Source organism: Schistocerca nitens, chromosome 11 (assembly GCF_023898315.1).
Source record: "Schistocerca nitens isolate TAMUIC-IGC-003100 chromosome 11, iqSchNite1.1, whole genome shotgun sequence".
Taxonomy (NCBI): domain Eukaryota; kingdom Metazoa; phylum Arthropoda; class Insecta; order Orthoptera; family Acrididae; genus Schistocerca; species Schistocerca nitens.
The window spans coordinates 203311378-203888093 of NC_064624.1; the positions used below are offsets into that span (position 1 = coordinate 203311378).

Below are 576716 nucleotides of genomic sequence, written 5' to 3' on the forward strand. Positions count from 1 at the left end.
CTGCAAGAGGAACTTTTGTAAAAAGTGAGACCACATCAAAACTTACTAGAAGTTCTACACTGCTAAGATGAAGAACCCCCAGTCTATTGATAAAATCAGCTGAGTTTCATATGTGATGTGAGCACTTGCCTACGAAAGGTCTCAGTAAGGAAGCAAGATGTTTAGCTAAATCATATGTAGGAGCTCCAATGTTGCTCACTATTGGACGCAGAGGAAGACCCTCTTTATGAATCTATGGAAGGCCATACAGTCTTGGAGGTACACTTCAATGGAGGTACATTTCAATGGAGTATGAGAAAACAATGATTTTGTCCATAGCAACGTCTTTCTGGGACTCCATTATTAAAGAATCCGTAGAAATACGACTGGCGGAAAATCTGTTAAACCGTGACAGCGGCTACCAGCTGGACAGTGCACGGAATCCCATCATCTCCACGATTTGCTCAAATCGAAGACGTCAGAGTGCGTCGACGGCCGTGGCAAACAGCAACGCAGAGGGCGACCGAGTTCCGCTATTCCGCCAGCGAGGGCGCTGCCGGCGGGCAGTGTGGTTCAACTGTCAAGATTTCGACGCATGCGCAGAAGAGTTACAGTACGCTATATGTTGCGGAACGGAGGACGTTTTCGGCAGTCTGCGACGGCCCACCTGAAGATGACTGGCAGGTGCCCAGTTGAAATATCGTGCGAAGTATTGAACGACGACCGGCTGCAAGCCCAAAATTTGTTTGAACATTTATTCATGTCAGTGAAAATTTGATTAGCAGCTATTTCTAAATCTGTACTTGACTTGCTAATTATTGCAATGTTTGTATCATCTGAATACAAAACAAACTTTGTATCTGGCAATGTAACAGATGAGAGGTCATTAATGTACAAAAGAAAAAGCAGTGGACCCAAGATGGAACCTTGAGGAACGTCACATGTAATTAATGCCAAATCAGATGAAGACTGCTTACTGCACAGGTATTTTGCAATGACCCCCTTTGTTTCCTGTTAGATAGATTAGACTTGAACCATTTCACAGAATTGCTGGTGAAACCATAATATTCTAATTTACTTAAGAGAATGCTGTGGTTCACACAGTCTAAGACTTTTGACAGGTCACAGAAAATGCCAGTAGCCTCTAATTTATTATCTAATGGGTTAAGTACATTCTAACTGTAAGTGTAAATAGTTTTCTCTATATCAGAATCCTTAAGAAATTCAAACTGTGACTCAGACAATATATTATTTACAGTCAGATGCTTAAGGAGACGCTGGAACGCAATCTTTTCAAATGTTTTTGAGAAAGCCGGCAAAAGTGAAAGTGATCGGTAGTTTGACGATATCTCTTTATTCCCCTTCTTGTAAAGAGGCTCGAGTTCAGCATATTTGAGCAAGTCTGGAAATGTGCCGCTGATAATATGTTGACTACACAAATAACTTAAGATAGAACTCAACTCGCACGAGCACTCTTTGATTAATTTCGTCGATATGTTTTCGTACCCACTAGAATACTTAGATTTTAAGGATTTTATTACGGATGCTACTTCTTTGGGAGACGGGAGTGTCATTTCTATTTTACCGAAGTTTTTTGAAGTACTTGTTTAACAGGTTTCCAAAACTACATGCACTTGTTACTAAAGTCTCATTTATTTTTAGAGCTATCTGTTCCTCTTCCTTTTTGGCCCCACATGTCTTTGACTTCACTATATCCCATACAGTTTTTATTTTGCTGCCTGATGTAATTATCTTTTTCTCATAATAAAGCTGCTTCAATTTCTGGGTTACTTGCTTCAATATTTTGCTGTATTCTTTGTAATACATTATAATTCTAACATCAGAACTGTCCCTAGATAGTAGACACAGTCTCCTTTTTGTCCCACATGATATCTTTATTCCTTGTGTAATTCACGGTTTATTTTTTGACTTCTGGGTGATTTGTGTTACCATTTGAGTCAGAAGTATTGTAAACATTTATCCAGTTCATATCTTTGAGCAATTTCCTAAATTTCTCAATTTTTGACTTATTTATTACTCTTGTGTACTCATACTTAATAGATTTTTTACCCTAACAAGTTTCAACATTTAACACAAGATGCTGCATGTCATGATCAGATAGTGCACTTATCGGTTTTGTGATATGTCTTTTTTCCCTAGATTTGTCTACAAAGATATTATCAATAGCAATCTCAAGGCATTTACATATCGTAGTTGCAAAGTTCACAGTAGGAACTAAATTGAACAACAGTGTTACTGACTGCTTTAATTGTTCACTGACAGAGCTTTTCAGTAAATCCATATTAAAATCACCAGCAACCACTATTTCCTTGTATTGTATTTTACCATTAGATGGGTTAATAGTGCTTCCAGATTTTTTATGAAGAAGTTAAAATTTCATGAAAATGGTCAGTATATACCTTCTATTATAAAGGACTTATTATGAAATACTACTTCTGTTGCACAAGCTTCTAAATGCTGATCTGAACAAAATTTACTAATGTCAATATTCTTGAAATCGAAACAGTTTCTGACAAATTTGGCAACTTTTCCTTTCTCCATATTTTCTCTACAGAAGTAAGAAGCTAACTTGAATCTTGTAACATTTAACATATCTATACCAGCAGTCACATAATGTTCAGAGAGGCAGATTATGTCAACTGGTTTGCTCAACTCTAATTCTTAAACACAAATAGGCAACTCATTAAGCTTACCCCTTAGTCCTCGGATATTCTGATGCAATAAGGATAACTGATTTTGTGCACTGGCTGAATTACAACTAGATGAACCTAACTTTCCTGTCAATTTTTGAATATCTGTAGTTTTTCAATCACAGGCTGTATGCATGAATTGTGTACATTAAAATTTTCTTTCTAGCTGCCTGTTTTATCAAAGTGAGTGCCATTTTCAACCTGTCTCTGAACATCTTTTGATTCTCACCTTCCTAGCCCAAAAAAAGCTATTGATCTGTCACTCGTAACCACTGGTACTTTACCATTTGTGACAGCACCCGGCCTTAAGTTATTTGCTATTAGCCCAGACAGTTTTCCTGTCCCTTTCCTGTTGAGGTGGAGGCTGTGCCCAGTATAGTCACACCTGCTGGTAGAGTAACAGGAACCACATAGATATGAGATCCCATACCTGATCCAAGCAGCTGTTCCATCTCCAAGTTAACTCTCCTAACAGGAGAGTTTAAATGAGGCCGGTCATGGCACCTCAGAACAGACACGAACCCAACGCCAGTATGTGTCATTGCTGAAGCTATCTTTACTACCACTCTCAGTTGAATAATTAGGGTTCCTACCTATGCTGTTGCCCGCCCCACCCACTATTACCATGGTGTCTTCCTTTGTGAATTCTTTGCAAAGTGAACTTTTGAGGAGCACACACTTTTTGCATGCAAAATGTAAATTATCTAACTATTCAGTTTCTTTGTGTGTAATGTAATCAAAGCTAAAGTAAGTATTACCTGATGATGGAAAATTATTGGTTATAACTGAAGGTATTAAGTACTTGGAATTAGGAAATTGTAATTGTGGTGCAAGTAGGGGGAGTGGGAGTGGGAGTGGTAGCGGTAGCACAGGGTTGAGCTGTGAGTGAAAGTATTTACTAATCACATAAAATGTCAGTTTAAAATTCCCCGAATATTGTTTTAATTTTGAATCAATCACCTAGATAACCAGAATGAGAACCAAAAGTTCGTTGACACGAACAGCGCTTCCTCGATACAAGCGAAGTGCACGAGACGACAGCAAGTAAGCAAACTAACAGTGATTGTGCAATCCCAAAAGAATAAAAGCAGTATTAATCAAAAATATTGAAATCAGATATTGAATAAAATATTAAAAGCAGAAAACATATTTAGAATATTAAGTAATAGAACACTGATGATGATGATGATGATGATGATGATGATGATGAAGTAATAGAGCTTGCAACCCTGTTGAATTATTCATTGAGAAAATTTATCTACTATGTCTAACATTTTGAACAGTCTATTATTCAAATACATACATATTGTAGCACACAATACAGAAGAATTCTGAATGGATACTTATTTATGGAGGCAACACAGGACTGTACAGAATAGAACAACAGGGAAATGCCGACCAGAGGCAATACCGAGGTGGTAGCAGGGCTCTAATCCAGTGTAGCACGGCGTTTCTCTAACAGAAATGAGAGTGAAGTCCAAACAGTATAGCGTATCCAAAGCTCAGGTGCGACCTGGTAGGATGGCAGCAGACAGTGAGACGACGGATGGCGAGTGCAGAGATAGTCTTACAAACTACTTTTAATGTCGGGTCACCACACAATGTATAGTCTCCCACAAGACGGTATTAACAGAAACGGTCGTCCTCGATCGGAGGTATATACGACTCGGAGGCCAGATAAAAGTCATTGCCGTAGCACCGTACACGGTAGTCCCGAGTCTCCCGGAAAATGAACAGTAGCTGCTGACCGTCACACTGGAGCAGTGTGGTGCAGCCTCGGTAGGAGCCCCACTGACGGGTCAGCGTGAGTGGCCCGGAGCAAAAAACGACTGCGACTGTGACTCGCTGCCGCAGTTTGCACTGCAGCTCGAGCACACTGCGACAGAGGAATATCCGAGGGCTCTCGGTGACAGTGATCCGCAGGAGCGAACTAGATCCCGATAGCAGAGCCACCGCTGTTGCCGCAGTGCGTATTGCCGGTGGGCGACGGTGGGAGTTCTCGGTAGTGCCTGCTAGCACCGAGGTGTAAACGTAACAGTTGTGAGCGGCACCGAGCTGTGACGTGCCGTGTACGGGCGAGGTGCACAAATCACCTCCGAAGGGAAGTCGCGTGGAGGCGAAGGGCCGGCAAACCCCCGGATACGGCCGTCGTGCCGAAACAGTCGCGATCGAGTGTGTGGGGGCCCACCGGGAAGGAGGCCGGTGGAGGTGCGACGGGCCGACGTCGTGGCAGGAGAGGACTCGCTGCAAAACTTCCGCCGGATGGCGTCAAAAGTGGCAGCGGCCAGTAGGGGCGGGCTAGGGACGGTGACTGGCCAGAGCGACACGGTGCGTGTAATCTGCAGGAGGCACGACGTGTGCCGGAGAGCCGCCGGTAAAACGAGAAAAGCAGAAAAGGGGGGACGGTGCGGAAACCGGAGAACACGAGCGGTACGGCAAAATCTCCGGTCGCACACGCGTGTGGGAATACGTGAACGAATGCCCGCTGTCATTTGCCGGCAAGTCAGAGTGTGCGTCACTGCCCGACGGGACTCGGAGGTGGGCTGCAGGGCCAGTCAAAGTAGTGCCGGAAACTGCTGCAGCGGGCACGGCTCCAGTGGCGAGGGGCCAGCTGCGACTAGACCGGTGACGGCAGGTGCAGCTCGAGTGTCGACGGAGTCGGTATTGGCAGCCGTATAGCCGGTGTCGTCCGGACCGACGGTGGCAGGAGGGGTGGTAGCCGTGAGGCGGGAGTGGCTGTGGAGGCAGCAGAGGAAAAAGAGACTTGTGAAAGAGCACACGTGAGCAGAGGTGGGAGTGAGAGGAGGTGGCGAGGTAAGGGGTCCGGAATGGTGGGTGCGTGTAAGAGCACTACGACTACGCAGGAACGAAGGTGTCGCAAAAATTTGTGGAAAATGTGAGTTGCCACGAGTAAGGAGTGAGTAGAGGAGACTGATTGTGTGCACACTGGTCACTGTCGGGCACAGCGCTGTCTCGAGGCGCGTGGAAATGTGCGTGTCGTGCCTGGGAGCAGAGGGACTAGAGGGGAGAAGGAAGTGAGGAGCCGTTAAAGAGGACAGAACAGAAGGAGAAATGGAAACCAGAAGGAAGGAAGCATCTACAGGAGGGCTGTCAGTTTTGGGGCCGACGGGTGTGGAGGCACGTAGGTGTTGACTGGAGAGAGGGTCGTGTTAGCAAAACGGGACTCGTGGAAACCTGCCGGAAATGCTGGGGGACAGCAGGTGCAGAGGTGACTCTGCAGGAGCTCGAAGAGACAATCGGGTGGCGGCAGAGTTCGGTGCGGAGGTGCCTGCGGCAACAGGCAGTGGGACCCATATAGGAGGTGCTCGGGAGATCCGAGAAGACAGACGTGATGCTCGAGAAGAGGAAGTGGATGCCGATGCTCGAGAGAGAGTGGTTAAAGTGAGCTGGTCCCACGAGTGAACATAGGAGACAGAAGAAAGGATGATTTCAGGATTGAGTGACAAAGGATGGCAGGGGAAGAGGCCGAAGTGCCAGAGTGGACGAAGAGAAGAGCTCGTCGGTAACGATCCTCTCGGGTAGCGGAGGTCACGAACGTCGTCGGAACTGGTCGAGAAAATCTGACCGTAACTCCAGAGTGTCGTCAAAAACCTGACACATTGGAAGGTGTGGAAGGGGCCGCAGCTGGGCAGACGAGCGGCTGCATCGGAGGTGACGGAGTGGAGGTCTGTTTCTGAACCGTCACCCCAGATGGGAGCTCGTCAATATGTTTTTGACTTCTACCTGCGAAGCCAGTAGCTACCGAAGATGATTTGTGCACAGTGAACAAGAGAGAAAGAACAACGTGCACACGAGACCGAGTTCGACAGTTCACAGAAGAGTTCACAGTCCGGCTGCTACTATATGAAAGAATTCACAGTTCTAGTGCACAAGTGAAGTTAACAAAATGGTTCAAATGGCTCTGAGCACTATGGGACTTAACTTCTGAAGTCATCAGTCCCCTAGAACTTAGAACTACTTAAACCTACCTAACCTAAGGACATCACACACATCCATGCCCGAGGCAGGATTCGAACCTGCGACCGTAGCAGTCCCGCAGTTCCAGACTGCAGCGCCAGAACCGCACGGCCACCGCGGCCGGCTGAAGTTAACAGTTACAAAAAGTCCATGAAAAAAAATTTGTCGCAGACTAAGTGGTAGAGCACACGGAAAGTTCAAAGTGTCTTTGTTGGTACACACATAGCTGAATCTGCAGTTACCAGTTACAAAGCCTGCAGTCACAGCCCCAAGAAGCACGAAGTTGGCACTGCGAAGAATAACACAAAGCTAGTAGCGCTATTTGTCAGTCGTATTGTAGCGAGTGTAGCAAAAGAATGCCGAACTGTTACTTGTTTACAGAGCCAACAGAAGACCGCACAGTGTAATTCAGTAGCAGTTCTAGCCCATCGTAGCATATCATATCTGTAACACGAACAAGAGAAAAGTCCAAATGGCGTAGCCTGTTCAAATCTCGGGCGGACCCGGTGGGACGGCAGTGTACGGCGAGATGAGGAACGGCGAGTCGACAGATAAAGTCTTACAATGGATGTTTATTACAGTGTCACCACAGAAAGTAAAGTATCCTGTAACACAGTACTAACAAAAGTATTAGTCCTCAAGCAGAGGTAAATAAAAGGCAGAGTATAAATGTATGTCTGTTCCATCATCACGGTAGCACCGTACACGGTAGCTCTGAACCCCCGAAAATTGTACGGTAGTTGCTGGCCTGTGTAGCAGAGTGGTATTGTGCAGGCTCAGTTTGTGCCCCTCTGGTGGGACTCGTGAGTGGTCCGGAGCAGAGCTGCGACTGCACTCGCAACTGGCTGGAGGAGTCTGTGCCACAGCTCGAGTACACCGCGGCACAGGAATATCCACAGTATGTCGACGACCGCACCACCCGTCGACACGAGCTACTCCCAGATAGAAGCGCCACTGTCGTCGCTGCTGCTCGTGGTACCTCTGGGAGACGGTGGCAGCTCCTAGTGGTGCCCTATAACGCTAAGCCTAGAAACGTAATATTTGTGATCCGCACCGAATCCAAACTCGGGATATACTGGCGAGGCACGTAAACGGTCTCCGAAGGAGGAACAGCCGTGACGGAAGGGCCGGCAACTCGCAGGATACGGGCCTGCCGGCAACCCTCTCGAGTAACCGTGCCAGATCCGGAATTAATCGTGCCTACTTTGTATAATTGGTGTACAGTGGCAAAATAAAAAGAACCGGCATTCTTTACATAACCACTGATGATGTGTTCATTTGCAAAGTTACATTGACATCCGACTGTGTATTCTTTAAGTTTAAATTTTTTTTGGTCAGTGTTTAACACTAGTGTTTGTACAACAGATTATATGAGTAATATTGGTACACTTCTATTTATGTCGATTTAGTGTCGTAAATCTGTAGAACATTGCTTCCACTATTGGCTCTATCTTCAAACTACCGTGCTGAGCAGCCATTACTTGCTGGAATCTGTGGGCATCAACAGTGTTTCCTCTGTCGAAATTGATTCCACCATTCACTTTAACTTCTTCACGTCCACATGTTCGTAGTCACTTGCAAAGTGATTCGATCTCGAAAGCCATTTTACTCGATTCTCACCGATCTCACTTGCCTCTTTTCATTTGTATGGCACGTCGTCTGTCTCGTGTGTTGCATGCTGATGTGTGGCTGAATTGCTCGTGAAGTCTCTGTCTGTGTGCTACGTCTGCAGTACTGTCCAAAATGCACCGAGTCAACTTGTTACTCGGTGCTGCTTCAGGATCTGGCATCCGCAATGCCTGGCGACCATTAGCTGCTGCGTATCTGTGGAGCTCACCGTCCAATTACGTGTGCTCGAGAGTACTCACACTGTCACACGTGCAAATGTTATTCGTCTCTCTTCTGATTTTGTACTCGTACATTGCAGACGGTCCGTGACCGATCCTATAACGTACCACCGTTTTCGGTGGGTGGGAAAAAATATCGTAGGAAAACTCAATACGTTCCTCTCCCTCGACTGTGGTTACCTACTCATTGTGTCATCTTGTATTAAGATGTTTCTTTTGACTTCAGTTTGAGTATCCTCCGTACATTCCATTTGAATGTGTTTCTTTAAAAAGTATGGAGCTTATCAAGTTTTATCAACTGAATACTGTCTTTGTCACACTGAAACAGCACTGCCACCACAACCTCTGCCGCCGTCGTGATCTCTGACGTTTACGGCACCGTCCGGCCTGCCGCGGACTCGTCCCGACCCGGCGGCGGCCACCCCGAGGACGACATCCCGGTGTCGGACACGGTGACGTCGACAGGCGGTGCTGCCGTTTTGATGTCCGCAACTGCTGACACCGGCAACAGCCGGATTGACGACACCGGTGACGACGGTGACGCCAATGGAGTGGAGGGGGAGCAGCCCTCTGGCGACGCTGGCTCGGGCGGTACTGCCGACAGAAAGCCACCGTTCCGTTACGAGGAGCTAATTGCTATGGCCATACTGAAATCGTCACGCAGGTTGGTATCACTACTGTAGACTCGTGAATTCCTTCGTGAGAATACACTACACCATCCATCACACATGTGTCTTTAGTTGTGTCTTACATGTACGGTAGGGGTAAGTTGTTGTTTGGTTATCACTGTTAGCATTCAACCGCGATTCTTATACACGTATTTTAACAACGCGTTTCAAGAGACAATGCTCCCATCATCAGGTTGTAAAATCTATGTCATGAAATTAAACGGACTAAAAAGACAAAATATCATCACAAATAGTTGGGAAGTCCATAGAGTAAAACAGAATTAAAAGTATGTTGGACTGTGGGTCCTCGTCTTACATTGAAGTTGTTGACGCAAGTCGATGGCCGTTCCATAGCTACCAAATATGCTGTCACACTGTGTAGTTGTTCGTTTGGTCAATAAACGTAAGGTCAGTTTGAGGTATTTATGCATTTCTTTCACTTGTCACGTGTTCTTGTCATGCCAGCATAACTGCACTATCTAAAATCGTAAACAGCAACCGAGCCTTCTTTTTGTCTTCAGTCTTCTGACTGATTTAATGTGGCCCCAGAACTTACTCTCCTGTACCAATCTCTTCATCTCAGAACACCACTTTCATGCAACATCTTCAGTTATTTGCTGAATGTATTCCAATCTCTGTCTTCAACTGCAGTTTCTATCCTCTAAAAATCCCTCCAGTACTGTGGAATTTACTACCTGATGCCTTAACATGTCTTATATTCCTGTTTCTCTTCTTGTCAATGTTTTCCATATTTCTCTGCTAACTATTTCTGCAGAGAAGCTCCTCATTCCTTATGTTATCAATTCACCTAATTTTCATCCTTCTATGGCTCCATATCTCAAATGCATCCATTCTCATCTTCTACTGTGGTTTTCCCACAGTTCATGATTCACTTCCATGCATGCTGTACTCTACAAGCACATTCTCAAAAATTTATGTCCCAAATGGCAGTGTATGTTTGATACTCTCAGATTTTTTTGTCCAGGAACACCCTCTATGCATCTTTTAGTCTGCTTTACATGTCCTCCTCAGTTAATCACCACCCCACCCACCCAAAGTAGCAGAATGTCATAATTTTGTGAGTCCTAGTCTTATAAATAAACAAAATAAAACTGTACAGCATTGACAACAGTAGTTTTCATCTGCTTCGAAGCAGGGAAACCTATAAAACAATTTATTTTTCCATTTATATATGCACGAGGTGGATATGCAGACTTGTAAAACACACAGTAAAGATGCCAAATACGCCCTATGCTTCCAGTTCCAACCCACAGCCTCCTCAGGGTAATCTGTACCGAGCTGTTCGCTTTTGTTTGTCCGGCAGGAGAGCGACGCTGAAAGAGATCAACACCTACATCGCGAGCCGCTTCCCCTACTTCAAGCGCAGCGAGAAGAGTTGGCAGAGCTCGGTGCAGTGCAAACTGTACTTCAGCAAGTACTTCCTCAAAGTGCCGCTGGCGGTCAGGAACCGCAGGGGCAAACGCTGCAACCTCTGGATGCTCGGTGAGTCGAGCGACCGTCGGTGGGGTGGCGTTGTGTGACGTTACCTCCTTCTCTTTTCACACACTCGTCACTGATAAAAAATGAAACATTTTTAGGCTTTCAGCTACATCTGGTAGTTAAAATACCGTGAGCTTTTGATCGAGACTTCCGGTCGTTTCAGAGACGAGTGACTGCCAGTGGCTTGCCGGTACACCGTTACCTACTCTAGCTGCCGGCTGTGACGTCGTCTGTGCCTAACTTACTGCCGTACTTGCATTTGGCGTACATTGACTCTTTTGTTGATGCACTCGTTTCAACCTTACTGATTTGCTGTCGTTTTTTAGTCACGGCTCCACAGTGGTGCATTCCTGACTTACGGTAATCGGGAAATGTGTGCTTTGTGATTTTGCTGCCGGTGCTTTGTTTACACCTCTCACGTCAAATGAAAACAATTTTGCACGTTTTCATCTACAGGCACATATGGCATTATGCTAACGATAAAGAACCAAACACGAGATGGCGCAGTAATGGTATTTGGAGATAATAACCTTCTCAGAATTGGTGCTGAAGAGCTTTACCAGAATTTTACGTATCTGCCTCTCGTGAAATACAATATTTATGGTCACAAGACCTGTTTCAACTACTTACTCCTGGAGTAGAATATAAACTGCCAGTTACACAGTTTCCTTGCTTCACAAGTAACCTTGTTAATTTTTATACTGTTTGAATAGTCATGGAAAGCTTATTGTTATTAGTTCTGGTGTATACAAATAATGTTTATTTATTTATTTTATATATCCACGATATTTGTATTTCATTTTACTAGCTTTTCACAGTGCTGTGTTGATGTAAACGTGACTGGAAATGCTACGTAACAGTACGTTATGCAGAGTACAAATAATAAAAGTTCTGCATTAAAGTCATCACATAGCAAAATACTTTGAGTTCTGGAGTATTCTTGAAACAAATATTGTGGCAATGAATGCTTTATAATTTTGCATTCCTTACCTGGACACAATATGACAAAACAATTGCCCTAACTACAGTAACTCCGTATGTCGTCTCCAAACGACTTGTCACACTGTTAAACATTGTCATGTGATGCTCCACTGCACGTGCAATTCCAAACAGAAATCTGACGAAAGGTATACAAGCAGAGCAGACACTGAGCACAGGCTTCCTACGTCATCATAGCTGTGCCTCCGTAGTAACACCTGTCTTCTGGCGCTCTCTGGCAAGTGCTGAAACGAACCTAGAAAAGGTCACGGGAAAATACCGTGGATGGTGGTTTGAGAAGCATTACTTTGAAAGTAAATTTCCTTTTATGCAAGGTGAATTATGTTATTTGTGAGAACGTGCAATGAATTTCATATATTTTAGAGCATTTACTCTTGATCAAAATTTAACACTCTGAAGACCAGACATTTATATCATCGTTTAAAGTTTTACTGGCACGTTTGTGTTTCATATATCTGAAAGGACAATGCACGGAAAAAAGACAAATAGCCTATTTGTGAAAACTTAGCTTTTCTTGTAGCTACATTGTATGTATATTAATTTAAACCTTGAACTTTCCCTGTTTGTGTTTGCACTACTTAAGAGTGATGTCGCTATTGGCTGACTACATCAGGTGAACCGTGCTCTGAATATCCACTGTCATTTGCTTGCAGGATAATGTGACACGATGTCGGCTGACAAAAGCACATCGCAATCTCGATCAGCACTTCGGAAACTAACGTGCTGTGATTGGTGGAATTCCTATTTATACTTTCATAATACGAAAATACGTGGCGTACACGATGCTCCACCACGAGGATCTTACCAAAATGCTGTATTTTTTGCTGTCTTTCATTTCCTAAATTTCTGAGAAGTTGTACGCATATAAAACCTTTACCATTCAAAGGATTGATAAGTTTTACAGTTCAGAGGGAAGGTACACTGTCACTTAACATAGAAAAAGTATATGTTCACATGGAAAAAAATATTGTTTTTAATGGGAAATCTGGGACTTTTTTCCCCTTGTCTGCAGCATATACACCCTGTGTAATGAGTGGTGTTTGAGATTTCCAGCTGGCATGGACTTGGCATCTTTGAGAAAGGAGGGTGCTGCCTAAAGATTTGGCTAAACAGTCCAGCCAGTTAATACATATAGGTAGTAGTAACCACAAAAATGTGTACATAGTCCAACTCCATATGATGCGTCAACAACGGCAGGTCTGTTATATTCCACGGCGCACAGTAAATGCTAACAACTACCACCTCTGTGGCCCAACAGTAATATTATGAAACCTTAAACATGGCTGTAAATTCAGCATCTATACAACGGTAAAATTGGAGAGGTTGAAAACATGTGATGTAACATTGTCATGCAATCTTGTGGCTATAGTTGTTACTTTCTTTTGTTTAAAATATTTTTGTAACGACTGATGTAATATTTAGGATCCATTACACCTGAAGATTTAAAATTGCCAAAACTTAAGTCAAGGATTGGAATAAACACTTACTTGCAGCTGGTTGGCTGTTTTTTTCCCCCCATAGAATATTTTGGTAAATGTTATCTCTCTCTTCCTGGTACCACTATCTCTCCAGTGGTGGTGGCACACCAATAGGACCCGGAAAAATGTCTCCCAGAACCCCATTTCTTCAAAAAACGCCAAGAGAAACGCCATTTACTAGTGCGCATTACACTTGTCTCTGACAATGTTCAGCCCACCTAGAACACCAGAAGATCCTGAAGTAGATCACAGCAGAGAGATCAAAATGTCACTTGTGTAAATCCTGGTTAACACCATAGGGCAGGCTGTTCCAACCGAGATCCAGGGAGCCGGAGTGCTCACTGTGGCAGCTCGGAGCCAGCGTGGAGGGGGGGAAAGCGAACTCACTGCCCCCCCGGCCGCATGCAGCCGCGACTGACGAAGCAAACAGTGCCTCGTCGAATCCTGGATGTGGCAGCGAATTTAGAGACACAGCTCAGAAAAAAGGCGTAGAGCTTTGTTGCATTTTCGCTACCGCTTGACAAAAGCACCGACATGTCGGACTGTGCTCAGCTTACAGTCTCTGTGCGTGGTGTCGACATGGAGCTGCAAGTTGGACGTGGTACCACTCGATTACACCGCAACAGGACGTGACATTTTTGAAGCTGTTTGTGAATCAGTGGACAATATGAATTTGCTGTGGGATAAGCTCCATTCTGTAGCGACAGACGGAGCACCACAAATGTTCGGGCGTCACCGAGGTTTTGCTTCTCTTTCGAAAAATAAACTCGGGGACGAATTCGGGAAAGACATTTTGACTCTTCATTGTTTTATTCACCAAGAGGCACTGTGCGCTGAAACATTAGATCTAGGTGGCGTAATGAAAGGTGTCGTGTGTGAATTTTGTGCGGCGTCACGATATGAAAGATATGGAAGCGGAGTATGGGGATATACCTTACCACAGTACAGTTCGTTGGCTGAGTCGGTGAAAAGTTCTTGATGTTTTCTTTGCAATTCGTGAGAAAATATCCCTTTTTCTCGAAATGAAAGGGGAAGAAATGTGTTGTCTGAAAGATATAAAATGGCAATCAGACCTGGCGTTCCTAGCTGACATAACTATGCATCTGAATAATTTAAATCTGTCATTGAAGGGGAAAGGGCAGTTAATCGTTGACATGCACGACCAGATCAAAGCGTTCATGGAAAAGTTACGTTTATTTGAGAGGCAGATGAGTAATGGACATTTAACATTCTTCAATCGCCTTGCTTCTTTCAAAAAATGGTTCAAATGACTGAGCACTATGGGACTTAACAGCTGAGGTCATCAGTCCCCTAGAACTTAGAACTAATTAAACCTAACTAACCTAAGGACATGACACACATCCATGCCCGAGGCAGGATTCGAACCTGCGACCGTAGCACCTAGAACCGCTCGGCCACAGGGCCGGCCCTTGCTTCTTTAAAACTACCTGAAGGTACTACTTTCAGTGATTACCAAGCAAAGTTAAAGCAGCTCATCACGTCGTTTGAAACACGATTCCAAGACGTCACTAGTTTGGAAATGGAACTTAAGGTGTTCAGCACTCCTTTTTCAGTTTCCCCCGATGACTTGTCATCGTCACTTCAATTGGAGATTATTGATTTGCAAAATTCAACTTTGTTGAAAGAGAGGTACTACAACGCGTTGGATTTGTCACAATGGTATCGTTCATCACAGCAAAAAACATATCCCAAGCTTCACAACAATGCCGCTCAGATCATGTGCATGTTTGGATCTACGTATTGTTGTGAGCAGCTTTCTCAGCAATGAAAAGGGTAAAAAGCAAGGAACGATCATTTCTTCAGGATGCAACAATGAAGGCAATCCTCCGCATTAACGCTGCAAACACTTTGACGTCTGATATTTCCGATCTTGTAATGAAAAGAAAATGTCAAGCTACAGAGGCCCAATAAATTTAGTGCGCAATTTCTTGTAAAACATTTGTTTCTTATTTATTTCCTGAACATCGTATTTCGTGGTGCAGCATGTCACCACGTCTTAGCAGCTAAGGGTATGAGGTTGTCGATCTTGTAAGACCCAGCTGGCACATCAGAACGCTTGCCTTGCCGCCTGCCTCAGCCAGCCGTGCCACGTGCCGGCGTGCCGGCCCACTCGAATGGTCACAGCGAGCGACACGGCTCCCTGGAGCAGGGAGCGCTCCGCGGCTCACAATGGAGCCGACGAGCTGGAACAGCCTGCCCTGGGGGGGTGCATGCAGGCGAGCAACAACAAACAGGGTTTTTCTCGAGAGTAAATCGTAGGCAAGGGGGAGCAAACTACATTCAGTCACTTTTGGTTCATATACACCTTTGTTTGTTCCTTTTCTGCTGTTTGTTGGTTTAGAGCAAAGTGTCAAATGAAGTTTGTGGGTTCTCAACTTCAGTGCTAACTATACAGAGAGCTTTCGTGTGCTGTCGTGTTCTTTTTCATTACAGACATGAGTTGTTTGAGCTATGGAGTTGTCTGAAGAGAATGTAACAATGCTGACAGAAGAATGTAGATACACAGGTTTTTCTGGTATGCTTGAGATCAACAGAAAAAATGTTGAAGGGAAAGAAGCCGGAAAAAATTTGCTGAAGCACTTTGTCCAAATGGTGATTTGAAACGATGATAAATTCATTACATGCTTGTATCAGCAGAAAACAGAGTGAATAAACAATGTGTTTCACATTACCAAAAGTAAATTCTCTTGGAAGTAAAAAAAGTGAATATGTATCTATCTTGCTGACCAAAATTAAAAATATTCAAACGTTCTGGTCCTTCTCATTCCTTACACCCATGGTACCTTTAATGTTGGCGATTTTTGATGATAAAGCAAAGTCTGTTGCACTCTCATTTCAGAAGAGAACAAGCAGACGACAACAGCCAAAGGTTAATAGACATTCCTGAATGTGTGAAAACTTCTATGCGCAAGACGTACGACGACTACCAGTGTCGTACCTTAGTAAAAGATGTGGCTGAGAGCTTGAAAAAATTCTGGTCCCGTGTAAAAGTGCTAGGCAGGTCTAAGGCTTCTGTATGGTCGCTCACTGGCAGTCCAGTGTGGCAGTTACTAAGATACTAAAACAAAAGCCAAGTTTTAAACTTCACATTCAAGATATGAATTGTACACACATAATCTTGTTTGACTTCTGCACAGAGTCCAGTATGGAATTGTAATCGTTCGTGACATAGAGAAACAGATGTGAACTATGGATGAAGAGCAGCAGGCAGAATCAATATTTCTAGATTTCCAGAAAACATTTGCCACAGTGCCCCATTCCAGACTGTTAACAAACATACGAACATATATGTGAGTGACTCGAAGAATTCTTAAGTAACAGAATCCGGTACGTCGTCCTCAACGGCGAGTGTTTGTCGGAGACGAGGATATTATCGGGAGCACTGCAAGGAAGTGTCATAGGAGTGTTATTATTCTCTGTGTACGTAAATGAGCTGGCGGACAGTGTGGGCAGCAATATGCGGTCGTCTGCTGACGATGTTGTGGTGCACGGTTAAGTGTCGAAGCTGACTGACTGACTGCAGGAGGATACGAGATGAGTTACAAAAAAGTTCTAGGTGGTGTGATGAATGGCAGCTGGCTCTAAATGTGAAAAAATGTAAGTTAACGCAGATGAGTAGGAAAACCAAACCCGTAATGTCCGCATATAGCATTAATCGTGTACTGCTTGACATAGTAGTGTCGTTTAAATATCTGAATGTAACTTTGCAAAGCGATATGAAATGGAACAAACATGTGAGGACTGTGGTACGGAAGGCAAATGGTCGAGTTTGGTTTATCGGGAGAATTTTGGGAAAGTGTGGTTCATCTGTAAAGGGGACCACACGTAAGACACTAGAGCGACCTATTCTCGGGTACTGCTCGAGTGTTGCAGATAGGTAACATGTCGGATTAAAGGAATATGTCAAAGCAATTCAGAGGTGGGCTGCTAGATTTGTTACCGGTAGGTTAGAATAGCGTGCAAGTATTATGGTGATGCTTCAGTAACTGAAATGAAAATCCCTGGAGGGAAGACGTCATTCTTTTCGAGCAACACTATTGAGAAAATTTAGAGAACTGTCATTTGAAGCTGACTGCTGAACAATTCTACTACCAGGGACATACATTCCGTGTAAGGACCACGAAGATAACATTAGAGACATTAGGGCTCGTATGGAGGCGTATAAACAATTGTTTCTCCCTTGGTGTGTTTGTGAGCGGCACAGGAAAAGGAAATGTCTAGTTGTGGTGCAAGGTACCCTTAGCCACACACCATACGGTAGCTTGTGGAGTATGAATGTAGATGTAGATGAAGTAAATTTGTTACCTGGCTTTGCGCTATCTGCCCTCTAACAAACTATACAGTTGACTTGTGAAGTATCTTATGTGACAAGTTGTATATGCATGTGTTTCAGATTTTAATAATGGCAATCTGACCTTGGCAGCCTGAGGCAATGGTCATCTCTCTGTGTGTGTGTGTGTGTGTGTGTGTGAGAGAGAGAGAGAGAGAGAGAGAGAGAGAGAGAGAGAGCAAGCTTTCTTCTTCTTCTTCTTTTTTTATACCTGCAACTCAAACTCTCTGCCCCATGGTGACCAGCAATTTATCCTTTCCATATTAATGTCATTATTCCATCCAGGGTTTTCCATTGTTAGATTTTAACAGTCATATTTTATTGACAATATTTTCCTTATATGTATTTTAATAAAATTCTTAAAGTGTTTCGATTATTGTCACTGCAGACGTCAGAAATTATCTGATATATAGCTGCTATCAAAATGAGAAGCAGTTTCTCCAGTTGCTAAAGATGAGAGTCTAAATGCTAGCCTTTCTTCAGGTTACGATAGTTGTTGATAATTAGTTTTGCGTTTCTAAATTTTGTCCTTAGATTTAATGTGCATCTCATGAAAGGAGTCAACCAGCATCTTAGTAATGCTAAGGAGAACTGAAGCTGTAGTTTAGTGTTACATGCAGTACTTCCAAGCATTTCAGATTTATGTACAAACTCCAAAATTCTCCTGTTCATTAACCACTTAGCTTACTTAAACAAAAACATTGTGTTCGCCATGCAAAGTTCTCCCATCTAGATATCAGAGTTTTGCTTCGTGTGTCTAATTGTGTAGTGCTGTATCCTGTATGCCAGTTATATGCGCCAAAAAACATTAATGCCAAGTTCATAGCCTAAGCTAGTAATGTCTTCAGGTTTTTTCGTTGCTTAAATCTTCTCTGATCACCAGTGAAGTCCTTTGAATGAGTTTCAAACTCATCGGTTTCAGGTGAAGTGTCCGGTCTGTGTGCAGTTTGTTCCTTTATTGTCGCTAGACGGCAGGACCCGATGGTGGGACCGTTCGTGTGCCTCTGGAGGAGATGTCACCGCTGGCGCTGGGAGTGTTAAGAACTGGGCTGCTTACCTGTTTTCCACCCACTGTGTCTCTCGAGCTTTCAAATCAAAGTGTTTCTGACAAATTCTAGCTAAAGCCACGTCCTACACACAGCTGAGTTGAAAACTAGTGCCCCGGTTGACGAGATTGTCACGAACTCATATTTCCACTGCCTCTCTGATGACAGAATCCCGGAATCCGTTCCGTGACACGGCAGCCTCGTGGATTCGGCCCCTAGACCGCCCTCTCTCGGCTCTGCCCTGCCGAGGGTTTGCCGACCACCTCTTCCGGAGTTGTCTGATTGGCACACCACTTTGATCCAGGAGCCGTGAAGGAACGAACTGGACACGAATGTAATATTGAAGATGAGAATAAAAGTTGTCTAAATGTTGCAATAATACGACATTATGACTCAGCTGATACTCGAGATGATTTTATTGACTTAAAAGATTTTTATGTTCAGTGGTGTTGAATTGCCTGGTGTTTGCTCGGATGATCTGTCCACCAAACTGTTACTATGTTCACTTGCAGACCCACAGTACGAGGACGTGTTTGAGCACGGAAACTTCCGTCAACAATGGCGCTCGAAGCGACCCTCCTACAGAAGCCGCTGCAATGGCGGTGGAGATACCGACGTCGGAGGTGGTGCCGTGTCGTCGTCTGCCTTCCTGCACTGTGCCAGGTACGAGCACGGGTCAGTACGTTGTGAGGTGACACTATCTTCAGACACCTGAGCTGTCATCTCACATTTTTAGTAATCTCAGAATGTTTAAAGAAACCAGATGGCAGTTATAAGGGTCGAGGGACATGAAAGGGAAGCAGTGGTTGGGAAAGGAGTGAGACAGGGTTGTAGCCTCTCCCCAATGTTATTTAATCTTTATATTGAGCAAGCAGTGAAGGAAACAAAAGAAAAATTCGGAGTAGGTATTAAAATCCATGGAGAAGGAATTGAAACTTTGAGGTTCGCCGATGACATTGTAATTCTATCAGAGACAGCAAAGGACTTGGAAGAGCAGTTGAACGGAATGGACAGTGTCTTGAAAGGAGGATATAAGATGAACATCAACGAAAGCAAAACAAGGATAATGGAATGTAGTTAAATTAAGTCTGACACTTAAAGTAGTAAAGGAGTTTTGCTATTTGGGGAGCAAAATAACTGATGATGGTTGATGTAGAGGGGATATAAAATGTAGACTGGCAATGGCAAGGAAAGCGTTTCTGAAGAAGAGAAATTTGTTAACATCGAATATAGATTTAAGTGTCAGGAAGTCCTTTCTGAAAGTATTTGTATGGAGTGTAGCCATGTGTGGAAGTGAAACGTGGACGATAAATAGTTTAGACAAGAAGAGAATAGAAGCTTTCGAAATGTGGTGCTACAGAAGAATGCTGAGGATTAGATGGGTAGACCACGTAACTAATGAGGAGGTATTGAATAGAATTGGGGAGAAGAGGAGTTTGTGGCACAACTTGACTAGAAGAAGGGATCGCTTGTAGGACATGTTCTGAGACATCGAGGGATCACCAATTTAGTATTGGAGGGCAGCGTGGAGGGTAAAAATTGTAGAGGGAGACCAAGAGATGAATACACTAAACAGATTCAGAAGGATGTAGGCTGCAGTAGGTACTGGGAGATGAAGAAGCTTGCACAGGATAGAGTAGCATGTAGTGCTGCATCAAACGAGTCTCAGGACTGAAGACCACAACAACAACAACAACAACAACAACAACAGAATGTTTAAAATTCTGTATATTGTACTGATTAATTAATACATTTAAGAATAATTATTACAATGGAAATTTGCTGTTGCCTCACAAGAGATGCAACAATAGTGAGTTCGCTTGGGAGTGTGTGTCTTAGCGAATTTACACACAATGGAGCACAGTCCAGATGGTCAGGCTTATGATTTCTTGTTTACACGAGAAAATCTGTAGAATATAATATTGGATTATTAGATGACAGTTCTTTGAATCTTGAAGTTATTTACCTCCCCTCCTTCTTCTTTGAAGACAATCCTACACCATCCAGCTTGGTCTGCCTAAATTCCTTGCTCCCCTGAAGTATCACAGGTACTGATGACTCAGACAGACAGACAGACAGACCAGGTGAAATAAGGAACTATTAAATGAAGTTGACTTCATACTATAAGAATTAATGTATTTCACACTATTAGTGAGCTAAACAGAAATCTACATTATAATGATATGTTTACGTAATGTGTATACATAAACATACAGTTATAAATGTTCCTGTTCGTAGTCACTAATTATGACAATATGTTCACTTTTGTGCTGTAACATGTAGCTATAATCAGCGGTGAAAATATATTTGCGAACACTGACCGTGTGCGTATGTTTGTTGTTGGATCGTCTGATCAGTTGGAAGTTGCATTGCAGGGGAGAGTAAATGCCTATTCAAAATATAATTATTTTTGGATAGCTCAAAATGAATTTCCTAAGGGACCATAGTTTATTGTGCATTTACCAATAGAATACGGGAGGAGAAAATATTTCGCCGCTTGCAACTTCCGTCCAATTTTGACGAAAGAATTCGTGACTGTGAACTCTCCATTTGGCAGAAATTAAATAACTTCTTGAAAGAGTAAGACATAGATTCTATGCTAAATAAATAGTCCATACACCAGTTCCATTTAATTCTGAATTTATGGCAATTAATAGATGAACTTACACTGCAATGAAGGATTTAACATGGATGCTGTTTTGACTGGCACTTCACTTCTCGAAATGAAAATAATTCCTTTGACGTTTTCACATACATGTCGCCCAATAGATCTGCTGCTATGCAGTATTGCACTTTTACTTTACACTAAAATAATATTATTTTTAACAATAATAATACGGCGACAAGACATGCGCGTCCGACACAGGTTACAAGAGACAAGAGAAAATGAGTAACTGAGTAACTGTTCATCCAGAATATCTCGTACATCAAAAGAATGTGTAAATGTGTCCTTCTTCCGTCCGTTTTTCACGCTGCGATTTTCAAAGTCTGTAACTCACTGCATCTCTGACAGCACTTCGACAAACAAGTTACGTCACAGGTTGTTCACCATTTACATTCTCGCAGCATTATTTGCTAACTGTAGCTGTTGCCGAGCGACTGCTCGATTAGTGAATGATTTAAAATGATAAGGCAATCACATAATGTTACAACATCCTCTCTCTGTCATGGACAGGGAAAGGCACACAGTACAAGATTGATGAAACATCCAGTAAAAAATTAATGTTTTTAATTTTTTCTCGCTAACTCCACAGACTTCATTGCTGCGAGCGTGCCACATTTTAATCTTTGCCATACACTACAAGGTGTGTAAATAAAGTTACAAGACTGATTTTTTCCTGAGTAGCGATGCACGTGCCGACTGGTCTCACCAACTGCACCATCGGAGGGGGCGGGGGGGGGGGGGGGGGGCTAAGCGAGCCAAGCATGTGAAAACATTGCAAGTACGGGGAGTGTCTGTTTTGAAACATCGTCGAGAAATCGAAACGTCCAGAATGCAGCGCCTCTTGGAGCTGCAGTTTTCGATCAGATTTTGTGTAAAAGTGAACAAGACCGGCATGGAAACGTTTGAAATGGTTCGAGAGGCCTATAAAGAATATGCCATGTCACATGCCACGTGTTTCATGTGGCATAGGCGGTTCAAAGATGGCTGCGAAGACTCTGAGGGCAATGAACGCTCTGGAAGACCTTCAGTGTGCTGCATATTTGGTGAACTCGTGGCAATGAGAGGTACTCATTATTCATGATTATGTGCTTAGAGGTTGTATTCAGTTGTGTATCTCTGTTTTTTTTAAAAAAAATGTTAACAGTCGTCATATGCACTTGTTTTTGTATGTGGCAGGGTGTTGTATTAGACACATTTGCTCGTCACCTCTAACCTGGCAGTGGCTGTCCACTGTGCCTATCAATTACACTGTCGGCTGACAGCGAACGAGGTGCCAATCTGTGTCCTGCTGTACGGTGCTCACTGTGACAGCTACTAGATGTACGTGACACGGGTCATACGGGGAGTTTAGTTGTTGCAGTGTGTGCCAATAGGGACATCCGTTGAGCATTCTGGCAGCATGTAGCATCGTCAGCTGAGCAGCCTCTGTCATCCGGTAGCTGGTGAAGGAAGCTACCACACGGTGCCACCTAATGTCACCATTCAGGTACCACACGCCCCTGAAATGAGGTGGTGGTGGTGTTAGGTGAACCGTGATTCCCAGTCTGCACAGAGTCTCGTTCTCGGGTGTGGTGCCGTCACCTAGCAATACTGTTTTATTCCAGTGCCTCAGTAATAGCTCTTTCTAGTGTGTAAATATTTTTAATCATAGGTTTTTGTGTGGTAAAGTAACTAGATAATCATTTATTATGTTCACAGTAAGCTATTTCTGTGTCAGTAAACCGAGAAGTCAGATTAATTATTAATATACTCTTTACCGAGTTGTTTTGTTCATCTGTATTTGTTTGATTAACCTGATTTTTCAGATCTATTCCAATTTCTGATAGGAACGACAGTGCTGCATTTCAAGAAAGTAATCTTCAAAACGTTACCCACGATGAGCTGGCGACGGAGCGAGAGACGTCGGCACACTTCGTCAGTAATAGTGTTCCGACACGAGGCATTATCTCACGAGAGGATAACCACTTCCGCAGTGCAGATAATGTGAGTATGGTGAACCAAAACTTTTCTGTCTTCACATGCAGTTCCTGCCTACAGCGCATTTCACCAAAATACAACAAGCATGTGTTCATTCACATTCGTAGTGCAGAGCCTCCGTCACATGTTTGTAGGCACTGTTCTGAAGTGTTTCTCACTGATTTTGCCCTAAATAAACATTTGAGTATGAAAGATACTAGACCCGTGGTCTAGGGGTAACGTCTTTCATTCATAATCAAAACTTCTTCGGTCCCGGGTTCGATCCTCGCCACTGCCTAAATTTTGATAAATAATCAGCATTGGCGGCTGAAGACTTCCGGCGTAAGAAGTCAGCCTCATTCTGCCAACGGCCTTGTCAAAGAGGGCGGAGGAGCGGATAGAGGTTCAGGGCACTCCTTGTCCTAGGGGTGGTAAATTGCCCCTAAAGGCGGAAGAATCAGCAATGATCAACGACATGAGGATGCAGAAGGCAATGGAAACCACTGCATTAAAGACACGTAACATGTATCTACAAGACATGTGGCCTGTAATTGAAGAAGTGTCATGATGATCTCTCCATTGGCAAAAGATTCCGAAATAGTCCCCCACTCGGATCTCCGGGAGGGGACTGCCAAGGGGGAGGTTACCATAAGAAATAGATTGAATAATCAACGAAAGGATAACGTTCTACGAGTTGGGGCGTGGAATGTCAGAAGCTTGAACGTGGTAGGGAAACTAGAAAATCTGAAAAGGGAAATGCAAAGGCTCAATCTAGATATAGTAGTGTCAGTGGAGTGAAGTCGAAGGAAGACAAGGATTTCTGGTCAGATGAGTATCGGGTAATATCAACAGCAGCAGAAAATGGTACAACAGGTGTAGGATTCATTATGAATAGGAAGGTAGGGCAGAGGGTGTGTTACTGTGAACAGTTCAGTGACCGGGTTGTTCTAATCAGAATCGACAGCAGACCAACACCAACAACAATAGTTCAGGTATACATGCCAACGTCGCAAGCTGAAGATGAACAGATAGAGAAAGTGTATGAGGATATTGAAAGGGTAATGCAGTATGTAAAGGGGGACGAAAGTCTAATAGTCAAGGGCGACTGGAATGCAGTTGTAGGGGAAGGAGTACAAGAAAAGGTTACAGGAGAATATGGGCTTGGGACAAGGAATGAAAGAGGAGAAAGACTAATTGAGTTCTGTAACAAGTTTCAGCTAGTAATAGCGAATACCCTGTTCAAGAATCACAAGAGGAGGTGGTGTACTTGGAAAAGGCCGGGAGATACGGGAAGATTTCAATTAGATTATATCATGGTCAGACAGAGATTCCGAAATCAGATACTGGATTGTAAGGCATACCCAGGAACAGATATAGACTCAGATCACAATATAATAGTGATGAAGAGTAGGCTGAAGTTCAAGACATTAGTCAGGAAGAATGAATACGCAAAGAAGTGGAATACGGAAGTATTAAGGAATGACGAGATATGTTTGAAGTTCTCTAAAGCTATAGATATAGCAATAAGGAATAGCGCAGTAGGCAGTACAGTTGAAGAGGAATGGACATCTCTAAAAAGGGCCATAACAGAAGTTGGGAAGGAAAACATAGGTACAAAGAAGGTAGCTGCGAAGAAACCATGGGTAACAGAAGAAATACTTCAGTTGATTGATGAAAGGAGGAAGTACAAACATGTTCCGGGAAAATCAGGAATACAGAAATACAAGTCGCTGAGGAATGAAATAAATAGGAAGTGCAGGGATGCTAAGACGAAATGACTGCAGGAAAAATGTGAAGACATTGAAAAAGATATGATTGTCGGAAGGACAGACTCAGCATACAGGAAAGTCAAAACAACCTTTGGTGACATTAAAAGCAACGGTGGTAACATTATGAGTGCAACGGGAATTCCACTGTTAAATGCAGAGGAGAGAGGAGATAGGTGGAAAGATTACATTGAAAGCCTCTATGAGGGTGAAGATTTGTCTGATGTGATAAAGAAGAAACAGGAGTCGATTTAGAAGAGATAGGGGATCCAGTATTAGAATCGGAATTTAAAAGAGCTTTGGAGGACTTACGGTCAAATAAGGCAGAAGGGATAGATAACATTCCATCAGAATTTCTAAAATCATTGGGGGAAGTGGTAACAAAACGACTATTCACGTTGGTGTGTAGAATATATGAGTCTGGCGACATACCATCTGACTTTCGGAAAAGCAGCATCCACACAATTCCGAAGACGGCAAGAGCTGACAAGTGCGAGAATTATCGCACAATCAGCTTAACAGCTCATGCATTGAAGCTGCTCACAGGAATAATATACAGAAGAATGGAAGAGAAAATTGAGAATGCGCTAGGTGACGATCAGTTTGGCTTTAGGAAAAGTAAAGGGACGAGAGAGGCAATTCTGACGTTACGGCTAATAATGGAAGCAAGGCTAAAGAAAAATCAAGACACTTTCGTAGGTTTTGTCGACCTGGAAAAAGCGTTTGACAATATAAAATGGTGCAAGCTGTTCGAGATTCTGAAAAATGTAGGGGTAAGCTATAGGCAGAGACGGGTCATATACAATATGTACAACAACCAAGAGGGAATAATAAGAGTGGACGATCAAGAACGAAGTGCTCGTATTAAGAAGGGTGTAAGACAAGGCTGTAGCCTTTCGCCCCTACTCTTCAATCTGTACATCGAGGAAGCAATGATGGAAATAAAAGAAAGGTTCAGGAGTGGAATTAAAATACAAGGTGAAAGGATATCAATGATACGATTCGCTGATGACATTGCTATCCTGAGTGAAAGTGAAGAAGAATTAAATGATCTGCTGAACGGAATGAACAGTCTAATGAGTACACAGTACGGTTTGAGAGTAAATCGGAGAAAGACGAAGGTAATGAGAAGTAGTAGAAATGAGAACAGCGAGAAACTTAACATCAGGATTGATGGTCACGAAGTCAATGAAGTTAAGGAATTCTGCTACCTAGGCAGTAAAATAACCAATGACGGACGGAGCAAGGAGGACATCAAAAGCAGACTCGCTATGGCAAAAAAGGCATTTCTGGCCAAGAGAAGTATACTAATATCAAATACCGGCCTTAATTTGAGGAAGAAATTTCTGAGGATGTACGTCTGGAGTACAGCATTGTATGGTAGTGAAACATGGACTGTGGGAAAACCGGAAGAGAAGAGAATCGAAGCATTTGAGATGTGGTGTTATGAACAAATGTTGAAAATTAGGTGGACTGATAAGGTAAGGAATGAGGAGGTTCTACGCAGAATCGGAGAGGAAAGGAATATGTGGAAAACACTGATAAGGAGAAGGGACAGGATGATAGGACATCTGCTAAGACACGAGGGAATGACTTCCATGGTACTAGAGGGAGCTGTAGAGGGCAAAAACTGTAGAGGAAGACAGAGATTGGAATATGTCAAGCGAATAATTGAGGACGTAGGTTGCAAGTGCTACTCTGAGATGAAGAGGTTAGCACAGGAAAGGAATTCGTGGCGGGCCGCATCAAACCAGTCAGTAGACAAAAAAAAAAAAAAAATTGAAAGATAAGGACAGGACTCTTGACTGCACACTCTTTTGCTGAAACTAGAAAGGGATGTGGCTCCCACGTTTTATGCAAAGATGCAGTCAGTTCAAAAGACCACGTGTCTGTTTTTTCAGTACAATCACTGGTAATGGTTAATATAAGCAAGCCACTGACATTAATCATACATCATAGGTTATAATGTTTCTTCCTCTTAGCCTTCTTCTTCTGAGCAAATTCCATCAATTTTCGAGAAATGACAGCTAACTTGTACATCTGTAAATCGTTACATTCTCAATTACGATATATTTATATTGCTGTTATGTAAGGAATGCAGTCCTCTTTTTCAGTTTAATGTGAATATATTTTTCATAAACTCTAGAGATTGCTCAGTGGAGCTAACTGAATATTTTCCAACACCTCTTAATAGACCCAAGAACAACTGACAGGTAATTAATGTTATTGGAGAAATTATACAGGGTGTTACAAAAAGGTACGGCCGAACTTTCAGGAAACATTCCTCACACACAACAAAAGAAAATATGTTATGTGGACATGTGTCCGGAAACGCTTACTTTCCATGTTAGAGCTCATTTTATTACTTCTCTTCAAATCACATTAATCACGGAATGGAAACACACAGCAACAGAACGTACCAGCGTGACTTCAAACACTTTGTTACAGGAAATGTTGAAAACATCCTCCGTTAGCGAGGATACGTGCATCCACCCTCCGTCGCACGGAATCCCTGATGCGCTGATGCAGCCCTGGAGAATGGCATATTGTATCACAGCCGTCCACAATACGAGCACAAAGAGTCTCTACATTTGGTACCGGGGTTGCGTAGACGAGAGCTTTCAAATGCCCCCATAAATGAAAGTCGAGAGGGTTGAGGTCAGGAGAGCGTGGAGGCCACAAATTGGTCCGCGTCTACCAATCTGTCAGTCACCGAATCTGTTGTCGAGAAGCGTACGAACACTTCGACTGAAATGTGCAGGAGCTCCATCGTGCACGAACCACATCTTGTGTCGTACTTGTAAAGGCACATGTTCTAGCAGCACAGGTAGAGTATCCCGTATGAAATCATGATAACATGCTCCATTGAGTGTAGGTGGAAGAACGTGGGGCCCAATCGAGACATCACCAACAATGCCTGCCCAAACGTTCACAGAAAATCTGTGTCGATAACGTGATTGCACAATTGCGTGCGGATTCTCGTCAGCCCACACATGTCGATTGTGAAAATTTACAATTTGATCACGTTGGAATGAAGTCTCATCCGTAAAGAGAACATTTGCACTGAAATGAGGATTGACACATTGTCGGATGAACCATTCGCAGAAGTGTACCTGTGGAGGCCAATCAGCTGCTGATAGTGGCTGCACACGCTGTACACGGTACGGAAACAACTGGTTCTCACTTAGCACTCTCCATACAGTGACGTGGTCAACGTTACCTTGTACAGCAGCAACTTCTCTGACGCTGACATTAGGGTTATCGTCAACTGCACGAAGAATTGCCTCGTCCATTGCAGGTGTCCTCGTCGTTCTAGGTCTTGCCCAGTTGCGAGTCACAGGGTGGAATGTTCCGCGCTCCCTAAGACGCCGATCGATTTCTTCGAACGTCTTCCTGTCGGGACACCTTCGTTCTGGAAATCTGTCTCGATACAAACGTACCGCGCCACGGCTATTGCCCCGTGCTAATCCGTACGTCAAATGGGCATCTGCCAACTCCGCATTTGTAAACATTGCACTGACTGCAAAACCACGTTCGTGATGAACACTAACCTGTTGATGCTACGTACTGATGTGCTCGATGCTAGTACTGTAGAGCAATGAGTCGCATGTCAACACAAGCACCGATGTCAACATTACCTTCCTTGAATTGGGCCAACTGGCGGTGAATCGAGGAAGTACAGTACATACTGACGAAACTAAAATGAGCTCTAACATGGAAATTAAGTGTTTCCGGACACATGTCCACGGAACATCTTTTGTTTATTTGTGTGTGAGGAATGTTTCCTGAAAATTTGGCCGTACCTTTTTGCCTGTATACCTGAGGCATCATGGAGTTTGTCCTGTCCATCTCTTTGACACACGCAGCAGACACAACAGTGACAGTTAATACTATGTGGCAGACAAACTCCAGTTGGCTGCGATGCTTGTTATCCTCGTGTGGTTGGGGGGAGGAGTGGGCAAGGATGAGCAGAATCAGATACTTTCAGGATACAAGGAAAACCTTATATAACAGTATACTGAAGGCACACATTGCCCATGATTGTGTAAGCAGTAGGAGTACGAATGTAAACGTGAACAGTTTTGTGAAATTACATATCCCTCTCGCCAGCTGTGCAATCTAAGTAAGAAAGTCTGTTTCTGACAGTAACTATACTGACAAAGTATTGATGCAATAGTTTCTTATACAAGAATAACTATCATTTTGCAGTCACTTATGATTGATTAGCTGTGTGAGGAAAGTAAAGAGGCTGACAACACTGGGAGTGATATGGCGATGCTTTGTTGCTCTACTTGGATATCCCTTCCGGATACTCATTCCGAGTTTCAACTCAGTTACGCAATCACACGATTTTTGAGAGCGCCAGCAGTTAAGTTGTGTTTTTGATGGATATTACAAAAATGGAACATTGAAATTTAGAGCAACGTTATGCCATCAAGTTTTGTCTATACTTGGAGAATCCGTGAGTGTGACCTTTGAAAACTTAAAACAGGCTTGTGGGGAAACATTCCTTATGAAGACCACAAGATTTTCTGTGGCACAAATCATTCTCGGATGGCCGAGAATACATTGAAGATGAACCTTGCTCTGGGAGACCTTCAACTTCAAAGACCTGTGTGTGCATAAAGAATTTGTTCCTCCAGAACAAACTGTCAACCAAGTATTTTATAAAGATACCCTTGAAGAGCTCAGGAAAAGGGTGGGAAGAGTGAAACTGGACATTGCAGACAAACGGATGCTACTTCATTACAACACCCCGTGTCACACGGCCATTTCCATCGTGGAATTTTTGACCTCAAAAGTCATTCCCGTTATTCCTCAGCACACCCACTCACCTCATCTGAATCCCTGTGAGGTTTTTTTTTTTTTTCCCAAAATGAAAAGGACGTCATTTTGAGACTCCGGAGAACATTCAAACAAAGTGCCCGGCATGTAAAAGGCTCTAAGAGTTGAAGCCTTTCGGCACTGCTACCGAGACTGAGAATGACTACTCGTATTGACATGAATTGCTTCAAAGGCGACACTACTTTTATTTGAAAAAAAAAAAAAAAAAAAAAAAAAAAGTAAAAACTTAGCTAGGAGTTTCATTACTTTTCTCACACACCTCACATTAGTAATTGCTTATGTTATGGTCCAAATTTCTACCCATGCTCCTTCACCCCGATCCCCCAAACTCAGTATATGATTGATTATTATTCATCAGTGTACACATGAAAAATATGTTTATTATTCATCAATGTACACATGAAAAGTAATTTCAAAGTTCTGTCTTTGTACAACTGTTTTCACGTACACCAAGAGTAGTTTAACTGATATTAAAATGATTCTTCTAGCTAATAAGCAACACTGTGCACAATGAACTATGTTACCCAGCCAATATACGTATCCCCCCCCCCCCCCCCCCTCTCTTATGAGTTTGTGACACATAAGAAAACATTCACTGTTTCGACATTGCCATTTCACTTATATAAATGTATTTAACATAGCATTGAGAAACTCTGACTTATGATGCAATTTCAGTGTGAATAAATTGTCACAATCAAAATTGATGATTTAGCCATATATACGTGTTATATACATGCACCAAGGAGAGCAAGAACATCCCCAAAACTCACTGAAATCTGTGATTTACAAGTCTGATGGGGGTCCTGTGATAGATTCAGATTTTCTTCTCTTCACATCGTCTATCCACTGCTACCATTTCCTTCCTCCCCTCATACTCGGTACGGATTTGCCTTTTTCGATGTGTGTTTACATCTGTGCACCTCGAGGCTAGTGGCCGTGCGGCTGTAGATTGCCCCACACCGAAGTAGAGGTGCCTCGTGTGAGCACAGGTGTGAACAGAAGCACTCACACGCACACCTCGAGGAATAGGCACGCGTCTACACACGTGCCTCTGTTTGAGTGCAGTGCGAGCACGGTGACTAGGTGCGAGGTGCACAGGTTCAAACGGTAAACGCACATTCAGCCTGGGCTCTGAGCGACGTGTCCTTTGTTTCCAAACTTTTCCAGCCTATACCTCTTCATACTTGAGGAGGAAAGTGGAAGTATTGAAACTGGGAAGTTTTCCCCATTCCTCTTTTTTTTTTTGTCAGCAAATACTTGGGAGTTTCTTTTATAAGTAATTTGTTTTAATAGTAGCACTGGGCTGTGACGAATAAATACTCTTCTTATGTAATTATTGTCCGCGCCCGGTAGCTGAGTGGTCAGCGCAACAGACTGTCAATCCTAAGAGCCCGTGTTCGATTCCTGGCTGGGTCGGAAATCTTCTCCGCTTGTGGACTGGGTGTTGTGTTGTCCTAATCATCATCATTTCATGCACATCGACGCGCAAGTCGCCGAAGTGGCGTCAAATCGAAAGACTTGCACCGGGCGAGCGGTCTACCCGACGGGAGGCCCTCGTCACACACCATTATTATTTATGTAATTATTGTGAAATAAATGACAATATGGAATTATACTCTTACCTGACCGTCCTTTCTTTCTTTTTACATGAAATGAAGGGAAGGCCGACCACTCATCTGTAACTGACTGATGTGCAACACACAGAGAAGTGTGAGGAAAGTGTTCACATCAGCTTTCGAGCTTTTGCTCTTTCTCCAGGGCTAGTAGATGTATTCCCACACACGACCACACAGTCACTGAAACTTATATTTGTGGCCACGGTGCAACTGAATGTCGTTTACCGATAGCAGTTGCCTCGGCGGGTGGGAATGTGGCGGGGAGGGGATAGGGAAGGACATGTGAGGCGAGTAGGAGTAGTGGAATAGTGTGAAGCACATATTTCGACAGATGGCTCGGAGCCAGCACATTGAGGTAAATGGAGTTCAGACACTAGAACATGTTGGATGTATGGGTGGGGGTGGGGGGGGGGGGTGAAGGGAGAGGAGGAAAGAGAGGAAGGGGGAGAAAAGGAGGGAGACTGGGAGGGAAGAGAGAAGGAGAGAGGGGGGGAGGAGGAACATGTATTACACGTTTTCAAGACCAGGGTGATATTGGGTGATCAGTGAAGTGTTGGTCAGTGGCTGGTTACGACGTTTGCTGGCGTCAGAGGAGACGACGTGGGAGATCTGTGTATGGATGAGTGGGCTTGGATGCTGTCTGTAAGGAAAGGCTCTGGTAGGGTTATAGGAGATGTTCTCATTGACGTGAATTGAATTTTCCATTTCATACAAAGTAGTATTCTCTGTGCCGTTCTGCAGTTTCCCATCAAACATATTTTCATGCTTTAAAACAAATAAAAAAACTATACATGCACAGATTAATATTTCTGTATGAGCTTTACATGCAAATCTTTACAATTGATGGATGAGCAGCTAATTCTACAGTTCAGTATGAATGTCATAGGAAAGTTTTGTAGAATGTAAATAGTTGTGGATTAAAGGGGACCACACACCGTAAAGCAGATGTATTGAATTGTTGATAGGCACACATAGGAGAAGGCAGACTCGTGTGTGCGCATGTGCGCCCACACACACACACACACACACACACACACACACACACACACACGGAACAATATTGGTGCTTGGGGTGTGTGTGTGTGTGTGTGTGTGTGTGTCAAAGGAAAACTTCTGAAAGCTAGCAAGTTTTCCTTCCTTTTATATGTGCCAATTGACAGCTCAACGCTTCAGATTTTGAGTGAGTAATCTCCCTTAATCCAAAAGTATTTAATTCTACATTTCTTGATCTTTATGTAATAGGGGGCACTGTAATTGTGGAATGATACCTCAGCAGTCGAATATTGGTAGAATTTTGAAATATCTGTATGAGTGCAGTTAGTGCACATATCAAAGCCCAGTCCTAGGAAGTGTATTGTTCACTACATTATTATTATTATTATTATTATTTTTTTTTAATTTTTATTTTTTTTTTTTTTAGAGGCAGTCTTCATGTAATGACTACAATTTCTGCATATATACTACCTGCAGATCCACAGTGATTAAAATTAATTATATTCTGTCTTTCTCATTGGTTTGTTACAGACTGGTTCATTTTCTGATGACCCACTTCCCATTTGCGATCTACAGACCATTAAGAAAGAGGTATGTAGCTGCTGCATGTCAGATCAATTCTTTACTTGTCTAATTAACGTTGGGTGTTTTGTGTCTCTGAACTATCAACATGGATGTCAGTGGATGGATAGAGCAGCAGTACTCTCTGTGTACCTCTGTTATTTCCTCCTGTGTAAGAAATGTGAAAATTACCTGATCATCGATGTTGAAATCACGAATATTATGGAATGCAAGTATTAAATGGAAATGTAGACTGACAGTATCTTACATGTAGTGATGGATGCATGATACAATATATATAACTTACCAAACGAAAGCATTGGTATGTTGATAGATACACAAACTCACACACAAAATTCAAGCTTTTGCAACCCACAGTTGCTTCATCAGGAAAGAGGGAAGGAGAGGGAAAGACGAAAGGATGTGGGTTTTAAGGGAGAGGGTAGGAGTCATTCCAATCCCGGGAGCGGAAAGACTTACCTTAGGGGGAAAAAAGGACAGGTATACACTTGCGCGCGCGCGCACACACACACACACACACACACACACACACACACACACACACTCGCGCACACACCCATATCCAACCACACATACACAGACACAAGCAGACATTTGTAAAGGCAAAGAGATTTGGCAGAGATGTCAGTCCAGGCAGAAGTACAGAGGCAAAGATGTTGTTGAAAGACAGGTGAGGTATGAGTGGCGGCAACTTGAAATTAGCAGAGGTTGAGGCCTGGCGGATAATGACAAGAGAGGATATACAGAAGTGCAAGTTCCCATATCCAGAGTTCTGACAGGTCGGTGTTAGTGGGAAGTATCCAGATAACCCGGACGGTGTAACACCGTGCCAAGATGTGCTGGCCGTGCACCGAGGCATGTTTAGCCACAGGGTGATCCTCATTACCGACAAACACTGTCTGCCTGTGTCCATTCGTGTGAATGGACAGTTTGTTGCCGGTCATTCCCACATAGAAAGCTTCACAGTGTACGCAGGTCAGTTGGTAAATCACGTGGGTTCTTTCACACGTGGCTCTGCCTTTGATCGTGTACACCTTCCAGGTTACAGGACTGGAGTAGGTGGTGGTGGGAGGGTGCACGGGACAGGTTTTACACTGGGGGCGGTTGGTCAACCTCCGCTAATTTCAAGTTGCTGCTGCTCATACCTCACCTGTCATTCAACATCATCTCTGCCTCTGTACTTCCGCCTCGACTGACATCTCTGCCCAAACTCTTCGCCTTTACATAAGTCTCCTTGTGTCTGTAAATGTGCGGATGGATGTATGTGTGTGTGTGTGTGTGTGTGTGTGTGTGTGTGTGTGTGTGTGTGTGTGTGCGCGCGCGCGAGTGTATACCTGTCCTTTTTTCCTCCTAAGGTAAGTCTTTCCGCTCCCGCGATTGGAATGACTCCTTACCCTCTCCCTTAAAATTCACATCCTTTCGTCTTTCCCTCTCCTCCCCTCTTTCCTGATGAAGCAACCGTTGGTTGCGAAAGCTTGAATGTTGTGTGTGTGTGTTTGTGTTTATTTGTGTGTCTATCAACATATCAACACTTTCGTTTGGTAAGTTGCATCATCTTTGTTTTTAGATATATTTTTCCCAAGGGGAATGTTTCCCTCTATTATATATATAGCGGAGTCACAGTTAGGCACAACAAGAAGCCTGTAACAAATAAAGCTGTCAATCTGTGAGGCCTTCATCAAAAATAGACGATAGGTGCGGCATGAGCGTGTGCCCGCCCCCCACCCACCCACCCACCCACCCACACACACACACACACACACACACACACACACACAAAAATGCAACTCGCAAACATGACTGCAGTCTCAGGCAACTGTAGTCACACTGCAAGCGGCAGCACCAGTGCACAATGGGAGTGGCGAGTGGGTGGGGCTAAGGAGGAGGCTGGAGGAGGGTGGGGGAGGGCGTGGTGGGCGGTGCAGTGCTGCTGGGGAGCTCACAGGGACGAGTCGAAGAGTGTGGAGCAGCTACGTGCAGTCGGGAGGTTAGACGGTGGGCAGGGGGTGCGTAGTGCATAGCACTATACAGCTCTCATCCAGTCTCTTCGCTTCTCTACTTTTCCGCTACTCCCTCTCCTCACCTCTCCCCTACCTGCCATCTAACCTCCCAACTGCACACAGCTGCAGTTGCACTGTCCGCAACTCCTATCCTACTATCCCTCCCCCACCCTGCTCCAGCCTCCTCCTCAGCCCCACCCAGTCGCCGCTCCCATTGTGCACTGGTGCTGCCGCATGCAGTGTGACTACAGTTGCCTGAGACTGCAGTCGTGTGTTTCTGGGTTGCATTTGTGTGTGTGTGTGTGTGTGTGTGTGTGTGTGATCTATTTTTGATGAAGGCCTTCCGGGCTGAAAGCTTCATTTGTGACAGTCTTTTTGTTGTGCCTAACTGTGACTCATCATCTCCAATATGTGGTGAATAGCATCTTTCCTTTTCGTGATATTGTTACAGTCCATTCTGGATTTTCCACTGTTTGATTAAGAACAACAAAGCCATTTTAAGCTTTCGTCCCACGTAACAAAACGTATTCCACCGCATATCGCCATTACCCTTTGTGTTCCATGTGAGGCTGGCTTCAGTGTACTGAGAGCAATCCAATGAAGATGAAGAACTTAACCTTCAAAATGAGAGCCTAATACTATGTGGGGATATAGGTTGATATCTTCAATTAATACAGATTATTTTCCTGTTTCCAGGTTGCTGAAGATGTATTAGCAGTCTTGAGTTTCAGTGGATGTGTTAAAGAGGAGCCAGAATTAGATATAGGAGTGGAAGCAACTGAGAATGAGGTAAGTTTTCACACACACACACACACACACACACACACACACACACATTATATATATATCACCCTAAACTTCTTATGTCGACCTTGAGGCATCACACCCTATATATGTTGTGACTTACCAAACGGGAAAGCACTGGTAGATAGACACAATAAAAAACACTCAAACACACACACACACAAATATCAAGCTTTCTGCTTGACTGCCTGTGGCCCACAGCCTTCATGTATGCAATAAGAGATGCTGCCTGTGTTTGGGGGAGGGGGACATCTTATCACTTTCCTTGCTCTACGTCCAAGTGGTACCGTGTGTGATCCTGCCAGTATGCGGGGTGGTATGGAATGCCAAGAATGTTGCAAAATGAATTTAAAACACCAAATGACATTACGAAAAAATGCAATATGTATGTGTCTAACAGGGAGCTTTCTACAAGCTGACAAATATTTAATTTTTGTGAGTAGTGGCAGCGGCAGTAGTATTGGTAGTAGTAATGTTGATATATAAAGAAAATTGAGAAAGAGTAAAGGTATATTTGAAATAAGTTAACATAAATTACAAGTGATGTATTATATTGTTAGTACATTGCATAATTTTCACAGTTGATGATTTGCATGCTTTGCTGCATCTGACACATATTATCAGTAAGAAGCATTGAGGAATAACCAATTATTTACAGCTGTTACTGTAGTTTCCTTTATTTATTGTAAAGTATCATTGGATTAGTTCACCTGAAACCGCTTCCAATTGTTCCAGGAGGCAGATACAAGAGGACACTTTCCAGATATTACATGGTAAAAGCTTCATTATTTTATTGGCATTTTCTTTTACCTGGTAGTGTTGGGGCCATCATGTTTCCTTCCACATCTATCAACACTATCCCTTAGAAATTCTCATTGAATATAGTGGCACACGGAGGTAAACGTTGTGATGGTTGCTAGGAAAAGAACATGGACAATTTCTTCCCCATCTCTACCCACACAATGTGCATAAAAATAAGTATTCAGTAAGGTTAAAGATTGTAATATAACTGTAGCCGGCCGCGGTGGTCTCGCAGTTCTAGGCGCGCAGTCCGGAACCGTGCGACTGCTACGGTCGCAGGTTCGACTCCTGCCTCGGGCATGGATGTGTGTGATGTCCTTAGGTTAGTTAGGTTTAATTAGTTCTAAGTTCTAGGGGACTTATGACCACAGCAGTTGAGTCCCATAGTGCTCAGAGCCATTTGAACCATTTTTTTGTAATATAACTGTTAAATTTCTACTTGGTGAGCATATCCTTGTGTTTTCTATTTCTTGTAACCCATTGCTTTCTTCCCCATCTCACTGTGTTTGTGACCTTCCTTCCAGTCATCTAGGATCCGTATCCTCTGCCTTCCTGCTTGTCTCTTCTTCATTACTTATTGATAAATAATGGTCTGTATTGTCTCATTTTCCCTTCTAATACACCTAATCTACACTTTCTACCTTATTTTCATCACTACCGTTAATTAGCTGCCTTGACGTAATCTTCTTATGTCTTTCTAAATAGTCACCAAGTGCAACAGCTGAGCTCGTTTCATTAAATCAGTCATGGTTTTTTACCAGTTCTGGTTCATTTAATATTTGAATATACCTGTTTTTAGTATTTAACCATACGTCTAGTGTCAGATTTCATAAAATGAAAAACACTGTTAGTGCCAACACCGTACACTCAGAAAATAAAGTTAATCAATATTGAACTACAAGATTAGTAATAAATGAAAAGCACCAGTTTGCTTTCGTTCTACAATATTGTAGAACAAAAGCAAACTGCTGCTTTTCATTTATTATACTGTTGTTCTAGCAAGAACCGACATAAGATTCTGCTAACATTCAAGATTAGTATTTAGTAAAATGATTCTTGCAGAAAAAGTTGCTCTCTTGATTTTGATGTAATAAGAGGCAGCTCCATTTATTTGCCAAGAGTGGCACAGGCACCCCAGAAACAGATCTACTGCTATTGTGCAGTCCCAACTACATACGTCACATCTCTGAAATCGAATCCCTTGTTCTCCAGCACCTGGAACAGCTTTCCAGACATTGCCCCCTACAAGTTATCCAACCTGCTGACATCCTACTGCCACCTTGGGGCACCCCTGTCTGACTCGTAGTATTCCTCCTCGTCAACCGCTCGTAGTATCCAGACCCTGCCTAGCTGACCTTTCCAGTCTGCAGTAGCCCCAAAAACTTCCTACCAACATCCAGGTCTGAAACAATCCCAGGACACTGTTGTTAACATGTCCACCAAAATCCACAGCCCCACAGAAATTTCAATCCTATCCAGAGGCCTCACCTTCAGCCCTACAAGCAAATTTAACCATAAATGATGACTAACTGACAACCTCAGCTGCCTACAGGTGTTGTTGATATACCTCGATGTGGACAGCTGAAAATGTGTGCCCCGACCGGGACTCGAACCCTGGATCTCCTGCTTACACGGCAGACGCTCTGTCCGTCTGAGCCACCGAGGACACAGATGAATAGCGCGACTGCAGGGACTTATCCCTTGCACGCTTCCCGTGAGACTCACATTCCCAACTGTCCACAATTCTACATACGTATTGTACCTTATAGACATTTGCCCGTCCACTCATTACTCGGGCACGCTTTGGCGATTCCCGTAAGAGTTTGGGCAACCTGTGCGCGTTCGCACAGACGAAGGTCGATGGCTGGGTAGCCTTTAACTATATATACGAAGACAGTAACTTGTTGTCGAAAGAACAGTTAACTGCTGATGACCGTGCAGCTTTTCCCTGGTATAAATGATGACTAACTGACAACCTCAGCATCATTTATTCCAGGGAAAAGCTGCACGGTCATCAACAGGAACTCTTCTTTCTAGAACAAGCTACTGTCTTCGTATATAAATTTAACCGTGTTGAACTTGTCAAAGATTTGCTATCCTCACATTCCTTGCAATGGAAATGCCTCTGTGCCACCAATCTGTCCGACGAAAGTCGACCTAATCCCTGCATTGAACCCCGCCTCTCTCGTACCACCGTCCAGCCGTGATCACTCCTACCTCCCTTCCCACGTAACAATCTCCTGGTTACCTGTGAGGAATTCCTTACCTGTAACTTGGCCTCATCATCCATCCCAGGTCTCTTCCTAAGGACGCCAACCTTTCAGCAGAAGAAAAGATAGTCATACACTGCCTCGAAACAATCGAGACCTAACCACGTTATTTGCAGGTTAAGGTTCCACCACTGCCATTAGGAATTGCAGTGACTATCTGATGGAAGACCTCCACATATTCATCTGTTTCTTCACCTATAAACTGTGCAGCAGTGATCCCATCCCAGAAGTCCAGCATACCCTCCTTAGGCCCTTCCCAGAACCTCTTCGCTAAATCATTTCCTTACTCGCTCGTATCACACCTTGTGCACCCACATTCTACTTGCACCCCAAAATTGGCAAACCCAATTATCCTGGATTCCCCCTATGTAGCTGCTTATTGTGCCCCTACTTAAAGAATTTCAACCCTCAGTGACCAGTACGTCCAACCGACTGCCAAAAATCTAGCCTCCTGTGTCAGAGATACCAGCCACTTCCCTTACCTGCTGGAACACTGTTCGTCACTCTTGACACCACTTTCCTAGCTACACACAAACTTCCCTCACGCCCGTGGTCTTGCCGCTATTGATCACTACGTCTCCCAATATCCTTCAGACTCTATATCTACTACCTCATTCCTTACACACGTTGTTAACTTTATCTTAACACACCTACTTGTACTTTGAAGGGAAGGTATACAAACAAATCCACGGTATAGCTGTGGGCACCCGCACGCCACCCTCCTACGTCAACCCTTTTATGGACCACCTCTAGAGGAGACCTTGCTAGGTTCCGAAAGCACCAAACCCCTAGCCTGGTTCAGGTTCACTGATGATATCTTCATGATCTGCACTCAGGGCCAAGACACCCTATCTTCATTCCTTTATAACCTCAACACCTTCTGTCCCATCTGCTTCACCTATCCTCCCCAATTCAGTGTACCACCGTGCTGGACGTTGGCCGCCTCCTCTCTGATGGCTCCATCCGCACCTCTGTCTGCACTGAAACCACCAACAGTACCTGCATTTCAACAGCTGCCACCCCCTTCCCACCAAGAAATCCTTCCCATGCAGCCTGGTCACCCCTGGATGGTGGGTCGTTCATCTCCCAGAACGTCGGCCCCAGGTCAGGTTGTACGATTGCGGTCCGCGTCAGAGAGCTTCTCTCCGGGCTTGGGGTTTTCCCTGTTCCACCTCCTTTCCGGGCCCCTCTGCGTACACCCCCGTGGTGTGTTCCTATCCCTTGCCTTCGGCTCGAATTGGGCCAAAAAAACTCAGTCCCTCCGGAGGCCTTCCGCCGCCGCTTTCTTTCCATCCTCGCAACGTATCAGGGCTCTGGCGTTGTATACACTGACGGTTCGACGGTTGCCGGTGTGTCAGTTACGCTCTGCCTCTAGGGGACCACTACGAACAACGTTCCTTGCCGGCTGGCTGCAGCGTTTTCACTGCTGAGCTGGTCGCCATCTTTCGTGCCCTAGAGTATATCCGCTCCTGCTCACGTGAGTCCTTCGTTATCTGTAGCGACTCCCTGAGCGGTTTACGAGCTATCGACCAGTGTTTTCCTCGCTATTGTCTGGTGACGGCTGTCCGGGAGTCCCTCCGTACTCTTGCCCGTTGCGGCCATTCTGTGGTCTGTGTGTGGACCCCCCATGTTGGGATACCCGGCAATGAACATGTCGACAGCCTGGCCAAACAGGCCACCAGAAAACCATCTCTGGACATTGGCCTCCCGGAGACTGATTTGCGAGCGATCTTACGCCGCAAAGTTTTCGAACTTTGGGACACTGAATGGCGCAACCTGACGACGCCAAACAAACTCCGTCCTATCGAGGAGACGACGGATGCGTGGCGGTTATCCGTGCGAGCCACTCGCAGGGACTCAGTAGTCCTTTGTCGGCTCCGCATTGGCCCCACCCGCTTGACACACAGCCATTTACTGCACTGTGAGGACCCGCCTCTATGTCGCTGCGGGTCGGCTTTGACAGCGGTCCACATTTTGTTGGCCTGTCCCCTTTTAACTGCGCTCAGGCAGACGTTTGCGCTGCCTGATACACTCCGTGCCCTTTTAAGAGATGACACTGCTATGGCAGGCTCAGTTTTGCGTTTTATTTGGGCAGGGGGCTTTTATCCCTTAATCTAAGTGTTTGTCCTTTTTGTATTGATTCTGGCCTTTGGCCTGCGATTTTAGTCTGAGTTTTTAGTGTGTTTCTCGGTGGCTGGCTTTTCCTTTTTTTTTCCTCTATGGTCGTCCAACCACTGTCACACTCTGTGTGATTTTAATTCCTTTTGTCTGGCCTCTGTCTTAAGTCTTTCTTGTCCTGTGTCATCTGTCGTCTTTTCCATTGTCGTTTTTATTCTGTGTGGGTGTTTTTAAGTTTTGGAAAAAGGGACCGATGGCCGTAGCAGCCTGGTCCCTTTAATCCCACAAACCAACCAACCAACCAACCAACCAACCTGGATGGTGGGTGTGCAGTGACAAGAACTCCCTTCCCCAGAGTATGATGAGCATCCCACAACAGCCTTCTCAGATGGGCACTATCCTGTAGAACTAGCCTGCAAACAGATTTCCTGTTCCACATCTCAACACAGCTCCTGTCCTCCCACTACCCCTAAGAACTAGCGGCAAAGGAACAACCCCTTCATCTCCTGACAGCATTCAGACTCGAACAACTGAACCACGTCCTCGATTACCTATTGTCCTGCCTCGAAATTGGGGACACCCTACCAGAGATACTTCCCACCCCTCCTTCCACCGCCCATGCAACCTCCACTATATTCTAGTCCATCCGTATGCCACTCCCAGTCCCAACCTCTTGCCACAAAGATTATATCCTGTGGAAGACCCGAGTGTTAACATCTGCAAGATCTGCTCAGTCCACCCATCCAGCACTTCCTGTTACAGTCCAGTCACATGCTTATCACTTCCTATCAGGGGCAGGACCATCTGTGAAAGCAGCCATGTCATTTACGAGGTGCATTCAAGTTCTAGGCCTCTGATTTTTTTTCTCCAGACTGGAAAGATATAGAAACATGCACATTGTTTTAAAATGAGGCCGCGTTCATTGTCAATACGTCCCAGAGATGGCAGCACCGTATGGCAGATGGAATTTTACCGCCAGCGGCGAGAATGAGAACTGTTTTAAATACTTAAAATGGTGACGTTTTCCTTACTTGAACAGCGTGCAATCATTCGTTTTCTGAATTTGCGTGGTATGAAACCAATTGAAATTCATTGACAGTTGAAGGAGACACGTGGTGACGGAGTTACGGATGTGTCAAAAGTGCGTTCGTGGGTGCGACAGTTTAATGAAGGCAGAACATCGTGTGACAACAAACCGAAACAACTTTGGGCTCACACGAGCCGGTCTGACGACATGATCGAGAAAGTGGAGAGAATTGTTTTGGGGGATCGCCGAATGACTGTTGAACAGATCGCCTCCAGAGTTGGCATTTCTGTGGGTTCTGTGCACACAATCCTGCACGACGACCTGAAAATGCGAAAAGTGTCATCCAGGTGGGTGCCACGAATGCTGACGGGCGACCACACGGCTGCCCGTGTGGCACGTTGTCGAGCAATGTTGACGTGCAACGACAGCACGAATGGGACTTTCTTTTCGTCGGTTGTGACAATGGATGAGACGTGGATGCCATTTTCCAATCCAGAAACAAAGTGCCAGTCAGCTCAGTGGAAGCACACAGATTCACCGCCACCAAAAAAATTTCGGGTAACCGCCAGTGCTGAAAAAATTATGGTGTCCATGTTCTGGGACAGCGAGGGTGTAATCCTTACCCATTGCGTTCCAAAGGGCACTATGGTAACAGGTGCATCCTACGAAAATGTTTTGAAGAACAAATTCCTTCCCGCACTGCAACAAAAACGTCTGGGAAGGGCTGCGTGTGTGCTGTTTCACCGAGACAACGCACCCGCACATCGAGCTAACGTTACGCGACAGTTTCTTCGTGATAACAACTTTGAAGTGATTCCTCATGCTCCCTACTCACCTGACCTGGCTCCTAGTGACTTTTGGCTTTTTCCAACATGAAAGACACTCTCCGTGGCCACACATTCACCAGCCGTGCTGCTATTGCCTCAGCGATTTTCCAGTGGTCAAAACAGACTCCTGAAGAAGCCTTCGCCGCTGCCACGGAATCATGGCGTCAGCATTGTGAAAAATGTGTACGTCTGCAGGGCGATTACGTCGAGAAGTAATGCCAGTTACATCGATTTCGGGTGAGTAGGGCCAGCGCAAAGTAGATCACCTTGTAGCACCATATACAACTCAAGATAACATGCTTGATTTCAGAGGCCCTTACAACACATTCTCTGTTCCCAAAATTATCCCAACCTCAACCTATGGTAACATACTGTCCACACACCCTTCACCCAAGTTTCTGCCCCCTCTGTCCTGTCACCTTCTCCGTATTCTCATCTCACAGCCTCTTTGTTTGCCACCATCTGCCGATGCACCCGCCCATCTTTCCCCACCTCCCTGCCTCACAACCTCGTGACGCTGTGCCTGTTGGCATTCTAGTCCCTGCACACTCAGCCAGACAGCACTCCCCTCTCCCCCCACCCACACACTCCTATCCCTTCCCCTTCCCTGCACACTCAAAATTGCTGCTACCATCTCATATGACAGCTGCATTCTGGTCCGAGCTGCCACAGTTGGCGGTCATGTGTGTATGAAGTGTGCTTGCTTATATGAATGACTGGTATTTGTTTCTCTTTGTTTTTCTGATGAATGCATTGGCTGAAAGCGTGTGTGTAAGTGTCTTTTAACTGTACCTGTCTGCAACTTAATGTGTTATCTTTATGGTAAGTAGCAATCATCTTTTCCTATATTATCTCACATTCCCCTTTGGCTGATGACAGTTATCTGATATACAGAGACTATCAAATAATTTCAAGATCTGCTACAGCTTTTCTCTCAAAGTTTTTATGGATAAGCACTATTTTTAATTTATTTTTAGCTTTACATATTTTCTAATTTGTGTGCAAGGCATTACCAAGACATGTATTGTCAGCATTTCTATGTCTTAATAAAAGTGGTGCCCATATTATGACACAATAAAGAAAATATGTTTTCTCACAATTGCGTGTTATATATCAAAAGTATGAAGTGTTCTACAAATGTTTGCTGAAACGTGGCTGTTTATAAATGGGTTTCAGCTTTGCCTGGTTAGCTGATGCAATAGTAAGGTTCGACTGATAAAGGAAGCATAATGTGAGTCAATGAAAGATGCATTTGTAAGACTCTGTATGATGTCGACACGGTACTGTGATGAAAGATGCAAAAAATTCTCAGGAAAATAGCTGTAATCTAAAGGTAAAGAAGGATAATACACGATACATACAAGTTTTCTGAAGTTAGATTTAGGATTGTAAGTCATATTCAGGAGAATACGTAAATCCAGATTTTAACTTAATAATGATGAAGAGCATGCTGAATCGAAAGACGATTGTCGTGTGGAAAGATGTGGGATGTAAAAGTAATGCAAAATGACGGGTGCATTTGCAATGCACTAAGAAGTTGAAGAGGAGTGGACATCTCAAAAAAATGGCAGTTGCAGAAGTTGGACAGACAAATGAAGGTACAAGGAGGGTAATTGCAAATAAAACCCTGGGTATCAAAGAAATATCTAAATAGATCAAAGAAAGAAAGAAAGAAGTACAAAAATGCTAAAGGAAAGACAAAAATGCAGCAATATGAATCATGCAGGAACGAAATAAATACAATATGCAAGGAATCTGAGGTGAAGTGTCTAGTAAAAATGTGAAAAAACTGAAAAAGAAATGGACGACGGAAGCGTTGGTGCAGCATTTAGAAAAATCAAAACCACATTCAGTGAAATATGAAGTAAAAATATTAATATTATGAGTGCAGGATAAACTTCAATATTAAACACAGAGGAAAGAGTAGATAGCTGGAAAGAGGACATCGAAGGCCTCTGAGATGTGGAGGACTCGTCTCGTGAAGTGATAAAAGCAGAATTGGGAGTCAGTACTGAAGACATCGGAGATCTGATCTTAGAGTCAGAGTTTGGAAGACTTGTGATCAAATCAGGTGGAAGGCATAGATAACTTTCCATCCGAGTTCCAGACATCATTGTGGGATGTGGCAGCCAGATGACTGTTACGGTTGATGTGTAGAATCAGATAAGTGTGAGGACTGTTGCCCAAGCAGCGTAACAGCTCACGCATCCAAGCCGTTGACAAGAATGGAAAAGAACATTGAGGAGCTGCTAGATAACAATCAATTTGGCTTTTGGAAATTTCAAGGTATTAGAGAAGCATTTCCAATGTCGTGTTTGGTAATAGAATCGAGCCTTGAAAGAAATCGAGACACATTTGTAGGATTTGTCAACCTAGAAGAAAAAAGTTCAGTGGGGTAAAATCATGGATGATGATTGAAATTCTGAAAAAAGTAAGGGTGAGCTATAGGGAAAGTGGGTAATAATGCAGTATGTGGAAGAACCAAGAGGAAGAAATACGAATCAAACGCCAAGAACAAAATGCTTGAATTAAAAAGGGTGTAAGTTCAGTCTCTGTATTGAAGAAGCAGTGATAGAAATGAAAGAAACGTTCAATAATGGGATTAAACTTACGGGTGAAACGATATCAGTGATAAGATTCACAGATGACATAGCCGTCCTCAGTGAAAGTGAAGAAGAATTGCAGGACGTGTTGGTCCGAATAACAGTCTAATGAGTAATTCTACAGTTTGAGGGTGAACTCAGGAAAGATGAAAGTAATGAGGAGCCTAAGAACTGAGAATAGCAATGAACTTAATAGCAAAACTGGCGCCCACGAAGCAGATGGAGTTAAAGAATTCTGCAAAATAACACACGACACCGAAGCAAGTGGGACGCAAAAAGAAGACGAGGACAGGCAAAAATGTCAGATGATGTGACGTGTGTTAAGACATCGGGGAATAACTTCGTGTCATTAGAGGCAGCTGTATGACGGTAAAAACTGTAGTGGAAGACAGAGATTGGAATACATCTAGCATGTAACTGAGGACATTTGGTGAAAGTACTCCTCTGAGATGGAATTTGTGGTGGGTTGAATCAAAGATGTTGGAAGATAAAATAATTATAATGAAATAAAAATAATGAAAGGAAAGTTTTTGTTGTAGGAAAGTTCTTGTAGACTGTAAATACTTTGGGATTAAAGGAGACCACTCAGCAAACAGCAGAAGCATTCAGTTGTCAATAGACACACACACAAGTACAAAATCTGCTAACTTCTAAAATTTGCTACCTTCTGTTTTTCAGTTCTCCATTAACTTTAAAGAATTTAAAAATCAAAATTTTTAGTGATCTGTATTACATTCAATTCATTTAAAGATATTCACAGCCTACACGAGTTCGGCTTTTACCTCACCTGGTTATTAGGGGAGCATCACTTCGCTGGAGTTGATAGTCAACTATCTCACCCTGTGATAAGCTTCTGTCATTTTATGAGCTCTTTATTCAAAAGGTGCAGTCCGTGTCCATTCGTATCAAATTCTTAAAATAATTCATTCCACATCAGTATTTCAGTTTTTTCCTCCCTCATGTTACAGTGAGTGGGGAGATACTGGTTGTGCAGGTACCCTGCACCACGTACTGTATTTGCCTAGTGGAATGTAGATTACGATATAGACAGAAAAAAAACTGAACTCGGGTGTGTGTTCTGTGCCTAAGAAACCATGGCACTAGGCTATTACCTAATGAAAGAGTATTTTTTTGTTGGCCTGTGTAGGAGACACAAGTCTGACTAGTCCCCACTATGTCACCCGTAACTACATCTACTTCTGTACTCTGAAAGCCAACTTCTGGTACGTGTCGGAGGCTACTTCGTGTACCTCAGTGACTTTCCCTCTTTCTTGTTCTGTTCACAAATGGTGCACAGAAAGGACTATTGCCGGTAAGATTCTGTGTGAGTTAGAATGTCTCTAATTTTATCTTCATTTTTTCTTCACGAGATCTATGTAGAGAGGAAGCAAATTATGTTCGAGTCTTGTAGGAGTGTACAGTCACATAACTAGCAGTAAACCACACTGTGATGCCAATTCTGGATTTTTATTGTTTGCGACTGGAATCGGTCGAGGACCTCCTTCACAAGTTCGACAGTTGGCTGGAGTTGATACAAATAAGAAACAAAGCATTGCATGGGTAATGGAGAAATGGAGAAGATACTGAAATTTAAGATTTGTGTATTAATTCACTCATTCATTCCTCACATTTACAACCTATTATGTGGAAAATTAAAGAGGCCATACATCTCACATTTTTGTGGATAATAATTAGTATTTATTCTGTAATGGTACATGGAATCATTACAAAAAAAGAAAAAGCAAAATAATATGAGGGAGAACTTTTTTCTTCTGCTACAGAACTGTTCCCAATCCTTACTCCACTAACCAACAACACTGCCTAGAAAATAAATAAATGACTGAGAAGTGGAGAAGAAAATGAAATGAATCTTCACAGGTAGAGGTGGTATGTGGTCTTGTTTTAGTGGTTACAAAGCTGAGACAGATTTAGAAAGAACTTGGCAGTTTGAGCCCATTCATCAGTATGACGTGCACCCTTTGTTGTCTCGGTGCGTGCACTGATTTGGTCGGGTCTGGTGTCTTACAGCTGTCGTAGCCTTCCCTGAGACAAGCTGACCAAAAACTGTCGTAACTGGTCCTCTTTACGCACTAACATCGAGTCGATATCTGATGTCGTCCCACGCATCGTTTCTTACGAGAGATCTGGGGTCATTGTTGGCCACGGGAGTACCTCGACATTACTTACGTAGACAGACCGAATGTCAGGTACCACGTGTAGACGCGTGCGGTCCTGTCATAGCATCACAGTACTGTCGTACGAAAGGTAACATACGAGGATGCGAAATGTCTGTTACGTGCTGTTGTGCTGTAAGAGATCCACTCGGGTACAGAGAGCCGTTGCCTGAAGTCGTGTGCAATCTCTCCCCACACCGTTTCCATAGGAATAACACTGTCGTGTCTCCCTAAAACAGTGGAAGAGAGGAACCTGTCCCCATGTCACTGCATACTTGCCGATGACAGCTATCTGGGGTAGTTCAGAACTACCGAACACGTCGCAATATCATTCGTCTGCTGTTTGTGCTAGCCAGTCGTGGCAACACTGCAAACCACTTACGTTGTGGTGTTACCTGCTACCTGTGCACAGGACAGTAATTGTCTAGTCCGGTTGCTATTAGTCTCTGACCAGTGGTACAGGACGAGACAAAAAGTTACAGGGAGTCTGTTACTCGCTCACAGGTGGCTGGCGCGGATCTGAACGGTCACGATGTGCTCTGCGCACAGTATGGCGATCTTCCCATATTGTGGTCAGATGTCACCTATCGAAACCGTGACGGTGAACGTGCCTATCCTCCCATTCGCGTGCAGTCCGGCATCGGGTCTCTGTCACCTGTCGCACCTGAATGCTCCACAAATCTGGATATTGCACGATTCGACCAGCTGGCCGAGTGGATACACGCAGTGAGGCTCCTTTCAGTATCAGTCGGGCTCTCTTAAATGAGCCCCCGTCATCTCCGTGATCACTCAGCATCTGACACTATTCGAGCCCCTTATATACCATACAGGGCCTGGTAAATACACTAAACGAGAACAACGCTAACACACTTTGGTTGCCATTCTACCTGTCAGACAGAATTGTGGCTCTGGTCATCTACATATATTTACCAATTGTGTGTCTGTGTAGAAAGTTACATTGAGTCTGATGATGGCTTTTGGATGCTTACATATTTATGTACATGTCATAATATTTTTATGTATTTATTTTTTTGAGCTACTGGACTACTGTGCGTACTACAGATTGTATGGGTAAAATCTGTAAACTTCCCTTTATGTTTGTTTATTAGGGTATATCTGAAGTGTAGAAGGTTTCCTCCTCTGGTGGGTCTATTCTGAAAACTACCCTGGTCAGTAGCCATTGTCTACCGAGTTCCTCAGGCATCAGCAATGTTTCCTCTCTGCAAATAAATTCCACTATTCTCTGTACCTTCAAGTCCACATTTCCATAATCACTAACGATGGACAGTCTCGAAAATTATTTCATCTCGTAGCCACCAATCTGTCGCTCTCGGCTACACGTAAAGCGTGTCGTGTTGCCGAGATGTCGGCATGCCGGCATGTGGGTGAATTCTTCGTGAAGTGCTCTTTGGCCTTCCTCTGTACTGTGGCTCCCGTATCGTCAGACGCACTGGGTGAACTCGTTCCTCGGCACCGCTTCGGGACGCGGCACCTGTAGTGCCCGGGGACCGTTACCCGCTACATCTGGCTGGAGCACACTGTCCCACAGTACGTCCTCCAGAGGACCTACACTGCAGCAGGCACATCTGTCGTCACTCGCCTTCTGATTTCCTACAGATACGTAGCGTATGGTCCGTGACCTGTCAGGTAATGTGTCACTCTGTATGATAGGTGAAAAAAATTGGTTTTAGTCTCTCTTACCTTAGAGAGAACACCGTATGTTTTGTTTGCCCATTCATTGTGTATCTTATAATGACGTACTCAGTTTGGCCTCAATTCCGAGCATCGTTCGCAGCTTAGTTTGAATGCCTTTCTATAACCTCCATAGAGCTCTTTAACCATTGTACACCATCCTTGTCCCACTGAAACAGGTACACCACACCGACCTCGACCAGTCTGTCGGCTTCTGCGGTCGGCAGCAGTGTCCGGTCCGCGCCCGACTTGCCGCACTCTGGCGGCGACCTCTGCGAGCCCGACACGGCGGCGCCAGGTGTGACGACGTCGGCGAGTGGCGTCGGTACTTTAACTCCCGCACCCGGTGTCACCGCCGACAGGAGTGGTGACGGCGGTACCGGTACCGACAGTGAGAGAATCGCCACCAGCGGCGGTGCCGACGGGGCGGGCGAGGGGCAGCTCCTCGGTGACGGTGGCTCTGCGAGTACTGCCGACACGAGGCCACCGTTCTCCTACAGGACTCTCATTTCTATGGCCATAGCGCAGTCTCCACTCAGGTTGGTAACATTTCTGCAAAGTGCGAAATATCTTCATTAACATACATTACGCCATCCTTAATATGTGCCATTGTAGTTCAGCACAGTGCTCGGTACCTCGCACATACGATAGATATAAATTAGTGTTGCTCTGGTCATTGACCGTTAGTTTCGTTTGGTGTATTTCTGGATTAGTTTCCCTCGCACCTATCCTCGTAATACCAGTGCAACTGCTCCACCTAACTCCGCACGGTCTGAGGCGCCTCGTCACGGTTCGCGCAGCTCCCCCTGTCGGAGGTTCGAGTCCTCCCTCGGGCGTGGGTGTGTGTGTCGTCCTTAGCGTAAGTTAGTTTGAGTTAGAGTAAGTAGTGTGTAAGCTTACTGACTGATGAACTCGGCAGTTTGGTCCCGTAATACCTTACCACAAATTTCCAAATTTGAACTTTCTCGACAGTGATGAAGATTTTTTTTTAATTTTATGTTTTAAATTTTTTTTCCACCAGTCTTCTGACTGGTTTGTTGTGGCCCCCACGACCAACTTCATCGTGTCATTTGTCCTCAGTTGTTTGTCAAAATATTTAAATTTCTGTCTTTCGATACAGTTTGTACCTTCTACAGCTCTCTCTGGTACTACGCAAGCTATTCCCTGATCTTTTAATTCTTGCGTGGATGTCCCTCCTTCTTATCGAGGTTTATATCGTATTTCTCTCCTCACTGATTTTGCACAGAAAATTGCCATTTCTCATCCTCTCAATCTATCTAATTTTCAGAATCCTTCTATAGCTCCACATCTCAGATGCATCCAATCTCTTCTTGTGTTCTGGTTTCCCCACATTCCGTGATTCACTTCCGTGCGTGCTCTGCTCCAACTTGCATTCTCGGGAATTTCTACCTCAGATTAAAGTCTATGTTAGATATTACCAGACTCCTTTTGAGCAGGAACGACCTATTTGCCTGTGCCAGTCTACTTTTTATATCCTCCTTCCCCTCTCATGACATATTTTATTTCCAGTGTAGCTGAATTGCTCCACTTCTATTGTGTGGTCCCCAAGTTCAAGGTTAAATTAATCACTTTGCATCTGCTGCTACTCATTACTTTCTGTTTGTCTTATGTTCTCATATCTAGGCCTACCCATATGATAATTTTCATTTGTGATCCCATCAGATACAGTTTTCACCAATGGCCAATGTCTTGATATGTGCCCAGTGCTTCCACATCCCCATGTCTTTCATTCTTTTTAGATGTTCCTTCTTGTTGACTTGTCAGGGCATATCATAATTCCTTACTTCAACATGGTATCTAGTCTTTGACACTTACTGTAATACCCTATCATTTGCATTTCACATCTGTATACAGCATTTTGGTTAAACATAGCAGATTATTAAGCCTTTTATACTGTGTGTCTGCAGCTTTCTCCTTTTGTAGCGAAAATGGCTCTGAGCATTATGCGACTTAACATCTGTGGTTATCAGTCCCCTAGAACTTGGAACTACTTAAACCTAACTAACCTAAGGACATCACACACATCCGTGCCCGAAGCAGGATTCGAACCTGAGACCGTAGCGGTCGCTCGGCTCCAGACTGTAGCGCCTAGATCGGCTCGGCCACCCCGGCCAGCTCTCCTTTTGTAGCAATTCCTGTTGCTTAATGCACTTTTTGCTAGAAGGTACCATGTTGGCACTGATTGCTTTAATATTTCTTTTCTTTTTGTGTATGTGTGAGGGACAATCAAGTGAAATCTGAACATTAGCCATGGAATGGTTCCTTTCAAAATTAATCACCATAAGTGTTAAGACATTTATTCCTGCGCCATAGCTGTCGGATGGATTTGTCCTGATAACACCCTTCAGCGATTTGGGTAGAAAACACTTCCACATTTTCTGTACAGCCCAGATCTATCACCTTACGAGTTCCACATATTTGGCGACATGGAGAAAGACATACATGGATGTTGGTCAGATGAGGAAGTGTAAGAGTGTGTATGATTGTGGATTTGTTAGTGGCTAGCCATGTTCTACAAAACAGGAATTGACCTTCTCGTCAAAAAATACATTTGCTGATTACTTTTGAATGAAACCATTCCATGGTCCCATTGTAACAGAAGTTTTTGTTTTAATTTGATTGTCCCGTACAATTGAAATAAGTCACCTTCTGAAGTTACTTTACAACAGAATGAAATTTTCACAGTGCAGCAGAGTGTGTGCTGATATGAAACTTCCTGGCAGATTTAAACTGTTTGCAGAACCAACACTCGAACTCGGGACCTTTGCCTTTCAGGGGCAAGTGCTCTACCATCCGAGCTACCCAAGCACGACTCTTGCCCCATCCTCACAGTTTTACTTTCGCCAGTACCTCGTCTCCTACCTTCCAAACTTCACAGAAGCTCTTCTGCAAAACTTGCAGAACTAGCACTCCTCAAAGAAAGGATATTGCGGAGACATGGCTTAGCCACAGATTGGAGGGTGTTTCCAGAATGAGATTTTCACTCTGCAGCGGAGTGTGTGCAAGTTTCGCAGGATAGCTTCTGTGCAGTTTCGAAGGTAGGAGACGAGGTACTGGCGGAAGTAAAGGTGTGAGGATGAGGTGTGAGTCTTGCTTAGGTAGCTCAGATGAAAGAGCACTTGCTTGCGAAAGGCAAAGGTCCCGAGTTTGAGTCTCGGTCCGGCACACAGTTTCAGTCTGCCAGGAAATTTCATATCAGCGCACACTCCACTTAAGAGTGAAAATCTCATTCTGGAAACATCCGCCTGGCTGTGGGTAAGCCATATCTCCGCAATATCCTTTCTTCCAGGAGTGCTAGTTTTGCAAATTTAGCAGGAGAGCTTCTGTGAAGTTTGGAAGGTAGGAGACGAGGTACTGGGCAAGAGTCGTGCTTGGGTAGCTCGGCTGGTAGAGCACTTGCCCCTGAAAGGCAAAGGTCCCGAGTTTGTGTTTTGGTCCAGCACACAGTTTTAATCTGCCAGGAAGTTCCTTTACAACAACTGCCAAATTTCTTTGCTATCAGTGATTTCCAAATTTTTGTGAAATAATTATACAAAGGGCAGTGAACCATTCATTGCACATAATTCATTCTCAGAATCATAGTTGGGCTGAAGGAAATTAGGATTAAAAAAAAAAAAAAAGACGTTACCTTTTTTTGGACTTGAGACAATAGCAGGATTTTAACAGGTGCTTGTAAAAAGTCGTGTCTAGAAAGTGAGTTCTAAGCATCTCACAGTGAAAGGGATGTTTTTGACAAAGTTGGCAGCACTGCATTTAAGGACAAGGTGTTGGCAGTGTAACACACACTCATTTGTTTCAGTTGACTGAAAACTAACATTGTAGTGCCATGTTGAACCAAATGTGTCTATTCTAAAACATGTCAGCTACAAGCTGGGGAGTGTAGTCTCATTTCTTCTTGTAAAGGTAAACCCACTATCCCGATATTTAAGAAATCAGAACAGTTTATGGGGTTGGTGTGATGGATCACAATAACGTGTACAAGTTTGAGGCTGTGAGTTTAAAGCTGGCAAAACTAATGTTAGTTATGAACAAAGGAGTTGGTGTTCCTCGATCATGACTTATGAGATGGTGACTGGGATAAAAAATACAATTTGTGGCAACCATCAGTTGATTTTGGAGGAGATGAAAACAATGTTTTCAGACTCTCCAGATCTCTTCTGTCGAAAACATTATTGATACACAAGATTTTCGAAAATTACACACTCTGTGGCTACTAAAACAGCTCACAGATCAACACACAGTCAAAAGAATCAGGAATTTCTTAAGCGCTTTGATGTGGAATGCGATCAGTTTCTTGAATCTGTTGTGATTAACAACAAAATGTGGGTTGCCCATACACACTTGAGATTAAAAGATAATCAATGTAGTGGTAATCCATCAACAAAAGAAGAAGAAGAAAAGAAAAAATCAAAATCATCATTTTGACCGGAAAAACCGTAGACTCTATCTTTTTGGATTCTTCTCATTGAATATTTCCCTGGGAAGAAACAATGGTGTGCGGTACTGGAACAAGCTAAAAAAACAATGACAAATACTGAATGAAAGAAGGGAATGTTTATGAAGGGTGTGTGCTTGTCGCATTACAATGTACATTCCTGCTGAGCCAGTGTCAGCTGAAGCAACTCTTGGGTTCATTGAGTTGGAACACTATCAATCACCTTGTTCACAGTCCTTATATGTAACCTTCAGGTTTTCATCTTTGCACCCCTCTGAAGTTGGTTGTGAGTCGAAAAAGAATTTGTACAGAGCTTCTGAGTGCCATCAATCAAGCAGTGAGCCAAATAGAGGTTCGGAGGCTTTTTTGGTGAAGGTATCAGCAAGTTCATCCCTCAGCTTAAAAATGCATTGAGACAAGACAGTGTTTGATGTAGACCTGTGAATTTGTAAGTCTTCACAAATACATTGCCTTTTCAGTTTTTAAACGATTGAGTGCTCTTTAATTCTGGACAAGCCTCATTTTTTCCTTGATTTAACAAATGCAACTGACTGTGTGGTCCATATAATACTTGCATAAGTTGGAACATTATAGGATTAAAGAAAAAAGCACAACAATGGTAAACTTCAAATCTGGAGCGGAGGAAGTTGTCAGTTTCATGTTCCGAGGATCATTTGCGCTATAAATCGTAATGATGTGGAACAAGTCACAGAGACATGCAGCATCAGTTTGCAAAATTCGTGTAGATGGTTGTCATGATATTCTGGAATTCTGACTGTATTATTTGTGTACACACAAAGTGATTCTGTGATTATGTTACAAATTCCAGGGGATGATGGATGACTGATTTGAGGTAAGAGGCCTCGGTCCAGAATCAACCGAGGTGAAAGTTATAAGCAGATATAAATTTCGATATGCTTTCGGCAAATCTGAAAAGATTGGGTGGTAAACCAAAAGTGCACAAATTAAGGTTGCAAAGTTTGCTCGTAGCACACTCCTTATATTCTGTACACAAGTTACTCACAGTAATTGAGAACTTTTCTGTGTAGTATGTTGTTTATTCCTTTATTAACTCTAAAATTTCCTTCATGTTTTATTAGTTTTTTAAAATTTTGTTTATGTGTTTTCTAATCAACATTCTATAAAATATGTACCAAGTTGTTCCACAGCCAAGCAGCTGTGGCTCGAATTGCTGCTCCTATCTTTTGTTTGGTGAACTTTCTGTTGTCTGCCTGGTTTGAAGTTGCTCACATCGAGTCATCTCCTGTGCAAACCTCTTCATCTCAGAGTAGTACTTACACTTAGCGTCCTCAGTTATTTGTCGGACGTATTCCAGCGTCTGTCTTCCCGTACAGTTTTTACCTCTCCACCTATCCTGTAGCGAACCCCTCGTCAATTCTTATCGGTTGACCTAATTTTCGACATCCTCCTATTGCAGCACGTCTCAAATGCTCTGTTTCTCCTCTTTAGAGTTTTACCAAAGTCCACGATTCACCATCGTACGATACTGTGCTCCAGATGTACACTCTTACAAATTTCTTCCTCTGATTAAGGCCAATTTTGTTGCTAGCAGAATTGTTTTTGCTGGGAATGCCCGTTTGCCTGTACTAATCTGTTTTCGATATCCTCCTTGTTTTATCTGTCAAGTGCTGTTTTGATTTTTGATGTCAAATAGTATAAATAAATAAAGTTAACATAATACAATATTGACAGAAGTGCTTCTCATCAACTTCAAAGCAGGGAAATCTATATTTCTCGAGTTGTACGAAGTTGAGAGAGGTACGAGTATTTGTCGGATACACGTAGCAAAGGTGCCGAAAGGTGTGCTCTGACTCTAGTCCCGACTCGGGGTTTTTTCTTCGGACCATCCTAGTTCTGACGTGTGATTTTATTTGTCCGGCAGGAAGGTGACGCGGTCGGAGATCTACGCGTACATCGTAGGCCATTTCCCCTACTTGAAACGCAAGGGGAAGATTGTGCAGCACTCACTTAGCTGCACCCTGTCATCCAGCAAGTGCTTCGTTAAAGTACCGCGGGAAGCTGACGACAAGGGCATCTACTGGACGCTTGGTGAGTTATGTGACCAGTAACAGAGTGGCTGGACATCACATCAGCCCCTTTTTTTAATACTCATTGCTGATTTTAAAAAAAAAAGAAAAAAAAAAGAAAAGAAAAAACAGTATTTTCGTGGACTTCCATCCACATCGAGGTATTAAAATGCCGTGCACCTTAGACCGAGCACTTCTTGGCCACTGTCGAATGAAATAACTGCTAGTGGTGTGCTGTTATTCTCTTACAAAGTCTCGTTGCTGGTCTCGACGTCACTGTTGGCCGTTGTAGTGCAATATACGGGCATACATTAAACCTTTGTTTGGTGTGCCCATCCTCTCTGTCTGGCTGCTGTTGTATTGCTGTAGATCCACAGTGGTGTGTTTCTGAGGTACTATTATCAAGAAATTTTTTCTCAAATCTTCGTCCCCGAATCTGCTCTGACGTGACGACATGAACTTACAGAAATGGAAACTGGTGCACCGTGATGACCTCCACTGCACACTGTCAGGCTGATTGTACAGTTGTTCTGTACCTGTACTGTGTGTTGATTAAATTTTCATAATTATGATTGCTTATTTTCAGTACGGAAAAAAGCTAATCCTGAAGACGATGAACAGTTGTAACGGTACTTTGACTACCGCGCCTCCGTGCATAGATACGATTTACGATAGCGTATGCAGAAGAGTGCTGTGCCAGAGACAGATTTTTATAAGTAATTTTGATCCTCTCTTCTTTTTTTTCCGTAGGTGCTTGTTTTTAACAACTAGTTTATTACTCTCTTGTCTTCATACGATCAAGACGTGTATTTTTCGGCGCTGTGTTAAATTTGCTTTTAAGTGGAAATTAAAACTATATCACGAAACGAAGTTATTTCAGTAGTGATTCGCAATGGTTATCACCAAATTTATAAATTAATCCTGACAGTGACAACTACAAGAAATTTTCATCAGACAGAGAACAAGAGGACTAGTGAACCATGAAAACAGGTCATCCGACAAGAAAATTAAGAAGTGTTGCAGACACAGCCACGAAGACTATATCACAATAAATACTACGTTTCTAACAGAATTATAAGGTAAATTTCAACTTATTTCTGATGCTATTTCCTTACAGTCGCTTTTTGTAGTGTTGCCGACCCGGTCTGCCATTCACGGTCAAATTACAGCACTATCTCAATCGGTAATACGAAGTCCGCCTTATCCGTAACTTATTCCATCAAAATTCAAAACCCAATGAGATTTTCTATTTTGTATTTTCACGGCAGAACCCCGAGGAAAGGAAACACTACACAGTGTAATCGGTTGTCGGCTGTCGGGCGTGTGTAATGTTGCGGGAACTTTTGGGATGGTGAGGACAACACGGCATGCCCAGTAGACGTGCGTGCAGACCTTATGACAATCTTTTGGACTTTGAGAAAAGTGAATCATTGGCACGAGGGACAGGGGAACCTCATACTGACAGGTCACACACACAGTTGGCCATAGTGCAATCACTGCAGAATGAGTGATGATGAGATGGGCTCAGGACACGCGGTATAGCAACAAGAGCAGGCACTGGTTCTTTGCAAAAGGACTACACCACAAGAAGTCGTAGAGTTGTTTGACTGGGTCTGAAGAATAGGTGGAGGGGAGCAGCCAACATCTGGGTGGAGGTCATAGGCAGGGGATCAACTACAGCCATTAGAAACAGTTTACTGGAAGCTGGTTTCAGATCGCAACTGGTCATTTGTTGTTTATTGCTTACACCGTACCACAGACGACAGATTCGCACGGTGTAGAGCCGAGGTGAACTAGGACTGAGTGACATTCTGTAGTGTTCAGCAGTGAGTCTCACTTCTGTGTGTTGTGGTTATATGAACACCTGTGTGTCTGTAGACTGTCAGATGAAAGGTCACAGGAAGCACCAGTTCTTGAGACCCATACTGGTCCAACTCGAGGAACCGTGGTGTGGGGAGTTATTGTATACGGTAACAGGACTGTTTTAGTTATTGTCGAAGGGGTGCCTCTTGCTCGACAGTATGTGGCGAGAGTGGTGAACACTGTTACCACATCCTTCGTGACAAAGGTAACAGATGTTGTGTTGGCAGAAGAGCCAACACCGTGTTACTAGTGGAGGCCGAAATGCACCCGTTTTAGCTCACACAGGCTAACGTGAGGAGGGAAGAACTGTACTGACGTGAGGTCTGGAACGTGACAAGGAATTAGAATTCAAAAAGCGGACGTAATTAGTTTGATACTTAACTTTAATTCATTAATGATGAGTGTCGCTCTTGATGGTACGTGATTCACAATATCAATAGTAACTGAATATGGTGCCTTGCTAGGTCATAGCAAATGACGTAGCTGAAGGCTATGCTAAACTGTCGTCTCTGCAAATGAGAGCGTATGTAGGCAGTGAACCATCGCTAGCAAAGTCGGCTGTCCAACTGGGGCGAGTGCTAGGAAGTCTCTCTAGACCTGCCGTGTGGCGGCGCTCGGTCTGCAATCACTGACAGTGCCGACACGGTCCGACGTAAACTAACGGACCGCGGCCGATTTAAAGGCTACCACCTAGCAAGTGTGGTGTCTGGCGGTGACACCACAACAAATGGCAGGATTCCAGAATGAGATTTTCACTCTGCAGAAGAGTGTGCGCCGATACGAAACTTCCCGTCAGATTGAAACTGTGTGCCGGATCGAGACTCGAACTCGGCACAGGTCCTGAGTTAGAGTCTCAGTCTGGCACACAGTTTCAGAACAGAATGAAAGTAAAATTATTTACTGCCCATTAACTGGTGAACGTTCCAGAAAGCTCGATAAATATTGGACTGGTGCTTCACCGTGGGACACATTTAATTTTTTCAACGTAATTGCTCCTATTATATTGCCACATCCGTACAGTATTTTCATTAAACTACTGTTTTATGTTATTTGTCATTAGAGCCTCAGCAAACAGAACACAGCTTGTCATTGTTAACGGAGAGAAATTTCAGAAACGGAGAACTTTGCTCATACGCAAGTGGAGTGTTACGGGATCCTTGCTGTTCACCGTGTGTATAAATAACCCAGTGATTGAGACGGGAAGCACCACATAGCTGTTCACCGTCAATTCTATTGTGTACAGAGACACTGCTGTTCTAGAAAATAGTAGCAGAAAGGAGGAACACCCGCAGAGGACCAACACCTATTGCAGGGATGGGCAAATGACCGTCAGTAAAATAAATGTAATGTACAGTGCATAAATAGACATAAAGGCTCATTAGTGAATGATTATATAATAACCTGAGAATCACTGGAACAGTTAGTCATGAAATATCTGTTTGGTATGCATACAGAGTGATTTAAAGTGGAACAACTGCATACAAGTAATCAGGTGAGTCAGATGCCACACTGTGATTCATTGGAAGAATTATCAGGAAATCCAGACCAACCACAAAGAATGTACCTTAAAAACTCCTCGTTCGACCAGTACTTGAACATTGCTCGTGTTTCTTGGACCCTTACTGATAAGTTTGATAGAAGAAATAGAGAAGTTCTAAGAGGACTGGTGCATTTCATCACAGGTTCGTTAAGAAGACGCAAAAGCATCACAGAGATGCCACCCGACTCCAGTGGCATAAACTACAAAAGAGGCATTCAGCACCGAAGTGTGGTTTGTTCGTAATATTCAGTGTGCGTACATTCTGTGAGTGTCAGCCGACATATTGCTTCCTCGTTTTGTATATATCGTGAGAAGATTAAGAAGGTGACATTAATTGATTCAAGTTGACACGGAAGCCTACCGACAGTCGTTCTTCCTGTGAACCGTTCTTGACTGAAACATACAAAGGGGGGTATTTAATGCAGTGTCGAAAGTACCCTCACCACATGTAATACAGTTGCTTGTAGATTAAAGTTGTAGATGAAGAATTCAGTAAATATACGTACTGTGAGGTTGGCACCAAGCAATTTATTGCCTCATTATTCTATTGTTTTGGGTTATGTCAATCAGGTCTATCACTTTGACAGTGAGGTAAGCTCACTGGACAAATTATTAATCACAATCTTAAAAAGAGTTCTCTGGCGACTTTGGAGCACTTACTGTGGTGTAGAGCTGTAGAACTGGCAGTCGTGTGACCCCCCACTGCTGATGTGTAGTAATATTTTGATCAGTATTTTTCACATGTGCTACCAGACGTTTGACGACAGCTGCCGAACCCCGTTCTTTTTTCGACAAATTCTGAACATTACCTGCATAGGGTTCCATATTCGAGACATATCTGCCAACTGCATCGGACATCGTGCGTATAAGGATGCCGTACTTGCTCGGTTTATCCTTCATAAATACTTTGAAGGGGCAGTGCCCTCTAAACAAGCTCAGCATCTCATCAATGGTGAGGTGGACCCTTGGTTTATACAGTAGTGGAAACCTATCATTCACTTTGTTGAAAACATCAAGGATTACTGTGAAGTTGTGTGCTTCCCTTCTTAGCTGTTGGGTACTTTTGTCATCAAACCTTACGATTGCGATAAGTTCCTTGAAACGTTCTCTTGCCATAATACCCTTGTAAACTGGCCGACCCATTGGGTCCGACCAAAGATTGTATACACTGACGGAATTGCCCTTATTTTCCCCCATAAGTATCAGGATTCCTATAAAGGCATACAGTTCTTTCTCATTAGTCAAAGTAACATTTCGCCCAGCTGCCTCTTCATTTGAATGTTACAAGATCCAAAAAGCATTTATAGGCTATCCTGGTTTTCTCATGTTCTCATCCATTCCTGCAGTGTAAACACTTGTTCACAGATAGAAACCGAGAACAGTGAACACTGACAAATTGTCTGCAAATGTTATGTCGTCAATGAAATTTGCAGAGAAAGCCCGCAATCCTCTTTGGCCATCAGCCAAGTCGTGGAATTGTGTTATCACAAGCTTCTGACGAGTTTTCTATTCGTCAGCTGCACCTGAAGTGCTGAGTTCACGTGCAGAAGCGTGCCTGTGTAGTTGCTAGACTGCGGACTCCTTTCCTGAAAGTCTAGTGTGTGAGCCAGTCGCGTACCTCCAGAAGAGGAGTCGTGTGTGTGTGGAGTGCCTGGTGGTGGAGGTCCTCGTGTTGCCCATTCATTCCATTCACTGTCTCTGCGGGTTTCACACGAGTGTGCTCGACTTATTACTGCTAACAGCACATTACGTGCAGAACTCAGTTGCAAACATACGTTCCAGTTGGCGAGATCATCACGTACTCGTGTTTCCGCTACCTCTCTGACGACGAATCACAGAACACTGTCGACGAAACGCAACGCAATTGTCCGTTCGAGTCTATAGTGGCAGAGCTGAGTGTCAGTGAAGGTCGAAGGTTTGTTTTTGAACACACAGAGGTCACGTGCTGTGCCTACGGGTTGTGGGATTTGACCGTCGGAGGGGCACTAAATACGATTACAAAACATACTTGTGAAATGGGATGGCAGTTTTGAGCTGAGGTCTCTACGGGATGCCACGAAAACAAGTCGGGAATGCTCCGATAAGAAAGAGGTGGAGGCAGTGGGCAGAATAGGCGAGCTGCACCGGGCCGATGCCTCACCGGGGGCCTCCAGACCGTCGTCCACAGTCTCTTCCAGAGGCACACGTTTAGCCCATCCACTGGGCCGTCAACAGAGGAGTCCAGTGTCGTAAAGGAACAGACTGTACACGGACGCGAAACTTAACCTGAAGACAATGAGTAGGAAACTCTGTGAAATGTTGCAATGGTAGTGTCACGGTGCAGCTGATAATTGAAGAAAAATGTTGTCATCCTCTAAGATTTTACATTCGACGAAGCTGAATGTCTTTGTGTGTAGTTGAACGACCTGTCTGCTTAACGATTACTGTGTCTGTCGGTTGCAGATCCACGATACGACGACAGGTCGGAGAACGCCAGTTTCCGCTGCCTGCAACAAATGGAGTGGCCATTCCGGCAGGGCCTCGCAGCGGCCGTGCCCGCACACCGAGTGCTGTGGGCTGCCGATGCCACCACTGTCAGTGGCAGTGGCGCCGTGCCTCCTCCCGTGTACCCACCCTATACCAGGTATGGCAACCTTGTAAAGTGGCCGTATCCTCACAAACTTTATACGTCACATCACATTTTTATTAATCTACTAGCTGTACCCAGACGCACTTTGCTGTGGTTCGGTCACGGAAAGAACACGAAAGAAAAAGTGTACTTTCTTAATATGTATGGGAATTGGATGTGCATCCTAATCTCCTCCTCTCTCCTGCCTCTGTCCATCCTGTCCTCCCCGTTTCTTTGTCCATCTTCTTCTCCTTCCCCTTCCCCTTCCCCCCCTGTCTCTCCATTTTCTCCTTCCACTCTCTCTCTCTCTCTCTCTCTCTCTCTCTCTCTCTCTCTCTCTCCATCTCCTGCTGCCCCTTTTCTCCCCTCTCTCAGTTCATCACCTCATTTCTGCTTTATCACCACAGTGATTGTCACCTAACAGTAAGTGATGTGTGTCAAGTTTGCTTGAAATTGGTCCAGTGGTTTAGGAGTAGATGTGGAGGAAGTTGTGGGACCACGTGGAATGTTTCCCTCTATATATATATATATTAAACCACTGGACCAATATATATATATATATCCACGTGGTTGTGCAGGACGAGGATGGTTTCCAACTCCCCAAGACTATCTAAATTGAACCCTGCCTCAAACAGTTCCATCCTCCGTCACAGCGGGACCCACCTCCTTTTCCTCAAAATCACCCTCTCCAAACCTTCCAGGAATTTCTGACTTCCAGCCTTGCATCTCAATCCTTCTTAAAAAACCTTAATCCTACTCCCAACATCACCACTGCTGAAGCCCAGGCTATCTGTGATCTGAAGGCTGACCGATCCATCGTTATTCTTCCGGCTGACAAGGGTTCCACGACCGTGGTACTTGATCGTCGGGAGTATGTGGCTGGGAGACTGCGTCAGCTTTCAGACAACACTACATACAAACTTTGCCAAGGTAATCCCATTCCTGATGTCCAGGCGGGGCTTCAAGGAATCCTCAGAACCTTAGGCCCCCTACAAAACCTTTCACCTGACTCCATCAACCTCCTGACCCCACCGACACCCCGCATCCCTACCTTCTACCTACTTCCTAAAATTCACAAACCCAATCATCTGCCTACGTAGATCAACACCTTCAACCCATTACATGCAGTCTCCCATCCTTCATCAAAGACACCAACCACTTTCATGAATGCCTGGAATCCATACCCAATCTGTTACCCCTGGAAACCATCCTTGTAACCATTGATGCCACTTCCTTATACACAAATATTCCGCACGTCCAGGGCCTCGCTGCGATGGAGCACTTCCTTTCACGCCGATCACCTGCCACCCTACCTAAAACCTCTTTCCTCATCACCTTAGCCAGCTTCATCCTGACCCACAACTTCTTCACTTTTGAAGGCCAGACATACCAACAGTTAAAGGGAACAGCCATGGGTACCAGGATGGCCCCTTCGTACGCCAACCTATTCATGGGTCGCTTAGAGGAAGCCTTCTTGGTTACCCAGGCCTGCCGACCCAAAGTTTGGTACAGATTTATTGATGACATCTTCATGATCTAGACTCACGGTGAAGAACAACTCCAGAATTTCCTCTCCAACCTCAACTCCTTTGGTTCCATCAGATTCCCCTGGTCCTACTCCAAATCCCATGCCACTTTCCCCGACATTGACCTCCATCTGTCCAATGGCCAGCTTCACACGTCCTTCCACATCAAACCCACCAACAAGCAACAGTACCTCCATTATGACAGCTGCCATCCATTCCACATCAAATGGTCCCTTCCCTACAGCCTAGGTCTTCGTGGCAAACGAATCTGCTCCAGTCCGGAATCCCTGAACCATTACACCGACAACCTGAAAACAGCTTTCGCATCCCGCATCTACCCTCCCGACCTGGTACAGAAGCAAATTACCAGAGCCACTTCCTCATCCCCTCAAACCCAGAAACTCCCACAGAAGAACCCCAAAAGTGCCCCACTTGTGACAGGATACTTTCCGGGACTGGACCAGACTCTGAATGTGGCTCGCCAGCAGGGACATGACTTCCTCAAATCCTGCCCTGAAATGAGATCCATCCTTCACGAAATCCTCCCCACTCCACCAAGAATGTCTTTCCGCTGTCCACGTAACCTTCGTAACCTGTTAGTTCATCCCTATGAAATCCCCAAACCACCTTCCCTACCCTCTGGCTCCTACCCTTGTAACCGCCCCCGGTGTAAAACCTGTCCCGTGCACCCTCCCACCACCACCTACTCCAGTCCTGTAACCCGGAAGGTGTACACGATCAAAGGCAGAGCCACGTGTGAAAGCACCCACGTGATTTACCAACTGACCTGCCTACACTGTGAAGCTTTCTATGTGGGAATGACGAGCAACAAACTGTCCATTCGCATGAACGGACACAGGCAGACAGTGTTTGTCGGTAATGAGGATCACCCTGTGGCTAAACATGCCTCGGTGCACGGCCAGCACATCTCGGCACAGTGTTACACCGTCCGGGTTATCTGGATACTTCCCACTAACACCAACCTGTCAGAACTCTGGATATGGGAACTTGCCCTTCAGTATATCCTCTCTTCCCGTTACCCACCAGGCCTCAACCTCCTCTAATTTCAAGTTACCGCTGCTCCTACCTGTCTTTCAAAAACATCTTTGCCTCTGTACTTCTGCCTGGACTGACATCGCTGCCCAAACTCTTTGCCTTTACAAATGTCTGCCTGTGTCTGTATGTGTGTGTGTGTGTGTGTGTGTGTGTGTGTGTGTGTGTGTGTCCCTTTTTCCCCCTAAGGTAAGTCTTTCCGTTCCCGGGATGGGAATGTCTCCTTACCCTCTCCCTTAAAACCCACATCCTTTCGTCTTTCCCTCTCCTTCCCTGTTTCCTGATGAAACAACCTTGGGTTGCGAAAGCTTGAAATTTGTGTGTTTTTTATTGTGTCTATCTACCAACGCTTTCTCTTTTGGTAAGTCACAACATCTTTGTTTTATAGAGACTAGTTCAGACATAATCTTACATAGAAAGAAAAATCATCTTATGGCTAAACATCTTTTGTACAATTTGATTGCAGAACAGAATAAAACTACTAAGCTTCTCCTACATACTCAGATACAGTAAAACTCCCATTTTACACTTTTCAGCAGACTGACCCAAAAAAGTGTAAAATACAGGAAAGCATAGGAAACACAGCAAGTAAAAATCTATAAATTACTCTTACTGTCATTCTCTTTACATTGTTATAAGTACAAATTTAAAATAATTTAATTTTTCCGTGTTTAAAAAATCTGAAGTAAGTCATTGTTTTTGTTTCTTTCTAACAAGAATTAGCTATGCTTCTATCTCCACAGTACACAAAGCCCCAAACATGTTATCATCACCTGATGTGCTACCAATGTACTGCCTCAAAATGTTAAAAGATTCCATAGCTTGTCTACTGCTTGTTCTAGCTCATCATCATCATCATCATCATCATCATCATCATCAATCACCTCTCTCTTCCCTTCTTCAGAATGTTAGGTAATGATGCTGTCTACTGTTGACACCTCTGAAGTGATGACTGAAGCATCAACACCGACATACTTTTGAAACGTAGATGAAATACCTATCACAGAAAAATCTGTAGGTTCGGACAAGTCTTCTGTCATTTGTTCCTGTGTGTTTTCTGTGAATTTAAATCGTGCTTTCATGAAACAGTTAGAAATAATTAAAGAAAAAATGGCTCTGAGCACTATGGGACTTAACATCTGTGGTCATCAGTCCCCTAGAACTTAGAACTACTTAAACCTAACTAACCTAAGGACATCACACACATCCGTGCCCGAGGCAGGATTCGAACCTGCGACTGTAGCAGTCGCGCGGTTCCGGACTGAGCGCCTAGAACTGCTAGACCACCGCGGTCGGCTAATTAAAGGCGTCACATCCATCCGTGCTTTGGTGACATAGTGCTTAGCATCCAAAAGTTATATGGCCGCAGATTTTGGGCTCGTGCCATTATCGTAAATAAATACAGCCTTCTGCACAAGAATTTTTCTATATTTCCATTTAAATGAAACGATAATTGCCGGATCTAACATTTGAAGCTCACTCGTACAACCAGGAGGCAGGAACACAAACTTAATGTTTCCGAGCTGCAGAAAGTTTGGACATGCTCACTCCTGTTTGAGTAGCAGAATTATTTTCCTGTCGTTTGTCACGGTTTTAGCATCCAGTGCGTGCATGGTGGACGTGAAGATGAGACTAGTCATCCGTGCATGGCTATTGGAATCATAATTAGTGGGCAAACTTCTTGCATTTTTGAAACACCTTGGCTTTTTAAATCTACCCATTACCAAAGGAGGTAATTTTTCAGATCCATCGACACTGACCATAAGTGAAACGGTTATCTTCTGCGTACTCATTTTTCTACCATGGCATATCTCACTGTTAAAATATAAGTTCTTACTTGGTAATACATTACAAAAAAGACAGTTTGATTAATATTAAATATATTTATTGATCATAATCTTTCAAGATATTTTGCAGTTTTTTTTTTTTTTCCCATTGGTCCACAGTTCCACCACCAACACTTACACTTTCACCACACAGTTGGTCGTAAACAATGTTATCACAAAGTTTAAATTAATTGATCCAACCATTTGATACTGTGTAGTTGGTGACCCCCATTTTTGCAGCAAGCTAAAGTGCCTTTTCTCTCAGTATATTGCAATCAAATGGCTTTCCTGACGCTCTCATGCTATCAAACCACTGTGCAATGTGTTTATCCAACGATCATATGCTGATGACTGTACGCAATTACGCTTTTTTGCCATAGAACCTGACCGTCTCACATGTTGCACCGATTTCTCCCACTTGTGTTCGGCATGGAAGCGGAAAGTTCTATGTCCTCTGCTAATTAAACATGCGAAGCTATATGTTGTGGAATCGTCATTTTTTCTTCGGCAGAAATACATTTCCCATCTTCTCTAATCATTTGACTGATTTAAGTTCTTAAAGAATATGCCTTTTTCACTTGTTTTTGTTTGCCTATTATTAACAGAACGGTACTGTTTTTTTGGGATCATTGTTAGAATTACATCTCTGTTGTTGTGTTCAAAGAAGCAGTCAATACATGGAAAAGGTAGAATGGAAAAATTTTACCGCCTACTCATAATGAAGTTTAATCTAAAGATGCATCTTGTTTCAGAATTCTTAATTAAATATACTGTAATCGTTTTTATTTTTAAGAACAAGAATGCGTCTTGCGTACTTCCTTTTGGTGTTGGCGCTGTTCGGGACATCTCCTGTTGACTGTATTCTGTTTACAGTTGTGGCAACTTAAACAGTCTGAGGGTGAATGGATGTAGTAGCGGCTTTCATTCTGCTCATTGTGTTGTGTAACAGTAGCTTTAGTTTAATTTCATAGTTATTTTGTACAAATAAACACTGCTATTGAAGACAGCCATCTCTATAATGGGCTTTCATGAACCTTCGCTACTTCTGCATAAAATGCCCTAATCCATACTAGGCACGCAGTCTCAGGTTGGTAAAACCTGATGTTAAACTAAACCTTCCTCCTCAAAATGCTCTGTCATGACGACAATCTCCACCCTGTTTCCCAACCTGCAGAGATGCTGAGTCGCGATAGGCACAACAGAAAGATTCACACAATCATAGCTTTCGGCCATTAAGGTGTTTGTCAGCAGTAGACACACATGCGCGCGCGCCCACACACACACACACACACACACACACACACACACACGTCTGCCATCTCAGAGAGCTGAAATCATACTGCAGTGTGGTTTCAGCTCTCTGAGATGGCAGACGTGTGTGCAAGTTGTGTGTGTGTGTGTGTGTGTGTGTGTGTGTGTGTGTGTGTGTGTGTGTGTGTGTGTGTGTCTACTGCTGACAAACACCTTAATGGCCGAAAGCTATGATTGTGTGAATCTTTCAGTTGTGCCTATTGCGACTCAGCATGTCCACTATGTGGTGAGTAGCAACTTTCCTTCTTTGGTATTGAAGGGGACATTAACAAGTAAAGGGAAAAATTCAGGATTTGGGGGGAGGGGGGGGGAGAAGGAGAAATTGCATCAGTTTTCAATGGAAACTGAGGAAACGTGGAAGAATCTTCACCCAAGAACAGCAGCAGCAGAAAGAGTGTGATGAAATACTGCTGGGAATATCAGCTGAAGAACCTCATTTAAAAGAACAATTTCTCTGGGTAATTGTTTTGTGAGTTCCAAAATGCCTGGAGTTGACACCTGAAAGACAAGAAACAAAGCATGGCTGAGGGCTTTATGATTCCAAAACAATTATCAGAATAAAGCAGATCATCATAAATCTTCAAAATTTACTTATTCATTCATTCTTCACAATTACAGCCTGTTATCTGGAAATCTAACAAAAGCCATACAACTCAGATGTTTTATGTGATAAAATGTATGTGTACTAATTATTATACCTGATGCTTACAGACATTACAAAAATAGAAAGATAGTGATACTATGAAAAGACTGCAAAAGATATAGTACTATAATCGGGAAACAAAAAAGGTAAATAAAACCTTCTTTTTACTGCTATGAAACCCTTGAGGGGAGCCGGAATGATGAAAATGACAAAACTAACGTTTTTTGGTTTTTTCATTATAAAATTATTTGGAGTTTTCTGAATAAAACAAATAAAGTTTCACCCTTCTGAGTGAATTCTAAGTGTGTTTTTTTATCGCTGCAAAGTTGACGCACCGCGGTGTGTCACTTCTGACGGCGCCGCTCCCTGGCTGCAGGCAGGGTGTCTTTGTGGGATTAGACAGTGTTTTGTTTTCCAATGTTGTATGGCTTTATCTCTGTGACAAGTGACTGTTCATATCGGTAAACATAAACGCTATACCGTGTGTGTTGACCTGTGGAGTTTGCTTTGTGATGTTTAGCTGTTCAAGTTTTAGTATTTGACGAAGTTAGCTCGTACCTGTTGTACGTATTTGGTTTGTGGATATCAGTATGCCCCATTTCAGCAATCGAGTGTTTAAGAAAAGGCACAACGAGTGGAAGAAGAAATCTTTTGTTGTTTCGAAGGGAGACGCTGCTCGGACTGTTTCACCAACTACTCCAAATGAATGTGATAGAACTTCTTCCAGCAAGAAACATTCTGACAGCAAAGAAAAATTTGAAGACTATGAAAGTGACAGTCATGATGTGAATGAAATAATTAACATCTCCTTGCTCTCTAATATTTTGAAATATAATGTATTATGCCAAGTTTGCAAAGAGGACTGGAATTGAAAATTACTTCACACATTGGTTTGGCATGTAAATAGTTATTGAAGTGTAACAGATGTGCTGCAGAAGTTTTGTTTTCTAATTCTAACAGTATTCCTTGTAGTGGTAATATTGGAAAGAAGGTGTACGATATAAAGGTCAGGCTAGTGTATGGCTTGCGTTTCATTGGCGAGGGCAGTGCTGCAGGGACAATTTTATGTAGAATTATGAACTTGCTAAAACCACCAACCAAGTTTGGATTTTATAATGAATAGGTGGGATCTTCTGCTGAAGATACTGCTCAAGCAACAATGAAGAAAGCAGTTGAAGAAGTTGTGACAGATAATGGAAATTGTAGAGATTTAACTGTTGCTTTAGATGGATTATGGCAACATAGAAGTCATAAATCTCTAAATGGAGTTGTGACAGCTACCAGTGGAGACAATTGCAAAGTAATTGACGTTGCTATTCTCTAAAACATTGTAGATGTCAGGGCAATACCAAGGACAAACATAGTGAAATTTGTAAAGCAAATTTTCACGGCACAGTGGAGCGATGGAAGTAGAGGGAGTGAAAGCAATTTTTTCCAAATCACAGGAGTGGTATAATGTATGGTACACTATCTATCTAGGAGATGGTGATTCTAAGGGATATAAAGCTGTAGAGGAACTCAAACCTTATGGCAATGAAATTGACATGAAAAAACGGGAATGCATTGTACATGTGCAGAAGCGCATGGGGCTCGCTTGTGCAAACTAAAGCAGACATTAGGATCCCAAAAGCTTAGTGATGGTAAGACCCTTGGAGGAAGAGGAAGATTGACAAATGAAGCAATTGATAGATTGCAGAGGTATTATGGGTGCAATTAGGCAAAATACAAGAAGCATTGAGCATATGAGGAGGGCAGTATGGGCCCTATTTTTTCATACTGCATCAACAAATGGGCACCTACAACATGCACTGTGCCCCACAGGTGATGACTCGTGGTGTAAGTACCAATCAGGAAAGGAATATGCCCATAAAAACAATTTGCCAAATGCTGTAATTGATGTAATGAAGCCCATATTTAGAGATTTATCACAGCCAAGTTTATTGGAATAGTGTTTACACGGGAAAACACAAAATGCAAATGAAAGTGTAACTAATTTAATTTGGATTAGGATTCCCAAAAGAGTGTTTGTACAGATAAAAACATTACATTTTGGAGTGTATCATGCAGTGGCAACATACAATGAAGGAAACATTATCAAATGTGAAGTGCTCAAACATTTAGGTTTCCAACCAGGACACAACACCATTTCCACAATGCACCAAATTGATGAAGAAAGACTATGACGTGCAGGAAGAAGAAACAAAAGCCTACAACATGCAGAAAAAGGGAAGAAAAGACCAGTGAAAAGAAACTAACACTGGAAAAAGAAGAGGATGCTGACAATCTGTGATATGGGGCAGGAATTTATTAAAAAAAACTTTGGAAGCCATTTCCCGTAACTTGGAAATTTCCATCTTTGGGGAACATTTTCTCAAGAACTGCTAACAGTATATCAATGAAGTTTATACACAATATTGTTTACTTGTTTTCCTTCGTTTTTATAACAAATTGTAAGCAAAAAAAATATTGTGTAATTCAAGAGTTATAGATGAAACAGTGCAAAATTTTAGAGAGAAAAATTAGCATCTGTTTAAAAAAATTGTAAAACAAAACCAATAAATATTTCTTAACACAGCAGTATAACAACTTTGTAGAGAAATATTCACTGAATATTTAGTCCAAATTTCAGAGCAATATGTTTAATGGTTTTAGAAAAAAAATGTTCCTTCTATTTACTAAAATTAACACGGGGAGATGGGTCGTTCTGCCTCCCCTTAGCTAACTACCCAACTATACTGACCGAGACAAGAAGGTGATACACCGAGAAGCGGAGATGCAGATAACACGAAACTTCCCGGATTGAGAGGAAATGTGACGTTATTTCGGTGATTACAAAAATGAGTCAACTCTACAGGAAATCTGGCAAAGTGAGCCCACTTATCAGAATGACGATGCACACCATCGGCCTGGATGATTGCGCTGATCTTTTTTGGAATGGGTGTGATAGAGCCCTCTCCTGAGAGAAGCTGGCCCACAGTTGTTGTAACTGAGCCCTGACATGCTAGATACTGGAAGGTGATGTCCCGCCTGGACCCACACCTGTTGTATTGTAGACAGGCCATTGTATGTTGCCGGCTGTGGGAGGATCTCAACATCACACAGAGCGTTTGTACGGACATGACCTGTGTAGACAAATACTGTCGTTTTGAAAATTTCCACCACCGTAATGTTTCATGTGCAGTAAGACGTGAGAATGTAGAATGTCTGTGGCATACTGTTGTGTCGTCAGAGTTCTCTCAATTTTTTCCAGCTGTGACCTGAAAGTAATACATCTGTGCCTCTCTAAAACAATGGAAGAGCAGAAAGAGTGGGATCTCTCCCTAGATTGCCACCGTACTTGCCGACGGTGGTCATTTGCGGTAGTTCGGAACTGCGATGTGTCACCGAATGCGAGGTGACACTGACATACGGGAAGGTATTGTGGCTGCACTACTTTCAGATTTACCAGATCTACTGGTTCGTCAGAACTGATTCGGGTGCCGGGGTCTGCATTGCCCGGGGACCGGTACCCTCTGCATCTCTGTGGAGTGCACGGTCCCACACCGTGTGTTCCGGAGTGCCCACACTGTCGCAGGCATTTGACTGTCATTTGTCAGCCTTCTGATTGTATAGAGATACTTAGCATATGGTCTGATAAGGTGTAACTTTGCTCAAATGGATGAAAAAATCTCATTTTTAGTCTCTCCGCGATCTTAGGGAGAAATACTTGTGTTCTACTAGAGTCTCCCATTCATTCTGCCATCTAAGATTAACATTTTCATTTTAGCTTCAATTCCAAAGTATCCTTTGTACTTCAATTTGAATGTATTTCTTTAACGAACACAGAACTCGACGAACCTTTAACTGTCGAATGCTGTCTTTGTCACACTGAAAACAGCACTGTCCCGTCGACTTCCGTAAGTCTGTCGGTCTGCGGTGTCGGCAGCACCGGCCGGGCTGCCCCGAACTCGTCCCGACCCGGTGACGGACACTGCGAGAACGACACTCCGGTGTCGGACACGACATCTGCGGGCGACGCTGCCGTTCTGACGTCCGACTCTGGTGGCACCGCCAATAGGGGGGAAACCGCCGCGGACCGTGCCGCCGACGGGATAAGCGAGGAGCAGTGCCGTAGCGTCACTGGCTCCGCCTCTGCCCGTACTGCCAAAAAGAGGCCGCTGTTCTCCTACACGGAGCTCGGTGCTATGGCCATAGCACAGTCACCGCACAGGTTGGTAGCACTGCTGCAAAGTGATAAGTACTTTCACGAAAATACATCCCACTGTAGTTTTGCACTTTCCACGGTAACTTAAACACGTGTTAGACGTAAGTTTGTGTTTTTTCTGTCAGCAGTCTTAAAGTGGTTTGATGTATCTCTCCCTTTGTGTCACTTGAAATTATCATAACTCCTTTATTTGTGAGTCATCAGCCTTCTGACTTGTCTGATGTGTGCACCACTATTTTCTCTCCTGTGCAGCTTCTCCATCTCAGAGGAGCACTTTCGCCCGACCTCCTCAATTATTTGTTGGAAATATTCCAATCTCTGTCTTTCCCTATAGTTTTTACCATCTACAGTTCCCTACAGTACCGTGCAAGTTTTTCTACGTCTTAACATATGTCCTAACACTCTGTCCTTTCTTCTTGTCGAAGTTTTCTACACGATTCTCTCCTCTCTGAGTCTGAAAACCTTCTCATTCGTCATCTAATCAGTCAACCTCCTTTTCAACATACTTCTATAGCAGCACATCTCCGATGCTTTGATTATCTTCTTTTTCAGATTTCACACAGGCCATAATAACTTATAAGCAATGCGATTCTGCATCTTCCTTGTTTTTTGTTATAAATGAAAAGAATAAGGCAGTACAATATTGACAAAACTGCTTCTCGTCAGCCTGAAAGCGTGGAAACATAAAAACAGCTATTTATGTATCCAACTTTACAGAGTCGAGAGGGTTACGGTGACGTCCTGAATACTCGTAGTAGATGCACCGGAAAGTGCTCACCACCACTGGCTTCAACTGTGGTTCTTCTTAGAACGATCTTGCCTGAGTGTTGTGATTTTGTGTGTCTGACAGGAGGGCGAAGCTGTACGAGATCTTCGCCTACGTCACGAGGCGCTTCCCCTACTTCAGACGCAATCGGAAGATCTGGCAGAAAGCGTTGAGCACCACCCTGTCACGCAACAAGTGTTTCATCAACGTGCGGCAGGAGGCTGGCAAGCTGAAGGGCAGCTACTGGATGTTCGGTGAGTACCGGGGCCAGCAGAAGGGTGGCCGGATGTGGTTAGGTGTTGGACACTCAGTTACTTCAAGTGTTTAAAACACCACAAGCTTTTGCCTGAGCACTCCTTGGCCACTCTCAGTGGCCTGTCGATAAGCACCTTCATACTTCAGCTGCTGGCCGTGTCGCCACTTGTATCTCTTTCAGTGCCACATATGGGCTTGCAGTGAGTCCACATTCAATATTTTCACTTCTAGCTTGTAGATTGGCTGTTGCTTTACAGCCTTAGCTTCACAGTTGTGTGTTTGTGACTTGCAGTTATTAGGAACTTTTTGCTCGAATTGACATCCCCGTCTCTGCTCTGCTCTGATCCCTTATATGCACCGATAGAGGAGGAATCTGTTATACCGTGTACACATTTGCATCTACATCTACATACATATTCCGCAATCCACCATACGGTCCGTGGCGGAGGGTACCTCGTACCACAACTAGCATCTTCTCTCCCTGTTCCACTCCCGAACAGAACGAGGGAAAAAGGACTGCCTATATGCCTCTGTACGAGCCCTAATCTCTCTCTTACCTTTGTGGTCTTTCCGCGAAATATAAGTTGGCGGCAGTAAAATTGTACTGCAGTCAGCCTCAAATGCTGGTTCTCGAATAAATTTCCTCAGTAGCGATTCTGGAAAAGAACGCCTCCTTTCCTTTAGAGACTCCCACCCGAGTTCCTGAAGCATTTCCGTAACACTCGCGTGATGATCAAACCCACCAGTAACAAATCTAGCAGCCCGCCTCTGAATTGCTTCTATGTCCTCCCTCAATCCGACCTGATAGGGATCACAAACGCTCGTGCAGTACTCGAGAATAGGTCGTATTAGTGTTTTATAAGTGGTCTCCTTTACAGATGAACCACATCTTCCCAAAATTATACCAACGAACCGAAGACGACTATCCGCCTTCCGCACAACTGCCATTACATGCTTGTCCCACTTCATATCGCTCTGCAATGTTACACCCAAATATTTAATTGACGTGACTCTGTCAAGCGCTACACTACTAATGGAGTATTCAAACATTACGGGATTCTTTTTCCTATTGATCTGCATTAATTTACATTTATCTATACTTAGAGTTAGCTGCCATTCTTTACACCAATCACAAATCCTGTCCAAGTCATCTCGTATCCTCCTACAGTCACTCAACGACGACACCTTCCCGTACACCACAGCATCACCAGCAAACAGTCGCACATTGCTATCCACCCTATCCAAAAGATCATTTATGTAGATAGAAAACAACAGCGGACCTACCACACTTCTCTGGGGCACTCCAGATGATACCCTCACCAAACATTAACAGGTTTATACTTCAATATTTCTATACCTGTATTATGTGATGATGAGTTTTTCGTTACGCACACTTATTTTCAGTATAAGCCGTCCCTATAGATGAAGAATGCTGTAATTACTTGATGGCTGTTGGGAGTGTGTTACTGAACTGAAACTTTTCAAGCAGGGAGGAAAACGCAGCATGTCGACAAGACATGCACGTGCTGCTTCGTGGCATCTTTCGGACTTTGAGAAAGGGCAAATCATTGGCACGAGGCACAAAAGAGCCTCATATTGGCAGCTGGCTGCAGTGCAGTGGTGATGGGACGGACTGAGGGCAACAGTGTGGCAACAAGAATAGCCATGGGTCGCTCCAGAAAGACGACACCACCAGAAGTCTTAGGATTATTTGACTCGATCTCACACTTCCTCCTCCGCCCCCCTCCCTCCCTCCCCCACCACCCCTCTCCCCCATCCTCCTCCAAGATGGAGCTCGTCCACGCCTGCACTGGCACGGTGACCATCACAAAAGTTCTGCTGTCACCTCTATGTTTGTTAGTGTTTGATTGAGGAGTTCACAGAATGCAGTCAGTGATGTTATCCGTCCATGTGGATAGGATTACCCATTAATACGGGCCCTTTGGGAGAGACAGAGGGGCAAAAGTGCCAAGGCAAATGCAAAGGGGACAAAACCTCTGCGAGTCGGGTCTGGGTAGTAAAGGTGGTAGCAGTCTCTCGCTACCTGCGACAGATCGTGCGAGGGTCATATTGTGTCAGTGGACGGATATCGTGCGTCAGAACCGTAAGTCGAACTAGGTTTGTCGTACAGTGAATGAGTCCTGTCCAGCAGGAACAACAAGGCCCCTCTCCTTGATAGGACTCTTTCATTATATAACAAACCTAGCTATGACTTATGGTACCAATGTGTGACACACAACCACTAATACAATCCAACCCTTACACGACCTGTCGCAGATGGCAAGAGACTGCTACTGCCCTTACTACCCAAACTAACTGTCGCAAAGGATTTTTTCCCTCTGCACTTGCCTTGGCACTTTTTTCTCCTCTGCCTTCAAAACCGCAACCCTTTGTTTGCTTTTGACCAACTGTATCTCCCGATGGTCCCATATTAATAGGTAATCCTACTCAGACAGACAGATAACATCGTAGACAGCATCCTGTTAATTCATCAAGTAAACACTAACAAACAGATGACAGTAGAACTTCTGTTTGGTCACCGTGTCATTGTCGACATGGAGGGGCTCCGCCCTTAGGGGAAAAGGGGGTCAGATCAAGTTGACCAGTCCTGACAAAGGGCCACCAGGAATCCTTATCTGCAGCAAAACAGTAGTATTTTGGTTAACATTTCTCACTCATTCACTTCCTGTTGTTGCTACGCATCCAGTGATGATGGTATACCAATAGCAACTGGGTGAGTTTCTCCCAACAACCCAATAGCTTCATAAACAATTTGGGAGAATTCCCTCTTAAAAGTGAACGTGACACTGGTCTCCGATAGTGTTTAGCCAACTGAGGACAGCAGAATTTGCTGAACCCTTTCCAGTCCAGTGGCCCATTTGGACTGTTTACAGTTTTCAGATATTTCTGCAATGTCCATGAAAGACCACTGGCTTGACATGGCACCATTGTGTAAACTTCATCACAGGATGGCAGCACCAACAGGATCATGAGCATGCACGACAAAAGAAAATGCAAAGAGTTGTTACAGCAACAATTCTGCTAATGAAATTGAATTATTTTTGAGCTAAATTTTTGTTTAAAAAAGAAAAAAAAAAAAAAACATTATTAGGGTGTATGAAATGCTTTGTAAAAATTGTGCTTCTACAGAGAATGATGCGTATTACTTTCAGTATTACAAGATTGTAAACAAATGGGCCAACTTGGACTCAGTGGTAACATTAGTGTCTACTGGTAGGTAAAAGTTAGGTTATGTAAGAAAACATTACTGTTTGAATTAAACAGTTTTCTTTCCCTTTCGCGATGTCTAAATTATCGGCGCTAGAGATAATGGAGATTCTGATGAATGGTGATATCTCTGATATCAAAGAATTTCAGGAAGATTTGGATGATTAAGTGTCTGAAAACAGTGTGGACAGAACATATGGAATAATTGAAAACGTAGTTGCAGTGAGGAAAGAGCCTAGTATAGGTTTGCTAGTTGAATGTGTTTCTCAACTTTTTAAACTTGATAATAATAAAATAGAAATTACCGTTACGTACTAGAGCTCTTTGTGATGGTATTAGTTGTGAGGTAGATGGTGTTCCGTTGACTCAAAGACTGGAAAAACTACCAAATAAAAATTTTAAAAAATGGTAGTTTTATGAGAGAAACATGATAATGATTTGTCCTCCAAGGATACTTGCTGTTCATCCTGTACCTGTTGTTGATGTTAGGTTCGACCTAACTGGACACTGGTCTGTGCATAACAGTAACATACAAAGAAGAAAATCGTGTACACAGGCTAAATCACACTTTCGGTTTGCAAAATCTTATGTGGCATTGTGACTGCATGACAAAAAGTACAGAACTTTGTAAAATGTCACACTAATTTTAATTTTCTTCCACTGAGGTACATTGTTTGTATTGGTTATTGTCATTTTTCCCTATTAGTGAAGGAAAAGGTATTAATGGACTTATTTCAAGCTTTTGAAATTGTGGTATGAATATTATTGACTATATTCAGGTACCTTTCCTGTGTTCCCATGTAGGGAAAAAATTGCACTAATTAAAAAAAATTGAAGTTCTCAGCAGGAAATTGAGTGAATTACATTGCATTTCATTTAATTAAAAAGGCAAAGCACAACAAAATTTAATTGTTTCATTCCAAGTGTGAATATATACCTGCTGTGTCAATTAAAATTAAAAATCTTTGAAAGATCCTGTCATTATTGTTGCTTATGCTCATGGTATCTGTAATTACATGGAGATCTATTGCTGTTGTATTAGTGATTTTTTTTATTATATATAGTTATGGTTTACCCAGGATTACACTATCTGCCCGCTTAGCAAACTTGTGTGTTTCAGATTTCATTAATCATATGTTATTGGTACTTTCTTTGTTACAGGCACTTTCATAGAATTCTTAAAGGGCTTCACATATGCCATGTAAACATCTTTAAAAATAGCAGCTGGAAAAATGAGAAGCTATCATTAATATAAATATCTACAGTTGCTAATAACGAGAATGCTATGTTGGTCATTACTAGTTAGTGTTCTGCTGCTAAATTTCCTCCTCAATTGTTATAAGAAGTCAACAAAAAGCATCATTGAACATGTGTGCAAAATTTTGGAATAATGCTAAGAAAATCGTAAGTTTTCAATTCACACAGCCCGCATGCATTTCATGCTTATGTACAAATTCGAGACACCTAAATTCTTTTTTTCCTAAGCCATTTTCATTACATTATCAAAACTAGTGCATTTTCCCCTTGCAAAATAATCCTTTCTGAATATCAGTGTTGTGCTTCATCTCTCCAATTGTGTAGTGCTGTATCCTGTTGCTGATTATTACCACAAAAAACAACAACAGAGTGGTCATAGGCTGTGCTTGTTATCTCCTTTCTCTTCCTTTTCCTGTAGTGTTAATTGTTGTTCACAGATGCAAACAAATTGTAGTGAACGGTGATTAATTGTCTGTATACGCTCATTTCCTCGTGTTCCGCTATTCAGTCCAGTGTAAACAGTAACATTTGAAGATGGGAGTGGAGGCTTTCTCGTAGAATTTGATTGATGAAATCTCAGGTCGTCACCTGAATCATGGGGTCATTTTGTCACAACCTTTTCATGAGTTTCCTATTTGTCATCTTCAAGTGAAGTTTTGGGTTCATGTCCAGCTTGCTCCTTTATAGCTGCTGGACTGCAGACTCCTGTGGTCACGGTGTGAGTGGGTGGTCCCCGCTTGCCACCATACGAGATATCGTGACTGGGGGTGGGGGTCCAGGCAGCGAGTGTTGGTGCCGCATATCTGTTCTGACTGCTTCATCCACTGCTTTCACAATTGAGTGTTCCTGACTTATTTTTTCGTGACGCCACATCCCCTGCAGAGCTCAGTCGGATACGACTGTCCCGGTCGACAAGATTGTGGTGTACTCGTGTTCCGAGGCTCTTTGATGACCGAATACCGGGACAACATTGTTTCGGCACAGCACTATTGTCTGTTCAAGTCTTTTAGTGGCCGGGTTCCGCATCACTGAAGGCTACATTTGCTTTTGAACGGACAAAGGTGCATTGATACGCCTTAGGGTTCTCGGACTCGACCATTGGAAAGGCAGTGGAAATGCGAGTACAACACATTCTTAGTAGCCAGGAGAGCAGGTTTCTGGGGCCAGCATTAGCAAAAATATGTCAGGAACATTCCAGTGAGAGAGTGTCGGAGGCAGCAGGCAGAATAGACGGGCACCACCAGCTCGATGCCTGGGATCGCTTCACACCGCCGGGGCCTCTCCACTGTTGACTGCAAAAGCTTGTCCAGAGGTGCACGGTAAGCCCATCCGCTAGGCCCTGAGCAGAGGAGTCTATTGTCCAGAGGTTATAAAGGTACGAACTGGACATGGCCGTGACACTTTGCCTGATGGTGACAGCTAGAAAATTCATTTGGCTGATAACCTCAGATGATTTCATCAAGCTTCACGGCTTTATGTTCAGGGAGGGTGAATGTCCTCACGTGTGCTCAAATGATCTGCCCACCGACTAATTACTGTGTTTCCCTGTTGCAGACCCGCAATACGAGGACATGCTAAAGAACGGCAAATTTAGCCTGTGGTGCAGGAAGCGACCATTTCACAGTGGCCCGACAGCGTCGGTCCCTGCTCGCCAAGCGCACACACGCCGTGGCCGACACCGACACCACGGCCTTCACCGCCAACAGCAGCAACACGGCACCGGCCTGTCGGAACAGCCCCAGCTGCCGGAGACAGGAGGCAGTGGCGGCGGAGGCGGCAGTGTGGTGCTCCCTGCTTACCCGCCCTGTACCAGGTATGACAACAATTCACTACCATTTAATGTGGCCATATCCTCAGAAACATCAGGTGTCACTTCATGTTTCTATTGATCTAAGTTTCTGTGAAACTCTTTATACAGTATGAGTCCAAAAAGTCTGAAGACTGGATGAATAAAAGTGGATAAGACTTAAGGGTGTTACAACACAGAATGTTCATATGACCATGTGAAACTGTCAGAAAAATCCTTCTTTGAGATGTTATTCAATTTGCATGTCTACTTGGCTTGGATGTCAGTTATATTGTCAAAACATTGACCTTACGTGTGAATATCTGTACTTTGTCATTTTGTGTTAGGTTCTTAGGTTGATATTGATAACACCAGTTTCATCATCCGTGATGGTCTTTCCAGAAAAAAAAAAGTTGTCTACATTTTGCATTTTTATCAAGGTCTGGCGGGTGCGCACATGTCATTGTTTGTGTTCGGGAGTCAAGGTGTCCAGGAAAAACTTTGGCACAATTTTCCCTTCTTCAAAATGTTCTGGACAATGTGTTGATTACTTTGAGATGTTGCTCCATTGTGATTTGTAACACTAAAAGATACTACAGAAGCACATCCGTTGCTTAACACTGACCGCTGACAGCTGAGTAGTTGAATGCACATTGTAGCGGGACTTTGAATTTCGCCGCGCTACACTCGTTCCCTCAGATATAAATTATACAGTCACAACTGTATGAGCGCTCGACGGCAGAGAAAATATTTATAAGAAAATGAAGGTACTAAAATTGTAACCCGTTTTGTTTTCTGCCCACTATTGTCTCTTGTGAGCGAAAGCTTAATTTAACTTATTCGCTACTCTTGGTATGATTCAGACTTAAAAACCTATTCGTTAGTCTTTGTCTGATTAAGACGTGAAAACTTATTGATGTGCAGACATATAGTATTGTGGAAGCTTGTATGAAATTTGGAGGATGGAAGCAGCCGTAAAATACATTGCATTCAAGATCAAGATGGTTTTAATTTGTAGACTTTAGTAATTCCTGGAAGATGAAATTTACTGCACGATTTTGGAGCAGCTACGACTTTTTCACGCAGAAATGAAGCAGGAGATTGTTGGAGAACAAGACCTGAACGCCGCACGAGAGAAGACATATTAACTTGGTAATGAATGTACTCTTATCTACGCATTTCCCCCTGTTAATCACATTTTCTTATTCTCTGTTCTCTTTCAAATAATTTTTGTAGTGGAAATTGGTTTGACGTTTGCTCAGAAACGCCACAAGGACCACCCCAACAATAGCTTTTCCGAATCACGAAGTCCGATAGCTTTTCTGTAATACGAAGTCCGATTTGCATTTCATTCTTTCCCTTTTTCACGGTCATTAACGATTTTAAAACCACTTTCACCATTTCTTCCCACATTTTCAACCTTTTCTTTGTCTTTTTTATTATCCATTACAACATCTGTTGTTTTCAGCTGTTAGTTCATGCTGACACGGTAGTTACTACGCTGTGTGACATTCGCCTGCTTTATTTCTTTGTTGATGATCTGCAGTGTTGATGTATTGTGGTGGTATACTGACTGAAAAATGGAGGGGGAGGTTATGGGGGGGAGTTCAACACTGACTACTTTAAATGAGGTAGCCGACAGTTGCACGGTTGCGTTTCGTAGTTCTGTACTTTCATTGTTCACAACCCCCCCTCCCCAATAATACACAGTTAAATGGCCAGTGCACTATTGGTGAACTTTCAATAAGCCTCATTAATAGTTTGCAGGCATACATCAGCATACTGCTATCATTGTTCACTGCTGAATATCTATGAGCAGTAAAAGCCTAATCACACAGTCCACAGTTCTTGCAGAATAACATGGTATGTATTTAACAGACACTGTCATTGTTCTAACACATGGCCTATTCGTTTATACTTATTTCACGGTTAAGTTGATGCATTGTTGTTGATCTAACCAAAAATTGGGCCTTTAATATATCATCACAATGATAGGCCCTGGTATTATACAATGTTCAATGTTTAAGTTACAGAAATTACGTTTGAATCATACTTCATTCAATTTACTTAATACATAGAAAAATTCTATATTTTTAACAGTTTCTTCTACTACAAGGGTTAAGCCATATTATTTGTTTAAATCATGAAATTAACAGATATCGTTACGCAAACAATACTTTTGACAAAACTAGTAATTAGTTAGGAATTAATTAAGGGCTGGCTTTGCTAACATGTTTTCGAATAGAGCCAAATAAACACTTAAAGAATGCCAGTGTTTCGTCTTCCATCCATTTGCGAATGATGTAATAAAGCACCTGAGACGAGCCGGCGAACAACTGTCGTAACCGGTCCTCGTAAAACTGGATACTGGCTCTAGCCTGCAGTTGACGTCCGACACGGTTAGGACGGAGTTGACAACCGACTTGATCCCACGTGTTATTTCTGAGAGAGATCTGGGTTTTTGATGGCCACTGGAGTACCTCAACTCACGTAGAAAACCGTAGAGACAGATGCCAACAGTGGACAAGTGTCGTCCTGTCGGACAACAAAACGACATATTGTCGAGCGAAAGATAATGCGTGAGAATGCAAAATGTCCGTGACGTACTGTCGTGCTATCGAGATCCGTTCGGAAACGACCGTCCGCGACACGATCTCTCCCCAAATCGCCATCGTGTCGAGTAGTTCGGAGCGGCAATTCGTCACCGAGCGCATTTCGACGTCATTCTTTGGCAGTCTGTACTTGTCAGTCGTGGCAGCACTCCGAACACAGCCTTTTGTGTCGTGCTGTGACCTGAAGCCTACACACGGGACGGTAATCGCCTCGTCTGGCTGCTGCTAGTCTCCGACAATGTTACAGGGAATACAGGTGGCAGATGCAAGTGTAAAGACTTGCGATGTGTTTTTTGCAGAGTGGCGATCTTCATGTCTGGCGGTCAGACGCGGTCGACCGGAGCCTCGACGACGGTCGTGTCCACCCTTCCGTTTCGTATTGCCCGAATGCTCCACAAATCCGAATATTGTGGGATTTGACCGGCTGACTGAACGGAGACAGACAGTGAGATTCCTTTCGAACTGTGTCTGGCACCTGTAACGGCGTGTTACACGAGTGTGCAGTATCTCCACGATAACTCGACATTTGACACGATTCACAGCCCGTAATACCCTACTGGGCCTGATAACGACACTAAATGTGAACACCACTAGTGCAGTCTGGTGGCAGTGCTGTCTGCCATAGAGAATTGCAACTCTAATGATTCACATATCCATCAAAAGTGTGTTTGTGTAAAAAGTTACTGTGACATCCCCCCGTGTCTCCTAGGTCCTTAACTTTTCTTGTCAGGCAGTGTACTTGTACTACTTTCAGAACTTCAGATTCTGTGTGAGTAAAATTGGTGCACTGGTGATAATAAATAACAATAATAATAATAATAATAATAATAATAATAATAATAATAATAATATTTGTCATCATCATCACTGCAGCTTCATGGAATCCACATTTCTATAATGGCTCACACCAACAGATGGGCAGTCTCGAAAGCTGTTTCACCCAGCCGTGACTGATCTCATTTGCCTCTTGTCCACCGCTATGCCGTGTTGTCTTGCCACGATGTTTGCATGCTGACGTGTGGTTGATACCTTCTGAAACCCTCCTTAGACTTCCTAGATACTGTGACTGAAACACTGTCAGACGGGGAAGGTCTACTCGTTCCGCAGCATTGCTTTGGGTCCCATTGTCTGCAATGTCTGGGAACCGTTACCCGTAGCATTTCCGTGGAGGGGACAGTCCCACAATATTTGTCCAGAATGCCCACATTCTCTCAGTCACAACTGTCTTTCATCTGCCTTCTGATTTTGTACCGATACATAACGTACAGACTGGTAATGTATAACTTAGTTCGATGGGTGAGAAATTCTCATTTTTAGTCTCTCTCTGTGAAATTGGGGAAAATGTTTTATCTTCTCCAGCTTCTGCTGAAAGTTCCCATTCACTTTGCCATCTTGTATTAACATTTTCATGTTGGCTTCAGTTCCAAGTATCCTTTGTACTTCCAGTCGAACATCTTTCTGTAACCGATATAGAGCTCCACAAATCTCTAATCGTCGAATGCCGTCTTTGTCACACTGAAACAGCACCACCTCCCAGATGTCAGCTGACCTCGTGGCGTCTGAAGTCGGCAGCGGCGACACGGCCGAGACCGACTCGACTCCGACCTCTGCCGACAGACGCGGCGACGGCACCGGTACCGCCGGCGGAGGAACCGCCGTGGACGGTGGTGTCGTTGGGGCTGGCGAGGGGCAGTGCTCCGGCAATGCTAGCTCGGCCCGTACTGCCAGAAAGAGGCCACAGTTCTCCTATACGGAGCTCGGCGCTATGGCCATAGCACAGTCGCCGCACAGGTTGGTAGCACTCCCGCAAATTGGTAATTATTGTCATGAAAATACACTACACTAACCTCAATACGACCTGCCATAGTTTGGCATTGTTTCGGTCAGCGACCTTAATATTGCTCGATGTATTTCTCCGTGTTTCACTTGTCACCTATCATCATATCAGCATAACTGTATGAACTTACAACAACAAACAGCTCTTTTACTTTTTTGTGAGCTGTCAATCTTTGACTGGTTTAATGCGGCCCCCACTGGTTTTATGTTGTGCTCATCACTTTCTTTCCTGTGCCAACTTCCTCATCTCAGAGGAGCACTCTCATCCAATGTCCTCACTCATTTGGTGGAAATATTCCAATCTCTGTCTTCCCCTGCAGGTTGTACCATCTACAGTTCCCTATAGTGCCATGCAGATGATTCCCTGATGTCTAAACACATGTCCTATCATCCTGTCCTTTCTTCTTGTTGATGTCTTCCATATGTTTCTCTCCTCTCTAAGTTTGTGAACCTCCTCATTCCATATTTAATCAATTAATCCCCTTTTCAACATACTTTTATAGCAGCACATCTGCAGTGCTTTGATTCTCTTCTTTTTCAGTTTTTGCACTGGCCATAATCACTTCCAAACAATGTTGTTCCCTAAAAGTACATTGTCACAAGTTTCTTCTCAAAATAAGGCCTATGCTTGATAGTAGCAGACTTCTTTTGGGAAGAAGTGTTCTCTTTGACTGAGCTAATTTGCTTCTTATGCCCTCTTTGCTTTGTCTTTCGGTTGTTGTTTGGTTTTCACGGTAGAAGGAAGTCGATTACACGGTCCCCCAACCTTATAAAAAAAAAAAGAAATAAGGCAGTAAATTATTGACAGCAGTGCTTCTTGCTAGCCTAAAACCAGGAAAACACATAAAACAGCTATTTATTTCACTAACTGTGTAAAGTCAAGAGTGGTATTGTGAATTGTCTGTCACCCAGAGTAAATTTGCCAAAAGTATACTCCATCTCTAGATCCAGATTGGGGTCTTCTTTGAATTATCTGGACTGAGCTTTGTTCTTTTATCTGTCTGACAGGAGGGCGAAGCTGTCAGAGATGTACGCCTACGTCACGAGCCGCTTCCCTTACTACAGGCGCAAGAAGTTCTGGCAGAAAGCATTCAGCAACAATCTGTCACGCAGCAAGTGCTTCGTCAATGTGCCACTGGAGGGTGACAAGCAGAAGGGGAACTACTGGATGCTCGGTGAGTACCACGGCCAGTAGCAGGGTGGAACTCCTTCTCTTTTCTTACATTTGTCACTGATGAAATAGGTGAAAGAGCAATCTGGACCACCACCTCTGAAGGTCTCTCTGTATGGTGGTACAACATGCAATATGTGGCTTCCATGAGCAATAAAAAGGGCAGAAATGGTATTTATGTTGATCTCTATTCCAATTTTCTGTACAGGTTCCGGAACTCTTGGAACCGAGGTGATGCAAAACATTTTTGATGTGTGTATATTGCCACTCATGTTTCTGCCTTGTGGCAAACTATGTAGCAGAGTTATCAAGTATTCTGTGTTACAGGTCATATGTATATTGCAGATTTTGTTAATTGTTTCTATTGGCATTATCTTCTTTATACGTAAGTTGACAAAATTTTTAGAGTGCTTCACATACGTCGCAGCAGACATGAGAAACAGGCATTAATGTAAATGTCTCCAGTTGTTGATATTGAGCACGTAAATGGTATCCTACATGTTATGTTGATCATTGGTAATTAATGTTGTGCTTGTAAATTTCCTCTTCAATTTTATAAATTTTGTCAAAAGTTTGCTTTGTGTCTCTAATTGTATACTTCAGTGCTGTACCTGGTATGCCAATTATTAGCGCCAAAAAATAATGCAAGATTTCATATGCTATGCCGGTTATCTCGTGTTCTCTTCGTCTGTTCTAGTTTAAATGCTTGTTCGTGGATAGAAGGGAATTGTCTGTGAATGCTCTTTTGCTTCTATTTGCTTCCATTCAGTCCATTACAAGCAAGGCTTAAGAAGAAACTGAAGAGAAACATAATGCAAACTAAAAACCTGCAAGGATGGGAAAAGCGGGTTTGCTCAATTTATTTCGTTGACGAAATCCTCTCCGGTCACGAGTTGAGTCCTGTGTACCATCATAGATTAAGGGCAGACCTGCGACAGCAATCGCACAACTTGCGTACGGGCCGCTAGACGCCGCTGCGAGCGCTAAGATTGCATTACGATCGCAGGCGCACGTGGTGCATACGGGCCGCGAGGTGCCGCCACGAGCGCTACCGTATATAAGTGCCGACGGTGTTCGGCCAGCTCTCATTTTGTTGGCATCTCATTTTTGCCTATTCTCTTATTTGCTTAGTTGCTGAGCTCTTATTCATTTATGGCTCATGTTATTGTGCTCTCTTTCAGCCATTCTGATTGTTTTAATTTACACCCAGTTGAGAAATGCTCATTTTGGCATTTCACTTTTGTATATTTCTCATTTTGCTAATAATGTGCTCCTTAGCTTTTTACAGTTGAATAGATTAACATAGTCTCATGTACTGTTTGTTCATTTCAGCCTGTTCATATTTCGATGTTCTTTAAATACTGTAATAATTATCAGAAGCATTTCTTCCCTTAAACTTGTGTAAAGTATTCTCGATGTAGGATTTGTTCTGTGACACAGGTGTAAGGTTTTGAATATAAATTACATACGAAACTGTGCTTTAAAAGGAATTTATTTTTTCAGTTTGTACCACATCAGACGACAATTTTGTGATATGAGGGAGGAATTTGAGGTGCGAACCCATGGAAATAGTCTTAAGTAATCCCCTTTAAAAATAAAAATTTGAGTTACACTGAAAGAGGTGACACTGTAGGCACCCAAAATTTTTATACGTCACACCCGGTATTGTGTCGTTACAACCTTTACGTGAGTTTTCTACCTCTCACCTTCAGAAAAATTGTGGGTTACGGTCCACTTCATTCTTTTATAACTGCTAGACCACGGATGCCTGTGCCAAGGCCCAAAGGACATGCCAGTCGTTCGCGTCCGGAAATAAGGTTGTGACTGGTGCTCCCGGCGGCTCCGGTGCCGGGAGTAGTCCGGGGATCAAGTACCGGTGCAGCGTTTTAATTCTCCCCGCTGCCTCCACTGCTTTCGAACAGTCTGTGTCAATTTTTTCTGACATCACAGTCTGCGTGGAGCTCCGTAAGAGAAAACTGTCCCCGATGACGAGAGTGTCGTGCACTCGTCTTTCTCTGCCTCTTTCTCGACCGACTACTAGAATGACATCGTTGCAGCGTGGCCCAGATACATTGTGGCTGTAGACAGCACCGACCGAGGCCACGCGTTTGCTTTTGCACAGACAGTGGTGCTGTGCCACACCTAGGTGTTCCAGTATTTCTCCAGAAAAGAGGCAGTGGGAACAAGAGTTCAGTGATCTCGTCCACTGGGACAGCAGTTTCCTACCGATGTCTGCACAGGGTGTGATGTCAGCAAAAATAGGTCAGGAACACTCGTGAGAAAGCAGCAGATACAGCGGGCAGAATAGGCAGGTGCCACTGCCCCCGTGCCCTGACTCGCTCCACCACGCCTGTGGATACCCCACGACTGCTATGAAATCTTTTCTGGGCACCCGATTAACCCAGCTGCCGTGCCCTCGGCGCAGTGGTCTACGGTCCGATGCCCGTAAAGGAATGAACTGGACACGGACCTAACACTTTGTCTAAAGGTGACAAGTTGGAAACTCGTCTAAATATTGTGACAACATGACGCAGTGACCCTGCCAATAATTCTAAAAGATACCACTGACCTACACTATTTTGCATTCTGCAATGGCGAATGAGCCGGCGTGTGCTTCGACGAACTGCCCACTGAGCGATTACTGTGTTTTTTTTCCCTCGCAGACCCGAAGTACGAGGCCGTGTTGGAGAAAGGCAACTTCCGCCACCGTCACGAGGAGCGGCCGTTCCTCGGGAGCCCGGCAGTGTCGGTCGCTCTGCGCCGACAGCGACACCGCACGGGCCTGTCGGAACACCCGCAGGTGCCGGAGTCGGGAGGTTGCGGTGTCGGAGACGCCGCCGTGCTGCTCCCCTCCTACCCGCACTACGCTAGGTAAGTACCTTCTAATGTGACTCCATCCCTTAGATATCGCTTCAAATTTTTTAAATCTAACGTTGATTAAAATTTTTTATACACTATCAGTCCATCAAGTTTTGAGGCTGCGTTAATAAAAAGTGGAGAAAAGTTAAGACGGTGGTTTTAATGTTTTAGGTATTCTACATAGTTTTGTCCATCCCGTGCCTCCTCCTCACTCACTGATTACAGTCCACAGAATATCTGCACATCTGTGAGAAACTGTCAGAAACGCCCTCCTTACGGTGTCGATCAACTCACACGTCACATCATGTGGGATAGAATTTCGGTTATCTCGTCAAAGTGTTGACCTTTAATATCCATTTATTTGCTTTGTCTCATTTTGATGGTAGTAATTTAGTCCCCCGCAGTGGGTATTTCCAGAAAAGAGTTGTCCAGGTTTGGCTTTTAAATCGAGTTCTCTCGGGTGTCCACACGCCGTCTTTTATGTTTGGAAGTCATGGTGTAAGGTACAAGCTGGTCGCACACCTTTTTCTTCTTCAAATCAATTTGCAGAATGTCTTGAACAGTTGATTTAGAGATTTTGCTCCACTGTCATTTGTGACACGACGACAGCTGCACGTCCACTATGTATCACTGCCTGCCACAGCTGACTGGGCGAATAAGTGAAAGTCATTTAAAACTGCTCGTTCGAGCTTCCTCTGTAGTCACTGTGTCGGTATGGCTGATGTGCCAGGAATGAAACCGGCCAACCGGCCTCGGAATTTGTTGACGGACGGTGTACATTTATCCTCGGTGTACCGGCATGACGGCACGCGTACCTGATACTTTCCAAAATGCCACACGTAAAAACGGGGTTTTCCGGAGCTCTTACCTCGGGTTCTATTGACGGTAGAAAGGTAGGGTGAAGTGTTTTGGATAGCTCTCGGGTGAGAGACTATTTGCATACCCGGCAGAAGGATCAACTTAGTGTCACTATCCTACAGTATCGGCTCAAAGTATGAACATTACACACTTCCTCCTGCTTAGACAAATTGTGCAAATCGGGTTGGCTCTTTTTGCATTTGGTGTGGCCTACAGTGGGCTTCATGTGAGTTACGTAGCACCATTAGTTTATGGGCAGTTTCTCAGAAAACTTCCAAGATGATTATGGCTGTAATTTTTACTTTGTGTTTCTAAGACCCCAATCTCAAACATCCTTGAAAATTTTCTTCAAATCTTTATCCATTTCCAAGAATGCAGAGGTTCAGAGTTATCCCACTTGGATGTGTAAAATATCCCTGTAAAGAATGGTGTGAGGTGAAAACATTGTTTATAAACTGATGTGACATGGAGAAGTATGCTGTGAAGTGTTTCCATTATCATTTGAGACGCTGTATAAAAATACAGCTAATTTGGTGTGAGAGAAAGGTGTGACAACAGTATCATAATCGACATTGCCTGTCGATTGGTAAAGTTTTTTTCTTACACAAACACTGTGCGGGACATGAAGATAGGTACCGCTTTCAAAGTTGTGCAACATAAACAGAAATAGTCAGTGTTAAAAGTCCTCTTCCTATTAATGATAATTAAATCTTCTCTCTCGCAGTACGACAACGCCGATGACGGTACATAGGTTGTTTTCGTGAGGATTATTCCCGTGCATCCAAAGATTTGCTGCAGTGGTTCATGATATGCATAAAGGGGAATACGTCTACCTGAAGCTCAGAGAAATAAAACACTTTTGTCTCATGAGCTATGTAATTTTTTTTTTTTTACACATATAGAGAGCAAAAATGCATCCATACACCATGGCTATGTTAACAGAAGAGCTGTGTTTCAATACTTGAAACAAGAGAGGTGTTAAAAAATCTCAACGTGTACTATTTTTAATTTTTCCACCACTCTCTCGGATTACATTAATGCAGAGTAGTACAAATTAACATATGTTTGGCACATTCGACTGGCACCTGTATGAATTAATATGTCTTATTCGTCTATACAGATCAACCTTACAAGTACCTGTACAATCCTCAGGTTGTAGTACTGAAGCACATGCAGATTTTTTTTTGCGTTTAAAATTAGTTTTGCATCGTTTCAGTTTCACGTAAGTAAACTACCGTAATTTTACTGACCGATAAATTTCTTTTCATATGAGTGACATGCCTTGCTGCAGCAGGGAAAAGGAGGGACACGGCAGAAAAAGGCCCCAATTGGAGCACAAAAAAGGCGAATATTCACCTCTTTACTAAAAGACTCTGACAGAAAAGTAGGATACCGGCTGTCTCATTTCTACCTTCTTCAACTCTTTTAAAAAATTTCTCAAAAATTTTGGCATGCGAATTTTCCACACATTTTTGTACTGAGAGCGGAGAAGACAGTGGCAGTGGCAAAGAGACAGAAAAGAAACGATACTGGAAGATAGTAGACAGTGGTCGCGGTGTAGAAGGAGTGAAGGAGACAGTGGCAGTGTGAGAGAAAGTGAGGGGGGACAGTGGCAGTGGAACATAGTAGACAGTGACAGAACAGTGCAGCGGGGGGGAGGAAAAACAGAAAGTGGAATTCGGTCAGAACGAGTGATAATGAGAGAGAGTATATGGCAATGACAGCCACGAAGAGGGAGAGAGCGACAGTGACAAGAGACAGAATCAGTGGGAAAGAGTGAATGAGATAGACTACGTGATCAGAAGTATCCGGACACCCCTAAAAACATTCGTTTTTCATATTAGGTGCATTTTGCTGCCACCTACAGCCAGGTACTCTATATTGGTGACCTCAGTAGTCAATAGACATCGTGAGAGAGCAGAATGGGGTGCTCCGCGGAACTTATGGACTTCAAACGTGGTCAGGTGATTGGATGTCACTTGTATCATATGTCTGTATGTGAGATTTCCACACTCCTGAACATCCCTAGGTCCACTGTTTCCGATGTGATAGTGAACTGGAAACGTACGACACAAAAGCGTACAGCCCGACCTCGTGTGTTGACCGACAGAGACCACCGACAGTCGAAGAGGGTGGTAATGTGTAATAGATCATAACACAGGAATTCCAAACTGCATCAGAATCCACTGCGAGTACTATGGCAGTTAGGCGGGAGGTGAGAAAACTTGGATTTCATAGTCGAGGGGCTGCTCGTAAGCCTCACATCGTACTAGTAAATGCCAAACTACGGCTCGCTTGGTGTAAGGGGCATAAACATTGAACAATTGAACAGTGGAAAAACGTTGTGTGGAGTGACAAATCTCAGTACACAGTGTGGCGATCCCATGGCAGGGTGTGAGTTTGGATAATACCTGGTGATCTTCATTCGCCAGTGTGTGTAGTGCCGACAGTAAAATTCGGAGGCGGTGGTGTTACGGTGTGTTCATGTTTTCCATGGAGGGGGCTAGCAACCCTTGTTGTTTTGCGTGGCACTATCGTGGCACAGGCCTACATTGATGTTTTAAGCACCTTTCTGCTTCCCAGTGTTGAAGAGTGATTGCATCCTTCAATGTGACTGAGTACGTGTTCATAGTGCACGGCCTGTGGCGGAGTCCTGACTTGAATCCTTTGGGATGTCTTGGAACGCCGACTTCGTGCCGGGCCTCACCGACTGACGTCGGTAACTCTCCTCAGTGCAGCACCCTGTGAAGAATGGGGCACCATTCCCCAAGAAACTTCCAGCACGTGATTTAACGTATGCTTGCAAGAGTGGAAGCTGTCATGAAGGCTAAGGGTGGGCCAACACCATATCGAATTCCAGCATTACCGATGGAGGGCGCCACGAACTTGTAAGTCATTTTCAGCCAGGTGTCCGGATACTTTTGATCCCGTAGATTAGTAGCAGGAAGAGAGAGAAGGAAGGAAACAGTGACAGGGAGAGGAGACTGTAGTAGGAGGACAGAACGAAAGGGAGTGTGGGTGTGGCTTGGCAGACAACGATAGTGACACAGAGAGATAATATCAATGAGTTGGGCTGAATGAGTGAGTGAGAAACAGTGACTAGAAGTGTACAAGTACGAGCGATTTACAGCAATGGTCTAGTGGGTGTGAATGAGCTACAATTAGTGGAACTTTTTGGAGTTTGAGGTGATTCACACGTTAAATAAAGCACAAATATCTTAGAATCCCAAAATTTTTGGGAAGATTTTTAATAATGCTGAGGAAGGTAGAATGAGGCGGGTCGTACCCCACTTTTCAGATTCTTTTAAATAAACATGAAGCATATTCACATCTTTTGTGCTCCAATAAGAGCATTTTTCTGCTAGTCTATGATATGGGAGATAGTTTTAAACTTTCATAACTTCCCTTTAAAGCAGACAAGTTATTAGAAAAGCAGCCAGTGGGAAGCTGTTGGAAACTCCATCATTGAACCAAAGGAAGTGACATTTGATGGTCCTCAGTATAACATTTCTGTGAAAATTGTGGTATGGACCTACATTGCAATTTTGGTACTGTGCAAGAGTTTTTGTAATTAAAAGAGTGCAGGGGAAGTTGTAAAAGTGTACACCTTCTATGCTCAAATAGGTATGAAGATAATTATCAAGGTACTGATATTGGTAAATTTGTCTGGACCTGCCATCCTCAAAGACAGAGAACTCAATGAAGTGTACTGTGGTTGATGTAATGTTTCAAGCACGGATGTAAATATCGACTGTAGAATTTTAGACTGTGTGGTAGTGGTGGAGTAATTAACAGACACCTTGTGGAAAGCACGGATGGTAAATCGTAAGAAAGGTTAGCTTTTATGAAGATGTACGGTAGTATTGGAATCATCTCAGTTATGTATGTCAACACATCTGCCCCTCCCACGGGTGAGAATTTATCCGCATCAAAAGAAGGCAATGACGGAGAGAAACTTTCGTAATTGATGACGGAAATTTGTTGTTGTACTTTTCAGTGTGTTAAGATAGGGGATGAGGCTCACTGCTTCATCCCTTTTTTATACTTCTTCTGAGAAGTGGAGATAGTGGGTGAGCATCATCTGCTTCATCACTTTTTTATACTTCTATTGAGAAATGGGGCATTTTCTTTTGCTTAAAAATGAAAGCCATGAAATTTAATGAAGCTTGTCTGCACATAAAAGTATGACAAAGTGTGATAATATGTACTTGTCACTAGTTACAGCGTATTTTTGTAGTAACATGTATTCAGAAACTATTTGGAATCTTGATGTCAGTGTGAACTATATTGCACACGTGTTAGTAGCACGAAGGCTAGTCGCTTCAGTCACTGCGAGCAGTAAGCAGGGGCATGAAAATTGTGCATTAATGTTAATTCGAAATTGGGGGTCTTAGCCACATACCGTAAAATCGGAAAATTTTATGAAATGTCCCAAACTTTGACATATTCCCCGATCCTGTAGAAAAAAGTTGTGAATATGAAGGCAAGAGGTTAATAATATTGCTAACTGTTTGTTATTGAATGTTGAAATCGAATTTTTAATTTTTCTTAAAGCTGGAATTCACATACAATCTTAAAATGATAGGCATTTCCTACATAAAGACATCTGGCTGTATACCTTTCTTCCATTACATTCTATTCCAGTAACAGTTTCAATTACTGCCATTACATTTCCTAGCACTTTTGTACAACAGATTGTACAAAGAAAAGCATTTTCAAAGATATTACTTGAGTGCTTCAAGTGAATTGCATACTTTTGTAGCACAAAGTTTTGGACGCAGAAGCCATCAAATACGGCTTCACAAACTCGTGGGCAACGGCGGTATCTGCTCGGTTTACTTCTACGAGCCGACAGCACGGGGTATGTGATACGAGGCGAATACCACTGTCGTCACACAGTTCAAAGAATTTAAATTCTACTGCACGAGCAGCACAGTTGGTAATTATTTTGCTTTCGGGTTTGCTCGCCGCATCAACTTCTGATCACCCAGAATTTTTCCTCGAGGCAACTACTCGACACAGTGAGGTGGTGGCTGTCTGTTACAGCTGGCGAGCAACTGCCACTGTCTGCGGTCTGTTACGCAGGCCCCGTTTGCAGTTCCCTGATGCGTGACAGAGTTGCTCGCAGACAGACGACAGTAGTGTGTCCGTAGCTCCGTGCCACGAGCTGCGCTTTGGCCTTCCGTGGCAGGTGACCTGTGCGGTGCTGCCGACGGCTGGCTGTATGGTTGGGAGCTGAGACAAAGTTGTTAACTGTGTGCATTCTAAACTTTGCTGCAGTATAACTGTTGGAAATCCTCGTTTCCCTCTACTCGTAATGGCAGAAAGTGCGGGGTTCCGGGCTATTCTACTAGAATTTTAAATCTCCAGTAGTGACGAGACTGAGGATGCGAACTTTATCTTCTCGTGTGCCGAGCAGTGTACTGTTCTACAGTGATGCTGTGCTAGTGCACATTTGTAAGGTTGATGCTGACGTGTGTGACGATGGTGTTTATCACACTGGTGTTAAACTGGGTCCGCACTGCACACGGTGGCCAGTGCGCGATGACTGGTTTTCGTCTGAAGTGCCGGATGAGTTCGTTCGTTTGTTTGTTCAAAAATGGAGGCTGACATTGTTTGTTTGTTTTGGCTGTACTGACAGCATCTAGGCACATGCAATGCAGTCATCCTTAAACAGTTTTACAGAAAATATTTAGTAAAAATTTCGTTTTTGCATTACTTACAGCTTTATTTGTAGCTTCGTGAAAATTTGCCCATCGTTTTGTTAATGGTCATAGTTACTGTGATATTTTCATTTATGTAAGACACTGCACAGCATTTGAAAAACTTTCCAACAAATATAAAGGGGTCGCTATGATTTTGCATTTTGTGCATATTACGTAATATAGTACTGTCTATAAAATTTATCTGACACACTGAACATTCCTTTAGATTTGGATGGGAGATCTCTATCAGCCACTGACCTGGAGGAAGTTGATTTTATGTAACGTGTTCATTTGTATTTGCACATGCTAGTAATAAAGCCAGAATGAAATAGTCATCACATTCCTCATATCTCATAAACGACTTGAAATACCGAAACAAGATTTTGGCAAATAATAGCACACAAAGACCAGAGTATATTGCCATACTGTTATTAATGTGAAATTTCGTTATCTACCGTATCACTGAAGTAACTGCAGACTTTGCGATGAGACGTTTTAGTTTTTAAGGGCCGTCTCTAGCTTGTGACATGAGAAATGTTATGGGTTTTATAACAGCATAAGTGGATATGTAACACGTTTATTTTTGCACTAAGCGTGTGCTCTTTCATAAGCTATTGGTCTTACTTGTCCTCAGTTCCTCACTTAATAAACTCAGTGAACTGCTGTTTCAGAATTCTGTTGCATGTGCCAAACTCAGTGAACTGCTGTTTCAGAATTCTGTTGCATGTGCCTCTGCACAATATGTTAGTGAGGCGATATTGTGTAAATCCTGCTGTGTTTTCGTAAAAGAAGTAGCTTTTAATGCATTAACAAGAGGTGTGTAGGCTTTACTCAAAATTAGTCACCCTTCATGCTTCTCTGAAAGTTACAATTGAGTAATAATTTAGGTGAAAATAAATCACTACTTTTGTCGCATTTTCAGCAGAATTCTTTTTAGATACTAACCAAAGTCGAGGTGACAGTAGGTCTTTTTGGACGGTCACCGTACATTTGCATAATGCGAGGGCTCCACTTCATGTTTATAAAAAATGTGAGCACAAGCTTCCAGCTCTCGGCATTTCCCCTGCCCGCGGCCCCCACCGCTACCTCTCCGCCCACACTTGCCCTGCCGACTGTGCATCTGGCCGCCTTATTCTGTGCCCACTCTGTGTCGTCTTTGACCAATACGTGTCATTCCATTCTCTCAAGGAACCACATGTACACCTGGTTTCCTGAGGGTGAGATAATCTTGGACAGGAGCTAACAAAAACCACGGTTTTTCTGAAGGACAAAAGATGTACCTTTCTGTTTCTCATTTTGCTCACTCGACTGGACTTGTCTTTTGGTGGAAAGCATCATAAATTTGACTCCCAGAAACACCATTAGGTAAGAAAATTATCCCGTAGTGTTAAAACTCAGATGGCAAGCTGTCGAGGATCGGGAAAGATGTACGCTATGTGAATTGTGGTGCACAGTACACTCTCACATTGTGCAGGGTGGTGACTGCTTGTCGTCTCCAAATGTAAGTGAACTGTTAACCGAGCTAGGCCCCAGCATTCTGTCGACTTTCCTTTCTACTGAAATGTCCGGTGCGATGTGCCACGTCTCTACTCATTTATCGTATATTGAATATTCGCACAGAGGAAATTTAGACGTTGAAAAAATATGGCAAACATTTTGGTTCTGTGGAACCACACCACAAAGATATCGTCCACATGCTACCAAAAATGATGTGGTTTCCGAGCAGTTGACTGTAGTGCATTATCTTAAAAATTTTAATCTTCCAAACAAAAGCGCTGGCAGGTCGATAGACACACAAAGAAACACAAATATACACACAAAATTCAAGCTTTCGCAACAAACTGTTGCCTCATCAGGAAAGAGGGGAAGGAGAGGGAAAGACGAAAGGTTGTGGGTTTTAAGGGAGAGGATAAGGAGTCATTCCAATCCCGGGAGCGGAAAGACTTACCTTAGGGGGAAAAAAGGACAGGTATACACTCGCACACACACCCATATCCATCCACACATAAGCAGACATATTTAAAGACAAAGAGTTTGGGCAGAGATGTCAGTCGAGGTGGAAGAGTAGAGGCAAAGAAGTTGTTGAAAGACAGGTGTGCCGCCACTCATACCTCACCTGTCTTTCAACAACTTCTTTGCCTCTACTCTTCCACCTCGACTGACATCTCTGCCCAAACTCTTTGTCTTTAAATATGTCTGCTTGTGTCTGTATGTGTGGATGGATATGTGTGTGTGTGCGAGTGTATACCTGTCCTTTTTTCCCCCTAAGGTAAGTCTTTCCGCTCCCGGGATTGGAATGACTCCTTATCCTCTCCCTTAAAACCCACAACCTTTCGTCTTTCCCTCTCCTTCCCCTCTTTCCTGATGAGGCAACAGTTTGTTGCGAAAGCTTGAATTTTGTGTGTATATTTGTGTTTCTTTGTGTGTCTATCGACCTGCCAGCGCTTTTGTTTGGTAAGTCTCATCATCTTTCTTTTTAGATATATTTTTCCACGTGGAATGTTTCCCTCTGTTATATTCAAATTTTAATCTTCTGTATACTTGATTCACCGAGACAGGAGAAAGGGGCCTTTATCATTCAAAGTCCTCGGATAAATCTTCAAATTGCAGAGTATTGCCTCAGTACAGGGCACAGAATGATATACGAGAGGACAAAGATTCTGCATTCGTCTTTGTGTGTGTGGGAGTGTGTCATAAAGAAGGTAATACACATTTGCACGACAGTTAACCTAATAAATACGGTCTCAAATTTGCAGTTGGGTGCAACACGGAACCCGACACTTGCCACCGTCAGATATACGGAGAAACAGTTTTTGAAATAAGTTACACCCCAACGTAATGGAGGATCCACCCAGCTATAGCGACGTCTGCGGCAGTGTGCCAAAGACCACAGCTCGGTTTCTGGTCGGGTGCTGTGGATACACTCGTGTCACCCGTCTACGAGCAACTCGATCCTACGTGTGCGACTGTCGAATGCGGCCTGTGAAACTACCGGTCACAATCGGACACTGGCAGTTTCTGCTTGTCAGTCATAAGGACTAGTCACCACCTGATGATGACAAGCTGTTGTTTAATAAAATACTGTGGGATACTCAAAAGTTGATCCGGTGACAACCCCTACAGCCATAAATTGGACACATCTACTGCAAAAGAGTGAAGAGTCACGGTACGAGTGACAGTTTCTAATTGAATTATGTACGTAAGCAATGCCGACACGTAACCAAATTGTCACGTTTTGACCTAGACCTGAGGCTGTGCAGCAGATCGAGCAGGTGGCAGTACGACATTCCCAATAAGTTTGATACTATGGCAATGCTTTATTTTGAAACACTTCTTGTAATATGTGGTTACAGAAATACTTTTTCTTTAATTGATCCTATTGGATGGGATTAATGTAAATAATTTCTTTCCTTCCCAATAATACAAAGAAATGTGATCTATGGTATCAGGAAATATAACATAATTTATAGGTATATTTTAATTTTGAACTTGGCACTGGAAAAAAAAAGAAGAAGAAGAAGAAATAATACAAAAATAAGGAAAATAGGTTACTTCAGAAATAAACAAACCAAAACTAATACAAGACTTGGCAGAAAATAAAACAGATTTTTTTTCTGTCCCTGGCTTTAAATTCTTGAATATCTAAAAATTCTAAAAATATAGGTAGGATTGGCCCAGAAGAATACATATTTTAAATAAGGGGGTTGCTATTTTAGGAGACTGTAAGTCTCTTTTTGTATGACACTCGAGTCAAAACACCCATTAATTGTAGAAAAAGCTCTTTATGAACATGTGGGGGGAGGGAGGTGGGGAACTGTACTTACATTTTACTGGTGCCATGCTTTCCATAGTTAAAGTCCCGCACCACAAGCCACACACACACACACACACACACACACACACACAGAGAGAGAGAGAGAGAGAGAGAGAGAGAGAGAGAGAGAGAGAGAGAGAGAGAACTGACAACTCGGACCTGAGACTTGTGAAATGTGCTCCGTATTTGAACCCTACTTTCAGCTCCTACCGATGGAAACTGGGTCGCTTCTGACGAGGCAGTTTTCCAGTCATCGAGGTTACGACCGGTACGATCAAGAGCCCAGGAGGGGCACTGCGGGTGATGTCGTGCTGTTAGCAAAGGCACGTGCATCGATTGTCTGTTGCCAAAGTCTATCAACACCAGATTTTGCTGCCTCTGCTAATGGATACATTGGTTATACATCTCACATTGATTTCTGCATTTATTAGCAGTTACAACTTTATGCAAATTCTGCTGCTCTCAGTTTGTAAGTGAAGGCCGTCGGCCTCTGCAGTGTCCTCCGTGGTGAGAGGTAATGCCTGAAATTTGATATTCCCAGTTCACTCTCGACATGCAAATCTGGAAATATCAATTTCCGAAATGGAATATCCCACGTGTCTAGTTTCAGCAACCGTTCCTCGTTCAAAGTCCGTTATTTGCCACAGTGGTGGCCAGAATCGTGCGGGAAACCTTTTCACACGAATCACCCGAGTACATTTGACAGCCCTACCGATGTATTGCCTTTGTATACCTCGCTTATTCGATACTACCGCCACCTGTAAACGTGCACGTCGCTACCCCGCGACTTTTGTCACCTCGGTGCACGACAAAACGTGGAACTCGAACATTCGTCTGCCAGACACGGCAGGAAATCCCTCGGTACAAGAAGTGTGCTAGTACGATACACGGGCCCACCCACATGTTGCCAGGGTGATTTTGTGTGTGCTGCAGAGGTTTTGGTTGGAAGCCCTTACCCATCCTGCGCACAGTCCCCATCTTCTCCTTACGTGATGTCTGTACATTTGGAGCCCTGAAGAAAGACATTCCTGGCCATCAGTTTGCTTCGTACGAAGAGGCACATGCCTGGGTGCAGTCGGAAGTGAATTTAACCATTTGCTGCCCCTAGGCAGAGAAAAATACTTCCCGTATTCATTTTGACGTAAATGTTCCACCAAGTAACTTACATCAGTAACAACAATAATAATAATAAATACATGTATATTGAATTCACTACACTTAAGTCAAGCTTAGCTGTTGTTGGTGTGCTTTCTTTGTTGTAAATTCGTCATTCACATCTCGTAGACTTTTTGTTGTTTTGTGTCAGAATTCATGGAGAGAATGACCGACAATTTACCCCGAATGCATCGACCATCTTGTCTCACAATGAGACAAATGTATTAAGAATTATGGCAGTTACTTCCGAAATAATAAATAGTTTACTTACATTTTTCCCCTTTGTCTCATTTTCATTTGATTATCCATTGTACTATTCCATAGTAAATCCACATCTAGTTTCTTCCATTGCTGCTCTTGCAATATTAGTTTTTCTTTGTAGAAATATGTTTTAGTCACATGTTATTAGTTTGGTTTAAGTAACTAAATCATAATTTCTTTATGTCTTCAGCAGGAAATCAAGAAGTCGTTATTAATTATTAATATACCCTCGAGTGAATTGTTTTGTTCATCTGTATTCATTACATTATCTTGATATTTCAGACCTGCTCAAATTTGTGACGGAAGTGACAGTGCTTCATTTGAAGAAAGTAATCTTCAGAATGTGACCCGCGACGAGTTGCTGATGGCGCAAGAGATGTCGACACACTTCATCAGTTGTAGTGATCCGACAGGTGACAGTGCTTCATTTGAAGAAAGTAGTCTTCAGGATGTGACCCACAACGAGTTGGTGACGGCCCGAGAGATGTCGACACACTTTATCAGCTGTAGCGTACCGACACGAGGAATTATCACACGGGAGGATAATTCCTTCTGCAGCACAGATAATGTAAGTGTGATGGACCATAACTTTTCTGTATTCACCGCAGTTTATGCCTAGAGGCCTTTTCATTGAAGTGTAGCCTTGTAATACACGTGTCAATTCACATTGATAGTGTAGAGCCACTGTGACGTGGTTGAAGATACTTGTAGTGTAGACACACTTCCAGGTGTATTAATGTAGGTGTAGGTGAAGTGTTCCTTACTGATTCTTGCCTTAACAAGCATTGGAGGATGAAAAACTATGACTGGACTCTAACTGCACTCTCATTTGCTGACACAAAGAAGGTATGTAGGCATATGATTTGTACAAAGATCTATTAAGTTCGAGAACCCTCATGTCGGTTTCTTTCAATGCAATCACTGGTAACAGATCGCACAAACAAGCCACTAACATTGGTCTTATATCGCAGGTACATTATTGTCAAACAAGTGACTGCCTTCACTGCCAAAAGGAATATAAAATACTTTCCGCTTGACAAGCATACAAAATCACACAAGTGTAGTGCATGTAGCAAACCCTTTTCTTTTGCTTGTTATCTCTGGAAACGTGCTATTGTACAGTCTGGCGTAAAGCCACACATTGTGAAGTTTTTGAAAAATCATTTGCTAGAGTTTATGACCTCAAGGCCCATTCAGTAGTTCATTTTGGATTGAAGTCACTTAAGTGTGATGTTTGTGGTAAATTGTTTGCTACAGTTAATGACTCAAGATCTCATATTGTAGTGCAATTTGGGATAAAATCACACAAACTTTTCCTTTTGTGGCCAATTGTTTTCTACACATGTTTCTGTCTCAAATCCTCTGTTGTGGTGCATTTTGTAATGAAGGCTCACAAATGTGATGATTGTGTGCTGGAGTTCGTAAGTTTTAACTCCACTTGTCAATTCATTCTTGGGTTCAGTCACTCGCAAGCACGTGTGTAGTAAATTATTTAAGAGTGTTCTTCATCTCAAGAGGCGCATGGTAGTGCACTTTTAAATGGACACGTAGCTTTACATGCTGGTAGGTGTCCATACATTTTGATGTACACTAATTTTTTCCCTTTGCTTACTGTTGGAATATCATTAGAGTATTTGTAATGGTGTGGTTTATTGTGTGCAGTGAATACTCCATAATTAGAGCAGGAAATATTCATTTTTAATTGTGAAACTTTTGTTTTGTGTGCTATAATAAAAAGAATACTAAAATAATGCTTACTGCAAAGGTTCTGGCCATAAATTAGCACAGATTTAGAAAGCATCACTTGTGCAAAACTCAGCTTGACCTCATCCTGCACGATTACTAGTAAACAAAGGATGCAGGGCAACAGGCAGATTCCACGTGTCTAATTTTGCATAAAGCATTTGACACCATCCCCACTGCAGACTGTTAACTGAGGTCCAAGAATACAGATTAGTTCCCAGATACAAGACTGGCTTGAAGACTTCTTAAGTAATACGGGATGGGGCAAATAGAAATGGCCCGGATGAGTGGACACGATCAGACACGAATGTATGCATTTGTGGCCGCAGTAATGGAGGAGGAAAAGATGTAAAGTTACTTCGTACAGTTGTGAATTTAAAAATTTTCCCGGCGAATTGACTGTTCAAATAAATTTCGGGCTTGCAGCCGGTCGTCGTCCAATACTTCGCACGATATTTCAACTGGGCTCCTGCCAGTCATCTTCAGGTGAGCCGTCGCAGACTGGCGAAAACGTCCTCCGTTCCGCAATATATAGCGTACTGTAACAGTTCTGCGCACGTGTCGAAAACTTCGTACAGGATGGAGCAAATGCCCATACAGCTAGCCGAGCCTTGGAGCACATTTGTTCAAACTTCATACCTGACACAGTTGTTAGCAGAGGTCAGTCTGATTGCGACCCTAAATGTGCATCCAGATCACCTGACACACAGTGTCGAGTCCTCAAGTCTATCCCGACAACTGTAATTATTTTTGAGAACTGCAGCAGAACATTTCAGATGAGATTGCAGCAATTCCAGCGGTCCAGCTTCAATCCGCCTTCAGCAACTTTCTCACCGGGACCCAAAAGTACCAACAGATGAATGTCTGTCACATTCGACATATGTTGTAGTCAGGTTAATACTGTATTTCCTTCCCTTTACTGCGCCCTTCCTCGTATTGGGGACTTTAAATCCTATAATCCTCTGTGGGACAGTGACACTAAGTCTGAGTGCTAGAACATCTGCTTTCAGAATTGGACTTCTGCCTACTCAACACTGGAGCAGAGCCCGTTTCAGTGTGGTCCTCTGAACATTTTCAGCTATTGATCTCGCAGTTTGCAGCTCGAGTATCTTACTCCAGGATTCAGAGGGATACCCGTGGTGATCTTTGCGACAGTGACCACTTTCCTTCTCTTCCTCTCCATTCACAGCTGTCTAGAACATATTCCAAATTTGTCGCTTCAAAAAGCTGGTTGGCAGACTTTCTCCTCTGCAGCTTCTTTTGCAGCCTGTCGTATGACGGTGCGGGATACTAGTGATACTATCACTCGTACTGCAGCAGCGGTGATACCCTACTCCTCCAGCTCGTCCGCACGACCGCCAGTACGACGGCGGTCTGGAGATATAGCCAAAGCTATCGGGGAATGCCGCAGGGCACTTCGACAGGACGAGTGCCTCTACAGGTAATTTAATAGAATTCGAGAGACTCCGGGCGAATGTGCAGTTTTTAATGAAGAAAAGTAAGCAGTGTGTCGGAAGCAATACGTCTCGACTGTGCGATCCCACACCCTGTCGTTCCGAGTGCGGACTGAGCTCCACCAGAGTTGTGGCCGTCCGCCACCGACTGCAGTTACTGGCGTCCCGGTCAGTGGTAATATCTGCACCGATGCCGTGGTACTTGCCAGATGTTTGCGACACACGTCACTGAAGTTAACGTCCTCATTTCTTAGCCCAGAAACACCTTACCGAGTTCTGCCTGCTATCTTTTTATGCGTACGGCTCTATCGTACGATGTCCCTTTTAGTGAACGGGAGCTTCACGGCGCTGTGGCAGAGTGTCGAGATACGGCCTCTGGACCCGGCAGAGTCCACGACCGAATGCTCGGACACCTTCGTGCCGACAGCGTGAAACGTATCCTCTGGCTTTTTAATCGCATTTGCCTCTCAGTGGTGGGAAGGTATTATTATTCCTGTCCTGAAACCGGTGAAGGATCTACGTATTTTAAATAATTACCGGCTATCGTCTCTTAACGAATGGGCCGTGGAGGCTATTCGAACGAATCGTCAACTACTGTCTTTTTCGGTGCCTCGAAGCCGGAGGGCCTATATCGCGATTTCAAAATGCCTTTCGGGGTTTCCGGTCCACCACAGATCACCTGGTTTGTTTGGAATCTGCAGTGAGCAGTGCTTCTGTGCCTCACCTACATCTGATTGTGGTGCTCTTTGACCTACAGAGGGGACGCAATACCACCTGGCGACGTCACGTCCTCTCTACACTGCACGAGTAGGGTCTCTGGGGCAGTTTACCCACGTTTATCGAGAATTCCTATCTCTCCAATTTTTTCAGGTCCAGATAGGTCTGACTCTTAGCAACCACTATGTACAGGAAACTGGAGTCTCTCGGGGATCGATTGCGAGCGTAACGCTGCTTGCTGTCGCCATCGGTGGCATCGTAAATACAGTGGCCCCCGTAGCCGCTCTGTCACCGTACGTGGGCGATCTTTGCCTTTATAGCTTTGCAGGTATGTGCTGTTGTTTCACACACATGCACACACAAAGCTCAGTTCATCGAACTGCATTATTCACTGTACAGGTTTTTTTTAGCAATCTTCATGGTATGAATGTAGTTTCTGCATATATGTTACCTGCAGAAACACAATGATTAAAATTAATTTTGTTGTATTTTTATTATTGGCTTGTTGCAGATTGATGGACCCTCTGATGATTCACATCCCATTTGTGATCTGCAGAATGTTAAAGTAGAGGTAAGCAGCTGCTACATGTCAAGTTAATTCCTTGCTTGTCTCAGTAATGTTGTTTCTAATGTACGTCTGATTCCAAATTAAATTGAAAATATGAAAGATAACTGTGTTTTCTGGAAAATCAAATCTCATGCTGGATCCGTTTCATTTCTATTTATAAAAAAAAAATAAGACTGAGTTATGTTGTTAGATTTATAATAAATACAAAAAAATAATTTTTAATCTCATTGGATTATGTCATGAATTTAATGTGAGTTTAATATTCTATGGTGTGTGTCAAATATAAGAGCACTGGCGAGTTCCATTGCAAGGCCCACTGCCCTGTATGTACATGTTTTATTTCCTTTTTTGTGCTAAATATACAGTAATGTTTTGTAAATTGCCTGATTATTGATGTTGCAGTATCAAATATTACAAGATATCAATATTAAACAGAAATGCAGAAAGACAATCTCTCACATGTACTGATCAATCCCGAAATTTCGTAGAACACACCGATTCTCCTTCCAAAGCTGTCTCTGTTAATTACAATAATGACTTTTAAGGATGCACAGAGAACATGCTGAACAACATTTTGGAGACAATAGTGGATTCAAAAATGCTTAACACATTGAAGGGAGAGTTCCAAAAGTATTCAGTTTCCTCCCAGACAAAACTTCATTTGACGAAACATTTTAAAAAGTAATCAAAGTTTTCAACATTTGCGTATGGTTAAAATTTTGTCTGTGTAGATACTGAATAAAAATCACTAAGTTTTGAAAGCAATAAGCCATCAAAAATCCCGTGTCTACACATATCACAGAAGTTATTAATATTTTGTGTATAACTTGTTTTGCTCTGCACATTCCAGATCAGTCTCAAATAGGTTTTGTTTCCAAATAATCAGCAGACAAGCACACAGATGTTTCTTGAGTAGAACATCTGTAGAGGTTTATATTGTGTATGGTGGCATCCATTGACATTTTGGGTCACAAATGGAAAGATCTGTATATGTAAATGAATGTCATAAGGCACACATTTTTTTCAAATTGTACAAAATGAATGTATTTGTCTTTTACATTTTTTATCTGACTGTGCCTGGAAACGGCAGATCTGCATCTTTCATTAAAGGACTAGAAAAACTGGCTCTTTAGCCTAAATAGACTGTTCCAATGTGGAGTTGGTTTGTTTCAGCCCTTGACATAATGTGTTACCATGCATCATTTTCATTCACATTTGATAGTACGCTTCCAAAATTTGACAGGCCTCAGTGTGTTTTTTATGTGTGTGAATGATTCACAAAGCGAATTTCATTAATGGGCTAATAAAACCTGTCCCATTCCGTCCCCATTACCCTTCACATTCTGTGTGAGAATGGCTTAAGAGTGAAGATAGGAACTTGTTCTCCAACTGAAATTAAGTAGTATCCCATTTAAAGTGTTAACAATGCAGGAATCAGTTAGTATTTTTTCTTGTCTTCGCTTTGAAATGAGAGCCTAATGCTATATGGGGACAAGTGCTTAAATCTTCAACTAACACTAATTATTTCGCTGTTTTCAGGTTGTTGAAGATCCATTAACAGTCCCATGGTTCAATGGGTGTTTTAAGGAGGATCCAGATACATATTTAGGAGTGAATGCCACTGAGAGTGAGGTAAGTTTTCAGTATGCACAGAATTCCAGGTTAATTGTAGTTGTCGGAGGTAATGTTTACTGTACGCAGTTTCAAGTGGCGAATGTGCCAGGTGACTCGGACTGTCTCAGCAGGGTACAGGGTTGGCAGACGTGGTGCTCCGAAGCTGTGGCCGATGGGAGTCAACAGCCCTTCATAACCGTAAGCTTCGGGTGTGCTCCGTTAGCAACTGTACAGAGCTGTCGAGCATCGTAATTCCCAGAAGTAGGGATTTTGTTCTCGAGCTCTGACGTGGTTCAGACTTGTACCTACAACCTGAACACGGTGATAGACCGGGTGGGTGTCGAGACAAAACACTGGTGTTTGGACAACCTCTGTGGCACCTGCCACACACCAGCTGTACGAAGCTTTCTCGAGTATTCAGGGCAGACACAGAGTCAATTTGAATTTCTTTACCAACACATTAGTACAAAAGATTCCTGATTGAATAGGTGCATTACCTGAGAGCTGCCAAAGCCCAAAACAGACTCCCTGATAGCAGCAAGACTCGTTACTCCTCCTCAGAATATCTTTCTCATTGTTACAAGAAAGAAGGGATCACTTGAGAAGGTGTGTTTTACTTAGCCCTGTAGTGCAGTTGTACATTGCAAAAACTGGTTCAAAGGGCTCTGAGCACTATGGGACTCAACTTCTGAGGTCATCAGTCCCCTAGAACTGAGAACTACTTAAACCTAACTAACCTAAGGACATCACACACATCCGTGCCCGAGGCAGGATTCGAACCTGCGACCGTAGCAGCAGCGTGGTTCTGGACTGAAGCGCCTACAACCGCTCGGCCACAACGGCCGGCTGTACATTGCAATTGACAGCTATTAACGTTGCTGCTCTGGCATATTCAGTCAGTCCTGAAGCTCCAAATGCACGCGGTCGACTCCAGTGAAACACTCGCTTCTGATGCTGTGCACTGTGCACATTTTCAGTCTCAGCATGGACTGAAAATGCCAAAGGAGCGACATTAACAGCCGTCCTCTGTGTGTGTGTGTGTGTGTGTGTGTGTGTGTGTGTGTGTGTGTGTGTTCTCTAGCCAAAAGCAACCCAATTTTTTTCACTGTTTTTGTTGACTGAACAATTTTGCGACTCAGTGATTTATTATCTTTACTCCTAAAATATTTACATTCTTCCAGAACTTTCCACACCTGACTTAACAGAGATGGCTCAGATGTATCTGCTATCTTTGTGCCTGTTTGTTTAGTGCCGGCCACAGTTGTTACACTGTTGTTTCTGATTTCCTCCCCCTCTGTAATCTATCAAATATAAAATAAGTGCATGTAGAGGATCAATGTACATCAGTTCTGTTTCACAAGATGAAGTAGCTAAAGCAATAAAAGGACTAAAAAATTCCAAATCGGCAGGTATTGATGGTATACCTGCAACAATGTTAAAGAAGAGTGCATCAAACCTAACTGAAGTACTCACACACTTATGTGACTGCTCACTTCAGGCAGGCACTTTCCCCGATGTGTTGAAAACGTCAAACGTTATTCCTGTATATAAAAAAGGGGATAAAGACAATGTAAATAACTACACACCCATCACAATTTCCTCCTGCATCTCTAAAGTACTGGAAAAAGTTATGTATGACAAACTTACGAAATTTATAAATAAAAACAGCATCCTATGTAATGAACTACACGGATTCAGAAACAAGAGGTCAACGACATCGCTGTGTACGAGTGCATCAGTTCCGTCCTAAACCTGATGGACAGAAAACAGGAAACAATAGGAGTATTTATTGACTTGTCAAAATCTTTTGATATGGTGGACCATAAAATTCTGCTATCAAAGCTTGAAAGATATGGTATTCGAGATATGTCCAACAAGTGGATCAGTTCCTTCCTGACAAATCGTATGCAGGCAGTGTGCGTCAAGCACACAAATATTGAACTAAAAACTGTATCTAATCACTTATCTGACTATAAACAAATTAAATGTGGTGTACCCCAAGGATGAGTAATGGGACCTCTTCTGTTTCTTCTGTACATAAATGATCTAAGCTTAAATGTTGATGCACACAAAACAATCATATTTGCAGATGACACCACGATTCTACTAAAAGGAGACAACAATGAACAGTTACAGCAGACAGTAAACGCAGTCACGAAACAACTTAGCAGCTGGGCACAGAGTAATCAGCGTGTAATAAACAGTAAGAAAACCATTGCTCTAAAATTCCACAATGTTCCTAACAAGGACACGTTTATCACATCAGTCTCTATCAATGACGAACCAGTTGGTAACAATACTGAAACCAAATTCTTAGGACTTTGGCTGCAGAGTAATATCAGATGGGATAAGCATATTGAATATCTCAATCCAGAACTGAACAAAACATGTTACCTTCTTTGTTCATTAAAATCATGCTGTAGTGAGAAAACAGTATTGAATGCGTATCATCCGTACTTTCATTCTCGTCTTAGATATGGGGTCACCTTCTGGGGAAACTCTAAAACAGCTAACAGCACTTTCGAACTACAAAAAAGGGCCATTAGAGTCTTGTTTGGGTGCAAGCCTAGAGACTCTTGTAAACCCCTGTTTAAGAAATCTGGTATTCCTCCATTACCATGTGTATACATTGTGGAAACCCTTTTGTTCCTTAAATTAAATGTAATAGGTAAGGACTGGAGACTGCAAAAAAAACTGTGATATACATGATCACTTTACCAGACAAAACAGAAACGTACATATGACTCAAATCAGCACAGCACTGTGCCAAAAAGGTACTTTTCTATGGGAGTTAAGCTTTATAACAAACTTCCTGAAAACATAAAAGCTATCACAGAGGTCAATACATTTCGAAAATCTCTAAAGTCATATTTACAGCATCACTGCTTTTACTCCATTGAAGAATATTTAAATTTATGAAATGTGTTATATAAATACTTATGTGTAAAGTGTATTATTGTAACATTAAATATTTATGCCATTGAAATGACTTTCAGCCTGTATATTTATAACTTGACTTGTCCGATGTCTTACGCATAAGCTGCTATGTAGACATCAGGACCAGTAAAAAATACAATACAATACAATACAATACAATACAATCAATTTTAGTGGCATATATTAACTGTAATTTAACGATTGAAGATTGTAGGAACCAACGTGACGTGCCCTCCCATATTTAAATATGTCTGCTTGTGAGATGTCTGCTTGTGTCTGTATATGTGTGGATGGATGTGTGTGTGTGTGTGTGTGTGTGTGTGTGTGCGAGTGTATACCCGTCCTTTTTTCCCCCTAAGGTAAGTCTTTCCGCTCCCGGGATTTGAATGACTCCTTACCTTCTCCCTTAAAACCCACATCCTTTCGTCTTTCCCTCTCCTTCCCTCTTTCCTGATGAGACAACAGTTTGTTGTGAAAGCTTGAATTTTGTGTGTATGTTTGTGTTCGTTTGTGTGTCTGTCGACCTGCCAGCACTTTCATTTGGTAAGTCACATCATCTTTGTATATATATATATATATATATATATATATATATATATATATATAAAGAAAGATGATGAGACTTACCAAACAAAAGCGCTGGCAGGACGATAGACACACAAACAAACACAAATATACACACAAAATTCAAGCTTTCGCAACAAACTGTTGCCTCATCAGGAAAGAGGGGAAGGAGAGGGAAAGACGAAAGGATGTGGGTTTTAAGGGAGAGGATAAGGAGTCATTCCAATCCCGGGAGCGGAAAGACTTACCTAAGGTAAGTCTTTCCGCTCCCGGGATTGGAATGACTCCTTATCCTCTCCCTTAAAACCCACATCCTTTCGTCTTTCCCTCTCCTTCCCCTCTTTCCTGATGAGAGCGGAAAGACTTACCTTAGGTAAGTCTTTCCGCTCCCGGGATTGGAATGACTCCTTATCCTCTCCCTTAAAACCCACATCCTTTCGTCTTTCCCTCTCCTTCCCCTCTTTCCTGATGAGGCAACAGTTTGTTGCGAAAGCTTGAATTTTGTGTGTATATTTGTGTTTGTTTGTGTGTCTATCGTCCTGCCAGCGCTTTTGTTTGGTAAGTCTCATCATCTTTCTTTTTAGATATATTTTTCCACGTGGAATGTTTCCCTCTGTTTTATATATATATATATATATATATATATATATATATATATATATATATATAAAGCGCTGGCAGGTCGATAGACACACAAACAAACACACAAAATTCTAGCTTTCGCAACAAACGGTTGCTTCTTCAGGAAATAGGGAAGGAGAGGGAAAGACGAAAGGAAGTGGGTTTTAAGGGAGAGGGTAAGGAGTCATTCCAATCCCGGGAGCGGAAAGACTTACCTTAGGGGGGAAAAAAGGACGGGTATACACTCGTGCGCGCACACACACACATCCATCCACACATATACAGACACAAGCAGACATATTTAAAGACAAAGAGTTTGGGCAGAGATGTCAGTCGAGGCGGAAGTGCAGAGGCAAAGATGTTGTTGAATGACAGGTGAGGTATGAGTGGCGGCAACTTGAAATTAGCGGAGATTGAGGCCTGGTGGATAACGGGAAGAGAGGATATATTGAAGAGCAAGTTCCCATCTCCGGAGTTCGGATAGGTTGGTGTTAGTGGGAAGTATCCAGATAACCGGGACGGTGTAACACTGTGCCAAGATGTGCTGGCCGTGCACCGAGGCACGTTTAGCCACAGGGTGATCCTCATTACCGACAAACACTGTCTGCCTGTGTCCGTTCGTGCGAATGGACAGTTTGTTGCTGGTCATTCCCACACAGAAAGCTTCACAGTGTAGGCAGGTCAGTTGGTAAATCACGTGGGTGCTTTCACACGTGGCTTTGCCTTTGATCGTGTACACCTTCTGGGTTACAGGACTGGAGTAGGTGGTGGTGGGAGGGTGCAAGGGACAGGTTTTACACCGGGGGCGGTTACAAGGATAGGAGCCAGAGAGTAGGGAAGGTGGTTTGGAGATTTCATAGGGATGAACAGAGAGATTACGAAGATTAGGTGGACGGCGGAAAGACACTCTTGGTGGAGTGGGGAGGATTTCGTGAAGGATGGATCTCATTTCAGGGCAGGATATGAGGAAGTCGTATCCCTGCTGGAGAGCCACATTCAGAGTCTGGTCCAGTCCCGGAAAGTATCATGTCACAAGTGGGGCACTTCTGTGGTTCTTCTATGGGGAAATCTGGGTTCGAGGGGATGAGGAGGTGGCTCTGGTTATTTGCTTCTGTACCAGGTCGGGAGGGTAGTTGCGAGATGCGAAAGCTGTTGTCAGGTTTTGGGTATAATGGTTCAGGGATTCCGGACTGGAGCAGATTCGTTTGCCACGAAGACGTAGGCTGTAGGGAAGGGACCGTTTGATGTGGAATGGGTGGCAGCTGTCATAATGGAGGTACTGTTGCTTGTTCGTGGGTTTGATGTGGATGGAGATGGGAACTTGCTCTTCAATATATCCTCTCTTCCCGTTACCCACCAGGCCTCAATCTCCGCTAATTTCAAGTTGCCGCCACTCATACCTCACCTGTCATTCAACATTATCTTTGCCTCTTCACTTCTGCCTCGACTGACATCTCTGCCCAAACTCTTTGTCTTTAAATATGTCTGCTTGTGTCTGTATATGTGTGGATGGATATGTGTGTGTATGCGAGTGTATGCCCGTCCTTTTTTCCCCCTAAGGTAAGTCTTTCTGCTCCCGGGATTGGAATGACTCCTTACCCTCTCCCTTAAAACCCACATCCTTTCGTCTTTCCCTCTCCTTCCCCTTTCCTGATGAGGCAACAGTTTGTTGCGAAAGCTTGAATTTTGTGTGTATGTTTGTGTTTGTTTGTGTGTCTGTCGACCTACCAGCACTTTCATTTGGTAAGTCACATCATCTTTGTTTTTAGATATATATGTATATATATACCAAATGAAAGTGCTGGCAGGTCGACAGACACACAAACAATCACAAACAAAAACATACACACAAAATTCAAGCTTTCGCAACAAACTGTTGCCTCATCAGGAAAGAGGGAAGGAGAGGGAGAGACGAAAGGATGTGGGTTTCAAGGGAGAGGGTAAGGAGTCATTCCAATCCCGGGAGCAGAAAGACTTACCTTAGGGGGAAAAAAGGACAGATATATATACACACACACACACACACACACACACACACACACACACACACACACCCACACCCACACACACACCCACACACCCATCCGCACATACGCAGACACAAGCAGACGTGTGTAAATGCAAAGAGGTTGGGCTGAGATGTCAGTTGAGGCACAAGGGGGGGGGGGGGGGGGGGGGGGAAGACTGTGGGTGCGCTTGTGGAATAGAAGGCTGTGGAGTGGGAAGAGAGAAGAGGATAGGTGGGGTGAAGGAATATTATTTTCCATTGTTTGAAATTATATCACTGAAAATCAAAAACAGGCTGTAATAGATGTTATGCCGTATTTTCTCGAATCTAAGCCGCACCTGAAATTTGAAACTCGAAATTCAAGGGGAGAGAAAAGTTTTAGGACTCACCTCCAAATCGAAACAAAGTTGGTCCGTTGTAATATGAGCCACAATTTAGGTCGAATGAATGACGATACAGCTACAGTAGTTTGATTCGAGACGTAAGCTTAGCAGTTAAGCTTTACCAGGTAGCCATTGCTAAGCGTCAGGTGCTCCGTCTGTATTTATACGGGTACCCTTCCTTTTTCATGTGCTTCGTCTGGTTTGAATTGATTGCTTATTTTTCTTTCATCTGATAAGTGCCGTTCTCTTTGTTATAGGTGTTTACGTCACTCTAAGCTGAAAACGCATTACTATACTGTGTCATGCATTGTTCGTCACATTCTGATGATGAGTGTTTACGGCCTGTCCCCGCTCGCCGCATGGCTTGCTTTTGTGCGTGCTACCGCCGCTTACAATAAAAAAAAAAAAGAAATTGTCTCAGTTGTGAAACAATGGCAAGAGACTGCTATTTGTTGTTATTTACACTGCTGCTTGGTTTGATAATGATCAACAAGAACCAAATAATAGACTGCATATGATATACGATGTTCAGGACGAGAGTTTAGCGAAAATTTTTCTCCGTTTGAAAATCTTTGCAGACGCCTCTTTTAGTACATTACATTACATTCTGCACCAAAGTTAGTCATATAAAAATCTAGTCAATTGCTGTGCTTCATTTATGAATGTGTCATTATTAGGCATAAGAATAATACGAATATAAACATGACACGATATGTGTATTCTTCCACGTTTGCTGTTGTCTCATTCTAGTTTCATATTTTATTAGGCAGACAGGATTTAAATGAGATAGCTGCAAACACGAAAGAATACATAACAAAATGTTTATATTCGTATTTCCTTATGGTGAAGAGAATACTGCATGTGATTCACAGTTCATAAAAGTTCGTATTAGCAACCATCTCTTCTCACAGGTAGGAAAAAATTCAGAACGTAGAGTTTCCCATATTGACAAACATCCCAAATAGTCTTGCCAGTTGGATTTTCGTAGTACATTGAAGTGCTGCTACATTCGAAGATGAACAATACGGAATTTGTATTTACTTCGTTGGATAATGTATGAAGATGCAGTGGTCGAAACTCGGGGCGGAGAAAAAAAAGCTCGTCTTCCACCTTTTTTTTTAAATTTATTTACTGACGCAGAGGTTTTGGTGCCAGTATTTATCTTTGTGACTACAAAGCATGCCTGTGTAGCGCAACATATATTCGACGGCAGAAGTTAGTTGTGGCGGCACCTATCAACATTTTTCAGAACTTCCGCTTGCTTTGCACTCGATTCTAAGCGGCAGGCAGTTTTTTGGATTACAAAAACCGGAAAAAAAGTGCGGCTTAGATTCGAGTAAATACGGTATTTATTGGGGGAACATCTTGTCACTTTTCTTGCTCTGTGCCTGAGCTACACCATGTATTATCCTACACGTCTGTAGGGTGGAATGCCAGAAAATGTCGCAATACCAGTTAAAAACACCAAATTATGTTGTTATGAAATTAAATACTTATATATCTAAGAAGGAATGTTTACCACCTGACAAATAACTTTTGTTAGTGGTAGTAGTAGTAGTAGTAGTGACATATAAAGGATTTTGAGAAAGAGTAAAAAAGTGTGTGAAATCAGTTAACATAAAGTGCAAGTCATGTATTATATCGTGAGCAGTTCACATAATTTTCACAGTTTAATGTACATGCTTTGCTACTTTTGATACATTTTGTGAGTAATTAATCTTGAGGAATAATCAGTTACCTTCAAGTGTTATTATAGTTTCTTTATTTCGTGTGATTATTGTAATGTCTCACTTAATTTGTGCTCTAAAACCATCTCTAATTGTTTCAGGAGGAAGCCAGAGGACGACACGCCCCAGATGTTACACGGTAAAAGCTTTATTATTTTATTGACTCATTTGTTTTACCTTTATGCTTTCTTCCACATCCATCCAAATTGTCCTTACAAAATTATCACCGATCGTGGTAGCGCAATGGGGTAAATGCTGGGCCAGTTTCCTCCCCCCGTGCCAAATCCAAAGTGGAGCTACTTCTGTTCTGGCGTAACATTGAGCGCTGGCACGACGATCGAGTACAGAAGAGCAGAGAGAGCTGCGAGACGACTTCAGCCAATAGTACGCTGACAGACCCCTCTCTAGGACAACACCGAGACAGGAGCAACATGTAGGTTGAGGAAATATAAGGCCACTCCGTCTGGCTGCGGCCCCAGTTGAAGTCAAGCCGATGTATGAATGCTACAGCAGTGACTTAGAAACTTTATTGGTTCACTTGTATTACGAATTGTATATACTGAAGAGCTTGCTTATATTTTCTGTTGGCCCTTGCTTGGGACACGTCTATATCTCACAAAATTAAGTATTGTAATCATTTCCTTTCGTAATAAACTCCATTAATACGGTTTGATTGAATTGTTGTCTAGCGATCCGAGAAAACAGCTTTCCTAGGCACCCTATATTCGGTGAGTGAGCAGAACACAACTTCTGTAATGATGTTTTTGTTGAGAGGTCATTGAACACTAATCTTTTCTGCTTTAGATGTTCATTTTGCAAACAACATTAGTTTATGGATAGAAAAAATATATTCAGTAATGTTACAGATTCATTTTGTGGCTCGAGAAGCATATCCTTGCTGTGTCCATATCATGTGATCTGTTGCTCCCCTTTCCAGTTCACCACGTATGTGAACTGCTTTGCCAACATCCACGAACTGAATCATTTTGTCTGTGCGGTCTCATTTCCCCTTCAGATATGCCCGCCAACCGAGGTGGTGCAATGGTCAGCGCACTGGACTCTCGTACTGATTTAAATCGATGCCTGCTCAAAGCCACTGTCTGTAAATCCTTCGTGTCTTAACACTCTCGAGTTATGTGTGATAACAGGAAGTTGCATTTTTTCACTGAGAGCGTGACTTAAAGATGTTATCCTGACGGTAATATGTGACCAACTGGAAAATTGTAAGATACACAGATATTTATTATTAGGTTTGTACCTCAATCTCCACTCCAATGACATTATGTAATGACATTTATCGGACGTATACATCCCTCCGTCCCTTCTCGTCACACGTGGTGACTGGAGTTCACTGTCTGGCAACTTGTCTGCAACAGTCAGTTGTCTTCTGAGGAAGACTCTTCAAAATAAAAGTTTGACAAGAGTCAATCATCTGCACTGACATATGACGAAACTTGAGGCAACAAAGAGTCTATGTAATTTCTAAACTCACTGCTAAAGGGATTGACCCTTAAATGTGTCATCTCATTTTATCTTTGTCATTCTTCGCTACAGCGTGCAGTAGAAGACTCTACACAGTACACATCAGCAGTAGTTCTTTATGCTGAATTCACTATTGAAGCCAAATATCCCATTGCTTTGTTTCAGCTACATCGCTCCGATATAATTGTTGCATATTTGTGTTGTTGAATGTATCCTAGTTACATTGCATTGATATTTTCACTAAATCCATTATCCAAAGTCTGTAATGTTTGCAATATTTATTAAAGTTGTTTAAGATGACCCGGTTAACTGCAGAAACTTAATACCTCATCATTTCTGACCCCAAAATTTTCTGTTTAATACTCTGCCTGCAAATTTCTTGTAATGTTGAATTCTAGCACAGGGATGAAGTGGACATCCGATCTGGTCTCTCACATCCTTTCAGGAGCAAAGCTGGGGATCTTTCTTGACACAAGATTACATCAAGAGTTCACAGAGACACACGTCACATATGGGCGAGTGTTGTTCTGTCGATAAATGGTACCGCAGTAGAGGAAACACGTGAAGATGCGGGATGTTTGTGGTGTACTGTTGAGTCAGCAGAGATACACTAAGATAGTAGCTGTGCCCTTAATTCATATCCAATGGTTCCTCACATCACGACACCGGCACTTACGCTGTCGTGCCAGTCCGCAGCTCGCTGCCATACTCGCTGGCGGTGGTCACGGGGAAGTTCCGAATGGCAGTTCGTCGCTAAAACGGTCCAATGTCATTCGTCGGCAGTACGAGTTTGCCGGTCATTATACCCCTCCAGGTGCAGGTGTTTGTGTTGTGGTGTCACTTGCAGCCTATACACAGGACAGTAATTCCCTGGTCCCGTCTAGTGTTACGGGATGATGCAAAATGTTACAGGCAGTTCCACTACTCGATCACAGACGGGAGTCTCAGATGTGAAGTGTTGTGGTGTGCCTGGTGCACAGATTAGATTAGATTAGATTAGATTAATACTAGTTCCATGGATCATGAATACGATATTTCGTAATGATGTGGAACGAGTCGAATTTTCCAATACATGACATAATTAGGTTAATTTAACAACATACTTAAGTTAATATAACAACTTTATTTTATTGTGTTTTTTGTTTTTCTTTATTTTTTATTTTTATTTTTTTTAATTTTTTTATATATATATATATATATTTTTTCTTAATCTATATCTAAAAATTCCTCTATGGAGTAGGAGGAGTTGTCATTCAGAAATTCTTTTAATTTCTTCTTAAATACTTGTTGGTTATCTGTCAGACTTTTGATACTATTTGGTAAGTGACCAAAGACTTTAGTGCCAGTATAATTCACCCCTTTCTGTGCCAAAGTTAGATTTAATCTTGAATAGTGAAGATCATCCTTTCTCCTAGTATTGTAGTTATGCACACTGCTATTACTTTTGAATTGGGTTTGGTTGTTAATAACAAATTTGGTGATCCTCCCGTGTCGCGACCAGATTAGGTTGACCAGAACCTGGAGATGGCGATTGTTCCTACAGTCCCGTTCCCGTGCAGTGCAATATCGTTCCACTGTCACATCTGAATGCTCCGCAAATCTGGATGCTGCACAAATCGACGAGAGGCCAAACGGAAACTTTCGAACTCCGACAGATGCCTATAACTCTCTCTTACACGAGTCCGTGTCGCCTCTGTGACCACCCGACAATTTAGGCCCCTTATATGCACTACCAGGGCACTGGCAACACCGGTGCACCCTGGTGGCCATTCGACCTGTTCTAGAGAATTGCAACTCTTTATCATTTACATACCTGCCAATAATATGTTTGTTACTTTGATATCATACTTGTCTTTTGAAAGCAGTTGCCTCCACTGCAGGATCCATCTTCAAAACTATGCCAGTCGGCGACCGGTGCCTGCGGATTCTTCGAGTGTCGGAAGCATTTCCTTTGTGTGGATCGATTCCACCATTCACTGTAACTTCAAATCCCCATTTCTATAATCACTAACACCATCGCCGTGGACAGTCTCGAAAACTGAACTGCCTTTCGGCGGTCACTGATGTCGGTTGCCTCTCGTGCACTCGTATGCCGTCTGGTCCTGCCAGAATGTCGGTGTGCTGACATGTGCTTTAATTTCTTGTGAAGTCCTCAGTGGCCTTCTCGAATACCGTGGGTGCCGCATCTCGAGACGTACCGGTTCGACCGGTTGCTCAGCACTGCTTCGGGACCGATCGTCGACAGTGCACGGGGACCGTTACCCCGTTCACAATATATGTAAATGACCTAGTAGATAGTGTCGGAAGTTCCGTGCGGCTTTTCGCGGATGATGCTGTAGTATACAGAGAAGTTGCAGCATTAGAAAATTGCAGCGAAATGCAGGAAGATCTGCAGCGGATAGGCACTTGGTGCAGGGAGTGGCAACTGACCCTTAACATAGACAAATGTAATATATTGCGAATACACAGAACGAAGGATCCTTTATTGTATGACTATATGATAGCGGAACAAACACTGGTAGCAGTTACTTCTGTAAAATATCTGGTAGTATGCGTGCGGAATGTTTTGAAGTGGAATGATCGTATAAAATTAATTGTTGGTAAGGTGGGTGCCAGGTTGAGATTTATTGGTACAGTCCTTAGAAAATGTAGTCCATCAAGAAAGGAGGTGGCTTACAAAACACTCGTTTGACCTATACTGGAGTATTGCTCATCAGTGTGGGATCCGTACCAGGTCGGGTTGACGGAGGAGATGGAGAAGATCCAAAGAAGAGCGGCGCGTTTCGTCACAGGGTTATTTGGTAACCATGATAGTGTTACGGAGATATTTAATAAACTCAAGTGGCAGACTCTGCAAGAGAGGCGCTCTGCATCACGGTGTAGCTTGCTTGCCAGGTTTTGACAGGGTGCGTTTCTGCATGAGGCATCGAATATATTGCTTCCTCCTACTTATACCTCCAGAGGAGATCACGAATATAAAATTAGAGAGATTCGAGTGCCCACAGAGGCTTTCCGGCAGTCGTTCTTCCCGCAAACCGTACGTGACTGGAACACGAAATGGAGGTAATGACAGTGGCACGTAAAGTGCCCTCCGCCACACACCGTTGGGTGGCTTGAGGAGTATAAATGTAGATGTAGATGTAGATGCATCTGTGCGGAGCGCACAGTCGCACAGTATTTGGAGTGCGAACACTGCTGCAGGCACAACCGTTATCATCCATCTTCTGATTTTGTACGGATACATAGCACACGGTTCGTGACCTGTTGGTTAATGTATCACTCTGCGTAATGGGTGGAAAAATCTCATTTTAATGTTTCTGTTATCTTAAGAACAACTCCATATATTTCCAGAATGAGATTTTCACTCTGCAGCGGAGGGTACGCTGATATGAAACTTCCTGGCAGATTAAAATTGTGTGCCGACCGAGACTCAAACTCGGGACCTTAGCCTTTCGTGGGCAAGTGCTCTACCAACTGAGTTACCCAAGTACGACTCACATCCCGTCCTCACAGCTTTACTTCTGCCAGTACCTCGTCTCCTCCCTTCAAACTTTACACTCCACTGCAGAGGGAAAATCTCATTCTTGAAACATCCCCCAGGCTGTGGCTAAGCCATGTCTCCACAATATCCTTTCTTTCAGAAGTGCTAGTTCTGCAAGGTTCGCAGGAGAGCTTCTGTAAAGTTTGGAAGGTAGGAGACGAGGTACTGGCGGAAGTAAAGCTGTGAGGACGGGTCGTGAGTCGTGCTCGGGTAGCTCAGTTGGTAGAGCACTTGCCCGCGAAAGGCAAAGGTCCTGAGTTCGAGCCTCGGTCCGGCACACAGTTTTAATCCTCCAGGAAGTTTCAACTCCATATGTTGTTATACCCATTCATTTTGTATCTCGGTGCCAGTTCCGAGTAGCCTCTGTAGCTCAGTTCGAATGTCTCTGCATAATCGGCATAGAGCTCCTCGAATGTTTAACCGCTGATGAATGTCTTTGTCCCACAGAGAAAGTACCGACGCCCCGACCTCGACCGGCCTGTCGGTCGCGGAGGTTGGCAGTACTGGCCGGACTGCCCCCGACTTGCCCGACCTCGGCGGCAGCCACAGACGCGGACACGACGTGACACCGTGGATGAGTAACCCCGGTACTCCGACCTTCGCATCCTGCTACACCACTAACGATAGTGGCGATTGCACAGATGTCGACAGCGGGGAGATCGGCACTGGCTGTGTTGCCGGTGGGGCGGCCGTGGTGCGGCGTCTCGGTAATACTGGCTCTGCCAGTGCAGCCGACACTAAGCCACAATTCTCGTATAAGTCGGTCATTGCTAGCGCCATAGCGCAGTCACCGCACAGGTTAGTACCGTTGCAGCAAAATTCTAATTCTGTTCATTAGAATACCCTGTATCACGCCTGTGTGTTAGATATAAGTGTCAGTTTGATGTATTCGTGCAGTTGTCTCACTTGCAGTGAACTTTGTAATACGAGCATAACTGCTCCATTTAACATTATCGACAATGATAAATATTTTTTATTTGTCATCAATCTTGCGACCGGTTTGATGTAGCACACAAAACTTCCTCTCCTGTGCCGACCTCTTCATCTCAGATGAACACTTTCAACCTGTGTTCTCAGTTATTTATTCAAAATATTCCAGTCTCTGTCTTCCTCTAGAGGTTTTACTCCTCTACAACTCTTCTAATACATCCAAGTTTTTCCCTGATGTCTTAACACTTGCCATGTCGTCTTGTCCCTTCTTCTTTCCAATGTTTACATCATATTTCTTTCCTCACCAATTCTGCAGAGAAACTCCTCATTTCTCATGCTATCAGTCTACCTTATTTTCAGAATCCTTTTATAGCTTCACATCTCAGATGCACCCATTCTCTTTTTCTATTATAGTTTCTCCACAGTTTATGATTCACTTCCATGCATCCTGTGCTCCAAATGTACACTCTGAGAATTTCCTACCACAAATTAAATTGCATGTTAGACTCTCTCAGACTTTGTCTTTGCTAAGCTGCATTTTAAGCCGCCCTTCCTTAGTCTTTTGTGTGTTATTTTGTTTGCAATGTAACAGAAGTGCATCACTTCGTCTGCGTCGTAGCCCCCAATGTCGATGTTAAATTTATCACTGTTTTCACATCTGCTACTTCTCATTACTTTGTGCCTACTTTACATTCTCGTGTCTACACCTACCCGTATGATGGTTTTTGAGCACCATCCCGTCAGTCGCAGTTTTCACCATCGACTCGTGTTGTAATACTTACCCACCGTTAATTGGGCATTGTTTTCTCATTCACTTGCTACAGGATATCGTAATTCTCTACTTCATCAGTGGATCTGTTCTTCAGCACTCCAGGTAATGCTGCATCACTCACATTTATTCACATTTTGGAATCTGTATTGAGCAGTTCTCTAAACTTTGCAATTTATTAATTCTTTTACGCTGTACGTTAGCAGCTGTTTCCTGTTATAGAAAACCCTGTAGCTTTATGTAATTCTTGGTAGAAAGTGTCAAGTTTGCATTGATAGTGTTAATATTCCTTTTCCCTTTATGTACTGAGTACTTATAATTAAAATAACAGTGTTCCAAGTGCTGTCGTGCAGGCTGTATACGTCACAGGATGCTCAAACATTATAGGTATGTTCTGCTAGGGTTCCACCATCTTATACACTTTTACCTTCAGCTGGCAGAACTCCCCATTTCTTCCAGAAGGCCTTCCTGATAATCCTCCTTTACTTCTTCACAGTCGTCAGGGAATTTCATCGTGGAGGGGCACTGTAGGCCCTGTGGCTACTTGTGACGATACATTTTCATCGTAAGACTGTCTCTCTCTGCCCCATGACACCACAGGAGTACCTCTAACAAAAAGTCCAAACACAACAAACTACAAAGCAGTTTGATACTCAACTAGCCCTCATAACGTGACTTGATTTCCTACCAACTAGCCACAATTTCTCAGTTCAAAAAATGGCTCCGAGCACTATGGGACTCAACTGCTGAGGTCATAAGTCCCCTAGAACTTAGAACTACTTAAACCTAACTAACCTAAGGACAACACACACATCCATGCCCGAGGCAGGATTCGAACCTGCGACCGTAGCGGTCGCGCGGTTCCAGACTGTAGCGCCAGAACCGCTCGGCCACCAGCGGCCGGCACAATTTCTCAGTTATATGATTGTTTTACAGACTTTGGAATTATTAATTCACGTCTCTGTACCCTCACAGTTCATTAAACGGTGTGCTACGGAGTATGCTGAAAAAATGGTAGTACCACTTTCTGCCACTAGGTGAAAATATGGCACTGTAAGCAGTCAGGATGTGGTGTGGATGCAGGAAAAGGGAAGAAACGATGTAACACATGCTGGCAGTGGTTCTCGAGTGTTTATTACGATGTGTCACAAGTTGTGATGTGTGTTCAGTACGGTCTCCCGACTCGGCAAAATGCTGCGCCCGTAACATTGCACAGTCGGCAGCTGCTTGCATCGTATCTGTAGTAATCGGAGCGGTATGTCGTCGTATGCCGTCCTTGAAATCGGGAAGAGTAGGGATACATCCTTGATAAACACAGTGTTTCAGATATCCCCACAACCAGAAGCCACACGGATTTATGTCAGGAGATCTGGAGGCCACACATTTTGAATTTGCCTAGGAATGATGCAGTCATTACTGAAGGTTTCCCAAAGCAAAACTTCCACCTGTCAAGCGACATGTGGTGTTGCCCCATCTTGCACACAGTCGCAGTCTCGCAAAGCTGGAATCGCCTGTTGCAAGAGGTCCTTATAACGCACAGACACCACCGCGCACCTAACAGTACTGCGAGATGTCGTCTCCTCGAAGAGAAACGGTCCGGGAACGGAGGAGCTTATCGAACTGCACCACGTAGGTACGTACACTGAGTGCGTCGGATGTTCCTGCACGACACGTGGTGGAACAGAACCCTGTGTATGATAGTGCTGTGCATTCGCAGTACTGTGCAGAGTAAAATTTGGATTGTCTGTCCAAGGAAATTACCCATCCACATACCATCCATTGCAACACGGGCTAAAGAACGAAGGGCAAAGGCCACGACATTGTAGCCTTCTTGGGATTTCATTTGATGCAGTTTCTGAAAATTCCCGTGACACAGCTCGAGCACTGGCTGCAGTATCGGAGGTGCGTGCTGCACGGTCAGACGTAGCTACGGCAACTTCATCAGCTACTGCCGAGGGAATGGGGTGCCTCTCTCTCCCTGCAGCACCCTCTCATACACCTGTTCCTTCAAATTTCTTCGTAGTATTCTTTAGCCCGTTTATCGATGTGGGACCTGTTTCTGTCGGTGACATTCCCACAATTCAGCGCTGCCATTGCCGCCATTCTCATAAAACAATTTTACCGGCAGTGATGGTGTTTCTTCAGAGTAGCCATTGTGTCTCGTACGGAAAACTTTAACCTTCTTAACCTTTTACACCAGCAGTCACTTCACAAAAGAAATCGACATATGTCACCGACTGATGAACAGCGTACTGATGTCAGAACAGGAAGAATTTCACACTCTGACTGCTTACAGAACCATATTTTCACCTGGCGGCAGAGAGTGCAACCTCTTTTCCCGCCCCCACAGCACAGTTCGCGAGCACACCGATTAGTGAACGTACCTACCTACTTCAGCATCCTGCGATGTATACGGCCTGCACTACAGCACTTGAAACCCCGTGAAGTTAATTATAACCTCCCGATATGTATACTGAAGGCATATCGCTTGTGACATTCATTTATGATTAGTGGCAAATGTCTTCGCTGCCAGTGACTTCCAAAGTTTTTGTGAAGGCAGTATAAAAGTGGGCAGTGGAACATGTGAGAGCACATAAATTTTTGTTGGAATTGAAGTTTGGCTTCTGTAAAGGAGTATGCACAAAAAAATACCATTTTATTCCTTGTATGTGAGGCACTAGGAAGGCTTTCGTGATAGGTTGACGAGAGTACGAGGCACGTACTTTAAGTAAGAGCACTGAGCATGTGATGCTCGAAGGGATCTTTTTTTCGACAAAGTTGTCAGCACTAAAATTAAGGGCACGGCGTTGGCAGTGCGACACACTCCTGTTTGTCTCAGTTGGCTGGAAACTCTTTTCAAATGCCATGTGAAAATAAGTGTGTCTATTCTAAATCCTGCTAGCTGTAGGGTGCAAAGTATAATTGGGTGTCTTGTTGCAAAGGTAAACATACTTTTTCAGAAGTTTTATGGAATCAGAGTAGTTTATGGGGATGGTGTAATGAATTGTAGTAATGCGTAATGGTGTTAGTTTGAGACTGACAGAACAAATGTTCGTCACGAACAGTGGTCGTAACTGACGAGATAGTGAATGAGATCGAAGAAACGATCTGTGGTGACTTCCAGTCAGTTTTCAACAAGATGAAGATAGTATTCCAGAATCTCCAGATCTCCTCCGCAAGAAAGCGTAACTGACACACTCGATTTTAGAAAATTGTGTGTGAGCGGGTTACTGAAACAGCTCACAGATCAACAAAAAGTCATATTACTCACATCTCTCTACGAATTTCTCAGGCACTTCAGGTTGAAAGATGATCAATTTCTCGACCTTATTGTGACTGGTGACGAAATGTGGGTGGCCAGTTACACCCCTGAGGTCAAAAGACAATCGATGCAGTGGTGACATCCGTCCTAACCGTCAGCAAAAAACTTCAAAACCATCATTTTAGACAAAGCATCAACTCCATCTTTTGGGACTGTGTAGGGATTGTTGTCATTGAATTTTTGCCCCAGGGGGAAACAATGGCATGTGGTACAGGAAAATGCTAAAATAATGACAGAGGACAATACAGAACAAATGTTAATGAAGGATGTGTGTGCGTCACACGACTATGCACATCCCTACCGTGCCAGTATCACGAAGTAACTCTTAGTCATTCAGTTGGATCACTGTCAACAACCTTGCTCACAGTCCTGATCTGGCACCTTCAGGTTTTCACCTTTGCATCTCTCTGAAGTTGTTTATTGGTGGAAAAAGAATTTATGCAAATGATAGGGTCAGACTGCTATTCAAGCAATGGGCCAAGGAAAGGGTGGGAGGCTTTTTCGATGAAGGTATCGGCGAGCTTATCTGTAAGGTCACAAAGTGATCTTCTTAAACAAGTGAGTACTCTTTTAATTTTTGGAAATGCCTCATATTATTCTCGATTTAATGAAAGTAGTTGATTGTGTGGCCTATGTTCAACAACGGTTCATTTCGTATCTGGAATGTTGGAAGCAAAAGGTTGTGCTGCACTGTTGACGAACAGAGGAGAGGTTTGATGCTGATCGGGGTGAAGTAAAATTGGGGGGGGGGGGGGGTGGGCGGTAGGGGGGGGGGGGGTGGAGTTCCACAGGGTTGTGTTTTGGATCTGTTGCTGTTCTTGACGTATATCAATGATCTGCCACAGAACACAGCGCATGAATTATAATTTTTCCTGATGATGTGTTATTGTCCTAGACATGTTACGTAATGTAAATGATGTTCGTAGAGCAGCCAGTGCATGTGGCTTTCATGGATCAGATTAATGCTTAACTGTATTGAAACACAGTTTCAGACACAGAACTCTTGTAAAAGCAAAATTTTACTGTCCCAACATGATGAAACAGTTGAAGAAATCAGCTGTTTTTAATTATTAAAACTTACGGTTGATAGAAGGCTTACTTGGAAGTATCACATTCCAGTGGTTGCATGTAGAAACAGAATGCTGCTATCTTGACTATAAGAATATTCCCCTTTGTCTCTGACACTGAAACACAATGGTTTCTTTACTGTGCCTCATTCTGTTTTCTTATGTGATGGTATATTTTGTGGGAACTCTTTTCATTCACCAAAAATATACTCAGCCCGGAAAAGGGTGATCAGAGAGGTGTGCAGTGTCAGGTCACAAACTTTCTGTAGACCGTTGTTGGAGTGTCTCAGAATTGTGACTGCCACTACTGTACATCATATATACACCATTGTGGGGTATGTCGCTGACTACGTCAACTCCTTCATAGGAAACTGCAACATTCATTCAGTGATCATTGGATGGGAAAATGCTGTGCCCTTGGACAACACCTCTGTAAGCAATGTACAAGAAGGTGTTTACTGTTCAGCAGGCTTCAGTTTCATTGGGCTTTTAGCAGAATTGAAAATATTTGGTGATAAGTGCAAAATATACTGATCCAAGTTGCAATGTTTCCTTGTGGCACAATCCCACATTTTGTACAGAGGTTCTTCACAGTACTTGAGATACTTTCTGTAACTTGTGTTGTTTATTCCTATACACTCCCACAGATTTTCTTTGCGTCTCATTAACTTTTCAATTATTTTCTTTACAAAGTTTCTAACCAACATCCTCTAAAATGTGTACCGACATATTCCACAGGTACCGGCCTTCCTATGTTCCTCTCTTGTGCCGACCTCTTCATCTTGGAATGGTGCTTGCACCCAACCTCGTCAGTAATTTTAATTCTTTTCTTTTCTTGGTTGTATTCCAGTTTGTGTCTTCTTCTAACACTTGTTACCCTCTTGCACTGTGACTTCTTACACATGCCCAGTCTTCCTGTCAGTCCTTTGTATGATGTTCCTTTCTTCACAAATTCTCGTGAGAAAATCTCTCATTTCTTATCTGATCAGTACATCTAATTTTGAACATCTTTCTATTGCACCACATCTCAAATGCTTTAATTCAATTCTTTTCTGGTTTTGTCACAGACCAGTACCACTGCTATGCTCCAGATGTACATTCTCAGACATTTCTTTTTCCAAATAAAGTCGGTCATGATGCTAGGAGACTTCTTTGTGTCAGGAATGCCCTGTTTGCCTGTGCTAATCTACTTTTATGTTATCCTTGTTTTATCCATCAAATCTTACTTAGCTTCCACAGTAGCAGAATTGACAGCAGTGCTTCTCATCAACTTCGAAGTGGAGTAATCTATAAAACAACTATTTATTTCTCCTAATACACAGAAACAAAAGGGTACGAGGATTTGTCAGACACACCTAGTTAAGGTGCCAAATCGTACTCTGTGCCACAGTTTCCAACTCAACGTATTCTTCGTACTGTACAGATTGTGACGTCCGGTTTTGTTTGTGCGGCAGGAGATTGACGCTGTCGGAGATCTACGCCTACATCGCGAGTCACTTCCCCTACTTCAGAGGCAAGAAGAAGAGGATGTGGAAGAACTCGGTACGCTGCTGCCTGTGGTACCACAAGTGCTTCGTCAAAGTGCCACAGGAGGGTGGCGGCGGCGACAAGGCCAAATGCTTCAACTACTGGACACTCGGTGAGTCCTGGAAATGACATCAGCTCCATCTCTTTTTCTATGCTCGTCTCTGATAAAATGTTTACGGGCTCCCAGGTGGGTCGAGCGTTTAAAACGACACACGTTTCACTAGAGCACTCCTCAGTTATTGTCGAGTGGAACGACTGCCTGTGGCCCCTTGGTACTCCCTTATGTACTCTAGTGGTAGGCTGTGTCATTATTTGTGCCCACTGTGGCACTGTAAACGGGCCTACACTGACTCCACGTTTGACATGCGCATTTCTGCTTTACCGATTGGCTGTCATTTAATGGCCGTATCTCCACAGTGGTGGATATCTGACCTCCTGTCGCAAGGAAATTTTTGTTAGAGTCCTTGGCCGCTGTCGAGTCCACGGGTTGAGTACTGGTGGTGCCTGTCTGTTCCACCCACTGCCTCCATTGCTTTCGTGTGGGACTGTTTGTGACTTACTTTTAGAAACACCACATTCCAGGGTGAGCTCGGTCGGAAACACCTGTCCCGGTTGGCGAGGGTGTCACGAGCGTGCGATTCCACTGGTTCGTCAGTGACCGAATTCCAGGTCGATGTTGTTGCAGCACAGAATTTCTGTCTCTCAAAGTCTGTAGTGGCAGGGCACTGAATCACTGAAGGCCACATGTTTATTTTCTACGTACAAAATTGCTGGGCCACATCTATGGTTTCAGGAATTTGACCATCAAAGAGGCAGTTGAAACGAGAGTACAGTACAGACTTGTCAACTGGAATGGCAGCTTCCAAGTGAGGTCAGCAAGGGATGTAGCATTAGCAAAAATACGTCAGGAATGCACTGACGAGAAAATGGCGAGAGGTAGTGTAGCGGGGTCTTTGAATTTCGCCGCATTATACTCGTTCCCTCAGATATAAATTATACCGTCACACTGGTATGAGCGCTCGACGGCATAGAAAATATTTATAAGAAAAGGAAGGTACAAAAATTGTAACTCCTTTCGTTTTCTACCCGCTCTTGTCTCTTGAGAGCGGAAGCTTAACTTGCTTATTAGGTAGTCTTGGTCGGATTAAGACGAAAAAACTTATTAATGTGCATACGTATTGTGGAAGTTTGTATGAAATTTGGAGGATGGAAGCAGCAACATAAAATACAATGCATTTAATATCAAGACGATTTTGATTTGTATACATTAGTAATTCCTCGACAATGAAATTTATTGCAAAATTTCGGAGCAGCTACGACTTTTCACGAAGCAGGAGATTTTTGGAGAACAAGACCTGGACGCCGCACGAGAGAAGACGTGTTAACACGGTAAAGGATGAACTCTTATCTACGCCATTTCCCCCTGTTAAACACATTTTGTTATTCTCTGTTCTCTTTCAAATAATTTTTGTAGTGGAAATTGGTTTGACTTTTGCTCAGAAACGCCACAAGGACCACCCCAACGATAGCTTTTCCGAATCACGAAGTCTGATAACTTTTCTGTAAGTCCGATTTGCATTTCATTCTTTCCCTTTTTCACCGTCATTAACGATATTAAAACCCCCTTTTTATTCACCATTTCTTCCCACATTTTCAACCTTTTCTTTTCTTTTCTTTTCATCTCTTCAAGTTTTCTTTTTTATTAACCACTACAGTAGCGGGCAGAATGGGTGGGCAGCACCAGGAGGCATCCACACTGTCGGCTGTGAAATCTCTTTCAGAATATTCACTCACCTGTTACGCTTGTGACATAGGACTTTACGGTCTAGTAGTTTTAAAGGAACGAACCCGACACTTTGCGTGAAGGTGACGAGTAGGTAACTCTTCGAAACTTCATATGCCACGGCTCGGCCGATAACCCGAGAAGATTTCGTCGACCTTCGAGATTTTACGTCCGGTGAAGATAACTGTCACGGTACGTGCTCGGATAACCTGCCCGCCAAACAGTTACCGTGTTCGTCTCTTGCAGACCCGCGATACGAGGAGGTGTCCGAGACCGGCAAATTCCGCCACCGGAGCGAGAAGTGGCTGTTCCGCAGGAGCCCGGCAGCGTCACCGTCCGTGCACCGAGTTCACGCGCGCCACAGCCGGCACCGACACCCCGGCCACCGCCCGCAACGGCAGCTGCTCAGTGGCCCGTCGGCTCACTCCCAGCTGCCGGAGACCGCCACCAGGTGAGTGTCCGGCCCCACAGAGCTCCAGGCTTCTGCCGCCGCCTCCGTCAGTGTCAAAAGTGACCACCTTGTAGGTGCTGCCACATCACTCTCTGCCTACCCTGTAATGGATCTGGGAGAGGTGTTATTTTCTACTGGATTTGTCAATACCAAATCTAATGAGGGAAGTTGTAATTGTTTTCTTATATTTTTGTCAGATATTTTTTCTTTTTGTGAATTGTAATTTGCCTTAATTTATAAGAGTGACAGCAATTGATTAATATTAGTAGATGTGACGAAGAATATCAAAGAGACTGCTTACAAGGGGAAGCTTGTGTGTTGTGTAAAATGTCTTTGACACTGGAGTCGCCTTTGACCGTAGTCAGTCGGCAGTGAAGTCTTGGTGTGTGTTGACGGTGGAACAATGTGCAGGTCGCCGTCATAATAATTTCCTAGTCATCATCATCATCATCATCATCATCATCATTTAAGACTGATTGTGCCTTTCAGTGTTCAGTCTGGAGCATAGCCCCCCTTACAAAATTCCTCCATGATCCCCTATTCAGTGCTAACATTGGTGCCTCTTCTGATGTTAAACCTATTACTTCGAAATCGTTCTTAACCGAATCCAGGAACCTTCTCCTTGGTCTGCCCCGACTCCTCCTACCCTCTACTGCTGAACCCCTGAGTCTCTTGGGAAACCTTGCTTCTCCCATGCGTGTAACATGACCCCACCATCTAAGCCTGTTCGCCCTGACTGCTACATCTATAGAGTTCATTCCCAGTTTTTCTTTGATTTCCTCATTGTGGACACCCTCCTGCCATTGTTCCCATGTACTAGTACCTGCAATCATCCTAGCTACTTTCATATCTGTAACCTCAACCTTGTTGATAAGGTAACCTGAATCCACCCAGCTTTCGCTCCCATACAACAAAGTTGGTCGAAAGATTGAACGGTGCACATATAACTTAGTCTCGGTACTGACTTCCTTCTTGCAGAAGAGAGTAGATCGTAGCTGAGCGCTCACTGCATTAGCTTTGCTACACCTCGCTTCCAGTTCTTTCACTATGTTGCCATCCTGTGAGAATATGCATCCTAAGTACTTGAAACCGTCCACCTGTTCTAACTTTGTTCCTCCTATTTGGCACTCAATCCGTTTATATTTCTTTCCCACTGACATTACTTTCGTTTTGGAGATGCTAATCTTCATACCATAGTCCTTACATTTCTGATCTAGCTCTGAAATTTCCTAGTGAACAGGAAAAATGAATAATGTTACTACTTTTTTTATATAAACTTTAAGAAGAAACGACATTCAAAGAAATGGTATTTGAAGCACCAAAAATGAGGCAAACGCATTGAACGAGGTCATTTCTGCAGCCGACGAAACTGCATTGTGGAATCATACTTCCACTAGACGACTGAAGCCAAGACAAATATAGTCTTGTAAACATTTCAAGGAAAAGGTACTGTCACGAAATATGCTAAATACAGTATATAAAAATAGTGAGCATATTTCAACCCGCACTGTACCAGGTGCAAGAACATGTCAGTATCTTGTGACTTGACCATATCCTCATATGTCACCTCAGATTTTTATTAATCTCAGATTCATTATAATTCTTTATAAACTGTCAGCCCAAAAAGTTTCAAGACCAGATTAATAAAAATATGGATAATAGTTAAGATGGTGTTCAACATAGCCCCCCCACCCCCCTTCGACATAATGTACGTATCATTCACATAACCATGTGGAAGTCTCAGAAAGGTACTTCTTTGGAACGCTTTTCAACTCGCATGTCACATTGGCTCGAATTTCAGGTATCTCGTCAAAGTATGAGGGTTGTAACTTTGATAGTGGCAACTCTTTATTTACAGTTCGTACAAAATATATGCGTGTTTGACAGTTTTACTGACCTTCGAAGTAGTCACCGGCATCGTGTATAACCCATTGCCAGCGATGTGGAAGTCGTAGGATGCTCTTAGCGGTGCCAGTTGTGTTGACGGTTCGAGCAGCACGGTCCTGTGCCCGACAAACTTGCAGCAATTCTGAAGCGAATGCAGTGAAGCGTTTCCTTCAGTTTAGAAATCGAGTTGAACCCACAAGGGCTTAAGTCAGGGGAGTGCAGAAGGTGGTATTGCACTGTACGTGCTTGAGCATTGTCCTGCAAAATGGTTAGGTCCTGCAGAAAGTGTCATCACTTCTGTCTCTATACTGTTCATTTTTTAACACAACCTACGACCAGCTTAGAGACGGAAGTGACGACACTTTCTGCAGGACCTGACCATCATTTTGCACAACATTGCTCAAGCACGTACAGTGCAAGCTGTTACTGGTTTGTTTGACTGATGGGGCTGCTAAGTGCTATACCGCCTACTGCACTCCCCTGACTTAAGCCCTCGTGAGTTCAACTTGATTTCTAAACTGAAGGAAACACTTCTCGGCATTCGCTTCAGAACTGCTACAAATTCGTCGGGCAATAGACCGCGCCGCTCCAACTGTCAACACAACTGGCACTGCTAAGAGTATCCTACGACTTCCACATCGCTGGCAATGGGTTATACACGATGCCGGTGACTACTTCGAAGGTCAGTAAAATTTTGAAATAATTATCTATTTTTTAGGAGCTGTAAATAAATAGTTGCCGCTATTAAAGTTTCAACCCTCATATTACCCTTTGTGTGAATTTCTGCACTTTGTCATTTTGTAGCAGATTTCTTCACACATGATGATTTTTTTTTTTTTTTTTCTCTCCAGGAAATAATTGTTTCTGTTCGGCATTTCAATTGATCCGTGGCAGGCTGCCGAGCGTCATCATTTTTATTTGGGAGTAAAAGTGTGAAGAAAAACTTTTGCTCACCTTTCTTTTCTTCAAAACATTTTGGCGAATGTCTCAAACACAACATTTTTTGATGTCACTCACTTACGATTCGTTACACGAGGACAGTGACACATTATTGACACACGTGCACTTCTTCACACTGGCCACTCACAGCTGAGTGCAACGATTGGCACATTTGTCTGATCTTTTCTACGAGTCACGAGTTAAAAAATCGAATTGTAACAAAATATTTACCACCAGTGTTTGCAGTTGGTATTTGTTGGTAGAATGCTTGTCCATTGATAACCCCTCAGTTTTATTGATACAGATACTTTTCTAGTTTAAAGTGCTTTCTTGAACCTGTATGTAACTTGTCTGATGTAATGCTGCTACAATAGCAGGACTTTTTCACAACAAATTTAAATTTACAATAATCTTGCCTGTGGCTTAAACAAATGTGTATCAGATGATATGTGGCATTCGTGAGTACTTAAATAATGATATCAACTCTTTTTCAGTTTAAAACTTTTTGATATATTATATAAGTGGTTTTGCTAATATTATGTAATATTATAATTATAATTATAATTTACATGGATTTGTTCAAATTATTTGCATCATAAATTACAGGGTTACGTAAACAATTTTGTCAGCTAATAATCTTATACATTGTACAAATGAATCATTTTGAATTGTTGCTTATTTACAGCATACATTAAAATGTTAACAGTAATTTGGAATTTTCATGCACGATGTATTTTACAGGATAAGTGACTTTTACTCCCAGACATTTTTAATATTTCATATCGGTACTATTTACATGTGACAGTAATAAGAATATTTATTTGACAACATGCCCCCCGCCCCCCTCCCACCCCCCCTCCCCCCTCTGCCCTGAGTCCTTGCTGTAGCAGCCCCAGAGCTCCATCCCTGACACATATACAGAAAGTGTCACCGTAGCGTGTCCCGCATTTCATCATCCTAGTCAGGTAATTTATGGGTTGTCAGGATATACCTGGAATTACAAATGGTCATCATGGCAGAACTGTGCAGACAGAGCATGTGTATAAATAAGATGAAAAAGTGTTTAATAAACAATTGCTGCCCAGATACAAAGTGTCAGACACCTTTAGCAAAAGATGAGGTTAACCTAGCTTTTTAAATTCTCGTTGAGTTTGTATTGTGCGTCCTATAATAATGTTTAATATACCATATTTATTCAAATCTAAGGCCCACTTTTGTTTACCATATGCAGTATTAGAAATAGGGGTGCTCATGAAATTCGATGGTGCATTACATTAAGGTACAAATTTTAATCTGAAATTCACTGGCAGCATCATTGAAATTTAGGAATTGTTCCATACATCACAATACATGGTTTTAATTTTCACCTTCTTTACATTATTGTTGGTTTATTATTGCATAGCGTGTTCGGTTTAGGTGTCTCGAAATGGAAGGCAAGCAGATATGCTGCTACTTTCAGGTATAAAGTAACTCTTTATGCTGAAAAATATGGTAACATGAGGGTGGGATGGGAGTTCAGTGTAGCTGATAGTAATGTTTGCTTATGGAAGAAACAGATATTGGCATTATTTGCAACTACTGCTAGTAGAGAGAAATTCAGTGGCCCTCACAGGAAGACATTCTGATGTTGAAATAAAAGTTTTGGAATTCGTCCTTGAAAGGAAGAAGAATGAGCAACCTGTGACAAGGGACACCATAAGAAGTGAAACAAAAGAGATGGTTGCAGTTCTCAATATACCGAGGCAAGAGTTTAAGGCTATATACTATTATATACCACCTTATTTATTGTATGTTACAGCATGTTTTTGAGAATTATTGTCGCTGTTTGTGACATATTTTCTGTGCACTTTTTTTCTGTTGCTATTTTCACTCTGCGAACATCGTGTCATCTGCATTGGCACATTTACACGTAGGTCGAAAATGGATTTCGTAATTGTAGCGAGACAATAACAGTACCCAGTGTTGTTGGTTGTGTGTCGTCTTGTGAGGCAAGGAAGTGTGAGGGTTAAACAAGGAAACCTAGGGTTTGTGGTCAGTAATAAGGTAAATATTGGAGCCAAACAAAAAAAAAAACATGAAGTTTCTGGAGTGCAGAGGCTCTTTTTCCACCTGAAAGTAACGTTGCTGGACCAGAGTGAGAGATTTGGAGGCAAAAGCAATGGGTCGTTCAGAGCCTTCGGCATATCGGTGCGCTAGGACCGTGCCGAGGCTGTGCCGTGTGCCGTCAGTTGCCAAAACTGTGGCTTTTCCGGAGAGACCGTAGCTAAGCGAGGGGTGGAGAGAAGTTTGGATTTCAACATTTCAGAATCACGTTTGTCCATTCTTGCGTAACAAGGCACGCAACAGGTGAACCATCGTGGCTGCCCCTGGAGGAATTTACGGCAGTGGGCTATCTTCCCTAGCATTGACAATTGGAGGAACACAGCGATTTCATGCATTCATTCCCAAAAATTATTGGTGCAACACTTTTCAAGTGATGTGTAGGGTTGAGAAAAGGAGGTAACTACACCACGAACAAACTGACATTACAAGGCAGACTATGTCAACACTGCGTACAACAAAAATTAGTGGATTGGGTATATTTTAGAAAAAAGTGAAGAACGTAAGGAAGTGAAAGTAATTTTTCTTCATTCATGTGGACCAGCTACATCATTCTCCTACCCTACATATGCGGAAGTCCTGTCGATGTCAGTCGGGATGTTCTCACAAAAGTAAATCCGTGTACTCGGACTTGGAGAACATAAACTCTTGTTCAAAGTGGTCTAGGTCAAGCCTAATTGGCTTTTTTAAAACTTAATCTGTGAAGGTCCAAGGTAGTTTTTTAAGTAATTGGTTTCAACTCCAAACTCAATATTTCCTCGGGTTTGTGTTAGTTTATTTTTATATATAGTTGTTTAAAAATTATCATTAGTATGTGTTGTACTACGTTTAGCATTGTATAGATACCTATTATTCTGAAACAATTTTGTTTTTGTTCAAGCATCATGGACCAGAACTACTAAATCAATACTTACACCTTTTTCAGATCTTATTTAAATTTGTGGTTATAGGTCCCATTTTGAAAATTTTTGTTTTACCAATGAATGACTTATTAGTTTACATTGTATAAAAGTCAAGTATGCAATCAACTTAATTTAATTATGGTAGTTCTGATATTTTGTACTTACTGTTTGTCTTTCCATGTATTTACAACAGTACTAAGTATTTATCAAAATATTTTGAAAGTTTTAAATTGTGTACTTTTTGGGAAAACTTTGAATTAAAATGTTGCTGCACATCAAAGGTCTTTCAAAACTTTTTTTTTTTAATTTTCTTCTGGGTTCCTTCCAAAAGGAAAGTTGTCTTGAGTCATGATATAAAATTTAAACCAGAGATAGTTTGTAGCTCCCACAGTGATCAGTGATCACATTACCTTAGACATTCCTCGGCAGTCTGCTTCTGGAAGAAGTCAAAAGTTAAGAAAACTTTAATGGACTTTAATCTGGAGGAAGTCAGGAATCAGATGGCAATAACAAAAAATCAGCAGAATTCCTGAAAGCATCAGAATCTTCTAATGTAGATGAACTGGAGAACAGAAGACTACGAAGAAAACCAGCCTGGATAGAAAGTGGTGAGTTCTTGATCTTTTCAAAACTTACTGCTGGCGAACAAAAAGATCCAAACTGTTTTTCTGATGTATTACAGTGGAATGAGAAAGAAAATTGGATGCAAGCTATCAATGAAGAACTAGAATCACTAAAGAGAAACAATACTTGGGTGTTAGTTGAACATCCTATGAATGCGAAAGTATTACAAAATCGTTTGGTTCTACGTCAGGAAGTTTCAGCTGATGGGAACACTTGCTTCAAAGCCCGATTATTTGCTAAATGATATATTCAGCAAGCAGGAATAGATTATGAAGATACATTTAGTCCTGTTGCACATTATGAATCAGTAACAAAGTAAGAGCATATGGACTATCAGACCAATTGTGTGATTGGATTGAGGAGTTCCTAGATAACAGAACGCAGCATGTCATTCTCAATGGAGAGGAAGTCTACCGAAGTAAGAGTAATTTCAGGTGTGCCGCAGGGGAGTGTCGTAGGACCGTTGCTATTCACAATATACATAAATGACCTTGTGGATGACATCGGAAGTTCACTGAGGATTTTTGCGGATGAAGCTGTAGTACATCGAGAGGTTGTAACAATGGAAAATTGTACTGAAATGCAGGAGGATCTGCAGCGAATTGACGCATGGTGCAGGGAATGTCAATTGAATCTCAATGTAGACAAGTGTAATGTGCTGTGAATACATAGAAAGATAGATCCCTTATCATTTAGCTACAAAATAGCAGGTCAGCAACTGGAAGCAGTTAATTCCATAAATTATCTGGGAGTACGCATTAGGAGTGATTTAAAATGGAATGATCATATAAAGTTGATCGTCGGTAAAGCAGATGCCAGACTGAGATTCATTGGAAGAATCCTAAGGAAATGCAATCTGAAAACAAAGGAAGTAGGTTACAGTACGCTTGTTCGCCCACTGCTCGAATACTGCTCAGCAGTGTGGGATTCCTACCAGATAGGGTGGATGGAAGAGATAGAGAAGATCAGACGGAGAGCAGCGCGCTTCGTTACAGCATCATTTAGTAATCGCGAAAGCGTTACGGAGATGACAGATAAACTCCAGTGGAAGTCTCTGCAGGAGAGACGCTCAGTAGCTCGGTACGGGCTTTTGTTAAAGTTTCGAGAACATACCTTCACCAAAGAGTCGAGCAGTATATGGCTCCCCCCTACGTATATCTCGCAAAGAGACCGTAAGGATAAAATCGGAGGGATTAGAACCCACACAGAAGCATATCGACAATCCTTCTTTCCACGAACAATAAGAGACTGGAATAGAAGGGAGAACCGATAGAGGTACTCAGGGTACCCTCCGCACACACCGTCAGGTGGCTTGCAGAGTATGGATGTAGATGTAGACATTAAAGTTTTGCTAGCGGTAGCTGCTTAAAAAAAAAAAACTGGTGTTAAAACAATTTAATGTGAAGACGGCATTTTTGAATGTAATACTTCAAGATTAAGTATACATGGAACAACCACAAGGCTTTAAAGATAGTACGCATCGAGTGTGTCTCCTGAAACGGAGTCTCTATGGACTAAAACAAGCACCACGCTGCTGGAACAAACGGTTTATGGGAGTTATGGAGAAAGCAGGTCTTCGGAACAGTGCGGCAGATCCTTGTTTGTTTTATCGCAAATGCAATGAAAAAAGACTTTATGTAGCTATTTGCATTGATGACCGCCTAATTGTTGACAGTGACGAAGAAGAAATAACAGCATTTCTGAACACTTTACAATGTGAATTTGATATAACATTGGGAACTCTTGACAGTTTTCTTGGCATAAAAATAAAACAAAATGAAAATGGAGCAGTTATGATAAGCCAAGAAAAGTACACGAAAGAAATACTGGAAATATTTCGAATGGCAGAATCTAACATGAATTCAACTCCCATTGGATATGAAGAAAATGATCGGAATGAAACAGAAGCAATTTCGTCCTCCTTTCCCTATAGCGAGGCAATTGGATGTCTTATGTATCTCTCAATAGCAACTCGTCCAGACATAAGTTTTACCGTCAATAAAGCTGCTCGAGCTATGAGAAAACCAACTGCTTCAGACTGGAACCGAGTTAAACGCATATTTCAGTATCTGAAAGGTACATTAACTTATGGCATTAGCTGTGATAGAGAAGAAAATCTGAGAATTTACAGTATAGCTGATTTTGCTGGAGGCAAACAGACAAGACGTTCAAAAACTGGTATTGTGGTAAAGTACCATGGAGGGGCGATATCATGGACAAGTCAGTTGCAGAAGGTAGTGGCTACATCTACCACTGAAGCAGAAATCATTTCAGCAAGTGAAGGAGTCAAAGAATTAATTTGGTTACGTCGTTTACTAAGTGACTCGGTTGAAATGCCGGAACAACCTCCAACACTTTATATTGTCAATGTCAGTGCATTAAAATTGGCAAAAAACCCCGAATATCATCGTCTGTCAAAACACATAGAGGCTACGTTCGTGAAAGATTTCTGAATGGTGGAATTTTGGTAGAACATATAGATGGAAAAAACCAGTTAGCTGATCTGCTAACAAAGCCACTCGAGCGAGTTTGATTTTTGCTGCGTGCAGAGATTGGTGTGAAGGAAGTCAAACAGTAACTCTTTGTTTTCATATGACTGATTTATTTATCCTTTTGGAGGAAGTGTCGTAAAAAAGGAAAAATGTTTTTAGCATTCAATGTAGTATTCCTTGGTATTTTCATGAAGTATGTTTTGTGTATATAGGATCTCCTTGGAGTTTTATCAGTTTTGTGTCAAATCTGTATCCTAAAGAAATATACTGTTTTAAATGAAACTGTTTTCTTCAGACTTGATAATTTGCAACAGAGATAAAAAAATAAAATTTGATATTTTTCTTTAGTCTCTGCACCCATTATGAGTTCACCAAATTTTAGCAAAGCCTTAAATGGTGAGGTAAATTGGGTGTGTTGATTTGGCAAGGAGTGACTCATTCATTTTGACACCTTGTATTAATTTGTTTGTTTTGACCTCAGTTCCAAGTACCTCTCATACTTCCATTTGAATGTCTTCTTTTAAACAAGATAGAGCTTCTCAAATGTTTAATGATGGAACACTGTCTCTGTCACACAGAAACAGCGCTGCCACCGCAACTTCGACCGGTCTCCTCGTCTCCGATGCCGGCAGCACTGTCCGGGCTGCCCCAGACCCGTCCCACCCCGGCAGCAGCCACTTAGAGGGCAGCGTCCCGGTGTCGGACGCGACGGTGCCGACAGACTGTGCCGCTACTCCGAACTCTCCATCCGGTGGCACCGGCACCGGCCGCGTCGACGGTGCCGGCAGCGACGGGAGGGCGAGCACCGTGGGCGGTCCTGCCAGTGGAGCGGGCCAGAAGCGGTCCTCTGACGACACTGGCTCGGCGAGTATCGCCCGCAGCAAGCCACCGTTCCGATACGAGGAGCTAATTGCTATGGCCATACTGAAATCGCCGCACAGGTTGGTAACACTGCTGCAGGCTCGTGAATCCCTTCACGAAAATACGCTACACCGTCCTTCACACGTGCCTCTTTAGTTTGTCACTGCCCACGGTATATCGCACATTCCTGAAAATACATTTTACCGTCCTTAACAGGTGCCGGCATAGTTTGGCTCTACCCGTAGTATACTACACGTGTGGTAGATATTAACTGGTGTCGATTCGGTCGTCAGCCGTATGTTTGGTTGAAGTATTTTTCCTTTTGTGTCGCTTGTCAGTCATCCTTAGCATAACTGCTCTATTTAACACTGTCATCAACAACCGGGCTTTTAAACCTTAAAAATGGTTTTGTGAATTTAAAACTGGTAGAATGAATGGTCACAGGGAACGAAGACGTGAGCTTTCCTCAGTCGTGAGTGATAAGAGGGTGAACAAGATCAAAGAAATTATTCACAGAGACTGTCGATTGCCATTGGACAAGATGAACACTGTTTTCAGTGTACGGTAATTGTAGAAGCACAAGCAAAGATCACTAAAACACATTTTATTAGATGACCGGTTTCCGCAACTGCATATGTACACCCCACTACCGTGAAGATCACAACACATTGGAATGTCTGATGCAAAATTATTATGTACAAACACGAACATAACTACATGGTGCCAATTGCAAGTAGATAACACTTTTACATTTGTCGTGTCAGAGTATCACGATCTTTGTGGTAGTGTGATGTACGTATGTAATGTGAAGTGAATTGTAACACTGATTGTACAGGATGGGCGTACGGGCAGGCGGTGGGCGTTGTGGAATAATAGGGTAATTTTTAGAGAAAGGCTATTTATTGGCTAAAGCATGTTGAACGGGGCTACATAGGCCTAGGGAGGTGAGGGTGACCCAGATCTTATAATTTGGCGAACACTGTTCGCGAAGCTACCAAAAGTCGTCTGCCAAAACCTAAGTCCACAGTGCCGCAGCACCGGGAGAAGCGGGAGGTGTTCGATGCTACAGGGGCGCATCCGACTCGCGGGTGAGCAAGAATACGAGAGAGGGAGCCCGGCGACGGGCGGCCGGGTACGTTTGACGCACCACGCGGCTTCCTCCGCCCTGATTGGTCAGGACCGAGCAAACCGTGCGGGCGGCATGGAACTCTCCAGAGCGTTGCCTGCTGAGCGACGCCTGGGACGGCGTTACCTCGTCAGCAGAGGAGTGAGGCGCGTGTCCGAGGTGCCCTTCCTCGGTGCTGACTTCCTGTTACTAGACCGTGGGATGAAAGAATTTACAGGCAGCTAACACTGTCGGCCGTGGCTTGGCCGCAATGGAAAAATGAAGTTACCGTTTGGAGGCTCATATAATAAAGTAAAATCCCTTATTGTCTGGCTCATCCTTTACATGATGGATAATGTATTGTAAAACTTCAAAAATATGAGATCCAATGGGGGCTGCATAGCTCTGTCAAAACCGGTCATCCAATAAAATCCTCGTTTAGGGGTCTTAGATCGTGTCGGTTTCTTGAGCTATCGTTATATGGTTTCAGAAATGTCTACACTTCTCTTTCATTTAATCATTATTCACACACACAGTTTTCAAAAACTGTGTGTCAGATGAAGACCGAAACGGTTCACAGATCAACACAAAGTGAACAGTACTGCAGTTTTGTGGGAATTTCCCAAGTGCCTCGAACTGGAAGGTGAACAATTCCTCAACAGTATTGTGACTGGTGATGAAACGTGGGTGGCCCAGTACACCCCTGAGACGACACAATCAGTGCAATGACGACATCCTTTCCCACCGTCGGCAAAAAAATTTGGAACTATTGTTTCAGCTGAAAGAAGCATTGCGTCTGGCGTTTGGGAACACGTAGGGATTATCCTCATGTAACTGTTGCTCCGTGGCGAAACTGTGCTGCTGTGTGGTACTGGCAAACTCTCAAAAATATACAGAGGGTGATGGAGAACACAAGAAGAGGGATGTTAAGAGAGGGAATGTGCTTGTCGCACCCCACACTGCCGACATCAGGAAGCAACTCTCTGATTCATTACATTGGAACACAAACAACCACACCACTCACAGCTGTTGTCTGGCACCTTTGGTCAGTCATCTTTTCATCTCTCTGAAGTTGTTCGTGGGTGGAGAAGGATTTGTGCCAACAGTGAAACCGTAGAGTTCCGTCAACCGATGGGCCAAAGAGAGGGCAGGAGGGCTTTCTGATGAAGAAATCAGAAGGCTTCTCACTCAGCTCACAAAGTACATTGAGAATGTAGACCACTAAGTCAAATAATATTGTTTGAATTTCTAAATTTTCATAAATATGTTATCTGTTTAACTTTTAAGCACTTGAGGTCTCTTAATTTCTGGACATGCCTCATATTTTCCTTTATTTAACAAAAGCAGTTGATTATGTGGCCCATGCAATACTTGGTTAAGTTCAAACATTATGGGATTAGAAAACAAAGCACAGCAATGGTTCACTTGACAGCTGGAATTTACGAAGCAAAAAGGTTTTCACTTGACAGCTGGAATTTACGAAGCAAAAAGGTTTTCGTTCAGTGTCGCCAAACGGGAAGGAGGTTTGGATCTGACAGGGGTTAGATAAGAAGATGGGGGTTCTGTTGTGGGTGGATCCATTGCTTTTGTTGGTGTATATCAATGATCTGCCACTGAACATGGCACATGACTCAAATTTTTATCTTTGCATTTAGCACAAGTGTTACTGTGCAAGATGGCGGATGTGACGTAAATGATACTAGTTGAGAGGTCAGTTGGTAGCACCAGCACGTGACATTCAGAGGACAGATTGATGCTTAGTTGTAATAAACACAATGCATATAGTTTCAGATGTGGAAAGGTTGTAAAAGTGAAAGGGCGCAGAAGCAGAATGCTGCTGTGTTCACTGTAAGACTAATCTCCACTGTCTCTTGACGCTGAAACACAAAGGCTTCTTTACTTTTCTTCAGTCTGTTGCTTCGTACGGTGTTAGAATTTGGGGCAACTCCTTTCGCTCGCCAAAAATATTCTCGGCCCGGAAAGCGGTGGTTGTAAACGTGTGCCATGTCAGTTCACAGACATTTTGTGGGCTATTGTTTATGCATATTGGTATTCTAACTGTGGCATCCCTCTAAATACAGAGTGATGATGTTACAAACATTCTGGGATGATGGTGAAGGGTAAATGTGTCATTTTAAGGTAAGGGACCTCGGTCCAGAAACAACAGAGTCAAAAGTTACGACCAAAAATCGTTGAGATACCACTGAGGAGGTATGGTCGGTATTCGGTGATATGACAGGAACAATCATTCAGAGGGAAAAAATCTCTTCTATTGAACAACTGCTATGCGTAAACATTTGACCTTTCTTCCTGGGACACCACATGTTCTAGTGTCATTGGCATCAGAGTGTTTCTCACTTATGACTTTTGACTTGGTTGTTTCTGGACTAGGGTCCCTTACGTCAAATTGATACATTTAACTTTCTCCATCTCCCCTGAAAGTTTGACGCGTGTTCACAAAATCGCCCCTAATATACCCCAGTCGTGTTGTTCGCTAATGACGAGACGAGGCGCGGTTGTAAAATAACGGGACAGATGCTGTCACACAGTAAATACGCATGCCCCAAAGATGAACAACAAATAGCTGTGACATGTGAAGCCGCCTTAGATGAATGTGGCATCTCTGGTGTCTATAGACAAACCATTGTGTCTGTGGCCTTCATTTGTGTAAGAGCTGTTACTTTATTTTGCCAGAAAAATAAGTATAGTGATGGAGCAATGGATTGTTGAGAAGTTCCACATGAAACTTGGAAGAACTGCTACTGAAACCTATCTGTTAGTAAAACAAGTGTATAGTGAAAGCTGTTTATCATGTGCATCAGTTTTTGTGCGGTTCAAGTGCTTCCGAGACGACTGAGAAGAGTTGAAGATGACTCGTACCTGGGATGCCCCTCAACATCAAAAATGGATTAAAATATTGAAAAAGTACATAACTCGATTTGATCTGACTATCGGTTGAGTGTTTGATCGATTGCTGAAACAGCGGGAATTGACTGAGAATGTGTGAGGTATATTTTACACAACCAATTTAATGTGGGGAAAGTGTGTCTAAAGCTGGTGCCAAAAATTCTATGATGGAACAGAAAGCAGCTTGTGAAAACATTTGTACTGACACTTTGAATACTGCTGAAACTGATCCTAATTTCTTGGAATGTGTGATGAATCTCGATTTTTCACTTACGATCCAGAAACTGAGCACCTCCTGTACGTTGGCAGAGCCGAACTTCGCTGAGAACGAAAAAAGCTCAAATGAGGGAATGAAGATGCAGAGTGACACGTTTGTTTTCTCTGATATTCCTGGAATTGCATATCTTCACTGGCTTGCTGCAGGTCAAACTATTAACCAGCATTACTATCTTGAGGTTCTTTCTCAACTCTGTCAGAAAATAAGGAAAAAACAAACCAAATTGTGGAAGAACAAGTGACAGGTTCTGCGTCGAGACAAGGCGCTTGTAGCACATTATCTGTTAAGAGTTTCCCAGCAAAGTAGGTGACCCCAGTGTTAGATCACTCCCGTATTCACCTGACGTAGCAGCAAAAGAAAAAGCTGCACGTATCGTCGAGGATCTGACAGAGGAAAGCTTCCGGCACTGTTTCAATCGATGGAAAATTAGAATGGCCTGATTTATCGGTTGATTCAGGTGAAGGGCCCAAACAGAGAGGCCATCAGTCCCAGCGGATTAGGGAAGGATGGGGAAAGAAGTCCGCTGTGCCCTCTCACAGGAACCATCCCGGCATTTGCGCGATTTAGGGAAATCACGGAAAACCAAAATCGGAACACGGGTTTGAACAGTCGTCCTCCAAAATGTGAGCCTGTGTGCTAAACACAATGTCACCCTACTTGGTCGCTTGGAGCATTGTAGGGATAGAAGAGGGGAGTATATTGTATGTGACAATAACTAAATATGTTTGTTTTGAAATAAAATGTTTTAGTAATTGAGAACTTTTATCTGTGATATATTTTTTTATTCCTATATTCTCTCACAAATTTATTTGTCTATTATTAATTATATTATATATTTTGTAATTGACATTCTGTAAAATATATACTGATTTTTTTCCACAAACAAATAGCTATGGTTCAAATGTCTGCTCTGAATTTTACTTTTGTGAGTCGGCAGTTTTCTGACCGGTTTGAAATAGCGTGCACCGAGTTATCTACTGTGCCGACTGCTTCATCTCAGAGTAGAACTTAAACGTCCAGTTTCCTCAATTACTTGTCGGATGTATTGCAGTGTCTGTCTTCTACAATTTTTACCCTCTGTCGATTCCTCTCGTGTGGTGCCATCTTAAAACGTGCCCTACCGCCCCGTCCCTTTTCTCTTGAGTCCTTCGGTATGTTCTTTTGTCTGTCTGGCAGGAGAGCGACGCTGTCCGAGATCAAGGCCTACATCGCGAGCCGCTTCCCTTACTTCGAGCGCAGTGAGAAGAGGTGGCAGAAATCGGTGCACTGCAAACTGTTCTTCAGCGACTTCTTCGTCAAAGTGCCGCTGGCGATCAGGTACCGCAGGGGCAGACAGTGCAACCTCTGGATGCTCGGTGAGTCGAATCGCTGTCGGCGGGGTGGCGCCGCCTTCTCTTCCCTACACTGGTCCCTGATACAAAAATTAAACATTTTTAGGCTTTCAGCTGCATCAATTGGTTAAAATGCCACAAGTTTTGGACCGAACTTCCTTTGCCATTTTCAAGTGAAATGACTGCTGGCGGGTTGCTGGTACTCCCCTACATCCTATAGCTGCCAAGTGTGATGTAATTTTGTAGCGCAGAGAAATTCAAAGCCCCGCTGAAAAAAAGAAGAAAAGAAAAGAAAAGGTTGAAAATGTGGGAAGAAATGGTGAATAAAAAGGGGGTTTTAAAAACGTTAATGACCGTGAAAAAGGGAAAGAATGAAATGCAAATCGGAGTTTGAATTACAGAAAAACTATCGGACATCGTGATTCGGAAAAGCTGTTGTTGGGGTGGTCCTTGTGGAGTTTCTGAACAAAAGTCAAACCAATTTCCACTACAAAAATTATTTGCAAGAGAACAGAGAATAACAAAATGTGATTAACAGGGGGAAATGGTGTAGATAAGAGTACATTCATTACCATGTTAATATGTCTTCTCTCGTGCGGCGTTCAGGTCTTGTTCTCCAAAAATCTCCTGCTTCATTTCTGCATTAAACACTCGTAGCTGCTCCAAAATCTTGCAGTAAATTTCATCATCCAGGAATTACAAATGTCTACAAATTAAAACCATCTTGATATTGAATGCAATGTATTTTACAGCTGCTTCCATGCTCCAAATTTCATGCAAGCTGCCACAATACAATATGTCTGCACATCAATAAGTTTTTACGTCTTAATCAGACCGAGACTAACAAATAAGTTTTTACGTCTGAATCATACCAAGAGTAGCGAATAAGTGAAGTTAAGCTTCCGCTCTCTAGAGACAAAAGCGGGTAGAAAACAAAAAGAGTTACAATTTTTGTACCTTGATTTTCTTATAAATATTTTCTCTGCCGTCGAGCGCTCATACAGCTGTGACGGTATAATTTATATCTGAGGGAACGAGTGTAGCGCGGCGAAATTCAAAGTCCCGCTGCAATTTGTGCCTACTTTAGTGCCGTACGTGTACACGGGCATAAGTTGACTTTACATTTGATGCGCCCGATTCGGCCTCACTGATTGGTTGATGTTTTATAGCTGTATCTCCACAAAGGTCTGGGGACGAATTGTATATGATAACAGCACCGAGTTCTTAATTGCTGACGGAAGGCTGGTGCTCAACAATACTTTGCAAGAATGGTAAACACTCTCATCGCATCCTTTATGAGCAGGGTAACAAATGGCATTTTCTTGCGGGATAACTTCACTCCCCAGTTCGTACGAAAAACACCTAGGGTATTGTATGGATCCTTTGACTGACCTCCACCACCTTCCCCCCCCCCCCCCCCCCCTTCCCCTCTGCCCTTCTCCTGACCCGTCCCCTCCTTCTCCCCATAGAGCATGTGTGGGTGCTGGTTGTACCTCATAGTGATGTTAATAATGAACATCAGTTCTGAATGGAATGTAAGTTCAACCATACAATACCTAGTATGTGGCGAACGTCCCCAAAAGATTTGCTAAATATGAGACTGGTGCTTGATAATGTGACAATTCCATTCATATCAGTATAATTGTCCCTGTCACATCTCCACTACAATACTCTATTTTGATTCAATTTTATGTTATTTGTCATTAGATTGAAAACTTCCAGCAAAGAGAATCAGCATGTCACTGTTGATGGAGGGACATTTCAGACTTGAAGAACTTTGGCATACCCCAAGGGAGTGTTAAAGGATTGTTGCTTTTCACAGTAGCTGTGAATGGCCTGGTGCATTATGTAGGAAGCTCTGTGACGTTATTGGCCAATCGTCGGAAGAATTCTCAGAGAGTACAGTCCCTCCAGAAAGAAGGTAACTTACGAGGCCCACTAGTTTCTAGTGTTGCCGAACAGGGAGAGCACATTCCACGGGCTGTCGAAGAAGAGCCGGGTATTGGCACGAGACGAGGGGCCCCAGTGTGTGGTCATCTCAGAGTTCACTACAGAGGACACTTCACAATCAGCTCGTGTGCCCGTACCGTCTTCAAAGCGTGCAGTGCCCGATACCTGCCATTCGCCTGCCAGGAGAGAAGTTTTGTCGTGTTTTTTTTTTTTTTTTTTTTTTTTTTTTTTTTTTTTTTTTTTTTTTTTGCACGACCTTCCCGTCTGTTGTTTGTCTCTTCAGTTTTTGTTTAGAGGCAACATTTCGAAGAGATAGAATAACAAATTTCCACAATCAGCACATATGGACTGATCAAAATTCCCGTGCTACACTACAGGCTAGACATCAGCATTAGTTCAAGATTTGTGTGTGGACTGAAATTGTAGGTTACTGTGTCGTAGGGCCAGATGTTCTCCCAGCACATCTAACAGGTGCTGTCTGCGGGAACTTTATTCAGAACACCGTCAAAGATCTACAGGAAGACGTGCCCTCGCACATAAGAAGAGACGTGTGGTTCGTGCATGACGGAGCTCCGATACATTTCTGTCTTAGTGTTCAAGATACACTGGCTGGAATCAACCGTGACAAATGGCTAGATGGAGGAGGGCTAGTTCCGTGGTTTGCACATTCCCCCAATCTTAGTCCTTTGGATTATCATTTTGGAGGGGGTGGGGGGATGGGTGTACAGTAAACAACTGATCACTGTAGCAGATCCCCCCCACCAGATGCAGAAACTTGTCATCAATGTATTGACAGAGCAGCTGGATTCCTTACAGCAGCTATGTTCTACCCCTCCCCCCACTCTCTCTCAGTCCCCGCCTCCCCAATACCTCAATACCTGAGATGCCTTCAATATACCTAAAAATCTCAGACCCAGGACATATGCAACTTAATTTTATTATCTGTTATATTCCTTTGGTTATTAAGACTATAGTGAACTACTAGTTTGCCTTAAAACAGTGCTAGTTACAACATAACAGTAACTTCAGATTTTGGTATCATTGTCCGTGCGTAAATATATTCCTGATCGCTAAATTCTTCATTAAGTAGCTGTGAAAGCTACGGAATTACGACACTTGTACAAGCAATAATGAACAAATATTAACAGTTCCTGAACTCACTTAATTCCAGTGTAAATAACATCATTAGTTAAAACATTTTTACTCATATAGCATACCATATTTAGGCAAAGTAGCCAGTGTAATTCAGTAGAAATTATTGTTGTATCTGAAAGCCCATGTTAAAACAAATCTCCATCTGCTATTCAATTACTCACAAAGGTAAATCCTTAATCGTAAATTGTGAAAATCTGGTCAACAATAGTAGATTGATAACTTATGAAAGAGGCATGCTGCAAGCTGTTTTTGTTCAACCTGCAATGAGTCTGAACGGAGTAACACCTATGGTTGCCAATATGGGGACGTGAACTGCAGGCGATTTTCTACATATTACGACTCGGCAAATATCCCACATTATATCTAACTCTGCAGTTGCCGTGCAAAATGATCCTCTCTAGATATCAAAGTTTTGCTTCGTGTATCTGATTGCGTAGTGCCGTATCCTGTGTAGCAGTTATATGCACCGAGAAACATTAGTGCAGCATTCGTAGCCTCTGCTGATAATCGCGTGTTCTCTTCCATTTTCTCTAGTGTAAATGCTTGTTCACACATACAAGTGGAGAGTAGTGAATGCTGGTGAACTATCTGCTCATTTGCTTGTGTTTGCTTCCATTCAGTCCAGTGAAACTAGGCTTAAGGAGAAACTGAAGAGGAAATATAGTGCCACCTAACAACCTATAAGATGGGAACACAGGCTTTCTCATCGAATTGTATCGATGAAATCTTCCGTGGTCATCAGCTGAGCTTCGGTGTGGTGTTCTTGCAAACTTGCGGTGAGCTTCCTACTCGTCAGTTTCAGGTGAAGTGTCCAGTTTGTGTGCAAGTTGTTCCTTTATTAATGCTAGATGGTAGACTCTTGCACCGAGGACCAAATGTGTGGACCAGTCGTCTGCCTCTGGCGGAGATGTGGGGCGTCATACCTGACACATTTTAGCTAATCCCACATCCCCGTCGTCATACTCTGACTCTTTGATGAGCGAATCCCACAACCCATTAACACAGCTCGGCCTCTTTGTCTGTTTGAGAACCCAGTGTCAATAAAGGCCACACGTTTATTTTTCAACAGTAAATGGTATTGTGATGCACATGTAGCTTCTGAGGTTAGCCCGTCAGTGGTGCAGTGGCAATACCAGTGTATAATTATTTAGTCAGCCGGAACAGTTTTTCCGACTGAGGTCGGCACGGGATGTGGCGTTAGCAGAAATATGTAAGTAACACACTGTGAAGCTGGTGGAGGGAGCAGAAAGAATAGACTGGCAGCACCAGGACTTGACCCCTTCACCTTAACAGAGGTTTACTTACCAACATCTTCCAGAAGTACACAGTTGTCTCACCCCTTTGGCCAGCTGCTGTAAACAAATGAACTGTATGTGACCCTAACTCTGCCTGAAGGTGACAAGTAAGAAACTTGTCTAAACGTTTCAACAGCACTACGCCTCAGCTCGAGTGATAACGATGGTAAGCCGAGGAGATTTCGTCGACGATTGAGATTTTGTGTCCTGACGTGTGCTCGGCTGACCGGCCCACCAAAAGATTGCTACGTTTGCCTTTTGCAGACCCACGATACGAGAACATGTTCAGGAACGGCAACTTACAGCGATTCCGGCACGTGAAACAGCCCTCCTCCCGGAGTCGGGGTATCAGGAGCAGAGGTGGACGCGTTGGAGTTCGTGCCGTGCCATCCTGTGCGCCCCCACACTCTGCCAGATACGAGCACAGGTCAGTATCTTGCAAGGTGGCCGTATCCTCGGAGACCTCAGCTGTCACATCAAATTTTTGTTAATCTAAGAATGGTTAAAATTCTTTATACACTGACAGTCCAAAATGTTTTGAGACTGAATTAATATAAAATATGGAGAAAACTTAAAATGGTAGTTCTGATACTTCAGGTGTACTAATTTGTGCCCCACACTTGAGTACCACTCACAAAACATTCATATAAAAATGTGAAACTGTTAAAAAAGTTGTTCGTTGGCACGTTGTTAACTTGTGTGTTGCATTGGCTTGAATGTTGGTTAATTCATCAAACCATTGACCATTTATGTTATGTTCTGCACTTCATTGTTTTGTGATAGGTGTGTATCGATAACAAAAAGTCTTGTCTCACGGGATGATTTTTTTTTTTTCCAGAAAAGAATTGTTCGCAGTTTACTTTTCAGTGAAGTTGTGGTGGGCTGCTGAGTGTTTTCATTTTTGTTAGGGAGTTGAGGTGCATGGGATGGACTTTGCACACACTTTATTACCTTCAAAACATTCTGGCCTCGTGTGTCAGACCAGTTCCATTGTGGAAATTGATTCCACGATTCACAGTAACTTCTTTGAATCCAAATTTGTGTAACTACTCACACCTCTGCAAAGCACAGTCCCGAAAACTATTTCATTCTGCAGTCACGTGCACCCGTAGGGCTCGTCGTCTCGCCAGGATGGCGGACACTGACTTGCGGTCAAATTTGTCGCAAAGTCCTCTTCGTCCTTCCGGAATACAGTCGCTGCACTACTGTGAGATGTGGGAGGTCTACTCATTTCTCAGCACTGCATTTGGTCCGAGTTTCTGCAGTGCACGGGGTCCGTTACCTACCACATTTCTGTAGAGAGCACAGTTGCACAACATCCGCTTCGGAGTGCCCACACTATCGCATGCACAACTGTCATTTGTATGCCTTCTGATTTTGTAGAAGCGTGTAGTACCGTATTTACTCGAATATAAGCCACACTTTTTTCCGGTTTTTGTAATCCAAAAAACCGCCTGCAGCTTAGAATCGAGTGCAAAGTAAGCGGAAGTTCTGAAAAATGTTGGTAGGTGCCGCCACAACTCACTTCTGCCATCGAATATATGTAGCGCTACACAGGCAAAAACCTCTGCGTCAGTAAATAAATAAAAAAGAAAAGGCGGAAAACGAGCTTTTTTTCTCTGCCCCGAGTTTCGACCACTGCATTTTCATACATTATCCAACGAAGTAAATACAAATTTCGTATTGTTCATCTTCGGATGTAGCAGAATTTCAATGTACTACGAAAATCCGACTGGCAAGACTGTTTGGGATGTTAGTCAATATGGCCAACTCTACGTTCTGAATTTTTTCCTACCTGTGAGAAGAGATGGTTGCTAATAGGAACTTTTATGAATTGTGAATAACATGCAGTATTCTCTTCACCATAAGAATAATACGAATATAAACATTTGGCATGTATTCTTTCATGTTTGCTGCTATCTCATTTAAATCCTGTCTGCCTAATAAACTAGAGTGAGACAACACCAAACGCGGAAGAATATACATATCATGTCGTGTTTATATTCGTATTATTCTTATGCCTAATAGTGATACAGTCCAGATATGAAGCACGGCAATTGAATAGATTTTTAAATCTAAGATGACTCTAATTTCTGTGCAGAATGTAATGTACTACAGAGGCGTCTGCAAAGATTTTCAAATGGGGAAAAATTTTCACTAAACTCTCGTTCAGAACATGTTCTATCTTTCGCAGTCTATTATTTGGTTCTTGTTGATCACTATCAAAGAAAGCAGCTGTGTAAGTAACAACAAATAGCAGTCTCTTGCCATTGTTTCGCTTATGAGACAATTCCTCTCTCTTGTTTTTTAATTATAAGTGGCGGTAGCGCGCACAAAAGCAAGCCATGCCGCAAGCAGTGACAGGCCGTAAACACGCACTATCAGAATGTGACGAACAATGCACAACACAGTACAGTAATGCATTTTCAGCTTAGAGTGACATAAATGCCTATAACAAAGGGAACGGCACTTATCAGATCAAAGAAAAATAAGCAATCGATTCAAACCAGACGAAGCATGTGAAAAAGGAAAGGTACCCATATAAATATGGATGGAGCGCCTGACACATAGCAATGGCTACCTGGTAAAGCTTAACTGCTAACCTTAAGACTCGAACCAAACTACTGTAGCTGTATTGTCATTCATTCGACCTAAATTGTGTCTCGTATTACAACGGACCAACTTTGTTTTGATTTGGAGGTGCGGCCTAAAACTTTTCACTCCCCTTGAATTTTGCGTCTCAGATTTCAGGTGCGGCTTAGATTCGGGAAAATATTTTTCCCTTGATTTCGTGTCTCATTTTTCAGGTGCGGCTTAGATTCAAGTAAATACGGTATACGGTCCAGTAATGTATGACTTTGCTCGGTGGGTGAAAAAATTTCACTTTGTCTCTCTGTGGTGTTAGGGAGAACTTTTAACCCCTGACTGCTATCTTTGTTACACTGAAACTGCACCGCCACCGTGACCTCGGTGTCCGATGTTGACAGCACCGATCCGGCCACCCACCACTCGTCCCGATCTCGTGACGGCCGCTGCGAGGACGACTCTCTGACGTCAGACGCGGCGGCAACTCCGGGCGACGCAGCTGCTTCGACCTCTGCCAGCAGTGGCACCGATATCGACACTGGGGGAACCGCCGTGGGAAAGGCTGCCGATGGGGCGGGCGAGGAGCGGCACCCCAGTGTTGCCGGCTCAGCTGGCACTGCCGAAAAGAAGCCGCCGTTCTCGTACACGGAGCTCAGCGCTATGGCCATAGCAGACTCGCCACACAGGTTGGTACCGCTGCTCTCGTCAAAATACACTACACCACCCTCAATATACCTCACCGTAGTTTGGCATTCTGGCGGATTACCTTTGTAGTGAAGGATGTTTTGAAACTAGCTTCAGGTATCGCATACTTACATTCGTATGCAATCGTGACATCCGTTACTCTTCTTTTTTTCCCAGTTGATGCAAAAGTACAATCCCGAGGCCAAAACTGTGCCCCAAAACAAAAACGTGAGCTGTATTTTACATAACTGTTGTAAAATATCCTGTTAAAATGAGGTAGTTATCCACAAGTATCATTGCTTAAACCACTGGCTGCACCAAGCGTATTATTCTAATGTACAGTTTTTATGTTATAATGATATACAACATTCTTGTACTTAACACTTTTGATGTAGTTTTTTCAGGAGTGTCTTAATCGGATGTAGAAATATAAGAGTTTTCAATGTTCCTCCCCTTTTTTTTTTTACATTCTGATTCAATTTTGATGGGCATGCTTTTGTTTAAGTGCTTTTATGTCACAATCCAATATCCTTTGGAGTGAAAGTTATCACGGCCACATCCACCATTTTCATTGATACACAACATTCTTCCAGGACGGTCAAGTGTACAACTACAAATAGCTCGACAAGTAAACAGAAGAAAGAGATCTGTTGCTGTGGTAACGTGTCTCGTATGATGCACCACTTCGTTCCATTGATAACTTTACCTTGCCATAAATGTGGTACACAACCTTTTCTGAGGAAGGTCTTAACTTACATCTCTCCACTTGTTTCTGTTCTTTATCGGGCATTCTGTCGACTTGTTAGAGGACAGCGTAATTCTTTATTAGATCGGTGCACTGGATCTTCAGTACTCCTTGTAACCCCCTAACGTTCATGTTTCCCACACATGTGGACTAGTTCTCTAAATCTAGCAATTAATTAATTCCATCATACTATATGTTAACAACTCTGTTCTTTTGTAGAAAGTCCTCTTTTTTTTATGTAGTTCTTGCTGGACAGTGTCATGTTGGCACTGATTTTGTTAATATTTCTTTTCCCCTCGTTATACAGGTACATACTAAATTAATACTGTTTGTAAAGTTCTTATACAATTAGTGGCCACTGTCTTTGCTACCAGTATACCAGAAAGCAGGGGAACATATCAGTGCAGATAATTTGTTGTCAGAATCACAGTTTGGTTTCAGGAGAGGAGTAGCCACAAAAAAAGTCATTTTCTTCCTTTTGTATATTAGTTACGATAAGGATTTAATGGTAGGTTGAGGAGAGTATGAGCCATGTCCAGAAAGTAAGAATACTGAACCTCCGGCATCAAAAGGATTATTTATTTATTTTTGGTTTAGTTTGCAACACTGCATGTTAGGACAAGGTGTCAGCAGCATAAATCATGATCTTTTTTCTTAGTTTGTGCTGTGTTCAAATAAGTGTTTCATTCCAAATCTCGCTAGCTGTAAGCTGAGGAGTGTAATCCAGTTTCTTTCTGGAAAGGTAAATACACATTTCCAGCTGTTTAATGAAATGAGAACTATTTAGGGGATAGTGTGATAAAACATTGTGAGGCATTCAAAAGTGGTGTTGGGAGCTTAAAGCTGGTAAAATGAATGTTCACAGTGATCAAAGGGGTGGGTGTCCCTCAGTTCTGACTGATGAGATGCCGAACGAGATCAGAGAAATGATCGTTGGCATCTGTCAAACGATTTTGGACAATGTGGACACATTTCCAGAAATATCCACACCTCTTGTGCGTGAAGTAATTACTGAAACACTCAGTTTTCAAAAATTGTGTGCCATGTGAATACCAAAACAGCTCACAGATCAATACAAAATGAACATAATCACACGTTAGTGGGAATTTTTCGAGTGCTTTGAACTGGAAGGTGATCAATTCATTGACTCCACTGTGGTTGCCAACAGAACGTGGGTGGCTCCTTTACAATTGGTGAAAAAATTCAGAAATCACGGTTTCTGTTCAAAAAAGCACGCCCTCTGTCTTTCGGGACCGTATAAGGATTCTCCACTGGGAATCGCCACACAGCAACTGTAAGATTTATTTGCTGGAACATCATCAGCCTTCCTCTCATAGCTCTGATCTGGCACCTTCAGATTTAATTTTTTCACCTCTCCTAAGGTGTTAAGGAATTTTGGACTTGAGTTGCAACAATGATTTACAGCCTCCCCCTCAAACAATGAACTAAACGGAGGGTGGGAGGCTTTTTTGACTAAGATATCAGGAGGCTTCTCACTCAGCTCATAAAGTACATTGAGAATGAAGGAGACTAGTTAAAAAAAAACCAGTGTTTCATGTAGATCTGTGATTTTCTAAATTTTCGTAAATATGTCATCTATTAATTTTTAAACTCTTCAGGACTCTTCATTTCTGGACATACCACATATTTTCCTCGATTTAGCAAAGTTCGTGACACAAGTAATACTTGGTTAAGTTCAGAGATTACGGGATTAGAGAACAAAGCAGAGCAACGGTCCACTTCATATCTGGAATGTACGAAGCAAAAAACTATCCTTCGGTGTTGACAAACGGGAAAGAGATTTGGATCTGACTGGGTTCAGATAAGGGGTGATGGGGTGGGGGGTTCTGTTGTGGATTCATTGCTTTCCTTGGTGTATATCAATGATTTCCCAATAAATACGTCATGTGACTCAAAAATTTATTTCTTTGTAGATGGCACAAGTGTTACAGTGCAAGATGGGGATATGATGTAAATGATACTCTTGGAAAGGTCAATCAGTAGTGACAGCATGTGGCTTTCAGAGCAGATTGATGATTAGTTACAATGATGCATGTAGTTTGTGACGTGAAGCTCTTGCAAAAGTGGAAATTTTCTGTCCCAAGTTGATCAGTCAGTCAGTGAAATTGACCATTTCAATTTTTAGGACTTAGGGTAAATGGATAGCTTTCTTGGAAGTATCACATATCAGACCTTGTGCAGAAACTGAATGTTGCTATGTTCACTGTACGAATAATCTGCACTGGCATCAACACTGAAATACAAAGGCTTCTTCACTTTGGCTCTCTCATTTTGTTATAATTTGGGTGAGCTTTCTGCACCCACTAAGAATATTCTCAGCCTGAAAAAGAACAGTCACACAGATCAGCAGTGTCAGTTCACGAATTACGTGCAGGCCACTGTAGACGTGTCTCAGATTGATAAGTATGCAACCCGTATCCGTGTGTACTCCATCATGGGGTTTGTTGCTGACAACTCATTTAGCAAAAACTGTGACATTCAGTCAGTCAGTGAAAAACAGAGGGGTAACTCTTCCATAAATGCTCTCCAGAAAGGTTTATAGCAACAAAAACAATCAATTTTTGACAAGGTAATTTGATTAGATAGAAAAAAAATCTAATCACCGAGCAGTGGCAGAACACACATAAAAGAGGGTTGTAATTAGAAAAGCTTTAGGAGCCAGTGGCTCCTCCTGCAGGCAGAAGGGTTGAAGGGAAAGGATGAGAGGTGAAGGAAAAGAACTGGAGAGGTCTAGGAAAAGGGGTAGATTTCGGGAAAGCCACCCAGAACCGTAGGTCGGGAGGGACTTATCGGAGAGGATAAGAAGGAAAGACAGATCGTCAGGGACTGCATAAGATGAGATTTGAAAACCTGAGAGTTTAAAGGTGGAAGACAGGATAATATGCAAGTCGACAATTAGTCTTTCCTTCTTGTTCTCTCCGGTAAGTCTCTCCTGACCCACAATTCTGGGTGACTTTCCCGATATCTACACCTTTTCCTAGACCTCTCCAGTTCTTTTCCTTCACCCATCATCCTTTCCCTTCAATACTTCTGCCTGAAGGAGCCACTGGCTCCGAAAGCTCACCTAATTACGACCTTTTTTTACGCGTACGATCTGCCGCTGCTTGGTGAGTAGACTTTTTTATCTATCCAGTTAAATTATTTCTCTAAAAAGGTCTGCACTATTCAGCAGTTTCATTTTTCAATAGGCATCCAGCGGATCTGGAAAATATTCTTAGTATACATAAACAGATTGAAAGGTTTGATTGAGGCCATCCCTTATATTCTGTACGGGACTTCCTTGTTGTAGTTGAGAACTTTTCTCTGAATCTGGTGTTCATTCGTATACTCTCCTCGTAGGTTATTTTCAATTTTTGTATCAGTCTTCTGAGTGTTTGGAAGTGGCTCACACCAGATTCCTCTCCTGTGCTAACCTCTACATTGCAGAATAGCAGCCGCACCCGTCACCTTCATTTTTTCATCGACATTTTCTTACCTCTGTCTTCTCGTACAGTTTTTACCCTCTACAGCCCCCTCTAGTACCACGGAAGTTATTCCTCAGTGTCTTAACACATGTCCATTATCTTTTGTGTTCTTCTTCTTCTTCTTCTTCTTCTTCTTCTCCTCCTTCTCAGTGTCTTCCATATGTTCCTTTCTTTGCCGATTCTGCAGAGAACCTCCTCGTTCCTTATCTTATCAATCAGTCTCCTTTTCAACATCCTTTTGTAGCGACACATCCCAAATGCTTTAGTTCGCTTCATTTTCAGCTTTCCCGTATGCCAGAATCACTTCTATACAATCCTGTTCTTTACAAGTACGTTGTCACGTATTTCATCCTCAAATTTAAGGCCTATGTTTGATACTAGTAGAGTCCTTCTAGCCAGGAGAGGAGTCCTCTTTGCCGGTGCTAAAATGACCGTTCTGTCGTCCTCGCTTTGTCCTCTGTGTGTTATACGGCTTCTGCGGTATCGGGAAGTCACAAATTCGTCGTTCCCCAATGTTACAAATAAATAAAGTTAGGCAGTGCAATACTGACGACAGCGCTTCTCGCCAGCCTAAAAGCCGGGAAACTTACAAAACGGCAATTTAATTCACTAACTGAACAAAGTTAATAGCGGTAACGTGAACTGACTCTTAGCCATAGTAAATGCGGCAATAAGTGCTCTCCATCCCTAGATCCAGCCCGGGGTCTTCTTTGAATTTCTGGACTGAGCTGTACTTTTGTCTGTCCGGCAGGAGGGCGAAGCTGTCGGAGATCTTCGCCTACGTCACGAGCCGTTTCCCCTACTACGAGCTCGGCAAGGAGGTCTGGCAGAGAGCGTTGAGCGTCAACCTGTCGCGCAGCAAGTGCTTCGTCAACGTGTGGCACGGGAGCAGCACCTACTGGATGCTCAGTGAGTACCTCGGACGTGATGTTACCTCCTTACCTCTCCCTACACTCATCGCCGGTAAAAGAGACGAAAGGTTCTCGGGCCTCCGGACACGTCGTGCGGTTAAAATGTCCCGAGCTTTTGACTGCTCCTCGGCCACTGTCGAGTGTAGCGAGCACTGGCGGCCTGCCGGTTCGCCCTTACGTACTGTGGCCGCAGGCCGCGATGTCCCTTGTGCCCACCGTAGTGCCGTATGTGGTCTTACGTCGATTCTGCGTTCGACGGATCCGATTCGATCTCGCCGATCGGCTGTCGTTTTATGACTGTATTTGCACAGTGGTGCATTTCTGACCTAAAGCTATCACCGAATTTTTCCAGTCGGACATCGTCACTCTTCTCTGATCTCATTATAGATACTGACAGCAATGGAAACTTACACCGTGGACACCTTCACCAAACATTATGAGACTATTCTCCAGTGTTTCTGTGTCTGAACTATTTGTTGATTAGATTTATTAAATTTTAATCCTTGTGCATGCTTATTGTAGTGGTTAATAGAAAAGAAAAAAAGAGAAGAAAAGAAAAGGTTGAATATGTGGGAAGAAATGGTGAATAAAAAAGGGTTTTAAAATCGTAAATGCCCGTGAAAAAGGGAAAGAATGAAATGCAAATCGGACTTCGTGATTCGGAAAAGATATTGTGGGGGTGGTCCTTGTGGCATTTCTGAGCAAAAGTCACACCAATTTCCACTACAAAATTATTTGAAAGAGAAATGAGAATAACAAAATGTGATTAACAGGGGGAAATGGCGTAGATAAGAGTTCATCCTTTACCACGTTAATATGTCTTCTCGCATGCGGTGTCCAGGTCTTGTTCTCCAACAATCTCCTGCTTCATTTCTGTGTGAAAAGTCGTTGCTGCTCCGAAATCTTGCAGTAAATTTCATCGTAAAGGAATTACTAATGTATACAAATTAAAACCATCTTGATATTGAATGCAGTGTATTTTACATTGCTGCTTCCATCCTCCAAATTTCTTACAAGCTTCCACAATACTATATGTCTGCACACCAGTAAGTTTTTACGTCTTAATCAGACCGAGACTAACGAATAAGTTTTTACGTCTGAATCATACCAAGACTAGCGAATAAGTGAAGTTAAGCTTCCGCTCTCTAGAGACAATAGCAGGTAGAAAACAAAAAGGGTTACAAATTTTAGTACTTTCATTTTCTTATATATTTTCTCTGCCGCCGAGCGCTCATACAGCTGTGACGGTATAATTTATATCTGAGGGAATGAGTGTAGCACGGCGAAATTCAAAGTCCCACTACATTATTTTCAGTATGATAAAGGGAAAAGCTTATCTGCAGATGAAGAATGGTGTAAGTAGCTGGTGGCTTTTGGGTATGTGCGACGTTACTACAACTTATTCCCATCTTTTGGGCTTCGAGAAAGGACAAATCGTTGGCCCGAGGAACACGGGAACCTCGTACTGATACGCTGCACAGACTGCCGAGTTCAGTGAAATGATTGCAGAACGAGTGGTGACGAGATGGGCTCGAGACAACATTGTGGCAGGGAAAGTAGGCACGGTTCTTTCGAGGAGGACTACACCTCGGTGAGTAGAGGAATGACAACAGCTGAAATATGTGCAGAGGTTACAGGCAGAGCGTCACCGTGAACAGTCGCGAACAGTTTACTGGAAGCTAGGATGAGATTGAGTTGCTGACTTACACAGTGTAGAAACAGTAAAATGTGGGACTAACAAGCATTCTGTGTTGTTCAGTGGCGAGTCTCACTTCTGTCTGTGGGGCTCAGTCTGTCCGTAGACGATCTGGCGAAAGGTCGCAGTCGCAGAAAGCAGTAATTCTCGAGACTCGTCCCATTGTGTGGGAAGCTACTGTATCTGCTAACAGGGCCGATTTCATTATTGTTGAAGGGAGGCTGATTTTTGGCAGTACGATTGTCATATACTTCGTGACCAGGGTAATAAATGGCAAGATAATGCAAAACCCCACACTGCAGTTCTCATCAGGAATGCCTGGACAGATTTACGAATCCTTGACTGGCTTGCCTGGTCCTCTGACTTGTCACTCACAGAACAGGTCTGGGATGCGGGCCAAACTTCATGTGCATGTTGTTCGTGAACATCATTTCTGAAAGGGATGAAAGTTTAATCATTTAGCGCGTTTTGTGGTGAAAATCTCCAGAAAGTTTGATAAATGAGGATCTGGTCCTTCATAGTTAACACATTCCATTTTATTGTGTAAGCGTCCCTATTACATTTCAACTTCCGTGTATTATTTTCATTCAAATACTTTATTATGTTATTTTACATTAGATTGAAGAGTCCTGGCAAGCAGACACATGATGCTATCAGTGGGAAGAAATTTCAGATGTGAAAAATTTCAGGCATACCCCAAGCGCTAATGTTACAGGACCTTCCGAGGTTTGACATTTGGTGGAGGAATTGGCAGTTGACTCTCAGCGTAAATAAATGTAACTAATTGTGGATAAATAGACAGGAAAACTCATTATTGACCCTAAATAATGAAAAGTGTGAGTTCATCCACATGAGTGCTAAAAGGAATTCGTTAAACTTTGGTTACACGGTAAATCAATCTAATCTAAAAGCTGTAAATTCAACTAAATACCTAGGTATTACTGTTACGAACAACTTACATTGGAAGGAATGCACAGAAAATGTTATGGGGAAGGCTAACCAAAGACTGTTTTTTATTGTCAGGACACTTTGAAAATGTAACAGACCTACTAAAGAGACTGCCTACACTATGCTTGTCCGTCCTCTTTTAGAATACTGCTGTGCGGTGTGGGATCCTTACCAGGTAGGATTGACGGAGTATATCGAAAAAGTTCAAAGAAGGGCAGCACGTTTTGTATTATAGCGAAATATGTGAGAGAGTGTCACTGAAATGATACAGGATTTGTGCTAAACATCATTGAGAGAAAGGTATTTTTTGTTGCGACAGAATCTTCTCACGAAATTCCAATCACCAACTTTCTCCTCTGAATGCAAAAATATTTTGGTGACACCGATCTATTTAGGGAGAAACGATCACCACGATAAAATTAGGGAAATCAGAGCTCATACGGAAAGATATAGGTGTTTGTTCTTTCCACGCACTATACGAGATTGAATAATAGACAATTGTGAAGGTGGCTTGGTGATCCCTCTGCCAGGCACCTAAATGTGATTTACAGAGTATTAGATGTTGATTATTTTCATAAGCATTTGATGATGACCGATATCGTGAACACAATACGGTAAACAGTTTACAACATAAGTTATAACAGAAACTGTGACTTCTCGCTCTACGTCTTATAAACTCCCCCCCCCCCCCCCCCCCCCCCCTCCGGTTCCCATACCAGTACTACTCAACCGTCATTTCGCCACCACACCTAGTCTTTTAATTTCTTTTATTTTTATTAATTTTTATTTTTATTTCTCTCCTTTCTGCTACTTACTCCCTACCCCTCCGCACCTTCTCTCCTACTCTCCGTCTAAACTGCCACTTCCACCATACTATCCCTCCTCCTTACCCCCACCCAGTCGCCAGTCCCATCATGCACTGGTGCTGCTGATGCAGTGTAGTTTCAGCTCTCTGAGACTGCAGATGTGTGTGCAAGTTTGTGTGTGTGTCTACTGCTGACAAAGGCCTTAATGGCTGAAAGTTATAATTGTGTGAATCTTTTTATTGTGCCTATCGCGGCTCAGCATCTCTGCTATATATTAATACCTGAATTGTTTGCTTTATAAGTCTTTTTGTTTACATTGTCAATTACAGTGCATTTTCCACGCAAAATAATACTCTCTGCATATCAACGTTTTGCTTCGCGTCTGTATTGCTGTGTGCCAATTATAAGCACCAAAAAACTTCAACACAGTATTCATAAGCTATGCTTGTTATCCACTTTCTTTATCATTTTGTCTAGTGTGAACACTTGTTCGCAGGTACAAGCGAATGCTTGTGCACGCTGATGAATTATTTGGGAATGCTCATTTTGCTTGTGTTCACTTCCTTCAGTCCAGTGTAAACCAGGCTTAAGAAGAACATAATGCAGGCTAACAAGCTGTCAAGATAGTAATTCAGGCTTTCTCATTGAATTCAATTGAGAAAATTTTCTCTCTTCACGAGCCGAGTCCCAGTGTCACGTTGTCGCTACCTTCTGACAAGTTTCCTACTCGTCATCTTCAGGTGAAGTGTCAGATTCGTGTCCAGTTTGTTCCTTTAAGGCTGATAGATGGCGTACTCTTGTACTGACAGCCCAGTAGTTGGGCCAGTCACTCACTTCTGGAGGAGAAGTGGTTAATAAAGAAGAAGAGAAGGAAAGAAAAGAAAATGTGGGAAGAAATGATGCATGAAAAGAGGGTTTTAAAATCATTAGTGACTGTGAAAAGGGAAAAGAATGAAATGCAAATCGGACTTCGTATTACAGAAAAGTTATCGGACTTTGTGATTCATAAAAGCTGTTGTTGGGGTGGTCATTGTGGCATTTCTGAGCAAAAGTCAAACCAATTTCCACTACAAAAATTATTTGGGGGGGGGGGGGGGGGGATGTAACTGACAGGGGGAAATGGCGTAGATAAGAGTTCATCCTTTACCATGTTAACATGTCTTCTTTTGTGCGGCGTCCAGGTCTTCAAAAATCTCCAACTTCATTTCTGTGTGAAAAGTCTGCTTCGAAATCTTGCAATAAGTGTCATCGCGGGGGGAGGGGGGGGGTCACGTGTTCGGCCTGCCTGCTGGGCCCCCACCAGAGGAGTGTACAGTCCGGCGGCTATAAAGGAACGAACTGGAAATTTATCCTACACTCTGCCGAAGATGACGGGTAGCAAACTATTCGAAACTGTGCGATGACGTAGTGCCGTGGTTTGGTCGATAACCTGCGAGACTTCACATTCGGTGAAGGCGAGTGTCCTGACGAGTTCTCGGACGACCCACGCACCGAACATTTACCGTGTGTACTGGTTGCAGATCGGCGGTACGAGGACATAATGGAGATGGGCAGATTACGCCGCCAACACGTCAAGCGGCCGTTCTTCGGGGGCCCGACGGCTGCGGTCGGCGCACGCCGAGTGCCGACTCGCCACAGTCTGCGGAAGTGTCGCAGCTGGCGGCGCCACACCGGCCTGTCGGAGGAGCAGCCGCGGCTGCGGGAGTCAGGAGCTGGAGGCGGCGGAGCCGGTGCTGCAGTGAGTGGCACTGAGCCTCCCCCCGCATCTCCGCACTGCACCAGGTACGAGAACGGTTCGGATCCTTATAATGTGACTGTGTCCCCGGAAAACTCGCATTTTTATCAATCTGAGGCTCGTTAAAATTCTTTATTTGCTGTCGGTCCACACAGGTTCGAGACTGGACTAGTAAAAAATTCAGAATAGCTAAGATGGGGCTTTTAATTCTTTGCACTTCTTAATTTTTAAGAAGTCTTCGTGTGCTCTTCTTTAAATCGCTGTTTCCATTGTCATTTCACTTATTTGCTTTGAAATGATTCACTTTCACATCAATATCAATGTCATCTAAGTCACTGTCATTCTCATTTTCACTTAGACATTCCTCTAAAAGCTCAACAGTCTCTTCCTCAGAAAGGACTGTGCACAAAGAACTTGTCATTTCTCACCTACTAACTTGTGCATAATAATTACAACCTTTCCGTCAATATGACTTCTACAGTTTGACACCGAGTTAACACGGGTTTCCTTAGGTGACGGTACTACACAGCATTGATGCCTAGTAGAGTCAGATTCGAGAATGTAGTATAAGAGAGCGACAAAAAATTGTGTCTAATGAGGCTCGACAACGGAGTGGAAAACAAAACTCTCATTGTCGAGTGCAACTCACTGTTGAAGTTAATGCTTTTTATGTTCAATATGCTATCCCCACCCCCACCCTCATCTCCAATTTCCAACTTGAGTAAAAGACACAGATTGTTCATATGTCCATGAGAAATTGTCACAAACATTCTCCTTGGGGTGTGTCGATCAAATAGCTTGTCAGATTGGTACGCTACGTGATCAAAAGTATCCAGACACCTGGCTGAAAATGACTTAAAAGTTTGTGGAGCCCTACATCGGTAATGCTGGAATTCAGTACAGTGTTGGCCCACCCTTAGCCTTGATTACAGCTTCCACTCTCGCAGGCATACGTTCAATCGGGTGCTGCAAGGTTTCTTGGGGAATGGCTGCCCATTCTTCACGGATTGCTGCACAGAGGAAAGGTATCGATGTCGGTCGGTGAGTCCTGGCATGAAGTCTGCATTCCAAAACATCACAGAGGTGTTCTATACGATTCAGGTCAGGACTGTGTGCAGGCCAGTCCATTACAGGGGTGTTACTGTCGTGTATCCACTCCACCACAGGCCGTGCATTATGAACAGGTGCTGCTCGATCATGTTGAAAGAAGCAGTCGCCATCCCTGAATCGCTCTTCAACACAGCGGGTAGCAAGAAGGTGTTTAAAACATCAATGTAGGCCTGTGCTGTGATAGTGCCATGCAAAACAACAAGGGGTGAAAGCCCCTCAATGAAAAACGCAACCACACCGTAACACCACCACCTCCGAATTTTACTGTTGGCACTACACACGCTGTCAGATGACGTTCACCGGTCATTCACCGTACCCACACCCTGCATCAGATCGCCACACTGTGTACTGTGATACGTCACTCCACACAACGTTTTTCCACTGTTCAATCGTGCCAATGTTTACGCTCCTTACACCGAGCGAGGCATTGTTTGCCACTTACTGGCGTGATGTGTGGCTTATGAGCAGCCGCTCGACCATGAAATCCAAGTTTTCTCGCCTCCCACCTAACTGTCACAGTACTTGCAGTAGAACCTGATGCAGTTTGGAATTCTTGTGTGATGACCTGAATAGATGTCTGCCTATTACCCATTACGACCCTCTTCAACTGGCGGCGGTCTCTGTCAGTCAACAGACGAGGTCGGCCTGTACGATTTTGTGCTGTACGTGTCCCTTCACGTTTCCACTTCACTATCACACCGGAAATAGTAGACCTAGAGATGTTTAGGAGTGTGGAAATCTTGCTTACAGGCGTATGAGACGAGTGACGTGCAATCACCTGACCACGTTCAAAGTCCGTAAGCTATTCTGAGTGCTTCATTCTGCTCTCTCATGATGTCTAATGACTACTGAGGTCATTGATATGGAGTACTGGGCAATAGGTGACTGCACAATGCACCTAATATGAAAAATGTATGTTTTTGTGCATGTCCATATACTTTCGATCACATAGTGTACATATTTCGGCTGCGTCATCAAAGTGTTGACTCTTAATGTGAATTTTTGTACTTTTTTTCATTTTGTGGTGGGTTTGTATTGATAACAGCAGTTTCGTCATCTGTGCTAATATTCCCAGAAAAAACTGTTCTCATTTTGCATTTCAGTTAAGTTTTGGCAGATGTCAATGCACTGTAGTTTATGTTTGGAATCGAGGTGTGTGAGACAAACTTTGCATACTCCCCTCTCTCCTTCAAAACAATCTGAGGAATGCCTTGAACATTTAAGTCAGTGATGTTGTTCCACTGCAATTCGTGACAACAATTTTGATGCATTACAACTACATGTCCACTTTTTAACACTGCCTGCTCACAATTGACTGGTTATATGGACATCTGTTGTTTACAGTAAGTTGTAGTTCAGCTAACATGATCTGTATGCCAGAAACAATATCAGTCTTTGAATTTTTCGACGAATGGAGTATGCTTATCCCCAGGTATGGCTGCACAGTTTTAAGCTCCCTTAACTCCTCTTGAATGCAGACAAGTTATTAAAAAGCAGCCAGAGGAATGCTGTGTGCAACTCCAAAATGAAACCGTAGAAAATGACATTTTATGGTCCCCAGTGCAACATTTCTGTGTAGGATTTTGCAAGAGTTTTTGTACATAAGACAGAGTAGGTGCAATTGTAGAAGGGTACGTGTTTGTTGCCCAAGGGTGTCTGAAGAGATTTACTGAGGTACTAATATAAATAACTATATCTTGACCTGTCATCCTTAAAGAGAGAGAGCTCAATTAAGAATTCTGTGGGTGCTCTAATATTCCAAGCTTTTTGTAAATAAATAAGGACAGGAAAACTGTTCATTTATCATAAATGCAAAATTCGTGGTTTTAGCGACATATTGTGAAACTGGCAGTTTGTATGAAGTGTCACAAAGACTGACATTTTCCTGTTCCATGTAAAAAAGTGATAGGTGTGAAGGCAGCAGGTTCCATGTAAAAAAGTGATAGATGTGAAGGCAGCAGGTTATTAATATTGGTAATTGATATTTATTGAATGGTGAAATTTAATGCTTTTTCTCCAGGCCTAGATTTAGATGTAATCTTGAAATGATATTCATTTCCTACATAAAGAAGTCTAGCTGTACGTTTGATGTCTATCAAAAATATGTTACTTGCAATACATTTCATTGCAGTAACAGTTTTCGTTATCACTGTCACATTTCCTGCCTTTTGTACGACAAATCGTACAAGGATGATGCATATTCAGAGATCTTAAATGATTTGCTTCAATTGAACTGTATATTTTTGTAGCGCAGGGGTGTAAATACAGATACTATCAATTACTGCTTCTCATACTCATAGATGAGGACAGTATGTGCTCGTTTCACTTTTGTGAGCTGACTGCAGCACGGGCTACGTAACGTCAGACAAGCACTTCAGTCGTCACATAGACGGAAGAATTTGAATCGTGCTTCACGAGCATTCGGAATGATAAATGTACGGTTTTCAGTTCCGCTGCTGGATCATCTTTCGTTTCTCGAGGCAACTAGTCGATATTGACAGGTGGTGGCTTTTTGTTACGGCTGGTAGGCAACAACTGGCACTGTCCGCAGTGTGATGGTCTGTTAAAGAGCCTCGTTTGCAATTTGCTGACGCGTGATCGAGTTGCTCCTAGAGAGATGACAGTGGCTTGTCTTGAATTTCCTACCAGTAGCTATGCCCTGGTGCTCCGCACGTGTGCCTGGTGGTCGGTGCTGCGCCAGAGTTACCTAAGTACGTTCGAAACTTTGTTGTAGTGTAAGTGTTGGAAATCGTTGTTTTCTTCTATACATAAAGGCAGCAAGTGCGTGGTTCCAGACTGTACTTAATTAGGATCTTGAGTCTCCATTTATTTGGTTACCAGCTATGAGAGTGTTGAATGCTTTCAAAGAGATAGTATCAACAGCAATTGGGAGATATACACCCCATAAATTGACAAGTGATGGTACTGATCCTCCATGGTGCACAAAAAGGGTCAGATCACTGTTGCAGAAGCAATGAAAAAAGCATGCCAAATCTAAAAGAGCGCAAAATCCCAAGAGTGGTAAAGTTTTACAGAAGTTTGAAAGATAGCACATACTGCAGTGCAAAATGCTTATAATAATTTCTGCAATGAAACTCTGTCTCACAATCTGACAGAAAACCTGAAGAGATTCTGGTCGTACATAAAGAACACCAGTGGCAAGACGCAACAATACCTTCACTGCACCGTAACAACGGTGAAGTTGCTGATGACAGTGCCACTACAGCAGAGTTATTAAACACGGTTTTCCAAAACTCCTTCACCAAAGAAGACAAAGTAAATATTCCTGGATTCCAATCAAGAACAACTGCCAAGATGAGAAACAATAGCTCCATATTTAGCAATAGTATACAACCACTCGCTCACAGAAAGATCCACACCTAAAGACTGGATAATTGCCCAAGTCACACCAATACCCAAACACGAAAATAGGAGTAATCCGCTGAATTACAGGGCCACATCACTGACGTCAATTTGCAGTGGGGTTTTCTAACATACACAGTGTTTGAACATTATGAATTACCTCGAAGAAAACAATTTATTTACACATAGTCAGCACAGATTCAGAAAATATCATTCTTGTGAAACACAACTAGCTCTTTATACTCCTAAAGTAATGAGTGCTATCGACAGGGGATGTCAAATTGATTCCATATTTTCAGATTTCCAAAAGGCTTTCGACACCGTTCCTCACAAGTGTCTTCTAACCAAAGTGCATGCCTACGGAATATCGCCTCAGTCGTGCAACTGGATTTGTGATTTCCTGTCAGAAAGGTCACAGTTCGTAGTAATAGATGGAAAGTCATCGAGTAAAACAGAAGTAATATCCGGCGTTCCCCAAGGAAGTGTTATAGGCCCTCTATTGTTGCTGATCTATATTAACGACATAGGAGACAATCTGAGTAGCCCTCTTAGATTGCTTGCAGATGATGCTGTCATTTACCGCCTTGTAAAGTCATCAGATGACCAATATTAATTGCAAAATGATTTAGATAAGATATCTGTATGGTGTGAATAGGGGCAATTGACCCTGAATAAAGGAAAGTGTGAAGTTATTCACACGAGTACTAAAAGAAGTCCGCTAAAGTTCGATTCCCCGATAGGTCACACAGATCTGAAGGCTGCAAATTCAACTAAATACTTAGGGATTACAATTACAAATAACCTAAATTGGAATGATCACACAGATAATGTTGGGGTAGAGGAAACCAAAGACTGCGATTCATTGGCAGAACACTTAGAAGGTGCATCTGGTCTACTAAAGAGACTGCTTACACTACGCTTGTCTGCCCTATTCTGGAGTATTGCTGTGCGGTGTGGGATCCGCATCAGGTGGGACTGACGGATGACATCGTAAAAGTACAAAGAAGGGTAGCTCGTTTTGTATTATCGCAAAATAGTGGAGATAGTGCCACAGATGTGATACGTGAACTGGAGTGACAATCATTAAAACAAAGGCGATTTTCGTTGTGACGGGATCTTCTTGCGAAATTTCAATTAACAGTTTTCCCCTTTGATTGAAAAAACATTCTGTTGACATGCACCTACGTAGGGAGAAATGATCATCATGATAAAATAAGAGAAATCAGGGCTCGCACAGAAAAATGTATGTGCTCGTATTTCCCATGCGCCATTTGAGACGGGAACGGTAGAGAGACAGCTTGGAGGTGCTTCATTGAACCGTCTGCCAGGCACTTAATTGTGTATTATAGCAGAGTAGTCACGTAGATGTAGATGTACATAAATTTAAACGATTTACTTTTCCTATTTGTGTGTTTGCACTACTTAACATTGATTGTTGCTGACTACATCACGTGTCCGACGCTCTGAATATCTGCCGCTATCCGCTGGAGAAATCACATGACTTGGGTTACAGAAGTGCATATCAATTTCGATTTCAATGCTCGGAAACTAACGAGCATAGATGTTGCCGCATAATTTTTTTTTTTATTTGTGTGTGTGTGTGTGTGTGTGTGTGTGTGTGTGTGTGTGTGTGTGTGTGTGTGTGTGTGTGTGTGTCCTTTCTGGGTTTCGTTTTTGAAAGTGTGCCGGGAAGCTATAGCGAGTGTATGAAACCTTAACCATTCAAAGGATTGATAAGTTTAACACTAAAAAAGTGTATTTTCACTAAGGAAAAAGCGTTTGTTTTTTTTTTTAAAAAAAAACTTGGAAATCCAGAAGAAATCAGGGAATTTTTTTCCTTGTCCGTGTATCCACCCTGAACATGCTCAATTTCGGTGACTACCTGAGCTATATGGATCATACTCTCCACCAGCAGCTTTCCTGAACTACACAGATAGGAGTTATCCTTACAACATATTCCCTGCTCCCGAAATCATCCTGACCTCAACCCACAGTAATTACTGTCCCCACATGCTCCACCCAACAGTTCCTGCTGCCCCCATCCTGCCACCCCCTCCTACTTTATGCCGCTTTCAGCATGTGCCCCTTCCCACTGTAGGTGTGCCAGCCCATATACCTGCTACCACTCCCTCCCACATTCCTAGTTAGCATACCAGTTGCCTCCACCTCTGAGCTGTTAGCCACTCACCCCAAATCCCTCTCACTGGCTTTCCTTTCTTTCCCTTCTCCCCATCTCACCCACCCTTTCCACCCCCCTCCCACCCCCTCCTGCCACCCATCTGGCACGGTCCTCACCACAACGTAGTCCATCTGCCGAAATGCGGCGCACACGTGTGTGTGTGTGTGTGTGTGTGTGTGTGTGTGTGCACGAATGGGTGCTCTAGCTCAAAAAAGGATAATTTTAAAAATGAAAATAATTGAGTTGCAGGAAATTTGTTAATGTGGTGCACCACAGCATTAGTTGTAGATCTTTTCATCCCCTTGCTAATGTAAAGCTGGACATGTTCAAGATCTCTAAACAAGTTCTTTCAGTTTGGATTGTAAGGCAAGTAATGAATGAATGATATAATTAATTCTTGAACATTCAGTGTTGTCCACAAATATGTATAAGAATAATAATAATAATAATAAAGGAAGCTGCCTAAACACACACTGTTCCATGGCAGCTTAATTCTGTTTTATTTGCTAAGTGAGATCTTTTGGCGATGAATTTGTGCATAATATGTTGCTGGCCATTAATGACATTTATGAGGGGCACTTGAAAAGTCCATGCAAAAATAAAAACTACTCACATGTTTGGGGTAAACCTTTTTTATTTTTCGATATAGTCTCCTTGCAGACTTACATACTTCGTCCAATGCTATTCTGATTTGTTGATCCCTTCCGAATAATAGGAATTGTCCAAGTCTGCAAAATAGCTATTAGTTGCTGCAATCACCTTCTCGTTTGGATAAAATCTTTGTCCCGCCGGCCATTTCTTCAAATTGGGGAACAAATAGTAGTACGAGGGAGCCACGTCTTGAGAATAGGAGGGGGGGGGGGGGGGGGTGAGATGAGTTGGAATCCAATTTCCATTAATTTTGTGACCACAACTGCTGAGGTGTGTGCTGGTGCATCGTCGTGATGGAAAAGGCCTTTTATGTGGCCCAGTCACCAGCGTTTTTCTTGCAGCTCAGTTTTGAAATGGTCCAATAACAATGAATAATATGCACCTATAATAGTTTTATCATTTTCCAGATAGTTGATGAGGATTATCCCTTGCAAATCCCAAAAGGCAGTGGCCACAATCTTTTCAGCCGAAGGAATGGTCTTCTCCTTTTTTGGTGCAGATTCTCCCTTAGTAACCCATTGTTTAGATTGTTGTTTGGTCAAGGGAGTATAGTAATGTATCCATGTTTCATCCACAGTGATGGAAAGACACTTAAAGTCCTACAGATTCTTCCTGACCAGCTGCTAATCATCCTTCTGATACTTCACATGATTCCGTTTTTGGTCAAGTGTGAGAAATCGCGGAACCCATCTTGCGGATAGGTTTCTCGTGTCCAAATGTTTATGCAAAATATTATGTACCAGTTCATTCTAGATGTCCACAGCACTAGCAATCTCACGCACCTTAACTCTTTTGGCATCCATGACCATATCATGGATGTTATCAATGATTTCTGGAGTCATAAACTCCACTGGGTGTCCAGAACGTTCAGCATCACTTGTGCCCATATGGATGCTCCGAAAATTTTGAAACCACTTATAAATTGTTCTAATTGAAGGTACAGAGGCACTGTAATGTTTATCAAACTTCTCTTTAGTCTCCTGAGGTGTTTTGCCTTACGTAAAGTAATGTTTAATCACCACAGGAAATTCTTTTTCGTCCGTTTTTTGACAATCACTCGACTTCCTTGATTCACACAGATGCCAAACACAAAGAAATATACCTGTATGGCTGAAACTTGATGTGCATTCTTTCCAAAGATGCTACTAATGAAACATGACCTTGATATACGCCGGTGGTGCCATCTCTCTGACTTTGAACGGACTTTTCAAACGCCCCTCGTATATACAGGTAGTCAACACAAGAACTTCAGATTTACATTTTAGTAGAGCAGATGTCTCAAGTATTGCTGGAAGTGGTTTACAGGGAGAGAAAAATCTGAGTTTCTTTTTCTATCTGGAAACTGAATTCAGATCTGAAGGAAATTGTTCTGGTCTCCATTTCCCATAACATTATGAACCACTGAAGTGAAATATCATAATATTCTGTGGTAAATTCATGTCTGTTTTCTTTCAATGCCTCTCTTGTAATAATAGTTATTTTCTGTGTGTAAATGTGTTTTCATCATATATTTTTAGTCTGGTGAAGTAACTAAATCATCACTTTTATGTTCATACTAATCAATTTACTCAGCAGTAAATCAAGATTATTACTAATATACTCGAGACTGGACTGTTTTGTGCATCTTTATTTGTTTCATTATGTTTCAGGTCTGCTCGACTTTCTGATGGGAATGACAGTGCTTCATTTGAAGAAAGTAATCTTCAAAATGTGACCCACGATGAGTCGATGATGGCTCGAGAGATGTTGACACACTTTGTCAGTTGTCGTGTTGCGACACAAGGAATTACCACAGAAGAGGATAATTCCTTCTGCAATACAAATAATGTAAGTGTGATGGACCACAACTTTTCTATCTCAAACTTTCGTTCATGTCTACAGAGTTTTTCATCAAAATGCATCCTCATAATGCATGTGTTCATTAGTATTGATGGTGTAGAACCACAGTCAAATGGTTTTAGATAACGTGGAGAAGTGTTCCTCACTGATTTTATGCTGAATAAGCATTTGAGTATGAAAGACAATGACAGGATTCTGATACTCACTTATTTGCTGATAGTTCAGGTAAGTGGTCCTAGTGACTAGCGCAAAGATGTATTCAGCTGAAAAGACCGAGTTTCTGTTTCTTTCAACACAGTCAGTGTTAACAATTCAAGTCACTAACATTGATCACGTATCACAGGTATATTGTCAAATCAGTAACTGTTCAAAAGTGATCTAAATTACGTTGTACATCAGGCACATATACAAAGCCGTGCAAGTGTAATGTATGTAGCAAATTCTTTGCTTTTGCTTGTTACCTCAAGAGACATGCTATCATGCAATCAGGAGAAATCCCACACAAATGTGGAGTTTGTGGAAAACTATTTGATAGATTTAGTGATTTCAAATGCCATCCAGTAGTGCATTGTGAGGAAAATCACACAAATATGACATTTGTGGAAAATAGTTTCCCACCCCCTTTCTCTGAAACCCCATGATGTATTTCATTCAGTGATGAAATCACACAAATTGTTTTGGGGAATTGGTAAGTTTGAATCCCTTTTGTCAATACATTCTGAAGTGGAGTCTCTTGCATGCAGTGTATAAATAATGAATTATTTAAGAGCACTCTTAATTTCGAGAGGCATATGTGATGCACACTTAACGTATTAGAGACGCAGCCCAAGCATATCGTATTTACTCAAGTTTAAGCCGCACTTTTTTTTCCAGTTTTTGTAATCCAAAAAACCGCTTGCAGCTTAGAATCGAATGCAAAGTAAGCGGAAGTTCTGAAAAATGTTGGTAGATGCTACCACAACTAACTTCTGCCTTCGAATATATGTAGCGCTACACAGGCATGCTTTGCAGACACAAAGATAAATATCAGCGCCAAAACCTCTGCGTTAGTAAATAAATTAGAAAAAAAGGTATAAGATGAGCTTTTTTCTCCTCCCTGAGTTTTGACCACTCGATTTTCATACATTATCCAAAGAAGTAAATAGAAATTCCGTATTGTTCATCTTCAAATGTAGCAGCCTTTCAAATATTCGTAGCAACAAAAATAAATATCTTTACACAAAAATACCAACAATGCACAAGGCTTTAGGATTTTTGCACGAGTTGATATGCTGGGGCTCATTAAGATTTCACGTACCAGCACCTACTGCTTCGTGGAATTTTGTGAAGGGCTTGTTGGTGTTAGTGAACCATAATGAAGTGCTTCCATTATAGTGCCAAATTCAACATGCATTCACTCATTTCATAATTAGATTCCCGCAGCATCACCTGACTCAATTCAGCTACACTCCATTACCATTGTTTTGGTTTTATTTATGTTCCTCTCATAACGTCTTTTCGAGACATCCCGTTCGACTGATGCTCCGTGCCCTTTCGTGCCATTGACAAAATTGCAGTGTCATCAGCAAATCTTACACTTATCATTCCTGTCCCCTAAATATAAATATCTCCTCGGTTTTCTTTACTGCTTGCTCGATGAACAAATCAAAGTGCGTAGGGGTTGGATACCTCTCTGTCTCGTTCCTTTCCCAATTGCTAACTCTTTGATGTCCTTATACTCTTATAATTGCTGCCCGTTTTCTGAACTGCACTTTAGCCTTTTATAGCTCCAGAAGCTTTCTCTGAACATATATATGTTTCATATGTGGGTTTACATTTTTCAGTCTACCTTCTAATATATGCCATAGTCAGCATTTTCAGTAGTGTTCCTACATTTCTCCAGAACACAAATTAACTCTTCCATGATCAGCTTCTACCAGTTGTTCCATTATGTACAGTGGCTAAATTGTGCTCGATAAATGGAGGCCGTACTTGAGCAAAAGTACATCATTATTTTGTTAATGATTGATCGAGCTCATGTTCATTTGAACATACCACATTACATTTTTGTATCTGCTTCTCTCTTCACCCATCAGTCTCCTCTTTAATTGGCAGAGGGTTTATCTGTGTTCTATCTTTGACTTCGTATTCTCTCACTGCTCTGCTTTCATCTTCGCCTCCCGTCATACTTCGGGCAGATTTTCTACTCTCTACCTGGGCTCTGAGTGACATGTCCTTAATTTCCAAACTTCCCAACATATCCCTCTTTATCCTTGAGGAAGATAAAGCAAGTATTGAAACTGTGTACTTCTTTTTTTATTTTTAAGGTTTTCTATTAGCACATGATTGGAATTTTGCAAATACGCTTGACAAATTTTTGAGTCTCTATTGTTTTGCATATCTTGAATCGTCTTTAAAAAATGATTTGTTATAACAGTGGTATCGGGCTGTAACGAGTCAACATTCACCTTGTGTCTTTAGCGAATGATTTATTATAGCTGTAATATCACGCTGTATCGAGTAAACTTTCTTCTTATGTAATATTGTGATGTAAATGAAAATGCAAAATAATACTTTACCTTGCCTTCCTTTTTTTCTTTTTATGTAAAATGAAGGAAAGGCAACCACTCACTTAAAGCTGACTGATGTGTGGCACATAGAAACATGCAACAGAAGACTACCTCATTAGCTTTTCAGCTTTTGCTCTTTCTCTAGTGGGAGAACACACATTCACATTGCTGTGGCGAGACTGACTGTCGATTATTGATAACAACTGTCTGTGCCGAAAGAGGTGAGGTGTGTGTGGAGTAAAACTCACGATGGGAACGGGGGCTAGGGGGATAGTTAGAGGCAGGTCTTTCAGCAGGTGACTCGGCATTTGCACAACGAGACAAATGTAGTTCAGTGACATAAGATGTAGGGAGAACAAGAGTTGGTAAAGGAAAAGAGAAGTGGGGGGGGGGGGGGGAGGGGAGGCATGTGGAGATGAAGAGATAGACAAGGAGGGAAGAGGGAAAAGGAGGGATTGTGGTAGGAGAAGGCAGTACAAGATGTAGGTTGAGGAGAAGTGGTGTGGATACAAAACAGAAGGGAGAGTGTAGAACGAGGCAATGGGAAACGGGTTAGCAGAGGATAAGGCCAGGGGGATTGTGAAAGCACCAAATATGCTGGAAATAGAATTACCACCTGCGTAGTCCAGAGAAACTAATGCTGGAAGGGAGTATCCAAATGGCTCACATAGTGAAGTAGCTGTTGGTCATTTGTGTTGTGGTGCACAGCATGTTCACAACTGTGTGTTCAAGTTTGGAGCTTACCACACTTTGGCAGTGGCCGTTCATGTGAGTAAACAATTTGTTTCGTGTCGTGCCCACATAGATTCCTGTACAGTAATTGCAACATAGTAAATAAATAATGTGGCTGATTTTGCCCTCGGCCTTGCCTTCTGTAGGGTACGAAAAGCCCATGACCGGACTGCTGTAGATGAGGGTAGGCGGGTGTAGGTGTCGAGTCTCGTACCTGGGTCGACCGCAAGGGTGTAACCGGTGGGGTGGCTGACTCGGAGCAGGATTGGAATACGGATGGACGAGGATATTCTGTAGGTTGCATGGGCAGCAGAACACAACTTTTGGTGATGTGGGTAGGATATCGCCCACGTCAAAGCGTGACGAGAGGTAGTCAGAGCCCTGGTCGAGGACGCGGTCGAGTGTTTCGAGGCTGGGGTGTTGCTGATTGAACAGACGAGTGCTAATCGATGGCTGGTTAACAGATTTTCTGGTGTCAGAGGAGGAGATGGCATGGTCGATCTGTTTATTAATGAGCTGAATAAGAATACTGTCCATCAGTAAAGACTCTGGTAAGCTTATAGGTAATTTTAGCAATTCCAATAACTGTTATCTCCACAAGTGCTTATCGATAACTGTCAGAGCAAAACCCCTGCCAGTTTTCGTAACAGTTGTTGGAACCACAAAAAAAGTTGTGGATCCATTCCAACTGCAACATGCTGCATTTGCAGAAATATTAGCAGTGTACTCAATGATGTGAAGTGAGTTTTCTGTGTTGTACCAAGTAATATTCTTTGGATACTTGTATAGGTTTCCCATAGACATATTTTCATACTTACAAAGAGAAAGACAAGAGCTGTATATGCACAGATTAAGATTTCTGAAAGTTTGATGTGTAGGCCTTGAAATCGCACAATAAACAGCTAATTTTACGGTTCCTATACTTCGTATAATAGGGAGCACTGTAATTCCGAGTGATACCTGGGAAGTCCAGTATTGGTAGAAGCTTGACGTGTGTACACACACACACACACACACACACACACACACACACACACACACACACACATATATCTTCTGTCATCAGTCATTTTCAACTGTATTAATGCAGTTTGCAATCCCCCCCCTCTGTCCTTCTTCCATCTATTGTCCACATTAAACAATGCCCAGTCCAGCTAATTAATAAGCAAAGTTTTTTATGAAGATTTGGGAGGAATGAAAATTACAATAAACTTTGAAAGTTTACTTATCTTGTCATGTTGAGATGGCTCCTGTTCTTCGTGATAGGGGTCTGATTCCTGAAGCTGAAAATTTAACGTCAGGTCCTCACAATTGGTTTTAACTAAATAAATTGGAATTGTTGCAGAATTTTTTACGTGAATATACTTTCCACTGATTTTCTCGCTTTTTAGTATATCGTACAGAGTTTTGGTTTTTCACATTAACAAAGCAGAAATTACATTGTCCGCATGTATTATACAAAAATACATCCAATCACATCAGAGGCGAGCTTACGACTCTCTCACTCTGTGGAAATAACGATATTCCAAATGGCTTACAATTTTTCGTAACAAATGAATTCCTAATAGTTTTCATTATATTATTAATTTTAAAATTATTTCATAAATGAATCCAGAAATAAACATGCTAAACAGTACAGGATTGTGTAATTAATAATAGAAATTTTAAGTGTGCAAGTAATCTGTAATTTCAAATGTTTCTAAGAAAAGTAATTTTTACTGTACATTGAACTAGTACTTATCGATTATAACATCGAAACTAAAATATTTTATAAAGAAATTCCTTTTCATAAATTATAGGTTGAAATATAATATACAGTGTATAAAATGATATGAAAGTTTTCAGAAAAGCAACTGAGATAATATTGACCAGTCCAAAATTTGAAAAATAATACAGATACCGACAATTGCTGTCGAGGAAAACTAATGTAATGGGACACCCTCCTCTAGCAAGTTGTTGCAAATATCAAAGTTCAGTCATAGGAACTGATTTGTTTACTATATTATATTTTTTTAGTGAGCAATCATCACGTAATGAACGATACGTATGTCACCAACAGAATCACAATGATGAAAATTAATTTTGTTTAATTTTTCTCATTAACTTGTTACAGTCGGAGGCACTTACTGGTGGTCCACTTACCGTCAGTGACCCGCAGAGTATTAAGAAAGAGGTAGGTAGCTGGTGCATGTCAGCCTCGCTTGTCTGTGTAACGTTGTTGGCAGTTGTCTAATTACAGGCTACCTGTATGGGTGTGAGTAAGGGGACGGAACTGCAGTATACTCTTTACATGTGTCATTTCCATTTGTGTAATAAATAGAATGTAATGTTGTGGAAATTATCTGATCATTGATGTTGCAAGATTTCAATACTAAACAGAAATGCAGAAAGAAAGTCTCTCACGTGTAGTGATGAATCCACCACCCTTGAAAAGTGGAACATCAGCAGAGCCATTTTTAGCTTTGATGCTACTGCTCTTACAGCACACTCACACACACAAGCATAGAGATACCTACATGGAACACACTACGACCAGAGTCATACTACCTGCCTTGTACACAGGTGGATGAGGATGCTTGATCCTTGTTCTAACTGTTGAAATTCTTTTTCTGCAGTAATTGTTAGTTATCACTCCAACAAAATTGCATTCTGGTGACTCCCATTCTGTCAATTCTATTACCTTCTTGTTGCTAGGTTTTTAAAACCTGACAGAGTGAAACAAAAAAACAATTAAGTTTGTATATTTAGGAAGTTATGCAGAGTTTTCCGACACTGGAAGTGTGTAAAAAGTTGTTACAGTGAGCACATCGTGTCATTGTTGAGATGTTAAGTAAATCATCAGACATTAGAAAATGTTTTCTGTAGGAATGTATATGGGACAGGTGATACAGAATGTAAACTAATTATGTGACCTTTGTTCAATACTATTTATTTTTCTCATATTTTGAAGCCCTGAAGTATCAGAAATAAATCAATTATGCAGTGATATGCAGCTTTATATTTAAATCTAAGCTTTGAAACAAATAAATGAATGGTAATTGACCGTTCAGTGTTCACTGTACATTCACGAAAATGTTGGCATGTCAGAATTGCTAAGTGACAAACTGAAAATGTTCCACTCTGCACAAATTCGTAATGTAAAGCGTTACGTGGAGCGCGAGGTAATTTCCGTGCGTGCTAAGTGTGATTTTTTGTAACAAATTGCAACGTAGAATGTAGAGTGTGTTGTAATTTGCTTGCAGGTATTGTTTGAAGAGTAGGGTAATACAGATATTACATAAGCAGTTGTCAAGATCCAGAATGAGATTTTCACTCTGCAGCGGAGTGTGCGCTGATATGAAACTTCCTGGCAGATTAAAACTGTGTGCCCGACCGAGACTCGAACTCGGGACCTTTGCCTTTCGTGGGCAAGTACTCTACCGTCTGAGCTACCGAAGCACGACTCACGCCCGGTACTCACAGCCTTACTTTTGCCAGTATCTCGGTCGGGCACACAGTTTTAATCTGCCAGGAAGTTTCAGTTGTCAAGATCAGTTAAAAACTAAATCATTATCGATATCAAAACATAACAGTAGAAATGTGGATGGCCATTTGTGATTTATGAAGTTACTACTTTATATAACATTGTGAGATTACATTGTTTCTGCCAGTAAGTCACCTTTCAACAGTAACTAATGTATTCATTAATTAATTGTGATTTAGTGCCCTGTTAGAATCAACTTTTTTCCTTCATAAAGAATGTTTTGGTGGGGCTGTGGTCTCTGAAAATCGGATCAGTCAGAAAGTTGACAATGCTCATTCTTATGCATGATTTACCTTGTTAACTGTGTTGAGTAAAGCCATTTTTGTGCATGTGCTGTTATTTGTTGGAAATGAACATTAACCTCACATTATTAACTAGAAAGAGATCGAGGATTTATATGTAATTCCTCATAGTCCGTGAGTCTGTCCTGCAAGTGACAGTCTGTGACTGGTTACTGATGACCATGTGTTGTACATGAAAGTATTAAGTGACTGTATTAGGATAGAGAGTGAGGTAGACAGAATTTGTATTTGGTGTGACGAATAGCAGCTTGCTCTAAATGTAGCAATGTTGATGAGTAAGAAAAATAATCCTGTAATGTCTGAATACGGTATTAGTAGGTCCGCTGCTCGACACAGCTATGTCGATTGAATACGTAGGTGTAACGTTGCAAAGCAATACGAATTAGAATGCGCACACAACGTCGGTTGTCGGGAAGGCAAATGGTCGACTTGGGTTTATTTGGAGACTTACAGGAAAGAGTACCGCATGTATGTAGCAGACTGTGTACATTCTGGTGTGCTGTTGTGTTTGTTACTGGTAGGTCCAATCAATATGTGAGTATTACAGAAATGATCTGTGAACTCATATGGGGAATACCTGCAGGTAAGAGACATTCTTTTCACGAAACAGAATTGAGAAAGCTAAGACAGACTAAAGAACGATTCTACAGGTGTCGTCATGCATCTTGTGTAAAGATTGCAAAGACGAGATAAGAGAAATTATGGTTCGTGCAGTGGCATGTAGACAGTCATTTTTTCCTCTCTCTATTTGCAAGTGGCACAGAAAAGTAAATGCCTAGGACTGGACAAGGTGCACTCCAGAATCCTCATATGGTGGCCTACAGAGTATTTATGTAGACACAAAAGCTGGCACGAATGTGATCCTGGCTTCCAGTTTTTGTTGAGCTCTCTTAAATTGCCACAAGGTATGTGCTTGCCTAGGTTATCTGTGACGGTTACACTCTTCAAAGGCTGTTTGCAGCTAGATCTTGCCCACTAACTGCACAGATTTTGCTTCCAAAGGTGGACACTCATGAAACAGTTATGTTAAATTCATTAATGATTAGTTGCACAGAGAAAATCTTGAACGTTTTTGGGGACATTAGTGGATGGATTCAAAAGTGATTAATACATTGAAAGGAGAGCTCCAAAGTACTCGGTTTTCTCCCAGACAAAATACTGTTTTATAAATGTTTTGTAAGTAAAAAATGCATTTACTTGCTGCACTGTATTTCATTCTCCCAGACGCCTTTTGCCTTTTTTAACTTTAAGGCAGTATCAGTGGGATCTATAATGACACAGTTATGATACACTTTTGTTCTTAGATGTAGATTATAAAACTGTTCGCTTCTCACTATCTATTTTTATTCTTTTATTTACTCGTACGGCATATACAAAGGCAATCATTCTTACATTAATTACAATATATTTATACAACTATGGAAACAATACTCTCTACAGATGCTCTTATAATAGTATACAACACTGCAAATACGTTCGAGCCACTTTAACGCCGAGTCACTGAGTCTGTGTAAGTCTTTCAAATCACCATCATATCCGTACACTTCACACACGAGTAAATGGTCCATTGTTTGGATGTCACCACACCCACGTTAAGAGCTGTCTGACAGGCCCCATTTCTTCATTAGTTGCTTGCCTCTGCTGACACCTGTTCTTAGGCGGTCCAAAGTTATCCACAGTTTCCTCGGAAGGTCGAGTCCTTCAATCTTCTCGTTGGGGTCGTCCACCAAATTGCAGTTTTTGTGTGCACTTGCAGCCCATAGTTCCTTCCAGGTTGTTTTTGAGTTGAAGCTCTTCACCGATTTTCCAGACAGCTGTCCCGGATTTAAGCCCGTTTATAGCCGTTAGATCGCTGTGGATAGGGAGGTCTGGGTTGTTTAGGATTTTTTGTTACATTCTTAGGGCTAGCTGTGATTGCCTGATTTCAGGGGGCTTTATGTCGGCTAGGACAGGGAGCCAGTCTCAGGGGGTGGCCCCGATGTTCCCGAGATTATTCGCATTGACTCCCTCAGCTGGGCGTCCACTTCAGCTACGTGTGCACTTCTCTCCCGGACTGGTGAGCAGTATTCACAAACACTGTAGACAAGAGCTAGTGCTGATGTCCTCAAAGTGCTCGCCCCACATCTCCGTCTCATTCCGGCCAGTTTCGAAAGGATAGCGTTGCAGCCTTTTTGTTTTGTGTCTTCTAGGTGTGTGTTGTATGTTAAGAGTGCGATCTGGTTTCACACCCAAGTGTTTAGGCTTACTCTCGTGTCTCATCTGCTGTCCATTCGTAGAAAGCTGTAATTTTCTGTGTGCTTCTGTGTTGTTAAGGTGCATTATTGTGCCAGTTGTTTTGTTGGGGTTTGGGTGTAGGTGCCAATTGGTGTAATATGTGTTCAGGACTTCCAGGTCTGCATCCTTTGTTTTGTCGAGATCTCAGAAATTTTTTACTTTGATACGCGATGGCCAGGTTGTCAGAGTATGCAAATTTGCGTGATTTGGTTCCCGGTATGGCAGCTGTATACAGGTTGAAGGGAACGGGTGCTAGTGCCGAGCCCTGTGGCAGACCGTTATTCAGAACCACGCTCTTGCTGTTCGTGCCTTGAAGTGAGACTTTGATTTTCCTGCCTGTTAACATATTCTTGAGTAGTGTATAGGTCTGTTTACATTTTACGATTCTAGTTAGTTGGAACAATAGCCCTTCGATCCGCACTGTATCGTAAGCTGATGGAAGATCTGTGAGAACCAATCCAGTTTCCATCTTGTTTTGGAAACCTTTCTCTGTGTAGGTTGTAAGGGACAGCAGTTGATCGCAACAATTTCTGCTCGCTTGAAAACCAGCTCGGTATGTTGGAAGGTTGGCGCCTATGTACGGAGTCAGTAATAGTCTCTCGAATAATTTTTATCTCTGTAAATAAGTGATTATTTACAATTCTTCAAATTTTTTAGTTGGCATCAGCGTTTCCTCTCATTTGGTCACATGGAGGTCGAACTACTGCTCTATTTACAAAACATAAGCACGTTTTTGTATTTCGAACATTTTTCTTTTTATAAAATATTTTAACAATCAAACAGAGTTTGAAATATTTGTGAAGAGCTAAAAATCCTTGTGGATGTTGAATAAAGATCACCAGGTTTTGAAAGCAGTAGTCTGCCAGTTACGCCACGTCTTCTAAAATCACAAAAGGCATTAAAATTTGTATTTGCAACTTGTTTTCCTCTGCATGTTCCAGGTTAATCTCAAATAGCTTTCATTTCCAAATGACTAATAGGCAGGTACACAGATATGTGTTGAGTAGGACATCTGTGCAGGTTTATGTGTGCGTCCTGGACTTTTGCACTTGTCCGTATTGTGGCACTTTTAACTACTGGCATCTGTTTCTAAAAACTTATTTTTCCATAGTGTGCCAAAATTTTTAAGTTTTCGTTGAAGGACTAGCAAATCTGGCTCTTCAGCTTAAGTAAACATTGTTCCATTGTTGCTTTTTTCCCAGCCAATGACATAGAAAGTGATCTCGCATAATTTTCATTCACATTTTGAGGTAAGTTTCAGAAATTTGATGTTTTTTATGCACGTGAATGATTCACATAATTAAATTTCGTGTAGTGACATAACAAAACACGTTGCACTCTATTTCTCCATTACCCTCTACATTCCACACGAGGATGGCTTAAGAGCACAGAGAGGAACTTGCTGCTCACCAATGGCGATGCAGAATTTTCCCACGGAGAGAAGTTTTAACAGTGCAGGATTCAGGCTATGCATTTTTTTCTCGCCGTTTCTTTAAAATGAAAGCCTAGTGCTGTATGGGGACCTGTGCTTATAGTTTCAATTAACACTAATTGCTGTCCTGTTTGCAGGTTTTTGAAGATCCATTAGCAGTGTCAACGTTCAGCAGGTGTATTAAAGAGGATCCAGACTTACATTTTGAGGTGGATGCAACTGACAATGAAGTAAGTTTTAACATATATATATATATATCACAATTCCAATATAATAGTAGTTGTGAGAGGTAATATTTTCTGTGCGCATAGTATTTGATAAAGTACACATCCCTCCGAGGTAGTTGCGTGTGTCAAGTGTTCCGTATAACTCGGACAGTGTCGGTGGTGAACAGGTTCGGAAAACTCGGACTGATGGGATTCACTAGTGCTCTGTAACTGTAAGCTTTGGCTGTGCTTTAGTAACAACTCTACTGAGCTATCAAACATTGGGTTTCACAGCAGTAGGAATATTTTTCTTAAGCTCTAAACTGGTTCAGTCTTGTACGTGCAACTTGAACATTGTCATTCACTGGTTGCTTGTTGAAACAAACAGTGGTTTTTTGGGCAAGCTCTGTGGCACCTGCCACACCCCAGCTGTATTAAACTCGATCAGTTAACCGAGGCAGAGCACGAGTCAATTTGTATTTCCTTAATAGGTCATTAGTACAAGATAATTGTGAGTCAATAAATCCTTAAGATTTCTTATCGGACGAAGACGTTGTTTGTGAGCATCCAGTCTAACACGGTCACGACATCCTTGTAGAGTTCTGTCACGGGCTGACCGTATCGCATCAGAGGCAGCCGTATCATATACCGGCTTGTAACACCTCCGTTTTTATCCCGACCTGATCTGATCGAATAGCAGCCCAATATTCATTATTAACATGACCGTGAAGCTAATGGGGCTGGTAATCGGAATTGACTGCTACGGAAGTTGTTACGTTCCAGTTCGTCCTGTTCAATACTACAATATTCAATGTATAGTAATAAGGAACACCAACACAGTTTTACTAATTACGAACTTATATTCTTCTCAAAACACAAAAAGGAGACAGCCACTGCCTTCGTCATACATATCTAATTACGGCTAATCTCAGCACAGGCTTTCTTCATTTGCCATTATCGTCACACGCTAATCCATCACTGCATTCAACAGTGCAATTCAAGGTTAGGCCGGCGCGGTAGGCGCGAAACTAAATATCGGCACTAGTAAAGTCGCTGATCACTTTTATAAAGATACTTCATCACTTTCCCGGTATTTATTTATTTATTATTTAGGGGTCTAAACACGGCGATGGTGACACCCTTCTCGGCTAAAAAAACCCTGTATTCCAATAATGCCTCCCCACCCACCCACACACACACACACACACACACACACACACACACACACACACACACACACACCATTCCTGCCAACCACTCTGGTGCATCTCGACACTCGCTCTCGTAACACGTCACAGTCGATTGTTCGCCCTACCTACCTGTTCCGAGTGCAAAGTTATAGTAAGGGTCTACGGACCCCTTACAGGCTGTGCTCAACTTGTGCACAGCATTATATGTCGGGATGACCACCGACCAGCTGCCCACTCCAACGAATAGCCACCGGCCACCGCCGAGCTGTGGCCGAGAGCAGAGTCGGTCACCCAGTGGCGGGACACAGTACCGAGCACCAGGTTTTCTGTACCACACAGATGGGAGTTACCACTGCAACACACCGTAATCCTGTAGGCGCGAGCTCTGCTAGCCCTCGGCATCCACACCCACTTTTTGACAGTTCCCCCTCCTCTGTTCTGTCACTGTCTGAAACCACATCTTCTTATCGTGCAGTACACAAACTCACCAATGCTGGTAACCGTGTGTAGCATTCCTATGCCGTATACCTCCTTCCTCTGTCCGCTGTAGTGGGACTTTGAATTTCGCCGCGCTACACTCGTTCCCTCAGATCAAAATATCCCGTCGCAGCGGTATGAGCGCTCGACGGCAGAGCAAATACCAAAATTGTAACTTTTTTTGTTTTCTATCCGTTTTCGATTGTCTCTTGATAGCCGAAGCTTAAGGCAGACGTGGTCTGATGCTGACGAAAAAAACTTAATAGCTAGTCTTGATCTGATTTTAATGTGTAGACATACTGAGGAAGTTGTTATGAAATTTGGAGGAGGGAAGCAACGTAAAATAAATTACATTTAATATCAAGATGGTCTTGTGTACATTAGAAATTCCTGGACAATGAAACTTATTGCAAGATTTCGGAGCCAACTTTTCACACAGAAATGAAGGAGATTTTTGAAGACCTGGACACCGCACAAAAGAAGACAAGTTAACCTGGTAAAGGATGATTTATCTACGCCACTTACCCCTGTCAGTTACATTTTGTTATTCTCTGTTTCTTTTCAGTATGTTTTGTAGTGGAAATTGGTTTAACTTTTGCTCAAAAACGCCACAAGGACCACCCCAACTATAGCTTTTCTGTAATACGAAGTCCGATTTGCTTTTCATTCTTTCCCTTTTTCACGGTCTCTCTTCTCCATTTAATTTTTTTTATTAACCACTACACCGCAGGCCATCAGCCACCCTTCCCCAACCGTCCTCTCTCTCTCCCTCCCTGCCTTGTTTCTCTTCTCTCCCAGCCCACCCGACACATCCCCTCAGCCAGTGTATCTGCCAAACTGCATTCCTAGCACTGTGTACTGAATCAGCATAACTGCATGTTGTAGCTTTACGTGTGTGTGTGTGTGTGTGTGTGTGTGTGTGTGTGTGTGTGTGTGTGTGTGTGTGTGTGTAGGGGGTGGTCATGTGCACTCGCATCCAAATAATGGTTAAAATGGTTCATCCAAAAGCTAACAATGTTTTTATTATATCCATAGTTTTCTGTATCTGACTTACAACAGAAGTGACTGAAATTTATGTGCTACCTTTCTGTAAGTTTGTTTGGTTTCACCCATATTTGCCACACTATTGTTGTTGCTTTCCTTTGGTCACTCCTGTTATTTATCCATTTTAACGGAATTTGTTAACTGTATTTTAATGACTGAACTTTACAGCAACCAATATGTGATGAAGATGTGCCCTCCTGGGCTGTATGCTCCCGATTAAAACTTTTTCACTATGTTTTTCAAGTCTTTACGTTGCCGGATTTCTGTAATCTGACATATGACACCGTAAGAACACTCTTAACTTCACGCCGATGGTGTCTCGGGGCGAAATGCGATTGGCATCCCCGCACGTAGCAATGTGTAAAGTGTAACTGTCGGAAGTTCATTATTATATGTGAGTCACTTATTGTTCAGTGCTGTATTCAGTAGAACACTGTGTTGCACAGTTCGTGAATTTCGGGATGGAAGAGTTAGAGGAGCAACGCGGCTGCATTAAATTTTGTGTGAAACTCGAGAAAACCTCTACAGGCACACATCAAATGATGCAGGAAGCCTGTGGTGCTGACAACGCTCTTGACAGAAACGTCAATGAAATTGTGGGTGCCAGTCCGAGACTGACTGTCTCAGAAATTGCAGAAGAATGTAACATTTCAGTTGGATCGTGTCACCGAATCCTGACAGAGCATCTGAGAATGCGTGTTGTTGCCGCCAAGTTTGTCCCGCGGCTAATGAGTCGAGACCGGAAAGACCTTCGCCTCGCAGCCTACGAAGAGGTTTTGGGTCGCACGAGTGAGACTTCGCGTCGTCCCTGTTGGTCCGTGATTATTGCACAGAAAACAAAATCGTTGTGTTACCTCATCCTCCCTACTCTCCAGACATTGCCACCGTGGACTTTGTTTATTTTCAAAATTAAGAACCCCATTGAAAGGATGAAAACTTGTAATAGACAAGACAAATGAAAATTTGCAGACAGCACTTCGCATGATGCAGTGAGAGGTGTACCGAGGCTGCTTCTTGAAGTGGAAATGGCTTTGGGAATGGTGAATAAATTGTGTAGGAGAGTATTTTGAAAGAGACTGTGCACAATAAGTTAAAGGTAAGCATAGAAAAATTTAGTGGACAAAGTTCCAGAATTTCTTGAACAGACCTTGTATTATCATGCAGAATGGTATGGAGGCCAAAAATGTTGCCAAATTAATTTAAAACACCAAATGAAGTTACAGTGAAATGAGATATGTATGTATTGAATACAGGGTTTCTACCAGCTGACAAATAATAATTGCCGCTGCTCTTGATAGTAGTAGTAGTGCTAATAATATACAGGGTGTTACAAAAAGGTATGGCCAGACTTTCAGGAAACATTCCTCACAAACAAATAAAGAAAAAATGTTATGTGGACATGTGTCCGGAAACGCTTACTTTCCATGTTAGTTTCGTCAGTTTCCTCGATTCACCGCCAGTTGGCCCAATTGCAGGAAGGTAATGTTGACTTCGGTGCTTGTGTCGACATGCGACTCATTGCTCTACAGTACTAGCATCGAGCGCATCAGTACGTAGCATCAACAGGTTAGTGTTCATCACGAACGTGGTTTTGCAGTCAGTGCAATGTTTACAAATGCGGAGTTGGCAGATGCCCATTTGATGTACGGATTAGCACGGGGCAATAGCAGTGGCGCGGTACATTTGTATCGAGACAGATTTCCAGAACGAAGGTGTCCCACCAGGAAGACGTTCGAAGCAATCGATCGGCGTCTTAGGGAGCACGGAACATTCCAGCCTACGACTCGCGACTGGGGAAGACCTAGAACGACGAGTACACCTGCAACAGACGAGTCAATTCTTCGTGCAGTTGACGATAACCCTAATGTCAGCGTCAGAGAAGTTGCTGCTGTACAAGGTAACGTTGACCACGTCACTGTATGGAGAGTGCTACGGGAGAACCAGTTGTTTCCGTACCGTGTACAGCGTGTGCAGGCACTATCAGCAGCTGATTGGCCTCCACGGGTACACTTCTGCGAATGGCTCATCCGACAATGTGTCAATCCTCATTTCAGTGCAAATGTTCTCTTTACGGATGAGGCTTCATTCCAATGTGATCAAATTGTAAATTTTCACAATCGACACGTGTGGGTTGACGAGAATCCGCACGCAATTGTGCAATCACGTCATCGACACAGATTTTCTGTGAACGTTTGGACAGGCACTGTTGGTGATGTCTCGATTGGGCCCCACGTTCTTCCACCTATGCTCAATGGAGCACGTTATCACGATTTCATACGGGATGCTCTACCTGTGCTGCTAGAACGTGTGCCTTTACAAGTACGACACAACATGTGGTTCATGCGCGATGGAGCTCCTGCACATTTCAGTCAAAGTGTTCGTACGCTTCTCGACAACAGATTCGGTGACTGACGGATTGGTAGAGGCGGACCAATTCCGTGGCCTCCACGCTCTCCTGACCTCAACCCTCTCGATTTTCATTTATGGGGGCATTTGAAAGCTCTCGTCTACGCAACCCCGGTACCAAATGTAGAGACTCTTCGTGCTCGTATTGTGGACGGCTGTGATACGATACGCCATTCTCCAGGGCTGCATCAGCGCATCAGGGATTCCGTGCGACGGAGGGTGGATGCACGTATCCTCGCTAACGGAGGACATTTTGAACATTTCCTGTAACAAAGTGTTTGAAGTCACACTGGTACGTTCTGTTGCTGTGTGTTTCCATTCCATGATAAATGTGATTTGAAGAGAAGTAATAAAATGAGCTCTAACATCGAAAGTAAGTGTTTCCGACCACATGTCCACATAACATATTTTCTTTCTTTGTGTGTGAGGAAAGTTTCCTGAAAGTTTGACCGTACCTTTTTGTAACACCCTGTATAAAGGAAATTGAGAAAAATAGTTACAAAATCAGGTAACCTAAAGTACAAGTGATGTATTATATTGTGAGTAATTTATATAATTTTCACAGAGTATAATGTACAGGCTTTGCTACTTTTGATACATATTGTCAGTAAGTCAGAATTAATTCATTATGTGCAGGTTTTAGTATAATGTCCTTAATGTACTGTAAAATCTCATTATCTGAAACCATCTCTAATTGTTTCAGGAGGAAGCCACAAGAGGACATGCTTCAGATGTTACACGGTAAAGACTTGATTATTTTACTGACACAGTAGTTTTACCGGGCAGTGTTTGGACCTTCATGGTTTCTTCCACATCAATCCTGACTGTCCATTTGAAATTATCACTGATTGTGGTGGCACAGAGAGGTAAATGCTGGGGTGGTTCCTGTGAAAAGAACATGGACAATTTCTGCCCCATCTGTCCCTGCTCCAAACTTTTGCTGCTTCTCTACTGACATTGTTGTTGATGCTGTAGAATGCTAACCTTCCTTCCTTTTGATATTCGCTTTACATACAGGTTTACAGTGTGCATAAAAAATAAATATCCAGTAACTTAAAAGGTTCTAATACCACCAGTAACTTTCCTTGCCGTCTCTGTTATTTCGTATAACCCACTGCTTTTTTCCTCCAGTTCAACATGTTTGAAAGCTTACTTTAAGTCATGCTTTATCTAATCCATCTATGTAGATGTAGATGTATTTTATCACTGCCATTAATTATCTGTCTTATCCCAGTCTTCTTACTACCTTTTCCACTGTCACAGTGTTCAGTAGTTCAGTACTTTTCATTAAACCTGTTCCTGTTTTAGTCTGGTTGTGGTAAATTTCATTTCTGTATGTACCTATTATTAATATTTAAGCACCCATTTAGTGTCATAGTTCTCAGAATCGAAATAACTGTTAGTGCCCACACTATACCCCGATAAAATCAAATTCGTCAGTATTGACCTTCAAGATTACAGTTGTAAAATAATTCTTACACACTTATTTTCATGTAATAACTAAAATCTGCATTTACTCATCAAACATGTCACGTACACAAGGATTATACCGAAGACAGTTGTAACGTGCCGGGCTGTATCCTCACCCGGGGCACCACATGTAACGTGCCGGGACATGTCCTTATTTATTAGTGCCACTTAAAGTTCACGTCACAACCGGATGTACCGGTATTGAAACATTTCCTCACCCAGTAGATAGTGCGCAGTGTTCTCGACCTACCTTGCTTTGTTTATTCAGATTGTCTTCCCGGTAACTGGGTCCGTCTCATCTAAATCACACTGAAATTAAGAAGCCAGGATCCTAGGTTAAGTTTTCCAAAATCAAAAGTCAAGATCGCATTCATTGTTGAACATTTATGACAACCACAGTACAGTTTATTTCTTATCACTTGCACACACAATATTCACGTGACCAGGCCTCTTACACTTAATTGTCACATTAGGTAGGTCAAAAACTTCCAGTCTTTAACAATGTTCACAATTACAATTACCGAAAAATTAACCAAGTTGCGGTACTTTTGCTCCAAGAGAGTCTGACCGAGAACTAACTGAGAACTGCACCAGCTCGGACATTAAATAGACAAGCGCTTGAATATTTGACAATTTTTGTTAATATATTATAGTTTATAATTTCCCAGGGTTAAAATGATCCTTTCTAACTGGTTTCGAAGTTAACTATTGGGTTTTATTATTCAAATAACATGAGTGAGCTATATCAATTTAAATACACGGAACTAACTTTTGCATAACTGATTAGCTCATTACTTTCAGAATAGGTATTAGAATGTACTGAAATAATAGATTTTAATGGGGGAATTTCATTTAAACTATTTCTGAATTCTGTACTATGAGGCTGAAGGCCACAGAATCTGTAGTCGGAATCTGAGTAGTGAAAATGAAAAAAATAAAAGTTCATTGCTTAACTAAGTTAGTGAAGGAGTGTAAAACCAAAACAGGATAGCAGTGGGCAACCCTGCTTCGTTACACAGTGTGTGAACGACTGTAGAATTATACCCACCTCCACGGTTATGCGCAGTGAGAATGGCTCGTGGCAGTCGTTACTGAGAAGTGTCGACATCGACACTAGAGGTACGGTCGTACGGGAGAGGATCGGGAAGACTTCTGGGAGAGGAGGGAGGCGTCCAGTAGCTGCCGTAATCGGGAACGGTAGTTGGCAGGCGGACCCGCGAGGCTCTGCCCGGCCTGTGGCTGCCCGCTTTGCCACAGTTACTGCCACTGCCGGGCAGGGTTCAGCTTTCTGAGGCTGTGTAGTGGCTAAGGTTGACGGTGCTAGGACAGCAACCAGCCACAAATTTACTTTCAGTGCCTTTATTCAAAGGGTACCGTTACCGGTTTCAAATCGTTACGATTCATCCTCAGACGGTTTACAAGCTTTCTTTATGACATGTGGTGTGTTTTTTACAGATTAATTGTCCTAAAATATAAATAATACATAATTACAAACACACCACACACAGAGGGTTGCGTTACAGATTTTCGTTGCATGTGACTTACGTGAAACGTCGGTTTCGCGTGTTTGTTTTCGTAACATTCGTCCGACAGATGTAACTGCATTCCCACTGCATTCTTATTGTTGCACACGTAAATTGTTCTTACTGAACACTTTAGATTTGTCACTGAGAAGATTTCTACTACGCACCACGTTTCAATACATACAAAGAGCTTACAAACATATGAGTATCACAGATGCTATGATATATCGTAACATTTGACGATGATGTCCTGTGTTTGGAAAGGATCGTATATTCATTTACACAACTGTAATGCCTTTTACACTAGTACAGAGACATTGAATGTTTGAATTGATATTGCTAAATTAATTACTGTATAGGTAAAATAGTATATTATTTAATTACATTTAGCATCATGAGAATTATAGTAACATATAAATTTGCTACTTGATCTGCAGATAGGTGTACTAATATTATTTGTTTTGGAGGCTGGATAGTAATTTGTGGAAATTTTTCAAGAAAGCGGTGTTAGCTAACTCTGTTTGTTCGTTAAGAATATAGTCTGGGGTGCTGTTTTTGTGTGTGAGTATTTCTAATTCTTCTAATATATTCATAGTGGCTCCTTTTTCTGCTAGATGCAAAATTTTTTAAGTTGTCCTCAATGTTTTCCACTGAATGGTTTTCTTCAGCAATATGGGCTGCAAATGCTGATTTGTTCAAGTTACCAAGTCTGAGAGCATCAATATGTTCTTTGTATCTAATTTCAAAACTTCTGCCTGTCTGTTCAATGTAGAATTTTGAGCATGTATCACATTCGAGTTCGTATATTCCTGATTTACGGTAGGGACTCTTGGAGGTATTTACATCATGGATTACTTTTTGTTGTAATTTATTATTTGTGGAAAAGCTGATTGTGATATTTTTCTTCTCTTTAAATTTCTGGCTGGTTCCTGTCCTAACACCATCAACATTTGTCTTCAAACAACAGCCACGGTCTCCATAGTGTCCTCGTATGACAAAGTTGTATGTGCAGTGGCTGCTGAGAGGGGCAGTTGGGACTTCAGTTTCACCACTGATGTAGCAAACAGCTGCCCGCCCTCCGTGCAGGAGCTGGATTCTGCGTTATCTGCGACTCGTGTAAAGCCACCTGCTCACGATAGAATCCACTACGGTACGTTACGGCACCTCAGGTCATTTCAAAAATGTCCAAATGACGTTCAGTGTACCCTGCAGGAAGTGGCGTAACACGTCACGACACTTCAGAGTGGCCAGCCTCAGCGTGTTTTACTGTGAGTGGATGTCCGATGCCACATTGCTCCCGAAGACCTGAGGACGTACCGAATCCGTGCCGCACGGAATCACTACCGTATCGAGTTCCAATTTGTAGACCGACACGCTATTAATCGGCTGGTCAGAATGTTTGGTGGGTTCACTGGTGAATCTGGTGGACAGGACACACATTCCTACAGTCTATACGTCACCCCTCAGACATGATATCGGCAAATAATTTTTGTGGATTTGAGCATTGTCCTGTTACAAACTACTTGTTTTAAATTTCCTGTCTAGATCTTCCCACATTAAGTGTATTTACATCCAGTTGCTGCAGAAAATTTGCATTGTAATTGCAGGTCCATCCTTTCTAAGATAGTCAGCAAGAAACGTCCATTTTGCGTTCCAGGAAACACTGTCCGTAACCCTTCATCTGTGTTAATATTCCACAAGCCACCTCACGGTGTGTGTTAACATTTTATTTACTCCCTCCACTGTTCCATTTGCGGATGGTGCACAGAAAGAAAAAATGTCGCTAAACGTCGTTACGAGCTCTAACTTCGGTGATGTTCCCGTCATTGCCATTCTGTGTGATGTGTGTACGAGGTAGTACTGTGATGATCGAATGTACACTTAACAGAGTACCTGTCCCTGACACGCAGCGCCTCTCTTGTACCATTTGGAACTGGAGTTTGTCGGCCAACTCCACGACACTCTTACACTGACTAAACAATTCTGAGACGAAATGTGCTGCTTGTCATCGGAACGTGCCTAGCTCTTCTGTTTACCTAATCTGGTAAGGGTCCCACACTAATGAGAAATACTCGAGAATTGGTCAAACAAGTGTTTTGTAAACCGATGGTTTCATGAATGAACTAAATTTCCTTAACAGTATTACGAGCAATGGGAGCGCGAATTGTCAGTCATTAAGATGAATGCCTCGCCAGTATGCTACGGATATGGTTCCACAATCAGTCAGAGGGTGGCATTCACGTATTATAAAGCCGTTAAGGCGCCTTCCGTGATCACCAGTGGCGTACGTCGGCCCCACATAACGCCACCCTATAACAGCAGGGAGCCTCCACCTTGCTGCATTCGTTGGACAGTGTGTCTGAGGCGTTCAGCCTGACCGAGTTGCCTCCAAACACGTCTCTGACAATTGTCTGGTTGAAGGCATACGCGACACTCATCGGTGAAGAGAACGTGGTGCCAATCCTGAGCGGTCCATTCGGCATCTTGTTGGGCCCAACCGTACCCTGCTGCATAGTATCACGGTTGCAAAGATCGACTTCGATATTGGATGTTGGAAGTGAAGTTGCGCATCGTGCAGCCTATTGCGTACAGTTTGAGTCGTAACACGGCGTCCTGTGGCTGCACGAAAAGCATTATTCAACACGGTGCCTTTGCTGTCAGGGTTCCTCCGAGCCATAATCCGTAGGTAGCGGTCATCCACTGCAGTAGTAGCCCTCGGGCGGCCTGAGCGAGGCATGTTACCGACAGTTCCTGTCTCTCTGTATCTCCTCCGTGTCCGAACAACATCACTTTGGTTCACTCCGAGACGCCTGGACACTTCCCTTGTTGAGAGCCCTTCCTGGGACAAAGTAACAATGCGGACGCTATCGAACGGCGGTTCTGACCGTCTAGGCACGGTTGAACTACAGACAACACGAGCCGTGTACCTCCTTCCTGGTGGAATGACTGGAACTGATCGGCTGTCGGACCCCCTCCGCCTAATAGGTGCTGCTCTTGCACGGTCATTTACATCTTTTGGCGGGTTTAGTGACATCTCCGAACAGTCAAAGGGACTGTGTCTGTGATATAATATCCACAGTCAACGTCTACCTGCAGTTCTGGGAAACGGTGTGATGCAAAACTTTTTTGATGTGTGTATTAGAATCAGTGTTTAAAAGAGCTGTGGAAGATTTGCAATCAAATAAGGCGGAAAATATAGATCACATTCTTTCAAAGTTCCTGGAATCATTGGGTGAATTGCCAATGACTGGTGCAGTTGGTGTGTAGAATCTATGAGCGAGGAGACATACTGTCAGACTTTTAAAAAAAAAAAGTCCGCTCGATCGCGAAGATAGCGAGGACTATTTCACGTGCACCCAAGTTTCTGATGAGAATAAGATCCAGAAGAATGGAAAAGAAAACTGAGGAGCTGCTAGACGACAATCAGTTTAGCTGTTGGATATTTTGAGGCACCTGAGCAGCAGTACTGATGTTGCGCTTGATAATAGAAGCGAGACTTACGGCAAATCAAGGGAAAAAATGGTTGTAAGTGTAAAACATTGGAAAATATTCAAAATCCTGAGAGAAATAGATTTAAGATAGGGAATACGTACGTGAACCAGAAGGGAAAAATAACATTGGAATATTGAGAATGAAATGGTTGAATTCGAAAGTGTGGAAGACGGGGATGCAGTCTTCCTTTTTTACTGTTCACTGTCTGTATTGAAGAAAAATGATGAAATGAAAGAAAGGTTCACCAACGGAATTAAACTTAAAGGTGAAAGGACATTGCTGATAAGATTCACATACGACATAGCTATCATCAGTGAAAGAGAAGAATAATTGCAGCACTTGTCGATGACAGTAACAGTCTGACGAGTAAAGAATACGGATCGAGTGTACGACCAGACAGTCGTCGGGCCGTAACTTCGATTCCTCCGGGAGACGGCTCATTAGAATTAAGACCTATGAATTACTAGTTCACTTTATTATGTGAATGCGTGAAAAGATTTAATTAACTTGATACAATTCTTTGCCACAGTAGTTACAGCTGGCATTGACCATTAAACATCACTCTTTCTTCTTCTTCTCACTTCTCTCGAAGTGCAGTGTTGGACATTCACAAAAGTACGTATCTGTCTGAGACCCGGACGACACTTCGGTCCCACTTGACGGTGTCGACTGCACCGGCTCGGGTCGCGAACTGGGCAGAGCGTTTCGAAGCTAGGCTTCTGCGAGAGCGTCGCCTCGCTGAGAGGGAGGGTGCGTCTCCTGCGTCCACTCCCGTTCGTCTCTGCGGACCGTGGCGAGACGTCGCTGATGTCGGCGGTAACGACGCGCGCTGCCGACTTCGGGCGACGCCTCGTCGAGAGTAGACTGAAGAAAGGTGCGAGTAATGAGGAACTGCAGAAATGAGAATAGCGACAAACTTGACGTCGGGACTGGAGTCCACGAAGCAGACGGAGCTGAGCAGTTCCGTGAAAGAAGCGATATGTAAAATGCAGATTAGTACGCCAGAGAGAATGTTTCTGGCCGGAAGTAGCGTACTAATATCAAAAATAGGCCTTAGTGTGAGGAAGGAATGGGCAGTGCCCGGGCACCGTCGCCTGCCGGTCTCTGTGGAGCACACCCTCCCCTTAATGTGAGCTGCCTTCTGATTTTGTCCAGATATGTAGCCCGTGGTCTGTGAACTGTCAGGTAATGTGTTGCACTGCTTAATGGATGAATAAAAGTTCATTTGTATTATTTTCCTGATATTATGTAAAACTCCATATATTGTTCTCTCTTTAGTGATGTTTCAGATTAATTTTGCATCTTGTATTACTTATTTGTTTTGGCCTCAGTTTCGAGTATCCTTTATAAATTAGATCGAATGTCTTTCTATAAACAGCACAGAGCTCTTCAAATGTTTAACCGTTAACACCGTATCTGTCCTACCGAAACAGTGCCGCTACCCTGACGTCGGTGAACGACGTCGGCGGCACCGGTCCGGCCGCCCCCGACACGTCCCTCCGCAGTAACGCCCACGGCGAGGACGACGTCCCACTGCGGGACGTGACGGTGTCGACGGACGGTGCCGGTACTCCGACTTTCACGTCCTCTGGCACCGCTAGCGGTAGTGACGGTGGCGCCGACACCTGTGTGGGGAGAAGAGCCGGGCGCAGTGCTGCCGGTGGGGTGCACGGGGAATGCCGCCTCCGTGACGCCGGCTGTGTCGGTGCAGCCGACAGTAACCTGCAGTTCTCCTACAAGGATACCATTGCCGCTGCCATAGCGCAGTCACCGCACAGGTCGGTACCGCTGCTGTTTCTCATTCAAATACTCTGCACCGGGGCTCCTTTCTCAGTCGGCCGGATAACTGACAAAGTGACGAGTGTGGGATACATCTTCATTCTGTGCAGTACTTTAAAGCCAAACCGAAAGCTCTGCGAAAAAAGACAAAAATACAAAGTTCGACATTCCTCGGTAATCGTGGGTGTGCGATAGGTAATGCGTAAATGAGAAAGACAGCCGACATATTTATTAATTTATTTATTTATCAAAAATGTTATCAAAGAAAGTGACGTTAGCAGAAGATAGGTACATCAGACCTAGCATGTGCGTAGGCTAATCTCGCAAACTAAGCAGCTAACAACTGTGGCTATAGTTGTGTAACTGGCATTTGGCTTCCATATATTGTTTAGTTTGGTATTACTTGAGGCAGTCGGTTTCAAATTTACATTATCCAATGTCTTTTGAACTGCTGACTTTAGATACTTATTTCTGAAAACGGTTGCTCACAGATGTAAGTTGTTCAAACACTGATTTAATACCAGTGGCGGATTTCTTCAGTTTCGGAAATTCAGCACCACACAAGCAGCAGCAAAACTCAACAAATTTTTCCTCTCTGTGCTTCTCTGCTAACAATGCACCTTTCTTCCTCTTCTTCTTCTTCTTCTTCTCTCTCTTTTTTCATATCGGTGAGCTCTGACTAGATGAACTGCCACATCATCAAGTTTACAATCAAACGGAGTCTGGAATAGTAGAATATCTGTCTGAATGTTGTCAAGATCTGCCAAAAATAATGCTTCTTCTAGTCACAAATAGGGTGTCCCCCCCCCCCCTCCGGAAAATATAGGTTGACATCTTCAGGGCTTGTAACACAAATGAAAATGAAAAAGTTTTCTCCTTCTCATTGTGCTTCAAACAATGACAGCTTACCCGAAAATATTTTAAAAATTCTGTAGAAATCACAGTCGAGGTTATCCTATTCCTGAATTTTCGAGTTCTGTTCATTCGTTCGGAATGTGATGTCGACCAAAAATTATGACTTTGAGAACTGGGCAGGATCTGATAGCTGTGGATCAGCTCTCGTTTTCAGTAAGAAAAACATTTACTTCGTTTTGGAGCTCGTAAAACTGAAATGGGACTTCACCGCAGCTGAGCCACCTCACTGCTGTTCCGTGAAGTAAGTTGCAGAATTCGGTACGTGTTCCATTAAGAGAAGCCCGGACGGCGATCGAGCGCGTGCTACCGAATGAATTTTGTACGAGATACAGAGGGATTTGACAGTCTGTACACGAAGTGACCCGAGAACACGTTCGTAGATTTTCTTGTACGAACATTTTCCAGTCTGTATGTCAGATGTCAGCAAAGGACGAGATTTAGAGATAGAATTCTTAACTTGCCGAAGTAGGAACAGAGCTTCTCGCGGTGGGTGGCCACCTTGTCACTTAAAAAATTCCGAAGGTAGTCAGAGTGATTCACCGTACACGGATTCAGCTGCAGCAGCTCCAATGTCAGGCTTAACGGCTGCACACAGTCCTAGTAACACCGGCAGTAAGGCAGATGTGTCTCGTCTTTATGCAGCAAATTCGAGTACCATTAGTGGGCCAGATGAACTGACGTCACGGGACGGATCTGGCCCTCGGGCTGTAGTTTGGAGACCCCCGCTGTACACCATAGTTTAGCACTGCCTATGGCAGGTTACATATACGGTACACGTAAGTTGGTGTCGTTTTGGTCATTAACTGTAAGTTTGAGTGACATATTCCCCTACTTGTCGTACTTGCAGCGAAATTGGCATAAGTGCTCAACCTAACATTATCTACAACTACGTTTTTTTTTTCACCGGTCTTCTGACTGGTTCAGTGCAATCCCTGACCCCTAAGACTTCTTCTCCTACGTCGCTCTCTTCGTCTCAGAGGAGCACCTTAGACCAAAGTCCTCATTATTTGTTTGAAATATTCCAATCTCTGTCTTCGCCTACAGCTCCCTCTGGCACCGTGCGAGTTATTCCCTGTTGTCTTAACACGTGTCCTATCACCCTGTCCCTTTATCTTTTCAATGTTTGCATTGTATTTCTGTGCTGCAGAAGAGCTCACCATTTCTCATCCTATCGGTCCGGTGTGTGTGCCAAATGCCGCGGCCGCGAGACGCGCAGTCGGTCGGGGAAGTGTGGGGAGAGTGACAGTGGTAGGGCGTCGCTCTGAGCGCTCTAGGGAAAGAGCCGAGTGCTGCAGGGGAAAGTGCCGTTCTAAACTGGTGCCTGTGCTCACATTTTTTGTAAATATTAAGCGGGGCCCTCCACACCCACACTTGCGTGGTGACCGTTCGGAAAGAGCTGCTATCACCTCTGCTTTCACCGAGCGAGGTGGCGCAGTGGTCAGCACGGTGGACTCGCATTCGGGACGACGAAAGTTCAATCCTGCGTCCGGCCATCCTGATTTAGGTTTTCCGTGATTTCCCTAAATCTCTCCAGTCAAATGCCGGGATGGTTCCTCTGAAAGGGCACGGCTGACTTCCTTCCCTAATCCGATGAGACCGATGACCTCACTGTTTGGTCTCTTCCCCCAAACAACCCAACCCAACCTCTGCTTTCGTTAATATCTAAAAAGAATTCCACCGAAAATGCGGAGGTTTATTTTCATCTGCCTTGTTAACCATTTGTGACTTTCGGAGAAGGATCGTGAGTGGTGAATTTTAAGTACAACCTACACACTTCTCTGGTTGCCGTGTCAAACTTTGCTTCTTCAACGTAGCAGAGTTTGCAGTGTCTCACCTCACTAACAAGCTGTGCAGCCACAGCTGCGAGAGAATTCTGAAACGGTGATTTATTAAGTTTATTAATTGAGGGACTGAGGAAAAGTAAAGTCAGTAGCTTACCAAGAAGCACATCCTCGGTACAAAAAAATGTGTAATGACTTCACTTACATTGTTCCAAAATCTGTAGCATTTCCCATTTCACCAGCTGTCGATGGCCCTCAATCATTACATTCTTTTGCCAAAAAGTCTGTAGTTATTGGAATAACATTGTAGATAAAGAAGTTTCTCGTAATAAGGATGTTGTAAAATGCTCTCCTCTTTGCGTGCTAACATTTGCCAGAATTTCTTTTCAGTATCTGAAACCGTTTATGAAATATGAGGAATGTTGCGCATATTTCACTCTGGCTTTATTGCCGACTTGGCACAATAGCAAATGAGCACCCTACATCAGATCTGTTTTCTCCAGATTGATGACAGAGAAATACCTCTACCCAAGTTTAAAGAAAAATTCAATATGTTAGCTAAATTTCATCCGCAACAACATATTGTGTTATATGCACCAAACACAAAATCGTAGCGACATCTGTTTTTCGTTGTACACTTTCCTGAATTTTGTGCAGTGTCTTACTTTCACATAAGTATCACACTGACTGTGACCATTAATGAAATGATGTAACAAAAAAAACCATCAATTATTGACGAAGTTATTTCATCGGATATATAAAAAAATCTACTCACCGAGTAGCGGCGGAACGCACACGTAAAAAAGGCTGTTGTGATTGGCAAGTTTTAGGAGCCAGTGGTTCCCTCTTCCGGCAGAAGGGTTGAAGGGGAAGGAAGAAGGGTGAAGGAAAAGGAATGGGGAGGCGTCTAGGAAAAGGGATGGATTTTGGGAAAGTCACCCGGAACCGTGGGTCAGGGGACACTTAACGTATAGGATGGGAAGGACAGACTGGCTCAGAAAGCTTGCCAATCACAACAGCCTTTTCTGTGTGTGTTCTGCTGCCATTAATGAAATGATGAGCACATCGTAATGAACTTGATGTATAAAGCTATAAGTAAAGCTAAAATGAAATTTCATAAAAGCCCAAGTTGGAAAACACTTATCAGCTTTCCGTATTGAACAAACAAGTGAACTCTCCCAGCACTTTGGATGAAAATTGGTGACTATGCTTCGGCCACTGTATCCTGCGTGCCTAACTTTCAAAATCTTTCTATAGCTCCACATCTCAAATGCATTCATTCTCTTCTTCTATTCTAGTTTCCCCGCATCTGTGATTCACTTCCGTGCATACTGAGCTCCAAATTACATTCTCAGAAATTTCTACCTCGGATTAAAGTGTACGGTAGATACTACCAGACTTCTTTTGTACAGGAACGCCCTCTTTGCCTGTACTAGCCTGTTTCATGTGTTTTTGTTTCCGAGAAAGCAGGATTCGTTTACTTTGTCTGTTTTGTGGCCCCCAACTTTGATATTACATTTATAACTATTTTCGCATCTGCCGCTGATCATTACTTTGTGTGTGCCTTACATTCTCATATTCCTGCCTACCCGTGAGATTCTTTCCATCCACCATCGCATCGACTGGAGTTTTTGCCAGTGACTCGTGTCATAATGTGTACCAAACTGTTCCACTGCTCCATTTCTTTCTGTTCGTTATTAGGCATTTTTTCTCATTGCCTTGCTACAGGACGTCATAATTCTTTACTTGATCAGTGATATGATCTGAAGCATTCCCATATTATTCATCTTTCACATCTGTATAGAGTGGTTTTCTAAACTTAGCAGTTTATTAATCCTTTTGTTCTACCTGTTAGCAGCTGTTTCCTGTTGTAAGAAAACCCTTTATGTAATTCTGAGCAGAGAGTGCCATCTTCGCACTGATTGTGTTAATATTTCTTTTCCCTTAATGTACATGTATGGAATTACTATCCCTTCTGATGTTTCTTTATGATTGTTTGCAAATGTCTTTGCTACCAGTGATTTCCAAAATTTGTAAAAGCAATATCCAGATGAGTAGTGGAACATCTCAGTAGACGTGTTTTGTCAGAATAGCAAGAAACGAGCATGCACCAAAAATATCTTTTCATTCTGTTACACGTGAGGTACCAGCAACGCTTTCACGGTAGGTCGAGGAGAGTACGAGGCACGTTCAGTAAGCAAGTGTACTTAGCCTCTGGTGCTCATAGGGATTTTTTTGACAAAGTTGGTAGCACTGCATGTAAGGCCAATGTGTTGACAGTGTAACACACTCTCGTTTGTCTGTTTCCTAAAAACTCGTGCTGCAGTGCCATGTTGGAATGAGCCTGTCAGTTGTGAATTCCACCAGCTGTGGGGTGAGGAGTGTAATCTGATGTCTCCTAGCAAAGATAAAGGCAGTGTGCCACGTATTTAACGAAATCAGAATAGTTTACAGTGACAGTGTGATGAATTATAGTAACGTGTACAGATGATGATGTGAGTTTAAAGCTGGCACAATGAATTTTTACGATCAACAAAATGTGACCATTTCTCAATTCAGACTAATGAGGTGGTGAATGAGATCGAAGATGTAATTGTGGCAACAGTTCACTGAGTTTGGATGAGATGAAAACAACATTTTCAGAATCTCTAGATCTCTTTTGTATGAAACCGTCACTAACATACGTGATCTTCAAAAGTTGTATGTAATAGGGCTACCAAAACAGCTCACATATCAACACACAGTCAGGTGAATCAGGAATTTCTGAAGCACTTTCAATTGGCAGGTGATCAATTTCTCGACTCTGTTGTGACTGGTGGTGAAAGGTCGGTGGCCGGCCTCAAACCTGGGATGGAAAGACATTCATTGCTGTGGCAACATCCCTCCTAACCACCAGCAAAAAAAAAAAAAAAAAAAAAAAAAAAAAAAAGGCCATTGTTTTAGAAGAAACATCAGCTCTGTCTTTTGGCAATTTATTGGGATTTTTCTCTTTGAAATTTTTCCCCAGGAAGAAACAGCGGTGTATGGAAACCCCTAAAGAAATGACAGAGGATGATCAGAACAAAACAAGGAGGTGAATGATAGTAAAGGAAATTAGTTTGTTGTATGACAGTGTACATCCTCATGGAGCCAGTGCCACAAAGCAACCTTGGACAATCAACCACCTTGCTCAAAGTCGTGATATGACACCTTCAGATGTTCATCTTTGCTCCTCCCTGAAGTTGTTTATGGGTGGAAAAAGAATTTATACCAATGATAATGTTGAAACTGCTATCAAGCAATGGGCCGAGGAAAGGGCGGGAGGCTTTTTCGATGAAGGTTTCAGTGAGCTCATCCCTCGGCTTGAAAAGTGCGTTGAGACGAGGGTGACTACATTTGAAGACAGTGCTTGATGCCGACCACTAAATTTGTAAATCTTCAAAAATTTATGGTCTTTTCCATTTTTAAAGAATTGGGTATACTGAATTTCTGGAAAAGCCTCGTATCATCCTTAATTTAACAAAATCAGTTGATTGTATGGCCTGTATAATACTTGCACAAATTGAAATATGGGATTTGAGGAAAAGGTACGACAATGGTTCACTTCGTATCCGAGTTGTGGGAAGTGAGAAGTTCTCCTCCAGAGTCGACAGCTGGGGAAGAGGTTCGAATCTGGCGGGGGTCGTGTAAAGTGAGGATTGCTACAGGGCTCTGTTCTGGATCTGTTGCGTTTCTTAGTGTATAGCGAAGATCTGCCGCTAAATGTGACACGTAACTCAAATTTTTTTATCTTTGCAGATGACACGAGCTGTGAAATGTAAATGATGTGGTTGATAGAATAGTTATTATCATCAGCAGGTATCTTTTAGACAAAAGATTAAAGCTTAGTTATTATGAAATACAGCACACACAGTTTCTGACATAAGAGCGAGAGTTTAGTGTCCTGAGCTGATCAGGCAGTTGGTGAAATGACTAATTTAGTATTTCAGGACTTAGGGTAGTAGACGGAAGGCTTTGCCGGAAGAAAGATGTGGCGGATCTCTTTGCACTCACAGAGTTTATTTCCAGCCTGGGAAATGTACAGATCCACATTGCATAGGCTGTCGTCGAGGTGTCTCAGAATCTTAACACTGCCATCACTGAACATGTATACTCCGTCATGGGGTTTGTTTGTTGACAGTGTCAGCCCATACAGAAGGAACTGCAACATTCATTCAGTGATCACTAGACAGAAAGAATTATTTGCTCTCGGGTAATATTTCTGTAAGCGACATACAGAGAAGTGTGTGCTGTTCGGCAGTGCTAATTTTCAACAGGCTTCCAGCAGGACTGAAAATTTCAGACGATGAACCCCAAGTGTTGATGCTGATGCTGTGGTATATCAAGAGGTTTTAACAATGGAAAATTGTACTGAAATGCAGGAAGATCTGCAGCAAACTGACGCATGGTGCAGGGAATGGCAATTGAATCTCAATGTAGACAAGTGTAATGTGCTGCGAATACATAGAAATAAAGATCCCTTATCATTTAGCTACAATATAGCAGGTCAGCAACTGAAAGCAATGAATTCCATAAATTATCTAGGAGTACACATTAGGAGTGATTTAAAATGGAATGATCATATAAAGTTGATGCCAGACTGAGATTCATTGGAAGAATCCTAAGGAAATGCAATCCGAAAACAAAGGAAGTAGGTTACAGTACACTTGTTCGCCCACTGCTCGAATACTGCTCACCAGTGTGGGATCCATACCAGATAGGGTTGATAGAAGAGATAGAGAAGATCCAATGGAGAGCAGCGCGCTTCGTTACAGGATCATTTAGTAATCGCGAAAGCGTTACGGAGATGATAGATAAACTCCAGTGGAAGACTCTGCAGGAGAGACGCTCAGTAGCTCGGTACGGGCTTTTGTCGAAGTTTCGAGAACATACCTTCACCGAGGAGTCGAGCAGTATATTGCTCCCTCCTACATATATCTCGAGAAGAGACCGTGAGGATAAAATCGGAGAGATTAGAGCCCACACAGAGGCATACCAACAATCCTTCTTTCGATGAACAGTACGAGACTGGAATAGAAGGGAGAACCGATAGAGGTACTCGAGGTACCCTCTGCCACACACCTTCAGGTGGCTTGCAGAGTATGGATGTAGATGTAGCTGTTAAAAGCCAGCTTGCAATGTTTCCCTGTCAGACAATGCTTAGAGTCTGTACAGAATTTCTCTGTAGTACTTGATATTCTTTTTGTGATTTATATTGTTTATTTCTACACTCTCTCACAGATTTTCTTTGCGTTTCATTAATTTTACAATTCTTTTGTTTATAAATATTCTAACCAACATTCTGTAAACTTTTTTGCAGTGTCATGACTCATCAGTCCTTTAGATTGGTGTGGAGCTGCCCACTTCTAGATCTTCAGTGCCAACCTCTTAATTTCAGAATAGTACTTGCACTGAACATTCTGAGAAATTTGTCGGTTGTATTCCAATTTTGGTCTTTTTCTTACACTTCTTACCCTCTCTGCAATTCCTATGTGTACCCTGATGTCTCAATACACAGCCTATCATCCTCACCCTTCTTCTCGTCCGACCTTTCCGTACGTTTCTTTATTCACCGATTCTGCAGAAAACCCCTCCCCATTTTCTATCTCGAGTGTGTCGTAATTTTCAACATCCTTTTATTTTACCACATCAGAAAGGCTTTGATTCTATTCTTTTATGGTTTCCTCACTGTCTGTGACTCACTGCCATAAATGCAGTGCTCCAAATGTACATACTCAGTTTTCAGCCCCTCCCACTTTAGGTGCTAAGTGATTTCTGCTTTTTTTTCCCAGCAAGTGTTACTTTGCTTCCAAGGTGGCAGAATGTCATAAAGTCGTGGTTCCTAGTATTATAACTAAATAGAATCAGACAATACAATATTGACAACAGCACTTCTTATCAACTTAAAAGCAGGGGAATCTGTGAAAGTACTGTCTATTTCTCCTATTGTACAATGTCACTAGGTGTATGAGGCTCTTTTGGGCATACCCAGTATATGTGCCGAAATGTGCCTCCTGCCCCTAACTCGAGTTATCCTTTGGACGATCCAGATTGTGACACGTGCTTTTGTTTGTCCGGCAGGAGATTGACGGTGCCGGAAATCTACGCCTACATCACGAGTCACTTCCCCAACTTCAGAGGCAAGAAGAAGATCTGGCGGAACTCGGTACGCTGGTGCCTGTGGTATCACAAGTGCTTCGTCAAAGTGCCACAGGAGGGTGGCGACGACGATGCCAAATGCTGCAACTACTGGACACTCGGTGAGTCCCTCGGTCGGTGACGGAGCGTCCGGAAACGACGTCACCTCGATCTCTTTTTCTACACTCGTCTCGGTCCCCTCCTCCTACACCCTTCCGTACTCTAGCCGCAGAGGCTGTGTTGTCATTTGTGTCTGCTGTTGCACTGTATGTGGGCCTACATTGCCTCCACATTCGATGTGCTCATTTCGGCCTCATCGATTGGCTGTCATTTAATAGCCATATCTCCACATTGTTGGATGACCTGTTATCAGAAAATTTTTGCTCCAAATCATCATGCCTGACTCTGTTCTGACCTCATTATATATACTAACGGAAGTGTGTAACACTCGCCTGCTGTGACACAAACTAGTGTTCCCCTCTGGGAGGATTTTGAGTTTTGACCGTGCATGTGTGTAAAGGATGAGGGTATTGGACAGTAATTTTGAATTTATTGCAATTAATAGAAAAACTAACAGGCTTTTACTTTGGGGATAATGAAAGTAGTAAAGTTCATATACGAATGAAAAATTGAAGGGTCGCCAGCCCAATTACGAACATTGATTTGAAGTATTATGTTCAAGAAAAATGATTATTAGTTGTTGTACTGACCTTCATTAAGGTTCCCTTTGTATAGCACACTGGATACATACGAATAAGGGACAATCTAAGTTGTGGGTAGCAGTAGTTATCACTAATGCACAAACCAGTAATCCTAGAAAGCAAAACTGTACCTCACTCGTAATAATAACTGTTACAATCACGATCATTACATGACTCAGTTCTGAGATGTTACTGCAGGAAGCACTGAACTGAAGTTGGATGTGGAAAGGTTTCTGACTAAACTAACATAAAATTAACACAAATAAAATTAAATAATACCACAATTGCACTGTTTATACTCCCTTTTATATAACTGTATCAGATTTCTTTACTAGCAGTAATATTCTAGTTATCTTTCTAATATGAGAAAATTATGGTGGGGACCCATAGACTGATACTGTATCACTAGTCAAACTCTATGACTATTTCATTAGTGACATTCAGTTCAACTAAATTTAATTCTTAGCTCCACTCGGAATAGTTTATGTTTTCATCCTTCAGAGGAAACACTGAGCTCAGTTAACCTCAATAAATAAATAAATAAATAAATAAAATAAAATAAAAATCGTTCATGATAGCAATCGAGGCTAAATTATGTTTCAAATAAGATTAACTTGTGTGCCTTTTTCATCACCTCTGAAGCAGGTATTTTAGACAGTAACATTTACACAGTCCGGCACTGAATTTTAGCACGTTTAATACACAGAAATAAATCACTAATTCATTAGAAAGAGGATAGTCGGTTTTCTGAAAATTTAGGAGGGGATCCTGCATAGGTTCATGATTAGGATAAAAGTTATGGTTCTAAACACAGGTTTATAGCACTTGGATTATTACTGTAAACACTCACACAAATTAACTGGTCCATGCTCAGATACACATCTGTATGCATGAAGTTGGTGGAGCAGTGGCGAAGTAGTGTTGGCAAGCGACGTGGTGTCTAACTGTACTCACGGCTCTTCATGTTTGAATGTTCTTTACAATTTCTTCTCGGTGACGGATTTTTTACGTGTTAGAGCCATTCCTTGTTGCCAAGAGCATCGTGCAACAGCCAAAACCAAATCAGAGGCAAAATTCCTTGCAAAAAGGCTTCCAAATGCTTCCCTAAGCACCCTCGATGTGTACTGTGCAACGGCTAGCCACTGACTGCATACCATTCCCACCGCGTAGCCGCCCAGTTAGACCGCTAAAACCACCTTTTACATCACGTCGAGTCACTTCTGTGACGGAGGGGCCTCCCTATACCTTTTATGTTATACAATACAAGCGTCCAAAGCGTGAACCAGCTTTCAGTGTACAATGTTTTCTTTATATACACACCTACATTATGAAATTTCATTATTTTAAACATTATTTAGTCTTTTCTTTACATACATTACAAACTTTAAATTCGCTGTCGCAAATCGATGACCTTAAGTAACAAAGAAGAAACACTTCATAATCAAAGATACACAGTTACATAGTATAAATCTACTTCTAATCGATATAGGTGTTACAAGTGGAAATGGTTAATTCTTGAACACCTTCAGCAAACACTATCGGACCGATCCTCTAGTATTTCTTTGCACGTTCTGTATGTCGATTAAATTTTTGTCATAATGTGTGCTTATTTTCAGTACAGATAAAAGCCACTCTTGCAAACAAATGGTGTATGTAGTTGGTAGCTGTTGGGTGAGGGTAATATTCTGGAACTTCACAGGTGGGAAGGACAACACAGCATGCCCAGAAAATATGCACGTGCAGCTTATCACTATCTTTCATACTGTAAGGAAGGGTTAATCTTTGGCACTAGGGACGTGTGAGCATTAGACCGACAGATCGCACAGACAGTTGGCTGTGGTGCAATCGCTGCAGAACGAGTGCCGGTGAGACGGACTCGGGACAACAGTGTGGCAGCAAGAGCTGGCGCGAGTCCTTCCAGAAGGGCTACACGTCCAGGAGATAGTAGGATTGTTCGACTGGCTCTAATGACTAGATGACGACGACAGCTGAAATCTGGGCAGAGGTTGCAGGCAGTGTGTCACTGTGAACAGTCAGGAATGGTGTACTGTAAGCTGGTTTTAGATCTCCGGCTGCTGTTCGTAATTTGTGCCGTACCACCCCCAACGGAGACTTTGTTCCGTGTAGAGCGAGTGTCAACTGGGAAACTGAAGCGTTCTGTGGTGTTCAGTGACGAGTCTCGCTTCTGCCTGCGGTGATCAGATCTGTGTCAGTGACTCCTGGAACTGCGGTGTGAGGAATTATTGTATACGATAAAGGGTCTGATTTGTTATTGTAGAATGAAGACTGACTCTCGCCAGCACGTGGCGAGAATAGTAAATACTTTTGTCGTACCTCTCGTGAACGGGCTAACTAATGGCAGGATAATGCGAGATCCCACACTGCGTTTCTCACCGTGAACACCTCGAGGACCGCTCAGTCCCCTGATTTTTCACGTGTAGAACATATTTGGAGTTCAGAGTACAATTCACATCGATGTTGTCGACAGAAGATGGCCCCGAATGCAGTGAAAGTCCGAGTACCTATTAAGTGATGAATATCTCCAGAAAGTTTGATAAGTACTGGACTGGTGCTTTATGGTGAACACATTCCGTGTCTATCAGTGAAATTGTTCCTATTACATCTCCACTTCTGTACATTTCATTCAACTACTATTTCATATAATTTTGTCACAGGTAGAAGAGTTTCAACGAGCAGAACACGACACGTCACTGTTAACGGAGACAAGTCTCAGTCGTGAAGAACTCAGTGCGTATGCCGAGAGAGTTTTATAGGATCATTGCTATTCGCCGTACGTATAAATGACCCCGTACGTAATGTCAGAGCTCCACGAGGTTTTCCATAAATCATTCTGCCGTGTACAAAAATGTCACAGTGGTAGAAAATTGTAACGGAATGCTAGAACACCTGCAGTGGATCGAGACTCGATTCGAGGATTGGTAACTGCCTCTCATCCTAAACATATGTTATGTGTAGTGCAGAAATAGACAGGAAGACTCGTTACCGAATGATTGCACAATTGTCCGACAATCACTGGAATTGTTATAGTCATTAAATATCTGTTAGTATGCATAGAGAGTGATTTAAAGAGGAATCACCACATACAGCTTATCACAGGTAAGACAGATGCTGGAGTCAGAGTCTGTGGAAGTCACGAACACGTGCAGCCCACTCACAGAGGCGCCACCTTAGAAAACTGCATTTGACTGATACTCGAATATTGCAATATAGGACAGATAGAAGATGGGTAGAGGAAATAGAGAAGATCCAAAGGAGAGCAGCGCATTTCGTCACAGGTTCAGTTAGCAAACACGAAAGCATCACAGAAATGCTCAGCAAACTCGTGTGGCAGAAACTGCAAGAGACGCATTCTGCACGAAGTTGCAGTTCTCTGCTGTTGTTCCGAAACCAAACACTCCTATAAGTGCCGACCAACATATTACTTCCCCCTACATATATATATATATTGCAAAAACACCGTGAAGGGGCCATCCGTAAATTACGCCACATATTCAGGGGGAGGGAGGGGTCAACAAAGTGTGACATCCTCTGGCAAGGGGAACGTGGTGTGTCGTAAGCTTCAAAGCTTTGTTTTGTATTACAGCTCTTAAGTTCAACTCTATCTAAAAAACTTTATAACATTACCAATTCTATCATTATTATTTACTAAATTTAATTGCGTTGCTTTCTGTCACGTGGCGGCCACACGATGTGACAGTCGTTCGCACTCACTGTACGTACGGCGTCACACGTTGACCGCCTTTGGCGCGCACCGGAAGGCTGATACCGCCTTTGCTGCTTCGCAAAAGCTGCCACTGCTCCAATTTCGTCTGTGTCGAATTGTTCATATTATTCGGTCGAAATACGAGTTCTAACAATTGACCAGATAGGAGTACCAGCTCTCTCAGTGACAAAGTCTTCTCCGGTCATGGGGCGAGTCCTGGCGTCGTGTTCCAACCTTTTGACAAGTTTCCCGAGCCGTATCGGGCGAAGTGTCGGGTTCGTGTCCAGTCTGTTAGGCTGCAGACTCCGGTGCCGAGACCGGGCGGGTCGAGCACTGGTGCCGCCTGCCTGTGCTGCCCGCTGCTCCTGCCAGTTTCACACGAGTGTGTTCCCGACTTATTTTTGCCGACACCTCGTCCCGTGCGGAGCTCGGTCGGAAACAACTGTCCGGTTAACGAGATCGTCACGCGTCCGTCTTTCCTCTGTCTCTTTCGCGAGTAAATCTCCGGACGGTGTCGGTGCGACACGGGACCTTATTCCGTTCGAGGCTGCAGTGACACCGACGAGAGGCACAGACAGAGGTGGCGGGCCGAGCCTACGGCTTCTGGGATTTGACCGTCAGAGAAGCAGTGGAAGTGCGAGTACAGAACATTCTCGGCAACCTAGGTGGCAATTCCGAACTGAAATCTGCACGGGGTGTGGCGTTTACAAAAATGCGTAGGGAACGTGCCGACGAGAAAGTGGTGAATGCAGCGGGTAGAATGGGGCAGGCAGCATTGGCCCGTCAGAGCCCTCTACAGCATCGACCGTGAAACCTCTTCCAGAGACGTGTGATTGGCCCACCTGTTAAGCCCTCGAGAAGTGAGTTTACGGTCCGGCATTTGTAAAGGAACGAACCCGACACGTCACCCTGTAGTGCCTAATAAAAAAGAAGAAGAGAAGAAAAGAAAAGGTTGAAAATATGGGAAGAAATGGTGAATAAAAAAGGGGTTTTAAAATCGTTAATGACCGTGAAAAAGGGAAAGAATGAAATGTAAATCGGACTTCATATTACAGAAAAACTATCGGACTTCGTGATTCGGAAAAGCTATTGTTGGGGTGGTCCTTGTGGCGTTTGTGAGGAAAAGTCAAACCAATTTCCACAACAAAAATTATTTGAAAGAGAACAGAGAATAACAAAATGTGATTAACAGGGGGAAATGCGTAGATAAGAGTACATTCATTACCAAGTTAATATGTCTTCTCTCGTGCGGCGTTCAGGTCTTGTTCGCCAACAATCTCCTGCTTCATTTCTGCATGAAAAAGTCGCAGCTGCTCCAAAATCTTGAAGTAAATTTCATCGTCCAGGAATTACTAATGTCTACAAATTAAAACCATCTTGATCTTGAATGCAATGTATTTTACGGCTGCTTCCATCCTCCAAATTTCATACAAGCTTCCACAATACTATATGTCTGCACATCAATACGTTTTTATGTCTTAATCAGACGAAGACTAACGAATAAGTTTTTACATCAGAATCGTACCGAGACTAGCGAATAAGTGAAGTTAAGCTTTCGCTCTCAAGAGACAATAGCGGGTAGAAAACAAAAAGAGTTATAATTTGGTGTACCTTCCTTTTCTTATAAATATTTTCTCTGCCGTCGAGCGCTCATACAGCTGCGATGGTATAATTTATATCTGAGGGAACGAGTGTAGCGCGGCGAAATTCAAAGTCCCGCTACAACCCGAAGTACTAGGTAGGAAGAGTAGGTAACTCGGTGAGACGTCGCAACGTCACGAATCGGCCGATAACCCGAGGAGATTCTCTCTACCTGCGAGATATTACGTTCCGTGGAGGCGAATGTCTTCGGGTGTGCTCGGACGACTCGCCTGCCAAACAGTTCCCATATTTGTCTGTTGCAGACCCGCAGTACGGAGACGTGTCGGAGAACGGCAGATTGCGCCACTGGTGCGAGGAGCGGCCATTCCGCAGGACCCCGGCAGCGTCCGTGACCGTCCGCCGAGATCGCACGCGCCGCAGCCTGCGCCGGCACCCGCAGCGACGTCACACCGGCCTGTCGGAGCATCCCCAGCTGCCGGAGACTGCCACCGGGTGAGAGTCGGGGCCCTCGGAACTCCGAGCTCCTGCCACCACCACCGCCAGTGGTGGCAGAGGCGACTCCCTCGTGCATGAAGCTCAGTACCTCGTAGGCGACTCCCTCGTGCGGCTCACTACCTTGTAGCGTGACCGCATCCTCGGAAACCTTAGATATCGCGTCACATTCTTATTAATCTTAGATTCGTTGCAATTGTTTATACATTGTCATCCCAAAAAATTTATTGGTATGATGGTGCTTTTAATACTTCAAATGTTTTAAGTAGACCCCTCCTTTTGAGTACAATGCACAAATCATTCGTACAACCGTGTGAAACCCTCAGAAAATTTCTTCTTTCAGATGTTCAGCTTGCGTGTCACGTTGGCACGAATGTCAGGTATATCGTCTAAAGTTTTGTTCCTTTGTGTGAATCTCCGCACTTTGTCATCTTGCGGTAGGTTTCTGTCGAAAACGTAAAGTTTTGTCACGTCGTGACTTTTCCTAAAAAAGAATTTTCTATGTTCCGCATTTCGTTCTAGTCGTGGCCGGGTTTCACGCACTATTGTTCTAGTGTGTAAGTCAGAGTACGAAGGACAAGCTTCACAGAAAATTCTCTCTTCTACGAAACAGTCTCGAGAATTTCTTCGATACTCGATTTATCGGTGTTACTCCGTTACAGTGTGTTACGATGTCGACACACTACAGTCACGTGTGTGCAACTTACGACTGCCTGCTACAGTGGACTGTGCAACGAGGCAGCTTACGGGTCTAAGAAGAATGATACAACAATTCCCTTTTTGCCACATGTATCTTAAAAAATGGAATTGTAACAAAATATTTACCACCAATGTCTGGAGTTGCAATTGGTTGGTAGAATGCTTGCCTATTGATAATTCCTCAGTTTTATTGGTACAGATACCTTTCCAGTTTAAAGTGCTTCCTTGGACCTTAACATAACTTGTCATGTCTAATGCTGCACTGACAAAATGTGTATATCGCTTTCTCACAACAAATTTAAATTTCCAGTAATCTTGCCTGCAGCTTTTATAAAACACACGAATTGGATGACAGATTAAATTCCTAACCACTTAAATGACAATGTTGAGACATTTTTGGATTGAAAGTTTCCAACGTATTCACAAAATGAACTGACACAGACTGTACATCACTGAAGCCGGCCACTAACTAAACTTAGCTAGCACGGTGTTTGCCAGTCTGCACTTATATACTGAAGTGCCAAAGAAACTGTTATAGGCATGTGTATTCAAATACAGAGGTATGGAAACAGGCAGGATACAGTGGTCGAGTCAGTAACACCTACATCAGACAACAAGTGTCTGGCGCAGTTGTTAGATGGGTTACTGCTGCTACAATGGCAGGTTATCGAGATGTAAGTGAGTTCAAATGTGGCGTTATAGTCAGCGCACGGGAGCAATGGGCACAGCATCTCCGAGGTAGCGATGAAGTGGAGATTTTCCCGTACGACTATTTCACGAGTGTACCGCGAATACTAGGAATCCGGTACAATGTCAGATCTCCGACATTGCTGCTGTTGGAAAAAGATCCTGCAAGAATGTAAGCAACGGCGACTGAAGAGAATCGTTCAGCGTGACATAAATGCAATCCTTCTGCAAATTGCAGTAGATTTCAATGCTGGGCCACCAACAAGTGTCAGCGTGCGAATCGTTCCACGAAACATCACCGATACGGACTTTCGGAGGCAAATGCCCACTCGTGTACCCTCGACGACTGCACGACACGAAGCTTTATGCCTCGCCTGGGCCTGTCAACGACGACATAGGACAGTTGATGACTGGAAACGTGCCGCCCGGTCAGATGAGTCTCGTTTCAAATTGTATCGAGCTGATGGACATGTACCGGTATGGAGACAAGCCTCTCGAATCCGTGGACCCTGTATATCAGCAGGTGACTGTTCAAGCTGGTGGAGGCTCTGTAATGGTGTGGGGCGTGTGCAGTTGGAGTGATACGGGACCCCTGATACGTCTACATACGACTCTTGACAGGTGACACGTAAGTAAGTATCGTGTCTGATCACCTGCGTCCATTCGTGTCCGTTGTGCATTCTGATGGACTCAGACAATTCCAGCAGGACAATGCGACACCCCACACGTCCAGAATTGTTACAGAGTGTCTCCAAGAATGCTCTTCTGAGTTTAAATACTTTCGCTGGCTACCAAACTGCCAAGACGTGAACATTATTGAGCATATGTGGGATGTCTTGTAGCGTGCTGTTCAGAAGAGATCTTCAACCCTTCATGCTCTTACAGCCCTGCAGGGTTCACGGTGTCAGATCCCTCCAGCACTGCTTCACTGCGTGCTCGTGGCGGACCTACACGATATTAGACAGGTGTAGCAGCTTCTTTGGCTCTTCGGTGCACTCCCGTAATTATCCCAGCCCCAACCTGCGGTAACATACTTTCCCCACACCCTCCACACGATAGTGCGACCCCTCTGTCCTATCACCTCCTCCCATTCTCGTCTCCCACCTTGTTTATTTGCAGCCCTTTGCCAAGGCATCCGTCCGTCCTTGCCTGCTCCGATCCTTTTTGTTCCTTTTTCCTCCACCTCGCTGCCCCACAACCTCGCGACACTGCGCCTGTCGGTAGTCTAGTTCATGTACACTGAACCGGACAGTGTTCGTCTCTCTCCCCACCCATACATTACTGTCCCTTCCCCTTCTCTTTCGCCTTCCCCGCCCCCTCCAGATTGCTGATTGCATCAAACGTGATGTTGGATTCCGGCCTGAGATGCTTGAGTTGGTGATTTTTGGTGTGTGTGTGTGTGTGTGTGTGTGTGTGTGTGTGTGTGTGTGTGTGTGTCTGGCTGTCTGTCTGTCTTTATTTATGAAGACTGTGGCCAAAAGCTACATGTGAGTGCCTTTTAAATCGTGTCTGTCCACAGCTTGATGTGTCTTCTGTACGATAAGTAGCAGTCTGTCTTTTTCCTACATTGCTGATATTCCTACCTGGAGTTGCATTGTTTTATTTTTGATGTATTAAATACAAGTTTGTGTTACGCTTTGATTCAAGTCCTTGTTCTCATAGCCAAAATTTGTGCCCATAGTACACACACAGAAAGTGTCACCACGATATGTCCAACATTTCATCATCCTTTCCAGGCAATATAATCATGATATACCTGATTTTACATATGACCCCCATTAAAAAATTAGTTAGACAGAACCACGTATATACCAGCGTTATTTGGAAAGTAAGGTACGATTTCTTATAAAACACGAACTGTCCCAATTTTTTAAAAAAACTTTTTTTTTATACAATTATGTACAGGTTTCTTTCATTTTTATATGTGCTTAAAATATTTGTCTATACATTTGTTATGATGTTCTAAAAGTTTTTGTATCCCTAAGTTATAGACGACTGCCGCCTATGAAGATAACCAGTCTCTAATGCCTTCTTTCACCTCTTTGTCTGTTGCAATGTGCTTGCTGCCAGGAAACTCGTTTAGGCAGAGGAGCAAGTGAAAATCACTTGGCACCTGTCCTGGAATGTACGGTGGACGGACAGTCTGTTCCCGTTCAAAATATCTGATCATATTTTGGGCATGAATGGCAAAATGGGGGTCTAGCATTGTCAGGGAGCGAGACTCCAGGTGTCAGAAGTCCACTTTGCTTGTGCCGTATTTAACATCAAAGTTTAGTCAGGATAGCTCAGCAAGTGGCTGCATTTATTGTTGTTCTTGCTGCATAAACTTGACTGAAAAGACTGTGTGTCTATCCCTAAACACAGTGGCCATAACATTGCATTTAGATTGTCCAATTTCCCTCAACTTTGATTGGTGATGTCGTGTGATGCCATTCCTTGAGTGACATTTTGACTCTTGAGGCCATGTGAAAAACCCATGCCTCATCCCCTGTGACAGTTTTCTCTAAAAATTGATCGTTCTTCTTATGGCACTGGTCCAAAAAGCGATACCACAATCCCATCTTTCCATTTTTTCTTTCTCATTAAACAGCTCGAGAAACCGACGTGGACACGATTTGCGGAATAGCAGCTTTTCGGTGACAATTTTGTTCAAAGTTATTCTGTCCACATTCGGAAATTCCAGTGGCAAAGTTGAAATCGTGAACTGTCGGTCCTCACGAATCGTCCACATTTGGAAATTCCAGTGGTAAAGTTGAAATCAAAATCTTTTGAGATCACTGACGGTCAGCCCCATTGCAGTTCATCGAGGACATATTCACGTTCGTCCTTCAAAGCTGTCACCGACTTACACTCTCTGCTGTCGCTCGTCACACCGGGGATGTACACCACACGTATATGTCGATTTATTTCCGCTGTTGTCAGAAGCTAAATCACTAAGAGTTTTTAACAGTTGGCAGGCTGCTCAGTTGCTTTAAACATTTTGAATTCACTACTGTGACAACACCAATACAAATGGCATTGTCTGACGAACTAGGCACGCTGGGAGTCGGTGCACTTGTGCATTTTAATTGTTCGCACGACATTTGATTACCTGTGGCGATTTGGACCTTGCTTTCCTAATAACCCTTGCACAAAGTGGAAGAAGTGTTTGTTAAACACTAGGAGAAATGCTTGATGCACACGGTGCTGTCTTACAATACATTTATTCACTACCAGTTTCAATTGTGGCCCATCTTCAAAGTGGAAAAATATCTCTACTGTGACAACTTCACATGGCATACACCTGCTATTTAACCAGAAAAGCATACCCTATTGCTGACTTGAAAATGTAAGAAAATGATACGTAACACCATAATACAACTTGACCGAGTAGAAAACAACAATGAAAACTTGTAACAGCAGTAATGGCACAGCGCCATTGTTCAGGCCGAGAAGACCCACTAAGTTAACACACAAGAGTTGATCGAAGCAGCTCATTTTCTTACGTTTTCAAACCAGCAACGGCGTATACTTTTCTGGTTAAATAGCATGTGTATGCCATGTGAAGTTGTCACAATAGACATTTTTCCTCTTTGAAGGTGGTCCGTTGTCAAAACTGGTGGTAAATAAATGTATTGTAAAACAGCACGGTGTGTATCGTGCATTTCTCTAGGTATGCCGATGCCGATGCTGTTGATGAAAGTTGCCTGAAAAAAAAAGTTTTTGGTTTATTGAACAGTTGATGCTCAAGTGCAAAATGTCAGATAATGTGTATCAAAGACAGGTTTAATCTGTCTTTCTTAATTCTAGTTGAGTTTATGGTTTGTGTCATGTAATGACATATAATAAACATGTATTTTCTCCTCTGTGTTGTGATCCCTCTGTGCATGCGGTAGCACAAATGAATATTTACAAAATTTGTACAAAATGTTTTGATAACATGGTAATATGCATAGTGAGGCAACAGAATATTAGTGCTTACTTGGTAATTACAGACCATGTATGTATTATAAATGTCAAATAAACATGCATTTGCTGGTGCATTTAATTAGTGAAAACAAGTCTAAATTATCAGTGGTTAGGAAACGAGATAATCAGTGGCAGAATAAGTTCTCAAGAATCGCAGGCAATGAAAGTCAAGTATGGTAATTAATGAAAAGGCTAGCAATTTAGCTGGTTGGTGACACATAATATAAGTAGCGAAAAGACTAACAATACAGATACATATGTGACAACTACAGTAACTAAACAAATGGCTAAAAAAATTTAGTTAACCAGTGACAAGTGAGGTAATTAATTATAAGGCTAGCAAATGTAGATTAATATATGGCTGTGGATGGTGGTTGTAAACCAGAGCAACGATAAATTACAAATTTGTGTCTACCGCTAAGCAAAGGAGAAGGCTGATATACATACAAACAAACAGCACAGATTTATCAAGTATGAGCACCAATTCTTCCCGCGAGGTATTCAGAACCATTGTCTACTTCAGACATAATCGTACTTCGTATTCAGATATATACATAGTGCTATCATGTTCTCGTAAAATGCTTAAGCTTGGCAATTCTTTTCATTTCATTACTGCAACTAGTTTCATTGTTAAATTACTGTATATGGTTCACTTACAGTGGCCTATGCATGCCTAACTGTGACAATTCATAGTCAGGGCACAGAGTTTCTGTTTGTAAGGTAATTTTTCTCCCCTCCTAAGCTTCATTGCTGATTTTCAGTCTCTTTGCAGTACAGACTCTCCACCACATAATTTTTTGTCTTTAATACAAAGTGAAGGTATTTATATGGTATTAAATAAAATATGGGTAACATACTCAAGCAAATAACATAAAGCTTCTCTAAATTCGGTTTAATTACTATGTGCTTTATAGTCATTATTGTGTTAATTATCATTCAGTGTAGTGTCTGCATATATTTTGTGGGTATAGTTATTTATTGAGTCAATGTTATATATTTTAGTTTCAAGACCTAATGACATTGTAGTAAAATCTGTGTTCAGTTAGCATTTTCCGCCAGTGAATTACTAATTTAAAAAGTTTTATTAGATTATTAACGAAAAGAAAAAACAATATACCAATTTTGTTGCAATTCACACTCACTGTCTCCTCTCATATAACATCGATGATAGCATATCAAATCCCATCCTGAATCAGGTAGCTTGCACCTTGCCTAACCTTCCCCTCAGTAATGTGACATTGCTAATATCAGCAAACCCACATTGCACCATAGTGCCTATCTCAGCAAACCAATAGTTAGAAACCAGTAGTTAGTTCTGACACCTAAAGAAAAGAAAAAAAAAATTAAGTGGTGTGTAACTATTTCATAAGTTGCTTGGTAATCATTTAAAATAATGTGTACCCCTCTCTCTCACGTTACCTTGTAAACATATTTCTTTATTACTGTCATATCCTATAATGTAAAAGGATAGATAAAAACTGTACTTGCCAAGTGGTGGCAGAAGAACACACATATAAAAGTTATTAAATTTGCAAACTTTTGGAACCAGTGTCTCCTTCTTCTGGCATGAGAGTTGAAGGGGAAGAGAGAGGGGTGAAGGAAAAGGATTAGAGTTTGGAAAAGTTGCCCAGGTCAGGGGACAGTTTGCAGAAGGAACGAGATGGGAAGATGACTGTTGGGGGGGGGGGGGGGGGGCTGCACGGGAAGAGATTTGAAAACCCACGATCTTAGAAGCGGAAGGGTGGGTAATGCGCAGACAGAGATTACTGCCAAAACTTCGTGCATGACTTAATAAGAGCAAAAAGTAAGTGTATTGTATGCGAGGCAGATTGCAAAAAATAGACAGGTCAGAAAATGAAAGATAAAAAGGAATGAAGAAAGGAATAGTTACTGTGAAGAAACACTGAGACCAGAGAAATTAATATAAATTAAGGCCAGGTTTGTGGCGAGAACCGAGGATGTGTGCAGTGCCAGTTCCTACCCGCAGAGTTGTGAGAAAGTAGTGTCTTGGGGAAGAATCCAGATGGCACGGGGAAACAGGAACCGAGGTCAGTTTGGTCATGTTGTGGAGGATGGTCTGCAACAGCATATTGTGTGTTGCCAGTATACACCCTCTGCCTCTTCCCACTCATCTTAACTGATAACTTGGTGGTAGAATGAGATTTTCACTCTACAGTGGAGTGTGCACTGATACGAAACTTCCTGGCAGATTAAAACTGTGTGCCGGCCCGAGACTCGAACTCGGGACCTTTGCCTTTCGCGGGCAAGTGCTCTACCCGACTGAGCTACCCGAGCACGACTCACGCCTTGTCCTCACAGCTTTACTTCTACCAGTATCTCGTCTCCTACCTTCCAAACTTTACAGAAGCTCTCCTGCGAACCTTGCAGAACTAGCACTCCTGAAAGAAAGGATATTGCGGAGACATGGCTTAACCACAGCCTGGGGGATGTTTCCAGAATGAGATTTTCACTCTGCAGTGGAGTGTGCACTGATATGAAACTTCCTGGCAGATTAAAACTGTGTGTAAAGTTTGGATGGCAGGAGACGAGGTACTAGCAGAAGTAAAGCTGTGAGGGCGGGGCGTGAGTCGTGCTCGGGTAGCTCAGTTGGTAGAGCACTTTCCCGCGAAAGGCGAAGGTCCCGAGTTCGAGTCTCGGTCCGGCACACAGTTTTAATCTGCCAGGAAGTTTCAACTTGGTGGTAGCCATGCCAATGTCTACATAACAGCTGGTACGGTACGTGACGTGTCGTTTCACAGGTGGCTTTCCCTTTTATAGTATATGTTTTGCCAGTTACAGGGCTGCTGTAGTTGGTGGTAGGATGGTGCACAGGGCGAGTCTTACCGTGCGGACGGTCACAGGAGTAGGAGCCGTAAGGTAGGGAGATGGGTGCAGAAGGAGCGTAGGATATTTTGAAGATTGATAGGGTGATGGAAAGCAATTCTAGGCATAGTGGGCAAAATGTCAGATAAAATGGACCTCATTTAAGTATCTCATTGATACTTTCATGAAGAATGAATTACATCCAGTGAAGGCTGAGGTGAGAATGGTGATGTGTTGCTATCAGGAGAGCAGTATGGGAGGAAACATTTGACACGGAATGGATGGGGACTGTCAAAACTTAAGTACTGTAGTCTTTTAGTAGGTTAGCTGTGAAGATGAGATCAGTGTCAAGGAAAGTGGCGTGGGATTCGGAATAGGACTGTGTGAAATTTAATTGGAAGAATCTACTTAGAGTTTCCAAGAATTGTAACAGGTTAGTCTTACCATAAGCTCAAATGGCAAACATGTCATCAATGTACCTAAACCAAACCAGGTGCTTAAGGCTTACGGGTCCCAGGAAGGAGCCATCCTAGTTCCCACAGTTGTGCCCCTTTCTGTTTATACGTCTGCCCTCGAAGATAAAGTAGTTGTTGGTAAGTATGACATTGATTAAGGTGAGCAGGAAGGATGTCACAGGTCTGGAATCTGGTAGGCTCTGGTAGAGGCAGTGCTCAGCTGCAGACAGACCGTGTTCATTCAGGATGTTGCAATAGCCACATGTGGCATCAATGGTGAATAGCATGCTGTGTGGTGGGATTGGTACGGGCAGATTTCAGTAGATCTAGGAAATGGTTGGTGTCTTTAATATTGGAGGGAAATCTTTGTAGTATGGGTTGCAAGTGTTGATCAACAAAGCCAGTTATATGTTCAGTGAGTGCTTTGAAGCCAGTAACCACAGTATGGCCAGGGTGATTGGGTTTGTGGGACAGACAGTCTCAAAGAGCTGTCGTGTTTAGTGGTCGCCGATCTAAATTGCTCCGTTTACACCTGTAAGATGTGTCGTCTCGCCAGGATGTCGGCACGCGATTGAATTTGTCGTGATGTTCTCCTCGAACTTCCCAGGTACTGTAGTTGCTATACCGTCAGCTGCACGGAGTCGACTCGTTCCTCTCGAAACAGAGTACTGACTCTGCCACCATTGTTCCTCTGCCTTCTGAAATTGTACAGATAACGTAGCGTACGGTCCGTGTCCAGTCAGGTAATATGTAACTCTGCTCGGTGGATGAAACAATTGTGTTTTTAGTCTCTCTGTGATGTTAGGCAGAATTTTTATGTTCTCTTGCTTCGACTGAAGTGTCCTGTTAATTTTGCCGTGTTATATTAATATTGTGCTTTTGGCTTCAGTTCCAAATATCCTACGTACTTCCATTTTTTCTTCAACTAATATAGAGCACCACAAACCTCTAACCTTCGAACACTGTCTCTGTCGCACTGAAACAGCACCTCCACCCTGTCAGTGAGGCTACCGGTTTCCGACATCGGCGGTACTTGCGAGGCCGCCTCAAACTCGTCCCGACCCGGCGACGGTCGCTGCGAGGACGACACTCCCGCGTCGGACGTAACGGCGTCTCCGGGCGGCGCCACTACTCCGACTCCCGTCTCCGGTGGCGGGTACGGCGACAGCACGGATAGCACCGGCGGGGGAACCGCTGCCGGTGGGGCGAGGGAGGATCGGCACTCTGGTGACGCTGGCTCAGCCTGGGCTGCCAGAAAGAGGCCGCCCCACTCCTACACTGAGCTCAGCGCTATGGCCATAGCGCACTCGCCAAACAGGTTGGTAGCACTGCTGCAGAGTGATAAATACCTTCACGAAAATACACTGTGCCATCCTTAATACATCCCACTGTAGTTTTGGCACTTCCCACGGTATCTTAGACACATTGTACATCTACACGATTACTCTGCAATTCACATTTAAGTGCCTGGCAGAGGGTTCATCGGACCACAATCGTACCATCTCCCTACCATTCCACTCCCGAACAGCGCGCGGGAAAAACGAACACCTAAACCTTTCTGTTCGAGCTCTGATTTCTCTTATTTTATTTTGATGATCATTCCTACCTATGAACGTTGGGCTCAACAAAATATTTTCGCATTCGGAAGAGAAAGTCGGTGACTGAAATTTCGTAAATAGATCTCGCCGCGACGAAAAACGTCTTTGCTTTAATGACTTCCATGCCAACTCGCGTATCATATCTGCCACACTCTCTCCCCTATTACGTGATAATACAAAACGAGCTACCCTTTTTTGCACCCTTTCGATGTCATCCGTCAATCCCACCCTGTAAGAATCCCACACCGCGCAGCAATATTCTAACAGAAGACGAACGAGTGTAGTGTAAGCTGTCTCTTTAGTGGACTTGTTGCATCTTCCAAGTGTCCTGCCAATGAAACACAACCTTTGTCTCACCTTCCCCACAATATTATCTATGTGGTCTTTCCAACTGAAGTTGTTCATGATTTTAACACGCAGGTACTTAGTTGAATTGACAGCCTCGAGAATTGTACTGTTTATCGAGTAATCGAATTCCAATGGATTTCTTTTGGAACTCGTTTGGATCACCTCACACTTTTCGTTATTTAGCGTCAACTGCCACCTACCACACCATACAGCAATCTTGTCTAAATCGCTTTGCAACTGATACTGGTCTTCGGATGACCTTACTAGACGGTAAATTACAGCATCTGCGAACAACCTAAGAGAACTGCTCAGATTGTCACCCAGGTCATTTATATAGATCAGGAACAGCAGAGGTCCCAGGACGCTTCCCTGGGGAACATCCGATATCACTTCATTTTTACTCAACGATTTGCCGTGTATTACTACGAACTGCGACCTTCCTGACAGGAAATCACGAATCCAGTCACACAACTGAGACGATACCCCCATAGGCCCGCAACTTGATTAGAAGTCGCTTGTGAGGAACGGTGTCAAAAGCTTTCCGGAAATCTAGAAATACGGAATCAACTTGAGATCCCCTGTCGATAGCGGCCATTACTTCGTGCGAATAAAGAGCTAGCTGCGTTGCACAATAACGATGTTTCCTGAAACCGTGCTGATTACGTATCAATAGATCGTTCCCTTCGAGGTGATTCATAATGTTTGAATACAGTATATGCTCCAAAACCCTACTGCAAACGGACATCGATGATATAGGTCTGTAGTTCGATGGATTACTCCTACTACCCTTCTCAAACACTGGTGAGACCTGCGCAATTTTCCAATCTGCAGGTACAGATCTATTGGTGAGCGAGCGGTTGTATACGATTGCTAAGTAGGGAGCTATTGTATCAGCGTAATCTGAAAGGAACCTAATCGGTATACAATCTGGACCTGAAGACTTGCCCGTACCAAGCGATTTGAGTTGCTTCGCAACCCCTAAGGTATCTACTTCTAAGAAACTCATACTAGCAGCTTCTGTAGCCGCAAGTTGGCACGTTTCGGCCAGCACTTTCACCCGACATCCTGAATTATTTGTCGGAAATATTCCGGTCTCTATCTTCCCTCACAGTTCTTACCGTGTAAGTTGCCCCCCAGTACCATTTCCCCTGGTGTCGTAACACGTGTTCCGTCATCCCCCTTTATCTTGTTGCCCGTGTTTTTGACATGTGTCCTCTCCACACTGATTCTGTGGAGAAACTCTTTGCTTCTCATCTTAACAGACCACCTAATTTTGTACATCATTCTACAGCCCCACGTCTCCAACTCGTCGATCCTCTTCTTCTCTGGTGTCTCCGCAGTCAGTTATTCATTACCATACAGTGCTGTTCTCTAAATGTACATCCTCAGAAGTGTATTCCTTAAATTGAGACCTATGTTTGGTAGACTTCTTTTGTCCAGAAATGCTCTCTCTGCATGTGCTTGTCTCTGCATGTGCTTTCTTAAATCTGTCTGTGTGTGTATTTTTACTTTTTCCCCCCTCATTCATTCATTCTTTCTTTCTTTCTTTCTTCCCCCTCCCCAATGATTTATCTGTGATTTCACATCTGCTGCTCCCCATGACTTCCTGTTTGCCTTGTGTACTCGTATCTAGGCCTACCTGTGTGTTGCTGTTCATACACCATTCCCTCAATCAAAATTTTCACCAAAGAGCAATGTCGTAAAATGCGGTTAAGGATGCCACCTTTCCACTTCTGTTTGTTCTTTATTGTCGACTTGTTAGAGGACATCATAACTGCTTACTTGAGCAGCGCAGGTGATCTTCAACACTCCCTGCATCCCCTATCATTCGTGTTTCGCATCCGTACGGAGCAGTTCCCTGAACTTAATAATCCATTAATCCATTTCTGCAGTGTGTTAGCAGGCGTTTCCTTTATATTAAGTCCTTTTGTTTTGTATAATCCTTGCTAGAAAATGTCACATTGGCAATGATTGGGTTAATATTTCTTTTCCCTTTATGTGCAAGGGTGTATCCAAAAGAAACCAACCTAATTTTTTGATGGTCAGAGCTCTTGAAGTAACGTGTTTTGCCACTGAGAGTGCACGCAGCAAACATTCCGTGCCATCGCTGAAAGAGGTGAGGACTAGTTTCAGCAGAGTTTGTCAACAGTTGTTTTGTCTGATTGCTGTTTTTGCAGTGGATGATTTTTGTGAACAGCGTGCGGCAGTAAAATTCTGCCTTTTTCTCAGAAAAAGTGCAACAGACCGTGAAATGTAAAAAATGTTTATAAGGACAATGCTACAGGGCAGTTTCACCAGTTTTGAAACAGATAAACCAATTGAACATCATTGGTTTACCTGTTTCAAAACTGGTGAAATGTCAGTTGATGATGAACCTCTTTCTGGTCGGCCTTCTATGGCCCGAACAAATGAAAATGTTGGAAACATTTGTGCAAGACCGGCGACGGACCGTTGAAGAAATTGTGGAGATGTCGAGAGTGAGTTGAAGTTCAGTGCGGCGGATTGTGACAGAAGATTTTAGAATGAAAAGGGTGGGTGTCAAATTAGTCCCATGACTGCTGACTGTTGAACAGGAACAAGTTCACGTGCAAGTATGGTCTGAAAGAAGAGTCCCAAAATGATACAAACTTTTTTTTTTCCCCAAAATTATTGCAAGTGATGAAACTTGGCTCATCAAGTGAAATAAAACATGAAGACAATGCTGATTTGTGTTTTTGATGTGAGAGGAGTCATCCATTCAGAGCTTGCTCCGCAAGGGCAGGCCGTTTAACTAGGCTTTCTTCTTGGAAGCTTTGAAAAGATTCTGCAACAGTGTGCGGTGGAAGTGGCCTGATTTGTGGCAGTTGGGTGACTGGTTTTTCCAGCATGACAATGTCCCTCCTCACACAGCCCTGTCTGTACGACAACTCTTGACAAAAAATGGCATGGCCCCTTTACCTCAAGCCCCATACTCACCCATCCTCACCCCCTTCAACTTTTTGGTTTGTTTTTTAGAATGAAAAGGAGACATGAAAGGATAGTGTTGTGCTGATGTTGCCAATGTGAAGAAAAATATGGGAGAGGTGCCATCAAGCATTATAAAATATAAGTTTAAACAATATTTTGAAAATGGAATAAAAGATTAGACAAGTGGAGAGCACTTTGAAGGGGATTGAAGGTTTGTGCTTAAAATGTGAATAAATAAGCTCAAAGTAAATAAAAAATTAACCCTTTTGTGAGCCGTGGGAAACAGGCTTCCCACTACAATGAACTCGCTCCTAGTCCCGTGGGACTCACAGTTCCCACCTCTGTACGGTGCTGCCACCTAGTGAACAGTATAGGGTACTACTTCCAATCGGAAGTTCCCGCCGTTTTTGCTGTACCTTCGCGCAGAGCCATTGTATAGCTGAGTCTTCCTCTGTAAAGGAGCCTTTCAGTGCTGTTTGCGTGACATTTTGTGACTTTTTTTCCTCAAAGCTGTGGTATAAGGTAAATACTATTGATGTACCCAAATTTATGAAGGAAAACGTAAAATTGGAACGAGGAAATTCCAGTTTGAAACAAAAGGAGCCATTTCTGCACTAAAATGGATGGATAACCATCCAGTCACTTTCCTGTCCTCAATTCATGACCCATGAGAAACATTCACAGTGAAAAGGAAAAACAAAGATGGTACTAGTACAGAGATTTCTTGTCCTGAAGTTGTGGCAGAATACAACAAAATAATGGGTGGTGTCGATATGTTCGATCAATTACGAGAAAGGTATGCTATTGGCAGACGTTCTGTAAAATGGTGGCACAGAACATTTTATATCCTTGTGGACGTTGCTGCAGTGAACAGTTTTATCCTGTGGAAAGTAAGTAAAAGAGAAAGTGGACAGCATGATCAGCTCACTTACAGGATCCATCTAGCCAGACAATCGATCGCTGGCTTCTCATCCCAAAAAAGGCATCGACCAAAACCTGTCTTTCTGGCAAAAAGGGGTAAAGTACCTGAAGATTTTCGTCATGTGGCTGTAGGGGAGCATCAATCCATTTTAGGAGAAACCTACTGGACGCGCCGTCATTGTAGTACCAAAGCTGCGGAAAAGAGCACTCGCTGTGTTTGTACGTATTGTCAAATACCACTGTGCATAGACCCGTGTTTCAGAAAATTTCATGGAAAGTAATTGTGAACAATCATTGTAACAAGAGAAGTAAATTTATCAAATAAATATGACATATATTGAAAAAGTTGTTTTTGTCATTTAACTCCAAGGAAGGGCAGTGGGAAGAATACTTCCCACCTTGTTGTGTGACCTCACTTTCACAGTTGGAGCAAATTTGATATTCTGTATGATAAATATACCTATGTGTTAACTACTACCTGCTCTCCATTCATTAAAAAAAAACTGCTCAGTAATTTTGCCCATGAAAGGGTTAAATAAGTTCAGTTTCTTTTGGGTAACCTCTCATGTATATAATGCAATAATACCGCTTATGAAGTTTCTGTTTGATTGGTGGCCATGTCTTTGCTATCATTGATTTCCAATGTCTTTGAGCTTCAATATACAAAAAGGCAGTGGAACATTTCAGTGGACATAATTTGTTGTCGAAACCACAGTTTGGTTTCAGGAAAGGAGTATCACAAAAAAATGCCATTTTTTCCTTCTGTACATGAGGCGCTAGCAGTAGATTGAGAAGAGTGATTGGCATGTCCAGGAAGTAAGAGTACGGAACCATTGACACCCAAAGGGATATTTGTTTGTTTATTTATTTTTTACAGAGTTGGTGATATTGCATTTAAGGGTAAGATGTTGGCGGTGTAATATAATTTTGTTTTTCTCACTTGGCTGATAACTCTCCTTTTAGTGCCACATTGAAATAAGTATTTCTATTCTGAATCCTGCCTGCTGCCAGCTGAGAAATGTAAACCTTTTATTTCATGGAAAGGTAAATAAATCGTTCCAGCTATTTAATAACATCAAAATTGTTTATGGGGATGGTGTCATGATGCATACAAATGGTATTGTGAGTTAAAGCTGGCAGAATGTGAGTCCACGGTGTACAAAAGAGTGAGTTTCAGCTGACGACTTAGTGCGGACTTCAATATAAGGTGGTTACAATAGTTTCCACAATGAACCTTTGTCTTGAAATCTGGCAGAAAATCCAAAGTGTCTCATGTCGTATGTAAAGTATGCTAGCAGCAAGACGCAATCTGTGGCTTCTTTGCGGGATAGCAGTGGAAATGCTATCAGCGACAGTGCTGTCAAAGCAGAGTTACTGACCACAGCCTTCTGAAATTCCTTCACCAAAGAAGGTGGAGTAAATATTCCGGAATTCGAATCAAGAACAGCTGCCAATGAGTAACTAATAAGTAAATATCATAGGATTAGTGAAGTAACTTAAATCACTTAATAAATGCAAGTCTTCCAGTCCAAACTGTATACCAGTTAGGTTCCTTTCAAAGCATAGCTCCATACTTAACAATGATATGCAATCGCTCGCTCGACAAAAGATCCGTACCCGAAGAAAGGAAAGTTGCACAGGTCACACCAGTATTCAAGATAGGTAGGAGGATCAATACACTAAATTACAGACCCATGTAATTAACATCAATATGCAGCTGGATTTTAAAATACAGTCATCATGGGTTTAGAAAACATTGTTCTTGTGAAACACAACTAGCTCTTTACACACACAAAGTGCTGAGTGCTATTGACAAGAGATTTCAGATTCATTCAGTATTTCTAGATTTCCGGAAGGATTTAACACTGTACCACACAAGCAGCTTGTAGTGAAATTGCCAGTGCTTATATCGTCTCAGTTATGAAACTGGATTCATGATTTTCTGTCTGAGAGGTCACAATTCTTACTAATTGACGGATAGTCATCAAGTAAAACAGAAATGATTTATGGTGTTCTCTAAAGTAGTGTTACAGGCCCTCTGCTGTTCCTTATCTATACAAAGGTTTTAAGAGAGAATTTGAGCAGCTGTCTGCAGATGATGCTGTCATTTGTTCTCTAGTAAAGACATCCAAAGATCAAAACAAATTGCAAAACAATTTAGGAAAGAGATGTCTATGGTGCAAAAATTGGCAATTGATCCTATGTAATGAAAAATGTGAGGTCATTCACACGAGTGCTAAAAGGAACCCGTTAAACTTCAGATACATGATAAATCAATTAAATCTAAAGGCCATAAATTCAACTAAATAGCTATGAATTGTAATTATGAACATCTTAAACTGGAAAGAACACACAGAATATGTTGTGGGGAAGGCAAACCAAAGACTGCATTTTATTGGCCGAACACTTAGAAAATCTAACAGATCTGCTAGAGAGACCGTCTACACTACACTTGTCTGTCCTCGGTTGTAGTACTGCTGCACGGTCTGGGATCCTTACCAGATAGGATTAGCTGAGTACACAAAGAAAGTTCAAAGAAGAGCAGCATATTTTGTATTACTGTGAAATAAGGGGGAGAGTGTCACTGACATGATACAGGATTTGGAAGGACACCATTAAAACACAGACATTTTTCGTAGCGGCAGAATCTTCTCACGAAATTTAAATCACGAACTTTCTCCTCCGAATTTAAAAGTATTTTGTTGGTGTCAATGTACATAGGGAGAAACAAATACCATAGTAAAATAAGGAAAATCAGAGCCCATACAGAAGGATGCAGGTGTTCATTTTTTCTGCACTCTGTTTTAGATTGGAATAATAGAAAATTATTGTGAAGGTGGTTTGATGAACTCTCTGCCAGGCACTTAACTGGAATATGTGGAGTATCAGTGTAGATGTAGATGAGATGGTAAATGAGATCGAAGAAGTGGTTTGTGGCACCTGTCGATTGACTTTGCATAAAGTGAACGATTATTTCCAGGAATCTCCACATCTCTTCTGCACGAAATCATTACGAACACTCTCAGTTTTTGATAGTTGTCTGTGAGGTGGGTAACGAAACAGATCGCAGATAGACATCGAGTAAACAGAGTTGTCTCTTCACGGGAATTTCTCGAATGCTTCGAACTGGAGAGTGATCAGTTGGTCAACTCTGTCGTGAATGGCTACTAAACGTGGGCGCTCCCTCGCAGTCGATGGAAAGAACTGTGGTTTTGACCCAAAAAAGTGTGGACTGTGGGTTTTGGGACTGTCGAGGGATTTTCGTCATCGAATTTTTGCAGTAGGAGAAAACTCTAAAACACCACTAAAGATGATGGCTATAGTTAGTGGCAGGTGTCTGCTTGTAGAATGACAGTGCACATACCCGCAGGACCAATGTCTCAAAGCAACTCTCGAATTCAGTGAGTTGGAACATTATCAGCCACTTTGCACAAAGCTGTGATCTGCCACCTTCAGATTTTCATATTTTCGCCCCTCTTATGGGTGGAAAAAGGGATTTCTGTCAATAGTGAGCTCCAGAGTTCCATCAAACAATGGATCAGAGAGGAACCAGGAAGTTTTTTTTGACAAAGATACCAGGAGGCTTATCCCTCAGCTTACAAAGTGCATTGAGAATGAATGTGGTTACTCAAAAAAGGGTGCTTGATGTACATATGTGAATTTCTCAAGTTTCATAAATGTTACAATGAAGTGAACACCCTTAGCTGCTTACAGGCATTGACATACGGCAACGGGGACAGATGAAAATGTGTGCCCCGACCGGGACTCGAACCCGGGATCTCCTGCTTACATGGCAGACGCTCTATCCGTCTGAGCCACCGAGGACACAGGTGAATAGCGCGACTGCAGGGATTTATCTCTGGCACGCCTCCCGCGAAACCCACATTCTCGACGTATTGTCCCGCACTACATTTGTAGTGCCCCTGCCCATTATAGTCATTACTCACAGCACGTTGCCGATTCCCCTAAGAGTTCGGGCACTGTTTGTGCATTTGCACAGAAGAAGAAGATGGTTGAGGTGCCGGTGAGTCTTAACTATGTATATACTAAAAATGTGTTATCTATTTGATTTTTAAACACTTGACTGCTGCTAATTTCTGGACATGCCTCTTATTTTCCTTGATTTAACAGAAACACTTCATTGTGTGGATAATGCAACATTTGCATAAGTTGTAACATTACGGTGCTAGAGAAAACTTTCAACAATAGTTCACTTCATATCTGGGATGTAGGAAGTAAAAAGTTGAGGTTTGAACGTGACTGTGGTCATTTAAAGTTTGGGGGGGGGGGGGGGTGCTTGCCATAAAGTTCTGTTGTGCGGATGACACGAGAAGATAGCGGACACGATGTAAATAATATATTTGTGAGGCGAGTCAGTAGCCTCAGCATGTGGCTTTCAGAGAACATATTTTCTGGCGTGCGACTCTTGTAAAATCGAAATTGTTTTGTGCCAAAATGATCAGACACTTGGTGCAATGGACCATATTAAATCTCCAGGGCATAGGGTAGATGGAATACTTCCTTGGAAGTGTGACATTCCAGATCTTGTGCAGAAACCAAATGCTGCTATCTTCACTATTACAATTGCACCACACAGTTTATTCCCCGATGCCTTCACACGTGCGCTACCATCGTGTCACTCCTTCTTAACACTGTTTTTCATATGTTTCTTTCTTTTCAATTCTGTGGTGAACCTTCTCGTCACTTGTCATACCAATCCACCTCATTTTCAACATCGTTCTATAGCACCACATCTTACACGCACTCTTGTCGGGTTTTCCCCCACAGGCAGTCACTTCGATACAGTGCTGTTTTCTAAAAGCAGAGTCTCTGAAATTTCTTCCTCAAATTAACACCTGTGTTTGTCACTGGTAGGCTTCCCGTGGCCAGGAATGCCCTCTTTGCCTGTGCTATTCTACTTTTTACACTGTCCTTGTTTTTTCTACATCAAGTACTATTTTGTGTACACAGTAGCAGACTGTCATAATTTCACGGTCCACAACCTCGTCGGTACTAACCACCGTAGCCGAGGTCACTCACGTGCACCTGTGCGGTGGCACCTGACCCGGAGGTAAGTCAGTTCGAATCCCGGTGGTGGAAGAAATTAATACTGCCAGTATTTGGCCGGCAGGGGGAGGTGGGGTGGTCGCATAAAGTTTCCGATCACCAGACTTTGTGACAGTATTGTGGTTTAAATACCGACCTCTCCACAGTGTCTCGTGCAGTGAGGACACGTGACACGCTCAATGACGATCCGTCCGTCAGACGAGGAGCTTAAGCTCCGTGGCCCCCTCACTGCTCTCGAAGAGGAGTGGGCAGTGTGTCAGCGTGGGGCTTCACCCTCTTCCTTCTCTCATCCTCTGCAATATGAACATGAAACTACACACACACACACACACACACACACACACACACACACACACACACACACTCATTACAGTCACCTGAACTTAACTGGTACACATACACACAAAGACCTCATATCTCATGAAGGAAAAGTGTCTGTGGGCACGAAGGACAGGGAAAACTTTGCCAATTAGGTGGCAGAACCTGCCCTTTGGAGTCTCCCAGCTGTTCGTGCCGTACACCTTTACTTTACTTTTATCTTGTCAGTAAATAAAATAAGGCAATAGAGCATCGATAACTGTGCTTCTCGTGAGCCTCAAAGCCTGGAAACCTATAAAACGACTGTTTATTTGTCCAGTTGTACGAAGTAAAGAGGGTTAAAGTAAACTGTCAGTCACTCCTCGTGAATGTGCTGAAAAGTGCCTTCTGTCCCTAGTTCCGACTCGGGCTCCTCTTCGGATGATCTGGAGTGATCTTTTGTGCTTTTGTTTGTCTGACAGGAGGGCCAAGCTGTCTGAGATCCACACCTACATCGTGAACCACTTCCCCTACTTCACACACAGGAAGAAGATCTGGCAGAAAGCGTTGAGCACCATCCTGTCGCACAAAAAGTGTTTCGTCAATGTGCCGCAGAAGGGCGGCAACTACTGGACGCTCGGTAAGTCCCACGGCGGGTTGCAGGGCTGCTGAATGTGACGTCGTGTCCTCTTCTTTTCCTTCACGTGTTGCCGATAAAAAAAATTAAAAGGTTCTTTGGCTTTCGGCCATGTCAAGTGGCTAAAACACCGTGAGCTTCCGACTGAGCAGCCCGTGTTAAATGTAACCATTTTCGTGGCTACAATTCGACTACTTAAGGTGTTCACAGTCGACTATTTTGAATGGGCTGTGGATCTCGGGTTTGTTGCTATATCTCCAACTGAAGTAATCTCACTTACCACTTATATGTGTGTCAGGCAAATTACATCTAGTTAATCAAGAAAATAATATAGCCGAAAAAGTCAAAATACATTTAAAATGTGTTTATTGTATTGTAGATTGACAAGGGTTTTGTACCTAAAACATAATGTAAGCGTGACTCACCTCAGCTACTGCAGTTGCTCTTTGTATAACTCTCAACAGTTCCTAAGACGTGTTACACATTTATTTGAATTTACAATCAAAATTTCAAGTCTTTCACAAAACTGATTATAGACTTTGGCCTCACAAATCATCGTGGTGCTTGTGGAACAGTTAGCATCTCGGGATATCGTGATTCTCATATCAAAATTATGTGAAATGTGCTTCCATAATAATGTCTTAATTATTTTTATTGATAATTTTACGAATATGAAGTGGATTTAATTCCTAAAATAAAGCCTTTATCTTTACAATTGACTGTTTCATACTGACTATCAGTTTTCTACTTATGAATTCCACAAATGATAAATCGGGGTTTTACTTACATTGGTTTTGAGATATTTTTAGTTTGTAGTTCAGTATCTTAATAAATTATTATAATTCATTTTAAGTTGACTTATTTTCATCAGTACAGTAATCCAGTAACTTTACAGTAAAAGCTCACGTATTTATGTAACTTCGTGTAAACTACACGAGGTAGTACACATTCGTCAGTATGGTCGAAATTGTAGTATCCGTTAAATATCGTCCTATCTGCTATATTACACTTCGCCAGTGTCAAGTGGAGTGAGTACTAATGACCAACTATTACTGCCGGCTGTGATGTCACTTTTGACGACTGTAGTACCGTTTATAGAGATGCGTTATCACCACAGTTGATGCGCACACTTCAACTCTACTGATTGGCTGTTGTTTTAAGGCTGTAGCTCCACAGTGGTATGTTCCTGATTTACTGATATCAGGAAATTTTTACTCAAATCGACATCCCCGACTCTGCTGTGACCTTCTTATATACACCGACCCAGAGAGTATACCAGTATACTGTGAACACCCTCACCAAATACTGGCAGACTGATTCCATTATTTCTATGCCTGTGCTGTGTGTACATTAAGTTTTCATCTGTTTGCATGCTTTCCTACAGATGAAGTGTAGTGTAAATACTTGCTGGCTGTAGTGTGCGTGTAACGTTATTGGAAGCAGGGTTGAGGTATTGAGTTGCCATTCATTGTTTATCATCACTGATGCCGTACCACAGACAGCAGTGACTTGCACAATGTAAGCAAACGTTAACTGGAGCATTTAGTGCCATTTTGTAGTGTGCTGTGACGAGTCTCGTTTCTGTGTGTGGCGCTCAGATGGACACCAGTCTGTCTGTAGGTGACACGGTTAAAGGTCACTGGAAGAGGTGATTCACAAGACCCGTACCTCGCCAACTCGTGGAGTCGTGGTGTGGAAAGTTATCCTGTATGATAACAGGACAGTTTTGTTTATTGTAGTAGAGAGGCTGATGCTTACCATTGTGTGGCAAGAATGCCGAACACTGTTGTCATACTCTTTGTGACCAGGGTAGCAAATGCCAGTATAATGCAAGACCTCACACTGCACCTCGAATGCCTCGAGGAATATACGGATCCTGGACTCGTTTGCCCAGTCCTCTCATTTGTCACTCATAGGGAGTGCCTAAGTGCTTGTAGCACCTCATATTGGTGTTGAAGAACATCAGTTCCTAATGGAATGGAAGTTGAATCATTTAACACTAATTACATGATGAACATATCCATAAAGTTTGACATATTGGAGTATTGCTTTGTGGTGTAACATACTCCATTGTCCCTATTGAATCTCTACTTCCATACAGTATTTTCATTCAACTACTTTTTTATTTTACTTGTTGTTAGATCAAAGAGTTGCAGCAAGCAGGATTCAGTATGTCATTGTCAATGAAGAGAAATTTCAGACATGAAAGCATACCTCGAGGGAACTTTACAGGACCATTGCTCTACATAATATATATGTGTCACCTAAAGCTTAACATTGTAAGTTCAACAACACTTTTTGCCAGTGGTTTTATTCAATACGGTAGTTGCAACACTAAAAAAATTGAAGCGAAATGCAGGAAGCCATGCAGAAGACCTTTGCTTGGTAAAGGAATTGGCAATTGATGCTCAACATAAATAAATGTAACTCATTGTGCATAAATAGATGGAAAGAATCATTTTTAATGATTATACGAGTGCCAATCAATCATTTGGAAGCAGTTACTTCCACCAATTAATTTGCGTATGGACTAGAAGCAATTGAACTGTCGCTCGGGCCTTGGAGACCGTACACGTTCTGTACATTCGTCTTCCAGTGCTCTCTATTCCTGGCTTTTGTAGTCCATTGTCCTTTACTCGGGCCCACTGCCAACACGTCCTCGTCGATGTCATCCTTCCGTCCGCTCCGTGACCTTTCTCACTTCTTTCCGCCCCCTATGGATCCAGAGAATGCTACTTTAGGTAGTTGTTTGTCCTCCACCCTAATTATATGTCCGTCCCACATCTGTCTCCTCTCATCCTTTGACTAATATCAGCCTATTGATACAGATACTCCAGTTCCTGGTTTTTAAGTATTCTTTACTCCTATGTTTCTGGACCTCTCTTGGGTCCAAAAATTTTCCTTAATATTTTCATTTCAAAATCTAATAATTTCTGTTGATCTGCTTTTCTAAATGTGAAGCTTTCTGACCCATATAGAGCTACTGGCAGAATTACACTCTGATATAGCCTAAGTTTGAAGCTTTTGAAAACATCTCTACCGGATAACACATCTCGTAGGCCAAAATAAGCTTTATTCGCCGCTGCTATCCTTGCTTTAATTTCAATTTCCATTTTATTCTGTTTCTTGATGACTTTTCCCAAATATTTGAAGGTGACTACTCTTTTAAAAGTGAGATCATCAACTGTCAGTGGACTGCTCACGACCATGTACTGTTTTATTCTCATTAATTTCTAATCCTGCTTCTCTTGCAGTGTTTCTGTAGGAACTTGTCACGAGTTGTAGTTCTTCTTTGTTTCCAGTTATTAGGACAATATTGTCTGCATAAACGAGATGATGTATTTTATTCCTACCCATCTTTACTCCAACTGGGTTTACTTTTTGGTGTTCTCTATCTATCTGTTCTAAAACCAGATTGAAAAGTATTGGAGTTAAAGCATCTCCTTATCTAAGGGCTGTTCTGACTTCAAACTCCTTTGACACTCCTGTGTTTGTCTTTACTTTGCAGTAGGTTTCCTTTAATGCAAAAACAAGTTTCTCAAATGGAAATTGGAAGCACCAAATCACCTCCACACTGCACAAGTCTGTGAAGTGAGGTGTGTATGTGGTAGTGTGTATATAGGCGAAACAGAAAAGGCAGTGAGAACAGATCAGAGAGAACACCAGACGTGACTAATACAAAGTCTGAAATCTGCGTCAGCAGATCATCAGGAGAACTGGGGCCAGGGTACAGATATCGACAACGTACAGATTCTAGCCGAGAAATGAGACATGTATAGAAAGAAAGTCCAAGAAGTGGATGAAATACAGGGTGGACCATTGATCGTGACCGAGCCAAATATCTCACAAAATAAGCGCCAAACGAAAACACTACAAGGAATGAAACTTGTCTAGCTTGAAGGGGGAAACCAGATGTCGGTATGGTTGGCCCGCTAGACGGCGCTGCTATAGGTCAAACGGATATCGACTGCATTTTTTAAAATAGGAACTCCCATCTTTTATTACATATTCGTGTAGTATGTAAAGAAATATTGGTTGGACCACTTTTTTTGCTTTGTGATAGATGGCGCTGTAATAGTCACAAACATATGGCTCACAATTTTAGACAAACAGTTGGTAACAGGTAGGTATTTTTAAAGTAAAATACAGAACGTAGGTACGTTTGAAGATTTTATTTTGGCTGTTCCAATATGATACATGTATGTTTGTGAACTTATTGTTTCTGAGAACGCAAGCTGTTACAGCGTGATTACCTGTAAATACTACATTAATGCAATAAATGCTCAAAATGATGTCCGCCAACCTCAATGCATTTGGCAATACGTGTAACGACATTCCTCTCAACAGCGAGTAGTTCGCCTTCGGTAATGTTCGCACATGCATTGACAATGCGCTGACGCATGTTGTCAGGCGTTGTCGGTGGATTGCGATAGCAAATATCCTTCAACTTTCCCCACACAAAGATAATCCGGGGACGTCAGATCCGGTGAACGTGCGGGCCACGGTATGGTGCATCGACGACCAATCCACCTGTCATGAAATATGCTATTCAATACCGCTTCAACCGCACGCGAGCTGTGTGCCGGACATCCATCGTGTTGGAAGTACATCACCATTCTGTCATGCAGTGAAACATCTTGTAGTAACATCGGTAGAACATTACGTAGGCAATCTGCATACATTGCACCATTTAGATTGCCATCGATAAAATGGGGTCCAATTATCCTTCCTCCCATAATGTTGCACCATACATTAACTTGCCAAGATCGCTAATGTTCCACTTGTCACAGCCATAGTGGATTTTCCATTGCCCACTAGTGCATATTATGGTGGTTTACATTACCGATGTTGGTGAATGACGCTTCATTGCTAAATAGAAAGCGTGCAAAAAATCTGTCATCGTCCCGTAATTTCTCTTGTTCCCAGTGGCAGAACTGTACACCACATTCAAAGTCGTCGCCATGCAATTCCTGGTGCATAGAAATAATGGTACGGGTGCAATTGATGTTGATGTAGGATTCTGAACACCGAAGTTTTTGAGATTCCCGATTCTCGTGCAATTTGTCTGCTACTGATGTGCGGATTAGCCGCGACAGCAGCTAAAACACCTACTGGGGCATCATCATTTGTTGCAGGTCGTGGTTGACGTTCCACATGTGGCTGAACACTTCCTGTTTCCTTAAATAATGTAACTATCCGCGAACGGTCCGGACACTTGAATGATGTCATCCAGGATACCGAGGAGCATACGTAGGACACGCCCGTTTGGCATTTTGATCACAATAGCCGTACATCAACACGATATCGACCTTTTCCGCAGTTGGTAAACGGTCCATTTTAACACTGGTAATGTATCGCGAAGCAAATACCGTCCGCACTGGCGGAATGTTACGTGAAACCACGTACTTATACGTTTGTGACTATTACAACATCATCTATCACAAAGCAAAAAAAGTGGTCCAACTAAAACATCCATACTTCTTTACGTACTACACGAATATGTAATAAAAAATGGGGGTTCCTATTAAAAAAAAAAAAAAAAAAAAAAAAACAGTTGATATCCGTTTGGCCTATGGCAGCGCCATGTAGTGGGCCAACCGTAGCGCCATCTGGTTTCCCCCTTCAAGCTAGACGAGTTTCGTTCTTTGTAGTTTCTTCGTTTGATGCTTATTTCGTGAGATATTTGGCCCGGTCACGATCAATCTACCACCCTGTATACGAGGTGTGGCTAGAAAAAAACCGGACTAGTACTGGTGAAACAATAAAACGAATGCAATAAGGCTGAAAGTCACGTGGCCTGTCACGTGACTCTCGCTCCGCCTACTGCTCGAGTTTCATCTGCCTCCTGCACTCAGTCTGCCCGTGGTGTCTGTTTTAAGTAGTTGACGTTTTGTCTGTGCGCTGGAAAATGTTGAGTGTACAGAAAGAACAGTGTGTTAACATCAAATTTTGTTTCAAACTAGGAAAATCTGCAAGTGAAACGTTTGTAATGTTACAACAAGTGTACGGCGATGATTGTTTATCGCGAACACAAGTGTTTGAGTGGTTTAAACGATTTAAAGATGGCCGCGAAGACACCAGTGATGACACTCGCACTGGCAGACCATTGTCTGCAAAAACTGATGCAAACATTGAAAAAATCGGTAAACTTGTTCGACAAGATCGCCGTTTAACAATCAGAGCAGTGTCTGAGTTAACAGGAGTTGACAAGGAAAGTGTTGGGCAGATTCTTCATGAAAGTTTCAACATGAACAAAGTGTGTTCAAAAATGGTTCCAAAGTGTCTCACAATTGAACAGAAGGAACGCCGAAGAATGGTTTGTTCTGACGTCCTGGAAAACATTGAAAGTGATCCCACCTTCTTACAAAATGTTATTACTTGCGATGAATCATGGTTTTTTACTTACGATCCCGAAACTAAACGCCAATCGATGCATTGGAAAACTCCTGGTTCTCCACGACAAAAAAAAGCACGAATGTCAAAATCGAAATTCAAGGCAATGGTGTTTTTTTTTACGTCAAAGGGATTGTGCACATTGATTGGGTACCAGAGGGACAAACAGTGAATCAGCATTACTACATTAGCATCCTGGCTACCCTACGTGAGCGAGTACGGAGAAAACGGAACGATTTGTGGAGAAAAAAGTCATGGATACTTCACCAAGACAATGCCCCAGCTCACAGTGCGTTGTCAGTGAAGACGTTTTTGGCAAAACACAACATTCCCATCTTAGATCATCCACCCTACTCACCTGATTTGGCTCCCTGTGACTTTTTTCTTTTCCCTAAAGTCAAGTCAGCTTTGAAAGGAACTAGATTTGAGACTGTTGAAGCAGTAAAAGAAAAAGTGACGGAAGTAATGTATGGACTTACCGAAAATGATCTGCAGCATTGCTATGAACAGTGGAAAATTCGTATGGAGCGGTGTAGAGACCGAGGAGGAGAGTACATTGAAGGAGATAACATGAAATTGTAAATAATTGTAAATAAATGTTTTTTCCAGCATCCGGTTTTTTTCTAGCCGCACCTCGTATAAGAATGGAAGTGATTTCAATAGGAATGATGGCTGTAGGCCTTCAGCTTTCAGACAGGAGAACTCCTTTTTTCAAGTGACACTAGTCTCTGACAGTGTTCAGCTAGCTGAGTACAGGGGAGGTGCTTTATTAAATCCCAGCAGAGAGGTCGAAATGTCGCTAGTCATAACCCCAAATGACACCAGAGTGGCCAAAAGTGAGTGAGCATCAGTGAACGATAATTCTCTGTGCTGTAAACAGTACAAGTGAAGTATATTCAGTCACGATTGGTTCACATTCACATTCACATTCTGTTCTGCAGGTAGTTGTTGCTAATAATGAGAGTGTAAATGCTAGTCTTTCTTCAGGTTGTGCTTGTCAGTGATAAATAGTTTTCTCCTTTTAAATTTGCTCCTCAGTTGTAATGTGCAGCACGTGAAAAGCACTGAATGGCATATGTGGGAAATTTTGAAATAATGCTAAGGAAATCAGAAGCTGCAATTCAGTACCAAGTGTTGCGTACCAATTCGTACACCTAAATTCTACTTTTCATAAGCTCTTTTGCTTACATTGTCAAAAACATTGCTTTCACTATGCAAAATAATCCTCTCCGGATATCAAAGTTCGGTTCATGTCACAAACTGTATAGTACTGTAGCCTGTGTGCCAGTTGTAAACACCAAATAAACATTAATGCAGAGTTCGTAGGCTGTGCCGGTTATCTCGTGTTCTCTCCCATTTCTTCTAGTGTGAAAGCTCGTTCAGAGATACGAGCGAATGGAAGTCGATACTGACGGATCGTCTGTGAACGCTTATTTCCTTTCGTACACTTCTATTAGGTCCAGTGTAAACGAGGCTTAAGAAAAATGTGAAGAGGAACATACTGCAAACTAACAACCTGTACAGGTGGGAGTGCAGGCATTCGCAGAAAATACGATTGACGAAACCGTCTTTGGTCCCGGCAGCGTTTGTCACGACCTTCCAACGAGTTCCCTGTTCGTCACCTTTAGGTGAAGTGTCATATTTGTGTCCAGTGGATTCGTTTACAGCTGCTACACTGCAGACTCCTGAACGGGTAGGCCAGTCACTTGCAGGCCTCCGCTGCTTTCACACGCGACTGTTCCCGGCTCATTTGTTCTGGCATCACATACTACGATGAGCCCTGTTGGAAAAGAAGCTACTGTGCCAGTGGACGAGATCGTCACGTGTTCGTGTTTCCGCCGCTTCTCTGGTGACTGAATCCCAGAACAGTGTCGATGTGGTACGACACCTTTGACTGTTCGAGTCTGTAGTGGCAGATCTTCGTGTTCATTTTCAAACAGACAAAGATGCTGTAACACGCCTGTGACCGTAAAAGAGGCAGTGGAAATGGTATATAGTCCGTGGTGGTGGTTTCCAACGGAGGTGTGCAGAGGATACGGTGTCGGCAAAAATATGTCGAGGACGCTCCGACGATAGTGCGGCAGAGGCAGTGAGCGGAATAGTCGGGCGACAGTGGATCGGTGCATCAGATTTCTTATGCCCTCTGGAGGCCGTTAGAGCACGAGTTGCAAAATTTGTTACAGAGGCACACAATTGGCCCACCCGTAGCGCCCCCGACAGAGGAGGCAGTGGTTATAAAGGAATGAACTGGGTGTGGACCCCATACTTTGTGTAGTGGTTAATTTTCTGACTAACGTCTCATTTCATGTCTGCAAATAACTCTAATAGTCGGTCCAGTTTGTCAGTTTCCTGCGTCCGATTTGTGTCACATCGCTGAATTTGTCTCATATTCGGTTCTGACATTGATGTTAACAATGGCGCTGACGGTCTAGTCTCGCGTCCATTCCACATTTCGTCACTTAGAGCCGCCATCTGTGTATTATCACAAATGTTGCGAGTTTGAGGCAAAATCATTGCATTAATCTGTGAACTCGTCCATGGAGGGAAACGCGGACTTTCTTGTTGGTTGAACGATGAATCTAGCTCACTTAACTCATCTGCTGAAACTACCTCTACCTCACCGCGTTCCATTGTAATAGGATGTATAATCGTAAGTCAAAAAGGGAGTAATATAAGTCTGATTAATAAAGATTTGACTAAAATTTAGGTTGAAATACTTTCTCATCAATATAAATGATTGCTCTATTGCAAACAATGGTTGGGAAAGATGCAGCAGGGCGAAAATGTTTCGTAACAAATGACTGTTTTACGATCAAATTCAAGATCTTCATATGCTACAACAATACTATAATTACCACAAACTACAATAGAGATAGATAATTTTGAAAAAATCTAGAAGAAAACTACAGGATGTGTGGAAAGGGAAAAATGGATTCTGCAGTTGGCTATTGAATGCCTGAATGAAACATGATTGTGTGACTCACCATTAAATTTTCTGTCCTGCAGCGGCTGGTCAAACACTTCTGCGTAAATCGTATTCGTCAAAATATGGATTTTCTTAATACATCTCCATCGGATAATCACCAAAAGGTCTCAAAATAACAGTTTTTCATCAATATATGCCATGAAAAGAAAACAGATTGAATTAGTTACAAAAATTCTTTACAATATTGTTATAATCATTTGCTTAGGTACAATAAAGTTGGTGTTTTAGTTACCCTTTAAAGTTCAGGATTTTTGGTTATTCTCTGTTGGGAAAAAATACAAATTAAAGAGTCAAATTTGCTCAAAAATGACACATCCGAAAGTTGCGTCCTGTCGCGGGAGCCAGTTTTAGTGGTTAATAAAAAAAAAAAAAAAAAAAAAATATGAAGAGAAGAAAGAGAAAAGGTTGAAAATGTGGGAAGAAATCCTAAGTGAAATTGGCTTTTTCTTTTTAAATCGTTAATGACCGTGAAAAAGGGGAAAAATGAAAAACAAATCGGACTTCGTATTACAGAAAAGCTATAGTTGGGGTGGTCCTTGTGGCGTTTTTGAGCAAAAGTTAAACCAATTTCCACTACAAAACTTACTGAAAAGAAACAGAGAATAACAAAATGTAACTGACAGGGGTAAGTGGCGTAGATAAATCATCCTTTACCAGGTTAACTTGTCTTCTTTCGTGCGGCGTCCAGGTCTTCAAAAATCTCCTTCATTTCTGTGTGAAAAGTCGGCTCCGAAATCTTGCAATAAGTTTCATTGTCCAGGAATTTCTAATGTACACAAAATCGTCTTGATATTAAATGCAATTTATTTTACGTTGCTTCCCTCCTCCAAATTTCATAACAACTTCCTCAATGTGTCTACACAATAAAATTAGATCAACACTAGCTATTAAGTTTTTTACGTCAGCATCAGATCACGTCTGCCTTAAGCTTCAGCTATCAAGAGACAGTTGAAAACGGATAGAAAACAAAAAAAAGAGTTACAATTTTAGTATTTTCTCTGCCGTCGAGCGCTCATACCGCTGCGACGGGATATTTTTTATCTGAGGGAACGAGTGTAGTGCGGCGAAATTCAAAGTCCCGCTACATTTTCCAGGAGACGGTGAGTCAGTAACTCGTCGAAACGTTTCACGCCGCCGTTCGGCTGATAACCCTAGAAGATTTAATCGACCTTAGAGATTTCACGTTCAGTATAGGTGATCGTATTCGTGTGTCGGACGATCTGTCTCCCAAACGATTACTGTGTACGCCGGTTGCAGACCCGCAGTACGAGGAAATGTTGGAGAGAGGCAAATTCCGCCGACGGGGCAAGAAGCGGCCGTTCCGCGAGGGCCCGGGACTGTCGGTAGCCGCTCACCGAGTGCCCACGCGCCACAGCCAGCGCCTACACGGCAGCCGCCAGCCGCACCGGCAGGAACTCCGCGCCGGCCTCGCGGGACACCCGCAGTTGCCGGATACCGCCGTCGGGTCACCGGTCGGGCCCTCGGAGCTCCGGGCCGCTGCCGACACCCCCGCTGCAGGTGGAGAAGGCGGCGACGGGGGTGGTGCTGTCGTAGGCGGCGCTGTACCACTCCCCGCCTATCTGCACTGTGACCGGTACCAGAACGAGTAAGTACTCTATGATGTGATTGTATTATTAGAAACCTCAGATGTCACCTCACCTTTTTATTAATCTAAGATTCATTAAAATTCTTTATATACGGTCACTCTAAAAAGTTTCAACACTAGATTAATAAAAAAAAAATAAGTGAAAATTTTTGATGGTGGTTTCAAATGCTTGAGGTGTTTAATATGTTATCACCCCCACTACACTCAAATACAGTGCACACGAGAAACTAACAGAAATATCCTCCTTCAGGATGTCGATCGACTTGCACTTCCTATTGGCTCGTAATGTCAGCCGTCTCATCAGAGCTTCGACTCTCGAAGTGAATTTCTGCACTTTGTCGTTTTGTGGTAAATTCGTCTGATAACACCAGTTTCGTAACGTGTGATGTTCTTTCCATAAAAAAAATTGTCTACATCTTGCATTTCAGAGAAGTTCTGGCAGCTGTACAAGTTTTTTCGTTTGTGTGCGGGGCTAAGTTTGTGCCCACTTTTGTCTGCCTCAAAACATTCTGGAGACTCGTGTGATTTGTTTCAAGTGGACACTGGAACACGACAGCTGCGTGTCCGTCACTTAACACTGCGTGCTTACAACTGACTGGTGAAATGCACGTCTGTTGTTTACAGTTGTTAATTCTATTAGCCACTGTAGTTACTGTGCTGTCATCACTTATATGCCAGGAATCGAAGCAGTCTCACAATTTTTCGACCGACGGCGTACGTTTACTCCCAGTGTCTCACAGTACGGCTGGATAGTTTGAAGCTTTCTTAACTCCTCTCGAAGGCAGGCAACATATGTACCGTTTGTTCTTTCCTGCAGCCATTACGAATCGAGACGCAGAGAACTTAAAGACATTAGCTGCCGGTGGGCATCGATTTAAATTGACGGGCAAAGTTGAAAATCTGTGCCGGACTGGGCAGATTCGCTGACAACCGTACCGTCCGGACGCAGTGGTCACCGCAACTGCACGGACTGCCCCAGCGTGCCTCGTCACTCACTACTGCCGAAGTGCCCCTTGCCCGTTCTCCTCATTACTTGTGGCGTTTTGCCAATTCCCGTAAGGGGTCGAGTGCGGTGTGCGTACAAACTGAAGTGACCGACTGGTCCTCCTCACAGTAATTGTACTGTGTTATTCTAAATGGTGGATCCATTTTCAAAACTTTATATTTATTCAAATACAGATTGAAAATGAGCAGGCCTTAAACCAGTGAAAAGAGGGTGTAAAGCTTGTTCATTTTGGGTTTGTACTTGAATAAATACAAAGTTTTGAAAATAGGTCCATCATTTAGAATAACCCTGTATATGTGGTATCTGTTCTACCTGCAGCACCAACATTGTGTCTGTCGTTTCTGCAGAATCAAAATGGTATTTGTTCTTTCGGACATGTCTGAAAGATCAGATACGACAAACGTATAATTGAGGCGAGGGTTACCAATGGTCTCTTCAGTGCAAATGCACACCAAGCTCGAATTCTTGCAGGAATCACCAAAATGCCGTGAGTAACGAGGTTAATGGGCGAGGGGCATTACATCAGAAATATGTGGGTAAGCTGAGAATTTGGGCCTGACGGGAGGCGTGCTAGGGCGGTCCGAGCAGCTGCGGTGAACACCGTGTCCGGACGGTTTAGCGGTCAGCCCGTCTGCCTAGTAAGCGGGAGGCCTGGGTTCGAATCCCGGTTTCGCACAGATTTTCAACTTGCCCCATCGATATACATCAATGTCCACTGGCAGCCGATGTTTTTAATTCCTTTGTCTTGAAGTTATTAAAAAACAGCCAATGGAAAGCAGTTGATCCTGGGTTCACATTTCTGTGAAATTTATGGTATCGACCAACAGTACAGTTGTTGTATCTCACCAGAGAGTTTGTACTTAAAAGAGAGTGGGGCACTTGCAGAGCTGTGCGACTTTCCTCCCCAAAAAGGTTTGAAGAGAATTAGAAGTTACTAATAGAGGGGCAGCAGCCTTTTCAGTAGTTGCAGGGGCAACAGTCTGGATGATTGACTGATCTGGCCTTGTAACATTAACCAAAAAAGGCCTCGCTGTGCTGGTACTGCGAACGGCTGAAAGCAAGGGGAAACTACAGCCATAATTTTTCGCGAGGACATGCAGCTTTACTGTGTGGATAAATGATGATGGCGTCCTCTTGGATAAAATATTCCGGAGGTAAAATAGTCCCCCATTCGGATCTCCGGGCGGGGACTACAAAGAGGATGTCGTTATCAGGAGAAAGAAAACTGGCGTTCAACGGATCGGAGCGTGGAATGTCAGATCCCTTAATCGGGCAGGTAGGTTAGAAAATTTAAAAGGGGAAATGGCTAGGTTAAAGTTAGATATAGTGGGAATTAGTGAAGTTTGGTGGCAGGAGGAACACGACGTTTGGTCAGGTGAATACAGGTTTATAAATGCAAAATCATAAAGGGGTAATGCAGGAGTAGGTTTAATAATGAATAAAAAAATAGGAGTGTGGGTAAGCTACTACAAAGAGCATAGTGAACGCATTATTGTGGCCAAGATAGACACGAAGCCCACGCCTACTACAGTAATACAAGTTTATATGCCAACTAGCACTGCAGATGATGAAGAAATTGAAGAAATGTATGATGAGATAAAAGAAACTATTCAGGTAGTTAAGGGAGACGAAAATTTAATAGTCATGGGTGACTGGAATTCGACAGTAGGAAAAGGTAGAGAAGGAAACGTAGTAGGTGAACATGGATTGTGGGAGAGAAATGAAAGAGGAAGCCGTCTGGTAGAATTTTACACAGAGCATAACTTAATCATAGTTAACACTTGGTTCAAGGATCATGAAAGAAGGTTGTATACATGGAAAAATCCTGGAGATACTAGAAGGTATCAGATAGATTATATAATGGTAAGACAGAGATTTAGGAACCAGGTTTTAAATTGTAAGACATTTCCAGGGGCAGATGTGGACTCTGACCACAATCTATTGGTTATGAACTGTAGATTAAAACTGCAGAAAGGTGGGAATTTAAGGAGATGGGACCTGGATAAACTGAAAGAACCAGAGGTTGTACAGAGTTTCAGGGAGAGCATAAGGGAACAACTGACAGGAATGGGGGAAAGAAGTACAGTAGAAGAAGAATGGGTAGCTCTGAGGGATGAAGTAGTGAAGGCAGCAGAGGATCAAGTAGGTAAAAAGACCAGGGTTAATAGAAATCCTTGGGTAACAGAAAAAATATTGAATTAATTCATGAAAGGAGAATATATAAAAATGCAGCAAATGAAGCAGGCAAAAAGGCATACAGACGTCTCAAAAATGAGATCGACAGGAAATGCAAAATGGCTAAGCAGGGATGGCTAGAGGACAAATGTAAGGATGTAGAGGCTTATCTCACTAGGGGTAAGATAGATACTGCCTACAGGAAAATTAAAGAGACCTTTGGAGAAAAGAGAATCACTTGTATGAATATCAAGAGCTCAGATGGAAACCCAGTTCTAAGCAAAGAAGGAAAAGCAGAAAAGTGGAAAGAGTATATAGAGGGTCTATACAAGTGCGATGTACTTGAGGACAATATTACGGAAATGGAAGAGGATGTAGATGAAGATGAAATAGGAGATAAGACACTGCGTCAAGAGTTTGACAGAGCACTGAAAGACTTGAGTCGAAACAAGGCCCCTGGAGTAGATAACATTCCATTAGAACTACTAACGGCCTTGGGAGAGCCAGTCCTGACAAAACTCTGCCATCTGGTGATCAAGATGTACGAGACAGGCGAAATACCCTCAGACTTCAAGAAGAATATAATAATTCCAATCCCAAAGAAAGCAGGTGTTGACAGGTGAAAATTACCAAACTATCAGTTTAATAAGTCACAGCTGCAAAATACTAACGTGAATTCTTTACAGACGAATGGAAAAACTAGTAGAAGTCGACCTCGGGGAAGATCAGTTTGGATTCCGTAGAAATGTTGGAACACGTGAGGCAATACTGACCTTACGACTTATCTTAGAAGAAAGATTAAGGAAAGGCAAACCTACATTTCGAGCATTTGTAGACTTAGAGAAAGCTTTTGACAATGTTGACTGGAATACACTCTTTCAAATTCTAAAGGTGGCAGGGGTAAAATACAGGGAGCGAAAGGCTATTTACAATTTGTACAGAAACCAGATGGCAGTTATAAGAGTCGAGGGACATGAAAGGGAAGCAGTGGTTGGGAAGGGAGTAAGACAGGGTTGTAGCCTCTCCCCGATGTTATTCAATGTGTATATTGAGCAAGAAGTAAAGGAAACGAAAAATTTGGAGTAGGTATTAAAATCCATGGAGAAGAAGTAAAAACTTTGAGGTTCGCCGATGACATTGTAATTCTATCAAAGACAGCAAAGGACTTGGAAGAGCAGTTGAACGGAATGGACAGTGTCTTGAATGGAGGATATAAGATGAACATCAACAAAAGCAAAACGAGGATAATGGAATGTAGTCGAATTAAGTCGAGTGATGTTGAGGGTATTAGATTAGGAAATGAGACACTTAAAGTAGTAAAGGAGTTTTGCTATTTGGGGAGCAAAATAACTGATGATGGTCTAAGTAGAGGGGATATAAAATGTAGACTGGCAATGGCAAGGAAAGCGTCTCTGTTGAATAAGAAATTTGTTAACATCGAGTATAGATTTAAGTGTCAGGAAGTCGTTTCTGAAAGTATTTGTATGGAGTGTAGCCATGTATGGAAGTGAAACATGGACGGTAACCAGTTTGGACAAGAAGAGAATAGACGCTTTCGAAACATGGTGCTACAGAAGAATGCTGAACATTAGATGGGTAGATCACATAACTAATGAGGAGGTATTGAATAGAACTGGGGAGAAGAGAAGCTTGTGGCACAACTTGACTAGAAGAAGGGATAGGTTGGTAGGACTTATTCTGAGGCATTGAGGGATCACAAATTTAGCATTGGAGGGCAGCATGTAGGGTAAAAATTGTAGAGGGAGACCAAGAGATGAATACAGAAAGCAAATTCAGAAAGACGTAGGTACTGGGAGATGAAGAAGCTTGCACGGGATAGAGTAGCATGGAGAGCTGCATCAAACCAGTCTCAGGACTGAAGACCACAACAACAACAATATTGGTAAACTTATCTGGTCCTTCCTCCCTAAAAAATAGAGAACTCAGTTAAGCATACTGTGGTTGCTATAATATTTCACGTTTTTTGTAAATATGGATTGTAGAATTTTAGAAAGGATCGTAGAAATCTGGAGTAGTTTAACTGAAACCTTGTGAAATGCAGGGATGGTAATTCGGAAGAAAGATGAGCATTAATGAAGATGAAGATGTCCTGTAGTATTGATATCATCTCGGGTATGTATGTCCACACATCTGCCCCTCCGATGTGTGACCCTGGATTAGCACCAAAACAGGGCAGAGCTGGAAAGCAGTGTGGTAATTAATGACTCAGATTTGTTGTTGTACTTTCAGAGTGTTGGGACAGCAGATGACCTTGCATGTATTCCTTAATAAAGCTGGTTACTGTGAGACAACAGAGCTCCATTTGCTTTTTTTTTTTTTAAATTACTGAGTAACAGCAACACTTTTTTGCTGATAGATGCAAAGCCTTGAACGTAGTGAAGCTGTGCCTCCACATAAATATATGTTGAAGCATGTTAATGTGTGACAGGACATACTTTTTATAATACCATGTATTCAGTAACTATTGGAAATGTTGATTTTAATATGAAGTAAATAGTACAAGGGGGAGTTGAATCAGTTATTGTGAGCAGTAAGTAGGCAGAGGAAAATCTTGCATTAATGATAGCGCGAAATTGGGGGTTTTCATTTCTGGCGTGCGTAACTGTTTGTTGTCAAACATCCACTACTACCAATCTGTCTACTTTTAAAAATTACATTTTCGATAACTCCAACCAATATTTCATTTTCAACAGTACAAGTGTTTTTTAACATCGTGTATCTGATCTAATTGTTCATTTAAAATATTATTTTCTACAGGGCCGAACAGTGCATCTGATTGTTTGTGCCCTAGTTCTACAGTAAATTTCTTTTTTAGTTCTGTTACCTTGCTACTGAAGTTTGAATTTTTTAACTCATTGTTTGTAATATGAAGTTTACTGCCCAGAGATTAATTTTGATTTCTTAAATCATTACTTGACACCTTAATTTTTTTTCTAAGGTTTTTAAACTGTTGTTGCATAAAACGTTTTGGTTTTTCGACTAAATATTAAGTTGTATACACTGTGTAGCTACCAATTGTTTTTCCTTGATGAGCAGTTTCACCTAATATGTAAACAACAAAAATAATAAAGAGTCATTATTCACACAACCTTACTAATATTTTTAATTGCTGCACAAAGAAAAAAACCTGAATGTCACTGTACGTACCTATTTTTGTGTTGATGATACCAATATTTAACGTACTTAAATTTCCAGTTAATTGTTTCATCACTTTTCTTGTCCATTTGTGTGTTTCACCTTTGACTGATAATGTTGTTAGCACTGTCCATGTCCATAACTTTTAATTTTGCTTGAAATTTTGTCTTTCTGATGTGTAAGTACCTGAAAATTGAAAATTGGTTAGCATGACTGTCCTCACGTTTCCAAACTATCCCAGCTCCTCAGTCATGTTAAAATGCAACCACCTTTTGTGGATAGATTTCAGTTACTTAACTTGCTGGTAATGGATGATCTTCATTGGGCTTTGCAGCTCAGATTTGTTGCATTAGCTCTATGTAAAATAACACCTGGGTTCAGTTTCCGTATGTCAGGTGATTTTTGTCAAATTCATCAAATAAATAATTTAGCCGAAACAATAAAAATATTTTTAAATTATGTTTATTGCATCACAATGCAGACAAAACTGACATAGGCTCTGTGCATAGAACATGCTCTGTGCATAGAACGGGGTTTAGGACTGACGTACAATAACTGAAACAATACTAATTCACTATAGTTACTCTTGCTGCTTGGTATATAGATACCAACAGTTGCGAAGTTACTATATACATTGTTTCAATCAGACTTATTTGAATTTGCTATTAAGATTTAAATGCTTTAATGAAACTGTTGCGGAATTTGGCTTCACAAATCATTATGATGTTTCTGAAACAGTTATCGTGCCAAAATATTAAAATTCTCATATCAAAATTACCAAAAATACACATCTGTAACAATGTTTTAATTATTTCTGTTTATTGCTTTCAAATACCAGTTTTATTCAAGTTCCTAACGTAAATCCTACATCTTTACAGTTGGCTGTGTCATACTGACTATCAGTTTTCTACATATGAATTCCATGAATGATAAATTGGGCTTTTATTTAAATTATTTTTGAGATACTTTTAGTTTGTAGTTCAATATCTTTATAAATTAGTTATAGTTCATTTAATTGACACAACTAATTCTAAGTTGACATATTCTCATTAGTGCAGTAATTGAGCAACATTACAATTCAGACTCTTGCATTAATGTATCTTCATGTAATATTTGTTAGGTAGTAGAGTATTCTTTGATTTACTCGGGATCATAGTTTTTGTTAAATGTTGTCCTATCTGCTACAGTACAAGGTATACACTATATGGTAGGATAAATTCTCAGTAGTCTTACGCCATAATTCAGAAATGTGTGTCTTGACATAGTAATTGAGAGACTCCTCTGTAGCACACTAATTATGTACTCTACAGGAGTTCCTCATGATAATTTACACAATTTGAAATTGGTGTTTTGTTTTTTTTCCTCTCCCAACCTTGTTAAACTACACACATACCACTATTTTGATGACAAGTAGCTTTTGGTCAAGTACTCAATGGAACTTGAAAACAGTGTATATATAGAAAATAAAATCAAGGTCACCACACCATTAATCAGTGTATTACTTCCCACAGTAAAGATTTCATTTTCTATTAGAGGACATAGAGTGACAGATTACAACTTACTGTCAGTGACGAATAGTACATAAATCACTAAACCAACAGAAAATCTCTTCTGTTTGTTCTGACTGCAGCAGTTTTCCTATGGACTATGAATTTATCATGCTTGCCTTGATTTTATTACATTGTTAGTTAAAGACAGAAGGAATTTTTCTTGACAGACTTAAATATGCTCTAGTAAAATCTTTATGTGAAAAAAATTACCAAAATGAGCTTCTTACCTTCAGAAGCATATTACTCCCAGCCTTTGTCAAAAATATCACTAGGAAACTATCAAACGGTAGACTGCTGACCCATTATTCAGTGCAATATGTTGTAACTGCTTACCAGTGTCTGTAAAAGATTGTGAACTGAAAAATCGATATAGGAGAGACAAAAATTTGTTTAATTATCTGTGTGTCCCATGCGTTGTAATTGCAATTTCCTACTGTGATGTGGAACTAGATTATTTTGTAATTATAGTTCTCTTTCTCAGTGAAGAATATGGAAACACACTCTAAATTAGCGTGATTGTTTTAAGCTAGGATTTATTTATTTATTTTTTCTCAGATTAAACAAGAGTAGTGTTCAAATTCCCCTTAGTGCCCGAAAACCTCAAACCACACACACACAAATTCCCCTGCAGCTACGCAGATTTGCGTTTCTGGAGATTGGTTAAGAGTAATCTAAGTATGGCCTTTCTGCAAAATGTTATTGCCAGTTTCTTACTCTAGCCTATCGAAATCCACGTGCGGCCTCCATCTTTTATAGTCACTTTGTTAACGGGAAGTTCAGCTGTACTTTTTCTTCCTCCAAAACATTTTGTACATGTAAGTATTCCTCATTATATTCACTTGATAAAAAATCACAGCCTCTTTTAGCATTTGTGGTTGTCTCCTGGTGCAATGCAGTTAAGTAAAATAAAAGAGTTATTCAGCAAAATGTGCCAACAAGAAATCAGGCAGAATTGATAACTGCTTATTCTGTACCAAACTCATCAAAGAGCTTGTAATCTGAACTCTGTTCCCTGTATATTACTTCCTTCGTGTCATTTGCAGCTAACAGTGAGAATTAATGAAGACATACTGTGATTTATGAACCACAAGAAAAGACACAAATTAATATCCGTATGGACATACTTCCTTGTCCTGGAGAATGGAGTTGTGTTCTGCCTTCCAAGGGAAGTATATTTGACAATATTATAAGAAAATGGAAATTCCTGTGATTTGGAAGGAAAATCTTAAAGAAGCATGCTATTGCTTATATTCTGTTCAAAGTTTTAAAATTATTTTTATCATTGTCACAAGTGACAGTGTTGGATATAGAGACCTGTGCCTTGTGGCTTGCAGATACCTGTTGTTATATGATAAATATCAGTAAGTATTGTGTTCATTAAATTAAGTAAAGGAAAGTCTTAGCAAATGTAACAGTATAAATTGTATAAACTTATAAAAAATAGTGTAGTTTCAGCTCTCTGAGATTGCTGACGTGTGTGCAAGTTGAGTTCATGTGGGTGTGTGTGTGTGTATGTGTGTCTACTGCTGACAAAGGCCTTAATGGCTGAAAGCTTTGATTGTGTGAATCTTTTTGTTGTGCCTATCGCGACTCAGCATCTCCATTATATGGTGAGTAGCAGCTTTCCTTCTCTGGTATTGTTACATTCCATCCTGGATTTTCCATCGTATAAATTAATTATGTTTGATAATATGTAGTATAAGTGGGGCTTTACTTTGCCGTAGCAGTGATTTAAAATATTGTTGCTTTAATATTAGCCTGTATAAGGCAGAAATAACAGTAATGCTTTATTACCCACAGCACATACATAGAAGTAACAGTAATTTAGTTAATATGGTACACCACAGCATTAGTTGTAAATCTTTTCATCCCTTTGCTAATGAGAAGCTGTACTTGTTCAGAATCTCCAAATAGGTTATTTCATATTGAATTGTAAGACAAATAATGAATGAATAATATAATTAATTCTTGAACATTCAATGCTGCCCACAAATATGTATGCAGTACAGGAAACTTTATAATCATTCATAGTTCCATGCAGCTTAATTCTGCTTTATTTAATAAACAAGAACTTTTGGCTGTGAATTTACACATGTATTTTTGACTGTTAATGACATTTGAGTACAAGTACTCTACATAAAAAATTCAGATTTACATTTTAGTGCAGCAAATGTCTCCAATATTGCTGAAAGCTGTTGATAGAAAGAGTGAAATCTTAATTTCCTGTTATCTTATGAAGCTGAAATCAGATCTGGATCAAATTGCTTCAAGTTTATTTTCTTCCCAATGCCTCTTTGCAATAATAGTTATTTTCTGCGTGTAGATACATTTTTGCAGTAAATCAAGAAGTCATTGTCAATATACCTTTGACTGAATTGTTTTGTTCATGTTTTTTATTTAATTACGCTGATGTTTCAGGTCTACACAAATTTCTGATGGGAATGACAGTACTTCACTTGAAGAAAGTAATCTTCAAAATGGTACCCGTGATGAGTTTGTGATGGAGCAAGAGACATCAACACACTTCATCAGTTGTAGTGTTCTAACACAAGACGTTGTAGCTCAAGAGGATAATTCCTTCTGCAGTTCAGAAAATGTAAGTAACTTTCCTGTTTTCACCTGCAGTTCATGCCCACAGAGCATTTCGTGAAATCACAGCCTTATACCACATATGTTAATTCACATTGATTGTGTAGAGACACCGTTACTTGTCAGTAGATACTGTGGCGTAGTTTTCTCACTGATTTTGTGCTGAATAAGCATTTGAGTATGAAAGACGACGACAGGATTCTGACTGCACACTCATTTGCTGACAGTAGGAAGGTATATAGCTCTGGTGATTTGTGCAAAGATGTATTCAGTTCAAAAGACCATTGCCTGCTTCTTTCAGTGCAGTCATTAGTAACAATTCATGTGAACATGTCGCTAACATTGAACATACCGTATTTACTCGAATCTAAGCTGCACCTGAAAAATGAGACTCGAAATCGAGGAAAAAAAAAAAAAAAAAATCCCCGAATCTAAGCCACACCTGAAATTTGAGACTCAAAATTCAAGGGGAGACAAGTTTTAGGCTGCACCTCCAAATCGAAACAAAGTTGGTCCATTATAATATGAGACACAATTTAGGTCGAATGAATGACGGTACAGCTACAGAAGTTTGGTTCGAGTCGTAAGCTTAGCAGCTAAGCTTTACCAGGTAACCATTGCTATGTGTCAGGTGCTCCGTCCGTATTTATACGGGTACCCTTCCTTTTCACGTGCTTTGTCTGGTTTCAATTGATTGCTTATTTTTCTTTGATCTGATAAGTGCCATTCTCTTTGTTATAGATGTTTATGTCACTCTAAGCTGAAAATGCATTACTGTATTGTGTCGTGCATCATTTGTCGCTTTCTGGTAATGAGTGTTTACGGCCTGTCACCGCTCGCTGCAGGGCTTGCTTTTGTGCATGGTACCGCCGCTTACAAATTAAAAAAGAGAGAGAGAGAGAGAGAGAAAGGAATCGTCTCATTAGCAAAACAATGGCAAGAGACTGCTATTTGTTGTTACTTACACTGCTGCTTTCTTTGATAATGATCAACAAGAACCAAATAATAGACAGCGTATGATAGAAGATGTTCTGAACGAGAGTTTAGCGAAAATTTTTCTACGTTTGAAAATCTTTGCAGACGCCTCTTTTAGTACATTACATTCTGCACCAAAATTAGAGTCATTTAAAAATCTAGTCAATTTCCATGCTTCATCTCTGACTGTATCACTATTAGGCATAAGAATAACATGAATGTAAACATGACACGATATGTATATTCTTCCGCGTTTTCTGTTGTCTCACTCTAGTTTTGTAGCTATTAGGCAGACAGGATTTAAATGAGATAGCAGCAAACACGAAAGAATACATGACAAAATGTTTATATTCGTATTATTCTTATGGTGAAGAGAATACTGTATGCGATTCACAAGTCATAAAAGTTCCTATTAGCAACCGTCTCTTCTCACAGGTAGGAAAAAATTCAGAACGTAGAGTTGGCCATATTGAAAAACATCCCAAACAGTCTTGCCAGTCGGATTTTCGTAGTACATTGAAATGCTGCTACATTCAAAGATGAACAATACGAAATTTGTATTTACTTTGTTGGATAATGTATGAAAATGCAGTGGTCAAAACTCAGGAAGGAGAAAAAAGCTTATCTTATACCTTTTTTTAAATTTATTCACTGATGCAGAGGTTTTGGCGCCAGTATATACCTTTGTGCCTGCAAAGCATGCCTGTGTAGCGCTACATGTATTCGACGGCAGAAGTTAGTTGTGGCAGCACCTACCAACATTTTTCAGAACTTTTGCTTACTTTGCACTCGATTCTAAGCCGCAGGCAGTTTTTTGGATTAGAAAAACTGGAAAAAAAGTGTGGCTTGGATTCGAGTAAAAACGGTATATCACGGGTACATTATTGTTAACCCAGTAACTGCTCTCTCTCTCTCTCTCTCTCTCTCTCTCTCTCTCTCTCTCACTCTGTGTGTGTCTGTGTGTGTGTGTGTGTGTGTGTGTGTGTGTGTGTGTGTGTGTGTGTGTGTGTGTGCGCGCGCCTAAAGAAATCTAAATTACTTCCTACATCACATGCACATACGAAGTCATACAGATCATGCGTATGTAGTAACCCTTTGCTTGTTAACTCAGGAAGCCTGCTTTCGTGCAGTCTGGAATAAATTCACACAAAGTGAAGTTTGTGGAAAATTGTATGCTGTTGTTTATGACCTTAAAGTCTATTTATTAGTGCATTCTAGGTTGAAGTCACTTAAATGTGATGTTTTTGGTAAATTGTTTGCTAGAGTTAACAAATTCAAATACCATTCAGTAGTGCATTGTGGCACAAAATCCCACAGATATTAAATTGGTGAAAAATTGTTTGCCAACCCAGTTTTTTTCAAACACCATAGTGCATTCTGTAATGTAATGGCACAAATGTGACGGTTGTGGCAAATTGTTTTCTGGAGTGGGTAAGTTTGAACTCCAATTGTCAATACATTCTGAAGTTAAGTCTCTCGCATGCATTGTTAGTAGTAAATTATTTAAGAGCCATCTGAATCTCGAGATGCATGCACTGGTGCAATCTTAAATGGAACTGTAGCTTTACACAGTGAAATGTATCCGTAATAGCTTGGTGTACAATAATTTAATTCCTGTTGTTCATTGTTGGAACATCATTGCAATATTTCTGATAGTGTGGTTTATTGTGTGCCTTTAATCTACCCTTCAGTGCGACAGAAAATGTACGTATTTTCATTGTGGAACTTTTGTTTTGTAGCAAGGCTTTGATTTTGTCAGCTTTGGTTTGGGTGCAGGAATAAGAAAATATTAGAATAATGCTTACGGTGAAGCTTCTGTCCACAAATCGGCACGTATTTAGAAAGCACCACTCGAGTGAATTTGAGCTTGCCCTTTTCTCATATGCTATCCTGTAACCCGTGGATGAAGGGTAACAGACAGATACTGTACTCTTAGATTTCAAGAAAGCAGTTGATAGGTGTCCTATTTCTTCTTCTTCTCCTCGTGGCACTACAGCTCTTGCCAGTTCTTGGTGTCTTCAACAAGTTACCTCCATTCTGTGCCCCCCACCCCCCATCCTCTGCCTCCTTTGTATTGGCTATACTAGGTTGACTCATGGTTTTTTACACTGGAATTGTCACTGTTATCTTCAGTCGTAAGACAGGTTTGATGCAGCCCTCTGTGTTGGTTTATTTTGCTTAAGGCTTTTGGCTTTTCATGTCTGCATAACTCCTGCAGCCTACATCCACTTAAACCTGCATGCTGTAGTCAAGCAGTGGACTCCCACTACACACACACACACACACACACACACACACACACACACACACACGCGCGCGCATCACCAAATTGGCGATTCCTTAATAACTCGGGATGTTTCCTACTAACTTATCCCTCAGTTTTTACAAGTGGCATCTTAATTCTTTTTCTCCCCTATTTCATTCTTCATCAGTTGTCCAGTCTACCCATCCAGTTAATGGTCCAAACATTTGAAAACCGCTTGGAGCCAGGTCTTGACTGTATGGTGGATGTTCCAGCACTTCGAATCTGCTCTTAAGGAAATCAGAAATTTTGCTTTGTTTGAATGACATCCTGAAATTCCGTAGTTCTTACAGGCCCAGACGCACTCAATTCACTAATGACACTACTGAAGAGGGAACGTGTGAAGATCGCCGTGTGTTTGGCGAACGCGAGGCAACGAACGAATGGCACCAATTAATTTGGAGTACACGATGCCGGGGAGCCCGTGTTAAGCTCCACCCACGTGGTTCGCGGTTAGCGAAGTCAGATGTCCGATCCCGTCTGGTAGGTAACGTTGCTCACTTCGCACTACTTTGTGCTTTTGTCCCAGGCGCGTTAGTCCGCTCCATACCGTTGCCAAAGGTGGCCTAACGGTAAATGTTCACACAGGTACCGGGCTGGTCAGCACCCCGTGTCAGGGCCCGGGGTAGGACTTTCAGCCCCCAGCTGACCCAACTCTGCGGTACGACTGCCACACTACTTCCCTCGCAAGCTCGCGAGTAAACGGATGACGCACCTTAGACGAAAGCAACAATGACAACATTAGAATGATGATTTAGTTCTAATGTTTTGAAATGCTTAACTGCTACATAACACTCTTTCAAAATTTATAAGTAAACATATTAATAGTATTAACAGTAAGACTGTATTAAAAACTTTCAGTGTTCAGCTCCACAAATTTAAATTACATGTAAAGTTTTACTCCAGTGCGTGGAAAATAAACATCCCAGGTTGGGATGCATAAACTGAAACCAGAGGAGGGGATGGTCTGATGCAGAGGGGGGGGGGGGGTATCCCCCCCCCCCATCCGCCCTTGCAAATCGCACACTGTACCCATCTGATCTTTACCATTCCTCTGCAGCACACACTTCAAAAGTTTCTATTCTCTCTTTGTCCATACTATTTGATATCCTTATTTCATGTCCATGTGAGGATACGCTCCAGACAAATACTTCCAGAAAGGACTGCCTAACATTTAAAAATTTCTCAAGAGCATGTCTCTAGTATGAACGATGTAGGAAGTTAGGGTGAATTTTAACTTACACATTGAAACTAAAATGTACAGGATGGCGGGTATGGGCAGGCGGTGGGCGTTGTGGAATAATAGGGTAATTTTAGAGAAAGGTCATTTATTGGCTAAAGCATGATGAAAAGGGGCTACATAGGCCTAAGGAGGTGAGGGTGAGCCAGAGCTTACAATATGGCGAACATTGTTCGCGAAGCTACCGAAAGTTGTTGTCTGCCAAAACTAAGTCCACAGTGCCGTAGCACCGGGAGAAGCGGGAGATGTTCAGTGCTACAGGACGCGCATCCGACTCGCGGGTGAGCAAGAATACAAGAGAGCGGGCCCGGCGACGGGCGGCCGGGTATATTCGACGCACCACGCGGCTTCCTCCACCCTGATTGGTCAGGACCGAGCAAACCGTGCGGGCGGCATGGAACTTTCCAGAGCGTTACCTGCTAAGCGACGCCTGCGGCGGCGTTACCTCGTCAGCACACGAGAGAGGCGCGTGAACAAGGTGCCCTTTCTCGGTGCTGACTTCCTGTTACAAGACCGTGGGATGAAAGAATTTACAGGCAGCTAACACTGCCGGCCGTGGCTTGGCCGCAATGGAAAAATGAAGTTATGGTTTGAGGCTCATATAATAAAGTAAAATCCCTTATTGTCTGGCTCATCCTTTACAAAAAGTTTAGCTTCACTCCAAGTGTGAGCAGCTGGTCCACGTGGTTGACGGCAGGGGTCCACCTTTTGCTGCTCACTCTTTCATTACACCGGATGTGTCGAGGTGGTGATAACACGACAAAAATAAAACTTTTCACGTTCTCTGTATATTCGAGGTTCAAATATTTCTCACTATTAGGAATGATCTCTCGCTATTGCAAGTCTTCCTTTTATTTCCTCTTCATTTTTGACGTTGTAAAGAACTTAAATGCTGAAATGACAAAACTTGTCTGATAGTTTCGTAACCTAATTTCATAATCAGATTTCCCTTAGCATCACCTGACTCAATTCAGCTATCCTCATTACTTGCCCCCTCGTTCCATGTAAATTTAAATTCCACTTGCGTTTCCTTCACTACTTGCTCGATGTACAAATAACTAAGGTGAGAGAATACTTTCCCATCTCACTCCTTTCTCGACTGCTGCATCATTTGTGTCTCCTAGTCTTGGGATTACAATCTGTTTTCTGTACATCTTGTGGAAACTATTTCACTTCCTGCAATTTATTCTTTGATAACTTCAGAGATGAAAAGAGTGTATCACATTAAACATTGTCAAAAGCTTTTTTTGAAACTTCATATGTTTTGCTCGTGGACTTACGTATTTCAATTTAGCTTCTAGTATATATCACAGTCAACATTGCCTCTCGATATTCAAAATTTCTCCAGAACCGTTGGTGCATTCGACAAAGCTCAGTCACAGGAACCGAATTGTTTACTGTTTATTTATTTATTTATTTTTTGTTAGGTAGCAGTCTCCATGTAATGAATGTAGTGTCTGCATATATATTACCTACAGAAGCACAGTGATCAAAATTAATTTTGTTTTATTTTTTCTTTGGCTAGATACAGACTGATGCATTTGCTGATGATCCACTTACCATTTGTGACACACGGAACATTAAGAGAGAGGTATGTAGCTACTACATGTCAAGTTCTGTCAGACCTTTGCTTGTTCATTAATATTGCTGTATGTATGTAGTTGCAAGCTACCTACATGGATGACAGTGAATGGATAGACGTGCAGTACTCTCTACATACAGGTTTTATTTCCTCTTGTGTAATAAATAGACAGTGATGTTGTGCAAATTACCTGATCATCGATGCTGCAGTAATGAATATTATGGGATGCCAGTGCGTAACAGAAATGGTGAAAGACAGTGCCTCACGTTGATGGGTGCGTGCCACTTAAAAATGGGTAACATCGACACAGCCATTTTTAGCTTTCACGCTGTGTGGTTACACAACTCGTGCGCACGACACTTAAATACGGCAATCTGTGACCACAGTGACAGTCACCGCTTAGTACACAGTATCGGTGCCAGTTCTACAACTCGAGTCTCGTGTTCTGCATGAATTTAAACATCGGTCTAATTGTAGACATTGTACAGAAAAGAATATTTACAGGTAAGTTAAGGTGTTGTAAACTGTGTATTTATAATGATTCCCCTTCCAGCTGCTGTGAAATGAAAAGGCAGAATTTTCCCATTTAAATAAGTTTTAATAATACAGGGATCAGGCTTTGCATTTTTCTCACCTTTTCTTTAAAATGAAAGCCCGTTAATATACGGGAACACTTGCCGATAGCTTCGGTTAACACTAATTATTGTCCGGCTTCCAGGTTTTTGAAGATCCATTAGCAGTCACAGGATTTGGTGGCTGTATCAAAGAGGATCCAGACTTACGTTTCGGAGAGGGTGCCACTGACAATCGAGTAAGTTTCCACATATATGTATCAGAATTCCAGTATAATCGTAGTTGTGATATGTTACTGTTTGCACAGTATTTGACGAGGTACACGTGCCTCCCGGGTAGTTTACGTGGCTAGCACGCCAGGTAATCCAGACGGTCTCAGCTCGATACAGGTGTGGCAAACTCGACGTTCCGAAGCTGTCGACTGACGAGTGTTACTAGTCCTTCAGAACCGTAAGCTTCGAGTGTGCTTTAGTAACAAATATAGAGAGCTGTGGAATGTTGTGTTTCCCAGGACTAGGGATGTTTTTCCTGAAGTTTTTAAATTGCTCAGATTTGTACATGCAACCTTTACATTATGGTCTCTTCCTCCTAACGACCCGACCCGGCCTATCCCGTGTATGTGCTGCCTCTCCCTCTGAGCCATCGGACCCCCTTCCCCAATCCTCCCTCCCTCTTCCTGCCTCTTTTTTCTCTTCTCTGACACCACCTGACGCAACCCTAACCAGAGTACCTGCCAAACTGCAGTCATAGCACTGTGTTCTCTGCCGACGTAACTGCGCAGTGTTGCTGTGTGCGTGTGCGTGTTTTTTTCCATAACTCCCCATACCTGACTTACTACAGAAATGGCTGAAATCTATCTGATATTTTTATGTACGTTTGTTGCATTTCAGGCATATTTGCTACACTTGTTGATTCCATTTAATAATTTCTGTTACCTATCAGTAGTAATAGTATATGTTAACTACAATTTAATGACTGAAAGTTGCAGGAACAATATGTGATTAAGATGTGCCCTCCTGGGCTTCATGAAGTGTATACACCTGCTTAAAACTATTTCATTGAATTTTTTTCAAGTCTTTGCAGTGACATATTTCTGTAACCTCACATATTGAGCCACTGAAACACTTTTTGACCGCCTGTGGCCCACAGCTCTCATTTATGTAATAACAAATGTTTCTTATATGCGGGGAGTGCATCTTCTCACTTTTCTTGCTCTGTGTCAAAGTTGTTCCACGTATTTTCTTGTCAGTGCGTAGAGTGATATCGAATGCTGAAAAATGTTGCAAAATGAATCTAAAACACCAAATGAAGTTACAACGAAATGAAATATGTGTTTGTCGAATATGAAGTTATTACCAGTTGACAAATAATAATTAGTGCTTTTGTTAGTAGTAGTAGTGGTAGTAGTAGTAGTAGTAGTGATAGATAAAAAGGAATCGGTTAAGGGGGGATAGGACATCAAACGGGCCGACTTGGAGCAGGAGAGACACCACAGGACATGTTATTTTCTACTGTCTATACTTTTACAAATAAATTCATAAAACTTGGTCAGCATGACCAGGAAGGATTCAGGATTCACACTGATAGCAGTGGAAGTGCAAAAACATAACAAAATAAATTTTTTTTAGGTATGAAATTTCATCATTTTTTCACTTACTGTTAGCTCCATTTGTTGCTATAGGTACATTTTTCTTCACAAGTAAGAATTTTGCACAGCATACAAACCATACTTACAGGTGTATGAAACTCTAGAATCTTCCAAATCTATTAAAAACTGTGGTAAAAATTGAGATAATTAACTACAAAATTTGATTTTTTTTCTAAGCATAAAGTTTAAAACGTAACAGCTCATTCATTTTTTCATAAATTAAATAGATTCTTGAGTTTCAGACACCTATAAGTATGGTTTGTATGCTGTGCAAAATTCATGGGACAGTCTCTATTACTTACGAAGAAAAGTGTACCTATAGCAACAAATGCAGTCAATAGAAAGTGAAAAAATGATGAAATTTCACATGTAAAAAAAATTTTTTGCAATGTTTTTTTTTTTTAACTTCCGCTGCTACGAGTGTGAATCCTGAATCCTTCCTGGTCATGCTGACAAAGTTTTATGAATTTACTTGTAGAAGTATAGACAGTGGAAATTAAAATGTCCTGTGGTGCCTCTCCTGCTCCAAGTCGGCCCGTTTGACGTCCTATCCCCCCTTAAGCAGTTAACCTAAAGTGCAGATGATGTATTATGCTGTCAGTAGTTTACATAATTTTCACAGTTATAATGTGCATGCTTTACTGCTTTTGATATATGTTACCATTAAACAATCTTGAGGAACAATCAGTTACCTACAGCTGTTAGTATAGTTTCCTGTATTTACTGCAAAGTCTTACTGAATTAGTTTATCTGAAACTCCATCCAATTGTTGCAGGAGACAGCCACAAGAGGACACGCTTCAGATATTACACGGTAAAGACTTGATTATTTTACTGACACATTAGTTTTACCTGGCAGTGTTGGGTCTTCTTGGTTTGTTCCACATCAATCCTGACTGTACATTAGAAATTCTCACAGATGGTGGTGTCGCAGACAGGTAAATGGTGGCGTTCTCTGGCAAGAATGTGGCCAGTTTCTACCCCGTCCGTCCCTACTCCAAACTTGTGCTTTTCCCTACTGCCATTGTTGTTGACTGGCCATAGAATGCTATCCTTCCCTCCTTTTGATATTTAATTTACAAGTAGGTTTACAGTGTGCATAAAAAGTAAATATCCACTAATGTTTAAGATTTAATATCACTAAAACTTCATGCTTGGCGAAAATATCCTTGCTGTCTCTATTTCTCGTGACCCACTGCTTTCCTCTCCATTTCACAGTGTTTGCTTCTAGTCAACCTGTGTGTAATTCACTTTTCTTGTTTTATTTTCATCACTGTCTTATCCCAATCTTCTTAGGAACTTTCACATTGTCACTGTTTGCAGTAGTTCAACACTCTGCATTAAACATGTAGTTATGGTAAATTCTGTTTCTGAATGTACGTGTTACTAGTATTTAACCATCCACGTACCATCATATTTCTCAGATGTTAAATAACTGTTTGTGCAAACACCATACCCTCATAAAATCGAGTTCATCAATTTGTTCGTCAAGATTATAGTTACAGTAAAATAATTTTTGTACATCTGAAGTCAAAGTAGAGAGGCTGTCAAATGTAGACTGGCAATGGCAAGGAAAGCATTTCTGAAGAAGAGAAATTTGTTAACATCGAGTATAGATTTAAGTGTCTGGAAGTCGTTTCTGAAAGTATTTATATGGAGTGTAGCCACGTATGGAAGTGAAACATGGACGATAAATAGTTTGGACAAGAAGAGAAGAGAAGCTTTCGAAATGTGGTGCTGCAGAAGAATGCTGAAGATTAGATGGGTAGATCACATAACTAATGAGGAGGTACTTAATAGAATTGGGAAGAAGAGAAGTTTGTGGAACTACTTGACTAGAAGAAGGGATCGGTTGGTAGGACATGTTCTGAGGCATCAAGGGATCACACATTTAGTATTGGAGGGCAGCGTGGAGGGTAAAAATCGTAGAGGGAGACCGAGAGATGAATACACTAAGCAGATTCAGAAGGATGTAGGTTGCAGTAGGTACTGGGAGATGAAGAAGCTTGCACAGGATAGAGTATGTAATGGATCTGGGAGATGTTATTTTTTTACTGTATTTGTCGATACCAAATTGTAAATGTTTTTTTATACTTTTTGTCAGAATTTATTGTAATTTGCCTTATTATATGTCAATTTACTTATGTTTTTGAGAGTGAAAGCATATTGATTACTATTAGTAAATGTATCGAAGAATAGCAAAGAGACTGATTACAAGTGGAAGCTTGTGTGTTGTGTAAAGTATCTTTGACGCTGGAGTCGTCTTTGACTATAGTCAGTCGGCAGCTAACTCTTGGTGCGTGTTGACGGAAGAACAATGTGAAGGTCGCCGTCATAAATAATTTTGAATTATGTTACTATTTTTTTTGTATTAGCGATAAAAAAAGAAACTACATTTGAAGAAATGGTATTTGAAACACCAAAATGAGGCAAACACGTTGAACCACGTCTTTTCTGCAGCCGACAAAGATGCATTGTGGAATCATACTTAGACAACTGAAGCCAAGACTAATATCGCCTTGCAAACGTCTAACGGAAAAGGTACTGTCACGAAATATTGCAAATTTAAGTAAATAAAAAATAGTGACCATATTTTCAACTTGTGTCTTAGCCGGGATACAATATTTCAAGTAGCATGGAGAGCTGCATCAAACCAGTCTCAGGACTGAAGACTAAAACGACAACAACACCTGATTGTGGTATAATAACGAGATTGCTGCATTTATTCACTAAGAGTGTGATGTGCGACATACACAGGCATTATCCTGAAGACGATGTGTGAGGGACTGCAAAATTATACTCTCCACTTCCACAGTCGAGCAAGGGAAGAAGAGTTCGTGGCAACTGTTACTGACAGATGTGAACTGTTCCACTACAGGTACAGCCATATTTGAGACAATAAGGAGGGTTTCCGGGAGAGAAGGGACAAGCCTCGTGGCAGCCGTGGGAGTCTCCGAACCGACCATCGAGACGTTGCCCGAGCCGTGGCGACCTACTTTCCACAGTTACTTCCACCGGCTCGGCCACTACCAGTCGGGATTCGGCTTTTCGAAGCTACAGAGTGGCTGCTGAGAGGTGGTGCTGGGCTTCAGTTTCACCACTGATGGAGAGCACAACTGTGGGGAGCTGCATTCTGCGTCTCCTGCAGCTGGTCACAATAGGACCCGTTGTAGTAGTTACAGCACCTCCCAGGGCGGAGCAGAGAAATCCTCCTCACCCTTTCTAACCTCATTTGTGCTTCGGGCCAGTTTTCGAATTCTGGCGATAGGCGACTTTAATATCACTTTTAAAATCCAGGAAGGGCCCACATATTAGAGTAGTTATTGTAATATTGTCCTCACTAACTGTGTGGGCAGCAGACGATCAAGTAGGTAAAAAGACGAGGGCTAATAGAAATCCTTGGGTAAAAGAAGAAATATTGAATTTAATTGATGAAAGGAGAAAATATAAAAATGCAGTAAATGATGCAGGCAAAAAGGAATACAAACGTCTCAAAAATGAGATTGACAGGAAGTGCAAAATGGCTAAGCAGGGATGGCTAGAGGACAAATGTAAGGATGTAGAGGCTTATCTCACGAGGGGTAAGATAGATACTGCCTACAGGAAAATTAAAGAGACCTTTGGAGAGAAGAGAACCACTTGTATGAATATCAAGAGCTCAGATGGCAACCCAGTTATAAGCAAAGAAGGGAAGGCAGAAAGGTGGAAAGAGTATATAGAGGGTCTATACAAGGGCGATGTACTTGAGGACAGTATTATGGAAATGGAAGAGGATGTAGATGAAGATGAAATGGGAGATAAGATACTGCGTGAAGAGTTTGACAGAGCACTGAAAGACCTGAGTCGAAACAAGGCCCCGGGAGTAGACAACATTCCATTAAAACTACTGATGGCCTTGGGAGAGCCAGTCATGACAAAACTCTACCATCTGGTGAGCAAGATGTATGAGACAGGCAAAATACCCACAGACTTCAAGGAGAATATAATAATTCCAATCCCAAAGAAAGCAGGTGTTGACAGATGTGAAAATACTGAACTATCAGTTTAATAAGTCACAGCTGCAAAATACTAATGCGAATTCTTTACAGACGAATGGAAAAACTGGTAGAAGCGGACATCGGGGAAGATCAGTTTGGATTCTGTAGAAATGTTGGAACACGTGAAGCAGTACTGACCTCGTCAGCGGTGTCTCGGTGTGCCGACCCTCGTTCGGCCGTGTGCCGGGACGGGGCTGCGAATGGTGTCTTCCGATGCTCGGGACAGCCGGCCTGACACTGCTGGCTCACCTTTGCCCGGAACTGTACCTAAAGTGCGCGTCATTTATGATGGTGGCTGAGTTTAGGTTCGTTCTGTGCATCTGACGTCACAAAACAGTCATCCAATGAACAGAGAACGACATTGCCAGAGCTCGACTGCAGTGCAGAGCACGGACGAGTGTCTTCAGTTTTAGAAACATTCAGCCATAAATAAAGTAATTGAACAAAAGCAAAGTCTTGATAGCAGACTTTCTTTTACAGAAAGTTTGGAAAAAGCGTTCTTTATACCAATTGCTTCATATTCTATTAATTAATTAAACCAAACAAGCAATAAGCCTCCTAATTCAGGCAATAGCAAGGAAAGGTGTTTGTATCATTCTCACTAACTGCTTTTTCACAATAAAGAACAGCGGTAATTGTTATTTCCTATTGTACTTCGACTAAACGTGAGTAATTCATAGTCATACCAACAGTGTTTGTCGGTATTCAGTGTGAAATTTTAGAGTCCTTCGGGAGATGCATTGAATGACAAGCTGCAATGGTTAAAGTATTTGGCTGCTAACCGAAAGGTTCTGAGTTCAAACCTTGTTTTGTGCGTAATATTTTCTTTATTTAAAAACAATATCTACAGTGTCTTACTTCATGAATTTTATTCGTTTGAATGTAATTTTTTGAAATTTCTAGTGGCAACTAAAATCGACCATACGGAAAGTATACGCTATGGACTTTTACGTCTGCAAACTCTTCAAAATTTCGTGCAGTGGTTTACTACATCTAATGCTGCACAATAACTGCGTTGAACATCGAAACAAAATTAAGTCATTTATGGGGGGAGGTATCAGTCAAGAAGATATGTAAAAATCAAATTTTTGGGCCAAATAGTTTTTGTGAAATCGAATGATAAGTGTCAAAGCAGTGGGAACACCGTGTGTCAGCACAGGCAAGCAGTGCAGTGATGACAAAATCGCACACAGCGCGGAATGCGGGGAGCACGTCTCTGTAGCAGCGAAAGGGTTAATGCGGCCGTGGTGGCTTTACTTCATAAACTGCGCGCTCCCCCCTAAACGTAAGCTTGCGAACTATAATATGGCGCTACTTCTCTTGGCGCGTACAACTGGCAACGCAGCAATCTCCCGCATCTGGGCGGGCATGTGCGAACCACCAAGATAAAGGAATCGAACTGTAGTAGCTCGAAAATCCCTACCCGGAGGCCCGGCAGCTTCGTCGCCCGTAGTGAAGGTGAAGCTGTACCCGTGTCGTGTCCCGGCACAGACGGGAACAGGGGCAGCACTCGCAGGGTCAGTGATGCAGCCCGATTACTGTGCAAAGTACGGACCGCCTCGGCCATCCTATACACGGGAGACGAGAGTGGGGGTGATACGGCAAACGGAGCTGAGGACGCGTGGGCGGGACGAGCTCGAAAGGAGGAAGTGAGGGAGCAGTGATTACGACAGGAGAGAAACGAAAGTCGGCGTTGTCGAGGTGAATGACTGCGGTAGTGCCCGAAGGTGGGAGCGGTCCATTCACCTGCTCCGCGCGAAGCCGATTTTGACGGTGCGTGACTGACAAACGTGCAGCGTCACCGCTGCCACTCGGCAACTGCCCAGATCCTCTCTTCCCGCATCTGAAGCCCCGCGCCCACATGCAGGTGCCCGGCCTGAAGTGTGGAGAAGGCACTGCAGATTGTCCCGACGGTGTTTGCAGCACAAAGTGGAAGAGTATGGGGGGCTGAAGGCCGTGGAGTAGTTCTGCTGTACTCTTCTCCCCAGTAGGCATCGCCTGCAGGAAGTCGACGTAAACATGATCCGTAAAAGTGTCTGCTCCGTATTTCCTCATTTGTATTTTAAAGGTGCGCACAAAGTGCACTCGGCATTTTATCCAGATGTGAAAGCTGGAGACAGCAGGTAGCAAATATCGATGATACGGAAAAACTCGCAGAAGACCTCTGAGAGAAAATTATGCCCGTTGTCCGATCAGTGTGAGAGGAAGCCCTTCTGTAGCGAAAATTTTACATAGTGGTGCAACTGTAGCATTCACAGGTGTGGACCGACAGTGGCTTGAAGACTTCTCAGGTAATGGAATCCAGAATGCTGTCCTCAGTGGTGAGTGTTCGTCAGAGAGACGGTTATTGACAGAAGTGTCACACTATTATTATTTGCCAGGTGTACCGGTATGAAATGAGCGTTACGATACAAATGTGTCGATAGGGAACATTTGTTGTAAACGAGCCTTAATTTTTTTTTTTTTTTTGTTTGGTTAGTATGACATCTGTCAAAGATATTTAGTATACATCAAGTCATGGAACAAACAACACTATATGTTTTCATCGTGTTAAAAATGTCGAATTTTCTGCCAGAAAGTGATGATTTGTGGAAAGCATTAATTTTTTGTTTTCATTTGGAAAAAAGTGCTGCAGAGTCACATCGAATGCTTGTCGAGGCATATGGTGATCGTGCTCTATCAGAAGCAACGTGCAAAAGGTGGTTTCAACGGTTCAGAAATAAGATTTTGATGTAAGAAATGAAGAACGTGCAAGATTGCCAAAAAAGTTGAAAGACGCCAAATTGCAAGCAATATTGGATGGAGATGATACTTTGAGTCAGAAGCAAATGGTAGCAATGATAAATGTTGCACAACAATCAATTTCTGACCATTTGAAAGCTACGGGAAAGATCCGAAAGTGTGGAATTGAATGAAAGACAGATGGGAAACCGAAAAACCATTTGTCAAATTTTGCTTCAAAGACGTGAAAGAAAATCAATGTTGCATCGAATTGTTACTGACAATGAAAAATGGATTTATTTTAAGAATCCTAAATGAGAAAAATTGTGGGTTAATCCGGGACAACCGTCAACATCGACTATAAAACCAGACGGTTTCGGCAAGAAGACAATGCTCTGTGTTTGGTGGGATCAGAATGGTGTGGTGTATCACGAGCTTCTAAAACCCGGTGAATCTGTGAATACTAATCACTACAGGGAACAAATGATCAATTTGAACTATGCATTGATCGAAAAAAGACCAGAATGGGCCATAAGACGTGGCAAAGTAATTTTTTTACACGACAATGCACCTGCACACACAGCAATCAAAACACTCAGATGGGAGCTGCTACCCCACCAGCCGTATTCACCAGACTTGGCCCCTTCCGACTACCATTTGTTTTCATCAGTGGGACACGCATTGGCTGAGGAACACTTCGATTCCTACGAAGAAGTCGAAAATTGGGTGTCTGATTGGTTTGCTTCAAAAGACGAAAATTTCTATTGGCGTGGTGTCCACAAATTGCCAGAAAGGTGGTCAAAATGTATAGGAAACAATGGTCAGTACCTTGAATAAAATGTTTTTACTTTTCAATTCAAAATTAGTGTTTCATTTTCACAAAAAAACACTCATTTCATACCGGTACACCTGGTATATACGTAAATGATCTGGCAGACAGGGTGGGCAGCAATCTGTGATTGTTTGCTGAAGGTGCTGTGCTCTGTGGCAAGGGGTCAGTAGTTGATAGACTGTAGGAGGGTACGACTTAGACAAGATTTCTAGTTGGTGTGATGAAAGGCAGCTAGTTCTAAATGTAGGAGAATGTAAGTTAACCCTCTTGCTGCTGTGGGCATGTACGTATGTCCTGCAGTGCCGCTTCCCCAGTACTGTGGATGTGTTCAGGTGCACCACTCCGGTATTCCTACAGTGCTGTGCATACTGAGCTGCCGACCTCTCACTGCTGCAGGTGAGTTACTTTCGTATCTCGGGGAATAAAAGGGTTTCGAGTATTTATCGTACGGCGTATGTGCCTCATTGCGTGCTATCGTTTGCAGAAAACCTCATCTCAGTATCTTACATCATTTGAGATATGATAATTGAATTGACCACACGATTCCGAATGTGCAGTGACGTGGAGGGGTGCGTCCCACATGACTGTCCTTTGGGTATAAAACCCAATAACTTGAGAATTAAATGAAATTATCACCAGTTTTAAATAAAGTTTCAATACCTTACCTAAGTTTCAGTCTCTGAAATGTACGAGCTAAAACCATCCGTACGCAAAGTTTAAGCAATGCATTTTTACCTCTGCACACTCTTTGAAATTTCGTGCAGTGTTTTACTCAAATTGATGCAGCCCAGAAAGTACAAGGGATAATGACAGTAAATTAAGTCCTTTATCGAGAAAAGATGTCGGACTGTAAGACGTGCAAATTTCAACTTTTTTATGTAATAGTTCTCGAAAAATAGGGTAATAAGTATTTTACGTCGGGCAGAATGCCGCCTCTCGGCACAGGCGTCAGCATACGTCAAGGAGTGCAGTTTCAGTACAGAATGCAGAGAGGACGTCTGAAGCAGTGAAACGGTTAATGGAGGTTAGTAGGAAAAACAAACGTATAATGTTAGACTACAGCATTAGTAGTGTCCTTCTCAACACATCACATTGTTTGTGTCTTGAGGTGTAATATTGCAAAGTGATAAAATGTAGAAAAACGTGTGGGGGTTGTGATAAGGAAGGCAAGTGGTCAAATTTGTTTCATTGGTAGAGTTTTGGGGAAGAGTTGTTCATCTGTAAATGAGAGAGCATACAGGATGCTAATGCGAACTATTCTTCAATGATTCCAGAATGAGATTTTCACTCTGCAGCGGAGTGTGCGCTGATATGAAACTTCCTGGCAGATTAAAACTGTGTGCCGGACCGAGACTCGAGCTCGGGACCTTTGCCTTTGACGGGCAAGTGCTCTACTGACTGAGCTACCCAAGCACAACTCACTCCCCGTCCTCACAGCTTTACTTCTGGCAGTATCTCGTCTCCTACCTTCCAAACTTTACAGAAGCTAAGCCATTTGTCCGCAATATCCTTTCGTTCAGGAGTTCTAGTTCTGCAAGGATCGCAGGAGAGCTTCTGTAAAGTTTGGAAGGTAGGAGACGAGGTACTGGCAGAAGTAAAGCTGTGACGACGGGGCGTGACTCGTGCTTGGGTAGCTCAGTCGGTAGAGCACTTGCCCGCCAAAGGGAAAGGTCCCGAGTTCGAGTCTCAGTCCGGCACACAGTTTTAATCTGCCAGGAAGTTTTATTCTCGAATGTTTCGGATCCGTACCTTGTCGAGTTAAAGGAAGACACCGAAGCGATTGGTAGGCAGGCTGCTAGATTTATTACCGGTAGGTTCGAACGACACGCAAGTGCTACGGAGCTGCTTAGGGAACACGAATGGGAATCCTCAGAGGGACGACGTCGTTCTTTTTGAGGAACACAATTGAGAAACTGTAGAGAACCTGCATTTGAAGCTGACTGCAGAAAGATTCTACTGCCTGCCAATGTATATTTCACGTAAGGCCTGTGAAGATAAGGGTAGAGAGATTAGGGTTCATACAGAGATATGCAGACAGTTGTTTATCCCTCTTTCTGTTAGCGAACGTAACGGAAAGGAAATGACTGGTAGTGGTTCGGGTCACCTCACACCCTACAGTGGCGTGCTGATAATGTATGCAGATGCAGGTGTCTGAACACCTGCTCTCGTCCCTCGAACCATACAAAAGCTGTACCCTCCTTCCACGGTTTTCGAACGGACGCACAGTCGGCGCCACGCTCGGGATAAATTTTCCGCGATACGTTACCTTCCCTGAGAAAGACTGGCCCTCCTACAGATATGTGGGGTGAGGAAGCACGACGCTGGCTTCGGCCAGCTTTCGTGTGGGCTTAATACTGTCACAGGAGATAGTGTGCGCCAGATATTCCACCGACGGTTGGGATAAGAGAGATTTCTCGATATTGCATTTGGAGACTACGGACTGGAGGGTGTGAAACGGCCGGTGCGAGTTTGCGAGTTGTTCTCCCGACGCGGTCCCCGTCACCGCAGTGTCGTCTGGCAGTCCTCGAGGAATCTGACTGTGACGCGGGAGAATCGCCGTGCAGTAGGTAGGGCACGCTGTCGCCCTTCACGTCTGCATCTGCTGTTTGTGAAAAAGTAATGGACTCCTCCTGCGTTGTCGGTCGGAGATTAAAAAGTCGGATTAGGGAATTACTGTCCCAGGCATAGCTTTTTTTAAGTCACCACATATTGTGTGAGTAAAATTGGAACACTTCTGTTTACGTTCATTTATTGGGGTGCACCTAAGGTGTAGAAGGTCGTGTATCTGCTACCGGATCCTCCCTCGAAACTGTGTCTGTCGACGGTGGTCGCCCGCCAGATTCCTCGGGCATCTGGATCATTTCCTTTGTGGAAATCGATTCCACGAGTCACTGTAGCTTGAAATCTACATTTTCACAATCACTGACACCGTTATGACGGACAGTCCTGAAAACTGTTTCGTTCGGTGATCGCCGATCCCAGTTGTCTCTCGTCGTCGTGTAAGACGTGTCGTCTTGCCGTGATGTAGGCGTGCTGTCGTGTGATCGAATTCCTCGTGAAGTCCTCTTTGGCCTTCCCGGCTACTGTCACCACTTTATCGTCATACTCACCTGGTACATTTGTTCCTTTACGCTGTTTTGGGGCACGGTGTCCACAATGCCCGGGAACCGTTACCCGCCGTGTCTCTGTGGGGCGCACAGTCCCACAGTGTGTGCTGTGGAGTGCGTACACTGCTGCAAGCACGACTGTCGTCATTGCCTTCTGCTTTTGTACAGGTACGTAGCATACGGTCCGTGACCAGTCAGGTAACGTATGACTCTGCTCGATGGGTGAAAAAATATTGTTTTAGTTAATTAGTTAAGTCTTCCATTGATCTATCTCACGGTAACCGTTATGTTGTGCAACGTGTCAAGTGCGTAAGAAACGTGCACACGAGTTGAGGTGGTATTTTTTAAGAAAACTTAAAAATTTTAGTACATATATCATTCCCTTAAATGGCACAAAATGCATATACTATGCTTAGGGATTGATTTATTGCTGTTGAAGAAGTCATCTATGGTATAGAAGGAGTTGTCAAGGAGATATGAATTCAATTTATTTTTGAAAATATTACTGCCGTCTGTCAGACATTTTATTTCATCTGGTAATTTATCGAAAAGTTTTACAGCAGCACGTTTTACCCCTTTCCGTGCCAAAGGTAGGTTAAGTAGAGAATAGTGTAAGTATTTTTTTCTTCTCGTATTATATTCGTGAATGTCACTGTTGTTTTTAAAATCGTCCATGTTGTTGAGAACAAATTTCATTACTGAGTAAGTGTACTGTGATGCTGGTGTAAGAATTTCTAACCGTTTAAACAGACACCTACCAGATGTGCGACTATGAGCACCACACATTATTCTAACCATTTTCTTTTGAGCAGTGAATACTTTTAGCCTAAGTGTTTAGCTACACCAAAATATTATTCTGTATGGCATCAGAGAGTGAAACATGTAAAGTATGTTAGCTTGCTAATTTCTGTATCCTCAAAACAGGTGATTATTCCAATTTCAAAAGTTGCTGAACCTAGTCGCTTTAAGAGATCCGAAATATGAATTTTCCAATTAAGATTCTTATTTATATGTACACCCAAAAACTTACTTTACTCTACTCTGGCTACAGACATCTGTTGATGTGTAATATTTATTGAAGGAACTGTACTCCTTGCAGCAGAAAATTTGATGTCCTGTGTTTCTTCAAAGTTCAGAGCAAACCCATTCACATAAAGCCATTAATAACTTCTCCAAAGACATTATTTGTATCATTTTCTATTGTAGTTTCTTTCACTGGATTAATAATGTATCATCAGCAAACAGTGTCAGTTTACCTTCTGGTTTCATTGAGGTCATTCACATGGATCGAGAACAGAAGGGGACCCGTGATAGAAACCTGTAGAATACCTAATGTAATTTCACCCTAGTTAGATGAAGTGGCAAACTTCCTTAAATCACTTAAACCATGTAAAGGAACTTTCTGCTGCCTGCTCTGTAGATATGACTTAAACCACTCATATACTGTTCTATGTATACCACAGAACTGTAATTTCTGTGACATGTCATGGTTCACACAATCAATTGCTTTGGATAAGTCACAGAAAATTCCTATTGGTGACATTTTCCTATTCAAAGACTCTATTTTGTTGGCAGTGAAATTGTCGATTACTGTCTCAGTGGAACAGCATTTTTGAAATCCGAACTGTTGTTTACTAAGTATTCCATTACTGTCGAGGTGGCTAACCACTCTCAAGTACATTACTTTCTCGATGATTTTTGAAAATTCTGTAAGCAAAGATACTGGCCAGTAATTATTGAAATCTGTGGTGTCCCCTTTTTTGTAGAGAGGATTGAAAATGGCATATTTTAACCTGTCTGGGAAAATACCTTGAGTTAGGGTTGCATTACATATGTGACTCATAACATCAGCTGTAACTGTTACACATTGTTTTAATGTCTTGTTAGAGATGTCATCTACTCCAACAGGACATTTATTTTTCAAAGATTTAATGATTTTCCTCATTTCACAAGAGTTTGTTAGCTGAAAATTAATCTGACTGAAGTTTCTCAACTGACTTCCGTATACTGTGAGGCTTTTTCTTTGAACTATTCTCATCAGTTTTTGCACCTACACTTAAGAAATGGCCGTTAAATACATTAGACACTTGTTTACTGTTGGTTAAGATGGTCTCGTTTGCTTTAATAGGGAATGCTACCTACTCCAGTGTTTACTTTTCCTGTCTCCCTTCTAACAACATTCCATTGATTTTATTGACCGAGTTGTAAATTTCATCTCTAAGATAAATATTTCTTGATTTTCTGACAACTTTTCTCAATATTTTACAATAATTTTTACAGTGTAAAATTACTTCTGGGTCTTTTACTAATTCTTGTTGTCTCATACAATTTGCTTTTTCTTTCTGAAGACACTTTAATACCTGTAGTAATCAAAGGTTTCTTTGAAAACTGTTTGGTGTTGCATTTAGTAATTTTTTTGGCAACAGTGTTAAAAAAGGGATATAAATTTATCAAAAAATATGTTGCTTTTATCATTAGCATTTGGATCATTAAGTAGTTCTCCCCAATTAACATTTCTTAAACTTTCTCTAGGCAACCCTACACTTCTACAAAATGGTTTCTAAACTGTACACCATGCTAGGTTTTGTTAGTTAATCAATTGTGCATCATGGTCCGTTTATCACTGGGAAAGCATGTGTTAGTTTTACATCCTCTTGCTGTACAGATACACTAACTATTAGTGCGCCAGTGTCTTTAATTATACTTGTAGGGAAATTGATCACTGGTTCTAAGTTGTATGTCATTAATAGCACTTCTAGTTCACTTTTCTTATCAGAATTGCTTAGAAAGTTTGTATTGAAATCACCACAGATTAATAACTTCTTCTTTTTGTCTGGCAGACAGCATAATAGGGAGACAAACGTTTTTATAAATAGCTCCCAATCTCAAAAGGGGACCTTTACACTGTTGCTAATATCAACACTACATTATCTAGCTGTAGTTCACACGCACAAACTTCAAACTGCTGATCGACACACAATTTGCTTACTTCTACAGTTTTGTATTTGTGCCCTTGTTTTGTGTAAATTGCTACTCCTCGTTTAACTGTGCTAGATCTGCAAGTGCAAGATGCTAAATTATACCCATTTATACTGACACTATCCATCTCCACAGTTACATGGTGTTCAGACAGACAAAGTACATCACTCTCGTTCTTATTTTTGAGATCATCTAAACACACTAACAGCTCATCTACTTTATATTTTATCCCCCTGATATTTTGATGAAGTAAATTGATACTACCCATAGCTGTATCCCTATTTACTGTACACAAAGCTTCTTTTATTCTATTTTTCTCGATTGCTGTCTTTCTGAACTTTGACTTTAACCTAAAAAACCTGTTCGCCATTTTAGTCTTTCCCTGATCTCAGGGAGAACTCCGTACGGTGTTCTACGTGAACTGAAGTTTCCCATTAATTTTGCATCTCGTATTAACTTACTTGTTTTGGCCTCAGTTGCAAGTACAATTTGAAGTTCTGCTTTGAACGTCTCTGTTTAACCAGCACAAACCTCGTCAAATCTTTAACCACCGAACACTGTCTTTCTCCCACGGAAACAGTACCGCCGGCTCGACCCCGACCGGCCCGTCGAAGTCTGAGGTTGGTGGCACCGGCTGGGCTGCTGCAGACTCGTCCCACCTCGGCGGCAGCCACTGCGAGTACGACACCGCAGCGTCGGACGTGATGGTGTCGACGGGCGACGCCGGTACTCTGACCTCCGCGTCCTGTGGCATTTCGGACAGTGGCGGTGGCAAAACTTACACTGACAGCGGGAGAACTGGCACAGGCAGAGCTGCTGGCGAGGGAGGCAAGAAGTGGTACCTCCGTGGCACTGACTCTGCCAGTCCTGCCACCACTAAGCCACAGCTCACCCACAAGGCACTCATTGCTGGTGCCATAGCACAGTCACCGTACAGGTTGGTAACACTGCTGCAAGATGATTCTTCTCTCGATTCGAATACTGTACACTGTCCTTAATATTTGCCACGGTAGTTCAGCACTACCCGTGGTATCTTAATTGTATAGTAGGAATAAATTACTGTTGTTTTGGTCACTGACTGTAAGTGTGGTTGATGTATTTCTCCATTTGTCTCACTTGCAACAAAATCGGCGTAACTACTCTACGTTGATTAACATTGTTTTTTTTTCCCCCGTCGGGCTTCTGACTACTCGTGCACCGATCTCTTCACTTAGACGAGCGCCTTCGACAGATGTCCTCAATTATTTATTTGAAATATTCTAATCTTACCGTCCAGTTTTTATCCTCTGCAGCTCCGTGCAGAATCGTGCGAGTTATTAACACTTATCATCCTGTCCCTTCTTTGTATCAGTGTTTACGTAATGTTTCTTTCTTCTTCAGTTGTGCAGAGAAACCCCTCACTTCTCATTGTATCACTCTACCTAATTTTCAAAATCCTTCTACAGCTTCATATTTCGAATGCATCCCGGTTTTTCTTCCGTTCCAGTTTCCCCACAGTCCGTAGTTCACTTCCGTGCTCGCTTTGGTCCGAATCGCTTCCCCACAGTCCACGGTTCAATTCCGTGCTTGCTTCGGTCGTAATCTACACTGTGAGAAATTACTAACCCAGATTAAAGTGTATGTTAGATACTACCAGACTTCTTTTAGCCAGGAATGCCATTTTTGCCTGTGCTATTCTGCGTTTTAAGGTCTCTTTCCTTTGTATTTCGTGAGCTGTTTTGTTTCATCCACACTTACATCTACACAGATACTCTGCAAGCCACCGCGCAGTGTATGGCGGAGGGTACCCTGTACCGTTAATAGTCATTTCCTTTCCTGTTCCACTCACAGATAGTAATGGAAAGACGACTGTCTGTATGCCTCTGTGTGTGCCCTAATTTCTCAAATCTTATCTTTGTGGTCCTTGTGCACTATGTATCTTGGCAGCAGTAGAATCTTTCAGCGGTCAGCTTCAAATGCCAGTTCTCTAAATTTTATCAGTAGTGTTCCTCAAAAAGAACATCGCCTTCCCTCCAGGGATTCCCATTTGAGTTCCCGAAGCATGTCTGTAACTCTTACGTGGTGTTCAGACCTTCCGGTAACAAATCTAGCAGCCCGCCTCTGAATTGCTTCAACGTCTTCCTTCAGCCCGACGTGGTACGGGTTCCAAACACGCGAGCAGTACTCGAGAATAGGTCACACCGGCACCCTATATGTGGCCTCCTTTACAGCAGGACCGCTGTTTCCTAAAATTCTCCCAATAAACTGAAGTCGACTGTTCAGCTTGGCCTACCGCAGTTCTCACGTGTTCTTTCCGTTTCATTCCACTTTGTAACATTACGCCGTAGTAATACTGTAACTTAACATTACAGGCTTGTTCTTCCTACTCATCTGCATTAACTTACATTTTTCCACATTTAGAGCTAGCTGCTATTCATCAAACCAACTGGAAATTTTGTCTATGTCATCTTGTATCTTTCCTACTGTTACTCAACTTTGACATCTAAGTGTACACCACAGCATCTTCAGCAAAGAACCGCAGATTGCTTCCCGTGCTTTTCACCAAATCATTCGTGTGTAAAGAGAACCACAGCACTATCCTACTTTCCTGGGGCACTCCTGACAATGCTCTCGTCTCTGACGAACGTTTGCTGTCCGGGGAAACGTACGGGGTTCTATTATTTAAGAAGTCTTCCAGCCACTCACATATCTGTAAACTTATTCCGTATGCTTGTACCTTCATTAATAATTGCCTGCAGTGGGGCACCGTGTCAAATGCTCTCCAGAAATCCATAAATATGGAATCTGCCTGTTGCCTTTCATCCATAGTTCTCAGTACATCATGTTAGAAAAAGGCAAGCTGAGTTTTGCACGAGTGATGCTTTCTGAAACTGGGCTGATTTGTGGACATAAACTTCTCAGTCTCAAGAAAGTTTATTGTATTTGATCTGAGAATATGTTCAAGGATTCTGCAGCAAACAGAAGTTAGGGATATTGGTCTGTAACTTTGCAGGTCCATTCTGTAACATTATACGGGTATGTCCTATATAGTCGGGCCTACTTTGCGTCACGTGAGTGTAGGGGAGTCGAAACCAGTAGTGACCCGTGACGTCGTATCAACTTGAGACTTTTTTTTATTCATGTCATTCATTTCTAAATTTTATTGATTATTTACAGAGTAAAGAATTTAATTATGTACAACATTTAATAGGTAATGCATTTTAATGAGACAGATATAAATATGTTTTGACATAGCAAATAACCTTGTTGCATTATGCACGACGTTTTCTCTTTGTAAGAACAAAAACTTCTGTGTTGCTCGTGTGAGCGATCGAGTAGTCGAGTGCGGATCTGCTGTAACTTTCACGAATGGGCATAGAATTGTTAATTTGCAACCTGCAGTTGATTTAAAAATTATTCTAGGGAACCACGGCCCTACTTTGGTGCAAACAAATCGCGCGGGAATTCTCAAATATCGGCGCGGAGTTCGAGATACGCGGCTGCATATCGGGCGTTATTGTCGCGTGTGTGATTCAGTGACATTAACCGCAATTTACGGACATTACCTTGATAATAACTATCAGAGACTTATATGAGCGGCATAGTAATTGTCTTGATGCTTAAAGCAAGTGAGAAGCGATATACGGTCGGGATAGGACAAATATTAATCATTGCATAGTCAGCTTGTTGATAGGTTGCTTAGCAACTGATAAACGGACAGTGATAGAATTATTGCAACGATCTTTTAAGTGTTATTGACCATTACACACACATCAAAAACTAACTACTCTAACTGTGAGTGGCTTCTGGATTGGATGAGTGATTTTTTCCCATCCCCCCTCCCGCTAATTGGTATTGATAAACTTCTTTCCAGATTGAAACTTCATCAATAGTGTCGCACTCATTCAGTTTAGTAGAACAACATATAGTACTAGCCATGCTACTATTTATAGTTTTAAAAGAAAAGGGAGCACATACCTGTTTTCTTTTGAGAAATGTTCGTATTTCTCAAATCTCAGAGATTTTGCATTCTTATCCTGAGAGTTGCCTTATTTTCAATTTTCTATTTGCACCATTTCTCAAATGCTTTGATTCTCTTCTTTTGTGGTTTTCTCACAGTCCATGGCTCACAACCGTACAATGCTGTGCTCTAAACATACGTTCTGAGAAATTTCTTTTTCCAGTTAAGTTCAGACGGTAGGAGCCTTCCCCTTGTCCGGAATGTCACTGCTGCCTGTGCTGTTCTGCGTTTTGTGTCTGTGTTGTGTCCGTCAAATGTTACTTAGCTTCCGAGGCAGCAGACTCTCGTAACTTCACGGTCCCTAATGTTATAAATAAATGAAATCAGACGACACAATATCGAGAACAATGTTTTTCTTCAAGTTGACGGGAGGGAAATCTTTAAAACGAGGGTGTATTTCTCCAATTGTACAGTGTCAGGAGGGGTACGGGGACTTGTCGGACACGTGTTAAAGGTGCCCGAACGGGCCCTCTTCCCCGAGTTCCGAACCCAGATATCCTTCGGGCGATCCGGATCGTAACGTACGTTTTTGTTTGTCCGGCAGGAAATTGACGCTGTCGGAGATCTACGATAACATCGCGAGCCGCTTCCCCTACTTCAGATGCAACAGGAAGATCTGGCTGCACGCGATAAGCTGCTGCCTGTGGTATAACAAGTGCTTCGTCAAAGTACCGCAGGAGGGCGGCGACGACAAGGCGAAATGCTGCAACTACTGGACACTCGGTGAGTCTCGTGGCTGGACTTGTCACCGTCCCACCTACTCTTTTCCTATACATACATACATATTAAGACACCTAAATTCTTCTTTTCCTAAGTCATTTTGTCTTCTTCATCAGAATCAACGGATTTGCTGTGCAAAATAATCCTCTGTGGATATCAAAGCTGTCTCTAATTGTATAGTGCTGTATACCGTGTGACAATTACAAACACTGAAAAAACATTAACGGAGCTTTCGCAGACTGTATTGTTCGTCTTGTGTTCTCTTCTATTTCTTCTACTGTAAACACTCGATCACAGATGCAAACGAACGGTAGTGAACCCTGACGAATTGTCGGCTAATGGTTATTTGTATACGGTCACTTCCATTAAGTCCGTCGTAAACGAGGCTTAAGAAGAATATAGTGGCAGAATGTAGCATTAATGAAAGGTTTGTTTTTGAACAGACAGAGGTGCTGTGAAAGATTTATTGGTTTTGGGATGTGGCTAGAAAAGAGGCAGTGGAAATGTGAGTATAGTCTGGTGTGGTGATTTGCAACTGAGGTGTGTGTAGGACGTGCTATTACCAAAAATATGTCAAAAACACTCTGACGAGAAACCGTGGGCAGTGGGCAGAATAGGCGGCAAACGACGGACTGACACCCCGCCAGGGAGCTTCGCACCGTCAGCTGTGAAATTTCTTCCAGAGGTGTGCATCGTCCCATCCGCCAGGCTGTCGACAGAGGAGTCTGTGGTCCAGCAATTGCAAAGAAATGAACTGGATGTGAACCAGATGCAGATGACGAATAGGTAATTCGTCGAAACGATGCAATAATACGATACCGTGGTTTGGGTGATAACCCGAGATGATTTCGTGTTGTAACCTCCCGACAGTAAAAAATATAGGTATAGCATTCACATTCACATTTAGTGTAACTACCCAACAGAAAAAATAAGTATGTTGCATTCACTTTCTAGTGTAACTTCCCAACAGTAAAAAATATAATTATGAGATTCACATTCAGTGTAACTGTCCAACAAATAAATTTCGTAACCTATCAATAATAAAGATGTGACTAACCTCTCAATAAAATTATGGCTCACTTATAACCTTTCAATAATTGACTGTGAATTTAAACTGGTAAATTGGACTTCAGCAATGCTGCGTCACGGCCCTGAAAGATCATTCTGAATAAATTGAAACTCTTACCTCGATAAGGTCGCCGGATAACGCATATATGTCTGCTCCTATAAGAATTTTTTCTGCTACGGCCCAGTGCAATGCTGGCCAATAGATTTGTCATGTATAAAAAGAAACAACTGCTTTTTCTCTACAATAATCGGGATGACCACGGATTGGAGAAATTAGTAAATTCTTTAAATTGAGATTAATGATTGTCAAAGTTAATTTTTATAAGAAAGATTATTATTAAGAAATTTTTTTTTAAAAACATTTACACGGGACTCGACATAACAATAGTACAGATGCGTGAGGCTGCTTTTACCTTATACTACATCGCTCAGGCACCGCCATTGCTCCACACGACCGGCCCAGCCAACACCATACACCAGACTGCTAGCAACAACTGCTACACAATTCCTACTCCATACAACACTGCTCTCTGGTCAGAGATTCTTTTACAGCTAACATATCGCAGGCAGCGCGTGAGCAATCCATCGAAATTACATCTGCTCGAGTGTGCTAGCGACAAATTCCTTAATCGTGGACCTCGTACAGTGTAGATGTAGAAGATTTCGTCGACCTACACGATTTTGTGTTCAATAAAGGTGGATTCCTCATTTGTGCTCACTACCAAACAATTGCCGTGCCTGTCGGTTCCAGACCCACGGTACGAGGACGTGTCTGAGAACGACGGATCCCGCGACAGGCGCACGAAGCGGCCACGACGCGGGGGCCCGGCAGCGACGGTGCCCGCGCACCGGGCGTTCTCGCACCACGGCCGGCACCGACACGTCGACGACGACCCCTGTCGGGAGCGACACCGCTCCGGCCCGTCCGAACACCTCCGGCTGCCGGAGAACGCGGCCGGGTCACTGTCGGAGCCCTCGGTGTGTACTGCCGGCGGCGGAGGTAGTGGCGTAGGGAGCGGCGCAGTCGGAGGCGGCACCGCGTCGGTCTCCGCCTACCCCCACTACTCCAGGTAAAGGAACAGCTCACTACTTTGCAGTCGTATCGCTATCGATCTGAGATTCGTTAACATTCCTTATACATTCTCAGTCCACAAATTTGTAGTTAAGATTGTGGTTTCAGTACTTCAGGAGCTCCAAATAGTCCCCACATTTTGAGTACAATGCACAGATCGTTCGTACAATCATTTGAAAATGACAGAAAAATTCTTCTTTTGGGTGTTGTTCAACTCGTATGTCACATTGGCTCGAATGTCAGTTATGTCATCAAAACAGTGATGCTTCACGTGAATTTCTGCACTTTGTAATTATGTGGTAAGTTTGTACTCATATCACAATCGTGTCACGTGTCAGGATTTTTCAGAAAAGAATTGACCACTTTTTTGCATTTTAACCGAGTCACGGCAGGCTTTTGTACGTCACTGTTTTTGTTTAAGAGTCGAGGTGTGCAGGAAAAACTTCAAAACATTCTTGAGAAAATCGTTAATAATCGATTCGTTATGTCGCTTCTTTGCAGTGTGTAACACGATGACAGTGACGTGCTACAGCCACGCGTCCGCTTCTCGACACTGCGTGCTCGTAACTGTCTGTGCGTCGAGGCAGTTTATTTGTCTAATGAAGTTGGTAAATACTCCCCTCATTGCCATGTCGATATTACAAAACCAGAATGTAACAAAATACTTACCACCAATGTGTGCAGTTTCAGTCGGTTAGTAAAATGCTTGCCAACTGATAATTCTTCAGTTTTATTAGTACAGACACTTTTCCTGTTTAAAATGCTTCCTCGCACCTTAATGTAATTTGTCTGATGTAATGCTGCTTCGACAGTGGTTATATGTCAGTTTTTTTGTAAAAAATTTAAAATTCGAATGTGGCTTAAACAAACGTGGGTATTGGATGATAGATGGCATTTCTAACTAGTGATGTAACTTTGTTGTGAGACATTTTTGCCTTAAAAGTTTTCAATATATTCACAGAATAAGCTAATACAGATTGTTCATCACAAAAAGGTGCCAATAACTATGAATTAAACTCCTCTAGTGTGGTTTTTGCCACTTCACATTTATATATTTTACAGGATAAGTTACTGCCTCTGTAGAAAACTTAAAATCTGACGTCATTCATATTTATGTGTTGACAGTGACAAGTATAATTTATAATCAAGTTAATACATAAAAATTTTGGCTGTGTAATAGAAAAACTTGTTAAATATGGAATGTGATGGGAATGAGAATGGAAATACTAATAAACATGTGAAATAATGTCGTTGACGGTATTCGTAGTGAGCAAGTGGTGTTTGCCGTGTGGATATCTGACGGTTTGTTTGGTGTCATCACATTTTGCCATGTTACATACACACCCGTCCACTGCCAAATTTATGCGCAAGACTCGTGAGGATAAGGTGGAGTAGAACAGGAAGTGTATTACAAAGCTGTAAATAACAATATGTTTCTTGTTATACAATACATACAAACATTTAGCAATGTAACATATTAATTTGTGAATGTTGTACTCTAAGTAATATAATTTCATAGAGAATTTTTGTGACATAATAGCTTTGATGTAATAAATACAGTTTATGCTATGCTTCAGAGGTTAGTAATATTTGACAACATATTTTTTCCTTTCCATTTGAGACCTCATTGCCACAATCCCAAAGTTGTGTCCATTGTGCATATTCAGAAAGTGTCAGCACAGTGTGTCCCATATTTCATTATCCTGCTCTAGTAATTTATGGCTCACACCATAAAGATACAGCTGAAATTACGAATGACCATAATTAAAAAATTATCCAGATTACATGTATATATAATCTGAAATAAAATATATCTAAAAACAAAGATGATGAGACTTACCAAACAAAAGCGCTGGCGGGTCGATAGACACACAAACAAACACACAAAATTCAAGCTTTCGCAACAAACGGTTGCTTCATCAGGAAAGAGGGAAGGAGAGGGAAAGAGGAAAGGATGTGGGTTTTAGGGGAGAGGGTAAGGAGTCATTCCAATCCCGGGAGCGGAAAGACTTACCTTAGGGGGGAAAAAAGGACAAGTATACACTCGCGCACACACACGCATATTCATCCGCATATACACAGACACAAGCAGACATTTTTTACTACTTTTTTTGGCACTGTCCGATCGTCGCGTCTCCTGCACTCTGCGTCGTAAGTCCGGTCGACGGCCACTGCGCTCCAGTCATAGAAAGTTGTGCCGGCTTTATCAAAAGCGGACCGAACGATCTGCGAGTTTTACGCTCCCAAGGACCCGGCGAGATGTCACCTGCCGTGCTGTCCGGCCACATCCTGATCTTTTACGAGCAGCAGACACCTCCCCTTTTTCCACGAAGAAGTCGGTCTGCTTCGCCAACGTGGCAGCCCGGTACGCAGTTGTCGGAGGAGTGGGGAAGCTACCGTGTGCCAGTGGTCGGCTGCCAGAGATCGAGGAAATGTGTCCCCGGAGGCTTTCGCCCTCCAGCTGATAACAGGGAGCCCTCTGCTGTGGTCACCCACTGAGACAATGCTAATTTACCAGCCCAGTACGACATGCAGACCCCGTACACAGTTAACTGGAATTTTTCTTAGAGGGATGTGACGACTTTTGCAATCATCAGTGTCCCTCTTGAAGTTAAAATCTTGCATCACTTGTGCAAAGAAAACAAAAAATCTAACTATTGCACGATTGAAGAATGAAAAATAGCAGTAATAATAAAATTACAGACTGGCTCCGCTCTGACACATTTCGACCTTCTGTGGGCACTGTAAGGCTTTACAGTCATAATACACGTAAGTTATGTGAGTGAAAAGAAAAATCTAAATTTGGTGAAGTCCCACACAATGCTTAGTGCTTCTGTCTGCATGACAGGGTGATATTCCTCTATTTTGCTGAGGATTCTGCTACCAAATGCAACAGTTCATGGAACGATTTCTCTGTATTGCTCAAATTCTTGGAGAGCTGTGCTTAAACTGGATCGGCAACTCTTTGATGACGCACAGAACACCGTATTCAGATCGGGGTGAGTTCGTGCTGGATCTGGCAAAACACCCATTCTTTCTTCTCAGATTCTCCCTCCACCTGTTCATTCTGGTTTCAAGCCACCTTTTTTTACTGTCACACTCCAGATGTGGAATGTTGTTAATTTCCCTTTTTTTATGATTGTTTTATTGCAGTCTGTCAGTCTGCAATAAAAGCTATCTCTTGTCGTTTTGTATTGGATATAGGAAATCCCTAATTGGTAATGATTTATTCTGGTCTAGATGAATGCTCTTGGATAAGACAGCGTGGCCCAAAAAATGTTTTCTTTTCATCCAAATTCCAACTTGCCTAGATTCACAAAGATGTACTGTGTCCAAAATGGCTGCAGCAAGGCATCCGACATTTGGTTACGCACTGCCCACAATTTTTCAGCTTGTCAACATGTAATGTTTCTTGTTACCGAGTGAGGTGGTCCATTTGTTAGTACACTGAACTTGTATTTTGGATAACAGTGGTTCAAATTTGTGGTTGAACATCCTGATTTAGGTCTTCTCGATTTCCCTCAATCACTCCAGGCAGATGCCACTAAGATTCCTTTGAAGGGCATGCTCAGTTTCCTTCCTCACACTTGAAACAATTTGAGGTTGTGCTCCATTTGAAATTACATGATTCTCGACAAGATGTTAAACCCTGATCTTCCTTTCTTCGTGACTTCTTTACACAACTACTCGGGTATTATTGCGTTTAATCTATGAACGAACACCAATAAAGACACATTCAAACAAAATGGCAAATTTTTAAACTGAAAACACTTTCCATTGGTCAGAAAGGCAGTGTACTTCTGGTACAAGGTGTGCAATTTTACTTGCTCGTAGCTTGCGTTCGGGTATGAAGTCGGCACCTTAATTACTTGAAACCTTTATTTCAATTCATCTGACGTCTCTATTTTAATGATAACATTAATCTGTTGCAAGTTTAGTAGTAGCCTCATAGATACATCCTTTTTTAACACAAAGTACTCGACTATTACATGAACTTATTGCCAAGTCTGTTATTCCTTGCTTTATCCAGAATTGAATTTTGGTGTCAACTTTGTCTTCATAGACCAGCATACGCGTACAGCTGTACTAAGAACACCTGATGATCATTCACATATAATTGGTACACTAAATTCTAAATCTTTACTTGCAGTTTGGAAAATATACCCTTGAGTAACCCCAATATTGTCTTCAACACTTCCATTTGCATCTCAATACAACACAGTTTCTCACTAATTAAATCAACTAATTCTTTCACTGTTATTTCCACAGTGTGAAATTGGCACGGTCATATCTCCATCTAGCACACATCTTTCCCATTCATCAAAGGTCATTTTAATTTAATGTCCATATATGTCCAAAGTGGCACACTTTTTACATACATTGAGGATGACCTGCTAGTTACTGACTGCCAATTGTTCATTTTTTTTTACACAATAATGCTTTTGGTTTTATAGCCATTCTCACATGTGTATTGAAATGTTAAAATATCTCGCGTGTGTGACACACGTGTACATAGGGAAGATTCTATGGCTGACATTATATACAGTGAAAAACCTTTAACATACAGTACTCCACATTTAACAGCTAATATATTCTTGTCACCTGTGGCAAATGTGAATGTCTAAAATAAATGAACAATTTACAGCCGAATAGCAGAAATTTCTTTCGAACAATTGTTTATGGCTGTGATCTCCGATGAAGGGAAGATTATTAGAGACAACTCTTGTGGGACAAATGCAGTTGACATACGAAGTCTAGTCATGTTTTCCCTTTCATCTCTACATACTTGCCGTGTGAACAGCACCCCTTACTAGTCTCGTGCAGTAGTAGGGAATGCCGTACACTGCTGTCACAATAATGGATGAAAACCTCTTCTCTGTTAGCCTACACCTGATTACTGGTGTCTAAAATATGCTGAACAGTAACATTACCCACGTTTACATTTATAGTGGAATACTTAATTTGAATTATTTCTTCACTTTCTTCAAGGAATATTTCGCAAGTGTCATTGAAACGTGCCTACAAAACACCCAGACCTCCACGTTTCTCTTCACTGTCGCTCTTGTGATGCACACTATATTCTGATGTGTCGGCAGCTGGGCCAACACCTTGTAAATAGAGGTGGCTTAAAGGGCACGCGAGACTAACTCAGACGGGCGTGAAGTACTGGAACAGGATACGTAATTAAAGTTATGAAGAAAAGAACGGAGCTTCTCATATACTTATCTTTAATTTCTTCTTGTACATCTCTATGGTGAACACAAGTGAGACTCTAATTACAATCACTGTAAGGCTAATGGCGCCTTGCTAGTTCGTGGCCATTAACTTAGCTGAAGGCTATTCTGTCTCTCGGCTAATGAGAGAGAAAGGCTTCGTACGTCTAGTCGCTAGCTCTGTCGTCCGTACAACTGGGCTGAGTTCGAGTCAGTCTCTCGAGACCTGCCTTGTGGTGGCGCTAGGTTTGCGATCACACAGTGGCGACACGCGGGTCAGACATGTACTACAGGACCGCGGCCGATGTAAGCTACCACCTAGCACGTGTGGTGTCTGGCTGTGACACCACATATTCCACTAGTCATTGACACGGATTTTCAATCTCTCGCACATTACACTCTTTATTGCAAGGGTCAGCCAACTGAATTGCCACAATGCACTAGTGAGGTCCATTGTTCATGGGCAGTACATTTTTGTTAAACTGATGTCGGTCATTGTAGTTGGCCTGTGGATTCCGCGAATTATGTTTACTGTTCCGATGCTTATTCCAATTTGTTGTGATTCAGCCACTAACTTCTCTGTCCGTGATCGTCCCTATTATGGCAGATCCGTATCTCATTTGTCTCTCAGGGTATTGGTTTCCCGTCTTCCTCTACTGATCCAGTTGTCATAATAAAATTTGAAAAGAGACATCATCTCGTATGCTGTGTCTGACTACAATAGCCTCCCTTCAGAACTGATTTGACAGTTTAGGCACACAAATTAGAAACAATCGTACGTATCTCAACATCCAAAACAGATTACGTAACAAATATCGTAGGCGCCCAGAAATCGTAGAACAAAGAATTTGGGAAGATTAACAAAATTCAAAAATAAAATATCTTGGAGAAATCAGTCGTAATAAAGGAGTGACCTAAGAAGCGGTATCTGAGAAGATGGGGTGGCATATCAACTCTTCAAGGACACAGTATCAAAAATATGAATTTCCGTGATTTTGGAAATTAGACACTGTGAAACAGCTTTAAACCTGTCAGTGCTCTATGCAGCATAGTGCATTACCGCACTTAAAGTAGGAGAAATAAAAAATTGAGAAGAAAATGGTGAGAACCCATCGAAAAATACTGGTATCATTGTGAATGAAAAGTACAAATAGGGAAGCAAAAAATAAGTCTATAAGAAAATATCCTAAATATTTGACATAATCCGCAAAAGATAGGTCAGTTTCTTTGGTCATATGTCGTGAAAAGAATGGAGGATAGTAGGATAACTAAAAGAATCATCTAATATTTAAGTAACAATAAGAACATAAGTCAGTGGATCGAAGGTTAAAAAATAAATAAATAAATAAATAAAAATAAAAAAATTTGGTGGGAAAAGAAGAATATATTATATGTATGGACATGTGAAGAGTACATTGAAAACAGCAAAAAATTCGTAACATATATAACATGGGTTTTCAAGAAACCCGCGCAGGGTAGCCGAGCGGTCTGAGGCACCTTGCCACGGTCTGCGCGGCTCCCCCCATTGGAGGTTCGAGTCCTCCCTCGGGCACGGGTGTGTGTGTTGTCTATAGCGTAAGTTAGATTAAGTAGTGTGTAAGCTTAGGGACCGTTACCTAAGCAGTTTGGTCCCAGGTTGGTTTTTCAAGAAAAATGGAGAACATGTGGAAGAATCTTCACTCATGAACAAAAACAGCAGCAGATTGGGAGAACGAAAAAGTGCTGGGAAAATAGGATGAAGAATCTCATTTGAAAGAACAATTCCCCTGGTAATTGTTTTACAAGTTCCACAGTTGGCTAGATTTGTTGCAAGAAAGAAAATGAGAAATTGTGCAGCTGTGGACATTCCAAAACAAATATATCAATCAGATGTTACGTTAGAAAGTAATGGAGAAAATCACGAATCTTTAAGATTTGTTTGTTTATTTATTCATTCTTCGCAGTTACATCCCATTATCTGGGCCGTCATCTCATATTTTCGCGTGTAATTAAATGTTTGTTTGATAATGGTTTATACCTGGTACTTACAGACATTATGATAAAAGAAAAATCCAGATATTACAACAATATCATGAAGAATCTGTTATTATAAACAAAGGCACAAAAAAGGATAAAAGAAAGAAAAATCAAACAATGGACAATCCAGGATGAAATGTAACAATAGTACGAGAAGGGAGGTTGCCGCTCACCGTATAGCCGAGATGCTGGTTCTTAGATAGGCCGTGTAGTGCTGGAATGGGAACAGGACAGTGACTGAGGAAGGTTGAGGCCAGGAGGATTATAGGATATACTGCAGGGAAAGTTCCCACCTGTGCAGTTCAGAAAATCTGATGACGGTGCGAAGAATCTGTACGGCACAGGCTGTGAAGCAGTCATCGAAATGAAGGATGTCACGTTTGTCAGCGTTCTCAGCAACAGGGTGGTCCACGTATTTTTCGGCCGCAGTTTGTCGGTGGCCATTGGTGCGGACGGACAGCTTGTCGGTTGTCGTGCCCACACAGAATGTGGCACAGTGGTTGCAGCAAAGTTTTTAGACCACATGACCGGTTCCACAGGTAGCCCTGCCTTTAAAGGGATAGGTGGTGTTAGTGACCGGACTGGAGTAGATGGTGGTAGGAGGTCGTATGGGACAGGTACATTTAGTTTTAAACTGGTCAAGGTACAGGATGTTACTAATATACTGAGGAAAATGAAGAACAGTTTTAGTAATGACGTTTATGGTTTAAGTTCAGCCATGTTAAAGTGTGATTCAGTTCAACTGCCAGAATTGATAACACATGTAGTAAATACATGTATTTTGGAGGCTCAGTTCCCAAAGGCACTAAAGTTTGTTAAAGTCACTCCAATACACGAAAAAGGCAGCCTCACAAGTTGTGATAATTTCAGGCCTGTTTCAATTGTACCAATCTTGTCTAAAGTGATAGAAGCTATAGTAAATAATCAAATAGTAAAATACTTTGAAGAAAGCAAAATCTTCACTGATAGTCAATTTGGCTCCAGATCAGGGTTAGGAACTGTTAAATCTGCCTTATCACTTTTAACACAGTGTGTGAAGCAACTAGAAAGCAAGCTAGTGGTTCAGAATAAACTCTTTGATTTATCAAAAGCTTTCGACACTGTGTCTCGTGAAGTCTTATTGAACAAACTGCAATTCTACGGCTTTACAGGAAGTGCTCTGGAATTGATGAAATCTTACCTAAGTAATAGAGTGCAGAAGGTGGTTTTTAATGGTGCAGAATCAGATTACTTAGCTGTGGGCATGGGTGTCCCACAAGGTTCTGTACTTGGCCCAATTCTATTTATTATTTATATAAATGACTTACCATGTAACATAGTTGGGCCATCAACTAGGACTGACTTATTTGCAGATGATCTTGCAGTCTGTATAACTGCAGAAACAGCACAGAAGGTGAAATATGAAGCAGACCAGTGCTCTGTCAAAGTTGAAAATTTGTGTAAAGCTAATTCCCTTTGTGTCAACCGAAAAAAAATACAAGACCTGTATGTATCATGGAATAATAACACTAAAATTGACCAGAGCTCAAGTACTGTTAATTTCCTTGGAATCTCAATTGATTCAAAATTATCCTGGGGTAGCCATATAGAATGAAGTGGGAAGCAGCATTAGCAAAGGAATATTTGCTCTAAGGAAGCTGTGTCTTTGTCTAAACGTGTCAGTACTTAAAGTGGTTTATTTTGCTTTAATATACAGTCACATTTCCTATGGTACAATACTGTGGGAACATCAAAGCAAGGCAGCTCTAATGTCTTCAAACTACAAAAGAAGGCAATAAGACTGATATGTAGCTTTTCACCCAGAGCTCACTGTAGGCCAAGCTTTAAAAAATTACAGATGATGACCCTGCCGTCAATATTTATACTACAGTGTGTAATGCATATTAAGGAAAACTATCCCAGTTAACAACAGGATGACATGCGACATAATTATAACACAAGAAACAAGCAGGACCTAGTTTCTTTCCGATGTAACTATTAAAAAAAAAACACAAAAGTGCTTCTTATACAAGTCCATAAAATTTTTTAATGCCATACCCCAAATATCAGGGATCTTCCAATTCAACAATTCAAAAAAAAGTAAAAGAATTTCTTCTTGAGCTCAGCATTTATGAAACTGATAAATTTTTAAGGGAGGCAAAGAATATGGTATGACTAGACTTTGTGATCAGTTTTTATATGCTTCTATATATGAATAAGTCTGTAATTGGCTAAATTTACTATGCAATATCAATTTGTACCAGAAGTTTCTCTGTTTTGTTTTTGTGTCAAGGTACCATAATTATTTGTGTAATATTTATATTGTGTAATATTTTTCTTGTTTTTGTAATTATTTGTGTAACATTTATACTATGTAATATTGACTTTTGTAATGCCTCAGATGATCTCTGAGGTCTCTACAACAATAAACAATCAATAAATCAATCATCTAGGTCTATTACAGGGGTGTGAGCTGTGAGGTAAGGGATTGGGAGCATCCCTACACAACCTCTGCTACATTCTATCCCCGATTTTCCACTGTTTAAACAATATAGAACTTCTCGAATGTTTAATGATAAAACACTGTCTCCGTCACATCGAAACAGCACCGCCGTCCCTACCTCGGCCGGCCTCTCGGTCTCCGAGGACGACGACGCCGTCCGGCCCGCCTACGAGCCGCCCCTCCCCGGCGAAAGCAACTGCTGCGAGGACGGTATCTCGGGACCGATCGCGGTGACGTCGACGGGAGGTGCCGCTACTCTGACCTCCCCGTCCGGTGGCAGCGGTAACGGGTGCACCGACGGCACCGGTAGCGACAGGCGGGGAACCGCTGCGGGCTGTTCTGGCAGTGCGGCGGGCGAGGAGCGGACCTCTGGTGCCACAGCGTCGGCCAGTACGAAACCACCGTTCTCCTACGAGGAGCTGATTGTTATGGCCATTATGAAGTCGCCGCACAGGTTGGTGGCACGGCTGCAGAGTATTGAATCCCTTCGTGAAAATACATTACACTGTCCTTAAAACACTCCGTCGTAGTTTGGCGCTACTACTGGTATATTACGTATACGGTACATATACTAAATTGGCATTGTTTTGGTCATCGGCCATAAGTTTGGTTTGAGGTATTTCTCCTTTGTTTCCCTTGTCACTTATCTTTGTCATACCAGTATAATTGCTCTATCCGACACCGCCAGCAGCTGCCAGGCTATCAAATATATGTCTTTCCCTACAGTCCTCACCTCCTACAAATCCCTTCAGTTCTATACAAGTTATTACTTGATGTCTTAACACTTTTCTTATCATCCTGTCCTTCCTTTTCGACGATTACACCGTACTTCTCTCCTCACCAATTGTGCGAAGAAACTTCTCATTTCTCATCCTGTCAGTCTACCTAATTATCGAAATCCTTCTTTAGCTCCACATTTCAAATGCCTCCACTCTCTTCTTCTATTCCAGTTTCTCCACAGTCCAGGATCCGCTTCTGTGCCTGTTGAGATGTTTATATTTTCCCACCTCCGCATTGCAAATGTTTTGACTTTTGAGTGAAATGCCCAGTCGATGCACTGTCGGTTTCGCATCAATTCTACCAACATTGAGAGTTGTTTAGTTCTCAGGGTTTTGTAAAATTCCTGGATTCGTGTCTCGTTGCTGTGCAGCCTATGGAAAGGTTTGCAGAAGACTCCCAATCAAATTCCAAAGTACAGTTCAGTTTTAACACCAATATATTTCCAGGACTCTGGTGTCCGAGCCTGGTGAACTGTACCGGTTACATCACGTGTACACAAAAGTTGACATCAAACGACACAGAGTTCACAACAATCAACAAAAGAGTGAGCCTACAATACATTTGGTCGCAACCCTAGCCAAAAAATGAGTGCCCCAAGGCGCCTGTGTGACCTCTATTTATACTTTTGTTAACAATTACCTACAATGAAAATTACAATTTTATGTAAAATCACAGTTAAAAGTTAAACAGAATACGAGCTACACATTGCTAAAAATTTACAATCTCAGTGCTGAACAAGGTGAACCTATTTTCAACTTAGTTAAGAGTTAATATAACATTTTCTGACCGATTATGTTACAGGTAACAATTACATTTCTTAATTTGTTTATAACAAATCAACTAGTGCCCGAATTTTAGTGCTAACATATATCGGAGATTCAATTAACGTGCTTTATTTATATGTTCTATTTAATTTGTTGTAGTAATTTTATAATGATAAGTTTACTGGTACATCCCGACCATGTGCTCTATTTCTTTCGGTTAGTTACAGTATTAATTTTACATTTATATTGTGTTTCTCACATAAGAACAATGTTAAATGCTTTTGGCACATTCAAAATGCACACGGTGGCTTTTACACATATGGTTTCAGCAAAGCATCGTTTTCGAATTATATGTATACTGAAATAGTGGTTATTTTTGTATGTAATGGACAATTTGGACTGGTGTTCATCTTTAATGCTCTCCGAGGGGTTCTGATAGGTAGCAATGAGATACAGTAATATTTCATTGTCCTGCTCCAGACGTACATTCTCAAAAACTTTGACCTCAAATCAAAGTGTGCATTTGATACTACTAGACTACTTCTGTCGAGGAACGCCCTCTTTGCCTGGGGTAGATTGGTTTTTTATATTCTCTTTCCTGTGTCTCTCGTTTTATTTTGTTTCCCGGGTAGCAGAACTGCTTCATTTCGTCTACTCTGTGGTGACCAACTTCGATGTTAAATTTATCATCATTTTCGTGTCTGCTGCTACCCGTTACTTTCTGTCTGCCTTACATTCTCGTATGTAAGTGTATCCGTGTGATTCTTTTCTTCCACCAGCTGTAGCTGCAGTTTTCACCTGTGACTCGTGCCGCGGTACGTGTATGGTCGTTCCACCTTTACGTTTCTTTCTTTTCTTTTGTACGCACTCTTACTCAGCAGTTTATTAATTTATTGCTGCTTTAAGTCAGCACGTGTTTCCTGATATAGAACGTCCTCTCGCTTTTTACAAATTGTGCTAGGAAGTGTTGTGGTTTCAAAATTTTTGTTTAAGTAATATACGTGAGAGCAGCATAACCCGCCATTGTCCGTACTGTAGTTTAGCTTTAGGGATCGACGTGAGGCACTAGCGGGGCTTTAACGGTAGGTTACGGAGAGCACCGATTGCGCACTGTTACCCGGCTCCTCTCGGTCGCCGGAAGTCTGCCGAATTCGTGCCACTCCAGATTGTTTATGCTCGTTTCCGACCTTAGCTGTGCAACAGGATTGTGCACTGTAGCAGTAAGCAGCCATTGTGAATATAATGTTGATACGTGTGGACTGTTGTGTGCAGTGATTGTTAATATTATTTACAAAAATGAGCAAAGACGGTGTACCCGGTCCTCCTAGCAACTCGCCATAAACTTCGGTGTCACTTGTGTGGCACATTGATCCGTTATATGTTTGTTTCTTTTATTTAAGTTATACGCTGGATGCCCTGGGAGAAGGAGGAGGGCTTCTCTCACCGGCCAGTGAGGTAGGAGCCGATCACAGGCTTTCGCTCGCAGCATCGGCCGTTCAGGGGCCGAGTAAAAGTGTGGAATCGCTACGAGGCAGTGAGAACTGAGCCTCTGACAATCAAAGGGGCCTTTTTTTTGGGGCAAAGATTTCGGGACTTCATTTATCACTGATCACGCTTTAATTTGTCTCTTGTTGTAGTAATGTGTTGAAATGAATTTGTGTATTCCGAATCCCACCAGCTGTGTGCTGAGAAGTGTAATATGGTTTCTTTTTGCAAAGATAAACCCACCATTCCAGTTATTTAATGAAATCAGAACAGTTTGTTGGGATGGTGTTCTGAGCCACTGATATGTGTATAAGTGGTGTTGTGAGTTTAAAGCTGGCAGAATGACTGTTCACGACGAGGAAAGGATTGCATATTCCTTAATCGTGACTGATGAAATGGTGGACGAGATTGAAGAAATGATTTGTTGTGATAATCGGTTTCAATGAGACGAACTCTATGTTTCCAGACATCTCCGCATCTCTTCTGCACGTAATGAATACTCGTAAACTTAGTTTTCAAAAATTGTGTGTGAGATGGATACCAAAACAGTTCACCACAGACCAATAGAAAGTCAACAGTATGACATCTTCATTTGAATTTGTCTGGCGAACTGGAAAGTGAACAACTTCTTCACTCTGTAGCGACTGCCACCGAAACGAGGGTGCTCCACTATAGCGCCGACACAAAAAGACGGTCACTGATGCGATGACATTCCTAATCGGCATCGGTGAAAAAAATTCGAAACTGTTATTTCGGCCCAAAAAAATGTTGCTTCTGACTTTTGGGACCGTGTAGGGATTATCCTCATTGAACTTTTGCCCAAAGGCTAAATTGTGCTATGTTGTATCGGGAAACTCTAATTAAACTGCAGTGGGCAGAGCAGAACAAAAGAAGATATTGTAATTGGATAGATTAAAAGATCTACTGACCAAGTTGCGACAGGACAGCACACATTAAAAATAAAAATAAACTTTTACTTATGCAAGCTTTCAGAGCCAGTGGCTCCTTTCTTCCAGCAGAAGGGTTGAAGGTATGAGAGGCTAGGAAAAGTAACTTTGAGACATTTAGGAAAAGGGGTAGAGTTCGGAAAGTTGCCCAGAACTCCGGGTCAGGGGAGACTTGAGAGTTGGGATGAGAAGGAAAGACTGATTGTTAGGGACGGCACCAGATGAGATTTGAAAACTTGAGAGCTTAAAGGTGCAAGACAGGGTAACACGCAAGACAGAGACAACTACTAAAACATCCTGCCTGAGTTAATAAGAGAGAAAAGCTAAATACATTCTATGTAACAGAGGTTGGAGGGGAATGGTGAAACATAGACAGGTCAGAAAATAAAAACAAAAACAGAGTGAAGAATGGAGTGCTTACTGTGAAAAAATGCTGAGGAAGAAGAAATTAATATAAATTAAGGGCAGATGGGTGACGAGAACCGTATCTTGTAGAGCTAGTTCCCACCTGCAGAGGTCTGAGAAATTTGTATCTGGGGGAAAAATCCAGTTGGTGCATGTCATGAAACAGGCACCGAGGTCACAGTAACTACTCCTTTCTTGAAACTTCCTGGCAGATTAAAACTGTGTGGCGGATCGAGACTCGAACTCGGGACCTTTGCCTTTCGCGGGCAAGTGGGTGGAGCACTTGCCCGCGAAAGGCAAAGGTCCCGAGTTCGAGTCTCGGTCCGGCACACATTTTTAATCTGCCAGGAAGTTTCATATCAGCACATACTCCGCTGCAGAGCGAAAATCTCGTTCTACTCCTTTTTTCACTCCGTTTTACTTTTCATTTTCTGACCTGTCTGTTTTCCCCTTCCCCCTCCCACCTCTGTTACATAGAATGGACTTAGCTTTTCTCTCTTATTAATTCATGCGTGCTGTTTTAGCAGCAATCTCTGTCTTGCATTTTACCCTGCATTCCACTTTTTCACACTCTGTTCCTTTTCCTAAATCTCTCCAGTTTCTTTCCCTGCGTCCTTCTTCCTTCCCCTTCAACCCTTCTGCCAGGAGGAGGAGCCACTGCCTCAAAAAACTTGCGTAAGGAAAATCTTTTAGAAATTTTTTAAAAAATGTGTTTTGTCCTGCTACTACTTAGTGAATAGATTTTTTATCCATCCAGTTACATTATGCAGGGTGTAAAGTATTTAAACTGACAAACTCTGGGAGGTTGTAGGGGACATCAAAACAAATATTGTTCCCTAATTTCATTTTTTCCTATGAGGAGTATTTAAACCGGCAAAGGAAGATTTCTCTGGCGGCAAATTAATTGGTCATTATTCAGGTATATGACAAGAAAGATAATTGAGAACAAAGAAGTCGAGTAAACGTGGGCTCTAAATTGCCTACCTTAAGAGCTATGAGCACTTTTCATCTTCAGTATTTTGAATCAAATCTCTTCTACAACAAGCTCTTTGCTTTCCTTAATTTTGGAGGTGGTAGTGTGGACCAAAACAAGAAAAAAATGTCCAGTAAACATTTGCCCCAAAGTGCATTCCTTAAGAGCTATGAGCAGAAGATGAACACATCTTCAGTACTGTGAAACACACATCTTTTAAAGAAACAATTGCTCACAGCTCTTAAAGTATGCTTTTTAGAGTCCATGTGCCTTTTGTGGACTGTTTGTGAAATATTCCTGAATATTGACCATTCCTCATGTGACACCCTGTACGAGGGGGTGCAAAAATAAAAACGACTTACGTGTTTGGGGTAAATCTTTTTTATTTTTCGACATAGTCTCCTGTTAAACTTGTACACTTCATCCGACGCTGTTCTAATTTGTTGATCCCTTCCGAATAATAGGAATTGTCCGAGTCTGCAAAATAGCTATTAGTTGCTGAAATTACCTCCTCGTTTGAATAAAATCTTTGTCCCGCCAGCAATTTCTTCAAATTGGGGAACAAACAGTAGTAGTCCTAGGGAGCCAAGTCTGGAGAGAAGGGGGGATGTGAAATGAGTTGGAATCCAATTTCCATTAATTTTGTGACCACAACTGCTGAGGTGTATCTGGTGCATTGTCGTGATGGAAAAGGACTTTTCTTTGCGGTCCAATCGCCCGGGTGTTTTTCTTGCAGCTCGGTTTTCAAACTGTCCAATAACAATGAATAATACGCACCTGTAATAGTTTTACCCTTTTCCAGATAGTCGATAATGATTATCCCTTGCGAATCCCTAAAGACAGTCGCCATAAGCTTTCAGGCCGAAGGAATGGTCTTCGCCTGTTTTGGTGCAGATTCTCCCTTGGTAACCCATTGTTTAGATTGTCGTGTGGTCTCAGGAGTATAGTAATGCAGCCATGTTTCATCCACAGTGACGAAACGATGCTTAAAATCCTGCAGATTCTTCCTGAACAGCTGCAAACCATCCTTGCAACACTTAACACGGTTCCATTTTTGGTCAAGCGTGAGCAATCGCGGAACCCATTTTGCGGATAGCTTTCTCGTGTCCAAATATTTACGCAAAATATTATGTACCAATTCATTTGACATGCCCACAGCACTAGCAATCTCACGCACCATAACTCTTCTGTCATCCATCACCATATCACGGATTTTATCAATGATTTTTGGAGTCGTAACCTCCTCAGGGCGTCCAGAACATTCACCATCACTTGTGCCTATACGGCCACTCCAAAAATTTTGAAACCGCTTATAAACTGTTCTAATCGCAGGTCCAGAGTCACCGTAATGTTTATCGAGCTTCTCTTTAGTCTCCTGAGGCGTTTTGCCTTTCATAAAGTAATGATTAATCACCACACGAAATTATTTTTCGTCCATTTTTTGACACTCAGTCGACTTCCTCGATTCACACGGATGCCAAACACAAAGAAATAGAACACTGTGGCTGAAACTCGGTGTGCGTTTTTTCCAAAGATACTACTAACTAAACGTGACCTCGATATGCGCCGGTGGTGCCATCTCTCAGACTCTGCACAGACTTTTAAGACGCCCCTCGTATTCCACTGTCGGAGGTATCAAAAAGATTTTCACTTATAACTTTAGATTCAGTTGTTTCTGGATCAGTGTCCCTTACCTCGAATCAATTGACTTACCCTTCTCCATCGTGCCTGGAAGTTTACGACAGCATCACGGGATCACTTTTATATACTCTGTGCTCCATCACGGGGTTTGTTATTGACAATATTTACTCACTGAGAACAAACTGCAACATTCATTGAGTTGAAACTAGACAGAAAAATGATGGATGAGACTTGCTTAAGCACTGTACAGGAAGGTGTGTACTATTAAGCAGGTTACATTTCTCATAGACATCCAGCAGATCTGAAAATGTTGGGTGATAAGCCCAAAGTGCACTAATTGAGGTAACAAAGCTTCCTTGTGGCACATTCGTATTCTGTACAGGAGTTCCTCACAGATGCGGAGAACTTTCCCGTGTAATTTTTTATTGTGAATCATTAGTTTCACGAAGGGCTTAAAGTAGCTACCCGGAGTCATCTCCTGTGCCAACTGCTCCGTCTCAGACTAGAAATTACACCCGACATCCTGAGCTGTTTGCCGGATGCATTCCAATATCTGTCTTCTTCTACAATTTATACTCTCTACAGCTTCCTCTTGTACCCTGACATCTTAACACATGCCCTGTCATCATGTCCCTTCTCTTGTCAGTCCTTGCATACATTCTGTTCTTCATCAGTTCTGTGCAATACCAGTTCCTCCTCTCTTATCTTAAGAGTCGACTTAATTTGCAACAACCTCCTTTTGCACCACATCTCAAATGCCTCTATTCTCTATTTTCTCACAGTCTGTGATCCACTGCCATACAGTTCTGTGTTCTAAAGGACATTCTTAAAAATTTCTTCTTCAGGTTACGCTACTGTCCGATGCTAGCTGACTACTCTTGTCTGCGAATGCCCCCCCATGCCTCTGCTAGTCCGCTTTTCAATTCCTCCTTGCATTATCAGTCGTGTGTTATTTTTTCCAACGTAGTAAAATGCTATCATTTTGTGGTTCCTAATCTTATACATATACCATACTTCTTGTCGTTGTTGTTGTTGTTGTTGTGGTCTTCAGTCCTGAGACTGGTTTGATGCAGCTCTCCATGCTACTCTATCCTGTGCAAGCTTCTTCATCTCCCAGTACCTACTGCAACCTACATCCTTCTGAATCTGCTTAGTGTATTCATCTCTTGGTCTCCCTCTACGATTTTTACCCTCCACGCTGCCCTCCAATGCTAAATTTGTGATCCCTAGATGCCTCAGAACGTGTCCTACCAACCGATCCCTTCTTCTTGTCAAGTTGTGCCACAAACTCCTCTTCTCCCCAATACTATTCAATACCTCCTCATTAGTTACGTGATCTACCCACCTAATCTTCAGCATTCTTCTGTAGCACCACATTTCGAAAGCTTCTATTCTCTTCTTGTCCAAACTATTTATCATCCATGTTTCACTTCCATACATGGCCACATTCCATACAAATACTTTAAGAAACGACTTCCTGACACTTAAATCTATACTTGATGTTAACAAATTTCTCTTCTTCAGAAACGCTTTCCTTGCCATTGCCAGTCTACATTTTATATCCTCTCTACTTCGACCATCATCAGTTATTTTGCTCCCCAAACAGCAAAACTCCTTTACTACTTTAAGCGTCTCATTTCCTAAACTAATTCCCTCAGCATCACCCGAATTAATTCGACTACATTCCATTATCCTCGTTTTACTTTTGTTGATGTTCATCTTATACCCTCCTTTCAAGACACTGTCCATTCCGTTCAACTGCTCTTCCAAGTCATTTGCTGTCTCTGACAGAATTCTCAACGGACCCGCCTTCTTGAACGACGTCTTCAAGGATGTCTCGATCGCCTCCACTCTTGGAGCATCGAAACCGGCTTCCATTTTTCTCCCAGTAAGACCGTTTGTGTTAATTTTTGGCGACGTAAGGAGTTTCTTCCGCCCTCCTTACATCTAGGTCCTGTCAACCTTCCGTTTTCAGACGTCGCTAAATTCTTGGGTCTTATGTTTGACAGAAAACTGTGCTGGTCCTCCCACGTTTCCTATCTTTCGGCTCGCTGTCTGCGATCCCTCAACACCCTCAGTGTCCTGAATGGTACCTCCTGGGGAGCGGACCGAGTGGTCCTTCTCCGCCTCTATCGCGCCTTAGTGCGCTCGAAATTGGACTATGGAAGCATAGTCTACTCCTCTGCTCGGCCGTCTATTCTTCGGCGTCTCGACTCTATCCACCACCGTGGATTACGTTTAGCGTCTGGAGCTTTTTACACTAGCCCTGTGGAAAGCCTTTATGCTGAGACTGCTGAACCTCCGCTGTCCAATCGGCGAGCGGTCCTTCTGAGCCGTTATGCTAGCCATCTGTCTTCCATGCCTGCTAATCCAGCCCATGACATTTTTTTCGACGCCTCCTTTGATGTAGGGTATGCAGGCCGCTCCTCCTCCCTACTACCCCCGGGAGTCCGCTTCCGTCAACTGCTCCATTCTCTTTCCTTCCGCTTTCCTAAAACCTTCTTGACAACTTGGGGTACAGCACCGCCTTGGCTCCGTCCCCGGATCTGCCTGCTCTGTGACCTTTGTCAATTTCCCAAGGATGGTACCCCTTCACTTGTTTATCGTCGGGTATTTGCTGCTCTATGTGCACAAATGACGGACGCCACATTTATTCACACCGACGGCTCGAAAACATCTTTAGGTGTAGGGAGTGCCCTATATTGTTGGCGACACCCCAAATCACTTTCGGCTTCCCAACCAGTGTTCGGTTTATACTGCGGAGCTTTACGCTGTTCTCCAGGCTGTCCACTACATCCGCCGCCATCAGCAGATACAGTACGTTATCTGCTCAGATTCTCTCAGCTCTCTCCTCAGTCTCCAAGCTCTTTATCCTGTGCACCCTCTGGTCCACCGGATTCAGGACTGTCTGCGCTTGCTCCACCTGGGGGGCGTCTCGGTGGCGTTCCTCTGGCTCCCGGGACACGTTGGTATCTGTGGAAATGAGGCGGCCGATACAGCGGCCAAGGCTGCAGTCTCTCTTCTTCGGCCAGCTATTCAATCGATTCCCTTCGCCGATCTACGGAGCGTTTTATGTCGTCGTGTTGTTCATTTATGGCACACGCATTGGTCGACACTTCCCCATAATAAATTGCGGGACGTGAAAGCTCTTCCTTGTGCTTGGACCTCTTCCTCCCGAACGCGTCGTCGGGAGGAGGTAATTTTAACTAGACTCCGGATAGGGCACTGTCTTTTTAGCCATCGACATCTTTTAAGCTGCGATCCTCCCCCACTCTGTCCCCACTGCTCTCAGCTGTGGACGGTAAGACACCTTTTAATTGAGTGCCCCTATTTTAATCCGTTACGCGCCCGTCTAGAGCTATCGCCTGATCTATCGTCGATTTTAGCAGATGACACGCGCTCAGCCGACCGCGTTCTCCAGTTTATTAGTGCCAGTGAAATGACATCAGTCATTTGAAGCTTTTTTTGGGGACAACCAACCCCTTTCTGTAGTGGATTTTTAAGCCTTCCTTCTGCTTTTAGTTTCTCCAATTTTATGACTTTCGTTCCCATTGCTGCTGGTTTTCAGTTTCGGTTTTTTACTGTTTCCTAAGTCACGGACCGGGCACTAATGACCATAGCAGTTTTGCGCCCAAAAAAAAAAAAAAAAAAAAAAAAAAAAACCCAGACAGAATTACGATGTCATCAGCTAACCTCAAAGTTTTTATTTCTTCTCCACGGATTTTAATACCTAATCCAAATTTTTGTTTTGTTTCCTTTACTGCTTGCTCAATATACAGATTGAATAACATCGGGGAGAGTCTACAACCCTGTCTCACTCCCTTCCCAACCACTGCTTCCCTTTCCTGTCCCTCTACTCTTATAACTGCCATCTGGTTTCTGTACAAATTGTAAATGATCTTTCGCTTCCTGTATTTTACCCCTGCCACCTTTAGAATTTGAAAGAGAGTATTCCAGTCAACATTGTCGAAAGCTTTCTAACAACAATATTGACAATAGTGCTTTTCCTCAGTCTCGAGGCAGGGAAACCTATAAAATAACTATGTATTTTTCTATTATACAAATTTAAGAGAGGACTTGTTGGACACGTGGTAAAGGTGCCAAAGTATGCTCTCTGCCTCTAGTTCCAACTCGTGATCAGCATGCGGACTGACCTGTTTTCTTTTGTTTTTCTGGCAGGAGGGCAACGTTGACCGAGATCAATACCTACATCTCGAGCCACTTCCCGTACTTCGAGCGCAACGAGAAGAGCTGGCAGCACTCGATACACTGCAAGCTGTACTTCAGCAAGTACTTCGTCAAAGTGCCTCTGAGGAGCAGCAAGTACAAGGGCAAATTCTACAACTACTGGATGCTCGGTGAGTCCGACGTCTACCGTCTACTCGAATCCAAGCCGCACTTTTTTTCTAGTTTTTGTAATCCAAAAAACCGCCTGCGGCTTAGAATCGAGTGCAAAGTAAGCGGAAATTCTGAAAAATGTTGGTAGGTGCTGCCACAACTAACTTCTGCTGTCGAATATATGTAGCGCTATACAGGCAGGCTTTGCAGGCACAAAGATAATTCTCCTCCTCTAGTGGTCAATCCAATGATTGGTTTGCAACAGCCACAATGGCAGCTTGTCTCCATTCTGGCACCAAAACCTCTGCGTCAGTAAATAAATAAAAAATAAATAAAAATAAAAAAATAAAATGTGGAAGACGAGCTTTTTATCTCTGCCTCGAGTTTCGACCACTGCATTTTATACATTATCCAACGAAGGAAATACAAATTTCGTATTGTTCATCTTCGAATAAAGCAGTTTTTCAATGTACTATGAAAATCCGACTGGCAAGACTGTTTGGGATGTTTGTCAATATGGGAAACACTACGTTCTGAATTTTTTCCTACCTGTGAGAAGAGATGGTTGCTAATAGGAACTTTTATGAATTGTGAATCACATGCAGTATTCTCTTCACCATAAGAATAATACGAATATAAACATTTTGTCATGTATTCTTTCGTGTTTGCAGCTATCTCATTTAAATCCTGTCTGCTTAATAAACTACGAAACTAGAGTGAGACAACAGCAAACGCAGAAGAATATACATATCGTGTCATGTTTATATCCGTATTGTTCTTATGCCTAATAGTGATACAGTCAGAAATGAAGTACAGTAATTGACTAGATTTTAAAATCTAAGATGACTCTAATTTCGGTGCAGAATGTAATGTACAAAAAGAGGTGTCTGCAAAGATTTTCAAACGGAGAAAAATTTTCGCTAAACTCTCGTTCAGAACAATTTCTATCATACGCAGCCTATTATTTGGTTCTTGTTCATCATTATCAAAGAAAGCAGCAGTTTAAGTAACAACAAATAGCAGTCTCTTGCCATTGTTTCGCTAATGAGACGATTCCTCTCTTCTTTCTCTCTCTCTCTCTCTCTCTCTCTCTCTCTCTCTCTCTCTCTCTCTCTCTCTCTTTTTTTTAAAAAAAAAGGCAGTGGTACCATGCACAATAGCAAGCCATGCCGCGAGCGGCGGCAGGCCGTAAACACTCATTATCAGAAAGCGACAAACAATGCAAGACACAATACAGTAATGCATTTTCAGCTTATAGTGACGTAAACACCTATAACAAAGAGAACAGCACTTATCAGATAAAAGAAAAATAGGCAATCAGTTCAAACCAGACGAAGCACGTAAAAAAGGAAGGGTACCCACATAAATATGGACGGAGAGCCTGACGCATAGCAATGGCTACCTTGTAAAGCTTAACTGCTAAGCTTACGACTCGAACCAAACTACTGTAGCTGTATCGCCATTCATTTGACCTAAATTGTGTCTCATATTATAATGGAGTAACTTTGTTTCGATTTGGAGGTGGGCCTAAAACTTTCATCTCCCCTTGAATTTCGAGTCTCAAATTTCAGGTGCAGCTTAGATTCGGGAATTTTTTTTTTTTTTTCCTTGATTTAGAGTCTCATTTTTCAGGTGCGGCTTAGATTCGAATGCGGCTTAGATTCGAGTAAATACGGTAGTGGCAGGACGGCTGTTTGTGATGTCACCACCTTCCCTTTTCCTGTACTTGGTACCAATAAAAAAAAAATAAAACGTCATTAGGCTTACAGCTATGTCGAGTGGTTAAAATGCCGCGAGCTTTCAACCTAACTCTCGTGGCCATTTTCGGTCGACCGACTGTCGACGGCCTGCTGGTATACCTTTACGTACTCTAGCTGCCAACTGCAGTGCCATTTGTGACTGCTCTAGTGTACGTGGGCATGAGCTGACTCCGCATTTGGTGCACCCACCTCAACCTCACTCATTGGCTGTTGTTTTATGGCCATAGTTCCACGGTGATGTGTTTCTAACCTACCATTTCTAACCTCCCCGCGATAACTACACTACTAACCGTTAAAATTTCTACACCTAGGAGAAATGCAGATGATAAACAGGTATTCACTGGAAAAATATATTATGCTAGAACTCACATGTGATTACATTTTCACGCAAGTTGGGTGCATAGATCCTGAGAAGTCAGTACCCAGGACAACCACCTCTGGCCGTAATAACGGCCTCGATACGCCTGGGCATTGAGTCAAACAGAGTTCGGATGGTGTGTACAGGTACAGCTGCCCATGCAGCTTCAACACGGTACCACAGTTCATCAAGAGTAGTGACTGCGTATTGTGACGAGCCAGTTGCTCGGCCACCATTGACCAGATGTTTCCAATTGGTGCGAGATCTGGAGAATGTGCTGGCCAGGGCAGCAGTCGAACATTTTCTGTATCCAGAAAGGTCCGTACAGGACCTGCAACATGGGTCGTGCATTATCCTGCTGAAATGTAGGGTTTCGCAGGGATTGAATTAAGGGTAGAGCCACGGGACGTAACACATCTGTAATGTAACGTCCACTGTTCAAAGTGCCGTCAATGCGAACAAGAGGTGACCAAGAAGTCTAACCAATGGCAACCCATACCATCACGCCGGGTGATACGCCAGTATGGCGATGATGAATACACGCTTCCAATGTGCGTTCACCGCGATGTCACCAAACACGGATGCGACCATCGTGTTGCTGTAAACAGAACCTGGATTCATCCAAAACAATGACGTTTTGCCATTCGTGCACCCAGGTTCGTCGTCGAGTACACCATCACAGGCGCTCCTGACTGTGATGCAGCGTCAAGGGTAACCGCAGCCATTGTCTCTGAGCTGACAGTCCGTGCTGCTGCAAACGTCGTCGAACTGTTCGTGCAGATGGTTGTCGTCTTGCAAACGTCCTCATCTGTTGACTCAGGGATCGAGACGTGGCTGCACGATCCGTTACAGCCATGCAGATAAGATGCCTGTCATCTCGACTGCTAGTGATACGAGGCCATTGGGATCCAGTACAGCGTTCCGTATTACCCTCCTGAAGCACCGATTCCATATTCTGCTAGCAGTCATTGGATCTTGGCCAACGCGAGCAGCAATGCCGTGATACGATAAACCACAATCGCGATAGGCTACAATCCGACCTTTATCAAAGTCGGAAACATGATGGTACGCATTTCACCTCCTTACACGAGGCATCACAACAACGTTTCACCAGGCAACGCCGGTCAACTGCTGTTTGTGTATGAGAAATCGGTCGGAAACTTTCCTCGTGTCAGCACGTTGTAGGTGTCACCACCGGCGCCAACGTTGTGTGAAAGCTCTGAAAAGCTAATCATTTGCATATCACAGCATCTTCTTTGTGTCAGCTAAATTTCGCGTCTGTAGCACGTCATCTTCGAGGTGTTGCAATTTTAATGGCCAGTAGTGTACAATTCGTCAGAAATATTTGTTATTATCGCAGACATCGTAATTTGTATCATTACTTGTATTTTCCTGATTATCTGTCTCACTGACAGCTGGTTTCGAGGACATGTCGAATCTAAAATGAATTTTGCAGTAAGAGTGATGAATTAGTACAGTGAGTTATCTTAAATTTTGATGTCTTTTCTGTTGTTGCTCAGTATCTGTTAAGATTGATTCCAGACACACCGGAGGAATGGTTTCCATTTTTAAGATATGCAGTAGGAAATGACTGTTTACAGTTGTTTGATCTTCAAAAAATATAAACTTTTATTCTTTCAACTTTTTGTCTCAAATTAAATCATCTCAAATAAAGCTTGTCACACCATTAATGACACCGTACTCTTTCTCTGTACGGACACCCTCCGACTACTACTGACTGGCAAATCGAGTACGAAGATAAAATAAGCCACAGTTCGGCAATGTTAAAAATTTTTATTATTTTCCGTCCAAAGACTTTCGTATTATTACATATTTTGTGTGAAATTTTTTTTTTTTCAAAATAAGTTATGCAAATAGGAATGATGACAATAAATTTAAATTTCAGTTTCAAATTAAAGTGATAATAAATCTTATGTCAGTTTTATATTTTTGTAAAAAATATAAGAATGAATTACGTTACTAGATTTACAGTTTCGAATGCATCGGACCACGTCGCAATTTTAATGTGAATATCACATTCTGAAAGATACAACAGAGGTAGGACCATTGCCCACTTCCCTGGTAATTTTTGCTCAAATCGATATTCCCAAATCTGCTCTAAATCATTATGTACACTGATACAAAAAGAGACTGTTACACCATAACACTATGAGACTGACTCTCCAGTATTTCTGTGCCCATACTATATGTCGATTAAATGTTCGTCCTTACACACTCTTATTTTCACTACAGAAAAACGCTTTCCCGCAGATGAAGAATGGTGTAAGTACCGGACGGCGTGTAATGTTGCCGGAATTGTGCAGGTCGAGAGAACGACAGAGTGTGCAAAAAGGATACGCGTGTAATGTTTATCACCGTCTTTCAGAGTTTGAGAAAATGAGAATCATTGACACGAGGGACGAAGGAGCCACTCGCAGACAGCTGGCTGGCAGTGACTGCAGAGTGAGTGCCGGTGAGATGCACTCCGGACAACGGTGTGGCAGCGAGAGTAGCCGCAGTTCCTTCCAGAACGACTACACCACCAGAAGATTGTAGGATTGTTTGACTGGCTCTCACAAATAGACAGCCAAAATCAAAACAGAGCTTACGGGCAGAGAGTCGGCACGAACGGTCGAGATCAGTCGACCGGAAGCCGAGCTCGGATCTCCAATTGCCATTAGGCGTCTATCGTCGACACCGTACAGCGGACGACGGGGACTCGCACCGTATAGAAACGGAGAAAACTGGGACACTGAGTGGCATTCTACGGTGTCCGGCAAAGGGCCACACTTCTGCCTGTGGCAGTGAGGCGGTCACCGATGTGTTTGTAGGTGACCTGGCCGTATGTCACAGGTAGGGCAGTTCTTGAGACCTACACCTCTTCAACTCTTAGAATCACTGTGTGGGGACATATTGTAAAAGTTAACAGGGCCGATTTGGTAATTGCCAAACGGAAGCTCACGATCGGCAGTACGTGTCGAGAATGGTAATAAACGCTGTTGTCGTATCCTTTATGACCCGGGAACGAATGGTATTTTCTTGCAGGATAACCACACTTCATTTCATACGAGGAACATCTTGAGGAATGTATGGCTTCTTGACTGACCCACTAACCCCCTGCCCCCTCCCTGCCACAGGTCCTCCGATTTGTTGCACCTCACTTGTATTGATGTTGATGATGACCTAGATTCTGAATGGAATGAATGTCTCCAGAAAGTTTGATAAATACACTTTGTGATCAAAAGTATCCAGACAACTGGCTGAAAATGACTTAAATTACAAGTTCATGGTGCCCCCCATAGGTAATGCTGGAATTCAGTATGGTGTTGGCCCACCCTTAGCCTCGATGACAGGTTCCACTCTCGCTGGCATACGTTCGATCAGGTGCTGGAAGGTTTCTCGAGGAATGGCAGCCCATTCTTCACGGAGTGCTGCACTGAGGAGAGGTATCGATGTCGGTCGGTGAGGCCTGGTACGAAGTTGGCGTTCCGAAACATCCCGAAGGTGTTCCGTAGGATTCGGGTCAGGGCTCTGTGCAGGCCAGTCCATTACAGGGATGTTATTGTCGTGTAGCCACTCCACCACAGGCCGTGCATTACGAACAGGTGCTCGATCGTGTTGAAAGATGCAGTTGCCGTCCCTGAATTGCTCTTCAACAGTGGGAAGCAAGAACGGGCTTAAAACATCAATGTAGGCCTGTGCTGTGATAGTGCCACGCAAAACAACAAGGGGTGAAAGCCCCCTCCATGAGAAACACGACCACACCATAACACCACCGCCTCCGAATTTTACTGTTGGCGCTACACACGCTGGCAGATGACGTTCACCGGGCATTCGCCATACCCACACCCTGCCGTCGGATCGCCACATTTTGTACCGTGATTCCTCACTCCACACAACGTTTTTCCACTGTTCAATCGTCCAGTGTTTACGCTCCTTACACTGAGCGAGGCGTCGTTTGGCATTTACCGGCGTCATGTGTGGCTTATGAGCAGCCGCTCGACCATGAAATCCATGTTTTCTCACCCTCTGCCTGTCATAGTGCTTGCAGTAGATCCTGATGCAGTTTGGAATTCCTGTGTGATGGTCTGGATAGATGTCTGCCTATTACACATTATGACCCTCTTCAACTGTTGGCAGTCCATCTCAGTCAACAGACGAGGTCGGCCTGTATGCTTTTGTGCCGTACATTGTCGCTTCATGTTTCCACTTCACTAGCACATCAGAAACAGTGGACCAAGGGATGTTTAGGAGTGTGTAAATCTCGCATACAGACGTGTGACACAAGTGACTTTCAATCACCTGACGACGTTGGTAGTCTGTGAGTTCCGCGGAGCGCCCCATTCTGCTCTCTCACGATGTCAAATGACTACTGAGGTCGCTGATATGGAGTACCTGGCAGTAGGTGGCAGCACAATGCACCTAATATGAAAAATGTATGTTTTTGTGGGTGTCTGGAAACTTTTGATCACATAGTGTATTCAACTGGTGTATCATGGTATCACATATTCCATTTCTGTCTGTGTAATTGTTCCTATTATAGTATTTTCTTTCAGCTACTCTCTTATGCTTTTTGTCGTTAGATTGAAGGCTTCCAGCAAACAGAAAACAGCATGTCATTCTTAATGGAAGGAAATTTTCAGATGTGAAGAACTTTTGCATACCGTAAGGTAGTATTAAAGCATTGTTGCTTTTCACAGTACGTATTAATGACCTAATGCATTATGTTGGAAGCTGCACAATGCTCTTGGCCAGTCGTTGGAAAACTCCTCAGAATGTGCATTACGCCCCCCCCCCCCCCCCCCCCCCAAAAAAAAAAAAAAAAAAAAAAAAAAAAAAAAAAAAAAAAAAAAAAAAAAAGTGCTCTTCAGACTGAGACCCTTACCCAGTAGGATTCATATTGGAAATTCAGAAAATCCAAACAAGTGCATTGTATTTTATCACACGTTTGTTCAGAAAGCACGGAAGCGTCACCGAGGTGCTCAGCTTCCTCCAGCAGCAGACGTAGTGAGAGAGGTGTTCTGCATCGTGAGGTGCTTTACTGCTCATTTCCTACAAGAAACAAACAACATATTGCTTCCTATTATGCACAGGAAGTTTCAAAAATACTTTTGCAAACTTTGGCTACAGGTTCCCTACTCCAAAACAAGGGAAAAAATTTCTTATAAATGTATGTCTGAATTCAAGTTATTAATGGAAGCTAATGATCAGCAGTTTTCCACATAGAACCCAACAACTTCACTTATCTGTACTCCTGTTTGTCTCCTTGTATCCTGAATGCCACTGTGCTGCCAGAGAGATTTGTTCACATTGGTCATTGTCTGTCTTCAGTTTGTCCAATGTGTACAAATACTACAGATAGTGTATTAACTGAAAGCACTTCTTTCAGACAGAGCTGGGTATTCACACTGTGACCAGACAAAGATTACGATTATGTATGACTGTGTGAATAGTAATTATTGTGAGGTCCCACTGTTGTATCGGATGGTATTTCCAGACCAAAGCCATCCGAGACATCTAACCGTCGGTGCCGTGTATCGTCACGGTGCCGTGTCGGGATTCATGACACCGGAGACCGTCGATCGAGCTAGACCACGTGCTTTCCACATGTTATGGGCTGTCAAACGAGAACCAGGTACCAGTGCGAGGCAAATGGCCCTGGTGTGTGGTTCGTATGTCTGAAAGTTTAGCGTGCAGGGTACTCCACGAGCAACTCGTGAATCCCAATCATTTTCAATGTGTACAGCGCCTTACACCTGACGATCACTTACTGTGAGGAACTTATGCTGGTGGTTTGTTACACAACCTTCTAATCCATTGTTTGTCTTTTCAGTTTTGTTTACAGATGAGGCAACATTTGGAAGAGATGAAATAACAAATTTCCACAACCTGGTTGTAACGACTGTTCACAATCCTCATGCTACATTTCAGACTAGACATCAGAATCAGTTAAAGATTAATGTGCAGGCTGCGATCGTAGGTGACTGTCTGGTAGGGCCGTACTTTCTCCCAGCATGTCTTACAGGTGCTGTCTGCAGGGACTCTTAGCACCTACTAGAAGACGTGCCCCTGCAGATAAGAAAAAACATAGGTTTATGCATGACGGAGCTCCAGCACATTTGAGTCTCAATGTTTGAGATGCACTGGCTGGCATCAACCGTGACAGAGGGTTAGGCACATAAAAAACAGTTCCATGGCTCGCATGTTCCCCAAATCTCAGTCCTTTGGATTATCATCTCTGGGGCCACCTTCAACAACATACCGTGAAAGCGTGCAGTACTATTTGAAAACCATCACGCATCATTTGAAAGGGTGCAATAGTTCCTTATACAGTGAGTGCATCTCTGTTTCAAAGCTAGAAGGGGATTATATTTATATGAACCTTTTTTATTCTTTTGGTGTAAAGGACCCGCTCCCAAAGTTTGAAAAGTATCTTTTAGGCAGCCCCTGTATCTCACGAAAAGTTCATCGAGATAAAATCGGAGAGATTCACTCTCACACGGAGGCTTACCGACAGTGAATCTTCACGTGAACCGCTCGCATTTGGATTTGGAAATGAGGTAGTTGACAACAGCGTACAAAGTACCCTCTGCCACACATTACAAAGTGGCTTACAGAATATTGATGTAGATGCACACTGCGAAGTTGACACCGAGCAATTTATTAGCTGCTGATTTTTTAAATTTTGTGTTATGTCAATCGATTCTGTTGGTTTGACAAAGAGAGAAACTCACTGGACAAGATATTAATCAGTCTCTTTAAAATAGTTCTCTGGCTGCTTTGAAACACTGTAGATGGTGTAGGTCTGCTACCAAGCAGTCATGTGACCCTCTACCTCTGATGTAATTAGCAGCAGTGGAGTGGTGTGTGTGGAGAGAGAAAGAGAGACTGTTATTTGTTGGCAGGTTTGTTGATGTACCAATGTATTGCTTAAAATGCCTACCAGGAATGGTGTACTGCTCATAGTTGTGTTACTTGGCCTAGGATCAGTGCTCAAAAAACTTTGTAACTCACTGGGACTGGAGAGATGTCTTACACCTAGTTAATGACAATTGGCTGCAGACCCATTGGGAATTGTTGCTGACAGCTATTGATGGTCCATCTCAATCATTTTCCAAGAGAACATTACAAACTGGAAATTTGCACAGTGACATTTGGGGTCAGGTACTTCGCAGCAGACCTTTTCTCTCGGAGACGCGTAAAGCTGTACGTCTCCAGTGGACCGAACGACACGGAAACCGGACAGTTGCTGACCGGAGGTGTGTGGTGTGGTCCGACGAGTTGTGACTTAATTGCGTGAGGTGTCGAGTACCCCAGTGGCCCGGTGAGGCATTGGAATCACAGTGTGATGAGGGATGTAGTGAAAAACACTAGTGGTTATGTGATATTTTTGGGGTGGTCATCATAGCATTACTTCTGGCCACATATTTAGATTACTGTGGTCACGAACAACATATTGCATCGGTTATTGCTACACGTATCGTGTCAATGATTTTCTCAGTCATTTTAGGGGTAGTGCGATTTTGGACAGTAAGATAGCAGTATTGTCAATAATAATCAATGAGCATAGCTCTCAAGTCGTACCTAGTTAGCATCTCGGTGACAAAGTGCTCTACACACTCACACGGTTACATTCTCGGTTTGACAAACAACGATGCACCTTATCACGAGCAAGTGGCGTATCAAATCGACCTGCTGGAAATGCTGGGTCTTTCTGTGCCACTGGCTGAAATATTGCATTCAGCATCCCTACAATTTAAATAGGTGGTTGCAGCTGGATCCAGTGTAAGTGAAGAAACTTTTGACGCTCTCCCTCATCGTACTGAGGCCATTACGAATACTGGAGGCAGTGTTACACGGTATTAGTGTCGTGTCTCATAGGGGCGATTGATTTTTTTTTTTTATTTTTTTTGCCCTGTTTCATTTTGTTAACATGACAGTGAATATGTAAGCCTGCAGACTTCTGGGGCCACTGTCAGGCCACATCACGGTCCTCTTCAGTTTCTTCTCACACAATCGACATTTCGACCCCTCTACTGGGATCGTCTTCTCGGTTCTCTGGTCTCCCCTGTTAACTGGGCACTTCAAAAGACCAGTGTTGCAGTCCTTTGTAGAAGGGAGTTTTCCTGCAGTTATTCTGAAGGTTGATGCTTATTATAGGATGCAGACCACATTTTTCGATTAGTGCAAAATGAAAGTGTTTTTCCTACAGGAAATGGAAGTGGCACGGAAGTGATGTGCAGTTGTGGCAAAGTGTAAACGGGTGAAACAAAGCACACATTAACGGAGATGAAGATAAACGTGGTTAAAACAAAGTTTGGAACATGGAGTAGCAGAACATCAGCAAAACTGCAGGGATGATATAGACACTAACTGGGATAGCTGAGAATTTTAACATTTATAGAAGAAAAGTCCAAGAAGTGGAATCAGAATCAGAATTTCATCGTCTCATGATGTACATATATAAATCACTTATTTAAAGGACAGGAGGCTCTCCAATATAAATAATGTACCACAGATAGCTACAATGTGTGTTAGGAAAAAAGAAATAGATCTGTAAGAATGAAAGTATTTTCTATAGATGATGGCTATAGGCTTCCAGCTTCATGGTTTACAAACGACTACCACGAAGCCACTTCTGTGCCACGGCAACAATACTTTGGTAAAAATTCTCCACTATTTCTTTGCTTGTTATTCATTTCTATGCAGTGATGGTGGCCCGTCACTAGTAGGCAGAAAAGTTAATCCGAAGAACCCCATTTCTTCAGAATGGGCTCAGGGAAACACTCTTTCGCAAGTGAATGTGTCACTGGTCCCTGACAGTCTTCAGCAAACTAGGTACATAAGAATATCCTTAAATGATAACAGCTTAGGGGCCGAAGTATCACTTGTGTAAAGCCTGGATAACACTATAAGGAACACAAGTGGATGAATTTGTGCGAACAGGATTTGTATCTAGGGTCAATGGTAGGCAAGTGCGAGTGAACTACATTCGGATGCTATTGGTTCTCATTCGCTTGTGTTTGTTCCTTTTCTACTGGCTGTTAGTTTTTAGCAAACCACTAAAAGAAGTTCACGTCCTCATTGCTTCGGTATTAGTTATACAGAGAGCTTTCGTCTGCTATCTTGTGCACTTCTGTTTTTGAGCTGTGTGAGTGATGGAGTGGTCTTGAAGAGAAAGTAATGCGTCTGATAGAAGAATCTAGATGTCATAGGTTTTTCAGGGATCAAAGAGATCTGCAGGACAAATGTCGAAGACAAAGAAATATCGTTAGGAAAAATTTGCCAAAACACTCAGTTGTCCAATTGAGATACTTGCATAGGCAAGAAATACAGTTAAGAATCTCTGTATTTCATTTTATTAAAAGGGTAAAGCATAGAAAATTTTCTTCTATGTAAACAACTGTGAATATGTATCTATTGTGCTCATTAAAATTAAAAATATTCAAAAGAGATGATCGTTTCACACCAAAGCATCTGTAATCACATTGTTGTGTGGTCATTGTTATGTTAGTGAATTGCGATTAATAGAATTGTTTTGCCTGGCATCGCACTATCTGCCCTCTAACAAAATATACAGCAGTTTTATCAAGTAGCCTATGTAACAGGTCGTATGTACAGTTCAGATGTCAGTTCAGATTTTATTGGCATTATCTTTCGTATACATACTTTAATGTATCAGAAACTCTACGATCAGCAGCTACCGAAATGGAAAAACAGTCACAAATGTAAATGTTGCTAGTTGCTGATAACGAAAGTGTAAATGCTAGCCGTTATTCAGATTATGCTGGTCATTGCCAATTAGTGTTTTGCATTTAAATTTCCTTCTCAGTTGCAATGTGCAGCCTGTGGAAAGTGTCAGCCTAGAAAGTTTTGAAATAATGCTAAGGAAAGCTGATTCTGCAGTTAGTGTTACATGCAGTTCATACATGCATTTCATACTTACGTACAAATTCGGACAACTTAATTGTCCTTTGCCATTTTGCTTACTTGATCAAAAACAGTGCACTCACCATGCTAAATAATCCCCTCTGGATATCAATGTTTTGTCCAGCGTCTGTTATTGTACAGTGCTGTATCCTGAGTGCCACTTATTAGCAGAGGTGGCAAATTGTAGTGTTCGTAGCCTATGCTGGTAATGTCATGTTGTCTTTTGTTTTTCCTGTAGTGTAAACACATGTTCACAGGTATAAACAAATGGTAGTGAACAGTGATGAACTCTCTGCAAATGCTCATTTACTTGTGTTTGCCTCCATTCATTTCAGTGTAAACAAGGCTTAAGAAGAAACTGAAGAGGAATATAATGCCACGTAACAACTTCTTACTTGTCTTTTTAGGTGAAGTTCTGGGTTTACGTCCAGTTTATTCCTTTATTGTCACCGGATGGCAGACTCCTGCGCTGAGGTCCCTGTGGGTGAACCATTCGTGTGCCTGTGGAGGAAATGTCACAGACAGTACGGTGGGGGTTCGAGAACCGGTGCAGTTTTCACACCAGAGTCTTCCCGACACACATTAGCTGATGCCGCAACCCACGTAGAGATTACTTGAAAACGACTGTCCCGCTTGACACGATAGTCGTGTACGTGTGTTTCCAATGCCTATCTGATGAGCGAATCTTAAAACCCGTTGACACATCGCCTCTGGCTGTTCAGAAACACCATATTAATGAAGGCCACAAGTTTGAAACTTCTTGGCAGATTAAAACTGTGTGCTGGACCGAGACACGAACCGGGGACCTTTGCCTTTCACAGGCAAGTGCTGTATCGATCGAGCTAACCGAGCCCGACTCGCGGCCTGTGAGGTCAGGTTGTGAGTCGTGCTCAGATAGCTCAGTCAGTAGAGCACTTGCCCTCGAAGGGCAAAGGTCTCGAGTTCAAGTCTCGGCCTGACATACAGTTTTAATTTGCCAGCACGTTTCTCCACCGCAGAGTGAAAGTTTCATTTAAGGCACAAATTTGTTTTTGAACAGAAAAAGGTGCTGTGCACATGGCTTCTGGGCGATGTTGTCAACTGGACAGTGGTTACCAATTAAGGTCCACATGGGATCTACATCTACATCTACATCTACATCTACATCCACATCCATACTCCGCAACCACCTGACGGTGTGTGGCGGGGGTACCTTAAGTACCTCTATCGGTTCTCCCTTCTATTCCAGTCTCGTATTGTTCGTGGAAAGGAGGATTTTCGGTATGCCTCTGTGTGGGCTCTAATCTCTCTGATTTTATCCTCACGGTCTCTTCGCGAGATATACGTAGGAGGGAGCAATATACTGCTTGACTCCCCGGTGAAGGTATGTTCTCGAAACTTCGACAAAAGCCCGTACCGAGCTGGAGTTTATCTATCATCTCCGTAACGCTTTGGCGATTACTAAATCACCCTGTAACGAAGCGCGCTGCTCTCCGTTGGATCTTCTCTGTCTCTTCTATCGACCCTATCTGGTACGGATCCCACACTGGTGAGCAATATTCGAGCAGTAGGGGAACAAGTGTGCTGTAACCTACTCCCTTTGTTTTCAGATTGCATTTCCTCAGGATTCACCCAATGAATCTCAGTCTGGCATCTGCTTTACCGACGATCAACTTTATAGGATCATTCCATTTTAAATCACTCCTAATGCCTACTCCCAGATAATTTATGGAATTAACTGCTTCCGGTTGGTGACCTGCTATATTGTAGCTAAATGGTAAGGGATCTTTCTTTCTGTGTGTTCGCAGCACATTACACTTGTCTGCATTGAGATTCAATTGCCATTCCCTGCACCGTGCGTCGATTCGTTGCAGATCCTCCTCCATTTCAGTACAATTTTCCATTGTTACAACCTCTCGATATACCACAGCATCATCCGCAGAAGCACTGAACTTCCGATGTTATCCACAAGGTCATTTATGTATATTGTGAATAGCAACAGTCCTACGACACTCCCCTGCGACACACCTGAAATCACTCTTACTTCGGAAGACTTCTCCCCATTGAGAATGACATGTTGCGTTCTGTTATCTAGGAACTCTTCAATCCAATTACGCAATTGGTCTGATAGTTCATATGCTATTACTTTGTCCATTAAACGACTGTGGGGAACTGTATCGAACGCCTTGCAAAAGACGACGGTGTATCTGTAGCAAATATACATTAGTAACACTTTGGTGTGAAAGTGGTGAAAGAGGCAGGTGGAACAGACATGCAACACCAGGATTTGGCCGTTATACCCCTCTACACTAATGGGGGGCCTACCAACCACCGGTAGCAAAATCTCTGCCAGTGGTATGTGATTCGCACACCCCTTTGGTTCGCAGGTATAAGGGAACAAATTGGATACAAATGTAACATTTTGCCTTAAGATTATGAGTAAGAAACTTGCTTAAACACGGACTGAGCTGATAACCTGTGAATATATCATTAACACACAAGATTTTATGTTCCCCAATGGTGACGGTCCCGGTGTGTGCTTCGAAGACCTGCCCACAAAACAGTTACTGTGTTCATCATTTGCAGATCCACAATACGAGGACGTGTTCGAGAACGGCAACTTCCAGCGACAACAGCACACGAAGCGGCCCTTCTCCTGGAGCCGGGGTATCGGGAGCAGAGGCGGAGGTGGCGGAGTTCACGCTGTGCCGTCCTCCGCCACCCTGCACTCTACCAGACACGAGCGCAGGTCGGTACCGTGTAAGATGACCTCATATCTTTATTAATCTAAGAATGATTGAAATTCATCATAAATACTAACAAAGAGATAGAGGAGCTGGCCAGTACTTAGCTCAGCTCAGTACAGCTGATAGATACACAAAACAGAACAGAAAATTTACGTTTGTAGCTTTCGGAACTTTGTTCCTTCATCAGGGAGGAGAGAGGGGAAAAAAGGGGAAGAAGGGAAAGTGGATTTAGTTACTCACAACCCAGGTTATGGAGCAACAGGGAAAGGTAAACAGGGAGGGTAGCAAGGATGGAGGTGTAGTGGTTAATAAAAAAGAAAAAGATGAAGAGAAGAAAATAAAATAAAAGGTTGAATATGGTGGGAAGAAATGGTGAGTAAAAAGGTGGTTTTAAAATCATAAATGACCGTGAAAAAGGGAAAGAATGAAAACCAAATCGGACTTCGTATTACAGAAAAGTTATCAGACTTAGTGATTCAGAAAAGCTATTGTTAGGGTGGTCCTTGTGGCGTTTTTGAGCAGAAGTTAAACCAATTTACACTACAAAAATTATTGAAGAAAGACAGAGAATAACAAAATGTAACTGACGGGAGAAAATGGCTTAGATAAGAGTTCATCCTTTACCAGGTTAAATGTCTCCTTTCGTGCGGCGTCCAGGTCTTCAAAAATCTCCTTCATTTCTGTGTGAAAAGTCTGCTCCGAAATCTTGCAATTGTCCAGGAATCACTAATTCATACCAATTAAAATCATCTTGATACTGTATGCAATTTAATTTACTTTGCTACTTCCATCCTCCGAATTTCTTAACAACTTCCCCAATACGTCTACACATTAAAATCAGATCAAGACTAGCTAATAAGTTTTTTTTTTTTTTTTTGCGTCTTCATCAGATCACGTCTGCCTTAAGCTTCCGCTATCAAGAGACAATCAAGAAACGAATAGAAAACAAAAAAAGAGTTACAATTTTAGTATTTTCTCTGCCGTCGAGCGCTCATGACGCTGCGACGGGATATTTTTTATCTGAGGGAACGAGTGCAGCGAGGCGAAATTCAAAGTCCCGCTACAGAGGCATGGTTGGCAGAGGGAAGCCAAACCACTTCCTAGAACGCCTCAAATCCATTCCCACTCCCCTCCCACCTGAAACCTTTCTTGTCACCACAGATGCTACATCCCTTTACACAAACATCCCACATAACCATGGTCTCTCTGCCCTCGAACACCACCTCTCCCAACGCCCACCTGAAGATCTTCTGAAAACCTCGTTCCTTATCACACTTACCAACTTCATCCTCACCCATAATTACTTCAGTTTTGAAGGCCAGATCTACAAACAAACCAGGATGTCTCCGTCCTGTGCCGACCTCTTCATGGGCCGCATGGAAGAGGCTTTCCTGAAGACCCAACAGCTGCTTCCCCTGGCCTGGTATAGGTTTATAGATGACATCTTTATGGTCTGGACTCATGGTGAAGAAATACTCCTAAATTTCCTCCATAACCTCAACTCCTTTTCGAATCTGAATTTCACCTGGTTCTTCTCCAAAACCCAAGCCACCTTCCTGGATGTTGACCTTCATCTTGTTGAACCTCACATCCACACCTCTGTCCACATCAAACCCACAAACAAACAACAGCTGCCATCCATTCCACATCAAACGCTCCCTTCCCTACAGCCTAGGAATTCGTGGAGAATACCTTTGGCTTCCCTCTGACAACCGTGCCTCCATCCTTGCTACCCTCCCTGTGTACCTTTCCCTGTTGCTTCATAACCTGGGTTGTGAGTAACTGAATCCACTTTCCCTCCTTCCCCTTTTTTCCCCTCTCTCCTCCCTGATGAAGGAACAAAGTTCCGAAAGCTAGGAATGTAAATTTTCTGTTCCGTTTTGTGTATCTATCGGCTGTACTGAGCTGAAGTAAGTTCTGGCCAGCCCCTCTATCTCTTTTTTAGTATTTGTTTCACATCTTTATATGAGATTTTCCATTAATCATTTTGAAATTCATTATACACTGTCAGCCCAAACAGGTTTGAGACTGGCTTAATAAAAAATATGGAGAAAGTTAAGACTGTGGCTCTAATACTTCACATGTTCTAAATTGCACCCTGCTCTTGAGTACCACATATATAACATTTATAAAGCCATGTAAAACTGTTGGAAATGTTGTTTGGCATGTTGTTCAGCTCGCGTGCCACGTTGGCCTGGATGTTGGTTAGGTCATCAAAGTATTGACTGCTGGTGTGTAATAGGTTTGTATTGACGAAAAAAAGTCTCGGTGTACAGTATGATTTTTTCCAGAATAGAATTACCCACGTTATGCAGGCATTGGTGTTGTTTGCATGCCAATGTGTGTAAGACAAACTTTGTAAACACTTTTCTTTTCTTCAAAACATTCTAGAGAATATCATGAACACTCGGTTTATGACATTGCTCTTTTACAATGTGTTGTACAATGACTCTGTTTAAAACTGCCCCCTCACCACTGACTGTGCAACAGGGCAGCTTATATGTCTAATAAGGTTGGTATAACAGTTCACTCATTGTCACACGGATGTTAATAATGGACTTTTAAGAAAATATTTACCACCAGTGTCTGCAGTTGCAATTGCTTGGTAGAATGCTTTACCATTGGTAATTCCTCGGTTTTATCAATGCAGAAGCTTCTCCAATGTAAAGAGCTTCCTTGGATCTTACTTAACCTGTGTGATGTAATTCTGCATTGGCAGAGGGTATATATCTGCTTTTTTACAACGAATTTAAATTTCCAATAGTCTTACCTGCGGCTGAAACAAACACGTGAATCAAACGATAAGTGTCCTCTCTAACTACTGAAATAAATTTGTCGACTCATTTCTGGTTTAAAAGTTCCCAATTAGTTAACAAAATGAGCCAATACACATTGTGTGGCACAAAAACTCAAGAACTGGCTAAGAACTATCCGTTATCTGAACTAAACTCGGCTAGTGTGAACGTCAGGGCTCCACATTTATAGTATCGTGGTAATGACTTATATAAGGTTTCATTGTTATAAATGTGTTTTTGCTAATATTACAATTAAAATTTTATGAATTTCTTGTTGCATCGTAAATTACAGGATTTCTTCAGCTGGTAATCTCATAAATTGTACAAATAAAATGCAAGGAATTATTCCGTACATTAACACTTTCAGCCACTTTTTGAATTCCTGCACTGTCATGTCCGAACTCTCCACAAATGCGAATCCTGCACGACTGACCGAGTGGAGGTTCACGACGAGGCCCCTTTGAAACTCTGTCAGTTGCTGATATCGCTGTCTCACACGAGTACACGCCGTCTCCGTCTCCTTCGCAGTGATCACTCGACGTCTGACTCTGTGCCCTCGTTTCCCCTACCAGACCTGGTAACAGTACTCAACTCGAATAACACCAGTTTTCTGTGGTGGTCCTCCTATGCAGAGAATTGAAACTAAATCATATATGTACCCGTCAATGGTTTGTTCCTGTACAAATTTTCTCTGACATCTGACTGTTCTCTTCATGGTGGTTAACTTCATAAATGTATCACACTGCTAGGTGGGCGAAAGAGTTTCGTTTTCAGTCTCTCGACGATCGTAGGCAGATCTCCTTATTTTTTCTCGCATCTACTGAAGTTTTCTGTTCATTTTGCCATGTTGTGTTAACAGTTTTGTTTTGGTCTCAATTCGAAGTATCCTTTGGACTTCACTTTGAATGCTGTTCTTTAATCGATATAGAGCTCCACAAATCTTCGATCACTGAACTCTGTCTGTGTCGCACTGAAACGACGGTGTCACCCCGACCTCAATACGCCCGTCGGTCTCTGACTTTTGCAGTACCGGCCGAGCTACCCGCGACCCGTCCCGACCCGGCACCGGCCGCCGCGAGGACGACGTCCCGACGTCGGACACGACCGCGTCCGCAATCGGCGCCGCTAGTCCGGCCGTCGCATTCGGGGGTACCGCCGACACTGTCGGCGGCAGTACTGTCACCGACGGCGGGACGGCCGCGGGGGACGGTGCTGCCGGTGCGGCAGGCGACACTGGCTCGCCCTCTACTGCCGACGTGAAGCCGCCGTTCAGCTATACGGAGCTGAATGCTATGGCCATAATGCATTCTCCACACAGGTTGGTAGCACTGCTCCAGAGTGAAAAACTGTTTCACGAAAATACATTGTGCCTTCCTCAATACATTCCCCCGTAGTTTGGCACTTCCCACATTATCTTACACACACGGTAGACGTAAGTCGGTGTAGTTTCAGTCGGCAGCATTAAGATATTTTGATGTATTTCACCGTCTGTTCCACTTATCAGTTATCATCGTATCGGCATAACAGCTCCTTCTCTCATTGGTCTTCCAATTAATTTGATTTGGCCCAGTGACTTCCTCTCCTGTACCAGTTTCTTCACTTCAGAAGGAAACCTTCACACAACATTCTCAATTATTTGTCGGATGTATTCCAGTCTCTGTCTTCCGCTACAGATTTTACTACCTACAGTTCCCCCTAATACCGTGCAAGGTTATTCCCTGATGCCTTAACACATGTCGTATCATCGTGTCCCTCCTCCTTATTGATATTTTGCCCATATTTCTCTCCTCTCTGATTCTGCTAACCTCCTCATTCCTTATCTGATCGGTCCGTCTCCTTTTAAATGGCATTTTCTAGCACCACATCTAAAATGCTTCAGTTCTCTTCTTTTTAGATTTTTACCACATGCCACAATCACTTCCCTACTATGCTGTTTCGAAAAGTACATTCTCAGAAATGTCTTCCTCAAATTAATGCCTGTGTTTGATACGAGTAGGCTTCTTTTGGCAAGGAATACCCTTTTTGTCTGTCAAGTGTTGTTTTGCTTCCACGGTGCCAGAATTTCATAATTTCATGGTAGTTAGCCTTACAAAGAAATAAAATAAGGCAGTACAATATTGATGACAGTGCTTCTTGTTAGTCTCAAAGCAGGGAAACCTATAAAAGAATTATTTATTTATCCAATTGTACAATGTCAAGAGGGGTACAGTGTAGCGGAACTTTGAATTTTGCCGCGCTGCACTCGTTTCCTCAGATATAAATTATACTGTCGCAGCGGTATGAGCGCTCAACGGCAGAGAAAATATATAAGAAAATGAAGGTACGAAAATTATAACTCTATTTGTTTTCTATCCGGCTTTTGTCTCTTGAGAGCGGAAGCTTAACTTTTACTTATTAGCCAGTCTTGGTCGGATGAATCCGAAAAAACTTATTGATGTGCCGACTTATTGTGGAAGTTTATATGAAATTTGGAGGATGGAAGCAGCAATGTAAAATACATTGCATTTAATATCAAGACACTTTTTGTATACATTAGTAATTCCTGGACAATGAAATTTATTGCAAAATTTCGGAGCAGCTACGACTTTTCACGCAGAAATGAAGCAGATTTTTGGAGAACAAGACCTGGATGCCGCACGCAAGAAGACATGTTAACACGGTAAAGGATGAACTCTTATCTACGCCATTTCCCCCTGCTAATCACATTTTGTTATTCGCTGTTCTCTTTCAATAATTTTTGTGGTGGAAATTGGTTTCACTTTTGCTCAGAAACGCCACAAGGACCACCCACACTATAGCTTTTCCGAATCACGAAATCCGATAACTTTTCTGTAATACGAAGTCCGATTTGCATTTCATTCTTTCCTTTTTTCACAGTCATTAACGATTTTAAAACCCCCTTTTTATTCACCATTTCTTCCCACATTTTCAACCTTTTCTTTTCTTCTATTTTTCTTGTTTTTATTAACCACCACAACAGTAAATTGTTGCCAAAATGTGCCCTCCACCCCTAGTTCCAACCCGGAGTCTTTTCTGGACAATGTGGACCGAGCTGTGTATTTTTGTCTGTCCGGCAGGAGGGCGACGCTGTCCGAAATTTACACCTACGTCACGAGCCGCTTCCCCTACTGTAAGCGCAACAAGAAGTTCTGGCAGAGAGCACTGAGCAACAACCTGTCTCGTAACGAGTGCTTCGTGTACGCCCCACAGGAGGGTGCCGAGCAGAAGGGCAGCTGCTGGAAGCTCGGTGAGTACCGCGGCCGGCGGCAGGGCGGACGTGTGCGGCATCACGTCCTCCTCTTTTCCTACACTTGTCGCTAATAAAAACGGTAACACGGGCTCGGGCCTTCGGTCACGTCCGGTGGTTAAAACGCCACGAGCTTCTGACCGATCGCTCCTAGACCGTTGTCAGATGAAATATGTTTGTATGCCTGTACAGAATCCAGATGTTATCTGTGGCCATGCTCTAGCACATTGTATGAACAAACATTAACACCACATTCAGTGTGCCCGCTTTACCGTTGCCGATTCCCTGATGTTCTAGGGCCACGTTTTTCTGACTTACGGTTATTGGAAAATGTACGCTCGAACTGATATTGCTCGAACTAGTATCCCTGACCCTGTTCTGATGTCATTACATTCACCGATACGAATGGAAATTGTTATCTCTCGTACAACTTGACCGAACAGTATCAGACTGATACTAGAGTGATGTATTTCTATGTCTGTGCTTTTCTGTTGATTAAATTTTCATCCTTACTCACGTTCATACTGCGTGAAGAGTTTGACAGAGCACTGAAAGACCTAAGTCGAAACGAGGCCCCGGGAGTAGACGACATTCCGTTAGAACTGCTGACACCTCGGGAGAGCCAGTCCTGACAAAACTCTACCGTCTGGTTAGCGAGATGTACGAGACGGGCGAAATTTCCTCAGACTGCCAACTGCGGCAACTCGGGCCGGAATACGACTGTCACCTGCGACGGCAGCAGCAGCCTGCAGGCGGCAGGTGAGGGAAAGGGATAGCATCGTACGGGTGGGGGAAAAGAGGGACGTCGTCTGTCAGAGCGTGCAGGGACTAGAAGGCCGGCAAGCGTAGTGTCGGCGGTTGTGGGCGAGGAGGTGGGGAAAAAAAGGAGCAAAAAGGGGAGGACTGGGGAAAGGTACGTGGGTGTGTCGGCAGAGTGTGGCAAACGGAGAGGTCGAGAGACGAGAATGGGCGAATACGGTAGGACGGAGGGAGTGGAAACTGTTCGGTGGAGGCTGTGGAGACTGTAGGTCGAGCCCAGGATAATTACAGAAGTGTAGAATGTGACGCGAGGATAACTACCGTCTGTGCAGTTCGGAAAAGCTGGTGGTGGAGGGAACGATCCAGATAGCTCGGGTAGTGAAGCACCTGTCGAAATCGAGCACGTTACGTTCGGCTGCACGTTGTGCCACGGGACGGTCTACTTCGCCCTTTTGGCGGTGACCGTCCGTTCCGGTAGACGGCCGATTGTAGTCGTACCGGTATAAAAAGCAGAGCTGGTGAATCACACGACTGCCCTCCCAGATAGCCCGGCCTGTGGTGGGATATAGGATAAACCTGCGACAGTACTGGAGTAGGGAGTGCTGGGTGGGTTCGATTGGGCAGGTCCTGCACCTCGGCCTTCCACAATGACACGATCCTTGTTGCGAGGGGTCGGCATTAGGGGTGTCACGGGGAGGACTAGGGTGTCGTGGAGGTTGCGTGGGTGACGGAACTCCACTTTGGGAGGGGTGTGAGCGACCGCGGGTAGGGTGTCCTTCGTTTCAGGGCACGACAGTAGGTAATCGATTCTGGCCCGAGCTGCCGGAGTCGACAGTCTCGTGTGTGTGTGTGTGTGTGTGTGTGTGTGTGTGTGTGTGTGTGTGTGTGTGTGTGTGTGTGAGGTGTGTTTGTTTGTGTGTGTGAACGGTGTGTGTTTCTCTGTTTCTCTTTCGCTGACGAAGGCTGTGGCTGAAAGTTGTGTGCGAGCGTCTTTTAACTGTCTCTTTCTCCGACTTAACGGTAAGTGGCAGTCTGTCTTTTCTTACATTGTTGATGTTCCTACAGGGATTTTCCATTGTTTCAGCTTTGTATTTCATTTTACTGAAAGGGAAAGCACAATAAATTTCTTTGAAAGTAAGCAACTGTGAATATGTATCTATTATGCTGATTAAAATTGAAAATATTTTTATATACCTAGCCCTTCTCGTTGCTTAATCTTTTGAAAGACCTGACCGTTCTCATTGCTTAGTCTCACGACATCTGTAATTACCTGCCTGACATGTCACTGTTATGTTAGAGATATTTGAGGATAAATAAAAATCGTTTTTTCACGATCACTGTATGTGCCTTCGTTAACAAACTGTATGTCGGATTTTATCGACCATCCTATGTGACAGATTGTGTACGTATTTCATATTTCATTAATTGTATTTAATTGGCATTATTTTCCATATATTTGCTGTGATAAAATTCTGAAGTGCTTTCCACATGTCTCTGCATACATCATAAACTTATATATAGCAGTATTGTAATGAAATGAGAAACAGTCATCGACGTAAATGTCTCCACTTGCTAATAACCAGAGTGTAGACGCTAGCCCTTATTCGGTCATTGGTAGTTAGTGTTCTGCTTCTAAATTTTCTCTTCAGTTGTAATGAGAATCCAACAAAAAGCGTCACACAACATAAAAAAAAAAGTTTTGAAGTAGAGCTTAGGAAAGCTGGAGCTGCAGTTTACTGTTAAGCACACTGCCTCGATACATTTCGTGCTCGATCCCTTTCACTTACTTTGTCAAGAACTGTGCATTCGCAATGCAAAATTATCCTCTCTAGATATCACAGTTTTGGCTCGTCTCTATAATTGTACAGTGCCGTATCGTGCGTGACGATTATTAGCACTGAAAAACAATAATGCAGTGTGCGTAGGCTGTGCCGGTTATCTTTTGTCATCTTCCTTTTCCTCTAGTGTAAACGGTTATCTCGGAGAGACAACAGCGACCACTAATGCATTGTCTGTGAACACTCATTGGCTCGTGGTCTCGCAGTCGCGTTCCCGCTTCCTGAGCACAGCGTCCCGGGTTCGATTCCCGACAGGGTCAGGGATTTTCACCTGCCTCAAGATGACTGGGTGTTTGTGTTGTCCTCATTGTTTCATCCTCATTCGTGTACGTGGCAAGATTGGACTGAGCAAAGGTTGAGAATTTGTACAGGCGCTGATAAGTGTGCAGCTGAGCACCCCACAAACCAATCATCATCATCATCATCATTTGCTTGTGTTCATTCAGTCCAATGTAAACTGTGCTTACAAAGAAACTCGGGAGGAACGTAATGTGGCCCAACAAAATACAAGATGTGAATGCAGATGATCTCGGCAAATTTCATTGACGAAATCTTTTTCGGCCACTGGTCGAGTTCTGGTGCCGTGCTGTCCCAAACTTTCTGCGAGTTTCCTACCCGTCATCTTTGATCGAAGTATTGACATCGTGTCCAGTTTGCTATTTTGTAGTGGCTAGGCTGCAGGTCCTGTGCCTGAAGAAGCATTGTGAGCGTGGCGGGAGGGGGGGTGTCCAGGCATCAATTGCTGGCGTTACTGATGTATTACACCTCCTGACTCCACCACTTTCAAGTCAAAGTGCTCACGACTTATTTTTGCTAGAGCCACATCCCATGTGGAGCTCAGTCGGAGACAATTGTCACGGTTTGTGCTCGTCATTTGCGCTCATCTTTCCACTGCCTCCTCGATGACTGAATCCCGGAACGATGTTGACGTAATGTGTCGAACAATGTTGACGTAACGTGTCACTTTTGTTTGTGCGAGTCTGTAGTGGCTTGGCATGTCGTCAACAAAGGCCACATTTTTGTTTTCGAACTGCCACAGGTGCCGTGACGGACCTACGGGTTCCGGGATTCGATCGTCAGAGAGGCAGTGGAAATAGAGTGTAGTACCGTCTTGTCAACTGGTACGACAGTTTCTGACTGATGTCTGCACTGGGTGAGGCATTACCAAAAATGTGTCGCAAACACACTGGTGAGAAAGTGGCAGAGGCAGCAGGTGCAACAGAAAAGGAGGATCGGGACTCAATTCCCGGAAACTCTCCTAGTGTCGGCTGGGAAACCTCTCCGATAGGCACGCGGTTGTCCCACCCGTAGGCTCTTCGGCACAGGAGTCGACAGTTTAGTGGCGTAACGGAACGGACGGGACACGAACCCCACAGTTCACCCGAAGATGATAAGTGAGAAACTCGTCGAAACATCGTGACGACACGACCCGACGATTCGGCCGATAACCGGAGAAGATTTCGTCGACCTATAAGGTTTTACGGTGAATTTCCCACTACGTGCTCGGATGACCCGATCACAAACAATTACTGCGTTTGCCCCTTTACAGACCCGCAGTACGAGGACGCGTTCAAGAACGGCAAGTTCTGCCACCGGCTCGGTGCACGACTCCGCCGCCACTGGCAGCAGCGGCACCGTGCCGGCCTGTCGGTACGACGCGGAGCCGCCGGGAGCGGAGCAGTCGGCATCGGAAGTGGCGCCGTTCCACACCCCGGCTACACGCAGTGTGCCAGGTATGAGAACACAGATCAGTATCTTGTAAGGTGACCGTATCCTCGGAAACCTCACATATTCTCTACAAATTATTAAACGTCCTTACATCATGTCAGTTCAAAAAGTTTGAGGCTGAATTTTAAAAATAAGGATAAAAGTTAAGATTGTGGTTTTGCTACTTAACATTTTCTAAATACAGAAAATCCGTGCAATATAGTGAAACTCTCTGAATTGTCTTTCTTTAGGATTCTCTTCAACCGACACGTTACTTTGGCTCGAATGTCGGTTTGCGATATAGCGCGGTTGTTCTACCCCGTCTGTTATGTTTTTGACTTCTGCTAATAACTAATTGTTTTCCTTTCTCTATTTTACTGCTACAGGGCAGGGTGATTCAAAAGTCACACAATATAGCACAAGTCTGTTATTTAAGCAGATACCAAAAATGCAATAGAGAGCAAAACTGTTGCAAATATGTGGTTTTAAATTGTGAGCTTAATGTGTGACATGAGGTTCACCCTTCAGGTTAATTATTGGGCAATTTTAAAAACAACCTCATACTTTTATGCCATTTACGACTTAATGAAAGATTGACAATAGCAATAGCAAATTCGGTGAGTGGCAAACTTAAACAAATTTAATGACTTGAACAGCATCTTGTGCAGCTGCACCTCTTTGGCCCTGTTGGAGCAGTTGTTCAAATTGACCACCACCCATTCTAATACGGTTCACATAATTCTTGCACACTTCGTGTAAAACTGTTGTTTTTATTCCTGAACTACCTCTTCTAATGTTTTCCTGCAGCTCCTGCAATGTTGGAGGCCTATATCTGTACCCCGCAGATGCGATTTCTCCTCAGAGCAAAAGTTTAAGTGGTGTCAAATCTGGCGACCTAAGTGGCTATTGTTAAGAAATACGGAATTGATGAGAACATCTCCACATTTAACCTCGGGTCAGTCTGATGACCGGCAACAGCAACATACGGGTTTTTGGTCGGTCATAAACAGCGTTACGTCTAGCCGCTGTTGCGTTCAGATAGAAACGGCCCTCATCGTCGAAAAGAATATCAGGTTCGAGGTGCGGCTAGTGTGTTCTCTTTCTGAATGACAGAGCTGCACCTGTGTATATTCGTCATCTCCGTGAAATTCCTGGACAAAATGGACACGGTACGAATGAATACGATTTCTGGATAATATGCTGGACGTGGATGCTTGACAGATGCCACATTCTTGAGCTACTTGTCTTGTTGGCTGTGTTGAGCCGACTGCCAGCTTAGCTTTTAGTGTGCTAGCTGAGGGTTGCACAGTCTGTGGCTGTATGTGGCCACCCAGACTTCCACTTGTCACGGACACTCCCTGTTGCCTCGAACTAATCCAGTAAACAACTAAGCATCGTGCCTGCAGCATCGATGAGAACCATTTCCACACTATCCTAGATTGTGTACTGGGCATTGTAGATGATTACTGGAGAAAACAGAAAAATTGAACAGTAAGGTCATGATTTAAAATATAATTTCCAACAATTTTATTGTTGATTACTGACAAAAATTTTAAAAATACAAATTCAACATCAAGGTCACGATGTAAAATGCATGTCCAACAATTTTGCCCTGTACAGTTTTTACGATATCTGCACAAATAATGAAGTTTCCTTATGTTGCACAAGTTTGGAATCGCCCTGTTTTCAATGCTTTTAGATGAATAGTAATATGTAACCTTTGTACTGGTATTCCAAAATTGTAATTAAGCTCGCCCCCATTCAAATTTATTGTTTGGATATTCCTTTTGGATAGCCTGATTTCAGGATGAACATTAGTGTGTACTAAGTTGTTAAAAGTTACAGATAGTTAAACTTAGCATTATAGTTCTGTACATGTAAAATTTTGTGAAATAATCTGCATAATACCATATGATGACACATACTGTCTAAAAACAAAGCCTTCTGAATTTTGTAACACGTCCGATTTATGCATCCCGCTCGATCGGGATCTGATAGCAGCCGAAATAAATTATTAATTAATGTGACCGTGTACCTAAATGGGCTGGCAATTGGAATGGACTGCTACGGAGTTGTTACATTCCATTTTGTCCTTCTCAAATGCTGTAATAATGAAATGTCTCGTAACAAGAACAACAACAACACAGCTTCGCTAATCAAGAACCTATATTCGTCTCAAAAACACAAGAAGAAGGAGACAGCCACTGCCTTCGTCATACACTTTTAATAACGGCTAATCTCAGCACAGGCTTCCTCGCTATTCATTATCGTCACAGGCAAATTCAATCACTGCAATCCAACACTGCAAATCCAAAATAATGCCGGCGCGGTAGACGCGGAATCAAAATAACGGCACAGAAATATCACTGATCACTCTCGTAATTATACCTTTTCACTTTCCCGTATTATTCTAACACAAAGGGGTTAAACCGCGGCGATGGCCACTCCCTTTGTCGGTAAAGCTTTGCATTACAACAACTGCTGGCTTCCGCACAGCTCGCCCGCCGCACGGGAACAACTGACTCGACTCTACCCTCGCTCTCGCAACACGACACACTAATCGATAGTTTGCCCTGTTGACCTGTGCCGAGTGCAAACTTATAGTAAGGACCTACGGACCCCTTACAATTTCCAGTTCTTAAATTACTTAAAACTAATCATCTTGTGCAGTGATTAAACCTGAAGTTCAGAGTCACTACCAATTTCCATTGCAAATTTTGTTATAACTGTTTTTTGTAGCAAATGACATACACCATTAATTAACTCACTAATTTATTATTGTATGTAATTTGCCCTACTTTGCAATATGATGCTTGTACATACACACACACACACACACACACACACACACACACACACACACACACACACACAGTAAAATCAATGTAGTCAATTTTCAATGCATAATTTAGTTTACGAAATAACAATTTATTTTTAAGCCTTTCCATAAGGAGTCAGACATCACACAAAATTGGTATTTCGCATTTAAAAAGCCCACGGGTAAAACCTATCTGAATGAACTTTGCACAGCTGTGAGACTCATTAATATTAATGTTTAATGACTTTCAAGTGATTACAGTACCTCAAAATAAGGAACTGACAGACAGTGTCCTAGCCACTTCATTCATAAACAAATCCCTCATGCTATCTGCTCCTCTGACACTAGGAAACCAGTTAACTAGCAAACTAGCAACCAAACAGCATTCCTCTGACCACCCAGTATCACTCTGGCCTAGAAAAGCTCAAGCACATCCTCCACCAGACTTAGACTACCTCTCGTCCTGCCCCGAGATGAGGAAAATCGTACCCACATCACCCAAAGTTGTGTTCCACCACCCACCCGACCTACAGAACATCCTCATCCAACGCTATTCCAATTGTGCTCCGAATTGTGCACCCCGTGTGTCATTCCACTGTAGTCGACCCAGGTGCAGCACCTGTCCCACATGTTCATCCACTGCCTCTTCCCACAGTCCAGCCAATTTTCCTACCGTACAGAAGGCAGGGTGACACGTGAAAGCAGCCACGATACACGAGTGTAGTTCGGGAAGCGAGATCCGTTTCCATTTTTCTCCACGGCACAGCTACGATCTCAGTTTGGCTCGAGCACAGTGGTATCTCTGGTTCGAGCAGATCAAAATGACGCCATTTCGAGCTCGCTCTGTGTCGTTTGTCATTCGTAGTGATTGTTTATAATGGCATCGTCGCCCCTGCCGTGTGTGAACTGAGATCTGTGATTCATTTTCTACGTGCTAAGAACATTAAACCGAGTGATATTCATCAACAAATTTGTGAGATTTATGGAGAAAATGTAATGAGTGCTTCAATGATGAGAAGGGCGTTATCAAGTGAATGACAAAGAATGAAGTGGACATGCGTCTGTGGTTTCTGATGAACTGATGAACGCAGTGGAAGAAATCATTATGAGGAATGCTATTGCTTGTCAACTTCCACAAATTTAACGAACAATATTTTACGAGATTGTTACTGAGAAACCGGGTTTGCATAAACTTCGCACATGTCGGGTACCTAAACTTTTCTTAGTGAACGACACAAACGACAACGGATGGACAGCACACTTGACTTTTTGCCTCGCTGCAATGACAATGGTGAGAAATTTTTATCCCAGATAAAATTCTGGTTGCTTACGACACTGCTGAAACAAAACGGCAATCGATGGAACGGAGGCACACTTCGTCCGTAGTAAAGATTAAACCTGAGCAACTCTTGACAACCCAAAAAGTTGTGCGTACAGTGTTTTCGGACAGACAAGGCATTTTACTGATTGGTTTTTTACCGTAAGGTGAAACAATCAATAAGAGTGTTTATTGCGAGACACTTAAGAAATTGCGCCGAACAATACAAAACGAGCGCAGAGGAATGCTCTCGAAAGGTGTGGTTTTCATTCACGACAATGCGTGACCACGCACTGCGAATGTAACGAAACGGCTCCTTTGGAGCTCTGGCTGGGACGTTTTTGGTCACACTCCATTCAGTCCTGACCTCTGTCCTAGCGATTTTCATCTCTTCTGGCATCTGAAGTCATTCCTTGGTGATCGGTGCTCCAACTAAGATGAAGGGCTGAAAGTAGGTGTTACATCTACATCTACATTTATACTCCGCAAGTCACCCAACGGTGTGTGACGGAGGGCACCACGCAGTTAATAATGTTGGCGGAATATTCTGTGGCAAAGGAATACGTAAACTTATACCACGCTATGCCAGATGCCTGGAAAATTATGTAGGCTATGTTTGACAATAATGTAAGAGTTATAGATTTTTGTGAAATAATTTGCTTTCTCTCTCTCTATTGAATTCCTTTTTTATTACCAAGTGGAAATTGCTTTCCAAACTACCTGTGTGTATCAGCAATGTTTCAATTATTTTACAGCATTGTCTGTGCACATGACATGCAACCGACTGCCTGCTGACACGAATGGCCACTGCAAAACTGTGGCAAACCACAAACTTTACAATCCAGTTGCCAAACATGCTGCATACATCAACCCAAACGACAACAGCTGGTTCACTGTGCAGGCCATTTGGATACTCCCTTCCATTAAACATTTCTCTGAACTACACAGATAGGAATTGACTGTCCAATATATCCTGTGCTCTGACAATGTCCCTGATCTAAACCTCCAGTAACTTTTCCCTTCTCTCTTCTGTCCACACCCACACCTCTGTCCATCTTGTGCATTGTCTTCTCCCACAACTCTTCCCTCCCCGCTCCCTTCCAACCCTTCTCCCTCTTCATTTATCTCTCTCTCTCTCTCTCTCTCTCTCTCTCTCTCTCTCTCTCTCTCCCTCCCCCTCCCTCCGTTACCCCCTCCCCCACTGCCCTTGTGTCCTTCCCCACCATCTCCATTTTCTGTTACAAATTTCTGTGTCCCAGGCAACAATCCACTACAGGTGAGTTGCTGCCTTTCCCTTATTTTACATAATAACAAACCGCACAATGTAGCATCCATAGAGTTTACACTATGCAGTAAGTCACAGAAAAGTTTAAAAACTAACATTTTTATCAGGTAGCTGACTAGGAATAAGATACTGCAGTTAGCTTCCCATTGTTAATAACAAAGAGAACCACAACTCTGAAGGAAGTGGCGCAGTGCATCGGGGCGACCAGTGGGGCATTTTACCTCGCGTGACGGGACTGCCGTCGACAGCAGTTAGTGTCTTCGTACGGAGTGTCCGAATGAAAAACATTGCCCACTGCATCATTGAATCTAACATTATACAATTTTAACTTGAGTAACAATTATGTTTATTTTAATAACAATAATAATCAGTTTTTGAGAATATAATGTCAATTCCTGAGTACAAATGCCAGACGTGGGGGCAGTTTAACTCCTTGCACTCACAGGAGATGTGACGTCACGAACATTGAGATGCGCGAAAAACTGCCACATCGTGCTACTTCTGTGCTACTGATTCTGTTCACGATGAATTCCACAGACAGTATCCACATGTACCGCTAAATGCACCTGCACGAGTATATCGCGGTACCACACAAAGTTCAGGAGATATGACGTCATAAACACTGATGTGTGTGAAGAAGTCCTGCATTGTGAATGACATTTAAATTTGTTAACTTTTGCAACTAAGTCTACTTTCAACATACTTTGCAGACAGTACGCACGTCTGCCACTGAACGTATCTACACAAATATATCATCGTACGACTCGTATTTCGAGAGATACCGTGTCGTAAACACTGAAATGCGGAAAGAATCCCGTGCCGTGCAGGAAGTTTTAATACATTTATTCTTTACTCCTGAGACCTTCCTACAGTCGAGTCAACTTGAGGAAATCTCTGACACGTGGCAGTGCTTTTGACAGCTTTCCGCTGTGAAGCAAATAGTTGTAGGTGAACACAGTAGCTGCCTATAGAGCTCTGAAGAGGCATTGCCATAGACACGTTTACAAAATGTTGTAGATACGTGAAGCAGCTGTGCCCGGTGCTCATAAACTGTCCGCCATCATCTTACACCGAGTCTGCTGCAGGAGTACAAACGAGATTTTCTTCCCAATAGAAATTTGGCAAAATGTATTCCTGGGCAACGTCAGTTTTGTCAGCTAGTATTCGCTTAATCGTAATAATACGAAACTTTTCTTCACGTCATGTTTTTTGGAACTCTTCAGGGTGGATTGTTTCCCTCATATTGTTTACAAATGAATCGCTGCGATCGTCATAGTCATTCTTATCAAAATCATTTTTACTCTCATTTTCAGTTAGAAATTCCTTTAAAAGCTCCTCAATCTCTTTCTCAGAAAGGACTGAGTGTGAGGAGCTACTCATTTTGTGCCTTCTAACTTTGTAATAATTACAACCTCTCTTCATGCAACTGCTTCATTTCAACACCCTGTCAGTTGCGAGGCATAAATGGGCAGTGGTGCCTCGAAAACGGCAGGGTGTGTGCCTGTCGAAATATTGGCGGTTACTTATGACGTTACCAGACTGCATTCCTGTAAGTTTGAGGTGGATGTTCGGGTCAGTTACACCAAACAACACCTTTTTAACGGTAGTTCATTTATTCACCTCTTTACACAAGCAAGGCTTACAAAGAACTAACTATGGCGGAAGAGAGCAAAGATAATTCTGGCTCAGTGTCCAAAGACGATGCTCGGAGTCTAGAGACAAACGTATATTGATGCTGGTGTCGACCTCATCAGCGCCACAAGTTATTTGAATATTGTTTATGCCTGGAGAAATTCACACTTCAAACTGCGAATTTTGTTTTACACCCTGATACTCATTCCACAAGATTTTTCGTAGCTCTCACATGCTCCATTCTCGACTTTAGCTTTACTAGGCATCTGTGCTGCATAACACACCCAGCTTCACTGGAGGGCAGTGTTATGCAGCACGAATGCCTAGTAAATTAGTCTCGACATCAGAATGGAAAACAAAATTCTCAGTTTGAGGTGTGAATTTCTCCTGGAGTAAACAATATCCGACTAACTTACAGAAATGCTGACTGGTGACGTCATCGACAACTGCCAATATTTTGACAGGCGTGCACACCCTGCCGTTTTCAGGACATAATTGCCCATTTATGCCTCGAAAATGGCAGGGTGTACCCCTGTTGAAACATCGGTGGTTGTCAACAGTGTCACCTGGCCACATTCCTGTAACTTATTTGAACAAAATTTGCAGTGTCAAGTGCCACACACCATTGGAGTGGAAAAGACTGAATGTGTTTCTTCTCATATAGTACAAGGTGATTCCACGATAATGTTACAAACTGTCAGGTACGATGGAGAAGGATAAATGTATCAACCGGAGGTAAGCGACCCTGGTCTGGAAACGACAGTCGAAAGCTATAAACGGAAATCATTCTGATACCTGGGACAGTGGAATTAATTCATATACCAGTAATGTTGTTACTAAGATTGTAGGGTAGGAAACTTTCAGATATGATTGTTTTCAAAGCTTTTAGTGTAATAAATGAAGAGTATATCATTTTGATTTGATTTGATTTGATGTATTTCATCAGTTGCCCTGTTTAAATTATCACCTCATCATTCATAAACTCTTCCACTGAATAAGAACATTTTCCCACTAAGAGTACATGTAATTTTTTCTTTATAGGGCCAATTTCCATGCTCAGAATATCACAGCCCTTTAATTTATTGTATATTTTCATGCTCATGTATTGAGGAGTCATAGAATATAGCTTTAATCGGTGTGGAGGGAGCATACAATTTTGTTCTTGCCTAGTTGTGTAAGTCTGTCTGAAGTGAAATTCATGGAAAGGTTCAGGAAAATTAGAATTTCAAAAATATATAGTGACGGGACAGATATATATTTAGTTTTTTAAAAAATTGGTGACATGAGGTTCTTGGATGTGTGGCACACATCTTCCTAATGATTCTTTTTGAAGTTTTAATATCCGTTCCATATAACTTGAATTACACCAAAAAATTATGCCGTATCTGATGACAGGTTCGAAGTAACTATGGTACACAATTTTTCAGCTGTCCATGTCTATTACATCGTGTAACATTCCCATTGCGAAAGAGAGGCTATTTAGTTTGTTAACTAAAGTAGGATTATATACGTTAACATTGGTGTCAGAAGTGGGATCGTATACATTAACAATTCTGAGTGTGCCTGCCAACATAAGTTTTCATCCAAGTTTAGTCCTAAGAATTTCACTGTGCTTGCTGGTTCTACCTTCTCATTTTTATGTAGGACATAGATCTCACTTGGTTTAGATTGTTTTGTTTTGAACTGTGTGAGTTGTGTTTTTGTAATGTTTAGTTTCAGACCATGTAATTGAAACCAGGCTTCCAGAAAACCCAAAGTGCGTACAACACAGTCAGCGATTTCAGCAAAGCTACTTTTTTCAATCAGCACTGAATTGTCATCTGCAAATAGGACTGACGTTGCATTGATGTTCAAGGGTAAATCATATACAGGGTGTTACAAAAAGGTACGGCCAAACTTTCAGGAAACATTCCTCACACACAAATAAAAAAAGTATGTTATGTGGACATGTGTCCGGAAATGCTTACTTTCCATGTTAGAGCTCATTTTAGTTTCGTCAGTATGTACTGTACTTCCTCGATTCACCACCAGTTGGCCCAATTGAAGGAAGGTAATGTTGACTTCGGTGCTTGTGTTGACATGCGACTCATTGCTCTACAGTACTAGCATCGAGCACATCAGTACATAGCATCAACAGGTTAGTGTTCATCACGAACGTGGTTTTGCAGTCAGTGCAATGTTTACAAATGCGGAGTTGGCAGATGCCCATTTGATGTACGGATTAGCACGGGGCAATAGCCGTGGCGCGGTACGTTTTTATCGAGACAGATTTCCAGAACGAAGGTGTCCCGACAGGAAGATGTTCGAAGCAATTGATCGGCGTCTTAGGGAGCACGGAACATTACAGCCTACGACTCGCAACTGGGGAAGACCTAGAACGACGAGGACACCTGCAGTGGACAAGGCAATTCTTCGTGCAGTTGACGATAACCCTAATGTCAGCGTCAGAGAAGTTGCTGCTGTACAAGGTAACGTTGACCACGTCACTGTATGGAGAGTGCTACGGGAGAACCAGTTGTTTCCGTACCGTGTACAGCGTGTGCAGGCACTATCGGCAGCTGATTGGCCTCCACGGGTACACTTCTGCGAATGGTTCATCCGACAGTGTGTCAATCCTCATTTCAGTGCTAATGTTCTCTTTATGGATGAGGCTTCATTCTGACGTGATCAAATTGTAAATTTTCACATTCGACATGTGTGGGCTGACGAGAATCCACACGCAATTGTGCAATCATGTCATCGACACAGATTTTCTGTGAATGTTTGGGCAGGCATTGTTGGTGATGTCTTGATTGGGCCCCACATTCTTCCACCTACGCTCAATGGAGCACGTTATCATGATTTCGTACGGGATACTCTACCTGTGCTGCTAGAACATGTGCCTTTACAAGTACGACACAACATGTGGTTCGTGCACAATGGAGCTCCTGCACATTTCTGTCGAAGTGTTCGTACACTTCTCGACAACAGATTCGGTGACCGACGGATTGGTAGAGGCTGACCATTTCTGTGGCCTCCACGTTCTCCTGACCTCAACCCTCTCGACTTTCATTTATGGGGGCATTTGAAAGCTCTCGTCTACGCAACCCCGGTACCAAATGTAGAGACTCTTCGTGCTCGTATTGTGGACGGCTGTGATACAATACGCCATTCCCCAGGGCTGCATCAGCGCATCAGGGATTCCGTGCGACGGAGGGTGGATGCACGTATCCTCGCTAACGGAGGACATTTTGAACATTTCCTGTAACAAAGTGTTTGACGTCACGTTGGTACGTTCTGTTGCTGTGTGTTTCCATTCCATGATTAATGTCATTTGAAGAGAAGTAATAAAATGAGCTGTAACATGGAAAGTAAGCGTTTCCGGACACATGTCTACATAACATATTTTCTTTCTTTGTGTGTGAGGGAATGTTTCCTGAAAGTTTGGCCGTACCTTTTTGTAACACCCTGTATATAAAACGGGAAGAGAACTGGTCCCAAAACCGAGCTGTGGTGAACACCTAGTGAGATAGTTTCCGATTTTGATGAGTAATTTGCAGAGTTAGATGTTGTTATAACTCTTTGCTTCCTGTAATGTCAAATACGAGGTCAGACATTGGAGAGCACTTCCGCTGACCCCATACCTCTCTAATTTAAAGAGCAGCAGGGAGTGATTCACTGAATCGAATGCTTCGCTTAGGTCGCAGAAAATACCTGTAACTTTTCTGGTGTTGTCCAGTGAGGAGCTAATTCTTTCAACAAGTGTGTTAACTGCATCTAAGGTACTTTTTATTTTTATCAGTGATATTAAATTTTGAGACAAAATTTAGTATCTGTGATGCAGCAAGCTTTTCAAATAACTTGAGAAAACAGACAGGATAGAAACAGGTCTGTAATTTCCCTTTTCTTCTTTTGGGCCTTTTTTGTGTACTGGTGTTACATCGGCATACTTCAGTAACTCTGGAAACCATCCTTGCTCAAATGATTGATTGATTATTTCTGTTAGAGGATGTGATATTTTAAACACCATTTTAATTAGTTCAGTCAGTGTACCACCTTATTCTGCAGAATTTTGGTTTTCGGGGATCTTCGACTTCTTTCGATGTAACTTCTGTAAATGCAGGAAGCTGTTCAGAATTTTGTGTAGGGCCAAAGAACTGCACATTATCCTTATAAGTAGACACATTTACATATCACTGCAGACATCGAGGGCTACTTCAAATACAGCAGGTATCATAGTGCGAAACAGTTACTAATATAACTGTCACCATTTGGTAACAAAACACAGTATAATTGTATAATGTAAACGGGTAGATAAAAAATTAACTCGGCAAGCGGCGGTAGGGAAACACCCGCACAAAAGTGTTTAACTTTTACGAGCTTTCGAAGCCGGTGGCTCCTTTTGGCAGAAGAGTTGAAGGAGAAGAAAGAGAAGTGAAGGAAAAGGACTGGAGAGCCTTAGGGAAATGGCCACAGTTCAGGAAAGTCACTCAGAACTGCGGGTCAAGGACGACTAGGCTATGTCGGTTTTTTGTTAATTAGTGTCCTGCTTTCAAATCCGCCTCAGTTGCAATGGGAAGTTGGCACATCAGCTGAGATATGTATATAAGATTTTGGGGTAAGTCTAGGCAGGGTTGGAGCTACAGTTAAGTGTAAAAATTAGGGCACCTACATTTATCATCTCTTACTGCATTTTGCTCGCTTCATCGTAAACAGTGTGATTGGCATGCAAATGATCCCAAATAAATATCACAACTTTGTATTGTAGCTATAAGTATTGTATCAAATTATCCCGTTTGCCAGTTGTCAGTGACAAAGAATACAGTAATTCAGCGTTCACTTCATTGGCACACTGTGTCGGTTCTCTCGTATTCCCTTCCAGTCCCTCCAGTGTAAACACTCATTCTCTGTACAATACGGCATTGATTGACACTGGCAAAATGTCTGGAAATGCTAATTGACTCATTTTCTCTTCCATTTGCTCCAGTGTGAACAAGTCTTTTAGGCTAACTGGAACCTCAGTAATTGCACCGTTAGTAACGACCGTAGTCCTTCTGTGAATGTGGCCCGCCAGCACAACTTCCAGACAGAGAGCTGCACACTGCCGGACGGTGGAAGGCGAGGCGGACCAGTGGGGACCTCACTGTGGCTGAGGTACACTCGACTCGCAGCAGAGCGAGGGAGCCACCTGGGACAGAGGTGGAATCCGCGGGGTATCGAGTCGTGTCGAGCCGCGGAAGTGGAGTCCACGGGGTGTCGAGTCGTGTCGAGCCGCGGGGAGCGTATCTCTCCTCGTGGTGTAACACTGGCAAAAGACAACCGCAATATTGCAGTGTCTCGTGTCGTTCAGAAGAACGGTGCACGCACATTCGAAGGAACTGGCACTGTGGCGACTACATCCGTTAAGAAATATGCGAAACTTATTCGCATTTGCAAATAGGAACAACTGTCGGCCGCAGAAGGGAAAGACGAGAATGAAAATTTGTGCCGGACTGTGACTCGAACCCGATTTCCCACTTATCGCGAGCAGTCACTGTAACCAGTTTGGCTATCCACGTAAGACTCACAGCCAGATCCAAATTTCTGTACGTCTTTGTTTCTGCGTGACGACCTGTACTTGTAAACACTTTATGTACCGTATTTACTCGAATATAAGCCGCACATTTTTTCCGGTTGTTGTAATCCAAAAAACCACCTGCGGCTTAGAATCGAGTGCAAAGTAAGCAGAAGTTCTGAAAAATGTTGGTAGGTACCGCCACAACTAACTTCTGCCATCGAATATATGTAGCGCTACACAGGCATGCTTAGCAGGCACAAAGATAAATACTGGTGCCAAAACCTCTGCGTCAGTAAATAAATTAAAAGAAAAGGTAGAAGAGTTTAAACATTATGCCATGTATTCTTTCGTGTTTGCTGCTATCTCATTTAAATCCTGTCTGCCTAATGAACTACGAAACTAGAGTGAGACAACAGCAAACGCGGAAGAATATATGTATCACGTCATGTTGATATTCGTATTATTCTTATGCTGAATAGTGATACAGTCAGAAATGAAGCACGGCAACTGACTAGATTTTAAATATAAGTTGAATCTAATTTCTGTGCAGAATGTAATGTACTAAAGAGGCATGTGCAAAGATTTTCAAACGGAGAAAAATTTTCGCTAAACTGTCGTTCAGAACATCTTCTATCATACGCAGTCTATTATTTGAGTCTTGTTGGTCATTATCAAAGAAAGCAGCAGTGTAAGTAACAACAGATAGCAGTCTCTTGCCATTGTTTCACTTCTGGGACAATTCCTCTCTTTTCTTTTTATTGTAAGCGGCGGTAGCGCGCACAAAAGCAAGCCGTGCCGCGAGCGGCGACAGGCCGTAAACACTCACTATCAGAATGCGACAAGCAATGCACGACACAGTACAGTAATGCATTTTCAGCTTAGAGTGACGTAAACACCTACAACAAAGAGAACGGCACTTATCAGATCAAAGCAAAATAAGCAATCGATTTAAACCAGACGAAGCACGTGAGAAAGGAAGGGTACCCGTATAAATACGGACTGAGCGCCTGACACATAGCAGTGGCTACTTGGTAAAGCTTAACTCTTAAGCTTACGACTCGAACCAAACTACTGTAGCTGTATCTTCATCCATTCGACCCCAATTGTGTCTCATGTTACAATGGACCAACTTTGTTTCGATTTGGAAGTGCGGTCTAAAACTTTTCTCTCCCCTTGAATTTTGAGTCTCAAATTTCAGGTGGGGCTTAGATTCGGGAATATTTTTTTTCTCTCGATTTCGAGTCTCATTTTTTGGGTGCAGCTTAGATTCGAGTAAATACGGTAGTTCCCGTACAGGGGAGGACATTTTAATTGAAGCTCACTGTGCAGTATTGGCAGATAAATACAATATTGTTTCATTCTACAGCTGACAGTTGTCTATATTTGCAACTGCAAATACATTTCACGTCTTTCGTAACAGCCGTAGTGGCCACGGCACTCGTCCGTTCGAGCACGGGCTGTGCGATATCGTATTTATCCACCGATACCGGGCAGCAACTTTTAATTAAAATGCCCTGACCTGTACAGGAATTACGTAATGTATACGGGCGATCTCCTGTGAGGGCTAATCGCATTTTTCCAATATCGTACCGATGAACTGAAGTGACAATTCCATTTCACATCACTAGAAATTATTACAGCCAGGTATTTATGTGAGTCGACTCATTCCAGTTGTGTCTTTTTTTTCAGAATTTTGACATTTTATCGAGACAGGGTATTTGTGTGTCTTTCTCGGGTATTACTTCATTACAGATAACTGTTTCGTCTGAAAAATGTCTAAGGTTACTATTAATATTTTGTGACTGCTTATTACTATACAATACGAAGAGAAAAAGTCTCGGCAGACTCGCCCGAGGCACACCTGAAGTTACACTGCCTGGTGAGAAGGATAGAAGACACCTATTAGTGGGCATTAATGTGTGGTGTGTCCTTACTCTGTCTTTACGACACCTCGAATGCTGGCTACACTCTCAGTGACGTGTCCGAATGGCTGTGGTGGTTCTTCCCGAAGATCCGAAACCGGAGAAAGTGCTGACGTTTGACACCGGGGTCCGAAGCCGAGTTGACGTACCGACTCGTCTCGGTGTCGTCGCATCGAGTTCCGGTTGGCAGTCCGGGCAGGCCAGGTCAAACCGTCGCCTCGTGTATGCCACTTCATTACAGGGTGCACTATCCTGCCGATAAGAAGAATCGATGTTCCAAATTGTTCCTCAATTGCATTCAGTAAACTGTGCTAAAAAAATGTGTTTGCATCCTCCCGTGTTTTACATTTTTGTAATTGCAATAAGGAGACCACACCTTAAACATGAAAAAGAACCCTACACCGCCACCTCTGTACTTCACTGTTTGCACTGCACCTGACACAGGTAACGTTCTTCAGGTGTATGCCAAACTTGAACCGTCTGATTGGCAAAAGTATAAAATGATTCATCACTCCAAATCATTTTTTCCAGTCATTCGCTGTCCAGTGGTGTCTTTACACCACCCGAAGTGGTGCTTAGCGTTGACTACAAAAAGTGTCGCTAATGAGAGGCTGCTCCATCATTGCATCTCATTCTTTATGACTCTGTATGCACTTACTGTCCCAGTTGTACTGCTGGTAACACTTTGGAACTCACAAGTGATTCCTTCTGCTGATTTTCTTACAGTCACCCTCTGCAATACTCAACTGTCCCTGTCGTCTGCACTCGAGGTGTCGGTCTCGGTTTCTCTACGGTCGTTCCTTCTCATTTCGACCTCACAGTGACATTACCGAGAGTCGAGTTGGGCAGCTTTAGAAGGCTTGAAATGTCCCTGAAGGATGTGTTACTAGAGTGACATTCAGTGACGAGTCCACGTTTGACATCACCGAACACTCTCGACTGACGCATTCTGCCGCGTTTTAGCTCATCGCGAACAGCTTCTAGAGGGCGCTCTCGAGATGCGACGTTACTGCGGTTTCAGAAAATTTACCATTTGTTGTTAAAACTGTGGCATATTAGGAACTGGTTGAGCTGTTTGTTAAAAGAGAACGTTTAAAGAAACAGTATTGTGAGAAAATAAAAATTTTGTACGGAGGTTTTTGTGTGATGAATTTTTACAGTTCTCATAAAGGCAGGCTCACCAATCCGCTTGATGACAATCGGTATGTGATTTACTGACAAGAGTGCAGTGGATTCCATTTTTGATGAAAATTTAGCTGTGTAAAAGATCTATTGCAACAAATTTGGCACAATTTGTTCAAAGATGAAAAACCGACTGCTGTCAGGGGCAAGTGAAACCTAAGAGGTTTATTTGTGATGCACTTCCTAAAATGTCATTTCTTGTATCTTCAGTTTCACTGGACAGTTCACAACTTCTGCTTTAAACAAGCCACAAGTAGCCAACAAAATCACAAAAACAATGGAAATTGCTCCTTCGTGCCATCTGTCGTGTAACGTGCCGAACAGTTGATTGTTCGACAGAGAGAAACTTCAGATTACTGTCTTATCATCCTTATTCACCTCATTTAACAACTTTTTTGGGGGTTTCTTTATGTTAAGCAAAAAATGCATTGGTTTCACCACCTTATAAGCTCTTGAATGTTTTCAGAACCACGTTTTTGGGTATAAACATCAGAAGTGAAGCTAAAGTTTGCTGAATGTGCTTGAAGGCACACAAACAATTATGGATGTTAATGGCAATATTTTTTTTTTTAATTTAAAGTGTGTCACAATTCACTTCGTAATGATTTTCGTACTTATATTAAAATTCAGTTTCAGCTGAACTGTGGTTATCATAGAACGAGAAATAAAGGCAGTTTTCATATAGACTTTGCCTCCTTGTCTGAAGTTCAGAATGGGGCTATAAACTCTGATGGTAAGGCATTCAAAGAGCCACTATCTAACATAAAGGACAAAATTGATAACCCTTGCAAATTCAGCACAAGATTTAAAAAATATGTCATTGGCCACTTTCTTTACAAATTATCAGAATACTAGCCGACTTTGCATAGGTATTCATTTTGCCAATTTTCTGTAATAAACAAAAACAAAAAATGATCTGTCTTTGTAGTGAAGTATTTGAAAAATTCCATATCCACGTATTTATGAAAACACCTTTGAAATCGTGAAACACTCTTGTAAAGAAATATGTATAATGTACAGATGTATAAGTACAGTAAACCAGACAGTTTATGCAAACTGCCCACAGCTGCTTCGTGTGTCTACAATGTGATTTTGTAAAAATCTCTACAACAAAGACTTTTCATAGCTCTATACACAGCTACTGTTCTCAACTACGGCCGTTTGTGCTTTCCAGTTTAAGCTGTCAAAAGTGCTGCCACGTGTCAAAGATATCCTTAATTTGACTTGACTATACAAGTATTTTAGTAGTAAAAAATAAGTGTGTCGAAACTTCATGCGTGTTGTACCAATTTTTCACATATCTCTGTGTTTTTGACCTAATATCTCGTGAACTGTGCTTCGTACAGCGATGTATCTACAAAGATACGTAATGCAGCATATGTGGATACTGTCTGTGGAATATGTTGTGAATAGAGTTGGTTTTAAAAGAGTAATGGGTACCAGGATGGCCCCCTCGTACGCCAACCTATTTATGGGTCGCTTAGAGGAAGCCTTCTTGGTTACCCAGGCCTGCCAACCCAAAGTTTGGTACAGATTTATTGATGACATCTTCATGATCTGGACTCACAGTGAACGAGAACTCCGGAATTTCCTCTCCAACCTCAACTCCTTTGGTTCCATCAGATTCACCTGGTCCTACTCCAAATCCTGTGCCACTTTCCTCGACGTTGATCTCCATCTGTCCAATGGCCAGCTTCACACATCTGTCCACATCAAACCCACCCACAAGCAACAGTACCTCCATTATGACAGCTGCCACCCATTCCACATCAAACGGTCCCTTCCCTACAGCTTAGGTCTTCGTGGCAAACGAATTTGCTCCAATCCCAAATCCCTGAACGATTACACCGACAACCTGAAAACAGCTTTCACATCCCGCAACTACCCTCCCGACCTGGTACAGAAGCAAATAACCAGAGCCACTTCCTCATCCCCTCAAACCCAGAACCTCCCACAGAAGAACCCCAAAAGTGCCCCACTTGTGACTCTCCAGCAGGGATACGACTTCCTCAAATCCTGCCCCGAAATGAGATCCATCCTTCACGAAATCCTCCCCACTCCACCAAGAGTGTCTTTCCGCCATCCACCTAACCTTCGTAACCTCTTAGTTCACCCCTATGAAATCCCCAAACCACCTTCCCTACGCTCTGGCTCCTACCCTTGTAACCGCCCCCGGTGTAAAACCTGTCCAATGCACCCTCCCACCACCACCTACTCCAGTCCTGTAACCCGAAAGGTGTACACGATCAAAGGCAGAGCCACGTGTGAAAGCACCCACGTGATTTACCAACTGACCTGCCTACACTGTGAAGAATTCTATGTGGGAATGACCGGCAACAAAATGTCCATTCGCACAAATGGACACAGGCAGACAGTGTTTGTCGGTAATGAGGATCACCCTGTGGCTAAACGTGCCTCGGTGCACGGCCAGCACGTCTCGACACAGTGCTACACTGTCTGGGTTATCTGGATACTTCCCACTGACACCAACCTGTCAGAACTCCGGAGATGGGAACTTGCCCTTCAGTATATTCTCTCTTCCCATTACCCACCAGGCCTCAACCTCCGCTAATTTCAAGTTGCCGCCGCTCATACCTCACCTGTCTTTCAACAACATCTTTGCCTCTGTACTTCCACCGCGACTGACATCTCTGGCCAAACTCTTTGCCTTTACATATGTCTGCTTGTGTCTGTGTACATGCGGATGGGTGTGTGTGTGTGTGTGTGTGTGTGTGTGTGTGTGTGTGCGCGCGCGCGCGCGCACGCACCTATGTATACCTGTCCTTTTTTCCTCCTAAGGCAAGTCTTTCCGCTCCTGGGATTGGAATGAATCCTTACCCTCTCCCTTAAAACCCACATCCTTTCGTCTTTCCCTCTCCTTCCCTCAAAGCTGATGAAGCAACCGTGGGTTGCGAAAGCTTGAATTTTGTGTGTGTCTTTTTTATTGTGTCTATCTCCCAGCGCTTTCCCGTTTGGTAAGTCACAGCGTCATTTTTTAATGTATTTTTCCCATGTGGAATGTTTCTTTCTATTATATATATATAGGATGGAGAAAAATTGTGTAACAAAATTTTAACCCTAGATAGCTGATGCCAGTAGGAACCAAAATTACTAATGTTGTGTAGGTCGACAATGCACAATTTTGAAACTATGGAAACTTGACGCCACGCGCTCAGATTGGCTGCGGGATTGCCCTGCTGCCTAATGCTCTGGACGATGCGTGACTGTGAATGCTTTACCTGCCGGAAATTGCGTGTATCAGTGGCGGCCCGCACGCTCAGTGGTAGCCCGCCAGCCTCCCAATCTGGGGGTCCGGGGATGAATCCACCGTGGTCCCGACATATCCACTGTAGTTTCACGATAAGCTGTACCGGGAACAAACCCGTCAACAGCTGTTAGTTTGTGTACAGAAAATCTTTTGCAAATGTTGTCGGCCCTGAAAAGGGCCTTTTTTTGTAGCTAAGACATCGTTTACTTAAAGCAGGTGCTCAAACTGGCGACCCTCCGATGTGACAGAGCTCGATAACGTCGAATGGTGTTTTACCAAATTCTTTGAAAGATTCCTGGCATAGCTCTGATGTGATTGGCAGCATGTCGAATGTGACCCATTAATTCTTCTTCGTTTCTAGGTGGCTTGCATGTGGGTGGGTGAACCAGAACGTTTAAGAATCCCCACAGGAAAAAGTCCGAAGGTGTGAGGTCTGCCTCTGATGTGAGGTGGAGACGAACAGCAAACCTATTCGACACGTGGGCGGATCACGTCGGGGCATTGACGGGGCGAGGGATGTCTGTACGTGCAAACCGACAAACCGTCAACCGACGAACGGCAACGGGGCAATGCCACAGCCAATCGGAGCACTGCCAAGTTTCCTACTGGCAGGGTTAAAATTTCGTGACACAATTTTCTCCACCCCGTGTATTCACTACAACTCTCAAAAGTCTTTTGTTTCTCGTAGGGAACTCGTGCGACCATCTGCGGAAGCCACGTTAGCAGAGCCTCCCTACTGCAGTTTGCATCCTTCGAGGTCAGATGTGGATAGAGAAATTTTGAGGTTTGGCTTCGTTGAGCTATATGTGGTGTGCAATTCTACCGGATCTCTTCCGGCAACACACGAGACGGCAGGACAATCACTGGCAGAGCTACAATACATCATTTGCACTAGGCGTAAAATCAGTTTCTCACAAGCCAAATCATTTCCCACGCCACATTTGCGGACTGTAACCTCGCATCTCTCGAGTGGGGGGAGCGCAGAGCGCTTGCCGCAGTAGGAAGTGGATGCGAAAGGGACCGCACTCCACCTCTACGTGCAGTAAGCGAGCAGTGGAGGAAATGCAAACTTGTGCTGTGAGTTTCCACAAAAGCAGCTGTGTGCATGGTGGATGAAACTGTCAGTTAATCGTCAGGTGACAAAAAGGTCATGAATCTGATCCTCTGAAAATCCGAAGCCACGAAGCCACCCAGAACCGCGATATACTTTTGTAGATGCATTTAGTGGCGTATGTTGATTCTGTCTGCAGAGTGTATTGAAGGTACAGTTAGTAGCACAGAAGTAATACATTTAAACATCATGCACGATGTGGCATTTTTTCACGAATCTCATTGTTTGTGACATCATCTCTCCCGAACTGTGTCAGACAGATGGTTCTTACCCCAACAGCAATTGTTGCCTGGCAGTAAGAGGTATGTGCACCAAGTTCGGTTGAAAAAGCTACAGTGGTCTAGGAGGAGATGTGGAACAACACACACACACACACACACACACACACACACACACACACACACATTTGTAATATCTGTGGAGGTACGTTTGATGGAATGAGACAGTGCCTCACGAGGTCCACCTCACGGTGAGGCCGACAGTTGTGGCCCGTACGAACTCAGTTTTCTCGTCTGCGTCGTTCAGATAGAAGAAGAGAAAAGAAAGTAAACTTTTAATGTTAAGGCATTGTGTACAGTCATATATTACCCTCGTGGAACTTGACGCCTAGTGTACGTTGATGTCACGTTCACTGTCTAATATTGTACTGTTACGACAAAAAGTTCCGATGCACTTTCTCGACCGTTTCAGCAGTCCGGCGGAGGACGACTGCGGCACCGACGGACGTAGCGGCCGCCCGGAGAGAGACGGCCCGGGCGCACGAGACGACGACTCGTCGCGGCGCACTGCCACTGCCGAGCCGGAAGTGTCCGGCGGAAACGACGGCGGTGCGGTGCGGCCAGCGCTCGACTGCGAGGAGGCTTTCACACGAGGGCAGAATCCGGAGCGGCATAGGCACGTCGGCTGCGGTCACGTGTCAGTTTCTCGCAGTGCGTGCCACGGGGCGTTCGAGAGGCGCGGCAGCTCGAACCGGCACGTGCGTCTGCACGCGGGCGAACGCCCTTACGACTGTCACGTGTGTCGCAAGACGTTTGTGAGGAGTAGCAACCTGAGGGAGCACTTGCTGCTGCACACGGGTCAGAGGCCCTACAGGTGTAGCTTCTGCCTGAAGGCGTTCACTGCGAGTTCCAAACTGAGGAAGCACTTACGGGTGCACGCAAACTGTCCGACATCCGCCGTAAGAGGTTCGGGAGGAGACGCGAGTGAGGTACGCGTGGAATCTCGGGACCGGGATGCGTCACTGCCCTAGGAATAGGGGGAGTCGATCATTTTGTGGTGCCTCTTTGCCGATATAATACACGGACTAATACACCCGCATTACTGGCATTACAATAAAGCTCACTTCGTGAGAGACTGTAGATATATTGTGACATCGTAGGACAGGACTGGAGTGTATAATGTGACGGCTTCACAAGCGCCCGTCGTAACACTGACAGTAAAGCTTCCGTACTGCTTTGTCTCACAAAAATTTGTAAATCCATTTTTTGTAATGATAATGTACTTGTACATCCATGTGCCAATTTTTAGGTTCCAACATTTTACTGGGTAATAATCATCAAACCGGCGTACTTTTTAGCTACACCAGTGGAGCTGCTAATGTAGTGATTAAATTATTTGCAGAGTGGCATACAATACTGTGTTTGATAACGTATCTCAGTCGTGAAATCGTTTTCAATCCTTGAGAACTTAGTTAACCACGAAATATGCAAATAAAACATTTCTGTTTCATATTGGTGCAAACTTTCTTCACATTACATCAAAAAATTCACAAGCGCCCCTCGTAACACTGACAATAAAGCTTCCGCACTGCTTTGTCTCACAAAAATTTGTAAATCCATTTTTTGTAATGATAATGTACTTGTACATCCGTGTGCCAATTTTTAAGTTCCAACATTTTTGCAGGGATTATATGTTATTCTTTACAGATCTGCATGTATGATTTTTCCCAGATGATTCTTTCTGCTCCTAAAATTTAATTAAAGCAACTATTAATAAAATGTAACATGAAAAAACTGAAATTAACACAAAATGAATATAAAGCATATGGAAAACTTTTAAATGCAGCTCAACATAATAAAATGAAACATCTTCTGAGAGTAAAATTCCTTAGCTATGGCAAAAATATACCTGGTGTCACATACTTCTTTAAATATTGTTTGTGTAATATGTTATGAGCTGTCTAAAGTGTGAAGATAGGAATAACATGCCATTCTTAAAGATAATATTATGAAAGGGATATTTGCTACTCACCATATTTTGTCTATTTCCGACAGAAGGCCTTTTTAGCTGAGGCTTACTCGCTGACAGTCTTTTTATTGTGCCTATTGGGAACCCGGCACCTCCGCTACGTGGTCAGTAGCAACTGTCCTTTTCGTAATATTGTCATTGTTCCACCCTAGATTTTCCATTATTGAAGAAGGGTATCAAAGTAAGTTAAAATTTATCCTTTATTTCACTGCCTTTGTATCCCACTATTTTTTGTGATCGGAAGTTTCGATCGGTATTCAATTGTACTCGAATGTAGACTTTCACGAGCTTCTCGGGCTTCTGTCCGGACAGTTTTTTTTTTAAATTCGGTGACATTTTGCCACGTGTCGCTCTACTCGTCTTCTGATGTAGTGACAAGATTACATATGTGTACCACATTACACCCCATTACCATTTGATATATCTATTTAGCATTAAATTATGTCCAGGCTTGCATAACAAAGTTAACATTGATTTATTATAATGAAGATCATGCCACATGCAAAAGCTTAACAGTAGAAATTTTATAGTGTAAGGTATGAAACAGTAATTCATACAACATAGGTAACATCATTGCTGCCTTGCAATACAATTTATAATCCTAATCTTACTTTCAGTACAAACACACACTGACAAGTCTTCAAGTAATACATCTTCTGTTCCTGTCGACAACAGTGTTTTTCACAGGTGGCTTGTGAATTCATTTATCAGGTGGTTATTTAGGCTTTGTAATCACCACCTGTCTCACATGTTTGTAGCGCTGCTGCACATTTAGTTACAGATTTCCTTCTATCGTGACAGTTCTCACCTCGGTCTCTCTATATAAAAGTGACTTTGTCGTTACAGATACGGCATTAACAAGCAATTCTGTCCATTCGTCTTCTTCATTAGTAACATATACCTTTTCAACATTAACCTTTATCTCATGTAACATATAATCATTATGCTCTTCTAATAAATGCATAAGGTAACTCTCTTGTAACTTATCGTGTCTCTCCACTTTCAAATCGTATGTTCTGTCATAACTAGTTTGACAACGCTTTGTGACACTAGAACAAATCTCTTCAACTGTGTGTATGTTTTTCACGGTGCTTTCTTTCTCAGAACCAAAAGTTTCAATATGCGTCATTCTCTCTCCACATTCCCTGTTCTCTCCTTTCTCCTTTCTATTACTATACTCTTACTCTCGTTGTATTTCACTATTATATCGGTGAGCAAGTTGTGTCACCTACGATTCTCTGTCTTTTAACCCGTTATCACCTCAAACATTGTGTTTCTTTATAGCCTGCAGATGCTGTCTCAGACATCGAACTTCTCTCGAGTTGTTATTACGAACGTCGGTGACCTGTAACTTGTGCAAAAGAACTGCACACTTCGTGTCATCATTACACACTACATTATCTGCTGTATCGTCTGCTGTCCAGTGTTTGACCTTAACCAAATACATTGGTACTGTACACTACCATTTTCCCACGGCAAGCCATCCACCTGTTCATCTTACTTTTCCATTTTTCGAACTGTCAGTAATCGCTCATGCTGCGTGACTGCATATTCATTGTTTACAACTCATTCCAGTTCAGCCAGTTCTTGGAACCGTGCCACCTTGTGCTCAACATCCTAGTGACTGAAACTGCCTCTGCTTCTGGAATCATTATATCTTCCTCGGAATCTGTGACCATGTGATCCTTTATGATTACCACTCCTCTTTTGGTTATCATATTTTCTGTCATCATTTGATCTTTCCTCAGTGACACTTCCAGAATTTCTTGCATGCTTTCTGTTGTGTTCAGATTCCAGTTCGTGTCTATATTGTTTTAACGTACCCAGCTCACCTAATGTTGATGTAACAGCTTCTACATAGTCATTAGTATGGCCAGTAGTTTCTCCTGTATTGTCACTGGCAGGTTACATATTATCAGTGATGTCATTGTTCCTGTACTTATTGATTCATCTAAGTTCAAATTCTTTTCATACATTTATTGGAAAAAATCTTCGTTTATTGGAAAAACTTTTTTAGGCATCCATCACATTTGTAGCTGTAACTCCCGTTTTGATAACAATTGTTTTGCACCTTGTTTTTCTTTCTCACTGACCAGTACGTGGCATTTGTATTGCATTTCTGACCAGTCCCGATTCACCGTGTGCCTGCTTCCTCTTCCATTTGTGATGTAACAAATCTTACCTATTTGCGGTCATTCGACAGCTCTGGTAATGCGTCCTTAAAATTATCTAGGAAGTCATTTCACAATCGGAATAAACTTCTTAAAGTTCGCCACGGCGACAAACGCTTCCTCACTCTGTACTCCTATGAGATAACTCCCAGCTACATCGTCATCAAACGGCAACTTCACCTCGATTTATATCCGTCGCCCTACTGCTTGTTTCACCATTCCCACAGCATCGCGTACTTCATCCACGTGCTCCATTTCGTGCATAGTTTCTGTTTTGAATCAGTATGCAAAATATCTTTACCCGGTTTCTTTCTTTATTTTGTGTTAAAGTCAACCTGCCGACTCACATCTGTTTTTACAGCATTTGTGTGTTTAGCATTACATATGCGTTTATGGCGTTACATGTGCACGTGGCCTTTATGTGTGCGATCTCCTTATACCACCGGTTCCAATCTTCGCTATGTTGCTCATTACTTATTAAAACTGCTTCTACCTCCTTTTTGCGTCCTTTGTCTACCTTCTGGATCTCTTCCCTATGCTCACCTGTGACTTCATCGAGCTTTTCATTTTGTTCTGGAGCTTGTTACACGAGTTTTGAAGTTCCGTAGTGAGACCTTCACGATCTTTCTGGGTCTGAATTTTGTGAGCTTTTTTTATATTGTTTGATGCTTTAGTCAAGTTTTTCCTCATTTTTGTTACTGATTTGTTTAATATTTTCTTTGAGTTCTTTTGCAAGTTTTTAAGCCTTGTTACTTTTCTGATAATGCTCTTCAGATACTTTATAAATCTGAGGCAGTTTCAGTTCTAAGGTTTTTTTTAATTCATGAGATTTCTTCCAAAAGTTGCTTCATCATTGCAAACAATACTAGGTTCTGACTGTTTTCTTCTCGATTAATAAAAGCATAAATTGAGTGGGGATCCACACCTGAATTTCCACATGATTGACCATAGTAGCACTACCCACACTGTAATTGTGTGACATTTTATCAGCTACCTCAGTTTCGTATTTAAATGATGCTGCTGCACTTTAATCATCTAACACCTCATTGTCTACTATTTCCGTCATTACGTTCCCCAGAACTACTTCCTCAAGCTCGTACTTAAATGACATCACTGTGTCAGAATCACTTGACGTATCGTCATCAGTTTCTATCTTTGCTCTAGTTGCCATTACTGGATTAATTACTTTTGTATGTTACTCTAATTTCACTCATGGACTTAACATATTAACAACAGTACAATTCAGCAGCAGTTGACACTGACAACACCGGAAGTCAATACCAGAATACTTTTTGACACTGATAAATGCAAAACAGTATGTGCCAGCGATGACTTTTTAACACCCATTTGCTAACCAAAACTACTAAATGTGCATTTAACATTCAGGTCTACACGGAGTAACCATAGCTGTTAATGCGAGATGATACTATAAAATTATTGATTGCCTTCTCAACATTAAAGCTTTTATTGGGTGTGCAACTATTATTAATTCTGTTACACAAGTTTTGCAATGCTTATGTGTGCTAATTCATTGTGCACCAACTGGATGTTGCTGTGATTTCACTCTGCTGTTGCTCAGTTCAGTGGAGAAGGATGCAGCTTACACTGCACCGTCGTCTCGATGTCGGCTCTCCTGTCGTACCGCAGTGTCGACTGTAGCGGAAGTGCGGAGTGCGGAGATGATACGGCTCACGGTGTTCTACTATCTCTATTTAACTCGTCTGTGGTACTGTGGCGTAAATCATTGCCAACTACAGTGATCGTCACTTGCTCGTATGCTACGGTGGGAAGTTTGAACAGTTCTCTTGCTGCCTCTTTGATCTCAAGTTCTGTGCACTCGAGCTCTTTGTATTAGACACACAAAGCACTTGTGATGTCGAGCCACGTGAATATTAACTTTATAGTCACGGCGATTGGCACTCCTATCCAGAGATTTCAGATCTTAAAATGCAATCACCGTGAAAGCGAACAGATAAGCTCAGGATGGAGTGAGGGAAGGTATGTGTACTTAATGACCGTGTACCTGGTCCCACTCACCAGCACGTCGCCTTCTTCCCTCGTAGCATTGCACTGAAACAAACCTGGAATGTCAGTACACTAAACAGAGGGGATAACTAAGTCTTTTTGCTAGGCACCAGCTGTTACAAGTAAACCCCCCCCCCCCCCACCACACACACACCACACACACACACACACACACACACACACACACACACACACACACACACACACACACACAACCAAACACACAAAAGCGAAGCTAGGTGCACTGACATAACTTTCAATCTCAGCAGTGGTAGTAGTGTATTAGAACAGTGTACCGCTGTGCCACATCATGACTAACTTGTTGCGTGAAGATAGAGATCTCTGTGGGTCTCCTTTCTGTACACTACCTGCCCTAAGGTCCTTCTGCTCTCTGACATGTTCCCCACAACAATGATGTCGTCTGTGGTGTTTAGGTTGGAGCAATGCAGTTTTCAGTGCCATCTCCTCAAGAGTGCTATTGCGATTGGCAATCCGGTAGTAACTGGTGAGCCTACGGCTACTCCATCAACTTGTTCCTAGATCTTACCATCACATTTAATGACCATGGTGTGGTGAGTACATGTTCAAAAAGCTTTACCTCTGATACTCAAAACACCTGCTAAGAGTACCGAGGTGTCTCAAAGTGGTGTTCGTGTGAGAAGAAACGTTACGTCAGTGCTCCAGATTGTTCTTGTGCAGCTGCATCTCTTTCAGTACGGTCACGAACTCGGCCGAGTTCTTCACACGGTGACTGCAGTGTCCTGCTACGGGCTTCAGAAGTGAGGCGAGGTATTGGGTCACAAGGATATGTTAAATGGTGTTCACTGCAGACTGCAGTGGTACATCACTTTTATGAATTTTGGGTGGTTTATACAATCGTCGGACAGAGTCGCTTCACATTTTATTTTTGTTAGAGCGCTTATTTTCTTGTGGTAGTCATCAGCACAGTCACATTTCTTTTGTCAGCAGACAGGACTGTTGTGTTCTCATCTTCTCTTATCAATTTTAGTTCATTCCAGCCTACTGTTCTCATATTCGGTTTCAAAAGTTTGGATCTGTCGACGATATTCCACATTTTCCGTCTAATTTCCTCCGCATTTTCTGCACCGAGCTAGTGTCTTTGGGAGAATCGTTAAAATCGAAAGGTGCGAGGACTAGCACCTGAGCTCGGCACGGAACTGCGCATTAGGACCCGAGCACTGAGGCCGCACCCAGCAGTCGACGCTTCTCGAGTCTGGGGAAAACTGAGTGGCGGCGGTGCGCATCCGACCGCAGGTCTCCGACCCCTGCGCCAGGGGGAAGGGGTGCAGAGTGATGGCCGCCACTCGCCTGTGTACGTGTGGGATGCCGTGTAGTCTCGCCACTTTGCCAGAACACAGTCAGTGCGACATTCGTCGAAATGTTGTGGAATTTCAGTGCGGCCGACAGGTTTAGAGCCCGAGATGATTTTGTGAATATTTAATTGAAGTTATAGATTTGAAGATGATCAAAGTACAAAAACCTAGGTATCTGTGTGTAAAAGAGACAGTCTTATGATGAGGTTATAAGATGAGAAAATTATGTAAAATAAGACTTAACATCGAGTATTAAGTGTGTAAAACAATGGAAGCCAAAACTGTAAAAAATATGAAACAGTGAAATTATAGAAGTGGAACTATGTGAAGTAACTCAAATTACAGAAGCAAACATGTGACATTTGTAGTCATTTCGAGATGCTTCCACTTGACGGGATTGTACAGCACAGGTTTTGCAACGTTGCTGCCAGAATGGAGCACGAGCAGGCGTGCCAGTGCCTTCTCTCGGGAAGTGGAGATGTCGACACGGGTGTCGTGTCGAAGCAGACGACTGATAAAAACCTTCGAAGCCGGAGAAAGCACTATCATTCAGGTCATTCTGATAATTTAATATATTGCCGAGCTCCTGTAAGCACTGTGTAAAAACCTCCCATTTCCTTCCAACATCGTGAGCAGATGTTCCTCGAGTTCGTTGTAGCATTTCCATTTGATTGGCTTGTGGAAGTTATGTATTTACACAAAATCCACAGTGCGGTATCCCAATTGGTAGTTCCTTACGGATACAAGAAGCAGCTTATACAACTAAATAGCTAGTTATTTGTAATACTTTTGTACCTGTTTTAATGTAATAAAAAGTATATACCTATATACTAACAAAATTTCAATCCTTTCCATGTCAAATGCTCCCTCCCGTACAGCCTTGGCATTCGAGGCAAACGTATTTGTTCAGATGCAGACTCTTTATAGCAATGCACCACCATTTTCACCTCTGCCTTAGTGAGCATACCGCATTTACTCGAATCTAAGCCGCACTCGAATCTAAGCCGCACCTGAAAAATGAGACTTGAAATAAACGAAAAAAAAAAAAAATTCCCGAATCTAAGCCACACCTGAAATTTGAGACTCGAAATTCAAGGGGAGAGAAAAGTTTTAGGCCGCATCTCCAAATCGAAACAAAGTTGCTCCACTGTAATATGAGAGACAATTTAGGTCGAATGAATGACAATACAGGTACAGTAGTTTGGTTCGAATTGTAAGCTTAGCAGTTAAGCTTTACCAGGTAGCCATTGCTATGTGTCAGGCGCTCCATCCGTATTTATACGGGTACCCTTCCTTTTCACGTGCTTTGTCTGGTTTGAATTGATTGCTTATTTATCTTTGATCTGATAAGCGCAGTTTTCTTTGTTATAGGTGTTAACGTCATTCTAAGCTGAAAATGAATTACTGTACGTACTGTGTCATGCATTGTTTGTCGCATTCTGATATTGCGTGTTTACGGCCTGTCGCCGCCTGCGGCACGGCTTGCTTTTCTGCGCACTACCGCCGCTTACAATTAAAAGAAAAAGAGAGAGGAATCGTCTCATTAGCGAAACAATGGCAAAGAGACTGCTATTTGTTGTTACTTACACTGCTGCTTTCTTTGATAGTGATCAACAAGAACCAAATAATAGACTGCGTATGATAGATGTTCTGAACGAGAGTTTAGCGAAAAATTTTCTCCGTTTGAAAATCTTTGCAGGCACGTCTTTAGTACATTACATTCTGCACAGAAATTAGAGTCATCTTAGATTTAAAAATCTAGTCAATTGCCGTGCTTAATTTCTGACTGTATCACTGTTAAGCATAAGAATAATACGAATATAAACATGACACGATATGTATATTCTTCCTGTTTGCTGTTGTCTCACTCAAGTTTTGTGGTTTATTAGGCAGACAGGATTTAAATGAGATAGCAGCAGACATGAAACAATACATGGCAAAATGTTTATAATCATATTATTCTTATGGTGATGAGAATACTGCATGTGATTCACAATTCATAAAAGTTCCTATTAGCAACCATCTCTTCTCACAGATAGGAAAAAATCCAGAACGTAGAGTTTACCATATTGACAAACATCCCAAACAGTCTTGCCAGTCGGGTTTTCGTAGTACTTTGAAATGCTGCTACATTCGAAGATGAACAATACGGAATTTGTATTTACTTCGTTGGATAATGTATGAAAATGCAGTGGTCAAAACTCGGGGCGGAGAAAAAAAAGCTCGTCTTCCACCTTTTTTTTAAAATTTATTTATTGACGCAGAGGTTTTGGTGCCAGTATTTATCTTTGTGCCTACAAAGCATGCCTGTGTAGCGCTACATATATTCGACGGCAGAAGTAAGTTGTGGCGGCACCCACCAACATTTTTCAGAACTTCCGCTTGCTTTGCACTCGATTCTAAGCCGCTGGCGGGTTTTTTGATTACAGAAACCGGAAAAAAAGTGCAGCTTAGATTCGAGTAAATACGGTTATTACCCCACCAGCCTAGTTCAAAAGCAGATTTCCCGAGCCATCAAATCCAATCCTAGTACTGCTGATCTGTCCACAAAATGTCTTAGGAGTACACCTTTTGTCACTCTGTGTTATCCTGGTCTCGAATTATTTGACAAGGCTATGATATCCTAAAATCGTGCCCTGAAATGAGATCCATTGTCTGAAACTTTCTCCACCGTACCTAGAATAGCTTTTTGTTGTCCTCCCAGTCTGTGCAACGTCCTCGTTGGACCCCACGCTCCTTCTGCTCCCGCCCCTTCTGCTCCCACCCCTGTGGCCATCCCCACTGCAAGACTTGCCCTGTACACATTCCTACCGGCCCTGTAACTACCGATGGGAGAGCCACACGTGAAATGACACTTCATATACCAGCTATTTATTTATTTCTTACAGCTCGAAACATGTATTTAACATGCATGAGCGATGTTACAGTAATTACATTTAGATTATTGACACACAATATATATAGATTACATGCTATTAAGTAAAAGATCATTAAAGTATATTTAACATATCATTCCTGAGGTCAAAGCTTGTGAGCACCATACTGTATGGGCACTTCAATATAAGCCATTTTTTTTAAACTCATTTTTAAAAATTCTACCAGAAATCTGTTTCAGGTTGTTTGGCAGACAATTATAAAATATTGCTCCCTTAATGAATGGGGTATTTTTTGTTAGATTCAATCTTCTGCTCACTATATGAAAGTCTGATTTGTGTCTTGTATCGTAACGGAATGGACAGTGTCTTGAAAGAAGGATATAAGATGAACATCAACAAAAGCAAAACAAGGATAATGGAATGTAGTAGAATTAAGTTGGGTGATGCTGAGGGAATTAGGAAATGAGACACTTAAAGTAGTAAAGGAGTTTTGCTATTGAGGGAGTAAAATAACTGACGATGGTCGAAGTAGAGAGGACATAAAATGTAGACTGGCAATGGCAAGGAAAGCATTTCTGAAGAAGAGAAATTTGTTAACATCGAGTATAGATTTAAGTGTCGGGAAGTCGTTTCTGAAAGTATATGTATGGAGTGTAGCCATGTATGGAAGTGAAACATGGACGATAAATAGTTTGGACAAGAAAAGAATAGAAGCTTTCGAAATGTGGTGCTACAGAAGAATGATGTAGATTAGATGGGTAGATCACATAACTAATGAGGAGGTACTGGATTACGGAGAAGAGAAGTTTGTGGCACAACTTGACTAGAAGAAGGGATCGGTTGGTAGGACATGTCCTGAGGCATCAAGGGATCACCAATTTAGTATTGGAGGGCAGCGTGGGGGGTAAAAATCGTAGAGGGAGACCAAGAGATGAATACATCAAGCAGGTTCAGAAGGACGTAGGTTGCAGCATGTACTGGGAGATGATGAAGCTTGCACAGGATAGAGCAGCATGGAGAGCTGCATCAAACCAGTCTCAGGGCTGAAGACAACAACAACAACAATCGTAACCATGGCTTTCCATATTCATATTTGTCACTTTTTTGTCTTTTTTCACTAATAATATTGATTGACACATATGTACTCCGTAGGTAGTCATAATACTAAAATTAATAAACAGGTTTTTGCATGAAGCTCTGGTACTTACTTTTGCCACAGTTCTTATTACTCTTTTCTGCAATACAAATACCCTTCTTATATTGTATTGGCTACACCCACCCCACAATACAATTCCAGAAGAGAGATGGGGATACACCAACCCAAAATACACTATTTTTATTGCTTCAGTATCTAGATATTGAACTAATCTCCTTAGTAAATACAGACTAGATGTTATTTTACCACAGACACGATCTATTTGCCGATTCCATGAAAGTCTGTCATCTATATATATCCCCAGAAATTTACATTCTGAAAAGGTATTTTCCTGAATGTCCTCATTTAAAACAGTATTTTTATTTGAGCCACTTGCCTTAAAATAAATTAAATTAGTTTTGTTAATATTGCCCCTCAGGTTTGCTTTTTCAAAATGTGTTTGGGCTATTTCAACAAAATTCAGTACCACTGAATTTAGGCCATCATTACTACATGCCCAGCAAACCCCAGAGGTGTCGTCAGCATACATAGTAATACGATGACTGATGTCTAATACTTTTGGGAAATCATTCACGTAGCAAATAAATAAGAAGGGGCCCAAGATAGGGCCTTCTGGCACACCAAAATTTATATATCTTATCTTTGATCTTCTTCTTTCGATTACCTCTCCATTATCTTACACAACTTCTGCACATTGTCGTCTATCTTTAAGGTAAGATTCTATTAAAAGCAACAGTTTCCCACTGACACCATTACAAGCAAGTTTACATAAAAGAGCGCCACGATAGACTCTGTCAAACGCTTTGGAAAGATCTGAAAACACTCCTGCCGTTTTATTTTCTCCATCAGACAGTGCACAAACTGCACTGCTGCAGAGATAGTGCTCCGACCACTTCTAAAGCCATGTTGGAAAACTCCTATTGAGTTATTCGTATTATAGTGCTCGATTAAGATTTCTATCATTATTTTTTCAATTAATTTACCAAACACTGAGGTTACGGCAACTGGTCTGTAGTTCTGTGGTTGCTTTCTTTCCCCTTTTTTATATAAAAGTTTAACTATAGCAAGTTTCAGTTTCTTCGGAAACACACCTTCGAGTACACAATTTATTAGCTGGACTAATGGTCTGGCTAACTCAGCCTTGCATTTTTTCAGTAGAAAAGGAGAAAATTCATCCCATTCCAGCTGATATTTTATTTTTTAGGCTGTCAATTAGCTGGTTACTGTAGGTAGCTTACAAGAGTCCCATTCCTTTTCCTTATCATATTTATACTGCCTCTCCTGTTTCGTGCAAGTATCATTTTCAATAGCATCTATAAAGTAATCATTAAATATAATGCTAACTATATAAGGATCAGAAAAATTATCATTATGTATACTTAACTCTATATTATTAATTCTAGTTTTTGAATCAGTGTTCCTCGTATCATTAACTACTGCCCAGCACAACTTTGAGACACAATGAGAATTTCTGATCTGTTTGCTAATATGTTCTACTTTCCTTCTCCTTACTTCCTCGCGATACTCATACTTATATTTTTTATAAGACTCTTTATATAAATCGAGACTGGTTTCTCTGTGTAGCGTATACATATACTCCATTCCTTCTTTGAGTCTTTTCACTTTTTCATCCAGTTTTACACGTTTGACTACTGGTGGTTTATTTTTATTTACATTCATCTTCTTTGCCGGGATAGTAATATCGATATGTCTAGTTAAAATTTTTACAAATACTTCCCATTTGCTGTCGGCTCCCCTTTCTCTATAAACTGATTCCCAAGATTCTTGACCCAAAGTTTTCTTTAGCACGGTGATGTATTCAGAAAATAATCTTCTGTTCTCATATTTTTTGTTTTGTTTAAGTTTATTAAGACCACCAATCGCTAATAATTGTCCTAGTTACGTAAACACTGTTTGGCCTTTTACATCGGTACAACCACCACCAAATTATCAGTTAGGACGAATGGGCACCGCCAGTCGGTGTATACTGGCAGCTCACAATATCCTCTCGGAGAGCTCGCTCTCCAGTGTGACAGTGGCGACCTCGGTGCCTGTTTCACCACACCCGCCATCTGCATTCTTCCCCCAGACGCCAGTTTCTCAAAACTGCCGGGGCTACGACGTGTCGGCGGTTCTCACCACCCACCTGGCCTTAATTTACATTAATTTCTTTTGTCCCAACATTTCTTCGGAGCAACTGTTCCTTTCTTTATTCCCTTTTAGTTTTCTACATCTATCATTTTCCGACCCGGCTATTTCTCCCTGCCTCCCAGCTCTATCGCATACGGGGCACTTAGCGTTTCGCTCCTATTAACTCGCGTACGATATTTTAGCAGTGATCTCTGTCTTGCGTATTTTCCTACCTTCCACCTTTGAGCTCTCAGGTTTTCAAATCTTGTCCAGTGCAGTCCCCCAACAATCAGTCTTTTGTTCTCATCCTGTCCAGTAAGTCTCCCCAGACATTGCCAGGCCTTTTCTTCCACCGTTCTTCATTTTCCCCTTCAACCCTTCTGCCAGAACAGAGAGACACTTGCTCTCAAAAGTTTGCAAACTGTAATACTTTTTATACACGTGTTCTCCTGCCACCGCTTGGTGAGTAGATTTTTTATCTGTCCAATTATATTACATTTTCAAAAGTAAATACTTAGCTTTTCACTTTGTTTTACTGTCGGCTTGAAACAACTCGTCATAAAAATAAATGTGCAACTGAGAAGGAGAAATAAAGGATAAGTCTGAAATTTAATCTCTGTTGCACTATCTCTCCTGATGAATATCTTAGCAATAGTTAAACTAAGTTACTTCAATAAACATGATTTTCCATTGTAACTCACAGCTGCATTCAACCGAGTAAAAAAGAAATATGTGAGTCTTCACGTGTTTCCCGAAGAACTATTAAAAACATTTAACTTAGAAAATGTCAGGGATATTACTTTCCTCGCATCAAAGATCACATTGTACACACGGTGGCTATATTTTTTAATATCTTTAAATAGTGGTCACGATGTCTCGGGTATGCCGTGAAAATAATTCGACTTTTACAAACAGTGGAAACTCCAGGTAGGAGTATCAACAATGTAGGAAAAGACAGATTGCTACTTACTGTAAAGACGACACATTCAGTTGGAGACAGACGTAATTAAAAGACGTTTACGTACGGCTTTCGAGCGTAGCCTTCGTTCCGGGCCGAGATGTTGGAGTCGGCGGTTGCGATTTAATTATTGATGTCCACCTACCTCAGTATAGCGTCTATTCATCACCCATTGCTCTGCATTTGTAGGTGCTACCAACCCGAAATATTACAAGATTCACTCGGGCTATACTCTGTTAAAAAATGAGTTCACATTCGGTCCTTTTCAGTGGGTTCTTCAAAAGAAGATGCTCACCAAAATGTTTTGTACTCGCATATGGAACACGCCGTGCAGAATTATACACAAAGGCTGACAGTTTCACACTTGTTTGTTTCTGCAACTAACATACCGAAACCTCTCAAAACTTCACCGAAATCTCCCTAATTGCATCTGTTAGCACAGTGATATAAACCGAGCGCAATTTAATCGTCCTTTCTTCATCTTACAGATAATTTTTTTGGACACATTTAACGTGAGCTTGTCCTACAGCGAGTCCACGACTGACTGAATGCCGTCGCTCACAGGGCATATGACTCATTCAATTACGCCTCACACGGCATATAACTCATTCAATTACACCTCACAGGGCATATAACTCATTCAATTATGCGGGAAAGACTTTTCTCTCATTGGTCGATCAAAATGATCATTCAGTCAGATTAACTTTTCGTGATCAATTTCACTCGCAAACTGCTTTACTCCAGTCAGCACGCGCAGATGCATCTACATCATTTAATATTGCAAAATTTCACAAAATGTTCCACAAAACCAAACCAAACGAAAATTAAAAGAAAACTGTGCTTGAAATATACTTTAGAACTAAGTATCCTCTTACTATCTTTCTGGCTGCCTTATTACAAAAACAAACACTCCTAGACATACGTCATCCACAAGTTAGGGGAATTCACTGTTTTCAGGACATCCTTGCTATGTAACACTTGATAGTCACGGATGGTGTAATATATTATAAAATTGAAAGTTGACGCATGTCCCTGCATACACACTCACATTCACTCTCATCTCCTCCCACCCTAACACAAAATATAAATATCAACTTTTAAACTATTATTTCCATTATGAAAGCAAAATTATTACAAGTTTAGAATCAAAATTCCTTAAAAATAACTTGTGTGCACTGAGAGTGCTGTTATTGTTTTCGAATAACAAAGAAACGTAAACTGTCACGATTCCTATCTGAATTTACTTTACTAAGTGCCGGTTAAGTACTTTTTTTAATAGGTTTTTTATATTTCCAAAAGTATTAAAGTTATCCGCATGAAAATTTGATTCACTGTTCTTCTAAATTATAAAAGTTCCTATACCAAATTTGAAAACAAACACATCATATTTATCATAGTTATTTAGTTTCTTAGGTGAGGTGAATAAGTGATTTTAGTACAGGCCACAGTGAGCATTCTCACTGTCCACTGTAGTGACAGGTGTGGCTACGATGCATACGGCAGGCCACATGCCGGCCGCCACTGAACGCTGCTATACTGCAGGCTCCCAAACAGCTTTCCATAACTCAACAAACTTACTGCAGAAACCTGCAGTCGCGTAATAGCTGCGACGCTACGAGGTCTTCGCTTCATTTTGATTATCATTATTTTCAGCAACTAAAGCCCCTTTAAGACAAAATCCAATTTTATTTTAGGAAAATATTCATCACAAGATGCAACTTACTCAGATAAAAGATAGTGATACTGAATGCAAGTGTCCCCTTTTTTCAGTTCCCCTATGAAAAAAAGGTTCATGTCGATCCGTCTGTGGATTCACCTGGCCTAGGTGTAGGCCGTCCCTTTCGAGGTCCACCTATCCTTCGTCTCTCCTGTACCTACCTAAAACAGGCTACACTGCATCTTGAACAGTATAGAAAGCCTCTGACAATTTTTTTATACAGCCCAGTGATCAAGTTTCCCTGTAGCATATCGACTTTATCCAGTTATTCCTGACTCCTCCTGCAAAATCACAATATATATATATATATTAAATCGCCTAAAAATAAGCCTTGTCTCACGTTATTCGTCCTACATTTGTTATACTATTTGTTTAGAACGACATTGCTGCACACTTCTCCAAGTGGTCTTCACCTTCACTTAACTACTAGCTGTTACTGACTCTTCACAAGGACGCTACTCACTGGTACTGTTGTTGTGGTCTTCAGTCCAGAGACTGGTTTGGTGCAGCTCTCCATGCTACTCTATCCTGTGCAAGCTTCTTCATCTCCCAGTACCTACTGCAACCTACATCCTTCTGAATCTGCTTAGTGTATTGATCTCTTGGTCTCCCTCTACGATTTTTACCCTCCACGCTGCCCTCCAGTACTAAATTGGTGATCGCTTGATGCCTCAGAACATGTCCTACCAACCGATCTCTTCTTCTAGTCAAGTTGTGCCACGAATTCCTCTTCTCCCCAATTCTATTCAATACCTCCTCATTAGTTACGTGATCTACCCATCTAATCTTCAGCATTCTTCTGTAGTACCACATTTCGAAAGCTTCTATTCTCTTCTTGTCCAAACTATTTATCGTCCATGTTTCACTTCCATACATGGCTACACTCCATACAAATACTTTCAGAAACGACTTCCTGACACTTAAATCTATACCCGATGTTAACAAATTCCTCTTCTTCAGAAATGCTTTCCTTGCCATTGCCAGTCTACATTTTACATCTTCTCTACTTCGACCATCATCAGTTATTTTGCTCCCCAAATAGCAAAACTCCTTTACTGCTTTAAGTGTCTCATTTCCTAATCTAGTTCCCTCAGCATCACACGACTTAATTCGACTACATTCCATTATCCTCATTTTGCTTTTGTTGATGTTCATCTTATATCCTCCTTTCAAGATACTGTCCATTCTGTTCAAGTGCTCTTCCAAGTCCTTTGCTGTCTCTGACAGAATTACAATGTCATCGGCAAACCTCAAACTTTTTATTTCTTCTCCATGGACTTTAATACCTACTCCGAATTTTTCTTTTGTTTCCTTAACTGCTTGCTCAATATATAGATTGAATAACATCGGGGAGAGGCTACAACCCTGTCTCACTCCCTTCCCAACCACTGCTTCCCTTTCATGCCCCTCGACTGTTATAACTGCCATCTGGTTTCTCTACAAATTGTAAATAGCCTTTCGCTCCCTGTATTTTACCCATGCCAACTTCAGAATTTGAAAGAGAATATTCCAGTCAACATTGTCAAAAGCTTTCTCTAAGTCTACAAATGCTACAAACGTGGGTTTGCCTTTCCTTAACCTTTCTTCTAAGATAAGTCGTAAGGTCAGTATTGCCTCACGTGTTCCAATATTTCTACGGAATCCAAGCTGATCTTCCCCGAGATCGGCTTCTACCAGTTTTTCCATTCGTCTGTAAAGTATTCGTGTTAGTATTTTGCAGCTGTGGCTGATTAAACTGTTAGTTCGGTAATTTTCACATCTGTCAACACCTGCTTTCTTTGGGATTGGCATTATTATATTCTTCTTGAAGTCAGAGGATTTCGCCTGTCTCGTACATCTTGCTCACCAGATGGTAGAGTTTTTGTCAGGACTGGCTCTCCCAAGACCGTCAGTAGTTCTAATGGAATGTTGTCTACTCCCGGGGCCTTGTTTCGACTCAGGTCTTTCAGTGCTCTGTCAAACTCTTCACGCAGTATCTTATCTCCCATTTCATCTTCATCTACATTCTCTTCCATTTCCATAATATTGTCCTCAAGTACATCGCCCTTGTATAAACCCTCTATATACTCCTTCCATCCTTCTGCCTTCCCTTCTTTGCTTAGAACTGGGTTGCCATCTGAGCTCTTGATATTCATACAAGTGGTTCTCTTCTCTCCAAAGGTCTATTTAATTTTCCTGTAGGCAGTATCTATCTTACCCCTAGTGAGATAAGCCTCTAGATCCTTACATTTGTCCTCTAGCCATCCCTGCTTAGCCATTTTGCACTTCCTGTCGATCTCATGTTTGAGACGTTTGTATTCCTTTTTGCCTGCTTCATTTACTGCATTTTTATATTTTCTCCTTTCATCAGTTAAGTTCAATATTTCTTCTGTTACCCAAGGATTTCTAGCAGCCCTCATCTTTTTACCTACTTGATCCTCTGCTGCCTTCACTACTTCATCCCTCAGAGATACCCATTCTTCTTCTACTGTACTTCTTTCCACCATTCCTGTCAGTTGTTCCCCTATGCTCTCCCTGAAACTCTGTACAACCTCTGGTTCTTTCAGTTTATCCAGGTCCCATCTCCTTAAAATCCCTCCTTTTTGCAGTTTCTTCAGTTTTAATCTACAGTTCATAACCGATAGATTGTGGTCAGAGTCCACATCTGCCCCTGGAAATGTCTTACAATTTAAAACCTGGTTCCTAAATCTATGTCTTACCATTATATAATCTATCTGATACCTTCTAGTATCTCCAGGATTCTGCCATGTATACAACCTTCTTTCATGATTCTTGAACCAAGTGTTAGCTATGATTAAGTTATGCTCTGTGCAAAATTCTACAAGGCGGCTTACTCTTTCATTTCTTCCCCCCAATCCATATTCACCTACTATGTTTCCTTCTCTCCCTTTTCCTACTGACAAATTCCAGTCACCCATGACTATTAAATGTTCGTCTCCCTTCACTACCTGAATAATTTCTTTTATCTCGTCATACATTTCATCAATTTCTTCATCATCTGCAGAGCTAGTTGGCATATAAACTTGTACTACTGTAGTAGGCGTGGGCTTCGTGTCTATCTTGGCCACAATAATGCGTTCACTATGCTGTTTGTAGTAGCTAACCCGCACTCCTATTTTTTTATTCATTATTAAACCTACTCCTGCATTACCCCTATTTGATTTTGTATTTATAACCCTGTAATCACCTGACCAAAAGTCTTGTTCCTCCTGCCACCGAACTTCACTAATTCCCACTATATTTAACTTTAAACTATCCATTTCCCTTTTTAAATTTTCTAACCTACCTGCCCGATTAAGGGATCTGACATTCCATGCTCCGATCTGTAGAACGCCAGTTTTCTTTCTCCTGATAACGACGTCCTCTTGAGTAGTCCCCGCCCGGAGATCCGAATGAGGGACTATGTTACCTCCGGAATATTTTACCCAAGAGGACGCCATCATCATTCAACCATACAGTAAAGCTGCATGCCCTCGGGAAAAATCACGGCTGTAGTTTCCGCTTGCTTTCAGCCGTTCGCAGTACCAGCACAGCAAGGCCGTTTTGATTAGTGTTACAAGGCCAGATCTGTCAATCATTCAGACTGTTGCCCCTGCAACTACTGAAAAGGCTGCTGCCCCTCTTCAGGAACCACATGTTTGTCTGGCCTCTCAACAGATACCCCTCTGTTGTGGTTGCACCTACTGTACGGCCATCTGTATCGCTGAGGCACGCAAACCTCCCCACCAATGGCAAGGTCCATGGATCATGGGGGGTGGGGGGCGGCTGGTACTAGATTATAGAATTTATTTTTTATTTTTCTTTACCACCAGTTATGCCCACATTAACAATTACAACAGTGCAATATCTGAACTTCAACTGCTTTTTCATTTTGTATATTAAAAGAAGCTTCACAAATTCTGTTGCGAATAATTGTAACTTTTCTGTCAGTGTCTGTTTACTCTTTCCACTTTTTGTAGGGCAAGACACATTTACTTAATAATGTGATATCTCTGTTTACTCTTTCTAGTATTTACGAGATAAAACTGACTAGCAGTTTCACGATTTATTCATTAGTGCTCTCTCGTCAGAGATGTCAGTAGTCTCAGTTAATGCAGCAAAACAATTTATTCTCCAAGCTATTGCTTTTTTGCTTACATATTAGCATGTCATGCTTAACTTCGTGTAGGGGATAGTTTCCTTTCCAATCACATTCCCCCTGTTTATTATGTATTTCCTCATTAAAACCGAGTGAGTTGGCATAGTGGTTAGCACACTGGACTCGCATTCGAGAGGACGACGGTTCAATCCCGCATCCGGCCATCTCGATTTAGGTTTTCCGTGATTTCTCTAAATCGCTCCGTGCAAATGTCGGGACGGTTCCTTTGAAAGGGCACTGCTGACTTCCCTCCCCATCCTTCCCTAATCTGACAAGACCGGTGACCTCGCTGTCTGGTCTCCTCCCTCACAACGACCAAACCCGACTCAACTCTCGTTAAATATAAAGTCTGTCTGACTTAATAATGTAATTATCTGGTTGTTGACTGTGTGTTATCACCATCTCCACAAGCTGCTTATGTTAGGTAACCTCTCGTACAGAAAATGATACAAACCCAACTGTAATGCAATAAAGAATAGAAACAATAGAAAATCCTCATTGTATGTGACACACATAATACGTACTTCATATTTGACAATGTAATACACTGTGACTATAATTTTGTCGTAAAACAGTCTCGATCACAATAAAATATTTATTTGAACGGTAACTGGTTTCGATCGGAATGTGACCATCTTCAGACCATTTAAGCCGAGCTGTTCTGGGAGATAGTGGGGTGAACGGAGTAGCAGTTGAAGCATCACGAACATCGACAGCAGATAACGATAACCAGTTTTGATCAGAATGTGACAATCTTCAGACCATTCGTACCGTGTATACCCTGACGATAGGTGGAGCGGCTGTTGTAGCTCCACGAACATAAACAGCATTTGTGCCATCGCGGTATAAATGGTCAGAAGATGGTCACATTCTGACCAAAACAGGTTACCATTCAAATAAATATTCTGTTGCAGTCAAGATTCTTTTTAATCCATTTTAAAGTATTTTCACTAGACCACTGATTTTCCCCAAAAGAAACATCCTCAAAAATGACATATGACAGAACTACAGTAAGGTTTTCTGTAATAAGACTTGGGCTATTTCAGTGTTGGTTTACTGCCAAAACTAGGACAGAATGATGGAAGACATATTTAAGTTAAAGACCATAGGGTAGAAAGAATAGGAGAACCTGCTCCAGGGAAAACGGAATGCAAAATAGTGAAACAGTTAATTAAAACATTCAACAGCCTTCCAGCCACCAAATCTGCAAATATTGCAGACTCTCCTGGGGATATAAATTTCATTAACACTGCAGTATCGTATAATCCCTTTTCTCGACCAGTCTCAGCGTGTACTGAGTATACTGCTTTTCTGTGACAGACTCGGTACCTTCTTCTTTAAGTCGGAACTAGGATGGGAATCTGTAAATAATACTGAGTCATTAACCTGGAATACAGGATTCATTGCTTTTCCATTGCATTTCCTTTATCTGCTTTCTGCCTGTTTTTGTAAATTTTCCTTCACTGTATGCTGTGCAGTTCTTCAGCTTTAATTGCTATTGCAGGTGGCCACTTAATAACTTTAGTAGTGGTTCAAAGGGGTAGTTCATTCAGAATAGCCTGGAACTTGGGAATCAGCTGAGTCCATGTGGTATGCTTCTCGGAACAATGTGTTGTACACAGTCTCCTTCATTACCCATTCACAAGGGTAGGATTGCGGGTGATATACTGAAATGGCTACACATTTTATGCCTTCCCACACCAAACATTCTGTAAAGTTATTGCTTGTAAATTGTGATCCCTTTATCATTGAGGAGCCTGCAAGGTCTACCTACATCACAGGGTAATTCAGTATAGGTGCTCTCAGTATTGCTTGTTTGATAGATGTCAGTAACCGTTCCTTGACATGTAGGTAATAGTCCAAAAACGAGCAGGTGTTAAATCAAGTAAGCCTTTTGGTATTATTGGCTAAAACTTATATATGGCTGTCATCATCTTTCACCTTCTGGCACACTTCACAGGACTGTAGTAGCTTTACTATCTTCCGACTTAAGTTCTTAAAGTAATAAAACCTATTTGTGTTTCTTAAGCACTTACAAATACGAAAATGTCCATATCTTTTATGGATGAAACATATCAGATCACCTTCCACACTCTGCTGTATACCTACCCAACTGGATACCATATTATTTAATTTTCAGAACAAGGTACCATTCCTTATTGCCCACAGAACCATCTCAGATGGTAACAATAATGTCCGTTTGCAGTGCCAAAATCTTAGGCTAAAATATTCGCCTGTTTTTATTTCCTGAGGCTAGGGTTCTAACCTTATTATTAGTATAGCTTAGCAGTTAAGAAATTAATCGCAAAAGTGACATTATGTTCCCCAGTATGTCTCCTGTCATTCATACCTGTAGGTAATCTTGACAACGCATTAGGGACTTGGTTCTAACTACCTTTTATGTAATTTACTTCTTTGTGGAATTCTTGTAAATACAAGGCCCTCATCATTAGACAGTTGTGTTCTACTTTGTTTATTGAAAATAGAGCAAGGTGGGGGGAGTGGTTAGCACACCTTTATTTATTTGGTACGAGTATTCCACAGGTCTGTACGTGCAAGTAACTCGCTTGGAAGTGGAACCTGTCTGTACAATTATACAAATGCAATTAATACTTCAGAATAATAATAACATAGTACAATAATATAAATAACGGTAAGTATCCATTTTTCTTATTTACTGGCTAACATTTATCTACTACTGTAATTCACTGTCTGACATTAACATAGTATTGTATCTTTCATCTAATAACTGAATAATAAGATATATCTTTGTATTCAAGAAGTGCACTAAAAGTGTATAAAGGAACTTTTAATTATTTCTGGAAAACAATTCATCGAAGGAGTACAGTGGATGGTCAAGCAGGTATTTCTTTAACATACATCTGAACAGCATTTCATTTTCTCTCATACATTTTATATAATTAGGCACTGCATTTAAAAGTCTTAATAGCAACATATTTTACTCCATTCAACATATTTTACTCCATTCTGTACTAGTGACAAAATTTTTAGTTCAAAATGGAGATAATCTTTACCTCTAGTGCTATAGTTGTGGCACAATCAATTTGTTTCATACTTGTCGTTGTCAGTATTCCTAACTGTGTGAAGAGTTTTCTACATGAGGTTAGTGGAGAAACCCTACACAGAATTCTGACTGCTCTCTTCTGAACTGTTAGGATTTCTTTCTATTTTTTTTTTTTTTTTTTTGTGAATTTTTCCACTAGACTATGCCATAACTCATTAACAAGTGAAAGTACCCCAAATAACCTGATTTTAAAATGGTGATGTCCCCAAGATGACCGATGATTCTTAAAGCAAAAGTTGCTGATGACAGCCTTTTCAGAGTCAGGGACCCACAATATTCCCAGTTTACAGTTGAAGTAGACAAATCACATTTTGGAAAGAGAAGGTATGAAAAGGGCGTAAGGTTTTTGGGGTAGTAATTTCTGAAGGGAATCGTGCTGATGTACTTAAGGTTGTTCCAAATCATAAGAAAGAAGTGTTAACATCTTTATTTGAAGAACATGTGGAAGAATGCTCAATAGTAATATCAGATGGGTTTGCTTCCTACAAGAGGTTGGGTGACAGGAGTTATCATTTGGTTGTAAATCACAATATTACATTTAAAGATTACAAGACAAGGGCATGTACAAGTACTATCGAGGGGTGTTGAGGGGCTGTATAATCTGTTGCAAGGCCATTTGGATGAATACCTTTGGAGGAAAAGTGTTTCTAAAGTTTATTGTTTGCTTCTAGCATTTATGAAAATAGTCAGCAAAATATACAAGCCCCGTTTTGTTAGATGTGGGTGGGTTTCATACTTTTTTCTTCATTTCTGTTGGTGTTTTTTTCCTTCGTGTCATGTGGGTTCTATACTTTTTTGATTTCTCTGGGGGGAGGTTTTTCTGTTGTTCTAATATTTTTGGGTACGTGGTTGTAGTGTTTCCTTCCCTCGGGGTTCCGCCGTGAAAATAGAAAATCTGATTGGGTTTTGAATTTTGGTGGAATAAGTTACGGATAAGGCGGACTTCGTATTATTGATTGAGATCATGCTGTAATTTGACCGTGCATGGCAGACCGGGTCGGCAACACTACAAAAAGCTACATTATGGAATTAGCATCAGAAATTAGTTGAAATTTACCTTATAATCTTGTTAGAAACGCAGTACTAATTACAATATATTCATGGCTGTCCTAATTCTCTTGTAGGACGACCCGTCTTTCACTGTTCTCCGTCTGTTGAAAACTACTTCAAGTTTTTCTAACTTTTCCTGTAAGGATTTCTGCCCCAATGTTACATCATTTAATCTGTCTGAAAGGTCTGTAATCGTCAGGTCTAAGTGTTCTTGGTTTGTTTTTACGGAATTGTGTGATTGTCGTAATTCGTCAACTTGGGTACTGGTTTTCTGTTGTTCAAAAACTACTGTTAACAATTTCTCATTACATCGTTGTAAGTCAGTTTTTGTCTGGTAACTGAATTCCACAAATACCGTTTCTTGTCTCGTAACCTTGTCTGATAAGTCAGTAAATTTCCTTCGAAGACTACTGGTGGTTTCTGTCAAGTCGGCAATTTGTCGCGATTGTGTTTCAAAATTTTGTTTTATGTCCCGTGTCAGTTCATCGAATTTAGTGTCAAATTTCCCAATGTCACGTTTTAAATTGTCTTTTTTCTCGTCTAAAGCGTCAAATCTTTTGTCTAAAGTGTCAAATTTTCTGTTTTGGTCACCAAGTAACTTCAGAATCCGGTTGAGCATGTCAGAGTCCTGTGTCTTAGATTCGTCATTTTTTCGTGTCTGATTGATGTCTGGTTCTGAAGTTGACGTTGTCAATGTCGCGTAGTACTCACTCTCCATTCGCCTGTATATCTGTTTAAATATAGGGGTTGTTGTCTTAATCGATCCGGTAAAATTATGTCTTGAACATCCTCACCGTTAAGTTCTATATTCATTCGACTGTCGGACATGTTTTGCAATGTGTCACTTTCACTAAGCTCGTCCGCGGTAAACAATTTCGACGCGTCTAGCGTCCATCTTGCGATTTTCGTAATTAATTGCAAATAAAATTTTCCAATGGCAAAAAATTTTTTTTAAATATGATATGTTGAAATCTGAAATTTCTCTTATGGAAATGGATATTTCTATATGATTTTTAATTAGAAATTGAATTATTAAACTGGTACTGAAGTTTCCCTCTCACAAATAAATGACTGTGAATATGTCCTTCACTTATCATTTGCAATAATAGTAAATCAATTTTAACTACAATTTGGAAAAATAATTTCGAAATAAATGGATCGGAATAAAGGAAGTACAGATGGCTGCTTGAAACTGGAAAAAATGTAAATTTCTGTACTCACCATTTTTTTTTTTTTTTGTTCTTCAGTCTTATGTTGCAAATGTAGCGTCAAATATAGTTTTCAATCCAGAATTTTTCTTTCGTGTCCGTGCAAATTATTTTATGGAACGTTATCCTTTTCCCCTTTTTTTTACCAAATTAATTTCCTCAGCATGAAAATGAAAATTAACACAAATTAATAACAGGGAAAACAATATTGTTGTAAATTTCATGCACGTAACATTACAATTGAAATGAATAAGAATTAGTCCAAATTCATTTTCTGATGCTATTAAGTGATTAAAATTAGATAAAAGTCCAAAATTTATAATAATTTCACTTGTATCAAATCCGGAGATTGTAAGTCACCAGGACGCCAATTGTTGTGTTCCCTTTCCTCGGGGTTCTGCCGTGAAAAATATAAAATAGAAAATCTGATGGGTTTTGAATTTTGATGGAATAAGTTACGGATAAGGCGGACTACGTATTACTGATTGAGATCGTGCTGTAATTTGACCGTGCATGGCAGACCGGGTCGGCAACACTACAAAAAGCGACTGTACGGAAATAGCATCAGAAATTAGTTGAAATTTACCTTAATATTTTGTTAGAAACATAGTATTAATTATAATATAGTCTTCGTGGCTGTCTTCTTAATTTTCTTGTAGGATGACCTGTTTTCATTGTTCTCCGTGTGTTGAAAATTTCTTTAAGTTGTCACTGTCAGGATTAATTTATAAATTTAGCGATAACCATTTCGAATCACTTCGTTTCGTAATATAGTTTTAATTTCCACTTAAAATCATATTTAACACAGCGCCGAAAAATACACGTCTTTCGGATGAAGACAAGAGAGTAATCAATTAGCTGTTAAAAACAAACACCTACGCAAAAGTAAAAAAAAAAGATCAAAATTATTTATAAAAATCTTCCGCATGCGCGATCGTATCTTTGTATTGGCGTAGGCGCGGTAGTCAAAGTACCGTTACATGGTGGGATGAGGGGTCGGTTGTGCCTTGTGCGTATGGGTTTACGTGATTGATTAGTGATATCATTTGCCTTTTTTATTTTAAAAGTTTGAGTTTAGTTGGGGTCGGGTGGTGGGAAGAATTTATTTGGGTGGTGCCTTTTTCTTGCCTGGCAGCTAGTGTTTCTCATATATTTTTTGATTAGTTATTCTGGTTTTTGCATATTTCGCTATACTTTGACCTCCTAATATTAATATTACTTGGTATGTCCTTATTTTGTTCTTCTTGTAAGCCTTGATCTTTCACTCTTTTGGAAGTTCAAACGTGACAAGTTTCTTTTTATGTAGCCAAATTTATGTTTTCCATTTCAGTGTTACATCTGTCAATTTAACTTTCATACCTGAGATACAAATTCTGTCATTTATCATTTTCGAGTTACTGTAGCTGGTGTGAGTTACATGTAGTATAGTTATTGGTTTCAAGATTCCGTTATTCTACCGTTTCATTTTTTGAGTGTGCAGTGATCTTTTAAAGATTTTCATTGTTGGAAATGTTTTCTTTACTACTTTGGACACTAACGTTCTTTGAAACGGATTAGTAGGTTTGTCGTGTATAGGTGAATTATTTTGTTGAGTCCAAAGTATGCAAGTTCTGCCTTTTTTACAAACGTGTTTTTGCAGTGGTTTCTTTCAGTATTTCCATTGCTTCTTTCCTCTCTGTATTTCCGTGACAAATAAATAATTTATTTATTGCAGCAGTACAGAAGGTAACAGCAAAATAGAAATCCTGCAACGTAATACTGCACATAATTACTGCAAAGACGTTGAAAAATGATTATTTGTGGAATCAGTAACTACAGTTGATGAATATTGATATATTATTTACCATGGAAAGCATGGAACTGATAACTGGAATTTATGTGTATAAGTCAATTGTAGTAACCTATTCCAAACATTCCATGATTCATTGTGCACATCGTTTTTCCGTATATAGGTCAATTCTGATTCGCAACATTCTACAGTTGAATAGTTGGAATCGGTAACTAGAACTGACCTACATAGGTCAATTCTTGTCACCGAAGCTAACCATTCTAACATTCATAATTTAGGACGTTTTTGTAGCAGGTTTGTGCACTGAAATGTTATTTTCGTAGCACTACTTGCTCTACAGACTACCACAAAGAAGTTGTTGTTATTGGTATCCGTAACTATAATTGACTACCTATATAGGTCAGTTCAAGTTACCGATTCTAACTATTCAATGGTTCGTTAATTAGATCCCTTTTTCAGGACGTGTGTTATATATAATACCATTTCTGCACTCGTAATTGCTCTCTGAACTTCTGCGAAACAGTTACTAATATTGGAATGGGTAACTACAATTGATTTCATATATAGATCAGTTTTAGTCGTCAATTCCAATATTTGTTACTTTTCTTGTTCACCTGCTTTTTTCCCCTAGGATTTAGGGTGTTGGTTTTGCCGTATTTCATGTTATATTTAGTAATTCGTATGTGCTATCATTGGCTTTTTTTCCGTTTTACTATTGTAATTTAGTTTCCCTCCGCCCAAAACCCAAAGCTTTCTGCTATTCTCCCATTTGAATGAATAATTTTGTTACAGTAAGATTTCACCAGGTGCTATACTGCAGTGCAGTTTAGTGAGTCTATCTCTGCACGCATAAATTATGATGACGCTAGTCTGCTTGGTATCAGGTAATTGAAATTTAATATGTGTTTTTAACTCTATTTCCTATCCCGATTCCAGAACTTATGTTAGATTTTGTCTAACACATACAGTTTTTTCGATATGAAAGCGGGTGCATTCTAGGGACTTGGATAAAAAATTTCACTCCTCTGGATGGATACGTACAGCAACCAGTACTGTAATCAGAGTCAGAACTGCGTCTACAAAATCACAAGGGTTATTAAACATTTTTGCTGTCACTAATTACAAGCAATGTAATTGCCAGAGTAATATTGCTAATAATTCTTGTAATGTAAGCCACTCAATGGAGGATGTTTCACATTTGTTAGAACAATCTCACTTAAATAATTAAGTTAATCGAAACACTTAGAAACTAACCTCTCGTCGGACGAAGACAGTCTAAAGACACAGTGGCAATTTCTCCAGATCTGTTGACAATGATATTTTGAATTACCGCTTTACTGAGTGACTGAATTGTAGTTCGGGTACCTGTTAACATAACAATACGTTAGAATTAGTTTTCTAAACACGAACTATTATGGCTACTTACATATTAATTACACTATGAATATTTTCACAATTGTTTCTTTAATACAAAATTAAAGCCAACAGAAGAACAAATATAAAACGTACTTACTAACGACAGTTTTGTTGAGATGCAATTTTCTGTGTGGACAAGTGTAACTTTTCGTATGGTGTCTGGTGGTGAAATGCAGTAGTCACTTGAAATAACTGTGGTAGAGTGCGGAGCGATACAAGGCCTCGATGTTAACTGCGATAAATGACTGTTAAGATTAACAGATACTGAAAAGTGGCATTCACAGCAATCACTGACATCGGAAAATCGCAGTTTAACCCATTACTGATTATATGTATTTTGTGATAAGCTACTATGTGAGGAGACGTGCTTGCACATCTTCCTAAAGAAACTACACGAACTTTGATTCTGGTAGTAAAGGACAGCAGCACATTGATAGATGACACTTTTATAGACCAAGATAGGTTTAAAAACATAAATTCTTGTCCTATTGAGAATGGCCTTTCTGATCATTATACTCAGCTAGTTACAGTATATGACATAGCTCCATTCAGTAATTCAAAACTACCCTCCAAAGTTGTGCGTTCAATTAATGGCTCAACAATTAGAAATTTCAGAGAAAATCTTCAGCAGTCAGACTGGGATGAGATGTAGAATGAACCCGACGCTAACTTAAAATATAACTTATTTCATGATACACTTGTAAGAGAATTTGAAAACTGTTTCCCCAAGAAAGTAGTTTAATCTAAGAAACCATGCAAAAAACCTTGGCTTACTAAAGAAATAAAACTTGTAACCACAAAAGGGAACTGTATCTAACAACAAGAAAGAGTAATGACCCAGAAACAGCCAAATATTATAAAAACTATTGTGCTACATTAAGCAAGGTTATTAAAGATTCTAGAAGCATGTGCATCACGTCTGAGATTAATACCTCTGATAACAAAATCAAAACAATTTGGAGTATTATTACAAGGGAGACAGGGCAACCAAGAGTACAGAATGACGGCATCACCATCAAAGCAAATGGAAACTTGATAAACAAGAAGCCGGAAGTCGAAAACATTTTGAATAATTATTTTTTAAATGTTGTAGAGAAAATAGGATCTAAATGTTCATTAGAAGAAGCAAGGCAGTTAATGGGAGAGGCCTTACTCACACCATTTGATACAATTGAAATTCCACCCACCTCTCTTTCTGAAATTAGGAAGATAAACTCTCTCAAGAATAAAAGCTCACATGGAATTGATGGCATTTCCAGCAGGATAATAAAAGCTTGTTCCCAAGAAATAAGTGGGATTCTTAGCCACGTATGTAATAGCTCTCTGAAGCAGGGTATTTACCCAGATAGACTGAAGTATGCCATTGTTAAACCACTGCATAAAAAAGGGGATACGTCTGATGTCAGCAACTACCGCGCAATCTCTCGTCTGACTGCCTTATCCAAAATTCTTGAAAAAGTAATGTATTGTAGAGTAGCTTCACACCTTTGTAAAAATAAAGTTTTAACAAAATGTCAGTTTGGTTTCCAGAAGCGTTTTTCAACCGAAAATGCTATATATAGTTTCACTAATGAAATATTAAATGCTCTGAGTAACCAGAAGTCACTCGTTGGGATTTTTTGTGACCTATCAAAGGCTTTTGATTGTGTAAATCATGGAATACTTCTAGATAAGCTCAACTACTGTGGTATGAATGGGACAGCGCTCAAATGGTTTAAATCATACCTAACTGGAAGAGAGCAGAAAGTTGAAATAAAGTGTTCACATAACATGCAAAAAACTGGTGATTCCTAAAACTGGGGAACAATCAAGAATGGGGTGCTACAAGGTTCGGTCTTGGGTCCTCTGCTGTTCTTAATATATATTAATGACTTGCCATTCTAATTCACGAAGATGCAAAGCTAGTACTTTTTGCCGATGATACAAGTATAGCTATCACACCTGACAGACAAGAATTAACTGGTGAAATTGTAAATGATGTTTTTCAGAAAATCATTAAGTGCTTCTCTGCAAATGGGCTCTCATTAAACTTTGACAAAACACCGTATATACAGTTCCACACAGTAAATGGAATGACGCCATTAATAAATATAGACTTTGATCAGAAATCGGTAGCTAAGGTAGAATATTCAAAATTTCTAGGTGTATGCATTGAAGAGGGGTTGAACTGGAAAAAACACACTGAAGATCTGCTGAAACGTTGGAGTTCAGCTACTTATGCTATTAGGGCATTACAAATTTTGGGGATATACATCTCAGTAAATTTGCTTACCACGCCGATTTTCATTCTCTGCTTTCGTATGGCATCATATTCTGGGGTAACTCATCATTGAGTAAAAGAGTGTTCATTGCACAAAAGCGTGTAACCAGAATAATTGCTCAAGCCCATCCAAGATCATCCTGCAGACACTTATTTAAAGAGCTAGAGATCTTCACTGTAGCTTTCACAATGTATATATTCACTTATGGCATTTGTCATTAACAATCGGAACGAATACAAAAGTAATAGCAGTGTACATGGCTACAACACTAGGAGAAAGGATGATCTTCACTACTCAAGGCTAAATCTAACTTTGGCTCAGAAGGGGGTAAATTATGCTGCCACAAAAGTCTTTGGTCACTTACCTAATAGCATCAAAAGTCTGACAGATAGCCATATAGCATTTAAAAGAGAATTAAAAGAATTTCTTAATGGAAAATCCTTCTACTCATTAGATGAATTTTTGGATATAGTAAGAGGGTAATTTCCACAACTTCCACAAAAAAAAGAAAAATTAAAGGTATTAAGTGTCATGTAATATTTGGTGTAATGTAATATCTTGTATAGACACCTTTTATTAACCTGACACGTTCAACATCATTACGAAGTGTCGTATTCATGATCTATGGAACAAGTACTAATCTAATCTATTCACCCAAACAAGTAGTTCGGGTGGGAGTGTGAAAAGTGAAAGTAAACATTGCTATTAATTTTTTTTTCTCTTTATTGTGATTTTATACACCTTATACAAAGGCGGGCTGTCAGCAGCACAATACGCCGCTCTTCAGCCTTCAGTTTGACAAGTAGTACATAAAGGTGGCACAGAGTAGACAGTAAAAACGGTGGGCAAAAAATGTAGACGCTAAAAATCGAAAAAACATGGAGCCGTTCACACTGGACTTGAAACATCACTAACACTAGGCGACACGGTGCACATAACATGGATGATGGCGACGGCACGTGAACGGTGGTGGCGTGACGGCGAACAACACTACACACAAACAAAGGCACACACACGGAACACTGACGGCGATGATCTCCGGCGCGCGAATGTCCACTGAGCGTGTGCGAGTCCGGGGACCTGCCAAGAGAGGAGGAGGAAGGGGAGGGGGAGAGGGAGAGGGGAGAGCAGAGATGCCACGGGCAGGGGAGAGAGGGGGAGGGAGGAAGGGGGAGGGGAAGCCCGGGGGAAGAGGGGTGGAGGGAGGGGACGGGGAAAAAGGAAAGAGAAGGGAGGGAGGGTGCCTAAAGGAAAGGACACCGGAAGTGGGGGTGGGGCAGGGTCAAAGTTGATAGGAGGGGTAGATGGAGGGGAGGAGGACATCATCAGGGAGGGGGAGCTGGTGGAAGCCACCTCAGAAGAGGGTAAGGAGGGTTGAGAGATGGAGACCGGGTGGGACGTGGGAGTACAGGCGCGGCAGCGGGCGGGGGTGGGAGAGGATTTGGGAGACTAGTGGGTGAGGAGGATGGAGTTTACGGGAGGTGTACAGGATCCGTATCCTTTCAAGGAAAAGGAGGAGGTGGGGGAAGGGGATGAGATCGTACAGGATCCGTGTGGGGGAGGGGAGACGGATGCCATAGGCGAGGTGGAGAGCATGGTGTTCAAGGATTTGGAGGGATTTGTAAAAGGTAGGGGGGGCGGAGATCCAAGCCAGATGGGCATAACAAAGGATAGGGCGGATGAGGGATTTATAGGTGTGGAGGATGGTGGAGGGGACCAGACCCCACGTACGGCCGGAGAGGAGCTCGAGGAGACTGAGTTGGGAGTGTGCCTTGGCTTGGATTGTCCGGAGATAGGGGGTCCAGAAGAGGCGACGGTCGAGGGTGACGCCGAGGTACTTAAGGGTGGGAGTGAGGGCGATAGGACAGCCATAGACGGTGAGATAGAAATCGAGGAGGCGGAAGGATGGGTGGTTTTGCCTACAATGATCGCCTGGGTTTTGGAGGGATTGACCTTGAGCAACCACCGGTTGCACCAAGCGGTGAACCGGTCAAGATGGGATTGGAGAAGGTGTTGGGAGCGCTGCAGGGTGGGGGCAAGGGCAAGGAAGGCGGTGTCATCGGCAAACTGGAGAAGGTGGTCGGGGGGTGACGGCGGCGGCATGTCCGCCGTGTACAAAAGGTACAGGAGGGGGGAGAGGACGGAGCCTTGGGGCACACCAGCGGAGGGGAAAAAGGTGTAGGAATCTGTGTTATGGATGGTGACATAGGAAAGACGGCGGGAGAGAAAGGAGCGAATCAGACGGACGTAGTTAATGGGACGGGCGAAGGTTTGGAGCTTGAAGAGGAGACCGGAATGCCATACGCGGTCATAAGCACGTTCGTGGTCCAGGGAGAGGAAGATTGCGGAGCGACGGGAATTAAGCTGGTCGGAAAGGAGATGAGTGAGGTGAAGGAGAAGGTCGTCGGAAGAGAAGGACGGCCGAAAGCCACACTGGGTAACGGGAAGAAGGCGGTGCTGGCGGAGATGCTGGTGGATGCGTCAGGTGAGGATAGATTCCAGGACCTTGCTGAAGACCGAGGTAAGGCTGATGGGACGGTAGGAGGAGACGGCGGACGGCGGTTTGCCAGGTTTAAGGAACATGAGGATACGGGAGGTTTTCCACAGGTTGGGGTAGTAACCGGTGGACAGGACTACATTGTAGAGCCTGGCCAGGGTGGAGAGGAAAGAGACAGGAGCTTCACGAAGGTGACGGTAGGTGACACGATCGTGACCAGGAGCAGTAGGATGACGGGGTATAGGAGGAGGAGGAGGAGGGGGCAGGGACGGGCGGGGAGACATCCATGGCATCATGAGTGGGGGAAGGGGGATGAGGCGGAGCCTTTTTGGGAGCAGAGGAGGCAGGGGTGGCACTGGGGCGCTTGGCGGCGGCGGAGGAGGTGTGGGGGATGGGAACAACTGGAATGTGTCGGGGAGTGGCAGGTCCCGGTGCTGGAATCGGCGCTGGAGATGGTGAGGCCGATGGCGAAGGCGATGGTGAAGATGATGACGAGGACAATGAAGGGGAAGGGGAGACTGGAGCGTGGGCAGTTGCCCGCCGGGCGACCACCCTGGCGGGGGCTGCAGAAACGGAAGGAGCAGAGGGAGGGAGTGGAGGGAAGGGATCAGAGGAGGCGCTGGAGGGAGGAGCCAGGGACGGTAGCTGTAGAAGAGGTGGTGGGGGTTGACATTATGATAAGGGGGAAAAAACACAGTGCTAGACAAAGGAGCAAACGAGAGATGGGCAGGGCGACGAGAGACACAAAGGAGAAAGGGACGGAGAATGACGAAGGAGACTGGGGCCTAAGCCCCACTCTGCTGCCGCTGGGGTGGGGGCGACCCGGCTGGCTGGCTGGTGGAGACGCCTCTGCTGCTGCTGCTGCTGGCGGATGGTGGGGGCAGCTAGGACCACTGCTGGCCGCTGGCTGCGACCGCTGGTGGCTGCGACCGCTGGTGGCCGCTGGATGCTGGATGCTGGCTACTGGCTGCTGGCTACTGGCTGCTGGCTACTGGCTACTGGCTGCTGGCTGGGGCCGGCGCAGGCGAGGACCGCTGCGAGCTGCTGGCGTGGACGCTGCTGGCTGTTGGCGGGGACCGCTGCTGGCGAGGACCGCTGCTGGGGAGGACCGCTGCTGGCTGCTGGCTGGACTGCTGCACGCCGACGGGCTGGCTGGCTGGCTGGCTGGCTGGAACCTGCAACACCTATCACTTCGATTGGTACCAGAATAGCACAATCGAAGGGCGGCATTCAACTGAATTACCGCCGGAGATGATTGCTATTAAAAAGAACGTTATACTTAACAACGTTATTGATAGTATACATTGTGAGGACAGCCATATCTCTTCTAAATTCTTTAACAAAATCATCTCTTTTCAATTGTTACAGGTTGTATGTCATACAAAGTTGTAGTTTTGTTTGAATTGTGTAACAGTCTGTCATACCAGTGAGTTTGATTGACAATTATATACGGAAGTAAAGTACGGTAACTCATTTGGCGGCATTTAAGCTAACCTCTAATCTATTTTTCCACGTCGCCAGCAGATGACAGCACGTACACTCCTTGCAGGAGGCTGACGGCTTTCAATGTTTTCCATAGACTAACATATTTGTGTGTACTGAGAGTGATAATTAGTATATATTGACCAAGTAACTGTAAACTGCATTTAAGACCAGAAAGAGCGTACTGTTTCGGAGAAAAAAACCCTGATGATAGTTGCGACACCACTCTCGATTCTTTGTAGTTACACAGTGCATTATGCATTCACATAGAAGTAGCGAACCAGATTCCTCTCCCCCAGCACACCTGACCCGAATCCGACACCACTCCCAATGTGGTCCTTGCCTCTCCCAACCTCCTCGGGCGCATCACCGCAGATGTCTTCGACCTCATTGCAGTGACCGTGGTCCCGTTCTCCTCACTATCTCTAGTGATCGCCATCCCTGCAACGCTCCTCGCCCTGACGTCCCTCCTAAACTTGTCCACGATTACTCCCGTGCCAACTGGGATGCCTACCGGGCCTCCATTCACACCCAGGTTGACGGCCACGACATTACCCTCCAATCTCCTGATGACAACTCTCGCACTGCTGCATTCCTGCACCAGACCTTGTCTGACGCCGTCGCCACCCGTATCCTCACCGAAGCCATCCACCCTCACCGCCCCGTCCTACCCCCGCAGGCCATCCTACGCCTTCGAGAATCCCGCTGCCTCTACCGCTCTTTTCTCCGCACTCGTGACCGGGACACACTTATCACACCGGCAATTACAGCGACACATCCGCAACCTGCTTGTTGCGAAGAAACGGCGAGCCTGGCGCCAGACATGTACACAACTCAACACCACGCTCCCCATAAACTCTCCCAGGTATTGGTCTGCTTTCCACCGCCTTACTGGGAACCGCCCCACCCCCAGTACCCTCTCCTCCTCGATGACCGTCCCTTTCCTGACAACCGCAGTAAGGCCAACCACTTTGCCTCTCACCTCTCCGATGTTTTTTCCATACCAGACGATCCCCACTTTGATTATTCCCTCTTCCCTGACGTCATGGACCGTACGAATACCTCTGTTCCTCCCCTTGCCCCTAGCTTCCAGTACTTGGTCCACACACCACCATCTGAACTTAACACTCCCATCACTACACAGGAATATCAGCCTCACACTCTGCACTAAACGCAACACTGCTCCCGGCCACGATCGCTTTACCTACTGCCACCTCAAACACTGCCCTCCCTCGTTCCTTTCAGTCCTTGCCACATTCTACAACGTCATCTTTGGCCACCGGCTTCTACCTCTGTGGAAAACCTCCCGTATCCTGATGTTCTCCAAACCCAACAAGCCTCCATCTGATGCCTCTTCCTATCGTCCTATCTGTCTCACATCGGTGTTCAGCAAGCTCTCGGACTCCATCCTTATCTGGCGCATCCATCACCACTTCCACCGAAACCACCTCCTCCCCGACACCCAATGTGGCTTTCGACCTTCCTTCTCTGCCGATGACCGACTCCTTCACCTCACTCGTCTCCTCTCCCTCCAGCTTAACTCCCGTCGCTCTGCCATTTTTGTCTCCCTCGACCTCAAAAAGGCCTACGACCGTGTCTGGCATCCCGGTCTCCTGTTTAAACTCCAAACCTACGCCCTTCCTATCAACTACATCCGTCTGATGGCCTCCTTCCTCTCCTGCCACCCCTCCTAGGTTACCATCCATAATGCCAATTCCCACACCTTCCCCTCTGCAGGTGTGCCCCAGGGATCTGTCCTCTCCCCTTTCCTCTACCTCCTGTATACGCAGATATGCCCGAACCCCCTCCCCCCCTCCAGTGTACCTCTTGCAGTATGCATATGACACCGCATTCCCCTCCCTCGCTCCTACCCTCCAACGGTCCCAACGCCTTCTCCAGAATCACCTTGACCTTTTTGCCACACGGTGTAACCGGTGGCTCCTGAAAATCAATCCTTCCGAGACCCAGGCAATCGTCGTAGGTCGTACCACTCGCTCCTTCCAGCTCCTGGATTTCTCCCTTACTGTCTGCGCCCGTCCTGTCCGCCTCACCCCCACCCTCACCTACCTTGGCCTCACCATTGACCGTCACCTCACCTTGATCCCTCATCTCCGCTCCATCCAATCCAAAGCCCACAACTGCCTCCGACTCGTCAAACTCCATTCTGTATACGCCTCCCGTCCCCCACGCGGATCCTCTATGACCTCATTCCTTTCCCCCATCTGCTCCCATTTCCTCGAACATCTCTGCATACTATACACCTCCCGCTGCCTCTATCCTCTTCACCCCCTGGCTGCTCCTCTCCTCTCCCATCCCCGCCCCCTGCCACATCTTCACTGTTGTGTCCCCCCTACCCACCATCTCTACACCCTTCATCTCCTTTCCCACGGTGGCTTCCATCAACTCCCCCTCCCGGATGATGCCCTCTCTCCTTCCATTCATTCCCTCCTATCAACTCTGATTCTCACCCCCCTCCTTTCCTCTGTCCTTTCCCTGGGTTCCAAACCCCCCCCCCTTCCATCCTGTTTTCTCCCTGCCTCCCTTCACCCCCCCCCCCCCAAATCCTTTTGTATTCCCCTGCTCTGCTTTTCCCCACTCTGTCGCATCTGCCTAGCACCCCCCCCCTCTCCTCTTATGGATCCTCATCTTCCATCGTCTCCTGCCCCCCCTCCTCGTCTTCGTTTTTCCTCTCCTTCCCCCCCCTCCTCCTCTTCGTTTCTCCTCTCCTTCCCCCCCTCCTCCTCTTCGTTTCTCCTCTCCTTCCCCCCTTTTTTATTTTCACATCATCTGTCCAGGTTCCCCCCACCTGCCCTCGGCTGTGGTATGACATATTGGCCAATTTTTTAGTGCAGTGTTCAAGTGAATGATCATTGTTGTTCATCTTTCCAAAGTGTTGCGAACAGAAATCGTGCTGTCGCTGGGTGTGAATTTTAGAAGCCAGACTGTCGCCGTGTTTTTTAATTGCCTGTCTATTATTTTACCTGTCTGCTTCATATGTATTTTATTAGCAACATCATCCCTTTGTTTCTATTTTCGCGCCATGTTACCTTTTAAGTCTCCGATTTTATCGCCTGTTTTTATTATTTATTATCTTCATGTTTATAAAACAAATTCTGTAGGCTGAAGAGCGGCACACTAAGCTGCTGCCAGCCCGCCCCCTTCGGGGGGAATCGAAACTCAATAAAGAAAAAAAAAAATAGCGAACCAGACAATGCTTTGCTATTGAATAATGTCCAAATCTTCTTCCCTGCCCTCCCCCCCCCCCTCCCCCTCCCTCACCGGTCGTTCATGAAAGTATGTTAAACGCTTAGCTTGACTCCCAGGGTGGGCGTATCAATGCTGTTTAGCAGCTCACATAGAGAGACGAACCGAGGTGCTGAGGTCCAGTTGCTACAAAACTTATTAAATCATATCGCACCTTCCGCCTTAACTAAGACAAAACATTTAACATTAACTAACGAAGTATATACAAACAACAACTGTGGTCCATATAAGGAAATTAACTGAACAGTAAACTTTGCTGACAATTCCAAGGTGTGGCTGAACAAAGTAAACTTGTTTTTAAGCAGTACTACATCACAAACGGATAAGATATACCAGTGAGATTAAGTAGGTAAGCGAAGCAACTGTGATTATACGAAGTAATTCTTTGTGTGTTTTTTCAATCATAACGTATGAAATATTGTACCAAAAACTAATGGAATAGTCAATCAATCCAATTTCGATTCAGTTTGTACACAGAATGGGACATCAACTTGTCCGGGGGTTATATTCATCTTCTTAATCTCTCGACCGTGTGTGTAACATTAGCTCTTGATCGGGCTGCTTCTTCCGATGCAGCCCGCTTTTCTACCTGACATAGAGACGATGCGCGGAAGGAAAGAAAACTTTTCGTTGTTTTGCAAAAAAAACGAATTTTCGGACTTAGTATTTTCATAGGATTATTATTCAGATAACACACTGATCCACAAGAAAACCGTCTTCTCGCCACGAGAACTGAAGACAGAGTCTCTGTATTAATTGACAAAAAATTGAATGAGGTTTCCCTCATTTGTTACTGCCTTCCGCCATAGTAAAATACATCTTTTGCTGACGCTTACAGCGGTTGCGCTATTGTTTTTTGTCAGTGCTTTCCTTACTTACCAATACAATTGCCCCACACTGTGTTTCGTTTATGATCGTACAGCTTAAATTTAAATTTGTGCCGAACGGGGTACAATGACCTTTATTTGTCGGCGTATTTCTCTTTGTATTTTTGGGTTGGATATGTCAGCTTGATTTGATTATACTTTATCTTATAAGAAAACACTCAACATTACATATGGAATGATAATGTACCAAGTAGTTACATGAGGGTGCTCCAAGAGAAGTTACTCGTCTCTTTGGTCTCTGTGCGCATGCGCGCCAAGTATGTTTGTTGACTGCGCAACAACCGTTAAATGTTCCACATGTTATTGGGCACGGTCGTCCGCGCTTCCACTCGCACTTTTAGTAGTGTCATTTTCACACCGAGTGCGGTACTGTCCGTCGAATAGCTTGTGGCGTGGTTTTCCAACGTGAGTGCGGTGCATGTGCGTTTACTCTTCAAGAACCGATGCTGTTGCGGATAATTCACCTTTCATACGGCCCGGTAAAGATCTTCTCCGTCGTATCCACATTTTCAGTGGGGTGACTACTGCACATCAACACCCGACGTCAAGGTAAGTGATGCTTGCACAATTTTAGTTTGCTGATTAATACATCAGACGTTGCGTAGCATGACATTACTACAATTGATTCGTTGCAATATAGCACACGCATTTGGGTGCCACTATATGTTTCGTCGTTCAGTTTGTCGTAAGAATTGCTTATAGTCCTTGAGGTTTTTTCCTTTTAGGTAGTTCTTAAAGTTCATCATTCACATATGACTTGATATATACAAAAAAATTTGCATAAACATTTTGACATAACAATGTACATAACAATGGCTTACGTCTGACGTTCCACCCATTATTTGTATTAAACGTAGAAAATTCTTATATACTAAAGCGTTACAGAATTCCTTTTTTCAATTACAGTTGCTGGTTAGTATAGCTTGTTTGTTCTTGTACATGAATGCAAGTAACTTACATTCCTTTACAACGTGTTACTATATGTGCATTTAATGCATCCGTATTTAATTTTCCAGTCATGCATACATCAGTTATGAGAATATAATATTTTCCTGGGGAGAAACAGAGAGAAACACTTACAATTTACATCAGGATTCTACATTTCGCGTTGCTGGCTTAACCACGCTTTGGCGCCGCCTCCTGCGTTGGGGAGGGAATAAGGAATACTATTTGACTGGTTTATGGATTACTAATGAAATGCTATTCGTCCTTTCTTAAATCACTTATCAGGGAACTCCCTTTTCATGGAACCGAAACGTATTAACGACTCATGTACCGCCTGCCGGAGTGGCCAAGTGGTTCTATGCGCTACAGTCCTGAACCGTGCGACCGCTAAAGTCGCAGGTTCGAATCCTGCCTCGGGCATGGATGTATGTGATGTCCTTAGGTTAGTTAGGTTTAAGTAGTTCTAAGTTCCAGGGGACTGATGACCTCAGCTGTTAAGTCCCATAGTGCTCAGAGCCATTTGAACCATTACTATATACCATTGCGTTGCTTACAATTGTTTACGTGTAGCTTTGTGCTCGTAACACAAGTTTTTGCATTACGTCATGCTTACCTCTTTAAGATTATGTGGAAATCTCGTCGTTTATATTCGCATGCGACGCGATATGAATTAATTAGCTTTATTTGAGGTCTCATTCCTCCGTGTTTATGTGCACTTTGTAGTCAGCAGGTACAGGTAAATGTTTTGTAGTTGCACTGAGACGATGTGTATTCTTATTCTTCATTTCCTTGATGACCAAAATATACACATGGACATACTAATAACTAAGTCATTTCCTTGAGGTGCGGCCCGTTTTTTCATCTGGTACCTATAACACCCGTCGCTGAAATATAAAAAACTTACTACTAACTAAAAAACTAATTGTTACGTCGCCCATAGCTCACGCGTATATTCTGTCATCACCTTCGCTCGCAGACGTTTTTCATATTTCATTCTTACTTGTTTATATATGTACTTGCATTTGTATTCCGTTTATTCATTTACCCTGCAAAGAAAGTTACTGTCACATCTCCTACGGTATCTTATCCTTTTGTTAGCTAACACGCCCTGTTTGTTTTGTTGTAATGATTTCTTTTAATTCTAGTTACAATGTATATATTTTAGTATTGACGCAACTTCGCATGTTGATATAAATGTAATATTATATTCCTTCGTTCCTTGATAATAAGTGTAGTTGTTACGTGTTATTATTTATTTTGAAATTGGGCTTAATAACAATAAGATTTTATTGTCGTTAAGCTTACAGAAGCAATAGACAACGTCAAATTACAAAATATAAACAAAATTATATGCAGGAGTCGTAAGTACAATATTACAGTAGTTTTATAACTAGTCAATAGACAGGAGATACAATATATAAAGTGAGGTAGTACAACCAAATCAATAAGAATGTACCGGTACAAAATACAGGAAAAGGTCAGAGTACCAAGACAGGAAAACATATTATATACAAAGAAATATTGCATCAGAGTATAATAAATGCCCTTTGCAACTGTGCAGAGAAAAACAGATTAATGCTTATTACTAGCTACTAACAAATAGGTAACTAGAACTGCTTGTGGAGCTTCGCGTTTCTATTTGGTTGCGCCGCGAGCTAGCCTGCTACGATTGCGCAAGGTCAGTGTCATGTGTTGTTGAGCGCGCACAGCCGAGTCGTACGCTGCTCCAGTTTGCATTTCGCTTCGCGTGAAGCTGTGTTTTATCACTTCCTCCCAAACAATGTTTGTCTATTCGGAAATACGGAAGCGTCCGATCCCGCCCGTCTGCTTTGACCCATGACGTCACAAATATGGCGGAAACGACCATGAACCACGATTCCAATATGGTGCATATAAAGTCGTTATGTACACATTGTGAGGACGAAAATACATCGAAAAACAAACACACAAACTTTCCACTAGAAGCCTAATGACACTAACGGGACAAGCGCGGGAAATGGAGTGTTTTGGGTGGGGGCAAACTAAATATAAACAAATTTAGACGCCTTGCGTAGCTGCAACGTGTAAGTGAAGTCAGCCATGCATGAATACCCACCCACCTCCCCAGGGGTAGTAACCCCTGCAACCCCTAGAAGATAATGATGCTTCAGTAGCTGATTAGTGTTTTGTCTTTAAAAAAAAAAATCTCACGGGATAGAACGAACAGATCAGAAAAGTAAATAAAATAAAACAGAACTGGAGACAGCCACACTCAAACCAAACTTCGCGCCGTCATGACGTCACACACGAAAACACCCTTACGTCACGGGTCAAAGCCGACGCGTGGGATCGGACGCTTCTGTCGACTCGTCTTTTTTTCCAAAACAAGGAAATTACTTGAGTTTATACACATTTCATTTAAAATACACATAATAAAATTTATTACTTAAAAAACTATGACATTACTTATAAATATATTTTATGACAAGAAAACTGCTGGGCCTGTTCTTTCATATACCAGCGTATAAGTTCCAGGATAAGGTATTTTGACTATGATATAGGACCCCGAGTATAGTAATTGCCATTTTTTGTTCAACTTACCGATCTTTGTCGATTTGGGATGTATTCTCAAGAGGACTCGTTGCCCTTCGAAAAAATGTTTAACTCGTTTTAACTTTTCGTTGTATATTATCTTTCTGTATTCTGCTCTATTCTCTTGTGTAATTACTGCTTGTTTGATTTTATCCTGTAAAGTTATCTCTTTAGTAGGTAATTTTGTTATGGGGGATTCCCATTCGTCAGTTTGCTTTGTGTTAAACAGAAGTTCATTAGGAGTGAAACCTGTGGAAGAGTGGGGGAGATTGTTTACTATTTGCATAAATGGATTCACGTATTCAATCCATCGTGAATGCTTATTTTGAGCATATGTCCTTATAAATCTACTGAATTCTTTAAACACCCTCTCCACGGGATGTGCTTCTGGGTTGTAAAAATTTACGAACATGTGTTTAATGGTCAGTGTATTCATGAATTGTTTCCATCTTCTTCCTACGAAATAGGCTGCATTGTCTGTTAATATGACTTTGGGTTTCCCTACTCTTCGTAAATAATCCTCTTCAATTCTCCTTACGATGCTACTGGCTGTCGTGGTTTTGATAGCATAAAGTTTGATGTATTTTGTGAAAATGTCATAAAGATCTATTATGTATTTGACACCGCCTTTTGTTCTAGGATATGGCCCTGAAATACCAGAGAAACCATTTCCAATGGAGCTTTGGTTAGTATGGGGTGTAGTTCTTTAAACTTTGACATATTGGATGGTTTTTTTCTTTGGGCAAATAGCACACTTTTTTAATATTTGTGAAACACGTTTGTAGTCTGATTTTTGTGTACTACTTTGCATCAATAATGTACGGATTTCTGAATTGTGTTCAGGCAGTTCACTGAACTTGTCTAGTTGCTGTGGTAATCTGGATAATGCATCTGCAATAACATTCTGACTGCCCGTTATGTATATTATTTCAAAACTGAATTCCTGCAAGTACAAACACCACCTCGCTAGTCTTCGGTGTAACAGTTTACATGTTAAGAGAAAAGATAATGATTGCTGATCTCAATAGACCTTAGTGCTTTTACCCCCAAAGAAAATACTCAGATTTCTTAAACGCCCAAATTACTGCTAAACTTGCCAGTTCTGATACTGAATATTATCTCTCTGCCTCTGATATAGTTCTGCTGGCAAAGCTGATGACTTTGGGTTCGGTTTTTCCTTCTTCTTGTATCTGGAACAAACATGCTCCCAGCCCCTAAGACGAGGCGTCTGTGCGTAAACAAAAGTCCTTAGACATGTCGGGATGACTCAAAATGTTTGCTGATATTAATGCATTTTTAATTTTGGTAAAGTCCTCGTGGCATCTCTCATCCCATAACCAAGGCTTATTCTTTCTCAACAGGTTAAGTAGGGCATCACTATTCATAAGCTGCTGTGGTATAACTTTTCAGAAAAAGGAAGTTTCTCCTAGATATGCTTTCAATTGTTTCCTGTTCCTCGGGGGTGAGCAATTCTGTATGGCATCTAGTTTCTTTGGGTCTGGTAATAATCCTTGTTCTGATACGATGTTTCCTAAAAATGTTACTTGTTCTTTGCCAAAGTTAGATTTCTTTAGATTTGCTGATACTCCATACTTTGTAGATCTCTGAAATACCTTTTCTATTATACTGATGTGTTCACCTAAGTTGATGTGGCTATTAACATATCGTCAGCATAAATGGTAACCTTACTGAGCAATTCTGGTCGTAAGACCCTGTCCAAAGCTGATATAAATATACCTGCGCTAATGTTTAAGCCAAAGGGTGGAGCTTGGAACTCATAACTCCTGCCATTGCAGACAATCACTGTGTATTTTTTGCTCTTCTCATGTAACTTTATTTGCCAGTAGGATTTTTTCAAGGTGGAGGGTGCTGAAATATTTGGTGTTATGAAATTTTAACAATTGTTCATCTAAATTATATGGTTCTGTTCTTACTGGTACCAGGGTTTTGTTTTTGCCTCTAGCGTCTAAAACTAGTCGTACCGATCGATCAGGTTTGCTAACTGGTAATATTGGGCCGCAATATGGAGAAAATAATGGCTGTGTGATTCCCCATTCGCTCATTCTATTGATTTCCTGCTTAACTGCTCCACGCTTTGCCCACCATATAGGGTAAGCCATAACATAAAATGTTTTGTGAGGATAGACATTAAGTTTATGATCTTTGATTATTCCTGGATTCTTATTAAAAACATTTGCGTATTTAAAAAGTAAGACGGAAAGCTCTTGTCGTTGTGTAGCATCTACGAGGGTATTTCGGAACACCGTGAGCCAGAGGAACAGAAGAGTTTTGGCGAGCAAGTTGGCAACACTGGTGTTAACCTTGAACCGTTAGCTTCCTCCTCGTGGTCATTCGGCAGTTGAACATTGCTTATGGTTGGAGTAGGTCGTGCCTAAAATGGCTGCGCCAATTCAGAATCCCGCCAAATGCGAAGTGCGCTCGGTCATACGTTTTCTTCATGCAAAAGGTCAGTGACCAGTGGATAGTCACAAAGAAATTGTTTCTGTTTATGGGAACATTATGAATCGACAAAATGTAACGAAATGGTGTCGTCATTTCTCCGAAGGTAGGACCGATGTTCGTGACGAACAAAGAACAGGTCGGCAATCTGTGATCTCTGATGTCCTTCTTCGGAGAACGGGCGAAGCAGTTCTTGCGAATAGACGTCTCACATTGAAAGAATTACTTCAGATCATACCGGACGTGTCAATGACAACTCCTTATGATGACGTGACTGCCAAGTTAGGGTACAGGAAATTGTGTGCGCGCTGGGTTCCAAAACTGTTAACGGAAGAACACAAAAAGAAAAGGCTGGGCTCTGCACTCGACTTCCTCACACGCTATACTGAAGCAGGTGACGATTTCCTCGATCACATTGTGACAGGTGACGAGACGTGGGTTTATCACCGTACACCTGAATCCAAGCAACAATCAATGCAATGGCGCCATTCTAATTCGCCAAAATCCAAGAAATTCAAAACGTTTGATATCAGTGAAGAAAATCGTGGCTTTTGTTTTTTGGGACAGACAAGGTATTCTTCTATTGGAATTTATGCCTCCTGGAACGACAATTAATGCTGCTGAATATTGCCAGACTTTGAAATGTCTTCGAAGGGCAATTCAAAACAAACTCGGGAATTCTGACAAGTGGAGTCCGCTCGCTTCGTGACAATGCTCTTCTTCACACAGTGCTCGTAACCAAAGCTCTACTCGCAGAATTCATATTGGACCATCCACCATACAGCCCGGACCTTGCGCCCACTGACTTCCGTGTCTTCCGTTACCTGAAGTCACACCTTGGTGGAAAATCATTCCACGGCGATGAAGAGATGGAAGATGAAGTTTAAATGTGGTTCCGACAACAGGGGGCGACCTTCTATGACTGTGGGATACAAAAGCTTGTGCACCGACTTGACAAATGTTTGGCTAACGCGGTGTCGAAAAATAACAAATCGTCCAGTTAATAAGATGTAACTGACCATTTCTAAATAAATGGTGTATTTAAGGACTGCGAGCCATTGTATCTTTACTTTTCAAAATGCCCTCGTAGAATATTTGATTCATTCGGTTTTTGTTCTACTAATTCCTGGTTAACATCAGTGTCGGTCTCGTGTTTATCACATTTCTTCACAAAATACGAGGTGGGATGTGAATACCGTACAGTGACCTGGGGTTCTGGGTTTACGTTGTCCTACATCTCTGGTGTGGTAATCAGGCTGATAAAAAATTTTTGGTCCTTCACAAAGAAATGGCACTTAACCATTACCTATGTCTGTTTGAGTTTTTAGGTTCTGAATGTGTCCATACCTATCAAGCAGTTGACTATAAGTTTGTCTACTATTAAAAAATTACACTGCACAGAAAATTGTTCCATGTTCACAGTGATAAGAGCTTGGTGTTCTACTGATTTGATGTTGCCACCCTTAGCAGTTTGTACTTGACAGTTTTGCACTGGCAGAACAGGAAATTTATTCCGTAGTTTTAATTCAGTAAAAAATGCTTCAGACATTAAATTAGTCATGGACCCTGTATCAAGTATTAACTGTGTGTATACAAAAAATTTTCACTCTGATTACTGCTTGCACTTGTTCGTACGAAACATGTTTGCAAATCTGGTTTGCCCCCCATCTATTGTATGGGGCTCAACTACGACCAATTTGGGTTTTCCTGTGGTGTAGTCTGATTTACTTCGGTACACGGGACAACTTCTGTCTGTTGTACTGTGTTATTGTTTCTCCAGTGTGTATCATTTCCAGTTCGCAACATGCTTTCTCGCATGTTCATATGACTGTTCTGAAATGTTGCCGTATTTTGATTTTGCTGCGCAAAGGTTGGCTGCGGTACGGTGTGTTGTATGTTATTGTTGCCGAGTGCTGGCCTCTGATGCGGCTGACTGTTTTCATTTACACGTTGTGCATAATTTTGAGAGGAGTATTGAAATTAGCTTTGGGACGGTAATCGTTCCTGTTATACGGAAAGTTTTGTTTAGATATCTTGTTCCTACCATTTCTATTCCCGTATCCATAACCCCCCCCCCCATGAACCATGGACCTTGCCATTGGTGGGGAGGCTTGCGTGCCTCAGCGATACAGATAGCCGTATCGTAGGTGCAACCACAACGGAGGGGTATCTGTTGAGAGGCCAGACAAACGTGTGGTTCCTGAAGAGGGGCAGCAGCCTTTTCAGTAGTTGCTGGGGCAACAGTCTGGATGATTGACTGATCTGGCCTTGTAACACTAACCAAAACGGCCTTGCTGTGCTGGTACTGCGAACGGCTGAAAGCAAGGGGAAACTACGGCCGTAATTTTTCCCTAGGGCATGCAGCTTTACTGAATGATTAAATGATGATGGCGTCCTCTTTGGTAAAATATTCCTGAAGTAAAATAATCCCACATTCGGATCTCCGGGTGGGGACTGCTCAAGAGGACGTTGTTATCAGGAGAAAGAAAACTGGTGTTCTACGGATCGGAGCGTGGAATGTCAGATCCCTTAATCGGGCAGGTAGGTTAGAAAATTTATAAAGGGAAATGGATAGGTTAAAGTTAGATATAGTGGGAATTAGTGAAGTTCAGTGGCAGGAGGAACGAGACTTCTGGTCAGGTGAATACAGGGTTATAAATACAAAATCAAATAGGGGAAATGCAGGAGAAGGTTTAACAATGAATAGGAAAATAGGAATGCTTTAAGCTACTGCGTACAGCATAGTGAACACATTATTGTGGCCAATATAGATACGAAGCCCATGCCTATTACAGTAGTACAATTTTATATGCCAACTAGCTCCGCAGATGATAAAGAGATTGGTGAAATGTACGATGAGATAAAAAAAAAAAAATTATTCAAATAGTGAAGGGAGACGAAAATTTTATAGTCACGGGTGTATAAAAGCTTTTGGAGACTATGGATGACGACATGTTGTGATGTCACGTCTGACATAAGGAACTTACTTTCTTTACGAGGTGCTGCCTCTGTACACATGGATGTGAGTCATTCAGTCTTTGGGGCAAAACAGTATTCGCACTTCAGATAAGGTTTTTCATATAGAAACCTGACAGCTCAAAACACTGTTGTATATGCACTGCTCCTTTATGTTTATTAATCATTTGTTGTGAAAATTGATTTGTCATAATTGCTTTTCAAATGTGATATTGCAATGTATGTCAACAAATATCTGAGATGCAAGTTTCACATTTGTATCATCACAAATGGACAGTGTACGTGGATCTGTAACACCTATCCTCTAATGATGTGAATAAATTAATATGTGTAGTTATAATTTTGCAAACGAACAGAAGGTTAATGTTAGGTTGTTGCATAAGTTCCTAGTGTTTTTGTCTTGCATGCTGGTGTTTCAGTTGTCACGGGTCTATTTATCGCTCGTCATTTTTTATTTGTAGTTCACTGTTTTTGTCCGAGTTTACATATTATCATTTTGAGATAGTCAGTGGAGCTGTGGGCATTAGAAAATGGAGTGCCAAATTGACAAATCGGAACATTTCCGAAATGGTGTTCTGTTTGAGTTCAGTAGAGGGGTGACAGCAATGGAAACCTTTGGATCTTGCATGGGGACAATGCCACTGGACTGAGCATGGCAAGAAAATAGTTTTCTCATTTTAGGAGGATCGTTTTGACATTACTGACTCTACACGTCGAAGAAGAGCTTTGGGGTTTGATGAAGATGGTTAAAGGCATTGATGGACAACAATTCATGTCAGTGTACTCGAGAACTCACAGGTGTGACGAACTGTAATCCCTCCAGTTGTGTGTGGGGGAGGGGGGGGGGGAGTACTATGTGCTCAAAGCCAAAGTCACAAAAATCGGTGGGTGGCCACATACGCATCTGTTAGTTGAGCAAGGCTAGGCGTTGAAAAAGATAAGTAACAGATGGTTCACAATACTTATATTCTGATAACACCACTTTATATGTAGCGCACTTAAGAGAGTGAACATCAAGAGCAAAGATAGTCGTACTCGACGTATGCAAACAAGAGAACCAAGGAGCCAGATTTCCGACATAACACTACCACTTCATCTGGTGACAATTTAAACTTACGATTATACTGGTTTAAAACATTTGCTGCCTAAGATATGTCAGGTCTTGTATTAGTGCTAATATACTGCACACAACCCTTAAGTTCTCGATATGGCACCTGAACTTTATCAGCATGCATGTCCCAAAGCTTCAATCCATCTTCCATTGGTGTTCTAACGGGAGCACAATCGACCATATCAAAGTGTTTCAGCACATCTGCAGTATAACCCTTCTGGTCAAGTTGTAAACTCCCTTCCTTCCAGTTTCTGGTTATAGACATACCCAGGCAGGACTTAGCTTCTCCTAGGTCTTTAACTTCAAAATTCTCAATCCCTGATACAACTTGTCTTGCATCGCACTGTTCTTACACAAGACCTAAAAATCATCTACATACAAAGCAATAACTGCAACATTTTTACCTGACCGTTTAATGAGCACACAATCTTCATCGGTAATTGCAAAATAACCTAGGTCTAAAAGCATACATTTTGCCTTTTCATTCCACTGTCTGGTGGATTGTTTTAACTGTAAACAGCCTTAGTTAGTTTATAGTCTTTACCTTCACTCCCTTTTAAAACAAAACCATCTGGTTGCTTCATGAGAATAGTTTCCTCAAAGTCCCCATACAGAAAATTATTCTTTAATATCAAAATGATAGATCTTAAGATCAAGATTTACAGCTACACTAATGAGAGCTCTAAGAGTATTATGTCTCACAACAGGTGAAAAAATCTCGCAATAGTCAATACCAAATTTTTGTGTAAATCCTTTAGCAACAAGTGTAGCATGGTGGAGTGCTGTACCATCCACATTACTTTCCAGCTTAAATACCCACTAGTTACCCACAATACTTTCATTACTCTTTGGTGGATCCACAAGTTCCCAAACAGCATTGTTCTGGAAACGCTTAATTTCCTCTTCCATGGCCTTTATCCAGTCTCCTTTGTCACTCCTCGACATGGCATGCTCCAAGTTCCATAGAATCTTCTCCCAAACTAGAAAAATTACTTACCAAATAGGTGACATAATTAGGGTAATCCTTGAATCTGGGTACACGGGCTGACCTTCTGACTGGTTGGTCCTCTTCTGAAGCATCAGGATCCATCGTCTGCACCTCAGTCTCTCCTGTGTTTGCTACAGACTGAGCATCTGTGATTTGGTGTGGGGTCTTGATCTGTCACTTCCAGCACTGCTGACTTCTTCTTCTTCTTCTTCTTCTTCTTCTTCCTCTGCCTCTCCCCATTCAGTATACTGTTCGAACAAAACGTACAGTAACCTTCATTATTAACAGCTGGTGTCCTGGTATTGTCAGACATGCACTCATTCTCCAGAAAAGGAACACTCCTGCCTTTCACTGTTTTCTTGGGGTTTTGAGGATCAATTGGTCTGTAACCTTTGGTCATTTCATCATAACCTACAAAAACAAGTACTTTAGCTTTGGCACCCCACTTTCTTCTGCTTTGATCTGGAATATGGAGAAGAGCTCTACAACCAAAAATGGTTCAAACGAGATAACTTTTCCAGTCCATAATTCCTGTGGAGTCTGTGGATTGCTCTGTGTGGAACACGGTTCTTTATGTAAACAGCTGTATTGCATGCCTCTGCACGATACTGCTTAGGCAGACCAGATTCAAATAGCATCTCACAAACTGATTTGTTGCTCCTGCCCACAACCTCATTCTGTTCTGGGCTATAGGGCACACTAATCTGATGCTCTGTTCCATTATCTCTAAACAATAATTCAAAATTTGAGTTCACAAATTCACTGCCATTGTCAGATCTAATTGATTTTATGTTCGCACCAATTCTATTTTCTACCCAAGTTTTAAACTTGCAGAAAAATTCAAATGTTTGATCTTTACTCTTGAGAAAGTAACAGAATGTCCTTCTGGAATAATCATCCATTAATACATATCGGTACATGTACTTAGCCGTACCGTGTAACGTTTGCTCCGTGGGGCTACACAAATACATACGCACAAGGCCGAGCAACTGGGATGCACGTTGCCCCCCAGTCTTACGAAATGGGAATTTCGACATTTTACCTAGTGCACACGATTTGCACTTGTCGAGAGTTTTGGAGTCACAACACTCCAACTTTACGCCACCACTCTGTAAACGTAGCTTAAGTCCAGTGTCAACTCTAACATGACCAAGTCTGCAGGGCCATAAGTCTTCCAAATACCTATAATTTTTAATAGCGAGAGCATGCTCATCTGACATTACAGGTTCAACATTGTTTAGTTTATAAATGCCATTTGACTCTGATCCAGAACAAAGTATCTCACCACTTTTGAGCATCTTACATCCTTCTTATTGTAAAGAAGGAATTTTGGTAAAAGTTGCGTAGCAGCCCACCATTGAATTTATTGTAATTTATGAACAATATATATTGCTACATAATAAGCATAATAATGCTTGTCAGACACTAGTCCATTATCTATTATTGGTTTCCTTGTAGATGCCTTGCAGCTTTGGTTTATGTAATGAAAAGTGTGTATAATGTTGCAAAGTAAAGTAAATATGGTTTTAACATTGACATAAGTCAGTGCTAGCGATGGCACTCTAACTGCAACATCTATTTCCCTCTCTGATTGGCTCAGTCAACTCCCAACCAGATTGTCACCATCCAGCCTTACCTAGAAGTTGGGGTGCTCTACGGATCAGTCTGTCACACCAACCAAGATTTCGTGGGAACGGGGCCACTATCACACTATAGTTGATATTTTTAAGTAATTGCTAACTAGCCACTGGCACTTCTCCCTAATTTCGAAGATGACAATGTTCATTTGGTTTGTGCAGGGTAATTTCATTTCCCGTTCTATTATTTGATAGTACGGAACAGCCCGTGTAAGACATATGTAATGAGTTTGAGTAATAAAACACAAATTAACTAATTATAAATTGCAAACCCCCCCCCCCCATGAACCATGGACCTTGCTGTTGGTGGGGAGGCTTGCGTGCCTCAGCGATACAGATAGCTGTACCGTAGGTACAACCACAACGGTGGGGTATCTGTTGAGAGGCCAGACAAACGTGTGGTTCCTGAAGAGGGCAGCAGCCTTTTCAGTAGTTGCAGGAGCAACAGTCTGGATGATTGACTGATCTGGCCTTGTAACATTAACCAAAACGGCCTTGCTGTGCTGGTACTGCGAACGGCTGAAAGCAAGGGGAAACTAGGGCCGTAATTTTTCCCGAGGGCGTGCAGCTTTACTGTATGGTTAAATGATGATGGCGTCCTCTTGGGTAAAATATTGCGGAGGTAAAATAGTCCCTCATTCGGATCTCAGGGCGGGGACTACTCAGGAGACATCGTTATCAGAAGAAAGAAAACTGGCATTCTACGGATCGGAGCGTGGAATGTCAGATCTCTTAATCGGGCAGGTAGGTTAGAAAATTTAAAAAGGGAAATGGATAGGTTAAAGTTAGATATAGATGGGAATTAGTGAAGTTCGGTGGCAGGAGGAACAAGACTTCTGGTCAGGTGAATACAGGGTTATAATTACAAAATCAAATAGGGGTAATGCAGGAGTAGGTTTAATAATGAATAAAAAAATAGGAGTGCAGGTACGCTACTACAAACAGCATAGTGAACGCATTATTGTGGCCAAGATAGATACAAAGCCCAAGCCTACTACAGTAGTACAAGTTTATATGCCAACTATCTCTGCAGATGACGAAGAAATTGAAGAAATGTATGATGAAATAAAAGGAATTATTCAGATAGTGAAGGGTGACGAAAATTTAATAGTCATGGGTGACTGGAATTCAGTAGTAGGAAAAGGGGGAGAAGGAAACGTAGTAGGTGAATATGGATTGGGGGGAAGAAATGAAAGAGGAAGCCGCCTTGTAGAATTTTGCACAGAGCATAACTTAATCATAGTTAACACTTGATTCAGGAATCATAAAAGAAGGTTGTATACCTGGAAGAATCCTGGAGATACTAAAAGGTATCAGATAGATTATATAATGGCAAGACAGAGATTTAGGAACCAGGTTTTAAATTGTAAGACATTTCCAGGGGCAGATGTGGACTCTGATCACAATCTATTGGTTATGAACTGTAGATTAAAACTGAAGAAACTACAAAAAAGTGGGAATTTAAGGAGATGGGACCTGGATAAACTGAAAGAACCAGAGGTTGTAGAGAGTTTCAGGGAGAGCATAAGGGAACAATTGACAGGAATGGGGGAAAGAAATACAGTAGAAGAAGAATGGGTAGCTTTGAGGGATGAAATAGTGAAGGCAGCAGAGGATCAAGTAGGTAAAAAGACGAGGGCTAGTAGAAATCCTTGGGTAACAGAAGAAATATTGAACTTAATTGATGAAAGGACAAAATATAAAAATGCAGGAAATGAAGCAGGCAAAAAGGAATACAAACGTTTTAAAAATGAGATAGACAGGAAGTGCAAAATGGCTAGAGGACAAATGTAAGGATGCAGAGGCTTATCTCACTAGGGGTAAGATAGATACTGCCTACAGGAAAATTAAAGAGACCTTTGCAGAAAAGAGAACCACTTGCATGAACATCAAGAGCTCAGATGGCAACCCAGTTCTAAGCAAAGAAGGGAAAGCAGAAAGGTGGAAGGAGTATATAGAGGGTCTATATAAGGGCAATGTTCTTGAGGACAATATTATGGAAATGGAAGAGGATGTAGATGAAGATGAAATGGGAGATATGATACAGCGTGAAGAGTTTGACAGACCACTGAAAGACCTGAGTCGAAACGAGGCACCGGGAGTAGACAACATTCCATTAGAACTACTGACGGCTTTGGGAGAGCCAGTCCTGACAGAAATCTAACATATGGTGAGCAAGATGTATGAGACAGGCGAAATACCCTCAGACTTCAAGAAGAATACAATAATCCCAATCCCAAAGAAAGCAGGTGTTGACAGATGCGAAAATTACCGAACTATCAGTTTAATAAGTCACAGCTGCAAAATAGTGCCGCGAATTCTGTACAGAAGCATGGAAAAACTACTAGAAGCCGACCTCGGGGAAGATCAGTTTGGATTCCGTGGAAATGTTGGAACACGTGAGGCAATACTGACCCTACGACTCATTAAAGAAAGGCAAACCTACGTTTCTAGCATTTGTAGACTTAGAGAAAGCTTTTGGCAATGTTGACTGGAATACTCTCTTTCAAATTCTGAAGGTGGCTGGGGTAAAATACAGGGAGCGAAAGGCTATTTACAATTTGCACAGAAACCAGATGGCAGTTATAACAGTCGAGGGGCATGAAAGGGAAGCAGTGGTTGGGAAGGGAGTGAGACAGGGTTGTAGCCTCTCCCCGATGTTATTCAATCTGTATATTGAGCAAGCAGTGAAGGAAACAAAAGAAAAATTCAGAGTAGGTATTAAAATCCAGGGAGAAGAAATAAAAACGTTAAGATTTGCCGATGGCATTGTAATTCTGTCAGAGACAGCAAAGGACTTGGAAGAGCAGTTGAACGGAATGGACAGTGTCTTGAAAGGAGGATATAAGATGAACATCAACAAAAGCAAAACGAGGATAATGGAATGTAGTCAAATTAAATCGGGTGATGCTGAGGGAATTAGATTAGGAAATGAGACACTTAAAGTAGTAAAGGAGTTTTGCTATTTGGGGAGCAAAATAACTGATGATGGTCGAAGTAGAGAGGATATAAAATGTAGACTGGCAATGGCAAGGGAAGTGTTTCTGAAGAAGAGAAATTTGTTAACATCGAGTATAGATGTATGGAGTGTAGCCATGTATGGAAGTGAAACATGGACGATAAATAGTTTGGACAAGAAGAGAATAGAAGCTTTCGAAATGTGGTGCCACAGAAGAATGTTGAAGATTAGATGGGTAGATCACATAACTAATGAGGAAGTATTGAATAGGATTGGGGAGAAGAGACGTTTGTGGCACAACTTGACTAGAAGAAGGGATCTGTTGGTAGGACATGTTCTGAGGCATCAAGGGATCACCAATTTAGTATTGGAGGGCATTGTGGAGGGTAAAAATCGTACAGGGAGACAAAGAGATGAATACACTATGCCGATTCAGAAGGGTGTAGGTTGCGGTAGGTACTGGGAGATGAAGAAGCTTGTACAGGATAGAGTATCATGGAGAGCTGCATCAAACCAGTCACAGGACTTAACACCACAACAACAACAAATTGCAAAAATACTGCATGTGTACATTAATGTATCTTGTCAATCTAATAAGGAATCTATCCGAGCAAGCTTAAAAGAGAAAACTGTAGAAAATATTTGCGTTTCAAACATTTTGGGTCTACAAGCTTGCCAGTACTGCAAATAGGATACGTACATATGTAACTCGTCGAAGAAAGTCTGCAGTGTGCCATGGTCTGAGGATACTAAATGCTGCAGTAAGGAGAGAGACAGTGATGCAGACATATTATGCACAGAACTGTACGCTGCTTCACTGCAAAATATTTTCGTGATGAAATGTTGCACAGAGCACGAATATATTTAGAATGGAAAAATGCACTGAAGCTATTTTGTGGGCTTAAAAATGGAATCTATGGAATCGTGTGAACCTAGTTTTCTTAAGCTCGGTGTCACAAATGTCCTATGTTTGTCATTTAAACACATTTATTCACTAAGGACTACCTCACGAAAAGTGGCTAATGAATGGAGAATAAGGATGTGCACTATTGTGGCACCAGGTGACAGTCAAATAGGCATAAAATATTTTCCAGATCAACTTTGTATGAGAGAAGAGTAAGCCACTGTGGAATCATATACAGTAACACACCGTATTACTTGAGAGTAAATAAAAACAAACTAAAGGCATTCCTAATACAGCTGTGTTCTTATTTTGTCAAAGAATATTAAAATATGAACAACAGAAATTTTTCTCCACATATATGCCACTTAGCTGAACATAGAATATAGGCATTTCTGAACACATTAACTGATTTTTCTGTGACCCATTGGTAGAGCTGCATAACTATGAAAGAAAAAGGCATTGTGTATGTTGTACAGGATCAATTTATTCAGTTGATCGGTTCTGGTCTACAATGCAATCATCAGATTTTAACATACTATCGACATCAAATTACAATATTTATAAACAACACTGTCAAAGATGTTACTCATCTAGACTGAACACAGAGGGTATAATACCACCATGAGTCCAGTGGTAATGAAATCAAAAAAGTAAAAAGTTGAACAGTAAAGAACATAAAGTGATTATTTGATAGACACTAAGTGAAATCTGCAGTTGTAATAGACTATATGTTAATTGAAGGTGGAGGGAGGGAGACAGGAAGAGACTATTGGTGTCAGGTGCATCGGTACTTTACAGAGAATCAGCGGAGATCAGAGAAAATGTGTGTGGGACCGGGATCTCCTGCTTGTTAGATAGTTGTGTTAACCATTGCACCACTCTTACTTCACAAAGTTGCCTGCTATGTTACACAGTAATATTAGTGTCCTCTTATCACAGGCTTGTTGTATACATAGCTGTGGCTGAAACATAAAAGAAAAGCAATATATCTACAGAATAATGACAATATTATGAAAAAGACAGATTGCTTCTCAGTATGTAGCAGGGATGTTGAGTTGCAGACAGGCACAATAAAAAGACTGTTCTAACGGAGTCCTTTGGATGGCCGAGTACATTGTTATTGCATCCATTTGCTCTTAGAATGGGATGCGTGGGCTGTAGTTCCGGGTAGTACAGAATGTGGAACACGGAAAAGCTACTTTTACCATTTATTAATAAAGACTGCGACAATGCATTACGCTCCCGGTAACCCGTCACCACTGTGTCGAGAGCGATACATGTTTGCAACTGGACGGTCTCAGACAGGCGGTGGCTGTGCACACGCCACGGCGCACGACTCAGATTGCTTTCGCTGACAGCATTCCGCATGATAAGCGCACAGCGAGGCGACTCTGGCACTGTCCACTACCGGCGTACAATTCTGCCGTTACAATCGCGCTCCCCCGTGAAAACGAGCTACCGAAGATTGCTCGAGACGACCACCTGGGCGTGGTGCGTTTGTCTCCCCAATGGTGGCGTTGTGGGCACTTCGACATTTATTCTGTTTGCAGACACAGTGACGATGGGCACTGAAGAGCGGGTTTTCGGGACAACAATTTCATTTATTACATAGGCTGTACATACAAGAAACATCAATAAAAGCAATAAGAACACAACACTGACAATCGAATATGGATTAGCATTATTGGAAGATTCAGTAGACTTAATTTTAGTGGCTACTTCTGAGAAATTTAACTCGTTATTAGTATTTATTACACTTTCATGGCTATCCGCAATTAAATTGTCATCCTCGGGTAAGCTGGACAGAGAATGGTTTGCATAGGTCAGTAAGCATGATTCATTGTAATAAACAGGTAACATCCCTGTTACAGGGAATTTTGGATCTGCATGAAAGGTGGTAGGTAATACAGAGGGCATTTCAAACAGATCACATGATAAATCACAGTATGTAACATTCAGAATTAATCCACTACCAGTTAATTTGAATGTGAAAGGTAGTTCAGGTGTGTCAAACGTTTTACAGGTAAATGTGATGTCGAGAGTTGAGTTAAAAAAATATATTATACCTTCAGAATATCCTTTAAGGAATGGTTGATAAAGATGCATTAAAATCCTAGAGCAATCACCGCGAGGCGGATTGTTCGTAAAGAAATCTTTCTCACAACTGTACATTCTAGTATCTAAGAATACTGCCGTATCTGGGCAGATTAGCTTATGACTATGTTTGCACTTACGAACATCATGTTAATTCTGGGATACAAAATATCTTGTATCTTTACTGATTAATAAATAATCCCCTAGCTGATACATTGCGTGAATACCTACTTGGCTCCATTGCACAGGGTAAGTATGAATTTTATACATTTCAAAATTATGCTTGGATCTGGCAATTGGGATAGAAACAATTACGGTTAATTGTTCTTAAATCATTAAACAATATGTGGTACTTAATCTGTAAGAAGCATATAAATTGTAGGAATTGACAGGGTGAATCATGGTAGATGATGCATCTAGCTTACGTTCAGTCAACAGCAACATTTGTAAAAATTGGTCTGGGTGCAATAAAACATTATTCAAGCAATCATTTGAACTACTTTCTAAGGCTATTCTTAAATTGAGAGCATCAAATTTAGCGTTTGATAAACTGTCAATAATAATTTCTTAATACAATTATTTAATTACGTTAATTGAATTTGTGTTAGACTGCTGTTCTAGAGCTAGTATATTATCCTTTATGTCCAATAAATCTTGGCTAGTTAAGGTGCCAAATACAGTACGAAGAATTCTACCACCAAAATCAAACCAGCCACGTTTGTGCCTAGTCAATTTGCGTTGGTTTATAGATGGAGGCAATTACACAATGGCACTTACCCAATACCGGTACACGACACATTGAATGTTTTTGTTGTGCCGAATATTAGGCATAGAATACAGGTTTCGATAATAGATTTATACACAGTTCCGTTCATACTTTGGATAAATTCTAGTGTCTAGATCCACTTGTCAGCTTTGAGCGATGACTTTATATCTAAGGCAAAGCCGCTACGTGTAGTCAACCTACGAAACCAACGGTTCATGCTCGTAAGCAGACAAATATAGCATACAATATAATTACAATCACATTGACACAGTTATTTACTTGGTCATGAATTACATCGAATATCTACAAAACATAAAGAATACTGGAATTGATAATTAGAATTAACATATGTGGGTAAATTCCAGTTACAGATTCAAACCCGCCACATGATTCATGTGTAAATTATTTTTGCAGTTGTATGTACTGAAACATAATACTATTTCTACATTTGTAATTGCTCTCTAAAACTTGTACGGTGTATAAAAAAATTGGAATCATTAACTAGAACCGACCTTCTGTATAGGTCAATCCTAGTGACCGATTCCAATATTAGTAACTTGTTTGCAATAGTTCAGAGAGCAATTACAAATGCAGAAATCATTTTAGCCTACATTTCAGTGCACTCGAGCGTTGAAAAAACGATGTATTTAATGAAGCATCGCATGGCTGGAATCGGTAACTAGAACTGACCTATTTAGGTGAATTATAGTTACCGATTCCTACTTTTGGATGGATCACAATTTTGAACATTTTTGCAGTAAATCTGTGAACTATGATTTTGTAGGATTTCTAGATATCTTTTTGATCTCAGAATAGTGGTGTCACTTTCTTCACAAAAAAGGAAGATTTTTCATGAATATATTTTTTAATGGCTAGTGCATTCATACTTTTATAATAATGCCTTTTTCAATCAAAAAGCTCACATTTACATCTTGAGCCCTATTCCTTCATGTCACTATTACTATTTGAAGCTCTGATTTTTTGAGTTCTGGTGAACACCTGTTCCTAACATCAGTCCACTAGTTCTTAATCATCGATAACACTTGTTCCACAAATGCATTTGAACCTGGTAAGCTTAGTATAAAACACATGAGCCGAGAGATATTTGTCACTTTTTGTTGAGGCACTAGTGTGAAGAATTTTACCCACTTAGACGCAACATCACCATCCCTAGTGATACAGTTACCATAGTTATCTTTCACTTCACAAACTTCTTCATATAGCTGATCGAGGTTGATCCTATCTTGTAGATGTAAATCCACACTCTATGCATGCAATAGAACTTTTGTTACAGCAGGATTTAGGAAAATTAAACGAGGAAAGTTAGACTCATCTCAGACCAGCCTTCAAGTGGTTCCAGCTCAATGACTTGCATATGAATCATGATAAAACTCTAAATATCCTCTTCAGCTTGTTTGTTAAGAGTGATAAGATTGATAGTGTCTCAACTAAACTGCTTGGGATCCATCTTGACTCAAAATTAACGTGAAAGAGTCATACCGATTATATTTGTACTAAGTTACCTTGTGTGACATATTTGGTAGGTAAACTAAGGTCATGTGTTAGTGGTAAGTTATTACTCAATTCATACTATGCCTTTTTCCGCACCCATTTAACATATGCCACTTTGTTGTGGGGAAACTCTGACCATCGATACATTGCCATGACACACGTATAATACAGCAAGTTGACATTCCAGTTGCTAGACTAAAGAAAACTCTAGATAGTTACAGGTACATGGGAGTAAAACTATTTAACATGTTGCCAATAGAGGCACATAATGTTTCACTGAACGAGTTTAAAAGTGTCACAAAGAAATGGCTTAGAGAAAAAGCTTTTTATACAATAGAAGAGTTTATAATGTGCACTAAAGATGATCTTAAGTACCGGTACTAATACTGTTTCACTTAGATTAAACTTAATACATGTAAATATGGTGCAAATAACCTGTGCAGCATCGAGGACAAATATTTGTATCTTATTAGACAATAATGATTCACAATATATTACACAATTTATGTTAGTGATGTAAACTGTATATGTACACAAATGACATAAATTGCATTTGTAACGCCTAAAGATGGATAATAAAATAAATAAACAACTGTTGTAATTTGTAGATACTTAGATAATGTTACATGTTTTCTATTAGTCGAAGGTGGAATATGATTTAATAAGTTTGTAGGAACTGGAACCCAGGACCTTGGTTCATATCTCTCGATGACCGCTAACAAGCATTGATACGCCCACCCTCGGAGTCAAGCTTAGTGTTCAACATACTTTCGCGAACCACGAACGTTTAGCTGTCTTTGGAAAACATTGAAAGCCGCCGAACTCCTACAAGCCACAAGGAGTGTACGCGCTGCCATCTGGCGGCTACGTGGAAAAATAGATTAGAGGTTAACTTAAATGCCACCAGATGTCGACACAGATTTACTATACTTTATTTCCGTATTTAATTGTCAATCAAACACACAGATACGACAGATTGTCACACAGTTCAAACATAACTACGACTTTGTATGAGATACAATATTTGGCAGGTTAAAAAGGAATTTTTTCGTTGAAGAATAAAAAAAAGTGGGGCTGTTCTCACAATGTATACTACCAACAACGTTCTTAAGTATAACGTTGTCAGCCATCATAATTGTCCACAAATGGTCACCATCACTAATCACTACACGAACTAGATCCCAACCTGAGCTATTTGCTTGGGCGCAATTTTTGAAGAGAGATGTCAAGTACGTCTCTTCATCAACTACTTGTTAAGCAACGCATGTGAATTGCCACTGAATGGAACTGGCGGGGGTGTGTAAAGTGTGGAGGCAGACGTGTTCGAAAGCTGTTGAAGATGCAGTGCTGTCGTAGCTTCCACCAACCATCCAAAACTGTTACGGGCATAAGAGAATTTGTCCGTAATTCTTTATGCTAGGGACTTTCAATTACATACCAGTTGTTGTTATCCCCCTCTACTGCGTCTCATTACATTCCAGTTGTTATCCCCCCCCCCCCCCTACTGCGTTGAAAATTAGTTTAAATAAATGGTTCCGGTATATTTGTTGTAAAGCTGATTTCCACGTCTTCTGGAACAAAACATAACGGTTTTCTTTCTCAATGATGCTTAGCTCCCTTTTCTCTAGGTATTTGGATACTGTTTGCATTTGACCTCCCATATTTGACACAAAATGCAAGTAAATTTCGGGAATAATTCCATTCACTGGGTCTTCAGCTAAAAATACTGATGCAAGTTGCTTTGGACAGGCCTCAATGCTCCTGAAATAGCTCTTCATAGCTGGCCAGCACTCAATCAATCTGTTAATGGCAGGAGTTAAGGACAGCCTTCTTGTGGGCACATGCCTTAATATCTCAGACCACTCAAAATCCATACATTCAAAAAATGATTTCAGTACCTCACGCCTTTTAGCTGATACTGAGAAATGATCATAGATCTTCAAAACAAGATTCTCTACATCCATTTCCAGCTCTTCCATAGCATGCTTCATTGCATTATGACCATGTGGTTTGAACAACTGGCTTCCTGCAGGTTGGAATTCATGGAAAGCAGTAATTGATAAGCAGATTGTTTCCTGCCAAAATTCACACTAGCATTGTCTGCACTATATGCAATTAAATTGTTAATATTTAGTGAATGGCTCTCCAGACCATCAACAATTAACTTTGCCACTGCATTTAAAGTTTCATCAGGCTATTCAATATATCTCAACAGTTTGTTCTGCACACCTACTAAAGGTTCAAAGTATCTTATAAAAATTGGGAAGATCTTCATGTTGCCTCTATTCAAAGCGTCTGTTGCTACTGAGAAAAACTTAATATTTTCAGTAGATTTTAGAATATTAACAACATCACTGACACTTTCAGGTGCAAATAAGTATTTCACCAACATTTCTGCCTTCATCTAGCCACAGGTAGTTTTACAGCGGTTTCTGAATCTGTGAATATACATGCCGTCGATTTATTGCTACAATCCAAACTTGAATAACTTAGGTTGTGTTTGACTGTGTAATACAAAAGTCCTGACTCACATACTATGACATCGTTGGCTTTAGATTTCTTAGAGTTCACAAAATATTTGGAAACTTTCGTGGTTTGACTACTTGCTTTGTCCTTTAAGTTCTTGAACAAAAGTAAATTAAGAAAACTAGACTTTCCACTGTATGGATTCAAGGAATTATCACTGCAATGAAGTTTATTAGTTCACAAACATCTGTAGTTGTACCACAGGCTGTGCTCTGCGGTGATCTGCAGATCTGGTGCTCTGCATTCGTACACATCAGAATCGGAAATAAGTATATAGACAACATTATCGATTATGCCATCGAGTGATAGTCAAAAGTACCAATTTAAAAGTGGACCAGCCTAAAATCTATATCTGAACGGTAATAATAACAAATATAACCAATTTAATGTGAATTTTTGTTAGATGTATATTAATGGGAAGAATTGTGTTGGGTTCTGCGATAGTTTAGCGACAAATGTTAAAAAAAGGGAAGAAAGTGCTGTACGGGGAAATAAAAAACGTAAGGCGAAATTAACTGTAAGAATACAGGAAAAACATACAACCTGCCAACCCTATCTCAGAACCACTACGAAAAGCTAATAAATATTGTAGTTACAGCTTTAAAATTTTTTCCTTTTTCGTAGTAATGAAGATATTAGTACCTTATCCTGTAACACTTCAGTGCACACTCTTGTTGCAGCGATCTAAGTAAGGAACTGTGGAATTGTTGGACTCAGTAACTGGAATTAACCTATGTAGGTCAGTTCCAGTTAAAGATTCCAGTATTTGTTAGACCCTACTTTTTGTCAATTTTCGTTGCTTCTGTACTCGTCGCGTAAGATTAAACAGTAAGTATTAAAAGTTACCGCTGATTCATAATATGACTTCACCATGCGCTATAATGTACTGGATGTAACAGTCGTCCGTACTTCTCTTACTTAAATTAAGGTAATAATTTATTTCAGACATACACATTCCTGTTTTTCCGTTCTTATGTCTTCTATTCACCTTTAATTCTTGTCCTTATAATTTGTGGCCAAGTAATTAATCACATGAACTGTGCTCGTAAGGTTTTCGTATGTTGCGCGCGTTCATTTACGAATATGATCAGTTGCTTTCAAAGGTTGCCTCAATGTACGGTAGCGTCTCTAACGACATGGATCAAAGCCGCCGAGTGGAATCGGACATTAGAATTGACCCCATACTTCACATGATGCTAATGAGCTGTATCTTTGTTGGTAAATTTGTAACTACCACACATTCTTCTCACAACCTGTCATCTGCAACACAAAACAAACGGATTCTTTTCCCCTTCCATTACACATCGAAATTCGCGTTATCTATATTGTTACTTACGATTTTTGCTTCTTCCAGTCTATTTCTGTTACTTACGATGTGTTGCGGGACTCACTTTTGTTATAAGGGTTGCTCTGACGGTTTGACGCAAGTTTACTAATGCATAAAATGACACTCTTCTTATCTAGCACGTTAGTTGTTTTGTTGTGCGTTTATTTGTTGACTGGCGCGAACATCAAAATGATAATTTATATCCACAAACTTCCACTGTGTAGGATATTGCTATACTTAAGAACCTTTTTTTTTTATTTTGTTGAATGTTGATTTTCTGCCATCAAATGGCCTGCAAATGTTGAATGTGAGCTGTTACCTTTTAATGCTCTCAGTATCTGCTACAATGTTTCAGTGTTTCAGCAAAATTTAGTACTCCGCCTATCATAATATTTGGAGTCACCCAAGAGAATGAGTAGTACTGTACATGTCTTAATTTTCTATCCCTGCATCTTGGTATGCAAACAAAAATGTCATACTACTGAAGTAAACTTTTCGAATGGTGCCTTTTAAGTAGCCATAAAAAAAGTTCCAGGGCCATCCCTTTAAAAATCAGAGTAACGCCACATTTTAAATCTTATATTGGAAAAAAAGAAACTGACTATATATTTCGTTTTGATGAGTGCTGAGGGGGGGGGGGGGGAGGGAGATGAATGGGGTGGTGCCTTGCTCGCTGGTAAGAGTGACCTTAGGGGTAAATCTCTGTACTAGCACATTCTTCCGACAGATTTATAAGAAAATCATCACATATATACCATATTTCTTTGTACTGGCAGTAAGTGCAGTTTTGTATGCCTGTTGAAGGCCATGGTCATCGGAGACAGGGTTTGTTATTCAGACTTTTTGGGAAAAGAAGTAGCTGTGGACTTCAGCACCTGCTTTGTAATCATATTTAAATAAAATTAAATACGTACTATTTCGTGCATAGCTGATTCATGTGGCCGAATTGTGCTGATGCCCAATTTTTAGTCCCTACTGACCATCACATGCATACGAGGATTATCAGATGAGAATAAGTAACTGCAAGTAAAGAGTTCTCTTCAACCAACGGTATATAGATAAACTGCATTAATCTTATGAGACGTATGCACAATGAGACTTGATTTGTATTTACATCATTTGAGAATGAAAACCGTAATGTTTTATCAGGATTAAAAGATACAAGAAGTATGTACTTCCTTAAAACGCGAAAATCTGCTTTACAGTAAACGTTAACAATTTATTTAAACTAATTTCAAACGCAGTTGAGGGCATAACAACAACCCGTATGTGATGCTAAATTCCTAGCTTAACAAATTACCAATCAACTCTATTCCTTCTGTAGCGTATTGAGTGGACGGTGCCCGATCAACTTTCGAACACGTCAGCATAAGCAGAGTACAAGTGTTTAGTCAGTAGCTAATGAGGAGACATACTTCGAACATCTCCCTTCAAAAATTAGATAAAGTCCAACTCGCCCAAACAATTAATTCGGGTTAGTGTGTGGACAGGGACTGAAACAACTGTTCGCTTAGCACGTTATACTTAAAAACGTTTGTTAGTAATATACATTGTGAGAACTGCTGTATCTTACATAAATTGTTTAAATGAAATCATCCCTTTTTTACCTGCCACAGGCTGTATTTAATACAATGTTAATGCTTTGTTTGAAGTGTGTAATAATCTGTCATAGCTGTGAGTTTGATTGACAGTTATATACGAAAATATGTTATGGTAACTCATGTGGTCATCTGGCGGCATTTAAGTTAACCTCTAATCTAGTTTTCCACGTCGCCGGCAGATGGCAGCGCGTCACTCCTTGCAGGAGGCCGCCGGGCTCCAACGTTTTCCGTAGAGAGCTGTGGTGGGTAAATTATCACATTCAGTACACACAAATATTATAGTACATATCGACCAAGTCACTGTAAACTGCATTATAGACCAGAAAGAGCGTACTGTGTCGGAGACAAACCCTGGTGATAGGTGGGACTCCATTCTTGATTCGTGTTTACATAGAAGTTGCTCTCCCCCCCCGCCCCCCCCCCTCACAAACCAACCTGTTCGTGAAAGTATGTTAAACGCTTAGCTTGACTTCAAGGGTGGGCGTATTAATGCTGTTTACGTCATTGAGAGAGATTAACCAAGGTGCTGAGTTGCAACTTATTAAATCATATTGCACCTTCGGCTTAAACTAGAACAAAATATGTAACATTAAATAATGAAGTATATATAATTTACAACAGTTGTTCATATAACTTAAAGAATTAAACAGTAAACTTTGCTGGCGTAGTCGAAAGGTGTGGCTGGCAGTCCTAAATTACAAACAGATAAGATATACTAGAGTGAGTAAGTTAGTTCGTGAAGCAACTAGGATTATACAAAGTATTGTTTGTATGTTTTTTCATTCATAATGTATAAAATATTGTACCAAAAACGAATGGAACTGTCAATAAGCCCAATTTCTATTCAGTTTGTACACACAATGGGACATCAGCTACCCTAGGGTGAAAAGCTCTTGTTGTGAGATCTGTCTGATGAGTGTTATCTCGAAACTTTGATCCCAGAAGACCAGAAATTTCGGCCTTCATTGTGGCACAAACAAGCAAAGGAAGTAATGCAGACCGAATCTTCCCAGGAGCCACACTACCGCTCGACAATAATGAAGCAAAAGGGAGGAAGTGAAGACTAAAGAATATTTATGAGAACTAGGGTATGGAGCGAAGAGGCAGACCTAGGTGGAGAAAAACAGTTTGCTGAAAGGATGATTTACAATGTGGAAAGATTACGGTAACAGGAAAAGTTTTTCATAGTGGGAGATGGATGGATAGGAGGGGGGTGGGGTGGGGTGGGGTGGGGTGTTGCAGGCACTGGCGACCATTGTGTTAGAGCACAAGTGCACGTGAACACCCTAACATTTAATATCTCAGCAATTGTTTTTTAATGATGCTGAACATAATGTAGATGCAGTAATCTGATATACAAAGCACTAAATCTATCACTCTCTCCTGTATTGCTATACCTCTGTACGAGTTTGTCGTAAGTACACCTCCAGTTGTGCCCGTTTTAAGAAGCTTTTGCATAAACCCAACTGGCACGATGCAACTGCCTCAAATACATAACGTACACATTGGGTAAACAATGTGAATGTTTCACGGCATGCACAGCTAGTATTTTCCACTCCACTAAAAGTTTACGGCAATGCCATACTCCGTACTGCAGCAGACTTTTGCCCCCTTTTGCTTGGTACAGATCCCTGTAGACAGTGGAACACTCCTCAGATATGCCAATTCACTCACTATCTATTAAAATTAGATCGGACATTAGTATATGTTTTGATGACAGAGAAACATACTTTGTGGGAGTCTGAATGAGATACGGTATATTAAGTTTTGGATTTTTTTATGCAGTAATCCATTTGTGGCGCTGAGAACCAGAAAGCACATCATCGTCATTTGTGAGACTGTGTCACTTAATCAGGCTTCTGCCATTTGTTGATCTTAAGGGGATACGGAATCGGATTTTGGGTTAAAAAATCGATTTTTTTTTATTGGCGTATTATATTCTGCCATGTTTCCTCTTTAAAATGACGTATCATACATAGCTCTACTACAATTATAACTATTTTATTTTTATATATTTGTGAGATCGGGTATTGCGCTTTAGTTATACACGTCTCTCGTGGCTGACCATGAACTTTTTGGCAGTACCTTTAAAGTGACATGAATTCAAATATCCCGGTTTCCAGCGACTATTTATACACTAGTTGCCCGAAAATGTTTCTCTCTGGTTTCCTCAAGTTACTCTTTGACTTTGTGGCGGGACTGTTTTGTAAACAGTGTGATATAAGAAAGTAGTTGTTGTTGAGTTATTTCGTATTTAGTGCTTCATTTTTCGCAGTGAAAATGCCTAGAGCTAAAGCAAAAGTATTTAAAAAGCGTGTGAACTGGCAAAAGAAAAGAAATAATGATTCATTAGCAAAGCAAAGCAGTTCATCATCATCACTGTTGGAAAATGTGAATCCACTTATTACTGATTTGCCGAACGAACTTACACCAAATGAAAACAGTGCTTCTCATAAAAAACTAAGAGATTTGGAAGAGAAATATAATTTACTTGATAGAGGGAATGAAGTTTTTGAACTCATTGATACGAATATATTGTGTGAAGCTCTTGAAAACAGTTTGTGCTGCCAAAAATGTCATGGAAACGTTTCTCTGAAAGTAGAATCCCATGTTGGCCTGGCTGCCCAGTTTAATTTAATATGCAGTGTTTGTAAATACAGCTGTAAGTTTCCAAGTTCGGTTTCAGTAACTGTAAATAATGGATACAAGAAAACTGAACTTTATAGTGTAAATATTAGGTTAGTTTATGGATTGCGAGCAATTGGTAAGGGCAAAGCAGCTGGTGATATGCTATGTGGTGTTCTAAATCTTCCAAGTGCACCTTCAAAGTTTGAAGCTTACAATTATGTACTAGGATCTGCAGTTGAAGATGTAGCACAGAAGTCAATGCAGGTTGCTGTGGAAGAAGCAGTGGAAGAAAATGACGGCAGTCGTGACCTCACAGTGGCGTTTGATGGCACGTGGCAGAAAAGGGGCCACACCTCCAACAATGGTGTTGTAACAGCAACTAGTGTTGATACTGGCAAGGTTATTGATGTTGCAATAATGTCTAAATACTGTAGGTGCACAGGCAGGCTGAAAAATGAACACAGTGATGACTGTATTGCTAATTATTATGGTAGTAGTGGTGGCATGGAGGTTGCTGGGGTGAAGAAAATTTTTCATCGCTCTTCACAGTGGTATAATGTTCGCTATGTCAAATATCTGGGAGATGGTGACTCTAAAGCATTCAAAGAAGTTTTGGAAAGCAAACCATATGGGAACAGTGTAAATATAAGCAAACTTGAATGTATAGGACATGTGCAGAAGAGACTGGGTGCCAGGCTGAGAAGGTTAAAATCAGTTATGAAAGGGAAAAAACTAGATGATGGGAAAACCTTGGATGGCAGAGGAAGATTGACTGATTCCATAATAGACCACATTCAGAACTGCTATGGCCTTGCAATCAGGCAAAATACAGGCAATCTTGAAGAAATGAGGAGAGCTATATGGGCTTTATATTTCCACACCGCATCCACGGATGAGCATCCACAACATGGTTTGTGCCCCAAAGGTGAAAACAGCTGGTGTAAATACAATAGGGGACTAACAACAGGAGAGAAATACATTCACCACCACTGTCTACCATCAGCCATCATGGCAGAAATAAAGCCCATTTTCAGAGATCTGGCTGACAGAAGTCTTCTGATGAAATGTCTTCACGGAAAAACGCAGAACCCCAACGAGTGCTTGAATAGTGTGATATGGCATCGTCTCCCAAAAACAGTGTTTGTCGGAATTAATACACTACATTTTGGTGTGTATGATGCTGTGGCAACCTTCAATCTTGGAAATAATGCCAGGTCCTTCAAAAGTTGGGTATGTGTGTTGGTTCCCGTACGGTACGTGCTATGTTCTTTTTAGATCAGCACAGACTAAGGCATGCTGATAATATAATCAAGACATTAGTGAAAAAAGCAAGACAGGTGCAGAGGGGTGCCAAAAGAAGACTTGAAGATGATTATGAAGACTGTGAAGGGGGTATTAGCTACGGATCAGGAATGTTTTAATCTTCTTTCTCCGTTTCCCGTAAGTTTACTTTTTACTTCATCTAGGAACATTATCTCAGGTACTGGTCAACCTAGAAGTCTGAAATTTTTATGACGTAGTGACATAGGTCCCTATTACATACTGAAACAAAGATTTTTTAATTACTTGATTTACAAAAGACTTAGGGGTGATAGTCTAGTAAAAAGCGATGGAAAAAATTTACTTAAAAATAAATGTACAATATCTCTGTAAGAAAATACTTTGACAATAAACTGTTGTTTCAGTATTGTTGTAACATATGAATGCACATACAGTAAAATTTTTACCTCTCTGTCTCCAGTAGTTTGTGAGAAAATGTTCCCTATAGTAGGCATATATTAACATTGCGGGGATAGGTGATTCCGTATCCCCTTAAGGTGGGGTCAGGTTTATGTGTGTGGTAGCTCCTAATTTTATACATGAATTTATGAATAGCTGTCTCACTGGTTTCTCTGACATTAACTAAAATTTGGGACACAAGACAGTGTGCTTTCGGCCCTTGTGGTTCTCAGTGCCTCACTTGTATTCTAGTCAAGTGACCATTATGGTAGACAGTCCTACTTGACTTTAATCATTTACACAAATGACTGTTTGTATTTGGAGTTGGTTGCATGAATCAGCTTTTGTGTGCAGTGTCAACATGAGTTCTGTTGATTCTGGTTTAGGTGTTAACAGAGAAGAAAATTACCAGGAGAAGTTAACTACAAGGAAACTACTGCCTCCCACACCAGATCTGTTAACTGAGAAAGTGACGAACTCAGATAAGGGTGACTACAAGTAAACATTTAACAAAGAATTGTATAATAACCTTAACTTACTGTTTGCGTGCAATGAAAGAATGTTTGAATTTCCGCCCAGAAATTAATTCGTAATCCAAGACATGTTAGGGATCCTGTACATTTGTACAAAAAAAATTGAAAAGCACGAAAACTCCTATTTAAACAAAAATGTGAGACAGAGGGTATCAAAAGTTAAAAACTATTTCATTTTTGTCCTATCTGTACTTATGTGAAAACGAACAAAATTCCACAAAACAATTAATTCTTTCTTTTCTCAGACAAGCTATGTTTTATTATTATTATTTATTATTGTTATTATTATCATCATTATTGGCAGTGGCTGTAGTTTTATAAAATAAAAATGTTGATAAGCTAACTATTACACTGTGGTGCTATCAGTTTCACAATCTCATATTTATCTAAATAACAAAGACATAAATCATTCACTTTACCACAAAACAAGTTGCACAGGATATGCTACAAATTCCACATGAGGAGAATCCCCTTGCCACCACAAACTGTACCAAATTTCCAGGTGTAATGCTGAACATGATTTTATCATGGACAGACCATGTACATGGCATGTGTCATCATCTAAATAGTCTAATATTTGTAATGAATGTTATAAGCAGGATAATAGAAACACCAGTCAAAAGAGTTGTATATCATGTTTATTTTGTATCTGTAGTTAAATATGGTATAACTTTTTGGGGAAAAGAGGAAACAAACATCTAGAGAGTCTTTAGGCTACAGAAAAAAAGAGCCGTAGCAGGTGCAGAAAAATGACAATCGTGCAGACCTGTGTTGGAGGCCCTCGATCTTATTGTTCCTGGTCTCTATACCTATGGGACTATAAAGTTTTCTAAACAAAACCCACAACTTTTTGAGGATAACCTGTTTAAGCATGATTATGAAACAAATATCAGTATAGGTTACCAACTTAAAGGCTAAAACTGCTGGAGAAGACACCTTACATATGAGTATGACGCTGGGAAATAAAGTCTGAAAAAAAATTAAAAATTATGAACCATAAGAATTTGGACATCATTTAAAAAAAAATACCTAGCAAGTAAATAATATTACAGCGTAGAAGAATTTGTGACTGACTGTCACAAATACCTGTGCCTGATATTACATTTTATTCTGTTTCATGCTTAAATAAGTCCTTTAAGTAAATACTTATTCTTAATTTTACTTTATTTTCAACATGATTTAAAGCAATCATTTTGTGGTACATAAAGTTACAAAATACCTGTGTTTATTCTTTATACTTACTATTGGACAATAGCTTTAAACTGACAAGTCACCTTATGTCCCAATCATCCAATTGTATATGACATGTTACGTAACAATAAAGTTTCTATTCTATTCTACTCTTGCATCTAAATATTTTTGAACACCCAGAATGTATACTCATTAGTCACCACTGGCAGGTAGGCCAAAAGTGACAGTTAGTTAGGATGGAGGGCAATTGGCAGCCTCGTAGGCCAGAGAAACAGGTGGTAGGTGGAAGAAGCACAGGTTTACAACAATGTTCACTCACTTGTGTATTATCATATTTGAATAATTAGAAATACATACTAGTGCGTGCACAACTGATTTATATGCCTGAATTATATTGATACTCATTTTGTAGAGATGTACACACAGTGCAGTTCACTTGTACTTACATATTCTTGCTGCTACATGTGCTTTAGCACAGATGTAGGGTACTGCAGATGCCGTCTGTACAATTAAATCGTGCTTCATCTCGTATTCCTGCCGTCTGCCCATTTTCTGGTGGTGGCGGTGGTTCCGATGCATAAACTGGTGTGTTTTTTGAAATAAGAGCACATTGGTTGAGAATGAAAAGTGTAATGTTTTGTGAGGATTAAGAGATACAAGAAATGTGTACCTCCAGGAAAGGTGAAAATGTGTTTTACAACCAACATTATGTCCTGCAAATACGGTAACTATTTATTTGCATCAGTTGTTAACATAGCCAGATAAGTGGGCTACTGGTATGTAATTATATAATATTAAATCTCTAGCATAAAAAATTAGGCGCCAATTCACTTACAAATCGTAACATCTTCAGGCGGCTGGCAGTAAAATGCTGGCCTCTTCTCACAGAGAGATGATAGCTTTGGTCTCTTACAGCTTTCTCATAAGCCCCACAATCCCTTTTTTCATGCATAAGCTGTAGATCCCCCCATTGCCACCGAAACGTACATCCTTCAGGGTTCCCAAATCCTCAAACATATCTGCTGACTGGTCCAGAACACGGCCAGCAGACATGTTTACATACTTCCGCATAGTTAAAAACATGTCTCATGAGTGTCACTGAGTGAGTCAAATGTAGGACCATTTCCAAAGGCTCGAATTTATGCCATAAATCGACGTGTATAATTATGTTTAACATTTCAATATACAAGGGGATAATGACATCCTCAACTGAATATTTTTTGAGTGAGTATATTCCCCTTAACAATACATTCAGTTTTACTGCTCGACCATCCAAATGCTGAACAACTTTCTATTTTTCTTTATTGTAATTTCATTCCCCTGCCCCTCACATGCAGGGGAGGGCGGCAGCGGCACAATCTGTTGCTCTTTAGTCGAGAGGCATACAGGTAATAAAAGAACAAAACGATGCATAAAAAAGGAAAAAGGGGATATAAAAACACAGTAAATGGAAACAGTGGAAGTTAAAACACACACTAACACGGGGGCATTCATTGGGGGACAGTTAAAAAGTCGACATACAGTTAAAATAATACAGTCGGCGATTTGTGGGGCGCTTAAAATACACTGCAGACACAGACACAAGTTAAAAGTTGGACACAATATAAAATCCCACAAAGCGAGAGGCACTTAAAAAAAACCTCTCAAGTGGCAGAGCACACACGAAGAATAAAAACCTCTGGTAGGGGCCTGCCGAGGCATGGTAGGCCTGAGTGGTGGGAGAAAGGGGGGGAGAGGAAGAAGCAGAATGGGGGAGGGTCGCAAGAAAAGGGGGGAGGGTGGCACACAAAGGGACATGAGACGGGTGGGGTGGAATATGAAGAAGGCAGGAGAGAGCACAGACGGAGAAGGGGTGCACGGGAAAGGGGGAGCATAGGAAGGAGGAATACCACTCGGGGGAAGTTACGAGGAGAGGAGAGGGAATCCTGAGGGGAGGAGGTGGAAGGTGGAGTTGGTTGGTAGGAGGGGTAGGTGTCAGGGCTAAACTCATTATCCGGGTGGGGGAGGGGCTGAAAGTTGCATTGGGAAAGTAGGTGGAGACTGTGGAGATGGAAGAGAGGGCGGCAATAGGCTGGGGATGGAGAAAAAGGGGGGCACCAGGGGGTGTGGGGGGGGGGGATCGATTCTGTGGACAGTGTACAGGGTGTAGACGTGTTCGTGGAAAAGAAGAGGGTGGGGTAAGGGGATGGGGTCGTAGAGAATGCACGTGGTGGACGGAAGGTGAATACGAAAGGCGAGGCAGAGTGTTCTAGGATTTGGAGGGCTTAATAGAATCTGTGAGTGGTGGAAATCCAAGTGATGCTGGCATAACAAAGAATGCAGCAGATCTAGGATTTCTAGGTGCAAAGGATGATGTAAGAATGCAGTCCCCATGTTCAGCCAGAGAGGAGTTTCAGGAGGCGAAGTCTATTGTGGGCTTTGAGTTGGATCGTAAGGAGATGGGGAGTCCAGGTGAGGTGAGGGTCATGGGTAAGGCTGAGGTATTTCAGGGTAGAACGTAGGTGGATATTGTGACAGTAAATTGTGAGGTAAAAATCATGGAGCCGGAAGTAGGGAGTGGTACAACCTATTATGATTGCCTGGGTCTTGGAAGGTTGACATGAAGGAGCCACTGGTTGTACCAGTCAGTGAACTGTTTGAGGTGGGTTTTGAGGGTAGGATAAAGGGCCAGGAAGGAGGTGTCATTAGCAAATTGGAGGAGTTGAACAGGCAGAGGGGGTTTGGGCGTATCGGCAATGTACAGGAGAGGGGAAAAGACGGAGCCTTGGATCACGCCAGTGGTAGAATAAAAAGTACGGGAGTTGGAATTGTGGATAGTGACATAGGAGAGAAAACAGGAGAGGAAGGAAGTAACAAGATGGACAAAATTGATGGGGAGAGTATAGATCTGGAATTTGAAGAGCAGCCCGGAGTGCCAGACACAGTCGTAGGCATTCTGGAGGTCAACAGAAATAAAGATAGCAGAGCAATGGGAGTTAACTTGCAGTGACAGGAGATTGGTAAGGTTAAGGAGCTGGTCATCATCTGAGAAGAGGGCCACAAGCCACACTGTGCAAGGGGAAGGTGGTGGTGCTGGTTAAGGTGGTGACGAATACTGCGGGAGAGGATAGACTCGAAGACCTTACTGAATACATAGGTGAGGCAGATGGGATGACAGAGGGGGGGGGGGTTGTTGGGTTTATGGAACAGCAGGAATTGGGAAGTCCTCCACAGGTCAGAGTAAAAGGTGGTGGAGAGGAGAATGTTGCACAGAGTAACAAGTGGAGCCAAGGACGGGGGATTCCTTGAGGTGGCAGTAGATGACACCGTCGTGACTAGGAGTGGTGTTGTGTTTGGAACAGAGGGTGAGTTGGACGTCACGTGTGTAAAGGGAGTGTTTATGTTGGAAGGAGATAAGTGATCCACGTACTGGAAACTGGGGCAAGTTGCAGGACAGAGGTTGCAGTGCGTTCAAGGATGGTGGGGATGAGGGAGTAATCTAATTTGGGATTGTCAGGAATGGAAAAGACCTTGAAGAGATGGGAATGTTGTCAGCGCTTGCCGTGAAGCGTGATATGAAGAAACGAAGGTGTGTCACTGTTTGTGTTATGCAGCCAATGATAGAGCAGGAGGCAGATGATGTGAAGCCACTGATAGAATAGCTATAATGAGGGCACGGTAAGTTGGCTGCCTACCCACCAAATACTATGTGTTCGAGAGATGGCACTATTCAGATTACTTTGTGTCTGCTGTTCTGTTTCGGACTGCTGCCACCTTCAGCAACCCCAAAATTGTGACTCTTTAACTGCCTGACTATTGTTGTCTGTGTGAGCAGATCATTAATTGATTAACAACAATAATTGTACTTGGATTGAAATGCAATATGAGATACAATCATAAATGTTTTGAATGCCATTGTTATTCCACTCACTGTGTTGTATTAAACCGGTGTAATTTAATTTCACATTTCTTGCTGGAGATAATTGCCACTACAATGGGCATTCACATGTCTGTATTACTTCTGCATCAAAACTTATCACATAGCAGCTGGCTGTAATGAGTTGCACACGCCTGTGAGCTGTCAGAAAACAAACAATAAAAAGCTCCCCCCTCAGATGTCCTCCAACCCCACATAGGCTGCGCTGCTTACCTGTCTCCCCCCCCCCTCCTCCCCCCCAGGTATGCTGCCAAGTTTACTTCAACAATATGAATTAAAATTAAGCACATCTTAAAATATTACTGTTTCTGTAAGTATTTTAAGTAGGGCTGAGAACCATGGGCTGCAAGAATTCTCGATTGGGGCTGCATGCCGCCTGGAGACCACAGTCGTAGTTGTAGTCGTAGCCGTGGTGGTGGTGGTGGTGGTGGTGGTTGATTTCGCTACCAAGTACATACATTTTTGATAAAATTGATCCACGAGCCATGCACCAGTGGGTGAAGTCACTATGCAGAACTAAATCACGCGAATCGGTCCACTTTATAGCACTCTTGGTCCACTTTGTAGCACTCGCTGTCATAATCACAAAAGATTTCTCTTGAAGCTCACCAGTGCACCAAAAAACAGCAAACAAGGCAGTGGTTTCAATTTCGGTACTAGAAATACACTGGCTCTTTTTGGTTACATTAAAGAATCAACCCTCTGGGTGCTCGAAACAGACACATTGTCAACCTGTGAGAAGTAGACAAGCACTTCTGTGACTGTCGCTGGCCCTGATCTAGACTTGAGCCCTACTTTTCTACAAGACAACTGTTTTCTATGGCTACAACAGTGAGTCTCTAGACAGAGCACTTTAAAAAATTGGAAGATCCCTCATCCGTTGTCACTGACACTTTCGCTAATTTCAGTTTGTGGTGAAAAATAAAATTTCTTGTCACACATCTGTTGATTCTTTTCTTCTTATGAATAGCACCAGGCATTTATTTGTTGCAACATTTACTGGCCAAATACTGCAGAAAACTTTTCTTGTTCAGGCAGGAAAGAAAATTACTTACTAAAACTTTCTGCAGCAGATTACAATGTTTTGTATGAAGTGTGCATAAGGAACAAAGTCAAACTGGCTGTGTAAATAGTACACAACTTGAAAAACTGCATGAAAACAACGTATACAAAGAAACAAACAATTGCAAGTTTACAAACCTGTTCAAAGTGAAATAACACAGCTGCCTTTTTATAGCTTCTACTTACAGACAGCTATAAGCACTTCATATTATTGTCATTGATTATTGTTATGGCAGATTCCTATTTAATGACAAACCTTTCTTCATAAATACACTTTAGGAAACTTTAAGATGACCAATAATGTGTAGTTACTCATTTACTACTGCACTTGGAACTAACAAAACTTCATACTCCACAAAGTTAATAAAAAGTGCAAAATGTTTTACTGCCAAAATTCTCAGTTTAATAAAGACAGGATACTCGGATTCAACTCGGTTGGAAAGGGCCCACTCTGGGAATGTGACCGAGGATTGTCATCGGAGTGCACACATCGTTAAAAGTTCCACAAAAAGTTATTATTCAATACATAATGTCTGGTCCATTGGATGTACATATTTGGATAACAGTTCTGCTGAAGGTCATGGCACTAGTGGCAAATTACAGTGACTATAAAATTGGCAATAAAGCAACCCCGGTTCTGGATTTTAGCCACATGCAGATATATCCCTTCTTGGCATTGTAAATTTAACCAAAGGGGGCCAATACTGTGGGTTATAGGCCACTTTACATTCCATCTGGGGCTAGTTTACATGTTCACAAGCTCTTCTTGCCTCAGTTTAAACACCCAAGTTACTCACAATAGCTGACCACAGTTGCTGCTTGTGATGTTAGCCTGCTTTATTTCTTCAATGGTAGTCCTCAGTGTCGACCTACTGCACTGTTATACTGGCTGAAAAATGAGGGGGTGGAAGCTCAACGCTGGCTATTGTAAACGATGTAGGCAACATTTGGGTTTCACAGTTCTTTACTTTCACTGTCCACATCACCCCCCAATATCGCTCTGTTATATGGCCAGTTCACTATTGGTAAATGTTGATAAACCTCATTAGTAGGTTGAAAGCAACATGAGAATACTGCTACAATAGTGTGCTGTTCAACATCTATGAGCATAAAAAACTTAACCACACATTTCTCACTTCCTGCAGAGTAATACGGTACATGCGACACAGTTTTTCAAATAAATTAATCAGATATTGTTATTAACATGGCCTATTTGTGTCACACATAATTTGTCTGAAAATCAGCTGTGGACTGACTGTCTTGGGACCAAAAAATGGGTCCTTTATATATTATCACAATAATATGCACTGAAACTATGTTGTTTCATGTTTAAGTTGTTGTGTCACTTTGTAACAAACATTTAATTTCAACATCTGGACACCATATATGATATTCATAAAGCAGTGACAGTTACAAAGCACCCCCCAGGGAGTCCACAACACTTTTGTGGAAACATGGTGAGCACAGACGGATGCTTGTAACTGTTAGACAGTCTCTCTTCTTTGCTTTCTATGCTGGAAAGTGTGTGTCCTTCCTTGGTCCTTCTCTTTTCCTTGCCTCTTCTCTTTACCCTCTTCTCTGCTGCGGCGTTTGAGACCTCTCTTCTTTTCTTTTCTTTGTTGCTCCCTTTCTCTTTTTTCCTCCCTGTGCGTGTCTGAAGACCGACCCACGCGTAGCCGGTGACGGGGTAACGCGCAATTCCCTGCCCCAACTAGACAGGTAGGACACGTACGTACCCCCTGGTAATGGCCAAGCCCAGGGAGGGGTGATTACCCGGGCTGGTACCTTCCGAAAGTGCCGATTGGTCCCTCCATCCGTTTGTTGGGAGGTGTGACCTGAGGTGTGAACAATCACCTAAGGCGGGAGTGCCCTCAGAGAGGGCCCCCACAAGGGAGGAGCGCGCCATCGGAGATGGCGGTAATCGTGGGGGATTCTTCCGCAATGGTTTCCGCACGTTCCACTATGTCTGCTCACAAGCGTGAGTTCACTGAGTCTCCTTGATGTTGACCTCCACCTGTCCAATGGCCAGCTTCACACATCCGTCCACATCAAACCCACCAACAAGCAACAGTACCTCCATTACGACAGCTGCCACCCATTCCACATCAAACGGTCCCTTCCCTACAGCCTAGGTCTTCGTGGCAAACGAATCTGCTCCAGTCCGGAATCCCTGAAGCATTACACCAACAACCTGACAACAGCTTTCGCATCCCGCAACTACCCTCCCGACCTGGTACAGAAGCAAATAACCAGAGCCACTTCCTCATCCTCTCAAACCCAGAACCTCCCACAGAAGAACCACAAAAGTGCCCCACTTGTGACAGGATACTTTCTGGGACTGGATCAGATTCTGAATGTGGCTTTCCAGCAGGGATACGACTTCCTCAAATCCTGCCTTGAAATGAGATCCATCCTTCATGAAATCCTCCCCACTCCGAGAGTGTCTTTCCGCTGTCCACCTAACCTTCGTAACCTCTCAGTTCGTCCCTATGAAATCCCCAAACCACCTTCCCTACCCTCTGGCTCCTACCCTTGTAACCGCCCCCGGTGTAAAACCTGTCACGTGCACCCTCCCACCACCACCTACTCCAGTCCTGTAACCCGGAAGGTGTACACGATCAAATGCAGAGCCACGTGTGAAAGCACCCACGTGATCTACCAACTGACCTGCCTACACTGTGACGCATTCTATGTGGGAATGACCAGCAACAAACTGTCCATTCTCATGAATGGACACAGGCAGACAGTGTTTGTTGGTAATGAGGATCACCCTGTGGCTAAACATGCCTCGGTGCACGGCCAGCACATCTTGGCACGGTGTTACACCGTCCGGGTTATCTGGATACTTCCCACTAACACCAACCTATCCGAACTCCGGAGATGGGAACTTGCTCTTCAATATATCCTCTCTTCCAGTTATCCACCAGGCCTCAATCTCCGCTAATTTCAAGTTGCCGCCACTCACACCTCACCTGTCATTCAACATCATCTTTGCCTCTGCACTTCTGCCTCGACTGACATCTCTGCCCAAACTCTTTGTCTTTAAATATGTCTGCTTTTGTGTGTGTGTGTGTGTGTGTGTGTGTGTGTGTGTGTGTGTGTGTGTGTGTGTGTGTGTGTGTGTGTGTACCCGTCCTTTTTTCCCCCTAAGGTAAGTCTTTCCGCTCCCGGGATTGGAATGACTCCTTACCCTCTCCCTTAAAACCCACATCCTTTCGTCTTTCCCTCTCCTTCCCTCTTTCCTGATGAAGCAACCGTTGGTTGTGAAAGCTTGAATTTTGTGTGTTTGTTTGTGTGTCTGTCGACCTGCCAGCACTTTCATTCCGCGTGGGGAAAAATATATCTAAAAACAAAGATGATGAGACTTACCAAACAAAAGCGCTGGCAGGTCGATAGACACACAAACATACACACAAAATTCAAGCTTTCGCAACAAACGGTTGCTTCATCAGGAAAGAGGGAAGGAGAGGGAAAGACGAAAGGATGTGGGTTTTAAGGGAGAGGGTAAGGAGTCACTCCAATCCCGGGAGCGGAAAGACTTACCTTAGGGGGAAAAAGGACAGGTATACACTCGGGCACACACACGCATATCCATCCGCACATAAGCACAAATGTCTGCTTGTGTAAGAAGAAAGATCCCAGCTTGCTTCGTCACATGCTGACCACTCAGTATCACAGTCATAGCTCGAACTGTTGCTCGCCACGAAGTCCACCTTTTCCAGCCCTGCCAAACTACATCGTTAACAACAGGACTTTACTACAGACTTCGCACTACTTATGGAACAGTAAAATATACAGAGTTTCCACAAATTATTACATTCACAGAGAAATGCGTATAAAACCACAGGTAAAAGAATAATGTAAGTTCTTAAAATGCCAACATAATTATTACATGTTTACACAACCAAAGATCTTGACTATGAAGACACACTAGTACGTCAGCAGAGAAATTTATGGAATATACATACATCTATGGATTACTGGTGTTGCAACCTGTGATTAAATTTTGGGACACGTATTTATAAGTCTTATTTGTACAGATATTAGTTGCAACTTCTCCTTTTCACATTCCTGTACTTTTTTTCCAACACTACTAAATTCTCTCTCATTATCTCTAGTTTATTCTCCTCGCAACTTTCACAGCACTCAGAATCTGTGTCTTAAAACTCTTGCAACAGACTCACAATTTCATGTCTGTTACTTACTACTTCAGGAAAGAACCTATTTCCTAATTCTCAAGTTGCACATTTTTCATAAATGAATAAATTTGTTTCTACAGCGACAGAATGAGTAATCAGTGGTGCTGGGTTTCTTGTGACCTTAAAAAAATACACACACTTGCTCTTCCTTTCAGTTCCAATTTCTTAGCAACTATTGTAAAGAACTGAACCAGAACATTCATCAGTAGACAAACTATACCATAATGCAGCTGCTAATTCTTCATTTCTAAGCCTCAACTTTTTCTGCTTTGGCCCTTGACATCTGCTGTCTTCAGTGGATAAGTAGTGAAGCAGTCTTGGAATATCAAAGGAACTTCATCTGGCTTCAAATGTGGGTTTTCAAGGGGAGCACATAATAATTGTTCCGTGCTTTCATCCCAAATTTGTGTTTCCCACAGGATATCAGCCTTCTGAAAGCGGACATGGCACACCTGCAAATAAAACTGAATAAATAATGGGTATTGCACAACCATGTATTTATACTCCTTAACAGATTTATCAAAACCGCTATATGTATATAAAGTTACTGTCGTGCTGTAAAAACACAAGAAGCCTCTCTGCTCAAACACAGAGATATACTCATGTATATGAAACATGGGGGAGGGACAGCTACTCCATCCACCAATGCATCATGACAATAAATTTGACAAAATAACTAAAAACAGCAGAAAGAGGAAGAGATTATTGTTTCATGATAAATTAAAGGTACTTTTTGTATTGTAAAATGACCAATATAAATTAATAATGGTGATAATACAGATGTTCATAGTTTGGTAATATGAATCTCAGAAATCTGGTGGGAGCTCTATGTTCATAAATTCGCTATAAAGAGGAAAACACACACACACACACACACACACACACACACACACACACACACACACACACACACACACACACACACACACACACTAGTCTTTCCTGGAGGCTGTTACAAAAGGAAATAAAATAATTACTAAAAGTTGTAGATTTATGTAGCTATCAAAACCTTCGTGTAGCCCGTGTAAATATGAATTATTTTAAATGATAGCGCTTTTTACAGAATATCCATGAGGCCCTTCCGCATCTCTGTTTCAACTGCTAATTTGCATCTGTACATTATTTCATAGGCTACACAAAAATTGACAGCGTTAAGAAAGCCGGAACTTTGCCACTTAAGTGCTGCGTAATAACAGAAACATATACATAGAATTCCTTTCAAATAATTTAATTGCATACTTAATGATGGAAGTGTAGGGCACTTGCATATGTATGAAATTCAGATCCAGAAATTAACACAATTTGTAGGTAGAACTGATACAAGATGCTTGTAATTTTTTTAAGACAGGTATGTTCACAGATTTTTGTTTTTGTATCTGCTGATGGACTAAAAATTACTGAACACTTCATCGGAAGCTGATTTCTTTTCTAGCAACATGTACTAAAGAAGAAATGTAGTGCCATGTAAATGTACTTGTTCTTGAAGAGACCTTTGCTTGACTCAGTGATCAGTTTTATACAAGTTTTTACTTGTTGCACTTGCGGAGTAAAGAATTTACATAACGTAACGAACCTAGTGTTGGGAGGGGTCATCAAAATTAAACTCTCTTAACAACTTAAAAAAAGATAAACCCACACTTCAACTTGCAGAAGAAGTAAGGTACATACTGTGAATTCTTGACAACTACTTCTTCCTCATTGTTTCATCCTCTGAATATTTAAACACAAACTTTTGGGCCTCAGTCGTAGTTGCCTCTACAGTTCAGCACACAGCAACTAAACGGCATTATGTCAAAATAATAAGTGATAACTCCAACGACCAACGAGCTAAACTATGGTGCAGTAGCGTGCAGCACAGTGTTTTCGAGCATTTGGAGACTGTGGACGATGTTATGGTGTGATGTCGCTTCAGACGTATGGAACTTTCGTTCTTTACAAGGTGCTGCCTCTGTGCACATGGATGTAAGTCAGTCAATCTTTGGGGTAAAACAGTAATAGCACTTCAGGTAAGATTTTTCATATAAAAACGTGGCAGTTCAAAACAGTTTTATATGCGCTGCTCATTTGGACATAGCCATAATTTGTTGTGCTCTCTGAATATCATTGGTGTGTTTTAGCAATGTCTTACCTTTTTTGTATCAGTGTACACTCTTGTATATGCACTGCTCCTTTATGTTTATGAATAATCTGTTGCAAAACTGCTTTGTCATATGGTCTTTCAAATGTGATATTGGTTTGTATGTCAAAACATATTTGAGATGTAAGTATGCCATTTATATCATCAGAAGTGGACTGTGTACGTGAATTTGTATCACCTATACTCTATTGGTATGAATAAACTAATTTGTGCAATTATCATTTGGCAAATAAACATTAAGCTTAATATTACGTTGGTGCATAAGTTCGTAGAGTTTTTGTTTTGCATGTTGGTATTTCGGTTATCGTGGGTTTATCACTTGTCATTTATTATTTGTAATTCACTGTTGTCTGAGTTTACATATTGTCATTTTGTGATAAGTCAGTGGAGTTGTGAACAATAGAAAATGGAGTGCCTAATGGACAAATCGGAACATTACCGACAGGTGCTGTTTGAGTTCTTTTGAGGTTAGTGACCCTACACGTTGAAGAAGAGCTTTGGGGTTTCATTAAGACAGTTAAAGGTATTGATCGACAAAATCCACGTCAGTGTACTCGAGAACCGACAGATGTGATGAACTGTAATCATTCCACCATCGTGCAACATTTGAGTGCAATGGGGAAGGTTCTCCAGTTGTGTGTGTGGGTACCTCGTGCTCTAAGCCAAAATCTACAAAAAACAGTGGGTGGCCACACGGGAATATTTGCTCGCTTGTCATCAATTGGCTCACGAACACCAACCATAACTATCTCGCATCATTACTGGTGGCAAGAAAAGGTGTCTTCATGCTAACATAAGGAACATAAAGCAGTGGTTGAGCCCAAACAAGGCAGCAATTCCCGGTACAAAGACCTGTGCCCATCCACATAAGAATATTATGTTATGCATCTGGTGGAACAGCAATGGTCTGATGTTCTATACATTGGCTGTCCAAGGTGTAACCACCACCGTCAACAACTGAGATGTCTTGTAGATGCAATCCAAGAACAGTGACCAGGGAGACTGCACGAAGTGACGCTATTCCGCGATAATGCCCACCTGCGTTTTGCTAGACTGACAAAAAACACTATATGGTAGTTGTGTTGGGAAGTCAATCCACACCCACTGTATCCATCTGATATTGTGTTCTCAGATTTTCATCTTTTCCAATTTCTATTCAACAGCCTAAGTCAAACTTCCTTTCTGGATGAAAATGTGCTCCAAACGTGGTTAGATGAGTACTTTGCATCAACACTGTGTATTCATACAGTTGTGGAATTCAAAGGTTACCTCAGCGTTGGCAGACTTTTGTCAGTAGTGAAAGACCATATATACTTGCTGGCTGAAGTCTCTGATGTATGTATCTGTTGTGGTTATTAAACTTACAGAGAAACCATATGAGCTTATTCACCATCCAGTAGGTTCATTATTAAAACTATTATAACAATGTGTCACCAATATTTAAGAAGAGAGTTTTTGCAATGTCTTGTGAATTATCCACTAGATTCCACAGATACGAAAATAAAGTAGTTGCTGATGATGGTGAATGAGCAATGCAAGCAGCCTCATGAGCCTATGGATTTGTTTACCTCACAAGAAGAAGACGAGAATGTAAAATGATGTCAGGTGGACAGGAGACGGTGCAAAAGATCCCAGTTCAGAGGAGCCTCTCTACCTTGTGTGTGACCTCTGAGCATGCCATTTGCTGTCTCTATAGCTCTCATCACCTTTCCATTATCTGTTCTTACCTGATAGCACCTTATGGGCTCCAGGTAAAGTACGATTCTGTGGAGGGAATCAACTCAAAGCTGTTGATACAGAAAAACAAAGTCAAGACAAATGTCTATAGTAGTATCCCAAAAAAGAATTGGTGGATGTGTTTCTTATGACTTGCAAGAGATATGTTTCAAATTATAATTGTAGAATTATGTAAAACATTTCAGTAAATACACCCACATTACATTCTTTTAATTAAAGAAGTAATAAATTTAAAATAATTTACATAATTCTACTTTCTTAATTAACCACTTTTCACATCGAGCTTGGTGGTTTTTGCAACAGGTGACACGATTTCTGTTTTACGTTATGAGCTACATTTCATTTGAAATTGCAGCTACCACAAGCAGCTAACTTTCCAGTGTCACTGGTCACAGATCAATTTTTTTACCATGTAATGTAGGAGTGCAAAACAGATAAGATTCTAAGAACTATCTGCAGGGTTTTGATCATGATAAAGTAAGAAAAGATCTATTTATTTTGGCCTACTTCACTTCAAATGCCATTATCTGGAAAGAGCACACTGGAAATCCTCTCTTACACAAGCTGCTGAAAGAATTTTGTTCTCAAATGTCCCATTTCACTGACTGTCTCATGAATTGTTGGTCTGACAAGCTGTGACTCAAAAATGTTGCTCTAGCAGCAGCTACATCTTACCAAGCGCAAAGCTCTTCATACGTGTAATGAGTTCGACTACGTAGTTGATGCTATAGAACTTTGTATGTTTTGTATGCTTCAGTGTGACCCTCATTCACCACAGAATTTTCACTTTTCAAATTGTCACTTACCTCTCTCCAGAGACCAATTAATTAATGCACACATTTAAAATTTTACAAGTTCAAGATTTATGTCATTTTTAAGATAGTTTGCAGACATTGCCCATAAATGGAAACTTTTTAGTCGTGCATAGCCTCCTCGGTTCTTATATAGCGTACATGCTACCTCCAAATCTTATTTTTTTCTAGCTCAGGGTATAAATTAAACCCAAGGTCTCAAACGGTAGTGTATACTGCATGCTATATGCTTTCAGTCTTATCATTTGTTTGCCTTTCTGCATGTTCCCAGTAGTTAGCAGCATCTGCTTAAAAAGGAAAAGATAAGATTGTTTAATGCAGTGTCAGCATGTTATCGAGAAATAGAAATCATTTCTGTTCGTTTTTAGTAATTCTGGAAAAGAATGTGTTTATAACGTGGTGTAATATGCTAATATACTGTACACTATCCAATAAGTGATGGCTGATTTCATCACATATCGTAACATTAGCTACATGCACTGCTATGAACTTTTGGACTCGGAGTGAATAGAGATTAGGTTTCAACATCCCACTGAGATTGAGGTGATCTGTAGTGAAGCACGAGCTCAGAATGTTTTGAGGCCAGGGAAGGAAACTAGCCTCGCCCTTCAAAAGCGAGCATCCCCACAGTTTTCTCAATCAAGTTTAAGACATAACAAAAAAACTGGATCTGGATGGCAGAGTGTCATCCTCCAGTAGTGTTCCATGAGCAGCAGCTTTTCTTGCTGTAAATAGGCAATAATGTCACTTAGTGCCAAATTCATTAACACAAATGTTCTGTGAGATAGATACCAAGCAGAAGTACTGCTTTATGGATGGGCAGGAAAGGATTATTTTAATGGAGATATTTTGGTAAAAGTTACTTAGCAGTCCGCCATTGCATTTATTGTAGTTTATGAACAATATATTATGGTACATAATAAGCATAATAATGCTTGTCAGACACTAGTGCATTATCTAATACTGGTTTCCTGTAGTTCCCTTGCAGCTTTGGTTTATGTAATGAAAAGTGTGTATAATGTTGCAAAGTAAAGTAAATATGGTTTTAACGTAGACATCAGTCAGTGCTAGCTATCACACTCTTACAACAACATCTATTTCCCTCTCTGATTGGCTCAGTCAACTCCCAACCAGATTGTCACCATCCAGCCTTACCTAGAATCTGGCTTGCGCTAAAGATCAGTCTGTCACACCAACCAAGATTTCGTGGGAATGTGGCCACTATGACACTATAGTTGATATTTTTAAGTAATTGCTAACTAGCCACTGGCACTTCTCCCTAATTTCGAATATGACAATGCTTGTTTGTTTTGTGCAGGGTAATTTCATTTCCTGTTCTCTTATTTGATAGTACGGAACAGCACCAGTAACACATATGTCACGACTTTGAGTGATATAACACAAATTAACTAATTATAAATTGCAAAAATACTGCATATGTACATTAATGTATCTTGTCAATCTAATCAGGGATGTATACGAGAACGCTTAAAAGAGAAAACTGTAGAAAATGTTTGTGCCTCAAACATTTTGGCTCTAAGAATTCATCAGGACTTCAAATAGGATACGTACATTTGTAACTTGTCAAAGAAAGTCTGCAGTGTAATATGGTCCGAGGATACTAAATGCTGCAGTAAGGAGACAGACAGTGATGCACACACATTATGCACAATACTGTACGCTGCTTCACTGCAAAATAATTTCGTGATGAAATGTTGCACAGAGCACGAATATATTTAGAATGCAAAAACGCACTGAAGCTATTTTGTGGGCTTAAAAATGGAATCTGTGGAATCGTGTAAACTCAGTTTTCTTAAGCTCGGTGTCACAAATGTCCTATGTTTGTCATTTAAACACATTTATTCACTAAGGACTACCTCACGAAAAGTGGCTAATGAATGGAGAATAAGGATGTGCACTATTGTGGCTCCAGGTGACAGTCAAATATGCATAAAATATTTTCCAGATCAACTTTGTATGAGAGAAGAGTAATCCACTGTGGCATCATATACAATAACACACCATATTATTTGAGAGTAAATAAAAACAAACTAAAGGCATTCCTAATACAGCTGGGTTTTTATTTTGTAAAAGAATATTAAAAATATGAACAACAAAAATTTTTCTCCACATATATGCCACTTAGCTGAACATAGAATATAGGCATTTCTGTACACATTAACTGATTTTTCTGTGACCCATTGATAGAGCTGCATAACTATGAAGGACATACGTATTGTGTATGTTCCACAGGATCAATTGATTTAGTTGATCGGTTTTGGTTTACAAGGCAATCATCAGATTTTAACATACTATCGACATCAAACAAATTATGATATTTATAGAAAACACTGTCAAAGATGTTACTCATCTAGACTGAACACAGAGGGTATAATACCACCATGAGTCCAGTGGTAGTGAAATCAAAAAAGTAAAAAGCTGAACAGTAAATAATATAAAGTGATTATACAATAGACACTAAGTGAAATATGCAGTTGTAATAAACTATATGTTAATTGAAGGTGGAGGGAGGGAGTCAGGAAAAGACTATTGACGTCAGGTGCATCGGTACTTTACAGAGAATCAGCGGAGATCAGAGAAAATGTGTGTGGGACCGGGATCTCCTGCTTGTTAGATAGTTGTGTTAACCATTGCACCACTCTTACTTCACAAAGTTGCCTGCTATGTTACACAGTCATATTTGTATCCTCCTACCACAGGCTTGCTGTATACATAGTTGTGGCTCGAACATAAAAGAAAAGCAATATATCTACAGAATAATGACAATATTATGAAAAAGACAGATTGCTTCTCAGTATGTAGCAGAGATGTTGACTTGCAGACAGTCACAATAAAAAGACTGCTCCAACAGGGTCTTTAGGACGGCCGAGTAAAATGTTACTGCGTCCATTTGCTGTTAGGATGGGATGCGTGGGCGGTAGTTCCGGGTAGTACAGAATGTGGAACACGGAAAAGCTACTTTTACCATTTATTAATAAAGACTGCGACAATGCATTACGCTCCCGGTAACCAGTCAGCACTGTGCCGCGAGCGATTAGTGTTTGCAACTGGCCGGTCTCAGACAGCCGGTGGCTGTGTACACGCCACGGAGCGCGACACATATTGCCTTTCCCGTCAGCATCTCGCGTGATAAGCGCACAGTGCGGCGACTCTGGCACTGTCCACTACCGCCGTACAATTCTGCCATTACAATCACCCTCCCTCGTGAAAACGAGCTACCGAAGGTTGCTCGAGACGACCACCTGGGCGTTGTGTGTTTGTCTCGTCAGTGGCGGCGTTGGGGGGCACTTCGACATTTATTCTGTTTGCAGACACAGTGACGATGGGCACTGAAGAGCGGGTTTTCGGGACAAAAATTTCATACATTTATGCTGTACATACAAGAGACATCAATAAAAGCATGAAGAACACAACACTGACAATCAAATATGGATTAGCATTATTGGAAGATTCAATAGACTTAATTTTAGTGGCTACTTCTAAGAAATTTAATTCATCATTAGTATTTATTACACTTTCATGGGTATTCGCAATTAAATTGTCATCCTCGGGTAAGCTGGACAGAGAATGATTTGCATAGGTCAGTAAGTATGATTCATTGTAATAAAAAGGAAACATCCATGTTACAGGGAATTTTGCATCTGCATGAAAGGTGGTAGGTAATACAGAAGGCATTTCAAACAGATCACATGATAAATCACAGTGTGTAACATTCAGAATTAATCCACTACCAGTTAATTTGAATGTGAAAGGTAGTTCAGGTGTGTCATACGTTTTACAGGTAAATGTGATTTCGAGAGTTGAGTTAAATGAGTATATTGTACCTTCAGAATATCCTTTAGGGAATGGTTGATAAAGATGCATTAAAATCCTAGGGCAATCACCGCGAGACGGATTGTTCATAAACAAATCTTTCTCACAACTGTACATTCTAGTATCTAAGAATGCTGCCGCATCTGGGCAGATTAACTTATGACTAGGTTTGCACCGCGAACATCATGTTCATTCCGGGATACAAAATATCTTCTATCTTTACTGATTAATAAATAATCCTTTCACAGGGTAAGTATGAATTTTGTACATTTCAAAATTATGCTTGGATCTGGCAATCGGTATAGAAACAATTACAGTTAATTGTTCTTCAATCATTAAAGAATATGTGGTAGTTAATCTGTAATAAGCATAAAAATTGTAGGAATTTACAGAGTAAATCATGGTAGATGATGCATCTAGCTTACGTCCAATCAACAGCAACATGTGTAAAAATTGGTCTGGGTGCAATAAAACACTATTCAAGCAATCATTTGAACTACTTTCTAAGGCTATTCTTAAATTGAGAGCATCAAATTTAGCGTTTGATAAACTGTCAGTAATTATTTCTTAACACAATCATTTCATAAGAAAGGTTAATTGAATTTATGTTAGACTGCTGCTCAAGAGCTAGTATTTTATCCTTTATGTCCAATAGATGTTGGCTAGTTAAGGTGCCAAATACACTACGAAGATTTCTACTTCCAAAATCAAACCAGGCACGTTCGTTCCTAATCAATTTGCGTTGGTTTATAGATGGAGGCAATTACACAATGGCACTTACCCAATACCGGTACACGACACATTGAATGTTTTTGTTGTGCCGAATATTTGGCATAGAATACAGGTTTCGATAATAGATATATACACAGTTCCGTTCATACTTTGGATAAATTCTAGTGTCCAGTTCCACTCGTCAGCTTTGAGCGATGATTTGATATCTAAGGCAAAGCCGCTACATGTAGTCGACCTACGAAAGCAACGGTTCATGCTCGTAAGCAGACGAATATAGCATATGATATAATTACAATCACATTGACACAGTTATTTACTTAGTCATGAATTACATTGGATATCTACAAAAAATAAAGAATACTGGAATTGATAATTAGAATTAACATATGTGGGTAAATTCCAGTTGTAGATTCAAACCCGCCACATGATTCATGTGTAAATTATTTTTGCAGTTGTATGTACTGAAACGTAATACTATTTCTACATTTGTAATTGCTCTCTAAAACTTTTACGGCGTGTAACAAAAATTGGAATCAGTAACTAGAACTGACCTTCTATATAGGTCAATCCTAGTGACCAATTCCAATGTTAGTAACTTCTTTGCAGTAGTTCAGAGAGCAACTACAAATGCAGAAATCATTTTAGCCTACATTTCAGTGCACTCGAGCGTTGAAAAAACGAACTATTTAATGAAGCATCGCATGGCTGGAATGAGTATCTAGAACTGACCTATTTAGGTCAGTTCTAGTTACCGATCCCAACTTTCGGATGGATCACAATTTTGGACATTTTTGCAGTAAATCTGTGAACTACGATTTTGTAGGATTTCTAGATATCTCTTTGATCTCAGAATAGAGTTGTCACTTTCTTCACAAAAAGGAAGATTTTTCATGGATATATTTTATAATGGCTAGTGCATTCATATTTTTATTAAATGCCATGTTCAATCAAAAAGCTCACATTTACATCTTGAGCCCTATTCCTTCACGTCACTATTACTATTTGAAGCTCTGATTTTATGAGTTCTGGCGAACACCTGTTCCTAACATCAGTCCACTTGTTCTGAATCATCGATAACACTTGTTCCACAAATGCATTTGAATCTGGTATGCTTAGTATAAAACACATGAGCCGAGAGATATTTGTCACTTTTTGTTGAGGCACTAGTGTGAAGAATTTTACCCTCTTAGACGCAACATCACCATCCTTTGTGATACAGTTAGCAAAGTTATCTTTCACTTCACAAACTTCTTCATATAGCTGATCCAGGTTGATCCTATTTTGTAGATTAAACATTTCCACTGCAAGTTCAAAATCACAATATTATAATTCCCCATTCAAAGAAAGAGGTTCCAACCTTGCATACTTATTACTAGCTGAGAAGTCATAATGGTTTTCAAGATATTTGAACAATGTGTCAAAGAAAGAATCAAATTCACATGAAGTCTTATTAAGAGAAGTTGTTGAAATCTCTCCCATAAATTTCTTGGTTTCACTCCCATAGAATTTATCATTCTTTCTTTGTGTAATCTTTATGTAAATCCACACTCTGTGCAGATGATACAACTTTTGTTTCAGCAGGATTTAGGAAAATTAAACGAGGAAAGTGAGGCTCATCTCAGAGCAGCCATCAAGTGGTTCCAACTCAATCACTTGCATATGAATCATGATAAAACTGTAAATATCCTCTTTAGCTTGTTTGTTAAGAGTGATAAGATTGATAGTTTCTCAGCTAAACTGCTTGGGATCCATCTTGACTCAAAATAAACGTGAAAGTCATACCGATTATATTTGTACTAGGTTACCTTGAGTGACATATTTGGTTGGTAAACTAAGGTCATGTGTTGGTGGTAAGTTATTACTCAATGCATACTATGCCTTTTTCCACACCCAGCTAACATATGCCACTTTGTTTTGGGGAAACTCCGACAGTCGATACATTGCCATGACACACGTATAATACAACAAGTTGACATTCCAGTTGCTAGACTAAAGAAAAGTCAAGATAGTTACAGGTACATGGGAGTAAAACTATTTCACATGTTGCCAAAGAGGCACATAATGTGTCACTGAAAGAGTTTAAAAGTGTCACAAAGAAATGGCTTAGAGAAAAAGCTTTTTATACAATAGAAGAGTTTATAATGTGCACTAAAGATGATCCTAAGTACCGGTACTAATATAGTTTCACTTAGATTAAACTTACACATGTAAATATGATGAAAATACCTTGTGCAGCAAGGACAAATTTTTGTATCTTATTAGACAATAATGATGTACAATATATTACACCATTTCTGTTAGTTATATAAACTGTATATGTACACAAATGACATCAATTGCATTTTTAATATCTAAAGATGGATAATAAAAAAAAAATACATAAAAGAACTGTTGTAATTTGAATATACTTCATTACATAATATTTTTCTTTTATATAAAGCCGAAGGTGCAATATGTTTTATTAAGTTTTGTAGGAACTGGAACCCAGCACCTTGGTTAATCTCTCTCGATGACTACTAACCAGCATTGATACGCCCACCCTTGGAGTCAAGCTTAGTGCTGAACATACTTTCGCGAACCACGAACGTCTAGCCTCTGTGGAAAACATTGAAAGCCGCCGAACTGCTGCAAGGAGCGTACGCGCTGCCATCTGGCGGTTACGTTGAAAAATAGATTAGAGGTTAACTTAAATGCCACCAGATGTCCACACAGATTTACTATACTTTATTTCCGTATATAATTGTCAGTCAAACACACAGGTAGGACAGATCGTCACATAATTCAAACAGAATTACAACTTTGTATGAGATACAATATTTGGCAGGTTAAAAAGGAATCTTTTCGTTAAAGAATAAAAAAAAGTGGGGCTGTTCTCACAATCTATACTACCAACAACGTTTTTAAGTATAACGTTGTCAGCCAGCACTTCACGATCCCGACTCTTAACTCACCCGTACATGTCCAATTTTTGTAGAGAGATGTCAAGTACGTCTCCCCATAAACTACTTGTTAAACACTGCATGTCAATTGTCATTGAGTGGAAGTGGCGGGGGTTTGTAAGGTGTGGACGCAGACGTGTTCGAAAGCTGTTGAAGATGCAGTGCTTTCGCAGCTTCCACCAACCATCCAAAACTGTTACGGGCTTAAGAGAATTTGTCCGTAATTCTTTATGCTAGCGACTTTCCATTACATTCCAGTTGTTATCCCCCTCTACTGCGTCTCATTACATTCCAGTTGTTGTTATCCCCCTCTACTGCGCCGAAAATTAGTTTAAATAAATAGTTACGGTATATTTGTTGTAAAGCAGATTTCCGCATTTTCTGGAACAAAATATAACGGTTTTTATTCTCAATGATGCTTAGCTTCCTTTTCTCCAGGTATTTGGATACTGTTTGCATTTGACCTCCTATATTTGACAGAAAATGTAAGTAAATTTCAGGAATAATTCCATTCACTGGGTCTTCAGCTAAAAATACTGATGCAAGTTGCCTTAATATCTCAGACCACTCAAAATCCATAAATTCAAAAAATGATTTCAGTACCTCACGCCTTTTAGCTGATACTGAGAAATGATCATAGATCTTCAAAACAAGATTCTCTACATCCATTTCCAGCTCTTCCATAGGCTTCATCGCATTATGAACCATGTGGTTTGAACAACTGTCTTTCTGCAGGTTGGAATTTATGGAGAGCAGTAATTAACTGATTGTTACCTGCCAAAATTCACACTAGCATTGTCAGCACTATATGCAATTAAATTAATATTTAGTGAATCGCTCTCCAGTCTATCAACAATTAACTTTGCCACTGCATTTGAAGTTTCATCAGGCTATTCAATAAATGTCAACATTTTTTTCTTCACACCTACTAAAGGTTCAAAGTATCTTATACAAATTGGGAAGATCTTTGTTGCCTCTATTCGAAGCGTCTGTTGCTACTGAGAAAAACTTAATATTTTCAGTAGATTTTAGAATATTAACAACATCACTGACACTTTCAGGTGCAAATAAGTATTTCACCAACATTTCTGCCTTCATCTAGCCACAGGTAGTTTTACAGCGGTTTCTGAATCTGTGAATATACATGCCGTCGATTTATTGCTACAATCCAAACTTGAATAACTTAGGTTGTGTTTGACTGTGTAATACAAAAGTCCTGACTCACATACTATGACATCGTTGGCTTTAGATTTCTTAGAGTTCACAATATTTGGCAACTTTCGTGGTTTGACTACTTGCTTTCTCCTTCAAGTTCTTGAACAAAAGTAAATTAAGAAAACTAGACTTTCCACTGTATGGATTCAAGGAATTATCACTGCAATGAAGTTTATTAGTTCACAAACATCTGTAGTTGTACCACAGGCTGTGCTCTGCAGTGATCTGGTGCTCTGTGGTTGCTGGTTGTACACATCAGAATGGGAAATAAGTATATCGACAACATTATCGATTTTGCGATCGAGTGATCGTCGGAAGTACCAATTCAAAAGTAGACCACCCTAAATTCGTGAAATCTTCTCGGGTGATCAGCTGAGTAAAGGCGTCGTCTTCTCGCAACGTTTTGAAGGGTTTCGTACCCATCATCTTCAAGCGAAGTGTCGAGATGCTGTGCGGACTACTGCATTTGTGCTGTCCTCGCTTTCGAGGAGAGCATATGTGATGGAGGGTATTGTCCTCTGGGACATTTCCTCCTCTATGCTGTGTCGGTAGTTTGTCTTTGCTGTGTGGTATGTCATTTTAAGGTGCAGTGTGTTTATTGTTTCTATGCTGCCTTATAGGCTGTCTTAGTTTGTTACTATGGTTTTTGGTCGTCTGTGTCTGTCAAGTGTTGAGTCGTACTGTCCCAAGTTTTTGATAAGTCTGTTGTCTGATCTGGCCGTGTTTTCGTAGAAACTTTCGGCCAGGTCTTTGAAGCGCTCGTGGAGCGTAGGTAATCCCGCTGCCTCGTGGAGGTCAGCAGTGGGGAAGCGGAAGGGAAGGTGTAATGCCCTTTTAAGCGCTCGGTTTTGCACAGACTGGAGTTTGCGAAGATGCCAGTGTGCCGCGTATCCCCAGACAGGGCAAGCGTACTCCATAATCGGTCGAATGAGTGAACAGTACGTTCTCACTCCTATGTCAGCCGCTAGGGTGCTGCGAGTGTTTAGGATAGGATACAACATTTGCATCCTACCACTGGCTTTGCGGCGCAAGTCCTCGATGTGAGCCCGCCAGGTGAGCCTGGTGTCGAGAGTGACTCCAAGATACCTGGCGGTGCGTCGCCATGGGAGTTCTTGGCCGTTCAGCTTGAGCAGTAGCGGCTGACGGGCCGGAGCCCGCTTGCCCAGTTTCCGGGTGATCATTATGGCTTGAGTTTTAGTCTCATTGAGTGTGATGCGCCATTGTTTAGCCCAGCGGCCGGTCTCGTCCAGCGCTGTTTGCAATCTTCGCGTAACCCTGTCTCTGTTCGGGTTACGCGTGAAGAACGCTGTGTCGTCGGCGTACTGGGCAGCGTGCACCAACGGTACGGTCGGGAGGTCGGCAGTGTACAGGTTGTACAGTACCGGGCCCAGTACCGACCCCTGGGGCACGCCCGCCCTGATGCGCCGTTTTGTGGAAAGCGACGACTCGATCCTAACGGAGAAAGTCCTTTGGGAGAGATAGCTCGCGAGTAGCTTCACTATCGGACCTGGGAAGCCTTGGGAGAATAGCTTGTAGAGAAGCCCGGTGTGCCAGACAGAGTCAAAGGCAGCGGCTACGTCAAGTAGCACTACCCCGCAGTAACTTTTACGATTGAAGCTTTCGGTAGCTGCTTCGACGACCCTCATTAGTTGCTGGGGCGCGGAGTGTTCCTGCCTGAAACCGAACTGAAAATCAGGCAGGATTTGTTGCGTTTTGATGTGGTCGAGAATGGGAACAAGTAGCAGGCGTTCGTAAATTTTGCTTAGGGTTGGCAAAAGGCTGATTGGTCGGTGGTTCTGCGGGATAACCGGGTCCTTACCGGGTTTCGCGATCGCGACGACTTCTGCGTGTTTCCAGCACCTTGGAAACTTGCGGGAACGCGTGATCTCATTGAAGATGTTTGCGATGTGGGCTACGGCAGGGGGTGGGAGGTGTTTCACTACTACGTTATTGAGCTGGTCGTGGCCAGGGGCTCTTTTGTTGTGCAACGTCCTGATTACTCGTTTCACGTCGTCGGGTGTGAAGAGCGGTGTGTTTTCTTCGTCGTCGTCGGCGTCGTCCGCCGCGAGGAATGTGGCGAGCTGACGTCGAACGACGGCTTCGTGGTCCCTGTCCTGCGCCTCTGCGGGGCGGAACTGTTTTTCAAAGGCATCTGCCAGGGCATTTGCCTTATCTGTGGTGCTAAAGACAAGTCCGCGCTCGCCGTGCAGAGGTGGCAGTCTGGCGCGTCTTTTGGTGATCTGTTTGGTCGCCTGCCAGAGGCTATTGTCGTCCACGCGGAGGGCTGAAAGCCGCGCCGACCATTGCTGGTTGCGGTGCTCAGTGAGTGCCACCTTCAGCTCTCTTTGCAGGCGGTTCAGTAGCCTCCTGGTTACGGGGTTCTTTGTGAGCTTCCACTCTTTGGCGATCCTATTTTTGTTTCTAATGGCGAGATGCTGTGTTGCGCGGTCCTATAAAGGCTCCTGGACCAGTGACTGATTCCGGGCGCCGACCAATCAGGTACCTGCGGAATCGGCCGCCGCGCCAGTGGTGGGGGGTTCGCGGCGCGGACCGGGCGTCAAGTCCCTGCCGGTTCCTAATACGTCTGTGGCCGCTACCGTCTTCGTGCCGGAGCGTTCTCTTCTAATTTTAGTTATTGCGGGATTCCAAGCTGTACTGAGTTGGAAACCAGTGTCTCGATTGATCAGGTTGCTGTTCAACCGAATTTCTACAGCCTCTTTGAAAACTGAATCCCAAAATCCTTTAGCGTCACACAGCTTCTTCGTACCCTCAAAGAGGAAGGTGTGTCCTTCGTTAAGGCTACGTTCCGCTACCGCCGATTTTTCTGGCTGGCCAAGGCGTACATTTCTAATGTGTTCCGAGCGCCTCTGCGTGATGCAGCACTGCGTTTGTCCGATGTATTTCGTACCACATTCACATTCAATACTGTATACGCCCGGAGTCTGCAGTCCTAGGTGGTCTTTGACTGAGCCAAGTATGTCCATAATTTTACTTGGGGCATGAAAAATTGTCTTGATGTTGTGTTCTAATCAAGAGGCACCCTGGGTCACGCTGTGTATAGGAAGAAGACACATACGGATTTATACCTTCATGCACAGAGTTGCCACCACCCAGCACAACGCAACTCAGTGCTTAACACACTTGTGCACAGGGCCAAGTCTATCTGTGATGATGACAGCCTACCTGCAGAGTTACAACACCTAAGGAAGACCTTCCGCAGCAACGGTTATAATGAGACGCAAATCTCGCGCGCCCTACACAAGAGCAGGAAGGTAGACACACCAGAAGAAGAAGATGAGACCAGATGCTTGGCATTTCTACCATACGCGGGACCGCCAACAGCCAAGATTGCCCGCATTCTGGAGAAACACAACATCAAGACAATTTTTCATGCCCCAAGTAAAATTAAGGACATACTTGGCTCAGTCAAAGACCACCTAGGACTGCAGACTCCGGGCGTATACAGTATTGAATGTGAATGTGGTACGAAATACATCGGACAAACGCAGTGCTGCATCACGCAGAGGCGCTCGGAACACATTAGAAATGTACGCCTTGGCCAGACAGAAAAATCGGCGGTAGCGGAACATAGCCTTAACGAAGGACACACCTTCCTCTTTGAGGGTACGAAGAAGCTGTGTGACGCTAAAGGATTTTGGGATTCAGTTTTCAAAGAGGCTGTAGAAATTCGGTTGAACAGCAACCTGATCAATCGAGACACTGGTTTCCAACTCAGTACAGCTTGGAATCCCGCAATAACTAAAATTAGAAGAGAACGCTCCGGCACGAAGACGGTAGCGGCCACAGACGTATTAGGAACCGGCAGGGACTTGACGCCCGGTCCGCGCCGCCAACCCCCCATCACTGGCGCGGCGGCCGATTCCGCAGGTACCTGATTGGTCGGCGCCCGGAATCAGTCACTGGTCCAGGAGCCTTTATAGGACCGCGCAACACAGCTCGCTGAGTGGCAGTCAAGGGTTGAGCTTGCTCCTCTTACTCGCTTACTGTCAGCCATAGGCCCCCGCTTGCACGGGTGACAAACCAGGTGCGACTTCGGCTTCGCTTTTATTAAAGCGTTGACGGGTGCACACGTCGAAGCGCAGCACGGTCAGAGTGCAGGATGAGCGAATTGTCGTGTGCGGTTTCGAGCTGCGGTGACGATTCGGGGCCCCAGCAGCCTGCTGCTGGCGGCGTCGATGTCGTCTCCTCGATGTCGCGGGCCGCTTTTCCGGGCGGTTCGGGTACTTCTGCTGCCGCAGAGCCATGCTCTGCTCCCCCGAGTGTTAGGGACTCTGCAGGTCAGGGCCTGGTCACTGGCCAGTGTCCCGCGCCTGCCAGCTTGTTAGGGCCAAGTACAGCCGCCGGAAACCTAACGGTGTCGGCAACGAAGGCGGCGACTGGCATACCCAAGGCAGCCCTCGACTTTGCTTCCACTTCCGCTTCCAACGAGGACAATAGGGCGCCTAACGCCGTCAAACAGCAAACCAGCACTACGTCTTTCATTGTCAGTATGAGCAGCGCCACTAATTCCCCCAACCCAGACATTGACAGACTACTCTTAGAAAACGCACAGAATAACCTCCTCCCTTATCTTGCGTCCCGCAGATGTGAAAAAGGGAACCGTCTCCCAGTAAAAATTCTTCCAAAACCCTCCTCAAAGGCGCAACCCAAACCAACCCGCAAGACCTCTCCCAACCTCAAATCCACCCACAAACCGTCTCCTAAAGTCAAACTTTCCAGGACCCAGAAAAAGAACCGAGGCAGGCGCAGAAACCTCCTAAAGAGAATCAAAAATTCCAGCCAACCTCCAGATGCTGAGAACAAACAAAAGGAACACGATTCCGACTCTGATAGCCCTCTGGTGATCGATGAATCCAGGCAGGAGCAGGGGGACGAGATCGGGCAAACCGCTACTAGCGGCGAAGGCGACGGTTTTCAACTCGCCAGAAAAACTATCCGCCAACCCACCCCCCCGCCGGTCACGGAGGCGGCACCAACATCCAACCGTTTTTCCGCCATAGACGACGAACCCACGACCAGTGATGCGCCACCCCAACAACCAGTGGGCCCGCAGAAACGAGCATACCTCCCCCCAATCGTCGCTGAATTCGATAGGGACTACAAAGAGCTCTACGATCTAGTGAAGAGTTCAGTAGGTGATAGATTCAAAGCCAAATCGGCAGGGGGCGACAAAATTAAGCTCACCCTCCACTCCATGGAAGAATACATGGCCGTAAAACAACTCTTGAGAGATAAGAAAATCCCGCACTACACTTTCCCGACCGAAAGGATCAGGAATCTAAATATAGTTATCCGCGACCTACCGCGCAAACTATCGCCATCAGCAATAAAAGAAGACCTGATCCGCCAAAATTTCGATGTTAAGACGGTCACACAAATGAAACCACCTGGTTCTAACAACAAGTGGCCCCTATACCTCGCCGTAATGCCAGACACACCGATAAACAAAAAACCTATGAGGAGTGTCCTGCAGATACCCATAACCACTGAACTTCTAAAAAAGAAAAATCGGTCCCAGCAATGCTTTAGATGCCAGGGACTGGGACATGTAGCCTCCCACTGCGACATGCCTGTACGATGCAGGAAGTGTGCGGAGGGACATGACTCCAGGACCTGTCAAATAAAAATGGACGACTCGAGAGTAAAGTGTGCGCTATGTGGCGAAGGGCACAGCGCCAGCTACCTGGGATGCAGGGTTCATAAGAACTATGCCCAACGCTACAGAAGCACAAATGTACCACCAAACAAACCCCAGGCTAAACCCCCAAACCGACCTGAAACCACAAGACGAGACAGGCCGGCCTACAGAGGCAAATCCCGGGAGGTGACGGCCGCCGCGACGTTCGCAAACATCGCGGCCGACACTGAGGCGCGCAGTAGCGCCCCTCTGCCGGCCGAGGTGGGACCGGAATCTTGCGGCCGACGCTCCCCGGAAACAACCCAGGACACTCCTCTCCTTGACCAGATCCCTAACGACGGAGAATGCCCTAGGGAAGTCCAAATCCCTGCCCCAAAGACCAGTCTGCGGCGGGCAGAGGGCGCGGGCCATCAGACCGCTGGCAGACATCCTGTCACTCAATGTCTGAGCGAAGCTGCGCCCTCCCCCTCCACAGACGATCCTGTGCTGGGAGTCATGTCCCAAACTCTGAGTCTTCTCGCGCAGATGATGCAGGAAATTCAGCAGCAAAACGCACAGATCCTCGCCGCCCTACAAGCAGCAGTTAAGCAGTCGCATCCCTCAGCGACTTCCCAAGCAACAACAACAGCCAAACATGGATAGACGCCCCCATATCCAAGGTCTGAAAATGTGCGTCTTTAACGCAGACGGCATCTTCAACCAAATCATGGAGTTCCGAGAGCTCATGAAGGAGCTTAACATCGACGTTTGCATGGTGTCCGAAACACACCTAAAACCGGGAGTAAAAGCGGCAGTCCCAAACTATAACAGTTACAGACGTGATAGGCCAACCGCAGGAGGCGGGGTGGCCATTTACGTAAAGAGAGGGATCCCCCACCACCAGATATTCCCCCCAGCTACCCGCTCGCTAGAAACGGTAGCTGTGGAAATAGCCACAGTTACAGGCCCCCTCACAGTCGTTGCAGCTTACCGCCAACCGACCCCAACTATAGATGAGGACGACATTCCCGCACTTGCACAAATCAGAGGCAAGCTCCTAATAGGAGGAGACCTCAATGCAAAACACGCAGACTGGCATTCTAGACTCACGACCAGAGCCGGTCGTCAACTGCAACGACTCGCGCGAGACCACCAGTTCGACGTCTGGGGCCCGGAAGAGCCGACACACTTCCCTAAAAACGGAGGCCGGCCAGACGTCCTCGACATAGCTCTCACAAGGAGAATAACAGGCTTCGTGACTGCGAGAACAATAAATAGAATGTCCTCCGATCACAACCCAGTTATATTCGAGGTCGACGTGGGAGAAAGGGTAGCTCTCCCACAACACCAGGTGTCGTATAAGTACACGAACTGGGAGCACTTTCAGGTAAATGTCGCTTCTGAAATAGCTCGCGCCCCGCCTCCAACTGCAGACACTGCAGAACAGGCGCTTAAAGACCTCACCAACACGATCCTGCAGGCTGCTGAGGAGGCCACACCCCGCCAGCGGGAAGGCCCGCCTCCTCAAATACAACTCCCAGAGCACCTGCTTGCGCAAATTAGGCACAAAAACAGGGTCGCAAAAGAATGGAAAATAACAAGAAATCCGGCAACTAGGAGGCTGCTCAACCGACTACAGAGAGAGCTGAAAGTAGCACTCAATGAGCACCGCAACCAGCAATGGTCTGCCCGCCTATCAGCCCTCAAAGTAGACGACAACAGCCTATGGCAAGCTACCAAGCAATTCACGCGAACACGCGCGCGTATGCCGCCTCTGCACGGCGAGCGTGGAAGCCTTGTCTTCAGCCCTGTCGACAAGGCCAACGCGCTCGCCGACTCGTTCGAGCAACAGTTTCAACCAGCAGAGGCGCAGGACGAGGACCACGAAAACACAGTCCGTCAGCAGCTTGCAGTATTTCTTGCAGCTGAAGACGACGAGAATGAACACACTCCACTTTTCGCCCCAGAAGACGTGGCAAAAGTCATTAGGTCCCTGCCCAACAAAAAGGCTCCAGGCCACGACCGGCTCACAAACCAGTTAGTTAAGAACCTCCCGCCATTGGCAATCACACACATCGCGAATGTCTTCAACGAGATTACTCGATCCCGCGAGTTTCCAGCGTGCTGGAAACACGCGGAGGTGGTCGCGATAGCTAAACCCGGTAAGGACCCATTATTCCCACAGCACTACAGACCGATTAGTCTTCTGCCCACTCTCAGTAAAATCTACGAGCGCCTCCTAGTCACACCTATTGAGCAACACATCTCCAGAGAGCAAGTTCTGCCTGATTTCCAGTTCGGATTCAGGCAGAAACACTCCGCCCCCCAACAGATCATGAGAGTCGTTGAAGCAGCCACCGAGGCCTTCAACCGCAGAAGCTACTGTGGGATAGTGCTACTCGATGTAGCCAAAGCCTTCGATTCCGTATGGCACAATGGGTTATTGTACAAACTATACACACAAGGCTTCCCCGGGACGATAGTAAAGTTACTCAAAAGCTATCTCTCGAATAGGACATTTTCCGTCAGGGTTGACAACTCCCTATCGACAAAAAGACGCATACGTGCAGGGGTGCCCCAGGGATCGGTGCTAGGGCCTGTCCTGTACAGCCTGTACACGGCAGACACACCCACCTCACCCCTGGTGCACACTGCTCAATATGCAGATGATACTGCATTTTTCACCCGCAACCCAAACAGGGATCTGGTCACAAGACGCCTCCAAAGAGTTCTCAACGCCACAGAGGAATGGTCTAAAAGGTGGCGCATCACAATCAACAGCGGCAAAACTCAGGCTATGATGATTACGCGCCGATTAGGACCGCGAGGACCTCGCAGGCGACCACCCCTAAATGTAAGATTAAACGGACAAGAACTGCCCTGGCGCAACACAGCAAAGTATCTAGGGGTGACCCTAGATAAGAGGCTGACATGGCATGCGCATATCGAAGACCTGCGCCGCCGAGCCAGCGCTCGCTTGAGCGTACTATACCCGATCCTTAATAACGGTAGTGCGCTAACAGCAGACCTAGGAGTACGCGTCTACTGCACCCTCATACGCCCCATAATGGAATACGCGTGCCCAGTATGGGGCTATGCGGCCAAGACGCACGTACTCAAACTCCAAAAGGTTCAAAATAGGGCCCTCAAACGAGCCTTACACCTCCCCTCCCGATTCCCCACTGACGACCTACACACAGCTGCGGGCGTAATTCGACTACAACAACGTTTTGTTGACTTGGCTAAAGCGTTCTACGAAACATCTAGCAGGTCAACAAACCCCCTCATCAAGTCACTGGGCCAATACGACCCCACCATCAAGCGTCACAGAACACCCAGGTCAATACTCTTTGACTGAACACACACTCGCCCACCATCACATCACCCTCTCTCTCCCCCATCAACTCACCAACATCATCACACAAAAATCGCCATTGATCAGGCAGTACAAGTTAAAGAAGCAAATACGCACATAACCACTCAAGACATACCGCTTAAGTAAAGCCACAACCCAAAAATCACACATTCCCAATTCGAAGTAAATGTCCAAGGACAAAAACTTCACCTCTAGTCACCCTGAAGGTCAGGGTACAAAAGGTGCGAGCGCCACAGCATCTCGGAACTGCGGCGGAGCGCACGGGCACGCTGTACACGTGGCAGCAGAAGAAGCCGGCGCGCACGCACCTCCACACGCAGGCGAACATGGCTGGACGCAGAAAGGGCAGCAAGATTGCGGCCGCGATCGAACTCCTGGTCGATGCGATCGGGAAGGACCGCGGTCGCAGTCGCCGCCACAAGAAGAAGCAGCGCACGGAGCAGCAATGCTTCAAGTGCCAGAAGATGGGGCACATCGCCAAAGTGTGCAGGGGCACTCCAGCGTGTTTGAAGTGTGCCGAGGCACACGACACACGCGACTGCACCAAGCCTCGCGACGCGGCTGCCAAGTGCGTGAATTGCGGCGGTGCCCACGCCGGAAACTCGCGCAGCTGCGCCTACGTGCGGGGCTACAGACACAAGATGGCCGCCCCACGCCCAGCAGAGGTGCCTGGCGTCGAGACGGACGTCCCGCCCCCCCGTTCCCGCGGGGGTGGCGGACCGTGCCGTCGCGAAGCCACCACAGACGACGCACTGGCCGCCTTCCACACGGCCCTCGCGGCCGAGAGGGCCGCCATGAGGGAGAAACTCGTGGCTGTTCACCGCCAGCTGCAACAGCTGCGTGAGGAGCTGCGGGTCCTCAGGAAGACGCCAAACCCCACTGCGAGTCGGCCAACGGGGGTCGACGCCTCCACCCAGACGGTGCCACCTGAGCCGCCAGTTGATGTGACGGGCGGCGCGGAGGCACCTATGGAGATCGAAGTGGTGCAGCCTGCTCTCCCTCCTGACGGGGAGGTCGAGCCGCGGGCTCACGACGAGGAGACGCACACGGAGACACCCTCAGCTGCCGCGGCGGAGACAGAAGGCCGGCCGCTCAGTACGGACCTCAGCTTGGACCCTGTGCTGCAGCTGTTCGCGTCTCTTCATAACGGGACATACCAGTTCTCCCGTCCAGTCACTCCACCCCACAGGACGAAGACCACTTCTTCGCAACCCGAAGAAGCGGTAACAGACGAAGAGCTGCCCCTCCCGCTCCCAGACGAGCGGAGCGTGCAGCCTTTCCTCAAGAAGATCGTGGCGTCGCTGAAGGACGGGTCGTACCCTCACGGGGACAACCCATACCCCTTCACGCCGGCGCCCGCGAAGCCACCACCGCCTCACCAACCGTGTGACCTCAAACACATGCGTTGCATCTTGCATGAGGCCGTAACCAGGAAGGAGCTGAAATTGCTCAACAGCCGCCCCATCTTCACCCCTTCGGACTGGGAACACATCACCCGGGTCACAGAGAAGTGGGTGAAGGAGGAGTGGCGCTCCGGCAGGCGTCAGCCTGCTCCAGAAGACATACCAATGCACAACTACTTCGCTAGTCTAAACTCAGCGGGGTAGCCGAGGCCGATTCCAACGAGAGGCCACAAATACAACAACAGAGGAATCAAGGAGGAACAGCAGCACTGCTGCTTAGCCTCCACCATCTCCGGACTGAGGAGGTCCGTGATTTTCAAGCGAAGCGAAGCATCTCGGAACTCGCTGAGTGGCAGTCAAGGGTTGAGCTTGCTCCTCTTACTCGCTTACTGTCAGCCATAGGCCCCCGCTTGCACGGGTGACAAACCAGGTGCGACTTCGGCTTCGCTTTTATTAAAGCGTTGACGGGTGCACACGTCGAAGCGCAGCACGGTCAGAGTGCAGGATGAGCGAATTGTCGTGTGCGGTTTCGAGCTGCGGTGACGATTCGGGGCCCCAGCAGCCTGCTGCTGGCGGCGTCGATGTCGTCTCCTCGATGTCGCGGGCCGCTTTTCCGGGCGGTTCGGGTACTTCTGCTGCCGCAGAGCCATGCTCTGCTCCCCCGAGTGTTAGGGACTCTGCAGGTCAGGGCCTGGTCACTGGCCAGTGTCCCGCGCCTGCCAGCTTGTTAGGGCCAAGTACAGCCGCCGGAAACCTAACGGTGTCGGCAACGAAGGCGGCGACTGGCATACCCAAGGCAGCCCTCGACTTTGCTTCCACTTCCGCTTCCAACGAGGACAATAGGGCGCCTAACGCCGTCAAACAGCAAACCAGCACTACGTCTTTCATTGTCAGTATGAGCAGCGCCACTAATTCCCCCAACCCAGACATTGACAGACTACTCTTAGAAAACGCACAGAATAACCTCCTCCCTTATCTTGCGTCCCGCAGATGTGAAAAAGGGAACCGTCTCCCAGTAAAAATTCTTCCGAAACCCTCCTCAAAGGCCCAACCCAAACCAACCCGCAAGACCTCTCCCAACCTCAAATCCACCCACAAACCGTCTCCTAAAGTCAAACTTTCCAGGACCCAGAAAAAGAACCGAGGCAGGCGCAGAAACCTCCTAAAGAGAATCAAAAATTCCAGCCAACCTCCAGATGCTGAGAACAAACAAAAGGAACACGATTCCGACTCTGATAGCCCTCTGGTGATCGATGAATCCAGGCAGGAGCAGGGGGACGAGATCGGGGAAACCGCTACTAGCGGCGAAGGCGACGGTTTTCAACTCGCCAGAAAAACTATCCGCCAACCCACCCCCCCGCCGGTCACGGAGGCGGCACCAACATCCAACCGTTTTTCCGCCATAGACGACGAACCGACGACCAGTGATGCGCCACCCCAACAACCAGTGGGCCCGCAGAAACGAGCATACCTCCCCCCAATCGTCGCTGAATTCGATAGGGACTACAAAGAGCTCTACGATCTAGTGAAGAGTTCAGTAGGTGATAGATTCAAAGCCAAATCGGCAGGGGGCGACAAAATTAAGCTCACCCTCCACTCCATGGAAGAATACATGGCCGTAAAACAACTCTTGAGAGATAAGAAAATCCCGCACTACACTTTCCCGACCGAAAGGATCAGGAATCTAAATATAGTTATCCGCGACCTACCGCGCAAACTATCGCCATCAGCAATAAAAGAAGACCTGATCCGCCAAAATTTCGATGTTAAGACGGTCACACAAATGAAACCACCTGGTTCTAACAACAAGTGGCCCCTATACCTCGCCGTAATGCCAGACACACCGATAAACAAAAAACCTATGAGGAGTGTCCTGCAGATACCCATAACCACTGAACTTCTAAAAAAGAAAAATCGGTCCCAGCAATGCTTTAGATGCCAGGGACTGGGACATGTAGCCTCCCACTGCGACATGCCTGTACGATGCAGGAAGTGTGCGGAGGGACATGACTCCAGGACCTGTCAAATAAAAATGGACGACTCGAGAGTAAAGTGTGCGCTATGTGGCGAAGGGCACAGCGCCAGCTACCTGGGATGCAGGGTTCATAAGAACTATGCCCAACGCTACAGAAGCACAAATGTACCACCAAACAAACCCCAGGCTAAACCCCCAAACCGACCTGAAACCACAAGACGAGACAGGCCGGCCTACAGAGGCAAATCCCGGGAGGTGACGGCCGCCGCGACGTTCGCAAACATCGCGGCCGACACTGAGGCGCGCAGTAGCGCCCCTCTGCCGGCCGAGGTGGGACCGGAATCTTGCGGCCGACGCTCCCCGGAAACAACCCAGGACACTCCTCTCCTTGACCAGATCCCTAACGACGGAGAATGCCATAGGGAAGTCCAAATCCCTGCCCCAAAGACCAGTCTGCGGCGGGCAGAGGGCGCGGGCCATCAGACCGCTGGCAGACATCCTGTCACTCAAAGTCTGAGCGAAGCTGCGCCCTCCCCCTCCACAGACGATCCTGTGCTGGGAGTCATGTCCCAAACTCTGAATCTTCTCGCGCAGATGATGCGGGAAATTCAGCAGCAAAACGCACAGATCCTCGCCGCCCTACAAGCAGCAGTTAAGCAGTCGCATCCCTCAGCGACTTCCCAAGCAACAACAACAGCCAAACATGGATAGACGCCCCCATATCCAAGGTCTGAAAATGTGCGTCTTTAACGCAGACGGCATCTTCAACCAAGTCATGGAGTTCCGAGAGCTCATGAAGGAGCTTAACATCGACGTTTGCATGGTGTCCGAAACACACCTAAAACCGGGAGTAAAAGCGGCAGTCCCAAACTATAACAGTTACAGACGTGATAGGCCAACCGCAGGAGGCGGGGTGGCCATTTACGTAAAGAGAGGGATCCCCCACCACCAGATATTCCCCCCAGCTACCCGCTCGCTAGAAACGGTAGCTGTGGAAATAGCCACAGTTACAGGCCCCCTCACAGTCGTTGCAGCTTACCGCCAACCGACCCCAACTATAGATGAGGACGACATTCCCGCACTTGCACAAATCAGAGGCAAGCTCCTAATAGGAGGAGACCTCAATGCAAAACACGCAGACTGGCATTCTAGACTCACGACCAGAGCCGGTCGTCAACTGCAACGACTCGCGCGAGACCACCAGTTCGACGTCTGGGGCCCGGAAGAGCCGACACACTTCCCTAAAAACGGAGGCCGGCCAGACGTCCTCGACATAGCTCTCACAAGGAGAATAACAGGCTTCGTGACTGCGAGAACAATAAATAGAATGTCCTCCGATCACAACCCAGTTATATTCGAGGTCGACGTGGGAGAAAGGGTAGCTCTCCCACAACACCAGGTGTCGTATAAGTACACGAACTGGGAGCACTTTCAGGTAAATGTCGCTTCTGAAATAGCTCGCGCCCCGCCTCCAACTGCAGACACTGCAGAACAGGCGCTTAAAGACCTCACCAACACGATCCTGCAGGCTGCTGAGGAGGCCACACCCCGCCAGCGGGAAGGCCCGCCTCCTCAAATACAACTCCCAGAGCACCTGCTTGCGCAAATTAGGCACAAAAACAGGGTCGCAAAAGAATGGAAAATAACAAGAAATCCGGCAACTAGGAGGCTGCTCAACCGACTACAGAGAGAGCTGAAAGTAGCACTCAATGAGCACCGCAACCAGCAATGGTCTGCCCGCCTATCAGCCCTCAAAGTAGACGACAACAGCCTATGGCAAGCTACCAAGCAATTCACGCGAACACGCGCGCGTATGCCGCCTCTGCACGGCGAGCGTGGAAGCCTTGTCTTCAGCCCTGTCGACAAGGCCAACGCGCTCGCCGACTCGTTCGAGCAACAGTTTCAACCAGCAGAGGCGCAGGACGAGGACCACGAAAACACAGTCCGTCAGCAGCTTGCAGTATTTCTTGCAGCTGAAGACGACGAGAATGAACACACTCCACTTTTCGCCCCAGAAGACGTGGCAAAAGTCATTAGGTCCCTGCCCAACAAAAAGGCTCCAGGCCACGACCGGCTCACAAACCAGTTAGTTAAGAACCTCCCGCCATTGGCAATCACACACATCGCGAATGTCTTCAACGAGATTACTCGATCCCGCGAGTTTCCAGCGTGCTGGAAACACGCGGAGGTGGTCGCGATAGCTAAACCCGGTAAGGACCCATTATTCCCACAGCACTACAGACCGATTAGTCTTCTGCCCACTCTCAGTAAAATCTACGAGCGCCTCCTAGTCACACCTATTGAGCAACACATCTCCAGAGAGCAAGTTCTGCCTGATTTCCAGTTCGGATTCAGGCAGAAACACTCCGCCCCCCAACAGATCATGAGAGTCGTTGAAGCAGCCACCGAGGCCTTCAACCGCAGAAGCTACTGTGGGATAGTGCTACTCGATGTAGCCAAAGCCTTCGATTCCGTATGGCACAATGGGTTATTGTACAAACTATACACACAAGGCTTCCCCGGGACGATAGTAAAGTTACTCAAAAGCTATCTCTCGAATAGGACATTTTCCGTCAGGGTTGACAACTCCCTATCGACAAAAAGACGCATACGTGCAGGGGTGCCCCAGGGATCGGTGCTAGGGCCTGTCCTGTACAGCCTGTACACGGCAGACACACCCACCTCACCCCTGGTGCACACTGCTCAATATGCAGATGATACTGCATTTTTCACCCGCAACCCAAACAGGGATCTGGTCACAAGACGCCTCCAAAGAGTTCTCAACGCCACAGAGGAATGGTCTAAAAGGTGGCGCATCACAATCAACAGCGGCAAAACTCAGGCTATGATGATTACGCGCCGATTAGGACCGCGAGGACCTCGCAGGCGACCACCCCTAAATCTAAGATTAAACGGACAAGAACTGCCCTGGCGCAACACAGCAAAGTATCTAGGGGTGACCCTAGATAAGAGGCTGACATGGCATGCGCATATCGAAGACCTGCGCCGCCGAGCCAGCGCTCGCTTGAGCGTACTATACCCGATCCTTAATAATGGTAGTGCGCTAACAGCAGACCTAGGAGTACGCGTCTACTGCACCCTCATACGCCCCATAATGGAATACGCGTGCCCAGTATGGGGCTATGCGGCCAAGACGCACGTACTCAAACTCCAAAAGGTTCAAAATAGGGCCCTCAAACGAGCCTTACACCTCCCCTCCCGATTCCCCACTGACGACCTACACACAGCTGCGGGCGTAATTCGACTACAACAACGTTTTGTTGACTTGGCTAAAGCGTTCTACGAAACATCTAGCAGGTCAACAAACCCCCTCATCAAGTCACTGGGCCAATACGACCCCACCATCAAGCGTCACAGAACACCCAGGTCAATACTCTTTGACTGAACACACACTCGCCCACCATCACATCACCCTCTCTCACCCCCATCAACTCACCAACATCATCACACAAAAATCGCCATTGATCAGGCAGTACAAGTTAAAGAAGCAAATACGCACATAACCACTCAAGACATACCGCTTAAGTAAAGCCACAACCCAAAAATCACACATTCCCAATTCGAAGTAAATGTCCAAGGACAAAAACTTCACCTCTAGTCACCCTGAAGGTCAGGGTACAAAAGGTGCGAGCGCGCGCAGCATCTCGATCTCGCTGAGTAGCAGTCGAGGGTTGAGCATCGCTCCTCTCACTCGCGTACTGTCAGCCATAGGCCCCCGCTTGCACGGGAGTACAAACAGGAGTGATCACCGGCTTTGTTTTTATTAAAACATTGACGGGCACTTGCGTCGAGGTCTTAGCACGGACGGCACTGAGATAAAATTTTGCATGGCGTCGCCTGGCAGAGTTGTCGTGTCCTCTCGTCGTTGTGATATGCCGAGCTTGGGTGGCGCCTTGGGGTCGCGGCGGTCTCTTTCCGCCGACGACACGAGGCGCGCTTTCTTGTTGCCGCGGGCCGCGCGGCCGGCCGTCTCGAGCATTTCGGCTGCCGCAGAGTCAGTCTCTGCCCCCCCCAAGAATAGGGAAAAAGTAGGCCAGGAGCTGGAAGCGGGCCGCGGAACCACAGAGAGGTTTTCCGCCGCCCCCGTCCAGAATTCCGCGTCTGCCATCGTGTTATTAGGGTCAGCTCTGCAACCGGAAAACCCAACGGTGCCAACAAAAGTTGCAACTGACAATAATCTGGCAGCAAGCCCCCTTTCCGCTACCGACATGGCAAAACCACATAACTCACAAACAAACAAATACATCGTCAGTATTTGCGATCCCGACCCTCCCTCCCCTCTTCTCAGCCCTCTCCTGCTTGCCAACAGCTGTGGCCTCCTTGCTAACCATATCCGCAACCTAAATGGCAAGCAGAAGCCCAGTCAACCGACGAAAATCCTTCCCAAACCCGCAACTGCCACCCAACCCCCTACCCGATCCCAGTTCCTCAAATCCCCCCCACTCAAGTCCACCACATCTAAACAGCGGCGTGTAAGGAAGGACAAGAAGGAGAAGCACTCCAAGGGGAAAAAGCACTCCACCACCCCCATCCCAACAAATTCCACACCCTCTGAGGAGCCAACGCCCCCGACGGCACCTGTCGTCGCACTGGGAGGGGTCCAGGAAACTCTGGCACTGGAAGGGAACCGCGTAACCGGGCAGGACTCGGACGGTTTCGTGCTGGCGAAGAAAACGTTTCGCCAGCCGAGGCTTCCGCCAGCCCGGGGAGTGGAACCCACCCCGAACAGGTTTCAGGCGGTCGCTGATGAGCCAGAGACAACAGAAACCACAACACAAACACAGAACCAAGTCACCCACCACCTCCCCCCGATAGTAGCAGAGTTCGCACAAAGCTATGAAGAGCTCTTCGAGCTGTTAAAAGCAGAAATCGGGGGAGGCAGTTTCCAGGCGAAACCTGCTGGTGGTGACAAGATCAAAATCACTCTACACACACTTGAAAAATACACTGCAGTCAAAACACTTTTTAAAAACAAAAACATACCACACTACACGTTCCCCACAACTAAAACAAGGAACAGAAACATTGTAATAAGGGACCTCCCAAGGCGAGTGTCCCCCCAGGCAATCAAAACAGATTTGACTGCCCAGGGGTACGTCGTCAAGGCGGTCCAGCAGATGGGCAACATCGACAACAAGTGGCCACTATACCAGGCCACACTCCCGGACATCCCTCAGAACAAAAGGGAGATAAAGATGGTTCTGGCTGTGCCTGTCACCACCGAACCGCTGCGCCGTAAGAACAAGACGGTGCAGTGCTTCAGGTGCCAGGGCCTGAACCATATCGCCGCCTACTGCACCATGCCAGTAAGGTGCAGGAAGTGCGCCGAGGCCCACGACACCAGGACATGCACACTCAAGCACACGGACCCACAAATAAGGTGCGCGCTGTGTGGCAAAAACCACACAGCGGGTTACCAAGGGTGTGAGGTCCACAAAAGACACACACAACAGGTAAAGGGCGCAAAGGCCGCCCCCCACACACATAAGCAAAACGCCACAAACCCACCCAGACACACAAGAAAACAAAACACGACAACACACACGGACAAGGCCTGGGTTAAACCAAGGCCGGACACACCGAGGGCGACTTATGCGGAAGTGGTTTCTCCTCCGAGGAACCACGAAAGCGTGGCCCAATCACCACAACACCAGACACTATCACTAGAACAACACCGGGAAATACACAGCAACAAAGACCAGGTCCACCATGACGGAGGAAGCTCTAGGGAACCCCACACACAATCCCCCCCCCCCATGGATCAGTTGCTAGGCGTAATGGTGCAGACCATGAACCTCGTCATGGAAATGATGAAGGAATTCAGGGAAGCCCAGAAGCAGAACACACAGATCCTCGTTGCCCTTCAGGCAACAGTCCAGCAGTCGCTCCCCTCTGCGACTTCCTCAGTAACACCAAAACCCCATCATGAATAGACGACCGAATATTCAAGGCCTGACAATGTGCGTCTTTAACGCAGACGGCATTGTTAATCAAGCGGTCGAGTTCAGAGAACTCATGAAGGAGTTCTCCATCGACATATAAACCGGGAATAAAAGCGACAGTTCCCAACTACGTTACCTACCGCAAAGACAGGCCAACCCAAGGCGGAGGAGTGGCCATATATATAAAAAGAGGGATCCCCCACCACCAGGTATTCTTACCAGCTACCAACAAAATCGAAGCAGTGGCGGTGGAAGTAACCACTGCCACTGGACCCCTAACAATTGTTGCAGTCTACCGACCCCCACATGACCAGTTAGATGAGGGAGACATAGCTGCTCTAGGGCAAATTGAAGGCAAACGCATAATAGGGGGAGACTTCAATGCCAAACATCCTGATTGGAATTCTAGAGTAACCTCCAGAGCAGGCGCCAAACTGCAACAACTAGCGCGCACCCACCACTTCGAAACATGGGGTCCAGTCGAGCCCACACATTTTCCAAAAAATGGAGGCAGGCCCGACGTGTTAGACATAGCTCTCACTAGGAGGATCGCAGGGTTCGTGGCCGCAAGGACGATCAACAGAATGTCCTCCGACCACAACCCAGTGATTCTGGAGGTCGATGTGGGAGAATGGGTAGCACTCCCACGGTACCAGACATCGTACAAACGTACAGACTGGGAGCGATACCAGGAAGCTGTCGCCTCTGATATCGCTCGCGCTCCGCCACCTACTGCTGAAACAGTAGAGCAAGCGCTACAAGACCTAACAGACACCATCTTGCAGGCAGCGGAAGAAGCCACCCCTCCACAAAGGGATGGCCCACCGCCGCAAATACAGCTCCCGGAACACTTGCTAGCTCAAATTCGACATAAAAACAGAGTGGCAAAAGAGTGGAAGATCACCAGAAATCAGGCCACCAGGAGGCTGCTCAATCGCCTACAGAGAGAACTGAAGGTTGCGCTCAATGAGCACAGAAACCAGCAATGGCAAAACCGCCTCACAGCTCTCAAAGTAGACGATCATACACTATGGCAAGCGACCAAACAGTTTACAAAACGACGCGCTAGGATGCCGCCACTGCATGGCGAGCGGGGACTTGTCTACAGCCATGCTGGAAAGGCCAACGCCCTCGCCGACTCCCTCGAGAAGCAGTTCCAAGCGGCCGAACCCCAGGATGAAGAGCATGAAGAGGTAGTCAGTCGTCAACTGACTGTCTTCCTCAATGCCGAGGAGGACCCAGAGGACGAACCCATACTTTTTGCCCCCGAGGACGTGGCAAGAGTAATCAGGTCCCTCCCTACAAAAAGGGCACGAGGGCACGACAGTGTCACTAACCAGCTAGTCAAAAAACTCCCACCTACAGCAATCACACACATCGCGAACGTCCTCAACGAGATTACTCGATCCCGTGTTTTCCCAGCTTGCTGGAAACATGCGGAAGTGGTCGCGATACACAAACCAGGGAAAGACCCTCTATTCCCGCAGCACTACAGGCCGATTAGCCTCTTGCCAACTCTCAGCAAGATCTATGAGCGCCTCCTACTAAGACCCATACAAGAACACATTACCAGAGAGCAAATTCTGCCGGATTTCCAATTTGGGTTCCGGCAGAACCACTCTGCCCCACAACAGATCATGAGAGTGGTTGAAGCGGCCACAGAGGGCTTCAACCACAGAGGCTACTGCGGGATAGTGCTACTAGACGTAGCCAAAGCCTTTGATTCAGTATGGCATAGAGGGCTACTCTACAAGTTGTACACACAAGGGTTTCCCGGGAGCATAGTTCAGCTGATCAAGAGCTATCTCACGAATAGGACTTTCTCCGTCAAAGTAGAAACTGCCACCTCCACCAGAAGGCGTATTCGTGCTGGGGTGCCACAGGGATCGGTCCTGGGGCCCGTATTGTACAGTTTGTACACTGCGGACACACCAACGGCCCCCCTGGTGCACACTGCGCAGTACGCCGACGATACAGCCTTCTACACGAGAAACGCGAACAAGGACCTGGTCATCCGTAGGCTACAAAAGGTTTTAGATGACACGGAAACATGGGCCCGTCGCTGGCGCATCACCATCAACTCTGAGAAGACGCAGGCAATGCTGATTACCCGCAGGCTCGGAAGGCGCGAACCTCCTCAACGTCCCCCCCCTCCACCTTCACCTAAATGGAATCCAACTCCCCTGGCGCAGAACCGCCAAGTACCTTGACGTAACCCTGGACTCTCGTCTTACGTGGAAACCCCACATAGACGAGGTCCACAGGAAGGTCTGCGCCAGAATGTCCATCCTATACCCTTTCCTGAACACAACCAGCTCCCTTCCTTGCCCAGTAGCAGTAAATGTATACCAGGCCCTGATCCGGCCGGTAATGGAGTATGCGTGCCCTGTCTGGGGATACGCGGCAAAGCAGCACCTGGACAAACTCCAGAGGCTGCAGAACCGCGCCCTCAGAAGGGCGCTGCGTCTACCTTACGGATTCCCCACGGACGACTTGCACGCCGCAGCCGAAATCCCACTCCTCAGAGAGCGTTTCCAGGATCTGGCAAGGGCCTTCTATGAGGGTACTTCCAGATCCGGTAACGCGCTTATCCACTCCCTAGGTCGGTATGACATGTCCCGCGATAAGCATAAGCGCCCTATGACGATCTTCGACGATAAAGTCGAAGAGAAAATCCCAATATCCAATCCCTAATCCAGTTCCTTCCCACACAACACCAATCTTTTCGCCTACCTCAGGCAAGTACCAGACTCACTCACAACAAACATCACAAGTCACAGACACCAAAAAACTATAGAAAAATCACACACACACGTTCACAGGGGAGTAAAAGCCGAAAGGCTACAAACTCCCCCTCACACTTCCCAAAGAGGGGAAAGTAATAGATGTGAGCAGCAGCAGCATCTCGACACTTCGCTTGAAGATGATGGGTACGAAACCCTTCGAAACGTTGCGAGAAGACGACGCCTTTACTCGGCTGATCACCCGAGAAGATTTCACGAATGGAATACGCCGAGATAGTCTCAAATCACATTCACCCTAAATTCTATATCTGAACGGTAATAATAACAAATATAACCAATTTAATGTGAATTTTTGTTATATGTATATTAATGGGAAGAATTGTGTTGGGTTCTGCGATAGTTTAGCGCCAAATATTAAAAAAAAACGGAAGAAAGTGCTGTACGGGGAAATAAAAAACGTAAGGCGAAATTAACAGTGAAAAACGTAAGAATACAGGAAAGACGTACAACCTGGCAACCCTATCTCAGAACCACTACGAAAAGCTAATAAATATTGTAGTTACAGCTTTCAAATTTTTTCCTTTTTCGTAGTAATGAAGATATTAGTACCTTATCCTGTAACACTTCAGTGCACACTCTTGTTACAGCGATCTAAGTAAGGAACTGTGGAATTGTTGGACTCAGTAACTGGAATTAACCTATGTAGGTCAGTTCCAGTTACCGATTCCAGTATTCGTTAGACCCTACTTTTTGTCAATTTTCGTTTCTTGTGTACTCGTCGCGTAAGATTTAACAGTAAGTAGGAGGGCTATCCACAAAGTACATTACGTTTTGGAATTCAAAATAAAGTATTGGAATTTTTTTTATTATATACAGATGAAAGCCACACTTGAATACTACTTTTCTACGTAGTTGCCATTTAAATTAAGGCACTTATCGTAGCGATGGACGAGCTTGGAAATTCCTTCGTCGTAAAATTCGGCCGCCTGCACCTTCAACCACGTGGTCACCTCTTCTCGAAGCTGTGCGTCGTTATCAAAACGCTGCATAGCCAACCACTTCTTCATTGCTGGGAATAAGTGGAAGTCGCTCGGTGCAAGGTCGGGACTGTACGGCGGATGAGGAAACAACTCCCACTTAACCCCCAGGGGGTCCACAGCTCTTTCGTGGATATGTGCGTAGCGAGCACGGGACCCCGAGCTAATGTGGCCCTCCTTCCTTTCTGGGCTGCATACCTTCCTTTTCCGCATCCTTCCCTATCCCCCTTCTTCGCCCCCCCCCTCCCTCGCCTGTGGCCCTTTCCTTCCCCTTCTGCCCCTCTGGGAGTATGGTTTGTGCCTACGTCCGGAGACGGACGCTCTCAAATTTAACGCATTCTTCACCTTCTCTGCTTGTATGTCTTTATCCTTCCTTCGTTCTTATCTTTTCCTTACCTCTTCTCTTTACCCTTTTCTCTGCTGCGGCGTTTGAGACCCCTCTTCTTTCCTTTCCCTTGTTTTGTTTTCCCTTTCTTCCTCCCTGTGCCTGTCGGAGGGCCGACCCACACATTTTCGTGCATAGCCAGTGACGGGGTAACGCGTAATTCCCCGCCCCGGGGAGACAGGTAGGATATGTACATACCCCCTGGTAACGGCCAGGCCCAGGGAGGGGTGATTACCCGAGCTGATACCTTCCGAAAATGCCGATTGGTCCCTCCGTCCGTTTGTGCGGGGGGGGGGGGGGTGACCTGAGGTGTGAACAATCACCTAAGGCGGGAGTGCCCTCAGAGAGGGCCCCCACAAGGGAGGAGCACGCCATCGGAGACGCCGGTAATCGTGGGGGTTCTTCCGCAATGGTTTCCTCATCTTGCACTGTGTCTGCTCACAACCGTAAGTTCAATGAGTCTCCACACAGAGAGTTCTTCCATCGTTGCCACAGTTCCCTGTTATTTCTCAGTCTGACGAAGGTCACGACTTCTCCACGGTCAACCCTTTCATTATTCAGAAAGGTGTCGATGTAATTGCAGGTCCTGTAAAGTCTTGTTCCAGATTACGGAATGGCACCTTGTTGTTAGAAGCAGTAAGTGCCCTCCAGGCACAAAAATTGCTGCTTACTTCACTGCTCCATACCTTCCCTGTCTGGGTTGAAGTGCACCGCACTTCAAATTCCTCACATGGAGTCGTTTATACACCCTCCCTCGACGGATTGTCTGACGAAGAAATTCAGCACTACCTGTCTGACCAGTGAGTAACGGCTGTTTATAGGGTTATGAAAAGGGCTGACACGAACATCATTCCAACCTGCACTGTCTTCTTGACATTTGACAAAGTTCAACTCCCATCGAAAATCAAAGCAGGCTATGAGATCATTTCCGTTTGCTCTTACGTCCCAAACCCTACGCGTTTCTATCGGTGTCAGCGGTTCAATCACACTGGCCAAATGTGTTACGTGTGGCAAGGATGCCCATGAGGGTGCTTGTCCACCTCCATCCCCTCGCTGCATCAACTGTATGGGTGACCACGCTGCTTCCTCTCGAGATTGCCCCATTTTTAAAGACGAAAAGCTCATCCAGGAAATCAGAGTGAAGGAAAAGGTATCGACCTTTGCTGCTCGAAAATTTTTCGCCAGTCGACAGCCGACCGTGCCTCAGAAAGGCAAATACAGCACTGTCCTTGCTTCTCCTCGGCCAACAAAGGAGGCGGCCACGCAGACCTGCGACCTCACCTTTAGTGCCACGGTCGTCAGATCGGCCAGTGCAAAGATCGTCCGTTCAACCTCACCACTTTCGCCTGCTCACTCTATGGCTCACCCTTCATTGGGTTCTGCTAAATCTCCAGCCCAAAAGTCAGACACCAAGACTTCGAAAAAAAGAGCATACTCGTGAAGATTTTTTACATACCCCAACTTCACAAACCATCGGTTCCTCCTCCTTCTAAACATCATGCTTCCAAGAAGGCTAATAAGAAACCCAGTTCATCTCCTTCTCCGCCAAGGCGTGTCTCATCTACACCACCTGGCAGAAATCGCCCTCGGCCGTCTTCTGTGTCTCCGAGGCGCACTGCTGGTGGCCGATCAACCGGCCGATCACTGGTGGCAGGAGCTGCTCCTGACCAACCTATGGATCAGGATCTTCTGCCTTCGGCTGAATGCCACTCACTGCTGTCGGTCGCAAGCTCTGAGCAGTCGATGAGTTCACGGCAACCTTGGTCACATTCCTCCATTTCTGTTCACCCTATGTCCATTATCCACAGGTATATCCGCGGCATTCGAGCCAATCGGGATGATTTGTCGATCCTCTTACGATCCTACTCGCCGGTCATCTTCTGTCTTCAGGAATCAAAGCTTCGTCCCCATGACCGCTTTGTTGTCCTCCATTTTCAGTCCGTCCGATTTGATCTCCCCTCTGTTGAAGGCACTCCAGCCCATGGAGGACTCATGATTCTTCTCCATAATACTCTCCATTATCACCCAATCCACTTAAACACTTCCTTCCAAGCTGTCGCTGTCCGTCTTTCCCTTTCTGGATATACCTTTTCTCTTTGTACTGTATACATTCCATCGTCCACACCAATGGCACGAGCTGATCTCCTTCACCTTCTTGGTCAGCTTCCACCCCCCTATTTGCTGGTTGGGAACTTCAATGCCCACCACCCGCTTCGGGGATCTCCACATCCTTGTCCACGTGGCTCACTATTGCTAGACGTCTTCCACCAAGCGGATCTACTTTGCCTCAACACTGGGGTCCTTACATTTTTGTCTGCCTCCACGACAAATTTCTCTCATTTGGACCTTTCGGTCGGTACTGTTCCGCTAGCTCGGCGCTTCGAATGGTTTGCCCTTCATGATACACACTCGAGTCACCACTTTCCATGTGTCCTTAGACTGCAGCCTCAACTGCCATATATGCGCCCGCGACGCTGGAAGTTTGCCCAAGCTGAATGGACACTTTTATCGTCTCTAGCGACATTCGATGACCGTCACTTTCCCAGCATCGACGATGTCACACATATTGCCGACGTTATTCTTACAGCTGCGGAACGTTCAATACCACGCACCTACGAATTGCCCCGGCGCTCCCCAGTTCCTTGGTGGAACGAGGCAATACGTGAGCGGCGACGTGCTCTTTCTAACTCATTGGGTCAACACTGTGCTGGGATTTCGAGCTCTTCAAATTACCCGCCAGCGTTTGTCCCGAAGAAACGTGCAGCGGAAGTGAAACCTCTTGCTTTCTTCTCTCAAAATCGCAAAAGCTATAATACTGTTTTCTCCATGCAAGAACTCCAACATGCACTCTCTTCTTCTCGCTCCTCCGCCCCAGGACCGGATGGTATCCACATCCAAATGTTGCTGCATTTATCAACCCATAGTCTGCGTTACTTCCTTCGCCTTTATAATCGAATCTGGACCAACAGTACTTTCCCCAGACGATGGCGGGAAGCTATCGTCGTTCCTGTTCTGAAACCTGGAAAGGACAAACATCTCCCCTCCAGCTATCGCCCCATTTCTCTCACGAGTAGTGTATGTAAGGTGTTGGAGTGTATGGTGAATTGCCGTTTAGTTTGGTGGCTGGAGTCCTGCAGTCTTTTAACACCTGCCCAATGCGGATTCCGAAAGCATCGTTCTGCAGTTGACCATCTTGCTGCTCTCTCCACTTACATCCTGAATAATTTTCTCAGGAAACGCCAAACAGTAGCAATAGTTTTTGATCTGGAGAGGGCATACGATACCTGTTGGAGGACAGACATCCTCCGCACACGGTTCTCTTGGGGCTTTCGAGGTCGGCTGCCCCTTTTTCTTCACGAATTTATGGCAAAGCGCACATTTAGAGTGCGGGTGAACACTACTCTCTCCCGTACTTTCTCCCAAGAAAACGGGGTACCCCAGGGCTCCGTGCTGAGTGTTGTACTGTTTGCCATTGCCATAAATCCAATTATGGATTGTCTCCCTCCTGATGTCTCGGGCTCCCTCTTTGTGGAAGATTTTGCGCTCTAATACAGCTCTCAACGGACCAGCCTTCTTGAACGACGTCTTTAAGGATGTCTCAATCACCTCCACTCTTGGAGCATGGAAACCGGCTTCCGTTTTTCTCCCAGTAAGACCGTTTGTGTTAATTTTTGGCGACGTAAGGAGTTTATTCCACCATCCATACATCTATGACCTTTCAACCTTCCGTTTTCGGACGTCGCTAAATTTTTGGGTCTTATGTTTGACAGAAAACTGTGCTGGTCCTCCCACATTTCCTATCTTTCGGCTCGCTGTCTGCGATCCCTCAACACCCTCAGTGTCCTGAATGGTACCTCCTGGGGAGTGGACCGAGTGGTCCTTCTCCGCATCTATCGCGCCCTAGTGTGCTCAAAATTGGACTATGGAAGCATAGTCTACTCCTCCGCTCTGCCGTCTATTCTTTGTCGCCTAGACTCTATCCACCACTGTGGATTACATTTAGTGTCTGGAGCTTTTTACACCAGCCCTGTGGAAAGCCGTTATGCTGAGACTGCTGAACCTCCGCTGTCGAATCGGCGAGCAGTCCTTCTGAGTAGTTATGCTAGCCATATGTCTTCCATGCCTGCTAATCCAGCCCATGACATTTTTTTCGACGCCTCCTTTGATGTAGGGTATGCAGGCCGCTCCTCCTCCCTACTACCCCCGGGAGTCCGCTTCCGTCAACTGCTCCATTCTCTTTCCTTCCGCTTTCCTAAAACCTTCTTGACAACTTGGGGTACAGCACCGCCTTGGCTCCGTCCCCGGATCTGCCTGCTCCGTGACCTTTGTCGATTTCCCAAGGATGGTACCCCTTCACTTGTTTATCGTCGGGCATTTTCTGCTCTATGTGCACAAATGACGGACGCCACATTTATTTACACCGACGGCTCGAAAACATCGTTAGGTGTAGGGAGTGCATATATTTTTGGCAACACCCCAAATCAATTTCGGCTTCCCGACCAGTGTTCGGTTTATACTGCGGAGCTTTACGCTGTTCTCCAGGCTGTCCACTACATCCGCCACCATCAGCGGATACAGTACGTTATCTGTTCAGACACTCTCAGCTCTCTCCTCAGTCTCCAAGCTCTCTACCCTGTCCACTCTCTGGTCCCCCGGATTCAGGACTGTCTGCGCTTGCTCCACCTGGGGGGCGTCTCGGTGGCGTTCCTCTGGCTCCCGGGACACGTTGGTATCTGTGGGAATGAGGCGGCCGATACAGCGGCCAAGGCTGCAGTCTCTCTTCTTCGGCCAGCTATTCAATCGATTCCCTTCGCCGATCTACGGAGCGTTTTACGTAGTCGTGTTGTTCTTTTATGGCACGCACATTGGTCGACACTTCACCATAATAAATTGCGGGACGTGAAAGCTCTTCCCTGTGCTTGTACCTCTTCCTCCCGAACGCGTCGTCGGGAGGAGGTAATTTTAACTAGACTCCGGATAGGGCACTGTCTTTTTAGCCATCGACATCTTTTAAGCGGCGATCCTCCCCCACTCTGTCCCCACTGCTCTCAGCTGTGGACGGTAAGACACCTTTTAATTGAGTGCCCCTATTTTACTCGGTTACGCGTCTGTCTACAGCTGTCGCCTGATATATCGTCGATTTTGCAGATGGCACGCGTTCAGCCGATCGCGTTCGCGAGTTTATTAGTGCCAGTGAGATGACGTCAATAATTTGAAGCTTTTTTTGGGGACAACCAACCCCTTTCTGTAGTGGATATTTAAGCCTTCCTTCTGCTTTTAGTTTCTCCAATTTAATGAGTTTCGTTCCCATTGCTGCTTCCATTTTCGTTTTTTTCTGTTTCCTAAGTTACGGACCGGGCGCTAATGATCGTAGCAGTTTTGCGCCCTAAAACAAAAAACAAAACAAAAAAAAACATAAAAAAGCTCCCACTTAAAAGATTCGAGAACTTCACGAGTGGCATTTGCCGTGTGGGTCCGGGCGTTGTCGTGAATCGGCAAGATCTTTGAGCCCAAGTTTCCCCTGCGCTTGTTTCGTATTGATCTTCTGTTGTTGTGCAGAATTTGGCAATAGCTTTGAGAGCTCATTGTAGGGCCTCTTTCCAGGAAATCCACAAAAATCGCACATTTTCTGTTCCAAAAGACAGTCATTATGTGGTATGTTAATGTACTTTGTGGATAGCCCTTGTATTAAAAGTTTACGCAGATTCATAATATGACTTCACCATGCACTATAATGTACTGGATGTAACAGTCGTCCGTACATTTCTTACTTGCGTAAATTACGATAATAGTTTATTTCAGACATACATGCTCCTCTTTTTCCGTTCTTACGTCTTCTCTTTACCTTTAATTCTTGTCCTTACGATTTGTGGCCAAGTAATTAATCACATGAACTGTGCTCGTAAGGTTTTCGTACGTTTCACGCGTTTATTTACGAATATGATCAGTTGCTTTCAAAGGTTGCCTCAATGTAGCGTCTCTAACGACATTGATCAAAGCCGACGAGTGGAATGGGACATTAGAATTGACACCATACTTTACATGATGCTAGTGAGCTGTATCTTTGTTGGTAAATTTGTAACTACCACACATTCTTCTCACAACCTGTCACCTGTAACACAAAACAAACGCATTATTTTTCCCTTCCATTACAGATCGAAATTCGAGTTATCTGTATTGTTACTTCTTCCAGTCTATTTCCGTTACTTACGATGTGTTACGGGACTCACTTTTGTTATAAGGGTTGCTGTGACGGTTTGACACAAGTTTACTAATGCATAAAATGACTCTTCTTATCTAGCACGTTAGTTGTTTTGTTGTGCGTTTATTTGTTGACTGCCGCGAACATCAAAGTGATAATTTATATCGACGAACTTCCATTGTGTAGGCTATTGCTATTCTTAAGAACCTTTTGTTTTATTTTGTTGCATGCTGATTTTCTGCCATCAAATGGCCTGCAAATGTTGAATGTGAGCTGTTATTTCTTACTGCTCTCAGTATCTGCTACAACGTTTCAGTGTGTTTCAGCAACATTTAGGGCGCTGCCTATCATAATATGCAAATTTCATAGTTCTCAATTCTAGTTAGCAGGTTACTTGTACCCTGGTAGTTAAGGGCTTAGCACATGGTCTTGGAACTAAAACAGCAGTCAAAGATCTCATTACAATAAATTGCCTATATTGTTTAGTGTATCTATAAAACATACTTTAACAAATGGGTTTTACTACCTTGGAAGGTGTGATTAAAATTTGATTATCAGAGAATTAAAAGACTGTGTGTGTGTGTGTGTGTGTGTGTGTGTGTGTGTGTGTGTGTGTGTGTGTGTGAAATGATTGCTACCAAACACCTATCGTTCTATATTCAATGACATGATAAAATATATGGAATTACCCAAGAGAATGAGTAGTACTGTACATATGTTAATTTTCTATCCCTGCACACTATCGTATGCAAAGAAATGTCATACTACTGAAGTAAACTTTTCGAATGATGACTTTTAAGTAGCCATAAAAAAAGTTCCAGGGCCATCTCTTTAAAAATCAGAGTAACGCCACATTTTAAATCTTATATTGAAAAAAAAAAACTGACTATATTTTTCGTTTCGATGAGCGCTGGGGGGGGGGGGAGGAAGGGGGTGGTGCCTTGCTCCCTGGTAAGAGTGACCTTAGGGGTAAATCTTTGTACTAGCACATTCTTCTGCCAAATTTATAAGAAAATCTTCACATATATATACCATATTTCTTTGTACTGGAAGTAAGTGCAGTTTTCTAGGCCATGGTCATGGGAGACAGGAGACTTTTTGGGAATAGAAGTAGCTGTAGACTTCAGTACCTGGTTTGTAATCATATTTAAATAAAATTAAATATGTACTATTTCGTGCATAGCTGATTCATGTGGCTGAGTTGTGCTGATGGTCATTTTTTAGTCCCTACTGACCATCACATGCATACGAGGATTATCAGATGAGAATAAGTAACTGCAAGTAAAGAGTTCTCTTTCACCATGCTATATAGCTAAACTGCATTAATCTTATGAGACGTATGCACAATGTGACGTGATTTGTACTTACGTCTTTTGAGAATGAAAACTGGAATGTTTCGTCAGGATTAAAAGATACAAGAAGTATGTACTTCCCTAAAACACGAAAATCTGCTTTACAGTAAACGTTAACTATTTATTTAAACTTATTTCCAAAGCAGTTGAGGGCATAACAACAACCGGCATGTAATGCTAAATTTCTAGCTTAAAAAATTACCAATCAACTCTATTCCTTCCGTAGCGTATTGAGTGGAGCAGTGGACGGTGCCCGATCAACTTTTGAACACACGGGATATACAGAGTACAAGTGATTAATCAGCAGCTAATAAGGAGACATATTTCAAACATCTCCCTTAAAAAATTAGATACTGTCAGACTCGCCCGAACAATTAATTCGGGTTAGAGTGTGGACAGAGACGGAAACAACTATCAGCTTTTTTTTTTTTGTAATTTTAAGCACCTCATACAAGGTGGGCTGGCAGCAGCATAATACGCTGCTCTTCAGCCTTAAGGGGTACAATACTACGATATATAGGTGACACAGACAATACAAAAAATGGCGGGCAAAGAAAGTAGATACAAAAACAATAAACATGAAGCCGTTCACGCTGGACGAAAAAACACTAACACTTCGTGACACGGTGCACAGAAGACGGACGACGGCGACGGCACACGTGAACAGATGAGGCGTGACTACGAAAGAACACTAAACGCAGACGAAGGCACACACACGAGACACTGATGGCGATGATCTCCGGCGCGCGAATGTTCACTGAGCGTGTGCGAGTCCGGGGACCTGCCAAGGGAGGAGGAGGAGGAGGAGGAGGAGGAAGGGGAAGGGGAGTGGGAGAGGGAGAGGGGAGAGCAGAGCAGAGCAGAGATGCCAGGGGCGTGGGAGAGAGGGGGAGGGGGGAAGGGGGAGGGGAAGCCCAGGGGAAGAGGGGTGGAGGGAGGGGAAGGGGGAAAAGGAAAGAGAAGGGAGGGAGGGTGCCTAAAGGAAAGGACATCGGAAGTGGGGGGGCAGGGTCAAAGTTGATAGGAGGGGTAGATGGAGGGGAGGAGGACATCATCAGGGAGGGGGAGCTGGTGGAAGCCACCTTGGGAGAGGGTAAGGAGGGTGGAGAGATGGAGACCGGGTGGGACGTGGGAATACAGGCACGGCAGCGGGCGGGGGTGGGAGAGGATCGGGGAGACGAGCGGGTGAGGAGCATCGAGTTTACGGGAGGTGTACAGGATCCGTATCCTTTCAAGGAAAAGGAGGAGGTGGGGGAAGGGGATGAGATTGTACAGGATCCGCGTAGGGGAGGGGAGACGGATGCGATAGGCGAGGTGGAGAGCATGGCGTTCAAGGATTTGGAAGGATTTATAAAAGGTAGGGGGGGGGGGCGGAGATCTAAGCCGGATGGGCATAATACAGGATAGGGCAGATGAGGGATTTATAGGTGTGGAGGATGGTGGAGGGGTCCAGACCCCACGTACGGCCGGAGAGGAGCTTGAGGAGACTGAGTCGGGAGTGTGCCTTGGCTTGGATTGTCCGGAGGTAGGGAGTCCAGGAGAGGTGACGGTCGAGGGTGATACCAAGGTACTTAAGGGTGGGAGTGAGGGCGATAGGACGGCCATAGATGGTGATGTAGAAATCAAGGAGGTGGAAGGAAGGAGTGGTTTTGCCTACAATGATCGCCTGGCTTTTGGAGGGATTGACCTTGAGCAACCACTGGATGCACCAAGCGGTGAACCGGTCAAGATGGGATTGGAGAAGGTGTTGGGAGCACTGCAGGGTGGGGGCAAGGGCAAGGAAGGCGGTGTCATCGGCAAACTGGAGAAGGTGGACGGGGGCTGGCGGCGGCGGCATGTCCGCCGTGTACAAAAGGTACAGAAGGGGGGAGAGGACGGAGCCTTGGGGCACACCGGCGGAGGGGAAAGAGGTGTAGGAATCTGTGGTATGGATGGTGACATAGGAAGGACGGTGGGAGAGAAAGGAGCCGATCAGACAGACGTAGTTAATGGGAAGGGCGAAGGTTTGGAGCTTGAAGAGGAGACCGGAATGCCATACGCGGTCATAAGCATGTTCGAGGTCCAGGGAGAGGAAGATTGTGGAGCGACGGGAATTAAGCTGTTCGGAAAGGAGATAAGTGAGGTGAAGGAGAGGGTCGTCGGAAGAGAACGACGGCCGAAAGCCACACTGGGTAACGGGAAGGAGGCGGTGCTGGCAGAGATGCTGGTGGATGCGTCGGGTGAGGATGGATTCCAGGACCTTGCTGAAGACCGAGGTAAGGCTGATGGGACGGTAGGAGGAGACGGCGGACGGCGGTTTGCCAGGTTTAAGGAACATGAAGATACGGGAGGTTTTCCACAGATCGGGGTAGTAACCGGTGGACAGGACTACATTGTAGAGCCTGGCCAGGGTGGAGAGGAAAGAGGCAGGAGCTTCACGAAGGTGACAGTAGGTGACACGATCGTGACCAGGAGCGGCGTTGCGTTTTGTGCGGAGTGTAGCAATGAGATCCTGTGTAGTGATAGGGGCATTGAGTTCCGTGTGTGCAATGTTGTCCAAGTACTGAAAACCAGGAGCGAGGGGAGGGACAGAGGTGTCAGTTCGATCGCAGATATCTGGGAAGAGGGAGTAATCGAACTGGGGATCATCGGGGATGGAAAATACATCTGAGAGGTAGGAGGCAAAGTGATTGGCCTTGCTAAGGGTGTAAGGGAAAGGGTGATGATCATGGAGAAGAGGATAGTAGGGGGAGGGTTTAGTTCCGGTAAGGCGACGGAAGACTGACCAGAACTTGGACGTGTTGATAGGTAGGGTAGCAGTTAAACGGGTGCATGTCTGTCGCCAGTCCCGGCGTTTCTTAGCTGCGAGCAAGTTACGAATGTGTCGCTGGAGTTGCCGGTGGCGTCGTAGTGTGTCCGGGTCACGCGTGCGGAGGAAGGCATGGTAGAGACGACGGGATTCACGGAGGAGGAGGACGGCCTGTGGTGGTAAGGTAGGACGGTGGGGGTTGATGGCGACAGTAGGGACGTGGGCCTCCACGGCCTCAGACAGTGCTTGCTGGAGAAAGGAGGCGGCATGGGTGACATCATCGGGGTCAAGGTAGGTGAAAGGGTGGCTATCGACCCGGGCGGAGAGGGTATCCCGGTAGGCATTCCAGTTGGCACGGGAATAGTCATGGACGTACTTAGGGGGAGGGTCATGACGGGGGTCGTGGCGGGGGCGATGACCATCTGAAATGGTGAGGAGGACAGGGAGATGGTCGCTACCAATAGGCTCCAGGACATCCACCGTTATGCGGCCAAGGAGGTTGGGGGAGGAGAGGATAACATCGGGAGTGGAGTTGGATTCGGGACGGGTGTGCTGGGGGATGGGAATAAGGTCGCCTTGAAGGGAGGAGAGGAACTGATGCCACCGCCGTAACTGGGCAGTTGAACGACTATGGATGTTGAGGTCGGCGGCGATCACGTAGGAGGAGAAGGTATGGTCGACGTGGGAGAGGAAGTCGAAGGGAATAGGGGTGTTGGGGCGGACATAGATGGTGGCGCAGGTAACAGTAAGGCCGGGGAAGAAGAGGGTTCGGAGGGGTAGGGAAGGAGAGGTTGGAGCCGAACGGGGATCTGGCGATGGTGCCCAATGGCAACTCCGCCACGCGCAATTGGGAGGGGATTATCGGAGCGGTGGAGGAGGTAGGGCGAAGGGTGGACGGTGTGGTGGGGTTGGAGGAAGGTTTCATTAAGGAGGAAGGCGTCCACGCGGTGGGTGGCAAGGGTGTGTAGGAAGAGGTTCTTGTTGGCGGGAAGGGAGCGGATGTTGTTGAAAAGGATACGATGCTGCCGTGCCATGACAGGAATTTAAACGAGGGTGTCAAGACGGGAGAAGGTGAAATGGGCCTGGTTGTTAGAGTAGGTGGCGTACGTTTTGAGGTGGAAAACGGAACGGGCGGCGAGGGAGATCTGTTGGAGGGTGTGTGGGCGCTGAAAAGGATGAACATTCTGCAGGACAATGGTGAGGAATCTGATGATGTCCTCAGCGGTAGGGGGTGGGTGAAGGGAGTTGCCGGGAGGGGTGCGGGCGTCCAGAGGGCGGACAGGAACGGTGAGTTCAGGAGTGGTAGGAGAGGGTCGGGCCTTACACTTCCGGGAGTAGGTAGGATAAGGGAGGTTACAGGTATTAAAGGAGGGGGGGGGGGGACTGGAGATTGGGGCACTGCCGTAAAAAGTGGGCTTGCCTACACTGCGGGCAGGTGGGGGCCTCGCGGCACTCAGATGTTTGGTGCGCATTATACCGCAAGCACCTTTGGCAGCGGAGGGATTGAGGAGGGGAACGGGAGGGGTCAACTTTATAACGCTGGTTGAAAAGGAGGGCACCCTCCTTCAGGAGACATCTATGGAGGGGGCGTGCTCAGAAAAAACCCGCATGAGGCGGGTGGGGCCGGCAGCGTTATGGATGCGGCGAACCGCACGCACCTCCGGATGGGGATGCGCCTGAAGCTCCGCCAACAACTCCTCCTCTGTGATCACTGGACTGAGCCGAGTGATCACGGCGGTGAGGGTTGGCGGGCGACGCGGAGGTTGGGGTTGGCGGGTGGGAGGTGGTGAAGGCGCAGGGGTGAGAGAGGCATGAGGGCCAAAGCGTGTGACAAGGATGCGGGAAAGGAGGTCTGTGTGGAGGGTAGGGCTGGGGGAAGAGATGAGTACCGAATCACGGCGAGGAGTGAGGAGGGAGATGGGGGCACCAGGACAATTCTGGCGAAGGAAGAGGGTGAGGTTCCGGTCTTCAAGGAGGGAGGGATCCGGACGGGAGAGGAGGTAGCGGTAGGGGGAGGGGGAGGGGGAGGGGGACGAGGCGGAGCCTGTTTGGGGGCAGAGGAGGCAGGGGTGCCGCTGGGGCGCTTGACGGCGGTGGAGGTGGTGTGGGGGATGGGAACAACGGGAATGTGGCGGGGAGTGGCAGGTCCCGGGGCTGGAGTCAGCGCCGGAGACGGTGAGGGCGATGGCGAAGGCGATGGTGAAGCCGACGACGAAGACGATGACGGTGAAGGGGAGAGTGGAGCGTGGGCAGTAGCCCGCCGGGCGATCACCCTGGCGGGGGCCGCAGAAACGGAAGGAGCAGAGGGAGGGCTGCTGCACGTCGATGGGCTGGCTGGCTGGCAGGCAGGCAGGCAACGGTACCAGAAGAGCACAGATCGAAGGGCGGTATTCGACTGAATTTCCACCAAAGATGAACTGTCAGCTTACCACGTTACACTTAAAACCGTTTATTAGTAATATACATTGTGAGAACTGCTGTATCTTATATAAATTGTTTAAATGAAATCATCCGTTTTTTACCTGCCACAGGCTGTATTTAATACAAAGTTAATGTTTTGTTTGAGGTATGTAATAATCCGTCATAGCTGTGAGTTTGATTGACAATTATATACGAAAGTATGTTATGGAACTCATGTGGTCATCTGGCGGCATTTAAGTTAGCCTCTAATCTAGTTTTCCACGTCGCCGGCAGATGGCAGCGCGTCACTCCTTGCAGGGGCCTGCCAGCCTCCAACGTTTTGCGTAGAGAGCTGTGGTGGGTAAATTATAATATTCAGTACACACAAATATTATAGTACATATCGACAAAGTCACTGTAAACTGCATTATAGACCAGAAAGAGCGTACTGTGTCACAGACAAACCCTGGTGATAGGTGGGACTCCATTCTTGATTAGTGTGCACATAGAAGTAGCGAACCAGACAATGCTTCACTAATGAATGATATACAAACATCTGTCTTGCTGCTCCCCTCCCCCACCCCCCGCCCCCTCCAACCAACCTGTTCGTGAAAGTATGTTTAACGCTTAGCTTGACTTCAAGGGTGGGCGTATCAATGCTGTTTACGTCATTGAGAGAGATTAACCAAGGTGCTGAGTTGCAACTTATTACATCATATTGCACCTTCGGCTTAAACTAGAACAAAATATGTAACATTAAATAATGAAGTATATATAATTTACAACAGTTGTTCATATAACTTAATGAATTAAACAGTAAACTTTACTGGTGTAGTCGAAAGGTGTGGCTGGCAGTCCTAAATTACAAACAGATAAGATATACTGCAGTGAGTAAGTTAGTTCGTGAAGCAACAATGATTATACAAAGTATTCTTTGTGTGTTTTTTCATTCATAATGTATAAAATATTGTACCAAAAACGAATGGAGCAGTCAATAAGCCCAATTTCTTTTCAGTTTGTACACACAATGGGACATCAGCTACCCTACGATGAAAAGCTCTTGTTGTGAGATCTGTATGAAGAGTGTTATTTCGAAACTTTGATCCCAGAAGACCCGAAATTTCGGCCTTCATTGTGGCACAAACAAGCAAAGTAATGTAGACCGAATGTTCCCAGGAGCCACACTACCACTCGACAATAATGAAGCAAAAGGGTGGAAGTGAAGATAAAAGAATATTTATGAGAACTGGGGTGTGGAGTGAAGGGGCAGACCTAGGTGGAGAAAAACAAGCTCCTGAAAGAAAGATTTACAATTTGGAAAGCTTACAGTAACAGGAAAAGTTTTTCATAGTGGGAGATGGATGGGTTGGAAGGGGGTGCAGTGGGGTGTTGCAGGCAGTGGCGACCATTGTGTTAGAGCACAAGTGCACGTGAACACCCTAACATTTAATATCTCAGCAATTTTTTTAATGATGCTGAACATAATGTAGATGCGGTAATCTGATACACAAAGCACTAAATCTACCACTTTCTCCTGTATTACTACATCTCTGTATGAGTCTGTCGTAAGTACACCTCCGGTTGTGCCCGTTTTAAGAAGCTTTTGCACATGCCCAACTGGCACGATGTAACTGCCTCAAATACATATTGTATATATTGGGTGAACAACGTGAATGTTTCACGGCATTCACAGCTAGTATTTTCCACTCAACTACAAGTTTACGGCAATGCCATACTCCATACAGCAGCAGACTTTTGCCCCCTTTTGCTTGGCACAGATCCCTGTAGACAGTAGAACACTCCTCAGATGTGCCAATTCACTCACTACATAGTAAAATTAGATCGGACATTAGTGCATGTTTTGATGACAGAGAAACATACTTTGTGGGATTCTGAATGAGATACGGTATATTAAGTTTTGGATTTTATTACGCAATTATTTGTAGCACTGACAACCAGAAAGCACATCATCGTCGTTTGTGAGACTGTGGCACTTATTCAGGCTTCTGCCATTTGTTGATCTTAAGGTGGGGTCAGGTTTATCAAGTGACCATGCTGGTAGTCAGTACTACTTGACTGTTTGTATTTGGAGTTTGTTGCATGAATCAGCTTTTGTAAGCAGTGTCAACATGAGTTCTGTTGACTCTGGTTTAGGTGTTAACAGAGAAGAAAATTACCAGGAGAAGTTAACCACAAGGAAACTAGTGCCTCCCACACCAGATCTGTTGGTTGAGAAAGTGACGAACTCAAATAAGGGTGACTACATGTAAACATTTAACAAAGAATTGTATAATAACCTTAACTTATTGTGTGCGTGCAATGAAAGAATGTTTGAATTTCAGCCCAGAAATTAATTCGTAATCCAAGACATGTTAGGGATCCTGTACATTTGTACAAAAAAAAGGTGAAAGCACGAAAACTCCTATTCAAACAAAAATGTGAGACAGAGAGTATCAAAAGTTAAAAACTATTTCATTATCGTTCTATCTGTACTTATGTGTAAAAGAACAAAATTCCACATAACAATTAATTCTTTCTTTTCTCAGACAAGCTATGTTTTATTATTATTATTTATTATTGTTATTATTATCATCATTATTGGCAGTGGCTGTAGTTTTATAAAATAAAAATGTTGATAAGCTAACTATTACACTGTGATGCTATCAGTTTCACAATCTCATATTTATCTAAATAACAAAGACATAAATCATTCACTTTACCACAAAACAAGTTGCACAGGATATACTACAAATTCCACATGAGGAGAATCACCTTGCCACCACAAACTGTACCAAATTTCTAGGTGTAATGCTGAAAAAGATTTTGTCATGGACAGACCATGTACATGGCATGTGTCACCATCTAAATAGTCTAATATTTGTAATGAATGTTATAAGCAGGATAATAGAAACATCAGTCGAAAGAGTTGTATGTCATGTTTATTTTGTATCTGTAATTAAATATGGTATAATTTTTTGGGGATAAGAGGAAACAAACATCTAGAGAGTCTTTAGGCTACAGCAAAAAAGAGCCGTAGCAGGTGCAGAAAAATGACAATCGTGCAGACCTGTGTTGGAGGCCCTCGATCTTACCGTTCCTGGTCTCTCAACGTATGGGACTATTAAGTTTTCTAAACAAAATCCACAACTTTTTGAGGATAACCTGTTTAAGCATGATTATGAAACAAGTAACAAATATTAGTATAAGTTACCAACTTACAGGCTAAAACTGCTGGAGAAGACACCTTAAATATGAGTATGAAGCTGGGAAATAAAGTCTGAAAAAAATTAAATTATGAACCATAAGAACTTGGACATCATTTTAAAAAAGTACCTAGCAAGTAAATAATATTACAGCATAGAAGAATTTGTGACTGACTGTCACAAATACCTGTGCCTGATTTTACATTTTATTCTGTTTCATGCTTAAATAAGTCCTTTAAGTAAATACTTATTCATAATTTTACTTTATTTTCAACATGACTTAAAATAATCATTTTGTGGTACATAAAATTACAAAATACCTGTGTTTATTCTTTGTACTTACAATTGGACAATAGCTTTAAACTGACAAGTCACCTATGTCCCAATCATCCAATTGTATATGACATTTTATGTAACAATAAAGTTTCTATTCTATTCTACTCTTGCATCTAAAAATTTTTGAACACTCAGAATGTATACTCATGAGGCACCACTGGCAGGTAGGCCAAAAGTGACAGTTATTTAGCTCAGTTGGAGGGCAATTGGCAGCCTCGTAGGCCAGAGAGACAGGTGGTAGGTGGAAGAAGCACAGGTTTACAACGATGTTCACTCACTTGTGTATTATCATATTTGAATAATTAGAAATACATAATAGTACGTGCACAACTGATTTATATGCCTGAATTATATTGATACTCGTTTTGTAGAGATGTACACACAGTGCAGTTCACTTGTACTTACATATTCTTGCTGCTACATGTGCTTTAGCACAGATGTAGGGTACTGCAGATGCTGTCTATACAAGTAAATTGTGCTTCATATCGTATTCCTGCCCTCTGCCCATTTTCTGGTGGTGGTTGTTCCGATGCATAAACTTTTTTTTAAGAGCACGTAGTTTGAGAATGAAAAGTGTAATGTTTTGTGAGGATTAAGAGATACGAGAAATGTGTACCTCCAGGAAAGGCAAAAATGTGCTTTACAAGCAACGTTATTTACTGCAAATATGGTAACTATTTATTTACGTAAGTTTTTAACATAGCCAGAGAAGATTAGTGGGCTACTGGTATGTAATTATGTAATATTAAATCTCTAGCAAAAAAATTTAGGCGCCAATTCACTTACAAATCGTAACACCTTCAGGCGACTGGCAGTAAAATGCGCCTCTTCTCACAGAGAAAGGATAGCTGTGTACTCTTACAGCTTTCTCATTAGCCCCACAATCCCTTTCATCATGCATATGCTGTAGATCCCTCCATTGCTACCGAAACGTACATCCTTCAGAGTTCTCAAATCCTCAAACATATATGCTGACTGGTCCAGAACATGGCCAGCAGACATGTTTACATACTTCTGCATAGTTAAAAACGTGTCTCATGACTGTCACTGAGTGAGTCAAATGTAGGACCATTTCCAAAGGCTCGAATTTATGCCATCAATCATTGTATATAACTACGTTTAACATTTCAATGTACAAGGGGATAATGACATCCTCAACTGAATATTTTTTGAGTGAGTATATTCCCCTTAACAATACATTCAGTTTTAGTGCTCGGCCATCCTAACACTGAACAACTTTTTTTCTTTATTGTAATTTCATTCCCCTGCCCCTCAAAGAGTGCTTGCAGCGGCGCAATCTGTTGCTCTTTAGTCGAGAGGCATACAGGTAATAAAAAAAACAAAACGGTACATAACAAAGGAAAAAGCGGGGTATAAAAACACAGTAAATGGGAACAGTGGAAGTTAAAATACACACTAACACGGGGACATTCATTGGGGGACAGTTAAAAAGTCCACATACAGTTAAAATAATATAGTCGGCAATTTGTGGGGCGCTTAAAATACACTGAAAACAAACACAAGTTAAAAGTTGGCCACAGTATGAAAGCACACAGAGTGAGAGGGAGTGGTTTTTTAAGTGGCAGAGCACACACGAAGAATAAAAACTGCCGGTAGGGCCCTGCCAATGTATGGTAGGCCTGAGGAGAGAGAGAAATAGGGGGAGAGGAAGAAGCAGAAGGTGGGAGGGGAGCAAGAAAAGGGGGACGGGTGGCACACGGAGGCATGAGACAGGTGGGGTGGAATATGAAGGAGGCAGGAGAGAGCACAGAGATGGAGAAGGGGTGCATGGGAAAGGGGGAGCATAGGAGATAGGAAAACCACTCGGGGGAAGGTAAGAGGAGGGGAGAGGGAATCCTGAGGGTAGGAGGGGTAAGGTGGAGTTAATTGTTCCGAGGGGTAGGTGTCAGGGCTAAACTCATCATCCGGGAGGGGTGGGGACTGAAAGTTGCATTGAGAAAGTAGGTGGAGACTGTGGAGATGGAAGAGTGCGGGACACGACAGTAGAGGTACGGCAAAAGGCTGGGGCTGCAGAAAAAGGGGGCACCAGGGGTTGTGGGGGGATCGAGTCCTTGGACGATGTACAGGGTGGGGATGTGTTAGAGGAAAAGAAGAATGTGGCGGAAGGAGATGGGGTCATACAGGATGCACGTGGTGGACGGAAGGTGAATACGAAAGGCGAGGCAGAGTATTATAGGATTTGGAGGGCTTAATAGAATCTGCGAGGGGTGGAAATCCAAGTAATGCTGGCATAACAAAGGATGCCACAGATGGAGGATTTGTAGGTTTGAAGGATGATGTAAGAATGCAGTCCCCATGTTCAGCCAGACAGGAGTTTCAAGAGGTGGAGTCTATTGCGGGCTTTTGAGTTGGATCGTAAGGAGATGGGGAGTCCAGGTGAGGCGTGGGTCAAAGGTAAGGTTAAGGTATTTCAGGGTAGAAGGGAGGTGGATATTATGACAATAAATTGTGAGGTAAAAATCGTGGAGCCAGAAGTAGTGAGTAGTACAACCTATTATGATTGCCTGGGTCTTGGAAGGTTGATGCGAAGGAGCCACTGGTTGTACCAGTCAGTGAACTGTTTGAGGTAGGTTTGGAGGGTAGGATAAAGGGCCAGGAAGGAGGTGTCAGTAGCAAATTGGAGGAGATGAACAGGCAGGGGAGGTTTGGGCATATCAGCAATGTACAGGAGAGGGGAAAAGACGGAGCCTTGGAGCACGCCAGTGGTAGAATAAAAAGTAGAGGAGTTGGAATTGTGGATAGTGACATAGTAGGGATGACAGGAGAGGAAGGATGTAAGAAGATGGACAAAATTGATTGTGAGAGTATAGATCTGGAATTTGAAGAGGAGCCCGGAATGCCAGACACAGTCGTAGGCATTCTGGAGGTCAACGGAAATAAAGATAGCAGAGCAACGGGAGTTAACTTGCAGTGACAGGAGATTGGTAAGGTTAAGGAGGTGGTCATCATCTGAGAAGAGGGCCACAAGCCACACTGTGCAAGGGGAAGGTGGTGGTGCTGGTTAAGGTGGTGACGAATACTGCGGGGGAGGATAGACTCGAAGACCTTACTGAATACGGAGGTGAGGCAGATGGGACTATAGGAAGATAGGAAGAGGTGTCTGAGGGGGGGGGGGGGGGTTGTTGGGTTTAGGGAACAGCAGGACATGGGAAGTCCTCCACAGGTCAGAGTAATAGCTGGTGGAGAGGAGGATGTTGTACAGAGTAACAAGTGGAGCCAAGGACGGGGGATTCCTTGAGGTGGCAGTAGATGACACCGTCGTGACCGGGAGTGGTGTTGTGTTTGGAACTGAGGGTGAGTTGGACGTCACGTGTATAAAGGGAGTGTTTATGTTGGAAGGAGGTAACTGATCCACGTACTGGAAACTGGGGCAAGTTGCAGGACAGAGGTTGCAGTGCGTTCAAGGGTAGTGGGGATAAGAGAGTAATCTAATTTGGAATTGTCAGGAATGGAAAAGACCTCGGAGAGGTGGGAATGTTGTCAGCGCTTGCTGTGATGTGTGATATGAAGAAACGAAGGTGTGTCACTGTGTTATGCAGCCAATGATAGAGCAGGAGGCAGATGATTTGGAGCCGCTGATAGAATAGCTATAACGAGGGCACGGTAAGTTGGCTGCCTACCCACCAAATACTAAGTGTTCGAGAGATGGCACTATTCAGATTACTTTGTGTCTGCTGTTCTGTTTCGGACTGCTGCCACCTTCAGCAACCCCAAAATTGTGACTCTTTAACTGCCTGACCATTGTCTTGGATTGAAATGCAATATGAGATACAATCATAAATGTTTTGAATGTCGTTGTTCTTCCACTCACTGTGTTGTATTACAACAGGTGTAATTTAATTTCACATTTCTTGCTGGATATAATTGTCACTACAATGGGCATTCACATGTCTGTATTACTTCTGCATCAAAACTTATCCCATAACAACTGACTGTAATGAGTTGCACACGCCTGTGAGCTGTCAGAAAACAAACAATGAAAAACTCCCCCCCTCTCATGTCCTCCAACCCAACATACGCTGCGCTGCTTACCTCTGCACCCCACCCCCCTCCCCCCTGAGGTATGCTGCCAACTTCACTTCCTCAATACCAATTAAAATCAAGCTTATCTTAAAATATTACTGTTTCTGTAAGTATTTTAAGTAGGGCTGAGAACCATGGGCTGCAAGAATTCTAGATTCGGGTAGCATGCCGCCTGGAGACCACAGTAGTAGTAGTAGTAGTAGTAGTAGTAGTAGTAGTAGTAGTAGTAGTGATATCACTACCAAGTACATACATTTTTGATACAATTAATCCACGAGACATGCACCAGTAGATGAAGTCACTATGCAGAACTAAATCACGCGAATCGGTCCACTTTATAGCACTCTTGGTCCACTTTGTAGCACTCACTGTCATAATCACAAAAGATTTCTCTTGAAGCTCACCAGTGCACAAAAAACAGCAAACAAGGCAGTGGTTTCAATTTCGGTACTAGAAATACATTGCCTTTCATATTGCTTCTTTTTGGTTACATTAAAGAATTAGCCCACTGGCTACGCGAAACCAACACATTCTCAACGTGTGAGAATTAGACAACCACTTCTGTGACTGTTGCTGGCCCTTATCTAGACTTGAGCCCTATTTTTCTACAAGACAACTGTTTTCTATGGCTACAACAATGAGTCTCTAGACAGTGCACTTTAAAAAATTGAAAGATCCATCATCCATTGTCACTGACACTTTCGCTAATTTCAATTTGTGGTGGAACATAAAATTTATTGTCACACATCTCTTGATTCCTATCTTCTTACGAATAGCACCAGGCATTTATTTGTTGTAACATTTACTGGCCAAATACTGCAGAAAACTTTTCTTATTCAGGCTGGAAAGGAAATTACTTACTAAAACTTTCTGCAGCAGATTTCAATGTTTTGTATGAAGTGTGCATAACAGGAACAAAGTCAAACTGGCTGTGTAAATGAGTACACAACTTGAAAAACTGCATGGAAACAACGTATACAAAGAAACAAACAATTGCAAGTTTACCAACCTGTTCAAAGTGGAATAATACTGCTGCCTTTTTATAGCTTTTACTTACAGACAGCTATAAGCACTTCATATTCTTGTCATTGATTTTTTTTATGGCAGATTCCTATTTAATGTCAAACCTTTCTTCATAAATACACTTTAGGAAACTTCAAGATGTCCAATAATGTGTAGTTAGTCATTTACTACTGCACACGGAACTAACAAAACTTCATACTCCACAAATTAATAAAAACTGCAAAATGTTTTACTGCCAAAATTCTCAGTTTAATAAAGACAGGCTACTCGGATTCAACTCAGTTGGAAAGGGCCCATTCTGGGAATGTGACTGAGGATTGTCATGGGAGTGCACACATTGTTAAAAGTTCCACAAAAAGTTATTATTCAATACATAATATCTGGTCCATTGGATGTACATATTTAGTTAACAGTTCTGCTGAAGGTCATGGCACTAGTGGCAAATTACAGTGACTATAAAATTGGCAATAAAGCAACCCCGGTTCTGGATTTTAGCCACATGCAGATATATCCCTTCTTGGCATTGTAAATTTAACCAAAGGGGACCAGTAATGATACTGTGGGTTATAGGCCACTTTACATTCCATCTGGTGCTAATTTACATGTTCACAAGCTCTTCTTGCCTCAGTTTAAACACCCAAGTTACTCACAATAGCTGACCACAGTTGCTGCTTGTGATGTTAGCCTGCTTTATTTCTTCAATGGTAGTCCTCAGTGTCGACCTACTGCACTGTTATACTGGCTGAAAAATGAGGGGTGGAAGCGCAATGCTGACTACTGTAAATGATGTAGGCAACAATTGGGTTTCACAGTTCTTTACTTTCACTGTCCACATCACCCCCAATTTCGCTCTGTTATGTGGCCAGTTCACTATTGGTAAATGTTGATAAACCTCATTAGTAGGTTGAAAGCAACATGAGAATACTGCTACAATAGTGTGCTGCTAAACATCTATGAGCAGAAAAACCTAACCACACATTTCTCACTTCCTGCAGAGTAATACGGTACATGCGACACAGTTTTTCAAATAAATTATGCAGATATTGTAATTAACATGGCCTATTTGTGTCACACAATTTCTGTCTGACAATCAGCTGTGGACTGTCTGTCTTGGGACCAAAAAATGGGTCCTTTATATATTATCACAATAATATGCACTGAAACTATATGTTGTTTCATGTTTAAGTTGTTGTTGTCACTTTGTAACAAACATTTAATTTCAACATCTGGACACCATATATGATATTAATACAGCAGTGACAGTTACAAAGCACCCCCCAGGGAGTCCACAACACTTTTGTGGAAACGTGGTGAGCACAGACGGATGTTTGTAACTGTTGGACAGTCTCTCTTCTTCGCTTTCTATGCTGGAAAGTGTGTGTCCTTCCTTGGTCATTCTCTTTTCCTTGCCTCTTTTCTTTACCCTCTTCTCTGCTGCGGCATTTGAGACCTCTCTACTTTCCTTTTCTTTGTTGCTCCCTTTCTCTTTTTTCCTCCCTGTGCGTGTCTGAAGACCGACCCACGCATAGCCGGTGACGGGGTAACGCGTAATTCCCCGCCCCGGGTAGACAGGTAGGACACGTACGTACCCCCTGGTAACGGCTAGGCCCAGGGAGGGGTGATTACCCGAGCTGGTACCTTCCGAAAGTGCCGATTGGTCCCTCCGTCCGTTTGTCGGGAGGTGTGACCTGAGGTGTGAACAATCACCTAAGGCGGGAGTGCCCTCAGCAACTATTGTAAAGAACTGAACCAGAACATTCATCAGTAGACAAACTATACCATAATGCAGCTGCTAATTCTTCATTTCTAAGCCTCAACTTTTTCTGCTTTGGCCCTTGACATCTGCTGTCTTCAGTGGATAAGTAGTGAAGCAGTCTTGGAATATCAAAGGAACTTCATCTGACTTCAAATGTGGGTTTTCAAGGGGAGCACATAATAATTGTTCCATGCTTTCATCCCAAATTTGTGTTTCCCACAGGATATCAGCCTTCTGAAAGTGAAAGTGAACATGGCACACCTGCAAATAAAACTGAATAAATAATGGGTATTGCACAACCATGTATTTATACTCCTTAACAGATTTATCAAAACCGCTATATGTATATAAAGTTACTGTCATGCTGTAAAAACACAAGAAGCCTCTCTGCTCAAACACAGAGATATACTCGTGTATATGAAACATGGGGGAGGGACAGCTACTCCATCCACCAATGCATCATGACAATAAATTTGACAAAATAACTAAAAACAGCAGAAAGAGGAAGAGATTATTGTTTCATGATAAATTAAAGGTACTTTTTGTATTGTAAAATGACCAATATAAATTAATAATGGTGATAATACAGATGTTCATAGTTCGGTAATATGAATCTCAGAAATCTGGTGGGAGCACTATGTTCATAAATTCGCTATAAAGAGGTAAAGAGGACACACACACACACACACACACACACACACACACACACACACACACACACACACACACACACACACACACACACACACACTAGTCTTTCCTGGAGGCTGTTACAAAAGGAAATAAAATAATTACTAAAAGTTGTAGATTTATGTAGCTATCAAAACCTTCGTGAAGCCCATGTAGATATGAATTATTTTAATTGATAGCGCTTTTTATAGAATATCCATGAGGCCCTTCCGCATCTCTGCTTCAACTACTAATTTGCATCTGTACATTATTTCATAGGCTACACAAAAATTGACAGCGTTAAGAAAGCCGGAACTTTGCCACTTAAGTGCTGCATATTAGCAGAAACACACGCATAGAATTCCTTTCAAATAATTTAGTTGCATACTTAGTAATGGAAGTGTAGGGCACTTGCATATGTATGAAATTCAGATTCAGAAATGCACTGCTCCTTTATGTTTATGAATAATCTGTTGCGAAATTGACTTGTCATATGGTCTTTCAAATGTGATACTGGTTTGTATGTCAACACATATTTGAGATGTAAGTATGCCATTTATATCATCGGAAGTGGACTGTGTACGTGAATTTGTAGCACCTATGCTCTATTGATATGAATAAGCTAAATTGTACAATTATCATTTTGCAAATAAACAGTAAGCTTAATGTTACATTGGTGCACAAGTTCGTAGATGCGATGCTTCATTAAATAGATCGTTTTTTCAATGATCGAGTGCACTGAAATGTAGGCTAAAATGATTTCTGCATTTGTAATTGCTCTCTGAACTACTGCAAACAAGTTACTAATATTGGAATCGGTCACTAGGATTGGCCTATATAGAAGGTCAGTTCTAGTTACCGATTCCAGTTTTTGTTATACACCGTCTAAGTTTTAGAGAGCAATTACAAATGTAGAAATAGTATTATGTTTCAGTACATACAACTGCAAAAATAATTTACACATGAATCATGGGGCGGGTTTGAATCTATAACTGGAATTTACCTACATATGTTAATTCTAATTATAGATTCCATTATTCTTTATTTTTGTAGATATTCGATGTAATTCATGACCAAGTAACTAACTGCGTGAATGTGATTGTAATTATATCGTATGCCACATTTGTCTGCTTACGAGCACGAACCATTGCTTTCGTAGGTTGACTACACGTAGCGGCTTTGCCTTAGATATCAAGTCATCGCTCAAAGCTGACGAGTGGAACTGGACACTAGAATTTATCCAAAGTATGAACGGAACTGCGTATAAATCTATTATCAAAACCTGTATTCTACGCCTAATATTCAGCACAACAAAAACATTCAATGTGTCGTGTACCGGTATTGGGCAAGTGCCATTGTGTAATTGCCTGCATCTATAATCCAACACAAATTGATTAGGCGCAAACGTGCCTGGTTTGATTTTGGAGGTAGAATGCTTCGTACTGTATTTGGCACCTTAACTAGCCAACATCTATTGGACATAAAGGATAAAATACTAGCTCTTGAGCAGCAGTCTAACACAAATTCAATTAACCTTTCTTATGAAATGATTGTGTTAAGAAATAATTACTGACAGTTTATCAAACTCTAAATTTGATGCTCTCAATTTAAGAATAGCCTTAGAAAGTAGTTCAAATGATTGCTTGAATAGTGTTTTATTGCACCCAGAACAATTTTTACAAATGTTGCTGTTGATTGAACGTAAGCTAGATGCATCATCTACCATGATTTACGCTGTCAATGCCTACAATTTATATGCTTATTACAGATTAGGTAAAAAGACGAGGGCTAATAGAAATCCTTGGTTAACAGAAGAAATACTGAATTTAATTGATTAAAGGAGAAAATATAAAAATGCAGTAAATGAAGCAGGCAAAAAGGAATACAAACGTCTCAAAAATGATATTGACAGCAAGTGCAAAATGGCTAAGCAGGGATGGCTAGAGGACAAATGTAAGGATGTAGAGGCTTGTCTCACTAGGGGTAAGATAGATACTGCCTACAGGAAAATTAGAGAGACCTTTGGAGAAAAGAGAGCCACCTGTATGAATATCAAGAGCTCAGATGGCAACCCAGTTCTAAGCAAAGAAGGGAAAGCAAAAAGGTGGAAAGAGTATATAGACGGTTTATACAAGGGCGATGTACTTGAGGACAATATTATGGAAATGGAAGAGGATGTAGATGAAGACGAAATGGGAGATAAGATACTGCGTGAAGAGTTTGACAGAGCACTGAAAGACCTGAGTCGAAACAAGGCCCTGGGAGTAGACAACATTCCATTAGAACTACTGATGGCCTCGGGAGAGCCAGTCATGACAAAACTCTACCATCTGGTGAGCACGATGTATGAGACAGGCAAAATACCGTCAAACTTCAAGAAGAATATAATAATTCCAATCCCAAAGAAAGCAGGTGTTGACAGATGTGAAAATCACTGAACTATCAGTTTAATAAGTCACAGCTGCAAAATACTGATGCGAATTCTTTACAGACAAATGGAAAAACTGGTAGAAGCCGACCTCGGGGAAGATCAGTTTGGATTCCGTAGAAATGTTGGAACACGTGAGGCAATACTGACCTTACAACTTATCTTAGAAGAAAGATTAAGAAAAGGCCAACCTACGTTTCTAGCATTTGTATACTTAGATAAAGCTTTTGACAATGTTAACTGGAATACTCTCTTTCAAATTCTGAAGGTGGCAGGGTTAAAATACAGGGAGCGAAAGGCTATTTACAATTTGTACAGAAACCAGATGGCAGTTATAGAGTGTCGAGGGGCATGAAAGGGAAGCAGTGGTTGGGAAAGGAGTGAGACAGGGTTGTAGCCTCTCCCCGATGTTATTCAATCTGTATATTGAGCAAGCAGTAAAGGAAACAAAAGAAAAATTCGGAGTAGGTATTTAAAATCATGGAGAAGAAGTAAAAACTTTGAGGTTCGCCGATGACATTGTAATTCTGTCAGAGACAGCAAAGGACTTGGAAGAGCAGTTGAACGGAATGGACAGTGTCTTGAAAGGAGGATATAAGATGAACATCAACAAAAGCAAAACGAGGATAATGGAATGTAGTCGAATTAAGTCGGGTGATGTTGAGGGTATTAGATTAGGAAATGAGACACTTAGAGTAGTAAAGGAGTTTTGCTATTTAGGGAGTAAAATAACCGATGGTGGTAAAAGTAGAGAACATATAAAATGTAGACTGGCAATGGCAAGGAAAGAGTTTCTCAAGAAGAGAAATTTGTTAACATCGAGTATAGATTTAACTGTCAGGAAGTTGTTTCTGAAAGTATTTGTATGGAGTGTAGCCATGTATGGAAGTGAAACATGGACGATAACTAGTTTGGACAAGAAGAGAATAGAAGCTTTCGAAATGTGGTGCTACAGAAGAATGCTGAAGATAAGGTGGGTAGATCACGTAACTAATGAGGAGGTATTGAATAGGATTGGGGAGAAGAGAAGTTTGTGGCACAACTTGACTAGAAGAAGGGATCGGTTGGTAGGACATGTCCAGAGGCATCAAGGGATCACAAATTTAGCATTGGAGGGCAGCGTGGAGGGTAAAAATCGTAGAGGGAGACCAAGAGATGAATACACTAAGCAGATTCAGAAGGATGTAGGTTGCAGTAGGTACTGGGAGATGAGGAAGCTTGCACAGGATAGAGTAGCATGGAGAGCTGCATCAAACCAGTCTCAGCACTGAAGACCACAACAACAACAACAACAGATTAATTACCACATATTCTTTAATGATTGAAGAACAATTAACCGTAATTGTTTCTATACCGATTGCCAGATCCAACCATAATTTTGAAATGTATTAAATTCATACTTACCCTGTGAAAGGATTATTTATTAATCAGTAAAGATAGAACATATTTTGTATCCCGGAATGAACATGATGTTTGCAATTGCACACATAGTCATAAGCTAATCTGTCCAGATACGGCAGTATTCTTAGATACTAGAATGTACAGCTGTGAGAAAGATTTGTTTATGAACAATCCGCCTCGTGGTGATTGCCATAGGATGTTAATGCATCTTCGTCAACTATTCCTTAAAGGATATTCTGAAGGTATAATATACTCGTTTAACTCAACTCTCGAAATCACATTTACCTGTAAAACGTATGACACACCTGAACTACCTTTCACATTCAAATTAACTGGTAGTGGATTAATTCTGAATGTTACACACTGTGATTTATCATGTGATCTGTTTGAAATGCCTTATTTATTACCGACCACCTTTCATGCAGATCCAAAATTCCCTGTAACAAGGAAGTTACCTGTTTATTAGAATGAATCATACTTATTGACCTATGCAAATCATTCTCTGTCCAGCTTACCCAAGGATGACAATTTAATCGCTGACACCCATGAAAGTGTAATAAATAAGTTAAATTTCGTAGAAGTAGCCACTAAAATTAAGTCTATTGATCCTCCAATAATGCTAATCCATACTCGATTGTCAGTGTTGTGTTCTTCGTGCTTTTATTGGTGTCTGTTGTATGCACAGCCTATGTAATAAATGAAATTGTTGTCCCGAAAACCCGCTCTTCAGTGCCCATCGTCACTGTGTCGTCAAACAGAATAAATGTTTAAGTCCCCCCCAACGCCGCCACTGACGAGACAAACACACAACGCCCAGAAGGTCGTCTCGAGCAACCTTCGGTAGCTCGTTTTCACAAGGGAGGGTGATTGTAATGGCAGAATTGTACGGCGGTAGTGGACAGTGCCAGAGTCGCCGCGCTGTGCGCTTATCACGTGGGATGCTGACGGGAAATGCAATATGAGTCGTGCGCCGTGGCGTGTACACAGCCACCGGGCTGTCGAGGCCCAGCCAGTTGCGAACACGTACAGCTCTCGGCACAGTGGTGACAGGTTACCAGATGCGCGTAATGCATTGTCGCACCGTCTGTATTAATAAATGGTAAAACTAAGTTTTCCGTGTTCCACATTCTGCACTACCCGGAACTACTGCCCACGCATCCCATTCTAACAGCAAATGGATGCAATAACATTTTACTCGGCCATCCAATAGACTCCGTTAGAACAGTCTTTTTATTGTACCTGTCTGCAACTCAACATCCCTGCTACATACTGAGAAGCAATCTGTCGTTTTCATAATATTGTCATTATTCTGTAGATATATTGCTTTTCTTTTTCTATTTTTTGTATGTTTGAGCCAGAGGTATGTAAACAGTAAGCCTGTGATAGGACGACACAAGTATGACTGTGTAACATAGCAGGCAACTTTGTGAAGCAAGAGTGGTGCAATGGTTAACACAACTATCTAACAAGCAGGAGATCCCGGTCCCACACACATTTTCTCTGATCTCCGCTGATTCTCTGTAAACTACCGATGCACCTGACATCAGTAGTCTCTTCCTGTCTCCCTCCCTCCACCTTCAATTAACATATAGTTTATTACAACTGCACATTTCACTTAGTGTCTATTGTATAATCACTTTGTACTCTTTACTGTTCAGCTTTTTACTTTTTGGTTTCATTACCACTGAACTCATGGAGGTATTATAGCCCTGTGTTCAGTCTAGATGAGTAACATCTTTGACAGTGTTTTCTATAAATATCATAATTTGTTTGATCTCAATAGTATGTTAAAATCTGATGATTGCCTTGTAAACCAAAACCGGTCAACTAAATAAATTGATCCTGTAGAACATACACAATATGTCTTTCTCTTTCATAGTTATGCAGCTCTACCAATGGGTCACAGAAAAATCAGTCAATGTGTACATAAATGGCTATATTCTATGTTCAGCTAAGTGGCATGTATGTGGAGAAAAATTTCTGTTGTTCATATTTTTAATATTCTTTTACAAAATAAAAACCCAGCTGTATTAGGAATGCTTTTAGTTTGTTTTTATTTACTCTCAAGTAATATGGTGTGTTATTGTATATGATGCCACAGTGGATTACTCTTCTCTCATACAAAGTTGATCTGGAAAATACTTTATGCATATTTAACTGTCACCCGGTGCCACAATCCTTATTCTCCATTCATTAACCACTTTTCGTGAGGTAGTTCTTAATGAATAAATGTGTGTAAATGACAAACATAGGACATTTGTGGCACCGAGCTTAAGAAAACTAGGATCACATGATTCCATAGATTCCATTTTTAAGCCCACAAAATAGCTTCAGTGCAGTTTTCCATTCTAAATATATTCGTGCTCTGTGCAACATTTCATCACGAAATTATTTTGCAGTTAAGCCAAGTCTCTCTCGTTACTGCAGCATTTAATATCCTCAGACCATGGCACACTGCAGACTTTCTTTGACAAGTTACACATGTACGTATCCCATTTGAAGTACTGACGAACTTGTAGACCCGAAATGTTCGAATCGCAAACATTTTCTACAGCTTTCTCTCTTATGCTTGCTCGGATAGATTCCTGATTAGATTGACAAGATACATTAATGCACACATGCAGTATTTTTGCAATTTATAATTAGTTTATTTGTGTTGCATCACTCTGAAACTCATTACGTATGTCTTACATGGGCTGTTCTGTACTATCCAATAAGAGAACGCGAAATGAAATTACCCTGCACAAAACAAATGACCATTGTCATCTTTGAAATTAGCGAGAAGTACCAGTGGATAGTTATCAATTACTAAAAAATATCATCTATAGTGTGGAAGTGGCCCCCTTCCCACGAAATCTTGTTTGGTGTGACAGAATTATCTTTAGCTCAACCCAGCTTCTAGGTAAGGCTGGATGGTGACAATCTGGTTAGGAGTTGACTCAGCCAATCAGAGAGGGAAATAAATGTTGTAGTAGGAGTGTGATCGCCAGCACTGACTGATGTCTATGTTAAAACCATATTTTACACACTTTTTGTTACATAAACCAAAGCTGCAAGGCAAACGCAGGAAACCAGTAATAGATAATGGACTAGTGTCTGACAAGCATTATTATGCTTATTATGTAGCATTATATATTGTTCATAAACTACAATAAATGCAATGGTGGGCTGCTACGTAACTTTTACCAGAATACCTCCTTTACAATAATCCTTTCCTGCCCATCCATAAAACAGCACTTCTGCTTGGTTTCTATAACACACAACATTTGCATTAATGAATTTGGCACTAAGTGACATTATTGCCTATTTACAGCAAGAAAAGCTGCTGCTCATGGAATGCTACTGGAACTCCAATCCAAACAGAGGATGACATTCTGCCATCCAGATTCTGATTTTTTGTGATTTCTCAAACTTGACTGAGAGAACTGTGGGGATGCTTGTTTTTCAGGGCGAGGCTAGTTTCCTTCCCCGGCCTCAAAACATTCTGAGCTCGTGCTTCACTACAGATCACCTCAATCTCAGTGGGATGTTGAAACCTAATCTCTATTCACTCCGAGTCCAAAAGCTCATAGCAGTGCATGTAGCTAATGTTACGATATGTGATGAAATCAGCCATCACTTATTGGATAGTGTACAGTATATTAGCATATTACACCACGTTATAAACACATTCTTTTCCAGAATTACTAAAAACGAACAGAAATGATTTCTATTTCTCGATAACATGCTGACACTGCATTAAACAATCTTATCTTTTCCTTTTTAAGCAGATGCTGCTAACTACTGGGAACATGCAGAAAGGCAAACAAATGATAAGACTGAAAGCATATAGCATGCAGTATACACTACCGTTTGAGACCTTGGGTTTAATTTATACCCTGAGCTAGAAAAAAATAAGATTTGGAGGTAGCATGTACGCTATATAAGAACCGAGGAGGCTATGCACGACTAAAAAGTTTCCATTTATGGGCAATGTCTGCAAACTATCTTAAAAATGACATAAATCTTGAACTTGTAAAATTTTAAATGTGTGCATTAATTAATTGGTCTCTGGAGAGAGGTAAGTGACAATTTGAAAAGTGAAAATTCTGTGGTGAATGAGGGTCACACTGAAGCATACAAAACATACAAAGTTCTATAGCATCAACTACGTAGTCGAACTCATTACACGTATGAAGAGCTTTGCGCTTGGTAAGATGTAGCTGCTGCTAGAGCAACATTTTTGAGTCACAGCTTGTCAGACCAACAATTCATGAGACAGTCAGTGAAATGGGACATTTGAGAACAAAATTCTTTCAGCAGCTTGTGTAAGAGAGGATTTCCAGTGTGCTCTTTCCAGATAATGGCATTTGAAGTGAAGTAGGCCAAAATAAATAGATCTTTTCTTACTTTATCATGATCAAACCCTGCAGATAGTTCTTAGAATCTTATCTGTTTTGCACTCCTACATTACATGGTAAAAAAATTGATCTGTGACCAGTGACACTGGAAAGTTAGCTGCTTGTGGTAGCTGCAATTTCAAATGAAATGTAGCTCATAACGTAAAACAGAAATCGTGACACCTGTTGCAAAAACCACCAAGCTCGATGTGAAAAGTGGTTAATTAAGAAAGTAGAATTATGTAAATTATTTTAAATTTATTACTTCTTTAATTAAAAGAATGTAATGTGGGTGTATTTACTGAAACATTTTACATAATTCTACAATTATAATTTGAAACATATCTCTTGCAAGTTATAAGAAACACATCCACCAATTCTTTTTTGGGATAGTACTATAGACATTTGTCTTGATTTTGTTTTTCTGTATTAACAGCTTTGAGTAGATACCCTCCACAGAATCGTACTTTACCTGGAGCCCACAAGGTGCTATCAGGTAGGAACAGATAATGGAAAGGTGATGAGAGCTACAGAGACAGCAAATGGCATGGTCAGAGGTCACACACAAGGTAGAGAGGCTCCTCTGAACTGGGATCTTTTGCACCGTCTCCTGTCCACCTGACATCATTTTACATTCTCGTCTTCTTCTTGTGAGGTAAACAAATCCATAGGCTCATGAGGGTGCTTGCATTGCTCAGTCACCATCATCAGCAACTACTTTATTTTCGTAGCTGTGGAATCTAGTGGATAATTCCCAAGAAATTGCAACAACTCTCTTCTTAAATATTGGTGACACATTGTTATAATGGTTTTAATAATGAATCTACTGGATGGTGAATAACCTCATATGGTTTCTCTGTAAGTTTAATAACCACAACAGATACACACATCAGCGACTTCAGCCAGCAATAATATATTGTCTTTCACTACTGACAAAAGTCTGCCAACGCTGAGGTAACCTTTGAATTCCACAACTGTATGAACGCACAGTGTTGATGCAAAGTACTCATCTAACCACGTTTGGAGCACATTTTCATCCAGAAAGGAAGTTTGACTTAGGCTGTTGAATAGAAATTGGAAAAGATGAAAATCTGAGAACACGAGATCAGATGGATACAGTGGGTGTGGATTGACTTCCCAACACAACTGCCATATAGTGTTTTTTGTCAGTCTAGCAAAACGCAGGTGGGCATTATCGCGGAATAGCGTCACTTCGTGCAGTCTCCCTGGTCACTGTTCTTCGATTGCATCTGCAAGACATCTCAGTTGTTGACGGTGGTGGTTACACCTTGGACAGCACAACCCCGGAAGAGCAATACAAAACAAGCGCAGGGGAAAGTTGGGCTCAAAGATTTTGCCAATTCACGACAACGCCCGGGCCCACACGGCAAACGCCACTCTAGAAGTTCTCTAATCTTTTAAGTGGGAGTTGTTTCCTCATCCGCCGTTCAGTCCCGACCTGGCACCGAGCGACTTCCACTTATTCCCAGCAATGAAGAAATGGTTGGCTATGCAGCGTTTTGATGACCACGCACAGCTTCGAGGAGAGGTGACCACGTGGTTGAAAGCGCAGGCGGCCGAATTTTAGGACGAAGGAATTTCCAAGCTCGTCCATCGCTACGATAAGTGCCTTAATTTAAATGGCTACTATATGTAAAAGTAGTAATTAAGTGTGGCTTTCATCTGTATATAATAAAAAAAAATTTCCAATACCTTATTAATTTTTGATTCCAAAACGTAATGTACTTTGTGGATAGCCCTCCTACTTACTGTTAAATCTTACGCGACGAGTACACAACAACGAAAATTGACAAAACGTAGGGTCTAACAAATACTGGAATCGGTTACTGGAACTGCCCTACATAGGTTAATTCCAGTTACTGACTCCAACAATTCCACAGTTCCCTACTTAGATCGCTGTAACAAGAGTGTGCACTGAAGTGTTATAGGAAACGGTACTACTATCTTCATTACTACGAAATGGCTTTTCGTAGTGTTTCTGAGATAGGGTTGCCAGGTTGTACGTCTTTCGCGTAATCTTACGATTTTCACTGTTAATTTCGCCTTACGTTTTTAATTTCCCCGTACAGCACTTTCTTCCTTTTTTTTAATATTTGTCCCTAAACTATCGCAGAACCCGACACAGTTCTTCCCATTAATATACATATTACAAAAATTCACATTAGGTTGGTTATATTTGTTATTATTACCGTCCAGATATAGATTTTGGGCTGGTCTACTTTTAAATTGGTAGTACTTCTGACGAGGCATTATACGTAGCTATTTCAACTGGCACCGAAATCTCATTGGTTGGCGGTAAGAGCCAATGAGACGTAGCTGCTTGTAGGTAGATCTTTGAACGCTTCGTATGATTTTCGCGGGACCCATCTTGGTGTGTGTGTGTGTGTGTGTGTTAATTAATTCATCGTCGCATGTTACACTATGGACAATGTTGAAAGGACTCGTGGTGTGGCAGGCTTGTGTGACGTGTGTGGAACAAATTTTAATACAAGAAAAAGCTTGTACCGACATATGAGGGTGAAGCATCGCAAGAATATTTATGTACATCCTAGGAAAGAAATATGCAATATTTGCGACAAGTTGGTAACAGACGTAAACAAACACTTGAAGAGACTCAATTTCGCGTCTGGAAAGGTAGGAGGCAAGTTGGTTACCTCTCTGTCACCATATGAATGAATGCTGCGTGAATCTTAATGTAACACAACTGCAAGCAGATGGCTGGTTCATAGTCAAGCGTGCTATATTGGCGGAAATATGGAGATATCACCAGTGTGATATCGGGGGTGCGGTCTTTCCTCTAAATTTCTAAAGTACTTTCATGAAGCACAAATAACTTATTTTAGATAGTTAAGTAACGCAGGCCCTAGTTTCTCACCGCGGCTTCACTGTGTTATTCCACATCCCTGAAGATTCTCCTTCATAATTGGCAGTATGAAACATGATGGATGAATAAGTGCATTAATTGTGCTTACACGTTCTTTTCCCGTTGCAGTACGCTATTAAGATATTAAGCAAAAACCTGTGTTTTTTTTTAGATGGCATGTACCGAGTGCAATACATGTAGATGCCCTCGGAGGCAAGAACTGATACACCATTTGGAGTGTGTTCACCAACAGAGAATGGAGTGCAAAGAAATGACATTTAATTCTGTGGAAGGTGAGGAAACAAAAGCATAGTTTATTATTTCTATTTGCCAGATAACTGATGTTGTACATTGTTTGTACATGCAGTACTTTCCAGTGAGTTAATGATATGATTTAGTTATTATTAGTGTTCATGTTGGGTATCATTTATGTAAATATAGGTAAGAAAGTATCATAGGGTAATCAATGATTGGCAATATATCTACAGTGTATAACTTAAACAACTCTAAACTGTCGGACTTATTAAGGTGTTAATCTGGATTTGCCCCAGCATGCTACATGTTTCTAAATCTTGGTGGTGGTGGCAGGCTGATCTGTAGTGTAGCCCTAGGCTTAGTTTGGAATGTTGGTATAAAGCATTCTTACATTGATTGTATGTACATACCTCAACCATTTTCAGATTCTATGACACATGAGTAGGAGAGACTGTCTCCATTACCATTATTTCTCAGGCACCTTGCTTATAATAATTATTAGAGAGCTGCTAATATGTTTTGACCTTATTCAGTGTTATCTTGTGTATTTCAACTAAATTATTTCCTCAGAATAACACACAAATGCTGTACTTAAGTTTGTATTTCTTATGCATTGTAATTTTATTTTCATAGTTCTTTCTGTGGAAGGAACAGATGGAAGCTGAAGAGAAGGTTTCCTTCATAAGACCAAGGGGAAAACAGAAATGTGATTATTTTGTTTGCCACCGTTCTGGATATGCTGACAAAACAGCTTCAGGCAGAAGGTTAAGGGAACCTTCAATCAAAATTGGTGACACCTGCCCTGCCTGTTTGGTAGTCGAAAATGTGTCATCTAACATGGTTAATGTCAAGTTCTACAGGACACAGTCTCTCTGTGGGTAGCCTACATCTGACCACAGCTGACAGGGCAATGGTTGCTGAATTAATTGCACAAGGTGTTCCTGATACTACAATTTTGAAGAAAGTGAGAGAGAGCATTCAAGTTGGACTCTTCAGAAGAGTTCATCTTTTAAGCAAACAAGATATTAGAAATATTAGGAAAGAATACAAGCTGGACGATAGTAGTGCACACCAAGATGATGCAACCAGTGTTGATCTTTGGGTGAGACAACAAGAGTGCCTAGGGAAAGATTCCCCGGTGATTTATTACAAAGCCCAAGGCACTGAGGATAATGGAAACAAATTATCAGAAAGTGACTTTATGATAGCCCTTATGACTGAGTATCAGCAGAAAATGGCAAAAAAAGTTTTGATAGACAGCACACATGGCACTAATAGGTATAAATTTTATCTGACCACACTGTTGACCGTGGATGAATTTGGTGCTGGATGTCCAGTTTCTTATTGCCTCAGTACACATACTGACACAAGGTCCATGCGAGTTTTCTTTGAGCAGATTAAAAAATGTCTTGGAAACATCAAAACAAAGGTAAGAATACAGTTTCATTAGAGAATGTTTGATCCACTGCTTGCTGAAAATAACTATAGCATTAACATGTGTGTTTAATTTTTATTTTTATAGGTATTCATGTCTGATGACTGACAGCTACTACAGTGCCTGGAGTGTAGTTATGGGCCATAGTGAACATAGGTTGTTATGTACCTGGCACGTTGATCGGGCATGGAGACGGAATATATGTGCAAAAGTAAATGGGAATGCAATGCTGAAGAGTACTGTATACAAAGCTCTGAAAACTTTGCACTTACAGACAGATAGAGAGAAATTCTCAGAGCTGCTGGATGGCTTTCTTACTTGGAGTGCAGAGGAGGAAGGAACTGAGGAGTTTGGCAAGTACTTTAAAGATAGATATTCATGGAAGGCACATATGTGGACATACAGCTACAGAATTGGACTTGGCCTTAATACAAATATGTTCTTAGAAGCAAACCATAAAACTCTTAAATACTCATACTTACTGAAGAAAATAAATAACAGAGTAGATAAATGTATCCAAGCCCTATTGCACAGAACGAGGGACTCACTTTTTCAAAGATTAATAAGGCTTTGTAAGGGGACACAGAGAACTACACGCAGTGCTGAAATAAGTAAGAGTCACAGAAGAGGTTGTGGTATCAATAAGGAACTGATACACTGCGTTGAAGATGGCACATGGGATGTAAACACCCTTTCTGATCGGCCCCCATATACTGTCACCTATACAGAGAACTCTTGCACTGCATGCCCATTGTCCTGTCCTGAGTGCTAGGTATGTACACTTATTTTCAACAGTTAAATTCCTAGGTGTAACAACCATTTGTGCCAATTTAAGAGATGTTAATCCACATGTGCGTATAATGTATTAGTTTTCATTTCTTTTCAGATCTGTGTACACAGTTATGTGTGTTCTTGCACAGACAATTTGATCAAGGGTAACCTCTGTGAACACATTCATGCAGTGAAAATCAGCAAAGGAACTGTAAAGCTCCCTACGCAAGACAGGTTCTGCAGAGAGTCATCTGTGCAGGAGTTAACACAAATAATTGCTCAGCAGACTTCAGCTGCTGGCAGCACTGTTGACTACCGAGCTGCTTTGGAAGACAGGCTGACTATTGTGCAACAATTAGCAAGAAGTGCTAACAGCGAAACTGTTGGCTCTCTCCTTGCATCATTTGATAAATTAATTAAAGAAATGAGGGCAGGCATTGCATCGCAAAAAGAACTCGTTGGTCCGCATTTTCCAGTAACTTCAGCTCCACCAAATGAGACATGCAGGATTCAGAGACAGTTCCAATCAGTAAGGAAGACATGTGAAAAGAAGGAACATTCATTTGCAACACCATCCTGTGCAGAAATTGAGGCCATTATACACGACCTCTTGGGGAGTGGAAACAGTAGCTGAGACCATGTATATGCAAAAGACAAGTAAGGAAACCATCCAATAGCTCTGAGAATTTTTCTTTTTGTGCTTGTAAGTGCAAGGTTTTCAGCACAGTGAACACAGTATTCTTCAGCACTGAATTTCCATTTATGTTTTGTGCATGTCCTCTGTCTCCACTTCTGGCCAGCATGCGAGGCACACAACCTGTGGTCAGTATAACCCATAACTACATTCTCCTGGCATTGTAGTAGCTGTCACAATCACCAAACTGTATTAATAAAAGCTTTGTTGATGAGACTAACTGTCGTCTTGTGTTTCGTGTTTCTAGTAAACTTTTGTATCTGATCTAGGAAAAACCTGCATAGGCCAAGCTTAGTGTGTGTAGTGAGGCAGTAAATAACAGGGGATCTTGCACCAGATTCATCCACAGTCAACAGTGGTGTTACACAGCACACTTGCACTAATAGGTATAATTTATTCTCAAGATTGTAGCATTAGAACACCATATGCAACTAACTCGGGAACATTTGCTCCTTCAGCTGTAGGCTACCAACAGAGAGATTGTGCTTTGTACATGCTATATAGAACTTTACACTAACCATGTCATATTACATCCTGTGAGACTATGAAAGAGGCACCACAGCTGCGACCATATTCTAAATGGGATTGCTGTTTACCTTTGGACTGAGCTGCTCATTACATTACATTAAATTAATACTTATTTCATAGTTCATGAATACTACATTTCATAGTGGAATGTTTTTGTTACACAGGTTTTTTTTACAGTTGCTACTTCATATGCAAAATCATATCTAAAAATTCAAATGTTGTTTGGCTATCTAACAGACTTTTAATGCTATTAGGTAAATGAACAAAGATTTTTGTGGCAGTATAATTCACCCCTTTTCATCCCAAAGTCAGATATAACCCAGAATAGTGAAGATCATACTTTCTTTTACTATTATAGCTATGCACTTTGCTGTTATTTTTGAATTGGGATGAATTATTAACAACAAAAAAGTTCATAAGTGAATATTTGTTTTGTGAAGGTTCTGTGAATATCCTGAGTTCCATAAATAAAGGTCTGCAAGGTGATCTTAGATGGGCTGCGGGCATTATTCTGATTTGCACTTATGTGCAATGAATACTCTCTCTCTTAATGATGAATTACCCCAAAATGTGACAGCATATAAAAGCAGTGAATGAAAATAGGCATAGTAAGCTAATTTACTGGTACGCTTACCACCAAAATTTGCAATAAACCTAATAGCATAAGTTCGTAGCCTAAAAACGAGTTACTTCTGCAAGTTTGTGCCTGCTCCCCCCCCCCCCCCCTAAAAGATTTTGCTTTTCACCCCTTTCCTATTCAGATGCTGGCCATGCCTTGTAAAGTCCCACCTACCAATGCATCAACAGGAACCAAACCTATGCCTGACAAAGTAGTTGCCTGAAGCAGCTGATCTAGCTGCATATTGACCCTCCCGACAGAGCTGTTCAGTTGGGCCATCATACAGCATAAAAGCAGAAACCAAGTCAACATTAGTATGGTTCATTGCAGATGGTATTGGTACCTGTCATCTAATTTTTCCACAAGATCTGGCCCATGCCTCTTCCATGGCTGCTAATTAACAGGACTTTCCTCCTACATTCTACTATTTTTATTTATTTATTTATTTTTTGAAACAGTTGGTTTCCTGGTGAAAGTCTGTTGATATCTCCTCTGTCCAGATTTAATGTAAGGATTTCTGTTAACTATGTAATTTTATTATGAAATATAAAGAAGTTTCTTGACTGATCATTCTTGTTGTATTGGGATTAGCTGACAGTAAAGCTTTTGTTTTCATAATGAGTTACAGAGAAAGAATGATGATGTGTAGCATCTCATAAGATAAATCACTAATTAATTCTGTCACATAAGTAGAATAGTGTTTAACTTAAGGAATATAAATGTCACCTAAAAGCATTGTCATATCCTTTCTTTCCAGTTGAGATTCTTTCTCTTGTTGTATGTACAAAGATAAATTACCCACTATTTCCAAATGTTACACATCTTTTTATTGAATTGTACATATGTCCTTGTCTTGTTGTATATGTCTGTTCAAGGTTTTTCCTTTTGCTGGTGTCTGTCTATAAGAATGTGGGTTCATGTACAACATGATGGTTGTCATATATTTGTACTCTTTTTGATTTGTGGGAATGACTGGTGTAATGTTTCCCTCTGTTTCTTAAGAAATATTTTCTTATGTTTATGAATGATTTCAAGCATTTTTGTTAATTCTGTATGTAATGGAAATGTATCCTGAAGAGACTTAATAATTAAATAAAATATTTTTTATATCATTTAATGTATTTTATTGATCCTTGGATGATAAGATTGTTACCTTAGTGATAGCAGCATAGTTGCAGATCGGTGATGTGAACCAAGTAGACTATAATCTCAATGTTGGTATGAACTATTTTTGGTGCCAGTAAGTGAATTCTTTCAGAATTTAATTTAATACAGGTGCTAAGTGTTCAACTTCTACTCCTGTGTTTCAAACCTTAACTAACTGTGTCAATGTTTATTTCATTCATCTGCCACATGAACACAAAATGGAAGATAAACTGTTAAGAACTGAGCAACTGAAATGTAACGGAGTTTTGTTAAGTGTTGATTTACAGCTATTAAGAACTTTCTGGACAACATTTCTTGCACACAGCTGTATCGATTTTGGTCGCTACAGAACACCTTCAAGATTATGTACATCTGATCATGTTATTCAGAATGTATTCAAATGCAACTGTAACATTCACTGACAGGAAATGGAATCAGTTATAATTAGTTATACATGGAGATTAATTGGACATTGCAGTTGCTTTTGAATACATTCTGAATAACATGATGTACATCTCATGTGTTATAACCTTAACAATCGTCTGTAGCAAGCAAAATTGGTTGTAATGAAAAAACTGATATAGCTGTGGGCAAGAAATGTTTTCAATGTAATGTAACAGTCAATGTCTGTCACGAACGCAGACTACTGCAATTGTAAATGTCAAATGCATGTAGTAATTAAAATTTGATTTAGTTACATGGTTCAATTCTTGAGGGTGGTGGTCCGTAGTAATTTGCTGACACTGCAATTCTACTACAGAATGTTCAGAACAATGTCGGGAAGATAATTTTTCCTCGCAGCGCATTTGACAAATCTTGTCTTAAGTTCTTCTTACCTTCCTTCTTATAATTGACTTATTGAATGAAAAATTTATTGTATCTTGAAAATAACTGCAATTATAAAGGTCAGCAATGTCTGAGGCATAAAGGACAATGAAAGGTAACAACGTAGGTTGAAAGATCATATTGTAAGAGAAGTTCACCAAAATAGAGGATACGTTAGCTCGAAAAATGTCTTGATCATTACGTACTCTTTGAAAGAATCTACGACCTACTTCTCTGAACATGTGGCCTCTTGCAGCTACAGTATGCACAATTCATTTCAACAAGTGATTATCCAAAGAAGCTAATTGCTTTGAAAAGTACTTTTTGTACAACCAAAACCAACTTGCGTGCCTGACTTTACAAATATTTGACCAAAATGTGACATGAGCGTTACTTAAAAAAATTCCTGTACCTGTTTCATTACAGGTAAAAGCATTTTGTGAACTTCAGGGTTGTATGTAACTCTGCCTGTCACTACCAATTCATCTTCACTCACCCAAAGTTACAATGGTTACAGAAAAAATGGAAAATTTATTTTTTGTAGAAGCTCTACTGTTTCCTTCATGAATATCGAAGCTGTGCAGTTTCAACAAACCAATAACTGTATGTATCATAACTACAATCAAATTTCAAAAGCAATGCATTGTATGTGTGCACTATAATGAGATGTCCCACAGGTTATAACAAACACTTGACCTGCAGCCTTCCTTTCATTTTGTAATATGGGAGATGCCTATAAAACTGTATTAACTATGAATTTCCAGACTACTAATTGTAAGATCATAGTGAGCAGCAGGTAATTCTTTGGTGTTACCTGTTTCCACGTTGTTTCCCAAAATTGTACAAGTATGCTGCAATACTGATCTCACTGTTACTATATAGGACATCCAACTTTGCTTTTACAGCTTACTTTGTGCAGTAAGACAAGCAGTTGGGTGCACTATATACAGGTCTGTCTTGTACAGACTGAAAACAATGTAAGTAACATTCGCCTTCCTTGTTCAAACCCAAAAATTACTGTTTTTTGCGACAAGAGAAAAGTGATACAGTGATTAATTCGAGGAGGAGAGCCTTTCAAAATATTTCTGCTGTCACATCCTAACTTCCTTGGTATGACAAGCACGAGTACATACTTTCGCACTGTGCACATAATGAATATCAGACCGTCCTGCTTCCACAATTGGTTACTTTGTTCTCAGATGCTGACATGTTGATTGGATTGAAAATTGTCACATCTCTAGTATATATTGTTAAGACTTAAGCACGCAGTGGAAAATTTTAATACTGTCAAGAAATGTCCTACCACTTACTGCACCGCTCTTTCCAATTACTTCCAGGGATCAGGTTGGCAGATGTAATGTATCCAAACTAGTTTGTTATGTATGCAGCATTCTTAAAAATTTTCATTGAAATCAGCTTTTATCTTTTTTCCACATGGCAAAATGTATTTGAGGACATTGCTGTTAACACTTTTTTTCACTATCAATTGGAAGGGAGTAGAAAGTGTCCACCTCTCGCACAAATTTTCATGCCTCTATAGACTAATGTGCTCATCATGAAACAGAGCTCTTGTTTCATAACAGAGACTGAGCAAATGGTCTATCACTCTAAATGTACAGTTTTGGTACAAAGTGGCAAAACCCATTAGCAGCCATAGTGAGAGAAAATACATGTTTACAGATGTAATAAGTGAAGTGAGCAACATAGAAATATTATTTTCTAAACATCCACAATTATCATCTTAGCAGAAAGCAACCCTTTTCAGTTAATTTGAAAACTGTAGACACCAGCTGTGGCTCTGTCAGTGATGACAAAGTTATCACATCACTAATTTTTAGAGCCTTTAGATATTGGGAATACACAGTCCTGGAAATGTGAGTACTCTCAATACAAAATTTTCAACAAATTTCAGTTTGTTGACGCACTGCTTGGAAAGTTAGAGGCTTCTAATATGTAACACTGGCAAGCAGGTGAGATAACATGGTATCCTGAGACACTACTATGGCGGAGTATATCACCTTTGTGTTTTGTGGGATTCACCTCAGAAGTGCAGTTTTTTGGCTAAAGTTTACAGTGGGCCTTCCATGTGCAGATGTTGGCGCAACACTCATGCATGTATGAATAAGAGCGAATGTGTTCTTATTTTTGACAATAAAATCTGATCACTTATCTTCTCCCACTCATAATTCGAAAAAAAATAAGTATATGAAACACTGATTCACAAATCAGCTGTTCCGCAGTCTTAAATTTCCCCGACAGCCCTTTGTAAAGTTTTACCATCCCTCTGCACACCATTAATATCTCTAAATTTCAAATGACAGTCTCTTAGTAAAAAAAACACATTGCTTTTCAATTTTGCACTTCTGGAGGAAGAGTGCCGCCAGTTTCATGTGAAGGCCTAATTTATAAAGCATATATGGATCTGAATTTCATGGAGTATGAGGAACCCCTATGCAGAAAAATGTCAAATTCCTGTATGGATTTAAAGTTGTGGAGAAGTAAATGTGCTAAATTACTGCTGGCAGTTTCAATGTAAAGCTTTCTGGATGGCAACACACATAATTTGTGTTCGCAAACAAATAGCAGATGATTGTTTGCCACTGAAGAAAGCTGTCTAAAACTCATTAACAGCCTGCAAATTAACCTGATTAACTCTCAACGAACTGAAATTCCAAATTGCATCACCTACTTGACAAGCACGCAATACATGCTAGCCTATATACTTTTCCACCCTTCACTGTTCAGGATAACAGCCTACTCTGCAGTTGGACAATAACACAAGACAACCACTTTCGATTGACCAATGCTGGCAGTATCACCTACGGCAACTACTGTTCTAGGAACTTCTGTCTTATTATTATTCTACGAAACCAATCACTGATCATTTAAAACAATGCTTATCTGTGATTCGAGCATGTAGCGCTGCTCTTGAAGCGGTACAACGGGTTGAGAGGGGCAGCTGCTTAGGGAAGAAAATGCTTAACGCTACCTATAAGTCTTCCGAACCAGCAACTGATAGTTCCCTGAACGTTGAAATACGTTTTGTCAAGAATGTTGCCCCAGGGAAATATAAACCACAAAATTGACCTAATCTTTCCCCAGGTGCTAAAAAATATTCTTTAGCATTTCAAAATGAATGAATTCTTCTAAGGTCATTATCCATGTAAAGCATTCACAAAAACTGCACATCGGAAACAACTGCTATAAACTTAAAAGGCTATGACATGACGCATAGATCAGTTAGGAAACGACACGACGCTGAAATCAGATGATCCAAATTTTGTATACACAACATTTTATTTCATTCCACATGCTAATATCGTAAAAAATGCAAAACACAAGATGTGACATTTTCCAACAGTAAAGATGGGAGGGATATTAACTGACCCATGATTTCAAATCATATGTCGCTTCACTTCGTAAATTTTCGATATACGTCCATTTAATGCTCTCAATTACTAAAGGCACAACAAATACACACTTCAAGATGGCTGCCCTCCCCTCAGAAAACATAAATAAAGTAGATGTTCAAAGATCTACCTACAACTAGCTACGCCTCATTGGCTCTTACCGCCAACCAATGAGATATCGGTGCCAGTTGCAACAGCTACGTATAATGCCTCGTGTACTTCTGACGATCACTAGATCGCATAATCGATAATGTTGTCGATATACTTATTTCCGATTCTCATGTGTACAACAACAAAGCACCAGATCACCGCAGAGCACAGACTGTGTTACACTACAGATGTTTGTAAACTAATAAACTTAATTGCAGTGATAATTCCTTGAATCCATACAGTGGAAAGTCTAGTTATCTTAATTTACTTTTGTTCAAGAACTTGAAGGAGAAAGCAAGTAGTCAAACCAGGAAAGTTTCCAAATATTTTGTGAACTCTAAGAAATCTAAAGCCAACACTGTCATAGCTTGTGAGTTAGGACTATTGTATTGCACAGTCAAACACAACCTAAGTTATTCAAGTTTGGACTGTAGCAATAAATCGACGGCATGTATATTCACAGATTCAGAAACCGCTGTAAAACTTTCCTGCGGCAAGACGAAGGCAGAAATGTTGGTGAAATACTTATTTGCACCTGAAAGTGTCAGTGATGTTGTTAATATACTAAAATCTACTGAAAATATTAAGTTTTTCTCAGTAGCAACAGACGCTTCGAATAGAGACAACATAAAGATCTTCCCAATTTGTATAAGATACTTTGAACCTTTAGTAGTTGTGCAGAACAAACTGTTGAGTTATATTGAATAGCCTGATGAAACTTCAAATGCAGTGGCAAAGTTAATTGTTGATAGTCTGGAGAGCCATTCACTAAATATTAATAATTTAATTGCATATAGTGCTGACAATGCTAATGTGAATTTTGGCAGGTAACAATCTGTTTATGAATTACTACTTTCCATGAATTCCAACCTGGAGGAAGCCAGTTGTTCAAACCACATGGTTCATAATGCGATGAAGCATGCTATGGAAGAGCTGGAAATGGATGTAGAGAATCTTGTTTTGAAGATCTATGATCATTTCTCAGTATCAGCTAAAAGGCGTGAGGTACTGAAATCATTTTTTGAATGTATGGATTTTGAGTGGTCTGAGATATTAAGGCATGTGCCCACAAGAAGGCTGTCCTTAACTCCAGCCATTAACAGATTGATTGAGTGCTGGCCAGCTATGAAGAGCTATTTCAGGAGCATTGAGGCCTGTCCAAAGCAACTTGCATCAGTATTTTTTGCTGAAGACCCAGTGAATGGAATTATTCCTGAAACTTACTTGCATTTTGTGTCAAATATAGGAGAAAAGGGAGCTAAGCATCATTGAGAATGAAAACCGTTATGTTTTGTTCCAGAAAACGCGGAAATCTGCTTTACAAGAAATATACGGTAACTTTTTAACAGAATATTCCGTCGGTTCTTGGTAGAACAACATTATAATAATAAATGAAAAGCACCGGTTTGCTTTTGTTCTACAATATATATATAATATATATATAATATATATGTAATATATTGTAGATCATTATTGTGTAATAAGATACAAAAATTTGTCCTTGGTGCTGCACAAGGTATTTGCATCAAATTTACATGTAGAACATATTAACATTGTAAAACAAAAGCAAACTGGTGCTTTTCATTTATTATTATACGGTAACTATTTATTTAAACTAATTTTCAACGCAGTACTGGGGGATAAAAAGAACTAGTATGTAATGGAAAGTCCCTAGCATAAATAATTACGGACAAATTCTCTTAAGCCCGTACATTTTTGGGTGGTTGGTAGAAGCTACCAAAGCATTGCATCTTCAACAGATTTCAAACACATATGCCTCCACACTTTACACACCTTCGCCACTTCCATTCAGCGACAATTCACACACAGTGTTTAACAAGTAGTTTATGAGAAGACGTTTTTCACATCTCTCTTCAAAAATTGGGAAATGTTCTGATTCGCCCAAGCAATTACACAACAGGACAATGAGCATTGGCTGACAACGTTATACTTAAAAACGTTGTTGGTAGTACACATTGTGAGACCAACCATACATTTTTTTTAGTCTTTAACGAAAAAATTCTTTTTTAACCTGCTAATATTGTATCTCATAAAAAGATGTAGTTCTATTTCAATTGTATGACAATCTGTCCGACCTGTGTGTTTGATTGACAATTATATACGGAAATAAAGTATAGTAAACCTGTGTGGACATCTGGTGGCATTTAAGTTAACCTCTATTTTTCCACGTAGCCGACAGATGGCAGCGCGTACACTCCTTGCAGGAGTTCGCCGGCTTTCGATGTTCTTCATAGAGAGCTAAACGTTCGTGGTTCGCGTAAGTATGCTAAGCATTAAGCTTGACTCCAAGGGTGGGCGTATCAATGCTGGTTAGCAGTCATCGAGAGAGATGAACCAAGGTGCTGGGTTCCAGTTCCTACAAAACTTATTAAATCATATTGCACCATCGGCTTTACATAAAAGAAAACATGTAACATTATCTAATGAAGTCTATTCAAATTACAACAGTTGTTTATTTATTTATGTATTTTTTTTATTATCCATCTTTAGCCATTAAAAATGCAATTGATGTCATTTGTCTACATATACAGTTTACATAACTAACAGAAATGGTGTAATATATTTTAGATCATTACTGTCTAAAAATATATGCAAATTCGTCCTTGGTGCTTCACAAGGTATTTGCACCATATTTACATGTATTAAGTTTAATCTAAGTGAAACTGTATTAGTACCAGTACTCAAGATCATCTTTAGTGCACATTATAAACTCTTCTATTGTATAAAAAGCTTTTTCTCTAAGCCATTTCTTTGTGACACTTTTAAACTCGTTCAGTGAAACATTATGTGCCTCTATTGGCAACATGTTAAATAGTTTTACTCCCATGTAGCTGTAACTATCTAGAGTTTTCTTTAGTCTAGCAACTGGAATGTCAACTTGCTGTATTATACGTGTGTCATGGCAATGTATCGACGGTCGGAGTTTCCCCACAACAAAGTGGCATATGTTAAATGGGTGCGGAAAAAGGCATAGTATGAATTGAGTAATAACTTACCACTAACACATGACCTTAGTTTACCTACCAAATATGTCACACAAGGTAACTTAGTACAAATATAATCGGTATGACTCTTTCACGTTAATTTTGAGTCAAGATGGATCCCAATCAGCTTGGTTGAGACATTATCAATCTTATCACTCTTAACAAACAAGCTGAAGAGGATATTTACAGTTTTATCATGATTCATATGCAAGTCATTGAGCTGGAACCAGTTGAAGGCTGGTCTGAGATGAGCCTAACTTTCCTCGTTTAATTTTCCTAAATCCTGCTGTAACAAAAGTTCTATTGCCTGCATAGAGTGTGGATTTACATCTACAAGATAGGATCAACCTCGATCAGCTATATGAAGAAGTTTGTGAAGTGAAAGATAACTTTGGTAACTGTATCACTAGGGATGGTGATGTTGCGTCTAAGTGGGTAAAATTCCACACACTAGTGCCTCAACAAAAAGTGAGAAATATATCTCGGCTCATGTGTTTTATACTAAGCTTACCAGGTTCAAATGCATTTGTGGAACAAGTGTTATCGATGATTAAGAACAAGTGGACTGATGTTAGGAACAGGTGTTCACCAGAACTCAAAAAATCAGAGCTTCAAATAGTAATAGTGACATGAAGGAATAGGGCTCAAGATGTAAATGTGAGCTTTTTGATTGAAAATGGCACTTAATAAAAATGTGAATGCACTAGCCATTATAAAATATATCCATGAAAAATCTTTTTTTTGGTGAAGAAAGTGGCAACCCTATTCTGAGATCAAAAAGATATCTAGAAATCCTACAAAATCATAGTTCACAGAATTACTGCATAAATAATTGTCAACCATCCAAAGGTAGGAATCGGTAACTAGAATTCACCTAAATAGGTCAGTTCTAGTTACCCATTCCAGCCATGCAATGCTTCATTAAATAGTTAGTTTTTTCAACGCTTGAGTGCACTGAAATGTAGGCTAAAATGATTTCTGCATTTGTAATTGCTCTCTGAACTACTGCAAAGGAGTTACTAATATTGGAATCGGTCACTAGGATTGACCTATATAGAAAGTCAGTTCTAGTTACTGATTCCAATTTTTGTTATACAACGTAGAAGTTTTAGAGAGCAATTACAAATGTAGAAATAGTATTACGTTTCAGTACATACAACTGCAAAAATAATTTACACATGAATCATGTGGCGGGTTTGAATCTGCAACTGGAATTTACCCACATATGTTAATTCTGATTATCAATTCCAGTATTCTTTATTTTTTGTAGATATTCGATGTAATTCATGACTAAGTAAATAACTGTGTCAATGTGATTGTAATTATATTGTATGCTATATTTGTCTGCTTACGAGCATGAACCGTTGCTTTCGTAGGTTGACTACACGTAGCGCCTTTGCCTGAGATATAAAGTCATCGCTCAAAGCTGACAAGTGGATCTAGACACTAGAATTTATCCAAAGTATGAACGGAACTGTGTATAAATCTATTATCGAAACCTGTATTCTATGCCTAATATTCGGCACAACAAAAACATTCATTCAATGTGTCGTGTACCGGTATTGGGTAAGTGCCATTGTGTAATTGCCTCCATCTATAAACCAACGGAAATTGATTAGGCGCAAACGTGCCTGGTTTGATTTTGGAGGTAGAATTCTTCATACTGTATTTGGCACCTTAACTAGCCAACATCTATTGGACATAATGGATAAAATACTAGCTCTTGAGCAGCAGTCTAACATAAATTCAATTAACCTTTCTAATGAAATAATTGTGTTAAGAAATAATTACTGACAGTTTATCAATTGCTTAATTTTATGTTCTAAATATAAGAATAGCCTTACAAAGTAGTTCAAATGATTGCTTGAATGGTGTTTTATTGCACCCAGACCAATTTTTACAAATGTTGCTGTTGACTGAACGTAAGCTAGATGCATCATCTACCATGATTCACCCTGTCAATTCCTACAATTTTTTAGGCTTATTACAGATTACCTACCACATATTCTTTAATGATTGAAGATCAAGTAACTGTAATTGTTTCTATACCGATTGCCAGATCCAAGCATAATTTTGAAATGTATAAAATGCATACTTACCCTGTGCAATGGAGACAAGTAGGTATTCACGCAATGTATCAGCTAAAGGATTATTTATTAATCAGTAAAGATAGAAGATATTTTTTATCCTGGAATGAACATGATGTTCGTAAGTGCAAACATAGTCATAAGCTAATCTGTCCAGATACGGCAGTATTCTTAGATACTAGAATGTACAGCTGTGAGAAAGATTTGTTTATGAACAATCCGCCTCGCAGTGGTTGTCCTAGGATTTTAATGCATCTTCGTCAACCATTCCTTGAAGGATATTCTGAAGGTATAATATATTCGTAAAACTCAACTCTCGAAATCACATTTACCTGTAAAACGTTTGACACACCTGTACTACCTTTCACATTCAAATTAACTGGTAGTGAAGTAATTCTGAATGTTACACACTGTGATTTATCATGTGATCTGTTTGAAATGCCTTCTGTATTACCTACCACCTTTCATGCAGATGCAAAATTCCCTGTAACAAGGATGTTACCTGTTTACTACAATGACTCATACTTTCTGACCTATGCAAATCATTCTCTGTCCAGCTTACCCGAGGATGACGATTTAATTGCGGATAGCCATGAAAGTGTAATAAATACTAATAATGAACTAAATTTCTTAGAAGTAGCCACTAAAATTAAGTCTATTGAATCTTCCAATAATGCTAATCCATATTTGGTTGTCAGTGTTGTGTTCTTCGTGCTTTTATTGATGTCTCTTGTATGTACAGCCTCTGTAATAAATGAAATTGTTGTCCCGAAAACCCGCTCTTCAGTGCCCATCGTCACTGTGTCTGCAAACAGAATAAATATCGAAGTGCCCCCCCCCCCCCCCAATGCCGCCACTGACGAGACAAACACACCACGCCAAGAAGGTCGTCTCGAGCAACCTTCGGTAGCTCGTTTTCACTAGGGAGGGTGATTGTAATGGCAGAATTGAACGGCGGTAGTGGACAGTGCCAGAGTCGCCGCGCTGTGCGCTTATCACGCGGGATGCTGACGGGAAATGCAATATGAGTCGTGCGCCGTGGCGTGTACACAGCCACCGGCTGTCTGAGATCGGCCAGTTGCAAACACGTATCACTCTCGACACAGTGGTGATGGGTTACCGGGAGCGTAATGCATTGTTGCAGTCTTTATTAGTAAATGGTAACACAAAGTTTTCCGTTTTCCACATTCTGTACTACCCGGAACTACTGCCCACGCATCCCATCCTAACAGCAAATGGACGCAGTAACATTTTACTCAGCCGTCCAAAAGACCCTGTTGGAGTAGTCTTTTTATTGTGCCTGTCTGCAAGTCAACATCTCTGCTACATACTGAGAAGCAATCTGTCTTTTTCATAATATTGTCATTATTCTGTAGATATATTGCTTTTCTTTTATGTTCGAGCCACAACTATGTATACAGCAAGCCTGTGGTAGGAGGATACAAATATGACTGTGTAACATAGCAGGCAACTTTGTGAACCAAGAGTGGTGCAATGGTTAACACAACTATCTAACAAGCAGGAGATCCCGGTCCCACACACATTTTCTCTGATCTCCGCTGATTCTCTGGAAAGTACCGATGCACCTGACGTCAATAGTCTTTTCCTGACTCCCTCCCTCCACCTTCTATTAACATATAGTTTATTACAACTGCATATTTCACTTAGTGTCTGTCGAATAATCACTTTATATTCTTTACTGTTCAACTTTTTACTTTTTTGATTTCATTACCACTGGACTCATGGTGGTATTATACCCTCTGTGTTCAGTCTAGATGAGTAACATTTTTGACAGTGTTGTTTATAGATATCATAATTTGTTTGATGTCAATAGTATGTTAAAATCTGATGATTGCCTTGTAAACCAAAACCGGGCAACTAAATAAATTGATCCTGTAGAACATACACAATATGTATGTCTTTCATAGTTATGCAGCTCTATCAGTGGGTCACAGAAAAATCCGTTAATGTGTACAGAAATGGCTATATTCTATGTTCAGCTAAGTGGCATATATGTGGAGAAAAATTTCTGTTGTTCATATTTTTAATATTCTTTTGCAAAATAAGAACACAGCTGTATTAGGAATGCCTTTAGTTTGTTTTTATTTACTCTCAAGTAATATAGTGTGTTACTGTATATGATGCCATAGTGGATTACTCTTCTCTCATACAAATTTGATCTGGAAAATATTTTATGCATATTTTACTGTCACCTGGTGCCACAATAGCACACATCCTTATTCTCCATTCATTAGCCACTTTTCGTGAGGTAGTTCTTAATGAATAAATGTGTTTAAATGACAAACAAACATAGGATATTTGTGACACTGAGCTTAAGAAAACTGGGTTTACACAATTCCATAGATTCCACTTTTAAGCCCACAAAATAGCTTCAGAGCGTTTTTGCATTCTAAATATATTCGTGCTCTTTGCGACATTTCATCCCGAAATTATTTTGCAGTGAAGCAGTGTACAGTTCTGTCCATAATATGTCTGCATCACTGTCTCTCTCCTTACTGCAGCATTTAGTATCCTCAGACCGTGGCACACTGCAGACTTTCTTCGACAAGTTACATTTGTACGTATCCTATTTGAAGTCCTGATGAACTCTTAGAGCCAAAATGTCTGAAGGGCAAATATTTTCTACAGCTTTCTCTTTTGAGCTTGCTCGGATAGATTCCTGATTAGATTGACAAGATACATTAATGCACACATGCAGTATTTTTACAATTTATAATTAGTTAATTTGTGTTGTATCACTCTGAAAGTCGTGACATATGTCTTACACGGGCTGTTCCGTACTATCCAATAAGCGAACGGGAAATGAAATTACCCTGCTCAAAACAAATGAGCATTAGCGAGAAGTACCAGTGGCTAGTTAGCAATTACTAAAAAATATCAACTATAGTGTGATTGTGCCCCCTTCCCACGAAATCTTGGTTGGTGTGCCAGACCGATCTTTAGCGCAACACAGCTTCTAGGTAAGGCTGGATGGTGACAATCTGGTTGGGAGTTGACTGAGACAATCAGAGAGGGAAATAAATGTTGTAGTAAGAGTGTGATCGCTAGCACTGACTGATGTCAATGTTAAAACCATATTTACTTTACTTTGCGATATTTTACACACTTTTCGTTACATAAACCAAAGCTGCAAGGCAACTACAGGAAACCAGTATTAGATAATGCACTAGTGTCTGACAAGCATTATTATGCTTATTATGCTTATCTCACTAGGGGTAAGATAGATAGAGCCTACAGGAAAATTAAGGAGACCTTTGGTCAAAATATGAATATCAAGAGCTCCGATGGAAACCCAGTTCTAAGCAAAAAGGGGATATCAGAAAGGTGGAAGGAGTATATAGAGGGTCTATACAAGGGCAATGTACTTGAGGACTGTATCAGGGAAATGGAAGAGGATGTAGATGTAGATGAAGATGAAATGTGAGATACGATACTGCGTGAAGAGTTTGACAGAGCACTGAAAGACCCGAGTCGAAACAAGGCCCCGGGAGTAAACAACATTCCATTAGAACTACTGACGGCCTTGGGAGAGCCAGTCCTTACAAAAAACTACCATCTGGTGAGCAAGATGTATGAGACAGGCGAAATACTCTCAGACTTCAAGAAGAAAACAATAATCCCAATCCCAAAGAAAGCAGGCATTGACAGATGTGAAAATTACTGAACTATCAGTTTAAAATGTCACGGCTGCAAAATACTAATGCGAATTCTTTACAGATCAATGGAAAAACTAGCAGAAACCGACCACGGGGAAGATCAGTTTGGATTCCACAGAAATATTGGAACACGTGAGGCAATGATGACCGTACAACTTATCTCAGAAGAAACATTAAGGAAAGGCAAACCTACATTTCTAGCATTTGTAGACTTAGAGAAAGCTTTTGACAATGTTGACTGGAATACTCTTTCAAATTCTGAAGGTGGCAGGGGTAAAATACAAGGAGCGAAAGGCTATTTACAATTTTTACAGAAACCAGATGGCAGTTAGAAGACTCGAGGGGCATGAAAGGGAAGCAGTGATTGGGAAGGGAGTGAGACAGGGTTGTAGCCTCTCCCCGATGTTATTCGATCTGTACATTGAGCAAGCAGTAAAAGAAACAAAAGAAAAATTTGGAGTAGGTATTAAAATCCATGGAGAAGAAATGAAAAATCTGGGGTTCGCCGATGACATTGTAATTCTGTCAGAGACAGCAAACGAGATGGAAGAGCAGTTGAATGGAATGGACAATGTCTTGAAAGGAGGATATAAGATGAACATCAACAAAAGCAAAACGAGGATAATGGAATGTAGTCGAATTAAGTTGGGTGGTGCTGAGGGAATTAGATTAGGAAATGAGACACTTAAAGTAGTAAAGGAATTTTGCTATTTGGGGAGCAAAATAACTGATGATGGTCGAAGTAGAGAGGATATAAAATGTAGACTGGCAATGGCAAGGAAAGCGTTTCTGAAGAAGAGAAATTTGTTAACATCGAGTATAGATTTAAGTGTCAGGAAGTCGTTTCTGAAAGTATTTATATGGAGTGTAGCCATGTATGGAAGTGAAACATGGACGATAACCAGTTTGGACAAGAAGAGAATAGAAGCTTTCGAAATGTGGTGCTACAGAAGAATGCTCAAGATTAGATGGGTAGATCACATAACTAATGAGGAGGTATTTAATAGAATTGGGGAAAAGAAATTTGTGGCACAACTTGACTAGAAGAAGGGATCGGTTGGTAGGACATGTTTTGAGGCATCAAGGGACCACAAATTTAGCATTGGAGGGCAGAGTGGAGGGTAAAAATCACAGAGGGAGACCAATAGATGAATACGCCAAGCAGATTCAGAAGGACGTAGGTTGAAGCATGTACTGGGAGATGAAGAAGCTTGCACAGGATAGAGTGGCATGGAGAGCTGCATCAAACCAGTCTCAGGACTGAAGACCACAACAACAACAACAACAACAAGTCACTTCCAATGGACCGGAAGTAGAATTCAATTGTTTTCTGCTGTAAAAACTTTCAGTAGCTGCCTGTTCATACAGGTCCACCTAGTAAATCAAAACTAAGTTCCAAGCAGCTATTTTGTGTGGTTCATCTCTAATTAATTATCCCTAGCAACCTGATGTTTAAAATTCCTGTAAGTAATTTTGGGTATAACACTGAGTGAAAAATCCTTCTGATTTTACAATGCACAAATAATTATTTTTCTTTAGAAATGTAGATAGAGTTTCACAAAAGGGAAAAAATGCATATTTAGGGTACAGCAAATGGAAAGACAGGAAATACTTTTATGTTCAAGGATTTGTACTCCAAAAGCAGATACAGAAACAGAACAAACATCTGTGAATATACATGTCTTAAGAAGACAAGTCTCTTGTATCAGTTGTTTCTACAAACTGTGTTACTTTCTGGGTCTGAATTTCATACACATGTAAGTGCCCTACACTTACCTCAGATGCAATTAAATCATTTGAAAGGAATTGTGTGTGTGTGTGTGTGTGTGTGTGTGTGTGTGTGTGTGTGTGTGTGTGTGTGTGTGTGTGTGTGTGTGTGTGTGTGTGTGTGTGTGTGTGTGTGTGTGGGGTTTTTTTTCTCTCTTTCTATTGAATTTATTATGGACATGTAGCTCCATCAGATCAGATTCATAAAAAAAATGGTTGAAATGGCTCTGAGCACTATGGGACTTAACATCTATGGTCATCAGTCCCCTAGAACTTAGAACTACTTAAACCTAACTAACCTAAGGACATCACATGACACCCAGTCATCACGAGGCAGAGAAAATCCCTGACCCCGCCAGGAATCGAACCCAGGAACCCGGGCTTGGGATGTGAGAACGTTACTCAGATTCATATTACCAAACTATGAACAGCTGTATTATCACTATTATTAATTTATATTGGACATTTTGCAATACTAAATACCTTCAGTTTACCATGAAACAATAATCTCTTCCTCTTTCTGCTGTTTTTAGTTATTCTGTCAAATTTACTGTCATGATGGATGCGTGGAGTAGCTGTGCCCCCGTGTTTCATATTCATGAGTATATTTCTGTCTTTGAACAGAGAGACTTCATGTGTTTGTATAGCAAGACAGCAACTTAATACACATATAGTGGTTTTGATAAATCTGTTATGATAACCACTGCAGGTGCAAATGAATCTACCAACAAATTTCTGGAACTGTTAACTGAAAATTTTGAAGCATGTTGTCCCAAATGCTGCAAGGAAATATCAAAGCAAAATCCTCACACCAGTCTCCAAAATGTAGCAGCTCTTTACGCTGGTACATCCCATATCTAAGTAGAATAAGGAACATAATCCTACTATATCATAATAGGTCCTAGCACAATAATGCTGTCAAGGAAATGTACAGGAAAGTGAAAAAGATTTATAGGTCAGCTAAGTGCAAAGCATATGATACCTATATACTGAACTCGGTGAATAAATGCGGAGTTGCATAGGAAATTATTAAACCAGAAAGTAACTGTGATGATAAAGTACACCAGACACCAATTCCACCTGATGCTCTAAATGCGCATTTTGTCAGTCCTCAGTCGGTAACAGCATAAAGGAGAATGTGAGTAAGACAGAGGCACTGCTGCGACAAATGAACAGTAAGCAAACAGACAGCTTTCAATGAATCAATAGCTAAGCTCAGTAATTATAGACAAGAGGATTACTATTGTCTCTGAAATTATGTTATTAAATATATCAGAAATCAAATTGTAACTTCACTGACTAAAATAACCAACAAAATTTTAAATGAAGGTTATTATCCAGATGTTTAAAAATATCTGTAGTTAAACCAGTACATAAGAAAGGAGATATATCATCACCAGATAACTATCAAGCAATATCACTTATACCCATAATATCAAAAATAATATAATACTGCATGCATAAACAGAAGAGGAAATATTCTGAACTTGATAATATACTCACCTCCTCACAGTATGGTTTCAGATCTAGTCTTTCTACAGTCAAAGCAGTTGAGAGTATGGTAGCAAATGTATACACCTGTTTCGAAAATGAAGATGATATCTGTGCAACACTGTTGGACCTCAGGAAAGCTTTTGATATGGTCTCCCACAATATTCTCATGGGAAAAAAAATAAACAAAAAAATAAGAAACTACCACTATGGAGTGAGAGAGAATGCTGTATGCCTAATGCAGTCATACTTGGACAATAGAAAAAAGTTAGTTAAGGTAAATTATCAAATGTCAGAATGTCTCCCAGTTGTAAAAGGTGTGCCTGAAGGATCTGTTCTCGGACCTTTCTTTTTCATTATTTATATAAATGATTTACCTGCGGTTGTATTGTGTGATGCAGTGCTACATGCTGATGACACAACACTCATCACATGTGATACTAATCTTGAAAATGTTCAACACAGCATGGCATTGGCAATGGAGAGGTGCACTACTTGGTTTGAGGCAAATGTACTGCAGAAGAATGATGGTAAACCTGTAGCTATTGTATTCAATCTGTATGCTCCCGGTCATGATAACAAAACAATAAAATTATTAGGATTTCATATAGAGTAAAAGTTCAGCTGGGATACCCACACAGGGAAGATATGTGGCAAATTGGCACATGTTATATATCTGCTGTACAAGTCGAGGAGCGGTGTCAGTAAAGAACTTCTGTTGTATGCGTATTTTGCATTCTTCCATTCACACCCGAGTTATGGAATACTATTGTGGGGTGATGCAATAGGCTCAAAATTAGTGTTTAAATGGCAAAAGAAAGCCATAAGGTGTGTATCTGAACTGAGCCCATATAAATCGTGTCGAGATTATTTTAAGAAACTTAATATAATGACAGTGCCTGGCCTTTATTTTTACAACTGCCTTGTTTTCATTAAAGAGAATATGACTAAATTTGACTTAAGGAGAACAGTTCACGACCATAACATAAGAAGTGGACATACAATTAATATGCCATATTCTAGGCCTGCAAAGACACATAACAGCTACAAATATCTTGATCCTGTCTACTTCAACAAATTACCTGAAAATGCCTACACAGTGCCAGTAAATAAATTTAAAACTGGTTTTTCGAGGTGGATCAAAACTAAAGTAATTTACTCTACTAAAAAGTTACACAAGTATGTGACAAATGACCCACTGTCCTTATGAGAATAAACTATAAATTAACTGCAAACTATACATATGCCACACTGTGCACGTATTTTATTTCTGTTTCATGTACTTATTGCTAATTATCTGTTTGATGATTTATTTGTCATTCATTGAACTATGTGATCATTTATTTTGTAACTGACATTAGGAAACTACTACTTGCTGTCGACATTTGCACAAATACGTATTGTATCCTTCTTGGATTATTATGTTGTAAATAATAATGTTTGTCATGTTGAAGTTTATATTATTATTATTATTATTTCTTTTCATTCTCAGACGATATGTGTGGTAAAAATGGAAAGTGACACTGACCTTTATCAAGCATCATTTCCTTTTAACTGTATGGTATGTGTTATACTGCATTTAGGAACTTTCGGGTAATTGAACATGTATCAATAATTACAGATTTCTGTAGTTGTATATATAAGTTTGGATGTAGCTGTATTGCATTGATGTACTGGTGGATATTGTTTGGTATGACTCCTGTAGTTGATAGTATAATTGGTATAATGTCAACTTTATCCTGATGCCACATTTCCTTGGCTTCCTCAGCCAGTTGGATGTATTTTTCAATTTTTTCTCCTGTTTTCTTTTGTATATTTGTTGTATTGGGTATGGATATTTCGATTAGTTGTGTTGATTTCTCCTTTTTATTGGTGAGTATAATGTCAGGTTTGTTATGTGGTGGTGTTTTATCTGTTATAATGGTTCTGTTCCAGTATAATTTGTATTCATCATTCTCCAGTACATTTTGAGGTGCATACTTGTATTTGGGAACGTGTTGTTTTATAAGTTTATGTTGTAAGGCAAGCTGTTGATGTATTATTTTTGCTACATTGGCATGTCTTCTGGGGTATTCTGTATTTGCTAGTATTGTACATCCGCTTGTGATGTGATCTACTGTTTCTATTTGTTGTTTGCAAAGTCTGCATTTATCTGTTGTGGTATTGGGATCTTTAATAATATGCTTGCTGTAATTCCTGGTGTTTATTGTTTGATCCTGTATTGCAATCATGAATCCTTCTGTCTCACTGTATATATTGCCTTTTCTTAGCCATGTGTTGGATGCGTCTTGATCGATGTGTGGCTGTGTTAGGTGATACGGGTGCTTGCCGTGTAGTGACTTCCCCTTCCAATTTACTTTCTTCGTATCTGTTGATGTTATGTGATCTAAAGGGTTGTAGAAGTGGTTATGAAATTGCAGTGGTGTAGCCGATGTATTTATATGAGTGATTGCTTTGTGTATTTTGCTACTTTCTGCTCGTTCTATAAAGAATTTTCTTAAATTGTCTACCTATCCATAATGTAGGTTTTTTATGTCGATAAATCCCCTTCCTCCTTCCTTTCTGCTTAATGTCAATCTTTCTGTTGCTGAGTGTATGTGATGTATTCTATATTTGTGGCATTGTGATCGTGTAAGTGTATTGAGTGCTTCTAGGTCTGTGTTAGTTATTATTATTATTATTAATAGTGTTGTGTCAACACTGACAACACCAAGTGCACGTGAATATGCTCAACAGTGGAATAAAACATTTGTATTTGTTACAAAGTACAAGTACCTGGTTGTACAGTACCCATCATTGATTCACTTTTATCTGCAGGTGTGCCTTGTCCACTTTCAGAAGTCTGATATCCTGTGTGAAACACAAACCTGAGATGAAAGCACGGGACAATGATTATGAGCTCCCTCTTGAAAACCCACATTTGAAGCCAGATGAAGTTCCTTTTATATTCCAAGACTGCTTCATTACTAGTCAACTAAAGACAGCAGATGTCAAGGGCCAAAGCAGGAAAATGTTGAGGCTTGAAAATGAACTAGCAGTGGCATTATTGTATACTTTGTCTACTGATGAACGTTCTGCTTCAGTTCTTTACAACAGTTACCAAGAAATTGGAACTGAAAGGAAGAGTGAATGTGTGTATTTTTTTAGGTCACAAGACACCCAGCACCATTGATTACTCATTCTGTTGCTGTAGATACAAATTTAAATATTACGTTTATGAAAAACGTGAGAGCTGATCAAACCAGTCTCAGGACTGAAGACCACAACAACATGAAAAACGTGCAACTTGAGTGGTAGGAAATAGGTTGTTTCCTCAAGTAGTAAGTAACACACATGAAATTGACAGTGTGTTGAAAGAGTTTTAAGACATAGGTTCTGAGTGTTCAGAAAATTGTGTAGAGAATGTAGTACGTAGAGATAATGAGGGAGAATTTAGTACTGTTGGAAACCAGAGTAAAGGAGTGTGAAAAGGAGATGTTGCAACTCATATCTGTACAGATAAGAGTAATAAATAAGTGTCCCAAAATTTTAATCACAGGTCTAACACCAGTAATCCATAGATTTGTGTGTGTCTCATAAATTTCTCTTCTGACCTCATACTAGTGTATCTGCATAGTCAAGATCTTTGGTTGTATAAATGTGTAATAATTATGTTAATTATTTTGGTCGTGTAAGAAATTATATTGTAACTGTACCTCTGGTTTTATATTTAATACTCTGTGAATGTAGTAATTTGTAAAAAAAACTCTGTATATTTGACTGGTCCATAAGTAGTGGAAAATATGTAGTAAAGTCCTGTCGCTAATAAAATAGTTTGGCAGGACTGGAAAAGGTGGACTTGGCATGCAAAGTGCTCAATTCCTTTGTGACGAGTGACAATTCGAGTTCTGGCTGTGAATCTGAGTTGTCAGCATGTGACGAAGCAAGCTGGGATCTTTTTACTTCCACCCTTGATTCACCATCTGCCTTCTTAAATTCATGTTTGCCTAATTACCATTCACATGCATGAGTATCATCTGCATTTTCATAAATGAGTAAAGGTTGGCCCTCAGTCTCAAGAAATATAACAACAGGTCTAATTTTGTGCTCAGCTTTGTGTATGTAATTAAATTTCTATTTTATTTTGACCATTCCTAGTTAATATCTTTTGTTACAGTGTGAAATCAGTAATTGTTTCATGACTTACATTCTACTGTGGATGTATAGACAAATATAAATTGTGTAATAATTATTAACTTTTGGAAGAAGGACTACTACGATTATTTAAGTATTTATTTGGTTCTATTCCAAAACATATTAATGAAGCCAGCTCTTAATTCCAAAATAATTACCAGGTTTGTCAAAGTTATTGTTTGCATAACTATATCTGTTAATTTCATTATTTAAACAAATAATTCAGCCTAACCTTTGTGATAGAAGGAACTGCTAAAAAGGAAGATTTTTCAATGTATTCAGTTAACTGAATGAGTAAGGTTTTTGTTAGACTAGATACACCAAATAGTTGTGATCAATAAGTAATCTTTATTTACGACTGACTGTTACACCTTACTCACCATTTTCGAGTACATGTAGACTGATGTGACATTTTGAAGCAGCAGCTGTGCAGTTGAATGAAATACAGGGAAAAGTCATAGTCATAGCAATATACAGACCACCTACTGGTGATGCAGACACATTCTTTAACCAATTAGAAGTATTGCTTGACACACTGTTCACCAATAGAGCCACTGTAGTTGTGTGTGGTGACTTCAATATTAATCTTATGAGTGAAAGTAGGTTAAAAGACCAGTTCCTAAATCTGTTATCTAGTATCACACACATACACACACCCACAAGAATAACAAATAATGCAGTCAGTCTTATTGATAATATATTTTCAAATGTAGGATGACAGAAGTTGAAGTAATAAATACTGATTTGGGATTATCAGACCACAATGCTCTTGTCCTCAAAATTCGTTCAAGGCCACTGAAAGAAGAAAAAACACACACTTCATGTATAAAATAAATTTTCCCACAGAAAACCATGTAGAATTCATAAATCTGCTAACTAATGAGGCTTGGGCAGAAGTAGTATCCCTAACAAATACAAATGATGCATATAACACATTTTCTTCCATTTTCATGGGATATTTTGAAATGTTTTCCAAAAAAGCTGTCAAAAATCAGGTCACATGGCAATACAAAGCCAAGTTCTTGGATCACAGCTGGCATCGAAACTTCCTGTGGAACTCTAAAGAGACTAATTTCTAAAATGAAAACATCCACAGACCCACAATTCATAGAATATGTCAGGAATTACAAGAGGGTGTATAGAAAAGTAATTGCTAAAGCAAAATTCATGAGTAATGATGAACTTTAAAAAATATAAATATTAATAAACAAGATTTGCCAAATTATACTAACAATTATTTCACAAATGCAACAACTTCATTAAGCTTAAAATTTACAAACAAAGAAAAACCTGAATATCAAAAAACAGCTTGTAGGATGAGGGTAGAGCCAACAAATGAGGGTGAAGTGTTGAAAGTGATACAAAGCTTGAAACCCAAAATGTCGGCTGGCATAGATGAAGTGCCTGTGTCAATCATAACAAGGACAGCACCACAAATCGCAAAGCCCTTTGCACACACAGCCAATTTACCATTCAGTGAAGGAGCTTTTCCAGAAAGGCTGAAAATTTCAAAAGTGAAGCCATTATTTAAAAACGGCGACATGTATAAGGTAAAAAACTATCACTCAATATCTCTCCTCCCAGCATTTTCAAAAATATTAGAAAAACTGATGAAGCACCGAATCAACAAATATGTAAATGACTAATTTACTAAACAGAAATCAGCACGGCTTCCAAGCACGTAAAAATACCGAAACAGCAGAAATGTGATACACTCAACAAATAATCAAAAATCTAGAAAAAGATTATAGTGTAGTAGGAGTAAATTTAGACCTCTCCAAAGCTTTTGACACTGTGAACAAGGACATTCTTTTAGAAAAATTGGAAGTGTTGGGTATACATGGGATAGGAAAAAAATGGTTTGAATCATACATAAAAAACTGAACACAGGTTGTAGGACACATCAACTTACTCCAACCACAAAATAAATTCAGTATCAGTGCCAAAATTGTAGAAATAAGAGTTCCACAAGGCAGCAACCTAGGGCCCATATTGTTTCTTGTCTATATAAATGATTTTCACACCTCAGATGATGCAGCCAAAGCAATAATATTTGCAGATGATACCAGTGTGATAATCAGTGCACCAAAGCAATTGCTACCAACAACTGCTCATAAAGTACTAAATTACATCCACTCTTGGTTCATTGCAAACAGGTTGACATTGAATGTAAATAAAACAAATTATATGCAGTTTGGGAAAAGATGTCAAAATGTAAATCTCGATCTGGTGTGGGGTGACAAAGCCTTAGAATTACTGCAAATGTTTGTACCTCAGAGGGTGCTAGAATGGCATATTTTGGCTATTTTCAATCTCTTGCCACCTACGGAATAATATTTTAGGGTTCCACAACATCGCGCCTAAAACAAATTTTTTTGTTGCAGAAGCGGGTCATCCAAATAATAACTCACAGTCATCCACAGACACCCTGCAAACCCATATTCAAAAAGCTTAGAATACTTACTATACCATCATTATACATATACAAATGTGTATTGTATGTCAGGACCCACATCGCAGATTTTTGTACAAATGCCGACTTTCATAACTACAATACCCGTAATAGCGTAGCACTCCATACTCATGTGAACAAAAAGAACAAATACACAAAGCCATGTGAGCCATATCGGTGCAAACCTGTACAACGCACTGCCAGTCAACATCAGGCAGTTACAAGACGATAACAAATTTAAAACAGAATTTTAAAAAATTTCTAGTAGAACAATGCTTTTATTCTGTAAATGACTATATAAGTCAACAAATTTTTCTGATGATATTTATAAAGGCAAAATAGAAAATACTCTATCTCTACCTAATCATTTATTACCTAATCATTCATTACATTTACATACTTAAAGGACAGCTGTTGTGTAATGTAAATATATACTTAAGCAGTGTTGTGTATATAAGGACTTGCCGTTTAGGGAGGACAAAACTAAAGCCTTATGAAAAGCAGACTATGCATTTAAAATAACAAGCAGGGATGTATATAGGCTATATTAATTTCATTGTATTATTATTAACTTCATTGTGTTATTTTGTTTTGTACTTTTTTACATATATATTGTTTGTGTCCCATTTCTTTGAAATGGCTTACATGTACCCTTGACAACGTCCATACAATATTTATTGTCAACGCATGGATAAATAAAATAAAATCCATATTGCATTGGTAGGGCACTGTTTTGTAACTGTCACTGCTTTATTAAGATTATATATCGTGTCAAGAAGTTGAAATTAAATGTCTGTTACAATGTGACAGCAGTTATGTTATAATTTTAATTTCTATAACTTAAACATTAAACAGTGTATATTATCAGTGCCTACTATTGTGAGGATATATAAAGGACTGATTTTTGGTCCCAAGACAGTTAGTCCACAGCCGATTTACGGACGGAAAATATGTCATGGTTCAATTAACAGCATTGCATCAAGTAAACAGTGGAATAATTGTAACAACAGGCCGTGTGTTAGAACAATTATTAACAATGTCTTCTTAATTTATTTGAAAAAATGTGTCTCACGTACTGTATTATTCTGCAGAAGGTATTAACTGTGTCGTTAGGTTGTTACTGCTCATAGATGTCCAGCATGAAACTATTGTAGCAGTATGTTGATGTTGCCTACAACCTATTAATGAGGCTTGTCAACATTTACCAAATAGTGAACTGGCCGTATAATTGAGTGATGTTGGGGGGATGTGGACAGTGAAAGTAAAGAACTGTAAAACTCAACTGTGCAACTGTTGCCTACATCATTTAAACTAGTCAGTGTTGAACTTCGACACCCCCCCCCCCCCCAAAACCCATTTTTCAGCCAGCATAAACAATGCAGTACATCAACACCGAGGACTATCAACAAATAAAGCAGGCTAACATCACAAGCAGCAACCAAGTTCGGCTATTGTTATTAACTTGGGTGTGTAAATTGAGGCAAGAAGAGCTTGTGAACATGTAAATTAGCCTCAGAAGGAATGAAAGGTGGCTTATCACCCACAGTATCAGCCTTCTTTGGCTAAATTTACAATGCCAAAAAGAGTTGTATCTGGATGTGGCAAACATCAAGAACCATGGTTGCTTTATTGCCAATTTTATAGTCACTGTAATTTTCCACTAGTGCCACAACCTTCAGCAGAACTGTTGTCCAAATATGTACGTCCAATGGACCAGGTATTATGTATTGAATAATATATTTTTGTGGAACTTTTCATGATGTGTGCACTCCCATGACTATCCTCAGTCACATTCCTAGAATGGGCCCTTTCCAAGTGAGTTGATTCCGAGTATCCTGTCTTTACTAAACTGAGAATTTTGGCAGTAAAACATTTTGCAGTTTTTATTAACTTTGTGGAGTATGAGGTTTGGATAGCTTTCTGTATGGTAGTAAATGATTTACTGCCATAAAAATGATGAATGACTACAATATAAATTGCTTACATCTGTCTGTAAGACCAAGTTATAAAAAGACAGCAGAATTATTTCACTTTGAACAGGTATGTAAACTTGCAATTGTTTGTTTCTTTGTATATGTTGTTTTAATGCAGTTTTTCAAGCTGTATACTCATTTACTTTCTTCCTTATGCACACTTCATGCTAAACATTGAAATGTGCTGCAGAAGTTTTTAGTAAGTAATTGTCTTTGAAACCTGAATAAGAAACTTTTTCTGCAGTATTTGAACAGTAAATGTTGCAACAAAGTTATCCCCAGTGCCATTCATAAGAAAAAAATGAATAATAAGTTTTGAGAGACAAAAAGATTTCTATATATATACTAAGATTGTATCTGTTCTTCGGACATGTCTTTTTCAGTGCAAACTGAAATTTGTGAGAGCGTCAATGACAACAGGTGAGTTTAAGTGCATTCTCCAGAGACTCATTGTTGTAGCCATAAAAACAGTTTAGTCTTGTAGAAAAATAGGGCTCAAGTCTAGATCAGGGCCAGCGACAGTCACAGAAGTGGTTGTCTACTTCTCACAGGTTGACAACGTGTGTTTCGAGTAGCCAGTGGGTTGATTCTTTAATGTAACCAAAAAGAGGCAATGTATTTCTAGTACCGAAATTGAAACCACTGCCTTGTTTGCTGTTTTTTGGTGCACTGGTGAGCTTCAAGAGAAATCTTTTGTGATTATGACAGTGAGTGCTACGAAGTGGACCAGGAGTGCTATAAAGTGGACCGATTCGAGTGATTTAGTTCTGCATAGTGACTTCACCCACTGGTGCATGGCTCGTGGATTAATTGTATCAAAAATGTATGTACTTGGTAGTGAAATCACTACTACTGCGGGCCGCATGCAGCCCGAATCGAATATTCATCCAGCCCATGGTTCTCAGCCCTTCTTAAAATGCTTACAGATTCAGTAATATTTTAAGAAGTGCTTAATTTTAATTGATATTGGTGAATTTACTGAAGTAAAGTTGGCAGTATACCTCAGGGGAGGCAGAGATAAGTAGCACAGCCGCTCTGGAGTTGGAGGACATCTGAGGGGGGAGCTTTTTATTGTTTCTTTTCTGACAGCTCACGGGCGTGTGCAGCTAATTCCAGTCAGCTGCTATGGGATAAGTTTTGATGCAGAAGTAATACAGACATGTGAATGCCCATTGCAGTGGCAATTTTATCCAGCAAGATATATGAAATTAAATTACACCTGTTGTAATACAACACAGTGAGTGGAGGAACAACGACATTCAAAACATTTATGATTGTATCTCATATTGCATTTCAATCCAAGTACAATTACTGTTGTTAATCAATTAATGATCTGCTCACAGAGACAACAATAGTCAGGCAGTTAAAGAGTAACAATTTTTGGGTTGCTGAAGGTGGCAGCAGTCCGAAACAGAACAGCAGACACAAAGTAATCTGAATAGTGCCATCTCTCGAACACTTAGTATTTGGTGGGTAGGCAGCTAACTTACCGTGCCCTCGTCATAGCTATTCTACCAGTGGCTTCACATAATCTGCCTCCTGCTCTATCATTGGCTGTGTAACACAAACAGTGACACACCTGCGTTTCTTCATATCACGCATCACGGCAAGTGCTGACAACATTCCCACCTCTCCGAGGTCGTTTCCATTCCTGACAATCCCAAATTAGATTACTCCCTCATCCCCACCATCCTTGAACGCACTGCAGCCTCTGTCCTGCAACTTGCCCCAGTTTCCAGTACATGGATCAGTTACCTCCTTCCAACATAAACACTCCCTTTACACACGTGACGTCCAACTCACCCTCTGTTCCAAACACACCACCACTCCTGGTCACGACGGTGTCATCTACTGCCACCTGAATGAATCCCCCCTGTCCTTGGCTCCAATTGTTACTCTGTGCAACATCCTCCTCTCCACCAGCTTTAACTATGAACTGTGGAGGACTTCCCACGTCCTGCTGTTCCATAAACCCAACAACCCCCCCCCCCCTGTCATCCCATCTGCCTCACCTATGTATTCAGTAAGGTCTTCGAGTCTATCCTCTCCCGCAGTATTCGTCACCACCTTAACCAGCACCACCACCTTCCCCTTGCACAGTGTGGCTTGTGGCCCTCTTCTCAGATGATGACCAGCTCCTTAACCTTACCAATCTCCTGTCACTGCAAGTTAACTCCCATTGCTCTGCTATCTTTATTTCCATTGACCTCCAGAACGCCTACGACTGTGTCTGGCATTCCGGGCTGCTCTTCAAATTCCAGATCTATACTCTCCCCATCAATTTTGTCCATCTTGTTACTTCCTTCCTCTCCTGTCATCCCTACTATGTCACTATCCACAATTCCAACTCCTGTACTTTTTATTCTACCACTAGCGTGATCCAAGGCTCCGTCTTTTCCCCTCTCCTGTACATTGCCGATATGCCCAAACCTCCCCTGCCTGTTCATCTCCTCAAATTTGCTACTGACACCTCCTTCCTGGCCCTTTATCCTACCTTCCAAAAACCACCTCAAACAGTTCACTGACTGGTACAACCAGTGGCTCCTTCGCATCAACCTTCCAAGACCCAGGCAATCATAATAGGTTGTACCACTCACTACTTCTGGCTCCACGATTTTTACCTCACAATTTATTGTCATACTATTAACCATAACATCTACAGTGAAATAGCCTTACCCAATACCGTCATCTCACCTGGACTTCCCATCTTCTTACAATCCAACTCAAAGCCCACAATAGACTCCGCCTCCTGAAACTCCTGTCTGGCTGAACATGGGGACTGCATTCTTACACCATCCTTCACACCTACAAATCCCTGATCTGCTGCATCCTCTGCTATGCCAGCATCACTCGGATTTCCACCACTCACAGATTCTATTAAGCCCTCCAAATCGTATAACACTCTGCCTCGCCTTTCGTATACGCCTTCCGCCCACCACATGCATTCTCTATGACCCCATCCCCTTCCCCCACCCTCTTCTTTTCCTCAAACACATCCGCACTCTGTACATCGTCCGAGGACTCGATCCCCCCACACCCCCTGGTGCCCCCTTTTTCTCCAGCCCCAGCCTGTTGCCGTACCTCTACTGTCGTGTCCCGCCCTCTCTTCCATCTCCACAGTCTCCACCTACTTTCTCAATGCAACTTTCAGTCCCCACCCCTCCCGGATGATGAGTTTAGCCCTGACACCTACCCCTCCTACCAACTAACTCCCCTCAGGATTACCTCTCCTCTCCTCGTACCTTCCCCCGAGTGGTATTCCTCCTTCCTATGCTCCCCCTTTCCTGTGCACCCCTTCTCTGTCTCTGTGCTCTCTCCTGCCTTCTTCATTTTCCACCCCACCCGTCTCATGTCCCTTTGTGTGCCACCCTCCCCCCTTTTATTGCGCCCCTCCCCCCTTCTGCTTCTTCCTCTCCCCCTCTTTCTCCCTCCACTCAGGCCTACCATACGTCGGCAGGCCTCTACCGGCGGTTTTTATTCTTCGTGTGTGCTCTGCCACTTGAGAGGGCTTTTAAGTGTCTCTCGCTTTGTGTGATTTTATATTGTGTCCAACTTTTAAGTTGTGTCTGTGTCTTCAGTGTATTTTAAGTGCCCCACAAATCGCCGACTGTATTATTTTAACTGTATGTCGACGTTTTAACTGTCCCCCAATGATTGCCCCCGTGTTAGTGTGTGTTTTAACTTCCACTGTTTCCATTTACTGTGTTTTGATATCCCCCTTTTTCCTTTTTTATGTATTGTTTTGTTCTTTTATTACCTGTATGCCTCTCGACTAAAGAGCAACAGATTGCGCCGCTGCAAGCACTCTTTGAGGGGCAGGGGAATGAAATTACAATAAAGAAAAAAAGTTGTTCAGTGTTAGGATGGCCGAGCACTAAAACTGAATGTATTGTTAAGGGGAATATACTCACTCAAAAAATATTCAGTTGAGGATGTCATTATCCCCTTGTACATTGAAATGTTAAACGTAGTTATATACAATGATTGATGGCATAAATTCGAGCCTTTGGAAATGGTCCTACATTTGACTCACTCAGTGACAGTCATGAGACACGTTTTTAACTATGCAGAAGTATGTAAACATGTCTGCTGGCCATGTTCTGGACCAGTCAGCAGACATGTTTGAGGATTTGAGAACTCTGAAGGATGTACGTTTCGGTAGCAATGGAGGGATCTACAGCATACGCACGATGAAAGGGATTGTGGGGCTAATGAGAATGCTGTAAGAGTCCACAGCTATCCTTTCTCTGTGAGAAGAGGCGCGTATTTTACTGCCAGTCGCCTGAAGGTGTTTCGATTTGTCAGTGAATTGGCGCATAATTTTTTATGCTAGAGATTTAATATTACATAATTACACACCAGTAGCCCACTTATCTGGCTATGTTAAACACTGAAGAAAATAAATAGTTACCGTATTTGCAATAAATAATGTTGGTTGTAAAGCACATTTTCACCTTTCCTGGAGGTACACATTTCTTGTATCTCTTAATCCTCACAGAACATTACACTTTTCATTCTCAAACAATGTGCTCTTAAAACAAAAAAAAAAGAACCAGTTTATGCATCGGAACCACCACCACCACCACCACCACCACCACCACCACCACCACCACCACCACCACCACCAGAAAATGGGCAGAGGGCAGGAATAGAAGGCGAAGCACGATTTACTTGTACAGACGGCATCTGCAGTACCCTACATCTGTGCTAAAGCACATGTAGCAGCAAGAATATGTAAGTACAAGTGAACTGCAGCATGTGTACATCTCTACAAAATGAGTATCAATATAATTCAGGCATATAAATCAGTTGTGCACGTACTATTATGTATTTCTAATTATTCAAATATGCTAATACACAAGTGAGTGAACATCGTTGTAAACCTGTGCTTCTTCCACCTACCACCTGTTTCTCTGGCCTACGAGGCTGCCAATTGCCCTCCAACCTAACTAACTGTCACTTTTGGCCTACCTGCCAGTGGTGACTAATGAGTATACATTCTGGGTGTTCAAAAATATTTAGATGCAAGAGTAGAATAGAATAGAAACTTTATTGTTACATAACATGTCATATACAATTGGATGATTGGGACATAGGTGACTTGTCAGTTTAAAGCTATTGTCCAATTGGAAGTATAAAGAATAAACACAGGTATTTTGTAATTTTATGTACCACAAAATGATTTAAAATAATCATGTTGAAAATAATGTAAAATTATGAATAAGTATTTACTTAAGACTTTTTTTGGCATGAAACAGAATAAAATGTAATATCAGGCACAGGTATTTGTGACAGTCAGTCACAAATTCTTCTATGCTGTAATATTATTTACTTGCTAGGTATTTTTTTTTAATGATGTACAAATTCTTATGGTTCATAATTTTTTTCAGACTTTATTTCCCAGCCTCATACCCATGTGGTAAGGTGTCTTCTCCAGCAGTTTTAGCCTATAAGTTGGTACCTTATACTGATATTTGTTACTTGTTTCATAATCATGCTTAAACAGGTTATCCTCAAAAAGTTGTGGGTTTTGTTTAGAAAACTTAATAGTCCCATAGATATAGAGGCCAGAAACAGTAAGATCGAGGGCCTCCAACACAGGTCTGCAAGATTGTCATTTTTCTGTAGCCTAAAGACACTCTATATGTTTGTCTTCTCTTATCCCCCAAAAATTATACCATATTTAATTACAGATACAAAACACACATGATATACAACTCTTTTGACTGTTGTTTCTATTATACTGCTTATAACATTCATTGCAAATATTAGACTATTTAAATGGTGACACATGCCATCTACATGGTCTGTTCATGATAAAATCTTTTTCAGCATTACACCTAGAAATTTGGTACAGTTTGTGGTGGCAAGGTGATTCTCCTCATGTAGAATTTGTAGCATATCCTGTGCAACTTGTTTTGTGGTAAAGTGAATGATTTATGTCTTTGTTATTTAGATAAATATGAGATTGTGAAATTGATAGCATCACAGTATAATAGCTTATCAACATTTTTATTTTATAAAACTACAGCCACTGTCAATAACGATCATAATAATAACCGTAACAATAATAAATAATAATAATAATAAAACATAGCTCGTCTGAGAAAAGAAACAATTAATTGTTTTGTGGAATTTTGTTCTTTTACGCATAATTAAGTACAGATAGAACAATAATGAAATAGTTTTTAACTTTTGATACTCTCTGTCTAACATTTTTGTTTAAATAGTTGTTTTCTTGCTTTTCAACTTTATTTTTGTACAAATGTACAGGATCCCTAACATGTCTTAAATTACAAATTAATTTCTGGGCTGAAAATCAAACATTCATTCATTGCAAGCACACAATAAGTTAAGGTAATTATACAATTCTTTGTTAAATGTTTACTTGTAGCCACCCTTATTTGATTTCGTCACTTTCTCAGTCAACAGATCTGGTGTGGGAGGCACTAGTTTCCATGTGGTTAACTTCTCCTGGTAATTTTCTTATCCGTTAACACCTAAACTACAATCAACATAATTCATGTTGACACTGCACGCAGAAGCCGATTCATACAACCAACTCCAAATACAGACAGTCATTTGTGTAAATGATTAAAGTCAAGTAGTACTGTGTACCAACATGGACACTTGCCTAGAGTACAAGTGAGGCACTGAGAACCGCAAGGGCTGAAAGCACACAGTCTTCTGTCCAAAATTTTACTTAATATCAGAGAAACCAGTGACACAGCTATTCGTAAGTGGTCATGTATAAAATTAGGAACTACCACACAGATAAAATTGAACCAACCTTAAGATCAACAAATGGCAGAAGCCTGATTAAGAGTGTCAGTCTCACAAATGACGATGATGTGCTTTCTGGTTCTCAGCACTACAAATGGATTACTGCATAATAAAATCCAAAACTTAATATACCGTATCTCATTCAGAATCCCACAAAGTATGTTTCTCTGTCATCAAAACATATACTAATGTCTGATCTAATTTTACTAGGTAGTGAGTGAATTGGCATATCTGAGGAGTGTTCCATTGTCTACAGGGATCTGTGCCAAGCAAAAGTGGGCAAAACTCTGCTGCAGTATGGAGTGCGGCATTGATGTAAACTCGTAGTGGAGTGGAAAATTCTAGCTGTGAATGCCGTGAAACGTTCACGTTATTTACCCAATGTGTACGTTATGTATTTGAGGCAGTTACATCGTGCCAGTTGGGCATGCGCAAAAGCTTCTTAAAACGGGCACAACTGGAGGTGTACTTACGACAGACTCTTACAGAGGTATAGCAATACAGGAGAGAGTGGTAGATTTAGTGCTTTGTATATCAGATTACTGCATATACATTATGTTCAGCACCATTAAAAAAATTGCTGAGATGTTAAATGTTATGGTGTTCACGTGCACTTGTGCTCTAACACAATGGTCGCCACTGCCTGCAACACCCCACCGCACCCCCCTCCCACCCATCCATCTCCCACTATGAAAAACTTTTCCTGTTACCGTAATCTTTCCACATTGTAAATCTTCCTTTCAGCAAACTGTTTTTCTCCACCTAGGTCTGCCTCTTCGCTCCATACCCTAGTTCTCATAAATATTCTTTAGTCTTCACTTCCTCCCTTTTGCTTCATTATTGTCGAGTGGTAGTGTGGCTCCTGGGAAGATTCGGTCTGCATTACTTCCTTTGCTTGTTTGTGCCACAATGAAGGCCGAAATTTCTGGTCTTCTGGGATCAAAGTTTCGAGATAACACTCATCAGACAGATCTCACAAGAGCTTTTCACCCTAGGGTAGCTGATGTCCCATTGTGTGTACAAACTGAATAGAAATTGGGCTTATTGACAGTTCCATTCGTTTTTGGTACAATATTTTATACATTATGAATGAAAAAACATACAAACAATACTTTGTATAATCCTAGTTGCTTCACGAACTAATTTACTCACTCTAGTATATCTTATCTGTTTGTAATTTAGGACTGCCAGCCACACCTTTCGACTATGCCAGCAAAGTTTACTGTTTAATTCTTTAAGTTATATGAACAACTGTTGTAAATTATATATACTTCATTAGTTAATGTTACATATTTTGTTCTAGTTAAAGGCGAAAGTGCAATATGATTTAATAAGTTTGGTAGCAACTGGAACTCAGCACATTGGTTAATCTCTCTCAAAGACTGGTAAACAGCATCAATACGCCCATCCTTGAAGTCAAGATAACAGTTTAACATACTCTTACGAACAGGTTGGTTGGGATGGGAGGGGGAAGCCCGACAGGCATTTGGATATTATTCAGTAGCGAAGCATTGTCTGGTTCGCTACTTCTATGTGAACACGCATCAAGAATGGAGTCCCACCTATCATCAGGGTTTGTCTCCGACACAGTACGCTCTTTCTGGTCTATAGTGCAGTTTATAGTGACTTGGTCGGTATGTACTAAAACATTTGTGTGTACTGAATGTGATAATTTACCCACCAAAGCTCTCTACGAAAACGTTTTAAGGCCGGCGGCCTCCTGCAAGGAGTGACGCGCTGCCATCTGCCGGCGCCGTGGAAAAATAGATTAGAGGTTAAACTTAAATGCCGCTGGATGACCACATGAGTTACCATAACATACAAACGTATGTAATTGTCAATCAAACTCACAGGTATGACAGATTATTACACACTTCAAACGAAACAACAACTTTGTATTAGTACAGCCTGTGGCACGTAAAAAAAAAGGGATGATTTCATTTAAACAATTTATATAATATACAGCAGTTCTCACAATGTATATTACTAATAAACATTTTTAAGTGTAACATGCTAAGCTAACAGTTTCGCTCTCTCCCTGCAAACAAATACCTCTTCATGCATACCCTCTCCCAGCACCAGGTTGACTCTTTCATCCTTAATGAAACCTTCCTCCAACCCCACCACGTTGTTCGCACCTCCCCCTATCTCCTTCACCACACTGGTAACCCCCTTCCCCTAGCCCCAGGCGGGGTCTCTATGGGCCACCTCAGGCATCTCCCTGTCCAGCCACAGCCCCTCAATGACCCAACTGAACACCATCTCCTCAGCTTATTTTTTCCCTCCCTTACCATCACCTGTGCCACTATCTATACCCGCCCCACAGCTCCTCCCCCTTTGACTTCATATCCCATATTGACCATACCATCTCCACCTGTCATCGCCACTGACCTCAACATCCACAGCTGTGACCCTGCCATCCTTCGGCGGTGGCATCAGTTCCTTGCCACCCTCCATGGTGACCTTGTTCCTCTCCCACAGCACACCCATCCTGAAAGTAACTCTACCCCCGACGTTATCCTCGTTTCCCCCAACCTCCTCGGTCGCATCGCTGTTGATGTCCTCGATCCCGTCAATAGTGACCATCTCCCTGTCCTCCTCACCATCTCCTCTACCCGTCCCGCCACTGCAGCCACCCGCCCAGCTGCCCCTCCAACTTCTGTCCATGACTACCACCGTGCCAATTGGGATGCCTACCGTGAATCCATTGCCTTACAGGTCGAAAGCCACCCCCTCACCTTTCACCACCCTGATGACATCACCCATGCCTCTTCCTTCCTTCAGAAGACCATCACTGACGCTGTGGAGGCTCATGTCCCTTCCAAACTCATCCACCCTCACCACCTGACGCTTCCTACACAGGCCGTCCTCCTTCTGCGTGAATCCCGATGGCTCTACCGCTCCTTCCTCCGCACTCGAGACCGGGATACTCTCACCCGCCACCGGCAATTACAGCGACATATCCGGAACCTCCTTACAACAAAGAAACGCCGGGACTGGCGACAGACATGCACACGCCTCAACTCCACCCTCTCTGCAAATTCCTCCAAGTACTGGTCAGCCTTCCACCACCTTACTGGTAGCCATTCCACCCTGCATTACCCCATCCTCCATGACGATCGATCCTTTCCTGACAACCTCAGTAAGGCTAACCATTTTGCTTCCCACCTATCCGAGGTCTTCTCCATACCCGACGATCCCCATTTTGATTACTTCCTCTTTGCCACCGTCCTTGACCGCACTGACACCTGTCGCCCCCGCTCGCCCCTAGCTTCCAGTACTTGGATCGGTTACCCCCCTCCGACATCAACACTCCTATCACCACGCAAGACATCACACCAGTCCTCCGCTCCAAACGCAACACCGCCCCTGGTCATGATGGAGTCACCTACCGTCACCTCAAGGAATCACCTCCGTCTTTCCTGTCTGTCCTTGCTACCCTGTACAATGTCCTCCTCTCTACTGGATTTTACCCCGACCTGTGAAGACTTCCCTTCAGTAAGGTCTTCGAGGCCATCCTCTCTCGCCGTATTCACCGCCACCTTCCTCTTACCCAATGTGGCTCCGGCCTTCCTTCTCCGCCGCCAACCAGCTCCTTAACCTTACCAATCTCCTTTCCCTCCACCTTAACTCACGTCGCTCTGCTATCTTTGTTTCCCTTGATCTCCAGAACGCCTATGACCGTGTCTGGCATCCCGGGCTCCTTTTCAAACTCCAGACTTATGCTCTCCCCATCAACTTCGTCCGTCTCGTTGCTTCCTTCCTCTCCCATCGTCCCTCACATGTGATTATCCACAATTCCAACTCCCGTATTTTCTACCCCTCTCCCGGCGTGCCCCAAGGTTCTGTCCTTTCCCCTCTCCTCTATCTCCTGTATACTGCTGATATGCCCAAACCTCCCCCACATGTTCATCTTCTCCAGTTCGCTGATGACACCGCCTTCCTAGCCCTTTATCCTACCCTTCAACGGTCCCAACGTACCATCCAAACCCACCTTGACCAATTCAACGCTTGGTGCAACCAGTGGTTCCTCCATGTTAATCCCTCCGAGACCCAGGCATCATCATAGGCCGCACCACCTGCTCCTTCCGACTCCACGATTTCTACCTCACAATTTATGGCCGTCCTATCCACCTCACTCCTACCCTCAAATACCTTGGCCTCACACTCGACCGCCACCTCACCTGGACTCCCCCATCTCCTTACCATCCAAAACAAAGCTCACAACCGCCTCCGCCTCCAGAAACTCCTGTCCGGCCGAACATGCGGTCTGCATCCTTCCACCATCCTTCACACCTAGAAATCCTTGATCCCCCCATCCTCTGTTACGCCAATGTTGGTTGGATTTCCACCCCTCCCCGGTTCTATAAAGCCCTCCAAATCCTCGAACGCCATACGCTCAGACTCGCCTTCCGCATCCACCTTCCGTCCCCCACGCGCATCCTCTATGATGTCGTCCCCTTCCCCCACCTTCTCCTTTTCCTCGAACACATCTGCACACTATATATTGTCCGCCGCCTCGATCCCCTTCACCCCCTGGTGTCTCCCTTCCTCTCCACCCCCAACCAGTTGCCGCGCCTTTCCCATGATCTCTCCATGTCCACACCCTCCATCAGATTTCCCAACACAACTTCCACCATCAACCCCTCCCGGATGATGAGCTTCGCCCTGACATCTACCCTTCCTACCAACCCTGACCCCCTCTTCCTGCCTCCACCTCAGGGCTCCCCCTCCCTCCTTCTGAGTGGCTTCCCCTTCCTACTCCCCCTCCATCTCTTGTGCCTCCTTTCAGTGTCTCTGCGCTCCCTCCTGCCCTGTCTTCCCTTTTCCTCTCCCACCCCACGTCTCTCCTGCCTCTTCGTGAACCCATGGTTGTCCCTCCTCTCTTCATCCCGCCGCTTCCCCAGCTGCCCCATGCTCTCCCCTCCTTTTCCATCCTCTCTGACCTTTCCCTCGGCAGGTCCCGCCTGGTAGTTTTATTCTTCGTCGTGTGTGCTCCACGTGGGTTTTAAGTGTGTTGTTTCAGAGTGGTTTTACTACTGTGGCCGACTTTTAACGTGTGCATGTCCATTCAGTGTCTTCTCTGAGTTTTGAAGACTCGCCAACTTTGTTTTTAACTTTCTGGTGACTTAACTGTCCTCCATGAATGTCTCCGTATTAGTCTATTTTTTACAACCATTTTCTCCCATTATTCTGTTTTAAGTTCCCCTTTCTTGCCTTATGTATGTAACATTTTATTCTTATTTTAAGTTGTTATGTCACTCGGCTGAAAGGCGGCGAATTGTGCCGCTGACAGCCCTGCCCTGCCCATATGGGGCAGGGGAATGAAATCACAATAAAGAAAAAAAATGTTTGAAGTATGTCTCCTCATTAACTGCTGATTAATCACTAGTACTCTGCTTATGCTGACATGTATGAAAGTTGTTCGGGCAACGTCCATTCAATACGTTACCGAAGGAAGAGTTGATTGGTAATTTTTTAAGCTAGGAATTTAACATTACATACTGGTTGTTGTTATGCCCCTCGACTGTGTTGAAAATTAGTTTAAATAAATAGTTAACGTTTACTGTAAAGCAGATTTTCGCGTTTTAGGGAAGTACCTATTTCTTGTATCTTTTAATCCTGACGAAACATTACCGTTTTCATTCTCAAAAGATTTAAGTACAAATCAAGTCACATTGTGCATATGTCTCATAAGATTAATGCAGTTTAGCTATATAGCGTTGGTGACAGAGAACTCTTTACTTGCAGTTAATTATTCTCATCTGATAATCCTCGTATGCATGTGATGGTCAGTAGGGACTAAAAAATGACCATCAGCACAATTCAGCCACATGAATCAGCTATGCACGAAATAGTACGTATTTAATTTTATTTAAATATGATTACAAAGCAGGTGCTGAAGTCCACAGCTACTTCTTTTCCCAAAAAGTCTGAATAACAAACCCTGTCTCCGATGACCATGGCCTTCAACAGGCCTACAAAACTGCACTTACTGCCAGTACAAAGAAATATTGTATATATGTGATGATTTTCTTATAAATCTGTCGGAAGAATGTGCTAGTACAAAGATTTACCCCTAAGGTCACTCTTACCCGGGAGCAAGTCAACCCCCCCCCCCCCCCCCAGCTCTCATCAAAACGAAAAATATAGCCAGTTTTTTTTTTTTTTTTTTTTTTTCAATATAAGATTTAAAATGTGGCGTTACTCTGATTTTTAAAGAGATGGTTCTGGAACTTTTTTTATGGCTACTTAAAAGGCACCATTCGAAAATTTTACTTCAGTAGTATGACATTTTTGTTTGCATACCAAGATGCAGGGATAGAAAATTAAGACATGTACAGTACTACTCATTCTCTTGGGTGACTCCAAATATTATGATAGGCGGAGTACTAAATTTTGCTGAAACACTGAAACATTGTAGCAGATACTGAGAGCATTAAAAGGTAACAGCTCACATTCAACATTTGCAGGCCATTTGATGGCAGAAAATCAGCATTCAACAAAATAAAAAAAAAGGTTCTTAAGAATAGCAATAGCGTACACAGTGGAAGTTCGTGGATATAAATTATCACTTTGATGTTCGCGGCAGTCGACAAATAAACGCACAACAAAACAACTAACGTGCTAGATAAGAAGAGTCATTTTATGCATCAGTAAATTTGTGTAAAACCGTCACAGCATCCCCTATAACAAAAGTGAGTCCCATACCGACAAGAATTAATTTTAAGAGAAGACATAAGAACGGAAAAAGAGAAGTATATGTGTCTGAAATAAACTATTATCGTAATTTACGCGAGTAAGAAAAGTACTGACGACTGTTACATCCATTACATTATAGCGCATGGTGAATTCATATTATGAATCAGCGTTAACTTTTAATACTTACTGTTTAATCTTACGCGACGAGTACACAAGCAACGAAAATTGACAAAAAGTAGGGTCTAACGAATACTGGAATCGGAAACTGGAACTGACCTACATAGGATAATTCCAGTTATTGAGTCCAACAATTCCTATGTTCCTTACTTAGATCGCTGTAACAAGAGTGTGCACTAAAGTGTTATAGGATACGGTACTACTATCTTCATTAATACGAAAAAGGGAAAAATTTGAAAGCTGTTACTACAATATTTTTTAGCTTTTCGTAGTGGTTCTGAGATAGGGTTGCCAGGTTGTACGTCTTTCCCGTATTCTTACGTTTTTCACTGTTAATTTCGCCTTACGTTTCTTATTTCCCTGTACAGCACTTTCTTCCGTTTTTTTTTAATATTTGGCGCTAAACTATCGCAGAACCCAACACAATTCTTCCCATTAATATACATATAACAAAAATTCACATTAAATTGGTTGTATTTGTTATTATTACCGTTCAGATATAGATTTTAGGCTGGTCTACTTTTGAATTGGTACTTCCGACGATCACTCGATCGCATAATCGATAATGTTGTCGATATACTTATTTCCGATTCTGATGTGTACAACCAGCAACCACAGAGCACCAGATCACTGCAGAGCACAGACTGTGGTACAACTACAGATGTTTGTAAACTAATAAACTTCATTGCAGTGATAATTCCTTGAATCCATACAGTGGAAAGTCTAGTTTTCTTAATTTACTTTTGTACAAGAATTGTAATGAGTTCACCAGCGAAGAAGAAGAGCGGCAAGCAACAGCAGTACAGTCAAGTGTACTTAAAGAAATGGGAAGATACTTTGCGTAGCTTAGGCATGGTTTAACTTCTAATAAACATGCTTTTTGTACGTTGTGCAGAAAGGAGTTCAGCGTTTCTCATGGTGGACAGTCTTATCTCAAGCAACACGCTCGATACAAAGGAGATCAGTTAAAGCAGAAAGCAAGTAGTCAAACCAGGAAAGTTTCTAAATATTTTGTGAACTCTAAGAAATCTAAAGCCAACGATGTCATAGCTTGTGAGTCAGGACTTTTGTATTACACAGTCAAACACAATCTAAGTTATTCTAGTTTGGATTGTAGCAATAAATTGACGTCATGTATATTCACACATTCAGAAACCGCTGTAAATCTACCTGTGGCAATACGAAGGCAGAAATGTTGGTGAAATACTTACTTGCACCTGAAAGTGTCAGTGATGTTGTTAATATTCTAAAATCTACTGAAAATATTAAGTTTTTCTCAGTAGCAACAGACGCTTCGAATAGAGGCAACATAAAGATCTTCCCAATTTTTATAATATGCTTTGAACCTTTAGTACGTATGCAGAACAAACTGTTGATATTCATTGAATAGCCTGATGAAACTTCAAATGCAGTGGCAAAGTTAATTGTTGATAGTCTGGAGAACCATTCACTAAATATTAATAATTTAATTGCATATAGTGCTGACAATGCTAATGTGAATTTTGGCAGGTAACAATCTGTTTATGAATTACTGCTTTCCATGAATTCCAACCTGCAGGAAGCCAGTTGTTCAAACCACATGGTTCATAATGCGATGAAGCCTATGGAATAGCTGGAAATGGATGTGGAGAATCTTGTTTTGAAGATCTATGATCATTTCTCAGTATCAGCTAAAAGGCGTGAGGTACTGAAATCATTTTTTTAATTTATGTATTTTGAGTGGTGTGAGATATTAAGGCATGTGCCCACAAGAAGGCTGTCCTTAACTCCTGCCATTAACAGATTGATTGAGTGCTCGCCAGGTATAAAGAGCTATTTCAGGAGCATTGATGCCTGTCCAAAGCAACTTGCATCAGTATTTCTAGCTGAAGACCAAGTGAATGGAATTATTCCTGAAATTTATTTGCATTTTGTGTCAAATATAGGAGAAAAGGGAGCTAATTATCATTGAGAATGAAAACCGTTATGTTTTGTTCCTGAAAACGCGAAAATTTGCTTTTAAGAAATATATGGTAACAATTTATTTAAACTAATTTTCAGCGCAGTAGAGGGGGATAACAACAACTGGTATGTAATGGAAAGTCGTTAGCATAAAGATTTACGGACAAATTCTCGTAAGCCCGTAACATTTTTGGGTGGTTGGTGGAAGCTACGAAAGCATTCCATCTTCAACAGCTTTCGAACACGTCTGCGTCCACACCTTACACACCCCCACCAGTTCCATTCAATGACAACTGACATGCAATGTGAACAACTAGTTTATGAGAAGACGTACTTGACATCTCTCTTCAAAAATTGATCGTCTAGTGTTTCGCCCAAGCAAATAGCTTAGGTTAGAACCTAGCTCATGACAGTCATAGTGATGACGTTGGTTTACAACTTTCGTTGGCTGACGTTATACTTAAAAACGTTGTTGGTAGTATACATTGTGAGAACAGCCACACATTCATTTAATTCTTTAACGAAATAATTCCTTTTTAACCTGCCAAATATTGTATCTCATAAAAGGTCTTAGTTATGTTTGAATTGTGTGACAATCTGTCCTACCTGTGTGTTTGATTGACAGTTAAATACGGTAATAAAGTATAGTAAACCTGTGTGGACATCTGGTGGCATTTAAGTTAACCTCTATTTTTCCACGTAGCCGCCAGATGGCAGAGCGTACACTCCTTGCAGGAGTTCGGCGGCTTTCAATGTTTTCGGAAGAGAGCTAAACGTTCGTGGATAGCGAAAGTATGTTGAACACTAAGCTTGACTCCATGAGTGGGCGTATCAATGCTTGTTAGCAGTCATCGAGAGATATGAACCAAGGTGCTGGGTTCCAGTTCCTACAAAACTTATTAAATCATATTGCACCATCGGCTTTACATAAAAGAAAACATGTAACATTATCTAATGAAGTCTATTCAAATTACAACAGTTGTTTATTTATTTATGTATTTCTTTTATTATCCATCTTTAGCCATTAAAAATGCAATTGATGTCATTTTTCTACATATACAGTTTACATAACTAACAGAAATGGTGTAATATATTTTAGATCATTACTGTCTAAAAATATATGCAAATTCGTCCTTGGTGCTTCACAAGGCATTTGCACCATATTTACATGTATTAAGTTTAATCTAAGTGAAACTATATTAGTACCAGTACTCAAGATCATCTTTAGTGCACATTATAAACTCTTCTATTGTATAAAAAGCTTTTTCTCTAAGCCATTTCTTTGTGACACTTTTAAACTCGTTCAGTGAAACATTATGTGCCTCTATTGGCAACATGTTAAATAGTTTTACTCCCATGTACCTGTAACTATCTAGAGTTTTCTTTAGTCTAGCAACTGGAATGTCAACTTGCTGTATTATACGTGTGTCATGGCAATGTATCGACGGTCGGAGTTTCCTCACAACAAAGTGGCATATGTTAAATGGGTGCGGAAAAAGGCATAGTATGAATTGAGTAATAACTTACCACTAACACATGACCTTAGTTTACCTACCAAATATGTCACACAAGGTAACTTAGTACAAATATAATCGGTATGACTCTTTCACGTTAATTTTGAGTCAAGATGGATCCCAAGCAGTTTAGTTGAGACACTATCAATCTTATCACTCTTAACAAACAAGCTGAAGAGGATATTTAGAGTTTTATCATGATTCATATGCAAGTCATTGAGCTGGAACCACTTGAAGGCTGGTCTGAGATGAGTCTAACTTTCCTCGTTTAATTTTCCTAAATCCTGCTGTAACAAAAGTTCTATTGCATGCATAGAGTGTGGATTTACATCTACAAGATAGGATCAACCTCGATCAGCTATATGAAGAAGTTTGTGAAGTGAAAGATAACTTTGGTAACTGTATCACTAGGGATGGTGATGTTGCGTCTAAGTGGGTAAAATTCTTCACACTAGTGCCTCAACAAAAAGTGACAAATATCTCTCGGCTCATGTGTTTTATACTAAGCTTACCAGGTTCAAATGCATTTGTGGAACAAGTGTTATCGATGATTAAGAACTAGTGGACTGATGTTAGGAACAGGTATTAGTGAACACTGGCTATCGGATGCCAAATTAGAACTTTTTAAACCTCTAAACATGGTACTAGCTAATAAGTTTTGCAGATCTACTATCAGAGGTGGGGGTGTATCAATGTATGTTAAGAGCACATTTGATTTTAATTCTGTAAATGTAAGTAAATATTCATTAGAAGGGACAATTGAATTATGTGCAGCATGTATAAAGATACCAAATGACAAAATTTATGTTATATGTTTATATAGACCACCAGGTGGAGACTTCGAAGTTTTCTTAACAATGTTTTGTGACATGATAGAGAATGTTTTTATATCACACCTGAACAAGTTAGTAATTATAGGAGATTTCAACATAAATGTATTAGCAGATAAGTTACACACTAGACTATTCAAGAATACTCTGCTTGAATATAATGTAAGATACCTGATAAACACTGCAACCAGGGAGACTGAGACATGCCAGTCTGCAATAGATAACATAATCACTGGTATTCATCTTTACGATCTTACATCTTCTGTTATTATAAGTGCTTTGTCAGACCACCATGCAGTAGAACTAAGTGTGCACATAAAAAAGGTTCCTACACACAGTTGCTATAGATATATTAGGGTGAATACAGACCAAAATATAACTCAGCTGAATAATATGCTAAGGAATGTGGATTGGAACAGTGTTCTAACGACACTTCATAGTTATGGCAAATTCTCAAGTGAACTATTCTACATTCTTAACCAAGCCTGCCCATTAATAAAAAAGAGAATTCAGTCACATGCTGTAACCCGAAACTGGATATCAAGTTCAGTCACTGAGGCTAGAGAAAAACTAAGATGGTATGAGTATGCTATGTTAAATGACTTGAGCAATAAAAAATTAAAAGAAGAATTCAAAAAGTATCAGAAATACTATGTAGACCTCCTAATTTCAGAAAAACAGAAACATTTTGAAAGTGTCATTCAGAACTCAAATAATATCTCCAAAACATCATGGTCATTAGTAAATAGAGAAATAGGTAAATCTGGGAACCATACAACTGAAAATCACTTGCTGATAAACGGCACAATAGAAACTGATCAGAATAAGATAGCAGATCAATTTAACAATTACTTTGCTTCTGTTGGCTCCAGCATAAACAATCAGCTTAAAAATCATAAATACAAATTCAGAGGAACACCAGTGTCAGGATGTATATTTTTGATGCCAACAAGTAAAGAAGAAATAATTAAAATAGTGAGTAGCTTAAAGAATTCCCATGCAGCAGGGTATGATGGTCTTAGTCTGGACACTCTTAAGAAATGTATACATAAAATTGCATCACCTTTATCAACAGTTATCAATTCTCATATGGAAGATGGTCTATTTCCAGATGAGTTGAAAATTGCCCGAGTTGTGCCTATTTTCAAAAAAGGAAACAGGAATTTAGTAGAAAACTTTCGACCCATTTCTGTTCTTCCAATAATATCCAAAATCTTTGAGAAAGTAATATACATAAGAATCTGGAACTTCCTGGTATGCAAAAAAGTGATTTCTAAGGGGCAGTATGGGTTTGTCAAGGGGTCATCCACCATTACAGCAGCATCAAACTTAATCGAAGGTGTCACTCAAGCAATAGATAATAAAGAACATGTATGTGGCATCTTTCTAGACTTAGAAAAAGCATTTGACTGTGTTGATACGACCATATTGCTGGACAAACTGTGGAACTATGGCATTCGAGGCACAGCCCATAATCTGATGAGGTCGTACTTGACAAATAGGAAGCAGTTTGTGTCTATTAGCACTACAGAGGGAACATACAAATCAAACACCACTGACATAAATTTTGGTATCCCACAGGGGTCAATATTAGGACCACTTCTTTTTATTATCTATGTAAATGATATTCAGTCCATAACAAACCATGCAACAGCTATCTTATATGCAGACGATACCACGTTAATATGCAGCAATCCAAGCTATTCACAACTCGAAGTGGAATCCAATACTGCAGCAGGCTTAATTCTGCAGTATTTTAATGAAAACAAACTAAAATTAAACACAAATAAATCTGTCTATATTGAATTTGATCTTGGGAGGCAAAAAACTCATGAAAACCAAATCTTAATGGGTGACGAATACATTAAAAAACAATACTCGACCAAATTTCTTGGCCTGACACTAGATGCAGAGTTAAACTGGTCTGATCATGTGAATGATATTTGTAAAAAGCTATGTACTACCATATATGTCCTAAGAAAACTGACACCTTTTTGCAACATCACCACTCTGAGGCAAATATATTTTGCACTATTTGAATCCCATCTAAGTTATGGGATAGAGGTATGGGGTTCCAGCAGTAAAGGTAATATGAAAAGTGTACTTACCTTACAAAAGAAGGCACTTAGAATTATGGGAAAGAAATGTGCCAGGGAGTCCTGCAGAAATCTGTTTAAAGAATTTAAAATACTAACTGTTCATAACCTGTATGTGCTGAAGATAATCATTATGGCAGTAAACAGTAACAAAACACTCAATAAAGAAATACACGATCACAACACTAGAGGTAGAGAGAGACCCCACATCATCTCTCATAGAACAACACTTTATGAGAAAAGCCCTCACTATGCAGGCATAAAACTACTGAATTGCTTCCATCCTAATATCTCCAAATTGCCCATTACAAAACTAAAAATGAAATTAAAATTATGGCTCCTAAACAATCCTGTATACTCAATAGATGAGTTCCTAGATTTAGTACACTTGTATGATGGAAGACCATCTATCTAAAAATATATGTAATCTCAGGTCTTACACTGTGTCACAAACTGTAAATATTTGAATGTGAGATATGAATACTGTTACAAACTGTAGACTCCTTAATCTAAGTATGGCAATAACAACTTTTTTTTCTGTATAGTCCAAATATGTAACTCCGTTCTCTCAACTAAATTTAGAAAAAGTTGTGTAGATAAAAGTGCCAGCCAATAATATGTAACCCTAGTAAGTAAGGCTCTGACTTATCCAGAAGACTGGAACAAAAAAAAGTTTTTTTGTAATCAGTTGATGTTGGATCAAAATAAAAATAAAAAATAAATAAAAAATAAAATAAAGGTGTTCACCAGAACTCAAAAAATCAGAGCTTCAAATAGTAATAGTTACATGAAGGAATAGGGCTCAAGATGTAAATGTGAGCTTTTTGATTGAAAATGGCATTTAATAAAAATGTGAATGCACTAGCCATTATAAAATATATCCATGAAAAATCTTTTTTTTGTGAAGAAAGTGGCAACCCTATTCTGAGATCAAAAAGATATCTAGAAATCCTACAAAATCATAGTTAACAGAATTACTGCAAAAATAATTGTGAACCATCCAAAGGTAGGAATCGGTAACTATAATTCACCTAAATAGGTCAGTTCTAAAAAATGGTTCTGAGCACTATGGGACTCAACTGCTGTGGTTATCGGTCCACCAGAACTTAGAACTACTTAAACCTAACTAACCTAAGGACATCACACACATCCACGCCCGAGGCAGGATTCGAACCTGCGACCACAGCAGTCGTACGGTTCCGGACTGCACGCCTAGAACCGCGAGACCACCGCGGCCGGCGAGGTCAGTTCTAGTTACCCATTCCAGCCATGCGATGCTTCATTAAATAGTTAGTTTTTTCAATGCTTGAGTGCACTGAAATGTAGGCTAAAAGGATTTCTGCATTTGTAATTGTTCTCTGAACTACTGCAAAGAAGTTACTAATATTGGAATCGGTCACTAGGATTGACCTATATAGAAGGTCAGTTCTAGTTACTGATTCCAATTTTTGTTATACACCGTAGAAGTTTTAGAGAGCAATTACAAATGTAGAAATAGTATTATGTCTCAGTACATAAAACTGCAAAAATAATTTACACATGAATCATGTGGCGGGTTTGAATCTGTAACTGGAATTTACCCACATATGTTAATTCTAATTATCAGTTCCAGTATTCTTTATTTTTTGTAGATATTCGATGTAATTCATGACTAAGTAAATAACTGTGTCAATGTGATTGTAATTATATTGTATGCTATATTTGTCTGCTTACGAGCATGAACCGTTGGTTTCGTAGGTTGACTACACGTAGTGGCTTTGCCTTAGATATCAAGTCATCGCTCAAAGCTGACGAGTGGAACTAGACACTAGAATTTATCCAAAGCATGAACAGAACTATGTATAAATCTATTATCAAAACCTGTATTCTATGCCTAATATTCGGCACAACAAAAACATTCAATGTGTCGTGTACCGGTATTGGGTAAGTGCCATTGTGTAATTGCTCCATCTATAAACCAACGCAAATTGATTAGGCGCAAACGTGCCTGGTTTGATTTTGGAGGTAGAATTCTTCGTACTGTATTTGGCACCTTAACTAGCCAACATCTATTGGACATAAAGGATAATATACTAGCTCTAGAACAGCAGTCTAACATAAATTCAATTAACCTTTCTAATGAAATGATTGTGTTAAGAAATAATTACTGACAGTTTATCAATCGCTTAATTTCATGTTCTAAATATAAGAATAGCCTTAGAAAGTAGTTCAAATGATTGCTTGAATAGTGTTTTATTGCACCCAGACCAATTTTTACAAATGTTGCTGTTGACTGAACGTAAGCTAGATGCATCATCTACCATGATTTACCCTGTCAATTCCTACAATTTTTTATGCTTATTACAGATTAACTACCACATATTCTTTAATGATTGAAGATCAATTAACTGTAATTGTTTCTATTCCGATTGCCAGATCCAAGCATAATTTTGAAATGTATAAAATGCATACTTACCCTGTGCAATGGAGACAAGTAGGTATTCACGCAATGTATCAGCTAAAGGATTATTTATTAATCAGTAAAGATAGAAGATATTTTTTATCCCGGAATTAACATGATGTTCGTAAGTGCAAACATAGTCATAAGCTAATCTGCCCAGATACGGCAGTATTCTTAGATACTAGAATGTACATTTGTGAGAAAGATTTGTTTATGAACAATCCGCCTCGCGGTGATTGCTCTAGGATTTTAATGCATCTTCGTCAACCATTCCTTGAAGGATATTCTGAAGGTACAATATACTCGTTTAACTCAACTCTCGAAATCACATTTACCTGTGAAACGTTTGACACACCTGAACTACCTTTCACATTCAAATTAACTGGTAGTGAATTTATTCTGAATGTTACACACTGTGATTTATCATGTGATCTGTTTGAAATGCCCTCTGTATTACCGACCAGCTTTCATGCAGATGTAGAATTCCCTTTAACAAGGATGTTACCTGTTTACTACAGTGAATCATACTTACTGACTCTGAGCACTATGGGACTTAACATCTATGGTTATCAGTCCCCTACTTACTGACCTATCCAAATCATTCTCTGTCCAGCTTACCCGAGGATGACGATTTAATTGCGGATAGCCATGAAAGTGTAATAAATACTAATAATGAGTTAAATTTCTTATAAGTAGGCACTAAAATTAAGTCTATTGAATCTTCCAATAATTGATTGTCAGTGTTGTGTTCTTTGTGCTTTTACTGATGTCTCTTATGGTAAAAGTAACTTTTCCGTGTTCCACATTCTGTACTACCCGGAACTACCGCCCACGCATCCCATCCTAACAGCAAATGGACGCAGTAACATTTTACTCAGCCATCCAAAAGACCCTGTTGGAGTAGTCTTTTCATTGTGCCTGTCTGCAACTCAACATCTCTGCTATATACTGAGAAGCAATCTGTCTTTTTCATAATATTGTCATTATTCTGTAGATATATTGCTTTTCTTTTCCTATTTCTTTTATGTTCAAGCCACAACTATGTATACAGCAAGCCTGTGATAGGAGGACACAAATATGACTGTGGAACATAGCAGGCAGCTTTGTGAACTAAGAGTGGTGCAATGGTTAACACAACTGCCTAACAAGCAGGATATCCCGGTCCCACACACATTTTCTCTGATCTCAGCTGATTCTCTGGAAAGTACCGATGCACCTGACGTCAATAGTCTTTTCCTGACTCCCTCCCTCCACCTTCTATTAACATATAGTTTATTACAACTGCATATTTCACTTAGTGTCTGTCGAATAATCACTTTATATTCTTTACTGTTCAACTTTTTACTTTTTTGATTTCATTACCACTGGACTCATGGTGGTATTATACCCTCTGTGTTCAGTCTAGATGAGTAACATTTTTGACAGTGTTGTTTATAGATATCATAATTTGTTTGATGTCAATAGTATGTTAAAATCTGATGATTGCCTTGTAAACCAAAACCGGGCAACTAAATAAATTGATCCTGTAGAACATACACAATATGTATGTCTTTCATAGTTATGCAGCTCTATCAGTGGGTCACAGAAAAATCCGTTAATGTGTACAGAAATGGCTATATTCTATGTTCAGCTAAGTGGCATATATGTGGAGAAAAATTTTTGTTGTTCATATTTTAATATTCTTTTGCAAAATAAGAACACAGCTGTATTAGGAATGCCTTTAGTTTGTTTTTATTTACTCTCAAGTAATATAGTGTGTTACTGTATATGATGCCATAGTGGATTACTCTTCTCTCATACAAAGTTGATCTGGAAAATATTTTATGCATATTTTACTGTCACCTGGTGCCACAATAGCACACATCCTTATTCTCCATTCATTAGCCACTTTTCGTGAGGTAGTTCTTAATGAATAAATGTGTTTAAATGACAAACAAACATAGGATATTTGTGACACTGAGCTTAAGAAAACTGGGTTTATGCAATTCCATAGATTCCACTTTTAAGCCCACAAAATAGCTTCAGAGCGTTTTTGCATTCTAAATATATTCGTGCTCTTTGCGACATTTCATCCCGAAATTATTTTGCAGTGAAGCAGTGTACAGTTCTGTCCATAATATGTCTGCATCACTGTCTCTCTCCTTACTGCAGCATTTAGTATCCTCAGACCGTGGCACACTGCAGACTTTCTTCGACAAGTTACATTTGTACGTATCCTATTTGAAGTCCTGATGAACTCTTAGAGCCAAAATGTTTGAAGGGCAATCATTTTCTACAGCTTTCTCTTTTGAGCTTGCTCGGATAGATTCCTGATTAGATTGACAAGATACATTAATGCACACATGCAGTATTTTTACAATTTATAATTAGTTAATTTGTGTTGTATCACTCTGAAAGTCGTGACATATGTCTTACACGGGCTGTTCCGTACCATCCAATAAGCGAACGGGAAATGAAATTACCCTGCTCAAAACAAATGAGCATTAGCGAGAAGTACCAGTGGCTAGTTAGCAATTACTAAAAAATATCAACTATAGTGTGATAGTGCCCCCTTCCCACGAAATCTTGGTTAGTGTGCCAGACTGATCTTTAGCGCAACACAGCTTCTAGGTAAGGCTGGATGGTGACAATCTGGTTGGGAGTTGACTGAGACAATCAGAGAGGGAAATAGATGTTGTTGTAAGAGTGTGATCGCTAGCACTGACTGATGTCAATGTTAAAACCATATTTACTTTACTTTGCCATATTTTACACACTTTTCATTACATAATCCAAAGCTGCAAGGCAACTACAGGAAACCAGTATTAGATAATGCACTAGTGTCTGACAAGCATTATTATGCTTATTATGCTTATCTCACTAGGGGTAAGATAGATACAGCCCACAGGAAAATTAAAGAGACCTTTGGTCAAAATATGGATATCAAGAGCTCCGATGGAAACCCAGTTCTATGCAAAGAGGGGATAGCAGAAACGTGGAAGGAGTATATAGAGGGTCTATACAAGGGCAATGTACTTGAGGACTATATTAGGGAAATGGAAGAGGATGTAGATGAAGATGAAATGTGAGATACGATACTGCGTGAAGAGTTTGACAGAGCACTGAAAGACCCGAGTCGAAACAAGGCCCCGGGAGTAAACAACATTCCATTAGAACTACTGACGGCCTTGGGAGAGCCAGTCCTTACAAAACTCTACCATCTGGTGAGCAAGACGTACGAGACAGGCGAAATTCCCTCAGACTTCAAGAAGAATATAATAATTCCAATCCCAAAGAAAGCAGGTGTTGACAGATGTGGAAATTACAGAACTATCTGTTTAATAAGTCACAGCTGCAAAATACTAATGCGAATTCTTTACAGAGAAATAGAAAAACTGGTACAAGCCAACCTCGGGGAAGATCAGTTTGGATTCCGCAGAAATGTTTGAGCACGTGAGGCAATACTGACCTTACGACTTATCTCAGAAGAAACATTAAGGAAAGGCAAACCTACATTTCTAGCATTTGTAGACTTAGACAGCTTTTGACAATGTTGACTGGAATACTCTTTCAAATTCTGAAGGTGGCAGGGGTAAAATACAAGGAGCAAAAGGCTATTTACAATTTTTACAGAAACCAGATGGCAGTTATACGAGTCGAGGGGTATGAAAGCGAAGCAGTGGTTGGGAAGGGAGTGAGACAGGGTTGTAGCCTCTCCCCGATGTTATTCAATCTGTACATTGAGCAAGCAGTAAAAGGAACAAAAGAAAAATTTGGAGTAGGTATTAAAATCCATGGAGAAGAAATGAAAAATCTGAGGTTCACCGATGACATTGTAATTCTGTCAGAGACGGCAAACGAGATGGAAGAGCAGTTGAATGGGATGGACAGTGTCTTGAAAGGAGGATATAAGATGAACATCAACAAAAGCAAAACGAGGATAATGGAATGTAGTCGAATTAAGTTGGGTGGTGCTTAGGGAATTAGATTAGGAAATGAGACACTTAAAGTAGTAAAGGAATTTTGCTATTTGGGGAGCAAAATAACTGATGATGGTAGAAGTAGAGAGGATGTAAAATGTAGACTGGCAATGGCAAGGAAAGCGTTTCTGAAGAAGAGAAATTTGTTAACATCGAGTATAGATTTAAGTGTCAGGAAGTCGTTTCTGAAAGTATTTGTATGGAGTGTAGCCATGTATGGAAGTGAAACATGGACGATAAATAGTTTAGACAAGAAGAGAATAGAAGCTTTCGAAATGTGGTGCTACAGAAGAATGCTCAAGATTAGATGGGTAGATCACATAACTAATGAGGAGGTATTTAATAGAATTGGGGAAAAGAAATTTGTGGCACAACTTGACTAGAAGAAGGGACCGGTTGGTAGGACATGTTTTGAGGCATCAAGGGACCACAAATTTAGCATTGGAGGGCAGAGTGGAGGGTAAAAATCGCAGAGGGAGACCAAGAGATGAATACACCAAGCAGATTCAGAAGGACGTAGGTTGCAGCATGTACTGGGAGATGAAGAAGCTTGCACAGGATAGAGTGGCATGGAGAGCTGCATCAAACCAGTCTCAGGACTGAAGACCACAACAACAACAACAACAACAACAACAAGTCACTTCCAATGGACCGGAAGTAGAATTCAATTGTTTTCTGCTGTAAAAACTTTCAGTAGCTGCCTGTTCATACAGGTCCACCTAGTAAATCAAAACTAAGTTCCAAGCAGCTATTTTGTGTGGTTCATCTCTAATTAATTATCCCTAGCAACCTGATGTTTAAAATTCCTGTAAGTAATTTTGGGTATAACACTGAGTGAAAAATCCTTCTGATTTTACAATGCACAAATAATTATTTTTCTTTAGAAATGTAGATAGAGTTTCACAAAAGGGAAAAAATGCATATTTAGGGTACAGCAAATGGAAAGACAGGAAATACTTTTATGTTCAAGGATTTGTACTCCAAAAGCAGATACAGAAACAGAACAAACATCTGTGAATATACATGTCTTAAGAAGACAAGTCTCTTGTATCAGTTGTTTCTACAAACTGTGTTACTTTCTGGGTCTGAATTTCATACACATGTAAGTGCCCTACACTTACCTCAGATGCAATTAAATCATTTGAAAGGAATTGTGTGTGTGTGTGTGTGTGTGTGTGTGTGTGTGTGTGTGTGTGTGTGTGTGTGTGTGTGTGTGTGTGTTTTTTCTCTCTTTCTATTGAATTTATGGACATGTAGCTCCACCAGATCGGATTCATAAAAAAAATGGTTGAAATGGCTCTGAGCACTATGGGACTTAACATCTATGGTCATCAGTCCCCTAGAACTTAGAACTACTTAAACCTAACTAACATAAGGACATCACATGACACCCAGTCATCACGAGGCAGAGAATATCCCCGACCCCGCCAGGAATCGAACTCAGGAACCCGGGCGCGGGAAGTGAGAACGTTACTCAGATTCATATTACCAAACTATGAACAGCTGTATTATCACTATTATTAATTTATATTGGACATTTTGCAATACTAAATACCTTCAGTTTACCATGAAACAATAATCTCTTCCTCTTTCTGCTGTTTTTAGTTATTCTGTCAAATTTACTGTCATGATGGGTGCGTGGAGTAGCTGTGCCCCCGTGTTTCATATTCATGAGTATATCTCTGTCTCTGAACAGAGAGACTTCTTGTGTTTGTATAGCAGGACAACAACTTAATACACATATAGTGGTTTTGATAAATCTGTTATGATAACCACTGCAGGTGCAAATGAATCTACCAACAAATTTCTGGAACTGTTAACTGAAAATATTGAAGCATGTTGTCCCAAATGCTGCAAGGAAATATCAAAGCAAAATCCTCACACCAGTCTCCAAAATGTAGCAGCTCTTTACGCTGGTACATCCCGTATCTAAGTAGAATAATGAACATAATCCTACTATATCATAATAGGTCCTAGCACAATAATGCTTTCAAGGAAATGTACAGGAAAGTGAAAAAGATTTATAGGTCAGCTAAGTGCAAAGCAAATGATAGCTATATACTGAACTCGGTAAATAAATGCGAAGTTGCATAGGAAATTATTAAACCAGAAACTAACTGTGATGATAAAGTACACCAGACACCAATTCCACCTGATGCTCTAAATGCGCATTTTGTCAGTCCTCAGTCGGTAACAGCATAAAGGAGAATGTGAATAAGACAGAGGCACTGCTGCCACAAATGAACAGTAAGCAAACAGACAGCTTTCAATGAATCGACAGCTAAGCTCAGTAATTATAGACAAGAGGATTACGATGGTCTCTGAAATTATGTTATTAAATATATCATAAATCAAATTGTAACTTCACTGACTAAAATAACCAACAAAATTTTAAATGAAGGTTATTATCCAGATGTTTAAAAATATCTGTAGTTAAACCAGTACATAAGAAAGGAGATATAGCATCACCAGATAACTATCAAGCAATATCACTTATACCCATAATATCAAAAATAATATAATACTGCATGCATAAACAGAAGTGGAAATATTCTGAACTTGATAATATACTCACCTCCTCACAGTATGGTTTCAGATCTAGTCTTTCTACAGTCAAAGCAGTTGAGAGTATGGTAGCAAATGTATACACCTGTTTTGAAAATAAAGGTATTATCTGTGCAACACTGTTGGACCTCAGGAAAGCTTTTGATATGGTCTCCCACAATATTCTCATGGAAAAAATATAAACAAAAAAATAAAAAACTACCACTATGGAGTGAGAGAGAATGGTGTATGCCTAATGCAGTCATACTTGGACAATAGAAAAAAGTTAGTTAAGGTAAATTATCAAATGTCAGAATGTCTCCCAGTTGTAAAAGGTGTGCCTGAAGGATCTGTTCTCGGACCTTTCTTTTTCATTATTTATATAAATGATTTACCTGCGGTTGTATTGTGTGATGCAGTGCTACATGCTGATGACACAACACTCATCACATGTGATACTAATCTTGAAAATGTTCAACACAGCATGGCATTGGCAATGGAGAGGTGCACTACTTGGTTTGAGGCAAATGTACTGCAGAAGAATGATCGTAAACCTGTAGCTATTGTATTCAATCTGTATGCTCCCGGTCATGATAACAAAACAATAAAATTATTAGGATTTCATATAGAGCAAAAGTTCAGCTGGGATACCCGCACAGGGAAGATACGAGGCAAATTGGCACATGTTATATATCTGCTGTACAAGTCGAGGAGCGGTGTCAGTAAAGAACTTCTGTTGTATGCGTATTTTGCATTCTTCCATTCACACCCGAGTTATGGAATACTATTGTGGGGTGATGCAATAGGCTCAAAATTAGTGTTTAAATGGCAAAAGAAAGCCATAAGGTGTGTATCAGAACTGAGCCCATATAAATCGTGTCGAGATTATTTTAAGAAACTAAATATAATGACAGTGCCTGGCATTTATATTTACAACTGCCTCGTTTTCATTAAAGAGAATATGACTAAATTTGACTTAAGGAGAACAGTTCACGACCATAACATAAGAAGTGGACATACAATTAATATCCCATATGCTAGGTCTGCAAAGACACATAAGATCTACAAATATCTTTATCCTGTCTACTTCAACAAATTACCTGAAAATGCCTACACAGTGCCAGTAAATAAATTTAAAACTGGTTTTTCGAGGTGGATCAAAACTAAAGTAATTTACTCTACTAAAGAGTTCCACGAGTATGTGACAAATGACCCACTGTCCTTATGAGACTGAACTATAAATTAACTGCAAACTATACATATGCCACACTGTGCACGTATTTTATTTCTGTTTCATGTACTTATTGCTAATTATCTGTTTGATGATTTATTTGTCATTCATTGAACTATGTGATCATTTATTTTGTAACTGACATATTAGGAAACTACTACTTGCTGTCGACATTTGCACAAATACTTATTGTATCCTTCTTGGATTATTATGTTGTAAATAACAACATTTGTCATGTCGAAGTTTATATTATTATTATTTCTTTTCTTTCTCAGACGTTATGTGTGGTAAAAATGGAAAGTGACACTGACCTAGATCAAGCGTCACTTCCTTTTAACTGTACGGTATGTGTTATATTGCATTTAGGAACTTTCGGGTAATTGAACATGTATCAATAATTACGGATTTCTGTAGTTGTATATATATGTTTGGATGTAGCTGTATTGCGTTGACGTACTGGTGGATATTGTGTAGTATGACTCCTGTCGTTGATAGTATAATTGGTATAATGTCAACTTTATCCAGATGCCACATGTCTTTGACTTCTTCAGCCAGTTGGATGTATTTTTCAATTTTTTTCTCCTGTTTTCTTTTGTATATTTGTTGTATTGGGTATGGATATTTCGATTAGTTGTGTTAATTTCTTCTTCTTATTGGTGAGTATGATGTCAGGTTTGTTATGTGGCATTGTTTTATCTGTTATAATGGTTCTGTTCCAGTATAATTTGTATTCATCATTCTCCTGTACATTTTGTGGTGCATACTTGTATGTAGGAACGTGATGTTTTATAAGTTTATGTTGTAAGGAAAGCTGTTGATGTATTATTTTTGCTACATTGTCATGTCTTCTGGGGTATTCTGTATTTGCTAGTATTGTACATCCACTTGTGATGTGATCTACTGCTTCTATTTGTTGTTTGCAAAGTCTGCATTTATCTGTTGTGGTATTGGGATCTTTAATAATATGCTTGCTGTAATATCTGGTGTTTATTGTTTGATCCTGTATTGCAACCATGAATCCTTCCGTCTCACTATATATATTGCCTTTTCTTAGCCATGTGTTGGATGCGTCTTGATCAATGTGTGGCTGTGTTAGATGATACGGGTGCTTGCCGTGTAGTGTTTTCTTTTTCCAGTTTACTTTCTTCGTATCTGTTGATGTTATGTGATCTAGAGGGTTGTAGAAGTGGTTATGAAATTGCAGTGGTGTAGCCGATGTATTTATATGAGTGATTGCTTTGTGTATTTTGCTAGTTTCTGCTCGTTCTATAAAGAATTTTCTTAAATTGTCTACCTATCCATAATGTAGATTTTTTGTCGATAAATCCCCTTCCTCCTTCCTTTCTGCTTAATGTGAATCTTTCTGTTGCTGAATGTATGTGATGTATTCTATATTTGTGGCATTGTGATCGTGTAACTGTATTGAGTGCTTCTAGGTCTGTGTTAGTCCATTTCACTGCTCCAAATGAGTAGGTCAATATTGGTATAGCATAAGAGATGAGAGAACCGCTTGTATGAACATCAAGAGCTGAGATGGAAACCCAGTTCTAAGCAAAGAAGGGAAAGCAGAAAGGTGGAAGGAGTATATAGAGGGTCTATACAAGGGCGATGTACTTGGGGACAATATTATGGAAATGGATGTAGATGAAGATGATATGGGAGATACAATACTGCGTGAAGAGTTTGACAGAGCACTGAAAGACCTGAGTCGAAACAAGGCCCCCGGAGTAGACAACATTCCATTGGAATTACTGACGGCCTTGGGAGAGCCAGTCCTTACAAAACTCTACCATCTGATGAGCAAGATGTATGAAACAGGTGAAATACCCTCAGACTTCAAGAAGAATACAATAATTCCAATCCCAAAGAAAGCAGGTGTTGACAGATGTGAAAATTACCGGACAATCAGTTTAATAAGCCACAGCTGCAAAATACTAACACGAATTCTTTACAGACGAATGGAAAAACTAGTAGAAGCCGTCCCCAGGGAAGATCAGTTTGGATTCCGTAGAAATACTGGAACACGTGAGGCAATACTGACCTTACGACTTATCTTAGAAGAAAGATTAAGGAAAGGCAAACCTATGTTTCTAGCATTTGTAGACTTAGAGAAAGCTTTTGACAATGTTGACTGGAATACACTCTTTCAAATTCTAAAGGTGGCAGGGGTAAAATACAGGGAGCGAAAGGCTATTTACAATTTGTACAGAAACCAGATGGCAGTTATAAGAGTCGAGGGGCATGAAAGGGAAGCAGTGGTTGGGAAGGGAGTAAGACAGGGTTGTAGCTTCTCCCCGATGTTGTTCAATCTGTATATTGAGCAAGCAGTAAAGGAAACAAAAGAAAAATTCGGAGTAGGTATTAAAATCCATGGAGAACAAATAAAAACTTTGAGGTTCGCCGATGACATTGTAATTCTGTCAGAGACAGCAAGGGACTTGGAAGAGCAGTTGAACGGAATGGATGGTGTCTTGAAGGGAGGATATAAGATGAACATCAACAAAAGCAAAACGAGGATAATGGAATGTAGTCGAATTAAGTTGGGTGATGCTGAGTGAATTAGATTAGGAAATGAGACACTTAAAGTAGTAAAGGAGTTTTGCTATTTGGGGAGCAAAATAACTGATGATGGTCGAAGTAGAGAGGATATAAAACGTAGACTGGCAATGGCAACGAAAGTGTTTCTGAAGAAGAGAAATTTGTTAACATCGAGTATAGATTTAAGTGTCAGGAAGTCGTTTCTGAAAGTATTTGTGTGGAGAGTAGCCATGTATGGAAGTGAAAGTTTCTGAAAGTATTTGTATGGAAGTGAAACATGGATGGTAAATAGTTTGGACAAGAAGAGAATAGAAGCTTTCGAAATGTGGTGTTACAGAAGAATGCTGAGGATTAGATGGGTAGATCACATAACTAATGAGGAAGTATTGAATAGGATTGGGGAGAAGAGAAGTTTGTGGCACAACTTGACCAGAAGAAGGGATCGGTTGGTAGGACATGTTCTGAGGCATCAAGGGATCACCAATTTAGTATTGGAGGGCATCGTGGAGGGTAAAAATCGTAGGGGGAGACCAAGAGATGAATACACTAAGCAGATTCAGAAGGATCTAGTTTGCAGTAGGTACTGGGAGATGATGAAACTTGCACAGGATAGAGTAGCATGGAGAGCTCCATCAAACCAGTCTCAGGACTGAAGACCACAACAACAACAAGTATTTATAGCTTTTGTCTTGTTTCTTGCTATCAATTCTGTTTTCAGTATTTTTGTTAGTCTTTGTCTATATTTTTCTTTTAGTTCTTCTTTAATATTTGTATTACCTATTCCTATTTTTTTTCTGTATTCTAGAAATCTATAGGATCTGTTTTTTCCATCGCTTCTATGCAGTCGCTGTGGTTATCCATTATGTAATCTTCTTGTTTAGTGTGTTTTCCCTTGACTATGCTATTTTTCTTACATTTGTCTGTTCCAACAGCTATATTTATATCATTGCTGAATACTTCTGTTATATTAAATAGTAATTGGTTGAGTTTTTGATTTGTTGCTGCCAGTAGTTTTAGATCATCCATGTATAGCAAATGTGTGATTTTGTGTGGGTATGTTCCAGTAATATTGCATAAATAATCTGTATTATTTAGCATGTTGGATAGTGGTTTCAGAGCAAGGCAGAACCAGAAAGGGCTTAGTAAGTCTCCTTTGTATCTTCCACGCTTAATCTGTATTCGCTGTGATGTGATATTATTTGAATTTGTTTGGATATTAAGTGAGTTTTCCAATTTTTCATTACTATGTTTAGGAACTGTATCAGTTTAGGATCTACTTTGTATATTTCCAATATTTGTAGTAACCATGAGTGGGATACACTATCAAAAGCTTTTTGGTAATCAATGTATGCGTAATGTAGCGACCTTTGTTTGGTTGTAGCTTGATATGTCACCTCGGCATCTATTATCAGCTGCTCTTTACATCCTCGTGCTCCTTTGCAACAGCTTTTTTGTTCTTCATTTATAATTTTGTTCTGTGTTGCATGTGTAATTAATTGCTGTGTAATGACTGAAGTTAATATTTTGTAGATTGTTGGTAGGCATGTTATGGGGCGATATTTAGCTGGGTTTGCTGTGTCTGCTTGATCTTTAGGTTTCAGATAAGTTATTCCATGTGTAAGTGTATCAGGGAATGTGAATGGGTCTGCAATGTAACTGTTAAATAATTTAGTTACATGTGAATGTGTTGAGGTGAACTTCTTTAGCCAGAAATTTGCTATTTTATCTTTTCCAGGGGCTTTCCAATTGTGAGTAGAATTAATTCCTTGGGTGACTTCATGTTGCAAAATTATCACTTCAGGCATTTGTGGTATCATCTTGTATGTGTCTGTTTCTGCTTGTATCCACCGTGCATGCCTGTTATGTTGTACCGGGTTTGACCATATGTTGCTCCAGAAGTGTTCTATGTCTGTTATGTTTGGTGGGTTGTCTATTCTAATGTGTGTGTGTTATCTATTGTCTGGTAAAATTTCTTTTGGTTTGTGTTAAATGTTTGGTTTTGTTTCCTTCTATTTTCACTTTTTTTGTATCTTCTAAGTCATTTGGCCAATGCTTGTAATTTCTGCTTCTTTTCATCTAATTGCTCTATTGCTACTTCTTGTGAGATTTTACCTAACCTTTTTCGTTTTTTGTCTGATATTTCATTTCTTATAAATTGTGTTAGCTGTCCGATGTCTTTTCGCAGTTTTTCTATTCTGCCCTGTAGCCTGTGTTGCCATGCTGGTTTTGTGGGTTTCTTCTGTGTGTTGGTTGATTCTGATCTCTGCCTAGTGTGTATATTTAGTGTAGAGAGTGCTCCTACATAAACCAGCAGTTGTAAGTCTTCCATAGTTGTGTTTTCATTTATTTTGTTGTGTATGATTGTGTTGATAGTTTTTATTGTTGTTTTGACTTTTGGGTTATTTGGCAGTCTATGCAAGAATGGTCTAATGTCTGTATTTGTGTCTTTGTATTCTATATATGTCAGCTGAAATTTTTCTTCTATATCTAACATGTGTGTCACTTCGTATTCTATTTGTGCTTGTTCTGGTGGCTGTCTTAAGATTTCGTTTTCCTCTGATTGTTTAATTGATGCGTGTTGTTCTTTGTTTGTTTGCTCTGGGATGTTTGAGTCCATTACTGTATTTTCTTCTTCTTCTGATTGCACATTATTTTGTTCTAGTATTTGTTGTACTTGTTGTTTGATGTTTTCTAATTCTGACTGGGGTATCCTGTTATTTTTGATTATTACACGGATCTGATCAGCTAGTCGTTGTTCTGTTAAAAATTTTAATTCTGGGTATCTGGTAATAAATGTTGTGTGTACTTGTGATCTGTATCCAGTTGTGTTGGTTCCTAGGTTTGTTACTTGGTAATAACAGAACATGAGGTGTCGATTAACTTCATCTGACCATCTCATCCTCTGTCTTTGTTTTCCTTCTAGGGTGGTTGCAGGAAGCATATCCTGCAAAACACCTCTATTTGGATTTAAATCATTTTCCAGTTGGCTAGCAGTGTCGTTACCATTGTGGGCGGGCATAGGGTTCAAGCGTCGTCCCCGACCATGACGGCGCTTGTCCGAGGCTTCTTTAGTTCTGTCCTGAACCAAGTAATCACACTAAAAAGGGGGGTTAGCCCTATTAGTGGTTTGTTCTTTTCGTCGCCTTTTACGACTGGCAGAACATACCGGAGGCCTATTCTTTTCCCGGGCCTCCATGGGGGTTGTTGTTGTTATTATTATTATTATTATTATTATTATTATTATTATTATTATTAATAGTATTGTGTCAACACTGACAACACCAAGTGCACGTGAATATGCTCAACAGTGGAATAAAACATTTGTATTTGTTACAAAGTACAAGTACCTGGTTGTACAGTACCCATCATTGATTCACTTTTATCTGCAGGTGTGCCTTGTCCACTTTCAGAAGTCTGATATCCTGTGGGAAACACAAACCTGAGATGAAAGCACGGGACAATTATTATGAACTCCCTCTTGAAAACCCACATTTGAAGCCAGATGAAGTTCCTTTTATATTCCAAGACTGCTTCATTACTAGTCAACTAAAGACAGCAGATGTCAAGGGCCAAAGCAGGAAAATGTTGAGGCTTGAAAATGAACTAGCAGTGGCATTATTGTATACTTTGTCTACTGATGAACGTTCTGCTTCAGTTCTTTACAACAGTTACCAAGAAATTGGAACTGAAAGGAAGAGTGAATGTGTGTATTTTTTTAAGGTCACAAGACACCCAGCACCATTGATTACTCATTCTGTTGCTGTAGATACAAATTTAAATATTTCACTTATGAAAAACGTGAGAGCTGCATCAAACCAGTCTCAGGACTGAAGACCACAACAACATGAAAAACATGCAACTTGAGTGTTAGGAAATAGGTTGTTTCCTCAAGTAATAAGTAACACACACGAAATTGACAGTCTGTTGAAAGAGTTTTAAGACATAGATTCTGAGTGTTCAGAAAATTGTGTAGAGAATGTAGTACGTACAGATAATGAGGGAGAATTTAGTACTGTTGGAAAACAAAGTAAAGGAGTGTGAAAAGGAGATAAGACCAATAAATAAGTGTCCCAAAATTTTTAATTACAGGTCTAACACCAGTAATCCATAGATTTGTGTGTGTCTCATAAATTTGTCTGCTGACATCGTACTACTGTATCTGCATCGTCAAGATCTTTGTTTGTATAAATGTGTAATAATTATGTTAATTATTTTGGTGGTGTATAAATTATACTGTAACTGTACTTCTGGTTTTATATTTAATACTCTCTGAATGTAATAATTCATAAAAAAAACTCTGTATATTTGACTGGTCCATAATTAGTGTAAAATATGTAGTAAAGTCCTGTCGCTAATAAAATAATTTGGCAGGACTGAAAAAGGTGGACTTGGCACGCAAAGTGCTCAATTCCTTTGTGACGAGTGACAATTCGAGTTCTGGCTGTGGTTCTGAGTGGTCAGCATGTGACGAAACAAGATCTTTTTACTTCCACCCTTGATTTGCCATCTGCCTTCTTAAATTCATGTTTGCCTAATTACCATCAACATGCATGAGTACAATCTGCATTTTCATAAATGAGTAAAGGTTGGCCCTCAGTCTCAAGAAATATAACAACAGGTCTAATTTTGTGCTCAGCTTTGTGTATGTAATTAAATTCCTATTTTATTTTGACGATTCCTAGTTAATATCTTTTGTTACAGGGTGAAATCAGTAATTGTTTCATGACTTACATTCTACTGTGGATGTATAGACAAATATAAATTGTGTAATAATTATTAACTACTGGAAGAAGGACTATTAGGATTATTTATGTATTTATTTGGTTCTATTCAGAAACATATTACCGAAGCCACCTCTTAATTCCAAAATAATTACCAGGTTTGTCAAAGTTATTGTTTGTATAACTATATCTGTTAATTTAATTATTTAAACAAATAATTCAGCCTAACCTTTGTGATAGAAGGAACTGCTAAAAAGGAAGATTTTTCAATGTATTCAGTTAACTGAGTGAGTAAGGTTTTTGTTAGACTAGATACACCAAATAGTTGTGATCAATAAGTAATCTTTATTTATGACTGACTGTTACACCTTACTCACCATTTTCGAGTACATCTAGACTGATGTGACATTTTGAAGCAGCAGCTGTGCAGTTGAATGAAATACAGGGAAAAGTCATAGTCATAGTAATATACAGACCACCTACTGGTGATGCAGACACATTCTTTAACCAATTAGAAATATTGCTTAACACTCTGTTCACCGATAGAGCCACTGTAGTTGTGTGTGGTGACTTCAATATTAATCTTATGAGTGAAAGTAGGTTAAAAGACCAGTTCCTAAATCTGTTATCTAGTATCACACACATACACACACCCACAAGAATAACAAATAATACAGTCAGTCTTATTGATAATATATTTTCAAATGTAGGATGACAGAAGTTGAAGTAATAAATACTGATTTGGGATTATCAGACCACAATGCTCTTGTCCTCAAAATTCGTTCAAGGCCACTGAAAGAAGAAAAAACACACACTTCATGTATAAAATAAATTTTCCCACAGAAAACCATGTAGAATTCATAAATCTGCTAACTAATGAGGCTTGGGCAGAAGTAGTATCCCTAACAAATACAAATGATGCATATAACACATTTTCTTCCATTTTCATGGGATATTTTGAAATGTTTTCCAAAAAAGCTGTCAAAAATCAGGTCACATGGCAATACAAAGCCAAGTTCTTGGATCACAGCTGGCATCGAAACTTCCTGTGGAACTCTAAAGAGACTAATTTCTAAAATGAAAACATCCACAGACCCACAATTCATAGAATATGTCAGGAATTACAAGAGGGTGTATAGAAAAGTAATTGCTAAAGCAAAATTCATGAGTAATGATGAACTTTAAAAAATATAAATATTAATAAACAAGATTTGCCAAATTATACTAACAATTATTTCACAAATGCAACAACTTCATTAAGCTTAAAATTTACAAACAAAGAAAAACCTGAATATCAAAAAACAGCTTGTAGGATGAGGGTAGAGCCAACAAATGAGGGTGAAGTGTTGAAAGTGATACAAAGCTTGAAACCCAAAATGTCGGCTGGCATAGATGAAGTGCCTGTGTCAATCATAACAAGGACAGCACCACAAATCGCAAAGCCCTTTGCACACATAGCCAATTTACCATTCAGTGAAGGAGCTTTTCCAGAAAGGCTGAAAATTTCAAAAGTGAAGCCATTATTTAAAAACGGCGGCAAGTATAAGGTAAAAAACTATCGCCCAATATCTCCCAGCATTTTCAAAAATATTAGAAAAACTGATGAAGCACCGAATCAACAAATATCTAAATGACTATAATTTACTAAACAGAAATCAGCACTGCTTCCAAGCACGTAAAAATACCGAAACAGCAGTAATGTGTTACACTGAACAAATAATCAAAAATCTAGAAAAAGATTATAGTGTAGTAGGAGTAAATTTAGACCTCTCCACAGCTTTTGACACTGCGAACCAGGACATTCTTTTAGAAAAATTGGAAGTGTTGGGTATACATGAGATAGTAAAAAAATGGTTTGAATCATACATAAAAAACTGAACACAGGTTGTAGGACACATCAACTTACTGCAACCACAAAATAAATTCAGTATCAGTGCCAAAATTGCAGAAATAAGAGTTCCACAAGGCAGCAACCTAGGGCCCATATTGTTTCTTGTCTATATAAATGATTTTCACACCTCAGATGATGCAGCCAAAGCAATAATATTTGCAGATGATACTAGTGTTATAATCAGTGCACCAAAGCAATTGCTACCAACAACTGCAGATAAAGTACTAAATTACATCCACTCTTGGTTCATTGCAAACAGGTTGACATTGAATGTAAATAAAACAAATTATATGCAGTTTGGGAAAAGATGACAAAATGTAAATCTCGATCTGGTGTGGGGTGACAAAGCCTTAGAATTACTGCAAATGTTTGTACCTCAGAGGGTGCTAGAATGGCATATTTTGGCTATTTTCAATCTCTTGCCACCTACAGAATAATATTTTAGGGTTCCACAACATCGCGCCTAAAACAAATTTTTTTGTTGCAGAAGCGGGTCATCCAAATAATAACTCACAGTCATCCACAGACACCCTGCAAACCCATATTCAAAAAGCTTAGAATACTTACTATACCATCATTATACATATACAAATGTGTATTGTATGTCAGGACCCACATTGCAGATTTTTGGACAAATGCCGACTTTCATAACTACAATACCCGTAATAGCGTAGCACTCCATACTCGCGCGAACAAAAAGAACAAATACACAAAGGCATGTGAGCCATATCGGTGCAAACCTGTATAACGCACTGCCAGTCAACATCAGGCAGTTACAAGACGATAAATTTAAAACAGAATTTAAAAAAATTTCTAGTAGAACAATGATTTTATTCTGTAAATGACTATATAAGTCAACAAATTTTTCTGATGATATTTATAAAGGCAAAATAGAAAATACTCTATCTCTACCTAATCATTTATTACCTAATCATTCATTACATTTACATACTTAAAGGACGGCTGTTGTGTGATGTCAATATATACTTAAGCAGTGTTGTGTATATAAGAACTTGCCGTTTAGGGAGGACAAAACTAAAGCCTTATGAAAAGCAGACTATGCATTTAAAATAACAAGCAGGGATGTATATAGGCTATATTAATTTCATTGTATTATTATTAACTTCATTGTGTTATTTTGTTTTGTACTTTTTTACATATATATTGTTTGTGTCCCATTTCTTTGAAATGGCTTACATGTACCCTTGACAACATCCATACAATATTTATTGTCAACGCATGGATAAATAAAATAAAATCCATATTGCATTGGTAGGGCACTGTTTTGTAACTGTCACTGCTTTATTAAGATTATATATCGTGTCAAGAAGTTGAAATTAAACGTCTGTTACAATGTGACAGCAGTTATGTTTTAATTTTAATTTCTATAACTTAAACATTAAACAGTGTATATTATCAGTGCCTACTATTGTGAGGATATATAAAGGACTGATTTTTGGTCCCAAGACAGTTAGTCCACAGCCGATTTACAGACGGAAAATATGTCATGGTTAAATTAACAGCATTGCATCAAGTAAACAGTGGAATAATTGTAACAACAGGCCGTGTGTTAGAACAATTATTAACAATGTCTTCTTAATTTATTTGAAAAAATGTGTCTCACGTACTGTATTATTCTGCAGAAGGTGTTAACTGTGTGGTTAGGTTGTTACTGCTCATAGATGTCCTGCATGAAACTATTGTAGCAGTATATTGATGTTGCCTTCAACCTACTAATGAGGCTTGTCAACATTTACCAAACAGTGAACCGGCCGTATAATTGAGTGATGTTGGGGGGATGTGGACAGTGAAAGTAAAGAACTGTAAAACTCAACTGTGCAACTGTTGCCTACATCATTTAAACTAGTCAGTGTTGAACTTCCACCCCCCGCCCCCCAACCATTTTTCAGCCAGTATAAACAATGCAGTACATCAACACCGAGGACTATCAACAAATAAAGCAGGCTAACATCACAAGCAGCAACCAAGTTCGGCTATTGTTATTAACTTGGGTGTGTAAATTGAGGCAAGAAGAGCTTGTGAACATGTAAATTAGCCTCAGAAGGAATGAAAGGTGGCTTATCACCCACAGTATCAGCCTTCTTTGGCTAAATTTACAATGCCAAAAAGAGTTGTATCTGGATGTGGCAAACATCAAGAACCATGGTTGCTTTATTGCCAATTTTATAGTCACTGTAATTTTCCACTAGTGCCACAACCTTCAGCAGAACTGTTGTCCAAATATGTACGTCCAATGGACCAGGTATTATGTATTGAATAATATCTTTTTGTGGAACTTTTAATGATGTGTGCACTCCCACGACTATCCTGAGTCACATTCCTAGAATGGGCCCTCTCCAAGTGAGTTGATTCCGAGTATCCTGTCTTTACTAAACTGAGAATTTTGGCAGTAAAACATTTTGCAGTTTTTATTAACTTTGTGGAGTGTGAGGTTTGGATAGCTTTCTGTACGGTAGTATATGATTTACTGCCATAAAAATGATGAATGACTACAATATAAATTGCTTGCATCTGTCTGTAAGACCAAGTTATAAAAAGACAGCAGAATTATTTCACTTTGAACAGGTATGTAAACTTGCAATTGTTTGTTTCTTTGTATATATTGTTTTAATGCAGTTTTTCAAGCTGTGTACTCATTTACTTTCTTCCTTATGCACACTTCATGCTAAACATTGAAATGTGCTGCAGAAGTTTGTAGTAAGTAATTTTCTCTGAAACCTGAATAAGAAACTTTTACTGCAGTATTTGAACAGTAAATGTTGCAACAAAGATATCCCCAGTGCCATTCATAAGAAAAAAATGAATAATAAGTTTTGAGAGACAAAAAGATTTCTATATATATACTAAGATGGTATCTGTTCTTTCGGACATGTCTTTTTCAGTGCAAACTGAAATTCGTGAGAGCGTCAATGACAACAGATGAGTTTAAGTGCACTCTCCAGAGACTCATTTTTGTAGCCATAAAAAACAGTTAAGTCTTGTAGAAAAATAGGGCTCAAGTCTAGATCAGGGCCAGCGACAGTCACAGAAGTGCTTGTCTACTTCTCACAGGTTGACAATGTGTCAGTTTCGAGCAGCCAGTGGGTTGATTCTTTAATGTAACCAAAAAGAGGCAATGTATTTCTAGTACCGAAATTGAAACCACTGCCTTGTTTGCTGTTTTTTGGTGCACTGGTGAGCTTCAAGAGAAATCTTTTGTGATTATGACAGCAAGTGCTACGAAGTGGACCAGGAGTGCTATAAAGTGGACCGATTCGAGTGATTTAGTTCTGCATAGTGACTTCACCCACTGGTGCATGGCTCGTGGATTAATTGTATCAAAAATGTATGTACTTGGTAGTGAAATCACTGCCGCATGCGGCCCGAATCGAATATTCATCCAGCCCATGGTTCTCAGCCCTTCTTAAAATGCTTACAGATTCAGTAATATTTTAAGAAGTGCTTAATTTTAATTGATATTGGTGAATTTACTGAAGTAAAGTTGGCAGTATACCTCAGGGGAGGCAGAGATAAGTAGCACAGCCGCTCTGGAGTTGGAGGACATCTGAGGGGGGAGCTTTTTATTGTTTGTTTTCTGACAGCTCACGGGCGTGTGCAGCTAATTCCAGTCAGCTGCTATGGGATAAGTTTTGATGCAGAAGTAATACAGACATGTGAATGCCCATTGCAGTGGCAATTTTATCCAGCAAGAAATATGAAATTAAATTACACCTGTTGTAATACAACACAGTGAGTGGAAGAACAACGACATTCAAAACATTTATGATTGTATCTCATATTGCATTTCAATCCAAGTACAATTACTGTTGTTAATCAATTAATGATCTGCTCACAGAGACAACAATAGTCAGGCAGTTAAAGAGTAACAATTTTTGGGTTGCTGAAGGTGGCAGCAGTCCGAAACAGAACAGCAGACACAAAGTAATCTGAATAGTGCCATCTCTCTAACACTTAGTATTTGGTGGGTAGGCAGCCAACTTACCGTGCCCTCGTTATAGCTATTCTATCAGTGGCTTCACATCATCTGCCTCCTCCTCTATCATTGGCTGCGTAACACAAACAGTGACACACCTTCGTTTCTTCATATCACGCATCACGGCAAGCGCTGACAACATTCCCACCTCTCCGAGGTCTTTTCCATTCCCGACAATCCCAAATTAGATTACTCCCTCATCCCCACCATCCTTGAACGCACTGCAACCTCTGTCCTGCAACTTGCCCCAGTTTCCAGTACGTGGATCAGTTACCTCCTTCTAACATAAACACTCCCTTTACACACGTGACGTCCAACTCACCCTCTGTTCCAAACACAACACCACTCCTGGTCACGACGGTGTCATCTACTGCCACCTGAATGAATCCCCCCTGTCCTTGGCTCCAATTGTTACTCTGTGCAACATCCTCCTCTCCACCAGCTTTAACTATGAACTGTGGAGGACTTCCCACGTCCTGCTGTTCCATAAACCCAACAACCCCCCCCCCCCTCTGTCATCCCATCTGCCTCACCTATGTATTCAGTAAGGTCTTCGAGTCTATCCTCTCCCGCAGTATTCGTCACCACCTTAACCAGCACCACCACCTTCCCCTTGCACAGTGTGGCTTGTGGCCCTCTTCTCAGATGATGACCAGCTCCTTAACCTTACCAATCTCCTGTCACTGCAAGTTAACTCCCATTGCTCTGCTATCTTTATTTCCATTGACCTCCAGAACGCCTACGACTGTGTCTGGCATTCCGGGCTGCTCTTCAAATTCCAGATCTATACTCTCCCCATCAATTTTGTCCATCTTGTTACTTCCTTCCTCTCCTGTCATCCCTACTATGTCACTATCCACAATTCCAACTCCTGTACTTTTTATTCTACCACTAGCGTGATCCAAGGCTCCGTCTTTTCCCCTCTCCTGTACATTGCCGATATGCCCAAACCTCCCCTGCCTGTTCATCTCCTCCAATTTGCTACTGATGCCTCCTTCCTGGCCCTTTATCCTACTCTCCAAACCCACCTCAAACAGTTCACTGACTGGTACAACCAGTGGCTCCTTCGCATCAACCTTCCAAGACCCAGGCAATCATAATAGGTTGTACCACTCACTACTTCTGGCTCCACGATTTTTACCTCACAATTTATTGTCATAATATCCACCTCCCTTCTACCCTGAAATACCTTAACCTTACCCTTGACCCTCGCCTCACCTGGACTCCCGATCTCCTTACGATCCAACTCAAAGCCCACAATAGACTTCGCCTCCTGAAACTCCTCTCTGGCTGAACATGGGGACTGCATTCTTACACCATCCTTCACACCTACAAATCCCTGATCTGCTGCATCCTCTGTTATGCCAGCATCACTCGGATTTCCACCACTCACAGATTCTATTAAGGCCTCCAAATCGTATAACACTCTGCCTCGCCTTTCGTATACGCCTTCCGCCCACCACGTGCATTCTCTATGACCCCATCCCCTTCCCCCACCCTCTTCTTTTCCTCAAACACATCCGCACTCTGTACATCGTCCGAGGACTCGATCCCCCCACACCCCCTGGTGCCCCCTTTTTCTCCAGCCCCAGCCTGTTGCCGTACCTCTACTGTCGTGTCCCGCCCTCTCTTCCATCTCCACAGTCTCCGCCTACTTTCCCAAGGCAACTTTCAGCCCCCACCCCTCCCAGATGATGAGTTTAGCCCTGACACCTACCCCTCCTACCAACTAACTCCACCTTCCCCCTTCTCCCCTCAGGATTCCCTCTCCTCTCCTCGTACCTTCCCCTGAGTGGTTTTCCTCCCTCCTATGCTCCCCCTTTCCCATGCACCCCTTCTGCATCTCTGTGCTCTCTCCTGCATTCTTCATATTCCACCCCACCCGTCTCATGTCCCTTTGTGTGCCACCCTCCCCCCTTTTCTTGCGCCCCTCCCCCATTCTGCTTCTTCCTCTCCCCCTCTTTCTCCCTCCACTCAGGCCTACCATACCTCGGCAGGCCCCTACCGGGTCCCCCAATGAATGTCCCCATGTTAGGGTGTATTTTAACTTACACTGTTTCCATTTACTGTGTTTTTATATCCCCTTTTTCCTTTTTTACGTATCGTTTTGTTCTTTTATTATCTGTATGCCTCTCGACTAAAGAGCAACAGATTGTGTCGCTGCCACACGCCCCTACATGTGAGGGGCAGGGGAATGAAATTACAATAAAGAAAAATAGAAAGTTGTTCAGCATTTGGATGGTCGAGCAGTAAAACTGAATGTATTGTTAAGGGGAATATACTCAAAAAATATTCAGTTGAGGATGTCATTATCCCCTTGTATATTGAAATGT

At 42.1% G+C, this 576716-nt stretch overlaps 1 protein-coding gene and 1 long non-coding RNA gene across 2 annotated transcripts; both read left to right on the forward strand.

Moving 5' to 3' along the window:
- Nucleotides 1-5894: 5894 nt before the first annotated feature.
- On the forward strand, nucleotides 5895-350466 carry LOC126212788 (uncharacterized). The gene is made up of 54 exons (XM_049940191.1): nucleotides 5895-6092; nucleotides 7409-7566; nucleotides 8844-9179; nucleotides 10508-10686; nucleotides 19070-19232; nucleotides 23028-23205; nucleotides 35677-35769; nucleotides 36520-36557; nucleotides 49476-49835; nucleotides 55656-55822; nucleotides 61646-61826; nucleotides 72096-72380; nucleotides 73225-73394; nucleotides 79435-79693; nucleotides 83803-84069; nucleotides 85123-85289; nucleotides 87949-88156; nucleotides 100220-100505; nucleotides 104363-104422; nucleotides 105959-106051; nucleotides 114375-114412; nucleotides 119744-120094; nucleotides 126839-127023; nucleotides 128941-129145; nucleotides 138668-139030; nucleotides 144416-144594; nucleotides 149235-149397; nucleotides 151958-152242; nucleotides 157222-157379; nucleotides 162352-162613; nucleotides 171519-171696; nucleotides 177103-177162; nucleotides 182658-182750; nucleotides 188547-188584; nucleotides 195762-196106; nucleotides 204903-205081; nucleotides 211289-211478; nucleotides 221076-221408; nucleotides 231750-231907; nucleotides 242541-242889; nucleotides 253195-253372; nucleotides 259408-259473; nucleotides 260183-260275; nucleotides 262461-262498; nucleotides 275941-276297; nucleotides 279905-280083; nucleotides 281900-282218; nucleotides 292035-292385; nucleotides 303106-303284; nucleotides 317878-318040; nucleotides 321861-322151; nucleotides 323911-324080; nucleotides 328227-328410; nucleotides 349147-350466. The coding sequence occupies exons 1-54, from the start codon at nucleotides 5895-5897 to the stop codon at nucleotides 349703-349705; spliced, it is 11085 nt and encodes a 3694-aa protein (XP_049796148.1). The 3' UTR covers nucleotides 349706-350466.
- A 149612-nt stretch (nucleotides 350467-500078) lies between these two features.
- LOC126213451 (uncharacterized) lies at nucleotides 500079-505796 on the forward strand. Its single transcript, XR_007541174.1, has 5 exons — nucleotides 500079-500335; nucleotides 500737-500857; nucleotides 501453-502248; nucleotides 502342-503026; nucleotides 503141-505796. It is a non-coding gene; the product is annotated as an uncharacterized LOC126213451 (long non-coding RNA).
- The last annotated feature ends 70920 nt before the right edge of the window (nucleotides 505797-576716 follow it).

Bases quoted from the DNA above. Each gene is read 5' to 3' on its own strand.
- LOC126212788 (XM_049940191.1), top strand. From the start codon at position 5,895: ATGCTGGGGGACAGCAGGTGCAGAGGTGACTCTGCAGGAGCTCGAAGA. The intron at 127,024-128,940 runs GTGAGTCCTGGA...CGTCTCTTGCAG, and splicing joins CTTCAACTACTGGACACTCG to ACCCGCGATACGAGGAGGTG. The intron at 260,276-262,460 runs GTAAGTTTCCAC...CAATTGTTGCAG, and splicing joins AGGGTGCCACTGACAATCGA to GAGACAGCCACAAGAGGACA.